The 491,116-nt window shown below is 43.1% G+C and overlaps 1 protein-coding gene across 1 annotated transcript; it reads left to right on the top strand.

Moving 5' to 3' along the window:
- The first annotated feature begins 165,995 nt into the window (after positions 1-165,995).
- CTTNBP2 (cortactin binding protein 2) lies at positions 165,996-487,327 on the top strand. Its single transcript, XM_030216832.1, is given in 27 exon segments — positions 165,996-166,081; positions 203,053-203,160; positions 289,572-289,796; positions 323,506-325,171; positions 336,131-336,334; positions 352,674-352,773; positions 364,146-364,237; positions 364,240-364,322; positions 371,340-371,351; positions 371,353-371,595; positions 378,677-378,709; positions 378,711-378,795; positions 382,856-383,134; positions 396,775-396,838; positions 396,840-396,868; positions 399,195-399,274; positions 404,378-404,464; positions 404,563-404,662; positions 415,301-415,456; positions 420,201-420,388; positions 434,544-434,719; positions 435,763-435,965; positions 439,513-439,689; positions 444,959-445,022; positions 454,290-454,419; positions 460,792-460,893; positions 486,357-487,327. Coding segments are annotated over 27 exon segments (4,974 nt in total). The 5' UTR covers positions 165,996-166,018; the 3' UTR covers positions 486,582-487,327.
- Positions 487,328-491,116: the final 3,789 nt, after the last annotated feature.

The raw sequence follows: 491,116 nt of genomic DNA on the forward strand, positions 1-491,116 counted from the left end.
GACACACATCTTCTATTCTTCTGTTTATATGCTTTCATACCATCCTCACCCCAAACATTTGTCACTCTATATCTTCCTGTTATCAAGTCCAACTGCGGCCATTTATGAAAAAGGCAGCACTTAGAGCCATGTTAGTGCTTTCTTTGCAATCAGAAATGAACATTTTCCAAAGTTTAGATTTATGGATTTCATCTTTTCTTCAGCCTGCAGCAGTCCTTCACACTCACTCCCCCATTCCTATGCATTCTTAGACACTTTCCCTCCAAGACACTCACTGGCCCTCTCCCACTGCCTCTTGCTGAGCTCAGTCCCACCACCTCATGCAGAAGTTTCACTTACACTGCATAGAAATCTCCTGCAGCTCACCCTCTGCCTTCCTGCAACTACAGCTGCTTTCTATTAATCCCTCTCAGCTGGATCCTAAACACTGTCTCTGCTGATAGTGACACTGACTGGAAGCAGTCAAGGAAGGCTTATACACAGCTTTCTGTCCCAAGTTATCTGGATAAGTCATCCAGATAGCAGATTGAATACTGCCACAGTTTGCTTGTGGATCTCTCCTAGTTAAGCAAACAAAAAAAAACCCAATCTTTTTCTCCCTCCTGGGAGAGGTCAAGGGAGAAAAAAACTCAGAAAGATAAAAGATTGTAGTTAGTATATGCAGAAGCTTCCAGGAGAAGGTCACATTTAATAACAGTGAGCTCATCCAAGATTGTCTCAAATCCCTCAGGTCTTCTGCTCTTTTATTAAGAAATCATTAAGTCATGGATTAACCAGAAAACTGGTTTACATCACAAATCATGGGACACAAACTCTGAAAAATCATTGGTTAGGTCAGTGGTTCCCAAACCTGGTCCTGGAGGCACCCTAGCCAGTCAGGTTTTCAGGATATCCACAATGAATTTTCATGAGAGAACTTTGCATGCAGTGCCCCCACTGCGTGCAAATGTCTCTCATGAATTTTCATTGTAGATATCCTGAAAACCTGACTGGCTGGGGTGCCTCCAGGACAAGATTTGGGAATCACTGGGCTAGGTTATATTCTGCTTGCATTATATTATTTTCTACTTACCATCAGCAAGTTAAAGGGGGGTCAGGACAAAGGTCAATAGCTGTGAACCATTCTGATAAAGAATCAAACTATAGTAGGAAAGAACTGTTCTGCAACTAACATACATTATTTCATACTGCACCTTTTATCATATCATAAGATAAAAGGTATATGAATAATTTAAATATAAAAATATAGAGAAGGGTAATTTAAAGTTCAGTTATTTGATTAAAACACATTTATTTAAAAGTGTGGTTTATTAATTTTACATAGCTCCCTCTTATGAAGTCATTCTGGTTTTTGGTGTATGGGGAAAGGGGATGGGATTTCATATATATTTTTCTGTTGTTACAATCAAAGCAGTTTACTTATTTTGCACCTGGGGCAATGTAGGGTTAAGGAGCCCTTTTACTAAGGTGCGGTAAAAGGGGGCCTGCACTAGCATCAGTGCGTATTTTTGATGCACACTGAGGCCCCCTTTTACCACAGCAAATAAAAGGCCGGGTTTTTATTTTTTTTTAAGAAATGGCCATGCGGTAAGTGAACCACTTTTCATGTGCCATTTCGGGTAGGATCACTTACCGCCAGGGGCGTAGCTGCTATGGGGCCAGGGGGGCCTGGGCCCCCGTAGATTTGGCTCTGGACTCCCCTGCTGATCACCCTCTCAACCCCCCCTCCCGTCGTCAACCTGCCATCGCCGTCTGCTACCTTTGCTGGCGGGGGACCCCAACCCCCCCAGTCAAAGTCTTCTTCCTTCGTTTGGTTTCTGAGTCTGACGTCCTGCACGTTGTACGTGCAGGACGTCAGACCCAGAAACCAAACAAAGGAAGAAGATTTCGGCTGGCAGGGGTTGGGGTCCCCCGCAAGCAAAGGTAGGCGACGGCGGGCGGGGGGGGTCAAAATTTTTGGGGGTGTCAGCAATGGCGGGGGGAGGAGGGGTCGGCGTCGGCAATGGCGGGGGGGGTCAGCAATGGCGCTGGGGGGGTTGGTGGCGCTGGGGGGGGCTAAAATGTGCCCTCTCACCTTGGCTCTGGACCCCCCCTACCGCTGAAGTCTGGCTACGCCCCTGCTTACCGCCACTCATTGAAGTGGCAGTAAGGGCTCCCATGTTAACCCGGTGGTACAAAAATGCAACATTTTTGTAGCGCTAGCAATGGCACGCGCTGGGGGTTTGTGCCAACCCTTTAGTAAAAGGGCCCCTAAGTGATTCGCCCAGAGTCACAGGGAGCTGCAGTGGGAATCGAACCCTGAACATACTGGTTCTCAATCTACTGCACTAACCATCAGCCTGCTTTCCCACTCCATTATTATCATTATCTAGCTATGATATGTTTGTATTTTATCACATCTGTTTAAATGTCAACATAAGAATATGAGAGGTGCCAATCTGGGACCGACCAAAGGTCTATCTTGCTCACTTTCTTGTTTCCAACAGTGGCAAATCCAGGTCACAAGTACCTGGAAGGATCCTAAACAGTAGGACGATTCCATGTAATTTACCCCCAGGAATAAGTGCTGGCTTGCCCCAGATCTGCCTTAATAATGGTTTACTACTACTACTACTTAACATTTCTAAAGCGCTACTAGGGTTACGCAGCGCTGTACAGTTTAACAAAGAAGGATAGTCCCTGCTCAAAGGAGCTTACAATCTAAAGGACGAAATGTAAAGTTGGGGCAGTCTAGATATCCTGAATGGAGGTATAATGGTTATGTGCCGAAGGCGACATTGAAGAGGTGGGCTTTGAGTAAGGATTTGAAGATGGGCAGCGAGGGGGCTTGGCGTATGGGCTCAGGGAGTTTATTCCACGCATAGGGTGAGGTGAGGCAGAAAGGGCGGAGTCTGGAGTTGGCGGTGGTGGAGAAGGGTACTGAGAGGAGGGATTTGTCCTGTGAGCGGAGGTTGCGGGTAGGAGCGTAAGGGGAGATGAGGGTAGAGAGGTAATGAGGGGCTGCAGATCGAGTGCATTTGTAGGTAAGTAGGAGAAGCTTGAACTGTATGCGGTACCTGATCGGAAGCCAGTGAAGTAACTTGAGGAGAGGGGTGATATGGGCATATCGGTCCTGACGGAAGATAAGACGTGCAGCAGAGTTCTGAATGGATTGAAGGGGGGGGATAAATGGCTAAGTGGGAGGCCAGTGAGGAGTGGGTTGCAGGGGCTTTTCCTCCAGGAACTTGTCCAAACGTTTTTGGAGAGGGTTGTTTTTAGATAAGTTTTATTTTATTGTGATGAACGAGTCTCGTGGTATTATATTTTGTAAGTTGATGTATGATGTCTGCATATTTTATTGATAGAATTATGTTAACTTATTTGATAATCTTGTGTTTTTACGTGCATGGTTGCATTGCTTCTACAGTATGTTATTTTGCATAGTGCCTTGTGCTGCATAGCAAGGCAAATTAAAATCCAAACAAATAAATCCTTTTCCATTTAGCAAGCCTTAAAACCACAAAGAGGCTACCAATTGCAATATTGTGGCATTGATTGGAAACAAATGCTTCAGCATTTCTACTTTTTCTCATTGTCCCCAGAGTCCAGATGGTTTAGTTTCAGCTCTGCAGTTCATTAGACCCACCAGCTGCAAATTTCTAGGCTTGAAAGTGTTGAGTTGATAGATAATTCATGGATACTTATACAGAATATGAGCAGTCAGAGGCAGTTCAGATGCAATGTTTGAGGAGGCACGACAGTGCCTTAAGAATATGAGCTTAGGAATATTGGAACATGGCTGCTCAAGTTATCGGTCTTGAAATAGGATTTTCTGTACAAGAAGTTAAGAGTAGAAATTGAATGTACAACATTGTTTGTGATGAGACATAAATATAGAATAGGAAATTTTGCATTCTTAGTGGTGTATGAACACCTTATGGGATCAATTCTTATTTATTTATTTATTTATTTATTTGTTGCATTTGTATCCCACATTTTCCTACCTTTTTGCAGGCTCAATGTGGCTTACATAATGCCTTAATGGCAATCGCCATTCCGGAATGAGAAATACAAAGTGGTATTGCATTAAAGTTCATAAATGATAGAGTAAATTATAGAGGAAGTTAGATAATCAGTTCATTTCCGGCGTGAGAAATAAGGTGGCTGTGCATTAACGTCCATTGGTGACAGAGTGACTGAAGCAGTCAGGTATAGAAAGTTCAGTTTTGGCTGGTTCTGGAAGAGTTTCATTGTCTGGTATTTAGGATGGATCATTGTGGTATGTCTTTTTGAACAGGTTGGTTTTTAGTAGTTTTCGGAAGATTGTTAGGTCGTGCATTGTTTTTATGACTTTTGGTACTGCATTCCATAGTTGCGTGCAAATGTAGGAGAAGCTGGATGCATTTGTTGATTTATATTTAAGTCCTTTGCAACTGGGGTAGTGGAGATTCAAGAATGTTCATGCTGATCTTTATGTATTCCTGGATGGTAAGTCTATGAGGTCTGACATGTATACCGGGGCCTCGCCATGAATGATTTTATGGACCAGGGTACAGATTTTGAATGCAATTCGTTCTTTTAGTGGGAGCCAGTGTAGTTTTTCTCTTAGGGGTTTGGCACTATGACTGGACGCAACAATTTTGGCACTCATTCTACATGCACACTTCTTTTTAGGCGTATTCCAAAAAGGGGCGCATGTAAATTCTAATGTGTGTAGCTAAAATGGGGGCACAGCCTTGGGAGGAGTCATGGGCATTACTAACGTCAGGGGCATTACTCAAATTTATGTGCGTTGTTATTGAATTCAGGGGGGGACACTCTTACATTTGGGTGCAGGTATTTACACCAGGATTTCACGCCTAAATGTAGGTGTGTTCTCCAGCCCTATGCGCTATTCTATACACCTCATCAAACTTTAGGCAAGTTATATAGAATAGTACAAGGTGCTTTAATCAGACGCATCTAGATTTTAGACACCATTTACAGAATCTGACCTAATATGTGCTGGGCAAGTTTCAAAACTCATTTCTGTGTATAATACCCTACTTTATGCATAGAAATGCCTGTGTAATTTACTCTCTTGTATGATCACCAAACATTTTATGTTCACTATCAGCTGTGCCCAGCGCTGTTCCTGAGTTCCAGTGCGCAGCTCTGTTTCTGAGTTGCAGTCTCCTGATTTCTAGCCTTCTTCTCTGTGTTTCTTCTGCTGGATATCCAGTAGCCAATCTGGCTTGGAGGTGAATCTGTCAGCCATCCTTGTAGTTCCCCTACCTCCTGGGTTCAGAGCCAATGACAGCCCAAGGGCTCATTTTTGGGACAGACACCCAGAACCCTAACACTAATTTATGCTGGTATCCACCTTAACCAGGGTGGGACCAGGCTGCTGGCGTCGGCATTTAAAAAGGAGATAGAGCAGCTTTTAAACTAGAAATGGGGGGAAGGTCGACAGTCGCTCAAAAGCGCATGGTTCGGGAAAAGGTATCTTGCAAAGGTATCTCACAAATAGGGAAGATAGGGTTTCTGGATAGTGAGGTTGCACAACAGACCGTAGGCCAGGTGCCCTTAAATACAACTAAAGATCAGACAAAAGATGGCAAATCAATAGTGTCAGGTACTAATCATCATGCAAACAGGAACAACAAACATACTCTGAAATGTCTATATGCAAAGGCTAGGAGTCTAAGAAATAAGATGGGAGAGTTGGAATATATTGCACTAAATGAAAAATTGGATATAATAGGCATTACTGAGACCTGGTGGAAGGAGGATAACCAGTAGGACACTGTCATACCGGGGTACAAAGTATATCGTAGTGATAGGGTGGACCGGACTGGTGGAGGGGTAGCATTGTATATTAACGAGAGCCTTGACTCAGATAGATTACAAATTCAGCAGGACACAAGTCACACCTTTGAATCATTGTGGGTTGAAATTCCATGTATAAAAGGGGAAAAAACGGTGATAGGAGTGTACTACCGTCCGCCTTGCCAGGACGAGCAGGTAGACGCAGAAATGATAAAAAAAAATCAGAGACGCGAACAAAATGGGCAATGTGATAATAATGGGTGACTTCAAATATCCAAATATAGACTGGGTAAATGTAACATCGGGACATGCTACAGAGGTACAATTCCTTGATGAAATCAAGGACAGCTTTATGGAGCAGCTGGTGCAGGAGCCGACGAGAGAAGGAAATATTCTAGATTTGGTCCTTAGTGGAGCGCATGATCTGGTGAGGGACGTTATGGTACTGGGGCCACTTGATAACAGTGATCATAATATGATCAGTTTTGATATCGACCTTGAAGTAACTGTACACAGAAAGTCAAATACGTTGGCGTTTAACTTTAAAAAAGAAGACTATGATAAAATGAGAAGAACGGTAAAAAAAAAACTTAGGGGGGCAACTGAGAGAGTAAAAACTGTACAACAGGCATGGACGCTGTTCAAAAATACCATCCTGGAGGCCCAGGCCATACATATTCCGCGAATTAGAAAAGAAAGACGGAAGTCCAAAAGACAGCCGGCCTGGTTGAAAAGTGAGGTGAAGGAAGCTATTAGGGCTAAAAGAAACGCCTTCAGAAAATGGAAGAAGGAACCGTCTGAAAATAACAAGAAGCAGCATAAGGAGTGTCAACGCAAATGCAAGGCGCAGATAAAGAAGGCCAAGAGGGTCTACGAAAAAAAGATAGCATTAGAGGCAAAAAAACATAGTAAAAATTTTTTTCGGTATATTAAAAGCAGGAAGCCGGCAAAAGAATCGGTTGGGCCGCTGGATGACCGAGGGGTAAAAGGGGCGATTAAGGAAGACAAAGACGTAGCGGAGAGACTGAATGAATTCTTTGCTTCGGTCTTCACCGAGGAAGATTTGGGTGGGATACTGGTGTCGGAAATGGTATTTCAAGCGGACGAGTCGGAGAAACTTACTGACTTCACGGTAAACCTGGAGGACGTAATGGGGCAGTTCAGGAAACTGAAGAGTAGCAAATCTCCTGGACCGGATGGTATTCATCCTACAGTACTGATAGAACTGAAAAATGAGCTTGCGGAGCTACTGCTAGTGATATGCAACTTATCCTTAAAATCGAGCGTGGTACCGGAAGATTGGAGGGTGGCCAATGTAACACCGATTTTTAAAAAAGGCTCCAGGGGAGATCCGGGAAATTATAGACCGTTGAGTCTGACGTCAGTGCCGGTGAAAATGGTAGAGGCTATTATTAAAAACAAAATTACAGAACACATCCGAGGACATGGATTACTGAGACCGAGTCAGCACGGCTTTTGTGTGGGGAAATCTTGCCTGACCAATTTACTTCAATTCTTTGAAGGAGTAAACAAACATGTGGACAAAGGGGAACCGGTTGATATTGTGTATCTGGATTTCCAAAAGGCGTTTGACAAGGTACCTCATGAAAGGCTACAAAGGAAATTGGAGGGTCATGGGATAGGAGGAAATGTCCTATTGTGGATTAAAAACTGGTTGAAGGATAGGAAACAGAGAGTGGGGTTAAATGGGCAGTATTCACAATGGAGAAGGGTAGTTAGTGGGGTTCCTCAGGGGTCTGTGCTAGGACCGCTGCTTTTTAATATATTTATAAATGATTTAGAGATGGGAGTAACTAGCGAGGTAATTAAATTTGCTGATGACACAAAGTTATTCAAAGTTGTTAAATCGCGACAGGATTGTGAAAAATTACAAGAGGACCTTACGAGACTGGGAGACTGGGTGGCTAAATGGCAGATGACGTTTAATGTGAGCAAGTGCAAGGTGATGCATGTGGGAAAAAAGAACCCGAATTATAGCTACGTCATGCAAGGTTCCACGTTAGGAGTTACGGACCAAGAAAGGGATCTGGGTGTCATCGTCGACCAAAACCGAGCTTCTCATTTCCCCCCCCCCCCCCCCAAACCCACCTCCCCGCTCCCCCCGTTTTCTATTTCTGTTGATGGCTCTCTCATTCTCCCTGTCTCCACAGCTCGAAACCTTGGGGTCATCTTTGACTCTTCTCTCTCCTTCTCTGCTCATATCCAGCAGATTGCCAAGACCTGTCGTTTCTTTCATTACAACATCCGTAAAACCCTCATCCACACCCTTGTCACCTCTCATTTAGACTACTGCAATCTGCTTTTTGCTGGCCTCCCACTTAGTCACCTCTCCCCTCTCCAGTCGGTTCAAATCTCTGCTGCCCGTCTCATCTTCCGTCAGGGTCGCTTTACTCATACTACCCCTCTCCTCAAGACCCTTCACTGGCTCCCTATCCGTTTTCGCATCCTGTTCAAACTTCTTCTACTAACCTATAAATGTACTCACTCTGCTGCTCCCCAGTATCTCTCCACACTCGTCCTTCCCTACACGCCTTCCTGTGCACTCCGCTCCATGGATAAATCCTTCTTATCTGTTCCCTTCTCCACTACTGCCAACTCCAGACTTCGCGCCTTCTGTCTCGCTGCACCCTACGCCTGGAATAAACTTCCTGAGCCCCTACGTCTTGCCCCATCCTTGGCCACCTTTAAATCTAGACTGAAAGCCCACCTCTTTAACATTGCTTTTGACTCGTAACCACTTGTAACCACTCGCCTCCACCTACCCTCCTCTCTTCCTTCCCGTTCACATTAATTGATTTGATTTGCTTACTTTATTTATTTTTTGTCTATTAGATTGTAAGCTCTTTGAGCAGGGACTGTCTTTCTTCTATGTTTGTGCAGCGCTGCGTATGCTTTGTAGTGCTATAGAAATGCTAAATAGTAGTAGTAGTAGTAGTAGTAATACACTGAAACCTTCTGCTCAGTGTGCTGCTGCGGCTAGGAAAGCGAATAGAATGTTGGGAATTATTAGGAAAGGTATGGAAAACAGGTGTGAGGATGTTATAATGCCGTTGTATCGCTCCATGGTGCGACCGCACCTTGAGTATTGTGTTCAATTCTGGTCGCCGCATCTCAAGAAAGATATAATAGAATTGGAAAAGGTGCAGAGAAGGGCGACTAAAATGATAGCGGGGATGGGACGACTTCCCTATGAAGAAAGATTAAGGAGGCTAGGGCTATTCAGCTTGGAGAAGAGACGGCTGAGGGGAGACATGATAGAGGTATATAAAATAATGAGTGGAGTGGAACAGGTGGATGTGAAGCGTCTGTTCACGCTTTCCAAAAATACTAGGACTAGGGGGCATGCGATGAAACTACAGTGTAGTAAATGTAAAACAAATCGGAGAAAATCTTTCTTCACCCAACGTATAATTAAACTCTGGAATTCGTTGCCGGAGAAAGTGGTGAAGGCGGTTAGCTTAGCAGAGTTTAAAAAGGGGTTGGACGGTTTCCTAAAGGACAAGTCCATAAACCGCTACTAAATGGACTTGGGAAAAATCCACAATTCCAGGAATAACATGTATAGAATGTTTGTACGTTTGGGAAGCTTGCCAGGTGCCCTTGGCCTGGATTGGCCGCTGTCGTGGACAGGATGCTGGGCTCGATGGACCCTTGGTCTTTTCCCAGTATGGCATTACTTATGTACTATGTACCTATAATTGCGTCTCGGTGCCCAATGCACAGCATTTGTGCACCTAAACAGAGGTGGCAATTTATACAATTGCCTCCTACATGTATACACAACCAAAATGAAATGAAACCAGAAAAGAGGCTGGCCGAGGAAATAAAGGCAAATACCATAAATTGCTATGTAGAGGATCTGGATTTGATTTTCAGGCCAGGCCTTCTTCCTGGACCAACTGAAGCTGTGGATACCATGGAAGTCGCATTCACTGCCCATTTCAGGGAGGGAATCCCAATCATTGTACAACAGTGAAACCTAGTGGCTGAATTTAGAACATATGATCACATGGTTTCAGTAGGAGTCCTGGAATGTGGTCTCTTTCTGTCGTTATGACAACAACTACAGTAATTTGAAGCAGATACAAACAGAGAAAAATTCCCAGGTAGTTGTGAATGAAAAAGCTTATGAAACCAGAATGAAACCCAAAAGAGCAAGAAAGAACTGCAAGGGTGAAAAAGAAACTAGAAGAGAATGTCCTCTAACTTTAGCTTTATTGAAAAAGTGTTCATGTAATAATCTTCCAGCTCACGTTCAGGATAGCAAAGAAAACTGGCTTTTGACACAATCAATCTATTCTAGTCAATTTACTGGGCACCATGTACATTTCAGTTATATAATGCACACAGATTAGCTCTGCAGAGATGAATAGAGACAGGAAGATTTCTCATTTTGAAACTTGCGAGGTGGCTTAATTGTTATCTGCAGGTGGACAATTTTCAAACAATTTTACAGTTTTTGATTCTGTTGAACTTGGATTACTGTAATTTGCAATATCTGGCAGTTTCGTTGACATGTGTATTATAGAAGTTCAGAATTCTGCAGTCAGGCTACTCATAGCATCTAGTTTAAGAGATCATATTGCTCTATTCCCTCCTTGAAATCCCTTCACTGGCTGCCCATTTCAAGTTGAATTAAATTTAAGGTAGTTGTGTTCAATTCTGGTCGCCGCATCTCAAAAAAGATATAGTGGAATTAGAAAAGATGCAGTCTCGTCGCTGGAGGGGAGTCTGCTGCCTCTGCTGTCCTTATCCCAGTGGGCTTTTGGCTGTAGTCTTGGAGCTGTTCCCACCGCCGACGCCGGCTCCTCCTCTTCTGTCAGTTCGGCGGAGCAGTAGCGGACGACGGAGAGCCCGGCGGTTGGACATTTGGAGGAGGCCCGTTAGAACCTGCACTACCTGGATCCCTTGGATTGATCGGGCAGCTGGTCTTCTCTTCTGTGGCTGCTCTGTGCTTATGACGAAGGGGCCCTGGTTTCCTGCCTTGAGTGTCCCGGCGAGTCAAGACCTGATTTAGGACTCCTGCTTTCTCTTCTTCTTCTTTTTGTTTTCTATTTCTACTAATGATATATTGCATTCTAACTCTGCCCTATCCTTCCCTTATTCCTCCGGTCCTTCTCTTCTTCCATTGTAACTGATTTATTTGTTCATTGTAATCCGCTTAGTGGCTGCTCTGTGTGGTAATAGGCGGGGTATAAATGATATAAATAAATAAATATGAAGTTTAGATGTGATTCTATGCAGTGGCGTAGCAGGGGGGGCTGCCACCCGGGGCGGGGCGGTTCGCCGTTGCACCCCCCCAGGTGCAGCACGATGACACCCCCCGACCCCCGACCAGCTCCCGCACCCTACCTTTAAAAAGAATATTGGGAGGCGAGGCGAGGCGCCCTGCCCTGCACGTGAAAGAAATGTGGACCGTCGGGCCTTCTCTCGCTGTCTGTCCCGCCCTTGCGGAAATAGGACGTTGCATCAGCGGAGGGTGGGACAGATAGAGCGAGGGAAGACCCGACGGTCCACATTTCTTTTACGTGCAGGGCAGGGTGCCTCACCTCCCGATATTCTTTTTAAAGGTAGGGTGCGGGAGCTGGTTGGGGGGGGGGGTCGATTCGCCGAGGGGGGGGAGGTGGCAGGGATCACCCCCCCTGAGCTGACACCCAGGGCGGACCGCCCCTCCCGCCCCCCCCCCCCTTGCTACGCCACTGATTCTATGTGCCCCGATGAAAGGAGAGTTTAATTTTACTTCCATTTGATTTCAATATATTCTATCTTAATTTAACACCAGGCTTCCCAAGGCAGATTACAACAGTTAAGATGAACCCATCAGGAAACAAGATACCCTCACTGAGATTTGGCCATGTATTACTGTATTGTATAGGATAGTGTAGAAAAATGAGAACAAAATACAGAGACTTTATCACTGCTGTTCCTACCAGCTACAATAATTTTTAATGCTGTTCTAGCGATTTTCAATTTTAAAGACATTTTTGAGCTGCAGTGCATGTGATATCTGAAGATGCTTTTCAAAAACATTTTATGGTTTATTAATTTGGCATAAAGATGTGTAGAATGTTTTAGAATGTGGTGACAGAAGAAATGATCTAATTGCTGGGAAGATATTTGTTGCAGGTTCAAAGTATGCACTTTTCTACTTGCTTTCCTCGGTGGGTAGAATTTGCTTGAAAAGTATGCAGAAAGGAGAGCATGCTCCATTTCCATTGGTCATTAAGGAGGAAAATTATCAACATGGGCGATTGTTAAGTTGAATTTTTTTTTAACCTCAAGTTTGGTTATTTTAGCACAGGGTCTGTACACCGCCTTGAGTGGATTCCTTCAAAAAGGCGGTAAATAAATCCTAATAAATAAAATGGGACCCCATGTAAAATAACTCGACTTAACAGTAGCTCATGTTGATAATTTTTCTCCTAAATAATCGTATATGCAGCCCAACTCCAGCTACCCCTTCTTACATGGATTTTAACTGTCCTCTCAATCCTTTTCCTATCACTGCCCTCCAAATCTGTCCCAAGCCTACCCAAAATTTACTGGTGGTGTGAAGAAGCCTCCAGTGTTTCTTACTCTGAAACAAGCATGTAAGGTAACTTCAAAATCCACTGGATTTCTGCTCCATTGTTGACCAGTCCCATGTGGGTGCCCCCTTTCTCCTTTTGTTTAACATTTGGAAATGACTCATGGGCCTTTCAATGTTTCCCTAGGTTATTTTTTTTATCCATGTGACTCCTCGCCATGTCCACATTGCCTGTTCCATGGAGGTTGGTGTGCCACACAATATATTTGTTAACTTAAAGTATGTCTTGAACTTGAAAAGGTTAGGGAACACCAGCATCTGGGAATCTGTATGCTCATCTTCTTAAAGTGGGAACTGGGAAGACTAGATGGATCATTCTGGTCTTAGCAGATGTTATTTATTATGTTTCCAGATGTTTGTTGTTGACAGATGTTGAGACTGGGCAGAGCCCTGGCAGCACTGTTCCCTGTAAGCTGAGCAGGAATCCTCCAGCTGCATTGGTGCCAATGGATGGTGGTACTTCAGTATTGAGCTTTCAATTGCTAGGGACAAGCAGGTTCCTTAAAGTGCTGCAGAGCTTGCCTGTCCCTGTTTTTATATTACTAGTCTTTTTACTACCTCCCCAAATTAGTACTCACCAACCACCCGCAATTTAGAAAGATAAAAGACTAGGAAGGCCATGTGTATAAGAAAAGCAATTCTTTAATTATTTACCAAGAGAAAGTTACAATTACAAATGCTAGTTTCTCATGTGGAGAGCAGGGGACACAAACATGTGGTCTGCCACTGCCTCTCCAACATAATGCTCTGGTTCAATTGTTTATATACCTTTTGTGTTAAGCAAGGCTTCACATTACTTCAGCACCTATCTTCCTCAGAGATCATTCTGTTCTCTGTTCTCACCATCTATTTTCCCTTAAGTTGCTAAATCACATTCTTCTGTCCATCCATAATTGCACCTTTCCCATGCCAGCTTGCCCGTAAGGGTATCATAATAGATCATATATCCCTGAGTTTACACAGGCTCATGTTCTTTAATAAATTACAGGGTTCTCAATCTCTGATAGATTCCAGAGTCACACCGGCTTGTTAGCCTCTGCCCTTTCCTTCCCCCCCCCCCCCCCCCCCCACTAGCAGGGCTGTAGCTGGAAGACTACCGCTCAGCTCAGAGGGAACTGTGCCTGGCAATGCTCTAGACCTCAACAGCAGGCGGTAGTGGCTTTTCCATGACACACGTGATTGTGTTTGAATCCCTCCAAAGAAGGACTCTGCTGAAAGACAGAATGTGCAGATGAGAATGAAGAAAGTTCATTTGCGTAATGCTTAGAAGCAGGTGTTCTGAAGAATGACAGCAAAGATGCTACTAATTTTACAGTGTAATTCCCTCTTTTACCCTGATTCATCTCATTTGTCAGCTCAATTCAACAACCTGGCTGTGGCCACCTGACAAGACAAATAGCCTCCATCTGTTTTGACACCTCAATTTGCCTAGAGGGCAGTGAAGTCTGTACTGAGCATTTGCACTTCTGCTAAATTAGCCTCGGCACTCTAGATTATTACAATTACTCTGAAACTTGAGTAAGCACTATTACTATAAAAGAACCAGATGACAAAGGACGATATTAATACTTGGCTGCCTTGAACGAGTATTGAGTTTTCCTAACTTGTGAACAGTCATTTAGACAGGATGACATTAACATCTATTCAGCCCAAAAGTGTATTGAATTCTCCTAACTTATGAACAGCCATTTGCATGTTGATTAAATTAAGCTCTGGTGGATTCTTTTGGAAACAGATTTAAATTATGGGCCAAATTTCCTCATCTGAATATATTTTAGCTATAACAACAGTCATTATAAGACTCTAATGAGCTTCACACTCCCTGTGACATAGTATAAAGTAAACAGCGGTTCCGACACATAGTTACATTAATCCACATTGCAGTCAGCCTCATTACAATTCTTTTATTTTTTTTTATGATGCCATGCTAGCCTCCAAGACCACTAATGAGGCTGATATGCTGCTGAGTGAAATATAAAGAACACACTGCATTTAATGTACCGATGCCTTATTAGCAGAATAAGTTTCGACACAGGACGCACATGCGTCTATTAGTTTTACAAAGACCAACGAATAGCTGGCTGAGAGCAGTTTATAACTGAGGTGTCATTGAATGCTGTCGTTTTCATTGGTTTGCAGCCGTACAGTGCAGGTGAATGAAAAATGTGAAGCTCAACGGGCTCTTAATACCAGCCATTTTCTTATGACTCAATGACATCTACTGGCTGCAATTAGAGTAAATTGTAATTTCTCTTGTCATGCTACAAAAATAGACTCTGCTAATGTTCTCACAATGTCTTGCTGTCTTGCCTCAGCTCTATGGTCTTCTTTGTTTCATTCATCTACTGCCAATGATTTTTCATGGTACATAATCCTCCCAAAGAAAGGCTCTGCTGAAGGAGATGAGAATGGAAAAAGTACTTTTGTGTAAAGTTTAGAAGCAGGGGCTCAGAAGAATGACACAAAGATGTTAATAAGGTAGTTTTTTCTGCAATGTAATTCCTTCTTCTAGCCTGTCTCATCTCATTTGGAAGCTTCATTGCAACTCATCAACTTGTGGCCACCTGACAAGGCAAATAGCCTCCATCTGTTTGACACCTCGATTTGCCTAAATGGCAGTAAAATCTTTACTGAACATTTCTTTTCTGCTACGTTAGCACACACATACCCTAAAATAAGGTTAGCAAATCAATTACTGGACTACCTAAAAGCAGTCTCCCTTGTGCAAGAAGGAAAATCCACTTACATTTGCAAAATGATCAAAGAGAGATTGCCGAGTGAAGTGGGAATCCATATTAAAGAGATTGTTACCCATCAGATGTATTTTCTGCAGTCCATATTGTTCCCTAGATTAAACACATTAGACAAAGTGATTGTATATTGTATTAACAGTTGTAAATCTCTGCCACTGGGGGGGGGGGGGACAGAAAAAGAGAAGTAATTAAAGGGAGAATGGGAAAAGGAAAGTGATAGAACAAGTGAAAATAGAGGAAAGTGGAAAGAAAAAAAGCAAAGGTAAATCAAGAGCAGGATAGAGTCCAGGAATAGTAACTCCTCATTCAAGCAGTCATGTCGTACTTGCGAATCTTTCAGACTCTGCCAAAAAGGAGACATGATAAGGAACCTAGCTATTTCCATTCAGGCAACCATGACTGGTGACTTCAACCCAGAGTAGACCCTCATGAATGGTCTCTTGAGGTAGTAGGGCATCTCCAAAATAGACTTCTTTACAACTCAACAACCAGGGGAAAAATTAGAGAAAAAACACAAGAAAGGAACTTAGAAGAGAGAAGAGGTGGTGGTGGTGATAGTGATGATAATGATGATGGAAACAGTGGAGATGTGATAGAGAAAAACAATGAGAATATACAATATGGGTAATTTTATAAAATCATTTTTGCACATATGTGATGATTATGTATTTTGAAATACCACCTTTCTGTGATACAACCAAAACAGTTTACATTTATTACATGGAGGTACATAAGAACCTATGGATAGCCATACTGGGTCAGACCAAGTGTCCATCTAGCCTAGTATCCTGTTTCCAGCAGTGGCCAATCCAGGTGACAAGTACCTGACAGAAACCCAATTAGTAGCTCCATTCCATGCTACCAATTCTGGCTCAAGCAGTGGCTTTCCCATGTCCATCTCAATAATAGGCTATGAGCTTTTCTTCCAGGAACTTGTCCAAACCTTTTTTAAACCCAGATACACTAACTGCCGTTACCACATCCTCAGGCAACAAGTTCCAGAGCTTAACTATTCTTTGAGTGAAAAAATATTTCCTCCTATTTATTTTAAAAGTATTTCCATGCATTTTTATTGAGTGTCCCCTGGTCTTTGTACTTTTTGAATGAGTGAAAAATCGATCCACTTCCATCCACTCCTCACCACTCAGGATTTAGTAGACCTCAATCATATCATGTGCCCCCTCAGCTGTCTCTTTTCCAAGCTGAAAAGCCCTAACCTCTTTAGCCTTTCCTCATATGCGAGTAGTTCCATCCCCTCTATCATTTTGGTTGCTCTTCTTTGAACCTTTTCTAATTCCGCTATGTCTTGTTTGAGATATGGGGGTCCTTTTACTAAGGTGCGCTGAAAAATAGCTTGTGGTAGTGTAGGCACAGGTTTTGGGCGTACACCAATCCTGTTTTCAGCATGCCTATAAAAAAGGCCTTTTTAAAATTTTTGCCAGAAATGGCCATGTGGCAAAATGAAAATTGTCACGCATCCATTTTGGGTCTAAGACCTTACTGCCAGCCATTGACCTAGCGGTAAAGTCTCACGCAGTAACTGGGCGGTAATAACCTACGTCCACCAAATGCCACTTGGCACGCCTGATGCATGCCAGAAAATAAAAAAAAATTTTGGACACGCATAGCAGCTGCACGCCAAAAATGAAATCACCACAAGGGCCACATGGTAGCCATTTTGGCATGCATTGGGTGCACGAAGACGCTTACGCGGCTTAGTAAAGGGCCCCGTGGTGACTAGAACTGAACACAATACTCAAGGTATATGTGACCTGTTATAAAATTTTAATTTGTGTAAATGTACACTCATTGACATGATGGTGCATACTTTGCTGGAAGTCTTGTGCAGGGGAGGAGTTTGGCTGGAGGACAGCAGAGTTTGCAAGTATACCTGTAGATGATAAAATATGCTAATAATCTAGTCACAGGTGTAAATGACCATACCTGCAATGTAGATGTGATATCTGATGTTTATACTAGTATTTTACAAAGACATAAAAGAGCACCAACTTGACCTCTTAATTTAGGTGCCCCCTTAGGAAGTTACCCTCTACATGGTTAGCTTCTAGATTAATCACTCTTTAGATAGCTACCGATATACAGTATGAAGCTTTATTTGAAGTATATAGCTGATATACATGCAGTGTGAAGAACTGCTGTGAATCCTACTTTACATTCACTTGTCACTTGTTATGATCATTGCTTGATTGGCTAATTTCAAGTCCTCCATCTGGACAAAGTACCGTCTGTGAACCACTGTTTATTGCTGGATAGGAAAAGAAGGCAGCAGCCATTCAAACTTCCAAATGGAAAAGATTTATTCGCCCTAATTCTATATATGACACTCAAAATTGTGAGCGCAAATTTGGGCATATACCCAATTTAAATACACAATTTAATTGACAAATGAGCCAATTAGTGATGATAATTTGAGTGTTAATAATTAGCAGTAATTGGCATTAATTTAAACTTACGCATTCATTTCTAGGCGCTGATATCCGTGTATAAATTTTATGTGTGGATCATGAAAGGGGGCACAGTCATGGGAGGGGCATGGGCAGATCATGGGTGCTCCTCGAATTTGCACACAGTATTACAGAATAAGGGAGATCTGCGCCTAATTTAGGCGTAAGAATTTTCAGCAGGTTTCACTTGGTGTAAATCCCTTGTGCCCACAATTGGGCGCAGATTCCAGTGCCAAAAGCTAAATGGTTCCCAAACGTGAGGCTGTCTACAGAATTTTTATTGGCGCCCAAATTTTGTGCCCTTTGTAGAACTGAGTCCATTATGGGGGGGAAGAGGAAATGTATTAACATGGATAGTACAATACAAAAGACACAGTATTTGGTGCCTTTTTTTTCTTCTTTTTGCCCAGCAGTTTCTTCTGGCCCCTTCAAATTTCCAGCTCAATTGGAACTAAGGCTGGATCTGGCCTCGCAAGACTTCATTCTCAACTTCCTGGGGGCATAAGGCTGCCAACTAGATCCATTGAAAAGGAATAACAGCAATGTCCTAAGGAAAAGAAAAATATTAGTACTCCAAATGGAGACAAAAGCTGGTCACTACTGTGACTGGGTTATATGAGTTGGAAGGGAATATCATGTAGGGGGTCTTATACTAAGGCTGCCAATTGGATCCAGATTACAAAAACAGAGATGGTCGAAATGTATACAGAGCAAAGCAATACACAAAAAAAGCACAAAAGGGCCCCAGAACTGGAACAATGATATAATCTTTAATGGACTGGACCCGACACGAGCCGTGTTTCGGCGCCCAACAGCGCCTGCCTCAGGGGTCAATGTCAACCTCCTTAAGGGTTTGGACTACGATTTCAGTGATTGGAAGTAAATGATCTGCTTGATATTTGGCAATTCTTACACTAGGACATTTTGTTTCCTTTCATACCCTTAAGGAGATTGACATTGACCCCCGAGGCAAGCGCTGTTGAGTGCCGAAACATGGCCCGTGTCGGGTTCAGGCCATTAAAGATTATATCATTGGTCCAGTTCTGGGGCCCTTTTGTGCTTTTTTTTTGTGTGAATTGGATCCAGATTCTCAGGACAGGGTTGATCCAGTCCTTGGTTTACCCAGTGTATGCTGGGACTTGTAGTCTTGCTTTTCTTAAGGAATGCAATGGGAAAATCAGAACTACAAGCCCCTGCATGCAATGGGGCAAACTTAGAACTGGCTGAACCCTGTCCTGCGAATCTGGATCCACTTGGCAGCCTTTTGTATAAGACCCCCTACATTATATCCCCTTCCAACTCCTATAACCCAATCACAGCAGTGACTGGTTTTGTCCATGAGCCATGCATCAGGTTTCTTTCAGAACACAATAGTCATGGGCCCTAAATGCTACCATAAAGTGTCACCATTTCAGGGTGACTATGACTCTCTCCCCCCTCCAGGGACAGTGGTCATATCTGGGAATCAAACCCAGACCCTCCCTATTGTAAAGTGCAACACTGACACTGAACCACTAGGCCAGACCCAACCTTGTCTTATTATTTGAACAACAAGCACTGAATAAAACTGGAGACATATGTAGTGAACACATGGATACCAGGATACTGATTTCCACAGCAACAGTAACTATGGGGATGTCTTAGAAGCAGAAGAGCAGTGTTGTGACATTATTAGAATGGCTGGAAATTGGGACTGTTAAAAAGCTGATACAAAAGTAGCTTACCTGCTGCACACGTTAAGGAGTACAGCAAGCCAGCTTGGTCCATGTAGCAAAGCTATTGCTTCCTTGCTTTTTATCCATGGGAAGGGAGGGGCATTTTCAAAACGTTCATTTACCCAAGTAACTAGCCATTGATCCCCATGAACAGCTTTTGGAAATTGCCCTTATTATGTGATCAAACTCGAATGGGGCCCCGGGCATCTGAAAGTTAATTAAGGCGTACCAGGCTGAAGGTTCACCAGGGAGGCCTAGTACTCTTACATTAGCCCTGCATTACTATTTCTATTAAGTACAGTAGAGAGCTTGGAAAGGGAGGCTGCTCAGCGGGAGATCCTGGCTCCTCGTTGGGAATGCAGGAGATGGCCCGCAAAAGCAGGATACTTGGCAGGTCTGGTACTAATGCATATTAACACAAGCATTCTTTTTAATGAAAGCTCCATTAACATCACCAGGCCCTATTTATTAACTAAGCCCATATTTTGCATTAACACACATTAATATATATTAATGCCCTACATTTGTGCTTGGAACATTGGAGATCTAAGCAACTTGCCCAATATCACAAGTGTTACCCTGACAAAAATGACAGAACACTAGTCTTGTGCTCAGGTAAATATTTATTTATTGCAAACTGGTGTCTAGGAGAACAGTCTAAAGTTTTGACTGTGTTCTGAACACTAGAAAATCATACAGGAAATTTAGGATTACAAAATACAGAAGATCAAAAGATACATTAAAAAAAGATTAATTATTACAGCTGCATATCTTAACATATTAATTCATGCATGTGTTTTATATTTTCATTTGCACTATCCTTCACCCCTGACCATCTGGGTCTCAATTATATACATAAGTACATAAGTACATAAGTAGTGCCATACTGGGAAAGACCAAAGGTCCATCTAGCCCAGCATCCTGTCACCGACAGTGGCCAATCCAGGTCAAGGGCACCTGGCATGCTCCCCAAACGTAAAAACATTCCAGACAAGTTATACCTAAAAATGCGGAATTTTTCCAAGTCCATTTAATAGCGGTCTATGGACTTGTCCTTTAGGAATCTATCTAACCCGTTATTAAACTCCGTCAAGCTAACCGCCCGTACCACGTTCTCCGGCAACGAATTCCAGAGTCTAATTACACGTTGGGTGAAGAAAAATTTTCTCCGATTCGTTTTAAATTTACCACACTGTAGCTTCAACTCATGCCCTCTAGTCCTAGTATTTTTGGATAGCGTGAACAGTCGCTTCACATCCACCCGATCCATTCCACTCATTATTTTATACACTTCTATCATATCTCCCCTCAGCCGTCTCTTCTCCAAGCTGAAAAGCCCTAGCCTTCTCAGCCTCTCTTCATAGGAAAGTCGTCCCATCCCCACTATCATTTTCGTCGCCCTTCGCTGTACCTTTTCCAATTCTACTATATCTTTTTTGAGATACGGAGACCAGTACTGAACACAATACTCCAGGTGCGGTCGCACCATGGAGCGATACAACGGCATTATAACATCCGCACACCTGGACTCCATACCCTTCCTAATAACACCCAACATTCTATTCGCTTTCCTAGCCGCAGCAGCACACTGAGCAGAAGGTTTCAGCGTATCATCGACGACGACACCCAGATCCCTTTCTTGATCCGTAACTCCTAACGCGGAACCTTGCAAGACGTAGCTATAATTCGGGTTCCTCTTACCCACATGCATCACTTTGCACTTGTCAACATTGAACTTCATCTGCCACTTGCACGCCCATTCTCCCAGTCTCGCAAGGTCCTCCTGTAATCGTTCACATTCCTCCTGCGACTTGACGACCCTGAATAATTTTGTGTCATCGGCGAATTTAATTACCTCACTAGTTATTCCCATCTCTAGGTCATTTATAAATACATTAAAAAGCAACGGACCCAGCACAGACCCCTGCGGGACCCCACTAACTACCCTCCTCCACTGAGAATACTGGCCACGCAATCCTACTCTCTGCTTCCTATCTTTCAACCAGTTCTTAATCCATAATAATACCCTACCTCCGATTCCATGACTCTGCAATTTCTTCAGGAGTCTTTCGTGCGGCACTTTGTCAAACGCCTTCTGAAAATCCAGATATACAATATCAACCGGCTCCCCATTGTCCACATGTTTGCTTACCCCCTCAAAAAAATGCATTAGATTGGTGAGGCAAGACTTCCCTTCACTATATCCGTGCTGACTTTGTCTCATCAGTCCATGTTTTTGTATATGCTCTGCAATTTTATTCTTAATAATAGCCTCCACCATCTTGCCCGGCACCGACGTCAGACTCACCGGTCTATAATTTCCCGGATCTCCTCTGGAACCCTTCTTAAAAATCGGAGTAACATTGGCTACCCTCCAGTCTTCCGGTACTACACTCGATTTTAGGGACAGATTGCATATTTCTAACAGTAGCTCCGCAAGTTCATTTTTTAGTTCTATTAATACTCTGGGATGAATACCATCAGGTCCCGGTGATTTACTACTCTTCAGCTTGCTGAACTGACCCATTACATCCTCCAAGGTTACAGAGAATTTGTTTAGTTTCTCTGACTCCCCCGCTTCAAATATTCTTTCCGGCACCGGTGTCCCCCCCAAATCCTCCTCGGTGAAGACCGAAGCAAAGAATTCATTTAATTTCTCCGCTACGGCTTTGTCCTCCTTGATCGCCCCTTTAACACCATTTTCGTCCAGCGGCCCAACCAACTCTTTGGCCGGTTTCCTGCTTTTAATGTATCTAAAAAAATTTTTACTATGTATTTTTGCTTCCAACGCTAATTTCTTCTCAAAGTCCTTTTTTGCCCTCCTTATCTCCGCTTTGCATTTGGCTTGGCATTCCTTATGATCTATCCTGTTACTTTCAGTTGGTTCTCTTCTCCACTTTCTGAAGGATTGTTTTTTGGCTCTAATGATTTCCTTTATCTTACTGTTTAGCCACGCCGGCTGACGTTTAGTCTTTTTTCCCTTTTTTCTAATACGTGGAATATATTTGTCCTGAACCTCCAGGATGGTGTTTTTAAACAGCATCCATGCCTGATGCAAGTTTTTTACTCTGCGAGCTGCTCCTTTCAGTCTTTTTTTCACCATTTTTCTCATTTTGTCGTAATCACCTTTTCTATAGTTAAACGCTAGCGTACTTGATTTCCTAGTTTCACTTCCTTCAATGCCAATATCAACACCGATCATATTATGATCACTGTTATCAAGCGGCCCTCGTATCGTTACCCCCTGCACTAGATCATGAGCACCACTAAGGACTAAGTCTAGTATTTTTCCTTCTCTTGTCGGCTCCTGAACTAGCTGTTCCATGAAGCTGTCCTTGATTTCATCAAGAAATCCTATGTCCCTTGCGTGTACAGATGTTACATTAACCCAGTCTATATGCGGGTAATTGAAATCCCCCATTATTATTGTGTTGCCCAGTTTGTTTGCGTCCCTGATTTCCTTTAACATTTCCGCATCCGTCTGTTCGTCCTGGCCAGGCGGACGGTAGTACACTCCTATCACTATCCTTTTCCCCTTTGCACATGGAATTTCAATCCACAGTGATTCCAAGGAGTGTTTTGTTTCCTGCAGAATTTTCAATCTATTTGATTCAAGGCTCTCGTTAATATACAATGCTACCCCTCCACCAATCCGATTCACCCTATCACTACGATATAATTTGTACCCCGGTATGACAGTGTCCCACTGGTTATCCTCCTTCCACCAGGTCTCAGAGATGCCTATTATATCTAATTTTTCATTTAGTGCAATATATTCCAACTCCCCCATCTTATTTCTTAGGCTCCTGGCATTCGCATATAGACATTTCAAACTATGTTTGTTGTTCCTAAGTACATCATGCTTAGTACTTGACAGTATTAATTGGCAATCTTTTGTCTGATTTTTATTGTTATTTAAAGATACCCGATCTACTACAATCTCTTTTGCAACCTCACTATCAGGATACTCTATCTTCCCTGTTATGGTGATATATTTGAAAGATACCTTATCCCGAACCATGCTCTTTTGAGCGACTGTCGGCCTTCCCCCCATTTCTAGTTTATATATATATATTTTAATTGCATTTATAAAATACATCAAAGATAATTTTTGAAAAGGAATACAGCAATGTCCTAAGGAAAAGAAAAATATTAGTACTCTAAATGGAGACATATAAATTATACTAAATACAGTCCACATGAGGGAGAAAAAGTAATTCAGAAAGATGGTAGTAAGAAAAAGAAAATAAATAAAAAGGATCAATATTCTTCTCATTATACAAATTCCCAAAATAACCGAGCACTGACATTATTAGCCAAATTGAGCACCATTGCCTTCCAAGAAAAATCTCAGTTGAGATCGATCATAAAAAATATATTTATGTATTTATTTTTGACATTTATACCCCACATTATCCCACACATACTTGAGTTCAATTTACAGGGAAAACTCAATTGATAAGCTGCACTTATACAAATTGCAGCTTGTTTCATTTCAAGAAATTGTTTCCTTTTAAGTTGACTTGACTTCGAAACATCTGGAAAGACTTGAATTTCTTCCCCTGGAAAACTGGTATCTCTAGCAGTATTTTAAAAAGTCTCAAAATGGCCTCTTTTTCTTAAAGAAAAACAAAGGATACCAGCAAAGTAGATCTAGGATTTAACTTCTTCTTGTGAAGATTCCAAAATAGCAGAAATATCTAATGGCAGAGAATTCTCCTCCAATCCAGCCATTTGTGTAAGATTACAAGGGGCTCATTTTCAAAACAGAAAAATGTCCAAAAAATGGCACATGGATGTTTTTCTTGCAAAAACATCCAAATCGCTATTTTCGAAACACATTTTTAAGACTTTTTTCTATGCAGTTTGTCTGCAGTGCGTCCATGTCACAAGGGGTCATGGGGGGTGAGATTTGGGCATTCCCACCAGGGCCGTGCCTAGGGTCTCCGGCGCCCCCATGCAGTTGGCCCCGCTGGCGCGCCCCCCAAAAAATGATCGCTACACTACCCGCCCTCTTCTCCCCAGATCCTTTTCCTTTTTGTTTAAATTGACCTCTCCGGCGCGCGGCAGCGTAGCGTTAGTGAGGAGGCGGCGCTCCCCCGCCCCGATGTGTCTTCTTCCCTTCGCTCAGTGTCCCGCCTTCTTCTGACGTCATTTCTGACATCAGAAGAAGGCGGAACCGAGCGAAGGGAAGAGACTGACACGTCGGGGCGGGGGAGCGCCGCCTCCTCACTAATGCTACGCTGCCACGCGCCGGAGAGGTAAATTTAAACAAAAAAAAAAAGGACAAGGATCTGGGGAGAAGTGGGCGAGGTAAGCATGGTGCGGCGGGGTGCCCCCCCCAGAGGATGGCGCCCTCCTGCCATGCTTACCTCGCTTACCGTGTCGGCACGGCCCTGATTCCCACAACTTAGACGGTTTTCTGCCATAATGTAACAAAGCAAAAACGTCTAGGGCTAAAAGTTGGATGTTTTAGTCTGGAACTGTTTCAATCATGACTAAGTTACAAAAAGGTACCATAAATGACCAGATGACCACTGGAGGGATTAAGGCATGACCCCTTTTACTCCCCCAGTGGTCACTGACCCCCTTCCACCCCTCACCCCCAAATATGAAAGAAACAGTTCATACCAGCCTCTATGACAATGTCAGATGTTATGGCCAGTCCTATTACAGCAGGAGTAGCCTAGTGGTCAGTGCAGTGCATTGTAAAGAAGGGGCCCAGGCCCATATAGGGTTGCCAACTGGCCAGTTTTCAACCGGCTTGGCTGGTATTGCCAGCAGACCCTCAAAACTGGCAATAGAAAAGCCGGGTTTTTGTCCATGGACCAGAACTGTCAGCATCTCTCCCTCCATTCTCCATGTCCATTCGGTGTCTCACCCGCTGCTTCCCCCTCACTTCCCCAGGTCCATCCAGCATCTCTGCCTCTTTCCCCTCCCCACCCCCATGTCAAAACAATGTCTTACATTCAGTAACTGCAACGATTCAAGCAGGCAGTGTCTGACCAGCTACAAGACTTTCCTTTCCCTCAGCTGCATCCCACCTCTTATGATGCAACTTCCTGTTGCTGCACAGGAGAGACACAATCAAGGGAAGGGAAGGCTCCAAATTCGTCAGATGCCGCCTACTTGAATCGTTGCAGCTGCTAAATGTAAGGCTTTGTTTCAGGGTAAGGGGGAGGGAAGAAGCAGAGATGCTGGATGAACCTGGGAGAGGGGGAGAGGGAGAGGGAGAGGGAGAGAGAGAGAAGGGTGAAACAGTAGGTGTAGCAAAGGACAAGGTAGGGCAAGGGGAGGGGCATGAGGCGGCCGAGCAGGTGACGGATGTTTCACTGTTAAAAGGTACACTTTTGGTGGAGGAAAGTGTCAGCCCTCCAAAACCCACCAAAAACCTACCTACAGCCATAAGGGCTGTAGGTGACACCTACAGCCATAAGGGCCAGGGGCATAGCTACGTGGGGCCACGGGGGCATGGGCCCCCATAGATTTGGCCCTGCCCCCCCCCCCCCGCTGCAAACCCTCTCGACCACCCTCCCGCCGCCGCCGTGTACCTTTGCTGGCGAGGGTCCCCAGCCCCCACCAGCCGAAGTCCTCTTCTCCAGCGCAGCCGCGTTGCTGACCTGCAAGCAAGGCTTCCGTTTCTGTGAGTCTAACGTCCTGCACGTACAACGTACAACATGCAGGACATCAGACTCACAGAAACGGAAGCCTTGCTTGCAGATCAGCAAAGCGGCCGCGCCGGAGAAGAGGACTTCGGATGGCGGGGGTTGGGGTCCCTCACAGCAAGATACGCGATGGCGGGAAAGGGGGTCGAAAGGGTTGACACCGGGGGAGGGGGTTAAAGGTGGCGGTGGCAGGAGGGTCAAAAATGGCAGGGGGGGTCGGCGGTGCCCCCTGACCTCGGGCTCTGGACCCCCTTCCTGCCGAAGTCTGGATAATTATAGTGGTGTACAGTAGGTTTTGGAGGGCTCACCATAAAATATAAGGGGGTAACGGTGAGATGTGTACCTGGGACCTTTTATGTGATGTCCACTGCAACGCCCCTTAGGGAGCCCCACTACTCTACTGGGATATCTGTGTGGCCAGTCTGCTAAGAATGCTGGTCCCCCCCCCCCCCCCCCATATGTCCCAATGGCTTATTTTTGTGCGTTTTTCCCTTGGATTTTTTTTTTTTTCAAAAATAGTCAGAAAAGAAAAACATACGGAACAAAAAACATCTAAGAAATGGCCATGTTTGAAACAAAAACATGTTTTTCAGGTTCAAAAATGGTACTGTTCGCCACTTCATTTTTGTACATTTTCAGCAACACGTCCAAAGTTGGAATGAGACACCATATCAAAAATGCTCTACCACATCTTCTGCAAAGATTGAGAAGTACACCCTGGATAACCTATTTCTGCAATCATAAATGTCACAAAAAGATCTTTTGCTGAGTTAAAACTTGACTGAGGAAAGTTCAGAAACCTCAAATTAAGGCTCTTGTTACAATTTTCCAACTTCTCAGTTTTCCTCGGTATCATAGTATTATTCTTAGCCATATTAACTTGTAAGGATTTTACTTCAGTCACCAAAGTGCCCAAGTTATCCTTCCTAGAGGCTTGTTGAATAATTTTAGCTTCAGTTTCTAGGAGCTTAGTTGCAGAGGAAATAGAAATTGTCACAAAGGTAGCACAAACTTTATAGAGCTTCTCCATTACTGTCCAGAGTGCCTCCAATGTTACAACTTCAGGTTTGACCAATTCTTCAAGAGGTGTTGCCAGAATAGCAGGAAAAGTCAAAGATGGAAAAAGGTTTCCTACACTCTGATCCTCTTGGCTAGAGTCTTCCAAGTTCTGGATACCCTCAGCAGCTCCTGCCAATGACGGCATCTCTGATGCTCCTGATATCAACACTCGATCGATTCTCTCCGGAGTCCTGTTTTCCTTCAAAGACCATGATGCATAGTGCAGATTATAGATTAGGCATGCATCCATTTCAGGTGCATTGTAGTGTAATTACTAATCTTATATAATAAAACTCACCCTCAATGTTCTGAAGACACTGACGTCACTTCCATCACTTCCTTCAAAACGGGTTCGAAGGGTTCGTGGTGGTGAAGCCACCGAAATCGCCAAGTCTCAGGGCCCCGCCCTCGCGTCAAACGTGATGACGTCAAGGGTGGAGCAATGGCGTCACACACCGAGGGCGGAGCAATGGTGTACGGTGCGTTCAGGAGGTGCGGAGCAATGGCGTCATAACGACGAAGGGGTCGGTAGGGAGGGAGGGAGAAGGGAGGGGTGTTGGGGAGGAAAACCTTGCTAGCACCCATTTCATTTGCTCCAGAAACGGGCCTCTTTTACTAGTAGATATATATTTCTGGGATAAAAAATGATTCACTTTTCACACATGGAGAATCCCTGAGGAAGCTGGGTTTGAACCATGGCTTCCCTCATTTTTAGCCCACTACTCTAACCACTTTTCCACCTTTATTGTAATCCCACTCCTTGCTGAAGGCAACACTTTTCCTCAATCAGCTGTTCCTGCTGTATTTATACTCGCACGACACCTGCTTGAGTTCCTGCTGAGAATCAGTGTATCTATGTCCTGATTCACACTGAGTAATAGCTGAGAGATGACTCAGGATGAAGCGCTTACAAAGACTTTGTTATTTTTCTATCAGCTGTTAAGAAGAAATCAGACCTGAAGAGGAGAATTTCAGCAATTTTTGTTGCAAATGTAACCCATTTCTGCCCTCAGTCTTAAGTGGGGTATGTAAAATATATTTTGGGGCCCTTTTACAAAGGTGCATAAGCGCGCATCAAATTGGCATTACCACCCGGCTAGCATGAGTTTGGTGCACGCTGAAAACCCGCAGTAGAAAATAATTTTCTACCGCAGGAGCGTTCCGAGCTGTAATCATCATTTAGCGTGCACTGGACAGTTACCACGCGGGTAACATGTAAGCCCTTACCACTAAGTCAATGGACTCAGGCCGTAAATAGACGCACACTGATTTTAATTTTGCCGTACGCCCATTTCCTGCCCCCCCCCCCAAAAAAAACCTTTTCCCAGACGCGGTGGAGAAATGGTCCAGCACACGTCCAATATGCACATCCACACTACCGCAGGCCACTTTTTGGCACGCCTTTGTAAAAGGGCCCCCTAGTTTGTTGGTGGCTCTAGGCTGGGACCAGTAATCATTGGGAAGTGGAGGGAAGGCCTGTTGCTATAACGATCCATACTCTCTGGCCTTTAACCCATTAGTGCCCACTGTTCCCATAATAAGCCATATGAGAACCAATTGATTTGTTCCCATATGGGAACAGTGGGCACTAATGGGTTTTTAAGCAAAAGGAGCCAGAATCACAACAGTAGCAAAACTACAGGCCGAGAGCAAAAATAACAGCAAACACAGTCACTTATTTGTTCCATCATGAGTCTTGACTCTCCACTCCTGTGAGACTCATTTTTATCTCTTTTACTCCTATACACTTTCAGAGTAGGTTTACATCCCTGTCAGTCTCTTCACTCTGTAGATCCTAGGGGACTCCTCTGTGTCCCCTCCTGACCCTCAGGACCAGTATCGCCTGTTGTTTCTCCAATTGCTTCACTTCTTTCTCCTCTTTAGAAGTAGCAGTGGGCTGGGTTCCCTGTACTAGGTTACACCTCCAAGCAAATGCAGAAGCCTGAGCAACCCTGTCACTGCTCACCACTTATTTACTCCTCTTGGTACTACAGCTGAGCTAGCCAAAGTCCTTGATCCCTTCCAGAACTTAGTACAATATCTATACAATATAGAAGAGTGGTTGATTACTTGGCAGTTGTGCCTTAATATGAAGAAACTCAGAGGGGTCCTTTTGCTAAGGTGTGCTGCAAAATGGGCTGTGCTAGTGTAGGTGCATGTTTTGGATGCGCGCAGATCCATTTTTCAGCATGCCTGTAAAAAAAAAAAAAAGGCCTTTTTTTTGCCGAAAATGGATGTGCAGCAAATTTTAAATTGGCATACGTCTATTTTGGGTCTCAGACCTTACCGCCACCCACTTAGTGGTAAGCTCTCACACGTTAACTGGGCAGTAATCATCAGCGTGCATACAATGCCGATTACTGTCCAGTTAGCGCCATGTGCCGGAAAATAAAATGTATTTTTCGGTACGCGTAAAAAATTATATTACCGCTCGGGCCACGCGGTAGCCAGGTGGTAGTTCCAAATTGGCGTGCATTGGGCGCACGTAGGCACCTATGCAGCTTTCTAAAAGGGCCCAGAATGATGCATTTTGGGATACAGAAATCCAAAGGAGCTGTGTGTGATTGGGAGAGATGGAGAGGCTGATGTGCACAGGTCAGGAAAGAGAGCATGTCTGATGATCTCAAGGTAGCAAAACAAAATAAGATGGTGGCCAAAGCCAGAGGGATGCTTGGCTGCATAGAAAGGCATAAAAAGAAGAAAAAGTTGTTGATAATACCCCTGCACAGGTCACTGATGAGCCGTCAGTTGGAATGGTGTGTTCAGATCTATAGGCCATCTCTCATTAAGGATACAAAGAAGCTAGAGGCAGTCCAGAGGAAACTGACCAAAATAGTGTGGAGTCTATGACAGAAGAAGAATGAGAAGAGACTTGAGGATCTTTCCAAAATTGCTAGGACTAGGAGGCGTGCAATGAAGCTACTAAGTAGTACATTTAAAACAAACCAGAAAAAATATTTCTTCACTCAACGTGTAATTAAACTCTGGAATTTGTTGCCAGTGAATGTGGTAAAAGCAGTTAGCTTAGCAGGATTTAAAAATGGTTTGGATAATTTCCTAAAAGAAAAGTCCATAAGCCATTGTTAACATGGGCTTATTACTACTACTAATCATTTCTATAGCACTACTAGACATAGGCAGTGCTGTACACATTATATGCAGGTACTTCCTCTGTCCCTAGAGGGCTCACAATATAAAGTTTTTGGTACCTGGGGCAATGGAGGGTTTAGGTGACTTACCCAAGGTCACAAGGAGCTGCAAGGCGAATTAAACTCAGTTCCCCAGGATCAAGGTCTGCTGCACTAACCACTAGGCTACACCTCCACTGCTTATTTCTAGGATATGCAGCATAAAATCTGTTTTAATATTCTGGGATTTTGCCACGTACTTGTGACCTGGATTAGCAGCTGTTAGAAACAGAATACTGGGCTTGATGGACTTTCAGTCTGTCCCAGTATAGCAATACTTATGTTCTTAAGGTTTTATCACTTTTCTATTACTGCATATAATAGATGGATTGCTTGGCATAAATTTTTTTTTTTTGCCAGGTGAGAAGGAAAATATAGGTGTCAAAATTTGTTTCCCTAGTAAGCTGCATAGCAGGGAAAGAGGCCTTATACAGATATTCCAGCATTACCCAGTGTGGGTCTGAGAAAATCAGGAGGCAAATAAATTGTGGATGAATAACATTTTGTGGACCAATTTAGTTCTATAGCTGACCCTAATGGACGTTTTTGCTAGTGATGTTCAGGACCAGTTCTATTAGATGAACTAGGCAACCACCTGGAGTTCCACAATTTTAAGAGCAGCTACAGCACTGCAGAAGGACCTCAATGGCACTTGTTACTGTCAGGAAGGTAGGCCAGAGCAGGCCAAGGCCTGGACAGACAGTTAAGAAGAACGGAACAGGGGGATTGTGCAGACCTGTCACATAGCTTAAGTATTAAAGACATGATTCAGGACAAGGATCTTGGATAAGAGTGTGCAAACTGTGTGGCAGTGCTGATGACAATGTATGGGAGTTCAGTGCACTTTCATCATGGCAAAAATGGTGACATTATAAGCTGTTCAGGCAAGGGCTTACACATATGAATTGCCTTTGAAGAAGCCTGCATGGAGATATGTGTTCTAACATCAGCTCCATATTGCTACAGCATCCTCAGTTTGTATTTTAAGGAGGTAAGGGAAGGTACCAAGAGCTAACTGACTCTGGAATGTTAGGAATTTAGAGGAAAAAAATGGTAGCTGGACAGGACAAAGAACCAGGATAAAAAATGGGAAAGATTATTCTGGAACATGAGAGGGATGAAAACTGGTTGGAGATGATAGGTGAAAAGGAATAGACAGGCAGAAGAGAAAAGAAGAGAAGGAGGGGATAGACAGCTGGGTTAAAACAAAACAAAACAAAAAAAAAACTATAAATGAGAGAATACCTTAGCTCCTGTGGGAGGATCTGCTGGACCTCTGGGAGTCAGGTTTCATCTAGCTGTTCTGAATTCTAATCTTTTTTTCTCTTTTCTATGTTTTAGTAGCTGCTTGTACTCTGCTTTCGCTTATGCTTGTTGACTGCTGTTTGGAGTGAATAAAAATAAAGAGAAGTTGCTGAACTGACAACCGTTTGTGTGAAAATCATTTGGGCACGCTTTACCCATGGCAGAGGTGGTGTGAAGAAGATAAACCTCACAAGTGAGTGTACACTCAAGCTGTGCTCTGGCGGTACGCACTGGTTGGCCCATCTCCTAGTGCAAAGTTGTGCCATTTTCACCCTGTAATTCTAGATGAAAAAGGTGGTGATGTTAATGTATTGGTGAACCGACATTGTATTCCTATTTCCTGTACTGCTGCCATCCCCCCCTGTTGATAACAAAACATGGACGATGTCATCCTAATCTGGAATGGTTCTCAAAAGCAATGTTTTTTGATTATATAAATCGGGTAAACCCACACATCACATTTTCAGTTTCTTCTAATGCTTCACAGGTGACATTTTTGGACATTGCAGTCTCAATGGAAAAAAGTGGTTCTTTTTCTACAACATTATTTTGAAAAGAAACAGACAGAAATACTCTGTTGCATTACTCCAGTTTTCACCCAAGAGGATTGCACAACAACATACCGGTGGGACAATTTCTCAGGTTGAGGCGGTTATGTATAACAACAACCCAATATAAAATGCATGAACAGGACATGTACCAGAGATTTTTAGATTGAGGATATCCATCTTCTGTAGTAAAACAGACACAGAAAAGAGCATTACATACTAATTGGGAGTGGCTATTTTTGGATCAAAGAAAATGCAATCATATTCCCCTGGCATATGTTCTTCCCAGTAGCGTAGCTAGGTGGGGCCATGGGGGCTTGGGGCCCCCACAAATTTGCTCTGGGCCCCTGGTTGGCTGGTGGGGGTCCCCAACCCCCGCCAGCTGAAGAATTTGTCCAGTGCTGGTCTGTGGCGGTGCTGCCGCATTGCTTGCCCTGCTCTCTTTTCCCCTCATGTAATGCACACTCCTTTAAGTGAAACTCAGCATGCTCAGATTCACTAAAAGGAGTGTGTCAGACGTGAGGGGAAGAGAGAGCAGGGCAGGTAATGTGGCAGTGCCAGAGACCAGTGCTGGACGAAGTCTTCAGCTGGCGGGGGTTAGGGACTCGCGCCAGCCAAAGTATTTGCGGTGGTGGTGCTTCAGCTGGCAGGGGTTGAGGACACCCGCCAGCCAAGATATACAGTGGTGGCAGTGGGTGGCAGAGGTGGGCGGTGGCAGAGGTGGGCAGCGGCGGGGCAGCAACCAAAATGTGCCCCCCCCCCACCTTGGCCCCTCCCACTTTGAGGTCTGGCTATGCCCCTGGTTCTTCCTTGCTCGTCTGAAGCTCATCAGGTTCGATTGATTGTACAGAAATATTGCAAATTCATCTACAGTTACAAGACCTGCCCAAGTTTGCTTACACATGTAGCTGCAACGTGTTTATCTGGATTCACACAGCGGAGCCATAAGGCCATTTTAAATGTGGCCACTGCAAGTATTGTTCTTATGTCTTGGAAACGGATCGTATTAGAATACCTGGGTCTAATCAAATATTCTATCTGAAACAACATACTGATTGCTCCAGTGACAATATTGTATAATTTGCCCATGTGGTTTATATTATAATCGCCAGACTAGGCGCAGTATTAAACTACGTGTGGGTGAGCATTTGAGATGTAGGAGAGAAAAAGCCCCGCAGGTGTCCCATTGGGAGCAACAAGGACATACTTTGCAGGATTTGCGATTTGTTACAAATATATGCTATGTATGGAGGAAATGTATCAGAGTTACTTGTTGGGAAAGAACAGCAGTTGATTTTCAAATGGAATACTGTCAGCCCTAAGGTTTTAAATAAAGTAGTAGAGTGGCTTTAACTTTAAGTTATTTGGAGTCATCATTATGCCAATGGGAGATGACACTGTTCTGTGACATCTTCAAACAGTGCAATCAGATTATTTAAATCTCAGCGTTTTCCAGCTGTTAAGATTTGACTATGTGATAGTGTGGGAGTTCCCCTTTGGTAAGTAGCCTTTATACATTTCATTGACATTGTTCATTGATATTATTAAGAGTTTTACAAAAAAAAATTCTTTGTAGTATTATAGGGAACATTAACTGGGAGTGTTTGCTTTTCATTTTTTCTTGACTGTTATTTTTTTCTTAGTTGTTTCCTCCTGAAAAAGGCATTTGAAACACAGCTTGGGTTGAGGAAATATTTTGCGGTTATTGAAATCTTGCTTTATTGAAGAAATTGTCCACTTTGGGTGGAGGTTCTGGACTGAGTATTGACTTGCTCCACTTATTACAACTGGTGATAATACATCTCTTTTGCATCCTTTTTTTTTTTTGTTACATTTGTACCCCGCGCTTTCCCACTCATGGCAGGCTCAATGCAGCTTACATGGCGCAATGGAGGATTAAGTGACTTGCCCAGAGTCACAAGGAGCTGCCTGTGCCTGAAGTGGGAATCAAACTCAGTTCCTCAGGACCAAAGTCCACCACCCTAACCACTAGGCCACTCCTCCACTTCATAAGAGACTCAAATATTTTTCAGATAAGTGCAACACAGGCTGCTGTGTAGTTCTTATTGTGTTAGGGAGCCGAATGAGCCTATTTTGCTATTTCTGTTAGATGATTGGGCTTCTTTTCGAAAGAGAAGGATGCCCATCTTTCGACACAAATCAGAAGATGGACGTCCTTCTCACAGAAATGTCCAAATCGGTATAATCGAAACCGATTTTGGACGTCCCCAACTGCACTCCATCGCAGGGATGGCCAAAGTTCAAGGGGGCGTATCGGAGGCATAGAGAAAGCGGGACTTGGGTGTGCCTAACACTTGGACGTCCTTGACCCATAATCGAAAAAAAGAAGGATGTCCCTGACGAGCACTTGGACGTTTTCACCTGGACCTGTTTTTCTTACGACTAAGGCACAAACAGGTGCCCGAAATGACCAGATGACCACCGGAGAGAATTGGGGATGACCTCCCATTACTCCCCCAGTGGTCACTAACCCCCTCCCACCCTCAAAATACATCTTTCAAAATATTTTGTGCCAGCCTCTATGCCAGCCTCAGATGTCATACTCATGTCCGTGACAGCAGTATGCAGGTCCCTGGAGCAGTTTTAGTGGGTGCAGTGCACTTCAGACAGGCGGACCCAGCCCCACCCCCCACCTGTTACGTTTGTGAAGGAAACAGCGAGCTCTCCAAAACCCACCAGAAACCCACTGTACCCACATCTTGGTGCCCCCTTCACCCGTATGGGCTACGGTAGTGGTGTACAGTTGGGGGTAGGGGGTTTTGGGTGGCTCAGCACACAAGGTAAGGGAGCTATGTTCCTGGGAGCAATTTATGAAGTCCACTGCAGTGCCCCCTAGGGTGCCCGGTTGGTGTCCTGGCATGTCAGGGGGACCAGTGCACTACAAATGCTGGCTTCTTCCATGACCAAATGGCTTGCATTTGGTTGTTTCTGAGATGGACGTCCTTGGATTCGAAAATCGCCAAAAATCAGAAACATCCATGTCTAGAGACGACCAAATTTAAGGATTTGGACGTCTCTGACAGTATTTTCGAAACGAAAGGTGGACGTCCATCTTGTTTCAAAAATACGGGTTTCCCCGCCCCTGGATCAGGACGTTTTGCAAGGATGTCCAAATCAAAACTTGGATGTCCCTTTCAAAAATGCCCCTCCACATCAGTTACCTTATTTGTGCTTACATTATATTACATTACAGTTGCGTTATCTGTGTTCATATTAACATTAACATTCATTGAGTTTTTCTATGTTAATTGATAAGATGGCTGCTTTAGTTGCAGGTATAGTGGTTGCCACTGGTACAGTGCAGAGAACTTTACTAGATCTGCACTTATGAGAACATAAGTGGTGGAATGATGGTTCTCTATTCAGCCAGTCACTATTTATATGACTGATGTGTGAAACAAGCACTTCTTAAAACATGTTCACAATGAATATGCATGAGATTAATTTGCATGCACTGCCTCCATTGTATATTCATTGTGAGTAACCTGAAAAACTGATTGGCTGGGTGTGCCCTGAGGACTGGGTTGAGAACCCCTGATCTACAGGATAATTTCTTTGAGAACTTCAGCTCACATCTAGCCTTTACTCCCCAGGGTCATACATTTGATCATCAATGAGTTTCATACTAACCAAGCAACAGTAAGTGCTCTTTTCCTGGTCTTATCTACTAATGGGTGTCTGAAAATGAATGCAAATCCATAGCCTGGATTACTTTTCCCAGTTTCTTACCACCAAGGTAAAAATTACTGACCTGTTGTTTCCCACATCTTTGCTATCACTTTTGTAGAGCAGGAATGTCTATTTGGCCTCTCATGTCTTCTTAGTTATGTCAAAGGAATTTATTTAGATTTTGCTCACACCTTTTCCAGTAGTAGCTCAAGGTGAGTTACACTGGCTATTTCTCTAGCCCAGGAGGGCTCACAATCTAAGTTTGTACCTGAGGCAATGGAGGGTTAAGTGACTTGCGCAAGATCAGAAGGAACAGCAGTGGGATTTGAACCGGCCACCTCAGGATTGCAAGAGCGGTGCTCTAACCACTAGACCACTCCTCCACCGTGATTTGGTCATTTGCAAGTATTTACGGGTTAGCTGTTATGAAGCTCATCTGCTTTTTATTTGTTTTTGGTTTTATTTATTTATTTTGGGGGAGGGAAGATTAATTGATGTATGTAATTGGCATCCTCCCATGTGCTGACACTTTGATAGATAGTGCAGTACTGCCTAGTATTAATTTTGTGTATTAATGAGGGGTTATGTAGCGTGTAATTAAGATGCCATTATGCTATATGAATTGGTGTTTCAAGACATGCTTGGAATTTGTAAATTATGAAGGAGTATACAATTTTAAGAAAATGATACTTCAAGGCCCTGCGTGGAACATATCAAGAGTTACGGGGCTCATTTTCAAAGCACTTAGACTTACAAAGTTCCATAGTAATCTGAGGAAATTTGTAAGACTAAGGGGTACGTTTACTAAGGTGCGTTAACGTATCTAACACATCCTTAAATTTAAGCCGAGTTAAACGCTAACACGCCTATACATTTCTATGGGTGCATTAGCATTTAACATGCGTAAACCATTTACACACATTAAAAACGCTAACATGCCCATAGCACACCCTAGTAAACATAGGCATAAGTGCTTTGAAAATACACCTCCATGTGGCTCTGATTTAAAGGGGGTGGCAGGCAGGGCATGGATGTTATTTTTTCTAATCTTCCCATTATGAATAAAAGACAAGGCAGAGAAATAAATGCAGCATTTTGATTTCCTGTACTATGGAATGACACTACCAAAGGACTGTTGAGCAGGGATTGGGATCCGCTTTTGAAGAAAGAAGAGGAGTGGAGGAATAGCCTAATGGTTAGTGCAGCGAGTTGAGAACCTGGAGGACTTGTTTAATTCTCACAACAGCTCCTTGTGACCCTGGGCAAGTTACTTAATCCTTCATTGCCCCCAGGTACAAGTCCTGGGGCCCTGTTTACAAAGGTGCTCTATCATATCTTCTCTCAGCTGCCTTTTCTCCAAGCTGAAGAGCCCTAGCCGCTTTAGCCTTTCCTCATAGGGAAGTCGTCCCATCCCCTTTATCATTTTTGTCGCCCTTCTCTACACCTTTTCTAATTCCACTATATCTTATTTGAGATGCGGTGACCAGAACTGAACACAATATTCGAGGTGCGGTCGCACCATGGAATGATACAAAGGCATTATAACGTCCTCATTTTTGTTTTCCATTCCTTTCCAAATAGAATGTTAGGTATTATTAGGAAATTCTGGAAGGAAAAGTCTATAGACCATTATTAAATTGGACTTGGGGAAAATCCACTATTTCTGGGATAAGCAGTATAAAATGTTTTATACTTTTTTGGGGATCTTGCCAGGTATTTGTGACCTGGATTGGCCACTGTTGGAAACAGGATGCTGGGCTTGATGGACCTTTGGTCTGTCCCAGTATGGCAATACTTATGTACTTATGTAACATTTTTAGCAGGTGCTAACCGTGTACATGCCCATAGCGTGTGCTAAAAACACTAGTGCACCTTTGTAAACAGGGTCATTAGATTATGAGCCCACTAGGGACAGAGAAAAGTACCTGCATATAATATATGTAAATTGCTTTGGTTATACCCATAGAAAGGCAGTATATAAAACAAAATAAATGAGGGGGGGGGGGGTGAAATATCTTCCAGAAGAGACTGTTACGAAAAAGTAAACATATACTTTTAAATAGGAAAGGCTGTTTTATCCCACAACCTACACTTTGCAATGAGAGTCCTCTTCTAAAACACTGTCCCTGAGCTATAGAATTTCAGCTGCAGTAGACAAATAAATCAATAACCATATCCCTTTAAACCTGGAAAAACTGGCTTCAAGCTTTTATCCCAAGGGTCGGGAAAAAGCATTTAAAAATCCCACCAAATGTCTCTAAATGTGGCTTGACTCACTTCTGAGTCTTTTGTAGCACACTGACCCACACACACAACAGAAAGGGGATTTGTCTCTTTAAATGTATTTTTTAAACTGTCCAAATTGTGTACAAAATCAAGCCTTCAGTGGTTAAGGCGGTTGACTTAGCGGACTTTAAAAAAGGTTTGGACAGCTTCCTGGAGGAAAAGGCATAGAATGTTATTGAATGGACGTGGGAATAATCCGCTATTTCTGGAATGGGCGGGACAAATTGTTTGTTCTTTTGGCCGCTGTCGGAGACAGGGTGCTGGGCTCGATGGACCCTTGGTCTGTCCCGGCATGGCGATGCTTATGTACATCAGCCTGCAGTCATGCTTTAATCATGCAAGCTGTCTTTCAGACCTTGCTTTTTCTCTCACTCCTGCAGTAAGCCAACAGCGCAGAAATCAAACCACTGAAAACAGTGCAGAAATCGAACTCGTCAATGCTCAAAGGAAATGGCAATCAAATTATATGTGCGCTGTAAAAGCGAAAGCAAGGAGGGAATTTGCTTGGCACATGCACAGAAGAGTTTAACGGTAAGCTCAGCTCTTGTGCAAATGCGCCAGGCAAACCCAAAAGTGAAGCACACATTGGTGTCTGTTTTCTGCGCTTTTAAATATAAGCATTTCAATTTTTTTCTTTTTTTTTATACTTGGAAGGCTTATAATTATATGCAGGAAACAGGTGCCAATGTGTGCTTTCACTTTTGAGTTTGTCCTGACTAGAGAGCTGCACGGGAACGGAAGCAGGTCCTGCGGGGTTCCCGTGGGGACGGAAGCAGTTCTGCAGGTAAGGGAGCTATGCAGCTGGGAGCAATTTGTGAAGTCCACTGCAGTGCCCTCTAGGGTGCCCGATTGGTGGCCTGGCATGTGAGGGGGACCAGTGCACTACGAATGCTGGCTCATCCCATGATCAAATGCCTTGGATTTGGTCGTTTTTGAGATGGGCGTCCTCGGTTTCCATTATGGCCGAAAACCGGGGACGACCATCACTAAGGTCGACCATCTCAACATTTAGGTCGACTATCTCTAAGGTCGACCTAAATGTTGAGATTTGGGCGTCCCCGACTGTATTATCGAAACAAAAGATGGACACCCATCTTGTTTCAATAATATGGGTTTCCCCGCCCCTTTGCCGGATGTCCTTAGAGATGGGCACCCTTAGAGATTGTCATCCCTGTTTGATTATGCCCCTCCACGTCTCCTGCACTAGAGCCTTTGAGCATTCTGGACTCACTAATGTGGATGCTAGTCTGGTGCTAATCATGTCTAGCACCCGCCAGGGGCATAACCAGACCTCCGCCCCCCCCTTGACCACTACCGCCTCCCCGCCACCGCCACTCCCCTCCCCACCGCCACTGCGAAGGTACTTTGGCTGGTGGGGGTCCCCAACCTCCGCCAGCTAAAGCTTTTGTCCTGCACTAGTCTCACACTGCCTGGCGCCTTGTCCTGTGCATTTTCATTAAAATGAGCGTGCACGGCGACTGAAAACAGGACAGGGCACCAGGTAATGTGAGACCAGCGCGGGACAAAAGCTTTAGCTGGCGGGGGTTGGGGACCCCTGCCAGCCAAACCAAGGACCCAGGCCCCTGTGGCCCCCTGTAGCTAATCCACTGGCACCCACATTTAGTTCTGAGCATCAGGTCATCAGAGTAAATGAAAAGAAAGAAGGTAGAGACTAGGGAGGTATCCATCCACTGCACCAACATAGTAAATCTTGTTGCAAACCTCATGCTATGCCACCTTAAGCTCAGGCACAGGAGGGGGCTTTTTTCTGACAGGAACTAGCTGTTTGGAACAATCTGCCCGACCTGGCTATAAAAAAAATTTAAGGTTTTATTAAAAACATATTTTTTCAAGTTGGCTTTTGGTTTGAAGTCCCAAGAGAAAGGAGATTCAGCTTGCATTGATTTTGCTGTATTATATTAGTAGTAGGAATGATTGAATGTGTCAGAATGATTGACCTTTTGGTGCAAATGTGGTAGGCCTTTCCTGCAGCAATGGAGTTCTTTTGTTATTTTAATTTTGTTTTAATTGAATATTTGAATCTGTTTGTAAACAGCCTAGGTCTGAAAAGGTGGACAGTATATCAAGTTTTAAAAGAAAGATAAAGACATCATCTTAGTCATCTCAACAGAATCAATAAATTTCGAACAAATGGAGACAGATGATCAGAAAGTCATCATCAAGCCATGCCAAATGAAGACAAAAGGTCCAATAGGGACAGAAAAATTGACCACCTCCTACCAAGGCTACACAGGAGAAAATCAAGCACTGAAATGATGGAATTCACACTGCAACAGGTCTGTGTTACTTTATTCCTCAATATATCCTCCAGCTGACATAATGGAGTCAATATTTAGCCACATGTGAATATGTAATTTGAATAATGTCTAACCTAAGTGGCCCTGTCCTTTTAAAGAGTACTGCTAAATATAAACATATAACTTCAAATGTCTAAGTTAGACATTTCATGTTATAATTGCTATTTGTGCATGCCATTTAATCATACAGCTGTAGTTTTAGCACTGAAAATCACAAGTTAAACGCACTATAACCTAAATGGCTAAATGGTGCCATCCTTTGAATGCCCCAAATCCAATCCCCTTTTTGGATGCACGACTTTGGGTGTATATTGATTTTAAAAGACCTAAGTATTGTTTTCAATGCCTCAGATTAAAAAAAACCAAAACATATATGGTCAGTGCCAACAATAAAACACTTAAGTATTTTGAAATATTGACCTCAGTATATTCTTTTCAATTAGATGTCCCAATGAGACATGTTAGAAACAGAGCAATAGATAACTCAAAGGCCATAAGAGATGTTTTCTCAAATAATGGGCCAAACATTGCCTCAGGGGCAGCAGATTGCCTTTTTTGGGGGGAACCCAAGCTCTACTCCCAAACCAATTCCCAGCTCTACTCCAGACCTTGCCTATGGCTCCATCCCCCAAATAATACCATTGATTTTAACCTCATTATTTATTCCATTCATTCCTGCATCTCCCCTCTCTGTTCCCTACCTCTCCCCCTATCCAGCATCCCTCTATCTCTTCTCTCACCCCATAACATATGATCCAACCTCTCCATTCTCCTCGTGCCCTTGTCATAATCTATCATTCCCCTCCCCCGCCACCCAGATGCTCCATCATTACCCATTTCTTCTCCATCTCCCTTCTCCAGCTCCAAAATCTGACCTCCCTGTCCCCCTCCCTCTCTGCCATAGATCCTCCTGTCTCTAATCCCTACCTTTATCAGGCAGGCCAAGAAAACCAAACAGCATGCAGTAGCGATAGCCTACAACAGAAATGCACATGGCCAGGCTTCCTCAGGAACTTCTGTGGTCCTGTAGGACACTGATGTGTCCCGCCCCTCTGACATACAGTTACTTTGGAGGTGGGATACATCAGAGTGTTCTACCACTCTCAGGGCAGAAGGATTTCTGTGTTGGGCCCGGTTGTGCATGTTCCTGTCTGCTACCGCTATTGCATACTGTTTTGTCTTCTTGGTCTGCTGCCAGATAAAGTTAAGGACTCAGGAGCAGGAGGAACTGCAGCTTAGAAGTCATATTGGTTTCCAGAGTGCTCAATAGTTTGGTGGTGGCACCTGTGTCTCTCCCCCATTTTGATGCCTATGCATTGCCTGCATGAGTGGATCAGAAAAATACCAGGAAATCTGGACATCACAGTCTTCATGGAGCAAATCAACCAAAAAGGACATGGGTCCAGGGAATAGCTTGAGGAATTCCATTGGAACATTAAAGAGATAATATCCTCTGGTACAACTAAATGAATATCCCTCCAGACAGGGAAGGTAGAGACAAAAAGTAAATCAGGAGATTTAGGAATTGGTGCATTGAAAGAAGTACCAAAGCAAAAAACTTTATCAGAAAAATAGCTGGCTAATAACTCATAGTCTGGAATTTGAGCAGTGTTTATACATTAGTTTCTCAGCCACTTGAAAAAATTATTTTGGTTGATTTAAGAAATCCTTCATTCTAGATGCAAAATACAGTTTCTTACTACTTTGGAACAGCTTTTGATAATTCCCGAGCTTCTGCTGATAACACTCATAAACATCAGGTAAGTAGCTCTTACGCAGTCATTACTCTGCTTCTTTATCAACTTCTTAGCTTCGGAATGCCAATGAGCTCTACCTCTAGCTTTTCAGTAGAAAATTCTTCTCTCAAGAGCAACATTATCGAAAGACTGATTTCATGAATCTACTGTAGTCACAGCATTATCAAAATTAATGTCTGTTACAACTACTACTACTACTTATTGCTTCTGGAATACTATTTGGTGCGTACAGTGCTTTACAACTACACATAAGAGACAATCCTTGCTTGTAGAACATAGAATTGAGTCAAGACAAACATACAGGAAACAAAGCGATATTGGAAATTTATTCATTAATAAATGGGGAAAGTGAGTGAAGCCTAGCTTGTGTATTCTGTGTGTGTGTGCGCATGTTATCTCTGACTTAGAGGGGAGTAGATGGGGTGGTTTGAATGTAACAAGACCCCAAAGGTTCCACAGGTCTGCAAAATATAATAAAATGAAACCAAATGTGATAATATAGCAAAACATATGTCACTGTCAACAGATTTCAAAAGATGGATTTTACAGTTTAAGCACAACATACCACAGTGCCAGGGCAACAATCTATGAATCTCCAACACTTGTAGGCAGTACACACAGCAAGCAATAACAAACTACATGGTTCAGTCACTAGGTATCAATGTACATAGCAACCATTACAAAAAGCTAGTGGTCATCAGCACCATTTTGAACCTAGCATGGTCCAGAGAAAGGAGCAGCAGGAGACACTCCTGTCCTAAGACAATAGACTACCAGGGAGACCCCAGCTAAGTCTCAGAGGGTGGGGTGAGGGGGAGGGTTTGTGCTCAGGGACAGGGTTTGGTGCTGGAATTATGTGCAGGAGAGGGATTGAACTGGGGTAAGAGCAGTGGTGTGCTGGAGCCGGCTCGCACCGGCTCGCAAGAGCTGCTTGTTAAATTTTGACAGCTCTTGCGAGCCGGTTGTTGTTGGGGGCGAGCCGGCTCCATTGCGGGAGGTAAGCATGGCAGGAGGGCGCCATCACAGGCCATGCTTACCTCCCCTGCCGCTTCGAAGCATGTCCAAAGATGTCCTTCGCTCCCCTCCGTCTTTTTTTAATTACCTCCGTCGAAACCCGCGCGCCATTTAAAGCCCTGCTGCGTGCTGGCCGTCTCCAGGCTTCCCCTGCTTGATTCGGATGATGTTCGTGCCTTAGTCCCGCCTTCATTCTGACGTCATTTCCTTTTTTCACGAAGGCGGGACTAAGGCACGAACATCATCCGAATCAAGCAGGGGAAGCCTGGAGATGGCCAGCATGCAGCAGGGCTTTAAATGGCGCGCGCTTCGACAGAGGTAATTAAAAAAAGACGGAGGTGAGCGGTAGGGGAGGGTGGGAGCGAAGGACATCTTTGGACATGCTTTGGAGCGGCAGGGGAGGGAGGAGAATCGCTGGATGGGTAGAGGGGGGCAGGGGAGAGACCTGCTCGGCATGGGTGGGTAGAGGGGGGCAGGGGAGAGACTTGCTGGGCATGGGTGGGTAGAGGGGAGCAGGGGAGAGACTTGCTGAGCATGGGTGGGTAGAGGGGGGCAGGGAAGAGACCTGCTGGGCATGGGTGGGTAGAGGGGGGCAGGGGAGAGACCTGCTGGGCATGGGTGGGCAGAGGGAGGCAAGGGAGGAGAACAGCTGGGCATGGATGGGCAGAGGGAGGCAGGGGAGAGAATTGCTGGGCATGGATGGGCAGAGGGGGGCAGGGGAGAGAATTGCTGGCCATGGATGGGCAGAGGGAGGCAGGGGAGAGATTTGCTGGCCATGGATGGGCAGAGGGAAGCAGGGGAGAGAATTGCTGGGCATGGATGGGCAGAGGAGAGAATTGCTAGGCAGAGGGGGCAGGGGAGAGAAGAGAATTGCTGGGTATGGATGGATAGAGAGGGGCAGGGGAGAGAGAAGAGTTTCAGGACATGGATGGCGGGAAGAGCAAGAGAAATTCTGGACATGGATGGAGGGCAGGGAAGGGAGAGAGAAGAAATGCTGGACATGGAGGGAAGATAGAGGAAGGAGATTAGATGAGGGAAAAGGAAGTGAGGAGAGAAACTGCACATGGATGGAGAAAATAGGCAGAAGCTGGATCCACTGTACAGTCAAGTATGTGGAGGACCAGAAATGAAGAAGAAAGGAGGAAAGAAAAGAAATAAATGGAAAGGAAGCCCTGGAAACGGAGTCAAGGGAACAGATAGAGAGCAGCAGAATCAGATACTGGACCAGCATGATCAGAGAAACAAAGTCACCAGACAACAAAGGTAGAAAAAAAATAATTTTATTTTCATTATAGTGTTTGGAATATGTCCACTTTGAGAATCAGGTGCTGAACGTTAAAAGTTTATGTTTATTTACTTATTTATGGCATTTTATCCCATATTAAACATGAATTAGATTGGAACCTGGGATCATTTAATTTTTTTTTCCTGGAGAGAGTAATGTGTTGGCCGCTGTTCCCCCCCCCCCAGGTATAGCCAGCTCTGCAATTTTTTTGGCGGGGGGGGGGGGGGGGGCGCAGAGGTGGACGGGGGGGGGGGGCGCCGAGGTGGACCGGGGAGAGAGCCTGTTAAAAATTTACCAGCACACCACTGGGTAAGAGGTCAGGAAGGAGCAACATTGCGGCTTGCTGATGTCTCTTTTGTGCAGTAGCTGCACTACGGAACTGCCAGTAGCATGGATTCACTTTAAAGCCACCTCATGAGGTGGTGTTGTGTAGCTGCACTATCGGCAGTCATGACAGCTGTTGCACAGCACCGGCCTATGTGTTAGCTGTCACAGTCAGTCACTCATCCACTCCATTCCTGTCAAGTCCATGACCCTCTCTTACCCGTGTTAAAGAATCACATGACATTTATGCAATGGTTAGAGCAGCAAAGCTAAGAACCGGGGAAGGAAGGGTTCAAATCCCTGTGTTGCTACTTGTGATCTTGGGAAAATCACTTAACCCTCCATTGCCCCTTTCACTAAAGCTTGACACACACTTACAGATATTAGTGTGTGCTAAATAGGGGAGTAGCTAGGTGGGGTCATGAGGGCATGGGCCCCTGCAGATTTAGCCCTGGCCTCCCTGCTTTCACCCCCCCCCCCCCGCTGCCAACCCTCCCCCACCACATTCGAACCCCCCTCCCGCCGCCGCCGCCAACCCTCCCCCACCACCACTGTCAGGTACCTTTGCTGGCGGGGGTCCCCAACCCCTGCCAGCCGAAGTCCTCTTCAGCACCGGTCTCTGGCGCATTGCTGATCTGGATTCTGTTTCTGTGAGTCTTGACGTCCTGCACATACGTCAGGACTCACAGGACTCACAGAAACAGAATCCAGATCAGCGAACGCACCGGACTCGGAGACTGGCACTGAAGAGGACTTCGACTGGCGGCGGTTGGAGAACACCCGCCAGCAAAGGTACCTGGCGGTGGCGGGGGAGAGTTGGCAGCGGTGGAAGGGAGGGTCGAAAAGGACAGGGCGGGGGCGCCGGGAGGGGGCTAAAATGTGCCCCCTCACCTCGGGCTCTGGACCCCCCTCCCGCCGAAGTCTGGCTACGCCCCTGGTGCTAAATGCTGTGCATCCTATTTTATACCAATGGGCCACATGGCACTTGGCGCATGTTAATATCCATTAGTGTGTACTAAGGATCAGATTCAGTAAATGGCACCCAAAGTTAGGCGATGTTATAATCTATGCTAAAGATAGTATTCTGTAAAAGGAACTCCTCGCAGAGCAACGCTTTACAGAACAGTAGCTTGATGCACTTCCTGTGCCTAACTTTGGGGGCGAGCACTTACGCCCACTATTCCCTTTAAGCTGAGCGGTGCCCTCCAACTGCATTGCTGCCAGTGGTGGTGGTGGTGGGGGGGGGGGGGGGGGTGATGCATTAATATTGTGTTTTCAATCACTAGGGACAGGCAGGTTCCCTGGAGTCCTGCAGAGCTTGTCCATCCCTTGCTATTGAACACGTGATACTGAAACAGTGCCACCCACTGGCAGGACTGTAGGTGGAGGACTCCCGCTCAGCTTAGCAGGAACAGTGCTTTTTCCTGTCAGATGCTTACGTAAATGCTCACACCCAATTGATGGCGGTTAGGCACGTAAATGAAGGTATCTTACACATTGCACAAAATTTCTGAGAATGCTTCTGATCTGCCCATGGACCTCCCTGGCAACACCCCCTTTTGAGCTGCGTACTATGAAATTGCAGCACATGTTATAGAACAGGGTGTAGGGCAGATCTGCACATAACTCCTAATTACTGCCAATTAAATGCTTGTTAACTCCAGTAATTGATTGTTAGCACCTGATTGAGGGGCCCTTTTACTAAGCCTTTGTAGCTGGGTCACCCTTCCAGGGCCCAGCCAGGCTCAACCCTGCTTAGCTGCTTTCTTCTTCACACGGCTGCTGCCTCACTCCACAGCAATCTAGCTGATTTGAGCCTCAGCTCCAGGCCCTGAGAACTCCCAGGACTCCTTCCTCCCTCCGTTCCTTTCACAGAGGCACATTCAAAGCACAACGTTTATAAGTAAGGGCTTTTATTTTCTTGTTTCAGGTCAACATAAATGCCCAGGCACACCTTAACTCCAGGTTGTTTAGGGCTTGCTATCCAAAGCACAAGTCAGGTTCAAAACAGTCCATGTAACTTCACTTCACTTGACCTAAGATTACTTCTCTTAGGGAACAGTACATTATCAGAAAGAAAACACAGTAGCTTGTTAGGTTGCAGCCCAGACCTTTTCAGTAGGAAACAGTTTACACAGTCTTTCTTGCACCTCCTTACAGCACAGTTACACAGCTTGGTTCCCACCTGGTTCAGGCTGGGGTTTCAATTGTGCCCAGCCCTCTTTCTCTCCCAGGGCTGCACCTGTTCCCTCTTTAGTAGAGATCTTCCCCAGCGCCTCAGCCTCTCTCCTCCGGTCTTCCACCAGTCTCTCCACGGCACAGCTAGCCACCCTCTTACAGCAGCTTTTCGGGTTTGAGCCAGAGCTCCAATCTCCATCTGTTCCTCCTCTAGCCCTTCAGTAATCTCCATTTTATCCTCCTCTTCAACTTCCCCTGCCCCCAATCTCTCCAGCTGGCCCTCATCACCTTCCTCAGAGACCATTTCCCAATCTCCTATCTCCTCCCCTAACTCTTGCACAGCCGGGTGGGGAAGAGAAGGATTCTGGGACTGGTAGTTCCTCCCCTTCTTCCTTAACCCAGCCAACCTCTCTGTCTCCGGTAGCCCAGCTTTCTGAATGTGGGTGTGTACATTAAATCTGCCCCGTTGGGATTCCCCGGCTCCCTGCACCCCCTTTCCCCTGCACGCCTTCCCGGATCCCCTTTCACCTGCACTCTCACACCGTGTAAGCTTCTACGTGTGCCTAATGAATGCCAAAATGGAGTTACCGCCCGGCTACCGTGTGGCAGTAATTTCATTTTTGACACGTGCCCAATGAATAATTTTTATTTTTGGATGTGCGCCAAGTGGCATTTGATGCGCATAGGTCATTACCACCCGGTTACCATGTGAGACTTTACCACTAGGTCAATGACTGGCGGTAAGGTCTCAGACCCAAAATGGACACGTGGCAGTTTTCATTTTGCTACACATCTATTTTCGGCAAAAATTTAAAAAAGGCATTTTTTACAGGTGCGCTGAAAAATGATTCTGCACATGCCCAAAACACACGTGTACTCTACCACAGCCATTTTTCAGTGCGCCTTTATAAAAGGGCTCCTGACTAAATAGTTTACACACTCATCTGCAATCTGCACCCAAATTAGAACGACCTATATAGAATCTGGAATTAAGTGTTAGTAAAAGGGCCCCTTAGATTGTCAGCCCTCTGGGAACAGGAAAATACCTACCGTATCTGAATGTGACTCAGCATAAGCTACTGCTGTAAAAAGTGCAAGTTAAATCTAATACTTTGGTGCTGTTTGACACTGAACCTTTCCAATATTTCAGATGAAGCCAGGGATCAAAAGTGTTTCAGAGTATATTCAAATGAGTTCAAGTACTGATTGAGGTGTGAGCAGACATGCTTAATCCTTACCTTACATTTTGCTACATTTCAGTATGTCAGCATGCGCCACACACTTCCTCCACCCTGTTTCATCATGAGACTAACTCTGCATATTTAAAAAGGGATAATGAGGTTCATGTATATTTTAAAGAGCCTGATAATGTGAACATTGAGAGCCAGTCTACAACACCCAAATACAAGAGGTGGTTATTCAGCTCTTGCAAGATGCATAAGGCCTCTCCTCCGTCTCTTCAAACAGAGCATACAATAATTTTGTCTGACCTGGCAAATACACTAACCAGAAATGTTTTTACTCCCAAGTATTGTCCTATATGTTATTGAGGACACTGTTATTTATTAAGGAAGGATGTTGTTCATGAAAGGCTCCTTTTACCAAGCTGCGGTAAGCACTAACGCGTGTTTACCACAGCTTAAAATGGCGTACTGTGAGGTGTGCTGAGGTGTCCCGCGAAAAGTTGCTAAGGCCACATTTTGCCACAGCTTTGTAAAAGGCTCCCAAATTGTGCCAGAATGACAGTACTAAAAACCATCAGGTCATAAGTACATAAGCACATAAGTATTGCCATAATGTTAAAGACCAAAGGTCCATCGAGCCCAGCATCCTGTTTCCAACAGTGGCCAATCCAGGTCACAAATACCCAGCAAGATCCCAAAAACGTACAAGACATTTTATACTGCTTATCCCAGAAATAGTGGATTTTCCCCAAGTTCATTTAATAACGGTCTATGGACTTTTCCTTTAGGAAGCCATCCAAACCTTTTTAAAACTCTGCTAAGCTAACCGCCTTTACCACATTCTCTGGCAACGAATTCCAGAGGGTAAATTACACGTTGAGTGAAGAAACATTTTCTCTGATTCGTTTTAAATTTACTACATTGTAGCTTCATCGCATGCCCCCTAGTCCTAGTATTTTTGGAAAGCGTGAACAGACGCTTCACATCTACCCATTAAACTCCACTCATTATTTTATAGACCTCTATCATATGTTTCCTCAGCTGCCTTTTCTCCAAGCTGAAGAGCTCTAGCCGCTTTAGCCTTTCCATATATGGAAGTCGTCCCATCCCCTTTATCATTTTTGTCGCCCTTCTCTGCACTTTTTCTAATTCCATTATATCTTTTTTGAGATGCAGTGACCAGAATCGAACACAATATTCGAGGTGCAGTCGCACCATGGAGCGATACAAAGGCATTATAACATCTTCATTTTTGTTTTCCATTCCTTTCCTAATAATACCTAACATTCTATTTCTTAGCCACAGCAGCACACTGAGCAGAAGGTTTCAACGTATCATCAACGACGACACCTAGATCCCTTTCTTGGTCCGTGACTCCTAACGTGGAACCTTGCATGACATAGCTATAATTCGGGTTCCTCTTTCCCACATGAATCACTTTGCACTTGCTCACATTAAACCTCATTTGCCATTTAGACGCCCAGTCTCCCAGTCTTATAAGGTCCGCTTGTAATTTTTCACAATCCTCCCGCGATTTAACGTCAATATTCAGTCGGCGACAGTCAGTATTTTCGTAAACACTAACTGCTGTTGGCTGTTACACCCAGAGATCAATTCCAGGCTACATCTGGGCACTGGCATTGAAAATTCGGGTCAGTGCTAATACTTGGAAGTTATGCAGGCATGGCTGATATTGAGTACCACACACAGAGCTAACCAGGCAAAATTAGGGCTACTATTTAAGCAGTCTGACTTATTTGGTTAGCTGTGTGGGCAGCAGTAGCGAATTGTGCATATTTATTGAAGCAAAGTCTGCACAAATTATTTTCAGAATGAGAGGTCTGGAATTTACTAGGTTTGCAATCATGGCTTTTTGAATGACAGCAAAAATAATTGAAAACTGTAAAATGACATAAAAATGTCATTAAAATCAACAATTGCATAGAAAATGCAAAGTCTGCTTTAGAAACCGCTGTAACTAGTTTGTGGAATGGTATTGACATCAAGTAAAATATAGTATTAGAGCTAGAACGACCATCTGCTAAATCTACTCAATATCTGGGATATCCCAAGATGGTCAGACTGCCCATAGATTCACTCAAACACTCAGGTCATTTTACTAAATTTCATTAAGCACTTAACAGATGGTTTGAGTAAAGATAAAGATATAGTGGAATTAGAAAAGGTACAGAGAAGGGCGACAAAAATGATAAAAGGGATGGGACGACTTCTCTATGAGGAAAGGCTGAAGCGTCTAGGGCTCTTCAGCTTGGAGAAAAGACAGCCGAGGGGAGACCTACCTTTTACCAGCTGCGGTAAAAGGGGGCCTTGGCGCGCATAAAAAAGATGCACCGACACCAGCGCAGGCCCCGTTTTGCGTCAGCTTTGGTAAAAGGGGCCCTTAGCGAGTTGTGCGTGTAAATTCTAATTATTGCCAATTAGTGCTCATTATTGCTTGTTAAGAGCTGTTATCAATGCTGATTAGCTTGTTAAGCCAATTAAGTTACGCACATTGTTATAGAATACACTGGATTTCAGCGCAGAATACTAGGCGCAATATATAGCATTGTGGGAAAATGAGCAGTAAGCTGGTATTCTATAAAGGATGCTCTGTACAGAGCAAAGAAAAGCTAAAAAAATGGTATGGGATTTGCATTGCAAACCGTACAAGGAGAGACTTGCTGACCTGAACATGTATACCTTGGAGGAAAGGAGAAACGGGTGACATGATACAGATGTTCAAATATTTGAAAGGTATTAATCCGCAAATGAACTTTTTCTGGAGATGGGAAGGCGATAGAACTAGAGGACATGAATTGAGGTTGATACAGGCTCTTTGGATGCTGTTGAATTTAGCTAAGGAGGGTTTTTCATGACGATGATGAAGCAGCCCTGCTGTATGTGCTTATAGCACTTGAGAGCTTCTTGAGGCTTTTTCCTCCTGTATAATCAGTAGTTTTGGAAGTCAGACCTTAGCAGAACTCCTACTATAATTTATACATACGTCAATTTTGCCATTAGCACGTGGCCATTAAAAAAGATTAGGGCTGAGTCCTTACTGCTACCTATTTTGTAGGCAGCAAGGGCTCATGCGCTAATCACATGCTAATCAGTTAGTGTGCGGGAATGCCGACATGGTAACCGATTACCACAGAAATGCCCAGTCTCCACCCACAGACATGTCCACTCTTTGAAAAGATGTACAAGATTTTTTTAGCACACGGTTCGTGCGTGCACGTTCCAATGTTACCACAGGACCACGTCAGCGCTTCCTGTGGTAAGCTCTTTAACACACTGCAGCTTTGTAAAAGGACCCCTAAATCTTTCCAATTCAGTTTTAATCTCATGTCTTTTGATTTCTTAAGCATTTTCATCCTGATGTGTTCAAAATGGTACAAAATATTTAAAACATTGCATAATATACAATTATAAAACAATTGACAATAGGCAACATAAATCAAACTATGCATTCAGTGACAGTAACTGGATAGTGCCATTGAATATTCCCTCTGGCTGCCTTGGTACTATCCAGACAGTGCCAGGGTGGTTCAAAGGCAGAGCTTGGTCCAAGCCTGAGGCTATCTGACTAGCAGTGTATTCAGACAGCTAATTGGATCAGTAGTGTATCAAGGGCAGGGCAGTGGGTGTGATTAGCCCCAGGAGCAGGCAGTAAGGGAGGGTGCATCAAGCAGTTGTGAGGTTGCTATGGCATTTCTGGGACATAGACCATAGAAGTCCTCTCGGCCCTATCCTTATGTTCCAACTGCTAGAGCTGTTGTTGAAGCCCACATCAGCCTATTTGTCTTCTTCCTGTTCTGGGGCAGAGGCCCAGCAGACCCAACAGACAAACGTAGGTGTGCTTGATGCACTGTCCTTATGCCTGGAGGAGGTGTGAGGGCAACCAAGCTAGGTATGCCACTGAACTGGATAAAGTTAGGACAGCGAAAAGGCTCTGCTAACTTTATCCGGTTAACTATATGGTCTGAATTTTGTCGCTAACAAGATAGCACCATCCACGCTGATTTCCAGATATTCAGTGCTGGCCAGTAGCAAATAACATGGGGACAGGGACCCTCGATAACCGCAGGGATGGGGACGGGGAGAGTATCTGGATACCAGCACTGAATAGCTGGTGTTTTGTTTTTTAAAATTTACCTGCAGTGGCCAAAATTTAAAAAAAAAATGCTGTCTAATGCATGCTTAATATTGGCCCCATTCCTCTTTTCTGACCCCATTGTAACATATCTGGCACACATATCACCTGTAAGGGGTAAGACAAGCCCCCTTACACAGCCAAAACAGTTTGTGTCAGCCCACAGAATACCGCTGCAACTGGGATTTCAAGATAAGAGAATTCTGTTTTTCCAACACTTCTCATTAAAAATTGTGGCACACAGAAAGGAGCCTGCACTGTACTGCATTAAGTTGTGCAGCAAATGAATACAATTCATGATCCCATCTCTTGTTCAACTGACAGTACAAAACAACAAGGTAACATACATTGTGAGCATAACTGACGAAATCAAACAGCATAGGGAAGTTTGGACTGTGCAACTGAATGACAAGGTGGAGGCACTTTTATTTCCCCAGAGACAAACAAAATCCAAAGCAACAGAAAATATACGAGGGGGATGGAAACCTTGGAAAATAAGAACAAAAATATTATACTTGCTTCTCCGAAGAGAACTGTGGAGACATCAGCTCTGAAAGGTTTGATGTTTTTGAAAGGCAGAAACTGAGATTCAGCTAACAAGTTGCTTATAAATTGCAAGGAATATACTAGAGCATGGTAAAGTAAAGCAATAAGTGATGAGGAAAATACAAAGGTGGTGTCTTGACAAGGAACACTGAATGGTATAGAAGGAAGTCCTTGTTTTTTTAGTTTGAAAAGTTTTTTTTTAAATCAGAAGTAACAAGACATGCAAAATAATAATAATAATTATTATTATTATTACATTTGTACCCCACACTTTCCCACATAATGCAGGCTCAATGCGGCTTACATAGTAATTTGAAATACAAAGTTAATAGAATTTTAATAAAACAGTAGAAAACAATGTAATGTTGGACTTAGTAGTGTATGATAAGTTGAGCTAGATAATATATGACTAGGATAAAAGAGGGTAGACAGGATAGGATAGTGTAATTTGGGAGAAAGGGTAAGGAGGGATAAAATTAAGGAGAGATGGAAAGAGAAGGATGGGAGGTTGGTATTTAAGTCAGAACAGAATTGGAGGTGAAAGTTGGCGAGATTAGGTTGGGGCCAGTATGCATAGGACCAGAGATTTAATGGAGAAGAGGGGCTGATGGGTTAATAGGGACGATAGAGGTACCCCTGGAGGAATTGCCTTTTTTCATGTTGCTCTGCAATGTGTGTGCCTGCAGCACTCTTCTGCTTAGGCCTAACAGCTTATTGTTCTTTTGTCTGCCTACAGTGTACCCTTTTTTTTTTATTTAGCATTTGTTTCAGTTCTGAAGTGATTGATTCCTTCGTCCTGTTCTTACTGTGATTCCTTGCTTGTCTCTTTAGAACAGCGATGGAAGTGGAAGCCGTTCCTGTGGGGTTCCCGTGGGGACGGAAACAATTCCTGCGGGGTTCCTGTGGAAGTGTACGCTGCACTTGCACCTGCCTCTCACTTACCGAGTACCAAGTTCTTTGAGCACTGTCTCCTCCTCCTCCTTGCTTTAATAGCTCAGATGCGGATGAATAGAGGATCTCTAATTAGAAAATGGAAGTTATAAAAAATCCTAAACTAAAATGGCTGCACGTGTGTGAATGTGCTGAGTGACGCTTAGATGGTGACTCTGGCTGTGATGAACTAGGGCCGATACCGGGAGATCTGTACGGTCTGTGTCTCATATATGGCAATCTGGTTTAGGATGGGCTGGAAAGGGCTTAGACAGCAACGTTAGTGGCTAGAACATGAGAATTGTGCTGGACAGATTTTTACGGTCTGTTTCACGCAAATGAGAAGTCAAATAGGCTGGGGTGGGCTTCAACAACAACTCTAGCAGTTGGAACATAATGATAGGGCCGGGAGGACTTCTGTGGTCTATGTCCCAGAAACACCAAAGCAAGACCATAATCAAGTATATAATATCATGTTCATTGTTCATTTAATTATGAATTGATAATGAGCATGACTATTGGGCAGACTAGACCACTCAGGTTTTTATCTGCTGTCACTTACTGTGTTACTATTAATCCTCTCTGCTCCCGGACTGATGCGCAGACCTCAGCTCTGACACAGGCACAAGCATCAGATGTCACCTGACCTACTGGCACGTGCATGTGGTGATCTCTCAGCACACAGTGCCAGTGAATCAGAGACAAGTCTTACATGTGCACACCAGAGTGTTCCAAGTTCCAACTTCTGTTTCTTCCTTGCCTGCAGTGCTGTGGCTCAAACCCAAAGACAGACTGAGAGAGCCGACCAGAATTTTATTTTATGTACCATTAAATTTTTGCGGGGACAGGTTAAATTCTTGTGGGGATGGGTTGGAACGGGTTAAATTGTTGCAGGGATGGGTGGGGATGGGTAAGATTCCAGCAGGGACTGGCAGGACGGGTAAAATTTCTGTCCCCGTGCAACTCTCTACTCTTGGTCTGAAGATCCAGCACTGGTGACTGCATTGCCTAGTAGAGCAGCAAAGTCCAGCAAAGAGCAGCGAGGTGGATGCCTAAGTTGAAGGTAGCAAACACTATGGCCAGAGCTAACTGCATCCACTTAGAGATCCCTTTGCCAGCAACCAGTTACCATACGATCAACCCAATACTCCCAATTCCTGTAGAATATCCAGCATTTGAGAGTGAAAACTACAGGAGTCAGGAAGGCGCTAGGCCATCATTGCAGTAGGATTGAGAGAATGCAGGGAGATAACGGGTAGCCCACTTAAGGGGATTCCCTTGGCGAAAATGAAAGCCAAGAAGGGATTAAAGAAAGCTCTGGCATAGCTCAGAAAAGAAAGGATCCTTAGATACAGCCTCTGTCTTCTGACCTAAGTACAAGACAGGAGACTCCACAATTTGTCAGGGTAGTTGGAAAGGGGAAGGAGAGATATTTGAAGTCTTCAAATATAAGTATACAAAAGAAAAGGGAAGAATCTGATGAAGACAAAAACCATAAGAAACCTCCCTCAATACCTAAAAAGTATACAGATGCGCGCACACACACACAAAAAAACTTTCATCCTGCACTATCAATGTGAATGTAAAGAAAATAATGGAATTTATGCAGAATACATTGGCTAGGCTGATTTTTAAGTTAAATAAATTTCAGGAAGCATCTCCTCTTTTATATAAGCTACACTGGCTGAAGATGGAGCAGTGTATTTATTGTAAGGTAGCTTGTCTGGTATACAAAAGTTTTTATGGTTTGGTATCGGAGAATGTAACCCATCTTCTATCTAGTCTATCTGCAAGACTATCTTTGAGAAGTAGATCTAGATTAACTATGGATTATCCTTAAGTGAAAAATGTTAAAATTGGCTTGGGAACGCTCTTTTGTGTACTAAAGTGCTAAAATTTTGAATAGTGTTCCTGCCTATATCGAACAGATTACTTCATATTTACAGTTTCACAAAGCCTTAAAAACTCTTGTTTTCATTATATTAAGTCTTGTAATATCTCTTCTCATGGTAGTATCAGATATATTATTGACAACATTGTAAATGTAATTTCCTTCTAACTAGAAGTGACTCTTAGTGTAATCCGCTTTGCAGCTGTAGTTAAAGGCGGAATACAAATGATGCACATAGAATAGAACAAGCTCAAATGAAAATCAAAAATGTGAAATTAAAGTGTGTTTAAACAGAATTTAGACGTATCTAAAGTTGTCTCAAAACACCTTCTCAGTAACAATATTCACACTGGTCGAACCAATAATGATCTTGTCAGGAGGAGAGATACTGAGAAAGATAAGGACACAGAGGAGAGTGAGCTTGCCCCTCCCTAAAGAGTAGGTATTGTGAGAGAGAGACAAGGCACAATATAAAGCAATACTGATATTTAAATTCTCATTCAAGACCTAAAAGGGAGATTCACAGGATTAAACAATCATAATTAAGACGTAGGTGTCGAAACCATTTCTGAATTTGGGAGTGGAGTGATTACTTTCTTGGAGTCTAAGAAAGATTTCAAATGTAAAGGGTGAAAGAAAATATATTTCACTGAGTTCAGTTTCACTACACACTTGCATGGAAAATTCAACCAAAATAATCATCCCAATTGAAACACAATAGGACGTAATTTAAGAAAACTTTGACGCCTCTTTTGTTTTACTTTGGAAACATCCAGCTATATTCTTATTTGAAAATTAAGGAAAGTTTCTTTTCTATGCCTAAAAAATTGGTTTAATATCCAATCCCTGTCTGGCTGTAACACAAATGTAATAATAAGAGTCCGTGGTTCCAAACCCAAGTTATCTAATTCTATTATTTGTGAAAGGTTCAAAGTCTCAAATACTGGTTCAGTTCCTTCAGGTTCAAGTTGTCCAGCTATACTTGATCTTTTATATGGTTGAAGGTAATAAATGTTTGAAATTGGTGGACAAGCTTGTTCTGGTATCTTTAAAATTTCAAACATATACTTTTTAAATGTCAATAAAGGTGCAACCATTTCTTGTTTAGGAGAATTTATTATTCGTAGAGTCTTTGATCTTTGTTGATTTTCTAAGTTTTCAACTTTACTCTGTAACCTCTTCAATGCTGCGTTCGGCACCTAACCCTTACCGTTCAGTGAATCCAGACTGCCCCAATTTGACTGCCCCTATTGGACCGACCGTTCACTTGTCTATTAGATTGTAAGCTCTTTGAGCAGGGACTGTCTCTCTTTGTTAAATTGTACAGCGCTGCGTAACCCTAGTAGCGCTCTAGAAATGTTAAGTAGTAGTAACCATTTATTTTCTTTTATAATGTTTACTTGCATCTGTTGGGATATTTTTGTATCCTTAGCATTTTCTTCAGATTTTTCTTCAATAGCTTTCATTTGTTTTTCCATTTTAGAAATACTTTCATTAGGGGTTTGTACTTTCTGAGATAACAATACCAGTTTTGGGGGAAAAGATTCCAAAGTCAAAAGGGCTTCCCATATTGTTTCAAGAGTAATGGTTGATGGTTTAGGAAAAACAGAAGACTTGCTTAGTGATACTGAAACATTCTCGAAGTCTTCAGAAGCTTTCCTTTCCTTCTCAACAGATTTTCCTTCAGAAACGCTGTCGCCATGCTGGTTACTGACCTTCTCCATTGGGGCATTCTGCAATTGATTGCAGGGGTCTGACCCTGCTGCAGGAATTACTACCTTCACTTTGGGGGGTGTAAAAACCTGTACAGAAGTTTCCTGCTCGATAGCTGGCATTGGTGGCAGATACCTCAATTCGGGGCTGAACGAGATGTTGGCTTCTAGTTGTGGAAGCATTTCTCCTTTCTCCGCTTCCACAATCAGTGAAGAATCACAGCTTCCCTGAAGTCCTGATAACACAAAGCGATCCATAGTCCCTATTAGAGGACAGGCAGACGCCGCAAGGCCTGGCCTTTGCCTGCCTCTCCGCTTGGGCATTTCAAAGTAAGTTTGTTAGCAAAATGAGAAAGCAAAATGGGTTTAGGAGCTGCTTCGATGTGCTCCCTTCAGGTCGCCATTTTGAATCTTTCCCCTTAAGTTATGTTCTTATTGATATTTATGGTATAACATGGGTCCCAACATATCTTTTGAGTAAACTAATTTGGTATTCTTCAAAAAGGAAGCTTCATTCTGTGGGCATGAGAATGGTGGTTCCTGGACTTGGTGTGACTCAATGATTGCTCAGGAATCTATATGTTCCATTAAGGTACCTGCATTGTGGAACAGGCGTCCATATGGGTTACATCAGATTACTAGTCTACTTTTAGGAAACAGTTGAAGACATGCTTGTTTCGTGGGGGCTAAGTATATCAATGTATCTATTTAGTCTTGTTGGATATGGTTGCAAATATGTTTTTAAGGGAGGGAGGGGGAATTATAGATTTTTGGGTCTGGAAAATTATTGATGCTGGTAGACAGAGTTGGCTGAAGGTTACATTGTTGTTTTGAATATTGGCTTTATGTTTTACGTATATTATCTTGTAATCTGGTCTAGGACTTATGTAAGGGCCAATATTCAATTTGGTTTAACCAGGTAGCAATATTCACTGCTGGTACAAGCACAGCTAGCTGGGCAACTAGGATCACTTAAGTAGCAGTCCTAACTTTGCCCAGTTTAGCTATGCAGGTATGACACTGATTATTGGCCATACCTACAAACTTCCTGGTGTTGTCACTCACCCAGATATTCAATGGCATTTTCTTTCTCAAACTATTAATCCTTTCCTTAAAAAATGATGCTAAGTGCTCCTCTGAGGGTATATCATATTCTAAATCATCTGAAATCGTATTAGCAGATAAACAAACCCTTGACTGCATTCTTCCCTCACAAATTTTGTTTAGTATAAGAAGCTTTTTTCACTTCCACAGACTTCTTTTTATAAATGATTCTTCCATTCAACCGTATTCATAACGAAACCAGTTAATTAATCTCCATTTTCTCTTGCTTAACCTACATCCTTTTTTAAAAACTAAAAACGCAAGGAATCAAAAAAGGAGAAAGCTCCCCTATGAAAGAATGCCAAAAGACAAGGCAGTAGGGGTGGACCAATAAAAATGAATAGTGGAACCTTGGAGTAAGAACTGATAAAACATAATAGTTTATTATGATAAAAAAAGACCATAGGTCTACATAAAACAAATCCCCAAATGGTGGTGGAAATTCAGAAGATAGACTCAGAATCTACATGGTTTTATGTTTCATAAGAACATAAGAATAGCTATTCTGGGTCAGACCAACGGTCCATCTAGCCCAGTATCCTGTTTCCAACAGTGGCCAATTCATGTCACAAGTATCTGACAGAATCTCAACTAGGACAACCATTGGAGCAGGATGCCTGTATTGAATATTACCTGTGAGTGTTGAGTCAAGTTATTTCACATTTGACAGCTGTCTTCATGGATTAAGCTAAGTGCTAATTTTTTGATCACTTGATAAGTTGTGTTGAGAAGGATATTAATATGAAAAACAAATTTCACTGTGAGTTATATGAGAAGAATAAGTGATTGAAGACATTGTGACTTATGGTTGTGGTCTGAAACAGGATGGCTCATAAGAGACCTCATAACCCAGAATTAAGTCCTAATCCTATGCTTCTGAATTTTTCTCATTAGACCATTGTTAGTATTCATTTTAAGTAGTGAATGTTTTTCACTGGTGATACTTGGAACACAATACTTGTTTTCCACTATTTTTTTTGTTTTAATGTGGTTAGTACATTTATAAATAGTGGTATTGTTACCCTCTTCAATTAAAATTGTAGAATCCCAACTAGTTGCAAGATACATGCTACTGATGGGACAAGCAGAGACTTTCCCCGTGTCTATCTCAGTAGCAGACTATGGACCTTTCCTCCAGGAGCTTTGTAAAGGGGGGTTCTGCTTCCTCTTCTTGGGTGGAGCCAACAAGCCTGCAGGGCTCCCAGGGTTCTAGGACAGAATGCTGATACTGGGACTCAGGGCCAAAGTATTTTATTATCAAGTGTAACCAGGTCGCCCTTCCAGGTGAGAGCCAGGGTCGACCCTGCTTAGCTTGGCTAGCTTTTCCCCGGTACGAGCTGCAACCACCGCCTTGCTGCACTGCTTGTCCTAGTTTAACTGCTGCCCAGCTGACCTGCGCCCAGGATCAGCTCACGACTGGGACACACAAAACTCCAGCAGTCTTATAGTTCTTGAAAACCACAGGTCTTTATTTTCTCAGCATCTTTTAATACAGCTTTAATCTTCAAGCAGTTTCTTCATCAAGAATGCAAGAGTCAGTTCAGTTTTTCCACATTCAGCTTATTAACACAGTCCAATCTTAACTCAGAATATCACACCCAGCAAATCTTTGTCTTGCTCCCAATTGTAGCCTCCCCTCATCAGCACTATCTTCTACCCTTAGATAGTTTATGGGTTAGTTTCTTCCACCAGTGGCTTCCCCACTGGATTATTTTATCCTCTCCAAGTATGCACAGCTTGGGCCACACTCCCGCCACCAGAGCCTTTACCTTTCCTGAGGAAGTTTGAGCAAGCCCTCCAACCTCCATGCACTCCTCTTTACCTTCTCCTTCTACCTCCTCTTTATTCCACTCCATCTCCTCCTCCCCAAGCTCCACCAGCTGTTCCCCATCTCCAGGATCAGACCTCATCTCCCAATCAGTCACTCCACCCTCCCCCTCCAGGGAGTTCAGCTTACCCTGCACTGGCTTCTAGAGAGTGTAGTTTTTCTCCTGCATTACAGCTTTCCCTGGCAGTTTGATCCCTAGATGGCGCCCTGTTTTCCTAGCTGGGCTGAATGAACGGGTTTGATGCCGGATGAAAGACCCACTATCCCCTTTCCCTCGCACCAGCCCTCCAGAGTGCTCACACAAGGCAATTTCATACCAAAAATCACAATATATTCTTCAAAACAAAAAGGTACAGCCCTCTTAATATAGTCTTCAAAAGAAAAAGGTACAGTCCTCATAAGATAATTTTCAAAAGAAAAAAAAGGTACAGTCCAGGTCCCAAAATCCCTCAGCAAACACTCAGCTCCTCAAGACCTCAGGTCTTCTATTAGGGCATTAGCTTTCCCTTCCCCCTCCTTTAGAAAGGTTTAGTATGAGTTCAGCACACTTCCAATATACCACAATAGTTCAGAACAAATCTTCATGGACAGTCTTTGCACATCAAACCAATACCACAAATCACCTGCCTTTTCACAGCACAGACGGAACCCTGTCAGAAGCAGGGTTGGCAGTTTCTCCCACCTCTCAGCACCACGCCCGGTGTGGCCTCCTCCACTGCCTTCAAGTGCTGGGCAGGGCAACCTATGAATTCTCCCACTCCATGGTAGTTGGCTCCTCTCCCTTAGGCAGCTCTAGTGGCAGGCTACTTCCTTCCTTCAAATACTCCATCTCTCTCTCCATTCGTCTCCCCTCTCTCCTGGTGACTGAGAGCCTCCAGGAAATCTGCTCTTCCCTTCTCACAGCTGGGGGGAATTATATACTGATGGCGAAGCCAGGGAAACTGAGCTTCATCCTTCCTCTAGTGGGGAAGGGAGTAACAGGCTCACCCTGCCTCGAGCCATTGCTCCCCCTGCTGGGGCTGGGAATCCATTCCATTTTTTTAGAACTTCTCTCTTCTCTCATTCTTGCAAGGACTTCTGGGACCCATAGTTTTGGGTTCAACTGCTTCACTGGGGAATCTCTGGGGCATGCCTTGTCACAGCTTGTCCAAACCTTTTTTAAATCCAGATACACTAACCTACTGTCCTCATATGAGAGGAGTTACATCCCCTTAATCATTTTGATCGCCCTTCTTTGAACCTTTTCTAATTCTGCTTTATCCCTTTTAGGATATGGTGACCAGAATTGTGCACAATACTCAATGTGTGGTTGCATCATGGAGCAATGCATAGGCATTATAATATCCCTTTCCTAATAATTCCTAGCCTTCTGTTTGCGTTTTTGGCTGCCTCCACACACTGGACAGAAGATTTCAGCCTATTGTCCACAATGATACCTAGATCTTTTTGTTGGGTGCTAACTCCTAGGGTGGAACCTAGTATCAAATAACTATGATTTGGATTATTCTTCCCAACGTGCATCATTTTGCACTTGTCCATGTTAAATCTCATCTGCCATTTGGATGCCCAGTCTTCCAAATTTCTAAGGTCTTCCTGCAATTTTTCACAATCCCCACGCGTTTTAACAACTTTCATTAGTTTTGTGACATCTGCAAATATATTCACTTCACTCATCATTCCCATTTCCAGATCATTAAAAAATGTGTTACATAGCACTGGTCCCAGTACAGATCCCTGCATCGGGAGTCAACAATGGTCTGAATTATTTAAAACACAAGTGACTGTGATTGGGGGTTAGGTAATCGTGAAAGGGAAATAATCAGTATAAATACTTTCTCTGCTTCAAGCTTTGAGTCTATCTTTTGAATTTCCACCATCTTTTGGGGATTGGGTTTAGGTAGACCTAAGGTCTTTTTATTGTAATGAACTTTATGTTTTATCAGTTCTCACTCCAAGGTTGCACTGTTTATTTTCATTGGTCCACCTACTTTATTGTCTTTTAAAAGCTAATAAAACATCTGAAAACCAAGAGCTAGATCTAGAATTTGTTTGGCTTTATAGTTTTAGGGGTGGCAATGAAACATATAAATAAGGGGATACCTAGCTGCAGAAATACATACATCACAAAACGCAAACAGGATATACAAGAATACATATTTAATCATATCAATCATTACATCACCTATGAGACTGGGAGACTAGGCATCCAAATGGCAGATGACATTTAATGTGAGCAAGTGCAAAGTGATGCATGTGGGGAAAAAGGAACCCGAACTATAGGTATGTGATGCAAGGTTCCACATTAGGTGCCAACAACCAGGAAAAGGATCCAGGTGTCATCATTGACAATACGTTGAAACCCTCTGTTCAGTGTGCAGCTGCGGTGAAGAAAGCAAATAGAATGTTAGGTATTATTAGGAAAGGAATGGAAAACAAAAATGACGATGTTACAATGCCTTTGTATCACTCCATGGTGTGACTGCACCTCGAATACTGTGTGCAATTAGAAAAGGTACAGAGAAGGGTGACAAAAATGATAAAGGGGATGGAAGAACTTCCCTATGAGAATAGGTTAAAGCAGCTAGGGCTCTTCAGCTTGGAGAAAAGATGGCTGAGGGGAGATATGATAGAGGTCTATAAAATAATGAGTGGAGTTGAATGGGTCAGTGGGGGCTGACACCCAGGGCGGATCGCCGATGCGCCTCACCCCCGGGTGCAGCGCCCCCCCAGAACAGCGCGACACCCCCCAGCGAAAGAACCCCCGATCCCCCGGCGAAAGAACCCCCCCAGGTGCACGCCACTGGGGGGGGGGGGGGTGCCGCGCGCCTGCTGGCTCTTCGTTTTCATGCTCCCTCTGCCCCGGAACAGGAAATAACCTGCTCCGGGGCAAAGGGAGCATGAAAACAAAGAGCTGACAGGCGCGCGGCACCCCCACAGCGGCATGCACCCGGGGCGGACCGCCCCCACCACTCCCCCCTTGGTACGCCACTGGAATGGGTAGATGTGAATCACTTGTTTACTCTTTCCAAAATACTAGGACTAGGGGGTATGCAATGAAACTACTAAGTAGTAAGTTTAAAACAAATTGGAGAAAATATTTCTTCACTCAATGTGTAAATAAACTCTGAAATTCATTACCAGAGAATGTGGTAAAAGCAGTTAGCTTAGTGGGGTTTAAAAAAGGTTTGGATATCTTCCTAAAAGAAAAGTCCATAAGCCATTATTAAGATGGTCTTGGGGGAAAATCCACTGCTTATTTCTAGGATAAGCAGCATAAAATGTATTGTACTGTTTTAGGATCTTGGCAGGTACATGTGACCTGGATTGGCCACTGTTGGAAACAGGATACTGGGCATGTTGGACCTTCAGTCTGTCCCAATATGGCAATGCTTATGTTCTTATGTTAACATAAAAATCATAAAATATGGTGGGTTGTCAAAGAACATAATGATGCTGAAAAAGATGCTACCACTGAACGCTGATCTGCCATGATTAAAATCATCCAGTACCAAATGCCCTACATGTTTTGGCATGATGCCTGCTTCAGTGGCTTCCTACAAATTGGGTACGACAATGAGGTCACAGTAGTGTATCAATTAGCAGCAAGAAATTGAAATAACTCACCAAAAACAGTCCCACTGAATTTAAATCTCAAAATAGCCTTGTGTGATTGAATTCTTAACACTCTTCATTCATTATCATTCTGGGAAGAGGATCATTCTGAAGTGTCAACAATTCTCTTTGCAGTCTTTTCTATGGGGATCCAGGGGAGGGGAATCATCAGAGAAAAGAGAGAGCTGTCTCTCTGATGACCATAGAGCTAGAAAGAGAGAGGTGTCTCTTTGGTGTCTATGTAACTAGAAAGAGAGAGGTGTCTCTCTGGTGACTATAGAGCTAGAAAGAGAGAGGTGTCTCTCTGGTGACCATAGAGCTAGAAAGAGAGAGAGGTGTCTCTCTGGTGTGTATAGAGCTAGAAAGAGAGAGAGAGAGAGAGAGGTGTCTCTCTGGTGACCATAGAGCTAGAAAGAGAGAGAGGTGTCTCTCTGGTGTCTATAGAGCTACAAAGAGAGAGATGTCTCTCTGGTGTCTATACAGCTAGAGATATATGTCTCTCTGGTGTCTATAGAGCTAGAAAGAGAGAGGTGTCTCTCTGGTGTCTATAGAGCTAGAAAGAGAGAGGTGTCTCTCTGGTGACTATAGAACTAGAAAGAGAGAGCTGTCTCTCTGGTAACCATAGAACTAGAAAAAGAGAGGTGTCTCTTTGGTGTCTATGTAACTAGAAAGAGAGAGGTGTCTCTCTGGTGACTATAGAGCTAGAAAGAGAGAGGTGTCTCTCTGGTGACCATAGAGCTAGAAAGAGAGAGAGGTGTCGCTCTGGTGTCTATAGAGCTAGAAAGAGAGAGAGAGAGAGAGGTGTCTCTCTGGTGACCATAGACCTAGAAAGAGAGAGGTGACTCTCTGGTGTCTATAGAGCTAGAATGAATTGGGAGAAGGAATCTTGCCGTGTCTATGAATGACTGAGGCAAATGAATGCTCTTCTCCCACCACTCCCTTCCTTCTCCCTTCCAACCAGGGAATAAGCTGGACCATGGACACAAGTGTAAAAGGGGTATTTATTATGAAGAGCTAAATGAACACTTGCAAACAAAAATACAGAAAGATTTTTAAATGCAGTTGTTTTCAGTGCTATTTAAATATGTAACATTATCAAGTAGGTGCTTAGCTTGGGAACACCTGCTAAGACATATTTATTAGTAAATTTATCTCTCATCTGTACATTACATACACCTCTTAAATATATCAATATATCTTAACAAATGCTTATTAGTTTGAGCTGCAATATATCATTAAATCATGGAAGATGATTAATATGAGAATTTTTTCTTCATTAAAAGCTTGTGGACTTTACTCTCCTGTCAAGAGGAAAAACGTCAAGCACTGTGTTTAAAAGAAATGAATGCACAAATTTTGTTTTGTTTTGCCAAGAGGCACATCTTGAAAATAAAGAGCAGGAGACGTTACAGTCAAAGTGAGTAGCTATACATAAGGAGTGTTGGCAAACTTTTTCATAAAAATCTTATTAGCATAGAGCAAAAACAGACCCCGAGGGCAGCTTCATATTGGATTCTGCTGATCTTTGAAATGCAAATGAGCATTTTGCAATATCTGGGCACCTAATGCATATAAATTTGCTTCCCCCCCCCCCCCCCCCCCCTTGTCAAATCATAACTAAATTGGCAACTTATACACAACACCATGTAATTTTGGGAAGCAACTTTAATATAGTGGCAAATTCAGTCTGAGATTGTTTGCCTGCCAGGTATCCTAAAAAACAAGATGTAAACAGAGGAGTACATTTTTTGTAACTAGTCAGCTTGAACTTGTGGACGTGGAGAGAATTTTGAACCTGTAAGAAAAGGATTTTAAGTGATACTCATGAAGCCAATTGTGGGGCCCTTTTAGTAAGCCGTGATAGGCACTACCACATTCCTACCGTGCGCCAGAAAGCACTGCCGCGGGACACGCTGAGGCATCCTGCAAATAGTTGCCAAACACCAATTCTGTGCTAAAATCTAGGTTTCATTTTTTAGCGTGGGAGGTGTGTTTATGGATGGAGAGTAGGTGTGCCCTGTGCTAATTGGGTAGCATGGGTACTTTGCTGCATGCTGCCTGATTAGCGCATGATTAGTGCGGGAGCCCGTACCACCTAGGAAATAGGTGGCAGCAAGGGCTCCTGCATTAATGGCCATGCGCTAATTGGGAAATTAGCATGTGACTATTATGGGGAAAAAAAGAAGAATGCGGCCATTTTACTGCCACGCTAAAAGTGGCCTCAGCGCATGGGAACCCCCCCCCCCCCCCCCGTGCTAAAAGTAGTACGGGCCACTGTTTAGCACGGCTTAGTAAAAGGGCCTCTGTGTGTAGGTCATCTAGGTGGAAAAGGGATGTGTGTGCTGGGATTTTCAATTGTTTTACAAAAGATTCAGTGAATGTGCAGCCCTTTTGAAAATTCCTTTAGGCAGATCTAGGTACCTAGCAACTATAAATTAGGCACCTATGATTTTTGAATATTGGTTTGTTAGTCCATGTATTTCATTTGTATATTTCACCTTTTTTGGGGCAGAATTCACTCAAGGTGATGTGAGTGGACATGGGCAATTTACAACCAAACTGACAACTGGACATTGCCAAAATGCTCAAATAGCATAATATTTATTTATTTATTTATTTATTAGGATTTATTTACCGCCTTTTTGAAGGAATTCACTTGAGGCAGTGTTCAGTAAGAATAGATCAAGCATGAGCAATAGACAATTGCAGCAGTAAAAATATTCAAAAACAATACAAAGTATGGAATGGTATACTATTTTCAATGCCAACACAATACGTAATAGAATATTATACAGTGGTGGAAATAAGTATTTGATCCCTTGCTGATTTTGTAAGTTTGCCCACTGACAAAGACATGAGCAGCCCATAATTGAAGGGTAGGTTATTGGTAACAGTGAGAGATAGCACATCACAAATTAAATCCGGAAAATCACATTGTGGAAAGTATATGAATTTATTTGCATTCTGCAGAGGGAAATAAGTATTTAATCCCTCTGGCAAACAAGACCTAATACTTGGTGGCAAAACCCTTGTTGGCAAGCACAGCGGTCAGACGTCTTCTGTAGTTGATGATGAGGTTTGCACACATGTCAGGAGGAATTTTGGTCCACTCCTCTTTGCAGATCATCTCTAAATCATTAAGAGTTCTGGGCTGTCGCTTGGCAACTCGCAGCTTCAGCTCCCTCCATAAGTTTTCAATGGGATTAAGGTCTGGTGACTGGCTAGGCCACTCCATGACCCTAATGTGCTTCTTCCTGAGCCACTCCTTTGTTGCCTTGGCTGTATGTTTTGGGTCATTGTCGTGCTGGAAGACCCAGCCACGACCCATTTTTAAGGCCCTGGCGGAGGGAAGGAGGTTGTCACTCAGAATTGTACGGTACATGGCCCCATCCATTCTCCCATTGATGCGGTGAAGTAGTCCTGTGCCCTTAGCAGAGAAACACCCCCAAAACATAACATTTCCACCTCCATGCTTGACAGTGGGGACAGTGTTCTTTGGGTCATAGGCAGCATTTCTCTTCCTCCAAACACGGCGAGTTGAGTTCATGCCAAAGAGCTCAATTTTTGTCTCATCTGACCACAGCACCTTCTCCCAATCACTCTCGGCATCATCCAGGTGTTCACTGGCAAACTTCAGACGGGCCGTCACATGTGCCTTCCGGAGCAGGGGGACCTTGCGGGCACTGCAGGATTGCAATCCGTTATGTCGTAATGTGTTACCAATGGTTTTCGTGGTGACAGTGGTCCCAGCTGCCTTGAGATCATTGACAAGTTCCCCCCTTGTAGTTGTAGGCTGATTTCTAACCTTCCTCATGATCAAGGATACCCCACGAGGTGAGATTTTGCGTGGAGCCCCAGATCTTTGTCGATTGACAGTCATTTTGTACTTCTTCCATTTTCTTACTATGGCACCAACAGTTGTCTCCTTCTCGCCCAGCGTCTTACTGATGGTTTTGTAGCCCATTCCAGCCTTGTGCAGGTGTATGATCTTGTCCCTGACATCCTTAGACAGCTCCTTGCTCTTGGCCATTTTGTAGAGGTTAGAGTCTGACTGATTCACTGAGTCTGTGGACAGGTGTCTTTCATACAGGTGACCATTGCCGACAGCTGTCTGTCATGCAGGTAACGAGTTGATTTGGAGCATCTACCTGGTCTGTAGGGGCCAGATCTCTTACTGGTTGGTGGGGGATCAAATACTTATTTCCCTCTGCAGAATGCAAATAAATTCATATACTTTCCACAATGTGATTTTCCGGATTTAATTTGTGATGTGCTATCTCTCACTGTTACCAATAACCTACCCTTCAATTATGGGCTGCTCATGTCTTTGTCAGTGGGCAAACTTACAAAATCAGCAAGGGATCAAATACTTATTTCCACCACTGTAGGTGATAGCGAGGGTGAAGCAAAGATGTAACATATAGAAGGGTAAGAAAGTAGGAAGAGTTAGAAAGTAAGGTGATTGATTTAAAGAAAGTTGCACATGAGGTCAGAGAAATGGTTAAATGTTATCTCAGCTAGAGTAGGAGTAGATAAATATGTCCTGCTGCAGTATATGCAGCCTGAGTACTCCTTGTGTGTGTGAGTAAGTCTAGCGAGTTAGTTACTTCTTCCACACAATTAAAGCAGCTAGGTAAAATCTTATAAATAGGCATGTTCAGAGTAAATCTATAACGAGTTGTGTAGTTTTAAGGGACAAAACATGAATAAATGCCAGTATTCTAATTATTTATGTGTGTATGTCAAAATGAGCTCTTTCCAGTTAAATGATATTCTCTAAGTACATGCCTAGAATCAATGGTGCATGTTTTGTAGGTGGGCATTTAACTGGGTGGAGTTTGGGAGGAGTGTGGGCAAAGTGCATATTTACGCACATAGATTATAGAATCTTATAATCCACATGTTGTCTTTTGCAATCAAGGCATGGGCAGCCAGAAAGTTTTCATTTCACGTTGTTTCTTGTGGCAATTAGGAGAATTTCCATTTTGTTTGGATTCTCTCCTCCCCCCCCCCTTCCCTGTTGTTGTTGTTGTTGTTGTTGCATTTGTACCCCGCGCTTTCCCACTCATGGCAGGCAATGCGGCAGGCAATGGAGGGTTAAGTGATTTGCCCAGAGTCACAAGGAACTGCCTGTGCTGGGAATTGAACTCAGTTCCTCAGGACCAAAGTCCACCACCCTAACCAGTAGGCCACTCCCTTACCTTGTGACATCATTTTAGTTGTGAGCTGCTGGGCGGCGCTTCGGGAGCCTTCCTTTCCCTTCCCTCATTCAGCTCTGGTCCTGCCCTCAAAATGAGGGCGGGACCAGAGCTGAGCGAGGGAAAGGAAGGCTCCCGAAGCACCGCCCAGCAGCTTGCACGCTTTTCATGGCTGCTGCTACCTGCCGGCCGCTCCAATGTCGACGACAAGGTAACTTAAAATTCAGAGGGAGGGGGGCCTTGGAGCTGGGTGGGAGCTGGGTGGGGGGCCTTGGAGCTGGTGGGTGGGAGGGAGAGAGAGAGAGAGAGACAGGCCTTGGAGCGGGGAGGGAGAGGGAGAGACCGGCCAGCCGGCCTTGGAACTGGGTGGGAGCTGGGTGGGGGGCCTTGGAGCTGGTGGGTGGGAGGGAGAGAGAGAGAGAGACCGGCCAGCTGGCCTTGGAGCTGGGAGGGAGGGGGTCTTGGAGCTGGGAGGGGGGCCTTGGAGCTCGGTGGGAGCTGGGTGGGGGGCCTTGGAGCTGGTGGGTGGGAGGGAGAGAGAGAGAGACAGGCCTTGGAGCGGGGAGGGAGGGGGGCCTTGGAGCTGGTGGGTGGGAGGGAGAGAGAAAGAGAGAGAGAGAGAGAGAGAGAGAGAGAGAGAGAGACCGGCCAACCGGCCTTGGAGCTGGAGCTGGGGAGCCCTAGGGATGGCCCGGGAGCTCGCAGGGAGGGGTGGCCACCCTGGAGCTCAGAGGGAGGGGTGGCCGGCCCTGGAGTTAGGGTGGGGGTGGGGCTAGGATGGGGCCCCATCAGATTGGTCTGCATAGGGCCCCGCACTTGCTAAGACTGGCCCTGGTGCCAAGGTCATACAGCAGCAACAAGTCCTAGAGGCCTGCGTGTATGCAGGTCCCTGGAGCACCTTTAGTGGGTACCGCAGTGCACTTAAGGCAGGCGGACCCAGGCCCATCCCCCCTACCTGTAACACTTGTGCTGGTAAATGGGAGCCCTCCAAAACCCACTGTACCCACATGTAGTTGCCCCCTTCACCCCTAAGAGTTACGGTAGTGTTGTACATTTGTGGGTAGTGGGTTTGGGGGGGGGGGGCTCAGCACCCAAAGTAAGGGAGCTATGCATGTGGGAGCTTTTTCTGAAGTCCACCGCATTGACCCCTGGGGTGCCCAGTTGGTGTCCTGGCATGTCAGGGAGGCCAGTGCACTACGAATGCTGGCTCCTTCCATGACCAAATGCCTTGCATTTCGCCAGGTTTGAGATGGCTGGCAGTTTTTTCATTATCACTGAAAAACAAAACCGGCGATCTCAACCCCGGCGAACTCTGGCATTTCGCCGGGCTAAACCGTATTATCGAAAAAAAGATGGCCGGCCATCTTTTTCGAAAATACAGTTCCGGCCAGCTGTTGCGCCGCTGCCAAAATAGATCGTCGACGATCTCTGTGGCACTCCACTGTTCACCCTCCTCCATTGAGAGAATTTACCATTTAACCCTACCCTTTGTTTGTTTTCTGTTCAATAACCAATTCCTAATCCACACCAGAACCTTGCCTCCTATCCCATGACTCTTTAATGAATTTAATTAACTCACTGAAGCATCCCTGCTTCAGTGAGTTATGATAGCTGCTCTGCTCCACCCTCACCACAGAAAAGAAAAGAGACAAAAGCGCCTGCTCCCTCTGCTCATCATCTGGGCCTTCTCTCCATTGTGTAAATGATGATGGAATTTATAGTTGCAATGTTAGCCAAAAAGAACACTACCAAGGTGGAGGAACAATAGAACCTAGTGGTTAGGGTGGTGGACTTTGGTCCTGGGGAACTGAGTTCAATTCCCACTTCAGGCACAGGCAGCTCCTTGTGACTCTGGGCAAGTCACTTAACCCTTCATTGCCCCAGGTACAAATAAATACCTGTATACAATATGTAAGCCGCATTGAGCCTGCCATGAGTGGGAAAGCGCGGGGTACAAATGTAACAAAAAAATAAAAACCACTATAAAAACCTCAAAGGAAGTGAAAAAAGTAGGGTTACAGATGAATGTTCCAACACACATAGAAATAATCAAAGAAAGATTTATTTATCCCCGATAAGACTCGACATGGTGCCGTGTTTCGGTGTCACTGCCTGCTTCAAGAGTCTGCTGTTCTACAAGAACAATCTTTCTCTTTTGAATAAATTCAATAAAGCAACATGTGATGCCTTAATGGAAACTGAACTACAAAAAAAAAATCACATAGTTGTATCACACAAAACTATGTGATTTTATACAACCATGTGATTTTCGTAGTTCAGTTTCCATTAAGGCATCAGGTTTCAGGTTTATTAAAACTTGCTATCCTACATATAAATAAAATATATCTATGTGGCTTACAGACTCAATACAGGAAAGATAGAAAGAGGAAAAAGAGAAACAGAACTCCATTATTGATAAAGGTTATAGCAGACATTGTCCTGGAGATGGTCCTAGCGTGTTAAAAAAAAGCATCCTCAAACAGAAATGTTTTAAGGTCAATTTAAAACTTTGTCAGAGTTGTCTGTGTTCTGAGATAAAGGGACAGGGAATTCCAAAGGGTGGGACCTACTACTGAAAAGGTGGAATCTCACGTAGTGTCATAACGAATATGCCGAAAAGATAGTACAATCAGCAAATGTTGCTGAGATGAACAGAGGACACATTGAGGAGTATATGGAGTCAGAAATTGTGTTAAATATAGGGGAATACCGGAAAGTTTGATTTTAAACACCAGTAAGAGGATTTTATAGGTGATCCTACGTGTGACCGGGAGCCAGTGTGCATCCTTGAGAAGTGGTGTAACATGATCATATCTTTTTTAGCTTGTAATCAATTTTATGGAAGCATTGTGGATCAACTGCATACTGCGTAGATCTTTTTGCCGCAATCCCTTATACAGCGAATTGCAGTAGTAGGCATCACATTGTGTTGCTTCATACTTGTGAATTTATTCCAAAGAGAGATTATTCTTGTACAACAGCAGACTCCTGAGGCAGGCGGTGAAGCTGAAACATGGTGCCATGTCGAGTCTTGTAGTGATAAATACATCTTCCTTTGATTATCTGTACGCATAGGCGCCCGGTATAAGAGGCTTGGGGAGGCTAAGCCTCCCCAGCCGGAGGACCGTCAGATTATGATTGACAGGTGAGGTCGCGATGACGACGCCGACACGACACGCCGCATCAGCAGCCCCCAGTTCCGCCCGTGGGGCTCGCCGCTCGGCCCAGCCACAGAAGGATCAAGAAGACTTTTTCGGACCGACGTCAATGCGCGTGACCACGACGCCGAGCCGACATGGACACGCCAGGCCATCCCACATTCAGCCTGGCCCGCCCAGCCCCAGGCCCCAGGCAGTTGAGCTCCACCCGCCCGGCCCGCTCGGGTTCTCACCATCCTCTGTGTGCCTGCAGTGCTTACTGCTTGTTTGCTTCTTCTTTCTTCGCCCCTCGCCCGCCTCGACTGGGCTCTCGCCCTCAGCTCATGAGTCACGCCGCAGCAGCCAGTCAGCCTTCTTTGGGTGCTCACTCCCATCCCGTGTACTGTTCCGCATAGGTGGGAACGCGCGGGGAGGGCAAGAAGAAGGAGACTGAGAGTCTGATGTACCCAGGTTTGCTCCCTTTTGACTAGCCAGGTCAGTATTGGAATGCAAATCACTTTTGCCTGCTGATAAATTCAGACTAAGACCATCTGACTTTCCTAGTTCAAGTCCTATGTGAGGGAAGGAGGACTGGAATCATGACGGTAGGACAAATTATGGAGAGAAATGGGAAGGGAAGGCTCAACAACGCTCAAGGCTGGTTATCAGTGGTTGTCTGAGGTGTTCCCACTTCCTTCCCAGACCCAGACCATAATAAGGAAATTGTGGCACGCAGCGCACGTTGGATTTCAGGTGCGGTAGCTCAGGTAGGTGCTGACACTGAAGGTTTAAGTCAAAATAAAAAAATAAATATTTTGTTTCATGCAGATCTCTTTTGTTTAAACATAGCTAAATGGGCTATAAGCCCCTAATGCTTTGGTTTTCCTATATTTTGTTTGTGATGACTTATACTATGCCAAAATTGAAATTTGAAAACTGTTATCTCTATCTGGTCGTTAATAAAAGGAGCTCATTGTGAATTTCCAGTTTTCCACCCTAAAAGGATGTTTTGTGGTTGTACATGAGAATTGTGATATGATCCCATGTTTCATATTTGTTGATGGTCTGTGATGTTGTCCGTTTGGGTGGTATATGGTGTATTAGGGTCTGCCCAGTGTAATACTTATGGTACAGTAAGGTTCTGAGTGTGTTTTTGCACAAGTTTGTGTATAGTGTTTTGCAGTGGAGAGATTGTATGTTGGCCTTACTGAGGTGGCACCAAAACATCAGAAAGGGTGTAAGGCCTAAATCATGACACACTACCTCTTGAAGGATCTACATATGGTCATTAATAAAAGGAGCTCATTGTGAACACTATCCACCCTAAAAGGGTGTTTTGTGGCTCTACATGAGAATTGTGATATTATGATCCCTTGTTTCATATTGTTGACGGTCTGCATTTTCCGTATGGTGGTATATTGGTGTATTAGGTCTGCCCAGTGTAATATTTATGGTACAGTAAAGTTATGAGTGTGTTTTTGGACAAAGTTGTGCATAGTGTTTTGAAGTTGAGCAATTGTGGTTAGTATATGCTTTGAGCAACTACTTTCTTCTTTGACATATGATACCTATCTAATATCTAAATTTAATAAAAGGTATTAATTGTGATTATTTTATTTTTACTTATTTTTTTCTGTGTTGTTATACAATTATGGATATAAGCCCCACCCCTAACCCCACCCCCTTTAGCCTCCCCAAACAGTTGGGCCACCGACCGCCTATGTCTGTACGTGTGTTGGAGGACTCATTTATAAACCTTTTTTTTCACTACTTAATGTTACACACCCTAAAGGAGAGTACTTAGTGCCAATTCTATAATGGCTGCAGGGAGCACCTAAGCTGGTATAGAACAGTAGCTTAAATTCACTTTGGCACACCTAATGGTAGACACAGAGGGGCATAATCGAAAGGGAAGGGGCAGGGCGGGGAAACCTGTATTATCGAAACAAGATGGACGTCCATCTTTCGTTTCGAAAATACCATCAGGGAAGTCCAAATCCTTAAATGTGGTCGTCCCTAGATTTGGTTGTCCCTAGACTTGGTCGTTTCTGATTTTCGGCGATAATCGAAACCAAGGACGTCCATCTCTGAAACGACCAAATACAAGCCATTTGGTCATGGGAGGAGCCAGCATTTGTAGTGCCCTGGTACCAGTGGCGTACCAAGGGGGGGGCGGTGGGGGCGGTCCGCCCCGGGTGCCAGTGGGTGGGGGGTGCTCTGCTCCCGCCGCCTCCCGTGGCCGTTCCCGCGGCGCCGCACATTAAAAAAACCGGTGAAGCAGCGTCGCAGGCAGCGCCTCGTGCCCTGCTTGTAAAAAAAAAATCAAATCTCCTTCCTTCTCCTCCTCGACGAGGAGAAGGAAGGAGATTTGATTTTTTTTTTACAAGCAGGGCACGAGGCGCTGCCTGCGACGCTGCTTCGCCGGTTTTAACGGGACTGAGGTGGGGAAGGAGAGGGGCAAAAGGGACTCGGGTGGGGGTGTTCAGAGGGGAGAAGGGGACTGGGGTGGGGGTCTCAGACAGGGGAGGGGAGAAGGGGACTGGTGTGGGGGTGTTCAGAGGGGTAAAGGGGAGGGGAGAAGGGGATGGGTGGGGGTGTTCAGAGGGGAAAAGGGGAGGGGAGAAGGGGACTGGGGTGGGGAGAAGGGGACTGGGGTGGGGGTCTCAGACGGGGGAAGGGAAGGGGAGGGGAGAAGGGGACTGGGGTGGGGATCTCAGAGGGGAGAAGGGGACTGGGGTGGGGGTGTTCAGAGGGGAAAAGGGGAGGGGAGAAGGGGACTGGGGTGGGGATCTCAGACAGGGGAGGGGAGAAGGGGACTGGGGTGGGGGTGTTCAGAGGAGAGAAGGGGACTGGGGTGGGGGTCTCAGACAGGGGAGGGGAGAAGGGGACTGGGGTGGGGGTCTCAGACAGGAGAAGGGGACTGGGGTGGGGGTGTTCAGAGGGGAGAAGGGGGCTGGAACTGGGGGCTGAAAAAAGGGACAGAGAGAGAGAGGGGACAGATCCTAGATGGAAGGGGGAGCGAGAGGGAGGGCAGACCCTGGATGGATGGGAGAGGGAGGGCAAATGGTGGATTGAAGGGGCAGAGAGAAAGGGCAGGCAGTGGATGGAAGGGACGGCAGAGAGGGCAGACACTGGATGACAGAGAGAGAGAGAGAGAGTGAAGACAGATGCTGGATGGAAGGAAGACGGTGAAAAGAAGATGAGGAAAGCAGAAACCAGAGACAACAAACTGTAAATAAAATATATTTTTTTATTTTTTTTGCTTTAGGATAAAGTATTGTAGATGTGTTAAATGTTTATAATAGAACATGTAAATAAGGTAATCTTTATATTGGACTAATTTTAATACATTTTGACTAACTTTCGGAGAACAAAACCCCCTTCCTCAGGTCAGGATAGGATACTGTAACAGCACTATACTGTACTGACCCGAGGACGGAGGTTTTGGCCTCTGAAAGCTAAATGTATTAGTCCAATAAAATGGTATTATTTTACTTTCTATATTTGTTTTATTTCTATTTGTTAATTTGTAAAGTGGTGATTGGTACTTGTTAGTTTTTTTCAAATTTACATCTGCTGTCTTTATATTTTGCACAGTACTAGGGGACAGTTTCTGTTTCTGTGGTGTTGCATTGTATGCAGAGTCTGGCATTGGGGGTTCAGTTTAATTTTTGTCTAAATAGAAAGTTTATGATTACTTATTCTATAGTGGATTAGGGTGTATCTGTGTTTGTGAAAAAGACATGGCTTTCAGTTGGCATTGACTGTGCAGGATCTACGATCTGTACTATTCTGTCTGGTTTCATTTTACAATAGGTGAATTGACGTTCTAGTGCTCACTGTAGTGTTTAAGATGCTTTCCTTTTCCTTGTGTGACTCGTAGAAATGACTGCTTATGGTATGGTAGAATTGCTCTATAGGTCCTGAGTGTTTTGTATTCTCGGCATGCCTAGTACTGGATTTGGGGGGGGGGGGGGTGTTAAAAAATGACCGGCCCCGGGTGTCAACTACCCTAGGTACGCCACTGCCTGGTACCCCTGACAGGCCAGGACACCAACCGGGCACCCTAGGGGGCACTGCAGTGGACTTCACAAATTGCTCCCAGGTACATAGCTCCCTTACCTTGTGTGGTAAGCCCCCCAAACCCCCCCAAACCCCACTACCCACAACTGTACACCACTACCATAGCCCTTAAGGGGGAAGGGGGTACCTAGATGTGGGTACAGTGGCTTTGTGGTGGGTTTTGGAAGGCTCGCTGTTTCCTCCACAAACGTAACAGGTAGGGGGGTATGGGCCTGGGTCCGCCTGCCTGAAGTGCACTGCACCCACCAAAACTGCTCCAGGGACCTGCATACTGCTGTGATGGACCTGAGTATGACATCTGAGGCTGGCATAGAGGCTGGCAATCAATATTTTGAAAGATATTTTTTGAGGGTGGGAGGGGGTTAGTGACCACTGGGGGAGTAATGGGAGGTCATCCCCAATTCTCTCCGGTGGTCCAAGTGTTCGTCAGGGACGTCCTTGTTTCTTTCGATTATGGGTCGAGGACATCCAAGTGTTAGGCACGCCCAAGTCCCACCTTCGCTACGCCTCCGATATGCCCCCTTGAAGTTTGGCTGTCCCTGCGACGGAAAGCAGTTGGGGACATCCAAAATCGGCTTTCGATTATACCGATTTGGATGACCCTATGAGAAGGACGCCCATGTTCCGATTTATGTCGAAAGATGGGCGTCCTTCTCTTTCGAAAATGAGCCCTATTGTGTGCCAGTGGCGAGCATGGATTGTTATGCCAATGGCCCCTCCAGTAATTACTGGTCTCAAACTAGACCTTGACTCACCAACAACAATTTAAATGTATTTTATGTAAGTGCCCTACCTAAGACTGATCTGGGAAGAAGGGGTTACATACATTAAATTTCCATTTTTTGCTGCAGAGATATTAAACTGTTAATATGGTCTACAGTAGAATGTTCTCTACCTCCACTTACAAGACACAAATAATTCCTTGATCACAAATACTTCTCTTACAGCCCCAGTCTTCCATTTCTGCATTTGTACATTTAATTTGTATAGATTTTATTACCATTATTCAGAAGCCCAGGACTTACACCCCACCTTCTACCTACAACTAAACATACTGTTTTCACTATTATTCTTTGATATATGGCATCATTTTGCAAATGATTCACAGTACCTTGAGTCTCGTAATAATACCTAAAGAGGTTTAAATAAATGTTCAACAGGAATTAGAAAATAAGAGACCTCAGGCCTATAATATGGAAGTTACAGATGAAAGCACTAAGTAATGTCTCCATGGCAACACTGCCTGGCACACAAGATGCCGTATTTAACCTTAGGGGACTCTTTAAAAAACCTTCCATTCCTCAAACAGTGGCATGTTATCCTCAACATACTTCTTTAAGTTCATTTGCATGTTCCTTCATTTTATTTACTGATAGATTTGTATTTGAAATGTATAAACTATTGACCCTCTATAACTTATCATTGAGGGAGTCATCTGTGTCTGAACAGTCAGAGCGACTGGACTGTATTAATAAAAAGCCATTAGACCATATCATAAACCTGCAATATTTTTCTCTGTGGGAACTTAGAAGAAGCACTTAAGACAACAAAGCAGAGAACAGAGCAGAAAAGCACCGTTATGAATTCTGCCTGGAGTCCAATTTCTATTAAAATGTTCTTCTTTCCTTTGAAGATAAACTGATAAAAATGGAGCTATCTCTCATTTATCACATTAAATTATGAATTGCTTGAGAGAAGAGCAGTAATAGCAGTATGTATCTGAAAGCCTGCTCAAATTGAGTTTTCTTGGCATTACCCCTTTATTAAACAACCGGTCTCTTCAAAGGTTGTGATAGCTGTAGTGTCATCTCCCAGTAGTCCTGATCAGAATTTGATTGTCTTCTTATCAGCTCAATTCTGTTTATACTCCACTTCAGTTTTTGGAGATAGCAAAGACTAAGGGGCCCTTTTACTAAGCTGCGTAAGCACCTACACGTACCCAATGCACATCAATTTTGAGTTACCGCTCGGCTACTGTGTGGCCCTTGCGGTAATTTCACGTATGTCCGATAGGCACGCCAGAAAATATTTTTATTTTCTGGCACGTGAGCGGTAATCGGGCGGTAATTGGCATTTTACGCATGTTGACCATTACTGCCCAGTTACAGTGGGAGACCTTACCACTAGGTCAATGGCTGGAGGTAAGGTCTCAGACCCAAAATGGACGCATGGCAATTTTCATTTTGCCGCATGTCCATTTTCATCAAAAATTTAAAAAAGGCATTTTTTACAGGTGTGCTGAAAAATAATTCTGCGCGTGCCCAAAACATGCGTATACACTACCGCAGGCCATTTTTCAGCGCACCTTAGTAAAAGGGCCCCTCAGGAAGCAAAAGATCAACTACACTATCTGTAAGCTGCTTGTGTGCAAGCTACCTGTCTTTAGTTTAATCTCAGTCATGATTTCAGGAGCACACTGGGACACTATCCAGCTTATTTTCGAAAGAGAAAAACGCCTATAGTGCGACCTAAATCGGGAGATAGACGTTTGTCTCGCAAAGGTGCCCAAATCGGTATAATCGAAAGCCGATTTTGGGCGTTTTTAACTGCACTCCATCGCGGGAACGAATAAAGTTGACGGGGGCGTGTCGGAGGCGTGGTGGAGGCGGAACTGGGGCGTGGATATCAGCTGAGGAGAGATGGGCATCTTTAGCTGATAATCGAAAAAATAAAGGCGTTTTTACCACGATTTTGGGTCACTTTTTTTGGACCCTTTTTTTTCACGAACAAGTCCCAAAAAAGTGCCCCAACTGCCCAGATGACCACTGGAGGGAATCGGGGATGACCTCCCCGGACTCCCCCAGTGGTCACTAACCCCCTCCCACCAAAAAAAACCCACTTTAAAAACTTTTTTCCCAGCCTGTATGCCAACCTCAAATGCCGTACCCACCTCCATGACAGCAGAATGTGTTCGATCCTGTCACAGCCTTTCCCTGGGTCAGATGTGGCTCTCGGGTGCAGTACAGGGTCACATCAGCATTGCATTGTGGTGGGTGTAGGGTATTGGGCTCCGTGATTTCATTAGCTTGTGTTACAGTCTCAAGATGTTGGTAGTTGGTAGGCTCTTCTCCCATGGTGCTTTTCCCCCTGCCTACTAGGTCAGAGTGTGCCCTGTTGTGTTTCCTGTTGTAGTCCATGTGGTAGTGGCCATTTTTGTAAGCCAGTTTTAGTTCCCTTTCCTGTGTTAGCCACGTTAGACAACTTAGTTCTTCCCTTGAATGTGGCTGAATTAGGGCATTGTACAGCATTCTGCCAGCTTTGACCTACTGCTCATCTCAGTACCAGGGAGACTCGTTGCCAGTGGGGCACAACCTCTGATCTGCAGTTAACTGTGAGTAAACACGGTTATTCCAATAAAGGACGTTTTCGGAGAGATTAGCCTTCAGGTGTCAACTGGTGTGCCAATGTTATACAGCAGCAACCAGTCCTAGAGGCCTGCGTGTATGCAGGTCCCTGCAGCACTTTTAGTGGGTACCGCAGTGCACTTCAGCCAGGTGGACCCAGGCCCATCCCCCCCACCTGTAACACTTCTGCTGGTAAATGGGAGGCCTCCAAAACCCACTGTACCCACATGTAGGTGCCCCCTTCATCCCTAAGAGCTATGGTAGTGTTGTACATTTGTGGGTAGGGGGGTTTGGGGGAGGGGGGTTGGGAGCTCAGCACCCGTGGTAAGGGAGCTATGCATGTGGGAGCTATTTCTGAAGTCCACCGCACTGACCTAGGGTGCCCAGTTGGTGTTCTAGCATATCAGGGGGGTGAGTGTACTACGAATCGTGGCCCCTCCCACGACCAAATGGCTCGGATTAGGACGTTTTTGAGCTGGGCATTTTTAGTTTCCATTATCGCTAAAAAAAACAAATGCCCAGCTCAAAAACGTCCATTTTTTTGAAAATATGGTTCGGCCCGCCCCTTCACGGACCCGTTCTCAGAGATAAACGCCCATGGAGATTGACGTTTTCGTTCGATTATGCCCCTCCTTACTTACCTCAGTATAATAATAACAACTATAACTAGATACATGGGATTAAATTCTGTATATGGTGCCAAAAAATCAGCATCGATAATAAATAGCTCTAAGTGCTATTCTTTAATTGGCACTCAGAGTTGAGTGTTGTTTATAGAATAGCGTTTGGTGCCGGGATCTGCGCCTAGTTTTGAGAATGAGGAGTTACACCAACTGAAACCTGGTATAAATTCTTGCGCCTAAATTAGACGCAGATCACCCTTATTATGAAACACTGCATGCAAATTCCAAGAATGCCCACGATCCACCCATACCCCCTTTTCGGATCCACACATCAAATTTGCACATAGATATCAGTGCCTAAAGATGCACATGTAAATTTAAATTAATGCCAATTAGTGCCAATAATTGATTATTAGAACCCAATTATTGGCGGTAATTGGCTCGTTTGGCAATTACATTGCATGCACAAATTGGACACTCACCCAAATCTGAGTGCGCAATTTTCAGCTCCATATATAGAATTAGGGGAATAATGCTCCATTTTACATAGGATGTTGAGATAGGAATTGGGACATCCAGCATGAGTCATTCACAATTCCCCAGTATATGTGAGGATACTGGTAAATGCATATCTATTTGCTGGCATGTAAAGTGGGGAGCAGTGATTTCAAGAACCTACACAAACAAAAAAAAAAGTGGCATCACTCTACATTTTTCACATACAATTACTTGCACTTATACATGGAAGAGAAAAAGAAGCAGACCTCATGTAGAAAAGTAATCTTTATTGGGTCATCAGTACTCCCAGGATTCACAAACAAGTGCCTGACAAGTTTCACCAAAAAACCCAAACCCTAAAACTTCGCCAACACTGCTGACAAGTGTGTGTCTCTTCCTTGGTCAGTTTGAAACCATGAAAGCCAGGAAGAAACACACTTGTTACCAGTGTTGGTGAGGTTCCACACGCAGCTGTGGAACATTTTCTTGTCAGACACTTGTTTGTGAATCCTGGGAGTATTGATGAACCAATATAGACTGCTTTTCTACATAAGGTCTGTTTCTTTTTCCGTTCCATGTTGGATATAGTAGACTGTTTGCCTTCTTGCTTTCTCACTTATACATGGAAGAACTGATTTTTGCTATTTCCACATATAAAAGTCAGCATTTATATGTATATAATGCCCCCTTGAGGACATCCCTGAGTCCCGGGCCTGACTTGGCTGGAGTCCCCCTAGGACAGACTCTGTCAGTCTCTTAACCTTCTGGCTCTGGTGCTTCCACCTGGGGAAGAAAAGAGTTAGTGGGTGGGTTTACCCACTCCCCCCCCCCAAGAAACCCCCCCAAAATGCCCTGTGAATAAGAACTATGTACATGCATTTCTATTCAGTTATATAAAGGTGTTGAAGATTTAGAAGTGTTTAAAGCTTTGTTTTGAGACAACCTGTGAAATACATAGAAGACCATGAATCTACAATCTAATACTAACAATTTTAACTACCCTTATAGTCAGTACTCTTTTAACCAATTATTTCAAAACTCTTTGCTAGGGTTACCATATTTGCCCTAAGAAAAAAGAGAGCACATACCCCGTCCCCTGTCACTCCCCACCCACCCCACCCTTGTCGTACTCCACCCCACCCCGTCACACCCTGCCCTGCCTCCTGTCAATCTCGCACCGCCCCTGTCACTTTGACTCCCCAAAGAAAGCCAGATTCTCTCTCTCCCCCCCATGTAGATCCCCTCCCCAATTTTCCAGCCTCCCTCCACCCACATGATTCCATTCACTACCCCTCCCCTCCTTTATTTTAATGTGGTGCCCTGGTGGTCTAGTGACCTCTCAAGGAGCAGGAAGGCGCCCCCCCCCTTTCCTGCCTGGTGCATCTGCAGACTGTGTTTCTCCCAATGCCAATTAAAAATGGCTGCCGAGAGTTCAAGCAGTGAACTTGCAAGTCTATGTAGGCTCTCTACCCAGGGCTACCTGTAACCCTGGGTGTCCAGTGGGATCATTAGGGGCAGCAGTGCGGCCCTCTTGCTCCTGAACCTTGCGGCACCTGTCCAAAATGGCTGCCGTGACCCTGCCCTCAGCAACCCCGCTGGACCACCAGGGTTACAGATAGGCCCGGGGGGAGGGCTTAGCTGGATGGCTGGGAGTTGGGGGGGTCTTCTGGGGAGGTTCTTTCAACAGGCTGAGGGGAGAAGGGAGGGAAAGAGGGGGGCATTTTCAGGGGGTGGGAGAGGACTTGGGTGCGCTTAAAAAAAAAAAAAGTTATGCGGGCCCTGGCCCAATGTTCAGCTGGGGCCCACATAAGTATCTGCACCCAGCTCACTTGAAATTAGCCCAATATTCTTTGTCGGTGCCCAGACACGGCCTGCCACTGAATATCGGGGAATAATTTAGCTGGCAACGAGCAACGTTTAAAAAACCTCCCTTTATTGAATCTAACCCAAAGTGAACCAGTTAGTGAGCATTGGCCATTCTAAGTTTTTGAATGTATATCCCATTGCATTATGGGTTTTACCACTTTTGCTTATGTCATTTGAAATCAGGTATCAAACTTCATCAGTAGGTGTTTTCACACAGCCAGTGTTAATTCATGGTCTTAATCAGCTCACTTGGCAGCTCTAAGTAAAAGTCAGAGCTGTGCTTCTGCAATAAGGAAAGCATGTTACCCTCCCTTATCCAAACAGCTTCAGTAAGACAGCTGTAGAGTTAGCGTTCATAGAGGGAATAGGCAGCATCATGTGTAGAGCATACCCCAGCAACCCAACATAAAAATACATTGTCACCTGTGACACAATGTAACCAAAGACCGTAACGGACATTACGTGACTCTTCTCTCCCCTTTCCCTCTCTAAGTTCCCCCCAACTGTACCTACCATACATGTACCTTATTCTACCACAATATCACTTTGTATTCATTCATACCATGTATTTGTTCAGACCATAATCGGTTAACCCCGTTAACAGTTATATGTAAGCCACATTGAGCCTGCAAAAGGTTGGAAAATGTGGGATACAAATGTAACAAATAATAATAATTAAACAACAGTAAGAAAAGTGACATTGTTCTGCTACCTTTGATCTGATATGCACTCCTGATTATTAAGCTAATCAGAGTCTGCTTTACAGAAACCTGCTTGACATAATAATGATTCCTGTGGCCCACCCACCCACTTTGGACTCAGGCCCAACCAGCAGTAGCATAGCAGCATTGTGGCTGGCAGGGATCCCCAAGCCCCACCTTCTGAAGACTCCTGGCATCTCTCCATCCAGGAAATCGGGGGTCACTTACTGTAACTCCACTCCCCGACCCCCCCCCCCCCCACCCGATACTTTCAAATCCTTTAGCTATTTGTCGGCAACGAGCAGCAACACATTCCCCCTGCTTGCACCAGCCTGAGCCTTCCCTCTGATGTATTTTCCTGTTTGTGGGACCAGGAAATTACATCAGAAGGAAGGCTCGGAGCTGGCATGAGCAAGGGGAATGAGTTTCTGCTCACTGCAGGCGAAGACCTAAAGGATGTAAAGGTACTGTGGGTGCTGAGGGAGTAGAGTTAAATGATTCACCCTGATTGCCTGCCAGGCGGGGGGGGGGGGGGGGGGGACACAAAAGATGGGATTTTTGTGCCTATCCACTTTGGGCCCAACCTCATTTAAAATTGAGTTTCTGTGTATTTCCGGTCCCTGAGAATGCCTACACACAGCACACATGTTTTGGTATATGCACTTATGGAAGATTTACATTGTGCCAAAGAACTGCAGTCAAAAATAAACTGTTAAACCTTTGATTTGGGTGTGGATGAGAGATTTCATTTTGTGGTGAATTCAGTGGTTTTGTTAGTTCTCTTATGTGTGTGTTCTTAATGGAAAATTTTGGGAATGTCTGTTTGGATTAATGATATGTACAGTAAATGTACAAGACGTTTAGAAAAGATGTTCTAAATTACATGTGGGAACTGCAATGTTGCAAAAACAAGCTAGATCAACCAAAAAAAAATAAACAAACAAACCAGGACTTCTACAAAGTACAGTATGGACAAATACATCTAACCAACAGATATACAATCTAGAAATACACTGAGCACAACTTGGCAGCCAAAAGAAAGGGAAAAACAGAATATGAGGCTTTCCCGATCTCTGTCTTGGTTACTAGTAGAGACCTAAGAATAATCCACACCCTTGGATTTGGTGCCATATCTTTTTGAAGTTTTTACTTACATTATTTACCACATGTAAAATAAATTGCCTCTTTAATTAATGAACATGGCAGAAAAGCTTACAGCAGCTAGGATATACCATATAACTATACTGTAGTTGACTACAAGATTCATTCAAGCTGAACTAAAGACACACCTAAATACCAATAAGCAATGTGTCCATTTAGCTATTCATGTGAAGCAGAACAGTATTCTGATCAGTAGGTTTTTCAGAACTTCTCCCTCTCCCTCACAAAGTAAGACTTAACATCACTTGAGACCTTTTTGGTCTCTTTACACAGAAATAAATGTCCACTGATATTAACAAAATGGCGGGAATATCACTTCCAAACTTTCTTACTACTACTATAAATCATTTTGTATAGCGCTATCAGTCGTACGCAGCACTTCACAATTCAACATGAAGAAAGACAGTCCCTGCTCAAAAGAGCTTACAATCTGAATCAAGACAGACAGACAGGACAAATAAGGGATAATCAAGACAGACAGACAGGACAAATAAGGGATAAGGTAGGACAGACAGATAGGACATAAGGGGAAAGGGACAACTGAAGAGAGGAAGACAAGATAAAGGTTACGAGCAGGTGACAAATTAGGAATTAAAAGCAGCATTAAACAGATAGGCCTTTAGCCCGGATTTCAAGGCGGCTAGGGATGGAGCTTGACGTAATGGCTCAGGGATTCTATTCCAGGCATAAGGTGCGGCAAGATAAAAGGAACGGAGTCTGGAGTTGGCGATGGAGGAGAAGGGTACAATTAGAAGAGATTTGCCTAGTGAACGGAGATCCTTGGAGGGAGTGTAGGGAGAGATGAGGGTGGAGAGGTAGTGAGGGGCAGCAGAGTGAATGCACTTATAGGTTAATAAGAGGAGCTTGAACTGTATACGGAAACGGACAGGGAGCCAGTGAAGAGACTTCAGAAGAGGACTGATATGGGCATAACGATTTTGGCAAAATAGTAATCGAGCAGAAGAATTTTGAATAGATTGAAGAGGAGAGAGATGGCTGTGTGGAAGACCAGTGAAGCAAGTTGCAGCAGTCCAAGCGAGAAGTGATGAGAGTATGGATGAGGGTTCTGGTAGCGTGCTCAGAAAGGAGAGGGCGAATTTTGGCGATATTATAGAGGAAGAAACGACAGGTTTTTGCAATCTGTTGAATATGTGCAGAGAAGGAGAGGGAGGAGTCGAAGATGACCCCAAGGTTACGAGCAGATGAGACAGGGAGAATAAGCGTGTTGTCAACAGAAATAGAGAGTGGGGGAAGGAGAGAGGTTGGTTTAGGTGGGAAGATAAGGAGCTCAGTTTTGGATATATTGAGCTTCAGGTGGTGGTGAGACATCCAGGCAGCAATGTCAGAGAGGCAGGCAGATATCTTGGCCTGGATTTCTGCCGAGATTTCTGGTGTGGAGAGGTAGATCTGGGAGTCATCAGCGTAAAGGTGATATTGAAAACCGTAGGTTGAGATCAGAGCACCAAGGGAGGAAGTATAGATGGAGAAAAGGAGAGGTCCTAGGACAGATCCTTGAGGCACACCCACTGAGAGCGGGATAGAGGAAGAGGAGGATCCACCAGAGTAAACACTAAAAGTACGCTGAGAGAGATAAGAAGAGAACCAGAAAAGAGCAGAGTTCTGAAATCCAAGTGAGGACAGCGTGCCAAGGAGTAGGCTGTGATCAACAGTGTCAAAAGCAGCAGAAAGATCAAGAAGGATGAGGATAGAGTAGAGCTTTCTTCCATTATTCCTTTGTCCTCTGTAGATTTAACTCCCTATACATCCCCAGTCCTTGTCAAACTTTCTGCCCCCTCTGTTCAGGTAGTCAATCACCTAATAGCGTTCAGCTGCTTTCGGCCTACAGTTGATAGACACATTCTACCAACAAATTCTGAGAATCTCTCAGAAGACCTTAATAATACATGGTCTTGGGGAAGGCAATGTTGCTCATCTGTAGCAGGTGTTTTGCATAGACAGTAGGATTGATAAGGCAAACAACTGAGTGACATCATCCGATGGCACCAGGATAGAACTGCTCTCACAGGGCAGCATGTTTGGGCTTTCCTATGCAAAGTGGTCACCTCAGCAACTCAGATCCAAAGCTCAAACATTCAGGCAACTCTTGGAGAGGTGAGAGGAATTGTGTGCCTTATCAATCTTACTGTCTATAGGAAATGCTTGTTGACAAGCAGGATTGAGCCAGGCATCAAGTGGGCGACTTCCATGCTTATGGCGTCTCTAGTCCTTTGAGTAGCTCACAGAGTTAAATGCGAGAGCTGCTAGCTTACAGTGAATAGAATGGTCAGCACCACATGCGAAAAGGCACTGCCTTGCGCTGAAGCCTGGTCTAAATAATAATGCATAATGAAAGTATGAAGAAAGTACCATGTAGCTGTTTTGCAGATGGGGTTCAGTGAGGCAGATTTCAGGAGGGCCACCTTGGCCACAGTAGCTCTAATTTGATGAGACTTGACTTTGGAGCTGAGAGAACTACTTGCTTACTCACAGTAAAATTGTATGAAAGAAAACAGCCAGTTTTCTAGAGTTTTTTTGCATCTGCAATACCCTACTAGGGTCAAGAGCTAGTTTACAGTCTAGTGTACTGAGGGCTTTCTCATGAGGATCTGAATAGGGCTTTGGACAGAAAGTAGGAAGCACTGTTTCTTCATTTTGATGAAAAAAGTGACAACTTTTGGCAAGAACTTGGGGTGTGTCTGAAAAACATTCTGATCGAATTGGGTATATGGTTCATATGTTACCAATGCTTGGAATTCAAGAACTTCCTTGCTGAAATGATTGCTACTAGGAAAAGTACACTCCAAATTAGGAATCTCAGAGATGCTACATTGAGAGATTCAAAAGGAGAATCCATGAACAAAGTTAGGACTAAATTTAGGGCCTATAGCAAAGGGGGCTTTTGCAGTGGAGGTTACGTGAAGCAGACATTTCATGAAACAAGCCACCATATGTGATTGTGATACTAGAAGGTTATCCACAAGAGCATGACAGCACACTGAAATGCACTTGAATAGAAGAGATTTGAAGGCCAGGCTGATGAAGGTGGTATACATACCCTAGTATTATCTCAGGAGGACATGTGATAGGATTGTCGCCATTAGTAAAGCACCAGATTGAAAATGTCTTCCATTTGAAAATACACACTCACCTAGTGGAGTATTTCTAAGAGGATGCCCTTGATAGACTGTGGAACACCAAGAGCAGAGACTAGAGAATGCTCAATTTCCAGGTTATGAGAACTAAAGACTTCAGGTCTGGATGAACAAGATGGCTCTCCTGTTGAGTCACAAGCACTGGGTATTGGAGTAGCTTGCAAGGAGGTAAAATTGCTAACATTTTGAGAAGAGAGATCCAGTTTTGTCATAGCCAATAAGGCACTCTGAGAATTATGGTGCTTAGACTTTGTTGGAACTTGTGAAGAACGTTCAGTAAAAGAGTGATTGGTGGATAAGCACAGAGAAATGACTAAATCCATGGTATTTCCAGGACATCTAGAGCTAGATGTAGAGGATAAGAAAGAATGGAATAGTGGAGAGGAAACTTTACATTCTTTTAACTGGCAAAAAAAGTTGACCTGAGACATTTCCCATTCCTGAAAGAGGGAACTCAGGACAGTTGCATCGAGGAACCGTTCATGAGGACAAAGCATCCTACTGAGTTTGTCAACCAACTGATACTGTAATCTGGGTACATAAGTGGCCTGTGTCTGGAACTGGTTGGCTACAGCAAAGATTTAGATACTGGTTACATGTGCCCCCTTGTTTGTTCACATAGAACGTAGGTTCTTGTTTGTCCATCTGAATTGTCACAGAGGAACTGTGAAGGCAGTGAAGAAATACTCATAGTATATAAAAGATTGCCCTGAGTTCCAAGTAGTTGATGTGAACAATTGTCTTGTACAGTGAAACCTCGGTTTTCGTTGACTTTGGATTTTGTCGGTTTTGGTTATTGTCAATTTATTTCGTGAAAATTTTGTCTCGGTTTTCGTCAATCACCTTGGATTTTGTCAGCGTGCCCACACAGCTAATCTTGCATTCTCACGTGTCGTTCTTCTGGGGCGTTGTTTCCGGTTGTGGGATCACACTGCTGCTGTTTTATGACCAAAATTTCGTCGATTTGCCACACTACTGCTGCTGCTGGTTGAGTGTCTGTATAAAAGTCCCTGCTGGTTTTTGTCCAAATTTTCGTTGTTTTGAAACACTACTGCTGCTGCTGGTTGAGTGCCTGTATAAAAGTCCCTGCTGGTTTTTGACCAAATTTTTGTTGTTTTTGGTCCTAGTGCCAAAAGAACAAGAAGGGAAGTGACCCCCCCCCCCCCAGATAGTGTCCTTATGGAGGGGGATCCCCCTTCCAAACAATAATCTCTGCACCTCTCTCTCCATCTTCCATACACCTAGAAGAGTCTTCAGAAAGGTAAATGCCATGTTAAATGTTCATTTATTCTATACATTAGTCTTTTTTATTCATTTAAAAGAAAAATTGCTTGTTGCCTCGGTTTTCATCGGTTTCGGTTTTCGTCGATAGTTTTCGGACGAATTATCGACGAAAACCGAGGTTTCACTGAATCTTAATCAGACTGTTAATTATTGAGATGAACTTCCCATCTTTGGTTCATGAGATCTGGACTAACTGAAGCTGTCACAGTGCACAGGAAATGCCTACTGGCAGGTTGGATTTGTATGCCCACCAGTTTAACAGGAGGTGGAGCAAAGGAGGTGAGTACAGTATGGAAGAAAGAGAGGTTTGGAATGTTAATCTCACTAGAACTTGAGATCCCACAGAGGACATCACATTTTTAGATGAGCCACAGCCATGTACCCCAACATTTATAAGTATGCTCTGATGTTGAGTGCTGACTATATGGTACAAACATAGACCATAAGCAATTGGCACTTGAAGGATAACATGGGGACTGATGAAAAGCTGAAGGAAGGACATTGTACTGGAAATGGTTGGATTAGAGGGTAAAACTGAGGTACTTCTTGTAAGAAGGAATCAAAGATGGATTGGAATATGTATATATGCACCCTCAAGATCCAGGGTGCATATCCAGTCTCTTTGTTGAGCAGAGGAAGAATGGAAGAGATGGTGGTCATTCTGAATTTCTCTTCCAGAAGGAAATGATTGAAGTCTGATCTAGAATAGGATGTAAACCTCCTGCCTTTATTTGTAATATACATTAGTATTTAACTTTCAAAAAGAAGACTATGATAAAATGAGAAGAATGGTTAAAGAAAACTTAGAGGAGCAGCTGCAAAGGTCAAAAATTTACATCAAGCATGGATGCTATTCAAAAATACCATCCTGGAAGCCCAGACCAGATATATTTCAGGTACTAAAAAGAAGCAGGGAAGGCCATGACAGCTGGCATGGTTAAAACGTTGAGATGAAGGAAGCTATTAGAGTTGAAAGAAAATCCTTCAGAAAATGAAAGAATGATCTGACTGACAATAATAGGAAACAGCATAAGGAGGGTCAAGTCAAAAGCAAAGCATTGGTAAGGAAGGCAAAGAGAGACTTTGAAAAGAAAATTGCATTGGAGGCAAAAATATATAGTAAAAACATTTTTAGGTATATTAGAAGCAAGACGCTGGTAAAAGAATCAGTTGGACTGCTAGATGACCAAGGGGTAAAAGGGGCACTCAGGAAAGTCAAAGCCATAGCAGAAAGATTAAGCAAATTCTTTGCATTGGTTTTCACCGAGGAAGATGTGGGAGAGATACCAGTGCCAGAAATGGTATTCAGTGCTGATGAGTCAGAGAAAGTGAAACAAATCTCTGTAAACCTGGACGATGGAATGGGGCAATTTGACAAATTGAAGAGTAGCAAATTGCCTGGAATGAATGGTATACATCCCAGAGTACTGATAGAATTGAAAAATGAACTTGCAGACCTATTGTTAGTAATATATAATTTATTTTTTAAATCATTCATGGTACCGGAAGATTGGAGGGTGGCCGATGTAATACTAATTTTTAAAAAGGATTCCAGAGGTGATCTGAGAAATTATAGACCTGTGAGACTGATGTCAGTACTGGGCAAAATGGTAGAGACTATTATAAAGAACAAAATTACAGAGCATGTACATAAGCATAGATTAATGTGACAAAACCAACATGGATTTAATCAAGGGAAATCTTGCTTCACCAATCTACTGCATTTGGCTGACTTTACTTGGTCCATTTATTTTCAGGACCAAGCCTCAAAAAGGTGTCCGAACTGACCAGATGACCACCAGAGGGAATCGGGGTTGACCTCCCCGTACTCCCCCAGTGGTCACCAACCCTCTACCACCCTAAAAAAAAAAATTAAAAACATTTTTTCCAGCCTCTATGCCAGCCTGAAATGCCATATCCAGCTCCATGACAGCAGTATGCAGGTCCCTGGAGCAGTTTTATTGGGTGCAGTGCACTTTGTGTAGGCGGACCCAAGTCTATCCCCCCCCCCCCCCACCTGTTACACTTGTGGTGGTAAATGTGAGCCCTCCAAAACCCACCTGAAACCCACTGTACCCACATGTAGGTGCCCCCCTTCACCCATAAGGGCTATAGTAGAGGTGTACAGTTGTGGGGAGTGGGTTTTGGGGGGATTTGGGGGGCTCAGCACCCAAGGGAAGGGAGCTATGTACCTGGGAGCAATTAATGAAGTCCACTGCTGTGCCCCCTAGGGTGCCCGGTTGGTGTCCTGGCATGTGGGGGGGGGGGGGACCAGTGCACTACAAATGCTGGCTCCTCCCACGACCAAATGGCTTGGATTTGGCCGGTTTTGAGATGGCCGGCCTCAGTTTCCATTATCGGCGAAAACTGAGGCCAGCCATCTCAAAGTCTGGCGATCTCAACATTACATTTAGGTCGACCATCTCTAAGGTTGACCTAAATGTTGAGATTTGGCCGGCCCCAACCGTATTGTTGGAACGAAAGATGGCCGCCCATCTTATTCAATAATACAAAGACGTTTTACAAAGATGTCCAAATTCTGAACAGGAAAGAAGGTCATTTTCAAAAAAGATGGACGTCTATCTTTTGTGTTCGAAAATACTATGGACGTCCTGTGATTTGGACGTCTTTGTTTTTCGGCCATTTTCGGAAAAAAAAAACATCTAAGTGTAAAAAATCCAAAATCAAGCCATTGGGACGTAGGAGCCAGCATTTTTAGTAGACTGGACCCCCTGACATCCAAGGACAGTAATAGGGCACTTTAGGGGGCACTGCAGTGGACTTCATAAAATGCTCCCAGGTACACATCTGACCATTGCTCCCCTACCTTGTGTGCTGAGCCCCCTAAAACCCACCCAAAACCCACTACCCCCAACTGTACACCATAGCCCTTATGGGTGAAGGGGCACCTATATGTGAGTACAGTGGGTTTCTGGTGAGTTTTGGAGGCCTCACAATTTCCTCCACAAGTGAACAGGTAGTGGGGGTATGGGCCTGGGTTCACCTGTCTGAAGTGCACTGCACCTACTACTAAACTACTCCAGGGACCTGCATGCTGCTGTAATGGACCTGAGTATGACAACTGAGGCTGGCATAGAGGCTGGCAAGTAATGTTCTTCAACACACTTTTTGGGGGTGGGAAGCAGTTAGTGACCACTGGGGAATTAAGGGGAGATCATACTTGATTCCCTCCAATGGTCATATAGAGGGGCATAATCGAACGGAAACGCTTATCTCAATGGGCGTTTATCTCCGAGAACGGGTCCGTGAAGGGGCAGGCTGAACCGTATTTTCGAAAAAATGGACGTTTTTGAGCTGGGCATTTCTTTTTTTTAGCGATAATGGAAACTAAAAACGCCCAGCTCAAAAACATCCTAATCCGAGCCATTTGGTCGTGGGAGAGGCCACGATTCGTAGTACACTCACCCCCCTGATATGCCAGGACACCAACTGGGCACCCTAGGTCAGTACGGTGGACTTCAGAAAAAGCTCCTACATGCATAGCTCCCTTACCACGGGTGCTGAGTTCCCAACCCCCCCTCCCCCAAAACCCACTACCCACAAATGTACAACACTACCATAGCTCTTAGGGGTGAAGGGGGCACCTACATGTGGGTACAGTGGGTTTTGGAGGCTTCCCATTTACCAGCACAAGTGTTACAGGTGGGGGGGGATGGGCCTGGGTCCACCTGGCTGAAGTGCACTGCGGTACCCACTAAAAGTGCTGCAGGGACCTGCATACACGCAGGCCTCTAGGACTTGTTACTGCTGTATAACATTGGCACACCAGTTTACACCTGAAGACTAATCTCTCCGAAAACGTCCTTTATTGGAATAAGCACGCTTACTCACAGTTAACTGCAGATCAGAGGTTGTGCCCCACCACTGGCAACGAGTCTCCCTGGTAGTGAGATTAGCAGGTCAGAGCTGGCAGAATGTTGTACAATGCCCTCTTTCAGCCACATTCAAGGTAAGAACTAAGTTGTCTAACGTGGCTAACACATGGAAGGGATCTAAAACTGGCTTACAAAAATGGCCACTACCTCATGGACTACTGGAAACACAACAGGGCACACTCTGACCCAGTAGGCAGGGGGAAAAGCACCATGGGAGAAGAGCCTACCAACTACCAACATCATGAGACTGTAACAGAAGCTAATGAAATCACGCAGCCCAATACCCTACACCCACCACAATGCAATGCTGATGTGACCCTGTAGTGCAACCGAGAGCCACATCTGACCTAGGGAAAGGCTGTGACAGGATCGAACATATTCTGCTGTCATGGAGGTGGGTACGGCATTTGAGGCTGGCATAGAGGCTGGAAAAAAAGTTTTTAAAGTGGGGTTTTTTTTGGTGGGAGGGGGTTAGTGACCACTGGGGGAGTCCGGGGAGGTCATCCTCGATTCCCTCCAGTGGTCATCTGGGCAGTTGGGGCACTTTTTGGGGACTTGTTCGTGAAAAAAAGGGTCCAAAAAAAGAGACCCAAATCGCGGTAAAAACGCCTTTTTTTTTCTATTATCAGCTAAAGACGCCCATCTCTCCTCGGCTGATAACCACACCCCAGTCCCGCCTCCACCACGCCTCCGACACCCCCCCCCCCCGTCAACTTTATTCGTTTCCGCGATGGAGTGCAGTTGGAAATGCCCAAAATCGGCTTTCGATTATACCGATTTGGGTGCCTTTGCGAGAAAAACGCCCATCTCCCGATTTGGGTCGAAATATAGGCGTTTTTCTCTTTCGATTATAAGCTGGCTGGTCATTTTGGGCACCTTTTGTGGAGGAGTAGCCTAGTGGTTAGTGCAGTGGACTTTGATCCTGGGGAACTGAGTTCAATTCCCACTGCAGTTCCTTGTGACTCTGGGCAAGTCACTTAACCCTCCACTGCCCCTGGTACAAAATAAGTACCTGAATATATGCAAACCGCTTTGAATGTAGTTGCAAAAACCTCAGAAAGGCGGTATATCAAGTCTCATTTTCCTTTCCCTTTCCCCCTTATTCGTAATAAAAACAGGTCTAGCTCAAAACATCTAAGTTTTAGTCCTGGACGTTTTTGATTTGTTCCATTATGGCTGAAAGACGTCCAAGTCTTAGGAACGCCCAAGTCCTGCCTTGAACATGCCCCTGGCACACCCTCTTGAGATTTGGATGTCCTTCTGACAGACTTCAGAGAAAGACGTCCAAAAAGAGGTTTCGATAATATTGATTTGGACGTTTCTGTGAGATAAACGTCCAAATGCTGACTTGTCACTTTTTGGACGTCTATCTCTTTTGAAAATGAGCCTGAGAGTCACCAGATTCTATGTAACCAGATTGATTGGATTAACTCACAGATTTAAAACACTTGACACAGTTTAAAACACAGTTCCAATGAAAACACCTTTAAGACAATTCCAGCATAAAAAGATGAAATCACAGTTCAATAAAAGCCCTTTAAGACAATACCGGCATAAAAATATGAAATCACAGTGCAAGAACAATTTTAAGTTATAGGCAATAGGATGAAGACAGATTAGAAACTGTCAGACCCTCTGCAAGTGAAAGGACAGGGATTCACAAAGAGAATCACATGCAAATGAGCTGCTCGTTGCTTTTGCAACCCAGTGCATTTGCATGTGATATGGGGAAAGTCAGTCGGTGAGCTGAGCATGTGCAGAACATTCAATCGCTATGTGTGGCTCCTCTGCGCATGCTACAGACAAGCTGCGTGTATGAAAGCAGTAAATACAGCCCCCTGGTTTTTTTGCAAGCACAAAAGCCCCCCTTTTTTGGATGGAGCAGCATGTAGGCAGCAGCGGATGGGACAGCGCTGGCTAATGTGCAGTGACTCAGCGGCTGATAGGCAGACCTGTGTTGGGGCTCCCTGCCTCCCTGCTGCTGGGGAAAAGTGTAGAATATGATCTCTGCTGCTCTCGGCTGTCATTTTCTGAAAGGAATCAGCATCAGGGCTTGGTTCTACCCCCAGCTGTTCCTGCTGCTTCCTTCTATTAGCCGGCTGACATTCTGGAATGCCCTATCCCCCTGAAGATGGACTCTCATTGGCTGGCTGCTGTCCCAACTCCTCCTCCCTCTAGGGCTTCCCTGATATCACACTAGAGATGTGAGCTGATTGGATCTGAACTTCCAGGTGTCCCCCTCCAGTAGTGAGTGGGTGGGACATCCCAAGCTGACACTGTCCAATTGGTTTAGCCCCTCTCTATTGTGCTTCCAGCATGGGGGATGCTGTTTCCCAGCAGATGCTGTTTGACAGATCCTTGTCTTCATTGCATTTTTGGTACGTCACCATTACTTTTATGCTTTACATTTCAGCACTGCAATATTTCTTTTTCTTGCCAGTGGAATGTCATTTGAAAGAGAAGCATGGCATGGCTTTCATACACGCAAAGAAGCTGCGTGTAAGCTAGTGTACTTTTTTTGTGTGCTCCATCTTCCCTGCCTTGTTTCCCCCCTTCTCCTACTTGCAACAATGAAGAACCAACAGCTATAGACCTCCCGTTAAAATTTCCACTGTAAAGCTAGGGACTGCTTTTGTGCATGGGGTTGGAAAGCAAATTATAATACTAATTAGCTCATTATAATAGCTATTAGATCATTTGCATTCCGTTTTTGCTAGCTGCTACCGTGACAGGAAAATAGCTTGGAGAACCCTTTTGTGCATGTCTTGTTTTACTACTTTCTCGCTAAACCAGCTAGAACTAGTTTAAAAACCACTTTGCTGACTCGTTAGGTTCAGTGCATCTAGCTCTGAGACAGCTGTTCTGTTTGTTCTGTTTTCTTCCAGAACCATGTGGCTTTTGATGTGCTTGGTCTGTGTGCTGTTCAAACTTCTTAACTGTTCACAGTCTCATAAGAATGGCATGGGAGCTCATATGCTATATAACTCAAACTCACTGAGAATCATAGATCTTGAAGGAAAGCAGCAGTTGTTCTGGCCAGCAACTAGCCTCTGGACAAAATTAAGGAAGTGTGTCTTGAGAAATGAAACTTAGGGAGCCACAGGGTCAATGGGGGCCACCACTAGGCCCTGGCCTTGCAGTGAAGAATACTGCTCTAGACCATTCTTGTAAGCTTTGCTAGACCCTTTCGCATGCTTTCTGCATCTTTCAACGTATCTATGGTATCATCCACAAAAAGACAAACCATTGACAACAGCCCTATTGCAATATCGCCTAGAAAAAAGTTGAAAAGAATCAGCCCAAGGACCAATTCCTTTGGCACACCACTGCTATCTCCCCTTTTCTAATTATGAACTCCATTTACCAATACCCTTTGTCATCTCCCACACAACCAGTTTCTAACCCAGTCAATCACTTAAGGGCCATTACCAAGGGTGCTCAATTATTTATAAGTTGCCTATAGGAAACCATGTCAAAACTCTTGCAAAAATACAAGCACTCCACATCTAACACTCTCCCCTAATCCAACTCTTTGGTTACCCAAAGTTTGGATTCAACTTACAAGACCTACCTCTAGTAAAACCAAATATGTTACTTAAGTTACACTATGGGGCTGTTTTGCTAACTTATTTCCTGCAGTCCATTACAGAGAAGAAAAACTTGAGAAGCCAGGCCCTATATGGTATTACATTTCTTCCCTACCACCGATTGCTTAAATACACTTTTAACAATGAATTCACTCAAGCTATCTCCCTATTTGCAAGAACAGTGAATCACTTCAGGGTGCATTGCTTTCTTCTAATTAAAAGGGCATTAATACAAGAAGTCAGCATAGAAAAAAATTCAATAAAGTGCGACTTAGTTTGGCACACTGTGTGATGACTAACAGGCTTTAGGCTATCAAAATAATAAAGCCCTTCTAATTCTTGTCAGGGTACATTCAGCAGGGTGTTTAAATAATCAGTCTTCAAAGACCAGAGGAGTTCTAATTTACAACAATAAAAAAAAGGGGGGAGCCTGTAATTGAAAGAGATCCACAGGAATTGGAATGTACAGTTTCTGTACAATAAAACATTCCTTTACTTCTATAATTGAAAAGAAATCAAAACTCACAAGGGTGAATACATTGAAAATACTTGTGTTAATTCTTTGGGGACTAGTTCAACCTGCAATTATTCTGATGCATGCCAAAGTCAGCATGTCTTAGACAGAGTGGTTTTTAGATTAATTTATTTATTCTGAGTGATAGTAAAAGTTAAATGAAGATTTCTGAAGGGGAAACCAAGCATTGATTTAGAAACATCATTTTTGACAAGATTGAAACGGAGAGCACCATTATCTTAAGCCATATTTGAGGAGTTTTATTGAATCTGTCTACTAAACTGCATTTTATACCCTCAGTTTGAAACACAATTTAGTTACCTAAATATCCGCTAAAGTGTCGTAATTGCTGTTACTGATTGATAATTTAGAAACATGACGGCAGATAAAGGCAATATGACCCATCCAGTCTGCCCATCCTCTGTAAATCCTAATTCTTCCTGTTCCTAAGCGATCCCACATGCTTATCCCATGCCTTTTTAAATTCTGGAACAGTCCTCGACTCCAACGCCTCCACCACCCTTTCTGTGAAATAATACATCCTTAGGTTACTCCTAAGCCTATTCCCTCTTAACTTTGTCGTATGCCCCCTCATTCCAGAGCTTTCCTTCATTTGAAAAAGGCTCTCTTCATGTACATAAATGCCCTTGAGATATTTAAATTTTTCTATCATGTCTCCTCTCTCCCTCCTCTCTTCCAGCATTCAAGACCACTTACTAATAAATAGCAGGTTACTTTTCCCACAGATGTGATTTGTATGGAAGTTATCCATGGTAGCATTGTCAGTGCATTACCATCCACAGGAAGTTGTAGCACTGGACCTCCTCTGCCCCCCCAGGTAAGGCATAAATATGCCTTAAGCCTTTTGTTTGAACCAGTGACATCACACTGTTTCTACCCTCCAGCATCTCCCCAATGTGAACTTCCCTCCAAAAAACAGCCCCTTTTCTTAAAGTGTCTCTTGTCCTTTGGCCTACACCCACCACCAGGTATCAAACACATCCTGGCCCAAAAATCAGAAACACTTCTTTGAGCAGCCCATTTCCAGGCCCCTCTATCCTTACCTTTAAGAACTTTTGGGTCTAGAAAAGGCAGGAAAAGTCCTCTAAATTGGCACTGGCTAATCCAAGACTCTCTTTTGCCCTAGATATGATTTTTAACGAGGAGGAAAGTCATGGTTCAACTAGTTTCTTGCAGAGTTTCTGTAAATTCCAACTGAGGTGTCAGGCTGATTTAGGATTTGGAATAAATGAAGACAAATCCTACCTGCTTGTGCACATTGGTGGAGTTAATTGTCTCTGACTGAGAATTATCTATGTCCAGCCAATTATCCAAGCATAGAATCACATGAACTCCAGTCTGCATAAAAACACCATGATATCAGTCATGTAAATATCCATGGACTGAAATTGGGTCAAAAGGCAGCACACTATACTGGAGGTGATGTGTCTTCACAATGATTGTGAAATATACTGAGTGACCTGGATGTATCCCTATATGGGGGACCCCAAGAATATAACTAGTCTTCTTTGTTTAGAAGGCAATAAGATAACCCAGGCTAAACATCTTGAATTTTGTTTCATGAGATGTTGATTCAAGACTTTTAAGTCTAGCACCAGACAATATTCCCCCATTTTCTTTGATGTAGAATACCTAGGCTCTCTTTTGAGGTGGAACAAATTTGATCATTTTGGTCTGCAAAAGGCTAGAAATCTCCAAATTTAGTAATTCTTTGTGCATACTAAAAGTCAATTCTCTTATTGTAAGAAATTTGGAAGGATTTCCTATTGATGTTGTTGGAAGCCTTCTAATTTTATCCACAACCATGGTTATGACTGTGTAGACAAGGGGCGCTTAGAGCTTCTACCTTCAAGATGATGAGGCTTAGAGCCCTGTTGTTGCCTAAAAAGATTTGGACCATGGAAGGAAAAGAAATTGCTTCCTTGAATCCTGACTCTGATATCTCTTAGATGCAGAATTTGGGCTGGAGAGAGCTTCATGTGTTGATCAGTGGTCTTTGAGAACATCCTTAGATATCTGAATTTATTGATGAAGGGATTCCTTCTAGTACACGTCACATAAGCAAGTTTTTTCTGCATCTCTTCATGAAGATTAAATACTCACAGCAAAGATAGTCTGTGCTCCTTTATTGCCACTGTAAAATATTAAATGCTGTCTGTAAGGCATCATATGTTGAGTAGCTGCTTTTCCACTCCTCATTCAGTGTCATCATTGATGCTTCTATGGTCACCACCCTTGATTTATTCTTGAAGAAAGACCCAAATAAATCAGATTCTAAGAAGAATAAATTCGCTTGATACCTGACTTGACAGCTGCAAGAAAACTTTAGGAAAAATTCTGCTCGAATGACTAAGGCCTCCTGGCTTGCAGGCCGGTAACCCAGCGGTAATGGGGCATCACCAGACGCTGCCCGGTTACTGCCAGGTTAGTGCGGGAGCCCTTATTGCCACCTCAATGGTGGCGGTAAGGGTTTCCCACCACATGGTCATGCGGCAAGGGTTCTCATACCACATGGCCATGTGTGTCTGGGGTCTTTTTACCTGCTGCAGTAAAAAGGGCCCTGGTGTGCGGGAGAAACAGCCTCCACCGCTAGAGCAGGGCCCTTTTCCCCCACAGCTTGATAAAAGGACCTCTTTGTGACTTACCCATGGCCACAAGGGGAAGGGAAAGGGAATTGGGACTTGATATACCACCTTTCTGAGGTTTTTGCAACTATATTCAAAGCGGTTTACATATATTCAGGTACTTATTTTGTACCGGGGGGGGGGGGGCAATAGAGGGTTAAGTGACTTGCTCAGAGTCACAAGGAGCTGCAGTGGGAATTGAACTCAGTTCCCCAGGATCAAAGTCCACTGCACTAACCACTAGGCTACTCCTCCTAGGAGTTGCTGTGGGCTTTGAACCTGGTCCTTCTAGTTCCCAGACTGTTGCTCTAACCATTTAGCCACTCCTCTGATCCATTTACTAATATCTAACATAATTTAAACATTAGCTCTGAATGCCTTGGACAAAGACTTCAGGAAGGGTGGTATGATGAAGTGTCACTAGGCCTCTCCCAGTTACTATGGCTGCAGCTAGTAGAGTTGCTGGGGGAGAAGGGAGAGAATTTTCTCCTCTTTCTTTCTGATGCTACTTTTCAAGTTGATTTAAATGCTATCTATATGCATATATACCCCCCCTTTACAAAGCTGCACAGTAATACCGACACAGCACATTCACTTTGAATGGCATTACTGCATCGACAGCCACTAGCGTGGCTTTGTAAAAAAAGGGGGGGGGGTGGTGGAATAAGGACAGATGTATACATGTTCATGACATTAGGTGTGTGTGTGTGAATCTAATCCTATTGCAAACTTACAGCGAGCTTCTTTTAGAGTTATGTACATGGTTTGCATACTGTGAAATAGAGCAGAAAGTCCCAGAATTCTACACTAAAACATTAGGCCAGATATACAGTATTAAGAGTTTCTTCCACTTCATGTCTTACACAGATACAATTGAAAATGATGAATCTAAGATATGAATGTTAAAGTGCATTGTTATCAATACCCTGCAGATTACCTCAGAGAAAGTGAAGCAATTTTTCTTAATAGTAAATGTACCATTCCATTTGTTGTCTTCTAGACAAGAAATTCCTATCCATTGGGAAAGCACTTTTATACTGAATGTTACTGAACTTTACAGTCACTGAGATGAACAAATAGCAGGAAATATTTTTTTCACTCAAAGAATAGTTAAGCTCTGGAACTCGTTGCCAAAGGATGTGGTAACAGCGGTTAGCGGATTTGGGTTTAAAAAAGGTTTGGACAAGTTCCTGGAGGAAAATTCCATAGTCTTTACTGAGATGAACCTGGGGGGAGCTACTGGTATTGGTAGCATGGAACGTTGCTTCTAATTGGATTTCTGCCAGGTACTTGTTACCTGGATTGGCCACTGTTGGAAGCAAGATACTGGGCTAGATTGATCATTGGTCTGACCCAGCATGGCTATTCTTATGTTCTTAAATGCCTTTGAAAGGTTCATGCACACAAACTAATTTGCATCATTGTACTGTACTGTAGCTTTCACTGTTCTAAGGGGGGAAAAAGTTGGTTCACTAGATCACTGTCTACTTTTTTTTTTCAATTACTTATAGATCCAATTTTCAAAAGAATTTATCTGGGTAAATTGGCTTGTCTGAAAATCGCCCTCGCTTAGGGCCCCTTTTACTAAGCTGTGGTGAAAAGGGGCCTGCGCTGGCATCGGCGTGTGTTTTTGATCCACGCCGAGACCCCTTTTTACTGCAGCTGGTAAAAGGGTAGTCTTTCTTTTCTGCAGGAAATGGCCATGTGGCAAGTAAAACAATTGCCGCATGGCCATTTTGGGGGGGGGGGGGGTGGAGCCCTTAATGCCACCCGTTGAGGTGGCGGACTGGCGGTAAGGGATCCCGTGCTAATCTGATGGTAACCGGGCAGCGCACGTCACTGCCTGATTACTGCTGGATATGACAGCGCGCTGAGGGTGGGAAGTACCGCCGGGCTGCTGAGGTAGCCTGGCGGTACTTCCTGTTTAGCAAGCGGTAAGCCCATGTTGGGGCTTACCATTGCTTTGTAAAAGAGGCCCTTAGAGACATAGCTATCAATGTGGGCTACTGTTAAGACGTTATTTTACCACTAACTTGTGCTATTTTAGCACAAGTCCCAATTTATGCAATGAGACCAAGTTACTAATAACATGGGGTTAACAGTAAAATAACTCATCTTAATGGTAGCTCACATTGATAACTACACACCTTAGTCTGGTAAAATTATGCATGGGCTTCCTCAACATAAATACTTTTAGCTGAATTCAGAGGCAGCATTTTTAGAGGTGATGTGGATCAGATTTTTAAATGTACACACGTTGGCCCAGATTCAGCAAAGAGCACTAAAAATTAAGCGCGGGGGAAAAATCTGCACTCTCCTCTCCAGGATGAATGCTATTTATAGAGTAGCAGAGTAGCACCTAGCGTGGATTCTCAAGCTCAACTTGGGCTGCGAGGACATACTCCTGTTGAAACCTTGTGTAAATCCTGGCACGCAAGTTTGGTGCAAATCCCGGGTATTCTATAACATTGTGTCTACATCTTGTGAACACCCGTAACCCACCCGTGCCCCTTCCCTGGCCATGACTCCTTTTGAGTTGCGTGCAAGCCAATTTAGACACAAAGTGCTATAGAATAGAATGCAGCAAGATCTACAAGCAAAACACAATTAGTGCCAATTAATTTCTTATTAACTCTAATGATTAAATGATTACAGCTTGTTAACTAATTATTTTGTATGTGGATCTGGGATCCATGCTCAATATAGAATCCAGGGGATTATCGAGCAACTTTTGGCCTTCAGAAAAAAAAAGGTGGAAATTTTTGTCAAACAGAAACTTCCCAGATAATTTTCATTTGAAAATTATGGAACCATGGGTACAAAGTATCCACATACTTTCCAGCTATACGGGCTTCTGGAAAGTTGCCTCTTTAAGGGTTTTGAATAATTACAGGAAAGTCTATGGTGAATCTGCTACATGACTGGGGTATATAGCCAAAAGTGATTTATGGGAACACATAGGGCCTAATTCACCAAGCTTTTTCCCCATAGAAAATGGGAAGATAACCTTAGTGAATCAGGCCCATGGACTGTGTTTCCAAAGATTGACAGGCTAGAGTTAAAAGAGAATCAACAAGTTTGAGATGGACATCTCCTGCCAACTCAGCTAGAGTGGAACCCTCCCTATAGGACAGAGCCTGCCCTAGTTGTAACTTATCACATTCAGGGCCCTGTTTACTAAGCAGCGTTATAGGTGTGTTAACGTTTTAAATGTGTGCTAACCATGTACATGCGTTAACCATGTAGGTGCCTACAATATTCCTATAGGTGCCTACATGGTTAGCGTACGTGCTGTGTAGGTGCGCTAAAAACACTAACGCACCTTAGTAAACATGGCCCTCAGGTAGCTATGCATCTGTTTATCTTAGAAAAAGTAGAACTACAAGTCTGAAGGTACAGAGTTGCAAAATTAGGACCAGGTCAGCTTGCTCAGGTGACATGGTATGGTTTATAGTTTTTTACATTTAATATACCGTTCTTCATAAGTAACAGCAGAGTGGTGCACAAAATTCCAGTAACAGCAGAAAAGGAAAGGAACCGCAATAATGACAGGAAAGACAAGAACAAAAATAAAGAAAAGGGAAGAACTAGCAGAATGAGATATACAGTAAAATTATATATCAAAGGCAGATGAGAATAGATGAGTCTTTAGACCTGCTTTGAATTTGAGATAGGACAATTCTAGTTGTAAATCCTTGGGGAGGGAATTCCAAAGGGAAGGTGTCAAGTAGTAAAAGCTAAGGATCCATACCAACTGTTACCTCTACCATCAATATTGAGGTAGCAGATAGTATCTCAAGATGCCAAATTACCCAGATCAAGGCTGGAGAGTTTTGGACAGTCTTGGATTTCTGACCATGCTGGTACATTATGGGACTTGTATCCTGATTTCAACAGGCAGCATCAGGCACTACAAATCTCAACCTGCTCTGGGATCTAAGTTCAAAACCAAGACTGGCCAAAAAGTCTCCCGCCTAAAACAGGGTAACTTGTCATCTCTGGTATCCATACAGTCTGGAAAGTTGTGATCAACTTGACAAGCTGGCACAACAGATTTAACAATACTTTTTCAATTGAAAGCTTAGTAGACTCCCACTGAACAAAATAACATTTAAATTAAATTCTGTATTAAACTGTTAGGCACTTTGCAAAGTTTTAATGTCCCCAGAAGATAACCTATCTAATTTTGTAAGTTTACATGCTTTGAAATGAGCCTCATAGTATTATATGGTAATTGTAAGCTAAGTGAGGCATTATAACAATCACCCAGTCAACTTCCTACAGTCCTTCAAACTTCTAGAACTTATAAGAAGGATCTAGTCATAATGTTGCAAGGGGCTCTATACATTTTCAGTTAATCATTATTTCAGAGGGTGAAAAAGGCTAGAATACCTGCTCCACTGAGCTAAATTTAACTGTCAGAGTATGAAATAATATAAATGATAAATGCTATTTCCATGGAAACAAAGTTTGGAATTCTACTAGGTGGTTTTTTTTAAGTTTAAGAAACAAATTCAGGTCTTCTACCGATTAGTGACTTGCTGAATACAAAGAAGCCCATTTAATTCCCATGCGTTTCTTCGCATTCAGCCCAGACTAATCAGTAGCACCACTTTGTAAAAGGAGTCCATAATATTTTAAAATATATATATACAGTATATAACAACAAAAGGAATAGCATTTCAGTTCTGATTTTACAAGATAACATTGAGTAACAGGTTTTAATATGATTTTGTATGTCATTTAAGGGGTCCTTTTACAAAGCTATGGAAAAATGTGGGCTTACTGTGCCTTGTTTGGATCATTCCCACATGTTAAGGTCGTTTTCACTGTGGCCTTGAAACCCCCGATTTTCTATTTTTTTCATTAATGGTCATGTGCTAATGTTCTCTAAAGAGTGAGCGTAAACAAGCACTTAACTTATGCTTACAAATAGCTTTCAGAGAAATCCATAAAAGTTGCAAATAGGGGGAAAAACACCTCAACAGGTTCCCCTGTCTATAGTCTTTTTAGAACAATGGAGCTCCCGCTGTCATCATCGGCTAAAAAAAAAACCCTCCAAAAATGCATCAAATTTTAATACAAAATAAATCAAATGTGAAATTGCACCCAAAACTTAACTTAGGGCTCTGTTAATGATAGAGAAACCCATCATATTCCTATGGGTATCTCTATTGTTAGTGCATGCTAATTTTTAGCACACGCTAAAAAGTTTGTTCACCTACAGCATGGCTTAGTAAACAGTACTACTACTACTACTAATCTTTTCTATAGCACTATTAGACATACACAGTGCTGTACACATTATGAGGCCGTTGTATCGCTCCATGGTGCGACCGCACCTTGAGTATTGTGTTCAATTCTGGTCGCCACATCTCAAGAAAGATATAGTAGAATTGGAAAAGGTGCAGCAAAGGGCGACTAAAATGATAGCGGGGATGGGACGACTTCCCTATGAAGAAAGATTAAGGAGGCTAGGGCTATTCAGCTTGGAGAAGAGACGACTGAGGGGAGACATGATAGTGGTATATAAAATAATGAGTGGAGTGGAACAGGTGGATGTGAAGCGTCTGTTCACGCTTTCCAAAAATACTAGGACTAGGGGGCATGCGATGAAACTACAGTGTAGTAAATTTAAAACAAATCGGAGAAAAATTTTCTTCACCCAACCTGTAATTAAACTCTGGAATTCGTTTCCGGAGAACGTGATGAAGGCGGTTAGCTTGGCAGAGTTTAAAAAGAGTTAGATGGTTTCCTAAAGGACAAGTCCATAAACCACTACTAAATGGACTTGGGAAAAATCCACAATTCCAGGAATAACATGTATAGAATATTTGTACGTTTGGGAAGCTTGCCAGGTGCCCTTGGCCTGGATTGGCCGCTGTCGTGGACAGGATGCTGGGCTCGATGGACCCTTGGTCTTTTCCCAGTGTGGCATTACTTATGTAATCATCTGTGTAAGCGTCTACGCGTGCCCAACACATGCCAAAATGGAGTTACCGCACGGCTACCGCATGGCCTTACAGTAATTTCATTTTTGGCACGCGTACGCTACGTGCACCTGAAAAATATTTTTTATTTTCTGGCACGCATCAGTTACGCGCACCAGATTACCACGCAGATTACTGCCCAGTTACCACGTGAGACTTTACCAGTAGGTCAATGACTGTTGGTAAGGTCTCAGACCCAAAATGGATGCGCGGCAATTTTCATGATACTGCACATCCATTTTCGGCAGAAATTTTAAAAAGGGCTTTTTTACAGGTATGCTGAAAAATGGATTGGCGCGCACCCAAAACCCATGCCTACACTACCGCAAGTCATTTTTCAGCGCACCTTAGTAAAAGGACCCCGAAGAGATGCAACTTAGGTTTATACTTGCTCGCATGCATATTTCCACCTCTTTTTGTTTATGTTAAACCAGTGGCGTAGCCAGACCTATCATTTTGGGTGGGCTCACAGTTAGGATGGGTGGGCCTCCTAAAACTACCCCCCCCCCCTTTGTCCTGCGTCTCTCTCCCTTTTCTCCAACCCCGGATCCAGTATTATCCCCCTGCCCATGGCCTGGCAGCCCTGCAGGTGTACCTCAGCATTTTCTCTGGCATGGCAGCAACATGCCTTCATTGTCTGCACCACCGCCATGCTCCTGCATCTATCTCCCTATGTCTCAGCAGCAGCGGACCAGCGGTAGCGATTCATGCTGCCTCCTGCTTCGTTCTAACCTGGAAGCGTCTCCTCTGCCACGCGCCCGTATCCTGCCCCAGCAGAAACAGGAAGTTGTAATAATGGGGGCAGGATGCGGCAGAGGAGATGCTTCCGGGTTAGAAGCAGGAGGCAGCATGAATCGCTACCGCTGGTCTGCTGCTGCTGAGACAGAGGGAGGTAGATGCAGGATCGTGGCGGCGGTAGGCAGCGTCTGGGAAGCAGATGCAGGCTAGGAGCTAAGCCTGCTCCCTCCACTGCCGTTCTGACGAAGGTGCTCCACTGCTGGGTGGGCCTGAACCCAAACTTGGTGGGCCTAGGCCCACCCAGGCCCACCCGTGGCTATGCCCCTGTGTTAAACACAACATAGTCAATAACCTATTGTGTTTATTGGAGTTTGTTATTTTGACTGTTGCTGTTATATATGATAACTTTTAAATAAAAAAAATTGAGGGGGGGGGAGGGGAAGAACTATCAGGTGTTTTGGTATACCCATGCTTCTTAATGTGGCCTAGAGTTTTCATGGATTAAGCAGTCAAAGGCTTTGTTGTAGATATCATTTTGCTATTTTTGTATGTTTTCAAAGATCAATCTCACATCCATGATGATATCTTTTGTTCCTTGCCCTTTTCTGAACCCTGCTTGAACTTCAGGTAGCTCTTGTTCCACCTATGGTTGTAGTCTCCACTGAATGATCTCGAGTGGAATCTTGCCGGCATGTGTGATTAGCGCGATTGTGCAATAATTTCCACAGTCAGTCAGATCATCTTTCTTCGGTATTCATATGAACACAGATCTTTTCCATGATGTCAGTCATGATTTTGTCTTCTAAATTTCTTGGCAGAGTCTTGTTAAGTATTCCAATTATTGTTTCTGATTTGTTTTATAGGAAGGTTTATTTTAATTTTTATTTATTTATTTATTAGGATTTATTTACCGCCTTTTTGAAGGAGTTCACTCAAGGCGGTGTACAGTAAGAATAGATCAAACATGAGCAATAGGCAATTACAGCAGTAAAAATATTCGAAAACAATACAAAGTATGGCATGGTATACTAGCAATGTCAACACAATACGTAATAGAACATTATAATTGGTAGTGAAGGGTAAGGCAAAGTTGTAACATAAAGATGGGTAAGAAAGTAGGAAGAATTAGAAAGTAAGGTTATGTTTAAGGACCCTATTTACTAAGCAGCATTATAAGCGCGTTAACGTTTTTAATGCACACTAACCATGTACGCACATTAGCCATGTATGTGCTTACAATATCCCTATAGGCGCCTACATGGTTAGTGCGCATGCTAAGTGTAGGCACGCTAAAAACACTAACGCACCTTAGTAAACAGAGCCCTAAATTCTGATTTTTTTTAAAAATTGTTAATATGTAAATATATTGTATTCTATGTTTGGATTTTATTGATAAGGAAGACTATCAAATCTGAAACCTAAATAGTAACTGACAACATCATGTGGCATTCCATTTAATATCATGGAATTCTGTACAATAAGACCCAGTTACTATTCACTGGGGTTAACAATAAAATAAAACATTTTAACAGCAGCCCATGTTGATAATTCCCTCTATCCCCTCCCCTCACCATGAAGGGTTGAGTGATAAAAATGTGCCTGCTTCTGGTTGCACTTGGATAATATGTACTATGCTTTCCTCTTACATTGCTTTTATCATTATTATTATAATTATTCTTAGAATAACTATTGCTATTATTTTTCTTGCTGTATATTTCATTCATCCTTCTCTCCAGGGTTGGTAGCCCATAGAGTAACCTATTAATAGAAGTCCTTTCATAACTTTCGATCAACAGATTTATTATAGCTCTCTGTTGTTGGCATCCTCCGACATGCTCTGAAACTTTTCCATGTCCTCTCCTGCTCTTTTTTCTTAATATTTACACTGCATTTTGAATGAATCTCCATTCTTAGAAATAGGTCATGCTTCTGTGTTACCTGCCATATATATAAGCACTATTTCATAAATGTTCTCAATAGCCATATGACTCAAAATCACACCAGCTTTGAGAGGTGCAAATAGCAATAGCATGTTAACAGTTTATATCTAACAATTTCCAGCTTATCTAATACTCAGGAAAAGAAATGCACTTCTTTCTCGCTCATTTTATTTACTGTGTCTGGGGTGTTGCACTTTCTTCAACATTTCTTTTTTTGTACTAAAATTCAGCACTTTTCTTTCATAGTCTTTTGACAATCTGAAAGAGCATCCCCTTTCCCAAGAAGAACCCATTTTGCGTCATGACACAGATATATTGTCAATACTACTTTTTACTCGCTATTTCACTATCAGGCTTATTTTCGAAAGAGAATGGCGCCCGTCTTTTGACACAAATTGGGAGATGGGCGTCCTTCTCCCAGGGTCGCCCAAATCGGCATAATCGAAAGCCGATTTTGGGCATCCTCAACTGCTTTCTGTCACGGGGATCACCAAAGTTCACAGGGGTGTGTTGGAAGCATAGCGAAGGCAGGACTGGGGTGTGCTTAACACATGGGCATCCTCGGCCGATAATGGAAAAAAGAAGGGTGTCCCTGACGAACACTTGGCTGACATTACTTGGTCCTTTTTTTTATGACCAAGACACAAAAATGTGCTCTAAATGACCAGATGACCACTGGAGGGAATCAGGGATAACCTCCCCTTACTCCCCCAGTGGTCACTAACCCCCTCACACCCTAAAAAAAAAATATTTTTTCCAGCCTCTATGCCAGCCTCAAATATCATACCCAGCTCCATGACAGCAGTATGCATGTCCCTGGAGCAGTTTTAGTGGGTATTGCAGTGCACTTCAGGCAGGTGGGCCCAGGCCCATCCCCCCCTACCTGTTACACTTGTGGTGGTAATTGTGAGCCCTCCAAAACCCACCACAAACCCACTGTATCCACATCTAGGTGCCCCCCTTCATCCCTAAGGGCTAAGGTAGTGGTGTACAGTTGTGGGGAGTGGGTTTGGGGGGCTCAGCACACAAGGTAAGGGAGCTATGCACCTGGGAGCATTTTCTGAAGTCCACTGCAGTGCCCCCTAGAGTACCTGGTTTGTGTCCTGGCACGTGAGGGGGACCAGTGCACTACGAATGCTGGCTCCTCCCACGACCAAATGGCTTGGATTTGGTCATTTCTGAGATGGGCGTCCTCGGTTTCCATTATCACTGAAAATCGGGGACGACCATCTCTAGAGACGACCATCTCTAAGGTCAACCTAAATGTTGAGATGTGGGCATTCCCGACATAATTATTGAAACGAAATATGGACACCCATCTTGTTTCGATAATACAGGTTTCCCCGCCCTTCATGGGGACGTCTTGCGAGGACGTCCTCAGGAAAACTTGTGCGCCCCGTTCCATTATGCCCCTCCATGTTTTCTCTGCTCACTGTTGACACTATTAATTCTCTCCCTTGTCTATTGTAATATCCTTTATATAAATTGTATGCAAGCCACATTGAACTGATATTGTTTCGGATAATGTGGGATATAAATACCTATAAATTCTACCGATGGTGGATTTATATTTTAAGAGCATTCTTCTTTACTTGAATAGCAGTGCTACAGTGGGGGAAATAAGTATTTGATCCCTTGCTGATTTTGTAAGTTTGCCCACTGACAAAGACATGAGCAGCCCATAATTGAAGGGTAGGTTATTGGTAACAGTGAGAGATAGCACATCACAAATTAAATCCGGAAAATCACATTGTGGAAAGTATATGAATTTATTTGCATTCTGCAGAGGGAAATAAGTATTTAATCCCTCTGGCAAACAAGACCTAATACTTGGTGGCAAAACCCTTGTTGGCAAGCACAGCGGTCAGACGTCTTCTGTAGTTGATGATGAGGTTTGCACACATGTCAGGAGGAATTTTGGTCCACTCCTCTTTGCAGATCATCTCTAAATCATTAAGAGTTCTGGGCTGTCGCTTGGCAACTCGCAGCTTCAGCTCCCTCCATAAGTTTTCAATGGGATTAAGGTCTGGTGACTGGCTAGGCCACTCCATGACCCTAATGTGCTTCTTCCTGAGCCACTCCTTTGTTGCCTTGGCTGTATGTTTTGGGTCATTGTCGTGCTGGAAGACCCAGCCACGACCCATTTTTAAGGCCCTGGCGGAGGGAAGGAGGTTGTCACTCAGAATTGTACGGTACATGGCCCCATCCATTCTCCCATTGATGCGGTGAAGTAGTCCTGTGCCCTTAGCAGAGAAACACCCCCAAAACATAACATTTCCACCTCCATGCTTGACAGTGGGGACGGTGTTCTTTGGGTCATAGGCAGCATTTCTCTTCCTCCAAACACGGCGAGTTGAGTTCATGCCAAAGAGCTCAATTTTTGTCTCATCTGACCACAGCACCTTCTCCCAATCACTCTCGGCATCATCCAGGTGTTCACTGGCAAACTTCAGACGGGCCGTCACATGTGCCTTCCGGAGCAGGGGGACCTTGCAGGCACTGCAGGATTGCAATCCGTTATGTCGTAATGTGTTACCAATGGTTTTCGTGGTGACAGTGGTCCCAGCTGCCTTGAGATCATTGACAAGTTCCCCCCTTGTAGTTGTAGGCTGATTTCTAACCTTCCTCATGATCAAGGATACCCCACGAGGTGAGATTTTGCATGGAGCCCCAGATCTTTGTCGATTGACAGTCATTTTGTACTTCTTCCATTTTCTTACTATGGCACCAACAGTTGTCTCCTTCTCGCTCAGCGTCTTACTGATGGTTTTGTAGCCCATTCCAGCCTTGTGCAGGTGTATGATCTTGTCCCTGACATCCTTAGACAGCTCCTTGCTCTTGGCCATTTTGTAGAGGTTAGAGTCTGACTGATTCACTGAGTCTGTGGACAGGTGTCTTTCATACAGGTGACCATTGCCGACAGCTGTCTGTCATGCAGGTAACGAGTTGATTTGGAGCATCTACCTGGTCTGTAGGGGCCAGATCTCTTACTGGTTGGTGGGGGATCAAATACTTATTTCCCTCTGCAGAATGCAAATAAATTCATATACTTTCCACAATGTGATTTTCCGGATTTAATTTGTGATGTGCTATCTCTCACTGTTACCAATAACCTACCCTTCAATTATGGGCTGCTCATGTCTTTGTCAGTGGGCAAACTTACAAAATCAGCAAGGGATCAAATACTTATTTCCCCCACTGTATGTGTCACTGTCTTACCCACCTACTTAAGAGCAAACAAGTAAAGTGGATGTGATAACTAGTAATTCTATTTATTTAGCATTCTTTGAGCTTACTTTCCCAAGGCTGTCATTTAAAGTAATTGCACTGCCACTGTTGGGGAAAGAGCTGTAACAGTTTGGGCTTTTTCACGTGTACCATACTGATGGCATGGACTGAAAGTCTTCTATACCTTTCAGAAAGCTCAGTGTACTGCATGTCTGCTGTACACACAATTCTTACAAAAATAGTACGTACTGTTAAAACACATTTTTGCAACAGTTGCTTGTAAATTGTAAATATTGCAACTATTGGTTTGGTAATTTCAGTTTCAATACTAGCTCAGAAATCAGCGACCATGTTTGGGCAAGCACCTTCAAAAAATGTTGTAATATGTCATATTTTTTCATTCGAACTCTGTAAATATTGTAACGAAAAATATCTTCAGATCCTTAAGGAGAATATTCCATCTATCGTTAAGACTTTTTTGCCTGTTAAATCTCAAGAAAGAAAGAAACAACTGTCAGCTTCTGCTTATATAAACCTCAATCTCTTTCCAAGGCTCCAAACTTAGTTTTTATTTTAACATCAACAGCTTCTTATGTGCAGCAGGAATATACTTTGGCTTTTACATAAAGCAGTTTCAACAAAAATGCATGCTATCTTAGATCTTCTTTGATAAATTAACTAAATACAGCCGTAGCCAGATCATGGTTTCACTATATGCACATTCAATAGTAATTCAAGTCAGTGTACTTCACGTATCTTCAAGATTATCCATTAACCCATGAGTGAAGACTGAAGGTCAAAACTGTCGGTCTTGTATGCAAGTACTCATTTCTGTGTAGTTGAATACAGGTAACCTGGATGTGCCCATGCCATCCGCTGAGGCATGGAGATCAGGCATATGTGGTATGTGTCAGCCCTGTGCAGTAAATGCAGGGCAGATTCTGGGCACATTCCCTGCATTAACCGCACAGGTTTTGAACTCTTTACCAGACTTAGGAGCCCTTTTACTAAGCTGCAGTAAGCACTAACAACTAACTTCAACATCAAGTCTCATGGATCTCCATATTAGAGTTCTACAAGGCTCTTGTGGGAACAGTGAGATAATGGCTGTGCTAGGGGAAAACAAATACATTTCCCCTGGGCCTTATTTCCTGCTCTCCTGTAGGAATAAAGAAACTGAAATGCTAATGCATGGGTCTTGTATTATGAAAAGAAAGACAGCAACGTAACTGTTGAGGTACAAAGACCTATTGACACACAACTTACAAATTCTGACTTATTAAACAAAACACTGACCAAAGTATCCATCTGCCCCCGCCCCACGCTTCACAAATGCAATATTCTGGCTATCTAACCCCCCCCCCCCCCCCCCCCCCCCCACACACACACCTCTTTCTAGGAATTTAAATTAAACCACAATACAACTTTTTAGTGGATGATGAAATACTGTTTCAAGATTCAAGCCATGTGGCTGGGATGTCTTTCCCCCACACAGACTATAAACTGACTATATCCTTAGGCAGCAAGTCATGTGCAGCCAACAGCTGGACAGTGGAGATTTAAAATGTTGCACGGGGAAAGCCAAAGTCTGACACAGTTCATAATTCTTCAGATGCTGCTCTGAAGAGGGACCTAATGTTAGTAAGCTCACAGATGCTGGTACCTGTGAAGGAAAAGGAACAGCCACAGGAGTGGAAGAAAATAAAGTATCAAGAGACCTCTAATCAGGAAAATGTATATTTAATAAAACAAGTCCCAGTCATGTTAACTCTACATAGACTGTGGGATCCTTTTACTAAGCCACGGCAAAATGTGGTCTGCGATAGTGTAGGTGTATGTTTTTGGCATGCACTGGGCCAGCTTTTACCACATATAGGAAAAAGGGCTTTTTTTCAATGGGCTGGGAAAAGGGCCTGCGGTGAAATTGAAACTAGCGTGCGCCTATTTATGGCTTAAGCCCTTAATGCACCCATTGATCTAGTGGTAAGGGCTCACACGCTACACGTGGTGACCAATCAGCGGGTGCCAACTGCTATTAATGCCATAAATGCTGCACAGGGTAGGAAATAAAAAGATAATTTGTCCCAGTGATATGGGCATGCGCCAAATCCAAAATTACCACTAGAGGGCATGCTAGCCTGGCAGTAGTCTCATTTTGGTGCGCGCTGCATGTGCGTAGCGCCTATTGCATTTTTGTAAAAGGGCCCCACAGGCTCGAAAAGCCTTCATCAGGAGTTAACTTAAAAAAGAAAAACATATAAAACAACCAAAATTAACATCAAAATATCTTGTCATACAATAAATACATTGTAAAATATAGAAATATAAAATTTACATATATACTAGCTGAAAGCTAAAATAATGCTAATAAATTACAACCAAAGGGTCAGTGCTTTGAGGTTGACTCATGCTTGACAAATATTAGAAGACAAAAGCAAAAATTTATCAATCATAGAGAAAAACCCTGAAATTGTGGGTTCTTTCCCTATTGTTTTGGGTTAGAAATTAATTGAAACAAAATTGAAATGTCATACATTTCCTATGTTGTTTCAAATGAATGCACATCCCTAGTGCTGACTGGAACAAAAGAGCTAGACTACTAGGTGCTTGCAATGGAGGGGATTATTTGGGGGGGAAATCAGCCTGTGTAACCTTGGTGACAGCATTTAAAAACATTTTTTTTTTTTACAGCTGAGACCATGTTCTAAGTCTCAACTCTATGATACAGACATTCAAATATTTGAAAGGTATTATACCGCAAACAAACCTTTTGCGGAGACAGGAAGGTGGTAGAACTAGAGGACTTGAATTGAGGTTGAAGGGTGGTGGATTTATGGAATGCCCTCCCGCAGGAGGAGGAGGTGGAGATGAGAATGGTAATGGAATTCAAACATGTGTGGGATAAACACAAACATGCATGGGATAAACAGGATAAAAATAAATCCTAAGTAAGTAAGAAAAACAGAATCCTGTTTAGAAGGAATAGATCCACGGAATCTTAGCGGAGATTGGATGGCAACACCGGTAATTGGGAAGCAAAACCAGTACTGGGCAGACTTCTACAGTCTGTGCCCTGATTGTGACTGAATAGATATGGATGGTCTGGAGTGTAAATTTTAAGGGGCTTCGACGTTAGCTTCAGAACCTTTAGTACAAGAACAGTGCTGGGCAGACTTCTATGGTCTGAGCCCTGAGAATGTCAAGGACAAATTTATTATTATTATTATTATTATTAGCATTTGTATAGCGCTACCAGACGCACGCAGCCCTGAACACCTGATACAAAGATGCAAATCAAACTCAGGTATACATATAAAATATTGCATACCATGTAAAATGAGTTTATCTTGCTGGGCAGACTGAATGGAAAGTACAGGTTTTTATCTGTCGTCATTTACTATGTTACTATTTAAGCAGGTAATCTGAATGTACCCATGCCATCTGCTGAGGTATGGAGATCAGATATATGCGGTATGTGTCAGCCCTGTGCAGTAAATGCAGGGCAGATTCTGGGCACATTCCCTGCATTAACCGCACAGGTTTTGAACTTACCGCATGTTAATTTTTGAACTCTTTACCAGACTTAGGAGCTCTTTTACTAAGCTGCAGTAAGCACTAACACGTGCTTACCGCATAGCCGCCAAGAGTGGGGCATGGGGGGGGCAAAATTCCCCGTGTTCGGGCCTCCAGGGGGGGGGCCTGTCGCAGGGCTCTCTCACTCTCTGTCTCTCTCCTGCTCCTGACAGGACCCAGGTGATCGCATCCTGACAGGAGCAGGAGAGAGAAAACTTTGGTGCCGGGCCCCCCTTGCATTGCCTGCCTAGTAGCTGCTGGGCCCTCAGGCCGCACATGCTCAGTTTTGAGACTGAGCTTATGCGACATGAGCAAAGCAGCCACAGGGGCAGACAATGCTGGGCAGAGGAAGGAGCCGAACTGCATGCAGCTGGCAGGGCCAGCCAAGGTACTTCAGGCAGGAGGGAGCAGGGGACGGCAGCGGCAGTGGCGATGATGATTTGGGGGTGGTGGTGGCGGTGATGGAGATGATGTTTCTGCCCCGGGCCTGGCTCAGTCTCTCGGCGTTCGCAGAGTAAAAGGCACTATCGTGAGGTATGCTCAGGCATCCTACAGTAGTTTTCTGTTCAGTGCATGCTTGCCACACACTAAAAAATAGAAAATAGTTTTTATGCTAGGGGTGGGTCTGAGGGTGGAGAGTAGGTTAATGGGTTAGTGAAGCTACATCGCTGCACACTAACTGATTATCATGGGAGCCCTTGCTGCTCGTGGACCCAGTGTCCTCAAACTCGTGCTTTGCTAGCACTCAAAGTCGCTTTGATGTTCAGCAGAGGGCTCATCTATCGACCCCTGAAGAAGGCTTTTCCGCCGAAACACGGACCGTGTAGGGTCCCAATAAACTTTGTTTGGAGCTCTTCTGTGTTTGGCCTGATCTCTTGGACTTGGCTTTCTTCCAACCTGTGTTTGTTTTGCTTGCGTTATTGTAGAAGGAGTGGACCCCTCCCTTTTTTTCTCCGAAATTAGTTCATGGCCATTAATAGGGAAAATGGAAAATGCAACCATTTTACAGCCACACTAAAAGTGGCCTTAGTGCGTGGGAAAGCCCCGTGCTACTGATAGCGCAGGCCACATTTTAGCACAGCATAGTAAAAGGGCCCCTTAATATCACAATTGACCAGTAAGAATAAGGCATGTTACAATTCAAAAATTCAAGATCAAACAACAGGTAAGCTAAAATACTAAAAAATTTGCCACTCCATCCATAACAGCCCAACACATTCACACACTCATCTCGGCAAAACAGAGTTTGCAGTCTATACAAAAAGAAACAACACTGAACAATTTAATAATAGCAATCAAAGCTGTTAAACCCCCTTAGAATTAAAATCTTTCTCATAAAGCCATGTTTTCACCTTTTATTTTTAAGTACAATAACAATTTTCCTGGCACAGTTATCTTGGTAGTGATCTTGTGCCAATCACCATAAGTTCTTGTGTAACAGTGACATGTAATCTAACACTGCTAGTTACAAAGGTTCATGGCTACATAGTAAATTTTGGAAATATCATATATAGGGCCCTCCAGATGTAGGGTGTAGAAGATCAAACAAACTTATAATGCATTCAGAATTTGACTGGCAGCCACTTTAGTAAATATACCTCTATATCAGGGGTGTCCAACCTCGGCCCTTGCCAAGATGGGTTTTCAGGATTTCTCCAATGAATATGCATGAGATCTCATGCAAATGCATTGGAGAAATCCTGAAAAAACGACTGGATTGCGTCCCTCGAAGACCGAGGTTGGACAACCCTGCTCTATATTATTTTCAGAATGTGCCTACAAAAAATTAATTTACATGTTAACTGCAAAACTTATTCTGCACCATAGCTCTTATGATTTATTATTCATTAAAAGGATACTTAAGTTCCTGTTAAAGCAAAGAATTGCTTTGCGTCTCAATTAATTTCAGCAGATAATCAAATAATTATCTTCTAATGAAATGAATTGAAGTTAACATGATGAGGTACCTATTAGGCATGGTGCAATAACCAGACTACTGGAAAAGGAGGCTACTCTGTGATATTTGTATCTAAGGCAGAGTTTCCCAAATCTGTTCTGCAGATTCCATAGCCAGAGGGGTTTTCAGGATATCCACAATGGTTGTGCATGAGATAAAGTTGCATGTGTGTGAACGCCACATCAAAAGATGTCATAGGCACTCCAGCCAAGAACTTTCTACATGCTTTCTGCTGCTTGATCAATTGGCGAAGAGATTCAGCCTGCTTCTGTGGGAGAAAATCCGCCAAATCAGACATACTGCACACCAAGTTCCGGAAGTATAGGCTTGTATAGAGCTGGTAAGATTGAATACAGGAGATGAGCATAGAGGTCTGATACATCTTCCGCCCAAAAGAATCCAGGGTTATAGCTTCTCTGCCAGGGGGCTCCGAAGCATAGTCCCTAGATCTCCAGGTTCTTTTAAGCGCAGATTCCACCACCATGGAGTGATGAGGCAACTGGGGTCTATCAAGCCCAGGGGAGCTCTGGATCCAATACTCATGTCTATCTTCTTGAGCAGAACAGGGACCTACAGAGGGGACTCCCGGTTCTTCACCTAAACGTCTTGCAGGATCTTATGAAGCAGGACAGTCACGGCCTTTCTAGGAGGGAAATCACAGTCTAGGATTTGAACTTCTCGGCCCTGGGCTTGTTCTCCATCTCTAAATGGATTGGAATGACATCCATCTTCTCCCTGACACAAGATGGAAAGGAAAGGCTCTCAAGTGGAGATTTTCTTCTTTCCTCAGGAGGGGAGAGGTCGAAGTCAGATGGGATACCATAGGACTCCTCCTCTGAGAAGTACCATGGATCCTCATCATAATCCCATGAGTGCTCCTCATGGTGTCAGGTTTTTTTTGTTACATTTGTACCCCGCGCTTTCCCACTCATAGCAGGTTCAATGCGGCTTACATATTATGTACAAGTACTTATATGTACCTGGGGCAATGGAGGGTTAAGTGACTTGCCCAGAGTCACAAGGAGCTACCTGTGCCTGCAGTGGGAATCGAACCCAGTTCCCCAGGACCAAAGTCCACCACGCTAACCACTAGGCCACTCCTCCATTCCTCATGGAAGGGCCAATTCCGAGCCTGCCTCGATACAGAGGAACCATGTCCCTGAAAGGGGCGTTAAGATTCCACCCTGGACTCACGCGGAGAAACCAAAAGAGGCTCTATTTGGCTGCAGCATCAAACAGGCAAACAGCAAAGCTTTGCTGTTTGCCTGTTTTTGCCACTCACTAGGGCCCCTTTTACTGCAGTGGGTAAAAAGGCCGAAGAAAGAAATGGCCATGCAGTAAGTTCACACTTGCTATATGGTCATTTCGGTGGGGGTGCACTTACCATCACCCATTAAGATGGCAGTGAGGGCTCCTGTGCTAACCTGGCGGTAACCAGGCAGCATGCAATGCTGCCTGATTACCACTGGGTAACCCCCTGCAGAAATATTTTTAACATTTTTCCACTAGCATTGCATGGCAACCCTTTAGTAAAAGGGCCCCTTAGAGTTTTATGTAGGCAATAGCATTTAGAGGGTAGTTATCAACATGGGCTACCATTAAGATGTGTTATTTTGCCACTAACCTGTGCTATTTTTGCATAGGTTCCAGTTTTTACAATGAGACCTAGTTACTAATATCTAGGGTTAACAGTAAATGGTAACCCATGTTCATAACTTTGCCCCTAAGTATTGTTCTATCATCTTTTTATGGGTATGTTTATACTACAGTAGGTTTATAGGTTTAATTTAAGTCATTAAGCCATTTGTTGAAATCAAAAAAGGGAGGTGGAGATAAGACAAAGATATTCAAATTATTTATTTATATTTATTTAAAATTTATATTCTGCACTATCGCAAATGTTCTAGGTGGATTATATTCCATTACATATATAATACAATAAAACAAATTCAAAATAAACAATAACTACATACAATATAGAAAGAGAAGCAAATATTTCCTGATGGAAAAAGTGGTCATGATGTGACTCAAAGGGAGTAGACTTAGAAGTTACATATAAGAAAATACTGCTTCACAGAAAGCTGGTCGGATGCATGGACTACCTTTTCTGTTCAGGTAATGGGAACCACAACAGCAACAAAATTCAATTAAACATGGAATAATCAAGGAGGATCAATACTAGGATATGAGAACATAGCTTAAGTACAAGTAGCCTCAGTTGGACTGGATTAGGAAGTAGACTAGATAGATCTTATCATACTTACTAGCCATCATCTTTTCCACTTCTGTTTAACGTTAAACTCATGACCATATTTTCTCATCAACTCAGCTTTCTACTGCTTTCTTTTGGGATGGTTTTCAGAGTGTTTATTGATTATATTTGCACTTAATAATTATAAAGATTGGACTTTATTCTGCTGCATATTCAGCTTTCTAAGGCAGTTGCCTTAGGAGTAGAATATAATCTGGTGAGTATTGTGCAAAGTGATGTAAAAACTGTTCCATATTAACCTACAGTTCATACACCACTGAGCACTAAGCTGCCTTAATAGAAGGCTATGCAAATACAACACATATAATTAGCATCATTTGGCAAGAAACAGCATAATAAATTATGTTTAATAAGTAAGCATAAAAACATCATGGGGTATGCATTAAGGAATTTCCACATATGCTCTGGATGCCTGCTGAGGCACAAGGAAAATCAAAGGACCTCAGCTGGCACCCCCCAAAAAACACTATTTGATTTTGAAATATAACTATGTCTAATTTCAACCTTTCTGTAATATACTTTAAATTCTCAGTTGGCACTTCAATGAGGCTAAAATTTTTAAGGTGTACACTTGTACACCTTAAGTAGTATTTTAGGTGGATACCTAGAAAGCAGGTCTCAGTTTTAGTCAGAATTAGATATTTACACCTCCATTTAAATATTATCATATTAATTTCTTATATACCACCTGTACGCCATCAAAGTGGTATGCATTCAGGAACTGTAGGTATTTTTCTATCCTGGGAGGGCTTACAATTTGAGTTTGTATCTGAGGCAATGGAGGGTTAAGTGACTTGCTCAGGATCAAAAGGGTTGCAGTGGGATTTGAACTGGGCTCCCCTTGTTCTCAGCTTGCTGTTCTACTCATTAAGCTATTTCTCTACTCTATCAGATATCACATTGGAGTCCTGAATGGAGCGCTTCATTGGATAATTAACTACCTTTTCTTGAAATTTATGACTGAACTAGATGGCTGATATGTTGAAGATTTACAGCCAATTGCAAAACACACCAATAAATCACATAATAGATTTTGCTGTTGTGTACCATGCTTACAAAGACTGACTAATTTAAAAAGCAAATCATACCGAAGATATATTGAAAAAGCAGTCCTCTTATGTTGAGGTAAGAATAGCCCTAGAGGAGTACACTAAAATAGGAGAAAAATCACAATTTAAGTGTTCTGGTGGATGGGGAAGGCAGAATTCCTAAGGCCTTCACTGGAATGACACCTAAAACTCTGAAACACTCCAAAGGCCTTACAGAACTTTACATCAAGTATATCTTTAAGTGAAAACAGCCTTATTTGATGCTCCACCAAAATAAGTATATAGAGGGCAAAAGTATGACAAAAACTGTCAGTAAGTTCCAGATGTTCTTGATCTCAAGTTCCTGAGCCTTGAGCAGGCTCCTTCTCCTATTCCTTCTTTAGAATCCTGTTCTGGGGCTCTAGGTTGCCTTCCCTTCTTCGGGATCCAATCTGGGAATGCACTAGATCATCTGTAAAACATACTCACAGGGAACATCCATGTTCATTAACCAGCCCTCTAGGTAAGTTCTGGGAGTGTCAGTACCTCTTTGGGGTGATGCAAAAATGAGAAGGAAATTACTCTCTTTCTAATGGAATGAAAACACATTCACAATACTCCTGTTTGAGTGTTTGGAATGTACCATGGAGACTGGTCCCTTACAAACAGACATTGACTTCGCAGGGATTGAGTTGGGATGCAGTTAATAGATCCCACTAACCTCCTGAGGCATACTGAAAGAGTTCTAGATTCCGTCACTACATTTGGGCTGAGTCCCTTAACTTTCACTTCTTCCAAAAATCTCTCCCAGTTTGTATCTTACTCCAAACTCTCCCCAGGTTCTGTCAGCCTCTTTCATCTACTTCTCCCTGGTTGGGTCTTACTGGCTTAACACAAAAGCTCTCTGTTTAAGTCAGACCTAGTTAGCCACCAGAGCAACAGCTTCCTTCACTGTTCCTCACAGCCTTCTGAGCCCTCCTGGGATCCTTCCAGTACCGTCTCTGTGCTGCTGAGGTGTTTTTACAAACTGTCCAGAAAGGAACTCTCTCAAGCCCCTAGACAGGGCTTTAATAGTTTTGTCCAACACACAATAGAATACTCCCACTATGTCATGGTAGACATGCAAGCCTGTCTTCCATTATATTCCCTCACACAGGTCACAGTAGGAGCAAAAACTCTAGAAACATCATTAGTGTAACAAATAGGTGAAACTTTTGATGCCCTGCTATCTGTTTTTAAAGCCGCCTGTCTTGAATTAATAAAGGTTTAAAATGCTATTGATGTAGTGCTAATTTCTAGCAGCCATATTGATCCTAGAGAAAAATATGAATCTTTCTAACCTGTGACACCTTTTATTGAACCAACTCAAATTTAATCCAAGGATGTTACAATACCATTGGAGAACTGACTGTAGTAGAAAACAGTCTTTACTCTGGATTATAAATTTTTCTATAATCCAAGCTGAGTTTTCCATCCAACAGCCTATAATTTATATAGGTATGCAACCAGGAATGTTTATTTTGGAGGAAGGAGGGGGAGTTCTTTAATTTTGTGTGCTAAACGCTAGAGACACCCATATATTCCTATGCCCGTCTCTAGCGTTTAGCCTGTGTTAATCATTAGCACATGCTAAAAATACTACTGTGCTTTTGTAAAACACCCCCTAAATGAGGTAAACTTGGCAATATGATGTCAGTACAATGCAAACAATACCATAATAGTCAGTGAATCTATATTATTTTCTATGCCTCATGATTCTGCTCCTCCCTTTCCTTTCTATATAGATGGTCATCCTCTTCCCTACAAGGAATCTGTCAGAATTCTAAGTGTTTATTGCTGTATGGTTTATGGTTTATTTTATTTGCTATACCGCACAATACCAACAGGCCAGAGGCATAGCTAGCTGGGTCACCAGGGGAGCAACTGCTTCTCCAAATGGACTTCCGCCGGCACCTATTTTTCATACACAGGCACCATCGACAGTTTGCTCTCCGCTCCTCCAAGATGCCTCAACCTAGCTATGCTTCTGTGATAGGCAAAACAAGGCACTTTACAATTCAAAAAACAAAAAAAAATGGAATTATCTGTTGCCTACATTCAGCTTATTCTTGCTGTACACTGCCTTGGGTGAATTTCTTCGAAAAGACAGTACATACAGCCTAATAACTAAATTTTAAAAACTATCATACAAGATACGGTTCTTAATATATGTGTGCTTAAAACACAGCCAGGTATTGACTCCTGAGTGAATTGAGTAATCAATGCTAAATATTCAAATGTTCAATGCTGGACGTGTGCAGAAGAAATCCAGATGTGCATTTTAATCAGTGGTTTAATTTATATTTAGGGGGTATGATTCTTTTTTTTTTCAATCAGTAGTTTGTTTGTTTTTCTCAACATTTGAGCTACCAGTACAGAGTTGGCCTCTGTTGAAGGCTTATGGTAACTGTAACCACATTCCTCCAATTTTTTTACCTCCCCCCTCCCCATTTAGACTGGACATTGGTTTTTCAACTGATTGATGTTGAATTATTGTTAATAGTTTGTTCTGTTGAGCCCTCATTCCTGATTTTCAGTGCCCTCTACTATTCTTCCCATAAATCACTGTTCTGCCAGTGCACCTCAATTCTGTCCAGCAGCTTTATCCTACTGAGGCTTACATACATGCAAGGTAGGAATGAGGTGCCCTGGCACAGCTGTTTAGGGCTTAATAATGGGATAGCAGGGTTAAGTTCTAGATTAGGAATGAGGTGTACTGGCAGAGCTGTAACACAGTACAGAGACTACGAAGAGTGAAGGAGTAGTATAGTCTTTAGAGAAGTGAGCTGAGAATCAGGGAAAGCGGGCTTCGAATTCCACAGATGCTCCTTGTGAACTTGGGCAGGTCACTTCTCTCTATTGCTTCAGGTACAAAATTAGATTGTAAGCCCTCAAGGGACAGGGAAACACCCATCTAAATAAGTCAGAAGTAACTTTTACCAGTTTCTCCCACTAATAGATTTCTAATTCACAGTGTACAGTTTATTAAAACACTAGGAAAAAAAGGCCCATTTCTCAGCACAATGAAACGGGCGCTAGCAAGGTTCTATAATGGTAGGGGCCCCCTCCCTCCGTCCCTCCGAGCTGTTGCCTGCCTCCGTGTGACCGTCGGACGTTGTTCGTGGTTCGCTCTGTGTGGGGAGGGTTTTTTTTTTTTTTTGCTGCGCCTCCGTGCCTGTGCCGTTCCTGTTTCGGCCCTCGAGTGTCATTGCTCTGCCCTCGACGTCATCACGTTTTGACGCGAGGGCGGTGCAGACACTCAGGGGCACACCAGATATCTCAGGCGCCTCAAATTCCATGGAGGCTTCATTAGAACGTTGGGGGTGCCTTTTATATAGAGAGATGCTGTACCACCTTATTTGTTGAACAGACCAAAGCAATGTACAGCCTAAACGCAAAGAGAGAAAAGAACTCCATTAAAATGATAGAAAAGATCCAGTCAAGCAAGATAGCAATCATCCTCAAACCATATAACATAATCAGTTCAGTCAGTTTTGTAAAAGGGCCCCAAAGATAAGCAAAAGTATAGGATGAGTGTGAGCAGGGAAATGATGGGAAGAGAGAGCACAGATTAAGAGAGAAAAGAACCAAAGAATTTAGAAAAGAGGTGAGTGTTGAAGAGAGACTTGGAACTTCAGATGTGAATTCAGATTCTTCTGCCTTTTTGCCGATTCATTGATAATAGTTGCCTATACACAAGTCAAACATAGTAATGGCTAGATCTTGTGACTCCTGAGGCAGGTATTTATCTGTGTTGAGTCTAGCAACATTTGATGTATTGTGTATTGCAAACTTCTTTCTGTTTGTAATTGAATCCATTTTGGGGTTTTTGTTTGTTTGTTTTATAGAATTTTTATCATCATTGTTTTTTGGTCTGTCAATAAATACTACTTTATGTATGTATGTTTATTCACCTTTGTAGTTCATTGGAATTTAATTGGTCCTCTCCTACCTCCCTTCCCCTGAGACTTGCATACATTTGTAGGGTTTTTCTCCTTTTTTTTTTTTTTTTTTTTGCTTTCCCCTTTTTCAATCGCCTTGTAATGGAATTGCAAGTATAGCCAATATTTTTCATTCTTCTGTTTATCAGGTAATGTGCAGAATTGAGAAATAAATTGTAAATATCATTTGATACTAAACCCAGATAAGATTACAGCTTGATGGATTACAGGTGGTCCTTCCTATCCTTTAATTTTTTGAACCTTGTCCATACACAGATATAACCTGTTGAATCTTTCCATTAGTTGGGTGGCATAATTAAAACTAGACAAAACGGAACTCTCTACACTTGACTGCTTCATTTACGCAGCCACTAGTGAACGTTACGCACTACTCACTACCACTCTACTTCTTATACAGGATATGAACTTTCTATATTTGATTGTCTAACTTACTCTATAATCTACTCTATAATTTATGAACTTTAATGCAAAGCTACTTTGTAATTTACCTTATTTATGAACTGTAATGCAATATCACTTAGTATTTCTCAACCCGGAAACGGCAATCGCCACTCCGGCACAATGTAAGCCACATTGAGGAGCCTGCAAATAGGTGGGAAAATGTGGGATACAAATGCAACAAATAAACAAATAAATAAATAAATAAATAAATAATTGATTCCCAATTACCTTTTAATCCATAGATATCTGCTGTAGTGTGGACAGGTTTTTTTGGTCTGCACATGCACATGCAACAGTTAAGCCAATCAGTGCCAATAATTGCTAATTAGCAAGCAATTATTGACACTAATTGGCGTTAATTAGAATTTACACATAAAACTACCTAAGTGTATTCTGCAACATGATGTGCATAAATTCTAAGTTACATGAAAAGGGGTCATGGACATGGGTGTGGAATGGGTGAGTCATGGGTATTTCTCAAATCTATGTATGTTGTTATAGACTACACCTGGTCTGCACCTAATTTAGACATCGGGATTTACAATGTTTTACTTGGCGTAACTACCTGTGACTAAATTTAGTCATGCGGATAGGCACAACGTATTCTATAATCCACATGGAAATTTAGGCTTATTCTATAAAGTGCACCTAAATTTATTTATTTATTTATTTATTTATTGCATTTGTATCCCACATTTTCCCACCGTATGGCAGATTCAATGTGGCTTACATATTGCTAAAAAAGCGGTTACACAATTTAGATTTGTAGAAGTCTAGTACATGATACAGAAGTACAATAAACGCTTAGGTTGATATATTAACATATTGTGAGAGAGGTTAATATTATAGTTTTCCATTTCTAAACTTTTCGTGATGTATGGTGGTGTGGGATTAGGCAGATCCAGGGGGGAAAGACTTCTTGAAAAGATGTGTTTTCAGTGTTTTTCTGAATTGTAGGTAGTTTTCTGTGAGTTTCAGGTCTTTGGGTAGCGAGTTCCAAAGTTGTGTGCCTATAAACGAGAGGCTGGAGGCATGTGAAGATTTCTATTTTATACCTTTGCAATTGGAGTAGTGAAAGGTTAGGTAGGTTCTTGCTGTTCTTGTCACATTTCTTATTGGTAGATCGATAAGTTCCGTCATGTAATCTGGTGCGAGTCCGTAGATGATTCTGTGGACTATTGTACATATTTTGAAAGTTATGCAAGCGTTAATAGGAAACCAATGTAAGCTTCTTAGGAGGGGTTTTGTGCTTTCGTAGTGTGTTTTTATGAAGATGAGTCTGGCAGCTGTGTTTTGTGCTGTCTGTAGTTTTCTTATGATTTGATCTTTGCAGCCTACGTAAATACTATTGCAGTAGTCTACATGAGTTAGCACCATGGTTTGAATCATTTAGGCATACTTTATAGAATACGCCTAGGCATATTTTTTCGGCATGGATTTTTCATGCGCCATATATAAAATCTAGCCCTTAGGAATAGATTCTATAAATCGTGCCTTGATTTTTGTGTGGAAGTCAAAGTGTACGCTGTGCAGGCCTCTAAGACTTGTTGCTATAAGTCCTATATCCCGCCGTACAACCTTGGCACACCAGTTCACACCTGGAGACTCTATCTCTCTGAAAAGTCCTTTATTAAATAACAATGTTTACTCACAGTTAACTGCAGATCAGAGGTTCTGCCCACTGGCACAGAGTCTCCGTGGTACTGAGATTAGCAGTAGCTCAGAGCTGGCAGAATGGTGTACAATGCCCTTTTTCTGCAACCTTCAAGGTAAAAACTAAGTGCACTAACCAAGGGTAACACAAGAAAGGATTCTGAACTGTCTTACAAGATGGCAACTACCTCATGACTAGAGGGAATAAAACAGGGGACGCTCTGACCCAGTAAGCAGGGGGGAAACCCACCAATGGGAACAGAGCTTACTGAAAAGAAGTTTTTGTGCCATTCCAAGACTTTTTGTGTAAAGTCTCTTTATTGATCCTAGGGTATTTACATATTTACAGTACCACCAGTACTCCAATACCCATGTATCTGACAGAACAATCCAAGGCTTTGCTTCCCATGCTTTTTGCAGCAAGTTGTCCTGCTGGGCTTTTGTCCAGCCACCAGACTCACTCAAGACTAGACCTTCCTGTCTGTCCTTTCCCTTTAGAGGGGCACTTCTTCCATGAGCTGCTGCCTCTGGCACCGAACAAGCTCTTCCTGTCCTGCTCCCTCCTGAGCAGAGGAGTAGCCTAGTGGTTAGTGCTGTGGACTTTGATCCTGAGGAACTGAGTTCAATTCCCACTGCAGCTCCTTGTGACGCTGGGCAAGTCACTTAACCCTCCATTGCCCCTGGTACAAAATAAGTACCTGAATATATGTAAACCGCTTTAAATGTAGTTGCAAAAACCTCAGAAAGGCGGTATATCAAGTTCCATTTCCCTTTCCCCCAATCCAGAGCACACCTTGCAGTTAATGCTTTTGTTGGCAATGTATTCAGCCGTAGGTCATTAGGCCTGACCAGGATGCCCCCTCTCCTCACAGGTCTTGGCAAGGGTGAAGACAACCAAAGAGCATGTGCTCACTAATCCCATCACTTTTATCACCTTCAAACTCCACCCCAACTATGACACCCATTGTCAATTATTCTCTATCTATCCTCCCTCTGGGCCAGGCTCTTTACCCTCCCATTTCTGCTGTTCTCCTTCCTCCCAGTGAATCTGGAGAATTCTACAGCAGTCTAATAATCTCCTTAGGAAATTTCCAAACTCAATTTACCAGGGAATTACACACATTTGTGCATTAGCTGTTACTGTACTAAACTGTGAGTTGACGGCCAACACACTTTAGTAAAAGGGCTCCAAAGGAAATAAACAAGCATGCAATGCCCAAGCCTTATATGAAGAAAGTCCCAACCTTCCCTAGTATTCAACAGATCAGGGCATCTCTTTATTAATCAAGAAATGTTCCAGCTGTGTTGGCTCAAAGGAAATATACTTATCATGGTGAAATTTTACAAGGCACTTGAAGAGAAACTTCAGGAACAACTTGCTCCAGTGGTAAGTGCCCTTGATTTCATTTGATGAAACATCTTTCTTCTTAATTAAGTAGCTTTAACCACATCAGAAAATATTTGTATCTTATAACCACAAAATAGAAATTCTTTCTTTTTAAAGTAAGCTCTTAACACAGCTATTTTATCTCACTCAGAGGGAACGAGAACAGGAGAGTGGCCCTTGAGCTAATAGCATCTGGAAACATATTAAATCAAAAGAATTTAAATGATATGTTGAAAGGTCCTCCCCTCCATATTCTCGATAGATAGCTTAGGTAAATTATAGCAGCTGAAAATTACAATACTGTCTAAATCAGGCAAAGACAAAATTTCTTTTGAAATACTTTTGCAAGAGTATTTCCAGAGAAAAAAAAGGCGAATTACAGGTAAATCCAAAAATCATACATTTCTTGGTGTGAGTTCATGTCCTAAAGCAGTGGTTCCCAAACCTAGTCCTGGAGGCACCTCAGCCAGTCAGGTTTTCAGGATATCCAAAATGAATGTTCATGAAAGAGATTTGCATGCGCTGTCTCCACTGCATGCAAATCTCTCTCATGAATATTCATGTGGATATCACGAAAACCTGACTGGCTGAGGTGCCTCCAGGACCAGGTTTGGAAACCACTGTCCTAAAGTTTCTGTCTATGCAGGACTGGTCTACCCTTTAGCCCAAATGTTCTTGCCGACTGCAACTTCACCTTTTTGAAATATACCTGCATTTGTCTCCACGTCATCTCTTCTTATTGTTTTCCCTTATCTTTCTCTCTTATTTCTCTTTTAACCCCCAATTTAGGGATTGGCTCTAGAGAGTGTCTACATCCTGTCTGTTGTTTGCTGTATGGTGGTATTTGGGGGGGGGGGGGTATTCCTTGTGTAATGTATCAGATATTCTGATTTAAATTGTATTAACATTGCCTAATCCTGCAAAGTGGCACCGGATATGACTTGTGAAAAAGCTACTCAATAAACCAGCACTGCAAATTATAGCATAATATTGTTCTGTCTGTTAGGGTTTTTTTTTTCCTTTTTGGAAGGTTCAAGGTGTGTTATCATAGGCAGCAGAAAAGGGTGGGGCCAATGAGCCCATGGGCCAATCAACGTTGTGCTCATACAGCATTAGTAGATAGGAAGCTTGGAGGGTGAGTGCAAAGACTGGTTTGTTTGGCGCGCCCTCCCCCCAAGCAGAGAAGTATTCGCTGCCCCTCTATATAGTTACAGTCATGTGATTGGATGGTAATGGAATGGTGCCACCCCATCATGCACGTTTTAATTGCAGATTTAAAAAAAAAAAACACGCAGCAATGACAAGGGTTGATGGTAGGTACATCTAATACCATTGGATGAATTTAGCAAAATCTTGTTCAGGCATTCCAAAGCCCTCAATTCTTTGCCTCACATTCTGTTTGACATGCTGTTTTCTACAGCTATTTTCTATTTGCCCTTAAAGTATTTTCTCTTTAAGCCTTGGAAACCTTTCCCAAGTACTCAAAGATTTCTTTTGTGACTTTGTTGCCTGTCTTTCTAATGACAGTATTTTTAATTATGCTTCATTTTCCGAATGTAACAACATGAAGATAATCAGGAGTAGTTAGGACAGTTCGTCATGCTGTTCAGAACATTCTGGCAACTCTCCAGGTTCCTTTGTTGCACTGAATGGCAACATATAATTGTAATAACTCACTGCACACAGCCGGAATGACAGAAATGCATTTGGAAATAATACATTCATAGATATAAATAAGCCATAGCCATTATGAATTAAGCCCATGTTGCTGGAACAGATCTCCTGTTTTAATCACAAATACTTGTATAGTTATAATGCAGAGATAAAGGGGATAATTCTATAACACTGCACCTATATGCTAACCCACGGAAAAGTTTAGTTTAGTTTAATTTATTTATTTAGCATTTGATAAACTACCTTTCAGAGGAAAATCAAAGTGGTGCACAATAAAACCAATCAGATTATCCTCATTATACAATCACCATTTTACCCTCCTCTCGCCCCCTCCCTCCCCAATCCCCTTCAGCAACAAAAAAAAATATGCTACATTGAATTACACTATAGTCTTGTTCACTGTTGACTTTTTGTGATCTAAACCATAAGAGTTATAAGGTGATCTCTCCCCGTCTCTCCCTCCCTCCCTCCCTCCCTTTCTCTCCCAGCCTCCGCCATAGGAGCCAACTTTTCAAAATGATTAGGGATGCTAATAGTCAAGGAGGTTGTTCTATATTGGTGGTGCTCAAGAACACACAACTCCTACAAAACTAGCACCTGTGCCCTCCACCCAACTGCAAGCAAATTCTCCTATGTCTTTAGTGGTCTTAAGCTGTCCATTGTGCCACTTCAAAGAGGCACCACTGTGGCAATTTGGCCCAGCACCCCTTCCCCTGCTTTCCAGTCTCTATGGGACCTCCCTCAGCTCTCCAAGGTACAAGTGAGGATCAGAGGCATAGCTAGGTAGGGCATCAGGGGAGCAACCGCTCCCCCAAACAGACCCCTATTTTTCAAGTGGTCTGGCATGCCTACGTAGTGTGCATGCATGTCTACGTAGTCAGCGCTCCGCTCCCCTGGAGTCACAACCTGGCCACGCTTCTGGTGAGGAGGATCTGTGCCTTCAATCTCCAGTCTTCCCTATGGCACTGCTATTACCTGTTGCTAGCCCATGCATACAAAATTCACATATGATGCAAATGAATGGTGTTAGTGTATTAGAAATGTAATATTATCCAATCCATCCTTTTTAGTTTCAATCAAAATATACAGCAACATCTTTATTCAGTCTTCACTCTGGATGCACATTTTTATTATACTATCCAGCTTATTTTCGAAAGAGAAGGGCGGCCATCTTCCGACCCAAATCGTGAGATGGCCGCCCTTCTCTTGCGGGCGCCCAAATCGGTATAATCGAAAGCCGATTTTGGGCGCCCCCCAACTGCAGTCCATCACGGGGACGAACAAAGTTCCCGGGGGCATGTCAGAAGGGTAGCGAAGGCAGGACAGGGGCGTGCTGGGGCATGCTTAAGAGATGGGCGCCCTCAGCCAATAATGGAAAAAAGAAGGGCGGCCCTAGCGAGAATTTGGTCTGCATTTTTTGGACCCTTTTTTTAGGTCCAAGTCCCAAAAAAGTGCCCAAACTGCCCAGATGACCACCGGAGGGAATTGGGGATGACCTCCCCTGATTCCCCCAGTGGTCACTAACCCCCTCCCACCAAAAAAAAAGAACTTTAAAAAATTTTTTTTGCCAGCATCTATGCCAGCCTGAAATGTCATACCCAGCTCCATCACAGCAGTATGCAGGTCCCTGGAGTAGTTTTTAGTGGATGCAGTGCACTTCAGGCAGGTGGACCCAGGCCCATCCCCCCTACCTGTTCCTCTTGTGCTGGTAAATGGGAGCCCTCCACCCCCTCCCCAAAACCCACTGCACCCACATCTAGATGCCCCCCTTCACCCATAAGTACTATAGTAATTGTGTAGAGTTGTGGGGAGTGGGTTTTGGGGGGGATTTGGGGGGCTCAGCACCCAAGGTAAGGGAGCTATGCACCTGGGAGGTATTTTAATGTTTTTTTTTTTTAATTTTTAAAAGTGCCCCCTAGGGTGCCCGGTTGGTGTCCTGGCATGTGAGGGGGACCAGTGCACTACGAATCCTGGCCCCTCCCACGACCAAAGGGCTTGGATTTGGTCGTTTTTGAGATGGCCGGCTTCTGTTTCCATTATCACTGAAAACCGATGCCGACCATCTTAAATCCACCCAAATCCTAGGCATTTGGCCGGCACCAACCGTATTATTGAAAGAAAAGATGGCCGCCCACCTTTTTCGATAATACGGTTTGTCCCGCCCCTTCGCGCCCCCGTCCTCGGAGATGGGTGGCCATGGAGATGGGCGCCCCCATTCGATTATCCCCCTCTATATGAAATATAACACATACAAATAACAAAAGTGTGTTGACCCTACTGTAAATGTGAACAACCTGCTATCTTTATGCATTCACCCCATGTGTTCACTGGTATTCATTTGATTGTATACAAGGTGAAATAATGGCATAAAAGGGTTTAAGCAAGCAAGAGAGGTTCCTGCCCACTTACCCCTGGATTTTATATAGGTCGCCAAAATTTGGTCATGGATCCAAGGTCCATGTGCAAACTAATATATGATCCTGTGATAAACCTGACTAGACAAGGCTACAAAAGTAAAGAAACTCTTTACTAACTCAAAAGCTAAGGCCTGTTACTTCACAGGTACAGAAACTGAGGGGAAAAATCACTTGAAAGTCAGAGGAAATCTTTACATAGGCCTGCAGTTGACAGGCCTCAAAACATAGTTCATACAGTCTCTCTCTCAGATTGCACAAATGCTGATTTGACTTCAGCCAGGCCTCAAGAACAGGATTCTTTAAAGATATTTCCTGATGTTTCTGGGGCCACAAAGGCTAGATGGAGACAATTTCTTAAATTTAAAGATAGGGTGCTGGCAGTAGGAGCTACTTTTTTCTTGAAATTTCCTTCAAAGTGTACTGTGACATTTCCTGATGCAAATTATATATTCTTTGAACCAGACCAGCTAGAAAGAATTTTAATGAATAAGAAAGTTAAATAGAGTGATCATAGGTGGCTTATTATAGATCGCCTTAAGTATGATTCAGGTGTATTTTTTCTTTTCTCTTTATATAAAGTTGTTTCTTTTCTCTCTCTCTCCCTTGATGTGGGTTTTTTGTTTCTTTATGAGTGCTTAATCTACTGTATATTTTGAATTTCAATTAAAAAAAAAAGAACTGGATTCTTACAATTTTCAAGGTAAGGCTTGGCCTACCTGAGCCAGGTTATGGTAGCTACTCATAGGCAATGAAGGCATACACAGTGGGCCCACTTCTCCCTTCTCTGGGCCTCCTTAACCCAACTCTGGTCTTGCCTTTTATACTCCTGGCAGCTACCCTCCTGGCTCCACCTCTTCGGTGTCACTTCCTCTTTGGGTGGTACTATGGGACTTAAGGTGGTCCTGACTCTGTGAGGAAGTATTCTTAAAGGACATGGGCAGTGTCCTTTAGACTGCCTCACAGAGCTATTAACAATCAATAATTGGTGTTGACACTCATTTAGGTTTTCGTGTGGATCTGCCCTGCACCCTATTCTATAAAATGTATGCCTAAATTTTATAGCTCTCAACTTAAAAAAGGATGTGGCCATGGGAGGTTCTTGGGTGAGTCAGAGGCGTTCCCAGAAATTAGGTGTGATGTTATAGAATGGGGTCATTTACACGCCCAACTGCCATTAGTTGTGCGCCAGCATTTACATCAGGTTTCAGCAGGCATAATTGCCATGCCTGAAATTAGGTTCAAGGTCCACAATGATCTAGTATTGTATAAAAGGGTGTTCCACACAGAGTGCCCTTTCTAGAATACTAGGGTGCATCTTCTTTGTACCTAACTTTGAGCACTTTTTATAGAATTCACACTTTAAACCAAATCAGAGGCCAGGAGGGGGATGTACAATGGCACTTATCTGGGAAATGGCACTGATTATCCTCTCTGACCACTACAGCATTGCCCAGTTAGTGTCAGGGTGGTCCTTGGGTAGAGTTGGAAAATATATAGGCTCTGGCGATAATCAGTGCCAATACCTGCATACCTAACTGGCAAGTTGGACTGCAGCAAAACAAAAAAGTGAGGCGGATCCAAAAAGGATGTCAAAATATGTGAGAATCTTTATTGTAAAAGTCATAGAAATGACCCGACATGACCGGTTTTCCGGCGAGTTGTTTGTTGCATTGCAGCGTTGTTCCTTACTTGGGAAGATACAGCGTTCTACAAAGCCTAGGATTTTGCACCTTTTTTGAGTCAAGCCTTTTTTTTCACTTCAGTCTAACAGGCTTGTTTGACCTCTGAGGCAGGCCTTTGCACTGAAACACGGCCGTGTCGGGTCGTTTCTATGACTTTTACAATAAAGATTCTCATATATTTTGACATCCTCTTTGGATCCGCCTCACTTTTTTATTTTGTTGCTCACGACTGCGTGAGGCTTTTTGCCTTCCTCCTTTTTTTTCTTTCTTCTTTAGTTGGACCGCAGAACAGACAGGTCTAACTTTGCCTGGTTAACTATGTGCTCTACCTGAATAACTTTGAGGAGCCACCACTGACCCTGATTATTTAGTCCCAGTACCCGGATATGGACCACCACTCAATATCCACGTCTTAATTAGCTAGTAGCAGTCCCCTATGTTTTTACAATACATTTTGTCGATCGTTTTCATCTCAGTAATCTACTGTGATCTTTAATGACACCAGGCTGGCCTAGGCTTAAGACTCATTGCACTGTGATTAATATCAACCATTATTCCAGCAGTTATGGAATAATGGTCAAATATATGAGAAACAGTGTGACAAGGCGGTGGCCGTAGCTAGAAGGTTGTTAGGCTGTATAGAGAGAGGTGTGACCAGCAGAAGAAAGGGGGTGTTGATGCCCCTGTATAAGTCGTTGGTGAGGCCCCACCTAGAGTATTGTGTTCAGTTTTGGAGGCTGTACATTGCGAAGGATGTAAAAAGAATTGAAGCGGTGCAAAGAAAAGCTACGAAAATGGTAAGGGATTTGCGTTACAAGACGTATGAGGAGAGACTTGATGACCTGAACATGTATACTCTGGAAGAAAGGAGAAACAGGGGTGATATGATACAGACGTTCAAATATTTGAAAAGTATAAATCCGCAAATGAACCTTTTCCGGAGGTGCAAAGGCAGTAGAACGAGAGGACATGAAATGAGATTGAAGGGGGGCAGACTCAAGTAAAATGTCAGGAAGTATTTTTTCACGGAGAGAGTAGTGGATGCTTGGAATGCCCTCCCGCGGGAGGTGGTGGAAATGAAAATGGTTACAGAATTAAAACACGCATGGGATAAACATAAAGGAATCCTGTTCAGAAGGAATGGATCCTAAGGAGCTTAGCCGAGATTGGGTGGCAGAGCCGTTGGCGGGAGGCAGGGATAGTGCTGGGCAGACTTATACGGTCTGTGCCAGAGCCGGTGGTGGGAGGCGGGGATAGTGCTGGGCAGACTTACACGGTCTTTGCCCTGAAAAGGACAGGTACAAATTAAGGTAAGGTATACACAAAAAGTAGCACATAAGTTTATCTTGTTGGGCAGACTGGATGGACCATGCAGGTCTTTTTCTGCCGTCATTTACTATGTTACTATGTAATATTTGATGAATTTGGTCACAGGATAGATGAAACCAAATCCTTCAGGATACCTAAAAAGTAGTCAGGGTTGAAGCCTTGATAAGTGGTGCTAATTTGATCCCTTACTTACCCGAGTTCTTCAAGACCTCTCATTCTGTATGCAATATGTTATGCATTTATAGAGCTGCCTCTAAATCAGATTTCAGTACAATACCTATTACAAGCTAATTGGCAATTTTGCATAATATGATTCTCAGTGGTCTCTAGCATATAATATTAAATTGGGTTCACTGGAGGTTAGTTTTCCCAAAGGGAACACCGGCCTCTTCCTGCAGTAAATCACATTATATGGCAAAATAACTGGCATAAAATAATATGATGGCAAGCTTGTAATCCACACTTGCTCCAACTGTATGGGTTTCATTGGTAGCCACTGAGATAACTGGGCAATAAGCTACAATATTCCACTGAAATGGAGAACAGAAATAAAAGCACAAATCAAAGACGTCAAAGGCTATGAACATGAAGTGCAATTCTATAAAGAGATACCTAGTTTTAGACATCTAGGGCTAGATTCTATATATGGCGCCCGAAAACTCCACGTGGAAAAAAATTACACCTAGACGTACTCTGTAAAGTACACCTAAATTTTCTAGAATAGACTTAAATTTCCTCACAGTATATAGAAAATGCTGGATGGCTCGCCATGTGACCAAATTTGGTCGCATCCATTTAGGTCGCATTTTACTTGGTGTAAATCCCGATGACTAATTAGGCGCAGATCGGGTGTATTCTATAATAATGTGCATAGATTTTAGGAACACCCACGCCCTGCCCATGCCCCCTTTTCCACTGTGCGACTTAGAATTTAGGTGCACCATGTTATAGAATACATTTAGTGAGTTGTGCACATAAATCTTAATGCCAATTACTGCTGCTAATTGCTTGTTAACATCCAATTAACAGTGCTGATTAGCTAGTTAACCAATTAAGTTATGCACATCATTATAGAACATGCTTCGGTTTCCATACGGCTTTTCAGGCGCCATATATAGAATCTGGGGGCTACAGGGTTAAATGGAGCTTATTTTATAATGGATGCTCCGCTTTCACAGGTTCTGTAAATACCAGTACAGTATTTCCATGTATATATCACATACATGTGAAAAACCCAATTTCAGAACATTGGTATTTACACGAGTATAAGAACACAAGTATAGCCATAGTAGGTCAGACCAATGATCTATCTAGCCCAGTATCTTGTTTCCAACAATGGCCAATCCAGGTCACAAGTACCTGGTAGAAACCCAAATAGTAGCAACATTCCATGCTATCAATCTCAGGGCAAGCAGTGGCTTCCCCCATGCCTATCTCAATAGCAGACTTTGGACTTTCCCTCCAGGAACTTGTCCAAACCCTTTTTTTTTTACCACATCCTCTGACAATGAGTTCCAGAAAACTATTCTTTGAATTAAAAAAAAAAAATCCTCCTATTTGTTTTTAAAGTATTTCCATGTAATTTCATTCAGTGTTCCCTGGTCTTTGTACCTTTTTTAAAAGACTGAAAAATCGATTCACTGCATTATATGTAGATTCCAAGGGGTGAGGTCTGTACAGGGTTTGCACAGAAATAAAACCTTCATTTGCACTCCCCATTGCAGAAAGCTGCAATATATCAACCCTGGGATTTATAACTGCTCTCTTGCACATGTAGGTTTGGAAAAAGGGCTCATTTTGGCCAGCCCTTTCCAGGATGGATTTCTCCCCCTTAATCCCCCACTGCTTATTTCCCCTTCCAAAGTGAAAATGCCTAAGGACTGCAGCCTCTGCTGTTAATTAGTGTCATGTACTTGATTCCTTTTCCAGTATGGCAGAGCATGTGAGATAGAGGTTGCAAAGTCTCCAGATGCCCCTGTTTTGTGGTTAGCTGCTCGACAGATTGCCTGTGGGTGGGAGAAGACTCACAGTCTTTTCTAGGGCTGCTGCCAGAAGTAGCAAGGGGAGGGCTGGGGAAGAAAGAGTCCAGAGTGGAATTAGAGAAAAGATGACATGAAGTCCTTCTGTTTCTCCTCATGCAGTGAGTTTATGTGATTAGGAAGACTGGAAGTTAAGGACGTGCTGTCATTTGAAAATGACAGGAAAGCATCAACCATATGTTTTTCTTTTATATTGTTTTGACAAATAACATTAACAGAAACTATAGGGGCTGATAGTCAGTGGGACAGCCCTCATATATTTGGACATCTTTATGTAGATATTCAGTCTGTCCAGATCAATTGGGTAACTGAATATGTAGTCTTTCACATTAATAGATAAGTGATCCATTTAAAACTAAGGGAGTCTTTTACTAAGGCGAGCTGGTGTTTTTAGCGCACATTAAAAATAGGCACACGCTAAATGCTAAAGACACCCGTAGGAATACATAGGCGCATTTAGCATTTAGCGCACGCCTGCATGGTTCCACATTAGGAGTTACGTACCAAGAAAGGGATCTGGGTGTCGTCATCGATAATACACTGAAACCTTCTGCTCAGTGTGCTGCTGCGGCTAGGAAAGCAAATAGAATGTTGGGTATTATTAGGAAAGGTATGGAAAACAGGTGTGAGGATGTTATAATGCCATTGTATCGCTCCATGGTGCGACCACACCTTGAGTATTGTGTTCAATTCTGGTCGCCGCATCTCAAGAAAGATATAATAGAATTGGAAAAGGTGCAGCGAAGGGCGATGAAAATGATAGCGGGGATGGGACGACTTCTCTATGAAGAAAGACTAAGGAGGCTAGGGCTTTTCAGCTTGGAGAAGAGACGGCCGAGGGGAGACATGATAGAGGTATATAAAATAACAAGTGGAGTGGAACAGGTGGATGTGAAGCGTCTGTTCACACTTTCCAAAAATAGTAGGACTAGGGGGCATGCGATGAAACTACAGTATAGTAAATGTAAAACAAATTGGAGAAAGTTTTTCTTCACCCAACGCATAATTAAACTCTGGAATTCATTGCCGGAGAACGTGGTGAAGGCGGTTAGCTTGGCAGAGTTTAAAAAGGGGTTAGACAGTTTCTTAAAGGACAAGTCCATAAACCGCTACTAAATGGACTTGGAAAAAATCCACAATTCCAGGAATAACATGTATAGAATGTTTGTACGTTTGGGAAGCTTGCCAGGTGCCCTTGGCCTGGATTGGCCGCTGTCGTGGACAGGATGCTGGGCTCGATGGACCCTTAGTCTTTTCCCAGTGTGGCATTACTTATGTACTTATTTTTAACGTGTGCTAAAAACGCCAACGCGCCTTATTCAAAGACCCCCTTAAGCTTCTCTTTGTGTGTCCCACTTATAAGAAAAATGTTGTCCTCCTAATTCTATATTTGACATTCAAAATTGCACATGTAGATTTGGGCACATGACCAATTAGTGTGCATGATGTAATTGCTTAATGAGCCCATTAATACCAATAATTGGGCACTGACAATCAATTATTGGCACTAATTAACAATAATTGAAATGTATGTGGCACATCCTGATAGTCACTATTGTATAAAGATGTGCGAGTAAATTTTTCCCCGCACAAATCCGAAAGGGGACGTGGCCACAGGAGGGACATGGGCGGGTCAGGGGCATTCCTGGAATTTGCGCACAGTGTTACAGAATAAGGACGATTCACGCCTAAATTAGGAGCAAGGATTTACACCAGGGGTGTAAATCATTGTGGCTAAAATTTGGTGCAGATCCTTGCGCCAAACACTAATCTATAAATGGCATCCAACTCGGAGCGCTTAGCATTCATTTTTTTCAGCACAGAATGTAGCCCTAGCTGGAGAGTTGGTGGTTGTTCTTTTGGTTCCTCTCCTGGGATACTCTTGGCTCCATCTTAATTTATACCATTACATTTCAGCCATCAACTATATGGTCAACATTTATTCATATTCTCCTTCTGATGAAGCATATATTGTGAAACGGACAGCTCTGTTGAGAAGAAGAAACTGATCAGCTGAGCCCTCGCTTAGGGGTCCTTTTACCAAGCTGCAGGAAAAAGGGCCCTGTGCTAGCGGCGGGGGCAGTTTCCTCCATGTGCCAAGGCTCTTTTTACCGCAGTGGGTAAAAAGCCCCAGACACACATGGCAATGCGGTAAGAGAACCCTTACTATGTGGCCATGTGGCGGGGACCCCTTACCGCCACCCATAGAGGTGGTGATAAGGGCTCCCGTGGTAACCGGGCAGCTTTCGGCAATGCCTGATTACTGCCAGGTTATTGCCACGAGAGCCATTTCCAGGGGTTTTCTTTTTCCCCTGGAAATGGCATACACTCGGGGTGGGACTACTGCCGGCAGCCGCGTTGGGCCGGCTGTAGTCCTGGAAGAACGAGTGGTAAGTCTGCGTTGGGCCTACCTCCGCTCTGTAAAAGGGCCCCATACAAAAGATAAGTGGACTTGCAAGGTTTAAACTGCTCATTGTTTTCATTAATGAATGGACATGCTGTAAGAATAAAGAGAAGATTTGTTGTGAAATATTATGAAAATGAAAAAAAAAAGTGACTAATGATGTGCTCTATGTAAGGCTCACCGGGACTGTTTTGGCTAGTGGTAGTCACTGAAGTCTTTTCCTTCTTTGCCTTTTGGATAGTTTCAGGTGGTTGAAATTTTGAATAATACTCACGTTTTGATCTTACATTGTGTTTATTGATTTGTTAGTTTGTTGAGCCATTTTTGGTGTTTATGTGTAAAACAAAAAATTGACATAAAATTACAAGCAACAAAAAATTAAACAGAATAAACCTCCCAAAACTATAAGATACAAGACCAGTTCTAATATAGAAAAAGAGAAAAAGTGAAGACAGATAAAAGACCGTAGTCTGTCCATCCATACTATCTACTATCCCTTCCTCTCCTCTAGAGATCGTATGTACCTGTCCCAAGCTCTCTTAAATTCAGTTACAGTTGTCGTCTCTAGCACCTCCATCAGGAAGTCATTCTTCAAATTAACTGTACTACTACTACTATTGTTTATTTTAAATAGTGCTACTAGACATACACAGTGCTGGACACAAAGATGTAAGAGAGAATTCCTACTCAATAGAGCTTGCGATCTGTTCAAGACAGCCCAACAGGACAAATAAAGGATTAGGGAGTTTCATTTATTATGGAAATATTTAAAGCAGTATGATTATTGAACAGGTGAATAAGTGGTTAAGATTTCAAAGCAGACTCAAAAGGTTGGGCTTTTAGCTTGGATTTGAAAAAGGCTAGAGATGGAGCACAACGTGGAGGAGCATAATCGAACAGGGCTGGCTATCTATAAGGGCGGCCATCTTCAAGGCCGGCCCCATAAAGCGGCGTCCCAACCGTATTATTGAAACAATGGCCAGCCATCTTTCGTTTCAATAATATGGTTGGAGCCGGCCAAATCTCAACATTTGGACCGGCTTTAGAGAAGGCTGGCATTGGTTTTCAGTGATAATGGAAACTAATGGCGGCCATCTGAAACCCGGCCAAATTCAAGGCATTAGGTCATGGGAGGAGCCAGCATTTGTAGTGCACTGGTCCCCCTGACATGCCAGGACACCAACCGGGCACCCTAGGGGGCACTGCAGTGGACTTCACAAATTGCTCCCAGGTGCATAGCTCCCTTACCTTCGCTGCTGATTCCCACCAACCCCCCCCCCCCCCCCCAACCCACTCCCCACAACTGTACACCACTACCATAGCCTTTAGGGATGAAGGGGGGCACCTACATGTGGGTACAGTGGGTTTTGGAGGGCTCCCATTTACCACCACAAGTGTAAGGTGGGGGGGGGGAATGGGCCTGGGTCCACCTGTCTGAAGTGCACTGCACCCACTAAAAACTGCTCCAGGGATCTGCATACTGCTGTCATGGAGCTGAGTATGACATTTGAGGCTGGCATAGAGGCTGGCAAAAAATGTTTTTTAATTTTTTTTTAGGGTGGGAGGGGGTTGGTGACCACTGGGGGAGTAAGGGGTGGTGATCCCCGATTCCCTCTGGTGGTCATCTGGTCAGTTTGGGCACCTTTTTGAGGCTTGGTCGTGAACAAAAAGGGACCAAGTGAAGTCGGCCAAATGCTTGTCAGGGCCGGCTTTCTTTTTTCCATTATCGGGCGAAGCCGGCCATCTCCTAACCATGTCCCCGCCCCTCCTTCTATACCCTGCTGACATGCCCCCTTGAAGTTTGGCCAGCTGTGCGACGGAAATCAGTTGAAGCCGGCCAAAATTGGCTTTCGATTATACCGATTTGGCCGGCTTTAGGAGATGGCCGGCCATCTCCCGATTTGTGTCGGAAGATGGCCGGCCTTCTCATTCGAAAATAAGCAGGATAGTGACTGAACAAGTCTGTTCCTGGTATACTGCACAACGTTACATGCATGTTTGATGGACCACCGTATCAAAGACTATTTATGCATGTAAAGTAAAGCTTTGTCTGCAGAGCTGTTAATCTAGAAGTGAGTTGAAAGCCATAATCTAATAAATAACTGTGGTTGTAATTGTGTAAGTCACTTGAGTGTATACAGCAGTGTTTTATGTTCTCGAGTCGGTGCTTATAGAGTTGCCCATGGGTATATGTGCATAACTGTAGGTGGTTAGAGAACATAACACATAATTTGATGCGATATATGTAGGTGTCCCCGTGGAGAAAAACGGGTGAATGGGGGGTCAGGACTAGCACTCACAGAAGAATAGAAAATTATAATGGATACAAGTCATGGGGTCGATATTCAAAGTGATTTATTATTATTAATTATTATTTTGGTTCATTTGTATCCCACATTTTCCCAGCTTGTGCGGGCTCAATGTGGCTAACAAAGTTACAAGAAAATTACATAATACAGCAGGATATTACTGTTCTATAAAAATTAACAAATACAATAATGGAAGCTGCAAAATAAGAGAATATGGATGGGAATACAGGAGCAACAAAAGGGAAACAAAAGAGAATCAGACAGAAGGTAAAAAGCGGGAAATCAAACAAAATGGGAAAATGGGTTTAAAGAGTATTGTGGAGTTTGGGATAGGCTTTACTAAACAAACAAGTTTTAAGTAATTTTTTAAATGTTCGGTGATCCATTGTCTCTTTCTGTAGTCTCGGAAAAGCATTCCATGATTGCGGGCTGGTGAGCGAAAAGGAAGAAGCGTAGATTGACTTGTACTTTAGATTCCTGCAGGAAGGATAGTGCAGAATAAGATAAGTACGAGAAGACACCGATGAATTTCTGGGAGGTAAATCAATCAAATCACACATGTAAACTGGTGCTTCTCCGTAAATGAAATGGCTCTTGTATGGTTAAATTGCCTGTTCGGGGTTAACTGCTCATTTTTCAGTGCCACTTAACTGCTTAGTGCCGCTGAAAATTACCGACTAATTCCAAACTGAAAACTGGCTAATTTGGGGGTGTTCTGGGGGTGGAGTCAGCTCTTGACTGGTTAAGTGTTAATATTCAGACCAGGTTAACTGCATAAATAGAACCACATAAAAGTCAGTCCTATCTTTGGGGTCCTTTTACTAAGGTGCGCTGAAAAATGGCCCGCGCTAATGTGAGCACGTGTTTTGGATGTACACAGATCCATTTTTCAGCGTACCTTTAAAAAATGCCTTTTTAAAATTTTGGCCAAAAATGGACGTGCGGCAAAATGAAAATTGGCTTGCGTCCATTTTGGGTCTGAGACATTACTGCCATCCATTGACTTAGCAGTAAGGTCTCATGCGTTAACTGGGCGGTAATGATCTATGCACGTTGAATGCCTTTTACTGCCCAGTTAGCGCCACGCACCAGAAAATAAAAATTATTTTCCATCGCGCATAGAGGATGCGTAAAAAATGAAATTACTGCCCGGGCCATGCGGTAGCCTGGCGGTAATTCCAAATTGACACACGTTGGGTGCACATAAGCACCTACATGACTTAGTAAAAGGGCCCCAATACAGTAACCCACAGCCAGTTAAATGCTGAATATCGCACACAACCAGCTATCCATTAGCCGGCTCCACAAAACCAGATATTCAATGCTGAAGCCTGGACACGGCCTAGCATTGAACTTCCAGGTTTAATGCCAGCAGAGGTCAGCAAAATGCTGATTGCCACCAGCTAAATCTCGGGCCCTAAAATGCCCTATCCAGCCTGCCCATAATAACACACATACATATGCATTGATTTCTACTGGCAGAGATTTACACTTGCAGCAGGTTCAACTTTGTGCAGGAATTTTCACCAATGCATTAAGGCACATAGACACATATTTTGCCTTTCTAAAATGGGTGCAACTTCGTTTGTCATTTATCATTTATTTTGAATTTGCTAGACCACCTTCTTTTCAAAACAAGTCAAGGCATTTAGGGCCTCTTTTATCAAGCCGTGCTAGCAGTTCCTGTGTGACTATGCCAATGGAGCCTATTCGAAGTGAATGGGCTTTGTCAGCATTGCTCCACCAGGAACGGCTAGCACAGCTTGATAAAAAAGGCCCTTAGAAGAAGGAAAAGGAACTCCATAACAATGATGGAAAAGCAGGCAATCAACCAAGATACACATATGAAATAATAAAACATAATCACAGTTTTTTTTCTTCTTCCTCTCCTTCCAGTAGATCAAAGCATCATTTAGGACTCTGATACTCCCCAGGTGTAATACCAAAAAAGTATGTCTTAAGGGCCACTTTACATTTCTTATAGGAGTTTTCTGAGCAAAGAGGGAGGGGCAAGGTATACATATGCCTTCAAACTCCGGTGCCCCGTTTATAAATTTACCCTCAGTGGGGGTAATTTTAAAAGTGTGTCTACATTTAAGCACCTACTTTTTAAAAAGAGAGTAGAAAACTACTTTCCTTTATAGACTATGGGCCTTATTCTATAAAAGTTATGCTCCTAAATTTACACTCCTAAATTTATAAGCTGCTGAGCATAATTTATGTTCCAAATTTATGCTAATAAATCTAGGAATGTAATTTATGCTCCTAAATGTTTGTAAAATCTATCAGCGCAATAGGCCCTAAATTAGGAGCATAAATTTGGGAGCATAACCTTTATAGAACAAGGCCTTACAAACACAACCAGGTATATATGTTCATATGTAGTAAGGTTCATGCACTTATGCCAGCCATAGAGTTGATGTAACTGATTGCCCTTAATGCTGGAGAGATATATGTAACCTTTATTATTCTATAAGTTATAGGCTGGATTCAGTAAATGGTGCCGAAAAAGAAGGCGCTGGGAAAAATTTGCACTCAGCACAATCTAAAAAGGCACCCCGGACTGACCGCTGTTTATAGAATAGCTTGACACATTGTAGTCTGTACACTGCTTTGCTCTGTCCATCAGTAAGAGCGGTTTAGCAAATATTAATAAACTATAACAATGAATATTTATGAGAGAGATTTGCATGCAGTGCCTCCACTACACACAAATCTGTCTCATGAATATTCATTGTGCGTACCCTGAAAACCTGAAAATTGGTGGTAGCTGGTTATATCACACAATATAACCGTTTATCCACTAAGCACTAACCGAGAATATTCAGTGGGTGGATAGCCGGTTGAGTACCATTTATTAGGTCAGGTGCCATTTCTGGCCAGTTAAATGGTTTTGAATAATCGGCTGGAATGTGTGTATGTATGTGTACACATATCTCTTATTTAAGTAAAAAGGTCATTATTTATATTAGATATTCCTTCCTACAGATTTATAACTTGCCTTAGGTCAACATGACATAGAACAAACCTCCAGACAGATGGTCTTAAAGCAGTTTTAACTTATAGGAAGCCTTTAAAATGCCCTTTTATGTATTTATTTTCAAAAAGTGCCAGCAGAAAAACAATGAAGAAAGATAAAATATGATCCAGGGATTTAAAGACATTTCTGTAGCTCACAACCTTTCTACAGATACTGCTGTATCAAGAAGAAATATATTTAATGATGGAATGCAACTAATTATATGTTTTTTTTTAATTTCCAATGGAAAAACTCCCCAAACACTGACAGTAATTAATACCTAATAGCATACTTCAGTCGTTGCTTGGCAACCATCCTATGGTTAGGATTCTTAAGAAAGACCCATGTAAATGAAGGAAAGGACCCTGCTACTCTGACATAGGTGAGATTAGCTCTATAATCAGACATGAGCGATTAAAGAATTAGCTCCATAATGGGCTCCTGGTTTGTTCCAGCTCTTTTTCTTTTATACTAAAGCTGACGGGGTCTTTTACTAAAACTTAGCTCGAGCTATCTGCATCAGGGCCTATAGGAATAAAATGGGCCCTACTGCAGATAACTCGAGCTAAGCTTTAGTAAAAGATCCCCTCAATTTCTTAGTGCTCTGTTATAAGAATATTTGGATGGTTCAACATTTTTTTATGTCAATTGCTTTTAGTGATTTGATGCCCTTTATGTTGTATTTGCTAATGGTGTATGTACCTTGTTCGGTTTTTGTGCAGTGCTGATTAAATAAAGTTGGGGTTTTTTTTAAGCCAGATGCTAAATGTTTTGCACTGCTCTGAGAAGGATTTGAATTGGAATCCCATGAATGTCAAGCCTGGTGCTATAACCACTAAGTTACTCCTGCATGCCACTCTGAGGTGTAAAACATTTAATACTGCCTTGGGGTGCAAACTCTTTAGCACTGCAAAGCATTTAGCACTGCCTTGTGGTGCAAAACGTAAGGTTTTGCACCTCAGAGCTATGCTAAACATTTTTCATAGCAGAGTGGATTAGAAGAGTAGTTTAGCGGCTAGAGCATTGAGTTTAACATCTAGGGATGCTTGATTCAAATCCCCATCCAAGCAGTGTAACACATTTTGCAGCCTGATTTCCTTTCTTTTTCCCTTTATTTATTCAGCACCTCACAGAAAAGGAACAAGATATATATACATACACTCAGAGCAGTGCAAAATATTTTGTACCCCAGAACAGTGCTAAATGTTTTGCACTCACTATACATTTTGTACTGCCACCACAGGCAGTGAAGGTAGTGCATGCAAATCTCTCATGAATATTTATTGTGGATGTCCTGAAAACCTGACCGGCTGGGGTGCCTCCAAGACCAGGTTAGAAATAGATAGAATAAGTCAAGTGTACAGTTCAAACCTGACTATGGTACATTACAAATAAATGGTGGAGGAGAAAATTAGAGAACTGCAGAATACAGGAGTCCTTTTACTAAACCACAGCAAAAGTTGGCCTGTGGTAGTGTAGGCACGTGTTTTTGGCGTGCGCTGGGCCAGTTTTTACCACATCTGGGAAAAAGGGCTTTTTTTTTCAATGGGCCAGGAAAAGGGCCAGTGGTAAAACTGAAACTAGTGTGCACCTACTTACGGCCTGAGCCATTAACACCACCCATTGATCTAGCAGTAAGGGCTCATGCTCTACATGTACGGTGACCAGTCGGCATGCACCAACTGCCGATTAACACCGGAAATACCGAGCGCAGTAGGAGATAAAAAATAATTTGTCCCAGCGGTATGGGTGTGCACCAAATTTGAAATTACTGTCAGGGGGATGCGCTAACCTGACTGTAGTCTCATTTTGGTGCATGCTGCATGCGCGTAGAGCCTACCGCCTTTGTAAAGGGGCCCCACAGCAAATAAATACATCAAACTTTTCTATCATGGTTGCCAAGCTACAAGTGGCCCTACATCAAATGGCAGTGAACCTATTCAATCAGCAGATGGTGCTAATATCCACACAGAACAGTCTGAAATTCTGAAATATTAGAAATGATAAAAGCAGATCAGTAACAGATAAACATAGACTTTTATTCATGCAAATAGCAATCTTCTTACATCGTCCGACACTGGCCATGTTTCGCCCAAAAAGGGCTACCTCAGGGGATGGTTGCTTTCCGGCCCTTATTAATCTGGACGGAAAGCAACCATCCCCTGAGGCAGCCCTTTTTGGGCGAAATACGGCCAGTGTCGGGTGATATAAGGAGATTGCTATTTGCACAAATAAAAGTCCATGCTTATCTAATTCTGATCTGCTTTTATCATTTCCGTCTTGGAGCTTGCAGATCGACTGCCTTCCTGTATTCTGAAATATTGTGCAGAACTTTTTTTTTGTGTATGTGTTTTCAAAACATTTACATCAAAGAGACACTTTGAAAAGGAAATAATGAAACAAATTTTACATAATCAGGTTAACAAGAAAATGTATCAAAAAGAATAAAAGAAAGTAAAGATGTCTTGGAATTAGCCCACATTAGGGGAGAATCAAAAAGGAAAATACCAGAGGATGTGTAGAACATTTTAATTATTTTCTAAATCTCCCCTCCGGCATGTCTGAAGAAGCTCTGAATAACATCATCCAATCCATAACATCAACAAAGCGGGACATAACCACTATATTTTCCTGAGCTCAGTAAAGGAGACAGCCAAATGTCACTATGGAAATCTCCAGGGACGGATAGCTTTAGGAATGTTCATTCATTTAGCATTAAAAATCAACTAGGAAGACCACAGCTTACAGTTTCACCACACATTTGAGCAGTTACAATCGTGTATAATTAAACATTTAACATTGGATTATGGGGGGAGGGGGACCAATTATTTAAATTAACTTTGAGGGAACAGTTTTAGGATTTATGAATTTTGTGCAGAGAAACCAATGGGATTAGATGATGTTATCAAATGGAACACAATCAATGACAGTAGGTCATGTCAGTGTTAATAAAGTTGTTGATGCTGATTCTGACATCCTTGTTATATATGGGACATTTATTTGCAGGATGACATGGCATTCTAGGAAGCTGCCATTACAGTAGTCTTTGAGGACACCAAAGGTTTTGTGGGTTCCTGAAGAAGGCTGTGGCTGTTAAAACAGGGTGCCTGGTTGAATCTAAGTTAGCATACATGCAGACTTTAATAAATGATGCTATTATGATTACTATACCTATAAAGATGAAATTGTACTAGTGGGGCATCACTGCTTTACTGTGGGATGTGTTTTGAAGAATATTGAATTTTGGAACTGTTGAACATTGAATATTAAATATGGTTAATGTTTATTTTAAAGGAGTGATATGAACACTATGGGCACTTAATACACAAAAAATATACAAATAATCTGAGGATTGACTGATAATGTAACTCATAGTTGCGTTAGTATGGTCACTGTGACTACTATCTAGCTTATTTTTTAAAGAGAAGGACGCCCATCTTCCAACACAAATCGGGAGATGGACGTCCTTCTCACGAGGTCGCCCAAATCGGCATAATCGAAAGCCGATTTTTTGCATCCTCAACTGCTTTCCGTTGTGGGGACGACCAAAGTTCATGGGGGCATGTCGGCAGTGTACCGAAGGCAGGACGGGGGCGTGGTTAAGAGATGGGCGTCCTCAGCCAATAATGGAAAAAAGAAGGGCGTCCCTCACGAGCATTTGGTCAACTTTACTTGGTCCCTTTTTTTTACGACCAAGCCTCAAAAAGGTGCCCGAACTGACCAGATGACCACCAGAGGGAATCGGGGATGACCTCCCCTTACTCCCCCAGTGGACACCAACCCCCTCCCACCCTAAAAAAAAAATTCAAAAACATTTTTTTCCAGCCTCAATGCCAGCCTCAAATGTCATACCCAGCTCCATCACAGCAGTATGCAGGTCCCTGGAGCAGTTTTTAGTGGGTGCAGAGCACTTCAGGCAGGCGGACCCAGGCCCACCCCCCCCCCCCACCTGTTACACTTGTGGTGGTAAATGTGAGCCCTCCAAAACCCACCTGAAACCCACTGTACCCACATCTACAGTGGGGGAAATAAGTATTTGATCCCTTGCTGATTTTGTAAGTTTGCCCACTGACAAAGACATGAGCAGCCCATAATTGAAGGGTAGGTTATTGGTAACAGTGAGAGATAGCACATCACAAATTAAATCCGGAAAATCACATTGTGGAAAGTATATGAATTTATTTGCATTCTGCAGAGGGAAATAAGTATTTGATCCCCCACCAACCAGTAAGAGATCTGGCCCCTACAGACCAGGTAGATGCTCCAAATCAACTCGTTACCTGCATGACAGACAGCTGTCGGCAATGGTCACCTGTATGAAAGACACCTGTCCACAGACTCAGTGAATCAGTCAGACTCTAACCTCTACAAAATGGCCAAGAGCAAGGAGCTGTCTAAGGATGTCAGGGACAAGATCATACACCTGCACAAGGCTGGAATGGGCTACAAAACCATCAGTAAGACGCTGGGCGAGAAGGAGACAACTGTTGGTGCCATAGTAAGAAAATGGAAGAAGTACAAAATGACTGTCAATCGACAAAGATCTGGGGCTCCACGCAAAATCTCACCTCGTGGGGTATCCTTGATCATGAGGAAGGTTAGAAATCAGCCTACAACTACAAGGGGGGAACTTGTCAATGATCTCAAGGCAGCTGGGACCACTGTCACCACGAAAACCATTGGTAACACATTACGACATAACGGATTGCAATCCTGCAGTGCCCGCAAGGTCCCCCTGCTCCGGAAGGCACATGTGACGGCCCGTCTGAAGTTTGCCAGTGAACACCTGGATGATGCCGAGAGTGATTGGGAGAAGGTGCTGTGGTCAGATGAGACAAAAATTGAGCTCTTTGGCATGAACTCAACTCGCCGTGTTTGGAGGAAGAGAAATGCTGCCTATGACCCAAAGAACACCGTCCCCACTGTCAAGCATGGAGGCGGAAATGTTATGTTTTGGGGGTGTTTCTCTGCTAAGGGCACAGGACTACTTCACCGCATCAATGGGAGAATGGATGGGGCCATGTACCGTACAATTCTGAGTGACAACCTCCTTCCCTCCGCCAGGGCCTTAAAAATGGGTCGTGGCTGGGTCTTCCAGCACGACAATGACCCAAAACATACAGCCAAGGCAACAAAGGAGTGGCTCAGGAAGAAGCACATTAGGGTCATGGAGTGGCCTAGCCAGTCACCAGACCTTAATCCCATTGAAAACTTATGGAGGGAGCTGAAGCTGCGAGTTGCCAAGCGACAGCCCAGAACTCTTAATGATTTAGAGATGATCTGCAAAGAGGAGTGGACCAAAATTCCTCCTGACATGTGTGCAAACCTCATCATCAACTACAGAAGACGTCTGACCGCTGTGCTTGCCAACAAGGGTTTTGCCACCAAGTATTAGGTCTTGTTTGCCAGAGGGATCAAATACTTATTTCCCTCTGCAGAATGCAAATAAATTCATATACTTTCCACAATGTGATTTTCCGGATTTAATTTGTGATGTGCTATCTCTCACTGTTACCAATAACCTACCCTTCAATTATGGGCTGCTCATGTCTTTGTCAGTGGGCAAACTTACAAAATCAGCAAGGGATCAAATACTTATTTCCCCCACTGTAGGTGCCCCCCTTCATCCCCAAGGGCTATGATAGTGGTGTACAGTTGTGGGGAGTGGGTTGGGGGGGGTTTGGGGGGCTCAGCAGCAAAGGTAAGGGAGCTATGCACCTGGCAGCAATTTGTGAAGTGCACTACAGTGCCCCCTAGGGTGCCCGGTTGGTGTCCTGTCATGTGAGGGGGACCAGTGCACTACGAATGCTGGCTCCTCCCATGACCAAATGGCTTGGATTTGGTCATTTCTGAGATGGGCGTCCTCAGTTTCCATTATGGCTGAAAACTGGGGACGACCATCTCTAAGGTCGACCTAAATGTTGAGATTTGGGCGTCCCCGACTGTGTTATCGAAACGAAGATGGACGTCCATCTTGTTTCGATAATACGGGTTTCCCCGCCCCTTCGCCAGAATGTCCTTAGAGATGGATGCCCTTAGAGATGGGCGTCCCCGTTCGATTATGCCCCTCCACGGGTGTCATACAATAGACCCTATGTGATTATGCATACTGATGGTCTTCCTCAGTTCAGACACATCCCTCTCTTCTGCAGTTGTATAGAGCGAGTATCCTATTTGGTGTTTTGTTTTGTTTTTTAGTTGAAGTGCATTCATTTAAAATGGCATGGAAAATGTCAACCACATTTCTCATGCCATTTCATGTTATTTTTTAATCTGAAGCAATGTACCTATAATTTAGGCACGGACAGCTTTTATAACTACTTGTGCCTAAATTGCTGAAACACAGGCATCAATATAATGTTCTATAACTCGTAAATGTAACTGTACCCCAGTGGTTCCCAAACCTGTCCTGAGGGAACCCCAGCCAGTCAGGTTTTCTGGATATCCACATTGAATATTCATGAGATTGATTTGCATCCACTGCTTCCACTGCATGCAAACCAATCTCATGTATAGTCAGTGTGGATATTGTGAGCACTCTGGAGTGCTGGTGCGAGAAAAGGGGGATAGTGGTTCTTTTAGCCGTCAGCATCCCCGGTCATTCAGCCCAGCTAGGAGAGCAGTGAGCCCTCTAGGGGCCAAACTGCTGGAGAAAGCTTTAGTTAAGGAGGAAAACTACTCTCCCCAGAAGCCAGTGCAGGGTCAGCTGGACTCCCAGGAGAGGGAGGGGGGAATAACGGATGGGGAGATGAGGTCTGATCCTGGAAATGAGGAACAGCTGGGGGAGCTTAGGGAGGAGGAGGATATGGTTTGTGATAAAGAGGAGGTGGGAAAAGAAGGTGAGGAGGAGTGTATGGAAGTGGCTGGTTTTTCTCTAACCCGGGCAGACAAGGTGAAAGCTTTTGTGGCCTCAGCATTGCCTCGGCTGTGGAGTTGGGGAAAGCCGGGAGTAAAGCAGTGGAGAAGAGACTGGAGAGCACAACTTGCTACAGAACTGGCTGCTCACAAAAGGAGGGGCTGTTGAAAGTTAGGTTGTTTCTGAGCAGGATTGTGCACTGGAAAACTCAGACTGTATTGTGTAAGAGATGATGTGGCATCACCTAATCACCAAAATTGTCTGCTGATGAGATAGTGCTGCTAGAGGTTTGGTGGGATTTGAAGCAGAAAACTGCAATTGTCAAGGGGAGAATGAATCTGCAATATGTAAAGATGGGAGGACGACCCATTAGGAGATAAAGTCCACTGATTGAAGGAGGCATTTAAGCCAGATAAATCTGGTGTTAAGAGAGCTGGAACCATAGGCGCCCGGTATAAGAGGCTTGGGGAGGCTAAGCCTCCCCAGCTGCAGGATCCGATCCTGATGATGTCATGTCACCTGTAGTTTCGTTCGGACTGACCACGACACGCGACGCCGCCGACATGACCCAGTTCCGCCTGCCCGGGGCTCGGCCCAGCCGCAGGATCTGTTTCGGACCGACGACACGCCATCCATCCCATCATCAGCCCGCCCAGTTGAGTTCCGCCTGCCCGGGGCTTACCGCTCGCGCTCTCTCACTGGCATGCTGCGGTCCTGTCCTGTGCCTCGCCCTCTGCACTACAGTGCTTCTTCGCCTCGCCCTCAGGCAGCCAGTCAGCCTTCCCTACGAGCACTCGCTCCCGTCCCATCATGTACTTTCCGTTTCGCATAGGCGGGAACGTGCGGGAGGGGCCTCACATAGAGAAGGCTGGTAAAGAACAACAAGAAGAGAGTCAGAGACAGAGTGTCTCTGAGAGATGGTCCCTCCCACTTCCTGTCTTCCTTCCAGTCAGACCCAGAAATTGGCAGCGCATTGGATTTCAGCCAGGAGACAAACAGAGGTAGGTGCTGAGTGACTCTGGTTTTTAAAACAAGTCAATAAAAATAAATATTTTGTTTCATGCACATCTCTTTTGTTTAAACATAACTAAATGGGCTATAAGCCCCTAATGCTTTTGGTTTACTTTTTCCTTTATTGTTTGATGACTTTAGACTGTAATCTCAACTTCTTGGATACAGGAATTTGTCCATCAGTGCTGCAGCGAGGACGGCTGACACCCATGGCGGGTTGCCGCTGCGAACCCCCCCCCCCCCCCCCCGGGGTGCAGCCCGGGCCGGCGCACCCTCCCCCCTCCAGAGCGCGTACTTACATAGGGAAGCGGCGGAGTGGCAAGGGGCAGGCCGATCCGCCCCGAGTGCACGTTGCTGGGAGCTGCGTGGTTCCCTGATCTCTCTGCCCCGGAACAGGAAGTAACCTGTTCCAGGGCAGAGGGAGCAGGGAACCAGCGGAGCCGACACCCCCCCAGCGGCGTGCACCTGGGGTGGACCGTCCCACTGTCCCCCCCCCTTCCTACGCCACTGAGCAGATCATTGACACCTATGATGCGAAGTCTAGTTGCCAGATGTTACTTCACTAATGTGACTATTTCATTTTGGGATTTTCCATGGCTAGAAATAGCAGTGTTTAATAATTGATAACATTTTTAAATAGTATACACATTGGTTAGTATATGCTTTGAGCAACCACTTTTTTTGACATATGATACATATGTAATATCTAGACTGGATAGACCGTACAGGTCTTTCTCTGCCATCATCTACTATGTTACTATGTTATGTTACATTTAATAAAAGGTGTTAATTGTAACTTTTATTTTTACTTATTTTTTTCTGAGTGTTGTCAGACAATTATTGATGTAAGCCCCACCCCTAACCCCACCCCGGCCCCACCCCTAACCCCACCCCCTTTAGCCTCCCCAAACAGTTGGGCCACCGACCGCCTATGGCTGGAACAATAAAGAACTTTGATTGTTTTCTAACGGCTGTGAGTGTGCACCAGTTTCTTAAAATCTACAAGAAGGAGCAATAGAGGAAAAGTGAGGTGTCTGGTTAGCAAAGCTCAAGGAAGGTGGTGGAAGCTAAGCAGGGATGACCTTGGCCCCATTTGGAAGGGTGACCTGGTTACAATATGCAGAAATTTTGATTGGCTGGGGTTCCCCCAGAACAGATTTGGGAACCAGTGGTGTACACCCTGCTCATGCTCCACCAACCATGCACTATTGCATTCTTGTTCCTATTCATAGAATAGCTCTTAGGTGAATTTTTGGCATTTATGCATGTATGTGCACACCTCTGCATGTATCTGCCACATGAGTATTTGCAGGGCCGCTGAGAGGGGGGGAAAGGGGGGACAAAAGTCCCCGGGCCCGGGCCTCCGGGGGGGGCCCGGCGCCGCCGCTGCAGTGTGGCCCGCCCGCCTCGCTCCGGAACTAACCTTAAGTCTCCTCCTTTCACTTTGCACAAGCAGCAGCAGGGCAGGCCACTCCTTCCTTCCATGTCCCGCCCTCGCCTGACGTAACGTCCGCGAGGGCGGGGCACGGAAGGAAGGAGGAGAGGTCTGCCCTGCTGCTGCTTGCGCGAAGTGAAAGAAGGAGACTTAAAGTTAGTTCCAGGCCCGGTAGCGGGTGGAGGAGGGGCCCGGCGACTTCAGGTGGGCGGCGACCTCGGGTGGGGGTGGGGGCTCGGGGGTTGTCTTGTCTCGGTCCCGGCCCTGGCTCTCGGCGGCCCTGAGTATTTGATATGTAAATGTTAGCACCCACTTTTGTAGAATTACTCCCTCTATGTAAAAATATTTCAAAACCCACACCTTGTACAGTCTTCCCCGGACCACCCCTTATCTTGATCTTAAGCTATACATTTGGTTTTCTGCTGCAAGTTGGGGGCTTTGAGTCTTCTGAACATACATTTTGAATCTACCAGATTGCATTCTCTTTGTCTTCTGCTTCTTTGTACTCATTGCCCCATGGCTTGCTCATTGTCAGCAACCAGACCAGAACCTGTGTCAACCAACTTTGCTTATCCTGACATCTGCACCCAATCTTTCTCTTCTGTCAAGTGCTTACTGTAATCAATCCAAAATGCAGTAATGCAGATGTTGTCCCTCAGCCTGCCTTGAACTTGAAATGCTAACAAAATGAAACCTAATCTACTCATAACTGCATCTCAATAAACACCCCACAGTAATGCCTGAAGCACTGCTAATGAAGTCTTTTTCTGTGCCCTAAGGGTCTCTTGTTTATCTTGGTCCTTCAATATTTTCTCTATCAAGAATGAATCTTAAATTGTGCATTTCTCCACAATTTAATGAAGAAGCTGCCCTGCTATATGCTTCTGCACCTATTCATTAGAAACCCCCTTCTGTTTTCAATGCACCAAAATTGGGTATTTTTCCTTCTATTACAGCAGCCAAGGTATTCTTCCAGATGAATGACTTCCTTGTGCTGTCAGCAAAAGATGTTCTCTGCAATTACTCTGAATCTCCAAGTGAAGGTGGGATCCCAGGTTTTCTGTTTCTAGGGATGGGCAGTCAGAAAATATTTTGAAACAAATGTGGTTAATGTACCCTCCAAATTCTATAAATAGTGCCCAAAGTTAGCTGCGCAATTGGGCATGGAGTTAGAAAATAGGGTGGGTTATGCATATAATTTTGGGAACTTGGGGGGATGGGACTTGATATACTGCCTTTCTGTGGGTTACAATCAAAGTGGTTTACATATAGTCTCCTGTTTACAAAGCCACGCTAGTGGCTGGCGGTGCAGTACTGCTGACACAGCCCATTCACTTTGATCAGCTGGATCGAATACTGTCAGTTAAGCGTCTAATTACCAGTATTATCAGTATTTTGCATAAGCATTTACACCAGTCATTCACATGGTGTAAGTGCTTGCACGTAAATTTAGGCACAGAAATGTGGACTTATTAGCATAATTGCTGATACAGAATTTGCATTTAGTACCCAGACGTTTTGCACCTAGTATTAGGCAACCTTTATAGAATTACCCCATAGTGTGCATTTTTTTTCTTAGTTGCATTTTGAAATAATTACAAAAAAAATCTTTGTGGAAATTACAGCACTAAATAGATAACAACTGGAAATACTACAAATCATATAACTAAGCTTATTTAGCCCACAACAAGGGGAGTCTAAGTGAAGGAATTCTAGAAGATATTCAAAAGCATTTAACCTAGGGGTCCTTTTACTAAACTGCGCCGAAAAATGTCCTGTGCTGATGTGGACATGTGTAATGGACATGTGCAGGTCCATTTTTAAGCATACCTGCAAAAAATGGACGTACGACAAAATTAAAATTGGTGCGTGTCCATTTTGGGTTTGAGACCTTACTGCCACCCATTGACTTAGCGGTAAGGTCTCACGCATTGACCGGGTGGTACAATGCTAATTACTGCCTGGTTAGTGCCATGCGCCGGAAAATAAAAAATATTTTCCAGCGTGCATAGCGGACGTGCGCCAAAAATGAAATTACTGCCCGGGCCACGTGGTAGCCGGAAGGTAGTTGAAAACTGATGCACATAGGACACGCGTATGCGCCTACATGGCTTAGTAAAAGGGCTCCCTAGCTGGTTAAATGACGAATTACCAGCTACCTGGCAATATTCAGTGATATCCCGCTGTCTCCCAGTGAATATCACTGGTTAGCTCTTACTGTGTTAATACATTCTTTGATTGTCAGTCAATTGGATTACTGCAACGCTTTATAAATGGGCATAAGGGTAAAAGATCGCCAAAGATCACAACTTATTCAAAATACGGCTATAAAATTCATTAATGAACTCAAAAAGTTTGACCATGTCAAACCTCATCTTAAAAAAAACCACTGCTACCCACTAATCGCGTTTTATATATATATATATATATATATATATATATATATATATATATATAACTGTTAGTAGTATTTAAAATTTGTATTTCTGATTAACCCTTCTATGTAGTTCAATATTTAGTCCCATATACCCCGTCTAGAGCCTTAGATCCATGCAAGTTCTTCAGCTCAATGTACCATCTTACAGAGAGATCCACCATTCAATGTACCATCTTACAGAGAGATCCAATAAACACATTGGGCAAGTTATTTTTCTGTACAGGCCGAGAAACTTTGGAATTCTCTGCCAAATTATTTGAGACATTCCCAACCTCTTGATCAGTTTCAAACCACTCTCAAAACATTTCTTTTTCAAGATGCCTATTCTGCTAATCCATAATCCAAATACTTTAAATCTTGAAGCTCAGTAAGACTGCTGTAGGGCTGGAAGGCAAAGCAGGATACCTTTTGATTTCACATATCGCTTGCTATACTATCATAAAATGGCATTCGCCCCTCTTTCCTAATTTGCATAATATATTTTGTCTGGAATTGTCTACCTTTTTAAATTTTAGACTGATGGAATTTTTTATGGGAGGGAATGAAAATTTTAATAAACTTGAAACCTGTTTTGTTATAACTGTTATTCCTTGTAATCTTCTCTAACTCATTAACGCCCCCAAGATATTGTGGTCTAAGAACAATATGATATAAAATGGAAAGTAACCTTTTTCTATTAATGCAGCTTACCGATGAGAATATTCCTCTTAACTTTTTGTAATTTTCCTTTCTTTTGTTATTTACCTGGCTGTATTGCATAAGACAAGAGTACTCTTGTTAAAACTTTAAAATCAATAAACAAATTAATAATAAACTTGAAACTTGATAACCGGATAAGTCTGAATATCGACATAGACGGTTATCTTCTAACTGTCCAAAAATAAACCGGATAAAGAGGGGCCCTTTTACTAAGCCGCGTAAGCGTCTACACGTGCCCAACATGTGCCAAAATGAAGTTACTGCCCAGCTACCATGTGGTTCTTGCGGTAATTTCATTTTTGGTGCGTGTCCAATACATGCCTCCGAAAAATAATTTTTATTTTTGGATGCGCGTATCGGATGTGTGCCAAGTGCCATTTGACACACATAGGTCATTACCGCCTGGTTATCGCGTGAGACTTTACTGGTAGGTTAATGACTGGCGGTAAGGTCATGGCTAAATTGCGCATATAGTGCGATAACTGGTACTTAACAACCAATTAGCAGCACTAATTGGCTTTATTTATTTATTTACAGAGTTTTGATATAGCACCATATGCCATGGGGAATTGCTTCAATGCAGTGTACAACAACCAATACAACATGGTGGGGTTTGGGATGTGGTGAAGGGTAGTGTAAAGTGCAAGTTTCAATTAGTAGGTGGGTAAGTGAGAGTAAAAACATGAGTCTTTAGGGTGGTTTTGAATGCACAGTAGGAAGATTCTAGATGAAAAGCAGAAGGTAGTTCATTCCAAAGCTTTGGTCCAATATAACTGATGACACAAGCCCTAATGGATTCTAGACAAATGGCAGAGGGAGTGGGTAAGTAGCCCTGATTCAGAAGAATATAGTGCGTGAGATGGGGTGTATGATATCAGCAGAAGAGAGAGGTAATCTGGGGCCATAGGAAGACATGACTTAAATATCAGAACTAGGATCTTAAACAGAATTTGTGCAAAAAGTATGCTCTTGAAGGAGTAAAGGAGTGATACTGTCAAACGGTTTAGCACAGTGAAGAAGATGGACTGCAGTGGATTGCCCCAATTGAAGTCTTTTCAAGGAGTGAAGCGGAAGTCCTAAATAAAGGACATTGCAGTAGTCGAGATGAGTAATAACTAAGGATTAAAGAATTTACGCACACAACTTCCTAGGTGTATTCTATAACATGGTGCATGTAAATTCTCACATGCACAGTTGAAAAGGGGTTGTGGTCATAGGCGTAGAATGGGTGGGTTTTGGGCATTTCAAAAGCTATGCGCACTATTATGGAATACATCAGATCTGTGTCTAAGTTAGGCGCAGGTATTTAGGCCTGGTTTTAGGTGGCCTAAACAACAGCGCGTGAGCATATTCTATAAACTACACGTAACTTTAGGCGTAGTTTATAGAATCACGCTGTGTGGTTTTTCAGTGCCAATTTTTAAGGTGCCATTTATAGAATTTGGCCCTAAGCTCTATTCCATAAAGGGCATACGCACTGATTGCTGCACCTATCTTTAGGCAGCAGACTTATGCCTGCTCAAACCTGCTGTAAATGCTAGTGCCCATGTTAGGTACCCTGAGGTAGTATTCTATAACCACAAAAGCAACTTTTTGGAATGTCTCTGTCATGCCCAAAGCTACTCCCCCTTTTGAGTTGCATGCTAGTAGAGTTAGATGCCATGCCTTATAGACTCAGTAATCGAACGGCATATATCAAATTTGAAGGAAGTAAATGTTTAACAATACATAGTATACTCTGCTTCAATATAAATTCAACATGACTTCAATCATAATCAACCAAGGCGTTTGTTTAAAGAGACATCAGACTGATGTACCTGCCTCTAAATTGGCTATTTATGAGCCAAGCATTTAGTAAAGAGGCGGTAACGGAATCCTTATGCTTCCCATAGTTTTACAATTTTTTAAGCATTTTAGATAGATTTTCATAGTTGTACTACTTATTTCGTTACTATTAGACTTGTCTCATTCATCTTTAAATATTAGTATGGTACTTAGCTTTCCAACAGTCAACACTAATATGTGGTGGAGACCATCTTAGAGATGGTCATCCTTAGAGATGGTCGTCCCCGGTTTTCGGCGATAATGGAAACCGAGGACGCCCATCTCAGAAATGACCAAATCCAAGGCATTTGGACATGGGAGGAGCCAGCATTCGTAGTGCACTGGTCCCCGTCACATGCCAGGACACCAACCGGGCACCCTAGGGGGCACTGCAGTGGACTTCAGAAAAAGCTCCCAGGTGCATAGCTCCCTTACCTTGTGTGCTGAGTCCCCCAACCCCCCTCCCCAAAACCTACTCTCCACAACTGTACACCTCTACCATAGCCTTTAGGGATGAAGGGGGGCACCTAGATGTGGGTACAGTGGGTGTCTGGTGGGTTTTGAAGGGCTCGCTGTTTTGTCCACAAGTGTAAGGTAGGGGGGGATGGGCCTTGGTCCACCTGTCTGAAGTGCACTGCAGTACCCACTAAAACTGTTCCAGGGACCTGCATACTGCTGTCATGGAGCTGGGTATGATATTTGAGGCTGGCATAGAGGCTGGAAAAATATTTTAATTTTTTTTTGGGTGGGAGGGGGTTAGTGACCACTGGGGGAGTAAGGGGAGGTCATCCCCGATTCCCTCCGTGGTCATCTGGTCATTTAGGGCACATTTTTGTGGCTTGGTTGTTTTAAAATAAAAGGACCAAGTAAAGTCGCCCAAGTGTTCGTCAGGGATGCCCTTCTTTTTTCCAGTATCGGCCGAGGACGCCCATGTGTTAAGCACGCCCCATTCCCGCCTTTGCTATGCTTCCGACACGCCCCTATGAACTTTGGTTGTCCCCACGACGGAAAGTGGTTGAGGACACCCAAAATCGGATTTTGATTATGTCGATTTGGGTGACCCTGTGAGAAGGATGCCCATCTTCCAATTTGTGTCGAAAGATGGCCGCCCTTCTCTTTCGAAAATAAGCTAGTAACATAGTAGATGACGGCACAGAAAGACCTGTACGGTCCATCCAGTCTGCCCAACAAGATAAACTCATATGTGCTACTTTATGTGTATACCTGACCTTGATTTGTATCTGCTATTTTCAGGGGACACAACGTAGAAGTCTGCCCAGCACTAGCTCCGTCTCCCAACCAATGGCCCTGTCTCCCACCACCGGTGCTGCCACCCAATCTCCGCTAAGCTTCTGAGGATCCATTTCTTCTGAACAGGATTCCTTTATGTTTATCCCATGCTTTTTTGAATTCCATTACCGTTTTCATCTCCACCACCTCCCGCGGGAGGGCATTCCAAGTAGCCACCACTCTCTCCGTGAAAACATACTTCCTGACATTTTTCTTGTCTGCCCCCCTTGAACCTCATTTCATGTCCTCTAGTTCTACCGCCTTCCTACCTACTGCATAATGAAAATGGTGTCCATGTCTTCCCGTGGCAGACTCATGAGACTGCCATAGGAGGTCGTGGCCACCACTTAGAGATTGGAAATGGCACGAGGAATGTCTGGGTATTGCTGCTGCCCATGATGGATCCAATACCAAAATAGTAGCCATAACCTCTCATGGCAGTCTTGAGAGGGCTAGACCACCAGGGCTTTTAGAAGGTAGGCCTGGGAGGGCTTAAGAGGAAGGAGTGGGGGGAGGGCAGATTTGGTGGATGGCCTGGGAGGATGGGGTTTTTTTCAGGAGGGCTGGCCCGGAGTTGTGGTGGCGGCACAGACTGGGGCAGGGCAGGGAGTTTTGGTTTCAATTGAAAATGCTCTGACATTTTTGACCAAAACCAATACACGGATTTCGGGCCAGTTTTGGTGCTGAATTCGAAATCAAAGCTGAAATTCAGTGAGCCTCAATACGTCCTTTGCAAAACTGGCTGCACATGGCTAGTTACAGCCCTGGGAAGAACCTTTACAAAAGTACTCCCTTAAAAGATAGCCTAGCATTATCCTTTTATGCCCTTGGCTGCATCAGTGTCCTCATCTTTCTTTTTATTTATATGTTTTCATGTATTTTATTTCTTTGCAATTTGATAATGATTTATTTCAGTTTATATACTGTGTCTTTTTACAGTGTAACCTGATGCAGCCTATGCTCATTGCTTCCACCCTCTGTATACATGTTCAATTGTATAGCATTCTCCTTATTTATGCTCATCCTTGCAGCCACTGCTTAAATTACTCTCTTATCCACATAACTACCATCATTCTGCTACACTATTTCTATTGCTTTCTTACAGTGACAGGTCTTTTCCAGGGAGGATTTGTTTTATGGTATAATTGAATACATTGTATGAAGTCCTGCTGTGGACAATCTTCCCCCTCCCATTTGTATCATATCCATACTAATTAATTTTCAAGATATTTATATCTATCTACTTGCGAAGAAGGCAGGGTCCTAATGGGTTCCTGCTACCCATCTGTTCAGGTCAAAACCACTGAAGTAATGACTGGCATACTCCAGGCTAGGGCACTGTGTAGAGGGCATTTTCATTATAGACCTGAAGGCGCTCTTTTACTAAAATGCGATAAAATTTGCACTCACTGCGCTTTAACAGCAAATAATATATGGTAACCATCGGGGGGAATGTCCTGCATGATCTCTGCAGTTCCCGCATTGAAAAGTTCTTTACTGCACCTTAAGACTACTCACAGTTAGCACAGGTGTACTTATCACTTCCTCCTCCAGCCATGTTTTCACTGGAGTAAATGGAGGTGCGTAGTTTTAGGCACTGGGGTATCAATAAGCATGTTCCATATACCGCGCCTAAATCTTATAGAGCATGCTTAGGCAAAAATTATTTCCGTGCGGATTTTCTAGACGCCATATATAGAATCTGCCCCTAAGCGCTATTCTGTAATGAGTGCTCAGCCTGTAGCAGGGGCGTAGCCAGACTTTGGCAGGAGGGGGGTCCAGAGCTCGAGGTGAGAGGGCACATTTTAGCCCCCCCCCCGGTGCCCCTGACCCCCCCCCCCGCCATTTTTGACCCACCGCCACTACCGCCTTTGATCCCCCCTCGGCGCCAACCCTTTTGACCCCCTCTTCTCGCCGCCGCCAACCCTCCTCCGCCACCGCCGTTGGGTACGTGCGTTGAGGCCCCCTTTTACCGCAGCTGGTAAATAGGAAGTCTCGCTTTCTGACAGGAAACGGCCGACAGCAAGTAAAGCACTTGCCACGCTGCCATTTGGGGAGGGGGACTTATTCATGAACTAGTAAAATCTTCTTTTACCACGATTTTGGGTGGATCCATTAAAAATTAACTTTCTATGGAGTTTTAGCAGGATTTAGTATGAAAGGGTTTTTTTATGCTGATGAAGAGATTTTGACCCAATTTAAATCCTTATTACCCTGTAAATGTTTATTGGGTGGAGGTGTTGGTGCAGAGGCTTTTTTTCCTTTCTTACATTTTTTGCACTCCACAGGAATATAGTATTGCAATAGTACTTTGCAGATCTACCCCATCAATCTACCCAGCTATGCCAATTCCCTTTAAATATTATCCTCCCTAACACCTCCTTCACTCTTCCATTACTTAATCTCTGTACATTACCAATTGTATCTGATACCCTGTAATATCCATGTCATAACAAAACTCTGTAAGCCACATTGAGCCTGCAAATAGGTGGGATAATGTGGGATACAAATGCAATAAAATAATAAATAAATAAATATGAGGAAAGTTCCTATTTTTTTTTTTTAGATTTACATACTCTCTTATCTTCTTATTTGCTGAACTAGTAAAACCTCCTGCCAGAGAAATCCTGTAGAACAGCAAATGATTTGTATTTATTCATACTTGTATCCCACAATTATCCAAAAACGAGTTTCAGTTCAAAGTGGCTTACATTTAACTGTTGTTAGAGAGTACAGTGATTCAACTACATTTACAAGGTTGTATGATGCTGTGTTTTACAGTGGTTGGCAAGATAACTATTAGTGCATATGGAATAGACTTTAGGTTTCTTGAGAAGATATGTCTTAGTTCATTTCTTAAATGAAAAGATGTGTTATGGTCAGTGCCGTAGCGAGGGTGCCTGACACCCGGGGCGGGTCGCCGCTGCGCACTCCCCCCCCCCCGGGTACAGGGCACGGCGCCCCCCCAAAACGCACCCTACCTTTCAGCGGGGGGCAGGCAGGAGGGCCAATCCACCCCAGTGCACGTCACTGGGAGCTGCGTCGGCTCTGCTGCTTCCCTGCTTTCTCTGCCCCGGAACAGGAAGTAACCTGTTCCGGGGCAGAAAGAGCAGGGAACCAGCGAGCCGACACCCCCCCCCCCCCAGCGCGTGCACCCGGGGCGGACCGCCCCACCGCCCCCCTTCCTACGCCACTGGTTATGGTTAGAGGTTGTGTATTGTTGTTCCAGAATGATTAGTGGATATTTTACTCACAGAATTTCCTGAAGAGTTAGGTCTTTACTGAACTGGAGGTAGTTTGTGATGCTTCTTTTGACTATGGGAATTGAGTTCCAATATTTTGAGCCCAGGTAGCTAAATCCTGCCGTGCAGGTGGACTTGTATAGTTCATTTTTGAAGTTGGGCAGGAAAAGTAGTAGGTAACCTCTGGTTTCTGGGTTTGCATTTCTTGGCGATAGTTTGATCATGTCTAGCATGTAGTCCGGCAACATGCCAAACAGTATTTTGAAGATGATTGGGTTAGTTTTGAAACACATTCTGGCCTTGATTGGGAGCCAATGTAGCATTATGAGTAGTGGGGTTGCTATATCATATTTTGACTTTTTTGAATATCAATATTGCTGCTGTGTTTTGGACGGTCTGCAATGATCATAGTAGGTTTTCTTTGCAGCCTACATACGCTGCATTACAGTAGTCTAGTTGGGACAGTATTTACATTTTACATAAATTTTACGTTGGGCTCCTAAAGATTACCTGCCTCTGCATCAGGAGTCTATTTAAGGGGATAACTTGGCTCCCCTTTCGCATGACAAAAGAGCCTAACCAATCTGTTTCCTACATAACATAACATATAACATATAACATATAACATAACAATATTACTTATATACTGCTACAACAACAAAACAATTCTAAGCAGTTCACAAAATCAAAGAGACTGGGACAGACTCCCATGAATAACAGTAAAATACAGAAAGGAAATACGCAAAATAACGAACTTAAAACATATTTATTAAATAACCAATAATAATCAATTAACAACATATTTCTTTAATAACCAGGTCTTGATATTTCTTCTAAAAAGCCATTAATGCTGAGATGGCCAGCAAAAATGTGGGCCTTCATCTGCCCCCTTTTTAACATTCCTACACCTCATGTATCCTTCAATTAAATCACTGAAGGATAACAGCTACTTGAAACTAAGTTAGCCTCTCCTATAAGATAACAAATTGCAAATGTTCATAATCCCCATAAAATCAAACTAGGATGTCTCAAGCAAACAATTAATTAAACTGTACTTTGCCCTGTACTGTATGGTCCCAGTATTAAAGTTGTTCATTTACTGAAGGATAAAATGTATAGGCAACTTAGCAAAGAGCTCATTAAGAGGCTGTTTTACTAAAGGATGTTAAGCCTTGACATACCACTACTCTAATTATTTCTATAGTGTTATTAGATCTATGCGGCACTGTATACATTATATGCAGGCATTTTCTATGTCCATAGTGACTTACAAACTGTTTTTGTACCTGGGGCAATGGAGGGTTAAGTGACTTGCCCAAGGTCACAAGGAGCTGTAGTGGGAATTGAAGCCAGCTTGCCAGGATCAAAGCCTGCTGCACTAACCATTATGCAACTCCACCACTTAGTATGGGGAGAAAACAGTCCTAGCCCTACCCTCAGTGGCGTAGGAAGGGGGAGGGGCGGTCTGCCCCGGGGTGCACGCCGCTGGGGGGGGGGGGGGTGTTGGCTCCGCTGGTTCCCTGCTCCCTCTGCCCCGGAACAGGTTACTTCCTGTTCCGGGGCAGAGAGAGCAGGGAACCAGCGGAGCTGACGCAGCTCCCAGCGACATGCACTTGGGGCGGACCGGCCCTCCCTCCCGCCCTCTTTCCTACGCCACTGGTAAGAATGCACTCCGGGGGGGAGGATGCGCCGCGCTGCACCCGGGGGGGGGGGGGGTTGCGCCGAGGGGGGTGTGTGTGCCGTGCTACACCCGGGGGGGGGGGGTGCAGTGGCGAACCGCCCCGGGTGGCAGCCGCCCTCGCTACGGCACTGCCTACCCTATATGTGTTAATCATTTTTGCCGTATTTTCCCTGATAATGCATGCTACCTTGCATGTTAATATTTTTAAAATATACATTTTTTGGAAGGGAGCGTGCCATGGCAGAGCGTGAGCCTGGAAATGTTAATCAGCTAGCATTTGGTTTATCAGGAGCTGATTAATACAGACTTGGCATGGGAGCATTTAGGAGGCACTAAGTGTCCCTGCATTAATGTTTTAGTTAACGCACATTAATAGGAACATTAGTGCATGACTTGAAATTTTGTTTTTAATGCTCCTTAATTGTGCCGGGCTTAACGCGTGGGAAAGTCCCACGTTGCAATGCACAAAGCCCATACTGCAATGCCCATTAGTAAAAGGGCACCTGAAATCTGTATCGCCTATGTAACATATGTATGCAGCTGTATATAGGCAGAATCAATACTATCTATGCTCCTAAATAAAGGTACTTGGCTGTAGCCCTGTACATTTAGCCTCAGCTCCCCTATCTCTGCTCCCACTACATTGCTGCTGCTGCTTCTTCTTCAGTCTTGTCTAAACTGCTGTGATTATACCACGGTAAGGCGGTATATCAAATCCATGCGCCTGAGAGTGTGTCGGCAGGGACAGGGTTAATTTCTCCTTCTCCCATCCGCACTCCCCTGAGCAGGGGGCTGGGCTCTGCCCTGCTGCTCTCTGCCACTCTCTCCGGCTGAGGCTCCTCTCATTCGGCTGCTGCTGCTGGTGGAAGATGGCGACCGAGGGAGGGAGCGGGGAGGAAGAGTCCCACAGCCCCGGTGGGGACGCAGAAGAGGTAGGAACCGGGTTGGGCGACGGGCTGGCCGGCTCAGAATGGTCCGGGCTTCGCCTGCCTGTGGTCCACATATCACAGAAAAGCGCAGCAGGCTGCCCAGGTCGCCCTGTGCTCGGGGCTGGCAAGGGGGAAGATCGGTTCTCGGTTTGGTTCTGCTTTTGCTGATTAGACACCCGAGCACTGAAATCTTTGCTTTTCAAATAAAGGAAAAACGCTGCAGATCTTTGTTCTCCCTTTTCCTCTGTAATGTATGCAAACCTTTCAGCCTAATTTATGCTTGGCTGTCGCTTTTTGCAGTTCTTAAACTTTCCAACAGATTTTGCTACTGGTGGGGAGAGTTGTCATTGAATTCCTCAGTGCACAAAGATACGTTGTCCTCCGGGATCTGGAGGGAGTGTTGAATGGGAATGGGGAGCCCCTGGATCTGTCCTCTAGCTGCATGCTGTCTCGGACTTTCAGAGATGTGGAGAGCCTGTGCCAAAGATTCCTTGTCAGTACTGGACTGTTGACATTACTTTTAACCCTTGCACTGCTGAATAGCTTTTGGTGTGCTTACCTTATTATGGTTTTCTAAGCACATGTGTGTACCCATCTTCCTTTACAATGTGTGTGTGTGTGTGTGTGGGGGGGGGGGGGGGGGGGGGGGGTAATTGGGTTAAGATATGTTTTGTTCAAGGAGCTGAAGGGTTTTTCTGGGTGTCATTTCAATTCACTGTTAATAGCTCTCCATCGCTTTTACTAAATCATATAAAGCCGAAGGCTGATTTATACTGTGGTATATAAATCTTGAAGCCTTTGTATGAAAATCTATGCAATAAAAATAGCCTATCTACTGGCTGTGCACCAGGTTTTCTATGCTTTGTTACTGAAAGGATTTAGGCTTCCTGCAGTTTTATGATTGTTCTCAAAATCTAATTCTGATTTTCTAGCTGTACTTGGTGCGGAAAAAGTAGTCTGTGATATATTTATTCAAGAATGTACCTTGTCACTATGGGTAAATGTACTTTTAAAAGGAAGCGTTTAGACTACACATTTTAATTGTTGCTTTACAAGTATACAGCCAGTCTTAAAAGTTGAATGCCTGTTAATAAAAATTGTCTTAGGAGGTGGGTTGTTTGGCACCCTATTAAACAGTATTCAAGGCTATCAACACTTGTAAAGATAGTAGGAAATGGAGTGAATTCTATTCCTATTGCTTTGGGTAGATTCAATTTTGCTACACTGATGTCAGAAAAGTGCCAGGGAGCTGAAGTTAAGGAACGACAAAAAATGATCATTTGTCTTGAGCTTTATTGAAGAGGCATGAAATAAAATAAATGTAAAAAATATATCTACCAGAATGCCATATACTGCTCATTTCTGCCTGTTTGAATTATGATGAGGCTTTGGGCTTTAACAGGGAGATATATTTATTGCTGTGGGTTTTGGAAACATTACTGTATTTTCATAGGGATACAATTTGAGTATTTCTGGCGTATACCATTTACAGGTGTTAACAAGAAACCTTGAGACTTGGTAGCTAAATCTAGCCCCGATCTATTATACATTTCTGCTTTAAGAGAGTCATTTTATCAGAGAGCGCCTAGATTGGGTCATCAAGCGGGAGCCTAAATACAACCTAGTTAACAAAGACATTTAAGCATCTATCTTTACAAAAGTGCCTCAGAAAAGCTGGAGAAATCACAGCTAGGCAGAAGCCATGAACATATGCACCTGCTCAGGAACAGATGTAAATGTTAGTGCTCTGTCCAAAATCTGCCCCCTACATAAGTATTGCCACACTGGGACTGACCAAAGGTCCATCAAGCTCAGCATCCTGTTTCCAACAGTGGCCAATCCAGGTCACAAATACCTGGCAAGATCCCAAAAAAGTTCAATACATTTTATGCTGCTTATCCCAGAAATAAGCAGTGGATTTTCCCCATGACAATTTAATAATGGTCTATGGACTTTTCCTTTAGGAAGCTGTCCAGACCTTTTTTAAACCCTGCTAAGCTAACCGCATTTACCACATTCTCCTGCGACAAATTCCAGAGCTTAATTACACGTTGAATGAAGAAACATTTTCTCAGATTTGTATTAAATTTACTACTTTGTAGCTTTATCGCATGCCCCCTAGTCCTAGTATTTTTGGAAAGAGTAAACAAACGATTCACGTCTATCCGTTCCACTCCACTCCACTTATTATTTTCTAGACCTCTATCATATCTCCCCTCAGCCATCTTTTCTCAAAGCTGAAGAGCCCTAGATGCTTCAGCCTTTCCTCATAAAGTCATCCCATCCCCTTTATCATTTTTGTCGCCCTTCTCTGCACCTTTTCTAATTCCACTATGAGGCTCATTTTCAAAGCACTTAGCCTCCCAAAGTGCTTTGAAAATATGCCTCTATCTCTTTTGTGATGCGGTGACCAGAATTGAACACAATATTCGAGGCGCGGTCGCACCATGGACCGATACAAAGGCATTATAATGTCCTCACTTTTGTTTTCCATTCCTTTCCATACCTAACATGCCTATAGCAGTCATGCACAAGTATTTCCTTTTCATCGTCCACATTTATCTGGGAGGTCTAATTTCATAAGATGCATTTTATGCATATATACTAGCATGTATATGTACATATGTACATATGTGTTTTATCACGTCACACATGCTTGAAAATGCTTTTATAAATTTGCCCCCTTGGATGTCTGTATGAGAAGTCCAGAAGGAAACATAGTAAATGACGGCAGATAAAGACCTGTACGGTCCATCCAGTCTGCCCAACAAGATAAACTCATTTACATGGTATGTGATACTTTATTTGTATACCCGAGTTTGATTTGTCCTTGCCTTTCTCAGGGCATAGACCGTAGAAGTCTGTCCAGCTCCCATTTTGTTTCCTCAATTACCGACGTCGCCAACCAATCTCCCCTAAGATTCTGTGGAACCATTCCTTCTAAACAGGATTCCTTTGTGCCTATCTCACACATGTTTGAATTCCATTACCGTTTTCATCTCCACCACCTCCCGCGGGAGGGCATTCCACATAAAACCTAGGCATCTCTGAGCCTTTATAAAGTAGACTTGCAGAACCTGTACCAGTATTATACAAAATAACTATGAGGCATATTTTCAAAGCACTTAGCCTCCCAAAGTTCCATAGAAACCTATGGAACTTAGCCTCCCAAAGAGCTTTGAAAATATGCCTCTATGTACACCTGTTAATGTATGCATGTCGTCTACACATACCTGCATGTTTTATAAAATACACATGTTCCTCACAACACTGTCTCCCCTTTGCCCAAACTATTCCCCAGGAAATACCTACACGTAGGTACTAGGCACTCCTTCGGTTTGGGGTAAAACCAAATCTGCAACTAAATTTCATAGCTTCAAAGCCAAAACTGAAACTGGCCACCCCTAACCAACGTTACAGGCCATCCCCCTTCCTCCTTCCTTCCTTCCTTCCCTCATGAACAGGAGCAGCCTTCACTCCCTTCCCTTGAACAGAAGTAGCCCCCCTTGTAAGACTGCTGCTAAAAGTTGTGGTAGCCATTTTCACAATGGAGCCAGCATAGGCAAGAATGACTGGGGATTGCTCCTGCTCCGACTGCACAACTAGACCACCACCAATCGTAAGGTAGGCCTGGGGGAGCCTCTGGGTAGGGATGGGGGTCCAGGAGGGAGACTATTTCTGTTTGGGGAGGAATGGGGCTGCTCCTGTTTCAAGGATACAGTACTGTTTTGATTCTAGCTGAAAAATGATTCAAGCCTGAACTGGATAAAACCTAACTCTCTATACTTGACTACCAAGGTCTACTCCACCACGAATGAACTCTAACGCAATACCACCCTATCTCTTATTCCGAATATGAACTCCTTATACTTGACTGCTCAATCTACTATATCAATTAAGATCTTTATTGTAATACCACTGTATCTCTCACTCCGGAAATGGCGATTGTCATGACGGAACAATGTAAGCCACATTGATTCTGCAAATAGGTGGGAAAATGTGCAATAAATAAAATACACTGACATTTTTACTGAAACCAAAAGAGGATAGAAAACAGATTTCAGGCCAGTTTCAGGGCCGAAACCGAAATTCGGTCAGTATCTACTATGCATGCTCTTTCCATGTGCCTACGTTTTACATATGCAGCCACACAAAGCCCTTTTCTGCATTTGAAACAGGCTTTACATGTGGACCGATGTTCTCTCTAATTTTTGCTGACCCATGTACACATGAAAACCATTTTGGACTAGATTCTATATATCATGCCTAAAAATTTGGCTCGGAAATGAAATTCGCCGAAGTGCATTCTATACAGTACTCCTTAATTAAGACTTACTTTATGGAATAAGCCTAAATTTCCACACGGTATTTAGAATATGCTGAGTGGCCATGGTAGCACCTAACTCTAGGTGTGGCCATTTACGCCAAGTAAAATTTGGTGTAAATTCATGCGCCCTGCACAGAATGCCCACGACCTCCCCCATTCCACGCCCATAGCGACTCCCCCTTTTTGGTAGCGCACATTAGCATTTACGTGCATCCTTTGCAGAACATGCTTAGTGGGTGGTGCACGTAAATTCTAATTAATGCCAATTAGTGCTGATAATTGCTTGTTAACATCCAATTATCAGCACTGATTAGCATGTTAACCAATTAAGTTATGCGCATTGTTATGGAATACGCTTTGATTTCCGGGGGATAGTGCACAAGTTTTCGATGTATACGGTATAGCCCATGTTTACAATAACGAAAAAAAATTTTGTGCGCACAATTGCTGGGCGTGTGCACTCCATTTCTGACCTGTGTGTGTGTGTGCACATGCGCACAGCTTACAGGGAACCTTGATGTGGACAAAGCAGCAGGAATTTACCCCATGTACTATACATGCTGGTGACACTGAGCTTTCTGCTGCAAATGTGTGCCTTACCCAATATGAAGATTGTGTTGCTAGGCAACGTAACATCACACACAAGAAAGTAAGATTCTTGATTTTGGAAATAAAATCAAATAACACCCTATGCAATATTAGCCCAGTACCTTCTGAGTTTATTACATGTGGTGCAGGAGAAGTGGTAGACAAGGGGATTTTCATTGTGCATAGTGTGGTCTGCTCTTTCTCAACAGGAAAAAATTGAATAATGAAAATCATCAGCTTCTTGCAGCTAGACTAGTTAAAGTCAAGGAATTTTCCACTCTTTGCAAAACTAGTTGGTAATAGCAGTTTAGGGTGGTATCAACATTTAATTAACAAGGTCTAATGTATTTTTATGATATGATTTTGTATATAACTATATGTGGCTTCAGATAACATTAAAGGTAAACATTCTGTCTGTCGCTCTAGTAGGCATAGCCTTCAGGCTTCTGGTATCCCTGTCTGCATAATTCTAATTCAGACCACAAGGGGGCACTCTCAGATGTAGAACTTAACTACTTTCCAAAGTGCACTGGGGAGGTGAAGGGTCACACAGCGCCCATAAAATTTTCACTGGGTTGCAGCTAATCATTAATATATTTTCACTGCAAAGATTTTCTTAATTGATGTTTCTAGGTATGTGTAGAATTTTGTAGTATAGTGTTGTGATTAACATATTAACATAGTAACATAGTAGATGACGGCAGAAAAAGACCTGCACTGTCCACCCAGTCTGCCCAACAAGATAAACTCACATGTGCCATTTTTTGTGTATACCTTACCTTGATTTGTACCTGTCTTTTTCAGGGCACAGACCGTATAAGTCTGCCCAGCACTATCCCCACCTCCCAACCACCAGCCCTGCCTCCCACCACCGGCTAAGCTTCTGGGGATCCTTTCCTTCTAAGCAGGATTCCTTTATGTTTATCCCACACATGTTTGAATTCCGCTACCGTTTTCCTCTCCACCACCTCCCGCGGGAGGGCATTCCAAGCATCCACCACTCTCTCCGTGAAAAAATACTTCCTGACATTTTTCTTGAGTCTGCCCCCCTTCAATCTCATTTCATGTCCTCTAGTTCTACCGCCTTCCCCTCTCCGAAAAAGGTTCGTTTGCAGATTAATACCTTTCAAATATTTGAACGTCTGTATCATATCACCCCTGTTTCTCCTTTCCTCCAGGGTATACATGTTCAGGTCAACAAGTCTCTCCTCATATATCTTGTAACGCAAATCCCATACCATTCTCGTAGCTTTTCTTTGCACCGTTTCCATTTTTTTAGCATCCTTCACAAGATACGGCCTCCAAAACTGAACACAATACTCCAGGTGGGGCCTCACCAACGTCTTATACAGGGGTATTAAAACCTCTTTTCTTCTGCTGGTCACACCTCTCTGACTTTTTTTTTTCCTTTTATTAGCCATCATGATAAATAGCAAGTTAAGTTATAGTTAGTGGCGTAGCAGGGGGGGGCTGCCACCCAGGGCGGGGCGGTTCGCCATTGCACCCCCCCCCCGGGTGCAGCACGATGACACCCCCTCCCCCCTCTGACCAGCTCCCGCACCCTACCTTTAAAAAGAATATCGGGAGGCGAGGCGCAGCACCTCGCGCCTGCCCTGCACGTAAAAGAAATGTGGACCGTCGGGCCTTCTCTCACTCTGTCTGTCCCGCCCTTGCGGAAATAGGAAGTTGCGTCAGCGGAGGGCGGGACAGATAGAGCGAGGGAAGACCCGATGGTCCACATTTCTTTTACGTGCAGGGCAGGTGCGAGGCGCTGCACCTCGCCTCTCGATATTCTTTTTAAAGGTAGGATGCGGGAGCTGGTCGGGGGGGGGGGGTGTCGATTCGCCGAGGAGGGGAGCTGGCAGGGACCACCCCTCCCGCCCTCCCTTGCTACGCCACTGGTTATAGTGCCAAGTCCACCGTTGCATTCTGTGTGAATTTTTGCCCGCATCTATGGCAAATACAGTGATTCCTAAAAAATGATTTAACCACTGGTAACATTAAAATCTATATATGATGGGTATTGAATATAGCGTAATTACATTTCTGCCAGATGTCTGATTGTATAAATTTGAAGTCTATTCATGTGGGCTCTGTTTGATCAGGCCTATATTCTTTTGTTTGACTTTGTAATTTTGTGCACTGTCTTGAAAATGTAATAGGATGCTGCAGCAGACCATCTGTGGTCAATCACCTGTGACAACCACCGAGTCAGCAGTTTCTGTAGTGGCTGATGACATTACAAAGGAACCATGATATTCAGACTTATCCTTAATTAAATTCCTCTTTATAATTGCAGAATGTGTATAGCACCTTGAAGCAGGGAGCTTTACAGGAAATTACACACAGGCACAATAAATTCTTTCCCTGGAGAGCTTACAGTCAGTGTGGGTACTTGAGGCAGTGGACATAAATGTGGTTTACCCAAAGTCACAATGAGAGTCAGTGGCATAAACAGGTTTTCAACTCAGCATTTCTGGCTCCAGGCTGTTACTGTAACCGCTAGGCCACCCACTTTTACCACCAGAAAAGATGTGACTGAGTCAGAATTAGCTATAACCAATAACATTAGAAAATAAGTGACAGACTTGGTGGAGGAGTAGCTTAATGGTTAGTGCAGTGGGTTGACAACATAGGGAACTAGGTTCAGTTCCCATTGCAGCTCTTTGTGACTCTAGGTAAGTCACTTAACCCTCCATTGACCCAGGTTCAAAAACAGATTGTCAGTTCACTAGGGACAGAGAAAGTACCTGTATATAATATAAACCACTTTGGTTGTATCACAGAAAGGCAGTATATCAAATCCATGGGGAAAAACAAGATGGCTGCCATTAGGTAGGTAGTGATTTTGCTTTCTGTAGGGTATCAGAATTTTCTTCTGGAGTTTCTGATTTTGTCTGGTATAATATTGTTCCAAAGCTTGGTGGCAGTAGAAAGATTGGGTCTTATTGTTTATCTTGCTTTTTTGGAGGCAGAATGTCAGGACTCATTGTTGCTGTCAGCGTGATGTGCACCTATAATTGGTTTGAGGATTCAGCAGGTTGGAGTGGGGGAGGGGATTGTTTTCTGGCTATTTGGTCTAGCAGTAGCTCCTTTCCATTCAACTCTACAGTAGCAACTCTGGTTCCTTCAGCTTTTCTACCAAAATCCAGCTCAGCAGCAGGACCACCAGAGATGGAAGAGTATTTGCATTCTGTTTGAGTCATTCTGTGGTTAAATATATTACAAGACAAACCGTGACTAATAGGTTCTTTCACTGGCAGCACAAGATACCAAAGAGTGTGGAAATTTGGTAGTTCATGCCAAGTGGCTCTTCTGTGCCATTGATGGGTAGGTACCTCCCTTGCAGCGTAACATCCTTGGGCAAGCACAAGACAAAAGTTTGGAGCAGGAGAGAAATGTCTTTACAGCTGACATTTTCTTTTTGTGGCAACTGTTCTGTCCTTGCAAAGTATTACTTCTACTAGGCTTTACATTGAGTTTAAACTAGAGTATAGAACATCACTTTGAGAAGACTCAGAACTCTTGAACCATAGTCTTCTTTAATGCAGTAATCAAACAAGGAAAAATAACTTACAGTTCAGATGTGCTGGACAAGAGCTTTTGCCTTGCAAAACTAGGAATCTGTTCTCAGCCAGTTCTCTCTCATGCAGAAGAGGCTGGGAGGTTTTCAGCCACATGCTGAGAAGTAACGTTGTTTGTACTTTTACACTGGTGAAATCTTGATAGAGTCACAGTAGCTTGAAAGGATCATACAGCAGAATACAGCATAGGCAGTTTCAGTTCACAGAGGAGACATGCTACAGATTAACTCTTTCCCAAAGTGTGGGGTGGGGGGGGGGGGGGGGGGCAACTAGCCCAATATGCACAGAGAACAAGGCACGCAAATAGAAAGAGTCCCATAAGCCATGTGATCTGAAAGAGCCTATTACAGGGAACTACAGGATTACAGGGATTTGTAGTTCAAGGGCACAGTGCCATCTAATTACAGATAATATAAGCTGGTATAAACAATGTCTAATATACACATAAACAACAAACAGCTTCCTCCATGCAAATGGGGGTCTCTTTTGTCCTTGTCTTTGATTTCTTTACTATCAATAATGGTGTTCCTTAATTAACATGCTTTTAGTCTGTACACTGCTTTGACCTGTTTTGAAAAGGTGGTATAGAAAGTCTTCAATAAACTATAATTTTAAAAGGCATAGCTTCCAAATATTCTTTCTTCGACTCTACGTCAAGCTAGAAAAAAACAAACAGCTTAAGTCTGTATAAAGAAATTAAAATGATTTAGAGCATTTGAGATAAAACGGGCATTCAGTCAAGTTCCTCAAAGAACATGTGAAGCCCTATATTGCATAGGACCTCAGTGTGGAAAATGAGATGTCAAGGACAGACTGCCCAAGTTTCCCTGCTACTTTACAACAGTATCTGTCAAATGCAGTGCCTTTTGTAAAACGCTTATAAGGATGTTGGCAAATACACCCGCATAAGTATTGCCATACTGGGATGGACCGAAGGTCCATCAAGTCCAGAATCCTGTTTCCAACAGTGGCCAATTCAGGTTACATGTACCTGGCAAGATCCCAGCATCATTCAGCAGCTTCCACTTGTAAGTGTCAGCATTTCTTTTTTATACATGGAAGTAGTGATTTTACAACTTCCATGTTTAGTTGTCAGTGAAGACGAATTCTGGGCAGAGGTCAGGGAGGGCAGGTAGCAAGCAGAATGAAGACTAGTTCCAGGCAGAGATCAAGTCAGGGTACACAAAGGGGAATGTCGGGATCTGGACAGGCAACTTACAGCAGCAGAGGCTAGCAGGATCTGTTGCTAAGGCCCCGAGTGGACTAGGAAGTCTGAAGATAATTATGGGAGCGACTCTGATGCCGGGCCATCACCACTGGTGTTGGGAGCGGCAACCTGGAAATGATTGAGTCCAGCCACAGTAAGAGCCATGAAAGAGAGATGCTCACCACTGCAAAAGAGAGACGCACTGAGCAGGTAGGGCGGTGGCATGATAGGTGGATTCAGAACTTCCATGTTTAGGTATTGCCACTTATATGTGGAAATGGTGGTTTCACAACTTCAGTGTCCTTGGAGGTGGGTAGAGGATCATCCTATTCTTCAGGTACTCGGGCCTTTTCCTTTAAGGTCCTTGTAGATCAGATACAGAGTAGCCCTGTATTGTACTGGGAGCCGTGAGGTTTTTGCAAAAATGGTGTGATGTGGTCACATCGCTTGCAACCTTCTAGTTTTGCTGCAGCATTCTGAATCAATTGGAGCTGGTGCAGGCCCTTTGTAGTCAGACCATCATTGTAGGGTGCATTACAGTAATCCAGTCTTGATGTTATCATGGCATGTACAACTGGGATAAGATTTACCTTCTTGATGTAAGGAGAGAGGCAGCACAGCTGTTTCAAATAGTAGCCCCTCCGAAGGGACACCACCTTGTAAGTGGTGGAGGGGCTTCCGTGTTTCAATGACTCAGAGGGCTATGCTGAAGGGTTACCCATATCAGACAGGCCTCTGAGGAGAAACCAGACAAAGAGTGTCCCAAACTGGAGGATCCAAGATGGCGTCGAGGGAGGATGTACGTTAGTTGAGTTCCCGTTTTACACCAGAATACCTGAAGAAGTAGGCACGCTCCCCAGAGAATGGGGAAGAAGAAAGGCAAAGCCGTGGTGTTGCCCTCCTCGAACTCGGCTGGGGTTCCCACCAGTTCTCAGTCTACTTTGGAGAGATTCGGGGTCATAACGTCGGGGATATCGGTTCCTGCTTCGGGGAACAGCAAGGCTTTATTGCCGAATCTCAGTAGAGAGGGAGTGACTTTGAGTCCCCCTGTTGGCATGACCTCTCCAAGACCCGGAAACAGTAACGCTTCGCTATGGAGGTCGACAGTGGAAACGCCCGAAGTGGGTTAGGATTTTCATGCGATCCGAGGAGGTCCTGGCGCAGCATTGACTCCGGATAATAAACCAACTGGGGGATTGGAGAGTGAGCTCTTCCCCCCGAAGATATCTGGAGCAGTTTCTGTGGAGAAATTGGACCTGGTGAAGCCAAACAATGTCACAATGGACGCACTATGGGAAGTGCTGCAGAGTGTGAATAACTCTCTTCTTCAGATGTCAAAAATTTTTTAGGAACAAATATGTGATTATATCAATACTTATCTAACAAAGTGGAAGTCCAAGATAAAAAAAATAAAGACTTTGATTTCGGAAATGGTTTCTCTATGAAAATCAGTTAATCTGGTAATGAAGGACAATTTATGTTTCTTGTAAAAAATTGGAACTTCTGGAGAACCAATTAAGGAAAAATAACTTGAGAAAGATAAATTTTCGTAAAATACCCTGTATATAGAGTTATATTATTAGTGACTTTTGACTTTGATTTAGATAGGAACAATGTTTTGAAATTGTATTTCCGACATATGGCTGATTAGTTTTTTGGGGTTCAAAGATAAATATATTTCCTGACATATCAAGGGAATCGCTGACTAGGAGGTGTGAACTCTTGGCTTTTAAGCCAAGAATCATTGCCCTGGGTGGGACCTTCCTAGAGCGATTCCCTTGTAAGTGTTTTATTTCCTGATTACTTATTTGTTGAACCCAGGAAATTACAAGAGTTTGTGGAGTTAAACGAACAGATGAAGAACCCTCTGCAGCAACTTCCTTTAAGTTACCACTGTACCGGCTGCAATTACCGATTAACCTTCCTCCCTCAGAAAATATGAATTGTAAGATTAACCATTCCGTGTTTTTCTTATTTTCTTTGAGATTGTTTTCCTGATCTTGGATCCCCCAATTGTGGACTAACAAAGATGATATTTTTCCTTAATGTTTGTTTTAATTGATATTTTCTCTTTTCTTTCCCATTTATGTATTGGACATAAATGTAATATAAAATGAATAAATAAAATAATTAAAACAAATAGTAGAAGCAGCTCTTGAAGGTTGCTTGGATTTGGGGAATCAGAGTAAGTGTTGAATCTAACTGTATTATGTGTAGAAATGGTAGTTTCACAACTTCCATGTTTAGGTGCTGGCACTTATAAATAGATGTGGAATTTTATAGCTTCCGTGTTTAGGTGTCAGCACTTATATGTAGAAATGGTAGTTTCGGAACTTCTATGTTTAGATGCTGGCAATTATACATGGAAGTGGTGATTTTGAAAGTGGAAATGGTGATTTTGCAACTTCCATGTTTAGGTGTCGTCACTTATATGTGGAAGTGATGATTTTGAAACTTCTGTGTTTAGGTGCCGGCATTGAACATAGTCCGGCCAATATTCAGAAAAGTGGTCAGCACCACGATAAACGGTTAAATTAACCCATGTGTATATAGACCAACATTTTAAGCGCCAGAAGTTAGCTGACTATTTGTCTTGAATATTAGGGGTCATTTTTCCAAAAGCACACCTGCATAAATGAACCTAATTGCAATAATAAATATCAGACTTACCACCACCTAGGCCACTCAGTTTTGATAATGACAGTGAAAACGGCGATACGATGGCTAGTCAGTTTTGAATATCACATGGGACAGCAATGAGCTATGTAAGATGTGACATGATAACAATTTCAGATCCAGGACGACCCAGAGACCAAAAGTGGGCCTAGTCCTGAGGAAGATAAGATGTCTTACACCTCTGTATGCGGGAGCTGATAGTGTGGTGCTCAGATTTGATTGCCAGTGTCTCTGGGTGCTATTGCCATTGTAGGCGGGTATATAGTGCATGGCAACCAGCTATGTCGGGGGCATAGCAATCGGTCATATTTATTTATTTGCTGCATTTGTATCCCACATTTTCCCACCTATTTGCAGGCTCAATGTGGCTTACATTGTTCTGTCATGGCAATCGCCATTTCCGGAGTGAGAGATAGAAGTGGTATTATTATTATTAACATTTGTATAGCGCTACCAGACGCACGCAGCGCTGAACACCTGACATAGACAGTCCCTGCTAAAAAAGAGCTTACAATCTAAAAATAATACAGACAGACAAGATAATTAAGGGCAAGGGAGTACTGGGTGAGAAGGAACAAGGGGAGGCAATTGAGTAGTAGCTAGGTATTGCATTAAAGATCATGATTGACATAGAGGCATATTTTCAAAGCACTTTGGGAGGCTAAGTTCCATAGGTTTCTATGGAACTTTGGGAGGCCAAGTGCTTTGAAAATGAGCCTGATAGAGGCTTATTTTCAAAGCACTTAGCCTCCCAAAGTTCCATAGAAACCTATGGAACTTAGCCTCCCAAAGTGCTTTGAAAATATGCCTCATAGTAGATTAAGCAGTCAAGTATAAAGAATTCATATTCGGAATGAGAGATAAAGTGGTATTGCGTTAAAGTTCATTCGTGGTAGAGTAGACCTTGGTAGTCGAGTATAGAGAGTTAGGTTTTATCCAGTTCTGGCTTGAGTTTCGTTGTCTGGTATTTGGATGGATCATTGTGGTATGCCTTGTTGAACAGGCTGGTCATCAGTGATCTCCGAAAGTTAGGTCACGCATTTGTTTCACGGGGAGTGGTAATGCATTCCATAGCCGCGTGCTTATGTAGGAGAAGCTGGATGCGTATGTTAATTTGTATTTTAGTCCTTTGCAGCTGGGGTAGTGGAGGTTCAGGATTGTGCGTGCTGATCTTTGTGTTCCTAGTTGATAAGTCTATGAGGTCTGACATGTAGACTGGGGCCTCACCGTAAATGATTTTATGAACTAGAGTGCAGATTTTGAATGTAAGTAATACGTTCTTTAAGTGGGAGCCAGTGTAGTTTTTCTCTTAGGGGTTTGGCACTTTCGTATTTCGTTTTTCCAAAAAATGAGTCTGGCTGCTGTGTATAAATCAAGTATATTAGCTGTAAAACCTGTTTGTCTTTCTGCTAGCACCTTCTGTGGTCTGAAGATCCATAGCACAGAGACCATGTCCCAGGGCAAATGGCTGCCAAATTTTTTCAAGGCTGAGGCTCTGGAACTGTTCAGGCTAGTCTTCTGGTATGAGCAACAACTGCATCCCGTTCACTGGAGGGCTGGCCTGAAAACCTCCTAGAGCCTCTGAAGAAGATTCCAGAGCCAGCTATGGAGGTAAGAGAGATTCCTATACTGACCCTGGTGTATATGTAGGCCACACAATGTCCAGGTTGAGTAATCCATGCTGGACCAAACAGTCAAAGAGATTTTCCTTCCTAACTTTCACTGAGAAGCCCATAATTTGTTCATTTTGAAAATAGACTATGGCTGAGTGCGGATACCTATGATGTCAAAGGTTCACTACATTCCCTAATTGAGAAGCTGAAACAGTGGGTGCCAATAGGGGTGGGTATTGAGCAGGGAAAAGAAAGTAGGAGCAAAGCAATGTGCACAGCTTGGTTCATCAAATAGGCTAAGCAGTCCAGGCCATTACCTCTCATCCACAAAGTAAGATGGAACTGCAGGTGAAACGTTAGGCACCCAAATCAGCCTGATATTAAGGGCCAAGTGTGGGAGGGTAAGCTAGGTGCCAAAGGGGTCAAATCCAGCTGGGTCTGAATTCAGGGCCGTTGTGTGCAAGTGTAAGAACCTTCATGCCATCAGCTTCCTGCTGCTGTCCCACCATTGTTGTCCCTTTAGTAGTTTGGTTGAACAGGCATCATTGCTAATGACCCAATATGTGGTACATGCTTGGAAAAGCCATGTGGATCCCAAGCATGTGTGGTTGTCTCTGGCCCGAGGAACCACCCTAAACCTTCTACCTGCCATATGCAGGCATATATACACAGATAGAAAAGTTACAAACCAGGGCTGACAGTGCACTGCAAAGTGCAAATGAGCCACAAGCAGTGGCGTATCAAGGGTGGGGTGGTGGGGGAGGTCCACCCTGGGTGCACGCTGCAAGGGGGTGAGGGAGCAGTCAAATCTGCCAGTTCCCAACTCCTTCTGACATTGCCTCCTGTTCCGGGGCAGGGAACCGGCAGATCAGACAGCCGTGTGACTGTTCCCTGCACCCTCAGGAGGTAAGAGTGATGTGCTTGGGGAGGGGGAGTCATGATGCGCTGGGGAGGGGGGGTGCAGTGGCGATCTGCCCTGTCTGGCAACTGACCTAGGAACACCACTGGCCACAAGTACCCTAGACATTTGGGATGGACATCCAAATGCTGTGATGATGCCAAGAGGTGGAAATCTATAAGTGCTGTCAGTGCATATGGCAAGGGAGCTTGGTATGGACATGCTTTGGATGGGAATGGGGCAGGATCTCAAACATGAATAGAAAATCCATAATGCAAATGGGGAAGGGACATCTGTGTTGTAATAGATGGATGTGCATGTCTGTGATTAGACCTCGGACCAGTCATGTCTAGGTAAGAGACAGGTACTGCTACCAACTAGTTCTCCACTGAATACAGTAAGGAAAGTCACTGTAGGTATGTTCCCGTCCCGGGCAGCCTCACAATACTGAAAGACTGTTTAAGAGCAAAATTTGATCTGAGACTTGAACCAATAACACTCTACCACTACTACCTTTCCAGGCCTGATTCACAACAGCCTCCTCTGAGCATACAGGTACTTTGTCAACTGGTCCACAATGTGGCCATTTGATGAGATGATATTTCTTTAGTTACCACACATCCATGTCCTTTGTGTAGCCCTGCTCAGAGTTGGGATGTTTCCGTTGGTTACATCCATGTTCCTGGTAGAGGTTGGCAGCACCTGGAAGTCGAGGTCTAATGAATGCTGGAACAGGACAAATGTTGCCAGATCCTGTTCTGGCCTATGCGATATTTCTGAAAACGGGTGTTCTATCCAGGTTTTTAATTAACAACCATTACTGTTGTCCTTTTTTCCCCTTTCCTCTGCCCTGGCAGTTTCCTTTTGGACTTCTTTTGGGGTCAGGTGCCTTTTGGACTGTTGCACCATGAGCCCCTCCCCGTTTCATATTCCCCTCCCAGATCATTTCACTCACTCTTTGCAATGAACACACACCACATCACTCTTCAGAAATCTGCAGTCCTGGATCCTTAGTCCTTAGTTACTTCCATTGCAGAATGACTGGTGCTCCCTGCCCCAAGTGGCAGTGAACACTGCCTCTGTTCAACCTTGTGTGTGTGTGAGAGGGGAGGGGGCAGAAGACCCAAATTTATGACTGAATTTTAACGTCAAAGAAACCAGTGTCTACCATGATGTGTGATCACCCTCCATGGCACCACATTGACATTTATCATTGCATCTTAGGGTAGTCAAACTTGTGGAAAGATCTGGGTTTACTTTGTTAAACTAAGAACATCGTAATCCTGCATATCTACTGTTGTCTTTTCATGCTGGTCATTAAGAGCTGATCTCAACATGTTCTGCTTCCACTGAAAGATTGGGAATGGTGATGATTTGCAGAAGACAAACACAGCGTGAATGACCAGATTGGCTGAACTGGGTGATCCAGCACTGATTATGCTCTATTGTAGAACAATATACAAGAAGCAGATGGTTGAAACTACAGAAATCTTGACAAATAAATAGCAATGGACTTTGCCGTGTTTCGGCAAAAGTGCCTTCTTCAGGAGTCCACAGTTTTCCTTATGACTATATAGCAAAAAAGAAAAAAGGGTAACAAAGGCTCAAGTAATTAGAATGACATCTGTTGCCAGCATGGCATTGTGATGCATTAAAAGATGATTTGCAGAATAGCTTTCTTGGATTCGTGCAACCTTTGATGGTGGTGCTGTATTTCATTCTCTCCTTACCTCAGCTTGCAAATTCTTCCATGGGGAAAGGAAAAAATGATATGAGGTATTCCTTTCCAAATAGCTTGATTGTTGGCAAAATGCCTCTCAGCATAAAGAAACCAGAGGCTCACATGTAAAGCCAGGGACCTCTTTTCCTGTTTGATCCATTTGGATCCATGTCTAGACACAGCTTTCATTTATACATGGGAAGTTAAATCTTTATTTTTTCCAGGGCTTTTTTAAAATTCAGCTTCTAGAAGGAGAGGCTCAACCAATACATTTTTGCTCTGGAAGAAAAGTCTAAGTGCTTTGAAAATACGCTTCCTTGTATATTAATAGATTTTCAAATTCTGGATGCCATGAAGAGTAGCTATATTGCAGCATCCTTCAGTGGCACTGCAAGCATGTATCTGATAATGTGCATGCATATTTATCATTTTGTTCCTTTTTAACTTTTTATTTTAGGTTCAGGGCTTTAACTGTTGGTGCTATTTACTCCCTTCTGAGTAGAATTCTGTCCTTTTATTATGTCACACAAGAAATTATGAGAGAAAAACATGGCAATGTCTTTAATGCTAGACTTAGGATCACTATAAGCGACCTCCTCATTCTGGGCTTTTCTAATCCAAGTTTAGCCAACAAAATGGAAAATAAAAACTTATTCAAAACAATTAGCAGAAGGGCAAGTTTCAGGCAACCAAATTATGTGGGTAAAATGCTTTTCTATCTAGTAAATTGCCTTGAAAATTAACCCCCGTGAAGTTAATTTTCTAACAGAGTGCACATTGTCAGCAAGCACCCCTCCGTGCTGTCCGCTCTGGTTTCGACACCTCTCCGTGCTGTCCGCTCTCCGCTCAACACCTTTCTGTGTGGTCTGCGCACAACTTAGCACCTCTCCGAGCTGTCCTTCACCCACACAATTGGGGCTAATCCATCTCCTCAGCGGCACTATTCCTGCTCACTTGCAAAAAAGTAATTCACAGTACTGTTTATTCTGCAAAGCACTTTATTCCAGAGCACCACCAGCGGGCAAATAGTATGTGCGCTGTATTACAGCTGCCGGTCTCTGAGCACTTTGCTTCCCTTCTTCCCCCCCCCCCCCCCCCCCCAACAATCCCCAACAGTTCCCAATAGTTCAGTCTTGGAACTCCAAAACAACTTGAAATAAACCTTTGAGTCAGTCAATTCCTCTACTCACTTTCTCCTACTGCCTAGGAGATAGAGGCATTTTCTCCACCCTCGCTTGTCAGACACCAACACTCTGACAACCTCCCACAAAAATGTCCAGACTGACCTTCTTCAGGTAATTACCCTCTGTCCTGAGCAGAAGAACTCCATCTGCTCTTGTTCAGCCTCCTTCACGGCATTTTCACTGTTCTCCTCTAGCTCAATCTCCTCCCACTCCATGGAGTCTTCCCCCACCCTCTCTCCCAGGTGCTGCTCCTCCACTTGATTATCCTCCATCTCCCAATCACCTCCTGACTTTTCTGCCTGCTGGGAGTTGGAGTGCTGTCTCTCATGTTCCCTCCTCCCTTGCAAGTGCTGCTGGGTTCTGTAGTTCTCTTCCTTTCTTGCAAGTCTCCTACCCCCTTTTCCCGGCAGAGAGTGCTCTTCCTTTCTAGGCTTACTGCCCCTGTCAGCTCTTCTCTGCTTTCCCTCTACCTCCTCCTTACAACATGTAAACAGTTCACACATACTTTTCCCTGAGTGCACTTTGGCACATTTTCAAAAACAAAGTGTGTGTATATTTCCATCTTGAAAATTACTGCAGGGTGTTTATGCACTGCCTTTTACATCTGTGGCAGCTTTCTATTTTCTTCGTGGGGTGGGGGGTGGGAGGGGTATTGGTATGAGGTGTTCCAGACCTGTGCGTTTTTAAAAAAAATTATTTATGTGAGTCCCAGCCTGATATTCAGCTGAGGCTGCATAGCTGTCTCATGCAGGCTTCGGCTGAATATTGGCGGGAAACCGCATGAACCCCAGCGGCCACCACAGGGACAATTAGACCCAAACATTCAGTTCCGGTGGCCAGACATGGCCCAAAACTGAATATCTGGGACTAAGTTTGCCGATGATGCCCCAGCACAGTCCTGCTAAGGTTACAGTTATCCAAGTTTTGCAACGTATTCTTCATTTCATAAATCAGAGTTTCTTTTAGTCTTTTGTTATTCACTTTGAACCTAAGTTTGGGAGTTGGAGGACTACAAGTACCATATCATAACATTACACTCACACTGGATGTGCAATTTTCAAAACTCCTATTTTCAAATTTGCTTTAGGCACAGAAATGGTTTGTCAAATTGCCCTTGACATGCTGCTCATTGAGAACAGGTTGAAAAAGGAAAATGGTAGCGCTATAGAACTGATTTGTAGTAGTAGTAGTATAAAGTAGGCTCTAACAATTATGAACCAATTACGTGCATAAACATTCAGAATATTAACATATATTGTGCATACATGTCAGATACGTGCCTAAGCGATATTCATTATGGACTAAATTCTATAAATCGCAGCTAAAAAATCAGTGCCGAACCCCCTCCCCCCGCTTAAGCGCTATTCTATAAGCCATGCCTAAAGTTAGGCGCGGTTTATAGAATAGCACTGAAGTCTCAGGGTCATGTGTAAATTTTGACACATCCATTTACACCAGTCAAAACATGGTGCAAATGTCCCCGCCTAAATTTACACGTGAGACCCCCTTATTCTATAATTGCGTATATAACCAAAAACCATGCCTACAGTCAATAAGAGAATAAGGGGACTAACTTAAAGAAAGTTGCATGTGGAGTCAGAAAGGTGCACGAATATGATTTCAACTAGGGTTGGAGTGGATTAGCAAGTCCTGCTACAGTATCCTATTTGGAACCGGTATTAGTCCTTATGCGTATGAGAATAATATATTAGTTGCGTATTCCATTAAAGGCTTGGAAGAAGAGCCAAGCTTTCATCTGCTTCCTGAAGTAGACATAGAATTGTGTTAAGCGAAGCCTTTCAGGGAGTGCATTCAAGAGTGTGGGGGCTACTCCGAAGAGGGCTCGCTAGCGGGTATCACATCGCTTGATGTCCTTTGGAGAGAGTGTGGTTAGGGATACTGCTTGGGAGGACCTTAATGAACTTGGAGGTGTGTAGAAGGGATCCTGTTCTTTAAGTACTCCAGGCCATTTCCTTTAAAGACCTTGAAGATCAGACCTAGGGGTCGATATTCAGACTGCAGGAGGGAGCCTGGCTAACTCCCATTCTTAGCGGTCAACCCGGACATTCAACACCGGGCCATTTCTGGTGATTGGCATTGAATATTCGATCTTTTTCGTCCGTTTTAAATTGAACTGACCAATCCGATATTCAGCACTGACTGGTTAAGTTTAAACTGGTGAAAGATATTCCACCTATTTTGGCAGCTAATTTGGCCACCAAACTTAGCGATACGCTGAATATCGGAGGGTAGCCGGTTATATAGCGTGATATAACTGGCTATCAGCTAACCGATGACCTGCCGGGCTACTGCATTCTCACTGTATACAAGCCAGTGAGCCCTTTCTGGAGTAGCCGGAATAGATAACTGTTGATCTCCCGCTGAATATTCCTGGATAGCCAGTTAAGTGCCATTTAATCAGCCAGGAGCCATTCCTGGGTGGCCAAATGGTTTTTAATATTGGGGGATAGAGTTTTAAATATTGTCCTGTATTATACTGGTAGCCAGAGAAGTTTTTTGCAGATTGGTGTGATGTGGTCACATCACTTACAACCTTCTATTAGTCTTACTGCAGTATTCTTAATCAATTGGAGCTGGTTCAGTCCCTTTGTAGTCAGACCAAAGTAGAGTGCATTATGGTACTTCTGTATTGATATTTTTATGGCATGAACCACTGCCCCAATCAATGTCCTCTGGGCATCTATACAAAGGTGCACAGTTATAGAATTACCCTCATAGGAGCAGAGCTAAAACTGTCTTCACAGCTGATTTATACTGTAAGTGTCTACAATATCGTATAAAGTTTGTGGCCAATGTTCTCTTTTCAGGCTGGCTAGGAACAGAAAATAAAACCCCCTTTTCATGAGGTCAATATCAAATAATTCTCATAGAGGCTGGAAAGGGGGATGGTTGGCACAACATTTTGTAAGCGGGCAACTTTTTAATTTTTCTTAGCAAATTCTGTCTGTGCAGCTTCAAGTGAGATTGTTGTCACTTCAGGAGAGAACATTATATGTTGTAATTTCCTGTAGTTCTTGTAGGTACGCTGTAACAGTTTCCAGTTTCAAGCTGTTAAGTGTTCTGTGAACAGGACCCGCTGGCTCTTCTTCCTACTTGGAACGCTCTGTTAAGCCCACCCACACACTTGTGGTGTCATCTTTAGAACACGCTCAAAGCCTCAGCTTTTCTCTTCCATTCTGAGCAGAGCCACTTCTGTTTTCTAACTTTTCTGCTCTTCTCATTCACTACCTGATTTGAAAGCATCTTAGAACACAGAAGCACATGAGTAGGTGGTGGGGGAGGGGGTGCATTCTGCTTCCTAGTGGTGCCTATTACTTCTACTTGGTTGACCCTCTCAATCTCACCATTGCTGCCAGTGCAGGTTGAATCTAACTGCTGAATCTCACTACTGTGATTAGGGTCCTTTGCTTACCTGTGTGCATACAGATGCTAATGGACACCATAGTGAGAGGTGGGGAAGATGCTGCTTTGACACAGGGGAAGAGAAACCAAGAGAAAACCAAGATGCATGACAGTGAATTTGTGAGCATGCTGATTTAGGAGATAAGTACATAAGTATTGTCATACTGGGACAGACTGAAGGTCTATCAAGTCCAGCATCCTGTTTCCAGCAGTGGCCAATCAAGGTTACAAGTATCTGGCAAGATCCCAAAACAGTACAATATATTTTATGCTGCTTATCCTAGAAATTAGCAGTGGATTTTCTCCCTCCATTTTAATAATGACTTATGGACTTTTCTTTTAGGAAGCTGTCCAAAACTGTTTTAAACCCCACTAAGCTAACTGCTTTTACTACATTCTCTGGCAACGAATTCCAGGGTTTAATTACATGTTGAGTGAAAAAATGTTTTCTCCGATTCGTTTTAAATTTACTACTTTGTAGCTTCATTGCGTGCCCCCTAGTCCAAGTATTTTTGGAAAGAGTGAACAAACGATTTACGTCTACCCGTTCCACTCCACTCATTATTTTATAGTCTTCTATCATATCTTCCCTAAGCCTTCTTTTCTCCAAGCTGAAGAGCCCTAGCCACTTTAGCCTTTCCTCATAGGAAAGTTGTCCCATCCCCTTTATCATTTTCCTCACCCTTCTCTGTACCTTTTCTAATTTCGCCATATCTTTCTGAGATGCGGTGACCAGAATTGCACACAATATTCGAGGTGCGGTCGCACCATGGAGCAATACAAAGGTATTATAACATCTTCATGCATCACTTTGTACTTGCTCACATTAAACATCATCTGCCATTTGAATGCCCAGGCTCATACGGTCCTCTTGTAATTTTTCATAATGTATATACATGAGATAAATTTGCATGCACTACCTCCATTGTATGGAAATCTATCTCATGTATATTCATTATGGGTGTCCTGAAAACCTGACTAGCTGGGGTGTCCCGAGGACTGGATTGAGAGCCCCTGGACCTGGGGTTCTATAATGAGTTGATATGGACTCTCTCAAAGCACCTAGTAAAGAAAAGCCATAGTGGTCCAGGGAGTTCTTATTGAATAGGCTGAGTGAGCTAATATCCTTGCTAATATCCACTGTTAGCCGACTATCCATATCAGATTCACATCCTAGAGGTACATGGAGTAAGGAGTTGTGGTATAGTGCAGCTGAGTTGCCTGCTGTTATGTCAGGGTGCCAATAGCCAGAGCCATAAGCAATGGACTCCACTCGCTATTAGTAATATAGTAGATGTTGGCAGATAAAGACCTGAATGGTCCATCCAGTCTGCTCAATAATCACACTCATTATCAATTCATGATTAAACCAACAATGAAGGTGGTATAAAATACTTGATCCTGGTCTTCTTTACCATTTCTGGGACATAGACTGTAGAAGTCCACCTGGCACTATCCTTATGTTCCAAGTCTTGCCTACATGACTACATGCTTCCCATACAATTTGTTGAAACTGTTCTGCTTGAATCTTGTTGTTCTGCATTCCCCTCAACTTATTACCTTAGGGGCAAGAAGGAGATAGGAACTACAAGCAAGGAACAAAGTGATGTTGGATCACCAGCCAGAAAACAATCTCTAGCAGCCCAAAATGTTTGATGGAAGTCAGCATGGCTGAAATGGTTGTAAGGCCTTGAGAGAGACTATGCAGTGGGTAACTGCAATTGCTGAAGATGAAGAGAAAGATAACAGACCTTCCTTAGGCACCTGACACTTTGAGATTGAGCACACTGAAGATAGCCACCCTATGGAGATCACTGAATATGAGTGCATCAACCTTTACCACATGGAGGAAGGCTGCCCAAGGGAATAAGGACCCAATGAACCTTGAATGGGAAGGACCAGAAGCTACCACCAGTATGGGAAGGGCACTTGCCAAGAGAGGCTAAAGCCTATAACTATTTCTGCGGCTGTATTTGCCATCTTATTTTCCCATAAACCTCAACTTTCCTGTTACACCCCCCATATAATCACAGACAGTAGATATTCCTCTATTTACAATTGCCCTGTCATCTATCCCACACTTCCATGAGCAATAGTGACCGAATTTTCCAGGAGTGAGGGAAAACAATACACTAGCAAGGATGCAGCTAGATTCATTTAAGTATTTATATACCACTTAGACCTAAGCAGTTTACAGTCTCACTTTACAGGGAAAACATCTGCCAACCCAATCGGTTTGAAGACGCAAGATCTAAGATGTTCACATACTGGAACTCTCTTACCCCAGAGCTATGGAGTGAATTGAATTGCAACAGATTCAAGAGTCCATTAAAGAGTTATCTGTCCCTCCATGTCTATGGTGAATCAAATCCTTCGTAAACAAAACAAATGCAGCATGATGGCAGTACGGACTATGACCCTGAGGCAGATTTCAAAACACTAGCCATGTTGGTTAGTTGGTCCGATGGATTGAAATTGGATAAGCTTAAAATGCTACTAAAAGCTAAGTACATCTCAGTTGAAGCTCTTTATTTCTTTTGCCCTTGGGAAACCATATTTGATTCATTATAAAATTTATGGGAGACGGATGATGAAACAAGTTCCGGTGAAATGCAGTTTGGTTCACCTTGAAATATCCACTTCAGATGGTTCCCTATTACATTAATTTATTATATGGAGCTTTGAAGTTTGTTTGATGCTGGCATTGAGTTCTTGACACATATTTATGTACATTTTTTTATGTGTCATCAATAGTGTGCACTCTTCTGAAAGAGTAGAATTGCCCTTAAAGGAAGCAGTTCTTTAAAGGTCACCCAAATCTGAGCATCAGATTTTCTGAGCACTAAGATAGTATTCAATAACAGCAAATTTACATGCCAAAGCTGTTATAGAATACTAGTGTAAGTCGTCAACGACATGCCTAAAGTTAGGCATGACCACTTACTCTTGCTCGTGGTACTATTCCGTAAATACAGCTGTCTGCGGCGCCATTTTTAGAATCGGGGGGATAGTTCTTAGCATAAATAGTTTAATTATGCATAGATAATGAACTGCTTTGCACAATTTTGTCTCACAGTTGCTTACAATTGAAATTGTGGTAAAGCTCTTAGGAGAAAATGTATGCATGGTAAAGATGTTTTTTGCAAATGAAAATTCAACTTCATGCCCTAACTGGGTCAATTACGTGCATTCTTCCATGTAATGTGTGCTAACAACAAACTAAGGAACCCTTTTAATAAGCTGTGTAAGCATCTATGTGCGCCAAAATGGAGTTACCGCCCAACTACTGCGTGGCGCTTGCGTTAATTTCATTTTTGTCGTACATCCGATACGCATGTCTGAAAAGTAATTTTTATTTTTGGGCACGCGCCAAGTGGCATTTGACATGTATAGGTCATTACTGCGTGAGACTTTACCGCTAGGTCAATGGCTGTCGGTAAGGTCGCAGACCCAAAATGGACTCGTGGCAATTGTGATTTTGCCGCATGTCCATTTTCAGCAAAAATTTTTAAAAGGCCATTTTTACAGTCACGCTGAAAAGATGCGCGTATAAAACCCGCGCCTACACTACCGCAAGCCATTTTTCAGTGCACCTAAGTAAAAGGACCCCTTAACTGCACAGCTGACTGTGGATTTTTTTTGCTGCACTTTAATACTGATCTCTTGCAGGCAAAAACTTTTTTCATAAATGCTAATTTTAAAAAAAAATTGTTTTTTTTCATGAGCACTCAAACCTACACAAGGTTTATCCACAAGAATATTGATATGAAAATACCTATTCACAGAAATGTGGAAACAACAGAAACACTAAGTACTAACTAAATACTAGATTTATTGCAAAAACTTGGAAAAAAGAAGAGAAAAAAGGCCTCAGAAATCGCAAATTCTCATACAGCACCCTGCAGACATAGACTCAATCATTGGCCCCCCCAAAACATCTCATTTCATAATGCAATACTATCATTTTAAAAAATATTTCAATATTTTTTGTAATAGTCATACATCTATAAGTGAAAAAAGCTGCAAACTTATCTCATTCTTACTGCACTTCCCTTTTGATGGGAACCCGTTTCACAACGAGGCTTCATCAGGGGCAATGCATGCTTGAAATTTTTTAAGCTGTTCTCTTCTTCATAACATTCAAAACTTTTGAGCACGCATTGCCTGTGGTAGTGTGGGCACGTAGTTTTGGCGCAAGCTGGGCCATTTTTTTTTACCACAGCTGGTGAAAAAAGGCTTTTAAAAATGGGGGCAGTAAATGGTCGTGTGCTAGAATTAAAGGTAGCGTGCAGCTGTTTACTGCCTGAGCCCTTACCGCCACTCATTGATCTAACAGTAAGGACTCACGCACTATACACGTGGTACTCATGCAGCACGTGCCAATGTGGCTGCACTGCCGATTACCACCAGGAACGCCCTCCGCTGTAAAAAATTATTTTCTACCATGGGAAACAGTGCTCACCAACTTCGAAATTACCGCCAAGAGAATGCGCTAACTGGGCTGTAGTGTCGATTTGGTCTATGCTACACACTCATTAGCCCTACTGCCACTTTGTAAAAGGGCCCCTCTGTTTCTTTACAGAATGCTAGTGCAAGTGACTGAGACTGTGAGTATATGTAGGCATGGCTACTCACGAAAGAAGCCAAACACTGTAGATAACCAAACTCTCAGTTTAAAAAATCTGACGGTGTGCAACTCAAATTCACAGAAAGGTCCTTTATTGCAAACAATACCGTTCACAGAAACCGTATAGGACTCAACTTGGCTGCTAGAGTTGAAATTTCACAGTGATAATATTTGTTGGTTCTGTATTTCCATTTGGGATAAGATTGTTACTCCTGTTTTTATAGTCCAGATTTGTTATGGAGGAGTAGCCTAGTGGTTAGTGCAGCGGACTCTGATCCTGGGGAACTGGGTTCAATTCCCACTGCAGCTCCTTGGGACTCTGGGCAAGTCAGTTAACCCTCCATTGCCCCAGGTACAAAATAAGTACCTGTATATATGTAAACCGCTTTGAATGTTGTTGCAAAATACCACAGAAAGGCGGTATATCAAGTCCCATTTCCCTTTCACTCACTCCTGATGCAGGCAAGATTGCCAAAACACGTCCTGTATAGTTTCTGTGAACAGTATTGTTTTCAGTACAGCACCTTTCTGTGAATTTGAGGTGCACACTCTCTTGGATTTTTTCAAACTGGTTATCTCCACTGTTTGGCTTCTTTTGTATTTTTGTGGGGATTGGTTCTTTCTTTCTTTCTCCTTTTTTCCTGTGGCATGAGCACTTACACCAGCCCAATAGTTCATGCTTAGATGTACTAAGTAAAATTGAACTGCCGGTACTTGAATTGTGCTCATTTCTCCTAAATAATTATGATTATAATTTCCAACATCAGTCAAATGGGAAACCCCATCATACACTCTATGGCTGATAATTTACATAGCCATTGTAATTGAACATCATGTGATCTCAAACTCAAAGCTTTGAAATTGATAAATGCAGTCTTTCTTGAAGTACAAGGAAGTGAAAAGTCCTTATTTCAAATGCGATATATACCAAAAATTGCAAAAGAAATATATATTGATTTCTATCGTTAAATACCTGGGTTAGTATAGTTCCAAGCTGTCTGTCGCTTCAAAATCACCAACTAGTCCCTTCATGTTTCCGTGGTCAACATAATCTCCCGGACATGGCCTGTGTTTTGAATATATTTTGCTTCAGGGGGAATACTTTGGTGAAAATGTCTCTGGATTCTTGGCATCCATCGAGTGCCTCTGAAATGAAAAAATAAATAAAGCATTCTAGGTTAAATACCATAACCTCCAGTTGGAAGCTGTTTTATCACTGATGGTGTAACCAATCAACTGGCTCCTCATAGAGACTGTATTCAAAATTAATTAAACTCGACCATTCCATTTCTCTATTTAAACCCCCTGAGTGAACTGGCTTGTAAATTCAAAGTTGGTCTCGATAGTTTACGTGATTTGCAAAATTACCACCGTGATAGTTCTGTATACCGAGGGCCAATCTTACATGGAAATTATAATCGATTTTCCTTAATGCATCTGTAACACACTGACTATTTTGAGTTTTTTTTATATAGTGGTTGTTTCGTGTCTAGATGTATACATGAACTTGTATATGTTCTATATTTCCATATGTACATGTGTGCTTCATCCACGTTCCACCCAAACTCAATATGCATGTCCACTGGTCATCAAAGCATTGCACATACTTTCCCGTTATTTGATATTCTGTAAGAAGTTGTTGATGCATAAATGACCTAAAACCATGTGGCTCCTTTTAGACTTTATCCCATCATGTGCCCTCAAGGGGGTGGTGGTGGAGAGATTCTATTTAGAAAACAGAAAACCAGTAAGAGTCACTGTTAAATTTAGGGCAAAAGAAGTATCAAAAGCCTATAATTAAGGCTACTTGCACAGTTTTGAGCATTTGTTGTTTGAGGACTGAATTTCCTCTAACGTTAGGATATGGGGATACATCCACAAGGGAAAAAAAAAACCCTTCGCAAATGAATACTGTTGCATGGATCACCGAAAGTATGCAGCTTAAGAACTGGGCAAAATTCCTTCCAGCGCTTTTTGTACAAGCGTTTGCTTACTTGATTTTTGGGGAGGTATTACTTCCTTCCAGAAGCTGTAGAAAATGAATTCCCTGGCTACAAAGATACACTATTTTGAGTATTGTGCAAGCAAACATATTTATCTCTAACCCTATCACTTTAATTTTGTACAAACCTAAATCTGACCTTTCAGGTGGGGGTCCCTTATTTTTTTAAACTTGTAACATCCAATGATTGTAAACAGTATTTGTTTGAAATCAAAAATCCCTGATCAGCATTTTCTTATTCCTTCCACTCTTCCCTCCCCCCCCCAACCTCCCACATTATTTCCGGCCATTCTTTTGTTATGATTAGAAGAGGGTGTACAATGTGGAATACTAAGGAGTGAATTCTATGGGTTGTGAAAGCAACTGGGTGCAATAAAGTTTCAGGGCAATCCGACATTTTTCTAATTAACACATATTTATGAAGAATCCCCCGTTTCTTTCTTATTTTTAATTAAGATTTTAAATGAAAACGTACACCAAGCACTTGTCAAGCAAACAATCTCGTCCACATCAAGAGAGAAAGGGAAGACATTAAACAAATATACATATAAGAAATCAAGACCTAAGTCAACAACCTGGTTACTTTTAAGGTGTTCGAATATAAACCCCTCCTAAGATAACATCACTTCTTTTCCCTTTCTAATAACAGTCTTTCCAGCTGATCTGGTTGAAAGGAAACATAATTAACTTTAGCATCTGAAAAAGTAATCAGACATTTAGAAGGGGAAAAAAAAGTAGCACCAAGAGCTAAAACTCACACTTTCAATACCAAAAATTCCTTATGTCTAGCCTGTCTAGCTCTTGACACATCAAGAAAAACTTGAACTTTCCCACCACAAAAAATGAAATCATGCTTTCAAAGTAATTTTTCTAAACATTAATCTGAAGAGAAGGAAACGAGGAGGGCAGAACAAAATGAAATATTATCCTGAGTAGTTTCTGAAAAAGCTGTTAGATTCGCCATCTCATCCTCTTTTACAAAAAATCTTCTTAGGCATATCAATATATATAAAAGGCGAGTGTCTTACTCACTCGCAAATGTGCAGTAGAGACCTTCTCTGCCCCGCCCCCGCGTCAATACGTGATGACGGGGGGGCGGAACAGATAGGGTCTGTACTGCGCATTTCTGAGGGAGGGACACCGCCGTCTAACGCTCCCCCCACCCGAGTCGCCGCCGCCACCCACCTTCTACCCGGTCGGGCCCTCGCTCCACTATTGAAATAGCGAGGGTCCGGGAACGCAGCACTGAGCTCTGCTCAGCTGCCGACATCGCCCTTCCTTCTTCTCTGCCTCTGTCCCGCCCTCGATGACGTTACGTCACACGAGGGCGGGACAGGCAGAGAAGAAGAACGAAGGCCGACATCGGCAGTTCAGCAGAGCTCAGTGCTGCATTCCCGGACCCTCGCTGTTTTAATAGCGGAGCGAGGGCCCGGCCGGGTGGAAGGTGGGTGGTGACGGCTCGGGGGGTCAGCGGCGAACTCGGCGGCGGGGGCGGGCCTTTCAACCCCCCCCTTCCTATAATAGCCCGTTTTTACGGGCTCAAAGGCTAGTAGAACTAGATACTATATATCATGCCTTACAAAATCAGCACTGGAAAAAAAAATATGCCTAGGCATAATCTATAAAGTATGCCTAAATTTCAGTTCAGTTTATAGAATACGCCGAGCACCCATCTGCATGACTAAATTTAGTTATGGACAGTTATGCCAAGTAAAACTTGGTGACACCTAAATTAGGTGCAGACTGGATGTATTCTAACACACCAGGGGCGTAGCCAGACTTCGGCGGGAGGGGGTTCCAGAGCCTGAGGTGAGGGGGCACATTTTAGCCCCTCGCCGGCGCCGCCGACCCCCCTGTGACTTTTGACCCCTCCCCATCCCTTTCGACCCCCCCTCTCGCCACCGCCAATCCTCCCCCACCAGCGCCGGTCTCCGAGTCCGGTGCATTCACTGATCTGGATTCTGTTTCTGTGAGTCCTGACGTCCTGCATGTAAAGTTTCACGTAAAGGAACATCAGGGTGCACAGGACAGGAGGAACAAGAAGAGCAGGGCAGGAACATAGCTGTGCCAGAGACGACGCTGAAGAAGGTGTCAGCGGGGGTTGGGGACCCCCACCAGCCAAACCAGGGGCCCGGACATAATTTGTGGGGGCCCAGTCCCCCGTGGTCCCCCATAGTTACGCCCCTGCTTTATAGAATAAGCCTAAATTTACATGTGGTTTCTAGAATATGCCGAGCGCCTGTCTGCACAGCTACATTTAGTCGTGGGCAGTTATGTCAAGTACAGCTTGATGTAAATGCTGATGCCTGAATTACATGCGGACTCAGTGTATTCTATCACAATATGCATAGATTTTAGAAACACCCATGACCTGCCCATTCCATACCCATTGCCACACCCCGTTTTCAACTATGCAACTTAGAATTTACATGCATCGTATTATAGAATACGCTTAGACAGTTCTGCGTGTAAATTAGTGTCAATTGCTTGTTAAGTGACAATTATTGGCACTGCTTGGCTTGCTAACTAATTAAGTTGCATGTGCAAATTCAGAATACGACTGGTCCTATATAAATTAATCGTCTATTTGCCACACTAGCGTTTATGTATGCAAGTGTGCACATTCGTTCATAAATGCTAGCATTCTGGACAGTTACATCTGTAAGGTTCCCATAAATGTGAGCACCTAAGTTATAGAATTGTCCCTTATTCCTCAGATTCTATATAGCATGCCTAGCGTTCCGCTCCAAAATCCAAGCGCATTCTGTAACAACGCATGTAACTTAATTGGCTTAACAAGCCAATCAGCGTTGTCAACAGCACTTAACAAGCAATAATGAGCACTAATTGGTGAAAATTAGAATTTAGGTACACAACTCCCTAAGCGTATTCTGTAACGCACTGCACCTAAATTTTAATGTACGCAGGCAAAAAGGGGTCTGGTTTGGGTGGGGTAATGGGTGTTTTGGGGGCATTCCAAAATTTATGCACGTTGTTATAAAATGTGGCCCTCTGCACCTAAATCTACACACAGGGATTTACGCCATGTTTCTGTTGATGTAAATGGAAGCGTATAGTTTTAGGCACTAGAATATCAACTAAGTGTATTCCATTTACCATGCCTAAATATAGGCCCTGCTTATAGAATACGCGTAGGCAGAAATGTTTTCCACGTGGATTTTCTAGGCATCATATATAGAATATGGCCCTATATGGGTTACTGAAAAGATTTACTGCCCAATATTTAAAACCATTTAACTAGACAGGAACAGTTCCTGGCTGGTTAAATAGCACTTAACCAACTGTTTGGCAATACCCAGTGGGAGAGAGCCTGTTATTTCCCGCTAAATATTGCCAGTTAGCACTTAGCAGATAGCCGGTTATATCGCATGATATAACCGGCTATACATTAATATTCAGCGCATCGCCAGCTAAGTTCGTCGGCCAAATTATGCCGCCAAAATAGCTGGAATGTCTTTGGCCGGTTTAAACTTGACCGACCAGCATTGAATATCGACTTGGCCGGTTAAATTTAAACTGGACAAAAAAACACCTGGATATTCAATGCCGGCATTGAATATCTGGGCTCAGTGCCGACCACGGGAGGCAGTCTGGCTACTTCCCACAGTCTGAATATCAGGCTCTTAGAATTTTAAAAATACTTAGGAGCTATATTTTAGGCCTGGCAATGAGCTGGGGTCTGTTCTATGAGGAGAAAGCCAATTAACTTTCACTGTTCTATACCATCTGTAAAAATGCAGTAAGAATTGCTTAATCCTGACCAGATGGCACCTAATTCTACGGACACAGTTTTGGTCCCATCAGCACTTTTTCCAGTGTGCAGTTTTACATCTCTTCTCAGCAAGCTTTATCCTAAACAAAAAGTTTCACTATGGGGTCCTTTTACAAAGGCACGTAAGGGCCTACGCCAGGGGCGTATCTGTACTTCGCCGTTAGGGGAGTCCAGAGTCGAGGTGAGGAGGCACATTTTAGTCCCCCCCCCCCGGCGCTGCCGACGACCCCCCGCCGCAATTGCCACCGCCGCCCGCCATTGCCGACACCCCCGCCGCCGCCAGAACCACCTCCAACAATTGTGGCCCGCCGGCCGACGACCCCCTGCTTGCCATCGCCGTGACGTCGCCTACCTTTGCTGGTGGGGGACCCCAACCCCCGCCAGCCAAAGTCTTCTTGCTTCGTTTGGTTTCCGAGTCTGTCTGACGTCCTGCACATACAACATGCAGGACGTCAGACTCACAGAAACAGAACGAAGCCCTGCAGATTGCAAAGCTTTGTTCTGTTTCTGTAAGTCTGACGTCCTGCACGTTGTGTACGTGCAGGACGTCAGACAGACTCAGAAACCAAATGAAGCAAGAAGACTTCGGCAGGTTCACGGCAGGAGGGGGGGGGGTTGAGAGGGTCGTTGGCATGGGGGTCCAGGGCCAAATCTACGGGGACCCTGGCCCCCGTGGCCCCATAGCAGCTACGCCCCTGGCCTATGCATGTCCAGCATGCGCCAAATCAGCATTACTGCCCAGATACCGTGTGCCCCGTGCGGTAATTCTGAATTTGGCGTGTGCCGAAAACATGCTGTAGATAATGTTGTCTATTTTGTATTATGTGGTGCTTGGCCGATGGTAAATGGCCGTGGATGCACGCTGCATGCCTACCGCCCGGGTACCACACGAGACATTACCGTTATTGGATGGTGGTAAGGTCTCAGGCCGAAAATGGACACGTGCTGGTTTTTATTTTGCCGCACATCCATTTTCCAGCCCCTTAAAAAAGGCCCTTTTTCCAGGACTTGGCAAAAACTGGCCTGGCGCGCACCTAAAAGATGCACTTGCACTGCCGCAGACCACTTTTTGCCGCGGCTTAGTAAAAGGGCCCCCTTATGCAAAGTTTAATTAGAGACAAACAAAAGTGTCTTCGTCTTCTGGTACTCGTTTTAACAAAACATGAATGTATTAATCAGAGATTCTATAATTCGTTAAGGAGTTACCAGGAATAAAATGTGCTTCTTTCCTAGCAAGTGCATATCCTGGTGCATTTTTCTCCATCTTTTCTTCCTCCTGCATTCTTTCCCTATCCATATTTCATCGTCTTAATGCACTAGGAGGCTCTTTTACTAAGCTGCATTAGTTGCTAATGCATACCTAGTGCAGCAAAAATGGCCTAATGTGAGATGCATTAAAGTGTTCCATGTTAGCTTTTTTTTTTTTTTTTTGTTACATTTGTACCCTGCGCTTTCCCACTCATGGCAGGCTCAATGCGGCTTACATGGGGCAATGGAGGGTTAAGTGACTTGCCCAGAGTCACAAGGAGTTGTCTGTGCCTGAAGTGGGAATTGACCTCAGTTCCTCAGGACCAAAGTCCACCACCCTAACCACTATGCCACTCCTCCACTTTGCCATCTTTGCATGCAAACTGCACAGTAATTCATGTAAAAATTTTTTTTGAGGGATGTGTCAGGGTGGAGATGGGCATCGGTGGATCAGGGGTGTTCACTAATGATGCACGCAGTATTATAGAGTTTAGGGGCAAGTGGGCATGGCTGTGCTAATCATTTAGTGTGCCTACATTTCTGCATGCTAACTGATTAGTGCAGGATTACAATGTGAGTCCTTACCGCCTAGAGAGTTGCATAGGAATGGGAATTGTGGGAATCCCTCAGAACCCATGGGATTCCTTCAGGTATGGAAGAAGTTCCACATGATTCCTGCAGGGAGGGTAGAAGTTACCTTAGGAGAGTCCCACTGGAAATCTATGGTGACTCCAGAATGAGGCTTGGAGGAATGCGCTAAAAGAGGCAATTTTGGAGCACCAGAATGAGGCTTGGAACGTATGGAGAGAGGCACCAAAATGAGGCTTGAAATGCCTAGAAAGACAGCTGAAACACCAGACTGAGGCATGGAAAACTCATTGGTTGAATATTGAATACCATCCAAAAAACCACAGGAGGCTGTAGGGGATGGGAGGAAACAGTGGGCTGCAAGCAAGTAAATAGGAGCATCAATTCATGCAGGTATGGGTGGGGATGGAGGAGATTAATTGTGGATATGAATGGGGATGGAGTGGATCTTAGCGGGTAAGGGTGGGTATAGGTTAGATCCACTGAGGATAGGTGGGGATGGGTTAAATTTCTGTCCCCATAAACTCTCTATTACCGCCTATGAAATTGGTGGTTGTAAGTGCTCAAGTGATAATTGTTTTTAATGGCCATTAATTGAAAAAAATAGAAAATCGCCCATTTTATTGCTGTAGTAAAAATGGCCTTAGCATGCAGGAGAAACCCATGTAGGGGCATGCTAAGGTCAGTTTCTACCACAGCTTAGTAAATTTGTTGCCAGAGAATGTGGTAAAAGCAGTTAGCTTAGCGGGGTTTGAAAAAGGTTTGGATAACTTCCTAAAAGAAAAGTTCATAAGCCATTATTAAAATGACTTGGGGAAATTCCACTGCTTATTTCTAGAATGAGCAGCATAAAATGTATTGAACAGTTTTGGAATGTTGTCATGCACTTGTGACCTTGATTGGCCACTGTTAGAAACAGAATGCTGGGCTTGATGGAGCTTCGGTCTGTCCCAGTATGGCAGTACGTGTGTGCTTATATAGCCACCTAGGCTATTGGCGGCATATACATTTTTTGTAAATAAATAAAATACAGATATCACTTTGCTTTTGCATTAGCCTCCCTTCTTAACATTGTTGAGAACAACTCTGGAGAGCTAGCCAAAGAAAAGATATATTGAATTAGACCAACAAAAAGTATCACCTTCAGCTCGCTGGTTTGACCTTTGTTTCTTGAGAAAGTTAAAATAAACCTTCATGCTGTTTAGTAGTTCCGCAGCTGATAATTAAATTAATTGAATGGTTTCTTTAACTGTGGCCAGTGCTCACTTTGTTCTTTTTCTACATGGGCTGATAGTTTTAATAATGGAGGCACCACATTTGCTGTGATGAGCACCATCGGTTGTCTTGGTAACTGTGTAATTCATATAATTACGTTCCACTATAAACCTGTTTTTTTTTAAATTTAGGATGCACAGTAAGGAAATATGAAGATAGCATTAGGGAGAACATGAGCACAATTAAAAAGAGAGCTAGAGAAATCCAGCTGTGAAATCACATTTCTTGTGGTGATGGAAGTGCTTTGGGTTTTATTGAAACAGAAAATTCATCCTAGCACCAGAGGAGGCGATCAGTTGAAGAGAATATAAGAATAGCCATACTGGGTCAGACCAATGGTCCATCTAGCCCAGTATCCTGCTTCTAGCAGTGGCCAATCCAGGTCACAACTACTTGGCAGAAACCCAATTAGTAGCACCATTCAATGCTACCAATCCCAGGGCAAGTAGTGGCTTCCTTCATGTTCATCTCAATAACAGACTATGGAGTTTTCCTCCGGAAACTTGTCAAATCCTTTTGTAAACCCAGATACACTAACCACTGTTACCACATCCTCTGGCAACAAGGGTCTGAATTCTCAAATGGAATTTTGGCTTCCTGCTTTGAAAGTTCCTTTTACTCATTAATTCATGAAAATACCTAAAATATATCAGGAATTTAATTATTTAATATTTAGACTTAAGGGTCAGTCTAATATTATTAATTAGATAATTGGGTCTCATTCAGTGTTATATGTTTGGAAAGTCTTAATTTTAATTATAGGAGCAGGACATTTAAACTCATTTTTTGTTTTATAACTCAATTCCCTGAAAGAGTGCAATTTTTGACTCAAAATAACTTGTTTCAGTGAGTTGGTTCTTTGGCACAGCTGTTTTATTTGTACACGTGATAAATGCAAAGTTGAATGAAAGCACTGGTGTTTTTTTCAGTGTTTGTGGCTGTGAAATTTGTGGGTAGCGGGGAACCTCGGTAGGAATGTGAGCTGACTACCAAGGAGATAGAGCAGCTGACAAGAAGCTTCTGGAAGGCTTGGGCTGTCCTTTAACAGGAGACTAAGGGGGGGAAATTATTAAGCACCAACCCAACATAAATGCCTACACTCTCTGCAACACAGCAAAACCAAAGCTCGTAATGGATACTATATAACCTCACCTCTCTTTGATCCCCATTGTGCCTGAACCTTAATTGACCACAACATCACCATGAATTTGTTTCTCTACCGGACTTGGCAAACGCCTTTACGGTACTATGTAAGCCACATTGAGCCTGCAAATAGATGGGAAAATGTGGGATACAAATGTAACAAATAAATAAGCTCCATTAGGGATTTAAGTCACATTATTTGCCCCTTAACACATCTTAAAGGGCCCTAATGCAGCTTGATTTAACTTGCCATGTTTTAAACTGCTGTGGGTTACATACTAATGAGATTCAAAACATGTAAATGCATTTTTTGTATCTCATTACTATGTAAATATCATAACCCAACTTGCGGTGCTATACTGCAAGTCACGTTAGGGCCCATAATTGATGGTACAATAACCTTGGCTTAAGCCCCACCCTCCAATGGCTCCAGTCAACCCCTGGCCCCAGACCCCTTACCCCCCACAAGGCTCAAGCCATGCCCACTTTTCATCCTCCAACAAGCCCAAGACCCTACCTCCCACCCCAAAACAGCCTATCATATCAATCATTTATGATGGTCAAGGGGGTCTTTGGGCAGAAGCGATGTCTAGTCTCTCCTGCCCAATCCGGCACCATCCTTTAAATAGTGCAACTACTGCTAGGGGTCATGTGAGGGGGCTTGAACTTTTTGGGGGGTGGATGGGCCCTGAGCCTTGTAGTAGGGGTGGGAGAGTGGGGGTCTGGAGCCAGAAGTGGCAACAAGCCTTTGGAATGGTAGGGATTACGTCAGGGGCGCAACTGGAGCCTTTTGGGGGTTGGGAAGCTGGAGGAAGGGCCTGCTTTGCTGGTCTGGGATCATTGGGCTGCTAGAACAATGGTGCCTGCGAAGTGGCTCGCAAGCAGCATTATTCTTTTACCATGGGATGCAGCAACCTGCGGGACTGAGATACTGCAGGTTGCTTGAATCTCATGGCAAATCATGGCACCCTATGTTGTATGGGGTTAGTCCTGTTAAATCATATGTAGGGCAAAATTAAATTGTATGTTTGCAAATATCGTAACTCATGAAACTCACCAATTCACATTAACTTCACAGAAAAAGGAATTCGATGTGGATACCCTTAGTAAGCCAGAACTACGGTTCCTGCTAAGCATAATGGAAGGCGAGCTGGAAGCCAGAGATCTTGTGATAGAAGCATTAAGGGTGAGTTTATGATATCTTTGATTTTTCTATTCTCTTAAACTTCTTTGGCAGGTTCTTGGTCCAAGTGGTACCATGTCTGAGTTTGCTTGCCCAATGTTTCAGCCATCTTGCTGTGGCTTTCTTCAGGGTGATGCCTGAAGAAAGACATAGCAAAATGGCTGACAGTCAAACAAACAAACAGAGATGTGGCACCATCCAGAGAACTGCAAGAATCATCTCATAGTTTTGTTATCTCTCTGAGTACATAGTACAGTAGAACACTTTTTCCATCTGGAGTTCCATTATCTTGAACCTCGTGAAATCCAGAAAATGTCCTCTTGTGTCCAGGTCTCCCTGGAAGCCCATTGAGCAATAGGGAGGTGGAAGGTATCTGTCACCTGCTGCTTTCCCCAACTTCACCCTGCTCATCCCTTCTCTAACTCTCATCTTCTGCTGCCAGGGCCTCTCTCTCCCTTCATGGTTCACAGTCTCAAAGCAGCAATTTGAACTGTGTGGTGCACCTTGAACTGTGTGAGAAGGAGAGGTGCCGGCAACATATGGAATGGTTTAGTGAAAACCGATCTATGGGAGTGGGGGAGCTGGAGGGAGGGAAGAGGATGGTAAAGGATGGAAAGGTGGAGGTGAAGAGAGGAACTTCCATGTATGTGGTAATACCTGTGGTTTGAAAGGAGCTTGGACTTAACTCTTTTGCATAGGAGGTGCTCAACTGTATATCCTTGGTGACAAAATGACTTCTGGTCTTTCTGGCATCAATATTCAGCAGCACTTCTCCGGGTCGTGGCTCCTACCTGAATAAGTGCTGCTCATCGGGGCAGTGCCAACCACTAATTATCAGCAGCATTATCCAGATAATGCTACTGAGAATTACTATGAACCACCCTGATGCTATCCAGGGTAGTGCCGGGGCAGTCTGGGGGCAGAGATAAGGCAGAGCTGGGGTTACCCGATTAGTGACGATATTCAGTCTGTTAACTGGGTAAATTATCCAAATAAATTAGCACAGCAAAAGTGCTGGCTGACTTTACCTGGGTACTGATCCGAGTACCAATCTGAACATTTCCGGTACCCAGATAAGGGCTGGTGGTTGCTCTATACCCAGATATTCAGTGCCAGAGAATTTCCAGGCATAAAAAACCCACGATGGTGTTTAAAAAAGAAAACACTGACCGCTAAGGGCTGAGGCCTTGATGCTCAAAAGTAAACGCAGGTGCTAGAGGCCATTAGCGCCAGACTATCACCCGCATTTACCTGCGCAGCATGTTCAGAGACCCAGAGCCCAGGAACGAACAAGCATGCAGAGGAACAGTGCAAGTAACTTGCTAATGGAGTGGAGTGGAGTAGTGACCTAGTGGTTAGAGCACTGGTCTTGCAATCCAGAGGTGGCCTGTTCAAATCCTGCTGCTGCTCCTTCTGATCTTGGGCAAGTCACTTAACCCTCCATTGCCTCAGGTACAAACTTAGATTGTGAGCCCTCCTGGGACAGAGAAATATCCAGAGTACCTGAATGTAACTCACTTTGAGCTACTACTGAAAAAGGTGTGAGCAAAATCTAAATAAATATTTGAGATTCTACATGGAATGTTGGTACTATTTGAGATTCTACATGGAATGTTGCTACTAGTTGAGATTCTACATGGAATGAATGTTGCTATTCCACTAGCAACATTCCATGTAAAAGCCTGCCCTTGCAGATCAGCAATGCGACTGCGCAGGCTTCTGTTTCTGTGAGTCTGACGTCCTGCCATCAGACTCACAGAAGCAGAAGCCTGCGCGGCCACATTGGTGATCTGCAAGGGCAGGCTTCTACATGGAATGTTGCTAGTGGAGGAGTAGCCTAGCGGTTAGAGCACCGGTCTTGCAATCCAGAGGTGGCCGGTTCAAATCCCACCGCTGCTCCTTGTGATCTTGGGCAAGTCACCTAACCTTCCATTGCCTCAGGTACAAACTTAGATTGTGAGCCCTCTTGGGACAGAGAAATATTCAGAGTACTTGAATATAACTCACGTTGAGCTACTACTGAAAAAGATGTGAGCAAAATCTAAATAAATAAATAATGTAGTCAAGCTCTTGTAAATAAGATCATTTTACATTCCTCTCCAATGCTCAGAAAAAGAACTCCCAAACAAAGCTGGCATGCTGCTGCAAAAAATAATGCCAGGTTGGAGCGGGCGTTAGGGTGTTGGAAAAGAGGATTTCTCGTGATTCTTTCTTCAAAATCTGCTGGTTTTGATTGCTTTGGAGGCAGACAGAAGCCCGTGTGAGCCCTTAAGTGCTGGTCATGAGAAATGAATATGTGTGAGTCACAGCACACCCACACACTGGCGTCGGTTTCCTGCATTCAAACATAAGCGTCCAAGTTAAAAAAAAACCAAACATTAAACACTTATATTTAGGCTGCAGAAAACAGACGTCAGTGTATGGTTCCGCCTTCGGGTTTTTGCCAGGTGCATGTGCACAGGAGCCGAGCTTACCGCGGAACTTCTGTGCACATACGCCAAGCAGAATCCTCCTGCCGTATTCCCTAATGGTCAATCCTATGACGCGCGTATATTTGTATCTCATTAGCGTTGAGCATTAGGGAGTTGTTCTGCGCTGTTCCGGCAGTTTACGATGCTGTTCAGAACAGCGCCAGAGTTTTGAGCGTCTGCCTGTAAATGTTGGGGGGACCTGAATATGCTTTTGTATTTCCAGATCAATTAATAATATTTGAAGAATACATAACTGTTCTTGGATACTGTTTAGCTATTCATTTCAAAGCTACTTAATTTATTTTAAAAGTTTATATCCCATACTATCATTGCAATGCATAATTGTATTTAAAGTGAGAAAATGAAAATGCTGTTTTTTTTAAGTCAAACATCAAGATGGGAGAGTTAGAATATATTGCACTACATGAAAAATTAGATATAATAGGCATCTCTGAGACCTGGTGGAAGGAGGATAACCAGTGGGACACTGTCATACCGGGGTACAAATTATATCGTAGTGATAGGGTGGATCGAATTGGCGGAGGGGTAGCAATGTATATTAACGAGAGCCTTGAATCAAATAGATTGAAAATTCTGCAGGAAACAAAATGCTTCTTGGAATCACTGTGGATTGAAATTCCATGTGTAAAGGGGAAAAGGATAATGATAGGAGTGTACTACCATCCGCCTGGCCAGGATGAACAGATGGATGCAGAAATGTTAAAGGAAATTAGGGACACAAACAAACTGGGCCACATGATATTGATTGGGTAAATGTAACATCGGGGCACACTAGGGAGGTAAAATTCCTTGTTGAAATCAAAGCACAGCTTTATGGAGCAGCTGGTACATGAGCTGACGAGATAAGGAAAAATTCTAGACCTAGTACTTAGTGGAGCACATGATCTGGTGCGGGAGGTATTGGTGCTGGGGCCACTTGATAACAGTGATCATAATATGATCGGATTTGATATTAGCTTTTATTATTATTATTAGCATTTGTATAGCGCTACCAAACACATGCAGCCATGAACACCTGACACAAAGAGAGACAGTCCCTGCTCAAAAGGGCTTACAATCTAAATAACACAGACAGACAAGACAGTTACGGGTGAGAGAAGGAAGGAAGGGACAAGGGGAGGGCAATTGAGTAGTGGCTAGGAGCTAAAAGCATCAGTGAAAAGGTGGGTTTTCAGCATAGATTTGAAAACAGGTAGAGATGGAGCTAGACGTATAGGTCCAGGAAGTCTATTCCAGGCATAAGGTGCCGTGAGAGAAAAGGAATGAAGCCTAGAGTTAGCAGTGGAGGAGAAGGGGGATGACAAGAGAGATTTGTCCAGTGAGCGGAGTTCACGAGGAGGGATGTAGGGAGAGATGAGAGTGGAGAGGTAATGGGGGGCTGCAGAGTGGATGCATTTAAAGGTCAGTACGAGAAGTTTAAACTGTATGCGGAAGTGGACAGGGAGCCAGTGAAGTGACTTGAGGAGTGGGCTAGTGTGGGTATAACGGTTCTGGCGGAAAATAAGTCGTGCCGCAGAATTTTGAACAGATTGGAGAGGAGAGAGATGGCTGAGTGGAAGACCAGTGAGAAGTAAATTGCAATGAAGTAAGTAGACATAGGAAACCAAATACGTTAGCGTTTAACTTTAAAAAAGGAGCTTATGATAAAATGAGAAGAACGGTGAATAAAAAACTTAGAGGAGTGACTGCGAGGGTCAAAAATTTACATCAGGTGTGGATGCTGTTCAAAAACACCATCCTGGAAGCCCAGGCCAAATATATTCTGTGTATTAAAAAAGGAGGACGGAAGACCAAACGACAGCCTGTGTGGTTAAAAAGTGAGGTGAAGGAAGCTATTAGAGCTAAAAGAATATCCTTCAGAAAATAATAAGAAACAGCATAAGGAATGTCAAGTCAAATGCAAAGTGCTGATAAGGAAGGCTAAGAGGGACTTTGAAAAAAAGATTGCGTTGGAGGCAAAAACACATGTAAAACTTTTTTTACGCATATTAAAAGCAGGAAGCCGGCAAAAGAATCGGTTGGACCACTAGATGACTGAGGAGTAAAAGGGGCGATCAGGGAAGACAAAGCCGTAGCGGAGAGATTAAATGAATTCTTTGCTTCAGTCTTCACCGAGGAAGATTTGGGTGGGATACCGGTTCCAGAAATGGTATTCGAAGCTGACAAGTTGGAGAAACTTAATGAATTCTCTGTAAATCTGGAGGATGTAATGGGGCAGTTCTACAAACTGAAGAGTAGCAAGTCTCCTGGACCGGATGGTATTCATCCCAGAGTACTGAAAAATGAGCTTGCGAAGCTATTGTTAGTAATATGTAATTTCTCCTTAAAATCGAGCGTGTTACTGGAAGATTGGAGGGTGTCCTATGTAACGCCGATTTTTTAAAAAAGGTTCCAGAGGAGATCCAGGAAATTATAGACCGGTGAGTCTGATGTTGGTGCCGGGCAAAATGGTAGAGACTATTATTAAGAACAAAATTACAGAGCATATTCAAAAGCCTGAATTAATGAGACAAAGAGGCATATTTTCAAAGCACTTAGCCTCCCAAAGTTCCATAGAAACCTATGGAACTTAGCCTCCCAAAGTGCTTTGAAAATAAGCCTAAAAGTCAACATGGATTTAGTGAAGGGAAATCTTGCCTCACCAGTTTACAACATTTCTTCGAAGGTGTGAACAAACATGTGGATAAAGGTGAGCTGATTGATATTGTGTATCTGGATTTTCAGAAGGCGTTTGACAAAGTACCTCATGAAAGACTCCAGAGGAAATTGGAGAGTCAAGAGATAGGAGGTAGTGTTCTATTGTGGATTAAAAACTGGTTAAAAGATAGAAAACAGAGAGTAGGGTTAAATGATCAGTATTCTCAATGGAAAAGGGTAGTTAGTGGGGTTCCCCAGGGGTCTGTGCTGGGACCACTTTTTTTTAACATATTTATAAATGACCTAGAGATGGGAGTAACTAGTGAAGTAATTAAATTTGCTGATGACACAAAGTTATTCAAAGTTGTTAAAAAGCGGGAGGATTGTGAAAAATTACAAGAGGACCTTATGAGATTGGGAGACTGGGCATCTAAATGGCAGATGACGTTTAATGTGAGCAAGTGCAAAGTAATGCATGTGGGAAAGAGGAACCTGAATTATAGCTACGTCATGCAAGGTTCCACGTTAGGAGTCACGGACCAAGAAAGGGATCTAGGTGTCGTCGTTGATGATACGTTGAAACCTTCTGCTCAGTGTGCTGCTGCGGCTAAGAAAGCAAATAGAATGTTAGGTATTATTAGGAAAGGAATGGAAAACAAAAAGGAGAATGTTATAATGCCGTTGTATCGCTCCATGGTGTGACCGCACCACAAATATTGTGTTCAATTCTGGTCACTGCATCTCAAAAAAGATATAGTGGAATTAGAAAAGGTGCAGAGAAGGGCGACGAAAATGATAAAGGGGATGGGACGACTTCCCTGTGAGGATAGGCTGAAACAGCTTGGACTCTTCAGCTTGGAGAAAAGACAGCTAAGGGGAGATATTGTAGAAGTATATAAAATACTGAGTGGAGTGGAATGGGTAGACGTGAATTGCTGGTTTACTCTTTCCAAAAATACTAGGACTAGGGGGCACGCAATGAAGCTACAAAGTAGTAAATTTAAAACAAATTGGAGAAACGTTTTCTTCAGTCAACGTGTAATTAAACTCTGGAATTCATTGCCAGAGTATGTAGTAAAAGCAGTTAGCTTAGTGGGGTTTAAAAAAGGTTTGGATAGCTTTCTAAAAGAAAACTCCATAAGCCATTATTAAAATGGACTTGTGAAAATCCACTGCTTATTTCTGGGATAAGCAGCATAAAATATATTGTACTGTTTTGGGATCTTGCCAGGTACTTGTGACCTGGATTGGCCACTGTTGGAAACAGGATACTGGGCTTGATGGACCTTTGGTCTGCCCCAGTATGGCAACACTTATGTATATGTACTAAGCCCTTTTACTAAAGGGTGTTAAACTCTTAACACGCGCACAAATGCGTTGAAGCGTTTTGCATATATATCCTGTTTGCACATGGTAATTTCTACACTAGTGAATTTTCAAAAATATTTTTGGGACGACGCATGGTGTGAGCAGAGAGTGAGTATGGAAATGTTAGCCAACTAATGCATTATACTTAATGCACACTAAGGGCTCATTTCTCTATATGGTGCCCAAAAATTAATGCACAGCAGGCAATTACGCCTAAGCGTATTCTAAATACCGCGTGTAAATCTACACGCGGTATGTAGAATGTGTTTAAGCATAGTTCATGCATGTAAATCTATGCGTGTCCAATTGTGCAACGAAAAGTTGGTGTTAATCCCTGTTCAAAGATTTACACGCACTAGCCCATATTTTATAACAGTGCATGCAGATTTCAGAACACCCATGAAACGTCCATTTTCTTGACCCTAAACATGCCCCTTTTTGCCTGTGCATGTTAGAATTTAGGCGCAGTACATTATAGAATACACTTAGCAATGTACGCACGTAAAATCGAATTTTTGCCAATTAGTGCTTGTTATTGCTTGTTAAGAGCTGTTAACAGTGCTTAGCAGCTTGTTAAAATAATTTATGTGCATATAGAATATGCCTATATTTACGCACAGAATTGCTTGTAACTCTAGGCGCACTATATAGAATCCAGGGGTAACTGCCTAACGCAGAGATAATGCAGGAGCATTTAGTGCCACCTAATAGGAGGTGGTAAGTGCTCCCTCGTTAACTCTAGGAATCAACACAACGAACTGCTCACTGTTTTTGCACAGTAGTTTGCCTTCACCGTCTAGGTGACATCTGTTTCATACATCTAATAGTATTTCCATTTGTTTTTGAGGAGTGAAGTCTGTCCACAGGAAGATAAACAGAGCTATATTCTTTGTCTGATAGACCCCTGAGGCAGGCATTTGCCGAAACACGGGCCGTGTCAAGTCTTTGAATAAAATTGCGTCCTCTGGAATTTGGCTCCACCTCATTGCTCCACCTTTGGCTCTATACACGTCCATTACTTCACTAATTCACCCCCAGTCAGTTGGGTTTCCAGGATATTCACAGTGAACACACGAGATGCATTTAGATACACCAGAGACCAACGTTTCCTCTAAGGAGTGGTCTGGTGTGTGCAAATGTTTTTTTTTTCCTGTGAGCAACGATTCTGAAGCGCCAATATTAGCAATGCATTTCTATATATAACACATAAAAAAACATTTTGATGAGCAACCATGTAAAATCTGTGAGCGACGCTCCTAAAATGTATGAGCAACTGCTCATGTGCTCCACTTAGAAGGAACATTGCCAGAGACCTATCTTGTGCATCTTCATTGTGGATCTCCTATAACCCTGATTGACTATGGGGTCCCCAGCACAGGTGGGGGAGAACCCTGTTCCAGACAACAGTTTAATTTCTAAAAAATAAAAATCTATAAGCCAGCTACCTCAAACTGGCTCCTGCACTTGCAGTCTTTTTCTTTTTCCCAAATTCTGTCCCATTGTCTGCTTAAAGGTAAGCTCCATGAGTGAGTGAACTAGACTTTGGAGTGTTGTTATTTATTAACTGTGTTAATGTTTTTCTACAAATGTGACTTTTTGCTGGAGTTTATCCCCAGGGTGAGTCATTTATCTTGTGTACCTTGTTTAAGAATCTGAGAACTAAAGGAAAATGAACCTGTTTATTGCCATTGCTTTCACCTATGTCTTTGCTCAGCTCCTCCTGCTTTCCTTTTTCAGAGCCGCTGACAGAAATAGCCGGGCCCGGGGCAGAACCGGACCGCCGTAAGCCGCCCCCACCCCAACTCGCACCACCATATGACCTTTGCATATGACCTTTGCCATGCCAAATTTCCACAATCAGATATACTACAAATATCAAATTGCAAGGTCACAGTTCTGCTCGTAAGGACTAACTTTGTGGTAGCTTTGACGGGGTAGGGTCCTATTTCATAATATCGATCCTTATCATTTCCCTTGATATACGGAACTGTCGAAATAGGAATTACCAAGCTTAAAATCATGAGCAACAGGGTAATTGCCAGCATCCTAACGGGAATCTAGTATAAGTAAAATTAAAACTATAACATTTAATAACGACACTAGTAAAGCTAAAATGAAAACAAAGCAAAACAATAGTCCCAAAGGAGTAAGTTCCAATTCTAAACTATTCGTTTCTTGGTTCTAACATAGTAACATAGTAACATAGTAGATGACGGCAGAAAAAGACCTGCACGGTCCATCCAGTCTGCCCAACAAGATAAACTCATATGTGTATACCTTACTTTGATTTGTACCTGCCTTTTTCAGGGCACAGACCGTACAAGTCTGCCCAGCAGTATTTCCCACCTCCCATCTCCGGCTCTGGCAGACCGTATAAGTCTGCCCTCCACTACTCCATTACCATAGCACTTATGGGTGAAGGGGGACACCTACGTATTTTTTCACGGAGAGGGTGGTGGATGCTTGGAATGCCCTCCCGCGGGAGGTGGTGGAGATGAAAACGGTAACGGAATTCAAACATGCGTGGGATAAACATAAAGGAATCCTGTGCAGAAGGAAGGGATCCTCAGGAGCTTAGCCTAGAATGGGTGGCAGAGCTGGTGGTTCGGAGGCGGGGCTAGTGCTGGGCAGACATATACGGTCTGTGCCAGGGCTGGTGGTTGGGCGGCGGGGATAGTGCTGGGCAGACTTATACGGTCTGTGCCAGAGCCGGAGGTGGGAGGCAGGGATAGTGCTGGGCAGACTTATACGATCTGTGCCAGAGCCGGAGGTGGGAGGCAGGGATAGTGCTGGGCAGACTTATACTGTCTGTGCCAGAGCTGGTGGTTGGGAGGCGGGGTTGGTGGTTGGGAGGCGGGGATATGGCTGGCCAGACTTATACTGTCTGTGCCAGAGCTGGTGGTTGGGAGGCGGGGTTGGTGGTTGGGAGGCGGGGATAGGGCTGGCCAGACTTATACGGTCTGTGCACTGAAGAGGACAGTACAAATAAAAAAGTAGCACATATGAATTTATCTTCTTGGGCAGACTGGATGGACCGTGCAGGTCTTTTTCTGCCGTCATCTACTATGTTACTATGTTACACCACTCTTGCCCGCCCACCCTCTTATCCTTCTGTGTTTGCCTCCAAGGGGGGGACCAGGCCCAGACCCAGTGCCGGCAAGCTGCTTCCTGCTCCCACAGTCTGTCCTCTCCTGCTCCCTTCCATGCTGGGAGTCAGGACCCAGATGATTGCATTAACTCGATATTGTGCTAATGCAATCATCCAGGTCCTAGTCGGCATGCAGGGGCAGGGGAGGACAGATCCAGAAGCAGGCAGCAAGAAGAGCAAGAAGAAGCTTGCCGGCTCTGGGCCTGAACTCCCCCCTTTGGAGGCTGGGTTTGGGGAATTTTGCTGCCCCCGCCCCCCCCCCCCTCCTTCTCTGCGACCCTGTTTCACAGTGTCTGAACATTGTGCCTGGCATCAGTTATTCTAGGGCAATGATTCCTCCACCCAGCCAGTTGGGTGTGTAAGATATCCTTAAGGGGATGGGATTTGATATAGCACATTACATCACATTTGTATAGAGTCACTTCAAATTGTGTTTTTTCCTTGCATCTACAAGCTGCTTAGAAGTCGATGGGGATAATTTGCACCCTTTACTCTGCTCTCCCCTTAAACACTCCTGGCTTTCTTTCACCATTGATAAGGTTATCAATAGAAATCAAACAAAATAAAACATGGAAAAGAAAATAAGATGATACCTTTTTTATTGGACATAACTTAATACATTTCTTGATTAGCTTTCGAAGGTTGCCCTTCTTCGTCAGATCGGAAATAAGCAAATGTGCTAGCTGACAGTGTATATAAGTGAAAACATTCAAGCATTACTATGACAGTCTGACAGGGTGGGAGGATGGGGGTGGGTAGGAGGTATGCATGGGGACATCAAAGCATATCATTGATATTCTAACAGGATTGTTAATAAATAGAACTAAAACAAAACACAGAAAAGAAAATAAGATGATACCTTTTTTATTGGACTAACAATACATTTTGTGATTAGCTTTCGAAGGTAACCCTTCTTCAGATTAGATTCTTGAAACGTCTCTATTGGGATTCCCTAAATATCGTGTTTCAATAATATCCTTCAAGGATATTCCACACCGATCCAAGCGCTACTGCAGATGCAGTCAAAGCAGTTTACATATTATATACAGGTACTTATTTTATACCTGGGGCAATGGAGGGTTCAATGATTTGTTCAGCTGCGGTGGGAATCAAGCCAGGTTCCCCTGGTTCTCAAGCCACTGCACTAACCATTAGGTTAATCCACACTCACAATGAATATGCAAATCAACCTCTTGCATATTCATTGTGGATATCCTGAACACCTGAATGGCTGAGTGTGCTCTGAGTACTGGCCTGAGAACTACTGTTCTAGATACTGATAGCCATGGCAGGTTTTAGGGTGCCTTTAAAGCATTTGAACTCTGATATAAAACCACAAATGATACATTTTGGTTTCCAAAAGAAAAATGTTTTGAAGAAACTCAAATAATCTTACTCACAAAAACCTGTATTTATTTTTCTGGAATTTCTAGCCCACATTAATTAATGTGCTAAAGATAGTAAATATTTTTAACAGCGGAGAAAATAAGATTTTTTTTTCTATAAATTCTTCTCCATATTATCAGCATACTGATTTTATTGTAATTTACATGCACTGTTGTGATTCAGGAATGTGTTTATTGTAACACTCCAGGGATGTAGGAGACTCCCACTTCATGGCGCCGAGGGTTTTATTTGGGGTTAGATGTTCCAAGTTGTTCCCACATCACCTAGAGGGCACATAATTGATGTGCAAGATCCTACTGCTCTTCCAGAAAAAGAATCAGAGAAAATGAAGGCAGATGAAGACCATATGGTCTATACAGTTTGCACATTCATGCCATCTACCATCACGTCTTCTCCCCTAGAGATCCTATGTACTTGTCCCAAGCTCTCTTGAATTCATATACAGTTTTCATTTCCACCACTCCCACTGCAAGGCCATTCCACGAATTCACCATCCGTTCCATGAAGAAGTATTTCCTCAGGTTACTTCTGAGTCTATCCCCTTTCACCTTTATCCTATGCCCCCTCGTTCCATAACTTCCTTTCAATTGAAAAAGATTCACCTCCTGTGCATTTATGCCTCACAGGTATTTAAATGTCTTGTCATATTTCCCCTCTCCCAACTTTCTTTCAAAATATACATATTGAGATCTTTAAGTCTTTCCCCATTTGCATTATGACGAAGACCACTGACCATTTTAGTAGCCACCCTCTGGGTCAACTCCATCCTGTTTATATCTTTTTGGAGATGGGGTCTCCAGAATTGTAACACCATATTCTAAAATAGGTCTCACCAGAGTCTTATACAGGGGCATCATCACCTCCTTTTTCCTACTGGTCATTCCTCTCCCTATGCATTCAGTCTTCCTTCTTGCTTTTGCCACCATCTTTTCTACCTGGATGGTCCCACTCTGTTAAGGCATCTCCCAGAGGTAGGCAGGAGGGTCTAGGACAGAAATGAAAGAGTTAAATGAATCACAGTACTGGTTTAAGAAATAGACACAAGAAAGAATTTAAAAAAAAAAAAACACAATTATTCCTCTCCTTCCAGCAGGCTAGAGGGTGGTAATTAGGAAACAGTTGGATTAGCAGTCTTTTAAATAAAGCATTCTCAGCTATTTTGTTACATTAATAGGTATACTCAAATTGCTTGCACAGTTTATAACCCATTCTTTTACAGTTGCCACTGTGAATCACAAATATAATTCAGTTACTGGGGTTTCAACTTTTCACACTAATCAAAAAGATTCAGCGGGCCCAATATTCAGAGGCTCTTACCTGGTTAAACCACTCTGAGTTGGCTGGATGCCAATGTTCTGTGGCACTTCACCACATAGTGCCGCAGAATCGCTAACTGGCCATTCCATAAACGTTGAATATGTTAGAGGTGGTCTGGGGACGGGTTTGAGTGGAGCAGGGGCATAGCTAGGTGGGGCCACGGGGGCACGGGCCCCCACAGATTTAGCCCTGGCCCCCTCTACTTTTGACCCCCCCCCCCGCTGCCGATCCTCCCCCGCCACTTTCGATCCCCCCTCACACCGTCGCTGCTGCCCCTCCCCTGCCGCCGCTGCCTGGTACCTTTGCTGGCTGGGGTCCCCAACCCCCGCCAGCCGAAGTCTTGCTCAGCGCCGGTCTGTGAGTCAGGACTCACAGAAACAGCATCAGCGAAGGCGCCGCAGACTGGCACTGAACAAGACTTCAGCTGGTTGGGGTTGGGGACCCCCGCCAGCAAAGGTACCAGGCAGCAGTGAGGGAGGGTCGGCGGCGGGAGGGGGGATCGAAAGTCGCGGGGGAGGGTCGGCAGAGGTAGGGGGGTCGGCGGCTGGGGGAGGTGGGCTAAACTGTGGCCCCCCCATCTTGGGCTCTGGACCCCCCTCTCGCCGAGGTCTGGCTAAGCCCCTGGAGTGGAGCCACAACTTACCCAGTTACCAGCAATATTCAGTCTGTTAACTGGCTAAGTAAGCACTTAGGGGCTGATATTAAGACTGCGGGAGGGAGCCCGGCTGATTCCCGTGGTTGGCGGCGAACTCGTAAGTTCAATACCGGGGCCGTATCTGGCGACTGGTATTGAATTTCTGGTATTTTTGTGGCCGCTGAAAACATATTCATCAGCTGACTGGCTAAGTTAGAAAGATAGACCTGCTATTTATGTGAGTCTAGCTGGTCGCTAAACTTAGCCAGTCAGCCAATGAATATTGGCGCTAACCAGCTATGTAGCGTGACATAGCCGTTCCTGGCTGGTTAAATAGTTTTAAATATCGGCCAGTTAAAGTTAGGACAACAGAAAGGCTGTCCTCACTTTATGCACCGAGTTAACTGAGCACTGGTCTTCTTCCCTTGGTTCATTAATCTCATCCCATGGCTTTTCCTACCATCTCTATGCTGATGACTCCCAAATCTACCTTTCTACCCCTGATATCTCACCTTGCATCCAAACCAAAGTTTCAGCGTGCTTGTCTGACATTGCTGCCTGGATGTCTCAACGCCACCTGAAATTAAATATGACCAAAACCGAGCTTCTCGTTTTCCCCCCCAAACCCACCTCCCCGCTCCCCCCGTTTTCTATTTCTGTTGATGGCTCTCTCATTCTCCCTGTCTCCTCAGCTCGAAACCTTGGGGTCATCTTTGACTCTTCTCTCTCCTTCTCTGCTCATATCCAGCAGACCGCCAAGACCTGTCGTTTCTTTCTTTACAACATCCGTAAAATCCGCCCCTTTCTTTCCGAGCACTCTACTAAAACCCTCATCCACACCCTTGTCACCTCTCGTTTAGACTACTGCAATCTGCTTCTTGCTGGCCTCCCACTTAGTCACCTCTCCCCTCTCCAGTCGGTTCAAAACTCTGCTGCCCGTCTCATCTTCCGCCAGGGTCGCTTTACTCATACTACCCCTCTCCTCAAGACCCTTCACTGGCTCCCTATCCGTTTTCGCATCCTGTTCAAACTTCTTCTACTAACCTATAAATGTATTCACTCTGCTGCTCCCCAGTATCTCTCCACACTTGTCCTTCCCTACACCCCTTCCCGTGCACTCCGCTCCATGGATAAATCCTTCTTATCTGTTCCCTTCTCCACTACTGCCAACTCCAGACTTCGCGCCTTCTGTCTCGCTGCACCCTACGCCTGGAATAAACTTCCTGAGCCCCTACGTCTTGCCCCATCCTTGGCCACCTTTAAATCTAGACTGAAAGCCCACCTCTTTAACATTGCTTTTGACTCGTAACCACTTGTAACCACTCGCCTCCACCTACCCTCCTCTCTTCCTTCCCGTTCACATTAATTGATTTGATTTGCTTACTTTATTTTTTGTCTATTAGATTGTAAGCTCTTTGAGCAGGGACTGTATTTCTTCTATGTTTGTGCAGCGCTGCGTATGCCTTGTAGCGCTATAGAAATGCTAAATAGTAGTAGTAGTAATATCAGCCGGTGGCTGGTTGATTTCTGGGTCAGTCCTGGACATTCAGTGTCAGGAGCCACACATGTCCCCGCACTGAATACCCGCATTTACTGCAGTGTGTGGCTGTGAGCAGCTTATAAGCCGCTTACTGTTGCAGGCCCCAGAGTTTTCAAGTGTCAGTGTCTTGTAGTGTGTACTGCAACTGGGTGAGCCCTGTTACAGGAAGTCCATCCAGGCTGTAGGTCATGTCAGGCCGGCTTATGTAGTGTTGCTCCCACCTTATAATCCTCTGTACATCCCTTGACTCAAGCTGTGTACCTACTAATCTGACTTAATTAAAAGCAAAAGGGAAATAAACCTCTCTACCATAGGTCTTTGAGTCTGATGGGGATAATTCATGTCTTTGGCTAGCTCTCTATGCAACCTTAATTAACAAAAGCAAAATAAAACCAGTCCAGGATCCCTAACTATATAAGAGGGAAATGTGTACTTGCACATATATCATATACACATGGGGGCCGATATTCAGACCACGGGAGACAGCTTGGCACTGCGGTAAAAAGGGTCGCTAGCGCAGGGCCCTTTTTCCCACAGCTTGGTAAAAGGATCCCTTAGGCAGAAATGTTTTCTGTGCGGATTTTTTAGACGCTATATATAGAATCCCCCAACCTCTTAGCAGCTAACTGGTTATATCAAGGGGACATAGCTGGTTAGACGCAGATCTTTAGAAGGAGTTGAATGGTGAATTTGGCTATTTCTTCACAGTTGGTTGGATTTAATATATGGAGAATACCACATAGAGGCGTTATGAACATTTCTTTCATCTTGTGATCTGCACCACATCCACTGGAAATTTTATTTTGTGACCTGTATGTTTGTTGGAACTCTTGAGAATAAGCTGTAACAAGGTGTGCTGAACTTCTAATGAACACAGGCAAAAAGGGGTGTGGTTATGGTCAGGGAAATGGGCATATTATGGGCTTTCTGAAATTTACGCACCTAGTTATAGAATATGGCCCAGTGCGCCTAAATCTACTCGCTGGGATTTATGCCATGTTTTTGTTGGTGTATATGGATGCGTGTAGATTTAGGCGCTGAAATATCAACTAAGTGTATCCTATAATCGGTGCCTAAATCTAGGCATTGATTATAGAATATACTTAGTCGGCAGTGATTTCAGCGCCAATTTTTTAGGCACCATATATAGGATCTCCCCCTAAACACTTAACCGGTTAGCGCTGAATATCGGCGTAACACAAACTACAGATTGGCTACTAACATATTTTGTAAAAGTGCTTCTCTCCTTTTCTGCCCTCTTTTACATAGGCATTCACTGTAAGGATCTCAAGTGACCACAAAAGAATCGCTTACACACCAAACAGAACCCATTGCCCATTGCAGTGTAAATAGTTAATAGCAGGTATTAATGTTGCTTCATTTCCTTTAAAAGATATGTTTGAAAAGCACATATTGTAATGTTCCATGTGTAGGAAAAGCAGCAGCTTTGTGTGTGTGGGGGGGAGGGAGGGGATTTGCCTTTCTATAATGACTGATTAAAGATTTGGGGGAGGGGATAGATTAACTGGAGGCAGAAAAGGGAAAGTTACTACATTTAAATCTTGAAGTACATTGTTTTCAAACTGTTAAAGACGTGTTGTGCAGCCTGGAAACATACATTTCTGATTGCAGGTGCTGCGCAATTTTCATTTTAGTTTAAAGGACATGTATTTGTTGTGCTATTCACTCACAAAATGTTCTGTGTCAGAAGGTGAGAGAAAAATGCTCAGTGGCGAATTGTAAGTAAAAAAGGTTGAGGGCCCAGCAATCTCATCCACTTAAGAATAGTGAAAGAATAACACACTCCTGCTGATATAAAGTATGATGGTGAGGTTAGAAATGGCTTTTCTTATAGCATTGTGTGTCTACATTCTGAGAGCTGGGTTTTTAAGTCCCATATAAGTGAGACGGGAAGGTGGTTGAACTAGAGGACATGAATTGAGGTTGAAGGGGGGGCAGACTCAGGAGTAATGTCAGGAAGTATTTTTTTCACAGAGAGGGTGGTAGATACGTGGAATGTCCTCCCACAGGAGGTGGTGGAGATGAAAACGGTAATGGAATTCAAACGTGCGTGGGATAAACACAAAGGAATCCTGTTTAGAAGGAATGGATCTACGGAATCTTAGCGGAGATTGGGTGGAGACGCTGGTATTTGGAGAGTAAAACCGGTGCAGGGTGGACTTCTACGGTCTGTGCCCTGATCGTGACTGAATAGATATGGATGGACTGGAGTGTAAATTTTAAGGGGCTTCAACGTTAGCTTCAGAATGTTTAGTACAGGAACAGTGCTGGGCAGACTTTTACGGTCTGTGCCCTGAGAAAGGCAGGGACAAATCAAACTCGAGTATACATAGAAAGTATTACATACCATGTAAAATGAATTTATGTAGTTGAGCAGACTGGATGGACCATTCAGGTCTTTATCTTCCATCATTTACTATGTTACTACGATCGGGTGAGCATCAGGCGGGTTACTATATAGAGCTTTTTGGACTGGTTTGGGGTCAGGGCTGGAGCTACCAGAATTAGGAAGCCAACTGGCGCTTTATTCCACATACTCAGCATACCACTGTTAGTCAATAAAGCAGTCCTCAGTTACTGTGAAGGATTTACTTTAACTTGGATTTCAAAAAACTAGGACAATAGCTTTAAAGTTCCTATTTACAGGAAATTAAATAGTAAATAGAAGCAATAATGAAAAATTAGTAACAGTTACACTCGTCAATATTCTTATTTCTATTTCCTGTAGCTTAGTTACAGTTCTTAGAGTATAGATGGGTCTTGCCAAGAAGGATGTCTACTTGTGGGAAGTCACTTAACCCTCCATTGCCCCTGGTACAAAATAAGTACCTGAATATATGTAAACCGCTTTGAATGTAGTTGCAAAAACCTCAGAAAGGCAGTATATCATGTCCCATTTCCCTTTCCCATTACCTTGGTTGTTCTTTGGCTCCAGCTTAGTTTAATAGCATTTCTCTAGTTCATCTACCCATCCATGAAGGCAGTGGTGGAAGACAGGGTCCACTTACTTGTGCTTCCTTGAAGCCCTCAAGCAACTTTCTTGGCTCTGAGGCTGGTTCCTGGTACTCTTGGGTCAACCACTCTACTAAGAGACCTTACCTTTAGTAGGTGAAGAAGATGCTATAGCTTGGAGACTAAAATTTGCTTTAGTCCAGTGATTCCCAAACCTTATCCTGGAGACACCATAGTTGGTCAGGTTTTTGGGATATCCACAATGAATATTCATTCCACAATATATAATCCTAAACAAACCTAAGACTTAAAGAGATTTAAAAGACCTGAAGAACTTTAAAAGTTTTTGTGTCAATTATGGTTTGGATGAAGATTTTGTGTGGCACTCGATTATCACCATGTGGCGTAAGATTCTTCTGGGCTGTATACCGCGGACTGCAGGTTTCAAGTTTCAGCTTTGAATACAGTGACAGTCTTGTTTTGACGGTCTGTTGGATTTTGGAAAATTTGAAGTAATCTGAGCTTTGGAATGCCCTTTAAAAACTTTTCTGGTATCGGTGAATAATATTTTGAAGGAGAACCACATCAACAGATAGGCAATTTTTATGAGTATTGTTGCTGCAGGGAATGGGGTGCAGTTTTAAATTGTTTATTTGGGATTCTATTGTGCAATAAAGATTGTGTTTTTAAACAGTGGAAGTTAAATTGTGAATGCATTATTACATATTGTAAAATTACTGTATTAGTCATAAGGGATTTTGTATTTAATAATTTTTGACTAAATATTGAATATTCAGCCCTGTTAGTATAGTCAATGAATATTCATCAAAGAGATTTGCATGCAGTGGAGGAAGTGCATGCAAATATCTCTCATGAATATTCATTGTGGATATCCCAAAAATCTGACTGGCTGTGGTGCCTCCAAGACCAGGTTTAGAAACAGCACTTCTTTAGTCCCTTGCATGGGTCATCTACTATGTTACTGTCATGCTTATTTTCGAAAAAGAAGGACGCCCATCTGTCCTGGGCGTCCTTCTCGCCAAGGTCGTCCAAATCGGCATAATCAAAAGCCGATTTTTTGACACCCTCGACTGCTTTCCATCGCAGGGACGACCAAAGTTCATGGGGGCGTGTCGGCACAGTAGCAAAGGCAGGACTGGGGCGTGATTAGGAGATGGACTTCCTCGGCCGATAATAGAAAAAAGAAGGGCGTCCCTGACGAGCACTTGGCCGACTTTACTTGGTCCATTTTTTTTCACGACCAGATGACTAATGGAGGGAATGGGGGATGACCTCCCCTTACTCCCCCAGTGGTCACTAACCCACTCCCACCATAAAAAACAAGTTTAAAAATACTTTTTTGCCAGCCTCTATTCCAGCCTCAAATGCCATACTCAGGTCCATCGCAGCAGTATACAGGTCCCTGGAGCAGTTGTAATGGGTGCGGTGTACTTCAGGCAGGCAGACCTGGGGGCGGGGGGAGTTGGGGGGCTCAGCACCCAAGGTAAGGGAGCTATGCACCTGGGAGTCATTTCTGAAGTCCACTGCAGTGCCCCCTAGGGTGCCCGGTTGGTGTCCTGGCATGTGAGGGGGACCAGTGCACTACAAATGCTGGCTCCTCCCATGACCAAAGGACTTGCATTTGGACATTTTTGAGATAGACGTCTTTGGTTTCCATTATCGTCAAAAACCAAGGACAACCATCTCTAAGGCCAACCTAAATGTCAAGATTTGGGCGTCTCCGACCATATTGTCCATCTTGTTTCGATAATACGCGTCACCCCACCCCTTCGCAGCACCGTCCTTATAGTTGTGCGCCCTTAGAGATGGTCGTCCCCGTTTGAAAATGCCCCTCTATGTTACTATGTATTTGTCTACCGTTCCCTCACCATTCCCAGTCAATTCTTTTCCATCCCCACCCCCTCTCTTCATCACATTGGTACCGTCCCCTTACTGTGTCCAAAGGTTTCTTTCCCATCTGTATAACCAACCTGCATTTAACAGGTCTTGTAAATTCAAACAAAACAGAAAATGCATCCTTTAATTTGTTAAAATTTAACATAAAATAGGACCAGGTTTGGGAACCACTGCCCTATTCTATCTTTGGGCACCATTTATAGAATTTGGGGGTAAGAGTTAACTCCAAGCACAGTACCATGAGTTATGTGCAAATATAATGTGGCATCTTATAACAGCAAATGCTAGAAATGCTCCCAATGTTTGCCACATTAAATTTATAACTACTGCATGGTAAAGGCCTGCGTTAAGCCATGGTAACTGCAAATTTTACTCCAGTTAATAAAAGGGCCTCATAGCCACAATATGTAGACTAACATTAAAAATAAAACAAACACTAATACTATAATAAATAAAATAGATCACACATATATTAAATCATAAACAATTAAAGCAAGAACATTCCCTCGTTCCTATAATTAATACAAACCTATCAAAGGGGCCTATGTGATGGTGTAAAGCAAAGGGGGGGGGACCCCTATAAATTAAAAGAAACAGCAGGCTGTAACCCACAGGGCAAAAGACAGAATAATAGGTGACAGAACTACAGTTCCCCATATTCCTGAGGCAAGGAGGATTTCTGAAGGGAATTATGGGACAGGAAGTGTCCTGTCAGAGGAAGTCCTGAGAGAAAGGAGGGTGGGGTTTCCACTCAATAATCTGACATCACTACACAGGCACGGCAATTAGAAGAGCTGTTACAGAAGGAGTTTGACATGCGGCAGTTCCAGGAGGAGAAAGCTTTGGTGGCAATTCTATAGACTGGTTCCGAAATTTAGGTGCCCCAATGCCATGCATGCACTCAGGGCGCGATTCTATATATGGCATCTAAAATTAACATGCATTAGGTAATCACACCTAAGTGTATTCTAAATACCATGCATAAATCTATGCGCGGTTTTTAGAATATGCTTAGGAATAGTTCATGCGACTAAATGTATGCGAGTCCTTTTATGCCAAATGAAAAGCTGGTGTAAATCCCTGCGTGTAGACTTACATGTACTGGCCCATATTTTATAACGTGTGTAGATTTTGGAATGCCCACAAAATGCCCATTTCCACTCCCCTTTTTGCCTGCACGCGTTAGAATTTAGGCGCAGTACATTACAGAATACAGTTAGCAATATACATGCGTAAATTCTAATTTTTGCCAATAAGTGCTCATTATTGCTTGTTAACTGTTAATAATGCTTAACAGCTTGTTAAAACAATGTACACACGTAGTTATAGAATACGCATAGATTTAAATGCAGAACTGCACATTACTGTAGATGCACTATAAAGAATCCGGGGGTTAGTGCCAATTTTCTAACAGCTTCGTGGCACCAGGATTCTGTATAGAATACTAGCATGTCAACATCGGTGCACCTAAAGTTAAACACCAACAGTTACGCCAAGTCAATGGCAGTCGTAACTGTTGGTGTTCAATTGTGCCCTGACGTGCATGTACATAGTATTCTATGATAATGCACATATCTCAGAGACACATCCATGACCCGTAATACACTGCCCACGTGCTCAGCGATGTTGGCACTTTACGTCAATTTATCAAATTGCCCTTTATGGAGACATTTAAAGCAACAGAGTCTGAGTTAACAGAGGAAGAGTTCATGGCAGTTTGTATAACATGTTAAATGAGAAATTCTAATGGAGAGCAGGTAGGAAATAATGTTACTGTTTTGGAGCAACTGACGTTATCCGTTCAGTGTTGATTACCTTTTGAGTAAATGAACTGTGGTGAATGCTGAAGCCAGAAGTAGAGCTGTGGGTTTTAAGTACTCTGGTAAAAACCATAGAACAAGGGGGGGAATTATTTACTGGAAGGCAAGCAGATTGCATCTAGTACAAAATGCCGCACAGTGCATTATTCAAAATAAACATTCATATTTAATTTACCTTTTTTTTTTGTAAAATAATTTTTATATTTATCTGTGATCATAATGGTTGAGAGACTGCTGCAGTCATGCAGGTCAAAGACACCAGTTCTCATCTGTGTATAACCATCTGTGGATATATAGAACTTCTAAATCAACAAAACAAAGTCCAAATGCTTTAAATGTCTATGTAGTAAAAAAGTGCACTTATCTTAATAATTTTTAGTGTCCTTCAGTCCACGGGTGAATGGGTCCCACATAGTCCATGTTTCATATAGTGCTTCAATGTAAACACAGAAGAACACAGTCTTCGCAAACTCAAAACCACAAAGAACACAGTGAAAATGACACAAGGATATAGTCTTTAGACGATGTTTAAAATGTCCAAATTTATTGATGAGCTCAATGCTCAGAAAACTACGTTGTGCGGGATCGACAGTGAAATGGTTTTACGGTTGTAATAGGCGACATTTTACTGCCGATCCTGCACAACGTAGTTTTCTGAGCATTGGGCTTCATACACGAGGTTTCTTTCTGGTAACAGATCAACAGACACAGTTTTTTCTATAGACCATTGCAAAAGAGCATAAAGACTCTTGAGGCAGGCCGGTTGGCCGAAACACGGCCGTGTCGAGTCTCTTTGAGTTACATTATTTATTTGAACTCATCAGTTAATTTGGACTTTTTATACATTGTCTAAAGACCATATCCTTGTGTCATCTTCGTTGTATTCTTTGTCATATAGTGCTTCTTCAGGGAGCCTTCTGAACAACCCACACTCACCAAAAACGTTAGATGGTACACCAGTCTCCTCAACATCACTTCAAAAAAATATGCCTTTATATATTTGTGAAAGCAAAAGAAAGTAGGGAAGGACAAATAGCCTTTCAATAAAATCCAAAGCGAGGCGCTCAAAAAATATGAATGTATTTATTGTAGCACCAGCTGTAGAGGACTCAATATTTATTGAAATACCCAAGGACTCGACATGGAGCCATTTTTTGGCGTAAACACGCCTGCTTTATGAGTCATTCAATCTTTTTGAATCCTTCTCTATTACATAGTAACATAGTAACATAGTAAATGACGGCAGAAAAAGACCTGCATGGTCCATCCAGTCTGCTCAACAAGACAAACTCATATGTGCTACTTTTTGTGTATACCCTACTTTGATTTGTACCTGTCCTCTTCAGGGCACAGATCGTATAAGTCTGTCGAGCACTACCCCCGCCTCCCAACCACCAGCCCCGCCTCCCACCACTGGCTCTGGCACAGACCGTATAAGTCTGCCCAGCACTATCCTCGCCTCCCACCACCGGCTGGCTCTACCACCCAATCTCGGCTAAGCTCCTTAGGATCCATTCCTTCTGAATAGGATTCCTTTATGTTTATCCCACGCGTGTTTGAATTCTGTTACAGTTTTCATTTCCACCACCTCCCGCGGGAGGGCATTCCAAGCATCCACTACTCTCTCCGTGAAAAAATACTTCCTGACATTTTTCTTGAGTCTGCCCCCCTTCAATCTCATTTCATGTCCTCTCGTTCTACTGCCTTCGCACCTCCGGAAAAGGTTCGTTTGCAGATTAATACTTTTCAAATATTTGAACGTCTGTATTATTATTAGTGGATGTTTAAAGTATGATCTTAATGCCCAGTACCAGATCTATCTTCCCTGCCACAGTATGTAATACCCATTAGACATAATATATATTTGACATAAAGACCTTGACATCCAAAGGATAAAACAAAAATATTCAATGTAATCATGTTAAGCTCTTTTTCAAACAAGTTTCTCCTCTGTGATGCATTGCAAATTATAAAAGCCTGAAATTACTACCTTGTGAGACATTTAAAAGGCGCCCATGGATGTCTGATCATTACAGCTCCATTGGACACTTGTTCTGTACCTCATCTGCATTAATACTGCACACTGGTCTGCAGCCTACCTGCTAAAGGGCGTAACTAATTGTTCTCAACTGAACCATGCAAATAATGCATTAAAGAATCTAACACGTTTTCTTTTCCTTCTGATTGTTTATTAGAGCTAAATGTATTTTAAAAGTGCAGTACTTTTCTGAGCAGATGGTGATGCAGATATTTGGCCTTATGGTTGGGTAGTTCTGCAGAGGAGACCTGAATTTGCATCCCTTGGTTGATGGACCCATCCAGGTTGGGTTCATTTGTGGAAATGATGCACCTGGGCTCTCTGGGGAAGTAGGGTGGTTCTATTGCAAGAGTGATCCCTCCCTTCCCCCCAGATATCAGTTCTGTCACTTTGTCTAACAGCTGTATCAGGTGAAAGTCCGCATATGCGATTGTGAAATGAGGAACTAGATAATTGCCTCAGATTGCAAGTGGGGCAAAATACACAGGTAAAGTAACGAATTCTTACAAAATGTGCATCTTTCCCTTGCACAAAAACTGAACATTTCACTTGCTCATGCTGCTAAATTAGCCTGAGTGTTGACTTATGTATTGTACAGATCAGGAAAAACAAAACACTTAAGTGGGGTTATGAAAGTGCACAGAAATGCTAATAAATATTTATTATTATTTGATAGAGATGAAATGGTGCTCTTTTACAAAGGTGCGTTAGGCTCTATTCGCGTGCAGCGTGTGCCAAAATGAGACTGCCGCTAGGCTACTGCACTCCCCTGGCAGTAATTTCAGATTTTCCACATGCCCATAATGCCTGGATGATTTATTTATTTCCTCCCACGCGCGGTGTTTCTGGCAGTAATTGGCAGTTGGTGCGTGTTCACCGGTCACCATGCGTGTAGTGCGTGGGCCCTTAGTGCTAGATCAATAGGTGGTATTAAGGGCTCAGGCCGGGTTTAGGCACGCACTGGTTTCAGTTATACCGCATGCCCTTTTCCTGTCCTATTAAATAAAAGGCCTTTTTTGCAGACGTGGTATAAACTGGCCTGGTGCGCGCCCAAACACGTGCCTACACTACCGCAGGTCATTTTTTACCGTGACTTAGTAAAAGGACCTCATATTTCTTGTAGTATGTACGTTTTTCTTATATCTTGGCTCACTTTTAATTTTTACATTTCCTGTTTAACGCCTGTGTTTACTAAGCGGCACTATGGGCACGTTAGTGTTTTACATGCGTAAATGGTGTATGCGCATTAAACACTAACTCTCCCATAGAAATGTATAGGCACGTTAGCATTTAATGTGCCTTAAATTTACAGGCGTGTTAAAAATGCTATCGCACCTTAGCAACTTACCCCTAAATAAATTACAAAAGTTATGTTGTAAGATTTACTATGTGAGCCCTCTGTTTTTTATTATCAAAATACTTGTAACACTTTAATTTTCATTTGGCCTCCAGGTGATAATATCTTGTGTTTCCTGGTGCTTTTGTGCATATAACAGTGCCAATATCACCACTCCGAGTCCCAAGAGTCATTATTTTCAGCATCCAGAATTTGTATTCATCACAGTGCTGTTGCCATCCTACAAAATGAGAGGTTTTGTGGGTTGATGTCATTCATTTTTCTTAGCAGGAAAGATAAAAGAAGAAAAAGAAAACAAATTCTAAACATACTCGAGTCAATGTTCAAGTGACAAGTCAATCTCAGAGCAGTCACCCTCTCTGGAGTTTGAAATGCATTTTTGTACATTATGTGAAACGTACCTGACAGAAATAAATGGATGTAGCTGATAAGACTCCAGAAAGCATCTTTTTTTTTTTTTTTTTTTTTAATTCTAGGGATTTCTGAAGCTGGAGAGGAGAAGAGATCCAAGGCTTGTATCCAAGCCACCATGTTCTATTAGATATTGAGATGGCACATAACATATACTTTGTGTCATAGTCTGTTTATTTATTTGCATCATGCTCTTTGTGCATCTTAGTTATTGATCACTTGTTACATTTTCTAGACCTTTTATGGACTATAGGTCATTAGGGCTATTATTTTAAAAGCCTTATTTCTGATTTACACATGTGGAAGTCCCAGAATTTACATGTGTAAATGCAGGGCTTTTTTTGAGGGGGTACTTGGGGGTACTGAGTACCGGCACCTTTTCCATTGTCTGCTAAAATTGACCCATGGACTCCAAGCTTTAATGAAAGAGCTCAGGCTCTACACAACAATTCTGCCTTGTCATAGATTCTGTGACTGGTTGCAGGAGGCCTGGCTATTGTGGGTGGGTTCCTCAGTGATCACCCCCACCCTTGAAGGGTGGCCTGGCATTTGAGTACCGGCACCTTTTTTCTAGAAAAGATGCACTGTGTAAATGACAAATTTAGAAAGTCACTATTTCTGCATAGGTATCTGTATTTGCCCTAATTCTGTACATTTGCACATCCAATTTTATACTTGGGGGGGGGGGGGGGGATTCTATAAATGTTGCTCAAAAATGGGCCCTGGAAAACCTTGGCTCTAAGTGCGATTCTATAAAGGGCACGCACCCTTTATGGAATTGCAATTAGCGCCAATTCCCACACCTAACCTTTGGCGCCCACCTGCTGAAACTTTGTGTAAATGCTGGCACCCAAGTTAGGCACAGTGAGACAGTATTCTGTAAGAACACGCGTAAAACGTTCGGAATGCCCCTGACATGCCCAGGGGCATTCTTTGGACTACATTCTATGGATCACTTGTGTTGTCACCATGTGCTAATCGAGCCGTTAGTATGCGAGCACTTACTGCCACCCATTTTATAGGAGGTAAGGGATCAAACGGTATCTGTGCCCCACTCATGGCCATTCCCCCTTTTGAGTTATGTGCTATTAGAGTTAATAACCATGCATTATAGAATAGCGCGCATTAAGATGCATGTGCAAATTTTAATGGATGCCAATTAATTTGTGCATATATCTCGGGAGGCACCATTCCCTGGATTCTATATAGCGCATCTAGAGATTCGTGCTGAAATCCAAGCATATTCTATCATAACATGTGTAACGTAATTGGCTTAACAAGCTAATCAGCATTGATAGCAGCACTTAAGCAATAATGAGCACTAATTGGCAATAATTAGAATTTACGCACACACTAAGCGTATTTTGTAATACAGTGTACCTAATTTCTAATACGTGCATGTGAAAAGGGGCATGGTTATGGGTGGGGAAATGGGCTTTTCATGGGTGTTCTGAAATTGACGTGCGCACTTATAGAATATGGCCCTCTGCAGTTAAATCTACATGCCAGGATTACACTATATTTTTGTTTGTGCAAATGAAGGAGCATAGTTTTAGGCACTGAGATATCAACTAAGCGTATTCTATATACCACGCCTAAATCTAGGCGTCACTTATAGAATATGCTTAGTCGGCATTGATTTCTGTGCCATTTTGTTTAGGTGCATATATAGAATCTCCCCCCCCCGTATAGAATCCAGGGTTAGCGGGCAAAGTTGCACATGCAAGTTCTAGAATAATGCCAGTTTTGCATGTACCTTAATTCAATAATTAGCTGATAATTAGAGTTAAGTACAAGTTACTGGCTATAACTGATGTTACTTGGTGCTGATTGGCACTAATTAGCAGTTACACATGTATTTGCCTTTACTCAGTATTCTATAAGTTACTTGCGCGAAATATATCACATGCAACTGTATAGAAGGTGTGGACCTAGGCGTGCATGGGCTGCTCAGGAGCGTGCCCAGAATTTTATTTATTTATTTATTTATTGTACTTGTAACCCACCTTTTCCCACCTATTTGCAGGCTCAAAGTGGCTTACATAGTACCATGCTGGCGATCGCCAGTTCCGGTCTTACAAATACATAGTGATATAATGGTAGAAGTCACGTGTGACAGACACATTATGGAATAAGAAAGAAGGAAGAGTTATGTTATGCCCATTTCGAGTATTAGAGTCGTTGTGTTGCAGGACTCAGGCATTTAAGGTGGATCATTCGAGTATGCCTTTTTGAATAGGTAAGTTTTTAGTGACTTTCGGAAGTTTAATAGGTCTTGCATTGTTTTCACGGCGTTTGGTAGTGCATTCCATAGTTGAGTGCTTATATAGGAGAAGCTGGATGCATAGGTTGATTTGTATTTGAGTCCTTTGCCACTTGGGTGGTGGAGATTTAGTTATGTCCGTGTTGATCTTGTTGTGTTTCTAGTTGGTAGGTCACTGTCATGTATCTTGGAGCATCGCCCCAGACCCATCCCTTAATCCTTTGTTTATTTCCCCTCCAAACTGAAACTAAATAAAGATTGCCACTTTTGTATTTAATTATCAGCATTCACATGTATAGATTTGCAAGATGGTTCACATTCACTTGTAAGTGCCACCACACACACATGTAAACTATGAACTATCCACGTGCATGTGTTACTTGCCACACTTCCTCTGTGGAGTGTTCCCACATGTAGATTTGTAAACTGCACAAGCTGGCAAACACACATCACTCCTGTATGTATTTTAGTAAAGGTTCTATGTGTGGTCATCTCTTGTAGAATTATGCTTATTCCTGGGGTGTTTTGGAATGCTGTAGTAGTTGGCTGCAAGAATGCTGTATAAACAATGCATGGACTCCCACTCCCAGGAATAAAGAATGCTGTTGGCATTTTCAGAAGGCCATCGCTCTAAATTTATTTTGAGTAAGGCAAAGTTTTTAAGCTTTCCGGAGACAGAGACTGCAGTAGGATCAAAACTATCTCAGCAGGCTTTTTGACACCTGCCACTTGGCACACATCTTTCTACTGCATGTAAGGAGTAATTTTATGTTATTCCGCATGATTCTATAAGGGTTGCCAAAAACTACGTGTGCAAGTTTAGACACGTTCCTGATTTGTGCACGCAATTTAATAGAATAATGAGCCAATTAGTGCCAATAATTGGCTTTTGTACAAACAATTATTGGCACTAATTAGTTTTAATTGGGACCACCGCACGTAAAGTTAGGCGTGGGATCCGTGCCTAAAATTTGCATGCTGTCAAAAAAGGGGTGTGTGGAAATGGGAGGGTCATGGGTATTGTGGGGTGGAATAGGGGTGTGGTTTTGAGTTACGCACGTAAATAGAGAATAATTGTGCTCTGTGCTTAAATGTAGGCGCGGGCATGTGCACCACGTTTTCGTTTGTGCAAATGGCTGCATCTTAATTTCTGTATGACTCTCCGCTTAAGCGTGTATTCTATAAACCGCTCAGAACTTTAGGCGTTGCTTATAGAATACCATTTACGTGCGTATTTTTTGGCGCCAGTTTTTTTTAGGTGCCAAACTTAGAATCTAGCCCTATGTGCATACTATTGCCTGCACAGCACTGGTGGGTATTCAAAACAAAAGATGCACATACTCCTGCTCTGAAAATTTATCCATGGAATTATGCACTTTCATTTACATTTACTTTTATAGCATGCGCACATTTTTTTAAAATTCACATTTGTATATTTTGCAAAATAGATGCATATATGCAAACCCCTCTCCAATGCCTCCCCTGAGAACACTTCTCCTGAGCTCGGATATGGATTGCATATTGGCCTATTTCCATGCATAAAACGCTGTCTTATGTTCAGAAATGGCTTTTAAAATTGTCCTCAAAAGTATCCCTGCAGGATACTTATCTCTGGCTATTCCAACTTTATTCTGGAGGGCATCGTGTGAGAGATTTGTTTGTTGTCTCATTTGTCTGTCTTATTTTTCTTCCAGTTTTGCGTTTTATGGTCTCTTCAACTTGAGAATGGGTAGAATTGTATTTGAAAGCATGGCTGAAGCCTCAACACCTTTGTTACTGTGCTCACCTGTGTCATGCCTGCCTCTACATACCATAGCAAAGTATGCCTAATGCAGCTACTTTATACCTTGATATATTCCTTTCTTTCTATTAACGACAGCTCCTGAATTAGAGTATTTGTGTTTCCTTGTAGAACAGGATGCTTTCTTCATGTTTGAATGAATAAGGATAAAAAGATGGATGCAAATCTTTCACAGTAAATCAAAAGAAAACAAAAGGGGTAGAAGAAAAATGTTCCAAGTTAATCAGAGAAAAGAAGTCCAAGCTTCTAAAAACTCTTTATTCGTCAGCGTGCATTACTGCCGGGTATGACGGTTCCCTGGTGGTGGGAAGTACTTCCGGGCTGCTGCAGTAGCCCAGCAGTACTTCCTTTTTAGCGAGCGGTAAGCCCACGTTGGGCTTACCACCACTTTGTAAAAGGGGCCCATAGTGAGTACAAGGTTAGTGGAATCATGAATTACATATTTCCTCCAGTAATTTGTAGGCAGGTTTCCGTGTCTGTCCCTCTATCTTTATACTGTGATTAGGAACAAACCGTGTGAGTGCGCCTAATGTATATAATGCTGCTAGGATGACCTTTTTAACTTGTTTGAAGGTGGACTTGGATAAGTGAAGGTACATATTTAGATACTTTGTCTATCCCTAAAAATACATATGTAGATTTTGGCCATCATTATAGAAGAGCAGGTCTGCACATGTATGTCTCTTTTAAAATTGGCGTCTACCCTTGGAATAAACGTATAGATCAGGTGCTTGCTACGTATTGATAAAAATACATGGGGAAAAATGGATCTCATGGTGTGTGAGCTTCCACTTGCATAGCAACTCAAACATGTACATAGCAGGCAATTTTGTTAAGCTACACGTGTCTCTCCAGTGAGCACAAAGGTCCCCTTAAACAACCCCCTCAATCAGATCTCCCACCCACCACTGGCATCAGACTCTCCCTTCCCATACAGAACCCTCCTCCCTTGCATCAGACTCTCCCCCCCCCCCTGAGCAAGCACTCCCTGAGGAGGCCCTCCCCCAAACACACTCCCTGCAACATCAGACCCCCCCCCCAAAGCTGATCCCTCTAATTCCCTATTGAACCTCCACCCCCAATTCACTATTGAACAATCACCCCAATGACAAGTCCTCCTATCAGTCATGAACTCTCCTTCCCCACCCATCCCTGGGGGCCTACTGGAGTGGATCCTGGTGGTCTAGGAGTGGGGGATGGTGCTCCTTCCAGCTCCAGGAACAAAAATGGTGCCGAAGACCCCTACTGGCACTCTCTCAGTGCTATCACTAGCGATTAACCTTTATACAGATACATGCCCTCACCTTGCCCATAGACCACCCAATCCATGCCCCCTTTCAAATTAAGGGCCCTGTTTACTAAACCGTACTAGTGATTTTAGCATGCGCTAAAAATGAGGGCATGCTGATGCTAGAGACTCCCATAGGAATATATGGGTGTTTCTAGCTTTTAGCGCATGCTAATTGTAGTGCACGCTAAAAACGCTAGCACACCTTAGTAAACAGGGCCCTAAATATAGATAGTTCATATATGTGTAAATATCTGGCTGTCTGAAATCGAATTCTGTACATGCATGCTGTATAGATGGGTAAGTGCCAGTATTAACACATGTATTAGCTTCTAAAGTAAGGGCCGTAATTCATAAACGGAACATCATTTACTGGTGTTTGAGAAAATGACATCTCCAGTTTCCTGTAACCTTCCCCTCAAAAGCTGGGTGGATGCTAAACCTCAGCTGGGTGTTTTTATTGTGCTTTTCCATAAAGATTTCACTCTACTGTCCTGACCTCAATGCTGTCTTTTGTTCGCAAGGCTAATGCTGAGATCTATGTTAGGTCAGGTATTCTGGGACGATGGTAAATTGCTCAGGAGCCTTTTGAACCTACATCCTAGATTCCATTCAAGAGTGCAGCAGAAATTCTTTCTGGCTTTGAAATACTTTCCTCTTAAATACTGTATTTGTTTGACATATTCTTTTCCCTTCTATTTGTTCAGATTTAAACTTTGTACATCCACCTGAAATCTATTTCGTCTTATTTGTTGAACGCTCAGGATTGACGTTAACATAGTATTCAGGCTTTATTATGCTTAAAATGGTTGAAATCATGAGGATTAATCTGTTTTTTTTTTTTCATTTGGAAATTGTGCTGATATAATTATCCCAGTTGCTGGGGAGGCATTTGGAAGAAGGACTGCCCTCGGCCAGCACAGTGTGCGCCTGCACTGAGTGACTCACATTCTTCTCACCAATCTCGGGGAATGGTGGTGACAGACACTATACATGAGCCACCTGGCATTTGGTGTGATGCCACACACCAGTTAGGTCTGACAGCAAGAAGAGAAGCTATGATCATGGCATGATCCTGGGCAGCAGGATTCCGCCTATAAAGTCAATCAGCTTGAGTGTTGTGGAATTATAAACGCATTCAAAATAGTGGTGGCCAAATATTTATTTATTTAAATTTTGCTCACACCTTTTTCAGTAGTAGCTCAAGGTGAGTTACATTCAGGTACTCTGGATATTTCTCTGTCCCAGGAGGGCTCACAATCTAAGTTTGTACCTGAGGCAATGGAGGGTTAAGTGACTTGCCCAAGATCACAAGGAGCAGTAGTGGGATTTGAACTGGCCACCTCTGGATTGCAAGACTGGTGCTCTAACCACTAGGCCGCTCCTCCACTGATCATTAAGTTGATATCTGGAGGCCCGATATTCAAAAGCTCCTATCTGGGTGCTTTTATGCATCTATGTGTACACATATCCAGCAGCGTACATATGGCACCCAAGGCAGAGCACACTCTCCCCCCACCCTGGGCAGAGTACAGGCAGTGCACCCCCTGGGCAGCACATCACCCCGGCAGCACATGTCCTACTCCAACCAAAGGGGTGCGAGGAGCAGGTGCATGCTGTCAGCTCTGCCAGTCCGCTGCCCCCTCAGATGTCAACTTTCTTGTTCCGGGGCAGGGGACTGGCAGAGCCAATCGCGCCTGCTCCACACAAACCCCTAGCTGCCGGCACCTAGAGCACATATCATTTATCATTTACTAATTTTGTATACCGCCTGTTTTGTAAACAAATCGAGGCAGTTCACATTTAAACAAATATTTAAGAAATAGGATAGGAATTCCATATTACAAGATAGGAAAGAACAAGTCCAATTTAGTATTCTAAAACCACTCATATCAAGCATACAGATACGCTCGAGTCAAAGCAGCCAAACTTGTAGGACAAACTCCCTCGTCGCAGGAACAAACTGCAGTCTTCAAGCCTGTATCATTCAGATTCTTTGAGTGATGGTGGAGTAGTATCATTCATGAAGCATTGCCCTCATTAAAGAAACACATCAGATTATGCTTTTTCAGATTTGTTTTTAAGAGTTGCCATATTCTTCATCTTTTAGTCCTTTCCAACTGCTTTCTGCTGTCTTGCATTTTGAAACTGAGTAATAGAAAAAGGACTTCACAAAATTTGCCTCCTTGCCAGCAGTGAAGTCATGTGCCCTCTATCAGTTGCTTATGTGACCTTCTTGGTTTGATGGCTAAGCCTTGCAGCCTGGAAGGAAATGAATTAGAAAGAGGACACAATGACATTACAATCCAAGCAGATCTACATGACAATGTCCACAGGCCTATTATGTGCTTTAACCACTGCATACCATTTTTTAAAAATCAATCTGGAAAGTATTTAAACTGTTCTGGAGTAAATCAAAGTAGAAAATAGTTTTGTTCGCTTTTATTGTATTAGGAGGATTCAAATTGAAAAGTAAAACAAGCTGTCATAATCTTAGAAATATTTGTAAGCTGGAGAGTCTGTATTGCCTGTCTGCCTAGGATAGGAGCTCACACATCATAGTCAAAAAATAAAAATGGGTGCAAAGGAACCCATGAAAAGGAGGCAGGGATGGGTAGGGTAGGTGAGGTTTTGGCGACGTCCAAAACAGAGGAGGAGTGGCTTTGATCCTGGCAACATGGGTTCAATTTCCACTGCTGCTCTTTGTGACTTTGGGGAAAGTCAAATGCACAAGGGGCATTTTTGGATATGACATCTAAGTCTGAATTTGGACTATTTTTGTAAAATGTCCAAAATCAGAACAGGAAAGAATTTTCTACGAAAAAAAGTCTATCTTTTCCTTTTGAAAGTGCTGTTCGTAAAAATGTTTTGTGATTTGGGGGAGTAAGGGGAGGTGATCCCCGAGTCCCTCCAGTGATCATATGGTCATTTGGGGCACTTCTTGTGTGGAGTAGAGGAGTTGCCTAGTGGTTAGTGCAGCAGACTTTGGTCCTGGGGAAGTGGGTTCAATTCCCACTGCAGCTATTTTTTATAAAAACAGGTCTAGCTCAAAACATCTAAGTTTTAGTCTTGGACGTCTTTGTTTTGTTCCATTGTTGCTGAAAGACGTCCATCTCTTAGGAATGCCCAAGTCCCGCCTTGAGCACGCCCCCTTGAGATTTGGACATCCTTCTGACAGACCAGAGAAAGACGTCCAAGAAGAGTTTTTGATAATACTGATTTGGACGTTTCTGTGAGATAAACGTCCAAATGCTGACTTATGTCACTTTTTGGACGTCTATCTCTTTTGAAAATGAGCCTGTTTGTCCAGTATGTTGATTAAATATCGAATGATGTATAAGTTATATATAGCAGGGATAGAGTGTGAATGCTAATGTTAATTAGCTGTGCAAATTAGTTAGTGCAGGAAAGCCCACTTCCTGCCCCTGACATGTCCCCTCAAAAGAATTAGAAAAATGTTTAGCATGTGGTTAGTGCATGCAGATTTCAAGGTTACCGCAGAACACCTGAGCACATCCCATGGTACTCCATTTTTTGCTGCATTACCTACCTGTTAGTACCTAATGCAGCTTAGTAGAAGGAACTTTTTGTTCTTAATTTACATTAGTGTCTGTACTGGATGAAATGTAAAAAAAGGTTTGCGCCTATGAGACACTGGAATGTAATGTACTGTTTGGGTCATTCTCAGTGGTGGTAGTGGTCAGCATGTAATTTTAACCCTTCTCCTGGTGTTTAAATTAATATTCAGTGCCACCCTACATATACTCAGTGGTGCTGAGATGTACATGGCAAACAATATCCACAGCCACTGTTATAAAATATCCACATATATCTGGATTCTATATATGCCGGCTGATATTTAAAACTATTAACCGGCCAGGAATCTGGAGGTAATTTTAGATTTGGTGCGCGCCCATAACGTGTGGATGAATTGTTTATTTATTTCCTCCTACGTGCGCCGGTTCCGGCAGTAATCAGCGCTTGGCATGTGCCGACTGGTCACCGTGCGTGTAGCGCATGAGCCTTTAACGTTAGCTCAATGGGTGGCGTTAAGGGCTCAGGCCAGTTTTGAGTGCACACTGGTTTCATTTTTACCGCAGGTCCTTTTCCCATCCCTTTAAAAAAATGCCATTTTTTGTAGATGCATTAAAAACTGGCCCAGCGCACGCCCAATACATGCACCTACACTAGCGCAGGCCAACTTTTAGAGCGGCTTAGTAAAAGGCCCCCTTAAGAGTAGCCCACATTAATAAGTATGCCCCTTAGATGCTTCTGCAATATCAAGCAAAGGTGTAGCCAGGCCTCAATTGTGTGTGTGTGTGGGGGGGGGGGGGGGGGGGGCTGAGCCCAAAGTTGGGAGGTCCATTTTCTCCACCACCCCACTGCTTTTTGTCCCCACTGCAACCACACATACCTGGGCTGGCAAGGGTCCCCAATCCCCACCAGCACAAACCTTCCTGTGGTGATATGCTGTGACACACTGCCTGCCCTGATTTCCTGCTCCGGCACGCATGCTGGGTTTTACTGAAATTGCGCATGGGCGAAGCTTGCGCATACTCAAGTTTCATCAAAACCCAGCATGTGCACAGGGGAAGCAGGGCCGGCAGCACAGCGGTCAATATTGCTGCAGGAAAGCTGGCAGGGTTTGGGGACCCTCGCCAGCCAAACCAACAGACCTTGGGGGCCCAAACCCAAATTGAGGGGACCCAGGCCCCCAAGGCCCCTGATATGAAGGTCTAAATGTTGGTTAATGCATGCTTAAAACCTGAATAACCCTTCTAAAATAATTACCATAGCCTTTTTAAAATGTATAGCCACTGTTTGAATATTGGGGCTTGTATTCATTTATTAAGTTTAATTTGCTCAGTAGAAAAGAGTATTAAAAGAATTTGTAATCCAGTCTACCGTTCCTATCCTTTTGCTTACTGATGTTTTCAAATAAAGTTTCTTGGTCCTTTGTCTGAGGATTTCTGGTTACAGTTTGCATTGACTAATCCCCATGCAAAATAAAACAAATATAATAATCAGGTCAGCATTGTTCGAAACAGGAAATAACTAGTTCCTAAAATAACCATACGAGATGCATACTGCTTATTTTCTCCTGCTGCTTTCATTGCCATGGTGAAAGGGAGTTTTATATAACCTGTCGTCTGTGTGCTGCGGGTCCAGCATCACTGTGTCGTAGCGTCGTAGCCTATTTGCAGACTGTCTGCTCAGTTCTAATCCACTTACTGCTCCCTAGACACAAAAGTCTTGATTTATGTTTTGTGTTTATAGGAAAATTCTTGTATAAAGCCGTCCTGTGGACTAGTTTTCCTGGTTAACAGTCTCGCTTCCGAACAAAATAAAAGCAAAATGATTCTTGACTCCTAAATTTAACTGGACACATCTTTTGAACATCAATCCCTTAAGGGTAAAAAAGTTAGTATTCAAAAGATGCAAGAGATCTAAGAATGAAGAAGACAGGAAGTGATGTCTAGAAAGCAGACAAACAGGGAAGGTAGACAAGATGAGAAAGGGATGAGTGGAAAAAAGATAGTAAGCCTTTGGAATGAGGTAACAATACTTCTTTCCAGTGTGTCTGTAAAAAAAAGGAAGTGTGGAGGTGGGATTGTAAAACTTTGAGGAGAAAAGGAAAAATGTGCAAGAAAATAGCAGAAATGCTAATCTAGGGGCCTTTTTACTAAGCTGCTTAAGCGCCTACGCGCGCCCAACATGCACCAATTCCGAGTTAATGCCCGGCTACCGCATGGCCCTTGAGGTAATTTCATTTTTGGTGCACGTCCACTACGCGCGTCCAAAAAATATTTTTTATTTTCTGGCGCATCAGCTACGCACTCATTACTACCACTTTTTCTGTTAGTGTGTACTAAGCGCACGTTAACCATTTAAAAAAATATATTTCTTTTTAGCGAGAGCATGTTATGGGCAGAGAATGGACGTGAAAGTTCTAACCAGCTAGTGAGTTTGCATTAACGCACGCTAACTGTCTAACACTGAGTTAACGTGGGATCATTGAGGAGGAGTTTCTATATATGACGCCTAAAAAATCGGCGCTGAAATCAGTGCCAACTAAGCATATTCTATAACCGGCACTGGTTAAGTGCCACTGAATATCCCCACTGAGGCGGTGGGAAGTGATTTAAGCAGGGAGGAGAGGCTTCTGCCCATTTAAATCGCTTTGAAAATCAGCCGGATAGTTTATAAGCTCCTAAATGTAGGTGAGTTTTCAGTCGAACGATTAGGCTTCTTGTTTGGCTGAAATAGGGGGGCAAATTTAAGCACCTAACTTAGGGACTCTTTTACGAAAGAGCGGTGAAATCTGGGTTTAATGCATTTTAATGCGGGACTTTCCCCATGTGCTAAACCCAGATTTAATTTGGTGCTAATGGGGGAATTTTTTAAAAATGTTTTAATGCAGGACATGCACTCTGTTGTCATTAGCACATGGCAGCTGCATTCAGTTAATGCAGGACCACTTACCGCCTTCTGTTAGGCGGCGCTAGTTGCGCCCACATTAACTCTGCGTTATTCAGTTAATCACACTAAGGGCCCTGTTTACTAAGGTGCGTTAGTGTTTCTAGCATACCTACACTTAGCATGTGCACTAACCATGTAGGCGCCTATAGGGATATGGTTAACGCATGTACATGTCACTGTGCCTGCATAACTTCTGGGACTGCCCTGACTCCGCCTAAAGGAGCAAGCTTTATGGGTGCCAGTCAGTGGCATAGCCATGGGGGCCTTGGGGGCATGGGCCCTCCCCTCAATTTTTTTTGTTACATTTGTACCCCGCGCTTTCCCACTCATGGCAGGCTCAATGCGGCTTACATGGGGAAATGGAGGGTTAAGTGACTTGCCCAGAGTCACAAGGAGCTGCCTGTGCTTGAAGTGGGAATCGAACTCAGTTCCTCAGGACCAAAGTCCACCAACCTAATCACTAGGCCACTCGGATTTGGGGCCCCTAGTTTGGCTGGTAGGAGCCCACAACCCCCACAAGCAGAAGCTTTCCTCCAGCACTGTTGTCTACCACATTGCCTGCCCTGCTTCCCCTCATGTCGCGTATGCTCAGTTTGCCCATGCTCATGTTCATTAAAACTGAGCATGAGTGACGTGAGGGGGAGCAGGGCAGGCAGCAGGAGTGAACAGCACTGGAGGAAGGCTTCTACTGGCAGGGCTTGGGACCCCTGCCAGCCAAGGTACCGTATTTTTCGGACTATAAGACGCACCGGACCATAAGACGCACCTAGGTTTTAGAAAATTTTTCCTTTTTCCCTCCTCTAAAACCTAGGTGCTCCGGTGCGTCTTGTCCGAGTTCGGGATCGCCCTCCCCTACTCACGTCACGCGATGTTCTCTGGTGGTCTAGTGACGTCGGGGCAGGAAAGAGCCCCCTCTTTCCTGCCCAGCGTGCTGCTCTCCGTCCTCCTGTATGTATGCTGCCTGACGGTCTCGGCGAGATTCAAAATGGCCGCCGAGACTTCAATTCTCGGCGGCCATTTTGAATCTCGCCGAGACCGTCAGGGAGCATACAGGAGGATGGAGAGCAGCGCGCTGGGCAGGAAAGAGGGGGCTCTTTCCTGCCCCGACGTCACTAGACCACCAGGGAACATCGCGTGACGTAAGTAGGGGAGGGCGATCCCGAACTCGGGGGGAGGGCGATCCCGAAATCGGACCTCGCTACCTTCGGACTATAAGACGCATCCCCCATTTTCCTCCCAAATTTGGGGGGAAAAAAGTGCGTCTTATAGTCCGAAAAATACGGTAAGTGAGATTGCAGTGAGGAAGGCGGAGAGCAGTGGGGAGGTGAGGCAAATTATGTGTTCCCCCACACACACTTGGCCTCCGCCCCCCCCCCCCCCCCAAACCTTGAATTCGGGCTACCCTCCTGGTGCCAGTATGTGCTGAGCACTCTTGATGTTGAACAGATTCCTTGATTGTGTCCAGGGATGGCTAATTTTTTTTGTTATGTTTGTAACTCCCAACCACTAATATAAAGTGGATTTGAGTTCGGTCCAGAATATGTAGTTATTTTAAAGATGGGCGTGCTAGGGGAGTTAAAAGTAGGAATGATAACTGTACATAGAATTCTAACAAATGGCAGCTTCATATAAACCAGGCGTTATCTCTTTGCCTCTTCTGTTATTCATGTTCAGATCTACCCTACAATTTCTTGCAACAGGCAATAGTTACAGAGTTATTTTTAACCATTAGCTTTTGAATCACTGGCATGATGCAGCCTGCTCAGTTACTAATTTGCACGTAATTGAAATAATGCATGATTTTTACTGAAAATCATTATAGAATAGCATACAGATGTAGTTGCCTAATGTATGATGAGAAGAGACTTATTGGTTGATATTCGGCTTGTGACAGGCAGCGTTTTTATAAAATGCTGACCACCGTGGGCTGAGTTAGACCAGAATGTTCACTACTGGGCCATTTCTAGGTTCAGGTACTGAATGTACAGGTCTTCAGAAGCTTCTAGAAGTTATCCAGGTACTGCTTATATTCACCGCTGGTATCCAGATAATTAATTGGGCATAGCTAGGACTGCGTTTTATGCAGTACTGCTTGCCTGGTTACTTCTTTAAGTACTGACACTTTATATTGGCAGTATCTGGTTAATTGACTGTTTGCCCTAACTCTGCCACCCAACTGCCCCGGCTCTATCTAGATAGTATCACAGCAGTCATACATAATATTCAGCGGCACTATCTATTTAAGTGCCACTGGATATTAGGTGTGGAGCCAGTCAGTGTTATTTAACGGGGTAGTAGCTTCTCCTATCTGCTTAAATAACACTTAATATTGACCCTTTAGAACAAAGGGAGGAGTGACCTAGTGGTTAGGGTGCTGGACTTTGGTCCTGAGGAACTGAGGAACTGAGTTTGATTCCCACTTCAGGCACAGGCAGCTCCTTTGTGACTCTGGGCAAGTCACTTAACCCTCCATTGCCCCATCTAAGCCACATGAGAGTGGGAAAGCACGGGGTACAAATGTAACAAAAAAAACAGGGGTGTCCAACCTTGGTCCTCGAGGGCTGCAATCCAGTTGGGTTGTAAAGATTTCCCCAATGAATATGAATATAAGGACATAAGAGCAGCCATACTGGGTCAGACCAATGGTCCATCTAGCCCTGCTTTCCAAACAGTGGCCAATCCAGGTCACATGTACCTGGCAAAAAACTAAATTGTGGCAATACTCCATACTGCAAATCCCAGGGCTAGCAGTTGCTTCCCATGTCTGTCTCAATAGCATACTTTGGACTTTTTCTCCAGGAATTTGTCCAAACCTTTTTTAAAACCCAGATACGCTAACCGCTGTTACCACCTCCTCCGGCAAAGAGTTCCAGAGCTTAACTATTTGTTGAGTGAAAAAGTATTTCCTCCTATTTGTTTTAAAAGTATTTCCATGTAACTTCCTCGAGTGTCCCCTAGTCTTTGTACTTTTTTGGAAAGAGTAAAAAATCGATGCATGAGATTTGTTGGCATGCACGTGCCTCCATTGAATGTAAATTGATCTCATGTATATTCATAGTGGAAATCATGAAAACCCAACTTGGCGAGGGCCAAGGTTGGGCACCCCTTCTTTAGAATGTATTGTAGATCAGCATGTAGAACAATAAGTCATTTGTGGTTATGAGTAGACTTGTACCTCCTTTTCTTTATGTCTTGTATAAATGAACAGAAGTCACATTCACACAGTTGCTGCACTTATTTTGATTTGTGATACGTAATCAGGACCCATATTTTCACAATTCTGCAGCCATGATAAAAGCTGCAAAATTTGGCTGTGGGAAAGAGTGGGGCTGTGGTCAACAGCTGTCCGGGCCAGGTGTTTTAACTGCTAATTTTAATATAGATGTGAGCTACAATTTGTTGTGAGCTGTGGTGCTCTTCTGTATGCACCACTTATAATGCTTTGTCATTTCTGCAAGTAGTAATGCAAAGTATGATATGGGCTGTGGTAACAACAGGCCCAGCAGAAGCTGCGATCCACCCTGCTGCCTGAAAAGATGAGAGCTAAATCCAAATCCCCCCTTCCTCTCCACTGATTGTCTTCTCCAGAACACTTCAAAAAAGGTCTCTCAGCAGCTTAGTTTCCTCACTCTTCTCGAGAGCAAAGATGGTAAATGACGACAGGGGCTATCCAGTCTGCCCAACAACGCGACCAGAGCCGCACCCGTCACTGCGCAGGTTATAGTCATTCATGCTTAAACTCTGCTTGTCAAATCTTCAGCTGTCTTTTGCCATTCCTAAGCAATCCCACATGCTTATCCCATGCCTTTTAAAATTCTGGAACAGTCCTCGACTCTACCACCTCCACTGGGAGGCCAGGCCATTCCACGCCTCCACCACCTTTTCTGTGAAATAATACTTCCTTAAGTTACTCCTAAGCCTATTCCCTCTTAACTTTGTCATATGCCCCCTCATTCCAGAGCTCTCCATTTGGAAAAGGCTCTCGTACATAAATGCCCTTGAGATATTTAAACGTTTCTATCATGTCTCCTCTCTCGCTCCTCTCTTCCAGCATATACATGTTGAGGTTCACAAACCTGTCCCTATACATAAATGCCCTTGCGATATTTAAACGTTTCTATCATGTCTCCTCTCTCGCTCCTCTCTTCCAGCATATACATGTTGAGGTTCACAAGCCTGTCCCTATAATTTTTACATTCAAGACCGCTTACTAATTTCGTAGCCGGACCAGACCAGAATAGTCTGTGCTCAACTCAATGGTTGGCTAGAAGAGAGAAACTGGTTAGATCCATGTCTATCTAGATTCAGACCTGGTTATGGAACAGAAACTGTCCTTGTAGTCCTACTAGATCTTCACAGAAACTGAGAAAGGAGAACCTTGAAATATAGCTACACTCAACACTTATGCTAATCCCCCAAAATTCAAGCAACCTTCAAGAGCTACTTCTGTCATTTAAGTCTTGTCACAGTTGTGCATGCCATGATAACATCAAGACTGGATTATTGTAATGCACTCTACACTGGTCCAACTACAAAGAGTTTGCACCAGCTCCAAATCGATTCAGAATGCTGCAGCAAGACTAATAAAAGGCTGTAAGCAACGTGACCATCTCATACCATTTTTGCAAAACGTCACTGGCTTCCAGTACAATACAGGACTAACGGGGGTCTTTTACTAAGGTACGCTAGCATTTTTACTCACGTTAAAAATCAGCTGGCACCAAACACCGAGCCACCCATTATTTTCCTATGGGTGTCTCGACGTTTAGCGCCAGTTACCACACCTTAGCAAGAGACCCCCCCACCAAGGTGCGCTAGCATTTTTACCAACACCTTACCTTGGAGGGGGGGGGGGGAATCAATGGGAGATTGGGTTTCTTCAGGCCAAGTATTGAGACAAGGAAGGCATATTGCAACCCACATTGGCCATTGTATTAGATGCTCATTGCTAGTTCTATAACTTTGCTTCACCAATGAGTAAATGCAAGTCACATTAGATCATGCAATGTGTGTTAAACTATTTTAATAGCAGTGATCTACTTTACATATATTTGCATACAGTACAGCTCATTAAAACATCTTCATGTTGTCTGCATTGTTTCTGTTAATATTAATGTAGGTTAACACACTAATGAGTGTTAAATAGCACAAGTATTAATGCATTTTAGTAAAGAGGGGCCCTAAAGAACAACACAGATACTTTAAGAATAAGTCATAACTGTAGTTAGATTTAAAAAATTGAATACAAATATTAATACATTTAAAGAAATAGCCCATTAATGACCTTTTTTTCTAACAGGAGAAAAAGGTTATGGTTTGTTGCTTTGCAGTTTGAAAGAATAAGAATTCACCAGCTGGAGAGGACGCAAAGCACATAAGAGCCCTCAACAGTCATCTGTAAAAGGCTTGAAGAATTGGCATGGGAAAGTGAGGCTTGTTTTGTCCTCCCTACCCTGAATATTTGTGTAAAGTCAGCATTTTAGTCTCCTCCTAGCAATAAAAAAAACCAATTAATACTTTTAATTAAATTTGATAACATATGAAAACAAACCCCAAAATGCAGATTGTGTTCACCGCAAGAATTTAACATATGATACATGTAACAAAGTGTACAAGGAAACATTTTTATCCTTTCCCTTTTAGTTTTTCAGTGAGTCATTCTCAATTATCATCATCAGTACACTTCCCTCAGAACTGAGTCATATGAACCACCATGTCCTCTGTTCTGACAGGAACTTATAATTACAGCACACATCACTTTGCTAGGGCAACTTCTCTAAGCCAATAAAATGTCTTGCTTTCAATAGGGCTAGTTTTGGGGGGAAGTGGAGTGGGGATGGCAGTTCAATTTATGGTTAAACAAGATCATTAAGATCCTCTTTTGAGTTCTGTTTTAATTCCAAGCAATAAAATAAAAACAAAAAGTGTCGGTTGCTTAGGCTTTCCCTTTTTAATGGCCAGTCTTGCTGCTATTATTATGATACTCATCGGAAACCCACTTGGGTGCCTTGTTGTTGCAAGTTAGACAACGGAAATGGAAAAGGGCAACTAGGAAAGAAGTTTGTTCATCTTGATTTAATGCACATTAACCTGCAAATGAATACATATTCATTCAATTATGTATGCATGTATTTATTTATTTATTAGGATTTATTTACTGCCTTTTTTAAGGAATTCACTCAAGGCGGTGTGCAGTAAGTAAAGGGCAGTTTGCTAACTAGGTATCCACATTTATGAGCTCCTTACACATGTCAAATTACAGAATACTAGCACATATGCACATATGTGTGCACATACCTGCGCAAGTGCTAGCAGGACGCGTAAGCGCAATTCTGTAAGGGCCTGTGCAAATGGCATACCCTGGGAGTCTATATATGGCGCCATAATTTCCACACAGAAATCGAAGCATATTCTATAACAATGCACATACAGTGGTGGAAATAAGTATTTGATCCCTTGCTGATTTTGTAAGTTTGCCCACTGACAAAGACATGAGCAGCCCATAATTGAAGGGTAGGTTATTGGTAACAGTGAGAGATAGCACATCACAAATTAAATCCGGAAAATCACATTGTGGAAAGTATATGAATTTATTTGCATTCTGCAGAGGGAAATAAGTATTTAATCCCTCTGGCAAACAAGACCTAATACTTGGTGGCAAAACCCTTGTTGGCAAGCACAGCGGTCAGACGTCTTCTGTAGTTGATGATGAGGTTTGCACACATGTCAGGAGGAATTTTGGTCCACTCCTCTTTGCAGATCATCTCTAAATCATTAAGAGTTCTGGGCTGTCGCTTGGCAACTCGCAGCTTCAGCTCCCTCCATAAGTTTTCAATGGGATTAAGGTCTGGTGACTGGCTAGGCCACTCCATGACCCTAATGTGCTTCTTCCTGAGCCACTCCTTTGTTGCCTTGGCTGTATGTTTTGGGTCATTGTCGTGCTGGAAGACCCAGCCACGACCCATTTTTAAGGCCCTGGCGGAGGGAAGGAGGTTGTCACTCAGAATTGTACGGTACATGGCCCCATCCATTCTCCCATTGATGCGGTGAAGTAGTCCTGTGCCCTTAGCAGAGAAACACCCCCAAGTTGAGTTCATGCCAAAGAGCTCAATTTTTGTCTCATCTGACCACAGCACCTTTTCCCAATCACTCTCGGCATCATCCAGGTGTTCACTGGCAAACTTCAGACGGGCCGTCACATGTGCCTTCCGGAGCAGGGGGACCTTGCGGGCACTGCAGGATTGCAATCCGTTATGTCGTAATGTGTTACCAATGGTTTTCGTGGTGACAGTGGTCCCAGCTGCCTTGAGATCATTGACAAGTTCCCCCCTTGTAGTTGTAGGCTGATTTCTAACCTTCCTCATGATCAAGGATACCCACGAGGTGAGATTTTGCGTGGAGCCCCAGATCTTTGTCGATTGACAGTCATTTTGTACTTCTTCCATTTTCTTACTATGGCACCAACAGTTGTCTCCTTCTCGCCCAGCGTCTTACTGATGGTTTTGTAGCCCATTCCAGCCTTGTGCAGGTGTATGATCTTGTCCCTGACATCCTTAGACAGCTCCTTGCTCTTGGCCATTTTGTAGAGGTTAGAGTCTGACTGATTCACTGAGTCTGTGGACAGGTGTCTTTCATACAGGTGACCATTGCCGACAGCTGTCTGTCATGCAGGTAACGAGTTGATTTGGAGCATCTACTGGTCTGTAGGGGCCAGATCTCTTACTGGTTGGTGGGGGATCAAATACTTATTTCCCTCTGCAGAATGCAAATAAATTCATATACTTTCCACAATGTGATTTTCCGGATTTAATTTGTGATGTGCTATCTCTCACTGTTACCAATAACCTACCCTTCAATTATGGGCTGCTCATGTCTTTGTCAGTGGGCAAACTTACAAAATCAGCAAGGGATCAAATACTTATTTCCACCACTGTAACTTAATTGGTTAATTAGCCAATCAGTGCTGTTAATTGGATGTTAAGCAATTATCAGCACTAATTGGCATTAAGATTTACACGCACAATTTGTTAACTGTATTCTGTAACATGGTGTGCCTAAATTCTAAGTCACATAGTTGAAAAGTGGATGTGGCCATGAGCAGGGCTTGGGCGTTCCTAAAATCTACGTGTTCTCTGGGGCCACTCTAGGCCTGATTCTATGTATGGCACCTAAAATTACCACACACTAAGAAATTACACGTAAGCATATTCTAAATAACAATCGTAAATTTACACATGGTATTTAGAATATGCTTCTGTGTAGTTCATGCGACTGAATCTACGCACGTCCATTTATGCCAACAAAAAGCTGGTGTTAATCCCTGCAGGTAGATTTACACACACTGACCAGCATTTTATAAGAACATGCATAGATTTTGGAAACCCACAAAACACCCATTTTCACATCCCTAAGCACACTCCTTTTTGCCTGTGCATGTTATAATTTAGTCACAGTACATTACAGAATATGCTTAACAATGTATGTGCGTAAATTCTAATTGTAGCTAATTAGTGCTCATTGTTGCATGTTAAGATCTGTTAACAATGTTTAAAACCTTGTTAAAACAATTAATCTACACGCGTAGTTATAAAATACACCTAGATTTACATGTGGAATCATGCATAACTCTAAGCACTCTGTATAGAATCGGGGGTCTGCGCCTAATTTAGGCATTGGGATTTATGCCAAGTAAAACGTTGCATAAATGGCCGCGACTACATTTGGTTGCATGGAGAGGTGCTCAGCGTTATTCTATATCCCGCGCTGAAATTTAAGCTTATTCTAGGCATATTTTTTTTCTGCACAGAACTTTCAGGCTCCATATATGAATCTAGCCATAGGGCTAAATCTGTGCGCATCCATTACACCATTGAAAATGTGGCATAAATCGCAGCGCGTAGATTTAGGTGCAGTGGGCCATATCCTACAACTAGGCACGTAAATTTGAGAACGCCCATGAAATGCCCATTTCCCACCTATAACTACACCCCTTTTTGCTTGCGTGCATTAGAAGTTTGGCACACTTCGTTACAGAATATTCTTAGCAACTTGTGTGCCTAAATTCTAGTCAGTGCAAATTAGTGCACATTATTGCTTGTTAAGTGCTGTTATCAGTGCTCATTAGCTTGTTAAGCTTGTTAAGTTACTTGCATTGTTATAGAATCTGAGCCGGTTTCAGCGCAGATCTCTAGGTGCATATAGAATCCAGGGGATAGTGTAAAGGCAAGAGGGCTTACATATGGGCAGGACATGGGCGTAGCTCCCGCTTATGTTTGTAATTTATTCTATACCTTAAGTTACGCTTGTCCCCACTGCATTGATGTGCCTGCAGTTATGCCAGTATTCTATTTGCTCTGGGAAAAGCTTTGGGAGGAGGGAACACACCTTGGGAGGGGCTTTGAGAGGATGGTGAATGTTTTATGGCGGGGGCATCGAGAGGAGGGTGGATGCCCTAGGAGGGGTCTTCAGGAGGAGAATAGATGCACTACAGGGGCATTGGGAGGAGGGTGAATGCCGGGGTGGGGGGGGGGTCATTGTTAGGAACACAATTAGAAGTGTGATTAAAACATTTTTAGTTGATCATGATTAAAATTTGGATCAAAGAACAGCTTTAATTCAATGCAATTTAAGCTTTAGTGAAATATTTTTGGGAATGTTAATTTAGGGCTGCACTGGATAAAGAAATGAAACACCTTTTAATGAAAAAGCAAAAGGAGACATAAGTAAGACCAGCAGGAGAATGAATAGAATTTAAAAAGAAGTAAATGTTGGCATTTTTCAGGATTGTGGATAGTCCTGCTACTTTAGTATAAGTTGCTTGATTTAAAATTCTGCTTAGGTAAGGACATATCTAGTGCCGTACATGGTAATTGTGTGGTGATAGTCAGTGTTTGTTAAGAACTGCTGTGTCAGTTGTTTGTAAAAATTGGGCCTGGTCTCAGAATCTCATTGGCAGTTATGGTTTTGAAATGCTAACTCTGTATCGTCAGTTCTTAATTAAGGTCATTTCCCTCTTCCTTTTGTTACATATGCTGACTCTAATGTAGATGTTGGATGACCTTATTAAGTAATTTTACTCAACTGACATTTGCTACACTTGTGATCTTGCTCTTTTTGGATTAAACAGTAAGGAGCAGTCCTTCTCCACTTTGCTGGCTGTTCTCCAACTTTAGTAGTTGAACAGAATGTTGTGAAGGTCCCTGTATCTGACGTGTGCAGATACTAAACTCTATTAATGGGGCACATCAAAAAAAGGGCGTTATGATGAAACTTTTATGAGGTTCCAGATCAAGAATCATGCATAAATTTAAAGAACAGGAGATCTTCATTTGGAATGTGTGTTTGTGTATTTGCCATCCAGCAAAGCAAGCATATGAGACTCTGTTGCAAGTTAACTATTGAGTTGGGTTATGTCAGTGGTTCTCAGGGGCTCTCCAGCCTGTCAGGTTTCTGGATATACATAATGAATATTCATGAGATAGATTTGCATCTAGGCGGAGAGTCTATATATGGTGCCTAAAAAATCAGCGTGGAAATCAATGACGACTAAGTGTATTCTATAAGCAGCACCTAGATTTAGGCACCGTCTATAGAATACGCTTAGTTGATATTCCAGTGCCTAAAACTACGTGTATTCATTTACACCAACGAAAACGTGGCATAAATCTCTGCACGTAGATCAGGGGCGTATCTGGGGTTCGGCGATAGGGGGGGCCAGAGCCAGAGTGGGGGGGGCACATTATAGCCCCCCCGCCATTGCCACCCCCCCCCCCCCGCCACCATTGCCACCACCCCTCTACCGCCGCCAACACCTACCTTTGCTGGCGGGGGACCCCAACCCCCGCCAGCTGAGGTCCGCTTCCTCTAAAAATATTCCTTGAGCTGAGGTTTTTTAAGTTGTTCGGCCTCGCTCCCACTCCTCTGTGCTGCTGTTCAAACTCTGTGGAATCCAGTTTCTGAGTCTGTCTGACGTCGCAGCACGTTGTACGTGCAGGATGACGTACAACGTGCTGCAACGTCAGACAGACTCCGAAACTGGATTCCACAGAGTTTGAACAGCAGCACGGAGGAGTGGGAGCGAGGACGAACAACTTAAAAGACCTCAGCTCAAGGAATATTTTTAGAGGAAGTGGACCTCGGCTGGCGGGGGTTGGGGTCCCCCGCCAGCAAAGGTAGGTGTTGGCGGTGGTAGGGGGGTCCAGGGCAAAATCTGCGGGGGCCCAGGCCCCTGTGGCCCCACGCAGATATGCCCCTGACGTAGATTTAGGCGCACTGGGCCATATTCTATAACCAAGCATGTACATTTCAGAACGCCAACGAAACTCCCATTTCCACACCCATAACTATGCCCCTTTTTGCCTGTGCACCAGGGGCGTAGCCAGACCTCAGCGGGAGGGGGGTCCAGAGCCCAAGTTGGTGTGGGGCACATTTTAGCCCACCTCCCCAATTGCCGACCCTGACCCGCCACTTTCGACACCCCCCCCCGCCGCAAGGTACCTTTAGTGGCAGGGGTCCCCAACCCCTGCTAGCATTAGTCTTCTTCAGCGCCGGTCTCCGGCGCGTTCGCTGATCTATGCTGTGAGTCCTGATGTCCTGCACGAACGTCAGGACTCACAGCACAGATCAGCGAACGCGCCAGAGACCGGCGCTGAAGAAGACTAAGGCTGGCGGGGGGTGTGTGGATTCCTGCCAGCAAAGGTACCTTGCGGTGGCAGTGGGTCGAAAGTGGTGGGGGGAGGGTTGAATGTAGAGGGGGCCATGACTAAATCTGTGGGGGCCCATGCTCCCGTGGCCCCACCTAGCTACGCCCCTGCTGTGCACATTAGAAGTTAGACACACTGCGTTACAGAATAAGCTTAGTGAGTTGTGCACGTAAATTATAATTATTGCCAATTAGTGCTCATTATTGCTTGTTAAGAGCTGTTATCAATACTGATCAGCTTATTAAGCCAATTAAGTTGTGCATTGTTATAGAATAGGCTTGGCACGCTATATAGAATCCAGGGGATAGTGCCTTCACTGTAATCAGATCTATCTCATGCATATTTATTGATTAATAATAATACAAGGGTTACAATTAGCTATAATTAGTCGCGCTGTATCATCTACTCACAAAACAGTGCTCAATCCAAGTCACAAGTACTTGGCAGGCTCCCAAAGAGCAGCAAAATTCCATGCTGCTGATCCCAGGGATAATTTGTGGCTTTCCCCATGTCTTTCTTAATAGGAGATTATGGACTTTTCCTTCAGGAACTTGTCCAAACCTTTTTTACAATCCAGATATGCTAAATGTTGTTAGAGCATCCTCTGATGATGGATTCCAGAGCTTAACTATTCATTGAGTAAAGAAGTATATTCTCCTAATCACTTTAAAAATAATGCCATGTAACTTCCTGGAATGTCCCCTCATCTTTGTACTTTTTGAAAGTGTGAATAATTGATTCACTTTTACTCATTCTACTCCACTCAGGATTTGGTACACCTCTATGTTATCCCCCCCCCCCCCCCCCCCTCTAACCTCTTAAGCCTTTCCTCATATGGGAGGAGTTCCATCCCCTGAATCAGTTTGGTCGCCCTTCTTTGAATCTTCTATCATTCTGCTATATCGTATTGACATACGGTGATCAGAGGACATTTACACCTGCTTGCAAGTGAATGTTTATGTTCATACAGAAAGCATATGCGTATATATGCATTTTATAACCAATGCACATAAATCGTGCCTCTGCCTGCACCCTACCCAAATTCATGTTATATGCATAATCCCAGGGAAAATTTTATAAAAGCTCTATCATACACATAAAATGGCCGTCAGGTGCAAATAATCCTTCATGAAATGACATCCTAAGTGTAGAGTTTGCACTGCCATTGATGCAACAGATGTTTGCTATGACTGATAAAAATCCGTCAGTGTTTTATGGAAGACTTGAACATATTACAAAAGAATGACAGGAATAAAAAAAACAAATCTGCATAGTTCCCATCAGCAGAAATTATAGAAATTCAAAATGTGTTTCCATAAACTGCATATATATAAAACCGCAGGGGATGGAAGATGGAGAACTGGATGAGAACGTTAAGGGAGCCCTAGCGAACACATTTCATTGATCGCTCTTAAACCTGTATATGGATTTGTCTCAGCAGAGGTAAGATTTCTAAACAAATTCTAGAGCTAGTTTCTGATTATGGAATTTCCCAGAAAATATTGACAGATTTTGGAAAACAATCCTATCAATTTCACTACTGCTGAGATGGGAAGCTGGCCCAAAGAGGATGGTAATAGATTAACCTCCCAGGTTGATAAGTACATCAATATAGCACTAAGAAGTGCTTTGTGTATTGTATTAGACTAGGCAAAGTCTGTTCAGAGCACACCTCTGGAAGGTTTGTGTAGCAGAGAAAGAGCAGATACTTTCTCATAAAAAGTAAATTATTTTATTATTTAAACATAGTTTCATTAATTTTACTAGCACACTAATTATGGCGTATTGATATTACTGTTCATGCTTAGGGCTCCCCTGTGTCTGATTTTAATGATCAGATGAGAAATGAGAATTGTTTTATGCAACATTGACTGGCTTGTCTAATGTGATGTGTTGTAGCAGGACTTGTAGGATGCTTATTTATTTTTTAATTATCTAATAGAACTTTAATATTTTTTACATAATGCATTTCAGACACACAAGAATGCTCCACTAAGTTATGTTGCAAAAATAAAATATAATTGATCTATTAAAAAAAAGATAGCAAGAACAAATAAGGGCATGGTAATGGGGGCAGTAAATCTACGCACGGTATTTAGAATACGCTTAAGCGCAGTTCATGCAACTAAATCCGCATGTGTTCATTTACACCAGCGAAAAGCTGATGTAAATCCCTGTGCATAGATTTACGTGCACTGGCCCATATTTTATAACAGCGAGCGTGGATTTTAGAACGCCCATGAAATGCCCATTTCTATGCCCCTAAGTACACCCCTTTTTGCTTGCGTGCATTAGAATTTAGGCACAGAACATTACAGAATACACTTAGCAGGTAAATTCAAATTTTTGCCAATTAGTGCTCATTATTGCTTGTTAAGAGCTGTTAACAACACTTAACAGCTTGTTAAAACAATCTACGCATGTAGTTATAGAATACACCAGGATATGCCCCTAATATTGCCAACTTGTATGTTGAAGATTTGAAAAACAAATTGATCGCCCATTTTTAAGCAACATGTTTTTATTATTGTGGAATGTTTTCTTATTATGGAAAGGGAATCATCAACAGTTCAATCGTTTTTGTAACTGGTTAAACCGATGTGACAGAATTAAGATTTCAGGTGACCTCTGATAGTACTGATGTCCCATATCTAAATATTTTGATTACAAAGAAAGAGAATAGTTTTATTACTTTTATTTTTCATAAATTCACTGACAGGAATAGGTTAGTACAATGTGAGAGTTACTGTGTTAAAAGCCTAAAAGATAATCTTCCTGTCAGTCAGTTTTTTAGACTTAAAAGATCATGTACTACACAAGAGGAGTATTTTGATATGAGGACACTTTTTTTTTAGAAAGGGGTTACCTGAAATGTATAAACTAAGGCATATCACCCAAGCCAAAGTAACCAAAAAGAACTCTCTATTGAAAGTTCAACCTAAAGTGGATAATAATAAATTAGTTTGTAGCTTGTTAAGACATCTGCAAGCCTGAAACCTATTGAAGTGGTGTACGATCAAGTACAATAAGTATTTTTCAGTTCCCGGAGGGCTCACAATTACAAAAACAAGGAGTTATAGTGGGATTTGAACTTGGGTCCCTCGGTTTACAGTCTACTGCACTAACCTCTAGGTTGACCCTCTGTACTGCATTGAAATGGCTGAAATGGATGTTCATGCTTGACGTTTCCAGCACATGGATGACCATCTCCTATATTTTCAAACAGGCTATATCCTGTTCAAAAATACATGTGAGATGGACATCCGTTCGGGATATTCTGAGTTGGACGTCCTTTAAAAAATGCCCTTCCATATTTGTTTAGTGATCTTTTCGCTTGATTGTCTAAATATTTCCAGTTGCTACATTTTGGTTTCTCATTCTTTTAATTATCTGATAGAACTTAAATATTTTTTACTTAAAGTATTTCATTCAATCAAGAACATTTCATTACTATAGTTTAGATAAGTTTTGAAGAGGGAAAGAAAATCAGTGAAAGATAAGGAAAGATCTGCAGCTGTTTAGGTTTTGCAATTGTAATTGAAATTTAATGGTTTTATTTATACTCTTTAACAGGGTTTGTTATTACTCTAACCTGTAGGGATTTCTGTATGTGAGATTAATTTCATGTTCTCCAAAAAATAAGCCAAATACACTCATGGCTTGTATAGTTATGCAAAAACTCAATTAAATTCATTGGATGAAGGTCTAAGTGTTTCTCCAGAGATGGACCATTTTATAAAACAAAGATTTTTTTCTGTACTAATTAGTTTATGCATGGATCTGGGATCTGTGCCCACATTTGGATGCCCTAATTTTGTTGACCTATATAGAACCTGGAGGAAAATGTTGAATTCCATGTGACTCTGGGTATGTAAATAGGTGTCAGTGTGATATGGATAAGGATCCTATTCACCTTAATATCTGCAAACTCCATGGTGGAAGGGGGTTGGGTATAGAAAGGGAGAGGGGTTAAATTGTAAAATTTAACAAGATTGTGCATATTCAACTTCTGTTGTGTAAGGCTAGCAAGTAAGTAATATATGTACCATGCTGCATGTTTCCCAAACTGAATAAAACGATCGGAACGTAAAGGTTAGATTTTGGCATATGAAGATGATATACAGGGTACGTTTATAACACACACTGCCTATGTGTGAAGGGTAAGTTGGTGCCTATTTCTAGCCTACAGGCAGCAGAACAGGGTGGGCCACTGGGGCCATAGCCCCACCAATCTTTTGTCCAACACAGAATCAGCAACAAGAGAGCTTTGTTGGGGGTCATAGATTGTTTTCTTTAGCTCCAGTCAAAAAGGTGTACTACTGCCTCTGTGCCAGCCTATTCTATAAAGACACAGAGAGGCATTTTTGATACATCTAAGTTGGACTTTGGACATTTTGCGCTAAGAGGGGGGGGGGGGATTATATGGTGCCTAAAAAATCTGCGCAGAAAACATTTCTGCCTAAGTGTATTCTATAAGCCGTGCTTAGATTTGGGCACGGTATATAGAATACGCTTAGTTGATATCCCAGCGCCTAAAATTACACATGTCCATTTACACCAACGAAAACATGGTGTAAATCCCAGCACATAGATTTAGGCACACTGAGCCATATTCTATAACTATGTGTGGAAATTTTGGAATGCCCACGAATCCCCACCCATAACCACACCCCTTTGTACATACACGCATTAAAATTTAAGCACTCTGCATTACAGAATACACTTAGCGATTTGTGCTCATAAATTGTAATTATTGTCAACTAGTAAAAAGGCCCGTTCTGACACAAATGAAACGGGCGCTAGCAAGGTTTTCCTTGGAGTGTGTATGTTTGGGAGAGTGTATGTGAGAGTGACTGTTTGAGAGTCAGAGTGAAAGTGTGAGTGTGTGAGAGAGAGAGTGAGTCTGGGTGCGAGTGTGCTTGTGAGAGAGTGTGTGTGTGAGAATGAGAGTGTGTGCAAGGGTGTATGTGAGACACAGTGTGAGAGAGAGTGTGTGTATGAGACCAAGCGAGTGTGTGAGTGACTGTGTGGCACATAGAGAGTGAATGTGATACAGTGTGAGACAGAGTGTGTGAGAGTGAGAGTCAGAAAGACATTGTATATGAGAGAGAGAGTGTGAGCCGTGCCCTCCCAATCCATGGCCATCTGTCCCCTGCTCCCTCCATTCATCCTTTTCCAGCAATTCCCCTCTCTCCCTGAGCCCTGCCCTCCCAATCCATGGCCATCCATGTTTCTCTGTCACCTGCCCCCTCCATTCATTCCTATCCAGCATTTCCCCTCTCTGCCTGAGGCCTGCCCTGCAATCCATATCCATCCATGCCCATCTGTCCCCTCCATTCATCCCTATCCAGCAATTCCCCTCTCCCTGAGTCCTGCTCTTCCAATCCATGCCCATCCATGCTCCTCTGTCACCTGGCCCCTCCATTTTTCCCTATCCAGCATTTACCCTCTCTGCCTGAGGCCTGCCCTGCAATCCATATCCATCCATGCCCATCTGTCCCTTCCATTCATCCCTATCCAGCAATTCCCCTCTCCCTGAGTCCTGCCCTTCCAATCCATGCCCATCCATGCTCCTGTCACCTGGCCCCTCCATTTTTCCCTATCCAGCATTTCCCCTCTCTGCCTGAGGCCTGCCCTGCAATCCATATCCATCCATGCCCATCTGTCCCCTCCATTCATCCCTATCCAGCAATTTCCCTCTCCCTGAGTCCTGCCCTTCCAATCCATGCTCATCTGTCACCTGGCCCCTCCATTTTTCCCTATCCAGCAATTGCCCTCTCTACCTGAGGCCTGCCCTGCAATCCATATCCATCCATGCCCATCTGTCCCCTCTATTCATCCCTATCCAGCAAATTCCCTCTCTCCCTGAGCCCTGCCCTCCCAATCCATGCCCATCCATGCTCCTCTGTCCCCTGCCCCCTCCATTCATCCATTTCCAGTAATTCCCCTCTCTCCCTGAGCCCTGCCCTCCCAATCCATGCCCATCCATGCTCCTCTGTCCCCTGCCGCCTCCATTCATCCTTTTCCAGCAAGTCCCCTCTCTCCCTTCCATGACCCCCCCCCCGCATCCATGCTCCTCTCTCTCCCATGTCCCAGCCTGGCCCGCCCTCTTCTCCCCCCCCCTTCGCATCCATGCATCCCCCCCCCCCTTCGCATCCATGCCCCCCTTTTTTTTTTCTTCTTCGTTTTAACTTTACCTCCGTGGCGGTTCGTGCAGCGAAGCGTCAGGGAAGGAGGCGGCGCTCCCGACGTCTAGCTTTCCCTTCGCTGTGTTCCGCCAAGGCGGAACACAGCGAAGGGAAGGCTAGACGTCGGGAGCGCCGCCTCCTTCCCTGACGTTTCGCTTCCAGATTTGTTTGGTTTGAGGCGAGGGCGGGGCAGAGACGGCTGGCTGGCTTGAAGGCTTCACACCACGAATCCACGAACCCTTCAGCCTGGGAGTGACGTCAGATGGCTTCAAGGCTTCAAGGCTTCAGGGCTTCACGGCTTCACAGAACGTTGTCCTCAGAACGTTGAGGGTGCGTTTTATTATATTAGATTAGTGCTCATTACTACGTGCTAAGTGCTGTTAACAACACTGATTGGCTTATTAAGCCAATTAAGTTATACACAGTTAAAGAATCCGCTTGGATTGTTGCACAGAACGCTAGGCACACTGTATAGAATCTGAAGGTAAATGTCCCAAATCCGAATAGCAAATGTAAGCGTTTTCGAAAAGCAAAACATCTATCTTTTTTCAAAAATAACATTTGTAACAAGATTTTGTGCTCTGTTCACTTATCTTTTCAGGCCATTTTCAAAAAAAAGAAAACCCACAGTGAAAAACGTATAAAATCAAGCCATTAGGATGTAGGAGGGGTTAGCATTTTTAGTAAACTGGTCCCCCGGACATTCCAGGAGAACAATGGGGCTCCCTAGGGGCACTGCTGTAGACTTCATATAAATGCGCCCAGGTATACATCTCACCATTACTCTCTTATCTTGTCTGCTGAGCCCTCCAAAACCAACTACCCCCAACTGTACACCACTACAATAGCCCTTATGGATGAAGGGGGCACCTAAATGTGGGTACAGTGGGTTTCTGGTGAGTTTTGGAGGGCTCACAGTTTCCACCACAGCTGTAATAGGTAGGGGGAGGTATGGGCCTGGGTCCACCTGTTTATAGTATGTTTCACCCACCACTACACTACTCCAGAGACCTACATACTGCTCTAATGGACTTGGCTATAACATCTGAGGCTGTCATAGAGGCTGATGAGTACTATTTTATTCACATTTTGTGGGGTTGGAGGGAGTGATGACCACTGAGGGAATAAGGAGGGTCACCCTGAATCCCTCCAGGTGTCATGTAAGGCAACGTTTTGAGGCATATTTTCAAAGCACTTAGCCTTCCAAAGTTCCATAGGTTTCTATGGAACTTTGGAAGGCTAAGTGCTTTGAAAATATGCCTCTTTGTGTCTTATTAATTAGAGAACATTTTGGTTTTATTCTATTATGGCTGTAAGACATCCAAGTATTAGGCACGTCCTAAGCCCACCCTAATCTCACCTTTGAAATGACCCCAACACGCCCCCTTCTGATTTGGACAACAGGTTTTGAAAATACTGATTTGGACGTTTTGAGAAGAAATCCATCCAAATGGTGCTTTATGTCTGTTTTTGGATTGTTTTCTGTTTTGAAAATGAGCCCTATAGGCACATATATGTCTTTATACAATACTAGGGGCAAAGTGGCAGAAATTATGGCTAGATTGAAGCTGAAAGAATACAAAGAATAGCCACATTGGGTCAGATTGATCAGGGGCGGCCCTATAATGAGGCCAAGTGAGGCATCAGCCTCAAATGGCACTACAAGGGAGTGGCATACTACTGCCAGCCAGCACTCTGCCACACTCCTCCTCCAGCATCTTTCCTTCCCTTCTATTCGTCACCATTGCGCCCTCCTTTTTTCCGCCCTCCCTCCCTCTTTCAATCTTCTTCCCCCGAGTCTACCTTTAATTTTTTCAAAACTTGCCAGGCAGCAGCAGCAGCAGCAATTCACAGGCGCAGCCCTGCCACCGGCCCAACATTCTCTCTCTACTGTGGTGGCCCGCCCTCTCTGAGGTAATTTCCTGTTTCTGCTGGGATGGGTCGCTCAGTAGAGAGAGAAGATGTCTGACCGGCAGAGCTTACAATCTAAGTAAGACAGACAAACAGGACAAATAAGGGATAAGGGAATTACAAAGGTGGGAATGATAAAAATGGGTGCTGAACAAGTTATGAGTTAAAAGCAACATCAAAAAGGTGGGCTTTAAGCCTAGATTTGAAGATAGCCAGAGATGGAGCTTGACGTACTGGCTCGGGATATGATGCAAGCTGGATATTGTAGACCTTTATCTTATCCCTCCTCAACCGCCTCTTCTTCATGCTAAAGAGCCCTATCTAATCTCTTAAGCCTTTCCTCATATGAAAGGATTTCCATCCCCTTAATCAGTTTGGTCACCCTTCTTTGAACCTGAATAGATGTATAACTAAGGCATATCACCCAAGCCAAAGTAACTGAAAAGGACTCTCTATTAAAAGTTCAACCTAAAGTGGATAGTCATAAAATAGTTTGTTGTCTCTGGTTTTCCTAATTGCCCAGTGACGGTTTTTTTTTTAATTGAGAGCACTCCAGAAACAGAAAAATACCTACTATGCCTAAATCTATAAGACACCTTGAAGCTTAAAGGCTGTTGAATTGATGTACATTCAGGTACAGTATGTATTTTTCTGTTCCTGGAGGGCTAAGAATTAAAATAAAAATAGCTAAAGTGGGATTTGAACCTGGGTCCCTCAGTTTACTGTCCACTGCATTAATGACCATCTGCTCTGCATTAAGGTTCGTGTGGCCATTTTCTAAGAATGCTGCTATACAGATATCCATGTCCCTTGTTTTACCCCGTTAAAAATTGGATATTTCAGTTTGTAAAATTGTTGTTAATGCTGGACATTTCCAGCACATGGATGTCCACCTCATGTATTTTCAAACATGCTGTATCCTGTTCGAAAGTACACATGAGGTGGACGTCCTTTTGAAAATTCCTTTCCACATTTGTTTAGTGATCTTATCGCTTGATTGACTAAATATTTCCAGTTGCTATATTTTTGTTTCTCAATCGTTTAATTATCTGTTAGAACTTAAATATGTTTTACTTAATGTATTTCATATTTCACTACTGTATAAGTTATACTACAAAAATACAATATAAATGATCTGTTAAAAAGATGGCATTAAAACAGGAATAGAGAAAACATAGTTTAGATAAGTTTTGAACAGGGAAAAAAAATCAGTGAAGGACAAAGAAAGATCTGCAGCTGTTAAGATTTTGTGATGATTTTAATTGCAATATAATGGTTTTATTTATAATCTTTAACAGGTTTTGTGATTACTCTAACCTGTAGGGATTTCTGCATGTGAGACTGACTTATGTTTTGCAGATCAAGAAATTAAATACACACCTGTATAGTTGTATAATTATGCAAAAATTAATTCATTGGATGAATGTCCTAAAGAGTTCCTCCAGAGGAGCCCTTTTTTAAAACAAAGATTTTCTTCTGTACTTCAGCTTTCTTTGACTTGCAGTTCCTGTTACTCTTTGAAAACCATTGTTTTAGGGTTTTCTTCTTCTTTTTTTTATAATTCACGTTCTACATATTAAACAGACATTGACATCGCTAGAGTAAATAAATCTGTTTCCTGATATCCATCTTAAAACACCTAACACAATCATTTCTACATGTGAGCTACTTAAAGCAGGGTCTTTTAGATTCTCATTAAAAAAAAAAAAGTTACTAAGGGTCCCTTTTACTAAAACACATGACGATCTGGGCTTAATCCATTTTGATGTGAGACTTTCCCACACATTAAGCCTAGATTTTCCATGGCAGTATTTAGTGCATTTTAAATAATTGGGGGGGTTTTGCAGGTCCCATGCTAATTTTTCCATTATCATGTAGGACTTGCAAAAAATTAATGTGAGAGCACTTATCACCTCCTATTGCACATTAAAAAAGCTAGCATGACAAAAATCCATGCTAGCTGCCTAATGCTATGGATGAACGTGGCATGGGTGGAACAGAGGCATGGCCATAGGAGCCAGCCCTATGAGTGCTTGAGCAGCCCCAATGTTAAACAAACTCCTTGATTGTATCCAGGGAGAGTTCATTTCCATTGGGTTTAGCACCCTCAATCATTTTCAAAAGTTGGCTCCTCTGGGAATGGCCATTGCTGACATCCAGCTGCCACAACTACTGATAGTGCAGCTGCTCTTAGGACCTGAAGAAGAGGCATTGTGCAGCCTTGCTACCGCCATTCCAATAGTGCGGTCACTGCCCTTAGCTAAAGGTCTCCTGACCCCTCCTCTTCTGCCCCCTCCCCACCCCCCACATCCATGTGTCCACCCTGAAGCTCTCCTGGCTCATGGGCCAGACTACTCAATATTCCAACCCCCAATTACAATGTTCAACAAACCTCCAATGCATACCCCTCTGATCCCCCCAAACATCAAGTCTCACCTGGCCTCTCCTTGATCCAAAGCCCTGCCCACATGCAGTGGTGTAGCAAGGGTGGGGCGGTCCGCCCCGGGTGTCAATGGGTGGGGGGTGCTGTGCTGGCAAGTCCCTACCAGCTCCATCCACTTGGCAGCTGTGTGGTGTGGCGCGGTGCCTCGCGTCTGCACTGCTGCAAGAGAAGAAAATCGCCTTGTCGGCCCTTCATTCACTCTGTCGCACCCTCGAGGAAATAGGACGTTACATGAGAGGGCGGGACGGGACACAGCGAGGGAAGGGCCGACGAGGCGATTTTCTTCTTTTACAGCAGTGCAGAGTCGCGCGAGGATGGAGCTGGTAGACAGGTGGGGACTGGGTCGGGGGGGGGGGGGTGCCGTGTCACCGTGTCACACGAGGGGTGCCGTGTTGCCCTGCAGCCGGGGGGTGCGCGCGCAGCAGCAGCGATCCGCTCCAAGTGGCAGTGAACCACAGAACGCCACTGCCCACATGTAGCATTCAGAACCCTCCCCCCACCTTTCTAATTGTTACTGCACAATATGGTAACTGTTAACATACTGGCTTGACAGTATGTGCCAATTCAAGTGCTAAATTCCATTGCCTATTGTAGTGTGGGGAATGGGTATGGGCACTGCTCCCTCTAAGATGAGGAGTCCTCAAGATACAGTCCTTCCGGTGGAGGGTGCTGTTTCACTATTACATGCTCAGTTGTGAGGGACAGGCAAGCTCTGCAGATCTTCAGGGAACCTACCTGTCTCTAACTATACAAAAACACAATATTGGAGGCCCACCCCCATCCCCTTGGCAGCAGTGCAGTTGGAGGACTCCCACTCAACTTAGAGGGACCGGTGGGTGTGGGCTTCACATTGTAGTTAGCGCATGGTAATTTACCACATGCTGTCATTGCTGTAGATCGTGTGGATGCATTTACCACTTCCTAACTAGGAGGCAGTAACGTCTAACCTGGTAAGTGTGAAACTTTACCATGCTTTGGTGAAAGGGCCCCTAAATTGTCTTCTCACTCCCAGAGATGTATTCCATTGTTTTTCTTTTGAATGTGAGGATTTTTTTCTTGGTTAGTTCTGCTAGACTCTAGGACAGGGCTTTCTTAATCTGTCCTGCATACCCCACAGGTGGTTGAGTTTACAGAGTATCTATAATTTATTTGTTGTACTTGTATCCCACATTTTCCCACCTATTTGCAGGCTCAATGTGGCTTACAATGTTCCGTTATGGCGTTCGCCATACCAGAGTAAAAGATAACAATTGGAGTTACGTAGAGAACATGGATGACATAATAGAATTAAGCAAACAGATATAGGAAGAGAACAATTCAGAATATACGGTAAAGTGGTGATGTGTTACATTTACAGTTATTGATCGTTGTGATATGCCTTGTTGAATAGATAGGTCTTCAGAGATATACGAAAGTTAATTAGTTCGTACATTGTTTTTAGGTTAGGTGGCAATGCATTCCACAACTGAATATACATGAGATAAATTTGTCTGTATTAGAGTCCTAGCCCATGTGTACTTATCCATTGTGGCTATGGAAGCCCTACTCTAGGATTTCCATACTGCTGTATACTGGCTCTGGTCAATGCATCTCTTCTGTCCCTAGGTCTCTATCCTTATTCCAGCTGTTGAACCAAATTGGAAAATACCAAACATTTCCTCAGAAGAACGTAATGAAAGTACCTCAGGCCCAAGCATTGCACAGGGGGTGATATGGCTTTTAACACTGGAAAAGTGAATGAGATACACTGACAGTCATATTTAAATTGGCTCCTCACTATTTATTTAGATTTTGCTCACACCTTTTTCAGTAGTAGCTCAAGGTGAGTTACATTCAGGTACTCTGGATATTTCTCTGTCCCAGGAGGGCTCACAATCTAAGTTTGTACCTGAGGCAATAGAGGGTTAAGTGACTTGCCCAAGATCACAAGGAGCAGCAGTGGGATTTGAATTGGCCACCTCTGGATTGCAAGAGCGGTGCTCTAACCACTAGGCCACTCCACTAATTCTAAGACACAAAAGAATCGAAGTTTACTGAGCCTGAGGGATAAACGATGCATAACTCACTTAAAATTTATCAAAACTGCACACATGGAATACTTTTCTACTTTGATGAGGATAATAAGTAGGAACACATTTCTAGTGGAAATGAATTGTAAACACTGTTGCCAGCAGAATAAGTGACAATGAATGGGGTGACGAGGGTGGAGATCAGGGGCAGGAGAAAAAGAGGAGACTAGGCATGGCTGACCCTAATGAATGAGGAGCCCGATCCCAGATACCCTGTTCCACAGTGTTACAACCTCAGCTGTAGCACCATATTCCTACACACATCTGTTTTAAAAGCTGTTGGCTTGTCACAGTAGCAGAAGTTGTAGATGGTGGTGTCTACTGGGAAGGGCATGGAAAATGCATTGAAATTGTCTGCAAAGGAAGCCAGCTTGCCCACTCAAGTGGTATCTTGTAAATGTTTGTAAAGCTGTCTTATGTTTAAACAATTTGGGGGGGGGGATCATAGAGGGGCATAATTGAAAGGGACACCCAAGTTTTTCTGAGGACGTCCTCGCAGGATGTCCCCGTGGAGAGGTGGGGAAACCCGTATTATTGAAACAAGATGGACGTCCATCTTTCGTTTCGATAATACGGTCGGGGACGCCCAAATCTGGAAATTTAGGTGGACCTTAGAGATGGTCGTCCTTAGACTTGGTTGTTTCTGATTTTCAGCGATAATGGAAACTGAGGACACCCATCTCAGAAACGACCAAATCCAAGCCCTTTGGTCGTGGAAGGAGCCAGCATTCGTAGTGCACTGGTCCCCCTCACATGCCAAGACACCAACTGGGCACCCTAGGAGGCACTTCAGTGGACTTCATAAATTGCTTCCAGGTGCATAGCTCCCTTACCGTGTGTGCTGAGCCCCCCAAAACCCACTACCCACAACTGTACACCACTACCATAGCCCTTATGGGTGAAGGGGGGCACCTAGATGTGGGTACAGTGGGTTTCTGGTGGGTTTTGGAGGGTTCACATTTACCACCACAAGTGTAACAGGTAGGGGGGGATGGGCATGGGTCCGCCTGTCTGAAGTGCACTTCACCCACTAAAACTGCTCCAGGAACCTGCATACTGCTTCGATGGACCTGAGTATGACATTAGAGGCTGGCAAAAAATAATTTTAAAGACCTTTTTTGAAGGTGGGAGGGGGTTAGTGACCACTGGGGGAGTAAGGGGAGGTCATCCCCGATTCCCTCTGGTGGTCATCTGGTCAGTTTGGGCACTTTTTCGTGGCTTGGTCGTAACAAAAAAAGGACAAAGTAAAGTCGTCCAAGTGCTCATCAGGGACGCCCTTCTTTTTTCGATTATGGGTTGAGGACGCCCATGTGTTAGGCACACCCAAGTCCCACCTTCGCTACGCCTCCGACACGCCCCCGGGAACTTTGGTCACCCCCACGACGGAAAGCAGTTGGGGACGCCCAAAATCGGCTTTCGATTATGTCTATTTTGGGCGACCCTGGGAGAAGGACGCCCATCTTCCGATTTGTGTTGAAAGATGGGCGTCCTTCTCTTTCAAAAATAAGCCTGAAAGTCAACATTATGGTTGGATAAATCACACACATGACCAATTGCAAAGCTACAGAAAATGAACAAACAAATATGAATATCGTACAGCAATGTTCCTACTTTTTCTGAGTAATATTCATAATCTTCCAATCCAACTACCTTCATATACAGTGGTGGAAATAAGTATTTGATCCCTTGCTGATTTTGTAAGTTTGCCCACTGACAAAGACATGAGCAGCCCATAATTGAAGGGTAGGTTATTGGTAACAGTGAGAGATAGCACATCACAAATTAAATCCGGAAAATCACATTGTGGAAAGTATATGAATTTATTTGCATTCTGCAGAGGGAAATAAGTATTTGATCCCCCACCAACCAGTAAGAGATCTGGCCCCTACAGACCAGGTAGATGCTCCAAATCAACTCGTTACCTGCATGACAGACAGCTGTCGGCAATGGTCACCTGTATGAAAGACACCTGTCCACAGACTCAGTGAATCAGTCAGACTCTAACCTCTACAAAATGGCCAAGAGCAAGGAGCTGTCTAAGGATGTCAGGGACAAGATCATACACCTGCACAAGGCTGGAATGGGCTACAAAACCATCAGTAAGACGCTGGGCGAGAAGGAGACAACTGTTGGTGCCATAGTAAGAAAATGGAAGAAGTACAAAATGACTGTCAATCGACAAAGATCTGGGGCTCCACGCAAAATCTCACCTCGTGGGGTATCCTTGATCATGAGGAAGGTTAGAAATCAGCCTACAACTACAAGGGGGGAACTTGTCAATGATCTCAAGGCAGCTGGGACCACTGTCACCACGAAAACCATTGGTAACACATTACGACATAACGGATTGCAATCCTGCAGTGCCCGCAAGGTCCCCCTGCTCCGGAAGGCACATGTGACGGCCCGTCTGAAGTTTGCCAGTGAACACCTGGATGATGCCGAGAGTGATTGGGAGAAGGTGCTGTGGTCAGATGAGACAAAAATTGAGCTCTTTGGCATGAACTCAACTCGCCGTGTTTGGAGGAAGAGAAATGCTGCCTATGACCCAAAGAACACCGTCCCCACTGTCAAGCATGGAGGTGGAAATGTTATGTTTTGGGGGTGTTTCTCTGCTAAGGGCACAGGACTACTTCACCGCATCAATGGGAGAATGGATGGGGCCATGTACCGTACAATTCTGAGTGACAACCTCCTTCCCTCCGCCAGGGCCTTAAAAATGGGTCATGGCTGGGTCTTCCAGCACGACAATAACCCAAAACATACAGCCAAGGCAACAAAGGAGTGGCTCAGGAAGAAGCACATTAGGGTCATGGAGTGGCCTAGCCAGTCACCAGACCTTAATCCCATTGAAAACTTATGGAGGGAGCTGAAGCTGCGAGTTGCCAAGCGACAGCCCAGAACTCTTAATGATTTAGAGATGATCTGCAAAGAGGAGTGGACCAAAATTCCTCCTGACATGTGTGCAAACCTCATCATCAACTACAGAAGACGTCTGACCGCTGTGCTTGCCAACAAGGGTTTTGCCACCAAGTATTAGGTCTTGTTTGCCAGAGGGATTAAATACTTATTTCCCTCTGCAGAATGCAAATAAATTCATATACTTTCCACAATGTGATTTTCCGGATTTAATTTGTGATGTGCTATCTCTCACTGTTACCAATAACCTACCCTTCAATTATGGGCTGCTCATGTCTTTGTCAGTGGGCAAACTTACAAAATCAGCAAGGGATCAAATACTTATTTCCACCACTGTATAACAACCGTTACATTGTAACACCCTTTATATCTGTTATTGATGTTATATCCATAATACCACAACAATAAAAATTATTTGTATCCACCAAATGTGTGTTAAGATAAATTCTGGAATGGCCAACAGACACTCTTACAGCCTCTAGCCATCCCTACTCAACACACTTTATTTAGCAAAAACTAGCATATAACAGGTTTAATGATGATAAATAACAATAGTATACAGGCCCGTAGCTTCATATAGCCAAATCTGTGTCAAACCAAGAATGCTAACTTACCTATAAAGTTGTCTTATATCACTATCGTGACCTGAACTGGACTAGTTCCCAAGAGATCCCACAAATGCTGAAACATTTGTCTCTGGAAAACCATTGCATTTTTTGAGTAGGCCATCCACCCTCCTTAGCATTCAAGGCACCCAAAAGACAGAAATTCAACCATCTTTAATTTTCTCATTTGAATACCACAGTTCTGCCTGGTACTGTCTCATTTTTGCAATAGTCTAGCGATTTAGTATTTCAGCTTCTTTTGAATGAATAGCAATGCCTTTCAAGAAAAAGCAGTGAAACATCTGTTAAAGACAGAATAATTCTAACCTAGCAGTTATGGCAGCCCACGCACATTGGTAGAGTGATTAAGCTGGAGAAGATATACATCACTGCCAATTCTTTCTTCAGTTGATATTTGCTACCTAATGTCATTTCCCTAATTATTTGAGTCATGATGTACTGTGATATAGGAATAGATTTGTAGCTTATTTCTAGATTTTAATCCAAGCATATTTTCACACTTGTCAAAAACTGCTGGTGTGATGAGGGTTTCCCTAGTGCTATGTGGTTTCCTTGAGCTATTTCGGCAAGCTGATCCCTGTCATTTTAGGCTGGTCCCATATCTTCCCACTTCAGTAACCTTTGCTTTTTCCGTAGCAGCTACACAAGGTACTGTTTGTGTAGGTGGCTGTGCCCTGCAGAATGCACAGGTCATCGCAAAATTCTGAATGTGGTAGCTTGATTGTGCCTACTAGCAACTGAAAATGTGACTAAAATACTGGAATGACAAGAAGACACAGCGAAGATGACAAAATTGTAGATATTTTATTTATTTTTATTTTAGAACATTTATACCCCACTTTTTGCCACTAAAAGCAGCCCCAAAGCGGCTTACAATGAACTACGAAAACAAATACAATGACAGGAGAGGAGGTAGAGGAACAGAGGAGGAAGGGCAGGGAAAAGTAAAGTCCAGAATGGTCCATAGATATGCTGGCAGGAAGGACTTCAATTGAGTGAACCGTGGCAGGGTGAGATGAGCGTGCCCGGACAGGCCAAGTCGAGAAAGCCGGCTGCAGAAGAAGTGGAAAGCAGCTCTTCAACCGCCTTCTCCAGCTCCACAGACGATGGATGCAGCAACCAGGTGACACAGCTCTAAAAGGCCCAACGGCCCAGCCGCAGCAACCAACGGAAGATGAACATGCCCAGGGCCAACAGGCGGCAGGAGCGGTGCCCGCAGACGCGGCCAAAATGCAGTAGCAGCAGCAAGCAGTTCGGAGAATAGAAGAGGAACCGGAGGGTGTTATCGCTCGGCCAAGCAGCTGAGCATACGCAATGCCAGACGCCAACGCGAAAAGGCAGGAGGAGAACTGGTTCAAATTCCGCTTCAAATCAGCATCGGGAAGGAGCCGTCCAGCAGCCACACCTGCGCCCCACATCGTGGGGAGCCAGACCCCACACTCCCACACCCAGCAACGGACCATCCATGAAAGCGAGTGCGCAGCCGGACCGCCAACACAGCAAGCGAGGACGGAAAATCGCGTCCCCCAGAGTTTCGGTCCAAAACAGGTGCCAAGGAGACATGCAGACCACGGCGATTCCCAATGAAGCCGGGATGTACAAAATTGGGCCTGCGGTCAGGTAGGCAACGAGCAGCTCCGCGATGATAGCTGGAGCTAACGGTGTTTTAGCCCGTTACTCAGCGGCCATTTTGGAATAGCTAGACAAATATCTAGACAGAGAGGGGGGTCTTTTACTAAAGTTTAGCTCGAGTTATCTGTAGCAGGGCCCTGCTGCAGATAACTCGCGCTAAACTTTAGTAAAAAGCCCCCTCAGTTGCCAAACAGGGTCTTTATTGTAAGCAAGATTCGACTCATTCTGGATCCAGAATGTTGAGAATGGCTAGTTTTTCATGTCATGGGTCCATAAGCAGTCTGCAAAAGTTATATGTTTGAATTTTTATAACTTTATTTTTTTTTCCACAAAAAGGGATGGGGTTTGTTGTATTCCAAATTGTTTCCTGTAACAAAATTCATTAAAACCTCTCTCTCTTTTTTTTCTTGTTTCTGGTGACTTTAGTCACCTTTTCCCAGAGATAGTCACTATTCTCTGCAATGTTTTCTTAATATGAGTTCACTGCTAAATAGCTTGTTATACCGCAATACACATTAAAACATTTTAATAGACAGCAAAGGACATAAGCAAAGGTGGAACATCATTCACCTTCTGTCTCTCACCCCCCATCACCCAGTCTCTCTCTCATCCCTCCAACCTGTCATCTCCCTCTCTTTCATCTCCCTACCCTGTCAGCACCCAGTCTCACATTCCCCTAGTCTGTCTCCAAATCTCCTTCTTATCCTTCTCTTCCATTCCAGTCTCCTCATTCTCTCATCCCACAATCTCCTTCCTCCCTCTAATCAATCTCCTGTCTAGCCAATGTTGCCATTTACCCATCCACTCCCTCCCACCCCCACAGTTAGCCCTCATCCCCAGGAGTCTAGCCACCAACTGCCTGAGCAAACCAGCCAGTCACCCCAGCCTCCCCATCTAGTCAGTGTTGCCAAAACAGGGGTCATCTTTCTTCTGTAGTGCATGTCTCTCTGAGTCTCAGCCATGCTGGTCTTGAGGATCTCATGTCTCACAAGACCAGAGCAAGTGATGCAGAGGACAACAGATCTTCTGTTTTGGCAGGGGAAAAAAGGAAAATGGGGTATGAAAATCTTGGATGCCTCAGGGAAATTTCCAGTTGCCGTGGCAACTTGGCACCCAGGACTTGTGGAGCCATAGTTTATGCACTGATAAATAAGAATGGTTTTATAACAGAAGCTGGGAATATTTCTGCTCGGGTCATATAAAATTTTGTGCATGCAGGCTGAGTGTGCCGTAGTTTACATGCATATAGTCCGGACAATATTATAAAATCCTACGTTTGCGCATAAAGCACTGTTTTATAAATGAAAAAGCATTTTAAATTACCCACCAAGGGCTAATTTTATAAAGCATTTTGCTTATATAAAGCATGGCTTAAACACGTAAAGAAGTGGATGATATTCCTACTCATGCCACCCTTCTGGTGACATTCTCCCTAGAACGTGACAAAATATTAGTTTTGAAGACATTTTTTGGTAAAATAAATCATTTCTATTTTGCAGAAAGAACCTTCAGGTTTTTCTTGATGCTTCTAAAGCTACACAACTTAAACATAATCAGTTTCTTCAGTTTAAATTGAGAGTGCAAGCACTTGATGCTGGTTTCTTTTTGAAATTTCCTGTGAAATGTATAATTATTTTTTCTGATATTACCTATATTTTTTTGAGGCAGATCAGTTAGGAAGACTGTTGTTAGATAAGGAAGCAAGATGATTCTGGCTGTTTTTTGAAGAGAGTAGCATAATTTAGCCAGGATATATTATTTAAACTGTAAGGATTTAAACTTGATTTCCTTTATTGTTGCTGTATAATTTCTCTCTTTCATTCTCATGATGTGGGCTATATTGTTTTCTGATATTGGTACTTTGTACAAATGATGAATACTTGCAGTTTTTAAAAAAAATACATGTAAAGGGGTTCTTATAAAACTGCATGACCGAATCCACGTCCTGATAAGATCGCACATACTTCAATGTACACCACACAAAGGCATTTCTGAGGGTGCTGTTGGGGTACAGCAGAGGTTATTATATATGCATATATTGTGCAAAATACACAATTACACATACAGGACCAGATTCAGTAATTAGTACCCAAATTTGGGTGCCAGAAAAAATTAGCACCCAGTGCCATTTTATAAAGGGCTACAGAATAACGTATAGCACCGATTCCCACACCCAAATTTGGGCACCAGGACTTATGCCTGCTGAAAGTCGGTATAATTCCTGGTGCCCAATTTGGGCACACATTGGCGATAACCTATAACACTGTGCACAAATTTCTGGAACATCCCTGACCTGCACACCACACAGTGAAGGTGACACAAAATAAAAAACTAGACAATGTCACTAGAGTAAAAACTTTATTCATGTACATCCAAGACTGACACGAGTTGTGTTTCGGCCAATATGGCCTGCATGAGGAGTCTTCTCTAGGAGGTTTGGCAACTCAAGCTTCCAGATATTGCTAATCAAGAACTATATTGTTAGTCCAATAAAAAAGTATCATCTTATTTTCTTTTATGTGTTTTATTTTATTTCTATTGATTACCGTTGAAAGTTGACTAACATGGCTACCACATCACTCTAAGCAATTCTTAAAGCCCAACGCAGTAAACGAGAATAGTGAGAAGCGCAAAACGCTATCACACAGCTCAGGTGCTCAAAATCACAGAGTAGGGAAGCAAAAAAACTTTGTGACATCATCGTCTATTTTTCTTTTAAATTTTGTGTCCCAACGGGGACCCGTTTCACCACATAGGCTTCCTCAGGGGAATGAGCTCACTGCCAGCGACATGGCAGGTGGACATTATCATAAATCGCTGGCAGTGAGCTCATTCCCCTGAGGAAGCCTATGTGGTGAAACGGGTCCCCATTGGAACCACTCCTGCTGTTAAGTGATTTTTCACAAGCACAGTATATACTTGTTGAAAAGATTTGAGAAGATTTTGTGTTTATACTTTGAATTAAAAATCATGGAGGTTTTTTAAGACCAATGACAGAGAACTATGAGCTCTTTATGAATTACAAATGTCTACCTGACTGCAGGTTTACCTGCTTTTTTGATTAGGTAAGACAGTCACAGCCAACTGAAGTCTTTTCCCTCCTTTTTTAAGAAATATAAATAAAGAAAAACAACAAAGAAGAAACTAAGCAAAATGACACTTAAGAAATGTTATAAGAACTGTGCAGTGTGTAGATGTATGATCATTATATATTATGTATTTCCCATTCTGGAGTATATTTGAAGTGTTATTGATCCACTATTTGCATTTTTGGTGTGTTCGCTTTTATAGTGGTTCTCCTTTTTCGGTATAGATGAATGCCACTTCTTTCACTGTGTACAACCCCGAGAGAGAACATCTTTCATACTTCTGTTAAATGTTTAAATCAGTGCAAGAAGCATCCAGTGACCAGGGCCAGTGTTACAGATGATGGGGCCCAGGGAAGAAATTTGGGAGGCGACCCCAAAGCCTACCAGCAGGCTGTCTCTCCTTCAGCTTTGGGATCACTGTGGCCCTGGGCAATTAAAACCATGGAATGCAGAGAAATAAAAACAGCACAATATCAGAACTGACAGCAGTAACCAACAGTTCTGAAGCGGTACCATTGTAAAGAGCTTGGCAGGTGCTCTTACTAGTTGTAGGAACAGCACCAGGAGTAAAGAATCTAGAGTCAGAAAACAAGACTCACTGCACACTGGTGACAGTTTTGGAAAAACAAAGAGGTAGCCTGGAGGATGAAGCAGTTGGTTTAAAAGAGGCCGCCATAGTGACATATAAAAACTGTTAATGAAGGAGCCGCTAGCAAGCGGCTTCTCCTTGAGTGCATTCTGAGGACAAGGACATTACTGTGGTGAGCTGTAGGGTAGAGCTGACCAAAGTTTGGCTTCGGCGCCAAAACAGACCCGAAAGCTGGCTTTGAACATGCTTCGGTTTCAACTGAAAATACCAAAACTTTTTCAGCTGAAGCCAACTCCCCCCCCCCCCCTTGACCACAATGCAACTACAAGCCCTACTCTCCCACCTCATGTAGACATCCCTGGGTTTAGCTTATAATCATTGGTAGTCTAGTGGCCTTACTCATGAGACTGCCTTAGGAAGTCACAGCAGCAGTTTTGAGATTGGAGCTGGCATGGCCAGGAACTTTCACGACCTCCCACGGAAGTGCACCTCTATCTAACATCTGATAGCATTTATTTAGCACACCAGTTCATAGACTTCTGTTCCTCTTTATTGTCCTCTTCTCTACTCCTTCCCCTCCCCAGATCTCTATTTTTTCGCACAATGGATCTCAGTGGCAAAGATAGCAGATATAACATCAGGAACTGATTACAGGCCATGGACTAAGGATTTCTCAACCCAGTCCTTGGGGAACCGAAGCGAAGCCAGTCTGGTTTTCAAGATATCCACAATGAACACGCATGAGATAAATTTGTATGTGCTGCTTCCATCGTATGCAAATATGTCATATATATTCATTGTAGATTCCTTGAAAACCAGACTGGCTTGGGGTTCCCCGAGGACTGCGTTGAGAAACCCTGACTCACTAAAGCCAGAATCTAGGGTGAAGCAAGGGATGTGAATATGTACTGACTTTGCATTCAAAATACACTCCAAGGTCTGCAGGAGGGAGAGACTGGAGATGTTGGGAATGTGTGAAGAATAGGAGGTATGGGACTAGGGCCTGGGACTCAGTGTTGGTCTGCATTTCCTCCTACCTGGGTGCCAATCTTGTCCAGGGGCTTTCCCTTCTTCAGGTGCATATTTTTTTGGAACCCTTCAACCTGCCCTTCCTTCCCCCCTCTCCATCCCCACACACAAATTGTTTTTTATTTCCCAATACAACAACATGTCTTACACTGAGATCCCCTGACATAAAGTGAAAATCATACATTGGTCTACGCCTAGGTAAGAACAAATGCTAATTGCTGCAAAAACCAGTCAACTAATTTGTTAAGAATGTTAAATGTTTGACATTAAACAAAACTACAGACACTGTAGACTCTGTTTCATGTGTAGTTCTGAGATTTCTTCGCCTGCTCAGTGACGTGTATAAGCTGGTGTTCCTTACTACATACAGCGATACCTCTGCAGTCCTGTTTAAATATACTGTGCCGATCAATTCTCTGACTTAGCAGTGGCTTCCCCTGTAAGGCTGTTATTACATCACACTGCTTTTCACAGCTGATGTCTGCAGCCTGGGTGATAACAGTTCCTGGGCTGTGCCCTCGGGGTCTGCTTTCATCTTCCTCAATCTCTAGGGATGTATTGGGGCTTCAAACACAAACTCTGCTTGAATACTACAGTCCCCCCCCCCCCCCCCCCAGGGCACAGCGCTAACAGAGTGAGAAGCAAGTCTCGATCAACATTCCTCTCCTGCTCTCTGCAACCACACTGGCTCAGCCACTTTCAGCTACAATATGCCATACAACTGAGTTTCCCTATTCTTGGCTTTGCTTCCTGGCTATGCGCATTTTAGCTCTGCTCCAACAGCCATATTCTCTGATTGTACTTCATCCTCTGTCAGACAATCAGAGTACCATAGAGAAACACAAACTCGCAGTGGTCACCTCCTAGCTGGACTGCTTTCTTCAGGTTCTGCTGGGGTGCTGTTCTCTCATGCCTTACCACAAGCAAAAGTAATGCCAGAGATTAAAAAAAAAAAAAAAATAGGAAAAAAAAAAAAAAAAAATGCAACAAACTAATTTGGGAGAAGAGTAATTAATACAAAACATACTTGAGCCTGCTCTTCCTTCCGGTTTTAGTTTGTTGCTTTTTTGTACCACAAAATGCCTTGTTTGTAAAAGTTATCTCAGGTTAACTGTATAGCCTTACTTCTTTATAGTTACTGCTGCACCTGTTTGTAACGGGAATGTTTCTCCCTAACTGGTCTGTTCACTTATGTGATAGCCTATCTGTACATATGTTTGTTATATGCTGTCTGCTATAAGTCTCTCTTATCCTTCAAACATGAGGGTTCTTCTGTAAATGTGTTAGATACGTATCTCCATTCTCTTGACTCGGCTGCACTAAGTCAGCATTTCTCCTATACAGTATAGGCGTTTTTCCTTTTTAAAGTAGTTATGCAGTTTGGTTTGACCACGGTTGCAGGTTAGCCCCTTATGCTGCATTTGTAATGACACACCTTCTCTAGTGTCCAATAACTATGGCTCCTGCTCTCCCGATAGCAGCCATTCTCTGTATGATGGAGGACTATTGCTGTAGCTGTGTCTTTCAATGATACTGTATAGCTTTTCTGTCTATTTTTATTCTGGTGTTTTAGTTGCTAATCAGTAATAACCCTCATGTTTGAACCTCAACATTGCAGTCTTCAAGATGTTCTTGTCTTTAGATGTCTTTTTTATAATATGAGGTATAGGTTTAACAAGCGTTAAGTTTTCTCTTTTTTCATTTTTGCATATATATGAAACATGCAGGGGCTGTCTTTAAGTGTTCTCTCGTCTCTCCTCGCAACCTCTCTTATTATATAACACTTTCTTAGGCTGAACTAATTGTTAGTTCTTTATGCCGCTTTTCTTACTTCTAACTCAGCTTTCCCTTTCCTTCTCTTTTTGGTATTTCCCCAGGTGTCTGTCTAATAAAAGATCATCAATTAACACATTTACTTTCCTTTTCATCTCTGATGTCTCAGTCTAGCATGGCCGCACCTATAAGATTTGTGACCTGGAATGTTAATGGTTTGCATCATCCTGTTAAAAGGAAAAAGGTTTTGATATACCTTAAGAAACTTAAACCTGGGGTGATCTTACTACAAGAGACCCATTGTGTCTCCATGACAGCTTTTATCAAACAAAGTAACTGGATCTCATCTTCCATAGACTCTCCCTCAGTAGGCAGGAAGCACGGTGTTTCAATTTTATTCCACAAAGACTTGCATCCAACTATTTTGGAACAGAAGGTGGATCTCCAAGGTAGATGGATAATTGTTAAGGTATCTATTAATAATGCCTCAATTTTACTTGTTAATATATATGCTCCTAACACTGATGCTCCTGAGTTTTTCCTTAACCTCCTTCAGCTAATTCAGGCATTTGATCCCCTTCCCATAATTTTGTCAGGTGACTTTAATTTACCTTTAGATTATCATCTCGATAGACATTCTCAAGCTAAGGTTAATCCCTCCAAATCTTCTCTCGCTCTGTGTTCTCTTATTGATCACATGCATCTTGTCGATCCATGGAGACTATATAACCCGACCGCTAAAGAATTTACTTTTTACTCCTCTCCTCATAAGAGTTTCTCTAGGCTGGATTATTTTCTAATTTCCAACACTCTGACGGAGTCAATTCTTACTTCCTCTATTTCTCCAATCACTGTCTCCGATCATGCGCCAGTCTCATTAGATTTGAATTGGTCCAGCACCAATAGTAGGCGATCTCCTTTATGGAGAATGCCTCTAAATCTTCTGGCTGATGACGATATTTCATTGCGGTTAAAAGCATTCATTAAAGACTTCTTTAGTGACAATTCCTCTTTCACAAGTAGCACGCTTACAGTTTGGGAGGCCTTTAAAGCTACCCTCAGAGGTGAGCTTATTTCGATTGCTGCATATAAAGCTAGGGCAGAGAGGGCTTCAATCTTAAAGCTTGAATCACAAATTAAAGAAATTGAAAACAACTATTTTCAAACTTCTAATCCTACCCTCCTTAATAACCTATGTCACCTAAAATTTGAGATGAACAAGCTATTAAGCTTTAAAGCCGGCCAGCAGATTTTTGACTTTCAGTCTAAACATTATGCTGAAAAGGATAAATCCAGTAGATTATTAGCTAATTATCTAAAAAGAAAAAGATCCAAGGTGCAGATCTCTGCCATTAAAATATCTGAGCATAGCATTGTCACCTCTCAAACCGATATTTCCAGGGCTTTTCATCATTTTTATTCAGAACTATACCAGTCAGAAGCCCCTCAATCACTTCACTTAACGGAAAACTTTTTAACCCCCTTACAATGTCCTAAATGGACAGAGCAGGAAGTCATCCCCCTTCTGGAGCCCATCACTGAAAAAGAAATTAGAGTGGCCATCCAAGACTCTCCTCTAGGGAAGTCCCCAGGCCCAGACGGGATCCCTATAGAGTTTTACAAAGTCTTTAAATTTGACCTCATTCCTTTTCTCTTACTTTTATTCAATGACCTGTCTCCGGAAACCACCTCTACCAGTCGATTCGCAGAGGCAGTCATAACGGTCATTCCTAAACCGAATAGAGATCCTCTTTTGGTGTCTAATTACCGGCCTATATCCTTACTCAATGCGGACTATAAACTATACGCTAAAATTCTAGCCAACCGTCTTAAAAAAGTTGTGCATAAAATTATTCATCCCTGTCAAGTAGGTTTCATGCCTGGACGACTTATTAGCGATAACGCAAGGCTTTTTCTTCATTTATCGCATATAGCCTCTTTCCAGCCCCAACCAATTGTGGCTTTATCATTGGATGCAGAAAAGGCCTTTGACAGGGTCGAATGGAACTTTCTCTTTGAAGTGCTAACCTGGTTCGGCTGCCCTTCTGAATTTGTGCTTAAAGTTCAGTCTCTTTATGCAAAACCAGTAGCCAAGGTAATCACTAATAACCTTTTGTCAGAGAACATTATTTTGCTCCGTGGCACCAGGCAAGGCTGTCCATTATCCCCATACCTCTTCAATATTGCATTAGAGCCGCTTCTAATTGCGATTAGATCTCATGCATGTGTACATGGAATTGTCTATAAAGATCTAGAATTTAAGTACTCTGCCTATGCAGATGATGTCTTACTTTATATTTCTGATCCGAACCAGTCTATCCCAGAGCTCCTGGACCTAATCGCTCACTTTTCCAAATTTTCGGGCTACAAAATCAATCAGCAGAAGACGGAATTATTTCCTCTCAACGCATTAGCGCTTCCGAATATAGCTCAGTCTTTTAACTTGGTGTGGGCCACCCCAAAAATTAAATACTTAGGAATAGAATTGCACGCCAACTCCATAGATTCTATTCATCATAACTCCGACTTAATCTTGAAAACCCTTAAAGCTTTGCTGCATTCCTGGCATCCTCTACACTTGTCCTGGTGGGGCCGGCTTGAAACTATTAAAATGATGATATCTCCAAAAATTAATTATATCCTCAGTATGCTTCCGATCGTCTTCCCCCTTCCATTCTACTCACAAGTTGACAAATTATTATCTTCCTTTCTATGGTCAAATAAGCCTCCAAAGATTGCTTTGAGGAAACTTAAATGCACCAGGGAAAAAGGCGGAGTTTTATTTCCCGACTTCCTCACTTATCATAAATCTTACATTTCACAGCAGGGGTGCAGATGGTTCTTCCGCGCTTCTGAATACAAGCCCATGTGGCTGCAATTGGAGGAGGCCATGGTAGCTCCTCTCACTTTACCGCTTCTTCTTACTGCTTCTTCATTTCCATCACATAGAGTTAATCAGATTATAGTCTCCACGGTCAAATGTTTATTGGACCTCGACAAATTTCAAGCAATACCTCTCAGTAAGTCATCACATCAGTCACTTTGGTATAATCCGCATATCTTAATAAATAAGGCTCCATTCTTTTGGAAAGAGTGGATAGATAAGGGAGTCTTCTATCTGTCTGATATTGTTAATGCTGATAATAGTTTTTGGTCCTTTTCTGAGGTGGTATCCAAATTTTCTCTACCTCCTACTATGTTCTTTCAATGGATGCAACTTACTCATAGTGTGAAGGCATCTGTTGAGCTGGCATCATTGTCATCTCAGCTGCCTTCTTTATTTGCCAACGCCCAGACACTAGTATTAGCTGGGCACACAGCTTCATCTATTTATAAAATTTTTATTAACGCAACACACAACTTCAATACTGCCCTTCAACATAATTGGCAGCTTGATACAGAGTCTGTGGTAGATGAAAATATGTGGTTCTGTTTCTGGTCTAAAGTTATGAAACCTCTTTCCTCTGCAGCGGTTTTGCAGTCTATGTTTTTTTTATATCATAAAACCAATTGGACTCCTCGAAAACTTGCTACTGCTGGCCTGAGCTCATCAGACAAATGTTGGCATTGTTTGCTGCAAGTGGGTACTTTCTCTCATATGCTATATGAGTGTCCTCCGATCTTTCAATTCTGGAAGGCTGTTTGGAATATTATACAAAAACTTTTGCCCATAACTGATGACCTGACTTATTCAATTGTAATTTTTAAGTCCGTTCATGCAACTTTTGATTTGACCTCCCCGCAATCAAAACTATTGGACATTCTCCTCACTATTGCTCAACGGCATATTTTGCAAAACTGGAAAAACGCACAGTTGCTGAATATTCATTTCTGGTGGAATACAGTCCTGCAGCATCAGAAGTTTGAGCTCGCCATGGCTGCGAAAAGTCGGATGATAGTATCTAAGAAAAAAATTTGGTCTATTTTGGACAACTACCTCCAAACTATTCAGGCCACACCTTAAACCAGTACAAAGGACTTATTTGTTAAACACCTGGATGCTTTCCCCTCATTTTTTCTCTTCTTTCCTTTCCCACCTGTTGTGTTTCTTGCTTCCTAGGTTTTTCCATCATTGTTTTCCTGTTATTTGTATTCTTTGAAAATTAATAAAATATTTGGAAAAAAAAAAAAAAAAAAAACTACAGACACTGCCCTTTTTCAGAAACACTGAAGAGGAAGCCAAGCTGTCATTTGAGAAAGTCATATTGTAGGATTTAGACACTCCAGGTATTTGAGTCAGAAGGTTGACCTTTATAAAGAGGTAGGAATGAAAGAGAATTCCAGAAGATTTCTTCTGAAGAGTACAGGTTGTTAAATTCCTTTCTTGGACATTCAGGATAGAACTACACAGTTTCCTCTTACATTCAGGGTATGAAGTGAAGGGGTTAATAAATAGCTGTGAAAAATAGAAAGGCTGGAGGTCTACTTTAATAGAATATGCAGTTGAATATACAGCATTTCCGTATTTGGTGAAACATCATTTCTAGGGAGATAATTCTATTTTTCCAGTACAGCTGGCAGGCAATATGTTTTCTGATTTTTCTTTAATATGTATTCTGTTTCCATACAGTAAAATAGAGTTCTGTATTGTATTTCACACATAATTTGGTGGAGCTGAGTGTGCTTTCTGGTCTTCAATATAAATCTTTACAATCACACTGTACCTTTATATCAGTGCATCCAGGAATGAAAACAATTTTGTCGGACTGAGCAGCTGTCAACAGATATGAGGCACCCTAAGCAAACCTTCAGCCTTGCGCCCCCCACCCTGATTAATTTATAGGCCCCTTGAGACCCCCCCCCCCCCCTCAACAATCATAATCACCCAAACACCATCCCTCCAAGAATGGACTATTTGAAAACTACCCACTCTCCTTGCTGGTAAAAGTGCCTCCTGTTGGTTATCATGAGCTGTTGTTTTGTTTTGACCATAACTGTTCTTTTATTGCCCCTTCAGAGGCTGATACCTTAGGCAGTTGCCTAGTTATAGCTAAGGTTTGGGCTGGCCTCCTGTCTTTCCATTGTTACAGCCTGGAACGAGTGATGGTCCCAGAAGCAGCAATGGAAAAATACATCTGATGGGCCAGTCAGTACTCTGTGATACTGAAGTCCTGCAGGTTATTGGTAAATTTCACTGTGGTAAAATTGCAGATTTTACTGCAGCTGTGAAACTGCTCAATTCAGCAGATTTACTCTGCAGGATGGTTTACTTGTTCCACGGTTATTTAAGCAGCTGAATTATTCAATTCATCCCCTACTAAGGACCCTTTATGTTTTGGGATGTTTTTGCTTTCTTCCTTTAAATGACCCTTATTGTATTAGAAATTGGTAGGAGTGAAAAACAGCTCAGCATGCTGAAGAGTGAAGAACCCAAATGGCATGTGGAGTGGAGGAGTAGCCTAAAGGTTAGTGCAGAGGCCTGAGGCCTAGGGGAAGCAGGTTCCATTTCTACTGCATCTCATTTTGACTCTGGGCAGGTCACTTAACCCTCCATTGTCCCACATACAATATGTAAACTACTTTGATTGTTAACCACAGGAATGCAGTATATCAAATTCCATCCCTTTCTTTCCTGTCTAAAATTCCAAACATGTCAGAAAATGCTTGTTCACAGAGAGGGAGGTGGATGCCAGGAATAGACTCCCAGCAGAGGTTATAAGCTTCAAACTGTGGGTAATTTTACAAAAGTATGTCTAATTTTAATGTGCGTAAATGAGCAGAATACCAGCATATACATGCATATGTGCCAATATTCTAGCTATGCACTATTCGATAAACTGGTTCCTAATGGAGTGATGTGTCGTGTGAAGAGGGTATATACATGGATAGAGTGTGGGCGGGGTGCACAGTTACATGCATAAATTATAGAATAATATCATTTACATGTCATCTCCCGTACTCCCGCCGAGAAGCCGTCTTCCCATCCAGAAGCAGCAGGAAACGCCTCCATAAAGCAATATCTCCTGCTGCCGCTGATCCCACGGTAGTGGGAGATAACATTTTATGAAGTCATTTCCTGCTGCTACTGGATGAGACCATTCCTTTTGCCACTGGCAATGAATCAGCTGTGCTGGGGTGGAGCAATGGGATGAGTTGTGGGTGGAGCTGGGCAAAGCAACAGGTGGGGTGGGCTGAGCTAGAGTGGAGTGGGCTGGGGGCAAACACTAGATCTCCTGCTGATGGGTCGGCCTCCTTGGTAGCTCTGGCTTTATTTTCTAGTGTTAAGTGCTCATGCCTAAAATATATTTATTTATTTATTTATTTATTGCATTTGTATCCCACATTTTCCCACCTATTTGCAGGCTCAATGTGGCTTACATAGTACCGTGGTGGTGAACACCAGTTCTGGTATAACAGATACAGAGTGATATTGTAGAAAGTTCATGTGTGATAGACACATTAGGGAATAGGGAGGAAGGGTTAAGTTATGTCCAAATCGAGTAGTAGTCTCCTTGTGTTGCAGGATTGAGGCATTTAGGTTGTGTCACTGGGGTATGCCTTTTTGAATAGGTTAGTTTTTAATAATTTCCGAAATTTTGGTAGATCATGCGTTGTTTTCATGGCATTTGGTAGTGCATTCCATAGTTGCGTGCTTATAAAGGAGAAGCTGGATGCATATGTTGATTTATATTTAAGTCTTTTGCAGCTTGGGTGATGGAGGTTTAAGTATGTACGTGTTGATCTTGTAGTGTTTCTGGCTGGTAGGTCGATGAGGTCTATCATGTTTCCCGGAGCCTCGCCGTAGATGATTTTATAAACTAGGATGCAGATTTTAAAGGCAATACGTTCTTTGATCGGGAGCCAGTGTAGTTTTTCGTGTAGGGGTTTGGCGCTTTCCAGTGGCGTAGCCAGACCTTTCATTTTCGGTGGGCTCACAGTTAGGATGGGTGGGCCTCCTAAAACTACCCCTCCCTTTGTCCTGCATCTCTCTCCCTTTTCTCCAACCCCGGATCCAGTATTATCCCCCTGCCCATGGCCTGGCAGCCCTGCAGGTGTACCTCAGCATTTTCTCTGGCATGGCAGCAACATGCTTTCATTGTGTGCACCACTGCCACGATCCTGCATCTATCTCCCTATGTCTCAGCAGCAGCGGACCAGCGGTAGCGATTCATGCTGCCTCCTGCTTCGTTCTAACCTGGAAGCATCTCCTCTGCCGTGCGCCCGCGTCCTGCCCCAGCAGAAATAGGAAGTTTTAATAAAGGGGGCGGGAAACGGCAGAGGAGATGCTTCCGGGTTAGAAGCAGGAGGCAGCATGAATCTCTACCACTGGTCCGCTGCTGCTGATACAGAGGGAGGTAGATGCAGGATCGTGGCGGCAGTAGGCAGCGTCTGGGAAGCAGATGCAGGATTGGAGCTCAGCCTGCTCCCTCCGCTGCCGTTCTGATGAAGGTGCTCCACTGCTGGGTGGACCTGAACCCAAACTGCCCACCTGTTGCTACGCCCCTGGTGCTTTCGTATCTTGATTTTCCAAAGATAGGTCTGGCTGCGGCGTTTCAGCAGTTTGGAGTTTCTTTATGGTTTGTTCCTTTCATCCTTTATAGATTGCATTACAATAGTCTAGGTGACTTAGTACCATTGATTGTACCAGGTTCCGGAATATTGCCCTCGGGAAGAAAGGTTTTATTCGTTTGAGTTTCCACATTGATTGGAACATTTTCCTTGTTGTGGTTTTCGCTTGGATTTCAAGTGTGAGGTTTCGATCGATCGTAACTCTGAGAATGTTTGGGCTATCGGTAACAGGGAGGGTGTAGTCTGGGGTAAAATGGCAACCAATCCTCCCAAACACAGTTTTTGCTCAATCTTCTGTCACTCCAGACTCCACCCTGCTTACTTTTAAATACAAAAACTCAAAATACTTTAATCCAAATGCATTCTAAAAATCACATAAGTAAAGAGCGATCACTTAGCTTTAATTAAAAAATGGCAGCGCTGACTCCACAGATCAAAGATGGCGGTTTGGCAGCCCAGCCTACTTCCAGAGTTAAAAGGATACTTGAAGCCGCTCACAACTAAATAAAAAAGAACAACAAAAAATTCTTGTTAAAAATTGTAGAGATAGTTGCCAATAAAATCAATATAATAATAAACATTATTAATACTTACATCTGGCTAACACTCCGCCATACTTATATCAACTATCTGTGCATAAGTTGGCTTCCAGAGAATGAAATTTAAACACTCGTGTACAAAGACATAATCAGTGGGCTTTATAGATGTCGTACACATCACAAAAATGTCACACAAGATTTACAACACAAACATACTGTATATTCAAATGTCAACTTTAAACAAAGCTAATATGGCTATGAGAAACCACAGTACCAAAAGCACCTACTACTCACTACTTACCAATCAATTGATTTATTAAGACCACTGGGCTCAACACTGGAAAGTCTGAAAATCCACCAGTGTTCACGGTGTAATAGACGTGCATCGGTGTCACCCCGCTGACGCCAGCACTCCTGTGCATACTCAGTTCAGTCACCGAACTGAGCATCGGCGGCTGAAGCATGCCACCAACTTAAGCATTGCTCAGGCAGTATAGGCAGTGAGTCGGGTAGCGGACCTCCTCAATTGGTGAGGCTTAGATATTCCCGCCAACCATTAAACTGATGCTGCAGTTTTGGAGGGGATTTGAGCGCATGGTGGCTACACCCATACTTTATAGAAAAGGCTCCAAATCATTACCTTTCTGGTGCCTAAGATTAAATGCATTGTTATAGAATTTATCTCTAGGGACTTCATAGAAGAGCAAGAAGGATGAGAAAAAAGAAAAAACAAGTAAGACTGGGACTAAGCAAAAAGGTACAAATGGGCAAATTTGGTAAGCCAAAATGATCCTTTTCTGCTGACATTTTCTATGTTTCTATACTCTTATATGTCTCTTCTTGTGAGGAGTAATTTTATATAACAGGGCTCTAGGTTAACAGACCACGTAGGTGGCTACTTAAGTGTTATTTTATAAAGACACATATGTGCCTATCAGGCTCATTTTCAAAGCACTTAGCCTCCCAAAGTTCCATAGAAACCTATGGAACTTAGCCTTCCAAAGTGCTTTGAAAATATGCCTCTTTATGTCCTTATAAAGTACTAGCATACGTGGTAGAAATCTCACTTTGGAATGAAGGCATGGACAGTCATGCATGCTCGAAAGCAGATGTAAATGTCTATGTGAAATGTTTGTAAGTGCATGCTTTTGATTTAAGTGTCATACAATCAACAAGTGCATTAGTGAACTCCGTACACAGTCCACCCAGGTTGTGCCTGTTCTTCACCTACTGGCAAAGTACGACCTTCTTGGCAAGTTACTACATTTAAACCCATCAGTATTTTATAAAGGGCCATATACATATGAAAAATACTTTAATCAGTATTATTCTGCATATTTTTCAAAACAGTCTGATCTGTAACTAATTTGATTATGATGCTTATTTTAGAAGTCCTGTTCATGATTTGGACATCTGAAAATTGGCATTTAGATGTCTATATTGCACGGACATCCAAATTCTGATTTTTGAAAGACAGGATATGGAATTCTGAAATTGCTGTATGTCCATATGGCAAAGGGGTTTGGTCTGGGTGTGTTTGGGGTGGGAACAGCAAACAGGAAGAACTTCTACGTTGACCAAAGCAAATGAACAAGAGTAGAGGCTGACCAAAAGACGAATCCAACTCAGGAAATAGTGCATGAAAGACACTTTATTTGCTGCTTGGACAAAGGACCTTACACTGTCCATGTTTCGGCGTCACAAAACGCCTGCCTCAGGGGTCACAATGGTGTTCTAAAAAACATATAAGTATGTCATACATATATAATGTATATACTGTATGTAGAGAAAACAAATAAATATAAATAAAGGTGCATAATCAAAACATTCACAATCTAAACTGGCCTTTTTCAAGCCACATTTTTTTTTCTTGTATCAGCAGTGATATATCACGAGGTTTAGTACTTTTGTTTGTTTGTTTCGTGTTTGGTGTGGAGCATGGCTGGGCTTAAAACATGGACGTTCCTCCCCCATTGCAGAAGGGGAAGGAACATCCACATCTAGAAAGGTGGACATCTGGAATTAGACATGCCATGTGAAGCGTCCAGGGGACCGGGTCAGGAACTGTTTGCACATACCCTGTATTATCTGTAAAACAGAACACAGAGTAAGTACAAAGCCTGTATGGTACATGCAGGGAATATGCCCAGCATCTGAGACCCCATTACCATACACAGTGAGGTGGTGCACCCGGGCATTCCCAAAACTCATGCCCCTCCCCTTTTGGCTTGTCACCCTGGCAGGTCCAAAGTCCTGTCCCATCCTAGCCCCCTTCCAACCCTCCCCCCAGTGTTCTAGCCCCCTCCCCTACCTGACAGCCCCTTGGTTCCAATTTTCCTGTTGCTCCCCCATTGGAATCATGATCCCCAAATAAACCCAGCCCCCTCCAAAAGTGTGTCACACCCAAGTCTTATCCTCAGCCACCTGGGACCTATTTCTGATGTGCATGGGGCATCCTGATGGTTCTGAGCCTCAACAGTCCTCCTGTGCTGCTGACCAGGATGGTGCCAGGATCAAAAATGGCACCCCTGCCTTCCAGCTTTGCTAGAAGGCAGAGACATCAGGATCAAAGATGGCGCTAGTGCAGTTTACATATATGTTATATACAGGTACTTCCTCTGTCCCTAGTGAATTCTAAGTTTTGTACCTGGGGTAATGAGGATTAAGTGACTTGCCCAAGGTCACAAGGAGCTGCAATAGGAATCAAACCCAGTTCCCTAGATTCTTAGCCATCTACACTAAACATTAGGCTACTCCTACCTACTAAGATGAAATGGTTTACATTACTTATGATTATATCCACAGTCAAACAGGTATCTGAAAGGCTTATTTTTGTATTGTCATGGTTATAAAATATGCTAATGATGTTCACCACGAGTTTAACAGTACAACAATAGTAATAACAAAAATAATTTATTGTATCAGTCTCCATGTTTTGTGACTATTGTTATTTTAGGGTCCCTTTCACTAAACCTCTTTATGCTCTAATGCACACTTCATGCAAGAAAAAAGGCGTATTGCAAAATGTGTTAAAGTGTTTTGCAGTAATTTACCTACAGTACATGCTAATCACATTCTATTTGTTTTTGTTATTTCTTTGTGGAGGGGTCATGTCATGGGTAGGGAATGGGCATGGAAATGTTATCCAGTTAGCGTATTCACATTAGCATGCTAACTAGATAATGCAGACTTAACGCAGGAGCATTTAGCACCTCCTAAATAGGAGGCGGTACCTGCCCCCCCCCCCCCCCCCCCAGTTTAATATTTTAGCGGATCTCCCACATTAATGGAAAAATTAGCATGGAACATGCAAAAAGGAAAAAGCTCTATTTTGGGGCTGCATTAGAAATAGGCTTGGTGCATGGGAAAGCCTCATGTTAAAATGAGCTAAGCCTATCTCTTTTAGTAAAAGTGCCCTTTAAATATTAATTGTAGTATAGAGGGGATATCCTGAACCTACTTACAGTAAGAATATTTCATTCCATCAGAGAAGAAAAATCCGTAGAAAAAAAATGTGGGCAGGACTGAAATCCTAATTTTAGTTATATTTACCTTAACAAGTTACTTTTGTTCACTCTTTGAATTTTTGATTTTATTTATGGCTGGATAAGAGGTGATCTTTTACCAAATACTGCTGTGTTATGCTTGTGTAATAGCATTTTTCACATGGTGATCGATACACTTCATTTAGCTTATTGTAAATTCAATACCATTTGCTGATCTATGTGTTCTTTCTTATGCAAAGGAGCTTATCTTTAGCATTACCAAAGCAGTTTTCAGATATATTGCATGTTTTTTAGTGTTCATGCAATAATCTGGTCTTCTGTTTTGATTGTGTGAAACTGCAATTAATATTTTTCAGTGGTGTTAATTCAAGGGGAATACCCAAATCAAACACAAACTTTCTTCAGACTATATAAAATTCTTTAAAAGATAGTTGGATTATTTGAAGATATACTTAAATGAAGACCTTTATCTCACTAGGGGTCTCTTTTATCAAACCACGCTACCGGTCCCTGGTGTGGTAATGCCGACAAATCCCACTTGCTTTGAATGGGCTTCGTTGGCAAACTGCTAGCGCGGCTTAATAAAAGAAGCCCTAAATTTATTTGGCAGGGTTAAATGAAACATTTTGTCATTAAGGCACTCATTTTCAGAAAGAGTGCCTTAATGACACATCTTAAAAGTGGCACAGAGCAATAGCTGGACGGTTTTCATGGGAAACATCCAAGTTGCGATTTTCGAAATTCAGATTTGAGAAGGATTTCTCTGTAGTTCATCTAAATCACAAAGGGGTGTGTTTTGGGCTGTTTCTTGGGATAATGGAACAAGATAAAAACATCTAGGACAAAAATTGGGACATTTTTATCTGGATCTGTTTTAATCACGACTGAGTCACAAAAAAGGTGCCGTAATTGATCAGTTGACCACTGGAGGGATTAAGATGTGACCTCTTCTAAATCCCCAAGTGCTCACTGACCCCCTCCACACCCCAAAGATGTGACAGTGACAGTACATACCAGGCTCTGTGACAGCTTCAGATATTATGGCCATTTTTATTAGAACAGCAAGTTGGTTCCAGGAGTAGGATAGTGGTCAATGTAGTGGACTGTAGAGAAAGGGACCCAGGTCCATATCCCACTCTAACACACTTGTGGTGGAAATTGTGAGCCTTCCACAACCCACAAAATACCAACTGTTCCTATAAATAGGAGACACCTGCAGACCTGAAGACGTTTGTAGTAGTGTACAGTTAGGTCCAGTAAGTTTTTTGGTGTCCTGGAGGGCTCACAATACAAAATAAGGGTGTTAAGGTGGGATTTGTACCTAGGTCCACTGTACAGACTACTAGGCTGCCCCTCTGCTCTGCTGGGATGTCTGTGTGACCAGTTTACTAGGAATGGTGCTACAGATCCTCCCCTATGGCTTCTTTTTGTGCATTTCTCTCTAGGACTTTTTTTTTTAATGTTACCTAAAGAAATATGTACTGAGCACAGAAACGTCAAGAAATTAGAAATTTTCAAACAAAAAAATAGACATTTTTCTGGTTCAAAAATTTCTATGTTCAGTATGATAATTTTAGATGTTTTCACCAAAACATCTATAATTGGACTTGGATGTCATATTGAAACTGCCCCTCCACACTACCGCCATACTTCCTCAGAGATCCAGTTTATTAATTGTTTGATATTTTTTCTTCACATTTGACTTTCTTATGTCTGCTTTCTTTCAGTTCCATAAGTTCCAATCTCAAAGAATATTTGGGGGGTGGGGTGGTCCTCGGATATATTCTTTTGATTAACTGAGAAAAGTACTTACTTTTTATGTTTTGAGATTGGAACTTATGCAAATGAAAATGACATGAGAAAGTAAAATGTGAAATGAATAATTTTTCAGACAAATTTTAAACAGTTTTTAAAATTGTTTATGACCTAGACTGCATGCATTGTAGTAGGATGACCAACTTCATTGCTTCCTTAATTGTTCTGTTGTTTCCTGATATTTTAGGCCCGGAGGAAGGAGGTTTTTGTCCAGGAACGATATGGGAGATTTAACCTCAGTGACCCGTTTCTGGCTCTACAGAGGGACTATGAGGCAGGTGCTGGCAGGAGAGAAAGAAAGGCCATATGTACCAACCCCCTTATCATTTTGGAAGCCATCATGGCCCACTGCAGGAAAATGCAAGAAAGAATGACTGCCCAGCTGGCTGCCGCAGAAAGCAGACAAAGGAAGGTACAGTGGTGAATTTTATTCCTTCAGTGCTATTTTCTGGTTGGGACATTTGCTCTTTTGTTGTTTGTTCTTTCAGTATAATGTAAGAGGAGTTTCATGTTTACAACCAGTCTGTCTTTCTGCATTTTATGACATTTCCCATGGGCGTGTTGACTTTTATGATAAGACAAGGGTGCTTAACACAGATAGTAAATGCTCAGATTCATTTTTCATGGGTATCCCATCTTGACTGAATTCTATGCAGAAAGAGAGTGGACCCAAATTTACATACCTGGGAACTGTTCTGGTTTCTGGCTCCTCCTGTCCTTTCTCTGCAAGTTGCCTGGGGGGGTGGGGGCTGGATTAGGGAGCAAATTGTTGCTCTGCTCTGTTTACTTGAGCTTCATCCCCTTTCTCCGGTTCCCTTCAGGACAGGAAGCATGTCATGAGGAGAGAAGCTGAATGTGCAAAGAGTTCTGCGTTAGTTTCGCCATCTGTGCGCACTTAGCACGTGGTATTTTTTTCTTTCTTCTGGGAGGGGGCATGTCGGGGGCGGAGAATGGACGTTGATGTGCTAATCAGCTAGCAGGCTGCGCTGGTCAGCATGTCAATAACACGGGAGCAATTAGCACCTCTTAAACAGGAGTCACTAAGTGCTCCTGCATTATTTTTTTAATCTGGTTGTACGCTGAAATGTAATAAAGGGCTTAGTGTACAGGAAAGGCCAATGCATGGACAGGCTAAACCCATTTACTAGTGCAGCTTAGTAAAAGGACCCCTATGTACCTAATGGCTCCGCCCCAAATGGAAAAGGGAAATGGGACTTGATACATTGCCCTTCTATGGTTTTTGCAACTACATTCAAAGTAGTTTACAACTATTACTCAGTTATTATTTAGATTGTAAGCTCTTTTGAGCAGGGACTGTCTCTTTATATCAGGTGTTCAGCGCTGTGTGCGTCAGTTGGCGCTATACAAATGCTAATAATAATAATAATAATAATAATATACAGGTACTTATTTGTACCTGGGGCAATGGAGGGTTAAGTGACTTGCCCAGAGTCACAAGGAGCTGCCCGTGCCTGCAGTGGAAATTGAACCCAGTTCCCCAGGACCAGAGTCCACCACTCTAACCACTAGGCCACTCCTCCACTCCACTCCCCTTAGGCACATACATGTACAGATTACAAGAATCTTTGTGCCTCAATATACACTTACCCACAAAAGTGCCTATAGAGCACTTCATCGCTATTCTGTAAGGGTGCACATAAGTGGCATGGAGGGGAATATTCAAACGGCGCCGGCAAAATACATGGCCGGCAATGTAATTTGGCGGTGCCGCAAACAGTTGGCCAGACCTGTATTTTCGAAAAAGATGGACGGCCATCTTTTGTTTCGATAATGCGGTTCCGGCCAGCCAAATGCCTTGGATTTGGCCGGGGTTTGAGATGGGCGGCTTCGTTTTTTAGCGATAATGGAAAGTTATGTCGGCCATCTCAAACCCCGGCCAAATCCAAGGCATTTGGCCGAGGGAGGAGCCAGCATTTTTAGTGCACTGGCCCCCCTCACATGGCAGGACACCAACCGGGCTCCCTAGGGGTCACTGTAGTGGACTTCAGAAAAGCTCCCACGTGCATAGCTCCCTTACTTTGGGAGCTGAGCCCCCCCAAAACCCACCCCCAAAACCCACTACCCACAAATGTACTGCATCCACTAAAACTGCTCCAGGGACCTGCATACAGCCTCTGGGACTTATTGCTGCTGTATAAATTTGGCACACCAGTTGACACCTGAAGACTAATCTCTTTGAAAAAGTCCTTTATTTGAATAAGCACGTTTACTCACAGTTAACTGCAGATCAGAGGTTGTGCCCCACTGGAAAAAAGTCCCCTGGTACTAAGATTAGCAGTAGGTCAGAGCTGGCACAATGGTGTACAATGCCCTCTTTCAGCACCATTCAAGGTAAGAACTACGTTCTCTAACGTGGGTAACACAGGAAAGGGAAATAAAACTGGCTTACACAAATGGCCACTACTGCATGGACTGCAACAGGAAACAAAACAGGGCACACTCTGACCCAGTAAGCAGGGGGAAAGCACCAGGGGAGTAGAGCCTACCAACTACCAATACCTACACCCACCACAATGCATTGCTGATGTGACTCTGCAGTGCAAATAACAGAAAACATGTCACACTCACCCCAGAGCCACATCACAAGCAGGAAGAGGCTGTCGGAGGACAGAAAACATTCTGCTGTCGTAGGGTTACCATTCGTCCGGATTTCCCCGGACATGTCCTCTTTTTGAGGGCGCCGTGGGGAGTCCGGGCGGATTTCCGCATTTCCCCGATTTGTCCGGGTTTCGTCGGGACGAATGATAACCCTACCTACCGCGATCCTGTAACGCGGCCGTTGCCGAGAGGGTCCGCCGACTCCGCCTTTCATTTACTATGAAAAACGGGTCAGTATCAGCGCCATACTCCTTCCCCTGTTCTTGCGCTCTCCCTGGCTCCAACAGTGTAGCTGTCGCGTCCGTTACCAGCACTGCACTTCCGACTGCTATGGGACACGTCATTTCCTCGAAGCTCGAACGAGGAAGGTGGAAAATCAATCCCCGATCCTAGCGAGCAAGTAGGAGCAGCCTTCTCATTCACCCCCGAGTACCATATGAAGCCAGACAGCATCAAGCTATACAAAACGACCAAATGTAAAGCACATTGTTGTAACAACTTACAGGCTCTCTGAATCCAGCGTCAGGGAACAAAATAAGAAAAAAAAAAGGTTTAAAAAAATTAGATGTCATCATGCCGTCCAGCGTAAGTGGGTGTGTCCACATGGCAATGAAAACCAAAGGGACTAAAGAAAAAAACTGGAGACGGCATGACGTCAAAACGTTGAAGTCACTTAGGTTAGCCTCTGTTTCCTCTTCCTCGCGCAGCCATCATCTGGTACACTCAAAACAAAGAAAGCAAACCTATGAGCTGCTGCATCCTCGTTGTTGTCGTTCTTTATTGTTGGTAGCATTTTTATTTAATCTCAGTTATATTTTCAGACATGGTCGCTTGTGCAGCATACGGATGTACAAAGAGGAAGGATTGGTTTCATCATTAGTACTAATGGTGTCATATTTGGAAGGGCTGTCTATAGGGGCTCCTTCATGCATAAGTTCCGTCCAGTCTAAATGTGCCAACATAGTCCAGTTCAAAAGCAGTTATATGTACCACTCCAAACTGCTCATTCAGTGAGAGGGGAAAAGGTCTCATAATGTCATAATGTGAACCTTTAGTTCAAAATGAGGTGGTAGACCACCAGGGCTAGATAGTAAGTGAGGGGGGGGGGTATGTGACGGGGGGGGGGGAGCATGTGACAGGGGGGCACGGGGGGGTGTATGTGACGGGGCGGGGGAGGGGACTATGTGACGGGGAGGGGAATAGGGGGCGGAATGAGGATCCAAAAGGGGCAGGGTGGGGCGGGGCAGGGGGCGTGATGGGGCGGACCAAGGGGCGTGACATGTGTCCTCTTTTTCAGAGGACACAAAATGGTAACCCTATGCTGTCGTGGGGGTGGGTACGGCATTTGAGGCTGGTGTACAGGCTGGAAAAAAGTGTTTAAAGTGGGGTTTTTTTGGTGGGAGGGGGTTAGTGACCACTGGGGGAGTATGGGGAGGTCATCTCCGCTTCCTTCCGGTGGTCATGTGGTCAGTTTGGGCACCTTTTTGAGGCTTGGTCGTGAAAATAAAAGGACCAAGTAAACTCGGCAAAATACTGCTTAACACCGTATTTTTTTTTCCATTATCGGCGAAAGCCGGCTATCTGGTAACCACGCCCATACCTGCCCATGTCCCGCCTTCGCTTCGCCGCCGACACACCCCTATGAACTTTCGCCGGCGAGGCGACGGGAAAGCGGCGATGCTGTCAAAAAAAGCAGCTTTCGATTATACCGATTTCGCCGCTTTTGCGAGATCGCCGGCCATCTCCTGATTTGTGTCGGGAAATGGCCGGCGATCACTTTCGATTATGAGCTGGATAGTGTATAAATGCAAGGAGGTGTACATATGGGAGGAACATGGGCGGGACATCGACAGGACTCATAGTTATGCATGTAACTTAGAGAATACTATCAGTTACTTGCATCCCTGCTTCATTAGTATGCTGGTGTAACCGCAGGCGCGTACATGTAGGCGCACCGATACCAGGTCACTCTGATATTCTATAAAGGAATCTAGGTACGCAGATGCTCTCAACGTACAGCATCAAGCCACCAAAGAGGAGACTCCCACTTATAGAATTGCCCCTAGGTGGGCTTTTCCTGCATGTAGTCCATGGCATCTCAGACAGTGCAATGGGATGAAATGGCATAGGAAGATATATTCCTGAGAGTGCTGCTCAGAGCTTGAAAAATTAATCTGTTTAAAATATATTCATTAATGAGAATAGGGCTTTATTTTATTTCATATCGGTCAATTTTCCTTTCCCTGGCATTCTCTGGAGACTGCTTTCTTTGTAAGGCAGTTCAATAAAGTCTTGCTATTTGTTGTATTTTAATTGGGTACATTTTTGGTGCCGTAAAACTTGTACACCTTTTACTGCTGCCTCTTCTGACAGTTGTCATGATTTCCATCACCTTTACTCCAGAAACTAATGGGTTTGAGTAGGGAAAGTCAGTATAGTTCCAGTAATTCTTAGGTAATCCTCTGTCCTGGAACTAGTATCATATTCCATCACTTTCAAAATGAGCTGTAAAAACATGACTCCTGGCTATGCACTTTCATTCGACAAATGGAGCATTTGATGTGCATGTTACGTTTAGCGATCCATTAACAGCTAACTCTGAAATGGTTAGAGCCTTTCATTCCATAGAAGCCAGGGCCTTACAGGGAGGATCTGCCTCACAAAGGGTAATTTTAGAAAGGCATTTTCTTGTCTATATGCCAGTATATGTGTGTAAAAATGACCCCATGCATACAAGCACATGAGATGGCAAGAACATGCAAACTTTTATGTGGCTCTGGTGCAGGGATGTTCTGGGGCAGAGTTTGGGTGGAACACGGGTAAGGGTGTAAATGTGCATATAGTTGCACCTGCTTTTGAGCTGGTATAAACATGCAAGGCTTCCTTATAGCCGCAATTTCAGTAAGGTCTATGCTGGTGTTTTATAAAGACTCATAAGTGCCTGTGGGGCTCATTTTCAAAGCACTTAGACCAGTGGCGTTCCTAGGGGGGCTGACACCTGGGACGGATTGCTGATGCACCCCACCCCCTGGGTGCAGTGCCCCCCCCCCCGGATGCAGCGCGACACCCCCCCCCCCCTGGGTGCACGCCGCTGGGGGGGTGCCACGCACGCCTGTCCTTCGTTCGTTCCATGCTCCCTCTGCCCCGGAACAGGAAGTAACCTGTTCCGGGGCAGAGGGAGCATGGAACGAGCGAAGGACAGGCGCGCGTGGCACTCCCCCAGCGGCGTGCACCCGGGGCGGACCGCCCCCTCTGCTCCCCCCTTGGTACGCCACTGACTTAGACTTACAAAGTTCTATAGAGTACTATGTAGTTTGTAAGTCTGAGTCCTTTGAAAATACACCTCTAAGTGTCTTTATAAATTAAACTACAAATAAGAGCCTTTTTGTCCTTTATAGGTGCCCTGAAATAAAATTACCCCCAAAGAGGGGGGTCTGCAGCTAGGCAGTAGGAGTCTATTCCAGGGGAGGGCAACCTGCGGCCCATAGGCCGAATGTGGCCTGCCATTGAATGTTATGTGGCCTGTGAGACCATGGGAAGTATACACAGAAGATATCATTCCAGAGTTTTGGCAATGATACTGTATGTTACAGATATTTTCAGAATAGCCATTCTAGCAGTTTGTTTCCATTGTTTTTACCTACTTATTTAAATATCACAGAATGTCTATAGAGCTCTGTGCATTTCCGGTTCTGCCATTACATAATGTTGCAGCCTTCTGCATATAAGGTTTGCCTACCCCTGGTCTATTCTAAAATCGAAACTAGGTGCCTATCTTCTGTTATGGAATACTAGTGTAAGTGGCTATGTAAAAGGGAGCCCTGCCTATATCCCGCCCATGATCTAACCAGCACCATAGCCACGGGTGGGCCTGTGGCACAGCTGGTTTGTGACTGGCAGGGATCCTCAAGCCCCGCCAGCTGAAGACTCTTGTCTTCAAGGGGGAAGGTTCAGGGCCGGCACGAGCAGCAGGTATGAGTCGCTGCTTCCTGCAAGCCTAGCACTGAAACATTTAAAATGTACCGGGGAGGGGTAGTTGGAGGAGTGAAGTTAAGTGATGTCAGAGGGGGAGATGCCAGGTGGAGGGGGGGGGGGGTCCCCTTGCCAACCCACTGGGAGCTCAATCCCACCAAAGATTGGGTGTCTGGCTTTCCCCCCTGGCTCCAACCTTATGTATGCCTCCATGCAAATATGTACTTGCAAAATAGAACTTAAGCTCCATACATGTTGAATGCCTAGTTCATAGAATTGCCCTTTCAGGGTCTGTAAACACTAACATGGTACTTCATCCCTCTAACTTTAAATTGCATGAGATATGCAGCTCCCTATTCAAGTCGTACCAACCCTCCCTTACGTATGGATTCTGTACACTCTAAATGTGAAAAACATAGCCAACTAATTATTTCTCTTACTGTTCTCACTGTCTTGTGCTCAGCACTCCATATAGAATATGCTTTCACAGTCAAATGGGGACTTGGAGTATTTATATTTTTATAAGTTGACTGCCCCGATATTCAGCAGCTTTATCTGGATAGGAGGTGCTGTTGCCCGGATAAGTGCCACTGACTGGAGTCATACCTGGATTTTCAGCAGCGTTATCCAGATAAAGCCTTGAAAAATTTCTGCACATCACCCCTGCGCTATCCAGACAGTGTCAGGGTAGTCTGGGGGCGGAGTCAGCAGTTACCTGGAGACAGTGATACTCTTCGCCAGTATCTGCATAACCATCTGGATAATTTAGAACAGCAAAAACGCTCTCCTAAGTTATCCAAATGGTTATCTGGTTAACAGCAATGAATATTGTCGTTATCCAGGTAATGAGAGCTCTGCTTGTTATAGCTGCATATTCAGTGCCAATATTTTAGGTCCAAGTTCAAATGCAGTGGCTGATGTTTAAAAGAAACACTGACAAAAATTCACACAACTCAAAAATATAAATCAGAAAATCAGTATCAAACAATTTTACTGTAGCCCATGTGTAGGGACTCTGTGACTAAACAACACTCTAGCACATTACAAAAAGTGGGGAAAATACCTCAGTTAGGCCACCCAGCCAACAAAAGTTATAAAGTGTGAGCCCGGCCCACCATCATAGGAAAAAAAACTCCACTATATATCGTACAGGAATGTCTTATCCAAATTGTCAGAGACACAAACGCAGGAGACAAATCACAGGAAAAGCAATATCAAACAGTCATCTGGTTTGGGCATGATGTGTTCATAGAATAATACTCATCACTTGTCTTCTCGTAATTCTATCAACAGCCAACCAGCATGTCCATAAATCCAATATACCCAACAGGGAGTCCCTGTTTCACTGGAGCTGCGTCAGGGGTAACGTCAAAAAAACAAATAATCCTGTGTCATGGCCACTGTACTTGTAACACCAGTGGGTAACTGGTGAAACTGGTAAAAGAAACACTGACCATGGAAATTGAATATTGATCTGTATATTCATAAAATGAAAAGACAGATGATCTCCAGTGAAGTGAACAAAAAGGCATGGGATAAACATAAAGGATCTCTAACATAAAACTAAAATGACCTCATCGGTATTAATGTGTTGGACGGGGCTTATACAGTGACTCCAGTGGGGATGAACTAAGGCCAGCGCTGGGCAGACTTTTATGGTCTGTGTCCCGTATATGGCAAGTAACAGCCTATCCAAATGACCCGACTTAATTTACGAGCCTAGTCCACACCACTACTACTACCTCTACCTCACTCCTCCCCTGCACATCTCTCCTTCTCGTCCTACTCTATACAACCACATCATAACTCTACTATTCTACAGCTGTGTTCTGTCTGTGATACTTTGTAACCCATACTATGTAAGTCGCACTGAACTTGCTATCGAGCGGGAAAGAGCGGGGTATAAATGTAACAAATAAATAAATAAGATAAATCAAGATAGGCTGGAGTGGACTTTGATAACAGCTCCAGCCTCTAGTAGTTGGGATATAAGGACAATGCTGGGTGGACTTCTACAGTCTGTATCCTGAAATGACAATGAAAGATCAGGATCAAGTAAATGTATTTTATACTACATTAATTGTTGATTTAATTATGAATTGATAATGAATTTGAATGTTGGGTAGACTAGATGGACCGTTCAGGTCTTTATTTGCTGTCATCTACTATATAGCTATTTCCTTATATACTCTAATTGAAATACAAGGTATACCCTGGACATAACCTTGAGTATATGTATTACTAGAGTTGAGTATGGCCATCGCTACCAGTCTATTAACTCTTTTTATTTTTCTATTAGGCCTAATTTTGCAGTTTAAAAGCTTTTAAATCCATAGCCTCTCTGTTTTGTAATTTTAAACAAGGCTAGGGAACTGACTTTGCTAGATATCATATATATGAAGATATATAGAAAACAAGGCAGTTTTATCTGATGTCTGCAGAAGCAGGGATGTTTAACAAGGTGTAGGAGTGGGAATTGAAAAGAAGGTAAAGCACCTATGTTTTGGAGCTTAGAAGATATTATGCTTTTTGCTGCAAGCAGAGCGCTAACAATAGCTCAGAAGTGTCAACTGTAGCTGCTGGAAGTTGACAGCTCGATGTAATTAGATCAGCTGCAGGATACCTGAAACCCAATGTGGTTTTATATATATATATATATAGTGCCAGATCATTACGAGAACCACACGTCTTGACAACACCTAAATTCATTTTTATGAATTATCTGTTTAGGCCTTTTTGTATTCAGAACATTCTGTAATTCTTCATGGTAGCAGCTACGGGGTTATCACTGGGATGCATAGAGCTCATTGTTTTATCGTTCCTTTGGTTCAAAGTAAGTAGGTGACTTCATAATTTTTTGAGTCATATTTACACTGACAGACTTCCAATCTGACTTTTGCCCTCCCTTCCTCTGTCTATCACTTTCTTTTTTTTGGTAGACAGGAAGCCTAACCTATAAGTAGGATTTCTCATTTTCAAAAATTTCTATTTTGAAGGATAGATTTTTTTTTTTAATTGGCTGCTAGGACTGGAAATTTTTTCCTTGGGTGTAGGTCAACTGCTGTATTCCCTAAATGTGGACCAGATACATTTCTTTATTGATATTTATTGTTTTTGTAACATAGATTTCTTGTTTGCATATTCCTGAATTTATATTTTGAAATTATGTTTAAAAAAATCCATTTTGCAATCTTTGAAGCCCAATGAAGGCTCCCAACGCTGACTTCTTGCTTCTGCTGATAGCTGCTGCTGTGGTTTCAGAGTGAGGGTTGACGTTTGAATCTGAAGCAAGCTTTGAAGATTGCAGCGTGGCTTCAGTTTTGGATCTCCAAGCTTTGTCAATAAAATAAAACTGAACACTTTTTCTGTAGGATCCAAGAGAAAGTGTTTCCTCCTTCATCATGAGTCCAGAGAGAACATAACATCATAAGAATAGCCATACTGGGTCAGACCAGAGATCCATCTAGCCCAGTATTTTGCTTCCAGCTGTGGCCAAGCCACGTCACAAGTACCTGGCAGAATTCCAAAGAGTAACAAGATTCCATGCTACTGATCCCCAGGAATACACAGTGGCTTGGTCTTTCTTAATAACAGTTTATGAACATTACCTCTAGGAACTTACGAAACCCAGCTATGCAAACTGCTTGTACCTCATCCTTTGACACAGAGTTCCAGGGCTTAACTATGGGCCCTATTTACTAAGCCACGCTGTGAGCGTGCTAATGTATTTAGCGTGCACTAACACTAGAAATACCCATAGAAATATATGCTAACTTGTAGCGTGCACCAAAAATCTTAGCACGCTTAAGTAAACAGGACCCTATGCGTTGAGTGAAAAAATATTTTCTCCTGTTTGTTCAGTTCTGTTGTACACTACTTTAGCTGGTTTCTCAGGGATCAGAAAGCTTTTAATAAGTATTTTAAATAGAAACAGAGAAAAATATAGGCAGATAAAGAGCATATGGCCTGTCCAGTATGCCCATACTTGCCATCTATTCTCCCTATCACGCCCTTCGAAATCCTATGTACTTGGCCCACGTTCTCTTGAATTCAGATACTGTTTTCGTCCCACTTCCACTGGAAAGGCATTCCACGAATTCACCACCCTTTCCAGGAAGAAATATTTCTTCAGGTTATTTCTGAGTCTATCCCCTTTCACCTTCATCCTATGCCCCCTCATTCCAGAGCTTCATTTCAATTAAAGGAGACTTACTTCCTGTGCATTTATGCCACGTAGGTATTTAAATTAGGGCTGCAGGCCGATTAAACATTTTAATCACGATTAACCACAAGATTGAAACTTTTTAGTCTCATGATTAAAGTTTGTTTTTTTACTTATTTATTTCTCGCTGCAGCTCCTTGTGACTCTGGGCATATCAAGTACCTATAATATGTAAACCACAGAAAGGTGATATATCAAATCTCATCTCCCTTCCCTTCTCTAAAGGACTGATAATATCCCTCCCTCCCCAGATCCACCATATCTACTTTTCTCTTCCTTCTTTCCTTCCTTCCTTCCTTCCTTCCCTCCCTTTCCTCTTCCCCCTGATCCATTTATCTCTCCCTCCCTCCCTCCTATTATTCAGCACATCACCCTCTGTCTCCTCCACCCTCATGAGTAGAAACACAAACTTGATGGTGAGCAAAACAAAGTTCTTTTGTGGCTGCTGGAGCTCACTGCTTTGGCAATAGCTTCCACTGGTGACCCCTCCAGTTCTGCTTGCAGATCTGCAGCTCACTCTACTCCCCCCACTCAGGGTTCTGGATCTGCCCCCTCTCAATTCCCCTCCCCCCCCCCCCCAGTCTTCCTTCAAGGTGGTCTTCTGTTGGTCCCTGGAAGTGGCTACCTGCAGCCAGGTCCAAAGCTTTCCCTCTGACCCATCTCACCCATGCAAAAACAGGAAATGATATCAGAGGAAGCAGAACTGGCCTGAGCGGAAGCTTTGGAGCAGAACACAAGCAGCATATGTGCTTCACTGCCACTGCTGGTGACCAACAAAAGACCATTTTTAAGTTAGCTGATGTGTGGGGGGTGCTGTTGAATCCTGGTTGGAGTGAAAAATTCTGGACCATGCTGAGGACAGGGGTTGGGAGTGGAAGAGAGCAGAAACGATGTTTGGAGGAGACAGGAGATGCTGCAATGTGACGAAAGTCTTTAAAAGCGATTAATTTTTTAAATCAGGGGTACTGATTAATGCATTCATTGTGCAGTTAACTGCACTTAACTTGCAGCTTTAATTTGAATTACTTTATTATATCTCCCCTCTCCCGCCTTCTTCAAAAGTATAAATATTGAGATCTTTTAAATCTATCCTCATACGCTTTATGACGAAGACCACTGACCATTTTAGTAGCTGCCCTCTAGACCAACTCCATCCTGTTTATATCTTGTTGAAGGTGTGGTCTTCAGAACTATACATAATATTCTAAATGAAATCTCACAAGAGTCTTACACAGGGGCTTCATCACTTCCTTTTTCCTACTGGCCATTCCTCTCTCTATGCACCCAAGTATCCTTCTAGCTTTTGCCGTCACCCTTTCTATCTGTTTTGCCATATACAATCACACCCAAATCCTGCTCCTCTTTCAGCCCCCTGACTGGATTGGCATGCGCAATTTCAGTCACACTATATGGAATCTGGAGGAAAATGGAGTAATATCACATTAGAATTATTTTCCTATTCACTATAGCCTACCTTAGTTCCTGACACATTACATCAGTCCAATAACAAAACATATTTGCGGAAGTACAGACCATGAAACTTCCAATACCAGCTTTACCTCTGCTGTAAATCTGGCACTGTCCAGTTAGTACCGGAGCGGTTTGAGGGAAGAGCTGAGGCACTACCGATATTCAAAAAAGGTACCCGGGCACTACCTAATTAACTTAGTCATTAAAAAAAGTCTGTCCTAAGCTAACTGGGTAGCTATCTGGATATTGGTGGTACCTGGGTAACTCCTGATGGCTGCCCCAGACCTGGATATTCACTGCTGACTGCCGCCGGGTGAATATTGTCCCCAAAATAGCTCTAGACTGAAATCACCTTTTCTGCTCAAGACATACATCACTTAGGGTTTCTTTTACTAAACTATGCTAGTGAGTCCCGTGTGGCAAATGAGAGGAAGCCCATTCAATTCCTATGGGCTTCCTCTCATTTGCTGTGCCGGGAATTACTAGCGAGGTTTAGTAAAAGAGGTCCTTAATCTTCAACCAGAAACAGTTTGAGAGTGCCTGAGTGATAACGGGACTTACATGCTGCATTCTGTATAGTTACATTTAAAATCCACGAATGATAGATCACAAATTATTGTTAGATTGTGAAAACCAACCTAAGAGCTACATTTACTAATATGCATTAGCACATTCTAACATTGTTAATACACATTATTAGTAAACAGATCCTACTGCATAAAATGGGACCAGCAGGATATAACACACATATTAATTCAGGACTGCCTCTTAGTAAATATGGCCCTAAATTCCAATGATTTATAATTAAATATCATCAATGGCTGCATTATAAATATTGGTTGAATACAGTAATTGCACTGAGGGCATCAGCATCCCTGTATGGTGGATACTCAGTTTCCTCTTTTCTCTTTCCAAAGCTTGCTGAGAGTTTACAGTTATTAGCTCACTTTCAGTATATTGCAATGATGCATTGTCTTTATGTTTGTGCTGGAGAAGTCGCTGAGGAGTTCCTTTTATTTCTTTTAATTAAAACAGTGTCTCAGCCAGTGGATTGTTGCTGGCTAGAGACTTTTAAAAATAAATTTGTAGCATATCCTCTAGTATCTAGTCCTGTTGACCACATTCATTGAAATGGTTGAAGCTTTAATCATCCTTTTCCTTTTCACTATTCTATGGTATCAATTTAATCTTCCTTGATATGTCCTTATCACCTGCCATCCTCTTCTGCCTTCAATCCTTTCCCATCTCTTTACTGTATTTTCCCATCACCACTTCATTTCTTTCTATTATCACAATTTACTCCCTCTTGTTGCCATCATTATTAGCAATTCTCTTTTCTCTGACACTATGGTGAACACTCTCCAAACTGTAGTTATCACGTAGCAGTGCCCTCCCTAACTAGAATCCTGTTCCTCCGCAGAGCTCTGGAGAAAGTAGAACTTACCTGAACCACTTCGAAGTTTAATGGCTACCAGTTGTAAACCACTTGCTGTGCTTTTTGTGAAACAGGGGCGTAGCCAGACTTTGGCGGGAGGGGGGTCCAGAGCCCGAGGTGAGGGGACATATTTTAGCCCCCCCGGCGCTGCTGACCCCCCACCCTCGCCATTGCCGACCCTCCACGCCGCCACCACCACAAATTTTGACCTCCCCTCCTGCCGACGACCCTCTCCTCTCGACCCCCCCCACCGCCAACCCTCCCCCGCTGCTGCCATCGCCTACCTTTGCTGGTGGGGGACTCCAACCCCCGCCAGCCGAGGTCCTCTTCTTCTGGCACAAGGCTTCATTCTATTTCTGAGTCTGACGTCCTGCACGTCACTTAACCCTCCATTGTCCCAGGTACAAATAAGTGCCTGTATATAATATATAAACCGCTTTGAATGTAGTTGGAAAAAAAGACAGAAAGGCGGTATATAAGTCCCATTCCCTTTCCCTATATACTTTCCCTTTGAATATTACCCCTCAGACCTACCTGCACACATGTATACCTGCTGCTTAGTACTGACAAATTTCCTAGCTTATGTTATGCGATCTACATGTATTTTTTAAAATATGCATGTAAACACCAGCTCCCTCCCCTCCCCCCCCCATATACCTGTACCTTTACCTACATGTACTCTAGGCAATTTATTTAAAAAGCTATTTCTGTGCATAAAACACAAAAATGCATTTTAAAATTACTCCCACAGGTGGCAACTATCTTCATGTTTGTCTATGGATTTTTGGAGCAACATGAACGGGTGTCGTTTCTTATTATTGATCTGGTTCCATTTCATTTAAAACATGCAAAAAGTGATAAATTGGTAGGATCCTCTGGTTTGTGCTTACCTGCCTCCAGGACAAAACAATTCACTGTACTTGCTATAGAGGAGTGGTCGACTTCTATTCTTATGATTTTCCTAGGGCAAGAATAGAAATATTTATTATAAGAAGTGTGTGGAGGAGTAGCCTAATGGTGAACTCAGTGGGCTGAGAACCTGCAAAATTGGGTTCAATTCCCTCTGTAGCTCCTTGTGACTCTGACCAATCTGTTACCCCAGATACAAAAACAGCTTGTGAGCCCACTAGGGACAGAGAAAGTACCTGCAGATAATAAGTGTAGACCACTTTGTACCGCAGAAAGGCAGTATAGCAAAACCTTGACCCATTCTACCAATCACTGACAATTCAGATATTACAGATTTGTATATATTTTTTAAATTTCTTGCTAACACTGACTTTTGAGTATCCCTGTGACCTTTTTCATTTGCAAGATTTGCAATTTGTGCCAATGGTTGAAACCAGCCAGTAACTCTAGTAGGGTTCAGCTGTGTCTCTTTGTTTGAGTTCAGGAGATATTTATGGCCTTATTTAATGGCGATGCAAGTCAGATACGGCTGACTATTTCTTCCATAAACAGTTTTACAGGGCTTCAGTCTGAGCCACAGAACACATGAATTGCACAATTAACTACTGCAGTTTTGGCTTCTTTTAAACAGCAAAACAGGGCATGTGATAGAGTGAAGCCGTAGATTGGAGAGGTAAAAATGAATATTTGAGCGTTCGTAAAGATCTCCTATATAGATTAACAGTTTATGTGAAGCGGAGAATAATTATTTAAGCTTTCATTTTAGTGGCATTGGCTTTATACTCTGTGAACCAACGACTCTTAGATCGTTTTGAGTACTGCTTTGTCCTATCAAAAAACTTTCATAACATCTTTTTTCTAGTCATGGACAGCATCCTCATCATCTTAAAATCTACTTGAATCATCGTGTTTATGGTGGACATTTTTCTACTATTATTTGCATGGAAGGTCATTATTTTCAAAGTAGCATTCCTAAATTATCGAGGAACGTTACAGTTAACAACGTGCTTCTAATGACAGTTGCCCAATTTGAAACTTGCCCTTTTAAGATTATTTTTATGCTGACACCTAATCTTTATTTTCATCCATTTATTCATTTCCTCCTGCTACGAACTCTTCAGGAAACTTCGTTCAGTCTTAAAGTGAGTTCCAAATTCTCCTTCCTTTATAATTTTCTAATCAAAGAATGAACAAAGTGAAGAAGTTAGATGCAAAGATTTCAAATCCTTGGTAGCATTTTTTCCCCAATATGTTGATTCTAATCTGAAAAGAGGAAGACCAAAAAGGATATAGTATCAAGTGGCAAGATGGGATTAGTGATGAGGATCACAAGAAAGTAGATCCCTGGAAGTTGAAACAATTATAAATTAAGTGGGAAATTGAGCATCAGAAATCAGACAGCAGTGGTCAGTGGAGTGTACTCCAGTCAAGGGAAAGTGACCGGTGGAGGACCACAGAGATGTCCACTGAACCCAGTGTTCTTCAATAGCTTTATAAATGACATTGAGGAAGGATTAAAATGTACCTGTTTACAGATTATGTGAAAACTGCCAATATAGTAGATTTTTAATTTATTTATTTGGATTTTGTTGGCACTTTTTTCAGTAGTAGCTCAAAGTGAGTTACGTTCAAGTACACTGGATATTTCTCTGTCCCTGGAAGGTTCACAATCTTTGTACTTCAGGCAATGGAGGGTTAAGTGACTTGCCCAAGCTCACAAGGAGCAGCAGTGGGATTTGAACCGGCCACCTCTGGATAGCAAGACCAGTACTCTAACCACTAGGCTATTTCTCCACTATGTCAGAAGGGGTAAATATAATGAAAGATGGTTTTTAAACATTAGAAACATGACCAATTATATATGGCTGCCGTGCGTTAGGCCAAATAACAGCAAAATTATGCAGTTGGAATGCAGAAATCCAGAAGCCAGGTACCTTTTTTGGGATGAAGAAATGACAGTCAAACAAGAAAGAGACCTAGGAATCATAATTTCTGATAGAAACATAGAAAATGGTGGTAGATAAAGACCATAATGGCCTATCCAGTCTACGTGTCCATACCATCTACTATTCCTTCTTCTCACATAGGGCCCCTTTTACAAAGCTGTGGTAAAAGAGGCCTTGCCGTAGTGTTGGCATGTGGATTTGTCATGCCAAGGCCCCCCTTGTACCACAGCAGGTAAAAGGTTTTTAAAAAATAAAAAAGTAAATGGCCATGCAGTAAGTGAACCACTTGCCGCTTGGCCATTTCCCAGGGGAACCCATACTGCCACCTATTAAGGAGGCACAGGACTGCCCAATTACTGCTGAGTAAGCCCCTGGTGCTAAAAAATAAAAGTATTTTTTCAGTGCTGGAAATGGCGCACGTTGGAGGCAGGCATTACCACTGGACTCTTGCAGTAGCCTGGCGTAGTCCCAAAAAACAACAAGGCAAGCGACCTGCAAACTCCAAAGTGGAAAATAACACAGCAGATCAATATAATAAATTGAAACTTTATTGATAATACCATATACCAAAATGTTACCCGACACAGGCCGTGTTTCGCCCAAAAGGGCTGCGCCAGTGGCTAAAGTAAACAAATACACAAAATAACAAATGATATAAAAACAATGAATGAAAAAAAAAAAAAGCTATAAATAAAAACCATAATTGCTGCATAGGAAGTGCATAACTATGACTCATAAAATTCAAAGATGCATAACAATATGAACACATATATAGATAATGTATAATATTAAAAATATAAAAACTAATATAAACATTTAGACATATAAAGCCAATCTGATAATATATAATTACAAGTAATAAGATATACATAATAATAAAAAAATTAAAATTAAAGATAAAAACCATAATCATTAGGAGAACCAGAAATAAAACATACCCACATCCTAATACATTACACCAGTGCATATAAACTGATATTCCACATTTATATAAAGTGCATATATACAGAAATACAAAATAAAATACAATAAAAATATACATTTGCACATAAAAATTTCTATATAAAATGTTCCTTGAAAAACAGTGTCAAATAATCACCTAGTCCCATTCATAACAAATAATTTAAATGTCAACATCTGATATATTATACATTAGTAACAATTGTATGGATAGGGCACATACCTATGACATAAATCGTGTAGTGAGATACTTGTCCAACAGTGAATGCTATAAAAACAAAGCAAAAAGTAAAAAAAATAATAAAAGCAAAATGAAAAACAAAAAATAAAATAATAATAATAATGATAGTAAAAATGAATAACTAAGTACTTGTTTACATCAATCTTGAAAATCATGCACGAGAACTACTCCCTAAATGAATAAAAAAATATAGAGGATACATCTTAGCTACCACGTTCCTCAATTACCGTAGACCACATCCATAACCATATATGTCCAACCTTTAATTAATGCTGCATGTACTGGGTCAAAAAAACATACCCCACGGACAATTGCATATCATCATTATACCCTAAGGTGTTCCCCAACAGGTGTACAACTAAACCAAAACTAAAAAAAAAGACTGATAAAGAAGATGGCAGTTCTAGTAATATAAGGCAACACTTACTGTACTACACCAATATCCATGAAGTGCTCCGCTTAAACCGCTGGGAAAAACAGACGGAAAAGACACCCAGACTATTTATACGTCACCCGTAGGTCAAAGTGCAAAAAAATGGGCCAAAACGTGAGACTCAAAAATAAAATATATAACAATAAATAATATATATCAACCTAAAGAGGCATGAGTTGGCTAATCGGTCATCACTCACTAGTTTATTATAATAACAAATAGTATATCAGTACAATTGGTCCCCGTCATGGGAGTGGACGGCTAAAAATACCTCTTACTTTGTTTATTAATACAATATACATTGCAAAACATGAACGGACTGTTCTTAGCCGTTCTTACGCTGGGATTATCAATATACATAAATGTATTCATAAAAAATATGTTTATATAAAAAACTATGTATTGAGAGTAAACGTGAATATGTTAATCTAACTCAATATATAAATTACAACTCCCTGTACCTATACAAAATGACAATTTGTAAGGAAAAACAATAAAACTAAATGACTCAATGTAAATTGATTAATGATCTGGAGTATATATATAACATATATATTCTATTATGCTAGAAAATATTAAAAATATAAAAGCAAAATGTATAATCTAAATCATGCTAATCAAAAAGGTATATTTTATTTATTTATTTGTAGCATTTATACCCCCCTCTTTCCCGCTCGATAGCAAGTTCAGTGCGGCTTACAGAGTATGGTACAAAGTATGTTACAATGTATCACAGAGGTAATTCAAAGTATGGTACAATGTATCACAGAGATAACATAGCTATATAGCGTGGGACAATAGTAAAAGATGTGGGGAAAGAATTGGAGTGTGGGTAGTACTGGTGGTGTGGTCTAGGTTCGAGCATTCAATTGGGTCGTTTGGGTGGGCTTGTTTGAAGAGGTAAGTCTTCAGCAGCTTTCGGAAGGGTAGGTGTTCATTGGTTTTTCGGATATGTCTAGGTAAGGCGTTCCAGAGTTGGCTGCCTATAACAGAGAAGTTGGATGCGTAGTAGGTTTTGTATTTGTAAGGAATATGTAAGGAATATAACATAAAAGCTGGAAGCGTATATATTATAGCTGTTAAGGTTGTACCTGATGAATGTCTCACTACCTCTTTTCTTGTTTGTTTATAAAATATGTATTAAACCACTAATAAAAATCACTTAGCCGTACTTTCTATGGGATTATCAATATCAGAATATGTATCCAAAAAAAGTCTATATGAAATATATAAATAAATTAAACCAGTGCACGTCACTATAAATCAATATGTATGTTATGACTTCCCATTTGGCTTGTGGCAAAGCGGTAGTATGAGGCCCTTAGAGATTCTCTATATGCGTTTCAATCTTTCTTGAATTCAGATACAGTCTTTATCTCTACTACTTCCACTGGGAGGCCATTCCACACATCCACCTGTCCCCTTTCATCTTCATCTAATGATTCCTCTTCATTCCAGATCTTACTTTCAATTGCTAGAGACTCGCCTCCTGTACATTTATGCCATGGATGTATTTATATGTCTCTATCATATCTCCCCTGTTCTGCCTTTCTTCCAAAGTATACTGTTGCCCCCTGGTGGCAGAATGGCTGTGGTCCTGCAAGGATGGTCTGGTATATAGGAAGAACTGAGCTTGACTATCAGAAGTTGGATAACCAGATACTCTTGGAAGATAGTATATCTGCCTGGATATGCTTTAAATAACTGTCCTTTTTAAAACTACTAGTTAATAAACATCCAATTAGGAATGTCAGGAGTTGAAAACAAATTGTAAGCCCCCCACCCTAAACACACAAATCTTTATGCACTGAGTTATAGCCACTCCTAAGAGAACAGCATCTTCTAGATCCAGGGCCTTTGCACACAGTTCTCTGAGGCCCCAGTATAAGAAGTCTAATCTATTCCATAACTGTAAGACAACAACACAGTTCAGCCTCAGATAATTTCTTCCTTCAGTCTAGTGTTCTCCTGTCTGTTCCCATCTATTAATATAGTGGGTAGCCTTTTAAACTGCCTTAATCCATGGGTAGTTCAAGCCCCAGAAAGAAAGAAAATCAAATGCACAATGTCTCTTCTGCAATTCTACGTGCCAGAGTTCACAGCTGAGCTAATCGAATCAGGTCTGTAGTGGGTCTGGGCTCCAGCCAGGACTGCAAGAAAATCCCACACAGTTCTCTACAGAGAGAGAGAAAAAATCGTGTCCCACAGTTCTGTTCCACAAAAACAAAGCAAAAAGGAAAATGCTTATGCTTATTAAACAGAATTCTCTTTTAGTTATCTTCCAAATCTGTTATTTGCCTTTGCCTTCCCAGGATTTAGATAAGGCAAAGAAGAATGCCCTGCTTTCTTGCCATGTTTGGCAGGTTCCTCCTAACAGCAAATAAACAATCAACACAGAACTGTGAAAATAGTTTCCATAGGGCTCATCCCTATTCCTGACTCTTAATGTCCATTTCTTCAATTGAATCAGTCTCTGGAATTTCAAAAGTTACCTCCATCTTTTCAGATTCTGAAAGTACTTCCGTTTCTGCTGGACTCTACAGCCTTCTCCTCCATGCTCTGGGAAGCATCTGTTATAGTCTCAGTCTCATTGTGGAAATCCTGAAAATCTGACCAGCTGGAAGTATCCCATGGATTTAACAGGTTTTTGTGCACAAAAACCTGTAAAGTCCATGGTCCCATCCCCTAATTTAAAAACTAGATAAGGCTGACTAGAACAGTGCTTCTCAATCCAGTCCTTGGGATACTTCTAGCTGGTCAGATTTTCACAATGAATATGCATGAGATAGATTTGCATTCATCGCCTCTTTGGTATGCAAATCTATCATGCATATTCATTGTGGATAGCCTGAAACCTGACTGGCTGGGAGTGCCCAAAGAATGGGTTCAGATGCACTGCTCTAGAAGTCCACGAGACTGAGACTATAACATATGCTTCCTCATACCCCATGTTCCCATCCAACAACTCCTTGAAGAATTATTCCATTTTTACAAAGTTAGTTTTTTTGAAATCTAGAGCCTTCACTTTTGAATAAATCCTCTCCACGTACATCTTAATAATGAACCACACCATCTGGTGATCACTAGATGCCAGATGGTCACCCTCCATAATATCAGAAACATTCTCCCCATTGTTAAGCACTAAGGGCTCCTTTTACTAAGCGGTGGTAAGCCCAACGCGGGCATGCCGCTCGCTATACAGGAAGTACCACTGGGCTATCGCAGCAGCCCAGCAGTACTTCCCACCCCTAGTGTGCTGTCATTTCCGGTGCTACAAAAATTAATTTATTTTTTGTAGCACCAGTGTCAAGGTTTGTCACGGCGGTTACGGTGACTTCCTCTGGTTGTGAGCCCTTGTGCTGTTCCCAGACCAGAAGTACTAGACCATATGGCATGGGTTCTGTCCAGAATCAGCTGTCAGAAAGCCCAGTGCTTCACCTGTGATGATCGCCATTCCCCAGCGGTTAAGCCCCTGGATGCTGGCGGCTGACAGGACTTGATGGGGGTCTGGGCACATATGGAAAACTGAGAAGGGTACCAGGATCAGGTCGCAGGTCTGAGCAGCAGAGGAACAAGGTAGAGCAGCAGCCGCAGAGACAGAGGGCCACTACCAGTACGGGTAGAAATGTAAAGGCAGGCAACTATCAGAAGGCAGAGTCAGGTTTAGGCTACAGAGTCAGTCAGGAAAAGACAATAGGTAAAAAAGCAACAGTGCAATCAACAAGGAAGTAGCTGAGGCAACAAGACACAACTCAGCTCTCCCCTAAGAGGCGAAGGCGTCTGACATCAAAGAGGACCGCACACTTACCAGGGGAAGAGTCGCGCACCTTAATGTAGATTCACCAGGGAAGGAGCCAAGTGCCGGAAAAGGAAGAGATCCACGCGCCTCAATGTCGGTGTGCCAGGAGAGCAGGAGCCAAGCATGCCAAATCACTGTGCCAGGGGAATCAGAGCTGTCGTGACCGTTGATGACCCCGGGTAGTGCGCTGAGATTGTGACAGCAGGAGTGTACCGGGTTAACGCAGGAACCCTTACCGCCACCTCAGTGAGTGGGGGTAAGGGCTCCTCTCTGAAATGGCAGCATGGCAAGTGCTTTACATGGTTCACAGCCATTTCCTGCAGGAAGGCAAGACTTCCCTTTTATTAGCTGCAGTAAAAGGGGGCTTCGGCGCACATGTAAAACACACGCTGACACCAGCACTGGCCCCCTTTTGCCGCAGCTTAATAAAAGGGGCCTTCAGTCCAGTGTGGCCCCATCCTGTATGGGTTCCATTACAAACTGCAAGGACAGCTTCTTCCTGTAGGGAATCCAGGATCTCCCTACTTCTAGCCAACCCCGCAACAAGGATACCCCAATCAATGTTCGAATATTTTTACTGCTCTACTTGCCTGCTGCTCATGTTTGATCTATTCTTACTGTACACCGCCTTGAGTGAATTCCTTCAAAAAGGCGATAAATAAATACTAATAAATAAATATCCAGAACGTTGAACTTACTTTTTTTGTTGTTACATTTGTACCCCGCGCTTTCCCACTCATGGCAGGCTCAATGCGGCTTACATTATTTATAGTATTTCCCCTTTCATAGCTGTATTGTGAATGTCCAGTTCTTTTGCCAGATTAACTCATAGTGCCTCATGCTTACCCCATTAGACCTGCAGTTCTGTCACTTTAATATCATCTTTAACATATAACCCCAGGCCTCCACTTTTTCTTCCTACCCTGTCCTTTTTGAATAGATTATATTCCAGTCATTATTCTCCATGAACCCTCTAGGATATACATATTTAAATTCTTAAGTTTCATCTCCTATAGCTTTTGGTGTGGCTGTTACCCAATAATCTATATAGAACTATTATTCTCTTTTGTTTTCTTTGGTTTTGTCTCTCTATATGCTCCCTCTAGCTCTGCTGACAACGGTCTGCCTTATAATCCTGTTTTGCTTCCTCTCTAATTTGTGTGAGTTCTGTTGTGGTAAAAGAAGTTGCAAGGTATGTGTTACTCAAATGTATTACTAATGAAGGAAGAAACCCTGGCCTCGTTAGATCTCAGAAGTTAAGCAAGGTCAGGTCATGAGGGCCGACCAAGAAAGATTGGGTGCTGTGGGCTACAGAAGACAAGGAGAAACCAGAGCAGTATTTTGTCAAGGAGAGGTCAAGGAATGGTGGAGCCATGATCACCTGAACCTCAACATACGGAAATGAAAGGAAAGAATAGGAAAAACAGACAAATGAGGGACATTAGGAATATGGCATGCTTTGAAAATTTAACATCATGTGTTATGTGCAATCCTGTGACAGATTCGTTTTAGTGGAAGGCACTGTTCCCACGCACCGACAATGACTTCTGCTCATGTTAAATCACATTAAACCATAGTGAGCATGTTGAATTATGGCCAAATTTCAATTAACCCATGTCACTACTAGAGTGGTGTAATGTGCAGTCAAAGGCTTGTCATGGTTTGATAAATAAGGAGCATCATTTAACATTCTGCCTATTGTGTTTTAGGCATTTTTGTTTTCTGTCTCTGGAGTCTATTTTCCAAAGAGTTTACTCATCAGGGAGCGGAATGACACACACACACACACAAAAAAAAATGCTTTTGAAAATGAGGCTCACAATCAGTTAAAAGCAGCAGTACCTCCTACTCACTGTGAAATGTGAATTTAAAGCATGCGGAGCAAGTGATAGGGTTTGCCTAGGTTGATTAAGCAGAATTAGGGGCCGTTTTACTAAGCTGCGTAAACATCTACGAGTGCCCAACACAAGCCAAAATGGAGTTACCGCCCGACTACCGCATGGCTCTTGCGGTAATTTCATTTGTGGTGTGCGTCCGATACATGCGTCTGAAAAATATTTTTTATTTTCGGGCGTGCATAACGGACGTGTGCCAAGTGGCATTTGGTGCACGTAAGCCGTTACCGCCCGGTTACCGCATGGGTCTTTACCGCTAGGTCAATGGCTGATGGTAAAGTCTCAGACCCAAAATGGATGCGCGGCAATTTTCATTTTGCCACATGTCCATTTTCGCCCCCCCCCAAAAAAAAGCCTTTTTTACAGGCGCACTAAAAAATGGGTCGGCATGCGCCCAAACCCCCGCACCTACACTACCGCAAGCCATTTTTCAGCACTCCTTTGCAAAAGGACCCCTTAGTTTGGCTCCAAGAAAACGTTCATTTGGGGCTGTCGATTTTGCACTGTCTTTTATGGTTTGCTGTCAGATTTGTCACATGGCTTTCTTGAAGCGTGTGCACAGTAAACTGCAGAAGTCCCACTAGTGCAACATTCTAGCATTTTCCCAGCTTAATTCCACCAGATCACGTACGATACTCCTGCTAAGATGTCGACGCTCACTTTGACCCCAATGTTACATTTGACCTTTTTCACTAATCCCTTATACTCAATCCCTCAATCCCTCATCTTCCTTCCATCCTTTACCATTTCCCTCCCTTTCACCTATCATATCCTTGTCTACCTTCCCTATTCTAAATCATATATTCCGGGACACTGTTGCCACAGTTCATTATATTCTTTTCGCATGTCCTTTGTAATACTTTTCATAATGTAAGTAGTTATGATCATCACAATTTATAATACTCTTCCTACATTTCCTTGTTTTACTATATTCTTTACCATGTAAGATGCTTTCTTTTACTATGTAAGCCGCACTGGACCTGCTGTATGTGGGAAAGAGCGAGATACAAATGTAATAAATAAATAAATAGATGCAACAGGGAAGGAGCCAAGCACCAGAAAAGAAGGAAGAGATCCACGCGCCTCGATGCCAGTGCGCCAGGAGTGCAGGAGCCAAGCGCGCCACATCACTGTGTCAGGGGAATCAGAGCTGTCGTGACCGCGGATGACCCCGGGTAGTGCGCTGAGATGGTGACTTCAGGCAGACTATAGAGTGGCAAAGGGGACAGAAGGACAAGGAGGGGTGGCAAAGCTACAGTTACAGCACGCAACACTGCCCCTTTCCAAACCCCCCCCCCCCAAAAAAAAAACTTTGCCAAGAGATAGTACTAATAAAAATAGAAAAGTATCATTTATGGCACATATAAATCCAGGGACAGATCACAAGTTTATGGACCCCTGGGTGAACTAGCACATAGGACCTCCCCCTTTCCTGGGCATAACTGCCAAGTACATGGTTTACTATCTGCCACAGAAAAGGAGCACAATATATATGTAACTGTGTACGTGTTTTAAATTTATACAAGTGTGCATGTAACATCAATTTAAAGTTAAATAAATGTGTGTATAACATCAAGGATCTAGCTCACTTGCTGTTGTAGATGTAATTAGTCATTGCTGTCTAACAGAATTGCCTGTCCCTGCTGCTGCTACTGGCATTCACTTTCCCTCCTCCGTCCTCCCCCAAGTCCGACATGTCTCATGCCTGATCTGTTGCCAACAGGGGGCGATATTGGTTTCACATTTTGTAACAATTCTGATTCTTTCTTTTTCTTTGTGAAGTTTGTGCTTAGCAGTGCCAGTTAAAGGCTTACGATCCATTTAGCAATAACAGTTTCAACAACAACTGACAAAATGTAAATGATAAATAATGTAAATGATGTAAGCAGAAGTAGATTCAATAGAGTACAAAGTGTAGTCTATGTAGATATTGGTAGATGAAGAAAAGAAAATATTTTGCATGGTTAAGTTACTGTTAGTCTTATAGGGTGCTGACATAAGCATTAATAAATGGTAAACATCAGGGTTTCAGCAGAATTTATAAATAGATTTATCACATTCCTGAAAAACACAATCACCAGACTGTACAGATGGGCTGCTACGCAATGCCTGCCTTGATAATGAGAAGCGCCCCCCCCTCCCCCCCGGATTTTTGGGCCCAGAAGGCACATGCAAGGATCTGTCCCTACTCAAAAGGAGCTATCTAGGTAGGAATGGTTCCTATCTAGTTAGGGTTACCATATGTCCAAATTTACCCGGACATGTCCTTTTTTTGAGGACATGTCCGGGCAACCGGGCAGGTTTTGCCAATCTGCCCGTTTGCCCGGATTTCTGGACAAACGGGCAGGCTGGAGGGCGGGCCATCCTATAGGACGGCCAGCCTGCCCCATATGTCCAGAAATCCAGACAAACGGGCAGATTGCTAGCCTCCCCTCCCCTTACTTACTACTGCCCTGGTGGTCTAGTGACCTCTTCCGCCTTCGGGGCAAGAAAGAGCCCCCTCTTTCCTGCCTGGAGCACTGCCCTGCATGCATCCTTCCTGTTTGTGATCTCGGCGCTGATTCAAAATGGCCGCCGAGAGTTGATGTGACCTCGCGAGACTTCAACTCTCGGCGGCCATTTTGAATCGGCGCCGAAATCACGAACAAGAAGGATGCATGCAGGGCAGCACTCCTGGCAGGAAAGAGGGGGCTCTTTCCTGCCCCGAAGAGGTCACTAGATCACCAGGGCAGTAGTAAGGTAAGGGGAGGGGGGTGACGGGGAGGAGGAGTGATGGGGTGTGTGACAGGGGCGGAGCGAGGGCGTAAAAGGGGGCAGGGTGGTGAGTGAGAGGTGTGAAAGGGGGTGGGGCATGTGTCCTCCTTTTTGGGGGACAAAATATGGTAACCCTATGTCTAGATATCTCCCACTCACCAGATCCACCCCTGATTTTCAACAGCATTTACCTGGATAATGCCATAGAAAATCTGGGCAGACATTACAACTGTCTGGTTAATGCAGAGACAATCCAGGATCAGAGTTGGGGCAAAGCTGGAGGTTATCTGGACACTGCTAAAATTCAGCAGTGGTGCTTGGGAAGCTACGCAGTTTTAACTTAAGACAGCAAAAAGACTATTAAAAGTTAACCGGGTAGTTACTCGGGTACTGCCGATATTTGGCTACCCAAGACCTGGATATTCATGTCAGTGCCTGGATAGGGGCCTGAACTGGATATGTGGCCTAATTCAGCTGGTGGCAGCCAACTATTGACCAGCCAAAGGCTAAAAAATGTTCATACAAAAAATACATGATTCTATTTTCCTTTTCTATTTTGTGTTTTATTTCTATTTATTAGCTTTAAAAGTGGACTAACACAGCTACCACATCACTTTACTCAATGTCTTAAATGAAAGTGATTTTCAGAATCATTTACAAGTTTGAAAAATCAATTTTGAAACCCCATTCAATCCACCATTTGCCCTCACTCCCCCTTCCATCCAGGATCTGCCCTCCCTCGCATTCCTCCTTCCATCCAGGATCTGTCTCCTCTCTCTCTCTCTCTGCCCCCTCTTTTCGGCCCCCAGTTCCAGCCCCATTGTCCCCAGTTTCAGCCCCAGCCCTTTTCTCCCACCAGTCCCGAGCTTCAGCCCCCAGCCACTTCTTCCTGACCCCTTTTCAGCCCCCAGTCCCCTGTTTCAACCCAGCCCTTTTCTCCCACCAGTCCTGAACTTCAGCCCCAGCCACTTCTCCCTGCCCCTTTTCAGCCCCCAGTTCCAGTACGATGGGTGCCCTTCTCTTTCGAAAATAAGCCTGATATTATTTTTTAATATTTGAACCCTTATATTGTTTTCCTATCAGCGGGTAAATTTTGTTGTGGGACATTGTTTGAGATATAAACACTCCTGTTTGTACTATTCTTTATAGAGAGAGTAAAATTTAAATAGTCATAATCCTGTGTCTGGCATGTCTGGGATCTTTTTAAATATTTTTAACTGCAGTGTCATATCTATTTTTGCTGTGGCCTAGACCTGTGGTTTTCAGCCTTATTTATGGAACCATATTATGATATTTTGTGAAATTCCGTGGAAATCCAAACCTCTTTTCTCCCATCCCACTGTACACATGAGATTACACGGCACCCTGTAGGGATCACTGTGGAACCATTTAGACAATAAATTAGATGCCATGGGTGATGGAATTTACTGAAATAATTAGTGGAACTTAGAACACAGAGCTTTTAAGTGACTCTGCAGGGGGACTTTAATTCTGGCTTTGTGGCAAGCGATATTCCTGACAAATTAGTACTAGAGTGCTGAGTTTAAATAGGAAAAGCAACACTACAAACAAAAAGGGATCTTAAAAGTATGAACAAGCCCAATGAGAGAACACATTTTTATCATTAATTTTGGACCTCAAATTTCATCTAGGTTCAGTGAAGTGATTCCATTGCTTTTAAACATTTAAGGCTAGAAATATACTGGGGATAATTTGTTTGCTTATTTTCAGTGAAATAGTATGTATATTTTTCTTTATAAGAAGTTTTCAGTTCTTGTACCACCTACATCATGGCAATTTGCTTCACGATCTGTTGCCAGCAGTGTGTTGCGAAAAGCCTAGGACCGATCTGCTCCTCATTTCAGATTCTTCCCAAGCAGATTGACGTGAAACATGTCTCCTGACATAGACAAGAATACTAAACAATTGCTTCAAATACAGATTTTTGCAAAGGAAAATAAACTGAGTGGTGCTTCATAGGAGAGGGGGAGGGAAGGAGTGCCTTCTCTTTTGCCTGTATACCGTATTGCAGGGAAGTGAGGGCCTCAGGTGTAAAACAAAATCTAACAAAGGAATCTGATGGTGAACAGATACTTCCTACCATCACATATACAGTGAACCACTCTTGGGTTTATTGTATTTCATGTCCTGACTTAAAATTCTGATTTTCCTAAAAATGGAAGAATTACAAATCCATATGGAAAATAAGTAGGGTTGCAAAATCAGCTCTCCCCCAAATATAATGACCAACCCCTCTCAACTCCATTCTACCCACCCTCCTATATCTCACTCCCCCATATCTTTACAGGATATCCACTCCCCTTCTCTCTCCACTGTACCTCTGCTCCTCCAGCATACCATGCACCTCCTCCCCGTGTCCTTCATTCCCTCTGCTTCACCTTTAACTTTCAACTCATCCAAAATGTGTGTGTGTGTGGGGGGGGGGGGGGCTTGATGCTCAGAAAGAGAGAGTTTCTGGACTTCATGAGGGAGGGGACTATGGATGAGGGAAGTGGAAAGAGAGGAAGAAGATGGCAGACCATTGGGGAGTGGTGCTGGACAGAGGAGGAGATGGCGGATCATGGTCGAGCTGTAGGGAAGGGGGGATGGTAGGACAGTAGGGGACATGAGAGAGAATGTGCACACGCATAGGTGACACTTGCAGACATAAGGGCTATTGTAGTGGTGTACAGTTGGGTACAGTAGGTTTATGGTAGATTTTGGAGGCCTCACCATATTACATAAGGAGGTAACAGTGAGATATGTACCTGGGACCTTTTATGTGAAGTCCACTGCAGTGCCCCCTAGGGTGCCCCACTATTCTGCTGTGTGATGTCTGTGTGGCCATTCTACTTGGATTGCTGGCTCCTCCTACATCCCAATGGCTTGATTTTGTGCATTTTTCACTTGGACATTTTTTTTTTCAAAAATGGTCCAAAAATATAGACGCACTGAGCACAACAGCATCTAGCAAATGGCCATTAAAAAAAAATGCACATTTTCAGGTTCAAAAATGACTATGTTCGCTACTGGATTTTTGGACATTTTCCGCAAAACATCCAAAGTCAGATTTCATATCAAAAATGCACCTCCACATCTCTCTGCACATTTTTCCAATTTCCTTCAGGGTATATGTCAGTTGGGTTCTTTTTAAAAGATTTGTGAAAGTTATTTTTTTTTAATCATTAGCATCCTTTTAATGCTTGCTGGTTATTTATGTACTTTGGTTAAGTTTTTAATGCCTTTTTAGCAATATGAAAAGTATTTGTATGTGTATATTTATCTATATTTGTCTATGGGGATCATGTTCGAAAGGGAAAAACGTCTGAAAAGTGGCAAAAAGCAGCATTTGGACGTTTTCTCACAAAAATGTTCAAATCAGTATTTTTGAAACCTATTTTTCAGATGTTTTTCTATGTTGTTCCTGCAGTGCGTCCAAATCTCAAGGGGGCTTGTCAGGAGCATGGTAAGGGCGGGATTTGGGCATTCCTAAGACTTGGACGTTTTTCAGCCATAATGGAACAAAACAAAAATGTTTTGACATTTTGAGCAACACCTGTTTTTATAATGAATATGGCACAAAAAGTTGCCCTAAATGACCAGATGACCACTGGAGGGAACCAGGGTTAACCCCCCCCCCCCAATATGCCCCAGTGGTCACTGATCCATTCCACCCCCCATAAATGTGAATAAAAATATGACTTACCAGCCTCATATGTTAAAGTCAGGTCTATTAGAGCAGCATGCAGGTCCCTAAAGTGGTCAGTGCAGTGTAATATGGATTGGGGGACTCAGGTCCCCATCTCCCTCTACCTGTCATACTTGTGGTGGAAACTGTGACCCCTCCCAAAGTCACCAAAACCCTACTATATCCACATATAGGTGCCCCCTTCACCTATAAGGCTACTGTGGTGGTGTACAGTGGGGAGTAATGTTCTTTAGATGGGTTTTAGAGGGCTCAGGGTACAAAATAAGGGAGCAAAGGTGAAGCATGTACCTGGGAACATTTTTATGAAGTACACAGAAGTGCCTTCTAGGGTGCCTCATTGCTATCCTGGAATGTATGGGGGACCAGTCTACTAAAAATGCTGGCTCCTCCTACATCCCAATGGCATGAATCTCTATGTTTTGCACTTATTCATTTTTTTGTTTTGGGGTTGTTTTTTTTACTAAAAAAACTAAATGTCCAAAGCAGAAAACCTTGTTCAAAACCGTATTTTCAGAAAAACAAAAGATATACGTTTTTCTTTTTGAAAATGACCTTCTTTCCTATTCGGATTTTGGACGTTATGTGCAAAACATCCAAAGTCGGACTTAGACATCATATTGAAAATGTCCCTCTATATGTACATACATATAGATATTTCTTTTAAATTGCTTTTAAGAGATAGTGTTTACATCCATGAGGATTATGATGAATTTCTTTGATCATTTTTTTTTTTTTTTTTGTTACTGAAATGTGAATTTAGGTCCTTATTTTAAAAGTGCCATTCAGATTTTGGACATCCATAAACTAGCACTTAGATATCTATCATGCATTGTCATCTAAGTTCTGGTTTTACAAAACTGACATATGGATGTCTAGAACATATAGATGACTAGGTTGGGCCCAAAAAATAGACTTAGAGGCATATTTTCAAAGCACTTTGGGAGGCTAAGTTCCATAGGTTTCTATGGAACTTTGGGAGGCTAAGTACTTTGAAAATGAGCCTCTTATTCTCTATTTAGAGACGGGGATTGAATGTCTGTGTCCAAAAGATGGACATCGATATCCAGGTTTCAGAAAAGGGCTCCCATTGAGCAGAGCTCAACTGGAGGGATTAGAAGAAGTCACCTTCTTCATCCCCCTGTGTTCGGTTCTGGCCCTCCCCCCCCCCCCCCCCCCCCACCGGAAAGAAAAACTGGCAAGGAATATAGTGTTCTGTGACAGCTTCAGCAGCATAGAGGTCCATGTTAACTGTTTATATTCCAGCACATAAACACCTATGTTATTCATAACATAGACATTTATATGCTGCCACATAGACGTTTATGTTCCTGCATTGCGTTGTTGATATTTTAGATGTCTATTTTACTATTTACGTGTAACTAAACTCTGGAATTTGTTGCCAGAGAATATAGTAAAAGCAGTTTGTTTAGCGGGGTTTAAAAAAGGTTTGGATGGCTTCCTAAAGGAAAAGTCCATAGACCATTATTAAAATGGACTTGGGGAAAAACCTCTGCTTATTTCTACAATAAGCAGCATAAAATGTATTGTACTTCATTGGGATCTTGCCAGGTGTACTTGTGACCTGGATTGTCCACTCTTGGAAACAGGATGATGGACCTTCAGTCTGTCCCAATATGGCAATACTTATGTACTTACTAAAATATATGTCCGTGCTTCATGTCACCAGCACATGAATGTCCATTGCACCATTTATTTTAAAGCAGGTTTATGTCAGCAGATTCTGTTCTAAGATACTAGCTGAATTTCTGATATCCTGACTTGGATGTCTAAATTCCAATTTGGATATCTTTCTAAAATGCCACACTTAAGGGCCTCATTTACAAAGCGACGCTAGCGATTCCAGTGCAGTAAATGAGAGGAAGAACTTTCAAATTCCTGTGGGATTTCTCAGATTTGCCGCATTGGAATCACTAGCGTGACTTTGTAAAAGAAGCCCTAAGGGGTCCTTTTTCTAAGGTGCGCTGGAAAATGGCCTGCGCTAGTGTAGGCACATATTTTGGATATGTGCAGAATCATTTTTCAGCGCACCTGTAAAAAAAAGCCTTTTGAGGGGGGGGGCTAAAAATGGACGTGCGGCAAAATGAAAATTGGCACGCATCCATTTTGGATCTGAGACCTTACTGCCAGCTATTGACTTAGCGGTAAGGTCTCACCAGTTAACCGGGTGGTAATGGTCAATGCACGTCCAAATGCAGATTACCGCCTGCGCACCAGAAAATTATTTTCTGACGCATGTATCGGACACATGTCAAAAATAAAATTACCGCCCGGGCCATGCAGTAACTGGGCGGTAACTCGGAATTGGTGTGCGTTGGGTACTTATGCGGCTTAGTAAAAGGGCCCCTAAATGTGCATAGGTTGCTAATGTTTTTTAAATTCTGCTTTTGCTCAGGGGCGTAGCCAGACTTCGGCGGGAGGGGAGTCAAGAGCCCGAGGTGAGGGGGCACATTTTAGCCCCCCCCCCCCCCAGCGCCACCGCCGCCACCACCACCAACAACAACAACTTTGCCCCCCCCCCCCCGCCGACGACCCTTTCGACCCCCCCTCTCCCGCCGCCTTCACCTACCTCTGCTGGCAGAGGATGCCAACCCCCGCCAGCCACGGTCCTCTTCTTCCCACGCAAGGCTTTGTTCTGACTGTTTCTGACGTCCTGCACGTTGTACGTCCAGGACGTCAGAAACAGTCAGAACGAAGCCTTGCGTGGGAAGAAGGGGACCTCGGCTGGCGGGGGTTGGGGTCCCCCGCCAGCAACGGTAGGCGACGGTGGGTTGCCATTGGGAGAGGGGGTTGAGATGGTCATCGGCAGGGGGGTCCAAGGCCAAATCTACGGGGGCCCGGGGGCCCAGGCCCCCGTGGCGACGCCACTGCTTTTGCTATATCTACAAATCTATAGATTTATCATATAATTATGTTTTTGTCTTGTCTTTTAGATTCTGTGCGAATTATCTCTCAGTGCATGCTTAAGTGCTGAAATTTGGCCAAATAAGGTGTTTTTTTAGCTTATGTAAATAAAGACTGTGGTATTTCAACATATCTGGAAGACTTTGTTCCGTTAATTTGTCTTTGCTCACCAATGTGACTGCTTTTGTGCTGTGTTGATTAGCCTCTCATTATTTCACAATTTTTAAATGGCATAATTTATCCAAATAACTCTTGAAGCTAGTTGGATAAATTATTTGAATTTTGACCCACCTAATTTTATTACCTTTCAAAGCTTGGGTGCAAAAGAGAAATCCAGAGATTGCTTCATTTGTTATCCACATTGAACTGGTAATTGAGATTAATGGGGAAAATACATTTATTATTGTGTTTCTGCATGATTTTTCAATTTCTATGTACAATATTGGAAATCCCATTCAGTTTAAGAATTAAAAGGTATATAGTGGAGTAGGGTCAAGTCCTCTGCTAAGATGTAGATTTTTGTTTTCAGTTTTTAGCTTTTTTAGAAGAAGTTTTATGTTTTTCTGCACATTTCAAAGTTGAATTAATAACTTGTCAGCTATTGATATAGCCATAAGCTGCAGCCTTTTTATTGCTGCATAAAGTATCTTTCAAATTAAACCAAATGCATGTGTATCTACCCCATCCTCCCTTCCTTTTGCCTTTTGTACAGAATACCAAAAGACTTCCAGTTTTCTGAAATAAACCTATTTTCAGCAGAAGAGAAATGAAGGTCCTTGATACCCAGCTGTGTTATAATTGCATTTTCTGTATTTTCTTTGTTTGTTTCTTGCAGCTGGAGTTGGAAAAGTGTGAGCTACAAAATCTTGAGCAGGAACACAAGAAACTATCTGTTCGTCTGGAGGAAGAGCGTGCCAAGAATAAACATGTAGTCTTAACGCTAGTGAAAGAATGCAAGCAGTTGTCCGGCAAAATGATAGAGGAAAGCCAAAAACTTGAGGAAGTTATGTCAAAATTTGAAGCAGAAAAGAAAAAGACTTCAGAGCTGGAGGAAGCTCTTGCTGCTGAGAAACAAAGAAGCACACAATTGGAAGCCCAAATGGAAGCGCAAATGGAAAAACAGCTCTCTGAGTTTGATACAGAGAGGGAACAACTTCGTGCCAAACTTACTCGGGAAGAAGCACACACCAGTGATCTTAAGCAGGAGATTGATAAAATGAAGAAAACCATTGAAGAAATGAAAAAGGAAAATAACAGGAAGCCAAATGCATCCCTACCCCGCAGAAGCAAAGACAAGCATTTGGTTTCAGTAGGGGCTGGACCTGATGAAATAACCCAGTGCTCGATTGCTTGCCAAACAGATGTGATGGCGGATCATGCGTCTGAAAGTATTAAGAAGTTGCCTTTGACTGTTCCAATCAAACCTTCGACAGGAAGCCCTCTTACTGCTGGCAATTCAAAAATGACCATATGCTCCAATTCTGCACTTGTGAAACCAGCTACTGAGAGGCAAATCACCTACAATGACTTACTGATTACACCACCCATAACTCATGTAATAACATCAACTCAAACCAAGATCGAAGAGAATGGACCAAGTACTGGCTCTTCACTAGATTTGACAAATAATACATCATTCTGTCCAAATAGTACTACTTCTGCCTCTCTGGCATCTCCAAGCTACTTATCTTCTTCTATGCACAGTTTACACTCACAGTGTACCGGCACTACTTTACATCCAAACCTAAGTCCACGAGTACAGGCAGCTAGATTTAGGTTTCAAACTAATGCTAATGATCCTGACCAAAATGGAAACACTACCCAAAGTCCTCCTACAAGGGAGTTATCTTCCACTAGTCGTGACAGCTTGGTTGCCAAGCAGCTGGCCAGGAATACTGTTACACAAGTATTGTCAAGATTTACAACTCCTCAAGGAGGCACTAACTTAAGACAAGGGATGCTACATTCGATGGAAGTTGGTACTTATCCCCCATTAGTTGGAAGGATAGGTCATCCAGCTGTTGGTTTTAAACCTTCTACAGCATCAAAAATAGACCGAGGAAATCCTCCGCCCATTCCTCCTAAAAAGCCAGGACTTTCTCAAACCCCATCTCCACCACATCCACAACTTAAAGCTATAATTGATGGTAGTCGTCCCACCAATATTGGAGTAAAAATAGAAAACAAAACCACGACTTCACCTCCATCTACTTCATCCCAAGGGATTAGGGTAATAAATGAGGACGTTCTTTCTAAATGCTCCTCGCCTCAGCTGCCACCAAAACCATCAATAGATATACCTGTGGCATCTGCAGGCTGTGTCATACCAGCCATTGCCACATCTCAGGTGGGTTCCTGGCTTCCCCAATCCCCTGGACTGAGACAATATGCATGTTCCAAAACCAGCTCTGTCGTTTCCACCGCCATTGTCTGTACTTCCTCCATAAACCCTTCAGCCTGTAGACCATGTGGTTCAGACAGCTTCCTGGTAACAGCATCAGGTAAAGGGATTGAAGTACTACAAACTCTCTCCTCCTGCGAATGACAATTTTTCCTTTTCTATTTCAGTTACTTTATTTATCTTGGAATATTTTGCTCAATTTTCTTTTTCCTTGAATTTTCATGACACACTGATTTCTTTCCTTTTGCTGTGCTTCAGGGGTATGGTAATTTATTTAGACTTGTTTAGTCCCAATTTTTGTGATGATCTTTTCTTTCTACAAAAGCTGGCCCAATAAAAATATGAATACGGAGCACTAGGGTCATGTGTAAAGTTTCTCCAAATGAGCATCCCAACAGATAATAATTATCATTTCTGTGACGACCATGATACACAGGTAAAATAAAACTGTACTGCACTAGTAAGGGATGTATTTTCAAAATGTAATCTTTTGGGGGAGGCCCAAAGAAGGTCAGTTTGGTTAAATTTCCCCATCACTTAATTGTCACAAGTTCTTAGCAGATAACAGTTAATTTAGGTAAATTAAATTGCTCAAGATATTGTGTAGATTCTTTCTTATTTATTACAGGATTCGTATTCAATGATGTGACTTTCCAGCACATAAATTATCTAGTTGTTTTCTTAAATCAATTGCCTGTAGTTTCAAAGCCTGCTTCCCATTACATTTGTTTCACGGTCCTGGAAAGTAGTGCAGCGTTAGCAAAATCTAAGCCTGAGCATGCTAGAGAGAGAAGGAAAATGATTTGATTTCTCACAGCAGTTCTAATAGTGATATTTTCAACAAGCTTCCAGACCTACTTTTCAAAGTAATAAGCATTTTTATATAATTAAGTTTATGTTTGTTTTATGTTACTATAATACCAAAATTCTTCTAAAAATAGTTTTGCTATTTAGAGAAACATATAGGTTAAATTTTTTAAAGGTATTAAAGATAGCATCTTGCAAAACTGAGACAGATATTATTTATTTATTTGTTACATTTGTGCCCCACATTTTCCCAGCTATTTGCAAGCTCAATGTGGCTTACATAGTACCGTAATGGTGTTCGCCAAGTCGGTAGCTAACAAATACGAGCTTATATTGTGGTCTAATGAGGTAGGTGTGTATTAGGTACCATGAGGGTCGAGGGGAATGAAGATTGTATATTGTCCAGTACGATCATTGGTTATGCTGTGTTGCTTGGGTGTGGGGATTTACGGTGGATCGGTGGGGTAATCCTTTTTGAAGAGGTTTTTTTTAGTGATTTCCTGAAGTTTATATGGTCATGGATTGTTTTCACAACTTTTGGGAGTTCATTCCATAGTTGTGCGCTTATGTAAGAGAAGTAGGATGCATAAGTTGTTTTGTATTTAAGTCTTTTGCAATTTGGGTAATTTAGGTTTGGGTATGATCGTGATGATCTGATTCTATTTCTGGTTGCTAGGTCTATGAGGTCTAACATGTATCCTGGGACTACACCGTAGATAATTTTGTGGACCAGAGTGCAGATTTTGAAGATGATCCATTCTTTGATTGGGAGCCAGTGCAGCTTTTCTCGGAGGGTATTAGAAAATTGAGGTGTCCTTTTACCAAGCTGCAGTAAAAGGGGCCTGTGCTGGCATCGGCACCTGTTTTTTGATACACGCTGAGGCCCCCTTTACCACAGTGAGTAAAAGGCTTTTTTTTTTTTTTTTTTTTTTTTTAAGAAATGGTTGTGCAGCAAGTGAACCACTTGTCGGGCAGCCATTTCGGGGGGAGCACTTACCATCATACATTGAGGTAGCGATAAGGGCTCTCATGCTAACCTGGTGGCAACCGGGCAGCATGCAGCATTGCCCAATTACCGCCGGGTAAACACCGGCACTACAAAAACAAAAATATTTTTATAGTGCTGGAAGTGATGTTCGCTAGGGGTGGGAATTACTATCGGGCTGCTGCGATAGCCCGGCAGTAGTTCCAGAGTAGAAAGCAGCAAGCCCACGTTGGGCTTACCACCGCTTCGTAAAAGACCCCCCCTGAGTTTTCTTTCACAAGTAGTCATGATTTAAAAAGGTAGGGCAGATGGACTTTTTATCAAATATGATCCCCGATCAAGTTTGTGTGATTTCTAAAATCTTGATTGTAAACCAGACCCATGAATTGCCAATCTGGAGCTTCATCGTTGCAATCCATTAATTGTTCAAGCTCTGCTTGTATCCTGATGATATTCACCTTTCTAGACATCTTTGCACCAAAAAATGTGACCTCTCTCTTACATCATAAATGTTAGGGGAAGCTTAGAAGGAAACACTACTACTACTTATTTCTATAGCGCTACTAGACGTACGCAGCGCTGTACTGATAAACTTGCTCGTCACAGACTTTGTATTCTTTTTTCAATACCTATTTCAGTTTCTAAAAGAGAGCACATTTTAACATTGACATGTAAGAAAATAGATTTCCATACCTCTGAATTTTTGCTTTTTGGCACGCCATTATTTTTAATGCTTCTTTTATTATGCAATCAAAAATCCCTTTTCTTTTGTTGTATTGATTATTATTATTTTATTTTAAGTTTGTATGCTATTGGCTTGGAAGTTAGAGAGGAGATTGGACTTGATCTGGGCTCTGAAATTAACCTTCTCCACATTCTGAAGCTGGTGCCAGATGCTGTGTATCTGTCTCTGTACCCTTCACCACTGCATGTTCTGTAAGCTTTTCCAGAATGCTTCCCAATTGCTAACTTTTGTGTATAAAATTGTGAATCCTACTGATTGTTATGTTGTATTGTCTTTGATTTTCCCATGTAGTGTACAGATGTTAACATTCATTTTTGATAACTTCTGATTATTCACTAACAGGGCAATTCTATAACGTATGTGCTCACAGCTATGTACCAATTATGTGCACAAATCATTAGAATAAAGGTATATACACTCGAATGTGTGCACATACGTGCATGTATGTGAAATTTCTACCTGGGGCATAGTTACTAATATGTGCTATTGTTAAGTCGTTTTATTTTATCACAGACCTTATTTTATGCATTGAGGCCTATTTACTAATTACTGGGGGTATTAATAAAATAAAATGTCTTAACGGTAACCCACATTAGTAACTATTCCCCTAAGCACTATTCTATAAATACACATGTATATTGCATAACACATATTTTTTCCAGGCAGACATTCATGCGGGTGGGGTCTGGATGGAGCATGTGCGAGGCACAAAGTTATACACATACCACTGGATTCTATATAATGCACCTAGCGTTCCGTGCTGAAATCTAGGTGTATTCTGTAACAACACGCATAACTTAATTAGCTTAACAAGCCAATCTGTGTTAATAGCTCTTAACAAGCAATAACGAGCACTAATTGGCAATAATTATAATGCACTGTGCCTACATTTTATTATGTGCAGGCAAAAAGGAACATGGTTATAGGTGGGGAATGGGCATTTTGTGGGCAATCCAAAATTTACATGCACTGTTATAGAATATGGCCCTCTGTACCTAATCTACACGCCAGGATTCGTACCACATTGCCATTGGTGTAAATGGACACATGTAGTTTTAAGTGCTAGGATATCAACTAAGCATATTATATATATCGCACCTAAATCTAGGTTCTGCTTATAGAATAAGGTTAGGCAGAAATTATTTCTGCATGGATATTTCAGGCAAATTACACGCATATCTTTGCTCTGTGGCTAGAATAATTGCTCACACCACCAATTTCCCTCCTAAATCTATTAAAGTCACTAAAGATTGCACGTGCAAATTTGGGCATGTGCCCAATTTGTGCGAGCAATTTAATTGAATAACGAGCTAATTGCACTTTATGCATGCAAATTTAGGGGCAGTTTGAAAAAGGGGTGCAAAAATGGGAGGATCATGGGTGGAATGGGGCGTTCTTAATATTTATGCGCATTGTACATTTGTGCCATGTTTCAGTTGGTGCAAATGGCAGCCCCTAAAGTTAGCCATGATTCCCGGACATAAGCACTATTCTATAAACCGCGTCTAACTTTAAGCATTGCTTATAGAATAGCCCTTTTTCAACACCATGGACCTTATTCTCTAAAGGTTATGCTCCTAAATTTATGCTCCTAGTTTATGAGGGAAAGGGAAATGGGACTTGATATATTGCCTTTCTGAGGTTTTTGCAACTACATTCAAAGCGGTTTACATATATTTGGGTACTTATTTTGTACCAGGGGCAGTGGAGGGTTAAGTGACTCGCCCAAAGTCACAAGGAGCTGCAAGGGGAATCTAAACCAGTTCCCCAGGATCAAAGCCCACTGCACTAACTACTAGGCTACTCCTAGGCTATTTTGGAGCATAAATTATACTCATAACATAGTAACATAGTAGATGACGGCAGAAAAAGACCTGCACGGTCCATCCAGTCTGCCCAACAAGATAAACTCATATGTGCTAGTTTTTTGTGTATACCTTACCTTAATTTGTACCTGTCTTTTTCAGGGCACAGACCGTATAAGTCCGCCTAGTACTATCCCCGCCTCCCAACCACCAGCCCCGCCTCCCAACCACCAGCCCTGGCACAGACCGTATAAGTCTGGCCAGCACTAGCCCTGCCTCCCAACCGTCTCTGCCACCCATTCAAGGCTAAGCTCCTGAGGATCCCTCATAAATTAGGAGTATAAATTTAGGAGCATAACCTTTTATAGAATAAGGACCCATATGTAGAATCTAGCCCTATAGGCACATAGTTTTGCTATTTTATAAAGAGAAGTAGATGCCTCCATTTCTTTATGGAATACTCCTCAGGCACCCTCTTGGCACCTAGTTGCAGGCACCTAGTTATAGAATTGCCTTCTGTTTTGTGAATATAATTAAAACCTTGTTTCATGTGGTTTAAACCTGTGTTTCCCAAGTCCAGTCCTGGAGTACCCCTTGCCAGTCAGGTTTTCAGGATACCCACAATGAATATGCATGAACTTGATTTGCATGCACTGCCTCCATTATATGGAAATCTATTTTATGCATATTCATTGTGGATATCGTGAAAACCTGGCTGGCAAGGGGTACTCCAGGACCAGACTTGGGAAACACAGGTTTAATCATACAGGTGTGATTATAATTTTTGTGGATTATATTTTGGAAAATATCCTTATGTTATTTCTCTTTACACTATGCATTTGCTCATTCAGAAAGCATTGAATGGAAAATCCCATGTGGGGAAGCTGCTCATTTCAAAGAGTTCATGTATAAAATTTCGACATCTCTGAAATGTTGTCCTAACTCTATATATCCTTATTTTAGGTTCCTTATATAACTATACCCTGCATTTCTTTTAGATCTTTGCACTGTGTGGGTTACTGCACTGCAGTGAATGATATTTCTTTACAACCAAGGTGTGGCTGCAAAAATATGCAAATTGAGGCAACAGATGCTCAGCTTCAGCTCAACAGGAACTGTCTCAGCAGAATCTGCCAAGTCTGTTTGTCCATTTGCATATCATTTTCTCATTACCATGGTTGAAAATCGCGCTGCAGGTTTTCCTGGAGCACCAAAAAATGAGAGTTGATACCATCTGATCAGGCTTTTATAGAACTCTGGTACCCAGTTCTGTATTTAATAAATATTTTATATCTTCTGCCTTTTGTTAAATGTAGATTATTTGAGACAGGTAAACTGTTCATTCTACTTGAAGAATGCTTGGTCCCCTGGTCTTTATATTCATAGGAAGCGAGGTCTTTGAGGAACGGAGATTACAACATGGAAACATGATTGTATACTTTTAGGGGGTAAGCCTTTGAAAAGTGCTGCGATAAAACTTTTCTGCTGGCCAGTCTTCTCTGGTAAATTTATAGTTATCAGCACCTAGGTTTTGTTCAAGGAATGAACTTGGCTCACCAAGGGGTCCTTTTACAAAGGTGCACTGAAAAATGACTTGCAATAGTGTAGGCACGGGTTTTGGGCGCACGCAGAATCATTTTTCAGCACACCTGTAAAAAGTCCTCTTTCCCCCCCCCCCCCCCCCCGAAAATGGACGTGCAGCAAAATCAAAATTGGCGCACATCCATTTTGGGTCTCAGACCTTACCGCCAGCCATAGACCTAGCGGTAAAGAATTTGGGTGGTAATGACCTATGAGTGTCAGATGCCACTTGGCGCGTGTCCGATACATGCGCCAGAAAATAAAAACTATTTTTCAGTCCCGCGTATCGGACATGCGCCAAAAATGAAATTACCGCAAGAGCCATGTGGTAGTTGGGTGGTAACTCCATTTTGGCGCGCGTAGGCACCTACATGGCTTAGTTAAAGGGGCCCAAAGATATTTCAAAATTTTAAGTCATTCTTGTTGAATTCTAGCTGAACAAACTTCAAAACAATGCAGAAATCATACTGCGTGTCAAATGGAATGGGTCTCTCAAAACATGCAGTGCAGTTCACTGTAGCACCTTGTTAAGCAACACTGTTCCCTCTAAGCTGAGCGGGATTCCTCCATTCACCTCTTGCTGCCAGTAGAGGGCAGTGCTTTAATATTCTGTTTTCAATCACTAGGGACAGGCAGGTTCCCTGGAGTCCTGCAGAGCTTGCTTGTCCCTCACCATTGAAAATGTGATAGTGAAACAGCACTCCCCATTGGCAAGCATGTAGGTGGAAGACTCTCACTCAGTTTGGAGGGAACAGTGTTAAACAATATAAGAATCAAACGTTTTGCAATTTAATTTTAAAAAATGTATAATACCCCCCAAATATAGTAATGCCAATCACTTTCACTCATTAAAAATTAACAAGAGAAATATGGTGGCCATAGCTTAAAAAGCTTCTAGGAGAGCCAAAAATGCTCCACTGTAGACCTATAATAAGTCCCAGCTACATGTAGGGTCAGGGCATTTGTGGGTTCTCGGATAAATTAGTCGGTTGCTCTCATATATATTTTAGAGCCATTTAAAGGTGTCCCACACAGACCACCTCCACTACTTGCAGACATATACACATACACTCACCATATACATTCCTCCCACCCATGAACCCCTTGCCACCCAACTGATCTATAGGTCACCATATCTCTCCTCATCATACCCTTCACATAGATGTTTGTAGGTTTGCTAATGGAGGAAAGAAGATCTACATTGATGATAAAGTGTTCATGGCGCTGAAATCTAGGTGCGAGTAGGTTCCCTGATGAAGATATTGGAACCAGCGCATTACCAAGTAGGAATTGGATCCAGCGCATCACTAAGAAGGAATCGGCATAGTATTGAGAAGATAATGTGGCAAGATAAGTGAAGGGGTTCAATGCTTTTTGATATGTCGAACTGTTTTTTTTTTTAAGTCTTATAAAGACACTCACATGATCTAATATAAAGGACATTGTACTTAAAAATTGAAACAAAAAAAGAAAAAACAAATAATCGAGGGTTTTTGAGTCAGTGATGACTTTTTCTACGTGCTATACAATGAACACTAATGTGTAAAGATAGCCGTAGCAGTTGAGACTTTTCCCTCATTTGCAAAAAATCTCTGCTATAGGTGTAATTGGATTTTGTACAAGCACACCAACTCTTAACACGGTGGTTTAGCAGCAAGTGCTGATTTACACGATAAGTGCATTTTGTGTTACAGGGTAGCATAGATAGCAGATTGCAGTTGGCACAAGGTACATATCTTGCATTGTCAAATGTGCTGTTAGTACAGGTTCACTTGAGGGGCCCTTTTACTAAGCCAAATAGGTGCCTACGCATGCCCAACATGCATCAATTTGGAATTACTGCTCGGCTACCGCATGGCCCGGGTGGTAGTTTCATTTTTTTTTTACTCACGTCCTCTACACGTGCTGGAAAATAATTTTTATTTTCTGGCTCATGGCGCTAACTGGGTAGTAAAAGGCATTCTACGTGCATCGACCATTACCGCCTGGTTAACGTGTGAGACCATACCGCTAAGTCAATGGGTGACGGTAAGGCCTCAGACCCAAATCGGATGTGCACCAATTTTCATTTTGCCACACGTCCATTTTCGGCCAAAATTTAAAAAAGGCATTTTTCTACAGGTGTGCTGAAAAATGGATCTGCGCATGTCCAACACATGCGCTTACACCAGCACAGGCCATTTTTCAGCACATCTTAGTAAAAGAACCCCTTGGTTTCTCAAGAGGAGTTGCTAAGTGTTCACGCTAATTGCAAGCAGTGTTAACATGTGGTAATGAATGGTACCACATTACAGCATGGTAATTGCAAAGAACAGGCTGGACACAACCCCAGCAATTAGCATGCAGCCTTTGCACTTAACAAATGTTCATTTTTGCTGTTAAGACACATTCCCCAGGATTCTATATATTGCGCCTTTATTTCCACAAGGAAATCAAAGCGTATTCTATAACAGTACACATAAATTAATTGGTTAACTAGCTAATCAGCACTGTTAATTGGATGTTAATAAGTAATTATGAGCACTAATTGTCTTTAAGATTTGTGCGCACAACTCGCTGAGTGTATTCTGTAACATGGTGCACATAAATTCCAAGTTGCATAGTTGAATGGGGGCATGGGCGTTTCTAAAGTCTATGCTCTTTGTTTTAGAATACACCTGCTCTGCGCCTAATTTAGACGTCCGGATTTATGCCACAACTAAATTCGGTCATGTGTAGAGGCGCTCAGCATATTGTATATACCACGCATAAATTTAATCCTATCCTATAAAATATAGGCATTTTTTACACACAGAATTTTCAGGCACCATATATAGAGTGTAGATCATTAAGTGCAAAAACTTAGCACGCTTTAGTAAAAGGACCCCATGGAGTGATGATCAACCCAACATGAGAAAAATGTGCAATACTTCTTCCCAAAGTAACCTAACAGAGAAACTTGAATCTATTTCTTATGTTTTCTTTTCTAGTCATCGGCACACGGCAGAGTTCGCAAAGTGTTCCGCACCATATGCAGCAAATTTCCTAGATTTAACAAACTGTCCTCTAAAGCTGCTGCTAATTAATTCTTCATGAGCCTATTAACTAATATAACGTGAGGAGTTTGCTAATCTATTTGTTTATTTTAAACATTCATGTTCCGCTCGATCTAAACACTCTAAACTTTGTCATAGCATAATTTGCTTTCTTTGTCAGATAAACTCAAAATAATTATATGACCACCATGTTGCCTCACTTTGGCCCATGTCATGGGATGAAACCAGTGTCCAGAGAGAGAGAAGCAAGGTGGATCGTCTTAATCCTTGTGCTATCACACATTCCAGTGAAAGGTTTAGATTAATTTTCTCTACGAGATTTTCCTCCGGAACTCACACTGGTTGTATTACTAAATTATATAGTATGTTTTAGTCAGATTTTCAGTTTGCCAACAGTATGAACATTTAGATATATCCAACTATATATTTTAAACCAAATTTATCTTGTAAAAAAAAAGTACCTATTACATATGTTTCCACTGTTCCTGGCCAAAGTACACTGGGGTGGCAATTCTATTGATGGGCACCTCTATTTAGATGCCCTGATGATATGGGTTGAGATCCTTTTCTAGAAGAACATCAAGGCATCCGGATTTTATTATAGAATACTGGTTACACTAGCAGGGATGCTTGTAACATCTTCTGGGAGGAGGCTGAGATCTGACTTTACCAAACATTTAGCTTTAGGATTAGTGTCCTCAGTGCATTATTCTGTTACAAGGGTATCAGCATTTTAAATTGCAGGAACGCTTATGTGGAATGCGTTACCCGGCCAGCTGCGTATGAGTGCTGATATTCAGCAATTTAAGAAGATGTTAAAAACATAACTTTTTGTTCAGGCCTTATTTGTGAGGGGCAATGTACTGATGGAATAGCCTAATTGTTAGTGCAGAAGCCTGAGAACCTGGGTAACCAGGTTCGATTCCCACTTCAGCTCCTTGTGACTCTGGGCAAGTCACTTAACCCTCCATTGCCCCAGGTAGAAAATAACTACCTGTATATAATATGTAAACCGCTTTGATTGTAACCACAGAAAGGCGGTATATCAAATCCTATCCCCCCCCCCCACTTTACAATGGCAGCACCTTGATGTTATGTATGTTGATGGAGATGAACATGTTCTGTAATGTATGTTGTTTTAATATGTAACTTTTTATGGAAACCGCTTAGGGTATAAGCGGGTTAGAAGTGTTTAAAATAAATAAATAGAATTCTTTAAGTTACATGCGGAAGTGGGAGCCCCGCCCACGTGGTCACCCCCCTTGCATTTACATACAGTGCAGTTACAGAATAGCGCCTAGGTCTCCTGTGACACTTTCACATGTAAGTGTACACTTATGCGTATAAGTGCTAACATTATATATATATATAGATATATATAGATAGATATAGATAGATATAATCTCAGCAAGAAAACAGCACAGTGGGCCTCATGAATTGGTGTGGAGGAACAAATTGAAAGACCTGACAGGGGCCATATTTAGGCAAATGCCGGCATTAGGGGTCAGGTAGGTGTTCCAACACATATTGTGTACAATCAGTCCCACATATAAACGAACATCAAACCAAGTCTTTGGAACTGCAAATGAGTGGAGCAAGCCTCCGATACTAAGCATTTTCCCTTGTTTTGCTGATTTGGTATTTGTTTACCTGTGGGACTAATTTACACAACAATTTACATGTCTTGGAACACCTATCAAACTGACCCATAATGCAGGCATTTGACAAAACATGGCCTGTGTCGGGTCTTTTAATACATCTGTTCCTCTATTGTGTTATTTTTTTGCGGTGCCTTGTTCACTGTTCTTCTGATTCCCTCTCTTCTGTTGGCACATCTGAGTTCAACGGAAACTGTTTCAGCAGAAGAGAGTGTAAATGTGGGCTCCCAGTTATAGAATTGCCCTTTAGGGGTAGAAATGCTCACAGTCTCTTTGCAACAATGAAAACCTTTTCCAACAGGTATCAAATGAGCTGGATATCAACAGTTTTGGCATACCTAAATTTGTTGTGAATTTACAGTCATGATTGTGCTGCCAGTTTAAAATGTCACCCTGGTCTTAACATTGTCACGATGTCTCCCCTCTATCGCTTTAACTCACAGGCTGGTCTCCCTCCCTAACCCCTATGCTAATGAGTGGTGGTCCTGTCCCCCTGGATGGCAGGCCCACCCTTCTTCACCAAGCTGCTGCCCAGGGAAATGTCACTTTATTGTCAATGCTGCTTAATGAAGAAGGAATAGACATTAATTTCTCCTGTGAAGATGGCTACTCTGCCTTGTATTCTGCTGCTGAGAATGGACATACAGGTAATTTTTTTTTTTGCCATATTTCAACTGAAATTAGAGGTAGACAGACACTACGGACTGAATTAAATGGCACCTAAAAAATCAGCACCAAAAAAAAAAAATAGGGCTAAGTGCTATTCTATAAATGGTGCTTAAAGTTAGTATTGAATGCTGCACTGGAGAGCTGTGTGTGTGTCCCATTTTTGGCCCGAGACCCTGAAGAAGCAGCGAAACGCTGGCCATCATCGGCTCGGAGCGGGAAGTGAAGGACCATACAGCTTAGAGCAGCAATCCATTGAGCACCACTTGAAAAAGATAAGTGTGATTGTGTATAGTGGATATTGCATAGTGATTTAGCAGTGATCTATGTCCACAACATCACTTAGAATAACTTTTGACCATAGATACTAGAAGAAGACCTAGATCTGTGGCACTATAAGGTTTTTTGACCAATGATGATGAGAAGACTGTTAGGTCTGTTTAAGCTCCATGAAGATTGTTTCTGGTCTTGGAGCTCTTTGAGGCCATTTTCCTTTAAACATAGTCATTTTTCAATTAGTGGATTTTTCTGGAAATTTTTTGATTGTTTTGTGATTCCACACCCCCTTTATTTTTTAGTGGATTCTAGCTTAAAGTTAGACCCCATTTATAGAATAATGGTTAGTGCAAGGAATAGCAACTACATTTAGGCATGACCATTTACACCAATGAAACCTGGGTGTAAATCCCCATGCCAAAATTAGGCATGGATTCCCGTAAATTAAAGGAATGCCCCTGATCACCCATAGCCATTCCCCATTTTTGGATCCACACGGAAAATATAAGCATGCGAATTTTAATTAATTCCAATTAGCACCAATACTTTCTTGTTAAGATCTCAATTAGCGCTAATTGGCTTGTTATTGAATTAAATTGCACATGCAAATTGGGTGCCCAAATTTGTGCACACAATTTTTAGTGCTTTTTATAGAATTCAGGGGTTTATCACCATTGGATGACTACTTTGCAACATAATGAGATTAAAAGAGTATTGATTCTGCTTTTAAACCAGGAGAGATTTGTTGAAATCATTTCTCCAGATGATTTGTAAGAGTTTTCATAAAGGTGTCATAACTTAGTCTCATCAGATTAAACATTAGAATATTTTCCCTCATGAATTATGCATATTATACATGCAAAGCATATTGCTAGCAGGTTACACACAGCAGGCTTTCATCTGAAGCTAAAGAACTTTGCATTGCTTCTGAAACTCAAAGTTTCTTAGGAGATGTATAATGTTTGTGCTTTTGTTGTTTCTGTGGAAAGATGAAAATGTCAGTAATGTGAACAGGCGAGAATCATTTAGCCAGTAGTGTTCTGTCCTTACAGAGTGGTTCATTCACAATGCTTGACATCAGCAGGGTAGAATCAAGCTCTTGGTCCAATTATTCTTTAATGCAGTTAATCAATCAAAGGACAAAGAAAAAACAAGACTTACCATTGAGATTTACTAGAATAACAGTTGCCATCTTCTGTAAACTAAGAGTCTGTTCTTAACCAGCCCTCCCAGGTAAGAGAGGCTGGGGATTCAGCTAAACAGCTGGCTGGTTATATATATTTTGATGAAATCACAAGGAACTCGGAAAGCTGGGCTGTCAGATGACAGCATAAGCAACTTCTGCTTAAATCAAGATGTTGCTTTTTCTCAGACACGATGAGAGAGGGGCAGGTTCCTTATTCAGCTTGCTTGGAGACAGGGCAAGTCAATAGGGAAAGCCCACAAAGCACTGGGAACTGAGCACATGTGCTCAGAAAGAGTCAATTACCTGTCATGTCCCCTACCTCAACGCAAGTGGTGTCCTCGGGCTGCGCAGGGTCCCGTCGACACGCACACTTGACTGGCACTGCCTGAGCCATGTGTGTGTAGTCCTCTCTGGGTTTGTTCAGAGAGCGGTGGTTGCAGGCTCCTTAATTGTTTTGCTTCCATGCACCTGTTTATGCTCTCTCTCTGCCTGGCTTCCAGGCTCCTTGATTGCTTTGCTTCCACCCACCTGGGTCTGCTCTTCCTCTGCCTGGCTTCCCTTGCTTCTCTCCTATTGGTTTTCTGGTTCCTCCTTCCCCTGCTCTTGTCCTATGGCTGTGCCCCTTCTCCCTGCTGATGTCAGACGCCAGCCCTTTATCAGCTGAGCTCTCCCTGGACTCCATGCTTCGGCTTCTACTTTGGTAGGTGTTTCTAACTCTGTAGTCTGCTTCTTATCTACGGTCCCTCATTGCTGACTTTGCCTGTACCTGGATTACCCTTCTGCCTGCTGCCTGCCTACTGACTTTCGCCTGTACCTGGATTACTCTCTTGCCTGCCTACTGACTTTTGCCTGTACCTGGATTACTCTCTTGCCTGTCGCCTGCCTACTGACTTTCACCTGTACCTGGATTACTCTCTTGCCTGCCGCCTGCCTACTGACTTGCCTGTACGTGGACTACTCTCTTGCCTGCCGCTTGCCTACTGACTGCCACTTGAACCTGGATTACTCTCTTGACCTGCTGCCTGCCTGGCCGATACATTCATCACCCCGCTTCCAGCTCCGTCCCGTAAGTCCTGTAGGCCATCTGCACCTAGGGGCCCAACCTCTGGGGAACAGCGGTCAATGCAGGTGAAATCCAGGGTTGTCCAATCGCCAAGCAGAACCTGGTCCGAGTACTGGGCTCAGCAGCGCTCTACTTGGTACAAGAACTCACAAGTGTGACATTACCTGAGAATTACAAAACTATAGAAACTTGTAGTCCAGTCCACAACAGTGCTTAATATATATACAGACAATATATTCTGCTCACATTTCAAATGGAGACAGAACAAGTAATATTCTCAAATTTGCCTTCTTGGTAAGAATAATCTTCTGGAAAACAGTCAGCCTGATATTCAGCAGTACTTATCTGAGCAGCACAGCTATTAACTGTAGCCATCAGTGGTGTAGCTACGTGGGGCCTGGGGGGCCTGGGCCCCTGTAAATTTGGCCCTGGACCCCCCCCCATCGCCGACCCGCCCGAGCAGGACGTCAGAAACAGAAGGAAGCCTTTTGCGAGAAAGAGAGGACCTTGGCTGGCGGGGGTTGGGGTCCCCCGCCAGCAAAGGTAGGCGACGGCGGGTTGGCGGCGGAAGGGGGGTCGAGAGGGTCGTCGGCGGGGGGGGGGGGGGGGGGGGGCTAAAATGTGCCCCCTCATCTCGGGCTCTGGACCCCCCTCCCACTGAAGTCTGGCTACGCCTCTGGTGGCCATACCTGGATTTTCAGTTGTATTAACCAGATAATGATACTACTCTGATGCAATCTGGATACCCACATACAAAGTTGAGCTTCCAAGTTATAGAGTAGCAGCAGTTATATACATAAGTTAACTTAATAATGAGTTGTTATTTGATGTTGATGAGCAATAATTGCCTATATTTGCTGTTAATTAGTACAGATTGGCACTAAATAGCAGTTACGTGGAGATTCTAAAAAAGGTGCATGCAAAATCCATACTGCACAACTGCAAGGAGGTGTGGACCTTCGAGGGGAGTAAGAGAGTCATGGGCGGATCAGGAGCATAGGTGCTCATACTTACAGTTAAGCGTGTAACTGTGGACTTGCACTAATATTCTATAATGGCAGCAATAAACCTAACTGCAGTTACAAAATTCGCACTAAGGGGCCCATTTACAAACGTGTGTAAGGGCCTATTTGCATCCATCGTGCGTCAAATTATCATTACTACCTGGCTACCGCGTGCCCCGGGTGGTAATTCTGAATTTGGCACGCGCCGAAATCATACATGAGAAAATATTTTCTATTTTCTACCGTGTGCCGCTTACTCAGCAGTAAATGGCTGTGGGCACACGCTGTATGCCTACCACCCGGATAGTGCTTGAGACCTTACCACTAAATCAATGGGTGGTGGTAAGGTCTCAAGCCGAAAATGAATGCGCGCTGGTTTTTATTTTGCCACACATCCATTTTCCTGCCCCTTAAAAAAAAAAGCCCCTTTTCCAGGACGCAGTAAAAACTGGCCCGGTGTGTGCTCGTACTGCTGCAGGCCATTTTTTTCCACGGCCTAGTAAAAGGACCCCTTAGGGCTTCATCCTATAAAGGTTATGCTCATAAATACACACTCCTAAATTTATGAGCATAATTTATGCTCCTAAATGTATGCTAAATCTATAAGAGTAGGCCCTAAATTAGGAGCATAAATTTAGAAGCATAAATTTTATAGAATAAGGACCTTAGGGTCCCATTTACTAAGCCATGCTAGAAGCGCGTTAGTGCTTTTAGTGCACGTTAACTGTGTAGGTGCTCACAATATTCCTATGGACGCCTACACAGCACACTATAATTTTGTACACGCGCTAAAGACGCTAGCGCACCTTAGTAAACAGGGCCCTTAGTATGCAACATCACTTCAGGTGACCTTTTGAGAATTACCCCCATAGTGCTAGGTTAGTACAGGGCAGAGCTGGAAGTTACACAGAGACTGTCAAGGTTTGGCACCAGTATCTGGATAGCTATCTGGATGCTTAGGATGGGAAAAAAGCTGAATATCACCCTTTTATGTGTAACTTCTCCATTTTATTGTTTAATTTTCACTTTAGCCCTGTCTCTGCATTGTGGTATTGAGCATAATGAATGTGAGTAAATTAATAGGCCTTGTCTAGCTTGCTTTTTAATTTTATTTATTTATTTTATTTATTTATTTATTGCATTTGTATCCCACATTATCCCACCTCTTGACTTTGGGAGAGTTTTGTTGGTAGATAGTTCATTTATTCTTTCCCTTCCTCTTTAGTTGTTATAATACAATTTCTGGCTCTACCCATTTTACCTGGATATTCATTGCCAGTTCATACTTTACCACAATAGCCAGCATTTAAACAAATACTACCCACTGCAGCTAACTATCGGGACTGAATATTTTTCCATTTTAATCAGTAAGGTAGATTTCACTCATACTTTTAAAATTGTAAACTAGGATTTATTTTTTCCACTGTGTGTATTTTCTTTACTCTTTTTGCCACAGAGGGGCACATTTTCATTCTCTAATTCTAGACCCAGGCTAGAGCCTGAAGCCCATCAAATAATCATGTACTTGGGCTATAGTAATCCAAGGGAACGGTACAGTTCAGGGGATGAGATGCTTCTGTGCCCTAAAGAGGAATGGGACTTGGGTGTGATTGTTAAATGATAATCTTAAGATGGCCAAACAGGTAGAAAAGATGATGGCAAAAACTAGAAGGATGCTTGGGTACATAGAGAGAGGAATGGCCAGTAGGAAAAAGGAGATGATGATACCTCTGTAGAAGTCTCATTTAGAGAACAGTGTACAGTTTTGGAGACCACACCTTCTAAAAGATATAAGCATGATGGAGTTGGTCCAATGAGCAGCTACTAAAATGATCAATGGCCTTTGTCATAAAGCATAAGAGGACAGACTTAAGATCTCAATATGAATACTTCGGAAGAAAGGCGAGAGTGGGGAGACGTTTTAAATACCTATGCAGCATAATTTCACAGGAGGTGAGTCTCTTTCAATTGAAAGAACCTCTGGAATGTGAAAGGAGATATACTCAGGATTAATCTCAAGAAATACTTCTTCATGGAAATGGTGGTGAATTCATAAAACAGCCTCCCAGTGGAGGTGGTGGAGTCAATAACTGTAAATGAATTAAAGAGAGCTTGGGACAAGTACATAGGATCTCTAGGGGAGAGGAAGGGATAGTACTACTACTACTTATCATTTCTATAGCGCTACTAGACGTATGCAGCGCTGTACACTTGAACATGAAAAGACAGTCCCTGCTCGACAGAGCTTACAATCTAATTAGGACAGACAAACAGGACAAACAAGAGATAAGGGAATATTAAAGTGAGGATGATAAAATAGTAGATGGTATGGATGGGCAAGACATTGAAACCCAGGCACGAGTGGCCCAGGGAATTGTCTCCAGGAGTGGGGGTGCATTTATTCAGTTGGCCGTTCCCAGCCTGCTCATGATGCGCATTGAATGGAGGACCTTGAAATAGGAAACTTTTTGGTGAGCGTGGTTGAGCTGGGAGCTCAGGCTATAATGCTGCAACTGGTCACTGCAGCCTACATGGTACATGTTTTTAGTTTATAACCCTTAGTTTGTAAAGGCTCAGATTTATAACCTTTGGAACAACCTCCCACTATACATTAGATCAGAAGTTTCTCTAAGTTCTTAATCTTGCTCTCAATTTGCCCTTGGAGTGATAAGTTTCTTGCTGTATGGTCTGTGTGAATGGGTTTCTTTCCTGTTTTAATGGAGGAGCTTTTTCAGATTTTCCTTGACTCTTTTAAATATTGTTTTATGTAAACTGCTTTGACTTTGTTTTAAGTAAAGGCGGTATATTAAGTTCTGGAATAAACATAAAGATAAACATAAACTGGATAGGCCATATGGTCTTCATCTGCCTTCATTTTCTCTGTTTCTATAAGCAATGTCTCCAGATCATTGTAGCTATTAAATATGAAAGCAGTAGCATATTTTTATCTGTGAACTAGTTTTTATTTTGTTGGTTAGGCATATTAACATTAATATGCCAAACGTTCACTTATATAAATGGATAAAATTCAAAAAGATATATAAACATATAAAACACTAGTATGGGGAAACGAAGCTATCTTATATATTGGTTGATGAGCTTTTGAGGAAAGATGAATTTTTACTGTTCCTTGAAATTTGATTAGTGAAGGAGGTAGAAATGTGTATTCCCTTTGGAGTGTATTGGAGAAGCAGAAGCTGGCGTGTAGAATCATGACCTTGAGCTTTCTTGGTACTGCAGGACATACTATAAAATGTTACAATCCTAAAACCAGACAATAATGAATGGTATTGTTGACTAGATTAAGGGGCACTTTTACAGAATGGTGATAAGCCCAACACGGGTTTACCACTCGCTGTTCTGGGACTACTGCTCTATTGAGCAGGGACTGTCTATGTCAGGTGTTCAGTGCTGCGTGCGTCTGGTAGCACTATACAAATGTTAATAATAATACTGCTGGCCCAGTGCTGCAGCCGGTGGTAGTCCTGCCCCTAGCGTTCGCCATTTCAGGGCAAAAAAAAAAAACCCCGGAAATGGCTTGCGCAACGATAACCCAGCAGTAATCGGGCATTGCCACACGCTGCCCGCTTACTGCCAGGTTAGCATGGGAGCCCTTATTGTCACCTCAATGGGTGGCAGTAAGGGCTCCCTGCCGCATGGCCTTGCGGTAAGAGTTCTCTTTTTTTACACCCTGCGGTAAAAAGGGCCTTGGCGTGCAGGATAAACGACCTCTGCTGCTGACGCAGGGCCCTTTTCCCCACAGCTTGGCAAAAGGACCCTAAGTGAGATGGGAATTACAGGCAGGGTCTTTAATTGGTTTTCAGAATTTTTGAAAAATAAAATATTCAATGTCAGATAAAAATGGGGAAGAATCTACTTTTTGGCCACCGAGTTGTGAGGTTCCACAGGGTTCTCCGTTGTTGAGTTCTTTGGGTAGGTACTTGGCTGAACAAAATATTTTTGCATTATCCTATGCAGATAATATATTCATCCTCTGCCCAGAACAAAGTACTTTTGAAGATTTTCTTCTTTTGGTGAAGTGTTATATTATCATAGTGGATAACTGGACAACAACTTCTTAGATTAAAACAGGCATGTAGCCAGACCTCAATTGTGTGTGCGTGGGGGGGCGGACCTGAACCTAAAGTGGGAGGGAAGGGGGCACATTTTGCCCTGCCTCCCCACTGTTGTCTGCTCCCACCACAACTCCACATACCAGGAATGGTGGGGGTCCCCAACTTAAGCCTCACCAGGAGAAACCTTCCTCCAGTGATGTTCTCCCCTGTGCTGCCTGCCCTGCTCCCTCCCCCCACATGCATGCTCAGTTTTAATGAAATTGAGCAAGAGGGAAGCTTCATGCATGCTCAATTTCATTAAAACCAAGCATGCACGGGGTGGGGGGAGGAAGTAGGGTAGGCAGCTCAGTGGCAAACATCACTGGAGGAAGGCTTCTCCTGGCGGGGGGGCCCAGGTCCCCCCATGACTACGCCACTGGATTAAATAAATAGAAAACTAAATTATCCGAGGATAAGCAATCATAATTGCCTGGAATCTATATAGCTCAACTTAAGTTGCACATGCAAATCCGGTCATATTCTGGATTTGTGCATGCAACTTAATTAATTGACAAAGCCAATCACAGCTGATAATTGCCAATTAACAAGCAATTATTGACACTAATTAACATTAATTAGAATTTACATGCAGAACTATCTAATCGCATTCTATAATGTGATGGATGTAAATCCTAAGTCATATACTACTACTCATTTCTATAGCGCTACTAGACATACACAGCGCTGTACACATTATATGCAGGTGCTTTCTTTGTCCCTAGAGGGCTCACAATCTAAGTTTTAAGGGGGCGTCAAATGGGCAGGTCATGAGCATTTCACAAATCTATGTGCATTGTTATAGAATACACCTGGTCCGTGCCTAATTAGGTGTGGGCATTTACACTAGGTTTTACTTGACATAACTGCCTGTGACTAAATTTAGTTGTGCAGATGGGCACTCGGCATATTCTATAATCTGCATGTAAATTTAGGCTTATTCTATAAAGTACGCTTAGGTGTATTTTTTTCCATGTGGATTTTTGAAGTGTTATATATAGAATCTAGTCCAGTATTCTCACATGTTGGTAAAGTCATCCATGGAGCCCAGTGCGGACACTGCCATAGAGCGCTGTCACTTTAAAACTTTGAGGCAGTGTCTCCACCATGCATGTGCGGGTGCCTTCCCACCAGACGCTCAAGCGCGGGATCAGCAGTCTTATCATTTTCCAATGAGCAGAGATGTTAGTTTTCTAGTCTCTCCTCGGTGTGTCAAACTTTTGCTTTTTGGTGCCGTCCCTTTTCAGTAAATTTTTTCTTCATATTCTTCTTTTCTTTCTTAATTTTGTTCCGTTTAGTCATTTTAAAATTATTTTTAATTTTTTTAAACACGTCTTAGTAAACAGGGCCCTTAGATTTTCCGTCAATGAAAAAAGATAAATCAAAGTCTATTTGGGAGAGATCTTTTGTATATCAAAGTGCCAAAATCCAGAATAATATTCCTTACCAGATTCATCAGATTCCATCTTTTCTTCTTTTTCAAAAGGCACTCAAAACTTATTTATTTTTAATTTAGTGATTGCACATTTTTTTATTTGGCTTTTTAATAAGGAAGATTGTTGTAAATTCCTTTGAATGTGAAGTTTTCTTTTATTTACAGTATAATCCGCCTTGAATCCTGAGGGTTAAGGGTGAAATATATAAATTGTACAATACAATGCAATACAATACAATCTGTGTGCTAACCCCAGATATGCAAGTCCCAAAGGAGGCGAGAGGGTTAACTGAAAGAACTGTTAAAAAAATTACTGAAAATTAAAAGCTACTGCTAAGCAAAGTAAGATTATCCTGAAGCTCAAAAGCCTTCAAAATACGATAAAAAAAGTAGAAATAATTTCTCTAGGCTCAGAAATATGCCAGGATGACATTTATATTTGAGTCTCTGAGAATATTCTTAGCTTTGGATCATCTGTTTTTGTCTGTTCTAATAACACGGTTGCCGCAACTGCCAGTATAGATAATAACACTGGCAAAAATGGAATAAAAATGACTCTGAGCTGTGGTATCTAAAAAAGTACATTGAAATGGAAGAGTAGTTCAGCTTACGAGACAGGAAAGAGCCTGTTCTGTTGAATATTGTAGCTATCTAGGATATGGTTTTTAGGTCTATTTAATACATGTGGAGGGGCATTTTCGATATGACGTCTATAACCGAGTTTGGACGTTTTGCAAAAAAGTCCAAAATCTGAATAGAAAAGAAGTTCATTTTCAAAAAAGAAAAACATCTTTTTTTTTTTTTCAAAAATACTGTTTTGAACAAGGTTTTGTGATTTGTACATTTTGTTTTTTGGTCCATTTTCGAAAAAAAACAAAAAAAACATCCATGTGCAAAACGCACAAAATCAAGCCATTGGGTTGTAGGCGGAGCCAGCATTTTTAGTAGACTGGTCCCCCTGACATCCCAGGAAAGCAATAGGGCACCCTAGGGGGCACTGCAGTGGACTTCATAAAATGCTCCCAGGCACACATCTCACTGTTGCTCCCTTACCTTGTCTGCTGAGACCCCCAAAACCCACTAACCCCAACTGTACACCACTACCATAGCCCTTGCGGGTGAAGGGGGCACCTATATGTGGGTACAGTGGGTTTCTGGTGAGTTTTGGAGGACTCACAGTTTCCTCCACAAGTGTAATAGGTAGGGGGAGGTAGGAGCCTGGGTCCACCTGTCTATAGTATGTTTCACCCACCACTACATTACTCCAGGGACCTGCATGCTGTTCTAATGGACCTGAGTATAACATCTGAGGCTGTCATAGAGGCTGACAAGTAATGTTTTTCATCACATTTTTGGAGGGGTAGGAGGGGGAATAAGGGGAGATCATCCTTGATTCCATCCAGTGGTCATCTGCTTATTTAGGGCACCTTTTTGTGCCTATAAAAACAGGTCTAGCTCAAAACGTCTTAATTTTAGCTTTGTTCCATTATGGCTGAAAAACGTCTAAGTCTTAGGAATGCCCAAGTCCCAGCCTGATCATGCTTCCTTGAGATTTGGACGCATTTCTGATGGACTTCATAGGAAAAACGTCTAAAAATAGGTTTTTGTGAGAAAAACGTCCAAATGCTGCTTTATGCCACTTTTTAGATTTTTTCTGTTTTGAAAATGAGCCCATAATTTTATTAGCAGTAGTAGTATTAGTATTGTTACTATTTGTTTACTGAGGGCTCCTTTTAAGAAGCTGCTGTAAAAGGGGGCCTGTGGTTGCGTCGGCGCGTGTTTTTGATGTGCGTTAAGGCCCCCTTTTAACGTAGTAGGTAAAAGGCTGGGTGATGCTAAGGGCTCCTGCACTTACCCAGCGGCAACCAGGTAAGCTCCGGCGCTACAAAAATACAAAATATTTTTGTAGCGCCGGAAATGGGGCGCACTGGGGGGTGGGAACTACCGCCAGGCTCCTGCAGTAGCCTGGTGGTAGTACTGAATTGGCGTGCGGCAAATCCTTTGTAAATGGGCCACTTAATTAATATTACCTTTAATCTGTAGTGATCTGATTTCTTTTTTTTTTTTTTTTGGAAATTTGTTAATTAGAGTTTACTACTACTACTACTACTACTATTTAGCATTTCTATAGTGCTACAAGGCGTACACAGCGCTGCACAAACATAGAAGAAAGACAGTCCCTGCTCAAAGAGCTTACAATCTAATAGACATAGTTTAAAGTTTAATAGTTTAAAGATACAACAAACACAAACATAATACAGCATTAGAAAACACACCAAGCTGAGGTCAATTCTGAACATTAGTCTGCAGGCGAAAAGAAAAAGGTCTAAGGATTTCCATTTTTGAAGAGTAGAAGTGTGCCCAGTAAGAGAAGTGCTGCGGTCTGTTCGTACTTTTTGTAGAGGAGAATCCAGTGCCACCAAACCACCACGTTCACTTGGGAATTGTCCTTTCAGTTCGATACGATCAGTTTCAGTGCAACTGAAACCAAAAGTCAAACAGTGACCTATCATGCGCTTGAGGAGAGAAATGAGATACAAGTGGATTTCCGATTATATATTTGGTGTGAAAAAGGTCCATGAAAAACAAAAATGTCTTCCAGTTTCCCCATACATCTGACCAAAATGATTGAAAATGTTTTGTGGGTAATTTCTTTTGTTATTTTGAGGTTTCAATTCTTTTTATTGATTATAACAATTACAAGAACCTTGGGTGTCTCTAGCATTTAGCACGTACTAAAAATGCTAACACGCCTCTAGTGTGGCTCAGTAAACAGGGCCCTAAATCACTTTTCCGTGATTTCATTGGGTTCATAAGGATAAAGCAAATGGAAGATGTTAAATAAAATTTCTTATAGCTTTTAGACGTGATACGAGCTGTCTCAAACTGAAAGGAAAGCCGCTTAGTAGGTATGCAACCAGTTTTTTACATATGACGATTTGCGGCGTGTGCATCATTTATGTGAGCAGCCCTCAGATGTACTGTTCCTGTGAGACAACTTCTAGGATTTAGTAATAAAAACTAAATATCTCAATTGTGTTTCCGATGCACAGAACCAGATGCCTCCTTTCAAATGCTTATTGCTCAGCTCCAGTGAAAAAGAGAAGTGCTGTTGATTGATACTGGGATTTTGATGCAAAGGTTATCCATTCAAATACTAGGGGGAAAAATCTGCACTAGAATGAGACTAAGTAGAGAGGACTCTGCTTTTAAATTGATGCTTCTGCAACATAGTTTGCAGTGAGCAAACCTTTCTTAAAGGAGCCTGACAAGGTTGAAATGAATGCAGGGAAGGCCAGAGATAAGACTGGGGTCTATCATGTTGCAACAGGAAGTGACTTGGACAGATTAGATAGGCCTTTTGGTTGTTATCATTTATTATATTCTGCTTGGTTTGGCTTTGTGTTTGTTTGGTTCCTTATTGGGTAGTCGTAATGTTTGAGATGGATTTGAGCTCTGCTCATATTTTTTTTTAATTTACTTTAGAAATATTTGGAACCCTCCAGTCACTCAAAGTGGTGTTACATATCTATGTTACATTTTCTTGAAGGCTCACAGCTGGTCTTGATCTAATAGAATCAGGTGGCATTTGCTTGTGAAACAGCAAAGATACACAGATAGAACCAGATTCAGTAAATAGCGCCCAAAATTAGGTGTTGTAAAGATCTGCACCGAGCACTAATTTTCTAAAGGTTGCTTAGCGCTAAGCAACCTTTATAAAATAACCTAGTGTAAATCCTCATACCCAACTGAGTTGGACACATAAATCCAATTATTCTGTAATACTGTGCTTAATTTCTGGGAACATCCCTGACCCGCCTGTGTTCCTCCCGTGGCCACTCCCCCTTTGGAGTTGGGTGCTATGAAATTGTGGCACGCATGTTATAGAATAGGTGATAGGGCAGAAGCACACGTAACTCCTAATTACTGCCAATTAAATGCCAATTAACTCCATTTAACTCCAATAATTGTTTGACTAATTCGTTATGTGCGCATCTGGGATTGGCACCCAAATTTGGATGCCCAACTTTAAGCAACCTACATAGAATCCAGGGGATTGTGTTCACTACAGCTCCCTGAGTTGCATGAACCTGCCCTGTTCTTTTAATATACATATTTTCCTTTTCTATCTCTGACCATACAGAGACACTTCAGTGCACAGATTTAAACTGGATTTGTATTTTAAAGAGTTTGATATGATTGAATTACTTTTGCAAGATTTTTACCTTCATCATCCTCTGCTGAGCGACAGTAGAACTATGCACATTGAAATGACTGATTTGGAATTGAGCTCTTTCACCTATACTAGAAAAACTGTAAATCAGTGTTAGCCATCACCATGCGACACACAGATATTTAGATTCACAGCCTGGCATCATTGAAATAATAAGCAAAAACTGCAGGAAAAGATCATTCTTTTGCAAAGTATCTCCCTCCCATTATACTTTCTATGATGGTGTTCCCTTTATATTGAGCTTCCACAATGCAGCATCCATCTGCTAAAATCGTCCAAATCCGTAGTGGAGGAGTAGCCCAAGAACTGGGGAACTGGGTTTGATTCCCACTGCTGCTCCTTGTGACTCTGGGCATGTCACTTAACCTTCTATTTTCCCAGGTACAAAATAAGTACCTGTATGTAATATATAAACTTTGATTGTAACCACAGAAAGGTGGTATATTAAATCCCATCCTCTTTCCTTAATATGGCAAAAATAATCATTGCAAATATGTAGATGATTTTAAAGGTGTTTGAATAATGTATCACAAGTTAATGAACATATCAGGAGGCTAATAAATGGCTACATGTGTGTTGATGTGTCAAGTGGTGCTTATATGGTGACTGGCTTTGAAGAAATAAGACTGGTGCTGGGCAGACTTGTATGGTCTGTGTCTCATGTATGGCAATCCAGTTTAGAATGGGCTGGAGAGGGCTTCAACGACAATTCCAGTAGTTGGAATGTGAGGACAGCGCCGGGCAGAGTTTTATGATCTGTGTCCCGCAGATGACAAGACAGATTTGGATAGGCTGCAGTGGGCTTCGATGGCAACTCGAGTAGTTGGAACATAAGGACAGTGCTGGATCGGCTTCTATGATCAAGTATTTTATATAACAGCAGAAAGGGTGGTAGACTACAATCCAAGATGACAACCGTAATAAAGTTCAGAAGTCCAATGCTTCTAAAATCATAAAACTTTATTCTCTAAAATACACAGGATGCGTAAATAATCTTAACCCAACACAGGCTGTGTGTCGGCTGCAAGCCTTCCTCAGGGGTCTTTACTGTCAACAATGCATGGGAAAGAATGGAGAATAATGTATCAAAGGTAAAACACAACAGAAGGAAAGAGTTCCGTATCAAGATAGAGCGTTTAGTCCAAATTCTTTGGAATTGGGAATTACTTGAGGTGGAATTATAAAACAGACATGGGTACTGAACAAGTGAATATGAATTAAAAGCAGCTTCAAAAAGGTGGGTTTTTAAACTAGATTTCAAGTCGGCCAGAGCTGGAGCTTGACATACTGATTCAGGAAGTCTATTCCAGGCGTATGGTGCAGCAAGATAAAAGGAATAGAGTCTGGAGTTTGCAGTGGAGGAGAAGGGTATAGATAAAAGAGATTTACCTGATGAATGGAGTTCCCGGGGAGGACTGTAAGAAGAGACAAAAGTGGAGAGGTACTGAGGAGCTGCAGAGTGAATGCACTTGTAAGTCAGTAAGAGGAGTTTGAATTGTATGCGAAAATGGATAGGGAGCCAATGGAGTAACTTGAGGAGAAGGCTAATATGAGCATAGTAACACTGGTGGAATATAAGTCATGTAGCAGAGTTTTGAACAGATTGAAGGAGAGAGGGGTAGCTTAGTGGGAGGCTTGTGAGAAGTAGGTTGCAGTAGTCTAAACAAGAAGTGATAAGAGTGTGGATAAGGGTTTTGGTAGTGTGCTCAGAAAGGAAGGGATACATTTTGGTAATGTTATAGAGACAGAAACAAAATGACAGAGGCTCAGCATGGGAAATGGGCATTCGAGTCAGGATGTTAACATTTCTCCATCATTGTACAGAAGGCTCTTCTGAACAAGGAGCCTTTTGTAAAATATGCATAAAAATATGTTTGTCAACACGCAGAGCAGGAGCAGCTATTTTGCCAAATCCCAAATAGGAACAAGAACAGCAACTTCCGCAAACTACTGAAGACCCATCTCTTGACAAGATATACCACAAAGATCAACACATCTGAAACTCCTCACATATGTTATATTACTATCATGTATTCCATTACCATGTAACCCAAAACTCCTTCTGTAATAACAAATGTCTATTCTCTTCTATTTCCACTATCCATGATGTATTGTAAGCCACATTGAGCCTGCAAAGAGGTGGGAAATGTGGGATACAAATGCAATAAATAAATAAATAAATCTTCAGCTTGCCAACAGTTTATATGTGGAACCATCTAGAGCTATAGGTTATGGCAAAATTTTGTTTATTGCTATTTTCGTTTATTATTTTGCAACTGTCATGTGTGGATGCTGCTCCTTATGGGATGAATTCTGTAAATCATGCGTAAAAAATTGGCTCTGAAAAAAACCTGCTTAAGCGCTATTCTATAAGTCAAGCCTAAAGTGCAGGGGTCGCACATAAATTTATCTGTGTCCATTTGTACCAACAAAACAAGGTGCAAATGCCCCCGCCTAAATTTGTGCGCAGAACCCCCTTATTCTACAATTGTGTATGTACTCAAATCCACACCCACGCTCTACCCCAAACACCCATGACCCTCCCATTTCCATGCTCTCTTTTCCCTGGATTTGCGTAAAAGTTAGGCGCAGATAACATGCCTAAACTTATGCATGCAGATGCTAATTGATTTCAGTTAGCACCAATAATTGCTTGTTAAAAGCCAATTGGCACTAATTGGCTCATTATTCAATTAAATTTGCTTGTAAATTGGGCTGCCACACAAATTTGCATACACAATTTTGGTGACTTTTATAGAATCAGGGGGGTATATGTGAATCCAGTCTACATGTGTAAATATGCCCAGATATACTTCTCAAAATGACCTCTTAAACATATGAAGAATGGTCATTAAATCTCATCTTTTTGAATGTCACTGTATCCTGCTATCAGACAATTGATAGATTCAGATACTTGAGAGTTTCAGGCAATATAAACATATAAATGCAGTTTGCTACTCTCTTTTTAATGCTTAATTTTGTGGTCATATTTATTTCTGCTTAATTGTAGAGTGTATGAGATTGCTTTTGACCTCAGGAGCATACGTAGACGCTGCTGATAAAAATGGCTTTACAGCCTTATGCTCGGCTGCTGCTCAGGGACATTTCAAGTAAGTAATATGCTAGCAAAGGAAGAGAGCTTTCTTGTCCAGTAATGATTTCTTTCTCTAAGGAGTATATGCCTTATTCTGGCTTTGCAAAGGATTATTGCCCTTCAAAAGGATCAAGGCTTGAATGACGATATCCCTGAATGCAGCAGATCAGACACCGAACTGAAACATTTCTGCTGTTGAGAAAGATATTTTAGGGACTGCTATAGAAATGACTTGTCCAATTCACTAAGGACTAGATTCTATATATGGCACCAAATAAAACGTGCTTGGCACTACTCTATAAACCTCGTCTAAAGTTAGGTGCAGGCTATAGAATACAAGTAGCGCCTGTTCTTGCAACTAAATTTAGTCACAGCCATTTACGCCAACTAAAACCTGGTATAAAAACGCATGACTAATGTAGGCGCAGATCGGGCATATTCTATAACACTGCATGTAAATTTTAGGAATATCCTGACCTGCCCGTGCCCCTCCTGTGGCCATGCCCCCTTTCGAGATTCAGGCAGTCCAATTTACACACATTGCTTTATAGAATATGCTTAGTGAACTATATGTGTAACGCCTAATTAGTGCCAATTAGTACTGATAATTGCTTGTTAGTGTCCAATTATCAGCGCTGATTGGCTTGTTACCCAATTAAAATCCATTCACAAATCGGCTACGCATGCTGATTTGTGTATGGAACTCTAGTCACCGTATATGGAATCCGGGGGGTAAAGGACTCAGAGAGAAAATGGATGGTGGACATGGAGAGAAAAAGTAGTGCCAAATGGACAGATAGTTTAGAGAAGCAAGAGGAAAGCAGAAACCAGAGACTGGGACCAGCACAATAAGAAAAAGAAAATGACCAGACAACAATGGTAGAAAAAAGAATTGTATTTTCTATTGATTGACTGGAATATGTCAGTTTTGGAATGTGCAGCTACCAAAACTAGTTTTAGACATGGCCGGGGCCCACGCGAAAAACCTCACTCATTGGCCTCCAATCTTCAGCATAGCGGTGGTAAATCTCTAGCTTTGGGATGGGCCACCCTTCGCATCTCTGCCCGCTGGTTCTCCTAGACTTCATAGCTACTGCTGTGTCAGCAGAAAGCAGGTTCCTCTATGTGTGCTGTTGCTGGCTTTGCTGGACTCAGAAACAAGAAGTTACACCTAGAGCTTGATGTAACTTTCTGTTTCTGAATCTGGCAGGGCCAGTGGCAACACACGCAGGGGAATGTCCCCGCGTCTAACTTCTGCTTGCTGCTGCCACTGCAACTGCCTTGCTAAGAAGCAGTGGGCCAGGCGCAGGAGTAGGAGACTACATAAAGTGAGTGAGCCAGCAGGAAGGGGAGAGGAAAGGGAGACAGACTGGGCAAAGCAGGATATTGGGGGGGGGGGGGGGAGATGGAGCAATGCAGAATATGGAAAGTAAGAGATGAGGCAGTGCAGAATATGGAAGGTGATAGGAGGAAATGAAGCAATGCAGAAAAAGGGGGATTAGAGATTAAACAATGTAGGATATGGGGTAGGGAGAGAGAGCAATGCAGACTATATAGGGGGAAGATAGGATATGGAGGGTGGGGAGAGATGGAGCAGTACAGGATATGGGAAGAAGAAACAGGAAAATGCAGGACATGGGGGGGGGTGAAAAGAAAAGGAGCAAAACATGATATTGAGGGAGATGAGGCACTGCAGAATATGGGAGGGGGGACAAGACAGTACTAGATGGTTGAGGGGTAGGAGATAGAGACAGAGCAATGGGGCAGTGTGAGATAATGATTTGTTTTGGTGGTAGTGATGGTGGGAAAAGAGGGAGAGACAGAGTGATGCTGATGTTGTAGGGAGGGAACAGAGAGATGGGCAATGCTGGATGGTGGTGGTGGTGTGTGAGAGGGAAGAGATGGTGTGATGATGGTGGGGGCGATTGGCAGAGGAGTGACGCTGGATGGTGAGGTAGAAGAGAGCAATGGGTTGATGGTGGACGATGGAGAGAAAGGAGCAATGCTGGATGGCAGGGGAAGAGAGGAATGAATTTTGAAAATGGGAGATATAAGAAAGAAAGAAGGGAGATGCTGGACATGAACAGAGGGGGAGGAAAAGGGAAGAGAGATGGGAAATGTGCATGATGGCGGGGAATGGAAGGGAAGAGAAAATGCAGGAGATATTGTTCATGCATAGAGGAGAAGGGAAAAAGAGAAGGGAGGAGATGCCACCCATAGATAGAGACAGATACATTTGAGGATGCTAGATAGATTTGATAAGAGAGCAGAACAATGGAAAAAAGCTGAATGTGAAAGATGGATATAGAAAAATAAGTTGTGAATGGACAGAAGGCACTGGAAATAGAGTTCAGAGAACAGACAGAGAGAACCAGAGACAGGGAACAGGATGATTAGAAAAATAAAAATACCAGACAACAAAGGTAAGAAAAATGATTTTATTTTCGGTTTAGTAATTGTAAATTTTCAAAATTGGCATATTCATCTGCTGTTTATATTTTGCCCCGTACAGGAAGAAATGCGGGGGGAACGCTTTATGCAATTAATTGTTGGATTAAAAATTTGAAATTCATTGTGTGTCTAAAATTTGTAATCAATGTGCAGCCTTAATTATAGTAGATATTGTGAGTAGCAGAGAATTTTGATGAAGGAAAGCTGCTGAGAGTCATGGCTTCATATCCCTGAACATATAGGGCAGGCATCTGTTTATTCAGCTGTAATTGAACAATAATGGCATTATTCATCTTCTCATATGTGCCTCAGAAGCCTTTTTACAGTCCAGGTGCCATTCTCTCCAGAGGCATCATTAATGAATTTCAAAAAGCATTCAGATCTTTTGTGTTTCAAAAATACCATTTAAATACAAGTAGCTGCCTTTTTTGTTTGTTTGTTTCTATGTTCATGAGAGATACGAGTAAATGGATAGAGCATTGAACTAAGAGCTGTAGCTTTTCAATTATAATCTGTGAGACTCTGGGAAATCAATTCTCTATTTTCTCATTGATGACTCACAATGGGTCTTTGATGTAGTACAAGTTTCAAATGAGCATGAGCTAGTAGGCAGATGACATGTGAGTGACTGATATCGAGATCAAATGTATGATATTGTATTTCCTCCATGGTTTTTCTTCTATGTATAGTCTTGTTTCCACTGTAAGAATTTTTTCTCATATTGTGATAATTTTTGAAAAATATTAAAAAGAAAATTAAAAAAAACATGTGAGTTACTGAATATTCAGTAAGAGGGTAATTTTTTATTAGGTATCGCCATTTAGACATCCCGATGCCGTGCGGTGAGATCCTGTTCTATAATGGCATTAAGGCACTCAAATACTAGAATAAGCTGGTACTAGTGCACCTTACATTTATGTATCTGCAGTTACACCAACCATAGACCTGGCCTAAATGCAGCAGGTATGTGTGAAATTATAGTATTATGTAAATGCAGCAGGGTGGCGCGAAACTTATATTCTGTAAATGCGGCAAGGTTGACGCATAATTTATAGTATTCTGTAAATGTGGCAAGGTTGGCGCATAGTAACATAGTAGATGACGGCAGAAAAAGACCTGCATGGTCCTCTAGTCTGCCCAAGATAAAACCATATCTTGAATTTGTACCTGTCTTTTTCAGGGCACAGACCGTATAAGTCCTGCCCAGCAGTATTTCCTGCCTCCCAACCACCAGTCCCGTCTCCCATCACCGACTCTGGTACAGACCGTATAAGTCTGCCCTCCCCTATCCTAGCCTCCCAACCACCAACCCCTCTTCCCCCCACCTGCTCCGCCACCCAATTTCAGCTAAGCTTCTGAGGATCCATTCCTGCTGCACAGGATTCCTTTATGCATATCCCACGCATGTTTAAATTCCGTTACCATTTTCATAAGTTATAGAATTTTGTAAATGTGGCGAGGATGGGGCATAACTTCTAGTATTCTGTAAGTGCAGCAAGGATGGCGAGGATAGCACATAACTTATAGTATTCTGTAAATGCAGTAGGTTGGTGCGTAATTTATAGAATTTTGTAAATGTGGCAAGGATGGCGAGGATAGGACATAACTTCTAGTATTCTGTAAAATGCGTCAAGGATGCCGAGGATGGCGCATAACTTATAGTATCTGTAAATGCAACAAGGTTGGTTCATAATTTATAGTATTCTATAAATGTGGCAAGGATGACGTAAAACGTATAGTATTCTGTAAGTTACCTGTGTGAGAGCACCACCAATATTCCATCCATGTGCACCCCTTCCTTGCATTTATGCACAATCCCCTGGATTCTATAAAGTTTGCCCAAATTTGGCTGTGATCGAGAGATGAGCATGCAACCTAATTGGTTAACAGCCATTAATAATCAATAATTAGGCTCCAACAACCAATTACAGTGCACTCCATTTAAGTGCACATCGGATAAGTGCATGCTCTGTTTAACTGCATGCCGTACTTCGGTCCCATTTTTGGTGCCATCAATTTCAATGGGGACAAACTTTGGTTTAGCACACCACTGATAAGTGCAAGACTTTGGTCCTGGGGAAACTGAGGAACTGAGTTTGATTCCGGCACAGGCAGCTCCTTGTGACTCTGGGCAAGTCACATTAAACCCTCCATTGCCTGCCGCATTTAGCCTGCCATGAGTGGGAAAGCGCGGGGTACAAATGTAACAAAAATAAAATAAATAAAAATAAGATTCACTTATATGCATGGTTTAAGACCGCTCCTCTGCAGGAAAGACTCCACATCAGCGCACACGCGGAATATGGAAGCCGATTGGCATGTGACAAAGGGGCAGTAAATTTGAAATCTCGTTGGTTAACTGCCACAGGCAGAAGAAGCAAAAGAATGTGGTTAGAGTGTACACTGGAGTCGTTTTCGTTGCGCAACTGTAAGACTTTAACACTGGCTGAACGAATAAAAGTTCTTAAAAAATTAGAAAACAAAGAAAGTCAAGCATCTGTTGCTAAAGAATATGGTAACAATCCCGGTCAAATTTCACGTATCTTGAAGCAGAAAGACCAGCTTCTGAAAGACTGGCAAAAACAATACAAATCCACACTGGAAACGAAAACGGGCAGGAAAAGCTGAGGAGGTAGAAGATGCTCTTCTTCGGTGGTTTTCTCAAGTCAGGAGCAGACAGTTTCCTGTCAGTGATCCACTGCTTATGGAGAAAGCTAATCAGCTAGCTGAAAGTCTTGGACTAACTGAATTCAAAGCCACTGTTGGTTGGTTGGAAAAGATGGAAGGAGAGGAAATGGAAGTACCTGTATACAATATGTAAGCCACATTGAGCCTGCCATGAGTGGGAAAGCGTGGGGTACAAATGTAACAAAAATAAAAATAAATAAATAAAAACATAAAATTCAAGAAACAGCATGGTGAAAAATAAGACGCTGATGACTTTGGTGCTGAAAATTGGGTTGTTTCAGTTCTTCCTACCATCTTGAACGAATTTGCACCTCGTGACATTTTCAATGCTGACAAAAACAGTCTCTACTAGCGAGCGATTCCTGATGGAACACTTGCATTCAAACAAGCCGAAACTACAGGAAGTAAAACGTCGAAGGACCAACTGACGATCCTCCTTTGCTGCAATATGGATGAGAGTGAGAAGTTGGAACCACTCGTCACTGGAAAGAGCAAACAGCCCCGTTGCGTCAAGAATGTTAAGCGACTTCCTGTGTCATATGAGGCTAATGCAAATTCATGGATGACTGCGGAAATTTGGAAGCAGTGGCTAAGAAGTTAGACACTAGAATGCGGGCACAAAAGCGTCAGATTTTGTTGTTTTGTGATAATTGTGCTGCATACAGTGATGATGTCAGGCTGTCTAACGTCAATGTGGTCTTCCTGCCACCAAACACTACCTCTCTGATCCAACCTATGGATCAGGGCATAATAGCCAATTTCAAACAATATTATCGTGCTCCTGTGCTATGGCGTCTGTTGAGCGTTATGGATGACCAGACTGGCAAGGATAAACATGTTGTTGAACTGGCTCATAATCTATCCACTGTTGGATTCCCTACATATGCAGAAAGAAGCCTGGAATCAATGTTACACAGGCAACCATTGTGAACTGCTACAAGCGGGCAAGCGTTGTTAGGGATGTGGAGAGGGACGAACCAGATGCAGCTGTTGCAAATGCATCAGATGAACAGGCTATTGACATCCCAGCCGGTGTTACTGAAGAGGAGTTTCATCACTACGTAGCTGTTGATTATGATCTACAAACAGCTGACGGCAGCACTGATGTCCAGATATGCGCCTACACGCAGGCAATGGCTGATGATGAAACATGATGAAATGAGCAGCGAGGCACATGCTGATGAAATTCAACAAGCTCCTGTCATTTTTGCAAGAGCACTAGAGAGTCTCAACACTATGCGGGCCTATCTGGAGGCCACTAGATGTCAGTTCTATGACAGTTTTTAACCGTCCGGCAGACGTAGTCTATGGAACTCACAGACACAAGAGTGTACAGAGGACTATGACTGATTACTTCAAGTAAGCCTAACGTCAGTTAATGGAGACTGTATACTGTGTGTATAATAAACAGTACTGTACATATGTTTATCAGATGTCAAGCTTCTTTGGGTCACAATGGTTAAGTGCACGCTCCGGTTAACTGCATGTATTTCTTTGGTCCCAGACCCTTGCACTTAAGCGGGTTGCAAAGTATTGACATTAATTGGCACAAATTGGAGTTTGTGCCTGCGTCTGCCTTTGTGCTATTCTGTAACGATGTGCTCCCAAATTCCATAGCACGCAACCCTAAAGGGGACATGGCCATGGGAGGAGCATGGGTGGGTCAGGAGCATTCTAAATATTTGGGTGCAATATTATAGAATATTGCCAGGATTCACAGGAAGTTTCAGTTGGTGTAAGTCCTTGCACCCAAAGTTGGGTGCGGGAGTCTGTGCTAAGTGCTGTTTTGGAGCTCTGTTTATAGAATAGCGCTGAGCCTGGGTTTTTCCCAATGCCTAATTTTCAGTGCTATTTACTGAATCCAGCCCATACGCCACTTACATGTACTCTCACAGAAGCAACCCACTGACACTTTCATAGGTACATGTACACTTACATAAGTACATAAGTATTGCCACACTGGGACAGACCAAAGGTCCTTCAAGCCCAGTATCCTATTTCCAGCAGTGGCCAATCCAGGTCACAAATACCTGGCAAGATTCCTGAGAAGCTCAGTACATTTTATGATGCTTATCCCAGAAATAAGCAGTGGATTTTCCCAAGTCAATTTAATAGTGGTCTATGGACTTTTCCTTAGGAAGCCGTCCAAACCCTTTTTAAACCCCGCTAAGCTAACCACCTTTACCAATTCTCTGGCAATGAATTCCAGAGTTTAATACACATTGAGAGAAGAAAACATTTCTCTGATTTGTATTAAATTTACTATTTTGTAGTTTCATCACATGCCCCCTAGCCCTAGTATTTTTGGAAAGAGTAAACAAACGAGTCACGTCTACCCATTCCACTCCACTCATTATTTATAGACCTCTATCATATCTCCCCTCAGCCGTCTGTTCTCCAAGCTGAAGAGCCCTAGATGCTTCAACCTTTCCTCATAGGGAAGACGTTCCATTCCCTTTATCATTTCGTCGCCCTTCTCTGTACCTTTTCTAATTCCACTACATCTTTTTGGAGATGCAGTGACCAGAATTGAACACAATATTCAGATGCGGTCGCACCATGGACCGATACAAAGGCATTATAACATCCTCATTTTTGTTTTCCATTCCTTTCCTAATAATACCTAACATTCTAGTTCCTCTCTTAGCCACTGCAGCACACTGAGCAGAGCATTTCACGTATCATCAACAAAGAACCTTGCATTACACAGCTATAGTTTGGGTTCCTCTTTACTAAATGCTTCACTTTGCACTTGCTTACATTAAAACGTCATTTGCCATTAGGCTCCCAGTTTCGTAAGGTCCTCTTGTAATTTTTCACAATCCTCTCGCGATTTAACAACTTTGAATAAATTTGTGTCACTAGCAAATTTAATTACCTCACTAGTTACTCCCATCTCTAAATCATTTATAAATATATTAAAAAGCAGCGGTCCCAGCACAGACCCGTGAGGAACCCCACCATCTACCCTTCTCCATTGAGAATACTGACCATTTAACCCTGCTCTGTTTTCTATCCTTTAACCAGTTTTTAATCCACAATAGGATACTACTACCTCCGATCCCATGACTATCCAGTTTCCTCTGGAGTCTTTCATGAGGTACTTTGTCAAACGTCTTTTGAAAATCCAGATACACAATATCAACCGGCTCGCCTTTATCCACATGCATAAGAATTAGTATTCTGTATATTAATGCGTGCAAAGGGTGCTTAAATGCAGGTGGCCAGTTACAGAACTGCCGTACACATTTGTTTGTGGAAACCTACTACTTGTATTGGCCTAGTATAAATATGACTAAAATAATAGACACCAGTGCCAAAAGGCACATACATAGTTCTTGGGATATCATAATAATAAACCAATTCTTACTTATAGAAACTGGAGCTTAATAATCAAACCAACATAGGGTCCTTTTACTAAGGTGCGCCAAAAAATGGCCTACGCTAGTGTAGGGGTGTGGTTTGGACGCGCGCGGGTCCATTTTTCACGCACCTGTATAAAAGGTCTTTTTGAGGGGAGTGGGTGGTGGCCGAAAATGGACGTGCGGCAAAATAAAAATTGGCACACATCCTTTTTGGGCCTGAGATCTTACTGCCACCCATTGACTTAGCGGTAAGGTCTCATGTGTTAACCGAGCGGTAATCGTCAGTGAGCGTACGCTGCTGATTACCGCCCGGTTAGCACCGTATCGGACACAGGTCAGAAATGGAATTACTGCCCGGGCACGTGGTAGCTGGGTGGTAGCTCCAAATTGATGCGCATTGATGCACGCAGGCGCCTAAGCGCCTTGTAAAAAGGGCCTCATAGTTTGGCAAATATTCAGTGTGAGATAGTCAGTTATCTCCATTGAATATTAGCGCTTAACGCATACCCCCCGGATTCTATGTAGCGTGATCTAAATTGCTTAAATTGTTAACAAGCAAATCAACACCAATAATTGCCACTGAACAAGTATTATTGACACTAATTGGCATTAATTAGAATTTATGCACACAGCTGTCTAAGCATATTATATAATGCGATGCATGTAATTCTAAGGTCGCATAGTTGAAAAGGGGGTGTGGCCATGGGTATGGAATGGGCAGTTCGTGGACATTTCTAAAATCTATGGATGTTATTATAGAATACGGCTGGTTTGCACATAATTATGTGTCGCCGTTTACACAAAATTTTACTTGGCTTAACTGCCTGTTACTGAATTTGGTTGTGCAGACGGGTGCTTGGCCTATTCTGTAATCCGTGTGGAAAGTTAGGTGTATTCTATAAAGTACGCCTAAATTAGATGTACTTTATAGAATACTTCTAGGTCAGTTTTTTCTGCGCCACTTTTTTTGGTACCATATATAGAATCTAGTCCATAGCGGCTAACCAGCTAGCCGCAAACATTGAGCGCTTTGCTGGCTAAGTTTAGCAGTCAAAGCAGACCGCCTAAATAGCAGTCCTATCTTTGACCACTATAAACTTAACCTGTTAAGTTTAAACTGGCCAAAAAAAAAATGGATATTCAGTGCCGATCACCAGATACAGCCCAGCACTGAATATCCAGATTCAGTGCTGATTGTAGGACTTAGCTGGCCCTACCTCCCGCAGGCTGTATATTGGCTGGACATTGTCTTGTACAATGTTTGAAATTAAGAGGTTTGTTTCACTGGGCTACATAACACGCTGTACATTTTCCATGGGAGAGAATCATTTCTAAACTATTTAAAACATAATCAAGAATATGAAACCAAAAAGTCGTCGTATAAAAGTCCCCAAATATTTTGTCATAGCAACCCCAAATTAGCTCCATTTCCAAAATTAGGGCCTTTTTTCCTAAAGTTTAGCACATGCTAGTGGACGTTTGAATGCAGTAAGTGCCACATGGCCCATAAGTATAAAATAGGGCATGTAGCATGCTATAATTCTGTTAATGTGTGCTAAGCTTTAGTAAAGGGTCCATTGTCCTTGACAAAATCTATAATATTTTTTTTAAAAAAAGGCTCTCCATTCACAGCAGTTGAGCTTATGGAATACTGAATGAAGAATCAATTTCTGTTGTATGAAGTAAATTTGAAGGCAAATGTCTAAACATGCCAAACACAGAGATGTCAAGTAAAAACTCCAGGTTAAAGTTAATTAAAAACAGAGAAGGAAGGAAGGCAAAAAAGGAAGAAACCTTTAACGTGTTTGAATATTCCGTGGGCACTGTCAGATCCATCATTGAAAAGTGGAAACAGTTTAGCATCACCGAGATATTACCTTGATCAGGCCGTTCTGCTGGTCAGCAGGTATGGGTTAAAGAAACTGCAAAAGAAAGTCACTGTGAGGCCTAAGATTAGTTTAAAAGAGCCACAAAGATCTTTAGATGAGACAGGGGGAAAACATGGCCTATTTGAGAGATGTTGAGAAAAAAGCCACTGCTGAGAAAAAAACATTTGATGTGTCACGTAGCATTTACTAATACTTAGGGCCCTGTTTACTAAGGTGCGCTAAGGTTTTTAGTGCGTGCTAACCATGTAGACGCCCATAGGAATATTATGAGCATCTACATGGTTAGCGTGCGTTAATGCTTAGCGCTCACTAAAAACGCTAGCTCTGCTAGCTCGCCTCTAGCACGGCTTAGTAAATAGGCATAGGCCTAACACACACATCAACCCTGCTAATGCTATTCATCAGTAAAACATGCTGTGGCAGCATCATCTGTGGGGATGTCTTGCAGAACTGGGGATAGGGAAAGATGGATAAATCAATTTGTACAGGCTGATCCGAAGGCAAACCTGTTGCAGTCTGCCACAGACCTGAAAGAACTTGTGCTATTTTGCCAAGAAAAATGGGTAAAAAAACTGCACCATCCTGCTGTGCAAAGTTGGTAGATACTTCACCTTAATAACTCATGACTGTTATCGCTACAAAACAAATAATGAGCCAAGGGGTGTGAACACATAGGCCATCAAGACTTTCTGGTTTCTTATTTTTATTCCTTAATGAGTATTACTATAATATTTCTTATATAGTGAAACTGTAGAGCACGAAGCAAACTCCTACTGCTTTTGAATGGTATTTTTTAGACAGCAGTCTATGAAAGATGTACAAGGCTCTGAAGATTTTTTGGTTTCCAAGTTTCTTTAAGTTTGTTATACAGGCAATGGCATTGCCTTCATGATAATCTTATCAAGTATATGTGTTCAACCTAGGGTGCTGCTTTAGGAATGATATTGTGTAGGCTGACTTTCCTCATGTGTTTCCCTTGCTCTCAACCATGCTAGATGTACAGAATTATTACTTGCGTTCAATGCTGATGTTAACCATACTGCTGAAGGAGGACAGACCCCTTTGTACTTGGCTTGTAGACATGGAAATAGGAATGTACCAAACTCTTACTGGAGGCTGGAGCAGATCGATGCACAGTGGACCAGAGTAGTGGAAGAATCCAAAAGGGTTGTGTTGGGATTTCAAGCTGCTGCTGCGATGATTGTACCATGTCCGGTCCCTTTACTTTACATTCTTCTTGCACCTTTCATTTGTTATCAGCAGTAGTTTTAAAATGGCCATCTGTTGGAAATGCAAAGGCTTACTTGTTAACAGGGCTGGTGCAACACAGTAATCCCCAGATTCTATGATCTGCGTCTAAATTTGGGTGCGATGCAGAGATGGGAGGGCAACCTAATTAATGGGCCAATTAATATCAATAAATTGAATGCTAACAATTATTGATGTTAGTTGACACCAATTATGGGTTGCACATGCATCTGGCTATTCTATAAGCTTGGGCACCCAAATCCCATAGTGTGCAAACCAAAAGTGGGCGTGGTCACGGGAGGTGCATGGGCGGGTCAGGGTTGTTCTCAGAAGATTGCGCGCAGTGTTACACAATTATGGGGATTGGTGCCCAACTTGCATGCCAAGATTTATACCAGATTTCAGCTTGCATAAGTCCTCGTGCTCAAAGTTGGGCATAGGAATCCCCACTAGGCGCTATTCTATAAAGGGCATCATACTGGAGCACCCTTTATAGCGTAGTACTGAGCACTGATTTTTTCCCCAGTACCTGTTTTTCAGCACCATTACTGAATCCAGCTCTCAGTTCAGTAAGTACTGAAAGGAGATGCCAACATTTGGGTAGTTTATGAACATAGCTCTCTTACCTCCATTGCGCTGGCTCTGTGTGCACCGTGCCAGATTGATTTTCAGCTTTAACGGTCGCATGGAGCAGGAAATCCGACGCAAAATCTCATAAGACTGGAGACTACTAGACTTGCACTGGGGTTCCTTCCTGCACCATGCAGAAGTTAGGGGTGGGAGCAGCAGCAGCAGTCTCGGGGGGGGGGGGGGGGCAAGGGGAGCCAATTTGTAGTGTGCAGGGGAGGAGGGGCACCAGAAACCTTGGCTCCATCCTCATTTGTTAAGCACAGCATTCATCTGCAGTAGTTGAAAACATATATCCCTAGGGATGAGTAGCAGTAGCACGTTAATACAGTAAAGGCAAATGAGGGATCTAATTTTACCCGGCTTCTCTGTAGTACAGAGATAGCTATTGACAAAGGCTGTGCAAAAATTCATTCCTCTCACTAAATTGATTTCCCAGCTTTAGATGGTGTGAGGTCAGAACAGTGAACTTAGAGGTCACGTATAGAAAATACATTGCTGAGGCAGGTCTACAGTTGTAACCTTTTAATGTAAGGAGATCAAAGGAAAACTGAAGGCTGTTCATACAGTGGCCTGCTTTCACTTTGCTGTGCTGTTGCCGAGCAAAGATATTCATACCCTGAAAGGAGTCGATTCTTCTTTACGTCCTATTGAATTCCTGTAGTTGTCAGAGCTGTGATAGAAATGTAGAATAATCTGCATAAATTATATTAGGTTGGTAGAGCAGGGGCACTTGCTTTGCATATACCATAATAAAATGTTGACTTTAAACCTACTGTTTCTGCTTTCTGTTTGTGGATACTCTTCTGCCTTGTCTGTGCCTACATTCGGGGTATTTCAAAATTCCTGTAACATTCTGTTCTATTCTGTGATTTCTATTCCGCTTTTAACTTGCGATTTGGATCACAGAGCAAAGAGATATCCCAACCGGATAGAATTACATTAAAATCAATAATAAATATTAAATAAAATAAACTAATCTTAATAAAACATAACATTAAGAAACAAACAAATAAGTTTTTAAGACATTTTGAAAAGAACTGTAAGGAGTAGTTAAGTGAACTGTTATAGGTAGACTATTCCATATTTTTGTGCCTTGGAAGGCAAAGAATGTTCCCAAACAGACTTCAGTCGCGTGTTGTTTTACAGAAGGGACATCGAGAGACAGTTTTTTAGAACGCCTTAGATGTCCTCTATGACTTGGGAATATAAGCAAGTTTCCTACCATAACTGAATTTGAAGTTCTGCCTGATCCAAAGATTAATTTAGCAACTATATTCTGCAAAAGTTGGAGTCAGTGGCGTAGCCAGACAAGACATTTTTGGCTGGGCCCAGAGCTAATATGGGTGGGCACTATATTATATATATAATATATATATATATATATATATATATATATATATATATATATATATATATATATATATGTAGGTGCTCTACTTCTAGCATTTTTCCTCTCTCTCTCCCTCCTTTCATCCAGCATTTCTCCTGTTTCTCTCTCCATCTGACCACCAGGGTCTCCCCCTTGCTCCCCTACCTTCTCCCCAACAGCTTGTCTCTCCCCTGCCCTTTTCCATGTCCCCTCTTTCTCCCACCATCTTTCCATTCATCTTTCTCTCTGTACCCCTCTTCTATCCAGCATCCCAACTCTTCTTTCTTTCCATCCAGCTTCTCCCCTCTCACCTCCATCCAGCATGTCCCTTTGTCTCTCTCTCCCTTCCACCATCTTCCCTCGCTCTCCACCTTCTGTCCAGTGTCTCCCTCCTTTCATCCCATCTCCTCTCTCTTCCTCCTTTCATCCAGCGTCTCCCCTTTTTCTGTACCCATCCAACATTCTTTGATCTCTCTCTCTCCCCCCCCCCCACCATGCAACATACACCCTGACACACTTTCTTCCTCCTCCCCTTCCAAACAAAATATTTTTTTGTATGCTCCTCCAGCCCCAGCATTTTTTGTTTCCACATACCTTAGAGTCCTGAGGCACCCAAATGGCTGCTGAGATCAGCCAGGGAGCTCAACTGCATCTCTTCTACACGCTGCCACTGTGAGCAGCCTCAACAAAAGAAGAAAGCCATATCTCTCTAAAGACATTAGAGCTTGAAGCAGTTCATTAGGAAGACGACCAAAATGGTAAGGGGTCTACATGAGATTTAAAGGGTTATGGCTTTGATATAATGCCTTTCTGTGTTTATAGTTTTATGTTATGCAGGTATTTTCTCTGTGTCGAGTAGGCTCACAAGTTTTTGTACCTGAGACAATAGAGGATTAAGTGACTTGCCCAGAGTCACAAGCAGGGATGGGGTCATTACTTTTTAAAAGTACTTAAATAAAAAGGTAAAAGTACTGGTTTCAAAAGTAGTAAAGTAAAAGTCATTATAAAAAAACTCAAGTAAAAGTATATAGTCTCTTAAAACTATGTTTTTTAAATTACAAAGCAAAAAATATTTTTAACATGTTGAACATGCAATTATTTTCTGTTTGCTTCCTCACACAGCATGACATATTTTTCTTATTTTGTGGGCTGAATAAACACCCCTGTGAGTCTAGGAACATGTAACCAGCACAGAGCATAGTATAGTGGGGCTGAACCCAAACCCGAAAACAAAATTGCCAAACTCTTCTCTCTTTGCTCTTGTCAGATGGCAGGAAGGTGAGAACAGCACTTCATTCATAGGAGTCAACAGCAGTGGGCTCTCTGTGCTATTGTCCAAAGCTGCACCACTTCCTTCCACTCAGTGCCTGTAGGTCCCCCCCGGGCCCCTGCATAGGAAGGTGCTGCGGCTTCCAGCGGTTACCTGCAGAGGGAAGTTTTGGTTAAGGATAATTAGTCCCCCTGTGTCTTTCACTCACCTCTTACATGTTACTTCCTATTGAACACTTCGGCTCCCAAAAAGGACAAGCTTTAGAAAGGTGCGAGGTGAAGAAAATGAAGCGCGGGGGCCGCATCAGCCTTCAGGCATGCGCTGTTGGTCTGCTGGTCCTCAGCCCTCGGAACAGGAAATTGACGTCAGTGGGGCAGAAGACGGCAGAGCCGACAGCGCATGCCTGAAGGCTGATGCGGCCCCCGCGCTTCATTTTCTTCTTTTGATGAGGCTGCTCACAGAGACGCGGCGGTAGCGGCAGAGGATCATCTAAGCAGGAGACTTTCCCGCTTTGGCGGGAGTCTCTCGCTGAATGTGTGGGACACTTGGCAAGTGGTTGGGTGGGCGGGGCGGGCGGGCCTGAGCCAATATTGGGTGGGCCTGGGCCCACCCAGGCCCACCCGTAGCTACGCCCCTGGTTGGAGTCAACATAAAGAATACCACAACGTACTCTCTAGGCACAATTCATTCAATAGATGAAGGGAGCCAGTAGTTAATATTCACATAATGCTCAGCTTCCAATATAACTTTAAAGATCATTTTTTAATGGTCTGGTGCAACAACCTTTTCTATGGATCATCAGATCCGCGCATCCACCTCTGTTAAGGCTAAATGAGCCAAGCATATCTCGGAGGTGGTGACGTAATCCTCATTGATCCCTGTTTTCTATTTTTATCTATATAAATATATCTCATCTCACCTGAAACATTCTGAAGCTCACTCTGTGGCAGGGACACTCACTGTCACTCATGCACCACTCACTCTCACTCATAGACCCGCCCTCAGCCACGCCTCTCAGCCACGCCCCTTCCGCACATAATTCGCAACCCCAACGTTCTAAATGAAGCTGCCACTTCCGTTTTTGAGGTGCAGAGACCAAAAATTTTCCCCATGACTGTCTGCCCCGCCCTCGCGTCTGAACGTGATGACATCGAGGGCGGGGCTATGACACTCAACGAATCCCCAGTTCCACCACCCTCCAATGCTCCACACCCCCCCCCCCCGCCCCGACACACACCGACAAACAGCGACCTACGCAGACCCTCCACCTCCCCCCCTGACGCACAGCGACAAAACCAACCTATGCAGGGGGAGGAGTGCCGTCTGACCAGCTGATCCGCTGATATCCCCATGCTGCTGCCCTCCAAACATTTACATGCCACCTGCGCCCTCCTGACCCTGCCGTGAAAACAGCTGACGACCCACGCTGCCGTCCTGCGCCCTCCCGACCCTGCCGTCCAAACAAAACAGCTGACGACACTGCCGCGATTCCCACGCTCACACCCTCCAAAAAACAACCAACGAAAGGCCGGATGAGCAGGAGATAAAACAGCTCACTGCTAGCAGGCAGGGGGAGAAGTTGTGAATAACGCCGATTAAGTGGCACGGAGGGGTGCAGGACTACTACGAGCTGGGGAGACAAGCAGAGGGGGGGAGGCCCCTTGGCAGCCAGGCACGCAGGAAAACATCTCAGTGCTAACAGGCAGGGGGAGGAGTATTGAATAACGCCGATCAAGTGGCAGGGAAGGCTGCAGGAGGAGTACGAGGTGGGGAGAGAGGCAGAGGGATGGAAGCCCCTTGGCAGGCAGCCTGCCAGACACGCAGGCACTGGCACACACTCTCATTCCCACATGCACTCTCATTCCCACACACACACACCCACTCTCTCTCTCACAAACACACTGTCTCTCACAAACACACTCGCACACACTCACTCACTCTGTCACAAACACACACTTGCATCTGGCAGGCAGGGAAGGGGGCCACCGTGGCACACACTCTCATTCCCACACACACACACTCTCTCTCTCTCTCTCTGTCTCTCTCTCACAAACACACACTTGCTACCACCTGTTTCATCACACACACTCTCTCTCACACACAAACACTGACACACTATTTCTCTCTCATTCTCTCTCTGACACACACACTCCATCTCTCGCACACACTCTTTCTCAAACATACACTCCCAGGAAAACCTTGCTAGCGCCCGTTTCATTTCTCACAGAAACGGGCCTTTTTTTACTAGTATTTATCAAAATATCATAAGATGTATGCAATAGCTTAAACATTTAGCTAACATGTAGCTTTTTTTCGATGTAACCCAGTTACTCAGTTACTTCAATATATACTGCGGAGACACAGTTAAGGATTCGGTTGATCCAAGATGGCCGCACCCTATTGAGACGCTGCGAGTCTCGTTCCTGCTGACACAATGCCTAAACGAGCTAGAGCCTCGCTACCAACTCCCTCCTTACCTGGTCCTATCGACCGTTTTTTGAGACCGCAGGGAGTTCCTTCAGATATCGGAATGCTGCCAGTAGGGAGCTCCGGCGTTTTAGGAGAATCAGTCCTCCCCTGGCCTGGATGCCACCTTGAGCCCCGATATGTGCACTCTGCCTCCCCAGCCGGTAGGCGCAAGCTCCTTTCTCGCTGACTCGACAGGGTCTCCCTGTGAAGGTGGTATGGACCCGGAAGAGCGTCGAGTGGAGGACTCGTCTCTATCAGAGAAGGGAGAGACGCTGCCACCGTGGAATGCGGGGGAGAGGTGCCGAGGGGCCAGAGCGAGATTCCTGTGAAGACTTCTGAGAGGTTTGAAATTCCAAAGGAATTAGTGGTTAAACCAAAGGAGGTTACACTGGATACATTATGGGATTAAGTTTCCACCTTGGGTCAAACTTTTCTGAACAGGCTAATGAAATGGTGCCTAAAGTAAATTTTGTTAGAGAATGACTTAAGAAGGACAGAGGAAAAGATTAAAGTTACGGATAACAAAATTGAAAAGATGGATCAAAGAATTACGAAATTGGAAACACTTCAACCTTTGATGACAAATGACTTGAGAAATGGAAATATTTGATAATTATACAAAAAATCATAACCTAAGATTTGTTAACTTTCCCAGAATAAAGACTGTTTCTCCTCTCGAAATGTTAAACATTATTTGCGGGACATTTTGAACATACCAGATCAGAATTTACCACCATTTACCTGTGCTTATTATGTCCCAGGAAAGGAACAGAATCAAATACCTGAAATTCCATTAGATGTATCTCTTTTGCTTGAGACTTCTGATTCTAAAAATGGACCAAGTAAAGTCGGCCAAGTACTCGTCAGGGACGCCCTTCTTTTTTCCATTATTGGTCGAGGACGCCCATGTGATAAGCATGCAACAGTCCCACCTTCGCTATGCTTTAGTCGTCCCCGCGACGGAAAGCAGTTGAGGACTTTCAATTATGCCAATTTGGGCAACCCTGGGAGAAGGATACCCATCTCTCGATTTGTGTCGAAAGGTGGGCGCCCTTCTCTTTTGAAAGTAAGCCTGATATTCGTAAAAGTGAGACAAGAACTCAAAGTTTGCATGTATGAATTCTAATGTGCAGCGCAGATTCACCCCTAATCGCTTTTTTGTGTTTGGGAAAAAATGCATAAAAATTGCCTTTTCTTTTCCAGGATGGCTGGACACCCGGTTCATGCAGCTATGGATTCTGGTAGTGTTGACTGCCTTAAGTTTCTTATGTACTATGGACCTGCAGAGGATGGAAACTTTCTTGGTGATGCAGAGCTCGATCCTGGCCATTTGGATTTCGATGGCAGAGAGACCAGCAATAGCCATAAAATTAAGCCTGTTGTTTCTGCAGATCTCATCAACATGCTGACAAAGAGGGTTGGACGGCTTGCCCATATAGCAGCATCAAAGGGCTTTAAGGTTTGTCCAGATAAGTCTTGAGAATCAGCTACAGTGTTTAATCAAGTACTCTGAATGCCTGACAACTTTAAGGTGAACAATTAAGCTCTGACTTGTATGACATTGTTTCTTAGATCTTATTGCTCTCTCACATCTATCTATCTATCTATCTATCTATCTATCTATCTATCTATCTATCTATCTATCTATCTATCTATCTATCTATCTATCTATCTACCTCATGGCCCGTATGCCCAACATCCTTGACTTCCAAACCTCCTTACTGCCTAATTACTTCAGGAAGCTTGGTCTGAATTCCAGAGATTCAGTCCAAAGCATCCAAGAAACTTATAACTTCTTTATTGAAACATAAAGCTCAAATAAAGTATCTTCTTTGCATAGCTTTGGGATTTCTCCTCTTAAGCATACTGTTTACTCACAATCTCATCACAAAAGTATTCCCCCCTCGATAGCTATGGAATTAGACCATTAAACATAAGCATAGCCAAGTAGTCTTTTATATATTCCAGCTTCACCAGCATGCATGTCCCCTTTGCCAGCATGCTACTTCCCGGCATATCCTAGGTTTTAATTCCCACCAGATTTCTCCATGCCTCTTTACCAGCAGCTATGGCTCTACTTGACTGAAAGCAGATTTTCAGACCACGGGAATTAGACCGGTTAACTCCCAACGGACATCGCTGAGAGACGATATTCAACGCTTGGACCATTTCTGGTGACTGGCATTGAATATCTTATTTAACTTTGGCCGGTCAGACTAACTGGCCAGGCCAATATTCAGCACTGGTCGGTTAAAGTCAGACCGGCCAAAGATATTCCAGGGTTCACACGGCCAAATAAGGCTGCCAAACATGGCTGGGTCTGACTTTAAAATTGGCGGATAGCTGGTTAACATCACATGATATAACCCGCTAGCTGCTAACTAGCTAGTATCAGTGATTACATGACTGGCCATGTATCGCTGAATACCGGTGGATAGCCGATTATTCTGCATTGAATCAGCCAGGTTGCTGATCCTGGCCAATCAAATGCGTCTGAAAATGGGGGGGGGGGGGGGGGGGGGTGTGAATGTTTACTGAATATCCTGGCCTTGCCTTTCAGGACTATACTCTCATACCAGGTTTTACCTGTAACCAGGATGGGTATCTGACCTTGTGCTGTAGACCCAGCTTCGCTTTTGTCGTATACTAACACCTTCTAGGCTTTTCTCCTCAGACAGCATATAGCCAAAACCTGAGCTACCATTTAAACCTGGAAACCTTTCTCCTGCAGTATTCACTCTCCTGCAGTTTACGGAAGCCCTGCCCTATTCTAGGCAGCATGGACTCTTCTTCTGTTGCTGGCAGGAAAGTCATTTACCAGGATGATTTATATAACTTACCCTCATGGAAGCCAGTTGCCTCCTCCCCTAAGGTAGAGACTATCCAACCCTTGGGTACTCCTCACCTCTACCCTCCCAGGTTCCACTCTTTCCCATGGACATCTTCCTCAACCCTTGACCTTACTACCTGCTTCAAGAGATGGCGCCTTCCTCTCATTCCTGGCTGTAGGGACTGCCTGCACCGAGGCTGGAAGATAACTCTAAAACCGAGCCCCCCCCACTCCCCCCCCCCCCCCGGCCCCGTTCCGGCAGAAAGAGAACAGCAGGTAGGAAAGAGTGGGGGTTCTTTCTTGCCTCGGAAGAGACCACTAGACCACCAGGACCCTTCAAAGTAGACCTGGGGGGCTATAGTATGCAGGGTGGGAGAGAGGCACTGGACCCCCCCCCCCTCAGAACCTCTGGGCCCTTGGGCACTGCCCCGGTTGCTCATATGTTCAGTTTGCCCCTGGCTGCAGCTATCAGGTGTTGTTGGCAAACCAGAGCATGCTTAAACCACAGCAGCTATATATGGTTAATGATTGTGAAGATTTGCAAAGTATAATACTTTTTTCCTCACCTTGTCTGAGTCCTCTGTTCTAATCCCATGCACATGGGGACAACAGTCCTTTCATAGAGTGGAATGGTATTGTGGGTGTTTTACTGCAATACGTCTGGGGAAATGACTGCTGGAAAATCAAGACTGATATTTCCAGAGCTTCATCTAATTCCTCAATAATCAGCTATTATGGTCTTGATTATATTATTATTTTGATTGGCACAAGGTTAGTGACTTCAGCTGCTAGTGTGAAAAATGAGCCTAGTCTCCCAGTCTGAATTCATGAACACTGTGTTATGTGCAATGGTCTGCCAAAGAATGTGGTAGAAATATTCATCACCCACTCTGAAAATGTCATTTCATCTTAACCTAATACCTCTCAGCTACATCATATGTCTCTCCTTTCTTATCATCACAGGATTAAACGTTTGGTGTGTGTGTTCTGCACTGCTAATCATCACTTAAAGTCATTCCTCATTTAGGGCCTCTTTTACCAAACCGCGCTAGTGATTCCCGACACGGCAAGCACTGCTCATTCATATTGAATGGCTTTGTCGGCATTGACTTAGCGGTAAGGGCTTCACGTGTTACCCGCTTGGTAACTGGCCAGTGTGCGCCAACTGCCGATTACCGCCGGGAACGCCCCGTGGTAGAAATAGAAAATTATTTTCTACCACACGTTTTTAGCGCACGCCAAATTCAGAGTTACCACTGGATGTAAAAGGGTCCCTTAGCTAGTAATTCTTTAACAGCATGTTTGCACGCCAAATCTTTTAGGGGCCCTTTTACTCAGCCATGTAGGTGCCTACGCATGCCCGACACGCACCAATTTGGGATTACCACCCAGCTACCACGTGGCCCAGGCTGCAATTTCATTTTTGACTCACGTCCCTTATGCGTGCTAGAAAATACTTTTTTATTTTCTGGTGTGCGGCACTAGCCGAGCGGTAAAAGGCATTCTACGCATGTAGACCTGTACCGCCCGGTTAAAACGTGAGACCTTACCGCTAAGCCAATGGGTGGCGGTAAGATCTCAGACCCAAAATGGACACGTGCCAATTTTCATTTTGCCGCACGTCCATTTTCAGTCAAAATTTTAAAAAAGCCATTTTTACAGTGCGCTGAAAAATGATTCTGAGCTCGTCCAAAACCCAAAGTTACACTACCGCCAGGCCATTTTTTCAGCACACCTTAGTAAAAGGACCTCTCGTACATTAAAACGTACCCGGTTATTCATCCAAACTTTGTTGTGAGCACTTATGCCTTTGTCTACGGCTGATGTAAATGGTTGCACCTAAATGTGGCAGTTTGTACACATCAATGTGTATAAACTCTATAAAGCGCTTGCAAGAATAGTGGAAATGGTCATTGCCCTTCCCAGGTGAATCAATATTTTGGGCAGTTTTTCTTATATCAATCTTACTAGGAACCTTATATATATAACACTTTAAAGTACTTGGGTCCTAGATAAACATTTCCCTCCATCACTTTCAATCCAATGTTCACAATGTTCTTTAGTTTTGCCTTAGTGGTACTCATTGCCCAGTCATTAAACACTTATCTGTGTAAGTGTTCGGGCTGGGGCTCAAAGATGGTCCGACATGCATGTTTCGCTGCTAAGCTGTATCAGGACTTCCCCCATATGCCGTTTTAGCGCCAGCTTCGCTACATTACTTCCGGGATAAACCACTGCCAAGGGGTGAATGCCACCTTCGCAGTTACATGTGAGAACACAAAGGCCGCCCTTTTACAAAGACTCGCTAGCTTTTTTAGCTTGTATATTAAATATGCATGGGCTAAATACTAGAGATGCCCATATATTCCTATGGCCGTCTCTATCATTTAGCGCGTGCTAATCAGCCCACGCTAACAATGCTAGCGTGCCTTTGTAAAAGCCCCCCCCCCACAATGAGCCTCATTTTCAAATCATATAGGGGTCCTTTTACTAAGCCGCAGTAGGGCTAATGTATGGGTAGTGAACACCAAATCACACTACCACCATGGGCGCCTGGCGTTAATTTTGAAGTTGGTGCCGTTCTGTTTTCCGCGATAGTAAATAATTTTCTAGTTCTACCATGGGAGCCTTCTGGGCAGTAATCGGCAGTGTGGCCACATTGGCACGTGCTGCCTGATTACCGCATGAATAGTTCATGAGCCCTTTCTGCAAAGTAAATAGGTGGCATTAAGGGCTCAGGCAGTATATATAGCCATCCGCTACTTTTCATATTAGAGCACGGCCATTTACTACCCCATTTAAAAAAGGCCTTTTTCCCAAATATGGTAAAAAATGGCCTAGCGCGTGCCAATTTCACATTGTCCAAACCAGCAGAAGCCACTTTTTACTGCAGCTTAGTAAAAGGACCCCATAAACCTTGCAAAGTTTCATATATTACTGTGCAACTTTGTAAGTCTATGTGCTTTGAAAATGAGCAGCAATGGACTTAAGTGTACTTTGCGCCTAAGTAGAGTTACCATATTTTGTTCTCTCAAAAAGAGGACACATGCCCCACCCCATGCCCCACCCACACCCCACCCCTTTCACATCCTCACCCCGCCCACTGGCACATATTCCCCTCCCCCGGGTTACATATTCCCCTTCCCTGCCCCCCCTCGTCACCCTCCCCTCCCCCGGGTCACCTCCCCTCCCCTTACTTACTGTCTACTGCCCTGGTGGTCTAGTGACCTCTTTGGGGCAGGAAAGAGCCCCCTCTGTCCTTGCCCTGCGTCCTCTTGCTGTGACGGTCTCGGGATTCAAAATGGCCGCTGAGAGTTGAAGTCTTGCAAGGCCGCTTCAACTCTCGGTGGCCATTTTGAATCCCGAACCATCACAGCAACAGCATGCAGGGCAAGGGCAGCGCTCCGGGACAGAAAAGAGGGGCTCTTTCCTGCCCCGAAGAGGTCACTAGACCACCAGGGCAGTAGATAGTAAGTAAGGGAAGGGGAGAGGCTAGGATAGGCCAGAAATCTGGACAAACGGGCGGACTGGCAATACCCGTCCGGACGCCTGGACATGTCCTCAAAAGAGGACATGTTCGGGTAAATCCAGACATATGATAACCCTACGCCTAAGGGAATTAAGCTTTCTTAATTAATGCTGGGAGGCGATTGATAGAAGAGATCACTTCATTCTACATTCTATAGTAACCTAGTAAGTGACGGGAAATAAAGACCGGGACAGTCCATCCAGTCTGCCCAACAGTCTCATTCATTCTCAGTTCTAGATTAAATCAACAATGAACATGATATTATATACTTGTTCATGGTTTTTTCTTTGTTGTTTCTGGGACATAAACCATAGAAGTCTACCCGGCTCTGTCCTTATATTACAACTACTGGAATTGCTGTCAAAGCCATCCCAAATCCATCTTATCATTTGCGGGACACAGACTGTAACAGTCTGCCACGAGCCGTCCTCCACGTTCCAAATTCCTGGAGTTTCCATCAAAGCTGTCCACAGCCCATCTTAAACCAGAATGCTATGTGCGGGATTCAGACCGTACAAGCCAGCCCAGCACCGGCCTTAGTTGATAACAGCCAGAGTCGCCATCTAAGCACCACTTGATATGCAAACACATATTGAAGTTTTGTTTTTATATCATTCATTTTCTAATTAGAGATCCCCTGTGTTCATCCCACTCCATTTTGAATTCCGCCACAGTTTTTTTTTCTCCACCACCTCCTTACAGTTTAGATTAAAGGATTTCTTTCCTTCTGTATGATTGGTATTCTTTCATGTTTTTAATGGAGTTCCTTTTCTTTTACATTTTATTCTACATCGATAAGACTGGCTAGTCCAAATTTTATGGCAATTTATCAGATGTTGCAAGTACAACATAAACATTACTATTTTGTTTCCCTTTTTGAAGCTTAACAGCTGTTAAAGCTCATTCAATGAGGAGGGGCTTTGTCAGCATTAACGCAGCAGGGACCCGCTAGCGTGATTTGATAAAAGAAGCCCTTAGTGCCCATTATAAAAGTACACATGTTAATTTGATGGCATATACTTTCATTGTGGGTGTGCACAGGGCTGGAGTTTGAGTAGAGTGTAATGGGAACTCACAGTTGGTGCATTGATTATTAAGGGGTCCTTTTAGTAAGGTGCGCTGAAAAATGGATTGCGGTAGTGTAGGCGTGGGTTTTGGGTTCTTGCCAATCCATTTTCAGTGTGCCTGTGAAAAAGCCCTCTTACAAAATTTTTGCTGAAAATTGGACGTGCGGCAAAATCAAAATTGCCATTCGTCCATTTTGGGTCTCAGACCTTACCGCCAGCCATTGACCTAGCAGTAAAGGTCTCACACGGTAACCAGGCGGTAATGACCTACATGCACCAATGCCACTTGGCACGTGTAGCTGATGCGCACCAGAAAAATAAAAAATATCTTTGGGATGCAGTGTAGCGGATGGCGTGGGCAAAAATGAAATTATCGCAAAGGGCCACGCGGTAGCCGTGCAAGGTAACTCCATTTTGGTGCACATCGGACACACGTAGACCCTTATGCGGCCTAGTAAAGGGCCCCTAATGCTTAATTTACTTACACATTTGCAAAATATAGGCCATGGTCATTTACTCCAGCTGTAGTGTTGGTGTATGCGATCCCGAGTTAAATTAAGGCATATTTTTGAACCTCCTTTAGGGCTAATTTTGTTTTTATAAAGAAAAGTAGGTGCCTAGCGTTTTCAGAATAGTATAACTTAAAAATCAGTGGCGTTCCTCGGTCGTGCTGCCCCCCCCCCCCCAGGCGTGCAGCACGACCCCCCCCCTCCCCCCCCCCCCCACTGGGTGCATTCTTAGCTGCAGAGAGCAGCCGCACGGCTGTCGCTCCACTGGCTCCCTGTGCCCGGAACAGGAAGTACCTTTTCCAGGGCAGATGGAGCAGGGAACCAGCAGAGCCGACAGGCTGCTCTCTGCACCCCTCCAGCAGCATGCACCCTGGGGTGGACCGCCCCATCGCCCCCGCCCTTGCTACGCCACTGCTTAAATAAGCATTCTTTTGAACTAGGTACTTGTTATAAAATTATTATCGATGTCCCTGTATACTAATATTTAATTGAACTTTAGATTGAAACAATTTCATCCAGTTTCTCGGTCATCATTGGACTCTCTGGGGCTTGGCATTCATGTTAATATTTTACACATAAACTGATGCAGTTCTTTGTATTTGCAGGACTGTCTAGAAATCCTCTGTAGCCATAATGGTTTTGGACAATGAACAGAAAGATAAATGCAACCGGACAGTGCACGATGTGGCCACTGATGACTGCAAACATCTCCTAGAGAACTTAAGTGAGTGGCAGCTTTAGAAGATCCTTTAGGTCTGTGTCAATTTTTGATTTTTAGGACAAAAGAGTTTGGACCTTGAAGGCCTACATGTACCGTTAATTGGCTTTTGATAATTTTTTTTTTCAGACATTTTGAAAGGTTACATTTTTACAAATAAACCCAAAGTCCTATACTTCCGATATTCAGCGGGTGGTGGGCAGTGCTTTGATTGCCCGCTGCCTTTGTTCAACCCAGATACTCAGTGCTGGGCCATTTCCACCAATCGGCACTGAAAATCTGGGATTTTCAACGCCGGCTAGCACATAACTGGCTTAACTTGATAGTCAGATTTAACTATCCATGGCTTAGCAGGAAGAGACTAGACCTGCAGTTTATAGCAGGCCTTATTTGGCTGCTAAGCTTAGCCAGTTGATCCGAATATCGGGACTTAACCGGTCATGCTCCTGGAACACCCCAGCATTGCTGGCTTTATTTTCAGTGTTAACCAAGCATAAAGTAGGACTGAGTTTTAAGCGGTCCGATTTGGCCACTTTACTTAGGCAGTTATTAGCACTTTACTGCCATAAGTGTCAAACTCTGCCCCCAGAACGCCCACAAATAGTCGCTTTCAGTTTAGGGGCTGATGGTAATATTCTCAGCAACAACTGGTTAAGTTCTGCAGACAATGGGTTACCATATGGCTCCAGAAAAAGGAGGACAGATTGATCTAGTCCAGGTTTTACTTCCAGGGCGCTCAATAGAAGTAAAATCCGGACTGGCTCAATCTGTCCTCAATATGGTAACCCTTCTGCTGAATATTAGTGGACAGTCCCCGCACAGGCAGTTTAAGTGGGCCAAGAGCCACTCCTGTCCGTTTAAATTACTTTCAATATAATCTATATAATATTGTATAAAGCAGGCACCTTCTTTCGCTTATAGAATAGAATGGCAATTCTATAAATTGGTGCCATTAATTATGTCCAAAAAGTCTGTATGAGGACAGTGGTCTAGAGGCACCTCAAATCTTCAAACACTCCCACTGTAACTTCAAACTTGAGCTCTACACAAGGGTTTTATGTTATTCGCCTCAACAAAATCATCTTCTAATCAAAATATTTTCAGGGTAGAAAAAAAGCCTCGGAACTGAAATGGCTTTTTTATGTATGGCCACAAGCTATTCCAGCATGGGCCTTCTTTTCTTATTTTTGTACATATTTCTTGAAATACCGCTGCCTTAATCGTGTGTCTTCAGCACAGTTAGCAGTTCCCTGACACACTGTCAGCCGCAAAACGCTGACAAAAAACTTGCTATATAAGATTAAAGTGGATTGTGGAAGAAGTATTGTGTGCACAAGATTAAGACAGTGGTATTTTAAGAAATATGTACAAAATAAAAAAGAACAAAAAAGGGATAAAAGAAAAAAATAAAAGGAGAAGGAAGGGGTAGGTTTTATTAGCTCGTGATGGAATACACTTGTGGCCATACATAAAAAAAACTTGTGAGTACTGTTTAGGGTGTGGAAATACACAATCGTTAGATAATACCTAGGCACAATAATTTCCACCAAATGAAAATGATTAAAGTATCTAAAGATAGTACTGTTCTGTAGTCTAGAAGGAAAAAGGCCTCACAGAGCTCCTAGATTATAACCATCTATTGGAGCTTAACAGGTCTGAAAAGATCCTCTGTTCATCATTGGCCAAAAAAACCTTCTGTGATGTGTGGTGTTTTTGATATCCCTCACACATTTACACATATATTAAACAAAAAAGTGATATGTTATACTGAATATCACTCATAGTTTGGGCGTTAACTGCTATGTTGATCTACAGGGTAATGCAAAAAATGTAGTGTTGAAAGAACACTTATCTTTCAAACCACTAGCTGCCAGCACCAGGGAGTTCTTCAATTAAAGCTCGTTTTTTCTCTCCCTCGCCCCAAGCCAACGATGGCCAGCGTTTCGTCAAGCTGCTTCAGGGTCTTGGTAGAGGGATGGTTTTGGAAACGGTCTCTAGTTCTGTCTTGTCTTGCCTGTGCTCAGCGCTGGCCATTTGTTACATACATAAAAAAGCCACTTCAGTTCTGAGGCTTTTTCCTACTCTGTAAAAATCTTTGGTATGAAAATGATTTTGATTGTGTTTGAAGATTTGAGGTACCATTAATTTAGTACCCCAAAAAGATACACTTAGCATTTCATTCTGTAATAGCACTTAGGTGCACCCCAGTGGCTACCAAGGGCAGGGCAGTGGGTGAGATCCACCCCAGGTGAAGGCAGTACAGTCATAGAACCACAGTCTACAGGTAAGTGGCTGTTGGCTCTGCCGGTCCCCTGTCCCGGAACAGGAGGTTGACATCAGAGGGGGCAGGGGACCTTCAGAACTGATAGCCGCTCACCTGTGGACTGCGGCTCCCTGACTGCTCAATGCACCCCTTATTGCTTGGAGGAGGGAGGCAGGGGGGTGAAGTTCCTGAGGAGGAGGGTGCTCCACCCCAGGTAGCAACCAAGCTAGGTACGCCACTGGGCACACCCAAGCTATATAGAATACAAGTATAAGGCGGCATCGATATACCAAAATATAGGTATGGGCACTTATTTCAACCCAATGGCAGGCTCAAAAGTGCATACGTAAGTGCACCATGGCACCCGCACAACTTATGTTATTTTAGAAGTTGCATTCATTGTTAGGCAAAATACCCATGACATGCCCATGATCCTGCCACATTAACCCCCCCCCCCCCCATGTATTTGCACACCAACCCTCATATTCTATGTATGCCACTCAAATTTGCATGTGCTACTGAGATATAAATGAAGTTCATTGGTTAACGAGCTCTTAACCATCAATAATTGGGTTCTAACAACCATTATTGATGTTAATTGGCACTCATTAAAATTTGCACGCGCATCTGGCTGTGTGGTGTTCTATATATGTCTAACTTCCATAGCGCATAACCCAAAAGGGGGCATGGCAATAGGAGGGGCTTGGGCAGTTCAGGGGCATTCCAAAAAGTTATGCGTGTAATTATAGAATTCTAACTTGGGGGGGGGGGGGGGGCAGCATTTATACCAGATTTCAGCAGGTGTGAGTCTGGCACTCAAAGTTGGGTACGGGAATGAGCACTATGCCCAATTCTATAAAGGGCGCTTGGTGCCAGTTTTTTTTCAGCGTTCATTTTGAGTGCCATTTATAGAATTTCTCCCTAAGTGACTTAGGTGCACATTTTATAGTATAGGGATGAATTCTAAAAATCACGCCTAAAAAATCAGCAAGAAAAAACACCACTTAAGCGCTATTTTATAAAGTTAGGAACGGTTTTATAGAATAGCGCTGGAAGCAAGGGGCCCGCCGCTTTGACCTCTCGGCAGCCATTTTGAAGTGGTGCCAGGAGCAAGACAGTCTGTAGACATACCGAACAGGAAAAGGGGGCTCTGTCCTGCTCCGAAGAGGGCACTAGACCACCAGGGGCATCATACTAAGGTAAAGGAGGGAGGGGAGGATAGGGCACCCCGAGACCCACCTGCCCATCCACTTGCCAACCTGCCCGTTTGTCCGCAAATCCAGACAAATGGGCAGGATGGCAATACCTGCCCCAGTTGCCCAGCCTTGTCCTCAAAAAGAGGACATGTCTGGGTAAAACCGGACATATGGCTACCCTAGGCGGAGAGCACCCTTTGCAGAATACTAGTTTAACGCGGATCTTCCCAGTGCCTAATTTCGGGCTCCATTTACTGAATTCCTCCCCTTACAATGTATGATACAGGATCAGCTGTAGTGCATAATAGCACAGTAGACCTGATATTCAGAACACAGAAGTTAGTCAGGCTGACTCCCGCTGTCGGTGCTGATACAGGATAGTCAATGCCGGGCTGTTTCTGTTGACTGACATTGAATATCCAAGTGTTTTGGCCCAGCCGATATTCAGCGCTGGCCGGTTAATTTGAAACCGGCCAAAGATAGGCCTGCTATTTCAGCATTAAAATTTTTAAATATCAGGTGGAGGAATATGTTTATTTAAGGTATCTGAGCAGTCATTTATATACCATTATTTTGCATGAATGCCTTTTTTCTTTCTTTTAAATAGACGTCATTAAAGTCCTACTGAGGATTTCCATTGACGAGACAGTACAGATCTGCTGTGAAGCCAATGTTTTTGAAAGCACAGATACAATATGTGCTTTGAATATCCGCAAACAAATGGACCTGGGATGATTTTTTCAAAAACCAGTGAGTCAAGCGCTTATGGACCATTTCCAGGTTGTGGTCTCTGATGGATGGGGAAGGCCCGACGTCCTGACATTTAATAACACTGCAGAATCCAGCCTTGGCCTCAGTGCAAGCTCTATATTATCCATCAAACTAGGTATCTGCACTGTCATTCTCAGGAAAACAAGAAATCTCCCTGGAAGCTGAATGCCTTATCTACAATGTGTTGTGGAGTGCTGTGACGACATAACATTTCAATTGATATTCAAAGGTTGTCTGTAGTCTAGTGACAGTTTTGAGTTAGTCAGGGCAAGATTCACCCTTTGGTAGGCTCTAGGTAAACAAGCTCCCCCCCCCCCCCCCCCAAGCATACTATAAATACATTTTAAAATTCTCTCACCAGCAGTTGACTTAATAGTGCAAAAATCTGCCTTAGGATCCTTGGATTAGCACATCTGAAAAAGTTCCTCACTACATATTTGGGCCTAGGCACATGCCTAGTTTGCATATGCTCTAATCCTGCCCTGCAGTTAAGTCTGTGCATTTTTTCAAATACATAGGCAGAGGTGCTGAACTTTGACCCAGACCCCCACCGATTCTATATAGGTCGCCCAAGTTGCATGCTCAAACTAGTTAGCTAATTAGGCGACACTATTAATTATTAGTGTTAATAAGCACTTAATTGGCAGTAATTAGGAGTTATGCATGGATCTTCCCTATGCTCTATTCTATAACAAGCACACCAAAATTCAAATCACGCAACTCCAAAGGGGCCGTGGCCATGTAAGGGGCTTGGTTGGGTCAGGGGTGTTCCCAAAATTAGACATGATGTTATCGAATATCTGCATTTATGTGCCTAACTGCCATCAGGTGGATGTGAGCATTTACACCAGCCTTTTGCAGGCATAAATGCTCGCACCCGAAGTTAGTTGCAAAATGCACTCTAAGCTAGTAGTCTGTAAATGTGATTCCACACAGACTGCCCTGTACAGAATACTAGTTTAGCATGCATTATTTCGTCACCTATCTTTGGGTTCCATCTACAGAATCTAGCCCAGAGTGACCTTTGGCAAGTCTATTTGGGTCAAAGTCCATCCAGTGGGGGTGAAGATGAATTACAGCAGGCTTGTCCAACCTCTTTCTATCGGGCGTCACATTTATATTTTGTAACATTGGAGTGGAGGAGTGGCCTAGTGGTTAGAGCACCAGTCTTGCAGTCCCGAGGTGGCCACTTCAAATCCCGCTGCTGCTCCTTGTGATCTTGGGCAAGTCACTTAACCCTCCATTGCCTCAGGTACAAACTTAGATTGTGAGCCCTCCTGGGACAGAGAAATATCCAGTGTACCTTAATGTAACTCACCTTGAGCTACTACTGAAAAAGGTGTGAGCAAAATCTAAATAAATAAATTTGGAGGGCCAAAACATGTACCGTCATATTTTGCTACATGTTGTGTAAAATAGTGGTAAAATACGAAGGTGCATTGTCCCCTCCCCAAATTTCATCCAATCTCTTTCCCTCATGTAGCACTCCCCCCCCCCCCCCCCCCCACCACCACCACCTACCCAATCTTCACCCAGTCTTTTTCCCCTCACCTGGCTTTTCAGCTGTAGGAGAAGTGGTGGGATTCCTGCTTCCCCATTACGACACGGCTCTCTGCAATCATGAGCCACATGGTGCCGGAAGTTCGGGTTGGTCTCACGGTTTGAAGTCTTGCGAGACTTGAAACTGCAAACTTCTGATGCCACGTGTCTCAAACTTACATAGAGCAGAGTAATGGTGAGGAAGCAGGAATCCTGCTGTAAGCACCACAAGAATTATCAAGTTTCAGAGGGCCAGGAAAAAGCACTTGGTGGGACAGATTCTGGCCGATGAACTGTAGGTTGGACAAGCCTGAAATACACCAAATAGTGAAGATGAAGAAATGTTGAGTTAAGACCATCATTTAGATATCGACCATCACATTTATGGAAATACGATGTCCTTTTAAATGATGCTGTGATAAGACACACGCTACAAGTTATTCATTATAAGACAGCAGACCATTTTGGTATTATGGTAACCTTCAAGATAGGGAGGGGGGGGGGGGTATATTCAGCTGCAGAATCAGCACGTTAATTTAAGCATCGGCAGCTGCATTTAAAATGATATGTATATTCAGCATTGCTATACATATAGGGGGATTTCTATAAATGGTGCTCAAATTTCAACACTGGAAACAAATTGGTGCTAAGTGTGGTTCTGTAAAGAGCACATTCCCTTTGTAGAGGCACGCTTAGTGCTGATTCCCACACCTGTCTTTAGGGCGCCAGACTTATGCCTACTGAAACCCAGTGTAAATGCTGGCATGCTGAGGCAGTATGCTGTAAGACCGCATGTTACTTTTCGGAATGTCCCTGACATGCCCATATCCCTCCCATGGCCACACCTCCTTTCAAGTTACATGCTATTAGAGTTAGATGCCATGCCTTATAGAATAGCTCGAAGCTAGATGTGTGCCAATTAACTTCAATAATTGGTCATTTGCATCCAATTATTAACGTTGATTGCCTCGTTAGCCAATTCATTTGTGCGTACATCTCTGGAGTGCACCCAAATTTTGTCACACAAATCTAGGCATCGTATATAGAATCCAAGGAATAATCAGCATTGCTGAATGTACTGTACATATTTACCACCAGCTGCTGCCACCACCACTGTTCTGCTTATCGAATAGCAGCTGACAATTGGGGGTATCTGGACAAACCGCTGCGCTGACCCTCTTTCCACACATCCTCTATCCATTCACTGTATGGATACCAATATCACTTTTGTTGGCTGCTATATCCCCAATAAGGGTTCAGTGCAGCTTACAAGTTTGGTATAGAAACATCAATAAATTACATCAATAGAAACACTCATACATAAAAATAAAATATAACAATAATTAAAATACAAAAAAGTAAAATTTAGATGTTCCCAAATAGAAACGTTTTTAGCCTTTTACAAAACTTCAAATAATTCATTTCAACCCTAATGATCTTGGCAAAGAATTCCAAATGAAAAATAAGGAAGTAAATTGTCTAGCACACTGAATTCCTTTAAAAGAAGGAGGTCGAAGCAACATCATATTTCATAACAAGACAAAAAAATAGTAATGAAACAGACAATAATTATTGGCCCCAATGTCAATCAGCATTGCAGGTGCAATTCCATATGTTACTTGAAAAATCAAACAAGCTGCTATAAACAATATACTCTCGTTCACCAGGATGTATGATGAAATGCTACCAGGGGCGTAGCCAGACACCCCAATTTTGGGTGGGCCTGGGCCCAAGATGGGTGGGCAGAAGAACCCCCACCCCATCCCATAGGTGATTTGGTCTCTCCTCTCACCTGCTGCCATATGGTCTCTCAAATATCCCTCCTCTCCTGCACACCTTTTAAATTTCAGATTTTCAGTGAGAAGCAACTAATACACCTACTCATGTAGGCCCCACTTCCTTCCCACTGATGCAGCTTCCTGTTTCTGCATAAACGGGAATACGTCAGAGGTTGTGGGGCCGGTGTAAGCAGTATGTATCAGTCGCTGCTTCCTGCAGGTGAAGATCTGCTATTTATAAGGTATGCAGGAGGGACAGTTGTTGGGAGTTTTCAGCTTGGCTCTGCTGGCCACATCATAGGTGTGCTGCTACTGGTGGGCCTGAGCTCAAAGTGGGTGGGCCTGGGGCCCACCCAAGCCCACCCTTGGCTACACCACTGAATGCTACTTAACCTCCTCAACCTAAAAATTAATCTAGCAGAAGTGTTTTGAAATTAATTGTACTTTCTTCATAGGTTTAGAAGATAAACCCAAATAAAGAATATTTTAATAATCAAGGGGGCCTTTTACAAAGGCATTCAAAAAAGTGGCCTGCAGTAGTGTGGGCATGTGTATTGGATGTGCACTGGACCATTTCTACAGGTGTGTCTGGAAAAAAAAGGGGGGGGGGGGTTGGGCCGGGAAATAGACATGCAGAAAAATTAAATCCAGCGTGTCTATTTATGACCTGAGTCCATAACGCCACCCATTTGGCTTAGCGGTAAGGGCTCACACATTACCTGGGCGGTAACTATCCAGTGTGCGCCACCTGCCTATTACCACTTGGAATGCCCCCCCCCCCCCCCCCCCTGCAGAGGAAAATAGAAAATTATTTTCTACCTTGTGTTTTCGGCATGCGTCAAACTCGGAATTACTGCCAGGCGCACGCACTAGCCCGGGCGGTAATGCCGATTTGACGTGTGCTACATATTCATAGGCCCTTACGCGTATTTGTAAAAGGGCCCCAAGGTGCGATAAAATGAGTATTTGGACCACTATAGCATAAGAACGTTTATCAAAATATGAGCAAATGAATGCATCTCTTTCAATTTAAAGATAGTATATGTCTATAGTTGAGTAGTTTGGAATTCGTAAGTCAATGAAGTGTCCAAAATTATACCTAAAACCCTAGACTTAGCCTCAACAGGTAACATTTTATCATCAGATAGCCGAATAGAAGGAAAACCAGTACCTGAAATCCAGTGGCGTTCCTAGGGTGGCTGACACCTGGGGCGGATCGCCGATGCGCCCCCCCCCCCCCGGCGAAAGGACCCCCCCCCCCCAGGTGCATTTTTACCTGCTGGGGAGGGGGGGGGGGGTGCCGCATGCCTGTCGGCTTTGCTCGTTCCATGCTCCCTCTGCCCCGGAACAGGAAGTAACCTTTCCCCCACCCCTCCCCACAATAACCAATACAATGTGGGGCAATTCTATTAACTAATGCTAACATTTACATGTAAGCTTTGTGGGTAAATGTTTAGAATACTAGCACATATGCACCACCAAAGTACATATGTGCATAGCATGTGTTTGTAAGGGGAGGGCACACAGGGAAGGAGCAAGTGTGGGCATACTTGGAGCTGCCACTTACATGCACAGATTACAGAATACTGTACATTCTGTTCATCTCTGCTGCACGTAGACATCTGCTGTTATACAAGTTCTATGGGTGGCTTAAGTGACCACACCTAAAGAGTAGATACATATATACCCAGTTAGCCTAGTATTTTACAAAGGAAGTAGGTACTTCCTTGTAGCCACCATGCTATAGCAGTGCCCTTCAGATGCTCATTATGATCCTCATTCCAACCACATGGCTGTCACGAGCACTGTACTTGGCCATATGGGCAGAACCCATTGGGCTGACCCAGTATGGCTATTCTTATGTTCTTAAGAACCACACTTCACAGCCAAACAACAAAACCAACAACACAGTGGAGGCAACAAAAATGGCTGGAAATATTTTAATGTAGATCTTCGTATGACTCAACACCACCGTGTTTTGGCAACAAGGCCTGCATCAAGAATCTAAATCTATAGCTAACAATTTAGTTTGGCGGGAACGTGTCTAAGAGACATTGGAATACTTTCATTGTTTCCAGAGACGCTTTGGCTTTAGGGCAGTTTATGTATCATCGGACACTACATCTCTTGCAGCTACAGATTTAGACTCTGATGCAGGCCTTGTTTCCGAAACACAGCCATGTCAGGTTGTACAAAGATCTACATTAAATATTTCCAGCCATTTTTGTCATCTCCACTGTGTTCTTGGTTTGGTTGTTTGTTTTTTAATTTGGCCATATGACCCTTCTCAAAAGATTAATACCCAGCCTTCTATGCCCCCTGCACCCTTTCTGACTTGCTTCTACTAGATACTCCTCTCCTGTTATTATGCTTTTATTGGAATTCTAGATTGCTACTGAGTATGGTGGAATGTGTTCCTTAGTCTCCCTTTGCTGTATCTGCAAGACTTTCTCAACCTCCTGAGGGCAGTCATGCTGCAGTGTAGCAGACTGTGATGGCCACTGCTGTTTTCACTCTGATTTTGGCCTACTGCTCCATCATTGGCATTACTATAACATCACCTCCCCCTCAGTGTCCTAGTACAATTTGTGCTCATTTCCTTGACAGATAGGAAGGCTCCTATGGTGTTACACACACTGGCTTTTAAAGTATTTTTACTAAGATTTTACTTTTTGTGGCTAATGTTTCATTATCCCTGCTAGTAAACTGGGAATCCAAAAATAACTTTATTTGTTTACAGCTGTGGTGTAGCAACAGAGGTCGCAGACTGAGGTCATGGATAGCCCCATTCTGCAGAGCCAGTTCCATCAAGCTGTTTTTTCAACCTTTTTACCTGTTTTATTTTTGGATTTTTATTTGCTGCTGTGCCATGACTATGAGCAAGTGTGATTATCCTCAAGCTATCACATCCTCAGTCCTGAGAGTGTCCAACAAATATTTGTTGTAAATATTAATATGATCTTAGTTTATAAAGCTTTTCTAAACATGGTTATAACTGAATGCCAGCTATTGCAGTATGAAAAGGCAAGAGTATAAATTTAGAAAAATTATAAAATGTTGAGGCCGATATTCAGTCCACTGCAGTCAGTGTTTTTTAAACCCTAGTTGCTTCGGTTAAAATAACACCAGATACTCAATTTCTGAATTCCCAGTCCATCTCCAGTCTACCTCAGAGGCATCCAGTGGCTGCAGCAACTCATCTTCGCTGGCTGCACTGGCTCCCACAGGCTTCCCTTTGCCATATCCCACCACTGAGGAAACAGAAAGTGATGCCAGGAAGGGCAGAAAATGGCAGAGGGAAGCCTTGCAGGGGCCTCCACAGGCAGCAAAGATGAAGCACTGCACTCCCAGACACCTCTGAGGTAGACCAGGGAGGGATGGGGAGACTCAGAGAAGGGGCAGATGTCGGATCACCAGAGGAGAGGAAGAGAAAGGAGTGAGGCTGGATGGGCCTGAGCCAAGAATGGGTGGGTTCGTGCTCACCTATAGCTACTCTACGCAGTGCCGGTATCCATATACCAGCTGGCACTTGCATATCCACTTTCAATGCTGAACAGCGCTGCTATTTGGTTAGTGGCCATATTCAGATCACTAACCAGATAAAGTTAGGACGGACTTTTTGTTCTCCTAACTTTTTGCAATTTGTTATCTGGTTAGCAGTCTGAATATGGCTTTTAATTGGATAACCATTGGCTTCACCCAAACTCTTCCCAGGGACCACCACGGTATTGTCCGGATAGTTTCCATGGCAGTCAGAGGACATATTCAGCCACACTATCTGGTTAGTGCCATTGAATATCCCTCTCACTGACACTTATTATTCAGACCGCAAACCGGGATAACAAACTGGATAAGTTTCGCCTCCCCACCAAAAATTAACATCATGAAAAATATGTTATAAAAACAGTTGAAACTGGATTGAAGGCAATCAAGCCTGGAACCTAACTAAAATGTATTATTTTATCTGAACCTCATTCTGATGTCCTAATATGTTGATGTGCCCTTGTTGGTGAAATTACGGACCCCACGTCTTTTGGAGATCTCTAATCTTAATATCAACAAGATCCCCCCGTCTTTCAGAGCTTCCTTATCTTAATATCAATGATCTGCTGGTTTTGTGAAATTGACACAAATCCTGGATCACATTGCTCCAAAGAAAGTTGTGGATTTGAACTCCATTCTTAATATTCCTTAGTTTATCAGTGCCCTGAAGTTTTTGAGGCATGAGCTACAGCTATCAGAGACTGGAGCGGTTCCCCAACTCTCTCATCCCTGTGCCGCCCTTGGGTTCAAAATGGCAGCAGTGACCCCTAGTGAAGAGACCCCATAAAACGAAAGCCATAATTGAATACATGAAAACAAATAAATATATGTGATATGTAGACACTATTAAATTCCCTTGTTATAATAGTTATCCCTGAACAGAGTGTGAGAATGAAGTCTCACAACAAGGAAAAATATCACAATGAAGAAACTCTCAGTGCTTCAGCTAGCTCATAATGATTATTCCAGAGGCCTATATTAATACATTCTGAACTGCAAACAAACAGGAACACAGGTTGTGGAAAAGAAACAGGCATGGGCGTAGTTTGGGGGGGTGAGGGGGGGCACCAAACGGCTTGACACCACCTGCATTGCCGATCGCTGATTCCGTCCAACCCCTCTCTTCCTCCCTTCCTCCAACGCTGCAGTCTTCAATCTTTCTGTGCTCCCAGAAGCGTTAGCGATGTATACACGCTGCCTTTGCACTGCCCCAGAAGCCTTTTCTCTGCAGCGTCCCTTGGTCCCACCTATGCGGGAACAGGAAGTTGAAGAGAAGGCTTCCAGGGCAGACTGAGGCAGCATGTATTCATCGCTAATGCTGCCGGAAGCACAGAAAGATTGAAGACTGCTGTGCCAGAGAATGGGGAGGGGATAACGATCCCAGTCCTCGAAGTGTGTTTGTGTTTGCTTGCGCGCATGTGCGCACGGGGGGGGGGGAGGGGCACAGCCCGGACTGGGAGAGGTGGGGCACAGCAGAGGGCAGGAGATGGATGGGAATGGGAGGGGTGGTGAGCAGAGGGAAGGAGCAGAAGATGGATGGGACTGGGAGGGGTGAGGCACAGCAGAGGGAAGGAGCAGGAGATGGATGGGACTGGGAGGGGTGGTGAGCAGAGGGAAGGAGCAGGAGGTGGATGGGACTGGGAAGGGTGGTGAGCAGAGGGAAGGAGCAGAAGATGGATGGGACTGGGAGAGGTGGGACACAGCAGAGGGAAGGAGCAGGAGATGGATTGGACTGGGAGGGGTGGTGAGCAGAGGGAAGGAGCAGGAGATGGATGAGACTGAGAGGGATGGTGAGCAGAGGGAAGGAGCAGGAGATGGATGGGACTGGGAGACGTAGGGCACAGCAGAAGGAAGGAGCAGGAGATGGATGAGACTGGGAGGGGTGGTGAGCAGAGGGAAGGAGCAGAAGATGGATGGGACTGGGAGGGGTGGTGAGCAGAGGGAAGGAGCAGGAGATGGATGGGACTGGGAGAGGTGGGGCACAGTAGAGTGAAGGAGCAGGAGATGGATGGGACAGGGGGTGGGAGAGGGGAAGAAGCAGGATGTGAAATGAGGGATATGAGAAAAAGGGCAAGAAAAAGGGATGATGTGGGAAAAGGTTGAGACATAACGTGAATGACCTGCAAGACTAGAGAGAGGATAAGAGACATTGAAAAGGGATTGGGGTACTGGTGAGGGGTATAGGAGAAGGGAATAAGTCTCTTAAGGGGGTTGAGTTATGGTAGAAAGGGGTTAAATAGATGGTGAAAGATATGTTGTTGGGCATGGGGTATAAGGTAACAGGCAGAAGAGTGGTCTTGGAGGCAAGGGAAGGAAGGAGAGACATGGATGGAGCTGGGACTGATAGGGTGATGAGATGCAGTGGAGGGTAGATGAGGGCAAAGGGGGTGAGTACAGAGTATGGGAATGGGGGACTAATGAAGTGGGTGAAAGATGGGGGAGGAATTTAGGAGACAGGGTAAGGGAGAGATAGAGGGGGGAATGGGAGTGCTGGAGAGGGAATGAGAGGGAGATGGTCAAAGCCAGTAGGTAGATGGATACTAAGGACAAAAGAGTGAGAGAAAAGTGGTGTGTGTGTGTGGGGGGGGGGGGGGACATAAAATGAAAGATCAGTGCCAGACAGATGCAGAGAAGTACAGGAAGAAGACAAGAGAAGAGTGACGAAATGGAAAAGTCAACCTGGAAAAGAATTTAGGAGAAGACTGATACATGGAAAGTGGAAGAGAGACTGGGACCAGACCAACTAGAAAAATAGAATGCTCAGACAACAAAGGTAGAAAAGAAAACATTCTTTTTATTTAATGCTTTTAAAGGACTAAGATGTGCCTACTTTGTGAAATGTACATTTTTTCCTGTTGTTGTACTTTGTAGAGTACAGGAGAAAATACATTTCTGTTTCTCTTTCACCAATATTTGCACTGCTTACAGAGTCTGGCTTTCTTGAAGAGATCTATATTTCAGTTTTTGTGGGCATGTTTTTTGTGGTTCCCTATTTTGTATCACATGAGGGTCTGTCCATGTTCTGCATATGTGACTGATGTGATGGATTCTGCTAGCATGTAGTGTTTGTGTAGGAATGTGTAACAGTCCAGCTTGTTACAGTTTTCCAGTAGCAGGTATATTGGTGCTCCAGGGTCCAGTGTAAAATTTATAGCACTGTCTTTTCTTAGGTGGGTTAAAACTGTTGTGTGTTAAGTTTTCTGTATAGGCTTTGAGTGTCTTTTTGTAGGGTTTTATGTTATTTCATAAAGTGTCTGGCCCTATTGTTTTTGATATGCTGGCTTCATATTCAGCATTTTAGTCTGGTGCATGTGTGTTTTTGTTGTTTTTATTAATAGCCATAATGAATATGAATGAGATGTATATACATAGTAACATAACATAGTAGATGACGGCAGAAAAAGACCTGCACGGTCCATCCAGTCTGCCCAAGAAGATAAATTCATATGTGCTATTTTTTTATTTGTACTGTCCTCTTCAGTGCACAGACCGTATAAGTGTGGCCAGCCCTATCCCCGCCTCCCAACCACCAACCCCGCCTCCCAACCACCAGCTCTGGCACAGACCCTATAAGTCTGCCCAGCACTATCCCCGCCGCCCAACCACCAGCCCCGGCACTGACCGTATAAGTCTGCCCAGCACTAGTCCCGCCTCCCACCACCAGCTCTGGCACAGACCGTATAAGTCTGCCCAGCACTATCCCTGCCGCCCAACCACCAGCCCCGGCACTGACCGTATAAGTCTGCCCAGCACTAGTCACGCCTCCCAACCACCAGCCCCAGCACAGACCATATATGTCTGCCCAGCACTAGTTCCGCCTCCCAACCACCAGCCCCAGCACAGGACCGTATATGTCTGCCCAGCACTAGCCCCGCCTCCCAACCACCAGCTCTGCCACCCATTCTAGGCTAAGCTCCTGAGGATCCCTTCCTTCTGCACAGGATTCCTTTATGTTTATCCCACGCATGTTTGAATTCCGTTACCGTTTTCATCTCCACCACCTCCCGTGGGAGGGCATTCCAAGCATCCACCACCCTCTCCGTGAAAAAATACTTCCTGACATTCTTCTTGAGTCTGCCCCCCTTCAATCTCATTTCATGCCCTCTCGTTCTACCGCCTTCCCATCTCCGGAAAAGGTTTGTTTGCGGATTAATACCTTTCAAATATTTGAACGTCTGTATCATATCACCCCTGTTCCTCCTTTCCTCCAGGGTATACGTGTTCAGGTCAGCAAGTCTCTCCTCATACGTCTTGGAACGCAAATCCCGTACCATTCTCGTAGCTTTTCTTTGCACTGCTTCCATTTTTTTAACATCCTTTGCAAGGTACGGCCTCCAAAACTGAACACAATACTCCAGGTGGGGCCTCACCAACGACTTGTACAGGGGCATCAACACCTCTTTTCTTCTGTTGGTCACACCTCTCTCTATACAGCCTAGTAACCTTCTAGCTACGGCCACCGCCTTGTCACACTGTTTCATCGCCTTCAGATCCTCAGATACTATCACCCCAAGATCCCTCTCCCCATCCGTACCTAGCAGACTCTCACCACCTAACACATACGCCTCTCTTGGATTTCTACTCCCTAAGTGCATCACTTTGCATTTCTTCGCATTGAATTTTAATTGCCAAACCTTAGACCATTCTTCTAGCTTTTTCAGATCCTTTTTCGTGTTTTCCACTCCCTCCAGGGTGTCCACTGTGTTACAAATCTTAGTATCATCCGCAAATAGGCAAACTTTACCTTCTAACCCTTCGGCAATGTCACTCACAAATATATTGAACAGAATCGGCCCCAGCACCGATCCCTGAGGCACTCCACTACTCACCTTTCCCTCCTCCGTGCGAACTCCATTCACCACCACCCTCTGGCTCCTGTCCGTCAACCAGTTCCTAATCCAGTTCACCACTTTGGGTCCTATCTTCAGCCCATCCAGTTTATTTAAGAGCCTCCTGTGGGGAACCGTGTCAAAAGCCTTGCTGAAATCTAAGTAGATTATGTCTATAGCACATCCACGGTTCAATTCTCCGGTCACCCAATCAAAGAATTCAATGAGACTCGTTTGGCACGATTTCCCTTTGGTAAAACCATGTTGTCTCGGATCTTGCAACTCATTTTCTTCCAGGAAATTCATGTGCCAAGCCCCACCCTTTGCCCCCCCCCCCCCCAAATGAAACAGTAAAACTACGCCCATGGAAATAGGACAGGGGATCCTGCTACGCTTTATCTGTTCCCATTAACAGTACACAACACTGTATGCATCCATGCTAAGGAAAAAGCTGAAAAATCTATGGTTTCTGGCCATGCCTATAGGAATCAAGCCAAAAAAATAGCACTTGCTGTTGCTATAAATAAACTTCCTGGCAATCTGTTCTTCTTCCCTGCTGTAACACAAAGAGCATATGAATTGTGTAGAAGTCATCAACCACCTTCTAATCCCTGCCGATTTTGTTGTGGTAGAAGTTTTTCTGCCAACAGGGAGATGAGAGGTACAGAAGGGGAAAGTGAAGGATACATGCTGGGGCCCAGGGCAGAAATTTGACAGGGGGCCCCCAAAGCCCACCAGCAAGTTATATCTTCAACTCCCTGAGCCCATACGCTGTGCCCCCTCCCTACCCATCTTCAAATCAATGCTCAGGGCCCACCTCTTCAATGTCGCCTTCGGCTCCTAATCACTACACCTCTTCTCAGAAAACTTATCTACCCCAACTTGACATTTCGTCCTTTAGATTGTAAGCTCTTCCGAGCAGGGACCGTCCTTAATTGTTAATTTGTACAGCGCTGCGTAACCCTAGTAGCGCTCTAGAAATGTTAAGTAGTAGTAGTAGTAACTCCAGGTGAGCGTGGGACCCCCTGTAGCCTTGGGGCCTAAAGCAACTGCCCTGTTTGCACCCTTCTAATGCTGGCCCTGGGAGACTGAGTGATCCTTTGGAGGTATAAATGTGCTAAGAACAAGCAAGCTCAGCTACAGCTTTCACCTATAAACAAGGGCCTGTCTGCAGCAGTCATAAGAGAGGAGTACAACCACATTAGGAGCCAAGATAGAAATAGAAAAATGAATTAAGTTACAAAGGATGTTTAACATGACCAATGATTATAATGGAATCCAGTGATCCTAACACCCGATTGTTTGGATGGTGTTATAATGGTGACTATTGAGGTCTTTTTCTTCCTACTTTTTGTGAGTGTTGTTGTTTTCAAGAGAATACATCAGTGGTGTAGTCCTAGGCAGCCCTATCTTTTTTTTGTCTTCCCACATAACTGACAGGTACAACTGAAGACCCAGATATTCAGTTCCAGTCCCTGGAGAGGACCTGGCACTGAATATCTCAGTCTAAATTAACCACCTGACCACTGCTGACTGACTATTGACCTGGTTATTCACAAGAATCTTAAAATGTAATTTTGCCATTTGTTTTCTGAAAGGTAATAAATTCCCTAGCAAGACCAGAAGAAAGTGATTTCTTCCTGGTTTTGAGTAGATTTTTCTTTTCGATCGCATTCGTTTTTGCAAAATACACGATAGAATCCATGTTCCTTAATACTAGTTGGGCTTATGATAGTGGAGGCAATAGTTCAGTCACCGGAAAGTTCCATTGATTTTCTGCGGTTCAGAGCTGCAGGCAAGGGACAGCATTCCATCTGCTCAAGCTTGGAATGAATTTTCATCTTGTTCTTCTGTTTTACTGTGAATATAATTTCTCTTAGCATTAAAATAATTTATAAATTCAGTTACATTTTGAAGCTCAATGTTACCATCAGCAATGTTTAAACAGAAAGTAAACATTAGTATTATAGTGTATGTAGTATTGTAGCTGTTCTCTTCTCAGAGGCTTTGTCCTTTAGTCTTTTGAACTATTTTTTTACATATATTACTTTTTTTCTCTATAATAGGTGACATATCTTGGTCAGCAGGTCAAGTTTACCCTCTGTCACTTTGGGATGCTCTGAAGGACAGCATGTGAAGAAGTGACCATGTCTTTGCTTGGTAAAAACTTTTTCTTTCATTCAAAATAGGCTGGTACTGTCAAAAAAATGCAAGTCTTGATATTGGGGCTGCTGGAGCTGGCTCTGCTTCCCTAATTAGATTTCAACATTCTCAATTTGTTTTTAATGTCATCACTGCAAAAAAGTGTCCTATCGCTTTCAAATACCCAAAGCATGGGCCACGCTGTAAACTGAAATCCTTGTGGCTTCACCCTTCCACCCGTCCCATCTCTGTTCCACAGTTTGCATAAGTGAGTCTGGCTTGTTGCTGTACTATTGCTTCTCATCAATTCACCTGCTTATGTTCACAAAGCAATTAAGCCCCAGATTGGCATAATTAGGTGATAATGCAGCCCCCAGAGCCTTCTGAGACAGAAAGTGGCACTAATTTTCTATCCACATGAACATTGAAGGTAACCCTTCTTTCCTCTCTGTACTCCCCTCCCTCATGGCCTCATTGAATTTATTAGAACAAACTGATTCCTGTGGGATGCAGGCATGAAATGTATGCGAAAAAATTAGATGATCCACTTAGAAGATCTGTACAATCATTCCTAGAAGATCTGTACAATCATTCCAGCTGTGGTCTGCTTACTTCTTTAGCATGTCATCGTTGCTAATAGAAACCAGTTTTGTGTTTTCGTTTCTGGATGCGTGAAAATATGTCTTAATAAATAGTTGTAGGCATTCTTTCTGACATGCATCAGTTTAAGGCATGTTTCTCAAGTCTGAATGCGTCTGTCGGTCTTTCCATCTGTCCATCTATACACCCAGTTTTAAATCAATCCTAGCAAAATTTGCCACACTGCACATGTACCTTAAAATCATTGAGAAAGTCTATGCTTTTTTTTTTTCAGATTGGTCCTTCTGAACCCAAAAGCACTCCTAGATCTTATGCTACAGATTTCATTTAAGAAGTATCTATATGCAGCAGTTACACATGTAGATTGCATATACATGTACACGCATGCGTCCCCAGCCGTAGTTGCTACTAAATCCCAGATAAGTCCGCCGATACATCAGTGGTATACAACAAAAGCATATAACGTAATAAAAGAAGTAAAATAAATACATTATTCGTATTGATAAAATCGGAGGTTTTTTTAGACTAATGAGGAGCTCATGCACTATCCACATTGGAAAGCATTCCAGTCAATAATGGATATAAGCATTCAATCATTCACTGCTTAGCTGTTTTAACAGAGAATGTTGAGCATCTGAAGTCTTGTTCCTCCAAATATAAATTAACTGGTGAATCAGAGAGACATACTTGCTTATTTGAGAAGTAAAACTTAATTTATTAGCAAGTACCATACACAGTTTGAATATACATGTACATGGCAATTTCAGAAAGCAACTGTTTACACGGTGTAGTTCTGCAGAAAGAAGAGATTTCAGGGTGTGTAATATGGGTGTTGTTAACAGAGCTAAAAATATATATGCATATTCCCCATCTTACAATAGGAATGCACATATATTCAAACAAGCATATTTATTTATCAAACTTAAATCCCACCTATCCAATCCATCTAAACAGTTTACAATGTAACATCAATACAGCAAAACATCACATATAATAAAACATATCACAAAACTACAACATAAAATACATAAATGTGGTTTGCTGTTGCCTTCTTCCAAGGCATGGAGGGTTTAAGTGACTTACCACAAGGAGCTGCCATGAGATTTGAACCTCCCTATTGGATAAAATATAAGCGTTGCCCTACTGTCTCATACAAAGGGTCCATGTAGCCCAATATCCTGCTTCCAACAGTAGCCAGTCCAGGTTACAAGTACCAGGCAGAGTCCAACAGGTGGCAAAATTTCATGCCACTTAATCCCAATGATATGCAGTGGCTTTCCCCAGATATACTTTAATAATGGTTTATGAACTTTTCCTCCAGGAATTTGTCTAAACCAACTACTTCTCCTTAACCCTCCATTTCTATATCTGCCTCCAAATAAATAATAATAATCATTCTGGTTTTACTGGTTAATTGGCAGCATTTGCAGGTTTGTAAAATAGCTCTGCTATATATATAAATCCTGGCGCTTATACATGGAAATTGCAAGATCACCACTTCCACATATATATGATGGCAGTTCTACATGGAAGCTGCCATATTGATGCTGACCTTTCTCTGCATGTGTATATTTGTAAAATGGCTGCTTCTGCTGTACATCCTAGTAAATACACATACACGCCCGCATGCCTCATACATATTTTACCAAAGACTCTGCAACCTGTAGGTCTCAATTCCAGTCTCAATGACCTATATAAAATGGGCCTTCATGTGTAACTCTTTCCAACATCTGTTTATTTTTAGGCCCTCAAGAAGGCTTTCTGCACAGTGTGACGTATGCTTCTATGATCCCTCTACCGGCATTGCAGAATTGTCTCCGGCTGGTAGGTTTTCACAAATTACTTTTTTTTTTTTTCTTACATTTGTACCCCACACTTTTTCCCACTCATGGCAGGCTCAATGCGGCAGGCAATGGAGGGTTAAGTGACTTGCCCAGAGTCACAAGGAGCTGCCTGTGCCGGGAATCAAACTCAGTTCCTCAGTTCCCCAGGACCAAAGTCCACCACCCTAACCACTAGGCCACTCCTCCACTCCAACTTTGCTGCATACCTAGTCAGGTCACTCAGTTACAAGACTTTTATACATTTTAAAGCTTTGGTATATTTCTGGTTAAGTTTCAACAACCAATCTTACTATGGATCTTGTTACCATACATGTATAAGCAGTAGAATACCTCTATAAACACTATATGGTACCTTAACTGAAATTAAAATTAAAAACTTTTTTTGAAATAGGATCTCTTATTTTTCTCAATGTTTTGCCGTCAGCAAAGCTGCCGGAGTTAAGATCTCTTTCAGATTGGGATCCCTAGAAAATGCTACTCATAAAGATACTGAAAATATTGAAGAGAAACTGGGACATTTTGAAAACACATACTGTATTTGCAGATAAGTCTTTACGAGTATCGTTTTCCAGGGATCTCAATTTGAAAGAGATCTTAAATCCAGCAGTTTTGTCAATGGTGAAACATTTGAGGAAAATAAGAGATTTTATTTCCAAAAATATTTTTAATTTTAATTCCAGTTAAGGTACCATATAGTGTTTATAGAGCTATTTCTGGGTAAGCCATTTACATCTCTGTAAACCATTAGTAGTTACTCCCTTTCACTAACACTGATGACATTCTGGAATATTGGCTTGGTATTAAAGTGTATTATGTAACAGGAAACCGTTGTAGCTGGACATTGACTTCAGTGATCTCTTACCAGCATACATTGATTGGGATGTATTTCATGGAGTGTAATGAAGCCATAGACAAATACCCAACAACCCCCGGATTCTATATGGGTCACCCAAATTTGGATACAGATACCAGATGTGTACGCAAACCTAATTAGTCAGGTGCTAACAATCAGTTATTGGGGTTAATTGGAGTTAATGACAGCAATTTGGATTTGCGCATCTGCCCTAGTTGCTATTATAACATCTGTGCCTAAATTTCATATTGTGCAACTCAAAAAGGGGGTGTGGATATGGGCAGTTTTAGGGACATTCCAGAAATTAGGCACAATGTTATAGAATATTTGGATTTCCACACTCAACTGCCATCAGTTGGGCACGAGGATTTGCATCAGGTTTCAGCAGGTGTAAGTCCTCGCATCAAAAGTTGGGCATGAAAATCTGCTCTAAGCACTAATTTATTATTATTATTATTAATATTTGTATAGCGCTACCAGATGCACGCAATGCTGAACACCTGACATAGAGAGACAGTCCCTGCTCAATAGAGCTTATAATCTAAAAGTAATACAGACAGACAAGACAATTAAAGGGTCACTTAGCACTAGCCACCATTTTTAAATCCGACCCCAAATGATGCATTTCTGCTATATTTTGTAAATAGATTTTAATGACCTTTCATACTATGGCATAACATTCACCTTCCACACTCTTACATTCCCATAAATATTCAAATCACAGTTGGCGACTATAACAATTCCATTAACTATACAAGCAATAAATGTATTAACTCTTAAAATTCTAGACATTAGTTAGTTGGTAACAAACTAACGATGAACATTTAATTAATAATTTGACACTCTCTGTCAGGATCTGTAGTGACACGATACTCTGGCTTATTCCACCTCACCCCTCGGTCCATGATGGTGCCACACATGAACTATTTCCTTACCTCATGCAGTATCCATCTCCACCAGAACCTCTCACTTCTGCAAATTACCATTTGACCACTAACCCCATTAGCGGTGACAACCACTCCCACACTAGCTGCAGACTGGTTAGGCTGTACACATGCTTCTAACAGATCTTGAATACTCAGTATAGGCCTAGACAATCCACTGTAATTAAGTCATGAATCAAAATTAACCCACCCAAATTACTAACATACCCCACCCTGACCAAGACCACCCTGCTTGCAAACCAAACCCACTGGTCTTCTCCCCCCCCCCCCCCCCCCCACCCCACCCCTTGGAACACAGTGCCTAGCCAGTGTCAGGGTCAGTAATTAATCACTTCATTCGTTCTATGGTTTTTGTTGAGTTCATTGATAGAATGACCCCTTCTGTAATTCATTTTTGTTTCTGTTACTGTTCACCTATCTAAATTGTCATATTTTACCCCAGAGTGATAGCCAGCTGTCTGTGTATAACTAGTACTACAGATGTCAGATAATTTTGGAGGTCAACAATTTTCTGGTGACCCAAAGCCATTTTAAATGAAACTGAAGGGAGAGGAAGTATATGTCAAAATTCTGCCGCAGCACGATTCTGTAAATATCCATGTATCTGACACAGCGTGGATTTATAGTTAAGCATACATAGGGGCATAGTCTAGGTGGAGCTTGAACAGGTCTCACATTTCCACACATTTCACCAAAACGTAGGTGAACACACTTATGCCACCTCTATGGCTGATGTACATGCGCGCACATAAGCTTACTGTTCCCTCTAAGCTGAGCAGGAGACCTCCATTCACATTGCTGCCAGTGGGAGGCAATGCTTCGGTATTGTGTTTTCAATTGCTAGGGACAGGCAGGTTCCATGGAGTCTGCAGAGCCTTCTTTGTCCCTCACTATTGAAAATGTGATAGTGAAACAGCACCCCCCACTGGCAGGAGTGTAGGAGGAGGACTCCCACTCAGCTTAGAGGGAACAGTGCTCATATATTTCCAATTAGGCTAGTATTCTATAAAGGAAATTAGGCACCTACATTCCTTTATAAAATGGGCACTTCATAGTCTCCCTCTGGGGGCCTAAATATAGAGGCATTGTTATAGAATTACCTTCTATGAGTCTCTGGACAGCACATTTGGCATATATATACAAACCATACTGTTGATAGCAATAATGTTCTTCAAAAATAGCGAATTTTTGCCTGGAGGGCCCTCTGCTGGTGCTTTACATGCTGTGTAATTAGATGCTTTGACTGTGTGCCCTGCATCCTAGCTGCTTAGGAGTTAGAGGTGATGAAATAGATCAGATGCTGTTCCGTAACAGAAGATTTTATGTAAGCATGTAAGTTTTATAAATAATCAGCTTTTTACAAAGCCAGCGAGTATAAGCTGATTTACCATTGTCACATGTTCTAGTTAGATGATGGTTTCAGTAGGCTGTGAAACGCTGCTACATTTATGCTTACAGGGGTAGGTGTGTTTCCAATATAAGACACTACCTTTAGTTTGTTAAGTGAGCATGTAGCATCTCGGCCAAGGGAGCAACTTGTCTCTGAATGTTTGCAGTGACTTCAGTTCTGGGCAAAATAGTGGAAACTGTTATAAAGAATAAAATTACAGAACACATAGATAAACATGGTTTAATGGGATAGAGTCAGCATGGGTTCAGCCAAAAGAAGTGTTGCCTCACCAATTTGCTTCATTTCTTTGAAGGCGTGAATAAACATGTCAATAAAGGTGAGCTGGTTGTAGTGTATCTAGATTTTCAGAAAGCTTGTGACAAAGTTCCTCATGAGAGACTCCTAAGAAAATTATAAAGTCATGGGAAGGCAGCAATGTCCTTCTGTGGATTAGGAATTGGTTATTGGACAGAAAACAGAGGGTAGGGTTAAATGGCCATTTTTCTCAATGGAGGAGGGTGAATAGTGGAGTGCTGAATAGGGATCTGTACTGGGACCAGTGTTAATTAACATATTTATAAATGATCTGGAAATCGGTACGATGAGTGAAGTTATTAAATTTGCAGATGACACAAAACTATTCAAAGTTGTTCAAACACATGTGGATTGTGAAAAATTACATGAAGAACTTATGAAACTAAAAGACTGGGCATCCAAATGGCAGATTAAATTTAATGTGGACAAAAGCAAAGTGATACACATTGGGAAGAATAATCCAAATCATAGTTACCTGATGCTAGGGTCCACTTTAGGAGTCAGCACTCAAGAAAGAGTTCTAGGTGTCATTGTTGACAATATGCTGAAATCTTCCGCCTAGTGTGCGGCGGCGGCAGCCAAGAAAGCAAACAGGATGGTAGGAATTATTAGGAAAGAGATACAAAATAAGACCAAGAATATTATAGTGCCTCTGTATCACTCTATGGTGCGACTTCACCTTGAGTTTGCGTTCAGTTCTGGTTGCTGTATCTCAAAAAAGATATCGTGGAATTAGAAAAAGTTCAAAGAAGAGCGACCACAATGATAAAAGGGATGGAACTCCTCCCATATAAGGAAATGCTAAAGAGGTTAGGGTTCTTCAGTTTTGAAAAGAGATGACTGAGGGAGGATATGATTGAGGTCTATAAAATCCTGAGTGATGTAGAACAGGTAGAAGTGAATTGATTTTTCACTCTTTCAAAAAGTACGAAGACCAGGGGACACTCAATTAAATTACATGGGAATACTTTTAAAACAAGTAGGAGGAAATATTTTTTCTTTCAAAGAATAGTTAATCTCTGGAACTCGCTGCCGGAGGATGTTGTAACGGTAGTTAGTGTATCTAGGTTTAAAAAGGGGTTGGATAAGTTCCTAGAGGAAAAGTCCATAGTCTGTTATTGAGATGGACATGGGGGAGGCCACTGCTTGCCCCGGATCTGGTAACATGGAATGTTGCTACTAACTGGGTTTCTGCCAGGTACTTGTGCCCTGGATTAGCCACTACTGGAAGCAGGATACTGGGCTAGATGGACCATTGGTCTGACCCAGTATGGCTATTCTTATGTTCTTATGCATGGGGGAGGAAAAGGAGTAAGTGCCGTGTCAGGTTGGTACTGGAGGGAAGGTGAATGCTGAGTTTCTGGTAGTGTGTAGTATAATGTTGTGTACATGTTTCAATGGCTTTTGGCCTCTTCTTTCAGTTACAAGTTTCTGCAATCATAGAAATGCGATCTAATGCCATTATTATTTTGAAGCTTTCACTATTGATTTGGGTTTCTATATTTTGAATATCATTTTATCTAATATTTAAATGCCAGATTGGAAGGCGTTTCAGAGAAATATCTGCATTTTTATGACTAGGTTGAACAGTATCGCAATGTCATCTTCCATGGGCCAGAAGGAAGTTTGCAGGGCTACGTGGCACATCAGATCGCCTGTTGCATAAAGGTATTAAATGACTTATAAATCACTAAAGCACTTACCTTTGGTACATCAGCATGGCTTATCTGAATAGTAATGCTAAAAATGTTATATTTTGAATTCAGCAAAAACAGGAGTCTCAGGGGTTCCACTGTGAAATCGTTAGAACTGAAATAAATGCCAGTTTCTCTAAGGAGCAACTCGTGGAGTTATTCATTGACAGTGGTAAGATAATTTCACCTGATATTATTGTCATTTGTTATTATTTTGGGTTTCTTTGGTCTCTTCCTCTATTTTCTTTTTTACATCTGCCATATCCGGGCAGCTCTTGTCCTGGGGGCAGTTTCTCCAAATGGGTTAGTTTTCACATACCATGACAGGAATGAACCTCACTCCTAAGTCCCAGGGCATGTGGGGGTATGATCTCAGACTCTCAAATTTAGTGTTAACGCTCACAATAGTATTATTGTTACATTTGTACCCCGCGCTTTCCCTCTCATGTGCCGGGAATCGAACTCAGTTCCTCAGTTCCCCAGGACCAAAGTCCACCACCCTAGAGCTTCATTCTGGAGTTCATAAGATGTAACATGTATAGGTAACACATCCGTGTGCTCTTGAAAGATCTTTTTGACCAAGCCAGTGGCACCTGAAATGATGAGAAATATTTCTGTATCTTTCTGCCACATTTTCATGGTCTCATGCTGCATTTCTTGGTACTTGAGGATCTTCTCTCTCTCCATGCAGTTCTCCAGGGACTGGCCCTCTTATAATCAATGCTGTCCTGATATTTTTCTCTTTTACTACTAAATCTGGTTTTCTTGCATCCAGCTTTTTATCAGTTGGGATGTCCCAGATGATCTTAACCTCTTCATTTTCCACAATTCTCATAGGGTCATGGTCACAGTGCTTTTCCAGTACGCTGATGTAATTTTTTGCAGAGTTTCCAATGAATGAGATGCGCCACCTTGTGCCTGTCTGTATAAAAATATTCTGCCATCAGCACTTCGCAGCCAGCCACAAGATGAGTAACTGTTTCTAGCTCTTTCCTACAGAATCTACAGACGTCCTTTACACCAGTTTTTTTCAATGCTTGCTGTAAACTATCTTGTCAGTAATCCGCTGTCCTGGGCTGCAACAATCAATCGCTCATCCTTAGGTTTCCGTTCATCTCTCCTTAACCATTCATGTGTCGGATTTTGATCAATGAATGGTTCCTGCAGTAACACTTTGTATTTCCCACTGTACTTTAGCATTTGCTTCTTGCTGTTTCTCCCCTGCTGATCCTTGAAGAGTTTTTTTTTCCTCAGTCTGGGGAAGTGAAAGTATGCACACTGACTGCATTCTCATTTTCTACATATATTTTTCTGCCTGCTTTTTATACATGCTCTCATGCTAAGGCAGGGTATACTGCTATAAAAGTACCACATTGTGTGCACTGCACGAATTTCCAAAGGGAAATTTCCTAGGATATTTTTGTTTGAAATTTGGTCTACAGGTACCTGTGGAATAGCCCAGTAGGGAGGGTGGCTTGCTCTCCCCCCATACACTTTGGGCTCAGAACCCCCCAAAATTGTAGTGCTTATTGAATGGCTGGAAGAAATGCCCAAGGCCTGGTAGCAGAAGAGGTCTGCTGCCTGAGTCCCCCCCTCTCCACCCACGCTGCCTCATGAAGCAGCGGGGAGGGGGGCCTCAGGCAGCAGATCTCTTCGGCTGCTGGGGCTGGAGCATTCCCACTAGCAAAAGTATGATTTCTAATGTGATTGTGGGGGTGGAGGGGGGGGGGTGTGGGTGGAGAAGAGCAGAGAGGAAATGTGTGGACACACCAGTCCACCCTGTGTGTCCCAAAAAATTACTTCTGGCTACGCTACTGCATGCTGCCCTAAGAATTTCAAAGTTGTCCTCATTTTGAATAGTAACAGCAAAACAGATTGATGTACTTCATTATTGTCTTTTTATAAAATCTCCCCTTCTCGGTACTCGATCCCGTAACCCAGGGTATTTTTGAAAGATATTCAGTTGAGAGAGAAGTTTGTAGATAACAAATAAGTTATGGGGGATATCTCTTTATGAGCAAACTTACATATGTGATTAGCTATTGGAAACTAGACAAGGCTTGCCAATCTTTCTTGGTGGCTCCTGAGCCAGTCTGGTTTTCAAGATATCTACAATGCATATGAATGAAATATATCTGCATATATTGGACATCTCTCAAAGAACACCCAAAACAAATGGGGAGTTTAGAAAAACTAAAGCTAAAAGAAAATCTGCCCTATAAACGTGAGATATAGCAATAACAAATATTTGTGTTAATGCAGTGGTTCCGAAACCTGGTCCTGGAGGCACCCCAGCCAGTCAGGATATCCACAATGGATATTCATGAGATAGATTTACATGCAGTAGAGACAGTGCATGCAGACCTCTCACATGAATATTCATTACAGATATCCTGAAAATCTGAATGGCTGGGTACCTCCATGGCCAGGTTTGGGAACCACTGTGATAACAGAAAGTTTTTAGTCAGGACTAATCAAGTCTGTGAACAACCAATATGAAATGGCCATCGAGAAGATGCAGAGTTCTTCAAATGCTCTCATTGCATCATTATACCTTCTGAGTGCCATAAGTGAACAAATCAATCATATTTGCACACAAAATAAATAGTTATATTTATAAATAACCACTCTAGGAAATACAAATATAGTGCATCAGGAACAATATCAAATACTATATAGTACAGGACTGACCCTTATCTTATATATCTGCAACAAGATGGGTTGCTACTCAACAGAGACTCCGTTTCGAAAATATCTTCATCAGGAGCAGTCCCCAGCTTCCAAAGTTCAGTTGCAAATTAATTTTATACAGATTCATTATTTATATCCTGAAAATCCACTGGGTGTTGGTTCCCCAGGACAAATTTGGGGAGTTTAGGTTGTTAGTTCAATAAAAAGATACTACTGAAAATATATTTGTTAATATGGAGTCACACTACCCTGGACGAATTTTGGAAATTTAGGGACGTTTATGTTTATTTAAAACTTGATATATCACCTTTATGTTGCAAAAGATCAAAGCAGTTAACAATGCAAATATTAAACACAAAATCAAAGAAAAGGAACTCCATATAATAAAGGAAATAAATCATTCACTCAATTACAATAAATTACAAAACGGTTAAAATCAAATACTATAGACACAAGCATCGGTGTGTGCAAGTCCGACAGGTACTGGCTGTGCAAAATCAATGGGCACTAAATGGGAAAGGCCATTGAAAAAAATGAGCTACCCCCTTCTTTTATTTACTTTTTAACAATATAAAGCAAAGCAACATCTGTGCTGAGGTTTACTAAGCCGCTAGCATGGCTGGCTATGTCGGCAATGCCGCGTGGAAGCCGCTAACGCAGCTTAGTAAACAGACTCCTTGATAAAGAAACGTAATCTTCCATCATTGAAGGAGAACCAAAGTAAAAATCTCAAAGGAAACTATTTAGAAAATGATGGTAACTACACCACAAAAAGAAGGAGAACCATGAATAACATGCCAGACAAGAGTAAACAATTATAGGAAAATATTAAAAGGAGCAAGAGTAAGACTACTTCCACTTATCAATAAAACCTGGCTCCCAAATGTTAGTTTATTTCTCCATATGCTGCCCTTCAAATCATGCAGTACAGCAGAGCGGTTTACAATAAAATTACTCACAGAAAAGTAATACAGTAATCAATACAGAAAAAACAAAAAAGGAAATAAGTAAGGCAGTGGAGTAGGAAATACCAACCCACTGATGGATTCCCTTTAGAGTCCAAGAAAAATCTTCAACTGAGGTGATTCAAAAGAGGCATGCACAGAATTCTGAAAACATACAAAACCTAAGTTGAAACTTCACATCTACAGCAAGACTTTCCTGATGCAAAACAAAACACTTTTTCCTCCTTTCTTGAATACTTGTTGACGTACCCTCTCACTGAGAAATAAAGCCTCAGAAGAAGTCTCAAAAGGGTTTCTCTATCCTGTAAAAAAAACACAAAGAATACCAATAAGGTGTTTATATTCACAACTTGATCTCCAGACCTCTCAAAGACAGCTGTTGTCCAAGGTACCAGAGGAAACCTCAGATACTGAATGTGCACCTGATTCTCCAACCGTACATCTACCCTGGAAAGGGAATGAATGCATTTTTTGCAGGAGAGGAAAGACATTTTCATTCATCGTCTCTCTATCCAAACTTTAAATCTTAGGAGTACTAGCTATCCAAGTTAAATGAATCTCAAACAGACCTTGTGAAGAAATTTTGATGCAGTCCATATTGCTTCTAAGGTGATCTCTTGGAGCTTCACCAGAGTCTACAAGCTTGTTAAACCAGTGTGAAAAGCCTCAAATACCAAGCTTCTAGTGCCCATTCTGGCCTGTGCTCCCCCATAGGCCAAGGCTGGTCTTGCCTAGAAGAGCTCATTTTCAAGTGTGGCATTGAGCCCGCTGTCAAGAGACTCATTGCAAGAGTGATCTGCATTAATGGCCCTTCCATTGACTCACCAGCCAGAACTGCAACAGCCATGCCAATGCACAACTCAGTGGCTGCAAGTCCCTGCAAAGCCATAGGGCTAGTAGGCCAATTGGGCTACATGAAGACTCTCTTGCCTCAATTCCATGGAATCATTGAAGTGGAAGGTAGGGCAAAGAAGTTGTAATTGGCTGTGCTCCTTAGGGCCTCTGCTGAAGGAAAGTGGGTCTCCCCAAATTCCCATTTTGCTTGGGCATTGTAACCAGGAACGTTTTTTTATAAATCTCAAAAAGAAAGCATATTGTGTAAGAAAGCTTTTGCTCATTGATTAATTTATTTATCTAGCTTTATTGTGGGACCTGTAATTGATTGCCTTCATAGTTACAACTTCAGTTATCTCTGGTTATATAATAGGATAAAAGGGGGTAAGTGTTCAGTTATCTGTATTTTAGAACAGCCTCTATTTTGGCAGATTCTGTTCTACTAGTGAAACTTGAAACGCACTGGCCGTCATGTCTCAATTCCTACTTGAAACGCACTGTCCTGCATGTCTCAATTCCTACTTCTCAAACCTATCTAAAACAGGGCTGTATATCTATGAGATGGAAACATTGACTGCCAGAAGACATTATTTTCTACATAAGTGGGAAAAAGTCTGTGATGTACTTAAAGATAAGATCTGTTGATTTTCAAAGTTGACTTTTTTAGGAATTTTTATCCTTGGGCCTTGGGGCATTCAAAAGAAGGTGTCCTATAAGTTACAAGTCTTATTGTATGGGACCCAGTGATTTTTTTGTGGGGGAAGTGTTTGCCGAGGAGTTTTAAAAAATAAAAAGTTGATAAAAGGAGAGGTTGTTAGAGTTTTCTGATATTGCATCTCAGTTGATATCATTGTGTTGCTATAAGATGTAGCATTAGTGCCATTATGCTTGGTATGCTTAAGCCAAGTTTAAAATATTCACACTAGACATTTTTTTTTTAATGTGTCAGAAGTCCAGCATTTCTTGGAATATAGCTCCCTCTATGGAGGCTTGAGATCAGCTCATGCACAGAATTTAAAATAGGTTATCAACCTCATTATGGGGTCCTTTTAACAAGCTTCAGGAAAAAAGGCCCTGCGGTAGCAGCAGGGGCCGTTTTTCCTGTGTGCCAGGGCCCTTTTTACCGCAGTGGATAAAAAGCCCCCAAAACAAAATGGCCGTGTAGTAAAAAAAACGTTTACCCCACGCTGTGATGGACAATTACCCGCCGGGTTAACACAGCGCTAACCATTTCCAGGAGTTCCCCCCCCCCCCCCCCCCCCCGGAAATGATGCACTCTCAACCCAGAACTACCGATGGCGGCCGTGTTGGGCCAGCAGTAGCCCCAGAATAGTGAACGGTAAGCTTGAGTTGGGCTTACTGTCGCTCTATAAAAAGGCCCCTCTGGCATGTATGGCCCCCTCATTATTTCCTTTCAAGATCTGTGGTGTCACCCTTCTGAGATTGCTGAAATTCCATCTCAGACTAAGGATAAGAACTTAAAAGACTGGCCCACACTTCAGTTACGAAGCTGCCTCATTTAAACATATTGCAATCCACTTGCACAACTTATTCCATGGCAAGCAGTAGAGAGAGCACATACACTGCTCCTGTAAAACCCTGCAGATACCTAGCAGGACCTCGGTTAAGTCTATTATATCTAGAGAAGCTTAATTATAAAACTGCATAATGTCTGGTAATTGCACCGAGCCACAGAAACTATTTTTAAAAACTCACTAAAGGACTAATCACTATGGATACCTGAAAGAGACAATAATGGCAAATGTCACACATGAAAACATCCTCAATGCTGCGTTCATTTAGAAATCAGCCAGATGGTGTGAAAAAAAATGGCACTTTTCTTGCCTTAATAGGATGCTGATTAATTATAAGAACTATTTGCATATAGTGTACAATACACCTGGACCTACTGCAGCATGGACGTGCCAGGCAAAAGCAAAGCAAAGACCCCATTTCCAGGAAGAGAAAGCATCAGATGAAAACTCCAGGGTCTTGAGAACGACCTGGAACTTGTTACTGTGAAGACCTTTATCAACAATCAACTACCAGCAAAGTGTGGACCAAATATGCTTTCCACCCCAAAAGTGGCCCTGTATGTTAAAAGGTATTTTTAAAGCCATTTCTGTAGCAAGGGAGGTGCAAATAGGGCAACTACCCTGGGCCTTCATGCCACAAGGGGTTCCTCATTTGTCTGAAACTGAAGGAGGCCCAGCCTGTTGGTGCACTTGGGGGGAGACCCCCTCCCACATTTCTGCCCTGGGCCCAGTGGCATACCTAGCTTAATTGCCACCTACAGTGGTTCACCCTGCTCGTCCATGTGCTCACAGCTTGCTATCAGCTCTGCTAGTCCCCTACCCTGGAAGAGGAAGTTATGTCAGAGAGGGCCAACTCCATGTAGACTGCGGTCACACAACTGTTAAATCCACCCTCTTACTGCTTACACCTGGGGCAGACTGTACCCAGTGTCTTACCCTTGGTATGCTACTATCAGGGCCCCAGCATGTCTAACACAGGCTATGCAAACAATGGGCTTTTATTGAACTGCGTATCTGATATGTTTCAAGTTTATTTAACATTTGGTATCCCACCCATCGGGCAGACCTTCTGAGCTGCTTACACAGTAATTCTATGATAGATTTTACACAGTAAAAAAAAGTTAAAGTAAGTATGTGCCTAAAGGGCCATGCAAGCAACCTGTATACCTGAACTTTTAGTGCGGCGAGCAAAGGTATTCACAGAGGTGGGTTTGGAGCAGGGATTTGCTGTGCACAGTTTGGAAAATTCTAAATTATGTGCATAAATTTGGGCAGAAAAGCTCTACATGCCAAATAGTAGGTGTAGATATGTGTGCCTTAGTATCCTGGGGTAATTTTCAATATGAAAGAATCTATGTACTTTCATTTTGAAAATTAACTATGGAGGCATATTTTCGAAGCACTTAGACTTACAAAGTGATGCACATATATTTTACTAAAGCAAGCAGTTGTACAATTACCCCTTTTAAGATGTAAAATGAATTAGGGCCTTCTTTGGATAAAAAGAGTTATTATTGGTTTTACTTTGTGACAGTCTGTGCTCTGAAGATACAGATATAGTATACCTGGCTTCTCAGCAGTTTTGTACAGCAGCAAGATAATACTACTACTACTACTTAACATTTCTAGAGCGCTACTAGGGTTACGCAGCGCTGTACAATTTAACAAAGAGAGACAGTCCCTGCTCAAAGAGCTTACAATCTAATAGACAAGTGAACGGTCGGTCCGATAGGGGCAGACAAATTGGGGCAGTCTGGATTCACTGAACGGTAAGGGTTAGGTGCCGAACGCAGCATTGAAGAGGTGGGCTTTAAGCAAAGACTTGAAGACGGGCAGGGAGGGGGCTTGGCGTAAGGGCTCAGGAAGGTTGTTCCAATACTCAGCCAAGTGGTCGCCATTTCCTTTAAACGAATACACTGTGCTTTTTAGGTTATAGGTTTTTCGGTGACACAATCAATCTAGGTGATGCTGCTGAAAATTCACAGATAACATCCTTTTTAAGATATACTGCTGTTTGTGTGGCACCACATGGATGTTTTTTGCTTATTTGTTATATTATGTGTTGTTTAGAATGTTATTTTATCTATGGTTGTAATTTTGTAATCTGCTTAGTCCAAGCAGATTATAAGGGAGAAAGTTATTAAGGCAACCAGTTACCGCATCTTCATTTACCACAGGAGTCATCAATCTGCAGTATCTCAGTACTTCAGGTTTCTGATTCCCATGGTAAAAGAGTAACCCTACTTGCAAGCCAGCTCACAAGAGCCAACCCTACTTGCAAGCCAGCTCACAAGAGCCTTATTGAACAACCTGCTTCTTAAAGTGGCTGGCATCCAATCCCCAGTGGCTCCCCAGTCTGAAAGCTCTTCATGGGCTGCTCCCCAAACATGGACCCACCCCCTTGTACAACCTCAACCAGACCCTCGTAAACCCAAAGGCCCTCCCACCACAAGTTTCACCTTCCCCATCCAAAGCCTCTCACCCTCTGGTGTCTTACAGTGTAGGCAGGAGCAATTTCCAGTCATTCTTGCTCCTCTCCAGTGCCTTCTTCCAAAATGGCACCAATGATCCCTAGAGGTATTCTCACAGTAATACTGCTAGGGGTCATGTTTCCATAGCTGAGGTTTTCACACAACAGGCTCCATTGTAGTACCATGAGTGCAGCACTATGAGCGTCGGAGGTATTTTGCACCATTATCAGATTCAAGGGACAATGTGGACCATTTCTCTTATCAGCAATCTGTAACCCAAAGCAAACATAAATGAGGCAATCAAGCTACACCGGCGTTGGATGTGCACTGTTGATGTTCCCCGAAAACAGTCTTCAATGTCCTCGACATAAAAATGGCCACTAAATGAATGGTTTGCAGTGCTGTTGTGGATTCTACATTACTGTATATACTTAAAGGTAGACAACATAAAGGTACTTGAAGGAACTCAAGGAATTCTATCAGTGCTGCTTATGGAAAATCTTTGGCATTATCTAGGAAGATGAATGAACAGATATTAGTATTGTTATCAGGCCAGGTCCTTAAGTATGGAAGCTACCATCACTCAACATCTGCTTCACTGGGTTGGGCATGTTGTTAGAATTCCTGTCTCTAGACTCCCTAATGCACATCATAAAATCTAGTTTTCTTCATAGTATTCAATAGTAGAAATGAATGAAAGAACGTAAAGTGCTTAGACAGGACTTCCAAGACCAAACTAGTATCCCGCCATTATCATGGGTATTACTAAAGAGTGGGGGAGTAGCCTAATTGTTGGTGTGGTGGGCTGAGAATGCAGGGAGCCTGGTTTGATTCCCACTATGGCTCTTTGTAACCCTCAGTAAGTCATATAACTCTCTATTGCCACTAGGGACAGAGAAAAGTACCTGTATGCAATATGCAATCCAATTTAGATGTATCATAGAAAGGCAGTATATCAAGAATCTAACACACAAAAATTTAGTAAATACCATGCTTGTATTTGGAATGTGCATTCGCTTGTCCAGACACACTTGTATGTTACCTGCCATGAGAACATATATTACTGACTGCTACCTGGCACATGGCCTCTAGGACATCTAGCATTATACATTAAAATCCTCTCTCCCCAAAGAGTCAGCTCGAAAGACTCAGCTCCCAGATATAAATGTCTCACTTCCAATATAGGCATAGTTTCTGCCCCCTACACTAGTATTTTATAAAGAAACACAGAGTGGAATTTTAGAAAGGATGTACAAACGGGACTTGAGACATTGATGTCAGGGCATCTCAAGTTCCACTAGTGTTCTAGAACAGGATCAACTGAAATAGAGCCTGTTCTAAAATACATAGTAAAATGGATGTTCATGCACCGGCTACATCCAGTTGGAGCAACCTTAGAGAAATGGGCATCTAAAATATCAATGAAGCAAAACTGGAACAGGAGCATCTCTGTGTTACGAAATGGTAACATAAACATGCATCAGTGCTGGAACATAAATATTTATGTCAGCCATTTGAGAAACATAAATGTGTATTTTTCCCTGAGTTGGCACGGAGCCCTGTTTCCCTTGCCATTTTTGATTTCAGGTGGGGTGGGGGGGCATGAGCCACTGGAGGATTAAGGAGATAAATTCCCCTTATCCCTCCAGTGGAGCACTTTTATGACCGGCATCTGGGGTTGGAGGTCTAGATCCCAATGTCCATCATTTGGGTCAGAGATTTTCACTCCCCTTCTAAAATGGATTTTTAATGACCATTTTCTCTCTGTAGGAAAAATTCTTATTAGGATGTAGGACCCTAATTTGTTGGTTGCCTAGTTTCAGAATAAAGAGGTGGAAGAAAGCATCTCCTTCTCTCTTCTTTCCTGTCCACTCGTTACAAGCCAGCTTTTCTAAATGTGTGCCCCGTGGCATTTTTTGAGATTTTATTTAGCACATTACTTTATTGAAGGTTGACTGAATAACAGAAAACCGAAGTGCTGCCATCCTACAGCAAAAAGCCATAAAATACTCATTAAATTCTTCCTTGTATAATTATTTCCCTCATGACATGAGGCCTGATGTCTTTTTAAGATCTTTTTTTCTAAGTTTATAATCCTAACTTCAATCATTCGTTTCCTTTGCTGCACTCTAATAATTCATTGCTTTGGAATAAATTAACTTGTTCATGGAGCTCTATTTTTTTTTTAAATCCCAGAAGCTTGAGCAACAACAGAAACTGAATAATTTCTTAATTCCTGTTATTGTATTAGTCTAACTGCAGTGTTCTGCCAGGTTTCACAATTAGACTGTAATGACCTTACTTTATTCTACAGAATGTCTGATCCCAGTGTTGAAACAGCCTTCTGTCACCAAGAAAACAATTGTGATTCTGGAGAATTTGGAGAAAGCTTCCCTAGCTGAATTATTAGAGGACTTTCTGGCACCTCTTGATAACCGTGGATCTGCACAACCCTGTACTTTCCAGAGAGGTGAAACAATGGAGTTTTTTTTTTTAATATTTCACAAAATTATGAAAAAGCCAGAACCATTGCCTAACATACAACACTGCAGTGATTAGTATTTGGGCTTAGAGCCTCTCAGAGCTGCCAAGTTACCCAGATCCAGGAGGGATATTTAGGGCCATTTCTGGATTTCTAACATCCCCATCATGGTGCATTATGGGGTCTGTAGTGCTGGTTTCATTGGGTTGAATCAGGATCTACAAATTACACCCTGCTTTGGGATGTACATTCAAAAACAGCACTGGCTAAAAGGTTTTCCTTCTAAAACTGAATTACTTGACAGCTCTGTCCTCAGATATGCCAAGCTACCCAGTTCCAGGCTGGAGACTTTTTGGCGAGTCCTGGTTTTGAACTCGCATCCCAAAGCAGTGTGGGATTTGTATTGCCTGATCCTGCCCATTGGAATCAGTCCTGCAAGTCCCATAATGCACCAAAATGGGGTGGTCACAAGTCCAGGACTGTCTCAAAATCTCCAGCTTGGATCTGGGTAACTTGACATCTCTGTGTCCTCTGTGCCATTTGAGCCTAGGGGAGCTGTGAAGGTGGTTTACTGAGTCCCAAGGAGGAAAGGCAGCCATCTTTATGGTCTCTATGGTGCTAAAGGGTTGCCACAGCTGCAAAACCCTACAGGCTGGAAATGTTCCCCAGGGCCTTCCAGGTAAGTCATTTGAAAAGGGGGTTTGAACATGGAGCATGAAAAAAGGGGGTGGAAGGTGGTTCTGAAAGAACAGTTGGTTTAATATTGATGCTCTAGTTTTCACTCAGTTTTATTGTCTGTCACTAATTAAATTTCTTTAAAATACCACATTCAGTATGATGCCAGCATGACAATTCAAAAAGTCTATCAGGTCAGTATTCAGCCAGAGGTGGTCAGCATTTTTTTAAAATGCTGACTGTGGCCGACTAAATTAGCCCTGAATATTCATTGATAGACCATGTGTGGGCACTGCTGGAGTTTATACAGGTCCCAGCTGATATTGAGCCAGGACGCACGCAGGTAAGTTAAGCAGGCCCTGACTGAATACTGGCCGGGACTTGCATAACAACAACAACAAAAAATTCCAGAGGCCCTCCAATTCCCTTCCCTCCTCCCCCAGCTTGATCGCCCCTCTCCAGTTCTGGCACTCTGATTCTACCTCCCTCCTATCATGCTATCCCAATCCTCCCTCCCTCATCCCCTCCTACATGCAGGTTAAGCCCCCCCCCCCCGGGCCTATCTGCAATCCCTGGTGGTCCAGCAGTGACAGTGAGGGCAGGAACAAAGCCCACTTGCTCCTTCTCCTAGTGGCTACCTTTCCAAAATGACTTTTATCAGCAGCCTCACAATGCTTCAGTGCTTTTGAGCTGTCCTAATTTCGTCTTCTTAGCTATGGTGGGTGCCAGCACTGAATATTGCCAACACCTGCATAACTGCTGGCTTCTCCCCAATGCCATTCCCTGTATTGCCCCTGACCTGCCCGCTTTTTTGTTGGCCAGTCAAAGCCAATATTCACTGGCATTGCCTAGTTAAGTGCCGCTGAATGGTGGTTGGGTGGCCCTAAAAGATTTGAGCAATCAGAAGCCTCTGATGCCCGCTTAAATCGCTTTAATTATCTGCCTGTGTGTGTTTTTTTTTATTGTTAGCACTTCCTATATTTAAAAGAAAAAAAATAAAAGCTGTACTCTTTATTATACTGCCCAGTGCTACAGAATACTTAGGAAAAGAGTAATACTCATCTTGAATGAAACAACATAGTTAAATTGTTATTTCATTATTTTTGTAAATTCTGGAAAAATCTTCAAGAAATTTCCCTGAGGAGGCACTGGGATCAGGAGAGTCACACTTCACTTTGCTTTTCTTGTGTTTGATTGGCCCATATAGGCTATGATGTCACAAATGACATTGCATATAAGTAGAGGTGAATAGCACATAAGTTGGCTTTCAGTAGGGTTCTTTTCCTGTGCTATTCTCATTCTTTCACCTATTCTGTCAATTATATGGCATTCTTTTCACCTTCTATTAGCTTTGACTTGATGTAGACTGCTATGATGGTGTTCTAAGCAGTAATATATTAAATATAATGAAATATAAAGATAAACAAAAACACACTGCCCTGAACAGATTTGATCCTATGATATGTGAGGTCAACATGGCTGTTCCCACTAGGCAACTGCAGGTGAACAGCTTAAGGAATTTTTTAAAGCATTTATCAGTTTGACTTTGTATTGGTAGAATATGGGGTTTTATTCTGTGCTATGTAGACTTCTGTAATATTGTACAAAATATTGGGGGGGGGGGGGGGGTTTACTAAAGTGTGATAAGGTTTTGCATTTCTCGTGCATTAGTTGCATAAAATAGGACACAGTGGGGGTAATTTTCTAAAGTTCATATAAAATTGGGTGCTGGGATGATGCACACTGAGAGTGAATTAATTGTATAACCTTAGTTATGCACGTAACTACTATTGTAGACTACTAACTAGACATCTAATTTTAGGCGTAGGCACTTATGCTGGCTCAATGGCTAGTGTCCAAACCCTGCTGCCCTGTAGCCTAAACACCTCTCCTTCAGAGTCACACCCTCCCTCATAACCTACCCAGGAATCATTATCGATAGCTCAGTGGGGCAGGGTGGAGACATATATCCCCTAACATGGCAGCCATTTTGTATCCCAGCACAGTCCCAGACAGGAGCAGAAGGGTATTGTTCCTGGCCGACCCCACAGCCAGTAGAGTTTTCAGGATATCAGCAATAAAAATAAGTGATATAAATTTACATGCATTGGGTCTTCAGCATATGCTAATTTATCTGATGTTTATTCATTTTGCATGTAATTAAAACCCAACTAGCTATGGGTTTACTACAGCAGATTGGGGAAGCCTGCTCTACTGTAGGGATATGCAAGGAAAAACTTCATTTTTTAATTTCTGTTTTGTTTGTCATTGTAAATCTTGCTAAGATGACCGAAATTGAATGAGATGTTGACATTGCGCTCTTCCTCAAGGGAAGTGACACAAAACAAAATAAAACATGTCTTTGTTCTTTCCCTGCCATTTAAAACTAACAGTGTACCCTTACATTCCTTTTCAAATCTTAGCTCTTAACTGTTTTCCCCCTTCTTATTAAGATGAAGCATTATTCCAAAACCGAGAAAGAAGTCAAGAGTTTTCTATAGCATCAAAATTAATTACAATTTACAGGGTCCTTTTACTAAGGTGTGCTAACAGATTTAGCGCCTGCTAAATGATAAGATGCCCATGGACAAGGACTCCTATAAACTAGATTAACCACAGGAATGGTACTTATCCCAGCCTCCTGCTTTAGGAAGGATGGGTGGAGACAGAAAGGAGGAAGCTGAAGGGCTGGCATCTGACTGGAACTAAACCTCAAACATTATAAGGGGTCATTTTATAAAGTCATTTTTGCCATGTGTGCTGCATTAACATAATGGTGCACCCTTTGCCTGTAGGTGTATATGGGGGCAGAGTTTGGCCAGAGCATGGGTGCAGCCTGTAAGTATGTGCATAGATGATAAAATATGCTGATTTACATGCTTACTTAAATCATCTAGGTGTGTTGAGTATTGCGTTCAGTTCTGGTCACCCTATCTCAAATTAGAAAAGGTTCAAAGAAGAGCAACCAAAATAAAAGGGATGGAACTCCTCTTGTATGAGGAAAGGCTAAAGAGGTTAGGGCTCTTCAGCTTGGAAAAGAGACGGCTGAGGGGAAATATGATTGCGGTCTACAAAATCCTTAGTGGTGTAGAATGAGTAGAAGTAAATCGATTTTTTACTCGTTCCAAAAGTGCAAAGACTATGGCACACTCGAGGAAGTTACATGGAAATACTTTTAAAACAAATAGGAGGAAATATTTTTTTCACTCAACAAGTAGTTAAGCTCTGGAACTCTTTTCCGAAGGATGTTGTAATGGTGGTTAGTGTATATGGGTTTTAAAAAAGTTTGGACAAATTCCTGGAGGAAAAGTCCATAATCTGCTATTGAGACAGACATGGGAAGCAACTGCTTGCCCTGGGATTTGTAGTATGGAGTGTTGCCACAATTTAGGTTTCTGCCAGGTACTTGTGACCTGATTTGGCCACTGTTTGGAAAACAGGATACTGGGCTAGGTGAACAATTGGTCTGACTCAGTATGGCTACTCTTATGTTTTTATATTATGTTCTTATGTTCACAATTTCTGCTAAGTATGCTATTATTTTATGAAGACACTTAGGTGCCTGTGGTGTTTATTTTAGAAGCGCTATTCCTGTTCTGGAACATCTGAAAACCAGCATTTAGATGACCATATGGCATGGATGTCCAAATCCCGATTTTATAATGCCAGGATGTCTAAAACTGCACTATGTCAATATGGCAAGGAGACATGGACTGGGCATCTTTTAGGCAGGACTAGGAAGGGGCCAAAATATGAAAGCCCAACTCCGATTTCAGAAGGAGAAGGTTTGTCCGTGTCCTGAAAAACGAGACGTCCATATTTAGACCTGGTGCTTGGTATGTCCAGGTTACAGAAAGGTGGCTATGGAAAGGTACGAGGGATAAGAAATGGAAGGGGAGTTGAAATCTGCTGTTTTATTTTCATCATCATCTGGGGTCATCTGAATTTTTAAGTGTTAAAATAGAGTTTGGGAAGCAGTACTTTAGAAAGACTGTGTGAAAAAAACAGAGTATTGCAGTATTTATTTATTTATTTATTTATTTTATCTTGTTTTTAGTGAATGGCTCGTCTGATTCATATTATTTTCATGAGAACTGTTATCTGCTGGGAACCATTGCTAAATCCCATCTTCAAGGCTCTGATTTACTGGTGCAGCAGCACTTCCGCTGGGTCCAGCTGCGGTGGGATGGCGAGCCCATCCATGGCTTGCTGCAGAGATTCCTGAGAAAGAAAGCGTTGAGCAAGGTAAGAAAAGGGAACCATTGAAAGAAGATATGAGCCCCAGGTGCACTGCCTGGTAGAGCCGCATTCCAGAAGATGAGAAACAATTCTGCTTTCAAACTCCTAAGAGCTTCTTAAAAGCAGTGAGTGAGACTTCACTGATTGTTTGCTGTGAATAGAGATGGAAGACGGTTTTATTGCTGAACATTTGGTTTCCTGCTCTAGTGCTGATAATTAAAGGGTTGCAGGGACTTGGACATCTTGTGCTTTATAAAATGTGTTAGGCTTCCTCCCACACAACAAGCATTCTTTAACAATGGGAACATTGCACTGCACCCACCAGCAGAGAAATGTAGAACACTGAAACCTGGCAGAAATTTATAAGAGTTCTGTGTGATCTGTGTGAGTTCTTTGCGAAAACTGTGAAGATTTCACTTGCTGTACATGTTTTGAAGGAAACAGGGGATCCTTTTATTAGGCTGCAATAAGAAGTGGCCTTACCATGCCCTTACGCAAGTTTTTCCCACACACTAAGGCTATGTTTACCGCAGCCTAAAATAGCTGATTTTCTGGGTTTTTTTGCATTAATGGCTATGTATGAAAGTTTAGGTAAAAACTAGAAATATATGAGGAAAAGAATCTAAAAAGGTAAAACCCAAAGAAAAAAAGATTCTCTATAAACAAACACGGATTAATCAAAAAAATTAAAAAATGAGGAGGAAAAGCCTCAAGAAGCTCCCAGTCAAAAGCCACAGGAGCAGGACTGCTTCATCATCAGCAAAAAGCCTCCTAAATAAATAACATCAACAGAATAGCTTGAACTTCATCAACTCGTCAAAAATATTTTAAACAGCTAACAATTCTTAGCTGTGGAGTGTGTTCTTTCTATGACAGGCAGACCGTGACCAACATTGGCCGGCGTTTCGTCAAACTGCATCAGGGTCAAACAGCCAAAAAGATTTGAACTCCGTTCCAAATTCGACGGAACTAAAGTATGAAAGTTGCCATTAGCACACAACCATTAAAAAGAAATCACCACGTGAGCATTTACCATAACCTGTTTTGTAGGTGGTAAGGGCTCACTCAGTATTCCTGTGCTAACCAGTTAGAGCGTGCTAATGTCCACGTACGGGAACACCCACTTTCCACCCCCGATACACCCACACATTTGGCAGTTACTGCAGGACTAACTAAATTAGGGACTTAATCAATATTACTGTTCTTCAAATCTAAACGATATCAACTAATAAGAATAGATTATTACCAAACTTAATTTTATTACAAAAATGATCATTTCCACTCAGTTATATAAAACCACCTTTTACATCATCCTCCACATAGATCACACAATATTACACCTTGACATTAACCCAGTCCTCCCAACTATTTGTTCTTAATCCAGTCATATCATTGTTATTTTAAAGCTATATAACCACTGATAAAATAAGTAGTCTCAGTAGAGTGAAGAATACATCCTCCATGTTCTGTATTAGATAAATCCATAAACCAACCACGAGTCGTGGATCTTTAAAGGGTCCTTTAAACAAGCAAATTCTTCACAGTGACAGCCCACATAATCCTGATGTAGCCCATAAATATCATCAAACTGATGATTCTTTTCTTTATTTCTTCTTCTGTTCTAATCAACAGCTCTACACAAGACTGTGTTTTGCCAAAAGGCGTCTTCAGGAGCCGTTCACATCAGGGGCGTATCTGGACTCCGGCGGTAGGGGGGGCCAGAGCCAGAGGGAGGGGGCACATTTTAGCCCCCCCCCCCCCCCCCCGCCGCCGCCGAGCCCCCACCGCCACCAATGACTCTCTCCACCCCCCTCCCGCCGCCAACCCTCCCCCGCTGCCGTTCTTACTTTTGCTGGCGGGGGACCCCAACCCCCGCCAGCCGAGGTCTGCTTCCACCTGCCGCTGCCGTAAAAACTTCTTCTTCAGCCGGCGGGGGACCCCAAACCCCGCCAGCCGCCCCGCGGTGTTTAAAATTCATCTACGGCCTCCGTGGCCGTGCTGCTGTGATAGGCGCTGTTGAAATCCACTTCGGAGTCTGACGTCGTTGTACGTTGTACGTGCTGCGACGTCAGACTCCGAAGTGGATTTCAACAACGCCTATCACAGCAGCACGGCCACGGAGGCCGAAGATGAATTTTAAACACCGCGGGGCGGCTGGCGGGGGTTTGGGGTCCCCCGCCGGCTGAAGAAGAAGTTTTTACGGCAGCGGCAGGTGGAAGCAGACCTCGGCTGGCGGGGGTTGGGGTCCCCCGCCAGCAAAAGTAAGAACGGCAGCGGGGGAGGGTTGATGGCGGTAGGGGGGTCCATGGCAAAATCTGCGGGGGCCCAGGCCCCTGAGGCCCCACGCAGATACGCCCCTGGTTCACATGCCACCTTTTACAAGTGGCTTTGCTGTTAATTACAAAACAAGAACATGGATTTAAAACCAATATAACAAAAAAGCAGGACACCTGAACACAATCCACAGTACATCATTTTAAGCTGCATTAGAGCTAATGCATTAGAGCTGCATTAGAGCTTAATAAAAGGGGCCTCCAAATGAACTGTGCTTTGTCATTTTTCTTACTCCTTTCCCTACACTCTACTCTCTACCCTCTTCTCTCTTCTATCCCTTTCTTAACAACTGGGTTATGGTTTATTGGTATTTACTTAACCGCCTTTACTGAGCACGCAGATCAAAGCAGTGTACAACTAAAATCGAGATTAGAAAAGGAACTACAGAATTAAATAGAACAGAAATCAACACAGACTTCATTGCAGTAGGTGTTCAGCCAACCCATGAGTATGAACCACCTCTATCAGGGCCCAAAATCAAAAACATGAAGTAAACACATAATGATCTGAAAGCCTGTAGAAAAAAGTATTCAGACCTCGATTTTTTTTGGGGGGGGGGGGGGGGGGGGGACCCTGAGTCCACATTTTGCCCTGCATCCCTGATGCTCTTCACCCCCACTGCAACCCCACATACTTTTTTTTTGTTACATTTGTACCCCGCGTTCCCACTCATAGCAGGTTCAATGCGGCTTACTTATTATATACAGGTACTTATTTGTACCTGGGGCAATGGAGGGTTAAGTGACTTGCCCAGAGTCACAAGGAGCTGTCTGTGCCTACAGTGGGAATTGAACCCAGGACCAAAGTCCACCACACTAACCACTAGGCCACTCTTCCACCCCAACCCCACCAGCAGAAGCCTTCCTGTAGCGATACTCGGTGCCATGCTGCCTGCCCTGCTTTCCCACTCTGGTATGCACATGCTCAGTTTTAGTGAAATTGAGCATGCACAAAGCTCATGCGTGCTCAATTTTATTAAAACCAAGCATGTGTGAGAGGGAGGAGGAAGCAGGGCAGACAGCACGGTGGCAATATTCACCAAAGTAAAGCTTCTGATGGCAGGGCTTGGGGATCCCCACCAGGCAAACCATCAAATTTGGGGGGCCCAGGCCCCCAAAGCCCCCTGTGGCTACACCACTGATATGCAATAGTGAGTGAAACAAGATAAGCTGGTGTGCCCTCAGGCAATGCCCAAAATGCTAAAATCAGTATCTTAAATTTAATATGATATTCAGCAGGGAACCAATGCAAAATTTTCAGTACAGGTATGACATAGTCCCATTTACATGCTTTACAAAATACTGTAAGTTACACACATCTCTGCTACATTTTCACAACTGCAGTTATGCCAGGTCTAAGACTGGTGTAACTGGGGGCATATAAATATAAGGAGCACCAATACCTGGTTACTCTAGTATTCTACAATGGAATCTAGGTACTCAGGTTCCGTTATAGAACAGGCCATCACCGCATGTATGGCTGCCAACTGGATTCAGATTCAAAGGACAGGGTTGATCCATTCCTAGGTTTATCCCAGTGCATGCTGGAACTTTGTAATCTTGCTTTTTTTTTTTAAGAATTCAGTGGAGAAAACAGAACTCCAAGTTCTTGCAATGGGGTAAAGCCAGGATGGGATCAACCCTGTCCTGTGAATCCGGATCCAATTGGCAGCCTTAACCACATATCCTTGGGGTGCTTAAATGGAGGTACCCAGCTGTAGAATTGCCCCCATTCTGCTATTCTCCTTCCCCCATGAACACCCCTCTCACATTTGCACACTGTTTGCAAGCGTAATTACACTATCAGTATTCTGTAAATTTTTGCATGCGATCAGCACACAAATTTAAGCAGCCTGTTATGGAAGGAGGGGGCTAGTGATAGACAATACACAGATAGTAACATAGTAAATGACGGCAGATAAAGACCTGTACGGTCCATCCAGTCTGCCCAACAAGATAAACTCATTTTACATGGTATGTGATACTTTATATATATACCCGAGTTTGATTTGTCCTTGCCTTTCTCAGGGCACAGACTGTAGAAGTCTGCCCAGTACTGTTCTTGTACTAAGTTCTGAAGCTAACATGGAAGCCCCTTAAAATTTACACTCCGCCCATCCCTATGAATTCAGTATTAATCAGGGCATAGACCGTAGAAGTCTGCCCAGCTCCTGTTTTGTTTCCCAATTACCGGCGTCGCCACCCAATCTCCGCTGAGATTCCATGGAACCATTCCTTCTAAACAGGATTCCTTTGTGTTTATCCCACGCATGTTTGAATTCCATTACTGTTTTCATCTCCACCATCTCCCGAGGGAGGGCATTCCACATATCCACCACCCTCTCCGTGAAAAAAATACTTTCTGACATCAGTCCTGAGTCTGCCCCCCTTCAACCTCAATTCATGTCCTCTAGTTCTACCGCCTTCCCATCTCCGAAAAAGGTTAATTTGCGGATTAATACCTTTCAAATATTTGAACATCTGTATCATGTTCCCCTGGTTTCTCCTTTCCTCCAAGGAAAAAATTACAATAATCCAATCTGGTATGAATGAATGCTAATACTAATTTCTATAAATTATTGATTAAAAGAAGTGAACGAATCTGACATACAAAAACGTAATTAAACAAACACTGAGATCATCAAATGGTTCACCTGTGAAGGACCATCTAGACTGGAGTCTAACCATATACCTAAACTGCATGCTGTGGATTGCAAGGGGATAGTTTTGCCTTCTAAAATCAGGTTGGAATTGGAAACTTCTTCCCTCCAAACCAAAGTCGAAACATTTTTCCATATTAAACTTCAATCTCTGAGCAAGCATCCATTGAGATATTCTGGTAAATGTAGTAGTCATAAATTGAAAAGTTTAATTTAATGAATTTGATATTGGAAAGATATTTTGAACATCATGTGCATAAATATATTTCAAACCTAATTATCTTAACTCAAAATTGAGAGACCTGAAAAAGCATTAAACAGCACTGGTGAAAGTGGGGAATCTTGAGGGGCACCTCAATTTGAATTCCATAAGTCTGAGGTAATACCAGATTTTATAACTGCATAATTGTAATAAAAAAAAAAAACCAACTCAAAAACCAGGAAATACCCTTACAGTAATTCCAATAGATTCCAGCCTGAGCAGTAACAAATTGTGATCGACTAAATCAAAAGCAGCTGACAAGTCTAATTGCATTAGTATAGAAGGAATATTTTTATCCAGTACTGATTTCAAATCCATAACTAATGCTAATAGACAAGTTCTTTGGCAACTAAGCCTGACGATATGGTTCCATTTTGAGGGGGTTGGGGGTGGAGGTTAGGAATGGATGGGGAACATAAGAATAGTCATATTGGGTCAGACCAATGGCCACCCAGCCCAGCATCCTGAATGTACAGTCCTTGCAAAAGTGATGTCTCAACACTCAGCTAGACTGTCAGCTAAACCAGTGTAGAACATCACTCAACTCTTGAACCAAAATCTTCTTTAATGCAAATTCAAACAAAAGAAAATAACTTACAGTTAGATGTGCTAGACAAGAGTCTCTGCCTTGCAGAACTGGGAGTCTGTTCTCAACTAGCCTCTGTCTTCTAGCATGCACAGAGGGGCCAGGAGAATTCCAGCTCTGTGCTAGGAGTAAATGCTGCCAATACTTTTAAATGGTGAAAATCTGATGATGTTACAAGGCTTTTGAAAGGCTTAAAGCAGCATGGCACAGTGTTAGGATCAGTCCACAACAAGCAGGCTGCACACGGATTCCTTTCACTAAATGGAGAGAGAATGTGCATATATTCATTGGCAGCTGATGAGGATGCTAGACGTTTCAATATCGAACAGAAAGTGTACTTTTGCTATGATACACTGCTTTTTTAATTGGATCTGATTTATAATTTCATGGGGAAAAAGCTATACCACAACATAGCTAGACTTTCAAAGTGGAGGGGAACACAAAACCTTGCACTGCCCTCCTCTCTACACCCCCATCCTGCTCTCCGTGCCCCCTTCAAATACCTGAGCTAGAGGAATTCCAAGCATGCGCAGTAGAGGGGCCAGTGAAGGACCTGTTCCACCTGATAGACAAGTTGGTCAAAAAGGTAGAAAAGTTGACGACAAAAGCTAGAAGAATACTTGGATGCATAGGGAGAGGAATGGCCATTAGTAAAAAGGAAGTGATGATACCCCTGTATAAGACTCTGGTGAGACCTCATTTAGAATATTGTGTACAGTTCTGGTGACCACACCTTCAAAAAGATATAAACAGGATGGAGTCGGTCCAGAGAGCGACTACTAAAATGGTCAGTGGTCTTCATCATAAAGCATATGGGGACAGACTTAAAGATCTCAATATGTATGCTTTGGAAGAAAGGGGGGGAGAGGGGTGATATGATAGAGACATTTAAATACCTATGAGGCATAAATGCACAGGAGGCAAATCTCTTTCAATTGAAAGGAAGCTATGGAATGAGGGGTCATAGGATAAAGGTGAAAGGGGATGGCATGAGGACATTTCTCTTCACGGAGAGGGTGGTGAATTCATAGAATGGCCTCCCTGTGGAGGTTGTGGAGATGAAAGCTGTATCTGAATTTAAGAAAGTTTAGGACAAGTACAAGGGGTCTCTAAGAGAGTGAAAGGGAGAGCAGGTGGCATGGATGGGCAGACTGATTAGGCCAAGAGTAGGTGGCATGGTTGGGCAGACTGGATAGGCCTTCTGGGTTTTATCTGCCTTCATTTTTCTGTGCTTCTCAGTTTCTATAACAACAGATGGTGCCACAGTTTTGAGGGTCCTGAACACATAGTGAGGAGCCTAGATCCCCCAAACTTCTCTGTCGCTATGCCGCTTGGTGAAATCATTTCGTAAAGCACATAGTTTAGAACATGAACTCTGTCACTGCACAAAAAAATATGTGAAGGTAGGAATTTGAAGTTGTCTCCTCTTTCAAACTTCTTTCTTCTTGCTTCCCCTTGGTTTTTAAAGGAAAAGGCACAGGAGATAATAGGTTAAAGAGGAGAGATTAGTGACTTGCTGAGGGCATGATTATGTTTAGCAGCATAAGTGCTGATATTCAGTTTTATCCAATGAAAGATGCTCACTTAAATCCAGTAATAACATTTGCTGCCCCAAAAATTTATCAGATAGGCAACAATTTTCATATGCACATTTAACTGGATATTCAAAAACTTAATCAGTTATTTTTAAAGGTATCTGGACATCCAATGAATGACTATTGACCTCTTTTTTTTTTATGGTTACTTATCAGAAAGTCATGTAAAGCGTTTTAGAGTACTACACCATCTCTTAGAAAATAAATTCAGCGTGTCAGTCTGTATCTAATTCTGGTTTAGGTTTTGATCGTTTATCATTAATCATTGTAATTTCGATCATTAGGCATATGGATAGCTGGGTGGACTTGAGGATCACTTGGTCATTTGCCTGCCTTCTGTGAAGGTGGTGAACCTCATGTGGCACCTAGATAAGATTTTAGACAGTGGTAATAGTAATGGTACTTATATTCCGCAAACTCCCATATACAGGTTCAAAGCGTAGAGCATAACATCCAAATTCAACTTAGCAAAACAATAGAATAAAAAAAAAAGAAAAGCATAAATATGACTTAATAAAACATGTTTTCACACAAATAAGCTTTTAAACACTTATGAAATAGCAAGTAATGAGGGACTGTCCTAAGTTTCACTTATATTGCTTGATAAGAAAAAGAAGGGAAAGGGAAATGAGACTTGATACTACCGCTTTCCTGTGGTTTTTGCAACTACATTCAAAGCAGTTTACATATTATATTCAGGTACTTATTTATACCTGGGGCAATGGAGGGTTAAGTGACTTGCCCAGAGTCACAAGGAGCTGCATTGGGAACTGAAGTCAGTTCCCCAGGATCAAAGTCCACTGCACTAACCACTAGGCTACTCCTAGCTTTTTATATGTAGCTTTCACGAAGTAAGGATAGTAGATAAGGCAGGATTCTATAGCTCGTGATGAAGACGGAGATAAAGGAAAAGAAACTGAAGAAAATAAATACTCTAAACATTTTATGAACCCAACGTGTTAATTTTTTTTAAATTCGGGCTTTAATAGGCAACAAATGAAATTCCATCAAGATAGGTGTAACATGATCCAACCCTTTTTTTGTCCCATAGTTATCCTAGCTGCAGTATTCTGTATCACCTGTAATCTAGATTCTAGATTAACCGAAAGGAGACATTATAAACCATTACAATAATCTAATTTTGACAAATCACCACTTATACCATAACTAAAAAAAAATCTTTTCTTTCAAAAAAGGAATGAATTTTTCTGAGACAGGTGAATTTTCGAAAAAGAAGGGCACCCATCTTCCGACACAAATCGGAGATGGACGTCCTTCTCGCAAGGTCGCCCAAATCGGTATAATCAAAAGCCAATTTTGGGCGCCCTCAACTGCTTTCTGTCGCGGGGACGACCAAAGTTCACGGGGGCATGTCATAAGTGTAGCAAAGGCGGGACTGGGGCGTGCTTAAGAGATGGGCGTCCTTGGCCAATAATGGAAAAAAGAAGGGCGTCCCTGACAAAACACTTGGGCAACTTTACTTGGTCCATTTTTTTTCACGACCAAGCATCAAAAAGGTGCCCAAACTGACCAGATGACCACCGGAGGGCATCAGGGATCACCTCTCCTTACTCCCCCAGTGGTCACTAACCCCCTCCCACCCTCAAAAAAATCTTTAAAAATACTTTTTTTGCCAGTCTCAAATGCCATACTCAGGTCCATCGCAGCATTATGCAGGTACCTGGAGCAGTTGTAGTGGGTGCAGTGTACTTCAGGCAGACGGACCCAGGTACATCCCCCCCTACCTGTTAAACTTCTGGTGGTAAATGTGAGCCCTTCAAAACCCACCACAAACCCACTGTACCCACATGTAGGTGCCCCCCTTCATCCCTAAGGGCTATGGTAGTGGTGTACAGTTGTGTGTTTTGGGGGAGGGCTCAGCACCCTAATGTAAGGGACCTTTTTCTGAAGTCCACTGTAGTCCCCCCTAGGGCGCCCGGTTGGTGTCCTGGCATGTCAGAGGACCAGTGCACTATGAATGCTGGTTCCTTCCACGACCAAATGGCTTGGATTTGGTCGTTTTTGCGATGGGCATCCTCGGTTTCCATTATCGCCAAAAAACGGGGACGACCAAGCATCAAAAAGGTGCCCAAACTGACCACATGACCACCGGAGGGCATCGGGGATCACCTCTCCTTACTCCCCCAGTGGTCACTAACCCCCTCCCACCCTCAAAAAAAATCTTTAAAAATACTTTTTCGCCAAAAAACGGGGACGACCTTCTCAAAAACGACCTAAGGATGACCATCTCTAAGGTCGACCTAAATTTCATGATTTGGGTGTCCCCGACCGTATTATCGAAACGAAACATGGACGCCCATCTTGTTTCAATAATACCGGTTGCCCCGCCCCTTTACGGGGCCGTCCTGTGAGGACGCCCTCATGAAACTTGTGCACCCCGTTCGATTATGCCCCTCAGTGTAATTTATAAAATGTAGATTTAATAACCATATCAATATGAAACTTCAAAGATAAGGATGTATCCCAATGGATACCAAGGGCCCTGTTTACTAAGCTGCGTTAGAGGTGTGTTAGCGTTTTTAGCATGTGCTAAGCATTAGCACATGCTAACCGTATAGATGCCTATAATATTTATATGGGCATCTACACAGCACGCTAATTTTTAGCACTCGCCAAAAACGTCAGCGCACCTTAGTAAACAGGGCCCCAAGTGTCTTAGAGTTTTTTTCATCCTTTAGCTTTAATCCATCACAAAAAGACAGTTCTGAAGGTTTTTGCCCTGCATGATCTAACCAGCGTAATTTAGTCTTTTTTCTCTTAAGTTTGAAACAGTGCTGGGAAGGAGCCTGCTGTCTTTGTACATTTACTACCAATGCCATAGGAAAATGTGGGAGGGAGGTTCTAGAAGCCAAATTTAGGGGCCCTTTTACTAAGGTGTGCCTAAAAGTGGCCTGTGCTGGTGTAGGCATGTGCTTTGGATGCCCACAGATCCATTTCCTCACCGTGCCTTGAAAAAAGGCATATTTTTGTGCTGGAAAATGGACATGTGGCAAAATTAAAACCAGCGTGTCTCCATTTTGTGGCCTGAGACCTTACCACCACCCATTGGCTTAGTGGTAAGGTCTTACGTGCTAACTGGGCAGTAAGCGTTCAACGCACGCAACTGCTGATTACCGCCAGGTAAGCCCCACATGGTAGAAAATATTTGCTATCATGTATGTGTGGTCAGTCTACTAAGAATGCTACATCCTAATGGCTTGATTTTGTGCGTTTTTCACTTAGACGTTTTTTTCAAAAATGGACCAAAATGATAAACGCACAGAACACAAAACAATCTAGCAAATAGCCATTTTCGAAAAAAAAAAAAAATTCTGTTTTGAAAATGGCTATATTCCCCATTTGAATTTTGGATGTTTCAAAGTTGGACTTAGACATTATATCAAAAATGCCCCCCTCAGTCACCTAAATGTGCATTTACATGCAGACTTCATGAAGTTATTTTATAAAAAGGCTTTTTATGGGCAAAAATCCTTTGTATAATTAGACCCTATCTGTATGGCCCTTTTCATGGGTATAAACTATTGTGTTTATCTATCTAGCAGGATCATTAAAACAGCAGTGCTTTTCATTTATTTATTTTCTCCTTGTAGTCAGAGGAAATTGTGCTCTTGAGTGAAGTATTTCTCCAGATGTCATTTGCACTTGGCCGATAGTGTGTGTTTGCTAGTTTATATAAGCCATCCTGATCCTCCAGTGTTCGGTTACATTCCTGTAAGATTAACACCCGAGCAACCCATGGATTGGCATCTTCACAGGTTTAGCGGTTTCACTGGGGAATTCTGTCTGCAAATCCCCATCATTTTTATTTACTTATCACATGTATATATGGGTGATGCAATTTAAGAAAAAAAAACTCCATAGCCTGCCTGCAGGTCACAGCTGCTGTGTAGTGTTTCCCTTTTAATAATACAGTGGCCCGAACGTGACATGAGGATTCTGAATCCCAGGGACTTTGTGGGGGCAACTTTGTAAAGGGTTATTATTACATACATGGCCTCTTAACAATTACCCCACAGGAGAAAATGAAAAAGAATTCTGAGGGTTTGGGTGAATTGTTGGTGTTTCCATCTGTAGAAAGAAAATTAGGGGCCCTGTTTACTAAGCCGCCCTGTATGCGCACTATCCTTTTTTGTGCACGCTATTGCTAGAGACACACCCAGGAATATATGGGTGTCTAGCGTGCCATAGTAAACAGGGCCCTAGGTTTCTTAAGAACTTTGAAACTAGGTTTTTCTTCTTTAAAAACAAACATCTGATTTAAATCTATTTTTGAGGTGTCTTTTCCTGTTTTTCAGGGCCAGAGTATGGAATAAGTTACCTCTGAATCTGAAGTTTGCACCTTCCTATTTCTCATTCAGAAACGTGTTAAAAACATATTTGTTTGCGCAACGACTCTGACCTATTTTTAATTTTTTGTTGTTGTTGTTTTTATCCTATATCTGTTTTGTTTTATTGTGTTTTTATAATTATTATTGTTTAATAACTGTTAATTCCTCCTTATTGTTGGAGTTTTCTTTTCTTATACTGTAAACCACTGTGAATCCTTTTGGAAAACTAGCGGTATGTAAAACTCCGCTAGCATAGAATAGGATATTCTGTGTCATGGAGGAGGGTACTTTTATGTGACACAAGTATAGGCATGTTCTGGGATGTATAACAGGTGGCCCTTTATAGAACTGCCCTTATCTAGAGCCTATTCTATTAAGGAAAACAGGGGCCCTTTTACATACCGCTAGTATGAGGCAGGCGTTTTTCACGTTGAAACACGGCTTGTGTTGGGTCATCAATAAAGCACACTTGTCCCATTCTTGAGAGCCCTTTGTGCTTTTTTTTTTTGGACTGCTTTATAGAATAAGCAACATGTGCCCTCTGGCCCCTACAATATATACGGACACATTGTTATACAATTATTCTCATAGTTCTGTTGAAAATTCATGGATTGTGCCAGGAGCATAGCCAGACCTCGGTGGGAGGGGGGTCCAGAGCCCAAGGTGGGGGCACAGTTTAGCCCGCCTCTCCCAGTCGCCGACTCCCCCCGCCTCCGCCAACCCTCCCCCGTCACCGCCACCAGGTACCTATGCTGGCGGGGGTCCCAACCCCCGTCAGCCGAAGTCTTCTTCAGGTCGACTCCGGAGCCTTCGCTGTTGATCGGTTTCTGACTCCTGACTTACTCCGTGTACGTCCTATATGTACCCCCGTGCAGGACATGCACGGAGGACATCAGGAGTCAGAAACTTTAGGCACAGCCATTTGCACTAGCTGAAACATGGTGCAAATACCTGTGTGTAAGTTTAAGCGTGGATTCCCATAGTCTCTAACTACGTGTATAACTTAAAAGAATGCCCTAATCCACCTAAGACCCTCCCATTTCCCTGCCCCTTTTTTGGACTCACATGTAAAATTTAGGCATGTACATTTTAATTAATTCTAGTTAGTGCCAATAATTGCTTGCTAAAAGCCAATCATCAATGCTAATGAGCATGTCATTCAATTGAATTGGGCACACACCCAAATTTGCGTGCACAATTTGTAGTGCTTTTATAGAATTAAGGAGTAAATTCTGGGCATGCCCCTGCTTCACCCTTGGCCACACCCCCTTTGGAGTTGCATACTATAGCAATTAGATGCGCTGTTTATAGAATAGGGGTGTAGACCAGTTCCACACGTAACTATTAATTAGCACCCAATTGCGTGACTATCTTTTGGTGCCATTGATAGAATGAGGGGTCTATGTTTATGAACTGTTGTGTGAGGAAGTATCTAGATATTGCAGGTTACTATGAAACTTTGTAAGTCTAAGTGCTTTGAAAATATGCCTGTATGTGTTAGCCAGCTTAAAAATAACTGGATGTTCAAAGCCAAAGCCCACATAGGTCTTAGCTTTGAATATTCAGGAATAATGCCATCGACAGCTAAATATTGACCCCTGTGTTCTTATGAACTGCAAGCCTTCTGTTCTCCATTATCTGTTATTCTGCCTAGCTCTCTTATTCTGAGTGAGGACTGAGGTTAGGTAATTCACTGCAATACAAATCTATTGCTATCAGTTAATATTGCTTTGATACTTTCTCCTGTGATTAGTGTCTTGGATCGCTTCTTAATCGTGAACTAGTAGAGATGATCTGTATCGCTTCTTCTTTTTTTAAACATTGTCTTTGTAGGGTCTCATTTTCTCCACCAAGTGAATATATTGTTTATATTGCTCTATATTGTAAAATTGAGAAATATAAAATAAATAAAAAAAATGAACTAGCCTGGGTACAATTTTCAGAGCTGTACATTTTGTTGCAATGTTCTCAGGACTTTTACCCATTTTCTTTGTTCCAGTTCTCAAAGGGAGACACATAATTTCCCTTTGAAAACTGTTGAGGAAATAAAGTACCCTGAGATATTTCCACCTGCTTTTCTGCAGGTTCTTGCTCCCTAAAAAGTTAATACACCTAGTGTTGCTGCCTCCCCTGATATAACCGTGCGTCAGAGTCCATTCACTTTTCCTGTGGATAAAAGCAGGCACATTGTTGGTTCCCCATCCACTTATTGACCAGCACAGAGAGTAGGCAAATTAGCAAATTTCAGACAGCCTATTTACTCCTCCCCTTCCAACCTCCCTCCTTCCTCCCCCCCCCCCCCCCCCCCCCCAATGGACTTCATTAGTTCCTTTTAATGTCAATTCTTATGTCTGTATTTTCTCTCTTCCATTGTAGTTTAAAGGTAAAATGCCCCCACCAGGTGATCCGGTGTGTAAGAGCATTGACTGGATTTGTGCTGTGTGGCACCAGCTGAACTCCTGCCTGTCTCGCTTAGGCATACCCGAGGCATTCCTAGGGCCAGAGTATTTTCTGTCTTGTCCAGTAGTTCCAGGGCATGCCCACGTAGTGAAGTAAGTATCTATACTGCTTCCAATGCTGTATTCCCACAGATGCAAAACTACAATTTAAACTGCATTGCACTGCTCGTAAACATATAACTTAATCCAGAGATAGGTAACGCCGTTCCTCAGGTGCCACAGGTACATCAGGTTTTCAGGATATCCACAATGAATATACATGAGATAGATTTGTATACAATGGAGGTAGTGCATGCAAATTTATCTCACGCATTTCCATTGTTGTATATCCTGAAAAACTGATGTACTTGTGGCACTTGAAGACTGGAATTGCCTATCCCTGACATAATCTTTTTGTTTTAGTGTTGAATATTGAAATACTGCTTTGTTAAAACACAAATAGATTAATATGAAGAGCTGGATAGCGTATTCATCACCTAAAACAAAGTTATAACAACAAGGGCCCTTCCAAAAATGCCATTTGTTGCTGTTTCACAGACTGCCTGGACTAAGGGTGTTGGTGTTTGCAAGGCGTGGTTTGAAAGATCCGATTCTTGAAGGTTATTGATTTATTTTAGATCACGCCGTGCTCCTAACCAGTGTCTCAGTTATAATATTGTACATACTCTACAGGAGGATTCTGTGTACTGATAAAGCAGGGCTGGGCAACCTTGGTTATCAAGGGCCACAACCCAGTCGGGTTTTCAGGATTTGCCCAATGAATATGCCTGAGAACCATTTGTATGGTTTCAAAACTGAGCATGCGTGGCCTGAGGGCCCAGCAGCCATTTGGCAGGCAATGCAAGGGGGGGGGACCAGCACCGGAGGTTTTTCTTTCCTGCTCCTGTCGTGACACAATCACCCAGGCCCCATCAGGAGCAAGAGAGAGAGAGACCCCGGTGCTGTGGCCCCCTTGGAGGCCCGGCCCAGGGAATTTTGCCCCCTTCCCTACCCCACCCCTTGGCGGCCCTGCATCCTGGCTGGTTAAATGCTTTTGAATATCGTGGAATAAATCAATAATATAACGCAAATGAAACAGTGGCTTGAAGTTTGCTTGGTAAGTTGTTCATGCCTCTTTATTTTCTGTCATTTTGAAGGTGGCTGTCTAAGTTGTGGAATGCCATTGTTGCTCCAAAAGTCCAGGCAGCAGTATTCTGCAAAGCCTCTGTGAGGAGACCTACTGGACTCAGGAAGCTTGCAACAAACACTCCCAGTCAAGGCCAGCAGGCTGTGGTTAAAGCTGCTCTCAGCATCCTCCTGAACAAGGCAGTTCTGCATGGCTGTCCTCTGCCCAGATCAGGTAATCGGAAGTAGATCTGCAGTTAAAATAGACAGGCAAAGGGGTCCTTTTACTAAAATGCATTAAATGTTGCAGTTAATGTGTTTCAGTGCAAGAAATTAACATACATTAAGTGCAAATCTAATGTGACAACTATTGGGGGTGTGGCCAACATTTCACTTGCTGATTCCACATTAAAATGTCCATTAGCACGCAGTACTCTGCTTGAAATTAGTGTGGATGCACTTAAGGGCCAATGATCAGAAGCAAATGTGGGCGCTAGAGGCTATTAGCACCATACTAGCACCCGCATTTGCTACCGCCCCATGATCAAAGCCCGCGAGCGCATGAAACAGGATGCAGTGGGCAGGGCTGGGCACCACTATTTTCTAGGCAGCGCTGGAAGAGGAGGGAGTGTACTACTTCCTCCTCCACCATTAAGGCACCAGGGGCAAGTGTCATTTAGTTTATTTAAAACAAGATATAGCATCGTTGCTGATAGTATACAATCTAGCCAGAGTATACAGAAATGCTTACCTTGTCTTAATTAAGAATGGCAGGCATGCATAGTCATTTTTGGAATTCTTTAAGCATCTATCTATGAAGCTCCATCAGATGTCATGTTAGGTCAAGATATACATAGAAACAGAGAAAAATGTAGGCAGATAAAGACCATATGGTCTATCCAGTTTGCCCATCCATGCCATGTACTATCTTTTCCTCTCCCTTAGAGATCCAATGTACCTGTCCCAAGTATTTTTTTTTTTTATTCAGATACAGCTTTTGTCTCCACCTCCTCCACCAGGAGGCTGTTCCACAAATTCACCACCCTTTCTGTGAAGAAGTATTTCATCAGGTTACTTCTGAGTCTGTCCCCTTTCACCTTCATCCTATGCACCTTCATTCCAGAGCTTCCTTTCAATCGAGACTTGCCTCTTGTGCATTTATGCCAAGCAGGTATTTAAACGTCTCTATCATATCTCGCCTTTCTCACCTTTCTTCCAAAGTATATGTATTGAGATCCTTAAGTCTGTCCCCATATACTTTATGACAAGGACCACTGGCCATTTTAGTAGCCACCTTCTGGACCGACTCCATCCTGGTTATATCTTTTTGAAAGTACAGTTTCCAGAATTGTGCACAATATTCTAAATGAGGTCTCACCAGAGTCTTATACTGAACTATTATCACCTCCTTTTTCCTGCTGGCCATTCCTCTCCCTATGCACCCAAGCATCATTCTAGCTATCGCTATTGCCTTTTCTACCTTTTTGGCTACCTTAAGATCGTCACATATGATCACACCCAAGTCCTGCTCCTCTTTCATGCAGAAAAGTTCTTTGCCCCCTAAATTTTATCACTTCCTCAGGTTTTTGAGCCCAAATGCACGACTCTTCATTTTATAGCATTAAATCTTAGCTGCCAAATTCAGAACCATTCTTGAAGATTCACTAGGTCCCTCCTCATGTTGTTCACACCTTTAGGGGTGTCTACCCTATTGCAGCTTTTGGTATCATCTGCAAAAAGACAGCTGTTTGGCAATATTGCTTACAAAATTTTTAAAAGAACCAGCCCAAGATCTGAACCTTGCGGTACAATACTGGTAACATTCCTTTCCTCCGAGTCAGGTCCATTTACCACTACCCTCTGTCATCTTCCACTGAACCAGTTCCTAACCCAGTCATTCACTTTTGGATCCATTCCGATGGCACTTAGTTTATTTATGAGTTATCTATGTGGAACTGTGTCAAAGGCTTTGCTAAAATCTAAATACGCTACATTAAGTATTCTACCTCAATCTAACTCTTTGGTCACCCAGTCAAAGAAAGTAATCAGATTTGTCTAACAATACCTGCCTCTAGTGAAACCATTGGATTCCACAAACCTCACTATTATCTGGTTTTAAAGTGTTTCCATTCATTTACTTAACATAGAGGTCAGACTTACTAGCTTGTAGTTCCCAACTTCCTCCTTACTTCTGCTTTTGTGGAGAGAGACCACATCCACCTTTTTCCAATCCTCCAAAACCACTCCTGACTCTAGAGAATCATCGAAAATTTCAGCCAGCGAAACCACCAGCACTTCCTTAAGTTCCTTCAGTATCCTCGGTTGAATGCCATCCGGCCCCATTGCTTTGTCCATATTTAGTTTAGCTAGCTCCTCATGAACACAGTCCACTGAAAATCATTCAGGGTCTACCACACCTCCATTCCTATTTGTGTTTGCCTTCTGTGGTCCTGCTTCCAGCCCTTCAGCTGTGAATACAAGGTAGAAATATTTCTTCAACAGTTCTACCTTATCAACTTCTATGTGTTTCTTCCCTTCCTTTCCCTTCCCTTTTGCATTTCCTCCTATCACTAGCATATCTAAAAAATGTCTTGTGTCCCCCCCCCCCCCCCCAATTTACAGTATTGGCTGTTTTTCTTCCATGTGCATCTTTGCTTTCCCTACTACTCTACCAGCGTCTCTTAGGTTTTCCAGATATTGTTGCTTGCCTTTTTCTTTCTGTGATCTTTTCTAGTTTTCCTTACTTTCTCAGCTACTAATTTAAGAACCAATTCTGCCTTCTTTTCCTCTTACTTTTATTTGCTTTCTTTGCAAAAAGGTTTGTTTCCCTTACAAATAGCTCCTTCAGTTTTGCCCACTGCATTCCTACATCTTCCAGATGTCCCCATCCAGACAACAACTCCTTGAGGTAATCCCCCATCTCGATAAACTTAGTTATTTTGAAGTCTAGAACCTTCACTTTTGAATGAACCCTCTTGAATATTCATGAATAAGTGGGTGGCTTTCACTTATCCTGAATGCTACGTAAGTGCCGACTCCTCCCCTGGGCCACTAACAAATGCCAACTTCAAGTTTCACATTTAACGCTGATATTCAACATCACTATCTGGTTAAATGCTACTGAATATCAGCGGATAACCCTGCACAAATGATTTAACTGGGCAGGGTAAATAACTTTGAATATTGATCTCAGAATGTCTGTAAGCGTGTACGTACTGTTGTAACCAGTGCATTTTTCTAGCGAAAAAGGTTCCGGTACTGAAATGCCAGACCACCCTTCAGGGTTGGGGTGGGTGATCACTGAGGGATCCACCCCACAATAGCCAGGCCCCCTGCAACCAGTCACAGAACCTATGACAAGGCAGAATTGGTGTGTAGAGCCTGAGCTCTTTCATTAAAACTTGGGGACCATGGGTCAATTTTAGCAGACAATGGAAAAGGTGCTGGTATTCAGTACCACCAAGTATGCCCCCTCAAAAAAAAGCTTTGGTTGTATCTAATAGCAGAGTGTGCATTGCACAAGCCATTTTATGGACAAAAGGTCAACTGAAGTTTACTGCAGATAGTTTATTACAGACTATGTAGCTAACAAAGGTTGTATGTTAGTGCATTTTGTGTTTCTTCTAGAAATGATCAGTTTATCCTGTGCAGGATTTAAGTATCTATCAATTTTCTGTTCATATTGTTGGAAGTCACTTTTGTAGGCTAGAGAAAGCTTTATATACCCTGTGACGTGTCCTCTTTTAACTAACGCTTACATCACCAATTGAATGTTCTTACAGAGCTGGATCAATATACCGGAAGCTTCAAAGGAAGCAATTTCCCGCTATCCCTGGTTTCAAACTACAACTTTAGCAAGAAGAAGGGAGAGAGCAGTTCCTGGAGAAAAGTGAACACAAGTCCTCGCAAGAAATCCAGCCATGTGTCTCCGCCATCTTGGAATAAATCAGAGGAAAATGGTAGTATGGTGTCGAATGGACTCATTTTTCAGCATGATCCTCAGGGTTCACATTTCTCCCAGTCCTCCAAACTGGATTATTCTATATTAATCCCCCTCTTCCCCACCCCCCCCCCACCCCCCAGTCTTCCCCAGTTTGAAAAGAATTGGCTAATACTTATTTTAGATAATGTGAAGCTGTAAGAATTATCTTTTTATAGATATGAAACTATGCCCCCTCTTTTTTTTTAATCGTTGGCTGCTGCAACACTCGGATAGTGATTGCTGCTGCAAATCCAGATAGAGCAGTGAGTGCCTCACGCTATCTGGGGAATGGTGATTATTCAGCCACTATCTGGATAGGTTACCAGATACACTTAGGACATCTTTTAAACGGTGGTAAGTTATCCAGATAGTTTTTCTGGTTTAGGAGCTGAAAATTGCTGCTAGCCAGATCACTTTGTTCTCCGTCTGAACTTCCCCACAGACTGCTTCATTACTATCCTTCTGTGCATGTGGCCAAATCTCTGATGAATGCAGCTTAACCCAGGCCTTGAGCTAATTCTGTAGAATTTGGAGGTGTGTACAGAGATGCTGCACAGGAGAACGCTTCTGTGGGACTCAACCCACTATTTCCTAGGCAGCCTGGTTATCTTGTTGCCAGCATAAGCAAATATACACAGATATTTAGCCGTGTACGGAATACATGGGGGTCGATATTCAGCCGGTGGCATTCAGCATTTTTCTGATCGCCACCGGCATTACACCTAAAAATTCAGTGCTGGGCACCGGCATTGAATTTCTAGGTTTTCAGAGCTGGCTAACACATAATAGCCAGTTAAACGCGATACTCATCACTTAACCGACTATGGGTTACCACATAAAGACAGGACTGACTGGGCCTATTTATGCAGTTAAGCTGACAGGTTAAGTTCTGAATATCAGCACTTAACCGGCCAAGTGCTGACTCCACCCCTGGAACAACCTCCAAATAGCTGGTTGAGTTCAGGCATTAAAATCGCTTTGAATATTGGCCCCAGAGAGATTATAATATTCCCCCTCATTCCATGCAGGTCTCTTAATTTTACATGCCAATTGTGTGCATAAATAAATAACTAGCAAATAACAAACTTACATACTTTTGAAATAGCCAAGTTTTCACACTAACCAGCACATACTACTACAGGTCAGCGGCATACTGAGGGTGGGGCGGTGGGGGCGGTCCACACTGGGTGCACGTTGCAGGGGGCATGCAGGGAGCAGCCGCGTGGTTGTCGGCTCCCTCAGTTCCCTTCTCCCTCTGATGTTACTTCTTGTTCCGGGGCAGAGGGAGCAAGGAACTGGCGGAGCCGACAGCAGCGTGGCTGCTCCCAGCACCCCAGGAGGTAAGAGCAATGCACCCGGGGGGGGGGGGGGTCAAGGTGATGCACCGGGGAGCGGGGGATGTGGCACACAGGAGGGGGGGTGCGCAGCAGTAATCCGCCTCAGGTGGCAGCCAACCAAGGAACACCACTGCTAAAGGTTATCCACAGTAATCTTACTAAAGCAGTGGCGTAGCTACCGAGGGGGAGGGGGGGTGGAGGCTGGTTTTGCATGCTCAATTTCACTAAAAGGAATGTGCAGGATGTGAGGGGGAAGAGAGAGCAGGGCAGGCAACATGGCGGCGCTGGAGACCAGCGCTGGACAAGGCTTTAGCTGGCAGGGGTTGGGGATCCCTGCCAGCCAAGGTACTTTGCTGCAGCAGTGAGTGGGGAGTGGTATGGCGGCGGGGGGGGGAGGGGGGGCGGTGGCGGGGCAGCAGACTAAAATGTGCCCCCCCCACCTCGGGCTCTGGCCCCCTCCCACCATGAGGTCTGGGTATGCCCCTGTACTAAAGTAGCAAACAGTTGTGAATCCATCCTTACATGGCATTTCTTTTTGTCTTCAGCCATTGGTATTAGGAGGATATTGCTGTGAAAACTATCGCACTCCTTTCACAGGCATCTATGTGAGGGAATGCAGGACTCGTGAGTGGTGGTAGGGGAGGTCTCTATTCATGAACAAGTCACCCTTAACTCCATAAGCCATTTATTTTATTTATTTATTTATTGGGATTTATTAACCACCTTTATGAAGAGATTCACCCAAGGCGGTGTACAGTAGGTACAATTTCACATCAAACTTACAATTTTGTTAACAGCATAACAATAGTAAAATTTACAAGTATAAATACAATGAAAGAAGAAAACTTGAAAACAACAAATTGAAACCTAATAATAGGATCAAAAATATACACATTTAAACGGCACTGAAATTCTACCAGAGAACTAATACGATGTAAACATAATAGTGACAGAATATCTAATAATTACATAATTAGAACGTTCAAATAACATTGATATGATACTAGTGCTTTTCTACAATACATCTTACCATATAGCTGAGGGGCCAAATGCAGATATATAGATGGGGACAAAATGTGTGGTACAGAGTCAGTTGGGATAAATAAATGGGTAGCTAAACTAAAGGCAAGTTCTTTGTACAGTTAATCAAGATAGAAAGAACAGGTCTGAGTTACAGTGCGTGTAGCAAGCTAGTCCAGGTGCAGAATGAGTGTATAGTCAAGTCACCTGTGTATTAAAGGCTTTGGAGAAAAAACAGACTTTTATCTGCTTTCTGAAGTAGAAGTAGTCTCGAGTTACACAAAGCCCCTCTGGGAGTAAATTCCAGAGCATGGGGGGCTACTCCTGAGAAGGCTCCCTGGCAGGTATCACATCCTACAATTTCTTTTGTCCAGGGTACAGATAGTGATGATCCTTGAGAGGACCTTAGAGGCAGTGGCGTAGCCACAGGTGGGCCTGGGTGGGCCCAGGGCTCAGGCCCATCCAACAGTAGCACATGGTAATGAAAATGCTGCTCTCCACAATACTGGCACCTTCGCATGCTCAGTTTTCAGCGCATGCCTGCTGCAGACTGCCAAGGTGGAGACTGGAGAGAAGCATTTTCCCACCAGCTGAGATATTTTTTTGATGTGAGAGTGGGGGACAGAACATTTGGTGCCCACCCACTTCTTGCCTAGGCCCACCCAAAATCTGCTGTCTAGCTACGCCCCTGCTTAGAGGTCTTAAAGGTGTGTAAAGGGCTAACTTATTCTTTAAGTACTCTGGCCCATTTTGTCTGAAGGCCTTGAAAATTAAACACAGAGTTTTAAATTTAGTCCTGTAAGGTACTGGTAGCCAGTGTAGTTTTTGCAGGAAGGCTGTGATGTGGTCACATTCTTTGCAGCCAAAGATGCACTATTCAAAGATGTGAATATTCTTTAGCAGTAAGTAGAACAATCGTGGCAAGAAAGTTGTAAAGTCACTATTTCTGGACAAACTGCAGGTCTTCATTTACACAACATGATTTTTACCTTAAAACCACATGGAACAAAGAAGTAGCCAAGTAGTTAGTGCAGTGGACTGAAAACTAGGATATCTGGTCCAGTTCCCACTGCAGCTCCTTGTGACCCCAGCGCAAGTCACTTTAATCTTCCACCGCTCCAGGTACAAAACTTGGATTGTGAACCCACTACGGGCAGGGAAAGTACCTGCATTTTATATGTAAACCACTTTGGTTGTTTATTGTTTTGTTGTTTATGGGGCTCATTTTTGAAAGAGAAAAACATTTTAAAAGTGTCATAAAGCAGCATTTTGATGAAAATCCACATCCAAAGCGGTATTTTCAAAACCTGCTTTGCAAACGTCTATGCAATTCATCTGCAATGCGTCCAAATCACAAGGGGGTGTGTCGGATCATTTCGAAGGCATAATTAGGGCGGGCTTAACACTTGGAGGTTTTTCAGCCATAATGGAACAAAATGTCCAGGGTGAAATCTAAACGCTTGGGACTAGACCTGTTTTTAGAATGAATGACGTACAAAAGGTGCCTTAAATGACCAGATGACCACTGGAGGGACTCAGGGATGACCCCCCCCCCCTCCCACCCCCCAAAAATGTGAACAAAAATAGTACTTACCTGCCTCTATGACAGCTTCAGATGTTATAGCTATTTCTATTAGAGCATCATACAGGTCCCTGGAGTACTCTAGTGGTCAGTGCACCTGTAGACAGTTGGACGGAGGCCTATACCCCTCCCCTCACCTGTTACACTTGTGGTGGAACCTGTGAGCCTCCAAAACTCACCAGAAAATCACTGTACCCACACATAGGTGCCCCCTTCACTCATAAGGGCTGTTGTAGTGGTGAACAGTTGGGAGTAATTGGTTTTGGAGGGCTCAGCAGACAAGATAAGGGAGCAATGGTGAGGTGTGTACCTGGGAGCATTTATGTGAAGTTGACAGCAGTGACCTCTAGGGTGCTCCATTGCTGTCCTGGGATGTCTGAGGTACCAGTTGACTAAAACTGCTGCCCCCCCCCCCCCCCCCAACTACATCCCAGTGACTTGATTTTCTACGTTTTTCGCCTGTATGGTTTTTTTTCCCTCAAAAATGCCCTGAAAAGATAAACACACAGAGCACAAAAGCTTGTTACAAATGATATTTTCAGAAAAAGAAAGTTGGACATTTTGTGGTTTCGAAAAAGGATTTGGGATGTTTAGCGCAAAACGTCCAACTTGGATGTCATATAAAAAATGCCCCATCATATCACTTAAACTGACTTAACAAGGCAAAGTGGTTTACAAGCTAAAAACACACATAAAAAAAAAAAGAATAAATCAAGAATCAAACAAACAATTGCAACACCTTGGAGCTGATTTCCTAATGTACATTAACACTTTGGCAATTTATAATACTTGCAGTTAAAAGTATTCGTACGACTGGTAGCACTATAGAAGTGATTTATAGTAGTAGTTATGAGTTTATGATCAACAACATCAATTGTAACATGTATAAAGTACCATGAGAGTTTTAATATATAAATATGCTAATGAGATGCAAGACTATGCAAAAACCTATGTGCTTTGCAAAAAGATACGTAAACTAATTTGCTTTCAGATACAACAGTGGCCAAAACATGAGGTCGGCCCAGTAGCAACATGTCAACATGGGACCTGGGTCTAATTCCTAAGTCTGGTTTTGCTTGTTCACATCCTCTGTGGGAGGAACCACAATCATCATTCAATGGTGACAGCTAAGTGCTGATTTTCTGAGGCACCTTAACTCTTTTGCAAATACTTTCTCAGTCACCCAATAAGCCTGATAACTGAAACATGGCAGTTGCTCTCTGAGGTTGCTTTGTAATCTCATTCGCACTCTGACTATGCAGTATCCAGTTTTAATTTAAAGTAGATTTATTTACTTTTTTTTTAAGGTGCAGAATCTCAGAACGGTTTTCAACAGAATTACGCCAAATTGACTGGTCTAATGAAACACAAGTAAGTACCTGTGATTTTGTTTCAAGAACACAGAAGTAATCGGTTTGATGTTTTCATAGAAGTGTAGCCTGCTTGTTAGAGCAGGGAGATGTGGGTTCAAATCCCACTGTGTCTATTGCTGCTCTTCACCTTCCATTTCTTCAGGTATGGCTTAGGAACTCGTATATTAACTTCCGTTAAGTATGGATTCAATATACTAACTACGGTTGCAATTCTGTATGTGAGCAGCACCTTGTAATGCCCTGATGCCACACAACGAGAGCCTATTTTATATAATGGCATCTGGGTGCCCAGCTTCTATTAGAGAATACTAGTGTAACCTGGCATTGGCACACATTACATTTAGGCGCTCACTGTTACACCAGACATATACCTGGCATAACTACGGGCACCTAAATATGGCAGGAGTGCATGCAACTTATTGTATTCTGTAAGTTATATGTGTAACTTGGAGGCCGGCCTATGCACCACCCAGATCTGCCCTACACCTAAACTTTCATAGCACAAAGCTCCAAAGGGGGCATGGCGGGTCAGGGGGATTGCCAGGATGTAGGCGCGATGTTACAGAATACCTGCATTTGTGTGCCTGACTGCCATGAGGTGGGCGCCAGCATTTACACAAGCTTTTGGCAGCTGTAAATGCTCGCATCCAAAGTTAAGTGTGAAAAGTGCACTAAGCTAGCATTTTATTAAGGACTCTCTGCGGTGAGCATCTTTTACAGAGTATTAGCTTAGTGTGGATCATCCCGGCACCTAACTTTGGGCATAATTTATTGAATTGGGTTTATGCCAGGAGGTACTTGTGACCTGGATACTGGACTAGATGGACCATTGGTCTGATGCAGTATGGCTGTTCGTATGTTCTTAATCAAAACCATAGTGCATAACTACGAGGGTCGTACACATGGGTGGAGCAAGGGTGGACCAAGTGACATGCACAGCTTATAGAATACTATCAGTTGCATGATGCACTTAGGTGCTCAAACTTAGCTGGGGGCTCCCCAGGTCAGTTTTGGGGAACTACTGGATTAAACCCTCCAAGCTCCAAGTTACCCTTTTCTCAGCAGTCCGTAACACTCAAGAAAAGCCAGAGAGACGTTTGCATCAAAAACAATATCAAGACCGAGAAAAAACTCTCAGAGCAGACTACAAGAGAATCAGAAGCTGTGTGTCCTCTGTGTTGGAGGCTACAACTTTAGACTCACTGCACGCATAATTTGGGTGTCTTTCTATGAGAGCAGTTATGAGCATAAGTGCTCTTAATAGTTTAAATCGGCATTTGGTGTGCCAGAATTTAGGCACATGCGCTTACACCATGCCAATAGGCATAATTACTGGTGCCTTAAGTTAGGGACCATTTATGCGCTTAGCTCCTATTCTATAAAGGTCGTGCATCCTTTACAGATTAACGCTCAGTGCTTATATTTTTGAGTGCTGATTTCTCAGCACCATTTACAGAATCTAGTCCTATGCGTGTAAGTACGCACCCTGCCCATATTCTGCCCAGGGTCCGCCCCTTTCAGAATAGTGCGTAGCGGATTATTGCACATAAATGAATTGAATACTGGCATTTATGCACATATTTCCCACCTAAATCTATGTGGTTCCTTAAAGAATTTGCCCCCTAAGGGGTCACTATCATTTACATTCCGAGTACATGCATACATGACTAGAATACCAGCATATACACATGTATGTGTGCACATATGCCCGTAAGTGTTGAAAATCTGCTTATACACTGTTCTAAATATGTACTTAGCTTACATAGTGGGCCTTCTGCAAAAGTGCGCTAGTGTTTTTAGTGCACGCTAAAAATAAGCATGCACTAAACGCTAGAAACGCTCATATATTCCTTTGGGCGTCTCTAGCGTTTAGCATGCGCTAAAAACATTACTGCACCTTTGTAAAAGACCCTCATAGTGCAAATTTTACAGTTGAGCAGGTACATGGGCGGAGTCTGGGCAGAGTGTGGGCAGAACTCACACTTACACATAACTATAAGTTATGCATGTATCTCCGGCATCAAGGCATAAGTATTTACACCAGCTCTGTGGATCCTAATAGCCATCCTCTAGGCACATAAATCAAGGCACACCTTTATAGAATTGCCCCCCACCCCTACATGTCCAGATTACCATGTGGTAAGTGCGGAGCCTATATGATAATTTGGAGGCTTGTCCAGTATCTTCTCATATACAGTGGGGGAAATAAGTATTTGATCCCTTGCTGATTTTGTAAGTTTGCCCACTGACAAAGACATGAGCAGCCCATAATTGAAGGGTAGGTTATTGGTAACAGTGAGAGATAGCACATCACAAATTAAATCCGGAAAATCACATTGTGGAAAGTATATGAATTTATTTGCATTCTGCAGAGGGAAATAAGTATTTGATCCCTCTGGCAAACAAGACCTAATACTTGGTGGCAAAACCCTTGTTGGAAAGCACAGCGGTCAGACGTCTTCTGTAGTTGATGATGAGGTTTGCACACATGTCAGGAGGAATTTTGGTCCACTCCTCTTTGCAGATCATCTCTAAATCATTAAGAGTTCTGGGCTGTCGCTTGGCAACTCGCAGCTTCAGCTCCCTCCATAAGTTTTCAATGGGATTAAGGTCTGGTGACTGGCTAGGCCACTCCATGACCCTAATGTGCTTCTTCCTGAGCCACTCCTTTGTTGCCTTGGCTGTATGTTTTGGGTCATTGTCGTGCTGGAAGACCCAGCCACGACCCATTTTTAAGGCCCTGGCGGAGGGAAGGAGGTTGTCACTCAGAATTGTACGGTACATGGCCCCATCCATTCTCCCATTGATGCGGTGAAGTAGTCCTGTGCCCTTAGCAGAGAAACACCCCCAAAACATAACATTTCCACCTCCATGCTTGACAGTGGGGACGGTGTTCTTTGGGTCATAGGCAGCATTTCTCTTCCTCCAAACACGGCGAGTTGAGTTCATGCCAAAGAGCTCAATTTTTGTCTCATCTGACCACAGCACCTTCTCCCAATCACTCTCGGCATCATCCAGGTGTTCACTGGCAAACTTCAGACGGGCCGTCACATGTGCCTTCCGGAGCAGGGGGACCTTGCGGGCACTGCAGGATTGCAATCTGTTATGTCGTAATGTGTTACCAATGGTTTTCGTGGTGACAGTGGTCCCAGCTGCCTTGAGATCATTGACAAGTTCCCCCCTTGTAGTCGTAGGCTGATTTCTAACCTTCCTCATGATCAAGGATACCCCACGAGGTGAGATTTTGCGTGGAGCCCCAGATCTTTGTCGATTGACAGTCATTTTGTACTTCTTCCATTTTCTTACTATGGCACCAACAGTTGTCTCCTTCTCGCCCAGCGTCTTACTGATGGTTTTGTAGCCCATTCCAGCCTTGTGCAGGTGTATGATCTTGTCCCTGACATCCTTAGACAGCTCCTTGCTCTTGGCCATTTTGTAGAGGTTAGAGTCTGACTGATTCACTGAGTCTGTGGACAGGTGTCTTTCATACAGGTGACCATTGCCGACAGCTGTCTGTCATGCAGGTAACGAGTTGATTTGGAGCATCTACCTGGTCTGTAGGGGCCAGATCTCTTACTGGTTGGTGGGGGATCAAATACTTATTTCCCTCTGCAGAATGCAAATAAATTCATATACTTTCCACAATGTGATTTTCCGGATTTAATTTGTGATGTGCTATCTCTCACTGTTACCAATAACCTACCCTTCAATTATGGGCTGCTCATGTCTTTGTCAGTGGGCAAACTTACAAAATCAGCAAGGGATCAAATACTTATTTCCCCCACTGTAGTTACTGCACAGAAAAAAAAATCTCTTTATTGCCTGTTAAATGCAGGGACAACACTGATGCATCTGCACTATTGCAAGACAGCATGAGCTAACTGCAATGTGCAGTCCATTCACATTCCTCAGCAATAACCCACCCACTTCCTGTTCCCTAACAGGATATGCAGTTAACATATAAATTAGCGTATGCTGTCATGACAACACAGTCATGGTTACCGTGACCAAGAACTAACAGTTACCATCTGCTAATTCATGAAGTAACTACTTACCGTACTTAGTAAAAGGTCCCCAAAGTCAAATTGGCATTCTACTTTTAGTCATTTAAAATATAAATGTTGTGCATGTCTCCACCTGCTGTTTAATGGGGTTACTGCTCACCTCTATAGCTCTAGTCTATGACGGCTGAGTCCAGGAAGACTATTGAGGCTCTGAGCAGAGTTAGATGTAGCTCAGATACTATAAAGAAGTGAATAGCTGTAAGAAAATGAAGGCTGATGGTGCCATAGCCCAACAGAGGCTGATGTCACTTTAGCTGGAACCTCAATAAAAGCGGAAGGAAACTGCTGCACTAAAAAAACTGAAATATATTTGTCATGCATCTGTAGTGCTTTGTAGCTCTGCAGGGTATTTTAGAACAGCTTACTCTCGGCAGGAATATTTACCACTAGCACATGGGGCCCAATATTTAGACTACGAGTTAGCCGGGCTGACTCCCGCGGTCAGCACTGAATCCGGATATTCAATGCCAGGCCATTTCTGGTGACCAGCATTGAATATCCAGGTGTTTTTTGGCCAGTTTCAACTTAACTGGCCAAGCCGATATTCAGCGCTGGCTGCTTAAGTTCAAACCAGCAAACGATAGGCCTGCTCTTTCAGTGGCCGAATTTAGCCACCAAACTTAGCCGGCAATACGCTGAATATTAGCGGATTGCTGGTTATATCATGTGATATAACCGGTTATCCACTAAGCGCTATCCAGCAGTATTCAGCGGGAGATAACCAACGATCTCCCGCTGAATATTGCCAGATAGCCGATTAAGTGCCATCTGTTCCTGGCCGGTTAAATGATTTTAAATATTGGGCAGATTCTGTTTTAGTACAGGTTCTATTTTATGCAGTGAGACCTAGGGGTCATTTTACAAAAACGCAGTAAAATCTGGACTTAACATGTGTTAACGTGGCACTTTCCCAGATGCCAATCCCAGATTGACTGTGGTATTTTTTTTAGGACTTTTCCATTTGTTGTAATTGCAGGTCATGTCCCCATCAGCACATACTACCTCTAAAGAGCGTGGGATCACTTACTGCCTCCTATTGGCACTAGTCATAACACGCTAGCTGGATAATGCAGGAATGACCGCTCTCCGCCTACGACGTACATCCTCCCAAAAAATGTTTTTTTAAATTGGTAATGTGCTGGTTAGCATGCGCAAACAGGCAAAATATGAAACACTTTAGCACATCTCTGTAATAGCCTGTCAGCATGTGCTAACCACGGGTTAGCCCTCTAGTTACTAATAGCTAAAGTTAGGGTTACCATATGTCCGGATTTACCCGGACATGTCCTCTTTTTGAGGACATGTTCGGGCGTCCGGACGGGTTTTGGCAGTCCGCCCGTTTGTCTGGATTTCTGGACAAAAGGGGGGGGGGGCGGGCCTCTCCTAGCCTCCCCTTCCCTTACTTACTATCTACTGCCCTGGTGGTCTAGTGACCTCTTCGGGGCAGGAAAGAGCCCCCTCTTTCCTGCCTGAAGCGCTGCCCTTGCCCTGCATCCTGTTGCTGTGACGGTCTTGGGATTCAAAATGGCCGCCGAGAGTTGAAGCGGCCTCGCGAGACTTCAACTCTCGGCGGCCATTTTGAATCCTGAGACTGTCACAGCAACAGGATGCAGGGCAAGGACAGAGCTCCGGGCAGGAAAGAGGGGGCTCTTTCCTGCCCCGAAGAGGTCACTAGACCACCAGGGCAGTAAGGGGAGGGGAGGTGACCCAGAGGAGGGGAGGTGACAGGGGGCAGGGGAGGGGAATATGTGACCAGGGGGAGGGGAGGGGAATATGTGGCAGGGGGCGGGGTGAGGATACAAAGGGGCGGGCAGGGGTGGGGCAGGGGGCGGGGCATGTTTTTGAGAGGACAAAATATGGTAACCCTAGCTAAAGTTAACAGTAAAACAGATATCTTAACGTTACCCCACGTTAGTTTATTTATTTATTGGTTTATGGCATTTCTATCCCACATCGCTTTCAATGTGGCTTACAATATAAACATATAAAAGAAAAGAAATAGAGTTACATTTAGGGACAAATTCAGTGGAGCATCAGGAAGAAGTGAAATATAAGGAACTAAATTATACTCAGCAAGTTGATAGCTTCCCCCCTCAGGCACTTATGCATCTTTATGAAGTACTAGCAGAAATCCTATAGAAATCACACCTAGATTAATGTAAATATTAGCATGTATCAACCCGCCCCCCCCCCCCTTTCAAGGAAATGTTTAATGAGAAATTGAGGCCAGAAGAGGCCTTTGGTCACAGTAAATTTTAAAAGCAAATTGTATTGAGAAAATAAAAGAGGTTTCTAACTGCCAATTTGCCTGGCAGTTACCTTGTGCACTAGAAATGTATCAGTTTTGTAAAATGTTACATGGCTGAACTAAACAGAGAGGGAGGTGGGCAGTACCTTGTGTTAAATTATTCACCAAAGGAATGACAGGCAGGCTGATGGAGCCACATTCATACACATTCATATTATCCACTACAGGGGGGAGAAAAGACAAATGGGTTTAGTAATGTAAGCAGACAGAGGAAGGATAGCTGAAGCTAATCGGGGTATGGGGGGTGTCAGAGATTTTACTCACCATAATAAAAGAGGAACATACTGAATGTGACCTCATGACTGGGAAGAGGTATTTGAGTTTTCAGGTCTCTGTTATTCGGAGATTCTGTTTTTGGCCTTTTGGTTGAGCTAGGATGTCACTCTTTATTGGTTGAATTCTGAAACTGTTGGTTACAGAATTCTGTTAAGAGCTGGTATTTGGGGACACAGCAGGGGAAAATACCCTATGACTTTCTCTTGAAGACAGCCAGTGGGGAAGTTTGCTTGTATTGGGGAAATCCTGTTACTGCTGGTTGCAGAGCATTGATAAGGGCTGGTATTCTGGGTCATAACAGGGAAAAGTACCCTAGGGCTCCACTGAAGACTAGTGGAGAAGAGGCTGCCCTCTATGGGGGAGTCCTGGAACTGTTTGTCACATCAAGAAGATGGGAAGATTGGCAACTCTTGGGAGGCGCTAAAGGCAATTGGTCCTTCCATCAGCAGAGGAGGCCCATGGGAGCCAGGGCAAGTCCTTTGAAAGGGGATGCCCATGGCCCAGCAGTGGAAAGCTTCCGGAGTGCAGGCGGCACTGGGAGCAGAGTAGCAGTTCGTGGGGTGCAGAGTGGCACCAGGAGCCCATCGAAGGAGGTAGCTTCAGGGAGTGCAGTCGTCATCCAGAGCTTGATAGCACGTATTGGCCAGCTTCCCTTGGATGTCTAGCAGCCACTAGCCCAGAGTGATCCCACAGGAGGGTGAGACTTTGGGACTGGGTGAGGGGACCAGGGAAGGACATAGGAAAGCAGTAAGGGGTGGGAAACAGGCCACACACACACACACACTCAACCTAGAGTGACAGGAGGGAACCAGAAGTTGCTGCTTAGGCAAAAAAGGAATATTGGATTCAAAGAGTGTTGAACTAATTGGTAAAGAGTACAAGCTACATGAGAAGTAATTGGTTAAAAGTATTGGTACTAGACCGTGTTATATATAGTTTATGGTTTTCTATGCATTTCATTGGCTATCTCAAAACAAAGCTTTAACCACTGCTAAATCGTTCAGTGCTTTTATATATCTGTATAGTAAAACCTGAACATAGGTCAATAAAACTGTTTATCTTTTGGTTGACAGCTGTATTTGCAGAGGTCATTTTTGGGTTTCCCGGGGGTAGGAAGAGGGTAACCCCACCTGCTAATGCTTTCTTCCCCAGATGGAGGCACCAGGCGCCAAATACTTAAGGGACTCATGGAACCTGTGTACGGGGGACTCCAGCCAGGTTGGGGCACAGATCCAAAGACTCCCACAAGGGGGCATTACACGTACTTTAAACACATATGAGCGCATTTTATAAAATACGAATGTAAATTGCAACTCTGCCTCAATTTCTCCCCTAAGCACACCTACTGTAAAAATATGTGCTGGCTTGTATCTGTTGTTATTAGAGGCCTCCTATGCCTATAAATTAGTGTTTTCTGTGAACAAGAGGTTTATTAAATTACCCCTTAAATATCCTTTGCTAAGTAGAATTATTTTAGTCAGTCTCTTTTCTCTAGGTTTTTCATGGAGTGCATTGTTTACAATACTTTCTTTACATCTTGCTGCCAAGAAGACCAAAAATATTCTAGGTCTGTGGTCAGTCCTGTGACTCGGGCTACAGCACTGTGGCAGGGGAGAAATGAGTTCAGATCCCCTTCTGATGAGGATCAGTTGATTTATGTGGGGCACTCAGGCACAAGGAGTGGGGAGGACAGTTGCAGTTACAGAGCACCCTCTGTCACTCATAGTGCACAGAGCTGTCCTAGGGCTGGTAAGACATATCTAGGTTTGATGGAAGGAAAAATTAAGGCCGAAGACATTTTTTCCCTCTCTCTTTCTTCTTATATATAGACAGAGACAAACAGTGAGAAAGAACATAAAGAGATACAGATATATAAGTGGAAAGATACACAAATAAATGTATAAATATAGAAACAAATATAGAAACCTATTTTTTAAAGAGCCAATATTTTAATTTGTATTTAATGCAGTCGGTGCAAATTAAGTCAGTGTTGAATTGTTTGAATTAACACATTTGCATTAATGTTAACACAGAATTTCTTGGTTTGTATGTATGGCTATGGTTATGATTATTACATGTGGAGCAAAATTATAGCAAGGGCATCCAGCTCAAAATATGGATGTCCATTTCTCATGTATTTTAGAACAGGATCTGCCGACATGCATCCCGTTCTAAAATACACAAGAAATGGACATCCAGCATGAATGACCATTTTACAAACTGAAACATCTAATATATGGCCTTTGGAACGACGAGGGGGTGCCGGAGGCCCAGCAGTGGAAAGCTTCTGGGGGTGCATTTGGTATCAGGAGCAGAGTAGCAGCTCATGGAGTGTGGATCGGTGCCAGGAGCCCAGCGGAGGTGTCCTGACATCACTCACTCTTTAGACACCAAAACTTAGGTGTATGGCAGATGGAGATTTGTATTCAGGCAGATGTAGGCACTTAGCTATTTAAGTGATACATCTAAAGATGCCTCACTTAAAGTAATAAATGATTACATTTAGTAACGCTAGACCTTTTGGATCTTGGCTGTTTAGTATACAGATAAATATATGGATATGGATAGAAACAGATGTGTGTATAAGTAAAATGCTACAGTGAAACTTTTCCTCTAGATTGATAGAGAGTGAGCAACCACGGCTAGCAAGCATGGAGCAAAGGCTGTCCCTTGGCTCCGACGATGAAGACCTTGTACGGGAACTTCAGAGCATGTGTTCCAGCAAATCGGAGCCAGATATAAGCAAGGTAACGATACAGTGTATGGAATGGGAAGGGGGTTTTTTGCCTCTTGACCCAACAGTTTGCTTCGGCCTCTTAGGCAGTGTTGCCAGGGCTGCAGGTTTCCCGCCCAATTGGGCTCCTTTCCGCAACCCGCTGTGGCTTTTTCACGCCGCGTGCGGGTTGTGGGATTTTGGGTGGCTTTTTCTTGCCCTGCCGGTGGGTTTTCCCCCCGCTGTGGTTTTTTCCCACGGCTTTCGGCCGCGGCCAGTGGAGGCAGGCTTAATGATGTCATTTGTATGCAAATGGACTAATTAATATTTATTAATGATGTCATGTGCAAATTAACTCAATATTTATTAATGATGTCATTCATATGCAAATTGACTTGGTGCGGTATGGGGCTGGTTTTGGGCGTAAACCATTTTTCCATCTGGCAACACTGCTCTTAGGGTTTCCAGAAGAAAGTTTGCAATCAGGAAGTGCTAGCTGCAAGTGTATTAGATGTTCAAAATCAAACATCCGTCTTGTGCTCCCGTGCCCTCACTACTGTATATCCTGTGTTTCTTGCCCTCCTCAGCTCCAGCACCCATTCAGATTGCTTTGTTATAGAAGTAGCATCATTCTCCATTCTTCTATTTCTATGTGTCAACCCCAGCAGCATTCATCCCTCTGGGATGCTGTCTTCCTTCCCTGCCTCCTATGAAGGACGAGTCCAGACCAGTATGAGATCAAGCTATGGTTTGAAGGAAGTCAAGGTTTAATGCAGTGGCGTACTAAGGGTGGGGGCGGTCCACCCCGGGTGCACGCCGCTGGGGGGGTGCCACGCGTCTGTCGGCAACGCTTGTTCTCTGCTCCCTCTGGCCCTGGAACGGGTTATTTCCTGTAACTGGGCAGAGGGAGCAGGGAACGAGCGTTGTTGACAGACGCGCGCCACCCCCCCCCCCCCCAGCAGGTAAAGATGCACCGGGGGGGGTGTCGTTTTGCTGGGGGGAGCTGCCCCTTTCACGTCCCCTGTCCCGCCCCTTCCACGCCCTCACCTGTCATCTCTCTCCTCCCCCCCTCCCCTTACTCTGCTATCCCTGGTGGTCTAGAGGTACCTCTTCGGGGCAGGAAAGAGCCCCCTCTTTCCTGCCCAGAGCTGCTAGCTGCCCTGCATCTTGTCCTGTGGTGAGTCCAGCTCTCGGCGTTTCAAAATGGCCGCTGAGAGTTGAAGTCTCGCGAGGCTGCTTCAACTCTCAGCGGCCATTTTGAAACGCCAAGAGCCGGACTCACCACAGGACAGGATGCAGGGCAGCTAGCAGCAGCACTCCGGGCAGGAAAGAAGGGGCTCTTTCCTGCCCCAAAGACGAAGAGGTACCTCTAGACCACCAGGGATAGCAGAGTAAGGGGAGGGGGGGTAGTCGCGTTTCGCCGGGAGGCAGGGGCGCGCTGCACCTGGGGGGCGGGGGCGCTGCACCCGGGGGGGGCACATCGGCGATCCACCCCGGGTGTCAGCCCCCCTAGGAATGCCACTGGTTTAATGTATTTGATATTAGAGCTGGACTGAATAGCATTTTTTACTATTTGGCCGAATATGAATACCAAATACAAATAATGGGCATTGAGCTTTAACCTAACAAATAATAAAAGAAGCAATGTGAAATCAGAGATGAAGTGTTTATCTCAGTAGGATTTAGCACAGTAGAGTTTCTGAGTATTCATATTCGAATTTAAATCACTAATTGACCCAATACGAATAATGTATTCAGAGCACAATTTGGGGCTGAAACGAATTGAATGTGAATATTCAGTACAGCCCTATTTCATATAAAAAAGATATTTAGGCGGTACACAATAAAATTTAATAACAAACAAAAGACATATAGCTTTAAAAAAATAAGGCAATATGGTAACAGAAAAAAGGAGGCCTAGGTTACCGTAGCTTTAAGAGCCATAAGGTACCTCAGGAAGGCAGGAAGATGGAGCCACACAACAGGCATAAATACCAGGTACAAGTGGTGCTGTCTGCATGCCAGCCAGCAAGGCGAGGCTCACAATACCAGGGCCAAAACAGGAAATTAGTCTGACATAAAAGCCAGACTACAAAATTGTGTTTTCAAAGCCTTCTTAAACTTAGTAAAAGCAGATTCAGAACAAATACAGAGAGGAGACTGTTCCACAATGATGGGGCTGCTACGTTAAAACGTCTAGGGGCTTCATCAGAGCACACCTGCAAATGTTGTTGAACCATCAAGAGTTTTTGACGCACAGCGGAGGGAGTGGGAGGATTTATAGGGTATTAGAAGGTTAAAGAGAAAAGGAGGGCTTCTTGAAGAGAGACTAGTGGACCAATGATAGGATCTTAAATGGAAGGTGATAGATAGTCGGGAGCCAATGTTCTTTAATAAAAAGAGGAGTCACGCTATAAAATGTCCTCACATCATAAAAACATTTCACGGTCACGGAAATATTTTGGCGTAACTAAAGTTGCCTTGTTTGTATATTAGGTAGACCCTGATACACTGTAGGAAATTACAGTAGTCTAGATGCAAGATAAGCAACAAATGAACCAGATGATCACAAATGTGTGGTTAATGAACACTCTGCACGCATGTTAGTGGGTACAGGATGCAGGAAGGGGTTCACCTAGCAGTTAATTGTGCAGTTGACATGGGTACACACTATATTAAAATGAATGATAATGAGGCCATTAGGTGTTGCTCCACAATGCACAGAAGTAAGCAGGGGATTTCACCGTGCACACAGTGCGAGAAAATTATCACTAGGGCCAGAGCAGCGTATAACAGTTGGTTGACAGGGCTTAGTGCCAGTTTTTGGGATTTAAAAGTTTTCTGCAGCCATATCAGTGCCTGCAAATTTAAAAAGACAGATGGGAGGTAACAGCTGTGTGCACAGGTCCAAACAAAAATGAAAATGCCATCACCACATCTGTGCATGAACCAGAAAGTTCTTCTGCACAAACAGTAAATAACAGCCTATTTAATTTGTCGGTTAAGAAGCACTTAGCTGGCTAAGTACTAAAATTCAGCATGAGATAGCCAGTTATTTATTTTATTTATTTATTTGTAGCATTTGTATCCCACATTTTCCCACCAATTTGCAGGCTCAATGTGGCTTACATTTGCCGTAATGGCGGTTGCCATTTCCAGGTAACAGAATTACAAATGGTGTTGCATTAAGGTGTGTACATACATAGTAACATAGATGGAACAGTTCATGGTCTATCTATCTATCTATCTATCTATCTATCTATCTATCTATCTATCTATCTATATATATATATAAAAACCATGTGCGTACATACATGGTAAAGAAGAATGCATTATGGTATTGCATGCAGGTTCCTTAGTGATAATTGGATTATAACATACATTAGGTCATCGACTATGGAGAGACCATATTCGACATAGGGATAAAAGTGATAGTGCTTGTTCACTAATAGCAAAGAGGTTAATCAGTCAAGTGATAAGATTTCAGTTATCGCTGCTAAATATTAATGCATACCCCTAGATTCTATATAGCGCACCTAGAGATCCGCACCGAAATCCAAGCATATTCTATAACAATGCGCATAACGTAAGTGGCTTAACAAGCTAATCAGCGTTGATAACAGCTCTTAACAAGCAATAGTAAGCACTAATTGGCAATAATTAGAATTTACACACACAACTTGCTAAGCATATTCTGTAATGCAGTGCACCTAACTTCTAACGCGTGCAGGCAAAAAGGGGCAAGGTTATGGGCAGAGAAATAGGCATTTCATGAGTGTTCTGAAAATTAAGCACCTAGTTAAAGAATATGGCCCACTGCGCCTAAATCTACGTGCCGGGATTTACGCCACATTTTCATTGGTGTAAATAGTGGCACATAATTTTATGCGCTCAGATATCAACTAAGCGTATTCTATATACCATGCCTAAATCTAGGCATCACTTATATAATACGCTTAGCACTGATTTCTGTGCCATTTTTTTTTTAGACGCCATATATAGAATCTCTTCCATAGGACCCGATTCTATATATGGCACTTAAAATTAACGCATGGTAGGCAATTACGCCTAAGCGTATTCTAAATACCACATGTAAATCTATGTGTGGCATTTAGAATATGCTTAGGCATAGTTTGTGCAGCTGAATCTATGCACGTCCATTTAGGTAAACGAAAAGCTGGTATAAATCCCTGTTGCATAGATTTTATAACATGCAGATTTTGGAACACCCATGGAAAAACCTATTTCCACACCCTTAACCACGCCCCTTTTTGCCTGTGCGCGTTAGAATTTAGGCGCAGTACATTACAGAATATGCTTAGCAATGTACACGTGTAAATTCTAATTTTTGCCAATTAGTGCTCGTTATTGCTTGTTAAGAGCCGTTAACGCATAGCGGCTTGTTAAAACAATTAATCTACACTTGTAAATTGTAGAATACACCTGGATTTACATGCAGAATCTCGCATAAATCTAGGCACGCTATATAGAATCCAAGGGATAGCGGCTAACTGGCTATATTGCATCATATAACCAGCTAGCTGTGAATATTCAGCTCTTCACTGGCTAAGTTTAGCGGCCAAATCAGACCACATAAATAATAGTCCTATCTTTGGCCACTATAAACTTAACCGGCCAGTGCTAAATATTAACTTGGCCGGTTAAGTTTAAAGCCTGCCACAGAAAAAACAGATATTCAATGCCGGTCACCAGAAACGTCCCAGCATTGAATATCCGGGCACAGCACCGATGGAGGCACTTAGGCAGGTTGCTTCCCATAATCTGGGTTTATGTGCTAGAAATATTTGCAAGGATAATATTTGTGCGCAGAATAAAATTCTGGTTCATGTGTGGATATGCGCTGGCACTTTTGTTTTCTTTGGACAGTGAAGGCATACTTATTGTAGAAACTTTGGTAGTCACTCTGTAAGTAGTTATCAAGATTTAGGTGTCCCAATGCCGTGTGCTTAGTGCCAATTCTATAATTTATTTATTTATTTAGATTTTGCTCACACCTTTTTCAGTAGTAGCTCAAGGTGAGTTACATTCAGGTACACTGGATATTTCTCTGTTCCAGGAGGGCTCACAATCTAAGCTTGTACCTGAGGCAGTGGAGGGTTAAGTGACTTGCCCAAGATCACAAGGAGCAGCAGCGGGATTTGAAGTGGCCACCTCGGGACTGCAAGACTGGTGCTCTAACCACTAAAGCCATTCCTCCATTCCCTTGGCACCAAGATTCCATTCTAGAATGAATATTAGCATAAGTGGGCATTGGCATGCCTAAAGTTTGGTGCCGAAGAAAAAAGAAGGGGTTCACACCTTCCACAAATCCAACAAGGAAAACAAATGCAGAGTGGAAGAAAATCCAATCCAAGAAACCAGTCAGAACTCATTCCGTGAGTTCTGGCTGGTTTCTTGGATTGGATTTTCTTCCACTCTGCATTTGTTTTCCTAAAGTTAGGTGCCAACAGTTACATTGAGTCAATGACAGTTGTAACAGTTGGAATCTAATTGTGCCTTGAAGTGTGCACAACTTATAGTATTCTATAAGTTTTGCATGTCTCTCTGAGACATGCCCATGACCCACCCATAATCTGCCCACGTTTGCACCCCGTCACATTTACATGCTAAGCAAAGTTGGAGTGTGTGTTATAGAATAGTGCATAATTGCCAATTAGTGGAGCCAATCACATGCGTTAGTGCTATTATTTTAGGCATTAGTTTATAGAAACATCCTTTTTTGTGCACATGTATCTGGCAGGCTTTCCCCAATTAGCACACAAGTTCCACGTATTGGAAATGTTCATGTGATTAGCTTACAGCATTGGTAATTTCGCAGTAGAAGCTGCATGCTCAGCCATCAGCGTAGGGCTCTACCATGTGGTCCTTTGCATCAGCCTCTCTCTGCCTTGTTCTCTTGCCAACATCCTCCTGTGCCTATGGAGTGAAACCTAATGCACTAATCCTTTTCTTCTCCAATCTGCTGCCAGAAACCTAAACCTTTTATCTATGCAAAATATAGGTGAATATTTAAAGATGACTTGCAGAAGAACAAAGCTATGGAGCTCTGTCTCTAGTAAGTTCTCAGCTGGAAAATCTCTAAGGAACACTAGGGGCTGTTGGAATTGGCATGAAGGGCTCAAGAGAGAAAATGTCTTTTGTTTGTTACTTATATCTTTGAGGTTTTTAAAATGTGGCCATCATCTCCCCTTCTCTCCCCCAGGGTATAATTATACTGACCCTTAACCCCAATGCTGACTTTTGGCACTAAACTCTAGAAACCATGCATAACTGATGAAATTGATGTTAAAGACATAGAAATGTATTTAATTTTAGTCAGTCTTTCACCTGAAATGTGAAGAATGCATCCTTACGACTTTCAGAATGGATTATTACTGTATTTTAGATTGCAGATTCTGAGGATGGTCTAACGATATTCAATAGTTCTCGGAATAAGCCTAGGTCGTCTACGATACCTGTTAATCCAAAAAGACAAGTGCCAACACAGGTAGGTAGTAGTCTGTTGTCGAAAAATTATTGAAAAGATTATCAAAATGAATTGTTCACAAACTAGTAAATTGTATATAAGGCACTCAAAATTGTGCATGCTAATTTCGACACGCATTCAATTTGCATGTGCAGTTTAACTGAATAAAGAGCCAATTAGTGCCAATAATTGGGATCTAACCATTATTGGCACTAATTGGCAACAATCTGAATTTACGCACGCATCTTTGCAGTTGGTATTCTGTAAAGTTATATGTGTGGCTCCGAAAATGGGGTGTGACCATAGGAGGGGCATGGGCGAATTTCAAGGGTGTTCCTAGAATTTGTGCGCACTGTTATATAATACGGCCAGTCTGCACCTAATTTAGGCACGAGGATTTGCACCAGGTTTCAGTTGGTGTAAATTTGGAGTGGAACCCAGTGCCAAGTGCTTCTATAACATTTATAGAATAGCGCTTAGTTCTCATTTTTTCGGTGCACAAATTTGGGCTCCATTTACTGAATTTAGACCTAAATGTATTTATTGATTGATTTATTTACTGCCTTTTTGAAGTAACATAGTAACATAATAGATGACGGCAGAAAAAGACCTGCACGGTCCATCCAGTCTGCCCAAGAAATGTGCCACTTTTTTGTGTATACCTTACCTTGATTTGTACCTGTCTCTTTCAGGGCACAGACCGTACAAGTCTGCCCATCACTATCCCCGCCTCCCACCATCGGCTCTGGCACAGACCGTATAAGTCTGCCCAGCATTATCCCCACCTCCCAACCACCAGCCCAGCCTCCCAGTGTGCCACTTTTTTATGTATACCTTACCTTGATTTGTACCTGTCTTTTTCAGGGCACAGACTGTACAAGTCTGCCCAGCACTATCCCCGCCTCCCAACCACCAGCCCCGCCTCCCACTACCGGCTCTGTTATCCAATCTGGTGGTGTACAGTAAGAATAAGTCAAACATAGGCAATAGACAATTACAGCAGTAAAAATATTTAAATAACAATACAAGTATAGCAGTGAATGCTGCTTGCAGTGTCAACACAATACGTAATAAAACTTTTTAGCGTAGGACAGTGGTTACCAAACCTGATCCTGGAGGCACCCCAGCCACTCAGGTTTTCATGATACCTACAATTAATGTGGTATTTAGAATACGCTTAGGCATAGTTTATGCAACTGAATCTATGCACGTCCATTTACGCCAACGAAAAGCTGGTGTAAATCCCCTACATGTAGATTTACGCACACTCGCCCATATTTTATAACAACGTGCTTAGATTTTGGAATGCCCACCAAAAACATATTTCCATGCCCTTCACCGTGCCCCTTTTTGCCTGTGCATGTTAGAATTTAGGCACAGTACATTACAGAATATGCTTAGCAATGTACATGTGTAAATTCAAATGTTTGCCAATTAGTGATTGAAATTGCTTGTTAAGAGCTCTTAATGCATAACAGCTTGGTAAAACAATTAATCTATGCTCATAAGTTATAAAATACGCCTGGATTTACACACAGAATCTCGCATAAATCTGGGTGCGCAATATAGAATCCAGGGGATAGCGGCTAACTGGCTATATTGCATGATATAACCATCTAGCTGTAAATATTCAGCTCTTCGTCGGCTAAGTTTAGCAGCCAAATTATTATTATTATTAACATTTGTATAGCGCTACCAGATGCACGCAGCGCTGAACACCTGAAACAGCCTACATAAATAATAATCCTACCTTTGGCCACTATAAACGTAACTGTCCAGCGCTAAATATTAAGTTTAAGCCTGCCACAGAAAAAATGGATATTCAGTGCCATGCAAATCTATCCCATGAATATTCATTGTGGATATCCTGAAAACCTGACTGGCTGGGGTGCCTCCAGGACCAAGTTTGGGAACCACTGGCGTAGGGTATAAGCAAAGATCGAACACATAGATAGGTAAGAGGAGTTAGAAAATAAGGGGATTAATTTAAAGAAAGCTGCACATCAGGTCAGAGAGGTGATGAAATATTATCTCAGCTAGGATAGGTGTACTACATTTGAATCTGTGTCTTGGTGCCACTTTGAGGACACCGAGGGGGCGGGAGACAATACCACAAAGAGGGTGCCGACATTTAGGTGCCAAGAACGTGCATAAATAACCAAAATACTGGCATATATACATGTATGTGTGCATATACACCCATAAATGCTAATAATATGACTCTACTATTCTATAAAAATGGCACCTAAATTTCAGTGGCACATTGTTTGAAAATAGACGGGCAGACTCTCGGTGGACTGTGAGTGGAACATACATTTATGAGCACAAATTAGAGAATGCTATTGGATCGATATTCAAAGCAATTTGACTGGCCAGAAACAGCTCCTGGCTGGTTGAATCATGGAAGATTAAACGATCAGAAAAATAATTGACATTAAACTGAAATTATTTGAAATGGACAGTTCTCAGGGAACTGTGTTAGAGGCTATGAAGGTCAGCTCTCTGGTTTTGTGCTTAGTGGCATGGGAAAAAGAAATGCTAAATAAGGTGACTGAATAGATTGGGATGGGCTGGAGTGTAAATTTTAAAGGACTTCGATGTTAGCTTCAGAACAGTACCGGGCAGATTTCTACGGTCTGTGCCCTGAGAAAGGCAAGGACAAATCAAACTCAGGTATACATATAAAGTATTACATACCATGTAAAATGAGTTTATCTTGTTGGGCAGACTGGATGGACCGTACAGGTCTTTATCTGCTGTCATTTACTATGTTACTATATTAAAAACAAGGAACTCAGGGAAAAGGGGGAGGTCTATTTTGATCAAGGGAAGCATGGGTGTAGAGTGCATTTTCAACACATATATGTTATGCAAAACACACTGGCAGAGAAAGTCTATAGGCACTCTGCACCCGTGATAAATCTCAAAGTGAAAGCAGGCATCTGTTTTGAAATTTGGGGCAAAGTCTGTGGGTTGCAGTTACCTGCAAGCTTTGTTTCTGTGTGGACAGTTCAAAAACAAAGCAGGGTGGGTTTCAGCGTTCCTACCTCACACTGTTATGACCTTTGGGACGGAAGGGGAAGGGTGGATATCCACTGTGCTTTTAAACCATAGCATGAGCTCTTTACGCATGTACCTTAAACCGCATGTTTGCTTATTTTCCATTTTGATTGACAACATAAGAATCTTAAACAAATGAGGCATTATTCTCTGGGTTTAGTGTTGAACTTCCACATTCTCTGCATGTTCAGTTGGTCATTTGGCTTTTTTCATGTCTCCTGGTTATTGCTTGTATTGTTTTCTCTTCTCCCTGTGCTTTGTTCAACAAAACAAAGCAATGTTGAGCATGTAAAGCCTATATTTGGATGACTGCTTCACAGCGCTCCATCCGCCACTAGTAAATGCCAAGGTAAACAGACTAATAAGAGCATTTCCCATGGAAGGAGTTAGGTAGTTTTATCTGACTTACTGAGTTTCTAATTTAAAACGTTCTTAACATTTTTTCAGTCTATCATATTCTGTACCTAGATGAGATTAGAGGTACTGAAGTTTCAATAATTAAACATCTTCTAATCAGGGGCGTATCTGGACTTCGCCGGTAGGGGGGTCCAGAGCCGACGTGAGAGGGCACATTTTAGCCCCCCCGGCGATCCCCGCCGCCCTTGCCGCCCCCCCCCCCCCCCACCAGAACCACCTCCAACTGTCACCCGCCCGCCCGCCCGACGACCCTCTCAACCCCCCGACCGCTGTCGCTTACCTGTGCTGGCGGGGGACCCCAACCCCCGCCAGCCAAAGCCGTCATCCTTTGTTCTTTTGTTCTTTCTGAGTCTGACTCATCTCTGATGTCCTGCACGCGTCCTGCACGTTGTGTACGTGCAGGACGTCAGAGACGAGTCAGACTCAGAAAGAACAAACGAACGAAGGACGACGGCTTCGGCTGGCGGGGATTGGGGTCCCCCGCCAGCACAGGTAGGCGACGGCAGGTTGGCAGCGGGAGAGGGGTTGCGAGGGCCTTTGGTAGGGGGGTCCAGGGCCAAATCTACGGGGGCCGTGGCCCCCGTAGCCCCATTACAGATACGCCCCTGCTTCTAATAATCACAGGACATGATGTTTTTTTAAAAAGCTGAGCTCTTAAATTTACTCTCCTAAATAAGGATGCTAAATTTGTGCCCTATTTTTAGTCAGACTTAGGAGTCTAAAGGGTTCTTTTACATGGAGGGGCGTTTTCGATATGATGTATAAGTCCGACTTTGGACGTCTTGCACAATACGTTCAAATCCAAACAGGAAAGAAGGTCATTTTTGAAAAGAAACGTCTTTTTTTTTTTTTTAATACTGTTTAAAACAAGGTTTTCTGCTTTGGATGTTTTGTTTTTTAGTCCATTTAATAAAAAAAAAAACAAATGAGTAAGTGCAAAACGTAGAAAATCAAGCCATTGGGATGTAGGAGGACCCAGTATTTTAGTAGACAGGTTTCCCAGTCATCCCATGAGAGCAATGGGGCACCCTAAGGGCACTTCTGTGCACTTCATAAAGATGCTCCCAGATACACATCTCACCTTTGCTCCCTTATCTTGTCCCCTGAGCCCTCCAAACCCCACCAAACCTAATTTCCCCCCACTGTACACCAGTACAGTAGCCCTTATGGGTGAAGGGGACATGTATATATGGGTACAGTAGGGTTTTGGTGACTATGAGAGGGGTCACAGTTTCCACCACAAGTGTGACAGGTGGACGGAGGTAGGGACCAGAGTCCCCCACTCCATAGTGCACTGCACTGACCACTATACTACTCCAGGACCCTGTATGCTGCTCTAATATACCTGGCTGTAACATCTGAGGCTGTCATAGAGGCTGGTAAATCATATTTTTATTTACATTTTTTGGGGGTGGGATGACGTCAGTGACCAGTGGGGAGGGGCATTGTTGAGGTCATCCCTGATTCCCTCCAGTAGTCATCTGGTCATTCAGTGCACCTTTTTATGCACTATAAAAATAGGTTTAGCTCAAAACGTGTTTTGTTGCATTATGGCTGAAAAACGGCTAAGTCTAAGAAATGCCCAAATCCCGCCCTTAACACGCCCCTGACCCCCCCCCCCCCCCCCCCTTGATTTGGACTCACTGCAGATGAACAGCATAGAAAAAGTCTGAAAAATAGGTTTCGAAAATACTGATTTGGACATTTTAGTGAGAAAAGCATCCATAATTGCCTGATAACACACAGAAAAAATAAATAAATAAAAATAAAAGTTACAATTAATACCTTTTATTAAATTTAGATATTAGATATGTATCATATGTGAGTGGAGGAGTGGCCTAGTGGTTAGGGTGGTGGACTTTGGTCCTGAGGAACTGAGTTCAATTCCCACTTCATATTTTTAATTTTTTGGCATAGGGAGTGTGGCTAGGTGTGGAGACTGGGCATGTTCTGTGCCATTCGGTTATCGTGGCTACATCGCTACACGCTAACCAATTAGCACAGATTTGGTGGGTGAGTCCCTACTACCTACAAAATAGATGGCGGAAGGGGCTCATGTGCTAGTATGAACATTAGAGCATGGCCATTATTGAAAAATTCAGAAAATCAGCTATTTTACCCCAGCGGTAAAAATTGCCTTGCCGTGTGGGAACAGCCTGCATAAGAGTGTGTGAAGGCCACTTTTTACACCTCAGCACGTCCCACGTGTCCACCACGGCTTAATAAAAGGACCCCTTAATGTGGTAGCTCTTACCACATCCTATTTAGGAGGCGCTAAGGACTCCCATGGTGAGTCAGTGTTATTTAGTTAGTGTTCACCCCAAATTCTCCACCCAACACGCCCTCCCCCCAATTCTTTTCAAAAATACTGCAGGATTAATACATGCAAATGGCAAAACTAACACAAAACACTTTACTGTATCCTGCATTAGGCCATTTATCCTATGTTAAGCATGTATTAGCACTTAATGGAGTGGAGGAGTGGCCTAGTGGTTAGAGCACCAGTCTTGCAATCCAGAGGTGGCCGGTTCAAATCCCACTGCTGCTCCTTGTGATCTTGAGCAAGTCACTTAACCCTCCATTGCTTCAGGTACAAACTTAGATTATGAGCCCTCCTGGGACAGAGAAATATCCAGAGTATCTGAATGTAACTCACTTTGAGCTACTACTGGAAAAAGGTGTGATCAAAATCTAAATAAATCCTATATAATAAAACTCACCCTCAACGTTCTGAGGACACTGACATCACTGTCGGTTCCTCCAGGCACTTCCTTCCGGTTCGAAGGGTTCGTGCTGGTGAAGCCATTGAAATCACTGTGTTGGAGCCCCGCCCTTGCGTCAAATGTGATGACGTTGAGGGCGGAGCAATGGTGTCAGTGGCTTCACAACCAACGACTCAGCACATTGAAGGTGGTGTTGCGTGCGTTGACAAGGTCCGCAACAATGGCGGTCAGTGCCTTCACAACGCCGAAGGGGTGAGCAGGGAGGGAGGGAGGGGGGTTCGGGAGGAAAACCTTGCTAGCGCCCGTTTCATTTGCGCCTGAAACAGGCATGTTTTACTAGTAATAAATAATGCAGTTTAGTAAAAGGGTCCCTTTGAAAGTTATGCTCCGGAACTGGCCTCTTCGAAAATGTATTAGAGCTGAGTTCCTAAATGTATGCTAAATGTTTCATTCAACTCTTAAATATAGGAGCATAAAAAGTGAGTGGCAAGCGGGCCAGATTTATCGAAGTTAGGAGCTTAGCACTGATTTTCAGCACTCGGCTCATAAAGCTAGTCAAACGCATGGCAATCCTAAATTTATAAGCATAACTTTTAAGCTCCTAAAATAAATTAAGGTGACTTTTCAGGTGAAAGCTTAGGGGTCATTTCTTAAGCTTAGGGGTCATTTCTTGTGCTCAGTGGGTGGGGAATAGGCATTTCCATCGGTAATCGGGCAGCGAGGGCACATTGCCGCTCACTGCCCGATTACTGCACGAGTAGCATGTGAGCCCTTACTGCCTTCTAAATAGGAGACGGTACTGCCTCAGGCGGTAATGGCTGCACACTAATTTGGAAATTAGTACATGGCCATTAATGGAAGAAATTGAAATTCGGCCATTTTAGAGCTGCACTAAAAAGTGGCCGGAGCGCACGGGAAACCCACACGCTAAAACTACCGCTGGCCACTTTTTAGCATGGCTTAGTAAATGTGCCTCTTAGTTACTAATAACTGGAGTTAACAGTAAAATAACACATCTTAACAGTAGCCCATGTTGATAACTTCCCCTTAAGATGGAAAAACAAAAGTTATTTTCTGTGTTTTTGAACAAACATTTCACCTGAGACTTTTTTTCTGTCTCATCTCAATCCTTATTTGAACGAGGCATATAAAGCATGTATCACAGTATAAAAATGATTCTTACAACCTTTGCCATATATTTTAGTTGTGTTTCAGTAGCAGGTATGGTGAGGTTTCTAATGAAGTTTATGGTTGAGTATCTTGGAATCTGTAATGAGTTCTTTGGATTAGTGGTAATTAAGATTAGGTTCAGAATGTTCTTGCTGCTGATACAGTACCCCAAACCTTATTGTATAGTATATACTGGTGAACATTGAACTCTTATCAGGCACTATAGATGTTATCACAGGCACTTCAATCAGTTTCTTCATATCTCCTGCAAGTGTAAGAACAGGGGTCAGCAAGTTGGCTGAGGTGCAGAAGGTAATGAAAGTGCCAGACACTCTTCAAACTTAGTTGAAAATCCAACTGGAAAAAAACAGAGTAATAAAATCATTTTACCACCATGGGTTAAAGTGCAGGTTTTCCTTGTTGTTGCACTATAAGTACAACATTAACAGGCACTATGAACAACTAATTAAACGCCACTCTCTGTAGTCTTCTCTGACCCTTAAGTTGCAGGTGTGTCAGTGATACTCCATTATCAATGGGAGATTTCAAAACTATAATAGATATTAACACCTGGTCCAAGATGTGTTCCCAATTAAATAGGCTAAGGAGCTAATTAGTGCCAATAATTGGGTGCTAATTGACACTAAGCAGCAATTTGGAATTGGGGCACATTTAGCTACGCACTATTCTGTAACAATGGGCACCCAAATCCCATAGCGTGCAACAAAAGGGCGTGGCCATGGGAGGTGCATGGGCAGGTTAGGGGCATTCTTTATATTTATGTGCAGTGCTTATAGAATAACGGGATGTGTGCCCAAATTAGGAGCCAGGAATTAAGTCTTTGTGCTGAAATCAGCATTCGTGTCCAGATGATCGAAAGCCCCGTGCTGTTCCAAACAGTGCTCTAAAAATAGCCCTGGAACAGCACGGGGCTTTACCGCCCCTATGATCGGAGATAATAGCTTACAAATTTATGCACGCTATTATTTCCGATCATAGGGTGCACAGTCCTCCCGCACTTGTTTGACAGGTCTGGGCTGTCAAAAGCCCAGACCTGTAAAACACAGGGACTGGAGATCCGTGGGACCACCAGGCCCCAAACAGCATGGCCCTTTGCCCCCACTGAACCCCCAGCCAGCGACACAGAGGCTGCAGATCTGGTGGACACAAGTTTGGGAGGGCTGGAGATCTGGTGGGTCTCCAACCCCCTGCACCCCCCACCCCCCAAAAGCCCTGGTGGCCCAGTGGGCTGCAAATCAAACCCCCCCAAACCTGGTGATCTAGCGGCCCTCTTTCCTGTCTCCCCTCTGTACCTTTGTTGGAGAAGGGAGGTACACTCCCTCCTCTTCCAGCAGTGCCACCTTGAAAATGGCGACGCCCAGCCCTGTCCAGTGCATACACCATATACTCGCTGATCTTTGGGAAGGAATATGTTTAGCATGCATTTGCATGCTACTTGGACTAAGAGCCTTGCTTAGCATGCATTAGCATGCTAGCTGTGTTCAGAGCCCACGAGTGCATAGTTTCACGCGCTCAGGGGCTCTGATCATGGGATGGTAGCAAACGCAAGCGCTAGTACGACACTAATAGCCTCTAGCACTCCTGTTTGCTTCTGATAATCTGCCCATCAATGCTCATTCTAGAACGGGCACTCAGCTTTCAATGCCCATTATAGAATTAGCATTGAGCACCAACTTTTATCGGCACTGATTTTTGAGAGCCATTTATAGAATTTTCTTCAGTTTCAGGATACTTGGAAGAACTTTTGGTTGACATTACCACCAATGGCTCACAGCCGCATCCTGAACATTTAGTGGTGTTGTACTTCACTGGTGTCAATGTTGCTCTACATATGCGCCCATGGTGTATGTTCTTTTTGGTGGAGTTGGGGGTGGGGGTGGGGATAGGGATCATTCAAGGTTGGTTTGTTAATTATAGTTCCTCCTTTTGGTTCTAATTTTTTATTGTTATGCAAGTCTTGTTTTGTTGGAACCCTAATAAAAAGATGTACACTGTATTTATTTATTAGAATTTAATATACCGTTCGAACTAACAGACTTGAGCAGTGTACATAAAATGATACAAAAACAAAATAAAAGCAAGACAGGAAAGATGTACCTCATTTATACCATACAAACTATAGAAAGCAGGAGCGGGAAGGGCATAACCAGGAAGAAGGGAGAAAGGGAAATGGAAAATAAAAGATAATAGATAAAAGGTCGGTGATAGCCCTGCGAGCAACAACTCCCCTCAGACGTTTGCGTTATAGACTTGTTGGTATTACCACGTTTCAATGCAGTTTAAAAGTTTTAAAAGATAGTTCAGCCCTAACAGACAGAGGGAGAGAATTCCAAAAGAAAGGGATGGAATAGAAGAAGGCACAGTGGCGGGTAAATTCAAGTTGGGTAGATTTAGGGCCTGGAAGTACTAGGTGAAAATCATTGATGGAGCGAAGTAAGCGTACTGGAGAATAGGAATGGTCAAAGATGCAAGATAGTCAGGAGTTCCAGCTCCAAAAGCCCTAAAATCGATGTGAGAAGTTTGAATAAAATTCGCTGTACATAGAATTTCCCCCCTGAAGATTAACACACATGTGGTAGGTGTTGCTTTTTAGTGGAATTATATAATGGAGATATTTACCTGCAGAAGGGAGAGTAGTCATTGAAAGCTGCTAACATAAGGCTACAGTTTCTAACATATATTATTTCTCCTTAATGCGTGTTATTGCCATTTAGGGGTGAAATCTATATGTGACGGCCAAAAAATTGGCACCGAAAAAAGTGCTATTCTATGAACCGCACTTAAAGTTAGACACAGTTCATAGTATAGCATTTACGCCCGGGAATTGTGCCGAACTTTTAGGAGCAGCCATTTGCACCAACTGCATAAATTTTAGGATGCCCCCATTCTGCCTATGACTCTCCCATTTCCTCACCCCCCCCTTTTTGAACCGCACCTAAATTTACGCACATATATTTTAATTAAATCTAATTAGCACCAGTAATTACGTATTAAGCCAATTATTGGTACTAATTACCTTATTCAATTATGTGCACAAATTGGGGACGCTCCAAATTTTTAGCTACTTGTATAGAATTCAGGGGGTTAGGGGGTAATTCTGTATGGATTGCTTAACATTAGGTGCCAGGATGATTGCATGCTAAGCGCAAATTCTATATTGTGCGAGTGCCATTATAGAATACTAGCGTAAGTCTGCATTTCTGCCCCTAATGTTAAACGGCTGGTGTAAATGGTCACCAGGGGTGTAGCTACATGGGGCCACGGGGGCATGGGCCCCCGTAGATTTGGCCCTGGACCCCCTGGCGATGACCCTCTCGACCCCCCTCCCACCGCTAACTCACCGTCGGGTACCTTTGCTGGTGGAGGACCCCAAACTCCGCCAGCTGAGGTCCTCTTCTTTGGCACAGCCACGTTGCTGATCTGCAAGGCTTTGTTCTGTTTCTGTGAGTCTGACGTCCTGCACGTACAACATACAGGATATCAGACTCACAGAAACAGAACGAAGCCTTGCAGATCAGCCAGCAACACGGCCGCGCTGGAGAAGAGGACTTCGGCCGGCAGGGGATGGGGTCCCCCGCTAGCAAAGGTACCCAACAGTGATGGCGGCAGCGGGGGAGGGTTGGTGGCGGCGGGAAGGGGGAGTCGAAAGTGTTGGCGCCGGGGGGGGTCAAAGTTGGTGGTGGCGCCGGGGAGAGGGTCAAAAATGACGGGGGGGGGGGGTCGGCGGCACTGGGGGAGACTAAAATGTGCCCCCTCACCTCAGGCTCTGGACTCCCCTCCCGCCGAAGTCTGGCTACGCCCCTGATGGTCACACTTTCATATAAGCAGAGCAGAATGAATGCTAATGTTGGCTTGTCATTATTTGACTATTTAAATATTTAGGTAAGTAAGGGGAGCCCTCAGAATATTTATTCATTCAAATGAGCATCCGCTAGCGGAAGTGTAGCCAGGTAGTGATGTCGGGGGAAGCGGAAAGCAAACTGCATAGGCGCGCGTGCGCATCCGCACAGGAATGATGGACCATGTGAAAAATAGGCGCCAGCGCTGTAGAAGCCCTTTTTGGGGAGCAATCGCTCCCCTGGCAACCCATCTAGCTATGACGTTGTCCGCTAGTAAAAGGACAGTTCAAGAGTGATCATTTACGTTTTTCTTTCATTTTGCTATCCACATGCACCACTCCAAACAGTGAAATAGAAATAAATGGAGCTCTACCATACAAGTGTCTACCAGTAAAAACATTTTTCTCCTTTTCATCAAAAATAAATATAGCAAACAATAGTTGCTTATCTTCAATGTGTGCTTAAATTCCCAGATACAATTAATCACATTAACTATGCTCCATGCGGTGGCTGAAGATTGCTCATGGCTCTGTTCAGGTTCCCCTTAAAGCTTCAAGGACACCCGACCACGGGTTTCATTCATGGATACAACTTTTTTGAGGACTCAGGCAGCAAGCTCTGAGCTTGGGTGGAAGAGAACAAAAGCTATTCTGGTTCAGGAGGACTGATAATCTTATAAGCAGTCATGCTCTGTTGATGGCATCTGAAAAGCAGTGCTGAGAAAAGGTTGTATTTTGCTACAAATTGTATAAAAGCAGGCCTGAGAATTTCCTTCCTCCTCTGCAGTTAAAAGTACTCACACTGTACTTTTCACCTGTACTACAAAGTAGAGGAGCCAGGGGAGGGCTGAACCGGCAGAGAAAGGCACCTCAGAAAGTTCAGGTGGCAGACTTTTCTCTAACGAAGCAAACACCCACAGAAGGTGAGCTCTCCACAGGAAAACCAACGAAAGGCAAAACACACAGTGGATCCAAAAAAAAGGTCCTCTCACAATGAGTGTCTTCCTGAACAAGGTCTTTATTAACAGTAGCAGAATTGACCCGACACGTGACGTGTTTCAGCCGTGAGGCCTGCGTCAGGGGTCTAGCGTTATCTGTAGAAAAAAGTGCCTTGTAGGTCAGATGAAAAAATAGCACTAAAGCTGCTAAAAGCGATATCTTCACGCTTCCTAACACGAAAGTCTCAAATTTCGCAGCGTTCTTGCCTCCTCCCTTTGGGTGCTAAATGCTCCATGTAGCACCTGCAGCTGCTGCAACTTGGCAGAACAGAATTACTGGAAGCTGCCGGAGTGAGCTCTGGGGCTCCTTGCAGCTTCAGAGATAAGTGAGAGGAAAGGAAGCCGGGTGTTGAATGGCAGCTTCCAGTAATTCTGTTCTGCCAAGTTGCAGCAGTTGCAGGTGCTACATGGAGCATTTAGCACCCAAAGGGAGGAGGCAAGAACGCTGCGAAATTTGAGACTTTCGTGTTAGGAAGCGTGAAGATATCGCTTTTAGCAGCTTTAGTGCTATTTTTTCATCTGACCTACAAGGCACTTTTTTCTACAGATAACGCTAGACCCCTGACGCAGGCCTCACGGCTGAAACACGTCACGTGTCGGGTCAATTCTGCTACTGTTAATAAAGACCTTGTTCAGGAAGACACTCATTGTGAGAGGACCTTTTTTTTGGATCCACTGTGTGTTTAGACTTTTCTCTAAAGCAGGTGCAGCTGTTCTGCTGCCAGTCCTCAAATTTTGAGAGGAGAATGCTCAGGGAGAGTCACTTTGAAGATTGGCTTGCAAGCCTGTGAGTAGAAAGCATTCTTAGGAGAAAGAGACAGAGGCAAAGGGCCACAAGGCTGATTATAATAACTTGGCCTAACCTGGAGAAAGCAGGCGTCAAACCAACTTGCAAATCAACAAAAGAGTCCCAGTATGACGCTTTAATAAATATTGTCATCTCTTGCCATGCTGGGACTTTTTTGTTGATTTGCTCTTTGGTTTGGCATCTGGTTTCTCTAGAAACAAACACTGTTCAAACCTCCACCACAGACAGTATGCACAGCACAGACACTTCAAAAAGTGGCAGAAAAAAAAGCCTCCGATTCCCTGTTACTGTTACTGAGACATTGACACATGGGATAGTTATGTCACAGGCTAAAAAAAAAAACCATTCCTATAATAATCAAAAACCGTTTGTTGTATTTTACAGATGAAAAAGCATTATTTAATTTTACTGTATTATTCAGTTAGTGAAAATGTGAAACACATAAGGGTCCTTTCACTAAGGTGTGGTAAAAGGGTGCTCGCACTACGTTTTTGACGCATGCTGAGGCCTCCTTTTACCGCAGCGGGTAAAAGGCTGTCTATTTTTGTAAAGAAATGGCCGTGCAATAAGTGAACCACTTTCTGCGGGGCCAATTTGGGGGGCGGGGGCACTTACCACCACCCATTGAGGTGGCAGTAAGCAGTGGCGTAGCAAGGGTGGGGCGGTGGGGGCGGTCCGCCCCGGGTACATGCTGCTGGAGGGTGCAGAGAGCAGCCTCGCGCCTGTCGGCTCCGCTAGTTCCCTGCACCCTCTGCCCCGGAACAGGTTACTTCCTGTTCCGGGGCAGAGGGAGCCAGTGGAGCCGACAGGCGCGCGGCCGCTCTCTGCACCCTCCAGCAGCCAAGAATGCACCTGGGGGGGGGCTTTGATGTGCCGGGGAGGGTGTGTCATTGCGCCGGGGAGGGGGGTGTCATTGCGCCGGGGGGGGGGGGGGTGCGCAGTGGCAGTCCGCCCCGGGTGGCAGCCGACCTAGGTTTGCCACTGGCAGTAAGGGCTCCTGCACTAACCCAGCGGTAACCAGGCAGCATGCGGCACTGCTCGATTACCACCAGGTAACCATCGGCACTACAAAAATAGAAAATGTTTTGTCGTTCCGGAAATGGCGTTCTCTGGGGGGGTAGGAACTACCGCCAGGCTCCTGCGGTAGTTTTGGGGTTGGTGCACAGCAAGGCGGTTGCCTTTTAGTAAAAGGGCCCCTTAGTTTCAGGAGAGCATCTTCCAGAAGACCGATCACAGTCCCACCAACAGTGGCATAATTTCGCTCTTCACTGCTTCATGGATAACGACTGTTTCCATTATTTCATATGGTTCACTAACTCCAACCTCAAACACCCTTTCTCCATACTTGGTTTCTGCAGACTAGACCTTTTTTTTATTACGATCTCCAAAGTATCTGTAGACCTATCAGCCCTGTACACATTGCTCCCTTAATTGCCACGTATATGAATTAATTAACGTGCAATAACATTACTTTTGTTCACTGACCTAATTTATCTCATACAGTACTATTCACTTCGGTGGCAATTCTACTACTTTTCTATAGCGCTACTAGACGTATGCAGCGCTGTACACTTGAACATGAAGAGACAGTCCCTGCTCAACAGAGCTTACAATCTAATTAGGACAGACAAACAGGACAAATAAGAGATAAGGGAATTACTAAGGTGGGGATGATAAAATAAGGGTACTGAACAAGTGAGTAAGGGTTAAAAGTTAAAAGCAGCATCAAAAAGGTGGGCTTTTAGCCTAGATTTGAAGACGGCCAGAGATGGAGCTTGACGGACCGGCTCAGGAAGTTTATTCCAGGCATATGGTGCAGCAAGATAAAAGGAACGGAGTCTATATATTGGTGCCCTCATTTGGGTGCTCCAATGCAGAGCAGTTCGCACCAATTCTGTAACGGTAGGGTTACCATATGTCCGGATTTACCCAGACATGTCCTCTTTTTGAGGACATGTCCGGGCATCCAGACGGGTTTTGCCAGTCCGGCCGTTTGTCCGGATTTCTGGACAAACGGGCGGGCGGGCCTATCCTAGCCTTCCCTTCCCTTACTTACCCCTACTGCCCTGGTGGTCTAGTGACCTCTTTGGGGCAGGAAAGAGCCCCCTCTTTCCTGCTCGGAGCTCTGTCCTTGCCCTGCATCCTGTTGCTCTGACGGTCTCGGGATTGAAAATGGCCGCCGAGAGTTGAAGCGGCCATTTTGAATCCCGAGACCGTCACAGAAACAGGATGCAGGGCAAGGACAGAGCTACTACTGCTTATCATTTCTATAGCGCTACCGGACGTACCAGAGCTCCAGTCAGGAAAGAGGAGGCTCTTTCATGCCCCGAAGAGGTCACTAGACCCCAGGGCAGTAGATAGTAAGTAAGGGGAGGGGAATATGTGACAAGGGGTGGGGCGAGGATGCGAAAGGGGCGGGGCCAGGGGTGGGACATGTGCCCTCTTTTTGAGAGGACAAAATATGGTAACCCTATGCAACAGCATCTGGGCACCTAGATTCCATTATTGAATAGCAGCGTAAACTTGCATTGGCACACTAAAATAAATGTACACCCACTTATTTTGTACAAGTCCAACAATCCAGACTGCTCAGGGATTGGGTCAGTCTGGATTTTCTGGATTCTCAGGCAGTACTTTTAAAATTCAAATCCAGCGTCTATCTGTGTCTCTCTTCCCCAAAGGAGGAGACCTGAGCCTCCTGTGACCGTGCCTCCATCCCTCACCCCCGCACGGTTTGGAATTCCTCCCTCCCCTCCCAGCTCTGCCTGCGGCTCTCACTCCTCCAATGTAAAATACCTTTTCAGAGGTCTTCTGTGCTGCTGCTGCTGCAGCACCAACAGCAGCCTTACTCACAGGCTGTCTTCGGCCTGCATTGGGCCTTTCCCTCTGACCCATCCTACCCTTGCTAAACAGGAAGTTGCATCAGAAGGGGCGGGATGGGTCAGAGGGAAAGGCCTGAATATGGAAGACTTCTGAAAAGGTATTGTATACTGGGGGAGTGAGAGAGAGATGCAAACAGGGCCAGGAACGGAGGGAGAGATGCTGGACTGGGGGGGGGGGGGGGGGGGGGGAGGAGAGAGGAAGAAGTTGTGTAACACTTGTAGTCCAGACTCTCAGGTGGTTCAGAATTCTGGCATCTGGATATTAGGACTTCTACTGTAGCAAGTGGAGTGGAGGAGTGGCCTAGTGGTTAGAGCACTGGTCTTGCAATCCAGAGGTGGCCAGTTCAAATCCCACTGCTACTGCTTGTGATCTTGGGCAAATCACTTAACCCTCCATTGCCTTAGGTACAAACTTAGATTGTGAGCCCTCCTGTGACAGGGAAGTACCCAGTGTACAGGAATGTAACTCACCTTGAGTTACTTCTGAAAAAGGTGTGAGCAAAATCCAAATAAATAAAATAATAAACAAGTCAATGGAAGGCATAAATGTGTCTGTGCATAAATGATTTAAATAGCCAAATACTATCTGTATAATTTTTGAAATGTTATAGATAGGGCAGTCATGGATTGGCCGCTTGGCGGAAAATGCATCTCACTTTGACAGCTCGATAGATGCTTGCTGCACCTTGTACCCAAATTAATTTCACTTCAAAAAGACAGTGACTGAACTTCGTGCTGTGCCTCACTCTTCCTACTAATCCTCCAAGGTGAGTCATGCACTTTAATGATGCAGTTTAGCACAGGCACAGAAGAAAGCAATTGCAAGCCCTTCATTGACTGACAGCCAGATATTATAGCACTGCCTTTAATGCGTGGCACCAGGAAATGCACTTAATTCAGTGGGACAGCAGCCAAAGGCAGAGAGGCTTAGACGGATATAGCAAGGCATTAACAAATCTTCAAACTGCTTTCAACATAGTGGACTTGAAAAGCACAGAAATCACTGGTCCACAACTACAACAGTAGCTTTCAAAATATGTGACTGAAATTGAACATGAGAAAATGTATTTACATATATGTAATGCATCTGCACAAAAGATAGGTTATGAGAATTGCTAAGAGCAACAAGTGGAATAGGAAACTGGCCAGGGCTTTCTCAGCCCAGCCATACCTGAAGGTGAGAATATCATAATCCCATCTTAATAGGATTTGAAATTTCACTGGACGAATTTGAGTATTGCTATTGAATGGAGGAGTGTTGGATGTGAGCTAAATAAGGCACCTTGTGTTTTCATGTACTCAGGGGTCGATGGAGAAACCCGTGTAGTAGCAGTGGCATACCAAGGGCAGGGTGGGCTGTCCCAGGTGCAGATCAAAGTGGGGGGGTGTTCTGCTCCTGCTGCTCTGTTGGTCTTTTCCTTCCCCGGCTTTAAACTTTTAAACCCCAACCTGTTCCGCGGTCTGCGTGCGCCTTCCTGCAACCTCCACACACAACCTGTTGGGCCACTGCGTCTCCTCTCTCTCCTTGTGTCGCCCTTCGCCTTCTGCAGTGGCGCAGCCTGTGCCTTCTCTGCAACGTCCACCCCCTGCCGGGCCACTGCGCTGCATCTCCCATCAGTGTCCTTCGCCTTTCAGCAATGTGACACATCCACCCCTGCTGGGCCACCACCGCTGCTAGTCTGCCAGAAGAGAAGTAGAGGTAGCGAGTGGTGGCAGCACCAACGGCAAAGCAAGTGAGCAAAAAAAACAGTAAATTGTTGGATGGATGATCACGGGGTCTCTCCTACCCGTGGCTGCTGACCCTGCCCCTTTGAGGTCACTTCCAGTTCAAGAGCAGAGCCAGCAGTCACAGGTAATTAGGCCCCGTGATTTTAATATTTTTATTTCATCCTGCCTTCCCTTGGCTTTCTTTTTAAACTTTTTTATTGCGGCTGGTTTGGAACAGGAACAGTAGCATGGGGGGGGATCATGAAATGTGAAAAAGATAGAGGGGGCCCAGAGCACTGGATGGGAGAGAAGAGGAAAAAGGGTAACATGGATGGGAGAGAGAGGGCAGACATGGGGGGGAGGCAGATGCTGATGGGAGATAAAGGGCAAATGCTAGATGGAAAGGGGCAGAGACGGGGCAGATGCTGATGGGAGAGAAAGGGCAGACACTGGATAGAGGGGGCAAATGCTGGATGGAAAGGGGCAGAGAGAGGGAGCAGATGCTGATGGGAGAGAGGGCAGATGCTGGATGGAAAGGGGCAGAGAGAGGGAGCAGATGCTGATGGGAGAGAGGGCAGATGCTGGATGGAAAGGGGCAGAGAGAGGGGGCAGACACTGATGGGAGAGTGAAGACAGATGAGGAAAGCAGAAACCAAAGACAACAAAGATAGATAAAATTTATTTTTCCTTTTTTGCGTTGGGATAAAGTAGTATTGTTGTTGTTGTAGTATTAAACATTTATAAATAGAAAATGGAAATAAGGTAATCTTTTTATTGGACTAATTTTAATACATTTTGACTAACACATTGTTTTTTTTCTGACCATTTGTCTCATTTCATGATTATTACTAAAAATAATTATTTTGTATGGGGGGGTGTTAAAAATGATCAGCCCCGGGTGTCGAGTACGCTAGGTATGCCACTGTGTAGTATACAGTAAGCTAATGAAATGTAAATTCAAAGCACGCAGAACTTGTGTGCTAATCAGGGAAAGGGTGCCAGACACAGGCACACAAAGGCGGAGTCACTGTATGTACATCCGAGGAAGACAAAAGTACCAGCAAACATCTGTGCATGAACAAGAATACGCATAAATACTAGCCTTGCAAAAATGTTTTGCACATAAAATTTGTGCAAGACTAATATTTATGCTCCCAAATAACCGGTTCATGTGCAGACCTGTGCTGCCACTCTCATTTTCTTCAAAAATGTGCACAAAGCTGTTACCTCCCATTCTGTTGTGCTTTAAAACCCTCTGTTTACGTCTCTGCATTGCATAGGAATACCTTAATGACCTCATTACCATGCATTTTAATATACGATTCACCTACCCCCTGATTCTATAAAGGTCCTGATTTGCGCATGCAATTTAATTGAATAACAAGCCAATTAGTGCCAATAATTGGCTTAAGCAATTATTGACACTAATTAGATTTAATTGGGACCAACGCACGTAAAGTTAGGCGCAGGATCCGTGTCTAAAATTTACACGCATTCCAAAAAAGGTGACACGGAAAACGGAGAGTTATGGGCGTTTTGAGGCAGAATGGGGGAGTGGCTTCCAGTTATGTGTGTAATTACAGAATAATGGTGCTCCGCATGTAAATTGAGGTGCAGGCATTTTCACTATGTTTTCGTTGTTGCAAATGGCTGAGCCTAACTTTACGCATGACTCTCCTCTTAATTATGTATTCTTTAAACCACACTGAACTTTAGGCTCAGCTTATGGGGGGGGGCTCCAATTTTTTAGATGCCATTTATAGAATTTACCCCCTAATGTGTACCATGCAAGTTAACTTCTGTGCTGAACTATGTGCACTATGGAGACAATTCTATAAATTGGTGCCTCTGTTTGCCGATGCTGAACACTAACCCCCCCCCCCCCCCCCCTGTTTACTAAGCCGTGCACCTTTATTTATTTATTATTATTTTTTTTTTTATTTAGATTTTGCTCACACCTTTTTCAGTAGTAGCTCAAGGTGAGTTACATTCAGGTACTCTGGATATTTCTGTGTCCCAGGAGTGCTCACAATCTAAGTTTGTACCTGTGGCAATGGAGGGTTAAGTGACTTGCCCAAGATCACAACGAGCAGCAGCAGGATTTGAACTGGCCACCTCTGGATTACAAGACCGGTGCTCTAACCATTAGGCCACTCTTCCAGTGGTGTAGCAAGGGCAGGGCGGTGGGGGCGGTCCGTCCCGGGTGTCAGCAAGTGGGGGGTGCTCCGCTCCCGCTGCTCCCACCCTCCTTTAAAAAAAATTTTGTGAAGCGGAGTTGCAGGCAGCGCCTCGCGTCTGTCCTGCTTGTAAAAGAAGTAAATCTCTTCTCCTCCTCATCGTCGGGCTTCACTGTGTCCCACCCTCCTCTGAGGTAACTTCCTATTTCCGCGAGGGTGGGACACAGTGAGGCCCGACGACGAGGAGGAGAAGAAATTTACTTCTTTTACAAGCAGGGCAGACGCGAGGCGCTGCCTGCAACTCTGCTTCACAAAATGTTTTTTAAAGGTAGGGTGGTAGTGGCAAGGTTGGAAGGGGAGCTGCAAGACGGGGAGGGGAGGGAGGGTAGGGAGAGGGGAGACAGGTTCGTTTTTAGTGATGATCAAAGTATCTAATCTACAACACGGGGGGGGGGAAAGGATGGGGGAGATAAAACTTAACATGCAGTTGATGTTGAAGGGCATTGTTGGAAGTTTAGAGGGAGGGGGGAGGGGGGATAAGGGGAGGGGGGAATTCTTTTTCAAAACGTTATTAAGATGTTATGGTGTATTATGATGTTTGCATACAGCATGGTATGTTTGTGGAACTTTGCAGTGTATTGTTGACATAGTTGTAACGTGCTGAAGTTGTAATAAAAACCGCTTAAACATAAAGGTATGGTGGTGGCAGGAGAAGAGGGCTGTCATTGATTCAGGGTGGGGAGGGGGTTCTCAGATGGGAGAGGGGTGTTGTGGGGGTTCTCAGATGGGGAGGGGAGGGTTTTCAGATAGAAGGGGACTGGGGTGGGCTGGGGAGGGGGTTCTCAGATAGGAGAAGGGGATTGGGGTGGGGTGGGGAGGGGAGGGGTGTTGTGAGGGTTCTCAGATGGGGAGGGGAAGGGGTTCTCAGATGGGAGAAGGGGTGGGGTTTCTCAGATGGGAGAAGGGAGGTGGGGAGGGGGCTCTCAAATGGGAGAAGGGGGCTGGAACTGGGGTCTGAGAAGGGGTCATGAGGGAAAATGGGGAATGCCTGGGTCAGGTGGGAGAATGGGTCGGGCTGATAAGAGGGGCCCTAATGCAAGGCATGTGGATGAAGGGGGCTGGAACTGGGGGCTGAAAAGGAGAGTAGGTGGGATAAGGGGGCTACTACTGGGACTGGGGGCTGAAAAGGGCAGGGGCAGAAACTGTGGGGACTGAGGGCTGAAAATGAGACAGGGAGAAGTGGCTGGGGCTGAAGCTCAGGACTGGTGAGAGAAAAGGGCTGGGGTTGAAACTGGGGGCTGAAAGGGGGACAGGGAGAAGTTGCTGGGGGCTGAAGCTCGGGACTTTTGGAAGAAAAGGGCTGGGACTGTAACTGGGGACTGGTGGGATAGTGGGGCTGGAACTGGGGGCTGAAAAAAAGGGGCAGAGAGAGGGGACAAATCCTGGATGGAAGGGGAAGTGAGAGGGAGGGCAGACCCTGGATGGATGGGAGAGGGAGGGCAAATGGTGGATTGAAGGGGCAGAGAGAAAGGGCAGAGAGTGGATGGAAGGGATAGAAAGGGCAGACAGTGAATGGAAGGGGGAGAGAGAGAGGGCAGACAGGGGCAGATGGTGGATGAGGGGAAGTAACCTGTTCCTGGGCAGAAGGAGCTGCAGCGAACGAGCGAAGTCGGAGCCCACAGCGCGCGCCGCAGCACCCCCCAGCGGCGTGCACCCGGGGCGGACCGCCCCCACTGCCCCCCCTTGGTACGCCACTGCACAGAAGCCTTAGTAAATGGAAGTAAGTGCCATTTCTACAACAGCACCTGTGTACCAAGAGGTCTGTATAGAATACTAGCATAAGTCATGCCATGTCAGTGGCAGTTGTAAACAGGCACACCTGCATGCACCATGTGACTCACATGACCGATTGTATTCTATAAGATACATGTATGGCCAGCCCATGTTCTGCCTCAGGAGTCTTAATGTTCCTTGGAAGTAGTCTGTAGAAACAAATTGTGTCTGTCAATCTATTCACAAACACAGACCTCGTTTGTAGTGCTCAGTACTCAAAAGATACTTAGTGCAGGATCGGCAGTGAAACGTCACCTGTTTAAGACGAATCTTTTGAATATTGAGCACTACAAACGAGGTCTCTGTTTGAGAACAGATTGACAGACATAATTTGTTTCTACAGACTACTTCCAAGGAACATTAAGACTCCTGAGGCAGGCCGGTTGGCCAAAACATGGCCGTGTCGAGTCTCCTCGAGTTGCTACATTGGTTTGGACTTATCAATTAAAGTGGACTTTTTGTACATCGTCTAAGATCTTATTTTTGTGTCATCTTTGCTGTGTTCCTTGTTGCTTTGTGCTTGTGAAGACCGTGTTCTTCTGTGTTTACATCGGCCCCTGTTCTGCCCATGTATACCCCCTGCAGTTATGCACTACATTATTAAACATCACCTAATGTACGTTCACATGTAACTACCAATTGTTGGGGCCTATGACACGTGTAAGTGGTGCGTACATCTAAGCACCAATTTGTACAATGACTTCCTGTGCGCCCTGTATCATGCACGCACATCTTGCGTTAACCCCGCACTTCTGCTCACATTGGTCCCTAAGAAAGGTGAGTACTAAAGAGGGAGAGAACAAGAGGTGTTCTGGTTCAGGACTGACATAATCAGTCGTGCTTGTTTGATGGCAACTTGAAAACTGTGCTGAGGAAAAGTTGTATTTTGTCACAAATTGTACTCAGAATATGGAACTCTACTGAATATAGAACGCAGAGAAAAGGATGCGTTTTGGTTATTGTTCAACAATCAATATTTTTATGTGAAAAAGTATGTGAATCCCTAATTTTCATAGCACAATTACTACTACTACTACTACTACTACTACTTATCATTTCTATAGCGCTACTAGACGTACGCAGCGCTTTACAATTACATAGTAACATATAGTAACATAGTAGATGACGGCAGAAAAAGACCTGCACGGTCCATCCAGTCTGCCCAACAAGACAAACATATGTGTATACCTTACCTTGATTTGTACCTGCCTTATTCAGGGCACAGACCGTACAAGTCTGCCCAGCAGTACTTCCCGCCTCCCAACCACCAGTCCCGCCTCCCATCACCGGCTCTGGCACAGACCGTATAAGTCTGCCCTCCACTATCCTCGCCTCTCAACCACCAACCCCTCTTCCCCCCACCTGCTCCGCCACCCAATTTCGGCTAAGCTTCTGAGGATCCATTCCTTCTGCACAGGATTCCTTTATGCATATCCCACGCATGTTTGAATTCCGTTACCGTTTTCATCTCCACCACCTCCCACGGGAGGGCATTCCAAGCATCCACCACCATCTCTGTGAAAAAATACTTCCTGACATCTTTCCTGAGGCTGCCCCCCCCTTCAACCTCATTTCATGTCCTCTCGTTCTACCGCCTTCCCATCTCCGGAAAAGATTTGTTTGCGGATTAATACCTTTCAAATATTTGAACGTCTGTATCATATCACCCCTGTTCCTCCTTTCCTCCAGGGTATACATGTTCATTGAACATGAAGAGACAGTCCCTGCTCGACAGAGCTTACAATCTAATTAGGACAAACAATAGATAAGGGAATATTAAAGTGAGGATGATAAAATAAGGGTTCTGAACAAGTGAATAAGGGTTAGGAGTTAAAAGCAGCATCAAAAAGGTGGGCTTTTAGCCTAGATTTGAAGACGGCCAGAGATGGAGCTTGACAGACCGGCAGTTAGTTGGCTAATTAGAATCAGGTGTTTAAATAACTGGGTAACAGGTAAACCACCCTAATGGATAAATCTGCCCAATTAAGGGGCTCGTTTACTAAAGTGTGGTAATGTTTTGTGCTTACCATGCATTAGTTGCAAAAATTATTGCACAGTAAGTGCAAAGCCTGTGCAGTAAATGCAAGAGTATGCATTTACCAAGCAGTACCACATTATCCGCCATGCCAGCTAGTCTGTGTTCTCTGCCACTGAAGATAACATGGTGCATACCCAGTCACCACAAATGAAATGAAAAATTCACACCTCTGCCATGGATGAGCGCCCTCACCCCCTACATCCCCCCATCTGATCCCCCACCCCTGATGTCATCTTCCTGATATCCTCCAACAATGATTTCCAGAGCATGCGTTGAATTAAAATATATTTTCTCCTTCTTGTTTTAAAAGTATTATGTAACTAGGGGACACACCATGAAGTCTCTTTGCTTTTTGAAAGAGTAAACAATCGGTTTGCTTTTACCTGTTCTGCTCCACTCAGCATTATGTAGACCTCTATTATATCTCCCCCCACCCACTCCGAGCCCTAACCACTTAAGCCTTTCTTCATATGAGAGGAGTTCCATCCCCTTAATCATTTTGGTTTGCTCTTCTTTGTACCTTTTCTAATTACATCCAGGGGCGTTGTCAGACCTCACGTTGGGAGGGGGCCAGAGCCCGAGGTTGGGGGCACATTTTGAGTGTTGCCCTCCACCTCTCCCCCTCACAAATACCTTTCCTGGCAGGGGTCCCCAACCAAAGCCTTCTTCAGCGTGGTCTCTGGCGCAGCTGTGAAGAGCAGGGGGCAGGCAGTGAACACAGCTGCGCCGGAGATCGCTGAGCGTCAGCATGCACAAGAGGAGCAAGAAGAAAGAAGAGAGTGGGGTAGGCAGCAAACACGGCTGCGCCAGAGACCGTGCTGAAGAAGGCTTCAGATGGTGGGGGTTGGGGATCCCCGCCAGCCAAACCAGGGGCTTGGACGAAATTTGCGCATAGCTACGGCCCTAATTACGTCACATCTTTTTTGAGGTGCAGCAACCAGAATGGTACACAGTACTCAAGGTGAGGTCACACAATGAGTGTGATACAGAGCATTATGATATTCATTGTTTTATTTTCCAATTCATTCCTAATAATGACTAACATTCTGTTTGTTTATTGGCTGCTGCAACGTACTGAGCAGAAGATTTCAATGTATTGTCCATGGTGACACCTAGTATGTGGAACTCCTAGTGTGGAACTTAGTCTCAGCTAGCTAAAATTTGGGTTATTCTTCCCAATGTGCATCACTTTGCCCTTGTCCACAATACATTTGGAAGCTCAGTCTCACAAGTGCCAGTGGCATTCATCCCTCCAAATAGCACAGCTGGAAGCACCTTGCAGAATTTGGTGCCTGGGGCAAAGCTCCATTGGCCACGCCTTAATTCCTACCCTGCCACGTCTTTATTTCATTCATTCACTTCATGCAATTAAATATATAAAGGATGTATTCATTTTTGAACTGCTAAAATAATTTTGCAATGGATTAATTATGTATTACTTTTATTTTGGAAAAGACATTTTTACAGTATAATAATAATTACACATTATGTTTCTGTTCAACCTTTGTTTTGGGGGGTTTGTACTGCAAATTACCATGGTCCTGTTTCAGCCAAGAACAGGAATCTGCAACACTGGCATGGAATGGTGTCATAAAAAATGAGATTGTGCAATACGATCGTACTGTTCCTTTTATGCTGGAGATACAATGCCAGAAAGAATTATCTGAATAATGTACCATAACCTGAGTAATCCAAGTTTTACATGATCTGCTTAAGCACAATGGTGTACCACTTATTTAAAAGAATGGATAGAGATTAATGTGACTGTATAGCTTGTCCTTCAATAATCTGTCACATTTATTTCATTTATAGGGTGGGGTCTGTTCTTTCAGCAGCAGTCAAGCCATGGAGCACAACATCAGTAAATCAAAGATGGATTTGGGTATTTCAAGAGCCAAGTCCCAGCTTCCAGTACCCAAAAATAAAACTTCTCAGTCTTCTGTGAACATGAAAAAAAGCAGCAGCAATACAAGGCAAAGAGAGACAAGTTACTCAAAAGATGAGAATTGGAACTTGCACAAAAAATACAATAAATGAACCTAAACAATAGTCCTGCCTAGAACTTTCTACTCATGCTTTATATAATATTTCTTACTTCAAAGATCAAAGTGTTACCGTGTAAATATTAGATGACCCCTGTATTATAATGTATATATGGGACCACAGTTACAACTGATATGTAAAAAAAATAGTCATTTTATAACAAAATGTTTTTTCTTCTTATAAGAACTGTGAAAATTTAAATTGCAGTGTCGGGAGATCATAAAATATTTAAGTTACACATGCTTTTTTCAGATATGATAATGATTGCGCTGGTCTTGTTTTGTTGTTGACCATAGTCAGAGGTATTGCCACAGAAAAGATCTGCATAACAGGTTTTGTGAAGGTCTCGTAATATTCTGTGTCGATTGCACAATGTACACCCGCCATCTTCCAGCTAAGAGCATGTTATTGTCCTTACCTGGATGGAAAGCAAACAGAATGTGGCAATAACAAGAAACAGTTGAAAACCCGAACACTTACTAATGGTTGCAAGCCATTCTTGAGGTCTGATTGATTAAAGGTTTTCTCCTATTTTTTTTTGTCTATGGGAAAATGCTTAATAAATAGGGACCCAAATATTTTAAGTACTTAGAAAGCTGGCTTAAGCACTTATGGTTTTGTTTTCCTCCTGCAATGTTTATCTTGCCATTTTTGTTGTGTCATATATTCAAAAGCTAAAAGTTTGCATTATCACTTATGTAAATATTGAAGTCTTAATGCAATAAATCTGGCTCCTTTCTTTACAATGCATCTCCTTTGACTTCGTATGGATATATATTTAGTAATGTGCTAATTTTTTTTTTGGCTGAATTTCTGATCATTACTGGGAAGAGGGTCAGATCCCTGAAAATGTTCTGGATGTGCATTTTTCATTTCACATGTAAGCAATAATATAAAACAGGGGTTGTAGTAAACATTTCAAACTCATCATCTAAGTGCGAGTGAATTAATGCTTGTGCTGGACCAAGTTATTGTTTTTATTCATACTAACTAAACTTGGTTTGAAAACTCACATTACAATGCCCTGTTGTACTGTATCCTTAATAGCCTCAGTGGAGATGTTATTAAGGCTAATTAGTTTCTGATTGGGAGGGGGGGGGGGATTTTAAATTGGGTATCCATAGGGCTTAAAATGAGCTCTGATTGCTTCCACCAGCCGCCAGTATTTGCAGTAATACAGTTGGAAAAACCACAGACAGCACTGTGTTGCCTTGAATACCAGGAGCAACTGCAGGAAACCAGCAGTGCTCACCATACAGAACTCCAGTCCTACCTCCGACCATTGACTGTTAATGTGTGCTTTCCTGACTGCTATTGAAAAGATTGCAGCAGTCACATGATGCTGTCTCCCAATGCATTATTGTTATTTATTTTACGCATTTATATTCCGCATTAAATCCAAAGCAGATTACAATAAAAACATACATGGAGACAAAAAATAAAAATCACAAGGAGCCTTCCGAAATGGGGGCGTCTCAGTTTCACTTTATTCAACAGTCCGTGTTTCGGCCACTATAGCCTGCATCACTTTTGGCAGCATATGGTGTTTGTTAAGTGCGGGCAGCGCTCTTCAAGGTCAGTTTTGTCAACAAACTTTTTAGGTTGGCGATATTCTATCCAGTTTTCAGCAGAATTGTCTTTTTTAAGACAAAGCTTTTTCTCCCATTGGATGGTTTTGGATCTATATCATTTTAGAACTAGATACCATCATTAGACCCCTGATGCAGGCTATAGGTGCCAAATCACGGACCGTGTTGGGTCTGTTGAATAAAGTGAAATTGAGATGCCCCCATTTCTGAAGGCTCCTTGTGCTTTTTGTTTGTCTGCTTTGACCCCTGTGCTTTCCCTCTCCTTGTTATCAATAAAAACATATATAAAATCAACAAAACAGAACAATAATCATCAAAACAAACACATGGAAAATAATTATGCAATAGCTGAAATATGACTCAAAATTTAACAGTTGCTAACTTGACTAGTCTAAAATTGATAATATTTGCACTCCAGAACTGTGGAAAAATTTACCATGGTTTGATGAATACTGTATTAATATTCTCTTGTGTTGCTGCAGCTATGAATTCCCAGCCAGGGGAGCAAAGAGAGCTTGCTCCAATTCAGGCCTGTTTATGTTTGACTAGTGGAACCCAATCCGTTTCCTCAACAATGAAACGGGCCCTAGAAAGGCTCTCTTGTAAGTGATTTTTTGTCTCTTCCCTACCCTCCATGTCCAGCGATTCTCCTCTTCCCTGCCCTCCCATCCGTGTCACGCGATTCTCTTCTCTCCTATCCTCTCCTCCCATCCCATCCAGGTCCATCGATTCTGCTCTGCCCGGCCCTCCCCTTGATGTGCCGCGATTCTCTCTTCCTTTGTACCTCATCGTGTTCTGGCTGGCCTGGCTGGCTTCCCTTCCATTGGTAACATCCTGATGTCAGCTGGCCTCCAGCGTTCCCTTCCCTCTCACTGTTCCGCCCTCTGATGTCATTACGTTTTGACACGAGGGCGGGGCAGTGAGTTGGAACGGAACGCTGGAGGCTGGCTGACATCATCAGATGTTACGAACCCAGGCAGCCAGACAGCGATGGAACGTTGGAGGTGCAAATTATTATATAGGATAAGGACAGTCTGGTACAAGAAACAACATCTCACCCTTCTCTCAATCCCTGTACAACAATGAAAGTACCACCCACTGCTTCCCCAATCTATTAAAAATTAGATGACCTCCCCACCTCCTATGGACTCTAAGTGCATTAAATTTTAAAGATGTTGCTATCAATGAATAATGCAGCTTGTGATGTTTAATGCAAACAATGATTTCATTTTGCATAATAATGTGTTGCTTTGCATCTATTTGCATTTTTTATAGCTCATCATTATTTAACAGACATTGCAGTAAAAAATGTCATGTATTAAGTTACATTATCAGTAAATAATGCACATTATTATCAAGTTAATTAGCAAATGTGTTATTGCCATGAGACAACTTAGTAAATTCATATAAAAAGATGTTAAATTAATATAATCAAATATATTTACATTAATTTGCAATGTATATTCTGCTGATACAAGAAAAATCTCATTCAAGGTGGGTAGCAAACATAAAACAATATACCTCTTTTCCATATTAAAAGCATATCATCGCCTGTAAGTCCCATACAGTATGTACATCAAGAAACAAATTCTCTCCTCCAGAGTACCATTAGAATATAACCAGATGTCAAATTGGTGTAGGCTATCCCTCACTGAGAATTTCCTTCCCCTTCTGCAGTTAAAAGTACTCACAGTGTATTTTCACCTGTACTGCAAAGTGATTTCAAATCAAGTAAATTAAAATGATGATTTGAAATCATTTTGTATGATTCCTTTATTTTTATTTGAAATCATTCTTTTACCCTGATTTTGATTGTAGATTTGAAATCATATAGTCAAGTGATTATATATCTTTTTTGGTTATTAAATCAAAAATCATTTGCTGATGATGTTGATTTAATCTTAGGATTCATGAATTTATTATTGTAATGGTCAATAGCACCAGCGAGGTCTAAACTTGAGCCTAGGCTTCCCAAGTCTGTAAAACCCTATTTATATATTAATTCATGCCATATATGGACTTGTAATTTGTATGTACACATTTATAAATATTGACAGATTATTCTATAATCCTGTCCCTTGACAATTACATTTAATAGTAGTATCTTACTCTGCTGATTTTCAGTTTGAAATCATTAGTTGACTAATTTTGATCTGAAATCACAACTGGCTTACGGATTTTAATTTCAAACTTATTTTGTACTTAGGGGTCCTTTTACTAAGGTGTGCTGAAAATGGGCTGCTCTAGTGTAGATGCGTGTTTTGGGCATGAGCAGATCCATTTTTCAGCGTGCCTATTTTGGGTTTGAGACCTTACCGCCACCCATTGACTTAACAGTAAGATCTCATGCGGTAACCATGCACATGTGCAGAATGACGATTACCGCCTGGTTTCCGCTGCGTGCATGAAAATAAAAAATATTTTCCAGTGCGCGTACCGGACGCAAGTAAAAATGAAATTACCGCCCGGGCCACATGGTAGCTGGCTGGTAATTCCAAATTGACATGTGTAGGACACGCGTACGCGCCTACACGGCTTAATGAAAGGGCCCCTTACTGATTTTGATATGGAATCAAAATCTTTGTCAAAATGATTTTACCCAGCACTGTTCACTAGAAATGGCTACCTGAAATCAACATTCTCCTTTCTGAGCTGGAGGAACTCAGGGCTGGCCCATCCATTAGGTGGCCACTTAGAGTGGTGCAATTTGAGGGGTGGCTCCGATGTGGCAGTTATGTGTTTGTACAAGATTCATTGTGGCTGGCTCAGGGCCTTGAGCATCTATGGATCCTCAAGGCCTGCTGGCCCCTTTCCTCCCCAAAACAGTAAATTCAGAGGGTAAGGGATATGACAAGCCTTGAGCATGCACAGATGCTCAAAACCTTGTACCAGTCACCATAGGAGCCGGCTCTGTGGGTGCTTGAGCACCCCCAATATTGA

The sequence above is a fragment of the Microcaecilia unicolor genome, chromosome 10 (assembly GCF_901765095.1).
Source record: "Microcaecilia unicolor chromosome 10, aMicUni1.1, whole genome shotgun sequence".
NCBI lineage: Eukaryota > Metazoa > Chordata > Amphibia > Gymnophiona > Siphonopidae > Microcaecilia > Microcaecilia unicolor.